Source organism: Lynx canadensis, chromosome D1 (assembly GCF_007474595.2).
Source record: "Lynx canadensis isolate LIC74 chromosome D1, mLynCan4.pri.v2, whole genome shotgun sequence".
Classification (NCBI taxonomy): Eukaryota; Metazoa; Chordata; class Mammalia; order Carnivora; family Felidae; genus Lynx; species Lynx canadensis.
In genome coordinates this window covers 109,068,830-109,621,474 of record NC_044312.2, presented here as the reverse complement: position 1 = coordinate 109,621,474, position 552,645 = coordinate 109,068,830, and the positions used below count along the sequence as shown (strand labels likewise).

The 552,645-nt window shown below is 50.2% G+C and overlaps 31 protein-coding genes and 1 non-coding gene across 55 annotated transcripts in view; 14 read left to right on the top strand and 18 right to left on the bottom strand.

The window, feature by feature from the left end:
• The window catches only part of RIN1 (Ras and Rab interactor 1), a 4,960-nt gene extending 2,861 nt beyond the window's left edge, over positions 1 to 2,099 (top strand). Inside the window, exons 8-10 of the mRNA XM_030333543.1 lie at positions 1 to 110; positions 250 to 401; positions 1,382 to 2,099. The exon at positions 1 to 110 is cut by the window's left edge and continues 22 nt beyond it. Of these exons, the coding sequence (XP_030189403.1) occupies positions 1 to 110; positions 250 to 401; positions 1,382 to 1,876 (757 nt within the window). The 3' untranslated portion in view covers positions 1,877 to 2,099. The remainder of the gene's footprint in view (positions 111 to 249; positions 402 to 1,381) is intronic.
• A 10,001-nt stretch (positions 2,100 to 12,100) lies between these two features.
• On the top strand, positions 12,101 to 14,707 carry CD248 (CD248 molecule). Its single transcript, XM_030333537.1, has one exon. It carries the CDS (start codon positions 12,101 to 12,103, stop codon positions 14,420 to 14,422), a length of 2,322 nt encoding a protein of 773 aa, XP_030189397.1. The 3' UTR covers positions 14,423 to 14,707.
• A 13,317-nt stretch (positions 14,708 to 28,024) lies between these two features.
• TMEM151A (transmembrane protein 151A) lies at positions 28,025 to 32,971 on the bottom strand. The gene is made up of 2 exons (XM_030333435.1): positions 32,753 to 32,971; positions 28,025 to 30,492 (listed from the first exon to the last, which is right to left on the bottom strand). Exons 1-2 carry the CDS (start codon positions 32,825 to 32,827, stop codon positions 29,167 to 29,169), a joined length of 1,401 nt encoding a protein of 466 aa, XP_030189295.1. The 5' UTR covers positions 32,828 to 32,971; the 3' UTR covers positions 28,025 to 29,166.
• Positions 32,972 to 35,304: 2,333 nt separating this feature from the next.
• On the top strand, positions 35,305 to 39,540 carry YIF1A (Yip1 interacting factor homolog A, membrane trafficking protein). Its single transcript, XM_030333123.1, has 8 exons — positions 35,305 to 35,514; positions 36,209 to 36,420; positions 36,585 to 36,689; positions 36,826 to 36,904; positions 38,411 to 38,468; positions 38,644 to 38,799; positions 39,142 to 39,235; positions 39,335 to 39,540. Exons 1-8 carry the CDS (start codon positions 35,484 to 35,486, stop codon positions 39,479 to 39,481), a joined length of 882 nt encoding a protein of 293 aa, XP_030188983.1. The 5' UTR covers positions 35,305 to 35,483; the 3' UTR covers positions 39,482 to 39,540.
• Positions 39,541 to 39,922: 382 nt separating this feature from the next.
• Positions 39,923 to 45,837, bottom strand: CNIH2 (cornichon family AMPA receptor auxiliary protein 2). Its single transcript, XM_030333628.1, has 6 exons — positions 45,737 to 45,837; positions 41,929 to 41,997; positions 41,428 to 41,475; positions 41,057 to 41,169; positions 40,774 to 40,917; positions 39,923 to 40,576 (listed from the first exon to the last, which is right to left on the bottom strand). Exons 1-6 carry the CDS (start codon positions 45,815 to 45,817, stop codon positions 40,549 to 40,551), a joined length of 483 nt encoding a protein of 160 aa, XP_030189488.1. The 5' UTR covers positions 45,818 to 45,837; the 3' UTR covers positions 39,923 to 40,548.
• Positions 45,838 to 46,796: 959 nt separating this feature from the next.
• RAB1B (RAB1B, member RAS oncogene family) lies at positions 46,797 to 54,101 on the bottom strand. 2 transcript variants are annotated; one of them, XM_030331191.1, is made up of 6 exons: positions 53,998 to 54,101; positions 52,261 to 52,333; positions 51,907 to 52,002; positions 51,699 to 51,794; positions 48,351 to 48,482; positions 46,797 to 48,256 (listed from the first exon to the last, which is right to left on the bottom strand). In XM_030331191.1, the coding sequence occupies exons 1-6, from the start codon at positions 54,009 to 54,011 to the stop codon at positions 48,062 to 48,064; spliced, it is 606 nt and encodes a 201-aa protein (XP_030187051.1). In that variant the 5' UTR covers positions 54,012 to 54,101; the 3' UTR covers positions 46,797 to 48,061. The 2 variants fall into 2 exon arrangements, with proteins under 2 accessions (XP_030187051.1, XP_030187050.1); XM_030331190.1 differs by lacking the exon at positions 53,998 to 54,101 and adding an exon at positions 53,226 to 53,323.
• Positions 54,102 to 54,821: 720 nt separating this feature from the next.
• Positions 54,822 to 65,091, bottom strand: KLC2 (kinesin light chain 2). 2 transcript variants are annotated; one of them, XM_030331187.2, is made up of 16 exons: positions 64,980 to 65,091; positions 64,038 to 64,313; positions 61,096 to 61,326; positions 60,894 to 60,963; positions 59,899 to 60,121; positions 59,103 to 59,190; positions 58,919 to 59,020; positions 58,653 to 58,826; positions 58,446 to 58,545; positions 57,689 to 57,738; positions 57,514 to 57,581; positions 56,972 to 57,080; positions 56,711 to 56,869; positions 56,512 to 56,636; positions 56,183 to 56,240; positions 54,822 to 55,822 (listed from the first exon to the last, which is right to left on the bottom strand). In XM_030331187.2, the coding sequence occupies exons 1-16, from the start codon at positions 65,073 to 65,075 to the stop codon at positions 55,739 to 55,741; spliced, it is 2,013 nt and encodes a 670-aa protein (XP_030187047.1). In that variant the 5' UTR covers positions 65,076 to 65,091; the 3' UTR covers positions 54,822 to 55,738. The 2 variants fall into 2 exon arrangements, with proteins under 2 accessions (XP_030187047.1, XP_030187048.1); XM_030331188.1 differs by having other exon boundaries at positions 64,038 to 64,276; positions 64,980 to 65,057.
• Positions 65,092 to 75,376: 10,285 nt separating this feature from the next.
• PACS1 (phosphofurin acidic cluster sorting protein 1) lies at positions 75,377 to 226,212 on the bottom strand. Of its 4 annotated transcripts, none has more exons than XM_030331179.1 (24): positions 225,670 to 226,212; positions 117,445 to 117,532; positions 106,674 to 106,763; positions 105,856 to 105,981; positions 100,337 to 100,481; positions 99,967 to 100,058; positions 99,790 to 99,870; positions 96,547 to 96,606; positions 95,405 to 95,565; positions 94,940 to 95,033; positions 90,372 to 90,452; positions 88,846 to 88,961; positions 88,532 to 88,667; positions 87,186 to 87,290; positions 86,349 to 86,455; positions 85,491 to 85,645; positions 85,245 to 85,355; positions 84,383 to 84,485; positions 83,610 to 83,652; positions 81,404 to 81,446; positions 81,010 to 81,145; positions 78,321 to 78,547; positions 76,989 to 77,108; positions 75,377 to 76,835 (listed from the first exon to the last, which is right to left on the bottom strand). In XM_030331179.1, exons 1-24 carry the CDS (start codon positions 226,017 to 226,019, stop codon positions 76,720 to 76,722), a joined length of 2,886 nt encoding a protein of 961 aa, XP_030187039.1. In that variant the 5' UTR covers positions 226,020 to 226,212; the 3' UTR covers positions 75,377 to 76,719. The 4 variants fall into 4 exon arrangements, with proteins under 4 accessions (XP_030187039.1, XP_030187040.1, XP_030187041.1 ...); XM_030331180.2 differs by lacking the exon at positions 225,670 to 226,212 and adding an exon at positions 214,636 to 215,085; XM_030331181.1 differs by lacking the exon at positions 225,670 to 226,212 and adding an exon at positions 214,229 to 214,601.
• A 1,676-nt stretch (positions 226,213 to 227,888) lies between these two features.
• On the bottom strand, positions 227,889 to 244,096 carry SF3B2 (splicing factor 3b subunit 2). Of its 4 annotated transcripts, none has more exons than XM_030331183.1 (22): positions 243,938 to 244,096; positions 243,712 to 243,761; positions 243,334 to 243,411; positions 242,323 to 242,571; positions 242,056 to 242,106; positions 239,992 to 240,109; positions 239,379 to 239,479; positions 238,977 to 239,073; positions 238,704 to 238,795; positions 238,100 to 238,315; positions 237,813 to 237,950; positions 237,566 to 237,646; positions 237,121 to 237,348; positions 236,191 to 236,340; positions 235,436 to 235,525; positions 235,216 to 235,323; positions 233,607 to 233,714; positions 233,185 to 233,327; positions 233,000 to 233,101; positions 228,730 to 228,829; positions 228,454 to 228,639; positions 227,889 to 228,137 (listed from the first exon to the last, which is right to left on the bottom strand). In XM_030331183.1, exons 1-22 carry the CDS (start codon positions 244,068 to 244,070, stop codon positions 228,066 to 228,068), a joined length of 2,691 nt encoding a protein of 896 aa, XP_030187043.1. In that variant the 5' UTR covers positions 244,071 to 244,096; the 3' UTR covers positions 227,889 to 228,065. The 4 variants fall into 4 exon arrangements, with proteins under 4 accessions (XP_030187043.1, XP_030187046.1, XP_030187045.1 ...); XM_030331186.1 differs by having other exon boundaries at positions 242,056 to 242,103; XM_030331185.1 differs by having other exon boundaries at positions 243,712 to 243,758.
• Positions 244,097 to 247,026: 2,930 nt separating this feature from the next.
• Positions 247,027 to 254,829, top strand: GAL3ST3 (galactose-3-O-sulfotransferase 3). The gene is made up of 3 exons (XM_030332769.1): positions 247,027 to 247,186; positions 250,665 to 250,901; positions 253,141 to 254,829. The coding sequence occupies exons 2-3, from the start codon at positions 250,777 to 250,779 to the stop codon at positions 254,309 to 254,311; spliced, it is 1,296 nt and encodes a 431-aa protein (XP_030188629.1). The 5' UTR covers positions 247,027 to 247,186; positions 250,665 to 250,776; the 3' UTR covers positions 254,312 to 254,829.
• Positions 254,830 to 279,213: 24,384 nt separating this feature from the next.
• CATSPER1 (cation channel sperm associated 1) lies at positions 279,214 to 288,934 on the top strand. The gene is made up of 12 exons (XM_030331059.1): positions 279,214 to 280,534; positions 281,513 to 281,725; positions 283,006 to 283,119; positions 283,325 to 283,475; positions 283,785 to 283,876; positions 283,995 to 284,138; positions 284,300 to 284,363; positions 284,558 to 284,630; positions 284,769 to 284,829; positions 286,262 to 286,337; positions 288,633 to 288,747; positions 288,908 to 288,934. The coding sequence occupies exons 1-12, from the start codon at positions 279,214 to 279,216 to the stop codon at positions 288,932 to 288,934; spliced, it is 2,451 nt and encodes an 816-aa protein (XP_030186919.1).
• Positions 288,935 to 291,347: 2,413 nt separating this feature from the next.
• On the bottom strand, positions 291,348 to 292,731 carry CST6 (cystatin E/M). The gene is made up of 3 exons (XM_030332416.1): positions 292,477 to 292,731; positions 291,871 to 291,996; positions 291,348 to 291,530 (listed from the first exon to the last, which is right to left on the bottom strand). Exons 1-3 carry the CDS (start codon positions 292,714 to 292,716, stop codon positions 291,444 to 291,446), a joined length of 453 nt encoding a protein of 150 aa, XP_030188276.1. The 5' UTR covers positions 292,717 to 292,731; the 3' UTR covers positions 291,348 to 291,443.
• A 5,895-nt stretch (positions 292,732 to 298,626) lies between these two features.
• On the bottom strand, positions 298,627 to 300,334 carry BANF1 (BAF nuclear assembly factor 1). Of its 2 annotated transcripts, none has more exons than XM_030332417.1 (3): positions 300,234 to 300,334; positions 299,393 to 299,530; positions 298,627 to 299,161 (listed from the first exon to the last, which is right to left on the bottom strand). In XM_030332417.1, the coding sequence occupies exons 2-3, from the start codon at positions 299,513 to 299,515 to the stop codon at positions 299,015 to 299,017; spliced, it is 270 nt and encodes an 89-aa protein (XP_030188277.1). In that variant the 5' UTR covers positions 299,516 to 299,530; positions 300,234 to 300,334; the 3' UTR covers positions 298,627 to 299,014. The 2 variants fall into 2 exon arrangements, with proteins under 2 accessions (XP_030188277.1, XP_032450820.1); XM_032594929.1 differs by lacking the exon at positions 300,234 to 300,334 and adding an exon at positions 299,877 to 299,988.
• Positions 300,335 to 300,642: 308 nt separating this feature from the next.
• Positions 300,643 to 304,362, top strand: EIF1AD (eukaryotic translation initiation factor 1A domain containing). Its single transcript, XM_030332415.1, has 6 exons — positions 300,643 to 300,915; positions 302,287 to 302,466; positions 302,613 to 302,721; positions 302,823 to 302,931; positions 303,100 to 303,150; positions 303,650 to 304,362. Exons 2-6 carry the CDS (start codon positions 302,380 to 302,382, stop codon positions 303,792 to 303,794), a joined length of 501 nt encoding a protein of 166 aa, XP_030188275.1. The 5' UTR covers positions 300,643 to 300,915; positions 302,287 to 302,379; the 3' UTR covers positions 303,795 to 304,362.
• Positions 304,363 to 315,529: 11,167 nt separating this feature from the next.
• Positions 315,530 to 315,614, bottom strand: TRNAR-UCG. Its single transcript has one exon. It is a non-coding gene; the product is annotated as a tRNA-Arg (tRNA).
• A 5,960-nt stretch (positions 315,615 to 321,574) lies between these two features.
• Positions 321,575 to 337,361, bottom strand: SART1 (spliceosome associated factor 1, recruiter of U4/U6.U5 tri-snRNP). The gene is made up of 20 exons (XM_030331898.1): positions 336,955 to 337,361; positions 336,146 to 336,203; positions 335,720 to 335,775; positions 335,010 to 335,136; positions 334,782 to 334,887; positions 334,455 to 334,532; positions 334,232 to 334,331; positions 333,998 to 334,140; positions 333,702 to 333,908; positions 332,873 to 332,997; positions 332,653 to 332,786; positions 332,387 to 332,520; positions 323,920 to 324,093; positions 323,637 to 323,747; positions 323,249 to 323,336; positions 322,865 to 322,955; positions 322,615 to 322,750; positions 321,991 to 322,080; positions 321,762 to 321,883; positions 321,575 to 321,659 (listed from the first exon to the last, which is right to left on the bottom strand). Exons 1-20 carry the CDS (start codon positions 337,265 to 337,267, stop codon positions 321,641 to 321,643), a joined length of 2,412 nt encoding a protein of 803 aa, XP_030187758.1. The 5' UTR covers positions 337,268 to 337,361; the 3' UTR covers positions 321,575 to 321,640.
• A 1,145-nt stretch (positions 337,362 to 338,506) lies between these two features.
• On the bottom strand, positions 338,507 to 346,943 carry LOC115526188 (testis specific 10 interacting protein). Its single transcript, XM_030333673.2, has 8 exons — positions 346,815 to 346,943; positions 345,906 to 346,039; positions 345,118 to 345,797; positions 344,791 to 344,938; positions 342,348 to 342,518; positions 339,694 to 339,793; positions 339,369 to 339,493; positions 338,507 to 338,656 (listed from the first exon to the last, which is right to left on the bottom strand). Exons 1-8 carry the CDS (start codon positions 346,941 to 346,943, stop codon positions 338,548 to 338,550), a joined length of 1,596 nt encoding a protein of 531 aa, XP_030189533.2. The 3' UTR covers positions 338,507 to 338,547.
• A 21,978-nt stretch (positions 346,944 to 368,921) lies between these two features.
• Positions 368,922 to 373,125, bottom strand: DRAP1 (DR1 associated protein 1). 2 transcript variants are annotated; one of them, XM_030332853.1, is made up of 7 exons: positions 372,887 to 373,125; positions 372,569 to 372,641; positions 372,364 to 372,457; positions 371,963 to 372,082; positions 371,749 to 371,863; positions 371,446 to 371,534; positions 368,922 to 371,072 (listed from the first exon to the last, which is right to left on the bottom strand). In XM_030332853.1, the coding sequence occupies exons 1-7, from the start codon at positions 372,926 to 372,928 to the stop codon at positions 370,967 to 370,969; spliced, it is 639 nt and encodes a 212-aa protein (XP_030188713.1). In that variant the 5' UTR covers positions 372,929 to 373,125; the 3' UTR covers positions 368,922 to 370,966. The 2 variants fall into 2 exon arrangements, with proteins under 2 accessions (XP_030188713.1, XP_030188714.1); XM_030332854.1 differs by having other exon boundaries at positions 371,749 to 371,842; positions 372,887 to 373,121.
• A 232-nt stretch (positions 373,126 to 373,357) lies between these two features.
• Positions 373,358 to 375,618, top strand: CD1H11orf68 (chromosome D1 C11orf68 homolog). Of its 4 annotated transcripts, none has more exons than XM_030332643.1 (2): positions 373,358 to 373,515; positions 374,210 to 375,618. In XM_030332643.1, exons 1-2 carry the CDS (start codon positions 373,373 to 373,375, stop codon positions 374,964 to 374,966), a joined length of 900 nt encoding a protein of 299 aa, XP_030188503.1. In that variant the 5' UTR covers positions 373,358 to 373,372; the 3' UTR covers positions 374,967 to 375,618. The 4 variants fall into 4 exon arrangements, with proteins under 4 accessions (XP_030188503.1, XP_030188502.1, XP_030188505.1 ...); XM_030332642.1 differs by having other exon boundaries at positions 374,207 to 375,618; XM_030332645.1 differs by lacking the exon at positions 373,358 to 373,515 and adding an exon at positions 373,571 to 373,924.
• Positions 375,619 to 388,315: 12,697 nt separating this feature from the next.
• On the top strand, positions 388,316 to 394,522 carry FOSL1 (FOS like 1, AP-1 transcription factor subunit). The gene is made up of 4 exons (XM_030331997.1): positions 388,316 to 388,463; positions 390,758 to 390,958; positions 392,925 to 393,032; positions 393,448 to 394,522. Exons 1-4 carry the CDS (start codon positions 388,374 to 388,376, stop codon positions 393,868 to 393,870), a joined length of 822 nt encoding a protein of 273 aa, XP_030187857.1. The 5' UTR covers positions 388,316 to 388,373; the 3' UTR covers positions 393,871 to 394,522.
• A 606-nt stretch (positions 394,523 to 395,128) lies between these two features.
• Positions 395,129 to 396,120, bottom strand: CCDC85B (coiled-coil domain containing 85B). The gene has a single exon (XM_030331998.1). It carries the CDS (start codon positions 395,978 to 395,980, stop codon positions 395,372 to 395,374), a length of 609 nt encoding a protein of 202 aa, XP_030187858.1. The 5' UTR covers positions 395,981 to 396,120; the 3' UTR covers positions 395,129 to 395,371.
• A 2,096-nt stretch (positions 396,121 to 398,216) lies between these two features.
• On the top strand, positions 398,217 to 402,234 carry LOC115525058 (FGF1 intracellular binding protein). The gene is made up of 10 exons (XM_030331996.1): positions 398,217 to 398,394; positions 398,591 to 398,789; positions 398,945 to 399,071; positions 399,936 to 400,036; positions 400,525 to 400,658; positions 400,970 to 401,078; positions 401,155 to 401,218; positions 401,496 to 401,582; positions 401,671 to 401,768; positions 402,110 to 402,234. The coding sequence occupies exons 1-10, from the start codon at positions 398,310 to 398,312 to the stop codon at positions 402,177 to 402,179; spliced, it is 1,074 nt and encodes a 357-aa protein (XP_030187856.1). The 5' UTR covers positions 398,217 to 398,309; the 3' UTR covers positions 402,180 to 402,234.
• A 160-nt stretch (positions 402,235 to 402,394) lies between these two features.
• CTSW (cathepsin W) lies at positions 402,395 to 405,807 on the bottom strand. 2 transcript variants are annotated; one of them, XM_030331995.1, is made up of 10 exons: positions 405,689 to 405,804; positions 405,337 to 405,421; positions 404,413 to 404,526; positions 403,873 to 404,027; positions 403,683 to 403,779; positions 403,511 to 403,591; positions 403,279 to 403,404; positions 403,014 to 403,078; positions 402,725 to 402,928; positions 402,395 to 402,642 (listed from the first exon to the last, which is right to left on the bottom strand). In XM_030331995.1, exons 1-10 carry the CDS (start codon positions 405,773 to 405,775, stop codon positions 402,532 to 402,534), a joined length of 1,125 nt encoding a protein of 374 aa, XP_030187855.1. In that variant the 5' UTR covers positions 405,776 to 405,804; the 3' UTR covers positions 402,395 to 402,531. The 2 variants fall into 2 exon arrangements, with proteins under 2 accessions (XP_030187855.1, XP_030187854.1); XM_030331994.1 differs by having other exon boundaries at positions 403,683 to 404,027; positions 405,689 to 405,807.
• Positions 405,808 to 409,283: 3,476 nt separating this feature from the next.
• Positions 409,284 to 416,309, top strand: EFEMP2 (EGF containing fibulin extracellular matrix protein 2). Its single transcript, XM_030331546.2, has 11 exons — positions 409,284 to 409,363; positions 409,672 to 409,789; positions 410,020 to 410,068; positions 410,705 to 410,911; positions 411,501 to 411,623; positions 412,115 to 412,231; positions 412,371 to 412,490; positions 413,904 to 414,023; positions 414,111 to 414,237; positions 414,692 to 414,887; positions 416,003 to 416,309. The coding sequence occupies exons 2-11, from the start codon at positions 409,679 to 409,681 to the stop codon at positions 416,162 to 416,164; spliced, it is 1,332 nt and encodes a 443-aa protein (XP_030187406.1). The 5' UTR covers positions 409,284 to 409,363; positions 409,672 to 409,678; the 3' UTR covers positions 416,165 to 416,309.
• Positions 416,310 to 416,716: 407 nt separating this feature from the next.
• On the bottom strand, positions 416,717 to 422,653 carry MUS81 (MUS81 structure-specific endonuclease subunit). 3 transcript variants are annotated; one of them, XM_030331542.2, is made up of 16 exons: positions 422,198 to 422,653; positions 421,980 to 422,109; positions 421,652 to 421,737; positions 421,001 to 421,099; positions 420,811 to 420,879; positions 420,563 to 420,648; positions 419,912 to 420,052; positions 419,638 to 419,733; positions 419,427 to 419,548; positions 419,233 to 419,330; positions 418,548 to 418,664; positions 418,352 to 418,447; positions 418,072 to 418,200; positions 417,893 to 417,996; positions 417,243 to 417,326; positions 416,717 to 417,150 (listed from the first exon to the last, which is right to left on the bottom strand). In XM_030331542.2, exons 1-16 carry the CDS (start codon positions 422,330 to 422,332, stop codon positions 417,084 to 417,086), a joined length of 1,659 nt encoding a protein of 552 aa, XP_030187402.1. In that variant the 5' UTR covers positions 422,333 to 422,653; the 3' UTR covers positions 416,717 to 417,083. The 3 variants fall into 3 exon arrangements, with proteins under 3 accessions (XP_030187402.1, XP_030187401.1, XP_030187403.1); XM_030331541.1 differs by having other exon boundaries at positions 417,243 to 417,371; positions 422,198 to 422,597; XM_030331543.1 differs by lacking the exon at positions 416,717 to 417,150 and having other exon boundaries at positions 417,259 to 417,429; positions 422,198 to 422,598.
• Positions 422,654 to 424,844: 2,191 nt separating this feature from the next.
• Positions 424,845 to 428,420, top strand: CFL1 (cofilin 1). Its single transcript, XM_030331547.2, has 4 exons — positions 424,845 to 424,955; positions 426,888 to 427,195; positions 427,473 to 427,549; positions 427,766 to 428,420. Exons 1-4 carry the CDS (start codon positions 424,953 to 424,955, stop codon positions 427,876 to 427,878), a joined length of 501 nt encoding a protein of 166 aa, XP_030187407.1. The 5' UTR covers positions 424,845 to 424,952; the 3' UTR covers positions 427,879 to 428,420.
• Positions 428,421 to 429,382: 962 nt separating this feature from the next.
• SNX32 (sorting nexin 32) lies at positions 429,383 to 442,977 on the bottom strand. The gene is made up of 13 exons (XM_030331545.1): positions 442,787 to 442,977; positions 433,587 to 433,691; positions 433,084 to 433,194; positions 432,816 to 432,937; positions 432,515 to 432,638; positions 432,251 to 432,355; positions 431,951 to 432,056; positions 431,701 to 431,776; positions 431,399 to 431,438; positions 430,568 to 430,654; positions 430,295 to 430,454; positions 430,129 to 430,214; positions 429,383 to 429,793 (listed from the first exon to the last, which is right to left on the bottom strand). Exons 1-13 carry the CDS (start codon positions 442,820 to 442,822, stop codon positions 429,740 to 429,742), a joined length of 1,212 nt encoding a protein of 403 aa, XP_030187405.1. The 5' UTR covers positions 442,823 to 442,977; the 3' UTR covers positions 429,383 to 429,739.
• Positions 442,978 to 443,415: 438 nt separating this feature from the next.
• Positions 443,416 to 477,113, top strand: LOC115526469 (golgin subfamily A member 6-like protein 2). Of its 3 annotated transcripts, XM_032594926.1 has the most exons (7): positions 443,416 to 445,048; positions 451,126 to 451,402; positions 473,723 to 473,944; positions 474,218 to 474,332; positions 474,647 to 474,817; positions 475,211 to 475,296; positions 476,206 to 477,113. In XM_032594926.1, exon 1 carries the CDS (start codon positions 443,424 to 443,426, stop codon positions 444,483 to 444,485), a length of 1,062 nt encoding a protein of 353 aa, XP_032450817.1. In that variant the 5' UTR covers positions 443,416 to 443,423; the 3' UTR covers positions 444,486 to 445,048; positions 451,126 to 451,402; positions 473,723 to 473,944; positions 474,218 to 474,332; positions 474,647 to 474,817; positions 475,211 to 475,296; positions 476,206 to 477,113. The 3 variants fall into 3 exon arrangements, with proteins under 3 accessions (XP_032450817.1, XP_032450819.1, XP_032450818.1); XM_032594928.1 differs by lacking the exon at positions 474,218 to 474,332; XM_032594927.1 differs by lacking the exon at positions 475,211 to 475,296.
• A 52-nt stretch (positions 477,114 to 477,165) lies between these two features.
• On the bottom strand, positions 477,166 to 487,369 carry OVOL1 (ovo like transcriptional repressor 1). Its single transcript, XM_030333217.1, has 4 exons — positions 487,119 to 487,369; positions 479,790 to 480,007; positions 477,846 to 478,035; positions 477,166 to 477,567 (listed from the first exon to the last, which is right to left on the bottom strand). The coding sequence occupies exons 1-4, from the start codon at positions 487,216 to 487,218 to the stop codon at positions 477,272 to 477,274; spliced, it is 804 nt and encodes a 267-aa protein (XP_030189077.1). The 5' UTR covers positions 487,219 to 487,369; the 3' UTR covers positions 477,166 to 477,271.
• Positions 487,370 to 496,037: 8,668 nt separating this feature from the next.
• On the top strand, positions 496,038 to 499,319 carry AP5B1 (adaptor related protein complex 5 subunit beta 1). Its single transcript, XM_030333107.1, has 3 exons — positions 496,038 to 496,089; positions 496,433 to 496,600; positions 496,704 to 499,319. Exons 2-3 carry the CDS (start codon positions 496,451 to 496,453, stop codon positions 499,182 to 499,184), a joined length of 2,631 nt encoding a protein of 876 aa, XP_030188967.1. The 5' UTR covers positions 496,038 to 496,089; positions 496,433 to 496,450; the 3' UTR covers positions 499,185 to 499,319.
• Positions 499,320 to 522,787: 23,468 nt separating this feature from the next.
• RNASEH2C (ribonuclease H2 subunit C) lies at positions 522,788 to 526,773 on the top strand. 3 transcript variants are annotated; one of them, XM_030332267.1, is made up of 4 exons: positions 522,788 to 523,111; positions 523,300 to 523,493; positions 523,588 to 523,707; positions 526,509 to 526,773. In XM_030332267.1, exons 1-4 carry the CDS (start codon positions 522,940 to 522,942, stop codon positions 526,647 to 526,649), a joined length of 627 nt encoding a protein of 208 aa, XP_030188127.1. In that variant the 5' UTR covers positions 522,788 to 522,939; the 3' UTR covers positions 526,650 to 526,773. The 3 variants fall into 3 exon arrangements, with proteins under 3 accessions (XP_030188127.1, XP_030188125.1, XP_030188128.1); XM_030332268.1 differs by lacking the exon at positions 526,509 to 526,773 and adding an exon at positions 524,003 to 524,138 and having other exon boundaries at positions 522,844 to 523,111; XM_030332265.1 differs by lacking the exon at positions 526,509 to 526,773 and having other exon boundaries at positions 522,791 to 523,111; positions 523,588 to 524,138.
• On the bottom strand, positions 524,213 to 531,823 carry KAT5 (lysine acetyltransferase 5). 4 transcript variants are annotated; one of them, XM_030332262.1, is made up of 14 exons: positions 531,729 to 531,823; positions 531,563 to 531,629; positions 531,174 to 531,242; positions 530,946 to 531,082; positions 530,500 to 530,655; positions 530,336 to 530,410; positions 530,156 to 530,230; positions 529,339 to 529,587; positions 529,172 to 529,261; positions 527,670 to 527,810; positions 527,497 to 527,590; positions 525,062 to 525,221; positions 524,858 to 524,939; positions 524,213 to 524,768 (listed from the first exon to the last, which is right to left on the bottom strand). In XM_030332262.1, exons 1-14 carry the CDS (start codon positions 531,738 to 531,740, stop codon positions 524,634 to 524,636), a joined length of 1,542 nt encoding a protein of 513 aa, XP_030188122.1. In that variant the 5' UTR covers positions 531,741 to 531,823; the 3' UTR covers positions 524,213 to 524,633. The 4 variants fall into 4 exon arrangements, with proteins under 4 accessions (XP_030188122.1, XP_030188121.1, XP_030188124.1 ...); XM_030332261.1 differs by having other exon boundaries at positions 531,563 to 531,823; XM_030332264.1 differs by lacking the exon at positions 530,500 to 530,655.
• Positions 531,824 to 552,645: the final 20,822 nt, after the last annotated feature.

Genomic DNA, 552,645 nt, shown 5'->3' with positions numbered 1-552,645 from the left:
GTTCCTCCCGCTGCTGAGCCTCGTCCTGGCCCAGTGCGACCTTCCCGAGCTGCTGCTGGAGGCTGAGTACATGTCAGAGCTTCTGGAGCCCACCCTGCTCACCGGAGAGGGTGAGGGAGCCCCTCCTCGGGCCGCCTGCCTCTGTCTGTGGGGGGCCGGGGTGCCTTAGGGGCCCCCGAGTAGGTGGTGGGGGCTGGGGAAGGGTCACCCACCCTCAGCCTGAGCTACATTCTTCCCCTCGTGTCCCAGGTGGTTACTACCTGACCAGCCTCTCGGCCAGCCTGGCCCTGCTGAGTGGCCTGGACCAGGCCCACATGCTCCCCCTGAGCCCCTCCCAGGAGCTACAACGTTCCCTCAGCCTCTGGGAGCAGCGCCGCCTGCCTGCCACCCACGGCTTCCAGGTAACAGGGCCTCCACGTTGCCCCCCCCCCCACCGCCAAGCCCCCAGGGGGTGGGGTGGGGGGGTAGGGGTGGGGCAGGGGTGCCTGTTGGTTCTGGCACCTTCCTGCGCAGTCCCCTCCTTTTCCCAGTGAGACCCAGCAGGGGAAATTCTGGTCCTACATCACCGTGCCGGAGAAACAGCACCCTGTGTGGACCCAATGTCAAAGCCTAGCCTTTCTAGACAGGGTGCATTCCATGTGCCGGCACCGTGCTCCGTGCTCTAGGGGCTCAGCCCCGCAGCTTCATAGAAACTCTGAAGTTTCTATTATTAGGACCATTACTCTCTCCATTCTACAGATAAGGAAACGGACAAGACACGGGGAGGGAAAGGGACACGGGTGGCAAATTCAAGCCCCAAATCCTGGCTTCCAGCCCCCACATGGGGCTCTGGCCTTCCCTGGAGTCAGGCTCCCCGCCCATGCTCCCCTCACCTTCCCCTCCATCCAGTCAAGGGATCCTTCCTAGCCTTGGTTAAGAGTTTAGACGTTGTAGCCAGATCCTGGGTTCAAGTCCGGGCGGGCTCTGCTACTTTCTGTTTGCAGGAGCGTGGGCAAGTTATGTCACCCCTTTGTGCCTCGATTTCTTTATCTATAAAATGAGGTCATGGTACTTACCTCGTGGGGTGGATGTCAGACTTAAATGAGTTCATGCAGGACGAGTGCTGAGGGCACAGGGTAGTAAGGTTGTTAGGCTCCCTGCAGGGGCGTGCGGGAGCCATCCTCCCGGCCTGCCCGCAGCTATGACCCACTAGCCAACACAGCTCTCTCCCTTCCTCAGAGCCCTGCTTGAAGCTCACCTTGTCCAAAAAGCTTCTGTCACTTGGTTCTACCGCTGGATCTATACCACCCAGTGCGGAGTCTGCACTGGGGGCCTCAAGCTCTGTGGGCAGATATGTACCAGGCAGGATTGAGCTCTCGTTTTCGCTTCTCCTCCTGCACAGCACCTCCTCCGAGTGGCCTATCAGGACCCCAGCAGTGGCTGTACCTCCAAGACCCTGGCTGTGCCCCCAGGGGCCTCAGTTGCCACCCTGAACCAGCTCTGTGCCACGAAGTTCCGAGTCACCCAGCCTGACACATTCGGCCTCTTCCTGTACAGGGAACAGGGCTACCACCGCTTGTCTCCTGGAGCCCTGGTCCACAGGCTTCCCACAACCGGCTACCTCGTCTATCGCAAGGCCGAGCGGCCCGACACCCACGGGGCCGCACCTGGGGCTACGACAGAGAGGGACAGTGGGGAGCTGGAGGCAGGGGGCAGGGAGGAGGAGGAAGGGGGCCGGGGAGATGGGATCATCGAGGTCAAGGCCGGTCCTGGGGACAGCAGGGGAGAGTCTGAGACAACTGCCGAGAGGGTGCAGGGAAGCGTGGGCCAGGCCAGGGGGGGCCCTGCCCCACCGGGGGGACCAGAGGCTGAGGGAAGGAGAGCAGCAGAGGAGTAGCCGGGAGCGGCCAGAAGGGCCATTTGGGACAGAAAACCCTGAGCTTGCTGGGAAGGCCTTTCAGAGCCGGCCATCAGCCCCACCCCGGGCCGCTCCCGTGTCCGCCACCAGCTCTGTCTGACATTTGTCTCTGTGATCACACCTGCTGGGGTGGTCCCCAGACCGCAGCTGTCGCCCCAGAGCACCGGAATAAAGCGGAGGGGGGTCTCCCCGCCGGAGGTCAGCCAGCCTGTAGTGGTCAGTGTGCCCGACCTCTGGCAAAGGAATGGGGCACTACGCAGGCAGCCCTTCCAGGCTGGGGGCTTCAAGGCCCTGAAAGGCTTCACCTCCTCCGGGGAGCCCAGTCCAGCCCCAGCCTGCCTAGAGGGCCGGCAGCTCCCAGCTTCAGTGTCCTCACCTGCAGAGTGGAGGTGCCATTGCTGCCCTGCCTTCTCGCCGAAGTCCTGCGGGGGTCAAGTGGACGGCTTTGCTCCAAAGCAGAGCTCAGACTGGAGGCAAGGGGAGGGAGGGAGGTGGGATGTTAGCAGGACCCCCTCCAAGGGTCTGTTGTCTGCATTCACCGAAGGTTCTCGCCAGCGTGGGGGAGATCCTGGAGATCGGGCTCTGCCCAGAGAGCACCCAGGCCCCAGTCTTTCCTCAAGATGGGAGATCCTGCCAGTGCCCTTGCATCCGAGGGGTATTGGACAGGGGAAGTGGGCTTCTGAAATGGAGGCGGTAGGGGCGGGGGGTGCTCGGAAACCATTTTCTCCGCACTTAACTCTTTTGGACCTCACAAGAGATTTCCCGGGAGGCTGGGCATGACTTATGCCACAGGGAGGCTTGGGAAAATGACTCCTGAGATACGGCACAGCAGCCAAACCAGGGTGTCCGGCTCCAACTACGCCCTCGGTTGTAAAGCACCGATAAATTAACCCTAAAGGCCCCACAGCCCCAAGGGGGTTCCAGAGCAGGGAGCAAATCCGAGCAAAGACAATGCCAGTAACGACCACCAGGGGGTGCGTGTGGCCCAGGAAGTGGCAGAGGGGGTAATTTAGAGGGGTGAGGACGTCTCGAGGGCTGCATACCCTCGCAGCCTCCGGGCAACCTGAGGACAATGCAGGGGCAGTCAGTGCAGGCTCCCTCGGAGTCCGGGATCTGGGTGAGACAAACTTCATAGGGATCACTCCCTGGGAAGGAACTGTCCCCTGCTGGAAGGACCCCAGCCAGTCTCTGGGGGCACTGCCTCAGGTGCTGAACAGGAAGGGACATCAGACCACCACGTGTGTCAGTCATGACAGCTAGAGGTAGAAATCCTGGACGCTGGATTTCGGATAATCCAGATACAGACACCACGAGATCTGGGTGCAGGGCTCCCAAATTTCTCACTAGGCCATCGGCCACTCTACCCTCTCCACCCCCCACCCCCGCTCCAAGCTTCTTGCTGGTTGGGAGTCTCCCTCTTTTGTACGCCCTCTCTCCCTGTCCCAAGCCCACCCCCAGTGCCTCGGACAGGGCTGGGCACCACAGAGGCACTCAATAAATGGGAAGCCGGGAGGTTAAGGGAGGGCCGGGTTCTGGGAACCAAACACAGGATGTCTCAAATTCAGTTCCAGAGGAAGACCTAGAACGGTTGCCAGGGGTGCTCAGAGAACCCCAGGGCCGGATGTGGAGCTCGTCTCACGGGAACTAGGACCGGCAGAGGCTTCTGAGCCCCTGCAAGCCCGTCCTAATCCCTTCTGTGCTCAATCTCAATTCCTGGCTCTAGAAACTCAGCAACACCCCTAGCAGTGGCTCATCGGAGCGCCGCCAGGCCCGGCCAGAGGGAAACAATGTGATCTGGCAATAACAGCAGGCTGTGTGCTGGGATTCAGCCTCGCCCCTCCCTCAACCCTGCCTCCCACCTTTGGCCTTCTGGAAGAGGAAGTCACCCGAGAGGTGCCACACCTTGCCCGGCACCCACTGCTGCAGAGCAGGGCCAGACATTCGGCTCCCAAGGAGCAGCTAAGTCATTTCCTCACTTGGAAATGTTGCTCTCGTCACCCCTAGAGTCACTGCAGCGCTCTTTGTGCGTTTATTGTCGGTCTTCCTCACTAGGCCGGAGCCAGGTCGGCCTTGTTCCCCTCTAAATCTCGGGGCGCTAGTACAAATGCCTGGCCCGGAAGTGGCACTGAGTGGATACATGTAGAATGATTCGGGAAGACTCAGCCTGACAGTTGGCCGGAGCTCCTGGGGCCGGGGCGGCGCGTTCTCCACCACTGCCGCCAGGGGGCGAGCAGGCCCGTTCCCAGGCACACGCCTGGCCCCCTTCTGGCGGGAGGCCACCCGGGGAACCGCTGCACTCGGAGGTCCCGCACTCTGCCAGGTGCCAGGGGGGAAGCATCCCCACGGGGGGGGGGGGGGGGGCTCTGGCACCGTCCTGGGAATGGGAGTCCTGCCAACAGAGGTTGGTGGGAGGGGAGCCAGGAGCCAGGCCCTGTGGAGTGGGGGCCCAGGGGGCGGGCGGAGAAAGGCAGTCGTTGAGACCCCTGCCGCCACCCTCCCTCACCTTCAACGCAGAGCAGTTGACACCCTGCCATGATCTTGTGACCCATGTTCACCCCTCCCCCAGTTTGACACACAGAAACATCGTGACTCACATCTGTGCACAGAACGTGTGACATCCTGTGTGCCACGGTCACGTAACACCAGAGCCCCCCCCACCCCCCCCCCCCCGTCCCCAGCCTGAACAGGAACACTCGGAGTGTTAGGAACACCTGGAGACTGTTAGGCATTCGTTCCCAGCGGGATGGGACACAGTGACACACACAGACCCCTCCTCCGAGCCACACCCTGACACAGACATCGCTAGATGTGCAAACTCAGAGACCTCCCCTCAGCGCCCTCCCTCTCAGGGTCAGAATGTGACCCCGTGACAAACACACACGGGGACAGGCTGACCCAGAGCCATGTGATGACTGGTACGCAGGGACTCCACGACAGACACCTACCCATGTAGCACCGCAGCGGCCACAGCCCACGCACGCACACATGCTTTTATACTTCTGATCCTGCAGAAGTCCCAGCCCTTACCTGACTAATCTCACTCCAGCCCTGGCCTATCTCTGCCACCACTCAGCCACTCCAGCCCACGGTGGACCCTGGCGGGGGCTGTGAGATGCTGAGAAGACCCCCGGGGGGGGGGGGGGCGTGGCAACCCCACTGGCCAGGCAGGAGGCAGAGGCCGGCAGTGCTGGGCGGGGAGGTCTGAGCTCATCAGATTCCAGCCTGAGTGATTCACGGGAAGCGCCTGGGGAGGATCTGAGAGGGTGGGGGTGATGACCCAGGGGCTGGGGCTTTGGGGGCCTGGGTGGGCTTCAGCTAAAAGGTCTTGGGTCCAGAGCTAGCCCCTAGTCTGGGAGGGGGCTTCCTGAGGGGTGGCCCAGCCTGAAGGGGTGTCTGTTGGGTCTGGCCTCTGGGAGGGGCTTAGGACACAGAGCTGAGCCGCAGGATGAGACAATCGGCCCCTCCCGTCCTCCCCACCCGGGGCCTGGGCCCCTGACCCCAGGCCTTCCCAGCCCCAGCAGCTGGGTGTCTTTAGCAGAGGTTAGGCCGAGGGTGGGGGGCAGGGGTGGGGTGACCTTCGCGGCCATCTTGGCCCCTGGGGCCCTCAGGCAGGCAGCCGGAGTGGACCCCAGAGGCCCCGAGGGGACCGACCCGACTGGCATAGTCCGGGCCGACAGGGTTACAGACCCTCACTGCCCTGCCAGGCAAGGCCTCTGCCAGAGAGCGGAGAGCACAGGGCTGTCCCAGCGCCAGGGACGTTTTCGTGCCGAGATGCAACTCTCTGCTCCTGCCACCTTCTGAGCCCCCTGCCTCCCTGGCTGGGCCGGTGCTCAGAGGACCCAGCTGCTCCTGCAGGGTGACCGGAAGACAGGATGGGGCTGGAGGCAGGACAGGGGTACAGGAAGTGCCTTTCTTGGAAGTCTGCACCAAAATAGTCTGTTCTGTCCCTACTCTGGGTCTCCGTGTCCCACGGGGGGAGATATGCGTCACCAAGGAGACCCTCGCCAGGGAGGGGCCTGAGCTGACCTTAATCTGGCATTTGCTCACAATCCTCCTCCCCTCTCCTACCCCCGCCAGCCCCCACCAAGCCTGCCTCGGGCTCTGCTCCACTTTGAAGTCCTAACATAAATATCATGTCTGCTTGGGTTCCCCTTCCCGGCCTGGTCACAGCCCCCAGACCTGGCTTCCACCCCAGCTGGCCCTGGGGGTGCTTGCTGGGGGGAGGGGAGGGGAGCCTGGACCACCCAGGGAAGGTGACGAGCCAGAGACGCCGGAACAGGAGAGGGGAGACGGGGCGAGACACCAGAGACGGAGAGGGAAGATAGGGAAGTGGACAGAGAACAGAGGGACAGACTCCAGAGACCAACAAGGTGACCATCTGGGGACAGAAGAGACAGAGAGACCCCAGAGAGTCACAGGAGCTGCTGGAGATTCCTGACACAGAGAGGAAAGAGAACAGAAAGAGTGGGAGGGACAGTGAGACGAAAGATCCCTGGGGCAGTGAGGGGGCAGGAAGACAAGGGAAAGTTCCAGGGTGAGGGTGGAGACGGGGAGGCTGACACTGAGGTAGCAGTGGGAAGGACGTGGTGAAAAAAGAAACATCTCTGGTGAGAGGGTGACTAGCCATCCTTGTTGGCCCCGGGGCTAAGGGGGTCCCCAGCATCTAGGACCTGCAGTGCGGGAGAGTCCTCAGTCCTCAGTCCCGGGACTGGTTGGTCATTCTAGGGAACAGGCCTCTGCCAGATGCCTCAGGGGCCACAGAATCCTCACCCACAGTTACCCCGCCCAGCCGTGGACGAGGAAGCCGCAGCCAGGCCAGGGCCAGGATCTCCACGGAGCCTCACAGCCAAGGGGCACAACAGAGGAAGGACAGGATCAGCGAGGGCCAGGAGAGCAGCTGTCCCCTCCTGGGGTCCCCAGACTCGGGTACAGTCCCTGCTCTGCCTCCGCCCTGTGACCTGGGGCAAGCCTTGTCCCTCTCTGAGCTGTCAGGACACCGAGCAGAACAGCCGGGCCCTTCTGGCTCTGAGGTGGGCTCCAGGACTCCCTTCCTCGGGGCAGATGTGGCCAGAGGTTCAGGTCAGGCATCTGCCAGGAGAGGGACCGGGGGCCTAGCTGTGCCCAGGGTGGACGATGTTTCTCCCCTCACAGGTGGGGGCCTGTGGGGACACACGCGCGCATCACCCGGCTGTGGAGACCCTCGGCAACGCCAGCCCCACGCCAGCACACGCACTCACGCGCACATGGCCACGTACAGGCACCCAGGTACACACACAGGCACACCCAGTCTCTCTCCAGGGTGGGCTCCACCCCCCAACCTCCCACCAGCTGTCAGAATCCCTTTCCCCCCAGGCCTGGACAACAGATACCTCTTCTTCCTGGGCCCCACCTTCTCCAAGCCTCTCTCTCCCACCCCCTTCCGCAAGTCTCTCCCATCCAGAAGCACCCAGGGTGCGGCACCAGCACGTGGGGAGGGGAAGGAGGCCAAAATCGCTGCTGCCCTCCCCCCAGGCTCCCCTCCCTCCCCACTTCTGCCCTGGGACCTCCCCCACCTCCCCTCCTGTGGCTCCCACCCAAGACCAGGCGCCTCCTGCCCACCAGTTGGCCCTTCCTCTCGCCAGCCTGAAGGCTGGGGTGGTTTGGGAAGAATTTAGAAATGGAGGGAGGTGGGGGGATGGGGACAAAAGAAAAAGGAGGAAAGGAGGTGATTTGTATACAAAGCAATGTGCTGGCTCAGCGGCAGGCCGTGCCAAGGTTCTAGGACGCCTGCCCAGGGGGCGCCCCCCAATCCCACTCAGCCCCCCCATCCCGGCTGTTCCACTGGGCTCTCTTCAGGCCAACCCCTCTGCAGGCCGCCTGCACCCCCACCCCCACGGGCCCACACATTGCATCCGAAACCACTGTCTGGCTTGTCCCAGTAGCTGGAAGACAAGGCTCCTTCTGGGGAAGTGGGCTTCTGTTTTCATGCCCGTCCCGAGGTGAGCTCTCCTCATATGGGCCACGATCGGAGCAGAGAACTCCAGCCTCCCAACCCACGCCGTGAGCAGAGCTTGGCGTCCTGAGCCGTCTCCATCCCTGCTGAGAAGACCCAGTGGCCTCGGGCCCCAACAGAGAACACAGACTGTGGTGACAGAGAAGCATCACACATGATTCCCGCCGGTGGTACGGCCCAAGCTGTCCTCCCCTCCCAGACCGCGCGCCTACAGACCCACAGAGTCGCGTTCTGAGAATGCCACCCATCATGGTGCGGCTCACCATGAATGAGCGCAGCTGCCCGGGTCCCTGTCTCCAGCCGCGCATCTAAAACCTCACCCACACACCCACACACTTAGCCACCCATCCGTCCATTGGCTTACTCCTTCCCACATCCATCCGTTGTCCCTCTGTCCACCCACCCATGCATCCACCCATTCTCCTACCCAAACACCGGTCCACCCATGCGCGCACTCATGCATTGCCCCCCCCCCCCCCCCCCCCCCCCCGTGCAGGCACCCGCCGATATATCCACCCACCCATCATCCGAGCGTGTATTGCACGGATTAGCATCTTCTCTGTGCTGTGGGGGAAATCAGGCTCAATGGAGCTGCCAGAAAGGGTAAGACCGCAACCAGCCCCTCTCTGTCCCCTCCCCCCACCCAGGTCCCCGTTGCCGTGCCTATTGCAATCCCCCCCCCCCCCCCCGCCCGGGCTCAACTCCACACCTCCCATCCCGGATGGGAGCAGGGGAATGCTAGTCGCCTACCTGAACTAGGTACCTAGGTGCGGCTCCAAGCCTCATTCTCAACCCACCAAACCTTTAGCTTTGTGGGGGTCAGAGGTGCCCACCCCGGCTCCTCTCTACTACCCCCCCCCCCCGCCCTCCTCATGGCTCAGCCGTCTCTCAACTCGCAAGTCAGCCCAGCCACACCATCTGGAATTTGGCCTTTGACCCTCTGCCTCCTGCTTCTCCTGCCTGCCCTCCAACCCTTCACCCCAACTGAGGCCAGAGTCCTGACCTCTGATCTGACCGGCCTACTGGCCAGACGGCTTGCAGCCTCCCCTCAGACGCCCCAGCAGCACGGGCCATTGCCCGAATCATGACTGGGCCCGCCACACCCTTGGATCAGGCTCCGGCCAGCCCCTGAGGAGCCTCCACAGGCTGCCTCCCCCAGCCCGGCCCGCCCTGCTGCCCGGCTCTCCAGCCAGCTCCCTCCCCTCTCCCAGACTATTGCAACAACTTCTTAACTGGTCCCTGGCCTCCGGTCCCCCCTCCACCCACCACACACCAGCCACAGGGAACTCCCATCATACCTCTTCCCCATGGTCCCCATGATGGAGGCCAGCCTTTTAGGGGTAGCTTACTGCCATCCAATCCAGGCCTCTGCCCGCTTTCTGACGTTGTCCCTTCACTCCTGTCCCTCACTCCAGGCTCAGTGGAGTCCTCTGTATTCTCCAAAGGCATCTTGACCTCAGCACTTTGTCTAGGATGCCTCCCCGCATCCTCTCGATGCCATGCCCAGCTCTCAGACCCTGCTTGATGGCTCCTCGGGGCACTGCGGCGACTAGAGTACTGGGATGAGCCAGGAGGCCTTGGTTCTAGTCCCAGCCCTGGCACAGACTTGCTCTGAGACTCCCTGGGCCTCAGTGTCCCTATCTGCAAAAAGGTTTACTGATTCCCAGGGATCTCCCAGTTCTGAAATGGCCTGACTTCTGGGGAAGGCTGGGCGAGTGTGGGGAGCAGGTGGGCTTTCCCTCCACACAGCCTCATTCCCCCAGCATGGCCCAGGGCCTTACCTGAGCCCCATTCATCCATTGATTTGACAAACCCCGCTGAGCAGCATCTAAGGGCCAGGAACTCTCCAGGCCCAGGGGATACAGCAGGGAACAAGACCATGACGCTGCCCTCACGGAGCTCACGGTCTCCTAGGACAAGAGTTCTCCACTGGGGGTGATGGAGTCCCCAGGGGACATAATATTTGGCAATGTCCGGAGACATTTTTGATTGTCCCAACTGCAGGGACGCTACTGACATCTAGGTAGAAGCCGGGGATGCTGCTAAACATCTTACAATGCACAACGCAGCCCCTCAAGAGACAGACATGTACCTGGTAAGTTTCAGACACAGCCACGAGATGAGGCCAGATAGTTGGAGCAGAAGAGCGAGTAGGGGAAGAGGGGCGAGAAGTTTGGGGGCAGACCACATCAACCTGGAGGCCATGGCCAAGGCGTTGTTGGCCTGTCCTTTGAGTGAGACAGGGGCCCGAGGGGTTCTGAGCAGGAGTGACTAGATCCGTCTTAGGTTTTCAAGAAATCCCTCCTGCAGAATGGAGAAGGCAAGACAGAGACCAGAGGGGAGGCTATTGCAAGAATCTAGGTGGAAGGTGACAGTCGCACAGGCCAGAGGAGGGTGGCAAAGAAGGTGGTGAGAAGCAGTCAGGTTGTGGATCTATTTTGAAGGTGAAGCCAACAGGACTTGCTGAGAGATGGGACGTGGGGTGTGGGAGAAAGAGGAGTCAAGGATGATCTCAAGGCTTTGGGCCTGAGCCAAAGGAAGGATGAACTACCCCATATTGACTTTCCTCTCATGAGAAGGGGGATAATTCTATGCACTTCACAGATGTGGACCCTGAAAGAATGACCTTCCAGGCCGATAGCAAGCTCTTCAAAAGCCCGGGTTCTCAGGGGGACGGGCCATGTCTGCAGGGCCAGCCCTGGCACCGCGAGGTGGTTAGAAAAGCTGCCCCGGTCCCCACCCCCCGACCCAGATGATGTGCTCAGAAGACTAAGGAACATTTGCCTCATGCTTTGCAGCTGACAAAGCACATTTGCAAACACTGAGTGCTATGATACAATAGCCCTGCTGAGCTGAAAGGCCCTGACACACTACCCCATTTTGTAGATAAGAAAAACGGAGACCCAGAGAGGGTCAGTGACTTCCCAGCAGTCACACAGCACATCAGTGGCAGAGCACTGAGGGCCAGAACCGCTCCTCCACGCCCCGTCCCCCAGCTCAAACTTCTGCCAAGAGTGCAGTGGGTGTTCACGGGTTAATCTGACAACCAGCTCCCCGGGGACCGGCCTGGATGATGGGCTCAGTGCACATGCCTCCAGAGGCCTCCAAGAGGGGCGGGAGGAGGACCCTGGCCAGGCCCACGCAGCAGACTCCGGGGGCAGGGAGGGCTCCACACATGTGACGCCTGTGTCACATACACACGTATGTGTCATTGTGAACCTCACGCCCGTGCATGGCCTCTCACCAGTCCCCTCCCAGCCGGCCCTGCTCACCCTGAGTGCAGCCTAGCCCCCGCCTGGCCCCCTCCCCCATGCACCCTGCCCTCTTGCAGCAGGAGCCCAGAGAAGCATTTCCTGTTTGGGGGCTGCCTCCTCCCCCTCTAAGCCCAGGTTCCCAGGGCCCCAGGCTGAGCAGAGGTGAAGGGAGGGCAGCGCCCCCCCCCCCGCCCCCCTCCTTCCCCCCACACACCAGCTGGAGCCAGGAAGCTGAGGAGTGGGGGGAGGTTGAGGCAGGAGTTTAGTATATAAATGAGGGTTTGATGATGCCCATGCCCGCGTGACCAAGGTGGTTTCCATTCAGGGCCTGCACACGAATGTGAAGGATGTCATGCGTGAGGACATGTAGAATGCCACGCCACTTAAGTATGTGCGTCTAAGGGGGTGCGCGTGTGCAGAGCTGGGAGGAGGGGACGGTGCCGAGAGAGGGCTCCCGTGTGGGGAGAGGAACGTACGCACGTGTGTGGTGTGAGGGGCGTGAGTCAGAGCGACTTTCCACATGTATGATGAGCAGCTGGGCCCAGAGACAGTTCGCAAGTGCGATGAGGTCGGTGTGTCCGCAGCGGATCTCGGCGAGTCTCTGGGAAGGGACCTCAGCTCACCACCAAGAGCCCCAGACGGCGCTGGGGTTTTCTGAGGGTCTCTCGGCCCCGCCGGGCAGGCATCTCCCCCTCTCCTCGACTCCCAGTCCGCGAGCTGCACCTCCCCCCGCCCCCACCCTCCAGCACCCCCCACCTCTGCCCCCCGCCCGACCGCTTCCTGCTCGGGCGGCCCCGAGGGAGCGGGAGCAGGGAGCTGGCAGCGGCCCCAGCCCACTCCTTACAAGGCCTGAGCCCGGCCCGGGACCGCCCCCGGCCCGCCCGCCAGAGGCCCCGGTCCCACCCCCTGTCAAGAGCGTCCGCGGGCCGGGGCTCGGGCCAGTCGGGGGGCGTCGCGATGCTGCTGCGCCTGCTGCTGGCCTGGGCGGCCGCGGTGCCCACGCTGGGCCAGGCCCCCTGGGCGGCCGAGCCCCGGGCCATCTGCGGCCCCGGCAGCTGCTACGCGCTCTTCCCGCGGCGCCGCACCTTCCTGGAGGCCTGGCGGGCCTGCCGCGAGCTGGGGGGCGACCTGGCCACGCCGCGGACCCCCGAGGAGGCCCAGCGTGTGGACAGCCTGGTGGGGCCCGGCCCGGCCAGCCGGCTGCTGTGGATCGGCCTGCAGCGGCAGGCCCGGCAGTGCCAACCGCAGCGCCCGCTGCGCGGCTTCACGTGGACCACGGGAGACCAGGACACGGCCTTCACCAACTGGGCCCAACCAGCCACAGGGGGGCCCTGCCCGGCCCAGCGCTGCGCGGCCCTTGAGGCCAGTGGAGAGCATCGCTGGCTCGAGGGCTCGTGCACGCTGGCCGTCGACGGCTACCTGTGCCAGTTCGGCTTCGAGGGCTCCTGCCCCGCGTTGCCAGATGAGGCGGGCCAGGCGGGCCCCGCGGTCTACACCACGCCCTTCCACCTGGTCTCCACCGACTTTGAGTGGCTGCCCTTCGGCTCCGTAGCTGCTGTGCCCTGCCAGGCTGGCAGAGAGGCCTCCCTGCTGTGCGTGAAGCAGCCCGAGGGCCGCGTGGGCTGGTCTCGGGCCGGGCCCTTGTGCCCAGGGACCGGCTGCGGCCCGGACAACGGGGGCTGCGAGCACGAGTGTGTGGAGGAGGTGGATGGTCGCGTGTCCTGCCGCTGCGCCGAGGGCTTCCGGCTGGCAGCCGATGGGCGAAGCTGCGAGGACCCCTGTGCCCACGCCCCGTGTGAGCAGCAGTGTGAGCCCGGTGGGCCGCAGGGCTACAGCTGCCACTGTCGCCTGGGTTTCCGGCCGGCCGAGGATGAGCCGCACCGCTGCGTGGACACGGACGAGTGCCAGATCGCCGGCGTGTGCCAGCAGATGTGCGTCAACTACGTTGGTGGCTTCGAGTGCTACTGCAGCGAGGGCCACGAGCTTGAGGCCGATGGCATCAGCTGCAGCCCTGCGGGGGCCACGGGCGCTCGGGCTTCCCAGGACCTAGGGGACGAGTTGCTGGACGACGGGGAGGACGAAGAGGATGAACACGAGGCCTGGGAGACCTTTGACGGTGGCTGGACAGAGGTGCCTGGGATCCCATGGATGGAGGCCACGCGGCCACCTGACTTCGGCCTGGCCTACAGACCTAGTTTCCCAGAGGAGGGAGAGCATCGGATGCCCTACCTGGACCCCACCTGGCCACCCCCACTGAGTGCCCCCAGAGGCCCCTACCACTCCTCGGTGCTCTCCGTCACCCGGCCTGTGTTGGTCTCTGCCACACGCCCCACACTGCCTTCCGCCCACCGACCCCCCGTCATCTCTGCCACCCGCCCGCCCCTGGCCCCTCAGCCCCCCATGATCCCTGCCAGGCACCCAGCTTTGCCTCCTGACCACCAGTTCCCCATGATCTCAGCCAGCCGTCCAGATCTGCCCTCTGCTTACCAGCCCCCTATTATCTCTGCCACTCACCCAGCACGACCCCCTGCCCACCGGCCCCCCATCATCTCAGCCAGATACCCTGAACTGTCCCCTGCCCACCAGTCCCCTGTGTTTCCGGACACCCATGTCACGGACACTCAGACCACCACTCATTTGCCTCAAATCCTTGCCAGCCACACCCCTCTGGTCACGACTTCCAACGCCCATCAATCCCTTGTCTCCCCAGATGTCCCAGTCCTTAAAGCCCCAGCTCACCTTCCCATTGCCTCGACGGTCCAGCCCCCTCTGACCACTACCTCCAGATCCCCTGTGCCCCCTGCCCATCAAGTTCCTGTACCTGCTGCCACCCGGCCCCCGGCCCTCCGCACTACCCTCACCTCAGAGCCCCCTCAGCATCCCCCTAACCAGACTTCACTCACCAGCCCTACACGCCCCCATTCCAAACCCCCACAAGTCCCAAGGGAAGGTGCCCATGACCGCAAGCTGGCCCCATGGCTGCCCTCAGCAGCCCCCACAGCAGCCCCGACAGCCCCGGGGGAGGCCAGTCTGGCAGGCCACAGCCGGAGGGATGACCGGTGGCTGCTGGTGGCTCTCCTCGTTCCAACGTGCGTCTTCTTGGTGGTCCTACTCGCACTGGGCATCGTGTACTGCACCCGCTGCGGCCCCCACGCACCCAACAAGCGAGTTACCGACTGCTATCGCTGGGTCACCCACGCTGGGAGCAAGGGCCCAACAGAACCAGTGCCCCACCGGGGCAGCCTCACGGGGGTGCAGACCTGCAGAACCAGCGTGTGATGGGGCGCAGCCCCCCCTCTGCGGGGTGGGGGGAAGGGGCGTGCGTTGGACACATGGCCCAGGCTGCACCAGGGACTCATGGGAGCTGCCCAGCTGGACAGAGGGCTTCCTGCCCCCACCCCGGACCCAGCCAGGCTCCTCTGTCAGTCAGCTACCAGACTTGACTCTTGGGGACTCTGCTCCCTGGCCCAGCACTCAAGACTGAGGAGACGCCGAGGCCCCCAGGACCTCAGGGGGTGGGTGCTGGGGTCTTCTCCAATAAATGGGGTGCCAACCTCACCCAAAGTTCCTGACCCCCATTGATGTCTGAGGGGAGGGTCTGGGAGGACTCAGCAAAAAGAGGGGACCTTCCTTCAGCTTGTCTGGGCCCAAGGAAATAAGGTAAGACCCCCTAAGGGAGAGTATGCTTCAGAGATTCTCAGGTAAACAGGAGCCCAGAGAGGGCAGAGCCTTGCCTACAGTCACACAGCGAGCCCAGGATTGGGAGGTTTGGCATGGAGAGAGTTTCATATTTGTTCCTTTTTTTTTTTTTTAACCAAAACTCCAAGAAAGTGAGGCTGAATATGGGGGAGAATTCTAGAATGAAGGCTTCTGCTGAACTGGAGCCAAACTGGGATTTAGGAGTCAAAGGTAAACTCTGGGTCTGGTGATTCTGGGGAGTGAAGGGAGTCTAGTGGGTGAGTTTCTGTCTTCTGGTGCCTCCTATTCTGTGCCCACAGGCTGCCCAGAAGTTGGTGGCTGGGGCCCAGGGTCACTCAAGGGTGCTACCATTCCCTTGGTTTAGGGGTGTTCTGAAGGTGCCCTTCCTCCCTGCTCTGGGGAGTAGGTGGGAGTCTGCCTAGCAGGCCGAGATGGGGAGAGCACAGAACCTGGGAGAGATATCCCATATCCAGCTCCCTTGACAGGCTTCTGAGTAAGACCTTCCAGTCTTGGGTCACATTTTGCCCTTCTCCATGTGGGTGGTGCTGGGACAGAGAGAACCCAGGAGACCAGAGCTTGTGCAAGTTGCTCCATGCTGAGGTGTCCCATGAATCCAGAATGGGATAGTCAAAGCCTGGGGGAACCTGGCAAACTCCATCATCCTGGGCTCACTGCCTTAGGGACCCGGAGAGGCGGGACCTGGGCCAGGGAGGCGCCGGTTCCCACTGCCTCTGTAATTTTTCAGTTGCAGTCTGTCTCTAAGGGGCCTCTAATTAGGACAGAGCAGAACCACCACGACCACCCAGACAGGAGAGGAGGGGTGCCCTATGCCACCCTCTGGCCCCAGGGCCTGGGCCTGGGCCTGGGCCGGGCCCCAGGGGACCGGTAGAGGAGGGGCCATAACTGGGGACGAACCGGGGGCCGTGGAGGGGGTGGAGGGAACGCTACGCACCGCCCCCGGTCCCCGTCCCCGTTCTCAAGTTCCCCTAACTCAAACCAGACGCCCCCGCCAGATCCTGCCCGAGTTTTTAACCTCCGAGACTCCGCTGGAGAGATTCGATGCAGGAGAGTGAGGTCGCGGGGTGGTCCAGAGGCCCGGGTCTGAGAAGGAGATGTGGGCGCATTCTAGGGGGTGACAAAGCCTGCCAGGATGGGACAGACTGGAGCTCCCTCCCGTGACCCTGGGCAGGGGATCCAGAGCGCCCCAAAGGCAGGAAGGAGTTAAATGCACTGCTGTCGGAGGGAGGGGATGGGAGTGGGGAAGGGGGCCCAGAGCCGGCTCTTTGTCATCCCGTAATGAGCAACAGATGCGGAGCTGCGTGCGGGCCTAAACAGACTGCCTCCCAGGGCAGAACCCCCGCCTGCGCCGAGCCCGGGCTCCGCCCAGACCCGGAGCTGTGTCGTAGGCTCCGCCCACTGACTCTCAGACCCCGCCTCAATCAGGCGCGAAACTCTCCTGCCTACAGACCCCGGCACTGTCAGATAGGTCCCTCCTAGTTACGAGCCACGCCCACCCACTGCTGTCACAGCACCCTCTCTGCGGGAGCTCTTCAGAGGCCCCGCCCACCAAAGCCACAAGCCTCTCCCCCTGCCAGCTCAGAGATTCTCGAAGAACTATTGCCCCGCCCCTCTGCTCTATCCGCTCCGCCCCGGCCGAAGCAGTAACGATGGCCCCGCCCACCAGGACCATAAGCCCCACCTTCCCAGGGCGGCCTGGGCAGACCGGCAGTTCTTAATTAGTTCCCGCTTTCAGGAAGTATAAACTCCACCAAGAGTTTACACTCTCTCCTCGCGCCGCGTAGCGTGCCCAACCCGACTGAACCACAAGCCCCGCCCCTCTTCGGAACTTGAGACCCAGTTCAGCAGTGCAGAACATCCCGCAGAGACTTCCCCCAAGTCCAGGAGACCTGCAAATTCCGCCTTCCCGTGGTTACGCGTTGCCCTTAAGAGCCTCGTCGGGCTCCGCCCCCAGCCATAAGCCCCGCCCCTCGCAGAGTTTTAAATGATAGGGGCGGTGCCCCAGGCCCATCTCACTGGGGAAAGCTCCGCCCACATACAGCTGCTAACACCCTTACTTCTCACTGAGATAACGGCTCACCTGCAGAGTCTTCGGGTCCGCCCACTAAGAATACTCACAAACCCCATCCCTGAAGATCCCTTAAGACCCGCCCACCCAGAGCGCCCCCTGTTGGGGGCTCTGAGCACAAGTACCGCCCACACAGAGAGCGTCGCCCCTTCTCCTCTCAGGCTCCACCTACTGTGAATGCAAAGCCACGCCCACCAACACGTTCCACCTTCTCGGGACTCCGGGGCCCAGGACTCGCCTTCTGAGTATGCTCAGACTAGTGGATCCGAACTCCTGTCCCTGACCAGGATGCCCCTGAACCTAGCCCTGGCACCCTCTCCTTCCCTACTCACGGCTTGCGGTCGTCTAGATTGCAGGTTCTCTGGGGGGAGCTCCGAGACGAGGTCGAGAGTCCGGTGGATGGCGTCGATGAATGGGCCTTTGGCGCCACCTGCTTTCAGCGCCGGGACTTGCAGGCACCGGGAAGCCCGGCCCCTCTCCCAAAGCACACTAGGGTTCAATAAATACTTCCTTAAAGTATTTATTACGTGTTTGTGTTATTCAAAAACTGGCCGCCTTGGCAAATATTTGCCCCCAGACCGGCAAAATAGCAGATCCACTCACGTGTCCTCCATCATATTTGGAAGACCCCCAAGGAGGCCTCTGTGAGCAGAGGCGGCCCCTGCCAGTCTTCGCAGTGGCTGGTGGGACTTTAGCTGTTCTTTATGCACGAATCCTGTTTCCCAGGGGTGAAAGCACAAACTGTCACCTAAATTGTTAATGTTGGGTGCTCCCCTCCCCCAACTAGCCCTCCAAACTGTGGACACGTTCCTCAGGGGTGTGCATTTGGCAGGAGGGAGTGGGTTCGGGCTCAGAGACCCTCATGTAGAAGCTGAGAGTCACAGTTTTTGGAGCAGGATTGATCTCAGCGCTCATCACTACATTTGAAAATATTCCCTTGCTCACTCCCGCACTAGACCGGGGCTCCAGGAGTCAGTGCCAGGGGCTCAATGAACTGTTTTTCAAAGGTTAGTGGGACAGACTGGGGAGCTGAGGTTAAAGAGGGGCAGAACTAACACCTACCGGATTCCAGTAGGTACCAACACCCAGCTAGACAGCCTGCGTTAGGCATTTGGTGGAGCGACCCCCCAACCAACCCAAAGCCTGGAGAATAAGATGCTTTCCAGATGAGATTCCGACGCAGGCGCCCTGGCCACTATGAATGGAAGTAGGGTTTGGTGGCAAATCTTAGTGAAAATAATAATGAGAGCTTGCAGCAACCTATTATATGCCTAGTCCTATTCTAAGGGCTTGAAATGTCTTCACCCATTTGAGGCCCGTAACAGCCCCCATGCAGTGAGTGCCATTCTCACCGTGATTGACGGACGGGGAGGCCGAAGGCACTTCAGCCCGTGTGCCTCGTGTTAAGCCACTGCCCCATTTGACCACGTTAGTAAGTGGAGGTTTGAACCCCAGTAGATTCTGTGATCGTCACCCCTGGAGCTGAGCCAGGCCACAGTGACAGCCATGTCTCCGATTAGAAAATTCCCACCTCTCAGGGGACTTGCTTTTTTTTTTTTTTTTTTAACTCAATACGTTTTTACTTAGGGCATTTTACGTGATTCCTTCCACTGCCAATCATCTTAGCTCCTCCAAAGTCAGAATCGGAATCTTCAAAATAGCCCTTTCAAGGAGAACTTTTGCTCAATCCACAGTTCACTGTCAGTCCACAATTCTTTCGGGTGGGCTTCTTCGATCTCCACTTGAATACGGACATACTTCAGAAATCTAGTTCTGTGAATAAAGAAAACCACACATATATCTCTGAGGTGTTCCCAGCGATGCAGGTCTACAGAAAAAGCCCCATCGGGATTGACCTTGACAGAGGGAACTTGCTTTCAGCCAGATGCTGCAAGGTGTGACCTCGTGGGCTGATTGTGCTGTGATTTGGGGGCAGTAGTGGGGGGCGGGGGTGGGATTCGTGACGTCTTCCTAACCCAGGAGGGGTCAGCTGTGATTCTGGCAGAGGATTCTGAGGTCTGTGACCTTGTGGGATGCAGACAAGAGGGGCGGAGTCAGGTCGTGGTGCAGTTTTAGGGCATCTGGTGGTGGCCATGCTTTAGCATGGTTTTGGTGAGTTCAGGGATTTAGTTCTTCCTGGGAGTCAGCTAGTAGTGGCTGAGGGCAGTCACCCTGCACCAGACAGCCTTGCTTTGATTCCAGCTTCACTCCGTGAGGGCTGGGGAACCTGAGGCAGGGTCTCTGGTGGCTCGATGTTTGGCTCCTCATTTGGAAAAAGGGGCATTCTAAAGTGTCAACCAGAGCCACAGTAATCTGGCAGAGAGAAAAAGGACTCTTTATGGGGAGCGTCAAGGTTTCCTGCTGGAAGCCAGTGAGCAAGTTCAGGGTGGTTGCACGAACCTGCTACAAGAAGCTCCGTCTGCCTCGGCTCGCACCAGAGAGCCCTGAACACGGGGTCCAGAAACTGATCACAGGAGAGCTGAATCGGCAAACACTGAAGTCCCAAACCCATCAAATTCCCATGGCAGAGGCTCTTAAACTCCCTGGGTCCACGGTATCTGAGTACCTCGGTGAGATTTTCATGGCACCCCGGGCCGAAACAAAAACCAAACCAAAACAACAACAACGACAAAAAAACAAAACAAAACAAAACAAAAAAAACTCTAACAGGAGCACCTGGCTGGCTCAGTTGTCAGTTGGTGGAGCGTGCGACTCTGGATCTCAGGGTGGTGAGTTCAAGTCCCACGTTGGGTGTGAAGTGTACTTAAAAATTTTTTTTTAAATGCCTAACAGTTTCATTTAATAGTTAAGTCCAAACAATATAAGAGGTACTTGTATTTTAATAACTCAGCAGTCCTTTGAAAAAATAATATGCATACATTGAAAGATACAAGAACTGGGGCGCCTGGATGGCTCGGTTGGTTGAGCGACCAACTTCAGCTCGGGTCATGATCTCGCGGTTCGTGAGTTCAAGCCCCTCACCGGGCTCTGTGCTGACAGCTCGGAGCCTGGAGCCTGCTTCAGTTTCTGTCTCCCTCTCTCTCTCTCTGCCCCTCCCCTGCTCATGCTCTGTCTCTCTCTGTCTGTCTCTCAGAAATAAATAAACATTCAACAAAGTTTCGAAGGATGCAAGAATCTTTTCATTCTTAAGTAATCACAATTGCTGGCTAGTGAAGTATGTGCCTGTTGGACACCGCGCGGCTTCTCAAAACTTGGAATCAGATTGGACATCGTCACCTTCATTTCCTGTTACGCATCGACTTTCCCAATAGGACTTAAGCCCAGATTCACAAAGATATTATGTCATCGAAGGAACGCAGGGAGATCCAATGTTGAAACTGTGAACAGCCTCAAGCTAGCGGTTTGCCAGTTGTCTGACAGATGTCTGGTGTCTCTGTGTTTCTTTCAAAGTTTCATAATATTCTGGGGCTTCCTGTGAGTTTGCTGCAGCGTGGCAGGTCCTACATCAAAGGAAGGGCCTTGTTAGACAGCGGGATCCTGATGGAGGTACGCTGGGAGAACTGGGAAGAAGGTTTGGGACTGGGGATGCCTATAACCCTTCCCCTCCCCGCTTTCTCCGCTCCGCTGCCAGATTTGCCCCTGGTGGCTGATGACAGGTGAATAGGGACCCGTGGGTGCCTTGCAGAGTCAGATTGGGGAGGCCATGTCACATCCGGGGTGGCTGATGGGGGCCTATGAGGAACACGCACACCTGGAATTTGGTGGCGGGGGCGGGCGGGGGGCTGGTTCTCAGGGGAAGGTGGACTTTCTTGCTCTAACGCAGACATCTGGCGGTGGCCTTTTCCGGAGGGCTCACTCCAGCCTAGACCTAGCACTGGCCTTCACTGGAAGGGTCAGACTTCCCTTGGAATGCTACAGAGGAGAGAATTACAAGACTTTCGGAGGAAGGAATGGGAAGAGCAGTCCATCCCACCCATTAGCTGCCCAACCCGCAGACTGACGTTTCCCCAGGCTCCAGTCATTCTCCACTGTCTGCGGCCGCTGAAAATAGGAGATCAAAGAAGTCCCCGAAGGACTGGTTGAAATGTGTCTCCACTTGGATAGCTCACAATAACCCCCTCTCCACTTCAAGGTCCTTAACTTCAGTCCCGTCTGCGAAGCCCCTTTCTCTGTGCAAGATGACATGTTCACAGGTGTCAGAGACTAGAGAGTGGACATATTTACTTGGGGCCACCATTCGGCCCACCACGCTTAGGGACCAGGAAGAGAATTCTAGGTCAGGGTGAGATTCCACTAGCCACAGGGAGCAGGTCCTGTCGTGGAGCATCTGGTAAGCGCGACAGAAGAGAAAAATCTATTTTTTTATCGTTGGTTTGTTTATTCGTGAGAGACCCTGCCGCTTGAAAGTTGCCAGCCACCTTTTTTTAAATGATTTATTTTTGAGAGAGAGAGACAGACAGAGTGTGAGCGAGGCAGGTGCAGAGACAGAGAGGGAGACGCAGAATCCGAAGCAGGCTCGAGGCTCTGCGCCGTCAGCCCAGAGCCCGACGCGGGGCTCGAACTCACGGACCGCGAGATCGTGACCTGAGCCGAAGTCGGACGCTTAACCGACTGAGCCACCCAGGCGCCCCAAGCAGGCAACTTTTAAGTGGCAGTGTCTTTCACTGATAAACAAATAATAAAAATTACATAGATTTTATTTTCTGCCCTGGTAGGTGCCCCGCTGCGGGACAGTCTCACAGAGTACTCACCCAGGGCTATTTTCTTGGTTCCCGTGTGTGTGACTTGGGACATTTGGACACAATACAAAGTGCCGTATCCCCGTGGGAATAAAAGCTACCACAGAGGGAAGTGTCAGGTGGATGCCACAGGAACCCCCTGCCCACTAAAACAATAAACCATTCGCTCTTTTTTCCAATATTTATTGAGAGCCCTACTGTGCATCAGAGAGTCTCAAGGGATCAGGGGTACGGAGAAGCCACAAAGGAGAACAGCAAGAATACATATGGCGGACCACTTGGGGCACTGCCCGGGCAGGAGGGGGTGGGATGCGAACCTAGGCAGAGGCAGGGTTGGCACAGGAGGAGAGAGCAAAACTGGGAGGTGGTGGGCGAGCAGCTATGAACAGGACTCCGTGACTGGCTGACTGTGAAGGAGAGGAATGGTGGCTGAAGGGTTTTGGCTCCCGGAAGGTGCTATTCATGGAGGCAGGGACGTAGGAGAAGAAGCCAGGAGCGCCTGGGTGGCTCAGGTGGTAGAACGTCCGACTTGGGCTCAGATCACGATCTGGGTTAAAAGCCCACATCGGGCTCGCCGCCGTCATCGTGGAGCCCGCTTTGGATCCTCTGTCCCCTTCTCTCTCTGCCCCTCCCCCTCCCCCTCCCCTGCTCGCTCTCTCTCTCTCTCTCTTAAAAATAAAAAATAGGGGCACCTGGGTGGCGCAGTCGGTTGAGCGTCCGACTTCAGCCAGGTCACGATCTCGCGGTCCGTGAGTTTGAGCCCCGCGTCGGGCTCTGGGCTGATGGCTCGGAGCCTGGAGCCTGTTTCCCATTCTGTGTCTCCCTCTCTCTCTGCCCCTCCCCCGTTCGTGCTCTGTCTCTCTCTGTCCCAAAAATAAATAAACGTTGAAAAAAAAATAAAAAATCTAAAAAAAATAAAAAATAAAAAATAAACATTAAAAAAGAACAAAAAAAAAAAAAAGACGAAGCCGGTCTGGGGAGATAAATGACACGGTCAGTTTTGCATCTCCGGGGCTTGGAAGGTCACCTGAGTGGATGCCTCAGGAAGGCAACTGGATGCCGGAAGCCAGAACTCAAGACGGAGGTCCAGGCTGAAGACAGAGATTTGAGTTTCCATCTGCCCCACGGCTGGAGGCCTTACAGAAACTGCCTGGCGAGCACCAGCGCTCACGGCCCGTCGCTTTCCGGGTTCGACTCCGGAAACAGACTGAGCTAAGCAAGCAGTTCAGGAGGGCAACTCAGACCCTAACATCATAAATGTCCACACTGCTTGCGTTTTTAAAGGATCCTATATTCACTTTTTAGGTTTTTTGGAGGCTTCTTAAAATGTTAGTCTTTATACTGTTGTAGTCTTTCGTAACATATGGTGATTTTATAACACATCCAGTGAAATTCTTCTACTGAAAGAATTCAGTATTTTTATTTTGGTCTCTTTCATTTTACAAGTTTTTTAAATAGCAAAGAGAAGAAAAATACACCTATCTTTTGGAATATACCCATGGGTTACTGAAAACCAGCTGATTTTGGTCTCAGCTGACATTCTGGACAGAAACTCCTCTCTTTTTTTTCCCTCTTTTTTTTTTATTTTTTTTATTTAAAAAAAATTTTTTTTTCAACGTTTATTTATTTTTGGGACAGAGAGAGACAGAGCATGAACGGGGGAGGGGCAGAGAGAGAGGGAGACACAGAATCGGAAACCGGCTCCAGGCTCCGAGCCATCAGCCCAGAGCCCAACGCGGGGCTCGAACTCACGGACCGCGAGATCGTGACCTGGCTGAAGTCGGACGCTTAACCGACTGCGCCACCCAGGCGCCCCTCCCTCTTTTTTTTTTAATGCTTATTTATTTTTGAGAGAGCGTGAGCAGGGGAGGGGCGGAGAGAGAGGGGGACAGAAGATCTGAAGCAGGCTCTGCGCGAAGAGCAGGGCTCGAACCCAAGAACCCAAACCGTGAGATCATGATCATGACCTGAGCTGAAGTCAGATGCTCAGGCAGTGAGCTGCCCAGGCGCCCCTGGGTAGAAACTTCTCTTTGGAGTCCTACCGCCTCCGGCCCTTGATGTGCATTTGTGAAGTTGGCCAGCCTGTTTTTCTTTCTGTCTCTTGAATCGGACTCGTAGGAGCTTTTTGCCTTCACCTAGCAGGACAACAGCATTCGCTGCCGGCCCTGACTGAGGGGTGCGGCCAGTTTGGGGCTGGACCCCTGGATGCTCCTTACCCTTTCCAGATACATCCTGGCCACCTCGGCGATGACTTCATACTCGCGAGCCCCGGAGAATAGACGGCAGCGTGGGTGACGTAAGAGAGAAGATGAAACTCGTGAGAAATGCGGGGGCCAGCCACCTGGGGGAAGCTCTGAGGGGCCAGGGGTCCTGGGCCCGCATCAAGGAGACACCAAACTTCGTGGTTTGCTCTGGACGGCGGGGCGGGGGCGGGGGGGGGTGTGGGGAGCGCAGCCCACCTTTCCCCGGGTGCCCTTCTTGGGCCCGTTCGCCTTCCTGGGATCATAAAGCTCCTTTGGCCTGGGCCACTGGCTAAGGGGTTCCGCTGCTCCATCCTCGGGACACAGGAACCCTGGGATGTTGGAGGTCTCAGTAGGAGCTCAAGAATCATTCACTTAGCCCAAGCTCACTGGACATCTACTGCGTGAGCTGGCAGCTGGCGAAGCGCGTGTCTGTGCGATAGGGAGTGTCTGTTGATGATTCATAACAAGAATAGTACTAGTGATGATTATCGCTAAATTTACTGAGCATTTACTATATTTGAGCCCTCTTTTAAGTGCGGTATCACCCAGGTCGTAGCGGCAGAATTGGCACTTTGTCCAACTCAAAGATCTGCATCTGTGACCATCTGCCTCCCGTAGCTTTTTTTTTTTCTTCAGGGAGTGGGGGACTCCATTTATTTACTTACTTATGTATTTTGAGAGAGAGCGAGCGAGCCTGAGCAGGGCAGTGATAGAGAGAGAGGGAGAGAGAAGATCCCAAGCAGGCTCCGCGCCGTCAGCGCAGAGCCCAACACGGGGCTCGAACCTACGAACCGTGAGATCATGACCTGCGCCTAAACCAAGACTTGGACGCTCAGCTGACTGAGCCACTCAGGTGCCCCTTACCCTGCCCCCCCCCCCGGAGCCTTAGTTCGCACAGAAGAAACAGATAATGAACTTGCACACAGGGAGCCAAGGCGAAGGATAGCAGTGGGGCTGGCGGGAGGTGGATTTAGACGGTCAGGACTCACACACAGGCTGAGCCCTAAGTGTTGAGCGGAGCGAGGGAAGAACTAGGGGAAGGAACAGTGCTCTAGGAGGGAGAACAGTGTGGGCCAAGACCTCGAGGGAAGAAGGTTGTTCCAGGATCGGGTACAAGGCCACCGTGGCTGAGACTTTGTAAGGAAAGGGGATCTAGGCTCCAGGTGAGCTTGGGGCATCTGCCAGAGCCCACAGGGGTCCGAGGGCTGGGGCAGAAGCCTGGGCTATATTTGATGTTTGGTGGGAGGCACCAGTGTATTTTGAGTGAGGTAGAGGTGTGATCTGAGTAACATTCCAAGATGACGCTACATGGGCCGGAAGGGACGAGGTGAAGCGGACGCCTGATAGAGTCTGTGGTAGTCACTGGGGGAGGGCCCCTGGGGGCCCAAAGCGAGGTGGTGGCTTCAGATGGAGAAGACCCGGGGGCTGCTTAGAGAGCTGGTGTAGGGAGAGTCCTGGGTGATATCTTTCACGCGGGGAAGTGAGGAGGGCGTCCGTGGATGAAATGCTACAGCCTGTAGATCTTCTTCAAAATAACCCAGTGGGGGTGCGTGTGCGTGGATGGGGTAGGAGCGGTCACGGTAGGGGACGGCCGGAGAGCTGGGCGCTGGGGACAAGGAGCCCACGTGCACCCACGTCTCTACCTTTGCGATGTCTGAGATGTTACATAACGAAAAAGAAGGAGGAGAAGGAGAGGATTGCCACGCAGGTGTCTGGAGTAAGCAACTGGGCGAACGGCGGCAGTGTTTACCGAGATGGAAAAGACAGAGAGGGGCAGGGTTGGGGCGCAGGTTGGAAATCGGGTGCTCTGTTTTGGCCGTGCTGTGTCAGGTTTCAATCAGAGAGCAAAGGCAGAGAGCTATGAGCTTTTTGGAGCAAGGCTCTGTCCCTTTCCTCAGACATTCTTTTCCTTTTGAGAATTCTCCCGGCTCAGTGTTGGCTCTAACAGCCACCCCTGGCTTCAGAGTCTTCCAGCAGAAGCCCCTTAAGTGTCCCAGAGCAGAGAGAAACCGTACCTGTTTTCTCCGCCTGAATTCTTCACCCACAGAAACCGGGAGCGATAATAGTGATTATTGATGTTTTAAGCCACTAAATTTGGGGGTAACTTGTTATGTAGTAGGAGATAATGAACATAGGATGCCAGTAATAGAAACAAGGGAGAAAACCAGTAGCTGAAACAAACTAGAAGCTTATGTCTCCTTCTGTTGAGACTCTGGAAGCAGGCGACACAAGGAAGCTCCTATGGTGTCACGGGAAGCCCGGGGGCTTTTATCTTGTTCTACCATCCTCACCACATGGCTCTAATTCTCAAGGTCACCTCCTGGCCCAACATTGCTGCTGGAGTTCCAACCATCACATCTGCATCCCAGGCGGAATGCGGGAGGAAACAAGGAGATAGAACTAGCCTTCACCAAGATTATTTCTATTTCAAGGAGCATTCTTAAAAATCTTTTCCAACACCTTCTCCTTACGTCTCCAATCCTAAAATTCAGTCACGCAGTCACATTGTATGTGCCAGGGAGGCTGGAAATGTGGCCTTTCAGCTGGGCTCACTGCCATCGGAAGTAAAACTGGGGTTCTGCTGCTGAGGAGGAGAGGAGAGTAGATCACGGCTAGCAGGTAGCTGCTGGCCGTGGACAGAGGACGGTGGAAGACGCAATCTCCGCGGGAAGGAGCCGGAGCCAGTAACCACCCCCCTGCCCCCGCCCACACACACACTGCCCATGCGGCTTCCTCAAATGTTTGGGCACCATGGAGTTTCTTCAGGTGGGTTCTGGACAAAGACCTGAACTCACTCCCAAAGAAGCGAGGCAGTTGGGGCGCCTGGGTGGCGCAGTCGGTTAAGCGTCCAACTTCAGCCAGGTCACGATCTCGCGGTCCGTGAGTTCGAGCCCCGCGTCGGGCTCTGGGCTGATGGCTCAGAGCCTGGAGCCTGTTTCCGATTCTGTGTCTCCCTCTCTCTCTGCCCCTCCCCCGTTCGTGCTCTGTCTCTCTCTGTCCCAAAAATAAATAAACGTTGAAAAAAAAATAAAAAAAAATAATAATAAAAAAAAAAGAAGCGAGGCAGTGACGATGCCCAGGGAAAGCTTTGGTCTCTACCACCCCCCCCCCCCCCCCCCCCCCCCCCCCCCCCCCCCCCCTGGCCAGCAAGCAGCTAGACTTTGCCTAAGATGCTAACATGTGGGCCTGACCTTGTCGCTTACCTGCTCAACCACCTTGGAGGCTCCAGTTGGCTCCAGCTTTCAGATGAGTTCTGGGGTTTGGTACCGAAGGCCCCAGCCAACTGTCCCAGGGCAGTCTGCTTCTGCCCCTCTTCACGCTTCGTGCCCTGCCCCCGTGCCTTTGGGAATGCAGCGCCCATGGCCCGGCACACACCCTGCCCTGTCTCCGCCCAGGGGAATCGCACCCATGCTCGGCCCCCTTCTAGGGCCACCGTGAGTCCTTATGGTGCCTTTGCACAAATCAGAAAAGGGTGCCTTTCTCCAGGTGGACGCAGATCCACGTCAGGGCTTGAGGGGTGGCCCACAGTGGATCCCACCCGCATTTGCCCCTCGGCCCGGTGCACACCCGGCACAGGCATACGTGCGAAGATGCCACTTCCGGGCGTGAGGGAGGCCCTTGCTTTGACCTTCCTCTTGGCCTTCAGATCCCACGCGCCGACTGGGGGCTGGCTGTCTCCCACCTTGTGTCCTCCAACATCTCGGTGCCCGTCCCCCTGAACCACTAACGCCGACAGCCATCAGGGGAACTGAATTCGCACCACAGATCGTGGCTCTTCCCCACCCCCCCACCCCCCACTTTGGGGAGCAGTCACCAGACCCTTAGTCCCCAGCAGGCCCAGCGGCAGAATGAAGACCCACCCCCACCCCCACCCCCGCCCCGGGCTAGAAGGGGGACCGCTTGGACACCGCCTTAGAAGTGCCCCGGGTGCCGGTCGGTTGGAGTCAGCTGCAGCGACTCAAACCTGAGTCTCAGGCCCTAGGCTGGGCAGGGGGGTTCCCTCTCGGCCTACCTTGCTCCTGGGAACACTGGAGTCCGACCCTGTGTCCCCTTCCACGACCGAGCATTGCACCGCTGACCCGGGGTAGCCCGTTGTGCCGGTAGTGGCCTTGGACCCACCGCTCAGGAACGCACGTGAGAAGACCTTCCATTTCATACCTTTTATTTTATCTGCATCTTCTCTGCCTCCTCGCCCCCCTCCCCCCACCGGCCCCTCAGAGGGGGTGGAAACCCCATTTGGAAGGGAAGGGACTTCTCTCTCCTCCCTGGAGGAGGGACGGTGTCTCCTGGGCCAGGCCCCACTGATGGGAGAGGCAGGCGCCTCCATGGCCGAGCAGGTGCATCGTCCAAGAGGCTGTGGCCAAGGCCGAGGTCCCTCGGATGCCCCGCGGCCCGGGGCCCCGTGGGGCATCAGGAAGGCGAAGAGCAGAGAAGTCGGGGGTGGGGGCAGTGGGAGGGCCAAGCCCGGGGTGTGTGCGCGTGGCTGGCAGAGGCAGATGTGGACTTCGTGAGGGACAGGGGCCGAGACCAGGGGATGTGGGCTTAAGGTAGGGCCCTGAGAAGGAACCCCAGGTCACAGGGGAGCTGGAGGTGGGGGGAGGGTGTACCAGGGAAAAACTGGGGGCTGGGGGGGGGGGGCGAGGCTGTGCTCTAAGAACCGGGCTCCCAGTAGAGGGGCTGTGCTGCGGAGTGTGATCAGGGACCGGCCCTCAGCGGAGACCAGAGGGCAGGCAGCGAAGGGCTTGTCAGGGCAGGAGGAGGGGGACTTCGGGCCAGTAGTGGGGCCGAGGCTACGATGCCGCCCCACGGCCAGCTCCTCCGCTTCGTGGAGGCCAGCCCAACTGGGCATGGCCCCAAACCACCAACTTGTGCTTCTGGGTCGCTCGAGGGTTCCCGGGGCGGCCTCAGCCACGTAGGGCGGAGCCCAGAGGCGGCCCTGCGCTGCATGCAACAGCTGTCCCCAGGACTCGTTCCCCATCTCAGGCTCTCTGGAAGCTCGCCCCCCCCTGCCCTGCCCGAGAGGGCCCTAAGCCAGATCACCAGACAGCGCAGGGGTGGAACGTGGCCGTGGGGGGGGTGGGGGGGCGGGAGCCAGGCTGGGACAGTTCAGAGACTCAACTTCGGCCGCGTCCGCTTAGGCCCTCCGGTCCTTCAGTCTGTTTAAGGGCCTGGCCCCACCCCCACCCCAAGTGCGCTGGTCTGTTTTCCCTCCCGTCTTGGACGACGACCGCTCGGGCGTCGGAGCCCACGGTGGGACGGCGGGGAGGAGGCCGCTCCGGGGAGCGCGCGCGGGTCTCAGAGAGCACCCTGCCCGTCCCCCTGGCAGCCGCCGTCGCCGTGGACGATGAGCACCGGGAAGTAAAGGGCGTCCTCGTAACACGGTGGGCTTTCCAGGGGCTCCGTGTCCTCTGCCCGGCGCCCCAGCGGCCCCCCGCTCAGGCTCCGGAAGACCCCCGGGGTGGCCCGGCCCCCGGCTCCCAGGGAGAGCCGGCTGCGGCTGAAAGGCAGGCGGGGCCCGCTGGGCCGGGCGGGGGGCAGCGAGTTGCTGCTGAGGGAGCGACGGCAGCGCCGGCAGCCGCGGAGGTAGGCGCCGGCGCCCATGACCACGGCCTCCGAGTAGCTGGGCACCAGCTGCCGGTTGGAGCAGATGTGCCACTCGAGCTCGGTGAAGTCCACCGTGGCCACGCGGGAGAGCGGGGGCCCGCTGGGCACGGCCCCGGGCGGGGGCGAGCCGGCGCCGAAGAGCTTCTCCACCTGGTAGTGCACGTGGGCCGTGCCGTAGGCCGCCACGACGCGCAGCGGCCAGGACAGCGTGGCCGCGGACACCAGCCAGAAGACCCAGGCGCGGGCGTACCAGGGCGGGCTGCGGGGGTCCGCGAAGACCATGAGGGACTCGCGGAAGTCCACGTCCTTCAGGTGCATGCCCTCGCGGGCCTCCAGGTAGTCGTCCAGGCCCTCGTTGGCGCTGAAGAAGCGGGCCCTCTGGGTGAGGTACGAGGCCTCGGCCTCGGCGCTGCCGAAGCTGAAGCACTTGGTGAAGCGCAGCCGCGTGGCCGCGTGGTCGGCCAGGCCCACGAGCTCCTTGGAGACGTCGCGGACGCCGTGGGCCGAGTAGTCAAACTCGCCGCGGGCCGTGCGGCTGTCCGCCCGCTCGTGGTAGACCTGCGTGGTGGTGTAGGCGTCGCCGTTCCGGTAGCGGGTGATCTGGCGGGTGCGCCGCACGTAGTGGTAGCTGGTGGCCTTCCACCAGACGCAGGGCGGCGCCTGCTGCAGCCGGCGGATCAGGGCGAGCACGGTGTTGGCGTCGGTGCGCGGCGCCTGGCACGACCGCACGTGGCAGTGCCAGCACTCGGCCAGGTAGAGGAGGTAGAGGAGGGACACGAAGGCCAGCGGGATGTACAGGTAGCCGTCAGAGCAAGGGCTGGCCGGGTAGGTGGGCGGCGGGCCCCCGGCCCCGCGGGCCAGAGCCGCCTCGGGCCCCAGGACCAGCCGCGGCACCGTGGCCAGGCGACACCAGGCCACCACGGCGCCGCAGGCATGGATGAGCAGGGTGAGCAGCAGGCACTTCCAGTGCGACTCGCGGCACAGGGAGCTTCCCAGGGACTGTTTCAAGGGCCGCTGCTGCGGGGCGGAGAGAGGAGAGGCGCGGGTCAGGACGGGGCCTCGGCCGGCGCCTGGCCCTCTGCCGAAGCCCCGCGAGGGAGGCGGGGCAACACTCCCCACTCCACGGAGGAGGGAACCGAGGCTCCGAGGGAGCGAGCCCCCTGCTCCGTGCCTCACCCTGCTGGCTCTAACTCGCCGGGGAGCCGCAGGAGTCCAACTCGGGCCCATCTGCCCCGAGCCTGTCCTCTACTGTGCCCCATCATCTCCGCCAAGGGCACCTAGGGACAAGACGGACCCATCTCTGCCAAGAGAAGAAAGGACGCGACTGGCCACTGAGAAAACTGAGCGCCGGTCCCAGCTCTACCCTCAACTTGCTGTGTGGCCGTGGCCACATTCCTGCCCTCGCCGGGCCCCGGTTCCTGGACCTGTTGGCACGGGAGGCCAGGGCGGCAGGGGTCCTGAGGGGGAAGAGCATGCGCTTTAGAGCCCCACCGCTCAGGAGGCAGTGCCCGCTCCGCCACCGACCGTATGACTCGGGCAGGTCCCTCTCTGGACCTCGGTCTCCTCATCTGTAAACTGGGGCGTTTGTGAGGATTCCACGAGATCGTCCGCGTGGCGATCTCAGCACAGGGTCTGGCCATGGGAATAAATATTATTGCTGTTTCCCTGAGACTCCCTCTGGTCCTTTGGTTCCAACTTGGAGACTCGGGAGAAGCTCTTAAGTGAGAAAGAGGAAGAGCTGGGAACGGAGGAGGTGTGAGTCTGGGGGGAGCAGATGGAGCGCGTCCCCCGTCCTCCATCCCTCCATTCCCCATCTGCGCCGCCGAGACCGAGGGGGTGGAACACAGCTGCTGGGCAGCAGGGGCCACTCCCGGGCCCAGAGGGTTTGGCCTGCCCTCCCAGGCGGGGCTGCCCGCCCAGCCCCCACCTCACCTCCAGGGGGCCTGTGGAGACAGAAGTGGGGAAGGGGTGGGGAAAGGAGGGGAAAAAGAAAGAGAAGGGAGAGGTGGCCTGGCGGAGACAGCAGAGGTGGAGTCAAGGGGCCACGTCTCCAAACTCAGGGGCCCAAGAGGAGAGGAAACGCCCCCCCCCACCCCCACCCCCCGCCCCGCCCAGCCCAGGGCGGCCTGTCCTACCCCGCCAGTCACCCACCACAGGTACACATCGCCACCACGACCCGCAGGGCCAGTCGGATGCACGCACCCACACCTCCACACCCCCACCGTGTTTGTCACAGACCCACCAGCCACAGACGTGCGCGCTGCCCGTTCATCCCAGGCACCAGACCCTCCCCAGTGCCCGGGGCACAACCCCTCAAACCGGAACGTGGTGCCCAGGCGCACGCGCTCGCCCACGCACACAGGCACACACCCCACCCAGACCCGCCCACCACAGGACACACACGCAAATACCAATGACACACCGACGGAGGCCCGGCTACACGCCAGACCCTCACCTGACCACAGTGCGCAACCCCCAACCCCACCCCTACTGCCACCTGACACCCACCCTAGACTCCGCAGAAGAAACCCACCCACGACGGAACACATGCACGCATGACCGCATCGCTCAAGCCAAGGCCCCCGCCGTCACCCGACTTTAGCTCACCCGAGGTGTGAGGGGCGCGGACTAACATTCACACGCCCGCAGGCGCACCACAGCCGCCCAAACACACAGAGCCACTCACCACCTATCACCCCAGCACCCCACACGGGGCTCCAGGCCCCTGCGGACCCTCTTCCTGGCTAGGGCTGAGGAGGGGCCACCCTGGGGGTCCCAGCCAGCAGGATGGGCCCTGTGGCCTCAGCACGGGGAGAGGGAAAAGGGGAACCGGAGGCCTCCTCCTTTCCTCTTTCCCCTCCTCCCTCCGCTCCCTCCCCCAAGTCCCGGCCACCGCTGCTGCATTGCAGGCGCCGCCCGGGCACCTCGTGAGCCGCTGGGCTGGGCCGGGGGCCTGACCCCGGGGCCTTGGGGGTGAGGGGCAGCGCTGCGGAAGCAGGGCGCGCAGGAGCCGGGCGCTGACGTCACGGGAGGGCGGGGGGCGGGAAGAAGGGGCGCCCGGGGTTGGAATCGCCCCCTCCTCCCTTTCCAGCAGCCCCACCCCGACCCCCACGCGAGCCCCTAGCCTCGCAGGGCGCCGGCTACCCTAATGACGTCATTGGCAACAGGGGTTTGGGGACTTCCCTCCTCAGCCCCTGTCCTGGGGCTGGCCCCTTCCCTTGTCCCCCTCACCCTGTTCCAGCCCCGGCTCCGGCCCCCCAACACACAGCGGCCGTACCTCCTCCCGCAGCGGCTCGCCGTCCGGGATGAACGCGGGCACCTCCCCGCTGTCTCCTCCGCCGCCCTCGGGCATGGTGTCCTGGCTGCTTGGGCGGCCCGGGCCCGGGCCCCGGGCATGATAGGGGGGAGCGCAGAGGGCTGCGGCGCGGCCCCGAGGGCGTCCGCTCGGCTCGGCGGCCGCACAGGGAGTGCGCGGAGCTCGAGCTCGAGCGCGGTGGCGGCGGCGGCGGCAGCGTTGGCGGCCGCGGTGCCCGGCGCCCCGCCCTCCGCTGACCCCGCCCCCGCGGCACCCGCGGCGCCGCCGGCAGCGCCTGGCACCGGCGGGCGCTGCCTCCGCCCCCGAGAACCCCAGTCTGGCGGACCCAAGCTTGGGTTCCCCTCCCGCCGCGCTGGCGCTTGCGACCTTGGCCGAGTCCTTGCTCTCAGAGCCTGTTTCCCCCGCTGTAAAATGAGGACAGGGAATCTCAAAGATGGGTAATACCCCCCGCGGTCCCGTCTCTGAGGTGTAGGCCCAAGCCTAAGCCCACCTGGACCCCACCCCGGAAGCCTTGCGTGTAGGGGAGAAAGCGGTTACAACCCAGAAAGGTGAGATACGCCTCATTTGCTGGCCCGAGGTGCGGGCTTCACGTAGAGCAGGCAGGTTGCGCAGGCCAGGACACCCAGGGCCCCAAGCTTCGTGACCTTGGGCCTGCACTTTTCACCTCAACCTCCGTTTTCCCATCTGAGAAATGGGAGTAGAAAGGTGCACAAGCATTCATCATGACGTACAGGGGAATGGGATCTGTCCTTCATGGGAGGACACCCTCATTCCACGTGGTGGCCCCAGTGTTGTTCCCTGGCCCTCAGGGGCCTCAGCCCATCTGCCTCTGGGTCTGGACCTAGCCCTCAAGGTAGACAATCAGTTGGTGGGACACAGGGAACTGCAATGCTAGGTTGGGGTGCTTTTCGACTTTTTTTTTTTTTTTTGCAAAGGGAACTCAAAGACCATTCAGTTTAATATCCCTACCCATTTGAAGATGAGGTAATTGAAATGGTCGAGAGAGTAAAGGACTGACCCAGGGCTACATTTATTTATTGATTATTTATTTATCGGGCACAGATGTTTATTGGATATCTTCTATATCCAAGTACTGTGCTTGGCACTGTGAAGACAAGGGTAGGAGTGGAGAAAGACACAGGCCCTGTCCTAATGGAATTTACATACAGGGCAAAGTGGTGTTCCCAGAGGGAGCCTAGAACTCGGCCTCCAGGTTCAACCCCCAGCCAGGTCATTCCTCTGTTCCCTTTGTCTCTCTGAGACACAAGTCAAACTGATTCTTAAAGGATAACTAGACTTTCGACAAATGGATATGAGGAGGAAGGGCATTCCAGGTGGAGGGGACTTTTGAGCAAAGACACTGCGATTAGACCACGTGGGTTGTGTTCAGAGAGTAGGAGAGTAACCTGGTGTAACCAGACACTGGCTAGTTAACTAGAGGCAGATCGCAGAGGACCTGATTTTGCTCTCTAGAAAGTAGTGGCTGAAAGTGTGTGAGAGAGGCCCCTGAAGACTGTTGCCGAGGAGGGTGCCAGTGGTCAGAAACTGGGCGGAGAGAAAGGAAACCCCAGCTTCACTTTAAGATGGGCGGCAAGGGCAGCAATGACTCAGGAGTATCAGCTGCAGCTTCAGGAGGTGGACCAGCACACCTCCACCCCCTAAATCGGCTGGACCACGGGAGAGTTGACGGGCCAGGACTGGTGCAGGATCCTGTCCCAACGAACGATACCATCCAATCTCTGGGACTTCAGACCTTCTGGATTTTTCAGTATTTGTAATGTACGTGTGTCTCAAGAGCCCAGACCCTCAATCAAGAGCTCAGACCCAATCTCTGGGACTTCAGACCTTCTGGAATTTTCAGTATTTGTAGTGTGTACGTGTGTCTCAAGAGCAGCAGGGTCCCGGGGTCTGCAGGATAGCCGTCAGTGGCTGTGGGATATTTCAGCACCGGACAACGGACAGCACCCGCGCGGGAAGGAGGGGTGGGAGCGGGGGGAGGAGCCAGCTTCCGGGGCTCGCTTGGCCGCGCTGTCACTACCCGGCGCGGCCTCCTACTGACACCTCGCGGGTTGCCTGGGCTCCGCTCCAGGGCTGGGGGGAGTATGGAGGACGGGAGAGGAAAGAGAGCGTTGAGAGGGAGAGGCAGGAGCCCCGAGGGGTGGGACTTGCTAGAACCCCACCGACCCATCCCCTCCTGGAGTACATCCGGCGAGCGAAACTTGGTTCCCGGACTCCCGCCTCCTCCAGGTCTCCAACCGGTGTAGTCGTGGCAGGGCGAGCGTCAAGTGCCCCACTGCGCAGGCGCGGAAATAATTCTCAACACCCTCTTACTTTAACCCAACTATTGGCTGTTCTGGGCACAAACTAGCAACCGCAACATCCAATCCGAGAGTGCCTCGAATTGCTCCGCCTATCCTCCTCCCGGAAGCTGACTACTGCCGAATCCAATTCAGCGAGGCCGCGCCAGCAGCCAATTGGGAGAAGGGAGGGGCGAGTTGGCGCCGCCGAGGAGCCAATGGCAGGCGACGGAGGATAACGCTGCGGACATGGCGGCTGTGGTCGAAGAGCTCGCGGACGTGTCGGGCTTCTCCATAACCTCAGTCGGTGCCCAGGGTGCGGAGCTGCTGCCTTATTAGTATTCTCACCCACGAGGCGGCGCAGCGGGCCCCTGGGGAGAGCCAGCATCGCGGCCATGGCTTATCACTCGGGATACGGAGCCCACGGTGCGTGGGGCGCGGGGCGGGTGGGACGCGGCCCGACCGGCCGGAGGAGGGTCGGCGGCGCGGCCCTCTCACCCCGAGGGAGAGGGGCAGCCGTGACCGCTCCCCAGGGCGGCGGGTGTCTTTCGGGTTTTCGCCCTGCGCGACTCAGCAACGCGTCCCGGACTTCGCCCTCTCGGCCCAATCCCGAGATCGGGCGGTGACAGCACAGCTGGATTGCCCATGCTAGACCAGCACAAACGGAGTCTGCCTCCAGAACTTTCTTTACCTGTCATGACCCTGGTAGGGGCCCTCACCACTGCCCAGGGCCTTTGGGTACTCAGCTGTCTTCTTTCCCACTCTTGTTTATGCGGGATGCCTTCCCAGTTATCTTCTCCACCTAGTAAACTTCTACTCACTCTCCCAAGGCTCAATTCAGAGATCACTTCCCTTGAGAAGACCCCCAGAAGCCCGCAGGTGGGCAACCACTTCCAGGTGCTGCCTTAGCTCTTTCTTTGCCTACATTTAACACCTCTGGGAAAGGGTCCTTCTTCAAAGTTCTCTCTGGATTACCTATCCCCATCCAGCATGTATTTCACTAACCGATTGCTTGGTGCCCCCAGGACCCATACAGGGCTGCGCAGTCTGGGGAGGGGGTGGTGGTTTGGGCTCATGCTTGGTATTCCTGTCACCTACTCTAGTACCTACAAACCCACAGGCTCCAAGCACAGGGCCCGGGCAGCTCCAGATCCCCCTCCCCTCTTCGATGACACAAGCGGTGGTTACTCCAGCCAGCCAGGGGGATACCCAGCCCCAGGAGCCGACGTGGCCTTCAATGTCAACCACTTGCTTGGGGACCCCGTGGCCAACGTGGCTATGGCCTATGGCAGCTCCATCGCATCCCATGGGAAGGACATGGTGCACAAGGAGGTGTGGCCTGCCCCCAGGGCAAGGGTGGCAAGATTTCTGACCAGGGCTGGGGCATCACGGGATCCCACCTAATTGTCACAGCAGCCCTCAGGGAAGGAGCACACCCTGGAGCACCCTGAGGTTTGGCGTGCAGCTTGCCCACGGCCTCCTCTCTCCTCTCCCAGCTGCACCGTTTTGTGTCCGTGAACAAACTCAAGTATTTTTTTGCTGTGGACACAGCCTATGTGGCCAAGAAGTTGGGGCTACTGGTCTTCCCCTACACACACCAGGTGAGCTGCCTACCAGGTGAACTGGCGGGGCCCTGTGTCTCCCTCATCCTTTCCCAGAGTTTGGCCCCCAGACCTCAACGCCCTTTCTTCTCTTCTCATCTTTCACTCCTGACCTGGCCGCCGCCGCTGCCGCCAGAACTGGGAAGTGCAGTACAGTCGCGACATGCCTCTACCACCACGGCAAGATCTCAACGCCCCTGACCTCTATATCCCCAGTGAGTCTTCTCTGACCCGGGCTGGGAGTTGTGGGGGGACCTGTGCCTCGAGGCACCAGTGAGAAGAGAGAGGCTCACGCGTTGATTCAGCATCTGCTTTTGGTGCTTTTGTGTGTGGCGGTTGCTAGACGCCAGGTAGGCGAGAGTAGGGGGACCAGTGAGGAATTTCCTGGCTGTGCCTTCAGTGCCCTCAGGGTGTTCCCTTTGGAGACCTTCTTGCCTCTTGACCGGGACCATGTCCCTCTCCAGCCTGGAGCTCTGGGTTTAGACCTGGCCCTGCAACTTCCAGCTATGGGACCTCAGGCTGGCTACTTTTATTCTTCCGGAAACCAGGAATAACAACAGTCTCTACCACAAAGGATTGCGGTGGAGCTTCAGTGAGGTGATGTGTGCTCAGCAGGAAGCACACTTTAAATCATTACTGTCATTGTTGTTACTTACCCCCCAAGTCCTGCTCCAACATTTCCTCCTCTGAGGAAGTGATCACTCCCTTCTGGGCTCCCAAAACCGCCCGTCCACCTGGCACATGGCACGGGGTCAGGCCGCCCACGTTGTCTAGCGGCGGGCAGACTCTGCATTTGACTCCTCTCTGTCCCAGGGCCTGTACAAGGCGAAGCCCGTGGTGGGTACCCTAGAGTAGGGGTGAGTGTGCCCGGGTCAGCCCTCAGAGGGGTTGCTAGGGCAGCCAGTGCTAGTGAGGGCAGCCAGTCAGCCCAGTTGCTCTGGGAGGGCCACAGGTTCTTCCATCCTTCATTCCATTTTCTCTCAGAACCACCTGGTAAGGCAGGAACTGCCATCTCTGTTTTCCATGTTGAAGCCAAGGATCAGAGAAGACTCGAATCTCTTTGAAGCCACGTAGCTTATAGGTGATAGAGCTGGCTCCTGACTCCAGACCCTGTGCTCTTTGGTGGGCACATCAGTTCTGGTGCTTCAGGGGGCAGGGAACAGGGCTGAGGAGTTACAGTTGCTGTGAAAGCCCAGCTCCCACTGGCTCTGAGCTTTTGTGCAAATAGCAGAGGTAAACCCGGAGCCCTCTATGTTGGCAGGATGGCCAGAGCCATAGCCAGTGCCAATGGCCAGACGTAAGAAGAAGTCATCCTCATGGCCTGGACTCCAGGAACAGCCTGAGTTGTCTTCAAGCCTGTATTTTGGTCCTATAGTCTTGTGTGAGATCAGTTTGGCCCCTGCCAGCTCATCTAGGATTAGCAATGGCCTTGGCCTGTGGTGTAGTTAGAGTCACAGCAGGAAGCTGGTAAATTTCCTAGCACAGGGATAGGGAAGGAGGCAGCTTGGTGGTCCTGAGAGAAGGGTCAGGTAGCATTTACACAGGGAGAGAGAGCTGAGCAGGCAGGGTATTGGGGAGCTGACTATGGAGGCTGAGCATGAGGGGATATGCAGGGAAGGAAGTATAGGGAGAAGGTGGGGAGTGTAAATGGCCTCAAACACCTAGTTAGGGGGTTCTGATTGAGGAAAACAGGCTGACGGCATCTCTCTGGCTCTTGGCAGCAATGGCCTTCATCACCTACGTGCTGTTGGCTGGGATGGCACTGGGCATTCAGAAAAGGTCAGTGCCAAGGCCCTCCTCCGTTCCTACCAGCTTTCCCTCCTGACTGCTCTCCTCACCTCCCCAGGGGACCTGTGGCAGGTCCTAAGCCCACCCCATGTCCTCAGGCTCAACCTGCCAAACAGGATGGCTGGTGTCTGAACTCACCCCCACCCCCACCCCTACGTGGCCACAGGTTCTCCCCAGAAGTGCTGGGCCTGTGTGCAAGCACGGCGCTGGTGTGGGTCGTGATGGAGGTGCTAGCCCTGCTCCTGGGTGTCTACCTGGCCACCGTGCGCAGTGACCTGAGCACCTTCCACCTGCTAGCCTACAGCGGCTACAAATATGTGGGGTGAGTACCCCTGCACTCTTTTGCACTCGTCTCGGGAACTGTGTACCGTTGTTAGATCAAGAAGGTATGGAGAGCCACTCCGGGAACACAGGGGAGAAGGGCCTTGAGCTGGGGTCGTGAAGGACGTCTCAGATCCAGGTGCTAGGGCTGAGTCCTAGGCCTGCCAGATTCATTTTGAGTCTAGGACCCTGTGGGGATAGATTGGAGATAAAGGGCCCCAGAGGTGGTGGTCAGGGTCTAGGCTGGGTGGTGGGGCCGGTCTCGGGCCTGGGTCCTTGGAAGGTCTCCAGCATCTTCTTTCTCCTCTCCCCCCACCCCTCCCAACACCCCACACCCCTGCAGGATGATCCTTAGTGTGCTCACAGGGCTGCTTTTCGGCAGCGATGGCTACTATGTGGCACTGGCCTGGACTTCGTCTTCACTCATGTACTTCATCGTGAGTCTGGGGCTGCCCCTCCTGCCTCTTCCCCCGGGGTTGGAGCTGGGGCCGAGCCTCCCCATCCTGGCACAGCTTCAGCTCTCTCCTCTCTTCTAGGTGCGCTCTTTGCGAACAGCAGCCCTGGGCCCCGACACTGTGGGGGGCCCAGCTCCCCGGCAGCGTCTCCAGCTCTACCTGACCCTGGGAGCTGCAGCCTTCCAGCCCCTCATCATATACTGGCTGACCTTCCACCTGGTCCGGTGACCTTTGGCTCCCACTGGCACTGATTTTTCCATATATTGAAGATTTGATTTCCTTGATTGTATTTGACCCTTGTTCCTGGGGCCTGAGGTGGTGGTGGTGGTGGGAGGGGGGGTGGTCTCCATTGCCCAGGGTTTATCAGGCTCTAGGGACCCAGGGGAGGGCTTCCTGGAGTTGGTGGTCTTGATACTGCTTTGAAAGGCAGATGGAAGGGTTTTAGCAGCAATAGCTGTGTGGCTGTGACGAGGAAAGTGAGGACAGAAGGGAGCAGCTGCCAAGGAGACCTCGAAGGCCTCTCTGATCCATCTGAGGGGGTCCCTGGAGGGTTCGATGGGCCAGTAGTTTGAGCCTCTGTCCTGAGGATTTAGCTCAGGGCTGTCCCCTATAAGTCCCTTTGCCCCCATGTCCTCTTCAAGCCTTTTAGGAGCAGAACTGGGGCCCACGTGTTTGCAGTAGTTTATTCATATTTTGTCACAAATGGCCGGGGAGGGGGTGCCGGACTCCTCCAGGCAACATAGAAAATAGGTCCAAGAGACAGGACAGGCTGGGGTTGGGGCAAGTGGGAATGGGGAAGGGGGAGATCTGGAGAGAGAGCCTGGGGGAGGGGAGAGGGCAGACTAGGGGTGGGGCTGCCCCCCTGCTGAGCCTGCTCATTCCCGGTGTGGGTACCCCCCCACCTGCAGGGGGAGCCTCAGGGTGGGGGTGGAGGGGGGTGGCCTAGAACTTCCAGGGTCAAGCCCTGCCCCTTGGCAGGGCCCGTGTCCCCCCCGCCCCACCGAAGTGGACAAGGCTGGAGGTTCCACCCCTTCCAAGACTGACTGCCATGCCTACAGGCTGGCAGGGGAGCCCCTGCCCCTATTTAGAGCTCTGCCCAGCCCTAGTCCAAGGGGAGGGGGCTCTGAAGGCGGGAGGTCCCCGCAGCAGCAGTTTGGGGGGGGGCGTGGAGAGGAGGCTGGGGGCACCAGTGCCCCCTCCCTCCCCGGGGCTGAGGCCTCTGCGGCCGAGGGGCAGGGCTGGGGGTGCACAGGCGTCCGGTCCATTCTGGGCTTGCTCCCTGGCCGGCTTCCCCCTTAGAAACTCACCAACGTATAAACCATACTGTGGGGAGATGAGGCAGTGAGCCAAGTCCTGAGTAGGCCCAGCTACTGGCCACCCCCCCATCATACCCTGGGTTGCCCCCAGTCCTCAAGGGAAAAAGGCAGAAACTTGGGGCCCAACCACTCCTAGGATTGGAAGCATGGGACCTAGATCATCCCTTCCCTGACTTCTGACTGCCATGAGCAGGGCCTCCTCACCTGTACAGGTAATAGAAGAAGGAGAGCAGGTAGAAGGCGAGTTTGCACCAGGACTCCTTCTGGCAGTAGTTGAGGATGTCAGCATTCATGATGGAGACCGCATCATACATGACCTCGGAGCCATCCGCAGGACGATGGAAGTACCTGGGGTGAAGGAGGGGCCTGAGCGCCCACCATCAAAGCGTCCACCCCTATCTTGCCCCTGCTTCTCCACCTCACTCCCCCACGCCCCAGCAGGACAGTTTCCAGAGGTGGGAGAGGAGGGGGATGTTGAGGTCCTCACCTCCAGAGGTGGTAGAAGAGGAGGGGGATGTTGAGGCCCAGGGTCACCCACTCTGCTGCACACAGAAACATCAGACAGAAGAGGCCGTGGATGGAGTATTCTGGGACCACCAGCTGGGGAGGGAGGATGAGAGGTCAGCTGGCCGGTGCCAGGACAGACCCCAGCTTCAAGGGCACAGAGGGGAGCTGGGATTCGGGAGGTGCCCCCTCCCCCACCGTGACCTCGGGATTAAAGGGGTCTCTAGCCTCCCACTCCCTCCCGGTGGCAGAGCTGATCAAGCAGGTCCCAGAGGGGTAAGGCCCTGGTGCGGGTCACAGGAGAGTAGGGCTGAGCTGGGCTAGAAGCCTCCTGCTACCAGCCCTGACACTGACCTTCCTCAGGAGGCAGCAGATGCGTTCGATGTTTTTTAAACGCTCACGCTGTAGGGGGAGGAAAAGGCCGCCATGGGGGAGGCGGAGGAGCGGGCAATAGGGGCGCCCCCCCCCCGGGGTGCCCCCCCCCCCCCCACCGACACCGCCGTCCCCACGTCCCCGGCCGACCTGCACGTGGCCGCCAGGGGGCGCCAGAGCAGCTTGCGGCAGGGCAGCAGCCGCGCCGTCCCCATGGCAACCGTCGCCATGGAGGGACCTTCACCCGCGTCTCCACGGCAACGGCCCAGAGCCTGGCAACGGCCGCTCCGCCAGGAGGAACCCGAGCCCTGAGCCCGCGCCAGGTGTTTGCTGGGGGCGGGGACAGACAGGAAGGGGCACAGCCGCCGGTCCCCCCCCCCCCCACACCCCCTTCTTCCCGTTCCCCACCCACCCCCCTTCGCCTGCGACAGATGGAAAGACAGACGGACGGACACACCTCAGCACAGCACATGTATCACTTACTGCCCGCGCTGGGTTCCCCTGATCGATGGGGTTCTTGAAGTCGGTCCGCAGCTCGTCAAAGGCTATGATCTGGGAGAGGGGCGTGTGCCCGTCAGGGCGGGGGCAACAGTTTATGAGTCCCTCACCCACCCTTCTGTGGGATAGGAATTCACACATGGGGACTGGACCAGATGGAAGCTTGCTGCACAGGTGGAGAAACTGAGGTTGAGGGAAGGGCAGGGCCTGGCTCAAGGTCACACAACAGTCTGGAACAGAGTCCTAGTGTGCTAATGCCCAAGTCAAGCCATGTTCACGATGCCTCCACCCAAAACATTCCAAGAGATGGTGTCTTAATCTGCCCTGTGCTGACCACTGGGGCCCCAGAAGCCTGGGGCACAGCCCTTGCTTGAGAGGACCTCATATGCTTGGGAGGACTGTGAACTATATTCCAGGGTGATCAGGACTACTGGGGTGCTTGGTCCAGCGTTAGAAGCGATGGGGGGGGGGCGGTCAGGCTGGACTCGGAGTGGGTGTTCGGTGAACAAATGGGGGAAGGGAGTCCAAACATCAGGGACAGCAGGTACAAAGGCAGAAGGTTGAAAGACTAAGGAACATTCAGGAAGCTGCAGATTTCATGGGGCCAGAGTGAAAAGTGGGAAGGAAGATGGGAATGTGAGAGATGGGCTGCAGATGCTGTAAGCTCAGTCCAGATGTTTGGACTTTAATTCTAAAAGTAATGGGAGCCATTGAGGGGTATAAAGCAGCAGAGTAGGGCGGTCAGGCTAATGTTTTAGGATAGATGAAGCAGGAGGTACACATTGGCTAACAGTCCCACCAAGACATACATGATGCTCACTCTATGCCAGCAGCTTCATGTTTACTAGCTCATTTAATGCTTGCAACAACCTGATGACGTAGGTACTGCCATATCCATTCTGCAGATAAAGAAACTGAGACTCGTTAAGTGACTTGTCCAAGGCTACACATAGCTAGTCAGTGGTAAGAATGGATTCTAACCCAGACTCCAGAGTTAAAATTCTTAACTGCTTAGGCCAGGCCAGAGAACTGTTGGGGGTGGGTGGGGGGAGGACTCACGTTGATAGTGATCTGAGTGAGGAGAATGGCAGTGAGGGTGGAGAGGTGTGGACGGATTCCAGAGCTATTTAGAAGCCAGACTCCAGAGGGCTTGAATGGCAGCGGAGTGGAGGCAGAGGGGCCCAAGTTGCCTTTGGGTGTTCGGGCATCTGGTAGATGGCAGTGTCCTCATTGGGATGGGGAACTCCTGGGAGGAACAGGTGTTTGAGGGGATGATGGGACAGACCTGGGTGGGGGGTGGGTGGGTGCAGCTAGCATGGGAAGAGGTCTGGAAGAAAAGCCTTCTGAGATCCCCTCCTCTCAGCACCAGCCCTAGGACGAGGCACGCACAGGGCCCACACCCCCAAGCACCTCAGACCCCAGACGGCTTGGAGGGAGAGAACATGGGCTTCCTGGAGGGAGCTGGGCCATCTGGAGCAGCACCCCTCTCCCCATGAACTCTGGGCAGCCACCTGCCCGCCAGACACAGCAACAGGGTCCAGCAGGGAGCGGAAGGGTGCCGTCTGTCTGCCCCAGAGCTGGCACCACCAGCAGGCAGCGGGTGTCATGCCTCCCACCCCCCAGGCTGCCTGGCGCTGACTCAGCCCCCTGGAACAAACAATCCCCCACGATGACAGCTGACACACGTCAGTCACCATCAGGGATGCCTAGCAACCAGTGGGGACTGGGTCAGGGTCTGGGGTGGGATCTGGGGTCCTGCCCTGGAAGTTCCTAGTTCTTACCAATTTGGATTCAGGACCACACCTCCTATGCCCATCCCCCAACTCCCTTAGTAGGACATGTTCTGGGCACTATGATGTATATACGACAAACCCATTTTGCCCACAAGGAAACAAACAGACTCAGCATGGGTGACTTGCTAAGACCACCCAATTAAATAGTTAAGTGAACACAGTGCTTGACACATAATAGGTGCTCAGTAAATATTTGTTGAGCCCTTTCCCCCAGCCTAGGAGCCCCACAAGGGCAAAGCCTGAGTCTTATTCATCCTTGACTCCCCCACAGCTACCTAGAGCCTGGTTGTCTCAGTGCTTCCTATTGACACAGGTGTGTTGAATGGAGGGCTGCTCCGAGTGGTCCCTAAGGATAGGGACCACCAGAGGGTCTGCGGGAGGCCTCTGGGTGGGCAGGGGTGTGGAAAGGGGCTTCTTGAATTCCAGGAAACTTTCTCCCAGGAGCTGTTTGGCTCTGTGTTCCCAGCCTGCGACCCTCAATTTCTTCCAGTCTACAGGACCCCAGCCCTCCTGTCCCCAGACCACACATAGGATTGTCCACTGCCCTGGAATGAGATAGGAGAGATCGAGATGGAAAGGGGGGGGGGTGCGGTATGGAGGCAGAGAAAGAGGAAGATAAGAAAAAGCAACTAAGAGACCCACAGAATGAGAGAGAGAGAGAGAGAGGCACAAAGCCAGGCTTAAGGCTGGAGATGGGGGGTGGTGCATGTTGTAAAGTGCCTGTAGGGCCTCACTCCTCACACAGGAAGGGTGCAGAGTCCACGGAATCCTGATGTCAAGGAGACAGGCAGCTGCAGGGCAAGGGGGATTGTGAAGGGAGAGCTTGGTCAAGGGCCAGGGAGGATCCGGGGCCAGGCAGCAGGTCCCAGGAAAAGAGAGAGGAAGTGGGGAGACCAGGAAGGAAGCAGGTGAGGTGTGAGGAGGAAGCGATAGGAAGGAAAGAAGGGGATACGGGGGGAGAGACTGGAGAGGGTGAGGGAATCCCCCTAGAGAGGATGGAGATCGGGAAGATATGTCTTGGTCATGGGAGCAGAGGATGCCGAGATGGACGGGCCAGCGCTGACCGAGACGGGCAGTCCTCATTGAGGGGATCGGGGTGGGGGCCGAAACCTCCAAGGACTGGAGGAGGGAGGGTGGTCAAGGGCCCCAAACAATGAGCTGGAGACTGAGCGATAGTTCTTGGTGAGAGGAAGGGAGCCAGGCAGAGAGGGCTGCTGAGGAGAGGGCCCCAGACAGAATGAGGGAGAGGGACTCTCTCTAAGGGGAGGTGATTAGGATAAAGGATGAGAAATGGACATTCTGAAAGATCAGGTGTGAAGCCACACCAGAGTGAGAGACAGACCAAAGGGGACACACTAGACAAAGGGGAAAGTGGGCAGGAAGAGGAGGGGAAAAGGAGAAGTGGGGAGGAAACCTGCTGAGAGGAAGCCGGTCTAAAGGAGGGGGCAGGGAAGCCCGAGGGGAGCTGGTGGTGGGGACTAGGTCTCTGGGGCCGCTTAGAGCCAATCGCAGCTGGGTCAGGGAGGTGAGTGAGAGGGAAAGGGTTAACAGGCTCTGCGATCTGTGGGTCCTGTAAACAGATGCAGTTGCCATGGCAACCGGCTCCATCACTCCTGGCTGGAAAAACCCACAAAGGGGGGGCAAGCAGACAGACAAACTGCCCGACAGACAAACGGGGGCGACTGGATTCGGGGGTAGGAGAGAAGGGAGCAAGAATCCCAAAATTCTGCCCCACTCCCCAAGACGGCATGGGGCAGGGGAAGGGGGTCAGAGACCAACTGACATACCCACAGACAGGCGGGGGCGGCGGAGGAAGGGGGCTCCGGGAAGGAAGCCGACGACGGGAGGGGGTGTTCATGGGGGCGAACAGAAGCCGACCAAAGGGGGATAGAGGAGACGAGGCTCCAAGTTTCCCCAGGCCCTGAGCCCATCCTCCCGGACCCTCCCGCTCTGTGCACCCCCGGCCCCCCACCCCGCCCCCAGCCCCAGCCCGGCCTTACGTGCCAGATGACAAAGAAGATGAGGGAGGCGCACAGCACCAGGGTGAGCATGTAGCAGAACGCGGCGAAGGTGAACGCCATGGCCCCCGCGCCGGGCGGCGGCCCGGGGGGCGCCAGCGCGGGGCCCGGGCGCAAGGGGACGCCCCCCGGTCCGCGTTTAGGGCCGGCCGGGCATGGCCCGCAGGCCTCGGGGGACGCGGGCGGCGCGGCCGGGACCGGGGCCGCGGGGCCGTGGGGCGCGCGGGGCGCGGGCCGGTGGGCTCTGGGGGCGCGTCCGCTGCCGGCTGCCCGGGCCCCGATCGCTCATCCTGCGATCCCTCGCCCGCGGCTCCCTCGCTCTCCAGCCCGCGAAGCCGGCGGGGCGGAGCCGGGGGCGGGGCCGCCGTGCTAGCGGCCTCGGGCGGGGCTGGGTCTCCGCGCGCCCCTCCGCTTGCACAGCCCGGCCCGGGAGCCACCTCCCCGCCCCAACCTCAGGGACACGTAGGCACGGACGCACATCTCTGGCAAGTGCCCGCCCCCGCCCCCCGCGTCACACAACGAGCTCGGTCCACTCGGACGAGCACACACACACACCCCTACCCTCACATACGTGTTTTGTACTTTGGCCGGGAGGCCAGGCTAAGAGGTCTTAAGTGGGAGGAACTTGGCACTGTCGGGGGAGTGGGGGGGGGGGGGGACACCTGGCTTGAATCCAGGGCAAAGCTGGGAGACGGGCTGAAGGGGATGCGGGCCAGGCATGATGGGGCACATCTGCGGCCCAACCTCACAGCATGGATGGATGTGCGCCTGTGTGGGTGTTGGCGGCGGCTCACCAGGTACTCGCCGATGTCCGCCTGCCTCCCTTGCAGCCGGAACCGTGCTGGGCCCGTAGGGACACACCACAGAAGCAAAAGCAGGCAGCCCTCCTGGCTTTAGGAAGTGGGTCAAGGGCTTTCAATAGCAACCCCAGGACACACAGCCCAAGCCAGGACCCCTGTACTGCCAGCCAAGCCCAGGGCCCCAGCTCCATTTCCCCACCCCAAGACAGCTCCCACCACAGACCACACTCAACCACCACAACTTCCTTGCAAAAACCCTCGGCTCACCGGAGGGCCAGTGGAAATTTATTTATTTTTTGTCCTTTCTGTCTTTCCCCAAGTGGCTTTTCCTTGCAAAATGCCTGACATGACACCAGAGGGGAACCTGGGAGTGGGGGGCACCCCAGGGACTTAAATACAAGCTGGAGGGCAGGGCACAGATGGGACAGGCGAGAGACAGCACAAGGGACATGGCTTCTCAGGTAGAGACCAAAGGTTTGTTTTTCTGCAGGAAGAAGCTGTGCCAGAGGGCAGGGGGCTAGGATCCCGGTGGGGGGGGGGGGGCGGGAATGGGGAGGCCCTCAACCCTGGGTTTGCACCCACATTCCCCAGAGGAGAAGCAGCACCAGGGTATGAGGACCTGCCCTCATAGGTTTCCAAGAACAGAAGGGGGAGAATAAGCCAGATGTGCTGCCTCAGGGACAGGGAGGTGCTGGCAGAGTGAGGGTTAAGGCTGGCGCCCGGCCTCTGGCACGGTGGGCCTTCCGCCTCTGCCTGCCTTGGGGACAAAGGGGCACGGTGGGCAGGCAGCACATGGGCCTGGCTCTGGCAGGGCAGGGGGTGGCAGGAGCAGGCTCCCTCTGGGCTCAAGACACAGGCCCAGCATGGCTGCCCGCCCACCTGCTCTAGATGTGCTCAGACCCCACCGCAGCTGGACGGCTCGAGCTGTGAAGTGTGGAAGGGGCGGGGAGGGGAGGCAGGGAGGAAAGGGTGGGCTGCTGGGCCCGTGTGGCCCCCATGCCCTTCCTGAGGTCCAGCCCAGGGCCCTGGATCCTGGGTCCTGGATCCCCTGGTCCCATTCCTGGCCCTGGGTGCTGACTGCTGACAGGGACTGCAGCGGCCAGGGAGGCTCTCAGCTCTTGGGGAAGGGGGGGTGGGGTGGGGTGGGAAGGAAAAAGGGTAAGGAGAGAAACCCACTGCAGCATACATGGGGGGCAAGGGAGGGGAACAGAGGAGCCCTCATCCCAAAGAAAGGTGTGTGGTGGGGTACCTTTTAAAGTTACCTAGAGGCAGCAGCAGAGCAAGCCCACATCCCCACCCCAGCCAAAGGTCCTGGGTGTCCTCCCTTGGGGGCCTTGACAAAACCGGGGCTCAGGGCAGCAGGCAGATGGGCCAGAGGGAGATGGGGAGCCCAGGACACCCCAAAGCCACAGACTCAAATGCCCCAGGACAGGGAGGCACCTCCTGTCCCCTCCAGGGGCATCATCTGGAGAAGGTGCCCCCTCCTGTCCCACCCCATGTGCCCCTCCTAGCAACAGCCACCACCAGCCGGCTTCACGGGGGTGCTGTCAATCTTGAGGTTGGGCCGCTCACCCCCTGAGGCTGCCCCAGGCCCCATCCGCTTTTTGATCTCAGCAGCCATGGTCATGAATGCCTGCTCGACATTGGTAGCGTTCTTGGCACTCGTCTCCAGGAAGGGGATGCCCAGAGAGTCTGCAAACTCCTGACAAGGGGAGAAGAGAGAAGAGGAGGGGAAGGAGGGTGAGAGGCAGCAGACACCAGCCCATCCTGGGCGGCCTGACCCAGGCCCCGCTCACCTTGGCTGTGGTGTTATCCACCACTTTCTTGGTGGTGAGGTCGCTCTTGTTGCCCACCAGGAGCTTATTGACGTTCTCACTGGCATAGCGGTCAATTTCCTGTAGCCACTGCTTCACATTGGCGTAGGATTCCTAGAGGAGCCAGAATCAGAACTTATTTTGCTCTCAACTCCCACCCCTACCCAAGGCCAGGAGAACCAGGGCTGTTAAAGGGGGCTTCCCTAGGCTCCTGAGAGAGGCAGGAGCCCTGAGAGCTCAGGGAACCAGACAGAAGAAGCTTTCTCCTCCAGGTTTAGGTGTCCTCTCTGATGCCCTCCGTCTGAGACCCCCAAAGCCAAGCCTGGCACCAGCTATCTGCTAACAGCCCCAGTACATAAAACAGCCCAGGCCTAAGGGCCAGCCAGCTCTGCTTCATGCTGTTGGTCTCTCCCTGAGACACAGAAAAGGATGAAAACCCGCAGGGAGCAAATAACAAGAGAGAGACCAGAGAGGAGACGGAAATGGAGGGGAACAGGTTAGCAAAGTTCCCATGGTGGCCTTAAAATCCCTGTAAGGTCTGAAGTCTTACAGCCCAATGGTAGGTGGAGGGTCCTCGCAGAGGAGACCCTGGCCTGTCGAGAGAGACACATACCCGGGAACAAGGCCAGACGTGCATTCTGCTTCTGGCACCAACAGCCTCCTCACTCAGACCAGCCTTCCCAGCAGCTGGCCACTCCCTTCCCCCTACCCCTGGCTCACAGACAAAGACAGATCTTTCAGGAACATGCGTGAGCCAGAGCCACTTTCCCCTCTTAGGAATCAGAACGTGGGGGGCTATCCCACTGGATTCGAACTTACACCTCCTGCGTGTCCTAGGCTGGGGCCCTGTGGACAAGGATGGGACACATACCTAGGTCCTACCCTAAGGCACTCAGGAGACAGTGGAGGACTAGAGCAGGACACACGCGATGGCAAGACAGGGTGAGGAGCGCTGTAGGGATGGAAGGCAGGAGCCGCTGCAGCCCTAGGACTGCTTCTGCCCAGAGAGACTGCAGCTGACCTACGTCCGAAGGTACAAACTGGCCTTGTGTGGAAGCAAGTGGAGGAATGGGAAAGGTGCGAGGGGAGGAGATGACACACACCAGGTCAAGGAATGGGGTAGGGGGGTGAGGGGGCGCAGTGCCTTTGGAGAGCAGGGGGAAGCTGAAGGTTGCTGGCTACAGGCCCTGGGCACAGAAGGAAGGGGAAAGGAGGCAGGCCAGAAGATGGAAGGTCTTAGCTTGGCTGAATCTAGACAACCAGGAGCCCACGAGAGTTTTCTCAGGAAGGGAGCAGCAGAAGCACACCTGTGTTCTGGGAAGACAGTCCAGGTAGGAGTGTAGAGGCCAGTTCAGCCTGGTGAGAAGATGGAGACCAACTGGGAGGTGGCTGGAATATTCTAGGGAAGAAATGTGCACCCTGAGCCAAGGAGTGAGGCAAGGAAGAGTGCAGGATTCAGAGTCAAGACCATCCTGGGTTAAGTCCCCAGCTCTGCCAAATATTTACTGTGAGACCCTAGATTTGTCACCTGACCTCTCTGAGCTTCAACTTCCTCACTTCTATAAAACAGTATCTCCCGATGGGGCTGTTGTGAACATGAGATAATGAATGCAGGCCTGTCTCATGACAAGTGCTTAATTAGCAGGAGCTGCTATTATCCTCATCACTGCTATTATTACAAGGGAATGGACCTGAGAAAGAAGACAGAGAAGAGAACTGGGGGAAGGAAGAGTTTTCTGGTCAGACCAACAGGAACTCTGTTACAAAGATGGGGTTGTGGGAGATAGCACGGGGAGAGACAGTGAGGGCCGTGCTGGATACACTGAGTTCTGAAGATGATCCGGAGCTGAGAGGTTGGCTAGGGGAAGGGAAGGGTTGGCTTGGAAGCCAAGAACCCTGGTTCAAACACTGGCTTTGCCCTTTCTGGCTATGAGACCATGGGCAAGTCACCTAACACCTCCCTAAGCGTATCTCAGCCAGAAAACAGGGACCCCAGCACTCAGTTCACTGGACAAAGTGCCAGCAAGGTAGAACACAGAAGAAAAGACCCACAGTGATAGCCGTTTGCACAGGACTCACAGAACATAAGACAGGAACCAAACCACAAAGCGGCCAGACCCATGCAGGGAGAGTCAAGAAACACAAGATGAGGATGGGGGCAGGAGGTGGTAGTACAGAGCAAACCTGTAAAAACTCACGCAAAAGAGAATCTAATGCAGCAAAAGGTAGGAGAGCTGGAGAGAGTAAACTTTCCAAGGAGAGGGAAGAGAATGAAGGTAAAAGACATGAAAGGTCAATCAGGGCAAGAACTGAAATGAGGTCATGGGACTTGGCAGCTAGAGGTCCTTGGCGACCTCTGTCTGAGTAGAGCACAGTTCACCCACAGCCTGTTGTCCAAAAGACATCATGAGTTCCCAGTGAGCCCAAGGGCCCAGCTGCCCTTCAGAGCGGGAACTCCTCCAGGCCCAGGGCTGATATAAGCATCTCCATGTGCCCAGGCCCAGGCCCCCCACTAAGCAACAAGGTTTAGTTGAAAGAACAAAGGCGGCAGAATCAGGTTTTCTGTCTGTCACTTAATGAACTGCGTGGCCCCAGGCAAGTCTCCTCGCCATTCTGACCCGTTTCCTCATCTGTAAAGTGGGAACCTAATGCAGACTCCTTTAGAGTGTCATGAGGCTGTGGCAGGTTCTCTAAAAACTGTAAGGTATGGTGGGACTGTTTCAGGTTCTAATGCCACCACTGCTGCCAGTGACGCATGACTAATGCTGCCACAGCAGACACTGGGCTTCTACCTTGGCTCACAACGTGCCCCGAGTGCAGGGCTCCCCCACCTCCTTGTCTAAAGCCCTCCGATCGCTTCTCCACAGGGTCTTCACACAGGAAGCCATGGGCCCAGCCAGGCAGCTGATCAGCTGACCAAACCCCTACAAAACACAGGTGCCCCGACTCTAGAATAAGGTGGCAAGTTTGGCCAAGAGTTGTGAGGCCTGGTTCTGCAACACCCTGCAGCAGGGCCTCAGGAGGATGCACTTCTGCGGCTGCTTCCCTCCTTGTGAAATGAGTCCGAGTACAGTCTCCCTTCCAGGCAGCATCCGGAAGAGAGGATGGGAAGAGTAAAAAGAAACAAGAACCAAAGACCGGGGCCACCTGACTGGTTCAGTCAGAACATGCGACTGTTGATCTCGGGGTTGTGAATGTGACCCCCAAATTGGGTGTGGAGATTACTTAAAAAAAACAAGACCTTTGGTGAAAAAAAAGAAAAAAAAAAAAGGGAACAAAGATCCAAAACTGAGGAGGCAAAGCCGGGAATGTGGCCCCAGGAGTACCTACCTGGTCGGTGACATCGTACACCACAATGATGCCATGAGCCCCCCGGTAGTAGCTGGAAGTGATGGTCCGGAACCGCTCCTGACCAGCTGTGTCCCACTGGAAGAAAGGAGGAGAGAAGGGAAGGACAGGTCAGCTCTGGGCTACGTGCCGAGAACCCCGTCCCAAGGCGGCTGCCCCTGCACCAGGGACTGGGAAGAGCAACACTCACGATCTGAAGTTTGATGGTTTTGCCATCCAGCTCAATGGTTCGGATCTTGAAGTCCACCCCGATAGTGCTGATGTAGCTCTCTGTGTATGTGTCATCCTGGAAAAGCGGGGACCAGTGAAATGGCCTGGGTGAACAGGGCCAGGGCCCATCTGGAAAACCTCCCTCCAGGTCTCTGCCCCCAGCTGAGCTTGTAACTGCCAAGCCCCCACTCTCGGCACCCCAACCTGCCAGCCCTGTGTCTTTCATCCTTGGGGTCTAAGGTCTTGCAACTACTGGGCTCTGGGCTGTCCCCTCTCCCTCCTGCCACCAGCCAGGACCCCAGATGGACGACGGTATGGGAGGCTTCTTACTCACAGCAAACCGCAGAAGCAGGCATGACTTGCCCACGCCCGAATCACCAATCAGAAGCAGCTTAAACAGGTAGTCACTGGCAAGAAAGGATGGGAAGACGTGAAGGAAGGCAAAGAGCCCACCCGCCCCGCCATCCTGCAGTCACAACTACGACACTCTCCCATGCCGTGAGGCTTGCCTTGGTTTAGAGTATTAAGGTGCTCACAAGATCCTCCCACAAGTCCTGGGCAGGGGAGGGCGGACCACCGCCCATATTACAGCTGGCCCAAAGGACTGTCTAAATTCCCACCTTACAGGGAAGGAAACTGAGGCACGGAGAGAAACATGACTTGCCAAGGATCACAGTCATTAGGGGAAAAAGCTGGACATCCTATCCTGACTCCTGACAGGCTCCATGGTCTGGCGGCCAGTAGGGACCATCTAGGGAATCCCCCACACTTCCCTGGGGCCCACGTGGCTTGGCAGGGGAGGCCCCAGAAGTGGAAGCTAGGGCCCAGCCTAGAACTTAAGTGAACCTCTATGTAAGGAGCCTGGTAAGAAGAGGTGGCCAACAAGTAGCAACGAGAGCAGTTAAACCGCACTGAGTTCCTAAGCGTGCCTGGCCCTGGGCGAAAACGCTTCAGACACATCATCTCGTTTAAGCCTCACAACAGCCCTGTGAAGCGGACGGTGTTATTCCCAACTAATGAGGAAACCAGAGGTCAGAAGAGGGAAGTGTGACTTGCCCTAAGTTACACAGCTGTTAACTTTAAGACTGGAAACCAGGTTCAGACTCCAAAGTCTCTGTGAGAGCCTGCTGGTTCCCTTCTGTGTCCCTGATAAGCCAGCTCAGAGCTTCACCCTTCCCCAAGGAAATCTGAGGCCTGGATCTGGAGGAGAAAAAGGAAGTGGCGGAAGAGGAAGAAGGTAACTGACACTTGGGGAAATCTGTCAATGAGAAGTCCGGGACAGAGATGTGGGCCACCTACCCGCAGGGGGAGTGACCAAGAAGTGAGGAGAGTCTGAGGTACAGAGAATCCCACTGGAAGGGAGAAACAAATGCCACATTCATCTAAACTTCACCGGCAGCGTGACGGGGAAGGGAAGGGGTGTGACGATGGCGCTGGGGGCCTGCGCAAAGGTGAGGAGAGGGCGGGAAGGGACTGGCCTCCAGGAGCGGCAGGACAGCTAGACCCAGGCAAGGGGCAAAGCGGCGGTCCCGGAGGGGAGGACCCACGGGAGAGCGACCCAGCGCGGTGCCTCGAGGCTTCCCGCGCCTGACCAGCCCCTGAAACAGGATTCCGGGAGAACGGGAAGAACAGAAAGGCTGACTGTCTGACCTAAAGGGCGCCCGAGTCTGGACCCGCTCCAAAACGCCGGGACAGTCGTCAGCACCCAGACCGCCACTCTCTCAAGCAGCAGGTGGGGAAACTGAGGCCGGGAGAGACCGAGGCTGCAGGGTCACCTGACCGATAAGGCCTGGTAGGGGCCGGTGCTTCGGACTCCAAGTAGTGCCCCTCGGGGTCGCAGCGTCTGGGCGCCGGGTGCAAGAACTCGGGGTGCCGAGCCGGGGTCCGGGGTCCGGGGGCCCCCGGGGGGAGGGGCAGGACCCGGATGTGTGGGGGGGGGGGGTCAGCGGAAGAGGGACCCGGATGTGGGGGCGCCGCGCAGTCCTGACCCAGGCCGGACAACCCCGGTAAGCGTACAGCCCCGTACTCGGGATCGAGGCTGCGCCGGACGGCGCGGGCGGGGCTCACTCACTATTCGGGGTTCATGGCGGCGGCGGCGGCCCGCTCGGTCGCTCCCAGTCAGCTCTGCTCCGCCTCCCGTTCCAAGATGGTGGCCGCTCCGCCCCACAGGCCCCGCCCGCGACGCGCAGGCGCAAACATTCCCGACTTGGGTCTTGCTGCGTTGCTTCTCGGAACTTGTAGTCTCCTTGCTTTTCCCAACTCACCCCCGCTGCGCAGGCGTAAACCCGAGGTTGTGTCTCCTAGCTCACGCCCCATCATCGCCGCGCGATGCCTTCTGGGGCTTGTAGTTCGTTCCCCGTAGCCGTAACTGGGCTTGATGAAAGCGCCCAGGAGCCTGACTGTGTCCCCACCAGGAAAGCTCAATTTAGGGCTGGGGTTGACACGTTTCGTGTCTGCCTGGCAGAGGTGGTCATCCCTACCCTCTCAGCTCCCGGAGCTGTTAGCATTAGAAGTTCATTTACTTGGGGTTCTTGGTGTGCTGGTACTGTTAATTCAGATGCAGCCCCGGGAGGGTGTCGTCACCCACATTTTATAGATGGAAAAGTCGACTCTCGGTAATTCGCTCAAGGTGAAACAGCCTTGTAAGGGGAAGAGTTCAAAGACCGCTGTCTCTAGAACCTCAGAGATGAAGGTTGTTAGAAAAAACCCTGAACTTGCGAGGCCCCCTAACAAATCCGGGATAGGAGCAAAATATCTGGGCTTCGGCTGCACGGGACAGGACGTGAGAGACACACACAAACCCTCGCTCGCTCGCTCGCTCGCAGCCTCTCCCGCCCTCACCCCCAATCTAGAGACGCTAGGAGACCTCGGCCTCCGCTCCAAAACAAGCCCGGCTCAGATTCAAACGGTCTTTATTTCTACAGCAACATTTGAAAATAGAAAGCGACCGCCTCACCCCCAACAGGGACAGCCCCTCCTGCCACAGGGGGGTCATCACTGCCCCTCGCGAGAAGCTGCAGGCGTGGGATGAGGCGTGGCAGGATGGCTCGACGGGCGGTGCCCGGGGCGGGGTCAGGCCGTGCCTGGGCGGGGCCGGGCGGGAGGGGCAGTGCATAGGCCGGGATGCTGGGCAGGGCCCGGCGGTGAGAGGACGGGCAAGGGGAGGGCTCTCCGTCCTGGGGCACGGGGCGATGGTGGGGCTCAACGCGCCCCTCAGAGGCGAGGAGGAGCGCGAGAAGGCCCAGGGAACCCTTTGGGGAGGCGCTGCCCCCCAAGATGTAGAGCTTGGAAGATACCACCGCGCGGAATGGGGGTGATTAAGGCCTGGGCGGTACCACTAGAGGAGGACAGGGTGAGGGGAGAACCGGGGAGTACCGTGGACTGAGGGGAGGGGCGCGGCCAATAACTTATTTCTCTATATACAGAAGCAACGGCCGGGGGCGGGGGACAGGGGGGAGGGCAGGAGTGCTGAAGGGACGGCAGGTGCTCAGTGTTCTTGTCTCCGGGGCCTGGGGAGGGCGGGCCGCTGTGTCTCTACCTTGGAGACCCTGGCCAGCCCCTCACGCTGGCCCTGAACCTAAAGAAGAGGGGGCCCTGCTGGATGGAATAAATAAGGGGTAGAGCTGGAGCAGGCAGGCCCTGCCTCCAGGGCTTAGGGCTGAGATGACAAGGGAGGAGGTTACCCTGAGATCGAACAGAAAAGACAGGGGTCCTTGGGAAAGACACGTGGGGCAAGCAGCAGGCCCATGCGAAGGGCTGGGGATGGGGACAGTGCCGGGTGGAGGCTCTGGCAACTGGCTGCCCCTTCAGGATTAGCCCACGAGGGAGCTTCGTCGGGAGAGGTCCATGGAGCTGGAGCTGAGGGTGCGGCTGTCAGAGAAACCTGTGCCTCCAGGCTGTGGGCAGAAGGGGCAGGGGGCTCAGCTTCCTGCTGCTGCCAGTCTGTACTTCCCCGGCAGAAGGGGCCTGATCAGCCATAGGCCCTGAGCCGGGCCCCCGACCATGTCGTGGTGCTCTGACACTCCTGCCCACCTCAGCGGTTACCGTGTTGGCCCTGGCCACGTGCACATCCATCCCAGGCAGGAGCTGGGTTTCCCTCATTTGTCTTCCCTGTGTCCAGCCCAAAGCCGGGCCTGGCACAGAGCTGGAAATGTTGCTAGGTAAGTAGACGTGATTGGCAAGCTTGGCCAGTGCACAGGACATGCCCAGGGCCCGGGCTTCAGCTACCCAGTGCCCAAACACCCACCCAGCCATACCTGGACAGGCTCTTCCACACTCTTGTTGAGGAAGTTGAGAGAGCTAGCCCGCTTCATCCTGAGGGGAAAGGAATGCGTGGATTTGCCCACAGTGAATGGGGTGGGCTGGGGGAGGGGGAGACGTGGGAAGGGGTCAGGTTGGGGCTGGAAAGGGAGGCTCACGGGAAGGGAGCAGATCTGGTGGGTGGCGGGCGGAGCTTGAGAGAGACAAGGGAGTTCATGTGGATCAGAAGCTCCTCTGGGGTTGGTGGGTTATTGGGTGGGTTCCTGAGAGGCTCACTCTGGGTGGGCAGCGGGGGGAGTGGGGGCGATCAGGGGCAGAGGCTCACCTGGGATTAGGAGGCTCCTGCGGGCCACCACCCTGCAGCTTCTTCACCAGCATCTCACTGCTCCGCCTCAGGGCATCTCGGAGCTTCCCAAAGGAGCCACTGCGCCGCAAGGAGCCACTGCCATCCTGTGGGGCAGACGTTTGTCTCTAGGCCACACTGACTACACAGCCTCCTGGCCCACCCGAGACCCTAGACTCACCCCGCTCCATTCGGCTGCAGGCCCTGCCTCCTCGAGTTCAGACTCAGGCCGAGCCCCGGCACCCCCGGTCACGTCCCGGCTGCCACGGCGGTCTCCCCGTCCACCGCTGCTATCTCTCAGCAGTTCCACCACCCTGGTCTGGCTTGCAGGGTCCAGGCCCTGAGGGAGAGGCAGGGCACGTCGGATGGAGCCGTGAATCCTGACTGGAACACACAGGGCCACACAGGTCCCTGCCCACACCCCTCGGGCCTGCTGCCTCACCTGCTTGCGGCTTCGGCTGGCGCAGTCCTCCAGTGTGTGTGCAGCTTCTAGCTTGCCCTGGCGCCGGTACAGGGCCCCCAAGCTGCGCAGGGTAGTGTTGACCGTGGGGCTGTGGATGGGAGAGCGGGATAGTCTCAAACTCCGTGTTCCCCAGGAACCAGGCCCATCCAGCCCACATTGGGCCCTGACGAGCCATCCAGCCAACCAGGATCTCTCCCCTCCTGTGTCAAGCCCTGTGCTTGTGCTAGACTCTCCTGGCTCGGAATCACCCCAACCCCGGCCCTACGTGGGATGCTGCCACCAGGACTAAAAGCTGGGACACCCAAGAGCAAGATAATCGGCCATCCCAACACAGAAAGCCTTTCTGGGACAGGCGGCCCGTGACCCAGCTCGTGAAAGCCTCTTGAAAGCCAAGGTGACAAAGAAGAGGTGTGTGTTCTGGGGGTGAGCAGGATGGAGTCCAGAGCCTGGACTTGGCCCCCGCTCAGGATGCTGTTTCCCTGCCGGCTGCTCTATTGCCAACCCTGCCCCACTGTCCTCACCTGTCTACTTTACAGGCCTTGTACCAGCTGCCATATTCCCCGTAGGGGGTGCTGTCCCGGCGCTTGTCCTAGGGGGAAGGAATGGTCAGCAGGGGTGGCAGAAGTCCCTCCCCTCTACACATCCCTAGCCTCACCCTCCCTCCCCAGGCCACCCCAGCCCTGCCCATAGAGCTACCTTGCTCTCTTCCCGTTCTTCTGCGTGCATCCAGATGGGCTTGTTGTCCCCTGGGGGGAGAAAGGGGGCTGTCACCAGCCTCCCATATAGGCTTCTCCTGGTTGAAACATAGGACTGGGGTCTGGGGAGGAGGTCAGGGGTACCCGGGAAGGATCAGGGTTGGGCTTTGTTGAATGAATGAATGTATGAATGAATGAATGAATGAATGAATGAATGAATAGGTGAACAAAGAAACAGACTGAGAACGTTACTGACCCTCTTCTGGAGCAAAGAGATGACAGGGCACAGGCCTATGCTTGTGGGGCTTGCGATTGAGGATTGGGGGCAGCGGATCCTTAAACACCTCAAGCCCACAGCCCGAGACATGTGCTAGGCCTAAATGATAGGCCAGGCTGAGGGATCACACGACAGGAAATGACCAACCATGGGGGGCCAGAAGGTGGCTTCCCTGGGGGGGGGGGGGGGGGGGGGAGACATTTGGAGTGGGGCCTCATGAGGGGCAGGAATTGCCCAGCAGGGGAGGGGAAAAGACTTTGGGCCCAGGGCACGGCGTATGCAAAAGCGGCGTGTAGTACCAGCACGACCCAGGAGGCCGTGTGCGTTGGGTGTGTGTGTTCACACGTGCACACAAATGGCTGGGGACCAGCCGGACCCCACGAGGGCCTGTCCAGCTGAGGTATTCACCCTGGATGCTGATGGCTGAGGGGGCCTGTGCTGCGTGAGTGGGGGGTGGGGCACAGGGTGGTCACAGACTCACCATTGACAGAGCCGAACTCCTTCTCATGAGCCCGGGTGAGGATCTCCTTGTACAGGGTCTCTGCGTCCTGGTACTTGCCCTGTTTCAGGTAGCAGGAGGCCTGGAGGGAAGCGGCCAGAGGGTGAGCAGAATGCAGGGAGTCGAGCCTTTTCCTTCCTTCCTCCCACCCCATTATTCTTGGTACCAGGGTACCAAGTTATTGGGTACCAGGTTATTCTTGGTTTTGGCCACGTTGGGGTCATCAGGCCCGAGGCGTGTGGCATAGATCTCCAGCGCCCGCCGGTAGTAGTATTCCACCTCTTCAGCTTTGCCCTGGTTCTGGCACAGCAGGGCCAGGTTGCTCAGCTGCTTGGCCACATCTGGATGAAACTTGCCCAGGACCTGCGATGGGAGTGGGAGCCAATGGCTGGGCTCAAGGCTGGCCTGGGCCCCCACGTGCCAGCCTTGAGCTGCCCAGCCCTGCCTGCTCTCACCTTCTCCCGGATTTCTAATGCCCGTTTGCACAGTGGCTCGGCCTCTTTGTACTTGCCCCGCTTGCCATACAGAACTGCTAGGTTGTTTAACGTTGCAGCCACCTGGTGGGTGGGAGAGTGGAGGTCAAAGACCCAGGGCGCTGCCTGGGGCAGGGGCGGCTCCCCCACCCCCGCCCTCACTCACAGCCGGGTGGTCCTTGCCCAGTGTCTTTTCACGGATGGCCAGGGCATCGTTGAGCAGGTGGGCAGCCTCTTTGTACTTGTTCTGGTCCCTGGGTGCAGGTGGAAGCATGGTAAGTAAGGGTTGTCCTCCAGCCCAAGGCCCTCCCCCTAGTGGTCTCAGATCTCCATGGTCACTCCTCTTGTATTTACTGGAGAGTGGGCATGATTATGACCCAGAGCTTCGGGAGACCCGTTCAGCCAGCAGATTGGGGCGGGGGACTTTGGACAGTTCACTCACAATTCACCAGGGCATAGAGTGCCAGGGTGTGAGCCAGATTCCCCTAGATCTGCCACCCCACCCCCACCCCACTGCCTCATGCCCAGGGCACCTTGTTGTCTGTTCCTCAGGGCCTTTGCTCATACTCCTCTTTCTGCCAGGGGAAACGTTTCCAACACTCTCATGTTCTGGGCAACTCCTCTTTCACCAAAGATCCTACTTAAGCCTTAATGCCTGGAGAAGCAGTGCTGACTCCCTGGTATCCTTAGGGTCTTCATGTGCTGCCCTGGTCCCTACTTACGCCCAAGTCTTTCTCCTCCAATGGACTAAGCCTTATTCACATCTGTAGCCCAGGTTCACAGGGGCCTAGGCATCCTGTGGACTCCGCACCCTCTGGACACATGCTCCTTCTCTCTGCCCAACTGGCCAGTGGAGCTGAGTCCTGACCGTCACCAGGGCCTAAGGGTTTGTGACCAGGGCTGGAGCTTTCAGAAAGTGTGCAGGCACTCCCATGGACGACTGTGGCCAGAGGAGCCCTCACCGATAGACCAAAGCCAGGATGTTCAGCATGGTGGCAACATCAGGGTGGTCGTGGCCCGATGTCTTCTCCAGGTCCTCGAGCGCCTGCTTGCAGAGTGGCACGGCCACCTCGTAGCGGCCCTGTGAGGCGTACTGAATCACCAGGTTGTGCAGGGTGCGGAGCCGTGCTGGGATTTCATAGCCCCCGTGCTGGGCGGCCACATCCCCTCCTCCAGGGCTGGGGGCTGCAAGGCCAAGGGCAGATAAGATGTACCAACTGGGTTGAGCTGGCACACACCAGCCATGTCTTTGACCTACCTGACACGTGGCCCTGGGCTAGTCACTTACTATTCTGCCTTAGTTTCCCCATCTGTAGAGTGGGTAGAATCCGGGCCGCAATGCCTCAAGCTATGTGTTCTAGAGCAAGCCACCTAACCTCCAAGCCTCGGCCTCCCATCTGCAGAAGGGACACTTGACACTGTAAGCGCTGGCCCAGGGCTCAGTACTGTGCACACATCCTCCGTTAACCCTCAGAGGCTTAGAGAGGGAAAGAAGCCTGTGGTCCCAGAACAACTGGCGGTAGAGCAGGACTTAAACCTAGGCTAGGCAGCTCCAAAGCTCTGAACTGTGATAACTGCTCAAGGCTTAGGGGGAGAAAAGCACTTTTAAACTCTAACATGCTGGGGGGCTCAGTGTGTTGAGGGTCCGACTCTTGATTTCAGCTCAGGTTGTGACCTTATGCTTCGTGAGTTTGAGCTGACAGCTCAGAGCCTGGAGTCTGCTTCGGATTCTGCGTCTCCCCTTCTCTCTGCCCCTCCCCCGCTCATGCTCTGTTTCTCTCAAAAAAAAAAAAAAATTAAAAACTCTAACATGCTGGGATGTGATGATCAGAAATGAGGCGGGAAAGAACACAGTTGCCTTTTGGTCCCTGTTTCTGGTGACCTCTGGGGTCCCAAGGACAAGGAGTTTGCACAGCCCTCCCTCCCTCTGCCCCCAGAACCAGCTGTCCCTCTGCACCTGGGCTCTGCTCCTCCTCGTTGGGGAACAGGTCATCCAGAGAGTCTTTGGGGACGTCCCCCTTCTCCTCCTGGGGAGGAGGACAGAACGAGTGTCAGGGAAGGCGGGGCGCGGTAGCCCAAGTGTCAGTGGCTGGGTCCGAGCCAGCCACGCTGCCCCTCCCCCTCCCAGGCCCCCCTGCCCGATGGCCGTAGGGGCTCACACTGGGGGATGTGTCCTCATCCAGCTTGCGGATCTGGCTCATGAACAGCAAATGCTGCTTCTCCTCCTCCAGCTGGGCCACAGCCTGCTCGCTGCGCTGCAGCTTCTGCTGTGTTCCCGCCAGCTCCTCGCGCAGCCACTGGTTCTCCTGCACCAGGCGCCGCACCTGAGCCCGCAGCTTCTGCTTTTCCGACTCCACGGCCCCCAGGTGGCTCGACAGCGCCAGGATCACCTGTGCCGGCCAGCCAGGATGAGGGTTAGAGCCTTGTGCACCCCCAGCCTGGGCCTCCCGGGGTACTGGGGCCCGGCCCTGCCTATGAGGAGCTACAGGGCTGATCATCAAGGGAGTGTTCCCGCAAGGCCCCAAACGGACCCTCGTCCAAGACCTAAACCCAGGAGATTTGGAGACCCCCAGTTCCTTCCTTCTGGGGTGGGGAGCCCTGGGCTCCCAGGCCGGCTCTGCTGGACTCTGAGATAGTCCATCCACTTTCCTGGGCCTCCAGCTAGTCCTCTGCATTAAAAATCCAGTTCCCGAGGTGCCTGGGTGGCTCAGTTAAGCGTCCAACTTCGGTTTAGGTCATGAGCTTGAGGCTCGGGGGTTCGAACCCCACGTCGGGCTCTGTACTGATGGTGTGGAGCCTGCTTGGGATCCTTGCTCTCTCCTCTCTCTCTCTCTGCCCCTCCCCCACTCGTGCTTTCTCTGTCAAAATAAGTAAATAAACTTAAAAACAAAACAACACAAAAAACCAGTTCCCATCTCACTGGGTTTATCATGAAGACGGCTTGTTGGGGTGTTGCGTTTTCTCTGAATTAGCCTTTCTCTTCCTTTGTCTCTCCTGGGGCTTGGACTCAAGCCCTGTGGCCACAGCCGCTATAGCACTGCCCCCTGCTCCAGGGCTAGCACTTTCCTAAGAACTCTGATAAATGGCCGAAGGGCCACTGAAAGGCCCCATCCTGACTTCTGCCAAGGTAAGCCCTTGCCCTTTTGCAGTTCCCAGAGAGGAGAGGTGTCCATGTCCCAAGCCTTCAGATGGTCTGGGAACCACAGGGGAAGGGGACCCAGAGGCCTCAGCTTCTGTCCTTACCCCTCTCTCCAACCTCTAGGACTCTTTTCCTGAGCATTTAGGCTCTTCCTGCCTGGGAGCCTTGCATAGGATCTACTCTTTCTCCATCCTTCACAGCCAGGGTCGTTTCTGCAGCCCCAGGAAAGGAAGGCACTTTCCTCTCCCTCCGTGCCACCCTCTTACCCATCTGTGTGGGTGCCTGTGCACACCAGGAGGGGGACCCCTGTGTGTTTATCTCTGTACCTGGCAGCCACCTGGCCAAGGAAGGAATGACCAGCAGGCTGTCCTCCCAGAGGACCAAGCTGTCTGGCACCCTGCACTTTCTATTCACTAGCAAAATGCATAAGTGACAGGTGTGTTCACAACCACTAGCTTTTTGAAAAATTCCCTTCACAGCCTGGAAGTATATACAGCAGATGGCATGATCCTTAAAGACAAGGAAACCGAGATGTTACCACCTGCCCAGGATGCATAGAGCCAGGCGGTGTCTCAGCCAAGATTTGAAGGGGCCAAGACTCTTTCCCCCAGAGAAAGCGTGTACTCCTTGTGGACCCCAGTGCCTCGTGAATATCTCCATCTGCACCTCGTCCTGGCAGCCCCAACTTAAGAGGACCAAAACCGAACCCCTGATCACCTAGGCTCTCTCATCACCTTCACTTGCTCAAACCACAAATCTGGGAGTTATTCTGCCCTCCTTCCTCTCCCTTACTTCATCCCCAGGTCCTGCTGGACCCACCTCCAGAACATCTAGAACTGGTCCTCTCGCTTCCCTCGTGGCCACCCCTTAGTCCAAGCTACTGTTTCTCATTTGAATTCCAGCAGTGCCTTCCTAACTACCTGCTACCTGCCTCCACCCTTGACTCACCAAAGTTCATTCTCCACACCTCAGCCAAACGGAATTTTTACTCATTTTTTTATTTTTTAAAGATTTTTTAAAAAGTAACCTCTATACCCAACGTGGGACTTGAACCCACAACCCTGAGATCAAGTCGCATGCTCTAATGACCGAGCCAGCCAGGTGCCCCGAAGGGACCTTTCAAAATCTAAGTCAGACTGTGTCTCTTGACTCCTAAAGCCCTCCAAAGGCTTCCTGCTTTCCTGAGAATACAACCCAAACTAATAAGGTGCAGCATGATCTGGTCCCTGCCTTCTCCACAGGCCTCTTCTCTCCCTCTCCTTCCCCATGAAGATCTAGTTAGACAGGTCTTCTCTCAATTCTCCCACTACAAGAGCTTTCCTACCTCAGGACCTTTGCACATGCAACCTCTCGCCTTCCTCCCCTTTCTGGAGGCTGGTTCATTCCTTCCTCCAGGTCGCGGTTTAAATGTCGCTTCCTCAGAAGTCTTGCCTGACCAATAAATTACACCTCTTCTTATAAGCTATCCAAGACCTTGTTCTTTTCTTTGGAGAACTTATCACAACATGTAACAAATGTATATGTGTTTCTGACTCTCTCCCCAGTGGACACGTCTGTCTTGTTGGGGCTGTCTGTCTGGCACATAACAGATTGCCTGGCACATAGTAGGCACTTGGTAACTTACCTGTGAAGGAACAAATAAGAGAATGAATGGGGGCGGGGGCGGTTCTTAAGGATTTCCTTTTTGTTTTCTTATGTCATTCAGTCCCTGCTACCCATCAGAGAAGCCAGGAACAGGGTTCTGTGTCGGGGCTAAAGCATGATCAGACTCTCCTGAGGCAAGGCACAGCTGGGGTCTCCAAAGCCCATTTGTTTGTTCAACAGATATTACTGGAATCTTACCATGGGGCTCCAGAGGCCACATGGTTCCCTGCTCAGATTCTGTTCCTACACTGCCAGGTTTCCTCTGTCAGGCTCCATCCCTCCCTTGACCTCCCACCTCGGCATCCCAGACCAGCCTACCTGGGCCTCCCCCAGACCCAGCTCGATGGCTTCTAGGGAGCGACGCAGGAGAACACAGCGCTCCTGTGAGCCGGGCTCTGCCTCGCCAGCTTCATGTGCTACCAAGGGAGCGAGAAGGGCACGATGCTCCCCGCGCAGGGTCTCCAGGCCTTGGATGACGGCCTTGGTGCCCAGCACGATCTCATCCTGGCTCAGCTTCTCCTCCCGCGGAAGCACCATCGTAGCCATGGCTGTGCCGCCTGTGAAGGCGAGGAGGCGGGCAGGCGGGTGCCGGGCCTGGGGCCACACCGCCGTCCACCCCGGATTAGGTAAACACCTTCAGTCCCCGGACGCCTGGGTCCCCAGGGTGCCCGGGTCCCCCAGCCGAGAGCCCGCACCGTGCCCGCGCTCGGCCTACAGGGGGCGCGCCCAGGTCGTCTCGGCCCGGGAGACGCAATGCGGTGAGGCCGGACCCGGATTCGGTCCAGACCACGGGCTCAGGCCGGTTTAGGCGGCCCAGACTCGGGACTGCCCCGGCGACTCCCTTAGCCAGGACAGGGAGCACCGGAGGACGGTCCTACGGGGATCGTGCAGGCTCACTCCCGTATGGGAGACCCCCGTCCCTCCAGGAGATCCAGTCCCAACCGCCCGGGCGGCCCCTTCCCCAACAGGCAGGCCGATCATGGGGGGGGGGGGGGACCCCCCCCCTAAAGGAGCTGGAGATCTCGGCTGCTACGTCGTCTCCCCACCCGGGGCCGCGCCCACAATGACCCTTCCCCATAGGTCGGCGCAACGCCCCGAGGACCCCTCCTCCTGGAAAGGTCGAACTCCCGCCCCCGGCCACGCAGGACCGCGCCCCCTCCCAGCAGACCGGCCCTGTTCTCCCACAGGCCGCACCCACGACGCCCCCACCCCTAGGCCAACCCAGAGGCCCCTCTCCCGGCCGGATCGGCCCGCGCAGACCTGCGCCTCCCGCTCCCGCCGGGCTCCGGCCTCAGGTTCCGGCTCCCGCCCCGCTTCACCCGGACGGCAGCCGTGAGCCGGTCCCGCCGCCTCCATCCCGCCGGCCTTCCCAGCAGTCCCTGCGCCGCCTTAAAGGTGAAGCCTCTACCTCGGCGGCGTCGGAGGGGGCGAAACACGCTCTTCTCTTCCCGCAGGCTGCCTTAAAGGAGCGTGCAAGCCGGGCCCGCTCCAGGCTAGGAGGGGGACTGGGGCGGGGCCATCCTGTGTGGAGGGCGGGGCGTGGGCTCCCCCGAGGCACCTGGTTCCAGCTGCCACCACCCACAACCCCGCGGCCTTGGATTCATCGACTGTAAACCTGGCCGAGGCCGCAGGGATGTGGGGAGGCTCGGGAGATCGTGAGCCTGTAGAGCCTGAATGCACGCAGTGCCACAGCCAGAAAGGACGTCGGGAGAAACCGAGGCGCCGGGAGGCTCAGCCTCCTCTGAGTCCAGAGACCCAGAGACTTTTGACATGTATTGACATTTATTGACGGTTATTGAGGCAGTTGCCACTTTCTGAGCGCTTACTGTGTGTCGGGCGCTTTGATGCTTTAAATGCGTTTACTCATTTACTGCTCACAAAGACCCAATGAAGCGAGCACTGCTTTTATCTGCATCTCACGGATATGACCCCAGGCTCATTTGTCTCTAGAGACTGGTTTTGCCCCTCACCCAACTCTTCAGCACTATTGTCCCTGTGGGATTCGCGGTGTCTTGGGGCTGCTTTCTGGGGGAAAGGCTTCTGACACTAAGGGAGAAAAGGATAGCAAAGAGCAGCTGGGCATCTGCTGAAACAGAGACTCATGCCCCTGTGGTTGAACACCACAAGTGCTGTTCGTCAACCGGATGCCCAAGACAAGATGATGTCATTCAGGGCTCAGATTAAATGTCACCTCCTCAGAGAGCCTTCTTTGATTCCCAACCCCCCATAGAGTCCCCTCCATAGAGCCCCCTCCAGTCCATCTCTCTATAACATTCATCCCTTCTAATTTTTTTCTTGTTGATTTTCTGGTCTCCTCCTCCTAGAATACAGGCCAAGACCTGTCTGTCTTGTTCACTCCCACAGTAGCCCCTGACCAGCCACATAGCTGCACTCAGTAAATGTTGGTTTCTTAAAAAGGGTGGAAGGGTGCACCTATTGGCCTTGCCAAACCCCTTCCAGGCCCAGGTTTTGATCAGATGCTCTGCAGCCCCGGATTGGAAGCTACTCTGGCACTGCCCCAACTGCTTCTAGGTCAGTGTCACTGGTGAGTGACAGCAGGATAACCACCTGAGGGACAAAACCGCACGACAAGGCCTGGCACTGGTACCCGAGGAACTTGGGTGTTCCTTGAGTCAGGGTGGGCTCAGACTCAGAGTCCACCAGGTTCAGTGTCCTGGTGGATGCAAGAATCCCTTTGGCACCATCTGATGGAGAGATGGTCCTACAGGACTTGACCTCTAGGTCAAGTATGTCCCAGGACAAGGAGCTCACTACATTCTGCTGTGAGACTGCTCTAAAGGCTAGGAAGTTTTTCCTTAGCCCCAAAAGTACCTTCCTGCAGTGTTCATGGACACCGAACTGAAGCTGTCTTCAGGAAGGACAGCTTTTCTCTTTTGCCGATGGAGATACTTGGAGATGACAATGGTGCCCCACCCAATCTTTGCCTTGCCTAGACTGACAAACACTATCTCTTTCCCCACACTTGCCCCAGGTTCCTGACCCTTCTCCATCCTAATTTCTCTTTTCAGGGTGTATTTAGGTGTCAGTCCATACACTGCTCAGAATGTGGTGCTCAGTCCAGAGCTCAGGGAGCCAGACAGGGAGTGAAACTTCACAGATCATAGAGGATGGTCCCCCCGCTTAATGAGAGTGCCCCCGTCCACTGTGAAGTCGCAAGTGAGGCTATTTTGACAGCCCACCACACTATCTACTTGGGGTCAGCTGGTCAGCTAAACCTAGATTGTGTACATCCTGGTCATATCCAGCCAGGTTATCCCAGATCCTGTGCCTCTGCCAATTACTTTTTCTCCCTGTGATTTTTAAAGGTAGCTAATATAGTCCCTATGATGCAAAATTCAAAAGGCACATACAAGAACTGTACTTCTTTCTCTCTGACCACTGTCCTTGGCCCTTCAGCTCTCCTCCCCAGGATCTCCTACTGTGACCAGTGTCTGGTGCTCATCCTTTAGGCTGTTTGCATTAGTGCAGAGCTGGTTTATCCTGTCGGTTTCATCTGGTCAGTGTTCTTCCAGGGCCCTGCAGGTAGGAGTCTTTGTGTTTGGGATCTGTCTTCCTTAGTCCTTACTTCAGCCTTTTCTCCGGAGGAGTGCTGGCTAGGGTGTGATAATCCAACCTCCCATGCAGGGAGACTCCATCAGATCATGACTGCATTCCCAACTTGCCAGCAAGTTCCTGGGGAGGAAATGGAATCTGGAGCTCAGGGCCCCTTTGTCATTTTTATTGAGTCTCCGTTTCTGAATCTCTTGTGCAGGGACTTTATTAGAAGGCTCTTTTTTTTTTTTTTTTTAATAAAAGTTTTTGAGTTTATTTATTTTGAGAGAGAGAGAGTGAGAGAGAAAGTGAGGGAGGGACAAAGAGTAAGGGAGAGACAGAATCCCAAGCTGGCTCTGCACTGTCAGCATTAGAGCCCAACGTGGGGCTCAAACTCCCGAACCCATGAGATCATGACCAGAGCTGAGATCAAGAGTCAGATGCTTAACCGAGCCACCCAGGCGCCCCTAGAAGGCTCTTCTAGAGATTGGGATTCATTGGTGCAAGGGTGGGTCCTGGGCATCTCTTATTATTTCAAAACTTCAGTGGCGCCTGTGCTGTGCGCCCTGGGTTGAAAGCTTCTGCTGAGATGTTTTTACAGGTAAGGAGACTATGGCCCAGAGAGGTGAAGGCAGCTGCACGTGCAGAGAGAGCCTGCTGTTCTTGGGGAGCTCAGGCTCCCAGGGACCACCATGTCTTTCTCTAATCTACAGTCTGGTTATTTTGTCCCCATGTATAAGGCAGACTGACCACATGGGGCACAGGTCAAGAGAACTGAGGTCAGATGGCTGGTTCACACCCATGCAAAAGCACAGTTGTACACGCCCTCAACATGGCCTCAGGCAGGTCCATCCAGAGGCACTGAACAGACACCTGTCTGCCACATGCACACCTCCACGTGCGTGTGTTGATAGGCCCACGTAGGTGCATACCACACATAACCAAGCACAAACACACATCCACAACCTCTGCTTTCTTCTCTTGTGCTTTCTCTCCGTCTAATAAAGGAGCCATTCCTCTTACCACCTTTTCCAGTCGCCCTTTATGACTTCTCCGGGATCCTTGCTCTGGCTTTCCTGCTCCCTGCAGTCTTTGGTGCTTTCTTTGTGATTCTCTTTAGGCATCTGGCCCTGCTCCTCCCTGTGTACTGAGTGGAGGAAGGCAGGGTCTGCCCTGCTGGGTTCTCAGGGCCTTATCTTGCTTTCAGTGCTTAATCTTGAATGTGTCCAACCTTTTTAGCCACTTGGCTTTTTATCTTGTCCCTGAGGATTCTACTGTGCATCTCCCAGGGGAAGAGACTGTTACTTATCCTGCTCTGTTCCGCATTCCCCCCACAGCTGCTGGTCTCATGCCAGGCTGCTGATGGGTGCTCTGTTGATGGAGAAAAAGGGAGGAGTCTGTCCCAGTGGTGATTCAGCTCCTATGCCATTTTTCCGCAGAGCTTATCAGCTTGCCCCCGCCTGTTCCCATGCCTGGGCAAGTTGTTCTTGCTACTTTTAATGTTTTCTCTCTTGAAATCACTCCCACTGTTCTGCCCCTTCCCTTGGATCCTCAGAAGCACGCATCCCATTGAAATCTGTGTTCTTATTCTTTTTCTTTGGCTAGTTTCACTACTTTTCTTTGAAGTGTTTGGGGGGGCACTTTTTATTTTTTTAAAATATAACTTATTGTCAAGTTAGCTAACATACGGTGTATACAGTGTGCTCTTGGTTTCGGGAGGAGATTCCCATGACTCATCGCTTACATACGACACCCAGTGCTCATCCCAACAAGAGCCCTCCTCAATCCATACCACTCATTTGCCCCCTCCCCTGCCCCTCAGTTGTTCTCATCAACCCTCGGTTTGTTCTCTGTATTTAAGAGTCTCTTAGGGTCTGTCCCCCTCTCTGTTTGAAACTATTTTTCTCCCCTTCCCTTCTGGGGGGGCACTTTTTCCAAAGCATACATCTACCCTGAAATGTCAGCAGGTTCACCCTTAAGTGCTCAAGACTGGAGGCTTCTTAAAGGTCATGCCTCCTTCACATGACGAGCGGCTCACCGCTTCCTGAGGGGCCTGTTCCACCGTGAACATCCCTGGTTGTCAGTTCTTCTGCCACCAGGTCAAGAATCAAAGCTGCTTAGAGGCTCCCCTGAGAGGCTCCTGGTTCCTATCCTTGTAGCCACTTGGCAAACCTGCATCCATCTCTACCTTGTGACCTCCCAGCTTAGACTAGAAGTGTCATCAAGCCGCTCAGTGAGAGGGCACACAGGCTTTGGGGTCATACTTAGCTAAGTTCAGTGCCATGTTTCTTTCTCCGTCTGCCGGCTGTGGGCCTTTAGGCATGCTCTGTAACTTCATCTGTTTCCTCATTTGTAAAATAAAGTTCCTAATACTTACCTCTTTGGGTCCTCGAGAGAACGGAATAAAACAGCAGAGTTAAGATCTTAACATTATGCCTGGTACATAACAGACACAGTCACTAGTAGTTATTTATTAATATTATCACACACCAAGCTACTATTTGGTAGACCCCGTGCTAGTGAATGGAGGGTGGGGAGAAAGTATATGAAAATGTTGGGCGTCTCTTACGGTGTTGCTGGAGGGAAAACACATTTGGGATGAAAGCGAGCAATAAACAAGGCAGCAAATGGAAAGGCACGTCTGAATACGAGGGCCGAGATGTTTGGTGCTCGTAATAGGTGCCCTACATGGCAGGATGGAGGGAGCCCGGCCCAGGCTCCCCAGGGAGAGGGGTGTTCTCAACCTTCTCCCTCCTGGCAGCTCTCCCGCATGTTAAGGAAGCTCCACTCTTCAATCCAACCCAGATCATTCCCTGAGCTCCATCCAGACCTATATATTCAACTCCAATTGGACACTAACCTCTGAACAGCACACACCACCCTTGCCCTAAAAGCACCATCTCCTGCCCAAATCTCCTCCAGGGATGTACCACAGCTGCCTGTTCACCTAGAGCAGCCAGCCAGTCCCTATCCTTGGCTCTTCTCTTTGGCCCTAAACCTGTTGATCCTGCCTCTAAACTGGACTACAGTCTCCATTTTCCTGCACTGCTCCTACCTTCACCATAGTCCTACGTCTCTGTCCCATCCTTTCTCAATTGCTGCAACACCCTTCAAACTCTTCTGGTCTTCAGTCTTGTTTCCTCCAATCTGCTGTCACAGGTGATCTTGCTAAATTTCCCTCACCTCACTTTTCTGGCCTAAAGCCCTTTACTGGCTTTCCACCGATCCAGGATAAAGCGCACAGTCCTCGCTCAGGCACAGAGGAATGATAATCACAGCTACAAGGCTCCTCAGTGCCCCAGCCACTTCCTTTCTCTCTTCCGCCCTATACTCACCATGCCCATTGCTTTTCGGCCACGCTAAACCACATGGGGGTCTGAGAAGAAGCCAGATTCTCTCTTATCTCTAGTTTTTGCTATTTCCTGCATCCAGAACATCCATCATGTCAGGCATCTTTAAGATGCCACTCAGGTGTCGTTTCCCGTGTGACATATTCTTGGATACCCCTTTCCCCAGGCTAGATTAGATGCCCTTCTGGCATGTTCCCATGCAATGTGTCATGCTCTGTGGCAATTGTCTGTCTGTCTGTCTTCCCTGCTCACCTCAGAGTTCCCACATAGGGAAGAACCCAGCCCCGTGTTCATCCTTGTACCATCATACCTAGGACGGGAACTGGCCCATGGTAGGAATACATGTAGGATGTATGGATGATGGGAAATCTGGGATCTGAGTGCGGCCTTGAGAGATGGTCTGGAGTCAGATGACCTGAGTTAGAAATCCGGCTCCTTCTCAGCCGATCTGGGTGCACTGGGCAAGTGATTTAATGTCTCACTCAACCCTTGGCTAGCCTTTAGTGTCTGCCATACGCCAGAGTGATGGATGCTGGAGATGTAGCCTGAGTCTCTGCCCACCTGGAGCTCCCATTCTAATGGGGTACAAGACATTGTTGCAGGTGACGGTGAATGCCAGGACTGCAGAAAGGGCTCAAGTAAAGGCTAACAACTGGGCTTTGGGAAGGGAGGTTGGGAAAGCCTCTCTGAGGAGGTATCCTAAAGGCAAAGGAGGTAGCTCTGTGGGGTGGGGAGAGCATTTAAGGTGGGAAGAGCCACATGTTTGGGCCTGGTGCAGGGAAGAGGGATGCGATTACTGCAAGATCAGGTGTGGTTCAAGGGTGATGAGCGTGGGGGAGAGAGCAGCTGGAAGTGAAGTGAGGGGTAGTGGGGCTGGATGTGCAGGCCCAATAGACCACGGGTTGGGTGGCTATAGATAGCCACTGAAGGGCTCTAGCAAGGGAGTAAGGCACTCTGGCTTATGTTTGGGAACTCTCTGAGAGGCAGAATGGACAGGGGTCGCTGTGGTGACACAGGACAACTAGGCAGCTTCTGGCTTAAGTAACAGGATGGATCCTGTGTTATTACCAAAACTGGGGAGGATAAAGGGAAATCAAGAGCTCTGTTTGGGCCGTGCTAGGTTTGAGATGTCTGTGAGTATTCAAGTCATGTAAATGCTTAAAAATGAGAGTTAGAGTTGGGACAGAGAGGGTAGGGGGAGCTCTCTGACCTTGAGCTTCCTCTTTGGTAACAAGGAAGTATCAGCTGGATTGATTTCCTAGGGCTGCTTGAAGTAGTCCATGAAATAAACCACATGAAGCACTCTGGCAGCAGGCTGACTATAGAAAAATGCCCTCGGATGATGTTGAGAGGGCTGTCCGTGCCGTCCATCCCTGGACATGGCAGTGGGTGATGAGAAGTAGTTTTAAAACAGGGATCTGAAATCTGCTATCTAGAAGAATTCCAAATACTGGATATCAAGGAAAACCTTTCATTCCTTAAGTGTAGGCTATGCTTAGTGGCTTCCTTCCTAAGAGCACAGTATGGAAGGGGGTGTGACTTTACTAGTCAGCACTACCTTGGCTGACAAATCATGTTGATGGCAGGGACCCTTGGCATGAGGTGCTGGCAAATTCCAGTCGAGGGGCATTCTACAAAATACCTGACCGGTATCCTCAAAACTGTCAAGGTTATCAAAATTAGGGAAAGTCTAAGAAAATGTCACAGCCCAAAAGATTACATGTAGCGTGGTATCTTGGATACTGGATATCTTGGATTCTGGAATGCATAAAAGGCTTCAGGAAAAAACTAAGGAATTGGAGTTAAATATGGACTTTAGTTTATAATAATGTGTCGATGTTGGGTCATTAGTTCGGATAAACATACCAGGTTAACAACAGGAAAAACTAGGTGAGGGGATACAGAAACTCTTTGTTCCATCCTTGTAACTTTTCTGTAAGTCTAAAACTATTCTAAAATAGAAGTTTGTTTTTAAATTAATAATAAAACCAGCCTAGAGTTGGTATACAGGTTAGACAGAGGTCCTTCCACCTTCTGCACCCAAATGCCATCCTTCGTCTTTAGAGAGTGTTTCTGGCAGCCCAGTCCAGCTTTCACCCTTGAGGACTGAGCAAGCCATCTCAATGTGTAGATAGGAGTTGCCTTGTTTTTGGAATTCTGGGAGCCATTCCTACACAACCTTTTTCCTTCTCTTTGGAGTCTGTCTTCTTACTCCAGGGCCTATGAGAAAACTCAGGTATGCTTGGGGCTGAGGCATTAAAGTGTCTGAGTGGTGCATCTGGACTGGGGACTCCATTCTAGCAGCACAGCCCTCTTCATTCACTCTGTCAACAGATGTTCATTGTGTACCTATGATGAGCCAAGAAGTATCCTGGGTACCAAGGATATAGCAGGTAAAAAAAAAAAAAAAAAAATTCCTGTTTTCTTGGAGCTTACTCTCCAGTGGGGAGAGACAAAAAATGAATAATTAAGTGCCAAGGAGTGAGTGCTAATAAGGAAAAATAAAGAAGGGTGAGAGAAAAGGGAGGTGCTATTTTAGACAGGTTGAGCAGGGAAGGCTTCTCTGAGGTGATTTAAGCCAAGACTTCAATGAGGGAGCAAGCTGCATGGACCTAGAGGCAGTTGCAACAGCTTGTGCAAAGACCCTGAGGCAGAACGTGCCCGGTGTGTCCGAGGCATGTAACAGAGGCCAGCGGGAGAAGGGCAGAGTGAGAAGAGAGATCAAGCGAGGAGGTCAGATCATATAGGCTTTGTGGGTTATGATGAGGGCTTTGGATTATATTCTTAGTGGGATGGAAAGCCATTGGACAGTTTAACACAGACTGATTAACATTTTAAAAAGCTCTCTCTGGCTGTTGTGTGGAGAACAGACTACAGGAAGAGTAGGTGGAAGCACAGAGAGTTAAGAGGCTATTAGAACATCCAGACAAGAGATAACAGCAGCAGTGAGAGGGGAGCTGTTGGGTTCTGGATCTGTCTCAGGAAAGCCTATAGGATTTGCTGGTGGACTGGATGTTGGGTATGAGAGACAAGAGTCAGTGGTGCTTCCAAAGGGTTTTAGCCTCAGAATGGAAGAATAAAGGGGAAGTGTGTGCACAGGGGAGCATTTCATACCACAGGGCTGAGTGTGGGAGAGAGAAGACCAGAGGCCGGAGCCCTGTGTTCCCCAGTGTTCTGAGGCTGGGAAGCTGAAGAGGGTAACTTAAGGGAGGTCAAGAAAGGGCGGGTCAGAGAAGTGGAAGGAGAGCAGAGCGCTGTCCACAGGTCAAGTGGAGAAAGTCATTCTAACAGGCAGTGGGCATGTACAGGACACAGGTCAAGCAAGAAAACAGACCCTTGGATGTGGCCACTCAGGTCACTGGTGACCTTGGTAAGGGAGCTTCTGACGGGGCTGTTGAGGAGAAAAGCTTGCAGGAGTGCAAGTGGAGGCGGGGAGCATGAACAACACTTGGAGAATCTCACTTTAAAGGGAGCAGAGCCATGGTGTGGCAGTCAGAGGGGATCTAGAAGCAGAGAAGTTGTTTTTAACCAGGGAGCTGTTCCTGCGTGTTGGTGTGCAGATGTGAAAGATCCGGTAGCGATGACGGCAGGAGAAAGGGGGCAACTGCAAGAGCAAAGCCCTGGAGGTGGGAGGAGGGGAGGCCCAGGATGTGGAGTCAGACGCAGCAGGCTGGGGGTTTATGCCTCTTCCTCACCCTCATCTTTCCCATCATCTGCTCGGTCTCCTCAGTTCTAAGCTGGACCCACACCTCTCCCGCCTGGGACTCCCGTGAGCCCCCAGGTCCCCGCAGCCCCTGCACTGCCTGAGCCCTCTCCCACTGCCTCCCACCCTGGAGGCCTCTCCTGGAGCTTCCACTCTGCCCCGAGGCCACACTCACATCTTCTCTAGCTCACCTTAGACACAATCTGACTTCTGGCATTTCCTCTCACGAACCAAACTTGTTCGGTAACTAACATGCAGACTGCATTTCTGGGACACTTTCATAGACCTCACTGGACTCTTCCCCTTGGGAGGCAGGCATTATTTCCATGTTTCAGGCTCAGAGAGTTTGGTGCAGGGCCACACTGCGGGGTCCCAGAGTCTCCCTCCAATAGGTCATTAGACCACAGGGCTTGGGGAACCAGTGACAGCCCATCCTACCCGGTCATACACTCCTCTGTGGCTGTGTCCTGCAGGGCAAGGATGCCAAGTCCCAATCTCTGGGCACTTCACCACGAGAGGAAGGTTGGTGTGCAGGCCTCTCTCCTGGGAGTGTGCAAAGAACCAGGCACCCAGAGAGCAGGGGCTGTGACTGTGTTCCATCTCTAAGTTAAAGGCAGGCAGGAAAGCCAACCTAATGACAGACCCCAGCTCCACCCTCTCCCCCTAGGCCTCAGACTTCACCAGCATCCAAAAACTATGGCAGGACATCAGCCTAGTAGAGGGAAAGAACCCAAGTTCTAATTATCAGTCAGAAGACAGAAACTGCCCTTGACATGTCACTGTCTTGGGAAGTGGGATTTGGGGATGGTGAGTCCCAGAGAAAAAAGGTTATTTTGGTGTGAGAAGAGTGTTATTTCTGTTTCTGACCTCTGCTTGCCTCATACCGGGAAAGACAGCTTCATGCCTGTTTCTATAATTAAGGAAATGAGAATGCGCTTCTTCCAGCCATTTGAGAGGAGTTGATTTTGAGAGGAGTCGGCTGTGTTGTGCAGAGGGGAGAGGGTCGGATAGATCCTGCATCACAGTGAGAGGCATAGAAGCCCAAGCCTTGCTAGTTGGTAAGAAATCACCAGTTTATTGAATGAAAAACCCAACATCCACTCAGTCCCCCAAACCCCACCCCTCTCCGGCCCCAAGAGAGCAGCTCAGCCCAGGAGATGCTCTGGACAGCAGGGCTGAGCAGGGGTATAAGGGCTGGAGGAGTTTGGGGAGGTATGGAGAATGAGAAAAACACTTTTCAAAATGAAGTTCTGTGCAAAAACTTCTAGAAGGGGTGAGGGCAACGGTAAAGCTCTGGAGGTGCTGGGGTGGTGGACAGAGGGCTGCGGCTGGGATGGCGGCCCTGCGTGCTCAGCTTCTCCTGAGAAGGCTGATGGTCGAGGCTGAGGAGTTGGCTCAGACCCCCATGGCAAGAGGGAGGGTTTGGAGCCTGCTGGAGAGAGACCTGGCTGGGAAGGTGGGCTCTCTGTCCAGGTGGGAGGTGGGGAAGAACACACTAGGGAATGGGACACAAATGGACATGGTGGGCACGGGGAGATGTAGGGTCACAGACAATATGCCGGTGGGGGTCTGCCTCCCATCTGTCCCAGTCTGGAGTTGAGGAAGAGGCAGGCTGTGCTGGAGGGCAGGGGGTGGGAGGCAGAGGGAGGAGAGTCATCAACAAGGGGGAGCCACAAGGACAGCGACTGGTGCCCAAGCGAGTCACATGGAACCACCAAGAGACTGGCTGTGCAGAGAACCAAAGAAACACTCAAGGATGCTCGTGACATCTAGGGGGGAGCTGGGGGTCAGTGAGGAAGTCGTGCATGGGGGAGACCAGGAAGGCCCCTCCACCCCAGAAATACATGGCATCACCACAGAAATGCGGTTCTGGGGGTGAGGGAGGGGCGGGGCTGCTCCTGTGATTGTGGAGGGGAGGGGGTCCCTTGGGCTCAGGGTGCCCCTCCTATCCCACACTGGGAGAACCCACCGGAGTGGGAAGTGGCCCTGGGCCCCACTTGAGGGGGGGGGCAGGTTGGGCAGCTGGCAGAGGGCTGGGGAGGGCTGGATTCCCTGCTGTGGGCCAGGGTTCCAGGTTTCCTATTTCCAGGAAGGAACTGGTGCCATGTGGGGAGACTGGAAGTCGGTGAAGGGAGGCCCAGAGGACTCAATTCCAGGGATGGGTGCCAAAAGGCAAGATCAACACGCCCCGGCCCGGAATGGGAGGGAGAGGACTGAGCAGGAGGGAGGGGAGCAGCATCCCCACTGGCAGTGTCCTTCAGGACTGGGCAAGAGAGATACAGGCCTCAGGGCCAGGAAAGGGGATGCTGGACCCAGGCCTGCTGGCCTCCCCCTGCCCGCAGGCGGTGAGGCTGGTGGCAGTGCCAGGAGGGAGAGTGGCCAGGAGATAGTGCCCTCAGGTGGCCTTGCTGCCACTGAATAGTCCCACTGGAAAGTGCTTGACATGGGTGGGCCACTGGGCCGCCAGCTGGAAGAACTTGATGTCACTCCACTCGACTCCGTCGATGGACACTGGGGTGACAGGGGAAGGAGGGGGTGACCAGGGCTGCTAAGGCCACCTCCCCAGGGTCCCTCGGGGAGGGCCATCGCCTCCCTCCCCGCAGAGTCCCCTGCCCCTCTTCTTCCCGCCCTGCCCAGCACCCCTCCTCCCGTGTCTCCCCGTACCTCTCAGCATGGTCTGCTGCTGCTTGGCAGAGCAGATGAGGCGGCTGATGCCCTCGATGACCTGGCTCTTGGAATCTACCTCCTTTTCTCGAGGTTTCTTGCTCAGGAAGATCGTGGGAACTGGAAAGCAAGCAGAACCACCTCTGTCACAACCCTTGGAAAAGTAGTCACCCCCTCCCCTCTCTCAGCGCCACCGGCCCCTCTTCATGTGTGTGTGTGGTGGGGGAGATGATCTGCTGATGGACATCCTCTCTCCCCAGCTCTGGGTAGGCAGGCGGCACGTACCAGGATCTTTGAGTCCTGCCCCCTCCCAGCATGGCCTCTCCTTGAGCTTCAGTATCATCAACTGTGTAACGAGGACCTGGGGCCAGTTGGGTCTCTGAGGTCCCTTCCAGCTTGGGTGTTCTAGGTAGCCTGTAGGGCAAGGAGCCTGTGCCCTTGGGCTCCTGCCTACTCACTCGCACCCACGTGGGGCCGAGTCTGCTGCGGCTAGGAGGAGGGAGGCCACACCAGAGTGTCCGCACCATCTCTGTTCTAGGGATGTCGGGGCAGCAAGGAGAACACACAGAGCTGTCAGGCCTGCCCTTGTTGCTCTGGCTTTTGGCCTGGCACAGTCCCCCGCTTGCCCTCAAGAGGAACTCTGTGGAACAGAGGCACGAACAGAAAGGGGCCCAGCTGCTTTGGGAATGCTCTGAGGAGGAAGGGTCCAGCGATTAGAGAAAGCCCCTGACAGCTGGGTGATGCGTGGGGCTGGGAGGGCCCATGGGTCACCTGGCGGACTTGAATGCTATGGCAGGTGCACAGCCAAATCAGCAGAACAGACGGCAGCAAGCTCTGCCCTAGCCCTGGCCTGGTTGTGGGGATTCCTGCCTCATACTCTCAGAGCATAGGACCCAGGCCACCCCCAACTCTACTGCTAGTGACTTAAGTGCCCCATCTTATCCAAAATGGGCTGTACTCCTCTTAATTCTTAAACAACAAACATTCTGCTTCATGGGGACACAGTGATGTCCTCCTCTGTCACATGGTCCATCCCTGAGGGTAGTGGCTGGAAAGGCTCCCTACATTATGGCAGCACTAACTGCCTTGGCCCCTAAGGTGCTGATGTTCAGCAGGTAGGGACCAACTGCTCACTGGGAACATCCATTTCCTTTGTTAAAGAAGGAATGGCCTTGTCTCGCAGGTGATGCAGGTCCCCGGGCTGGACCCCATGATATATGTGCTCTTCACCTTCATCCAAAGATCCCCCAGAAGCAGATTCTGTCCCAGGCCCTGAGAGGAGATGGGGAACCCCGGTGGCCCCGACTGTCCCTGGCCTCAGATGTCACTTACCTTTCTTGTTCTTCTCTTTGGTGACCACAGTCATTGCCATGGTACCGGAAAGCTGGGCCTCCCCACCATGGGGCAGGCGGGAAACCTGCACTGAGCGGAAGACGCTCTTGAGGGTGTTCTTGGAACTGGCGTCCCTCTTGTCACCTTCCCTTCTCCGCTCACCAGGGTGGCCCAGCCAGTAGTCCACCTGGAGGCCAATCACGTCCCCGTATGGGCTGTTGGGGCTCCTGAGGAAGGGGAACAGTAATGGAGAGTAGGCTCTGCCTTCAGTTCCCAACTTCATGGCCAGGTTGGAGGGCCCGGGGGAGACTGCCAGGCTCTGGGAGGGGTGAGAGGAGGCGGCAGATTAAACGGCTCTGGGTTCCCTCCAGTCTCATGCAATTGGTTCGTGTGGGAAGGGAGAGACAGGCTGATCGGAGGACAAAGCCAGGAGCAGATAAAGACCTGAGACACTGTGAGGGAGCCAAATACAAAGTCACAGGGCGATAAGGGAAGCAGAGAGGAAAGGAGCTTTAGGAAGAAAGCCTGCACGCATACATACACACACTCATATGCACACACATACACCCCCCCAGCAAGCACGTATGCACACATATAGATACACATGCACATACACACGCGCACATATGTACACACCCAACAAGCAGAGCCCAGGCAAAACCCAGCCAAGGGCTGGAGAGATTAAGTGGGGCAGAGACAGAAACACCTTGGCCAGCTCCACAGCAGCCCCAGGAGGGAGAGCTGATGGTTGCTGACCTGCGGCTTTCTCTTATTTATGGCACTTCTAGCTCAGGGATAATTTTAGCTCCGAGGGGAAAAAGGGCTGATGTTTTCTTGAAAGGAGGCGTCAGACACAATAGGTACACAGGCTACAAAAGTCATCTGACATTTCTTTCTGCCTACTTTCAGTGGTTCCATTAAAAACCAGCTTAAATGGGATAGAAAAGGAGGTCGAAGTTAAGGGCTGGTCCCCAGACCCTCAGGAAGCCTGGAACCATGAGGCATTACCGGCTGTGTGGGACTTCCTCCTTTCCTGCACCGTCCCTTCCATAAACCAGTAGAGACCACATGATGGGAAGTGAAAAGGGGAGGAGAGGGTGAGGGACGATGAGGGTTGGGATCCGAGGTGCAATGCAGGCTTCTCGCCATCTAAGAACATTCATGTTCTTCAGGGACCATGACCCTGTCATTGGTGTTTCTGGGACAACCACGGGCTAGTGCCTCCCCTCTCTGCTGCTGAGGACCATTCCCAGGAGAAACACAAAGAGGTAAGGCAGAAAAAGGGAAACAGGGAGGGAGAAGGTGCAGGAGCCCATTTCTGTTCCTGACTCACACCCGCCCTTTTCTCACCTCCCAGCCTGCTCCCTCAAGCCCCCTGCAGGAGCATTCTGCTCCACACTCCGTCTGTCATCTCCTCCTGTTCTCAGGCCTGGCATGAGAGGTGCCTTCTGAGAGGCCACCCTGACTGCCTGATCTAAACTATGGGTACTCGAGGTCCTAAAGAAATTCCTTCTCCTTTCAGAACCATCCCCCTACTATTTTTTCATAGCACTTACTGCAACCTACACAGTTTGAAAGTTTTTGCTGCTCTGGCATTGCCAGGACCCAGAAGCCTGAGCTCCGGGACTAGGATGAGCCTTTCTTATTTGCTGCTACAGCTCCAGTGCCTCGAACGGGCACTCTGCTGACAGACAGACTGAATGCATGAGAGAAGGCAATAATACCTCCCATGTGCCAGGTACCAAACCATACAGGTTCTTATTTAAGCCTCACAAACTGTGACATGGCTATTTCACTCTACTTACAAAGATGAAAATGAAGCTTAGTAACTTGTCCAAATGACAGATTCTTTGCTCGACCAAACTTTAGAAACTTTAGTCTGGCTCCCAAACTTTTTCCTAGGCTCATTTGTGTACATCTTTGTAAAATCCAGTTAGCAAGAACCCTGCTAAGACAGTTGGCAAGAGCCCCCACCCTCCCTGTCTGATCACCTGGGATACCTGCTCAGGTTCCTCATCCGCCACCACCCCCAGAAGATGTCTGACACCCTGACCCGTCTTCAGCAAGAATCTCCCGACCCCTAATGTTTCTTCTTAGTCATTTTCCATCCACACCTGCTCCCTGGGTAGAAATCCCCACTTGTTTCCGTTGTGTTGGAGTTGAGCCACCGCCCCCACAAAATCCATGGCAGTGCTCCCTACACCTATCTCAATGGTCACACCTTGATGTGGTCTCTCTCACTGAGCCTTAGAAAGTGTCGTTGAGTAGTTAGTTCTTTACCAAAAGCTAATGTAGCGGACCTAACACAGAACCACGACTCGAACCCAGGTGTGCAGGACTCCCATGCCCACACTCTTTCCCCCTCGCTGGACAGTCCCCCAGCAAGACTCCTGTACAGCACTTTACAGGTTACAGAAGGTCTCTCTGTCATTTCTCTCATTCAATTCTTTTACCTGGGAGACAGGGAAGAGAGTATCCTCCATTGTTCAGGGCTGTTCCATTTGCCCGGCTAGTGACCGAAGTCTCTGAATTCGAACTCCAACGTCCTTGCCACTAACCTGCCTTCTACACTCAGTATAACATCACTGTTATACAATGCTGCAGGCGGGGGTGAGGGGGCAGTTAGTACGGTTCCTGGGCCCTGAGGGAGAAGGTCGGTGGGAAGGAGAGGTATGGGCAAGAGCCTTACCCCACAATGGCGAGGGCACTGCTCATGGATGGGGACGAAGGAGGAGTGGCTGTGGTATCTCGGCTCAGGCCTGAGCTGGAAGGCGGTGATGTGGAGGGCACAGTAAGGCTGACCACAGGTGAGTCATCCCCATCACCTGTCAGGGGGACAAGCACAGGGGGACAGCCAAGGGGTCAAGGTACCCCTCTGTCTCAGCTGTAGCTGAGCTTTTAACACCTCCCCACCACCCCCTGCCGCCGCTTCACCCAGGAAGTGAAGGTGGCCACGGTTTTCCTGCTCAAATTCTGACTTAACCTTAGGAGCCCCCAAATCTTCACCTTCTGGCCTGCTGGACTAGAGATGAGCCTAGAAGGCATCACCTCACTTCACAGAAGCAAAAGAATCCCAGCCTCACCTGCAGTAGAGGGAGAATCTTCAACCAGACCCACCTTCACCACCTGAGAGAAAGAAGAGATACCGCATTAAGTCCTCTCACTAAAGCTGGACACATTTTGATCCAGTTGGAAGCAGGTGTTTGGACACAACAGCCATTACTATATATTATTTGATCAGAGGCTTTTAAAATCTTTGCAAATCCAGAGCAGCCCAGATCTGTAAGATACGTATAAAAGCCCAGTTCCAATGATGTGGGGGCACATGAGGCCTTGTGGCTCATCTCTAGGGAGGGCAAAAAGCCACCTTGAAGGCAGGAACCATTTCAGTATTCTGATCTCATTTCTTCTAAGATCACGTGGGTAGGAGGCCATTTTCCCATGTCAGAGAAGTAAAGAACCGCTCTGAGAAAGCTTAGTAAGACAGGGTGTTGCAGGGGAGGAGCTCTCTGAAAGCCTGCCTGTTGCACCAAGCAGGGGAACATGCTGATGTGCTGACACCAGCTTCCTCCTTTCCAGATCTGTTGGAATCTGGAACAATATGGCTAAGGAGGTGATCCCAGGCACCTTCCTGCCCCTTTCCTGCCTCAAGGAAGTGGTATTAATTTCAGCTTCCCAAAGGATTTTAGATTTCTCATAGAGAATTCTGGGAAGGACAGAGGGGGCCCTCCAGCGGCCAGCAAAGGGCACAGCTAGAAACAGACTAAATGTTACAGCTGTGACTTCAAGTGACAGGTGAATTCCTGTGAAGTAGCAGGCCAAGGGCCTAGCACCCGGCAGAGGTGCAGCAGAGCTGAGAGGTCACAGAAGCTGCACCCTGGGGACTGACAGGGAGTGGAGATAACGTGCAAATGGTCCCGTCATGGCTACTTAGAACACAGTGCTGCTATTCACTGAAGCTTGTCCCAAATTCTCTATGCATCCTTATTTTAGGTCTCGGAAAGTAACATACCGACACTCTGAACTTCCTGGACACAACTCCCTTGCTCCCCTGGAATTATATGAGGTTGCCAGTTCCTTTGTTGGTTTAAATTTTAAATTTTTAATATTTCTCTCTTGTCTGTGATGCCAGAGTGTGCAGCAACCCATAGCTCCACAAAGATGTGTATCAAGCCATCAGCTTAGGCTACAGGCTGTGGTCTGGAGCCTCCAACATGGCAATGGAAGTAGCCCCAGTGGCTAACAGGAACTGAGTGGATCATTCAGACAGTAGGCTTTAGCAAGGCACAAGAAAGGGCAACCGAATTTCTCCAGGCTCAGGGATCTCCCATGATCACTCAAGACATCCAGAGTCTGGGATGAGCAAAGAATAAGCCCTTCATCTGCTTATGTCCCCCTACCCAAAGCTAGGAGAGTATAGGAAAAGATACAAGCTGACTTGGAAGTGAAATTCAATTGTCTCATACATGGAAATCTGAATTTTCAGCCACGCTTTTGTGGAGTGCTTTGGCCCCACAGGGTGTCAGCTCTGTCACCTCTGGGGTCCCTTTCTTGGTTGGTCTCTGCCTTATGGCCGAGCTACTGCCAAATGAAACAAAGGCCAGTGCCACCTGACATCAGGGATATTTGAGACATTTCCCTTTTATTTTCAAAATCAATGAACTCATCTAGAGATTCTCCTTTGACTAAATAGGAAGGGAAAGGAGGGATCCTTCTTTTCAGTGGTACATTTGACCCTGAAGACAGAAATACCTACTTCTTGGACTTCTCTTCAGAATATCATCTATCATTATTTCATTTCTGAGGCAGCCTTCTTTTCCCTGGAGACTGCAGAACCTATGCTCTGGATGTCCCTCCCTAGGCCAAGGCACCAGGTTCTGGGCTTGGTGTAATAAATATGAGGATACTAGTGATGATCTGGGGTAGCCCATGATTCAGGAAAAGAGGATACTGAAAGGAACAGCTCAGTACATGTTCCAGCCCAGGGTTTCTCCACTTTGGCATTATTGACACTGGGGCCAGATTAATCTGTTTGGCGGGGCTGGGGAGCTGTCTGGTGCACTGTAGGAGGTTTAGCGGCATCCCTGGTCTCTACCCACTGGATGCCACTAGCACCCCAACTTCCAGCTGTGACAGCCAAAAATGTCTCCGGGCATGGCCAGATGTCCCCTCGGGGCAGAATCACCTGGATGAGAACTACTGTCTAGATGAATCTTTTATTTGTGTATGTGTATGTGGGGAGGCCAGGAGAATGGATGGGGTACAGAGGAGTGGGGAGTCAGTACTCACGCCAATGAAGGGGATAAACTTCTGATAGGAGTCTTCATCAGGGCTGTTGGGAGAGAAAGAAAAGCTTTATAGTTAGTGGGTGATACTGCATGGAGAGCTGGGGATACAAGCTTTTGATATTTAAAAAAAATTTTTTTTTCAACGTTTATTCATTTTTGAGAGACAGAGAGAAACAGAATACAAGCCGTGGAGGGGCAGAGAGAGAGAGAGAGAGAGAGAGAGAGAGAGAGAGGGAGGGAAGGAGGGAGGGAGGGAGGAGAATCTGAAGTAGGCTCCAGGCTCCGAGCTCTCAGCACAGAGCCTGATGTGGGGCTCGAACCCACGAACCGTGAAATCCTGACCTGAACCAAAGTCAGATGCTTAACTGACTGAGCCACCCAGGTGCCCCAGCTTTTGATATTTTATTGTGGCTTCAAGGGAGTCCAGACACTACATGACACTTTCCATCATGTCTCAGGATGGCAGAGGAGCCAAAGATAGAGGCAAAAGATCTGATTCTGCATACTTCACCACCTGCTCCCACGTGCGGATTTCAGCCCCTAGGATGGGCTTCTCTTATGCTAAGGGGGCATCTATTTGGGTGGGGAGGCCCAGGACAAGGATGGCGGGGCCTGGATGGAAGGCGGTAAAAACATTGCCTCTCATGTTCTCTTGAGTTGCTACAAAGAGAAACAGGTGGGGAGAAGGAAAATACAGAAAAGCAAAGAAAACTCAAGATTTAGCTAGCCCACCCACCCTAGCAGTTTCAAGAAATCCCCCGAAGTGAAACTTACAACTTATGCCTGCAGGTCAGCATGGCTTCAGCTACGGGGAGCTGGTGTGTGACACCTGCCCCACTGACATACTGCATGACCCGCCCGACCACGTCCAGTTGCTCTGCAGAAAAGACAAGAGATAACTGCCGGTTTATTTCAGCAGGCAAACCTGAAAACCTTCTGAGAGATCCCCTTGTTGAGACCCATCAGAAGACCCTCGGAGTTGAGGGAGAGAAAGGGTTCTAAAGATCCTCTGGTTTTGAATATAAGGAACGAAGAACCAAAGCGCTGTTCTCTCCCTTCCGATCTCCGTTTGCAGTTCCTCAAAGCTCCGCTCTCCTCCAGGCTTCTATTTTGTTCATACCAATCTCGTAACCTAGAGGGACTCCTCCACTCTACCAATCTGTGCCTATCACTTCCTTCAAGGTCTGGCGACACATTTGCTACTCCTCAGCCTTGCAGAACTCAAACTCACTCTAAGCGCTGCCACTTTTACTCTGTATTTCAGAGAAAAGACGTGGTCAGCACAGTGTTATTAGCTTATAAACAGATTGCTTAGTAACTCTTCTCTGTTTCTTATGCTTGATTTCTACAACTAGAAATGTCCTCCTCATCACCTCCTCATGGCCCTCCTTATTTCTAGATGCATAGGAGCACAGCAAACAGCAGAGCTTAAACATGTCCAGAGTGAAGCGGGACTGCACATAATGGGCCTCCTCCTACTAAATACTTACTGCGAAAATAAACATGCAAAGGGATTGGGAGTGCTAGAACCATAGGAAGGAAAAAAAGTAAGCTCTCTTGGCCCCTCCTTTGGCCAAGACTGGCCCTCCATGAACCAAGTGGCATTTTGCCTCAATCCATCACAAACGGCCATTACCTGACACTGGGGGCTCCGAGCGACTGAAGAGGTCTCTCCAGCCAGAATCAAGGAAGTTACTGCTGTATCTACTGTCAACTGAGCCCAAGTATTTGGCCACAGGGTGAGAACCTAGGAGATGGAAACCAGAGAAGGTAAAGTGGTTAAGGGACAAAATACGGCCTGGCCTTTGAGCTCCCTAACTGTCCCTTCTTAGGGCCCAGCCCCAACATGCTGCTTCAGGAGTGAAATCTACTCCATTTTTACCGAGGGGAATGATGAGAAAGCGCATGTAGCCAAGCCAGTCGGAGGTCTTGCTGGCCAGCGACTTGACAAAGAACCGGAGGATGGAGCTCAGGTAACTCTGGCCTCCCACTGCTGCCACCTTCACCGGCCTCGGCATGGAGGAGTTGCAGTTGCAGCTGGGGAGCAAGGGAAGAGTCACAACCACATTTAGGGGGTTCACCAGCATCCTACTCGGACAAAGGCCCCAAGCTTTGACTTCACTTGATTCCACAACCCACAGAGGGAAAATAAGCCAATAAACAAAATAATACACAGAGAGGCATGAACTACAGTGCTTTTGCAATAAGGAGAGAAACCTAGGATCAGAGAGGCAGGTGACTGTCTAGAAGGAAGAAAGAATTAGCTTAGGCTAATGGGAGACAATCTGGCAGTGCTGCCAGGGGTCAGCGGTGGGCATGAGCCCAGATGCCTGGAGGACCTGCGGTTCTCATTCCCATTGGCGGGGACTCTGGGCCCCTCTGGGGAGGTCCTGACTCTGGATGCCAAGTATCGTGGCACAGTTAGAGGGATGAGAGTAAAAGGCCTTTGTAAAACCCTGGTTTTCTCCCTGGTCTTCTTCGTCCTGGGTTTAAGGAGAAGATGTGGCAGGTCAAGAGTACAAGTTGGGAGGCAGGGAGAGCAGGAGAATGACATTTTCACACCCTGACCTCTGGGGCCAGCAGGGACAACAGAGCACCGTGGCCCGCCACTGTAAACCACACGGCGACTGAGGAGTTTTGGGCTGGTGAGGCAGGGCACTCCTGTCACTGCTTAGAAGTCAGGGTGGGAGGATGACGTCAGAGGGAGCCCCAAAGGGAAGGAGACAAGCAGAGCCCTTACTAGCGCTGAATACGGGTGAGCAAGGCAGACAGCACGGCCTGGACCTCCACGGTGGAGCAGGTACACACGACAGGCTTCCGTTGGTCCTGGAGCAGCTCTGCCACGTACTGGGGGGCAGGGAGGGAAAGGGCAGGGACACAGGTGAGTCCACGCAGCAAGAACGCAGCTCCCCCACAGGTACCAAGGAGCAGGCTAGGCCCAGCTTGAGTGGCAGGGCCCGTCCTCTGTCCTTGAGATCAAAGCCGGGCAAAGGTCAGGTCTCTGGCTGCCAGTGAAGAGAAGGTGGGGCTAGACCCCATATAGACATGCTAACCAGGAAATGTGGGAGGTTAAGGAATCTTTAGATTCTCATGTTGCCTCTGTAGCGTATGTTCCGGGTGTCAGGGCCACTAGGAAAGAGGGATTCTGGCGCCAGGATCTACCCGGGGGCAGGGGGCAGTGGTGACTGGGGGCCAGAGGGTATTGCTCTGCCTCTTCTGAATTGCCTTCCTGGGAACTAGGGCAACCTCTGGCATTTTATAGCACTTTGTACCTTTCAAGATACCTGTATTCTGTTATGCTGACAGAAAAACCACACACGACCACCCTGGAAGGAAGGCAGGACCAGTAATACTATCACTTTTCTACAGATGAGGAAGCTGAGGTACAAAAAGTTAGTGACGTGAGGTCCCACAGGCCGGAAAATGACAGAACTGGGACAGGAGCCTAGAACTACAGGCTGAGTTCAGTCAGGGAAGAGGGGCCTGAGACATGGGGATCATTTTCCTGTTTCTCCACGTCCTGCCTCTTGCTCCCCAGAACCTCTCCTCCCCAGCCCTGTCATCTTTAGTGCTTTACCTGGCCCTGCCAGTCTGCAGTGTTGACAAGGATGACATTTTCCGGGAGAGCTGCATCTGATACCAGGATCTGATTCAGTTGGTCATATACAACCTTTCTTGGAATCTGCAGGGACAAATGTGCCTGTCAGGTAGTCCCCAGGGAGCGTGAGGGGAGAGCAGGGTGCACTAGGGTAGAGAATCTCTGGGGCAGAGGTATTCAGGGAGAATACAGGGAGACACTGGGAATTTCTGGAGGAGACCCAGTATCCCACTGGCCAGAGCAAAATAGAAAGGACAAGGATAAAGAGTAAGCAGAGAGTCCTCAGAGAACACACTCAGACACCAGGAACAAAGCCCCAGCAGTAGTCCTGACGGAGGAGGGGGAGGGCAGACTAAGCTAGAAACACGATCAGCATGCCCTGAAGGGTAATGATGCAGCCGAAGTACCAGGAGAGGAGGAGGGCGGTAACAGTTACCAGGTGCTCACAGAAACGAAATTGAGGGCAATGGGGAGAGAACCAAGGAGAGCGGCAGTGGGTACTGTGTGGGGAGCCCCACTGTCACAGGGAACAAAAGGTACTTCAGGAACAGTGATTAGCAAGGAGGACGACACCTGACACCTCGCCCCAGGCACAGGCTATTCTGGTCTCCAGTTCATTTTCAGCTATGCAATAGCGGCAAACTCAGGAAGCCACGTTGACACAAACTTTTCTCTTGGTGCTATTTATCAGGTAAGCGAACGGGCTTGCTGTTAGCTCTGGAGGAAGTGTAGTTGTGTGAGGTGCCAGTTTAGAAAGGTTCCTTCCCCAAGCCCCGATACCACTGGCCTTCAGAAAGAGAAAATAATTCCTGAGGTGTGGTTTCTTCTGCTTCTATTCCAGCCTACTCTTGGGTCTTTTAATCAAAATATTTTAATATTGTTGATTTGCCAGCCTGAAATCACATTAACCGGCCCATAGTAGTACGAAGGGTATCTGAGTCCAGGTGGGTGATGTCCAATGAGATACTGACGGTTGCTGTCCTCTAGAATAACTGATTCACCACACAATCTCTAGACTGAGGTCTGATGGAGGCAGAAAATCAGGTGTGGAACTGCCACTTGGGGTGATGGCAGGCTGTGACAATGCTGGCATTTCCTGCTCCCTCCCGCTCCCTGCAGATCAGCACCGAAGCCAATTCCGCACTAGTAGTAAGTAACACATATGTTAGACTTCTCTGATTTAGATCTGTCTTCAAGACTTTTATTCAGAACATTCCACAGTATTCCCTCTTTTCTCTCTACCTAACTGCCCAAGGAAGATGACAGAACAGAAGCCAAGGTCTAGGGATGCTCAGAGGGCCCTGGCCTTGAGAGGGAGGGGGTACCTGCGTGCTGTGGCCCAAGTCGGGGGACCTCTCACTGTCGGAGCTGTTGGTTCTCTCACTCAGGGGCTTGGAGAGCTGCCGCTCCTTCAGGGGTGTGCTCCGCTTCTGCCGGGGTGTGTGTACCCCATCCACTTTGCTGCCAGAGATGTGGAAAGGAGGTAGTTAAATAGCCCCCCGTGACCCCAAAGCCATTATCAGCCACTCTTCCCCCGCCCATGAGCCTATGCTAACTATGGTCACAAGCCTCACACCATCTGCTTGGTTTCCTTAATTCTACCCTCCCTGTTATAGGATTTTCTTCCAATCTCGAGTACCTGGGAGAAGCAGAACCTTGGAGATCTGTTTTGCTGGACTTCATGGGAGTTTTGACCTTCTCTGGCACAACCAGACTTGTGCTCATATCTCCAAACATGTCCTGGTCAGTAATTTCCTGCCAGGGAGGAAAGGAAACAGCGAGGGTTACTTCCCCCTCAGTGACCACCCAGGAGCCTGGAGAGTCTCACAACGAGGGTCAGTCTCTCGCTCTCTTTTCCTAGAAGCACATGGTTCTGCACCTATCTCTCCAAAGAGGAAGTTTACTGTTTAATTTAATGCAGTGTACCCACTCTGCTGGGTACTGTCTCTTGCTACTCGATCTGTCCTCTGCATTTATGAACTATTATTTGTCAACACACAAACCTGGGCTGATGATCTGGCTTCTTTAGGTGGGGAGGAGAATTTTAATCGTGACATGACATGATTAGAATTTCTTTTTCTTTCCTTCCTTCCCCTCCTCCTTTCCTCCCTCCCTCTCCCCCTCCCCTCTCTGTTTCTTGGAATTTCATTTTGAAATGACCACTGCAGTATAGACCACAGTCGGGCAAAAGTGGAAGCTGGGTTTTCAGATTATTGGTGAACTATAAAGTGCAAGTGTATAGTAAGCTTTAAATTAACCTTGCATCAAGTCTAATGTTTGGTTATTCACCGGATCTTTGATGTAGCATTATTTACTATAGGAAACAGAAGCCTAAGGTAATTCTTCCCTGGACTCCATCAACTACCAGGTCTCACTGTGAGGCAAATGCATAGTACACCCCCGAGTGATACCTGGTAAAGTTCTCTGCTCCCTCCCACCCACTGTGTCCAGCCTCCGGTCCCACTGGAGGAACTTCAGTCTATTCTGAGAGGCCCAGCTCAGATGTCCCCCTCCAGTCAGAATCACTTGTCCTTCCCTGAGCCTCCACAGAACCTCAGGTGTGCATAGCTTGGCTCTCCTCCTGGAGGGCGGTGTCTTGATGGCAGAGGCCTTGGTGTTCTCACCTTCACATCTTTAGTGCTTAGCACATGTAGTTACCCAGTAAGTATGTGTGGAGCCAGTGTATAAATTGGGCACTCCAAGCGATACATTCCATTTCTCTAGGGCTTGGCTCGCCCTCCTGGGCAGCTCCAGTCTCTTAGGGGAAGGACTTGACCAATAATCACTTGGAGATTTAACGTGTAGGCTGCCTGCTCACACTAAAAGCAACTCTGGAGGAAGGGATGGTTTTTCAGGGGAAGATACTGGTTGTCATCTCGCAGAAGTAAATAAGGATGACAGATAGTGAGAAATTATCCAAATTAGCATTTAATCAGATCTAATAAAAGAGCAGAATGGGGACATTTCTGGTTTGCTAATTTGGGGAATGACCTGGTCTCCAGGGTAGGTTATATTCCATGGGTAAGGATTCCAGGAGAAAGAGAACACAGAACATTCACAAGTCCACAGATGCAGGCAAAATTCCCAGGGAGGTCTTGAAGGTCTTTTGGCTTTATTTCTAAAGGCACAAAACCTAAGTTACACAGGAGACTGAGCTGCACATACCAGAGTGTCTGTTTCAGTCAAGCTGTCATCTTGATTTTTAATCCAAGCAGATTTGACTTTTTCTAGAGCAGCCAATTCCATCTGCAAAAATTAGAATAATTAGTCATCACCATCCAAATAACTACCATTCTAACTGGTTCTCTTGGTCCCTCAGAAGCTTAAAATGCTTCCACTTAATTTGAAGATCTCATCAAAATCTTTGGAATTTCCATCTTCTAAGAAGTGTGTTTGGTGAAAACTAAGTGTCAGAAGGATCAGCTATTCTGTCATCATTAGCACATCAGTAGCACAGTGCAACTCAGAGCCCAGCAACTCTGATCTCTCGGACTCTCACAAGATGTCACAGGGAAGAGAAGATCAGCGTTTAGATGACTTTGTATGGGCCCCCGCAAGGCCTCTAACTCTGGGGACAGTAAATGCCCTCGGAGGACATCCGGGGCCTCTTCTGCTTCTCAGAAGTTGCTGGGAAGGAAAATCTTACAGTTCAGGTCTTTGACTTTGAGACTAAAGACATCCATGGTAGCCAAATTTATTTTGCTTGGTAGAAACATCTACCGACCCCTCAAGATAAATGAATATACTAAGCAAAACACACCCAATGCTACGCCATTTAGGTGTGAATTAATTCTCCCTCTGTCCCCAACTCTTATTAGCGTTTTTCATACACATTAAAAATTTACTTTGTAAATAACTGACACACAGAACTATATTTTTCGTATTTGCTAACATTGTTTCTGGCTGTGCAGATGTCTACGTAAAAGTCACAAGAGTTTGGGCGTTGTTGTGGGTCTTAGATGTAGGGAAGGTACTGGCCTTAGTGAATGTTTTTGGAAACCAGAGAGTTAGGAAAGATCAAAGATATCCTACCTTCTCCCAATCACTCAAATTCCTTCCTCTGAGTAAATTAAATAGTACTGAGAAACACTGGGCTTATAAATTCAAGGGGGTACTTGGAAAACTAATGAACAACTATAGCAAATGTAGGCCCTGTGTCATATTCTATCTACACCACATGGTTTCTCTACCTCAGCCCTGCTGACATTTTGGCCAGATCCTTCTTTGTTGTGGGGGATGTGTCCTGTGCACAGCAGGATGTTAAACAGCATCCCTGGCCTCTACCCTCTAAGTGCCAGCAGCAGCACCCCCAACCCCTCAAGTTGTGACAATCAAAACTGTCTCTAGTCGTTGCCAGCGCCAAATGTTCCTTGAGAAGGAGGCAAAAACCACCCCTGGTTGGGAGGCACTGCTCTAAACCATCTGCAAGACTAACCAACATACTTTAACTAGACCTTGTGACCCCAAATCTTGAGATGGTTTGGCTCAGAACCAAACATAATAGTTTGCCTCAGATTGCAAGCTAGTTCATTACATTGTCTATATGAAGAACCAATGTTAACAGAGTCCAGAATCATGGGAAAGTCCTGGTTAGATTTAAGACTAAAGATGATTTCACTCAGTTTTGGATTTCAGTATCACAAATGAATTAAACACATTTAAAGAGAATGAACCGGGGCAATAACACCATTCTGCTGAAGGGTTTTAAAGTAGCATGTCAAGCCCTGGGACAAGTACAGAATTGTTTCCATGGTGAAGCTGCAACAACCTTCACTTGGCCTGGGGTTAAAGGGAACCTGCTGGCTATTCACGGACTCTTCTAGATGTTCCAAGCAGTCCCACTAGGAGCAAACTCCCAATTCTCCAAATTTCTGTTTTTGCTCCTATAAATACGAAGGGCTTTTCTCACCCCAGAACCCTGGAACACAGCCGTGCAGCAGCTGTGTCTAATTGGATAGCACTGGAGGCAGATGCTACCAGTCCAAAGTACTGTGCCCATGGGGCAATGCTGGTGCTACAGGGAGGGTACATGCTCCTGTGAGGGGGGCAGAGTGGGGAAGTATTTAGGCTCTCATTTGTATGAAGTACTAGTCTCTAACACCGTTATTTACAGTGCAATGGAAATAGCAACTTTTAGCAGCAGGAAGTCTCGGCTGAAAGGCTGTATCTCTCGACCTCCCTGACTGAAGCACTGTCAGGGTCTATTGTTATTAGCCTGGAAAACCAAATTCTGCTGCTACTGCGTACTCAAGTCCTGGGAAAGCTAACAACTGTAATAATTTGTATCAGCAGAAATTCCTTCTGGTTTTAGTGATACACTGAATCCTCTGAAACTGGGGAACAAAAAAGAATATTAAGAAAAACAAATAACAATGCTAGGAAATCAGAAAGAGAGGATAAAAGTTGGGCAGCATGTGCATACCTGCCTATATATGCGTAATCTCAGTATTTTTTTTCCTACTATATTTGGAGCTTCCCTGTAAAAAGCATGGCCTTGCTATGTATTTCCCCAAGTGCCTTTCATACTAAAGGATCCCAGAGCTCTACATCCACATCAAGACATATGGAGCTCTTCAAAACAGAAATATCACAGAGAATCAGCAAAGCAAGTTTGAAATCTGGCCAACGGAGGCCCAGAGTTGAAGGACTCAACTAAAAAGACATCGAACATTCTAACAATTTCAGGAGACCAGAACCGAAATGGTTCTGAGACTATAACAAGAACAGCAACAGCAGCCTCCGTTACTGCTTTTACTGCATATTTCCCATGTGGTAGGCCAACACATCTATCCAGCGAGCACACGCAGAGGATTTACCTGCATTCTCCTCATGGTATCTTCACACTGCCCCCACAAGGCATGTGCCTTTTGCAGGTACTCTGTAGACGAGGAGGAAACCAAGGCCTGGCAACCTGCCCCAGATCACACAGTCAGTGGAATGACGGAGTCAAGATTCAACTCAGAGGTCTGACTCCAGAACACATGCTCTCAACTTCAGACCCCCCCGCCCCCCGCCCAGAGAAAAGTTCTGCTTAGATAAGGGCCCTTAGGCCATCATATCGTGAAGACTGATACTCAGTTGACTTTTGAGCTAATTGAGCTAATTTTGAGCTAATTAGAGTTAGCTATGCTAACTCTAAGGCACCTGAGGCTCAGAGGATCAGTGGTTCTTCTCTCTAAACTGTGTCAGCCATACAACTGGGACTGAAGTAGAACTTACAGACAAGTTCTATCAACCAAGAAACACCTTCATTAGTATAAAATAATGTATTGATGTGATAACAACAATCCCTACCATTTATTGAGAATTCATTATATGTTAGGTGTTATGCTTAGTGTTTTGGGGGCATTATCTCAGTTAATAATTGCATTTTGTTACAGTATTCCTTGTTCTGCATTCCTAGGACACTATGAAACAGTTCTCCTTTGGCCAGGTGCCGGTTTTCTCTCTAGAAGGGTCATCCCTTGTATTCATATTTGAGATGGAATCTGGCTGTAGTGGCCAATGATCTGTCCATGTGGACACTGACCATTCAGGAGGGCCGTTTAGAAAGCCCATGAGAGAGAGCAGCTACAAGCCACAGAAATAGTAAGGTGAGGCCTCCTCAGCTCCAGATCAGAGTGCAAGGTCTTCAAATGGCATGCCAGAGGCTTCTCTGTGGACGGATTCTCCTTGTGGGCTGCAGTTTTCCACCCCACATTTCTTCAGTAATGCCACCTGCTGCCACTGTTCTAGGGCCAGACAGTGCCGGCTGTGCCTTCACTGGGAAGAGGGATGAGGTGGGAGACAGCCCCACCTGGTGGCAGCAAGCAGTAAGGCAGCCCAAGAGCTGACCCATGAGCGGCCACAGGGTCTGCAGACACCACAGGGTCTGCAGAAGGGACGGATGGCAGCCCTTCCACAGACACAGTACTTTTCAGGGGATGGAGTACCTCACATATCATTTCTTCACAATTAATACCTATTCACAAGGTGAGTTTTGTATGCCCTCTGTTGAAGTGGAGCGAACAGAACTTAAAGGACTCAGTTTCTTAGATCTAAAGAAAAGACACTGGGCTTGCAACAGCACACCGTAAACGACACTAAAATCATGCACAACATCTTCCCTTTAGCTGTAAATGAGAACAGCTTCGTAGGGCCTGAGGTAGATACAGCATCAACCCAGGCTCCAACCCCTGATCCACTGCTAGGGGAGCCTTCCCAAGTAGGAACAGAGCATGGTCCAGGGTGATGCTGGCCTCCGTGGTGCTACAGCAGACAAACTTTTTCCTTTCGGTCATCAGGCAAAATGGAAATCTACCTGCTAAATTCCTAATTCTTTGAGGGCACTGCCCCCCTCTAGGAATAAAGCCTATGTAAGTGGGCTTCCTGCCTCTTTACGTTCTTTACCTAGGCTGGAAAGCAGAACTGCTTAACATTGGCAGGATGCCCACAGCCCAGCTACCATGTTACAGATGTCGAGAGAGAAATCTGAGGCGCTGTGTGTTCTGGGAAGGAGGCTCCAAGTCGTGGTAGGAAACTGACCAAAAGAGAAACACCCAAACAGCCACGGCAATGCCCACAAAGAACCAAGCTCCCAGCTAGGACTCTGATGAGGACACCCAAGGTCGACACAAGATAAGACTGCTCTTCTAAGGTCACAAAACGAGCCAAGAGCAGAGTGCTCAGAGTGTTAAGCCCCAACACTCCCCTGGTCCCTCTCCCCAACCCCCATATCCGTCGGTCTTGCTCACAGGGCTGGTGGTGTCTTTGCTGAGGCTACCCTTGCTGTTGAGGCTGCCAATCTCCGTCTGTGAGCTGGACTGCGACATCCCCTCAAAGAAGGGCCTGCGGCAAAGAAGCACAGCCAGGGTCAGTGGCCACCGGGGCCCGGAGCAGCAGCCTGTGGAAGGTTGGGCAGCGATGCGGTGTTCAAGAAAGATCAACAACCCGGGCTTGAAGGATGCCCGCTGAGGAAGGACACAGCAGAGTGGACAAGGAGGGCCTGGACCGAAGGACTTCAGGAAAGTCCTATCAGGACTTTTGCCAGCTAGAGGCAAAAACAGTGATCCTTATCCAGACAGCTGGAGGTTCACCAGGGTGAGGAGCCAAACTCCCTGGTAATGGAGGGGAAGAGAGGGAGGGGGCCTAGGAGACTGTGCTGGCTTAGGAAGGAGATATGCAGGGAGACAATTCGATAGAAGAGGTTTGGGCCTCACTTGAGCTTGGGCTTTGGAGTGCTAAGGATGCTCTCCGTCTCTTCCATTTCAGGGCCACTGTCGCTGGGATTGTACATCTCCAGACTATCATACAGTTCATCCAAGTCCTCTTCCACCTCTCGTATCTGCTCTCGGGATACGTGTTCCAGCCCGAAGCCTACCTGTGGGGGACAAAAAGCTTTGAGTTTGGGGTTACCTCTATTAACAACTATGGTAGATGCATAACTCTTTCCTCCTGGAGAGGTACCAACTGGCCTCCTTAACTAGTCGTCCTTAAGGGGCAATGCCATAGCTTCGCATGCATCGGGGTAAACTTAGTGTCCTTTCTGTGATCTAATCCTGAGAGCAGGGATGTGGTGAGGCCACCTTCCCTCTCAGTGCCTCCCTACCACTCCACACTATGGGCCTGGCATGAGAAGAAAAGTACAAGTGCTAATGTCTTCTGCCAAAGCACGGGCACAAGAAAACCCAGAGGACTGGACTCTGTGCAGGCCGGTTCTATTTCCAGGAGCCCACAGAAGGACAAAGACACCTCAAGACAATTTTCTTCCCCATCTCTTTCCAGTCCATTCAGAAGAGAAGCCTGCGAAAACTGGCACCAGGCCGGTCAGAGCCCAGGGAGGACACGGCATCTCTAGTTTTTATTTTAAGTTTATTTATTTATTTTGAGAGAGAGAGTGCAAGCATAAGTGGGGGAGGGGCAGACAGAGAATCCCGAGCAGGCTCCTACACTGGCAGTGAAGAGCCCAACGTGGGGCTCAATCCCACAAACTAGAGCTGACCACTGAGGACCCCCCTACCTCACAGGCTGTTGCTCACAATGTTCCCCGTCCAATAGGAGGGAAAATTCAACAACAACAACTAGATTTGTTACTGGCACCCCATAGCAGAGGCGTGGTATTAAACAACAGTTGAGTATAACCATGCTACCCTTGCTTCCAGGTACCGTGAAACTTTGGGTGCTACATGGAAAGCTTTCCTTTCTCTTTTCAAGTAGCTTAAAGCCCTTCTTTAGCTATGTTCTCACTTGGGGGTCCTGCAATCCTGACTCCTAGTGGCAGGAAAGAGCACACCCCAGGAACGACGGTGAAACTCAGGGGATTCTTCTACTCACCATCAACCTCGGGAGTAAGGGGTCGTACCTCATCTGAAACTTTAAACCGCTTCAGGAGGGCCACAAACTTCTGTTTGATGTTAGGTTGCTGTAGGGACAAATTGCACAATAATTCTCAAACCATACCCATTTGTGGACTGATCAAGTGAAGTCAACAGAGTGATCCAGAGCCCGCTTTTGTAAAGAGCTGTGGGAGGACACGAAGACGGGAAGACAGTTTCTCCCCTCTGGCACATAAAACCCACCAGGGAAGCAGGCATGAGCATTTAATGCTGGGGCAGTTCCCAGGGCTGTGGGCATAGATGGAAGGAGGGCTCATCTCTCCCTAGGGCCCTCCACCACCCACACATCTCCAGCTCATCCATTTCTCCAGTCCTTCAGATCCATGGTGCTGCTTGGTGATTTCCACCTGCATATACAGGCACCTCAAACCCAGCATTTCCAAGAATTCATCACCTTCTCCCTGTGTTCCTATCCAGGGTACCATTATCCCCCACTGATTGTAGGAGTCTGAACCTCGAGTCTCTCCCCTCCCCTTTCTCCTCACAGCCGAGTGTTCACTAACTCCTATGTTCTTTTTCATCTGTAATACCACTGCTTTCCTCAAGGCCTTTTTGTCCCCACAACTCTGTGGGATCACCGCAATGGCCTTTGACCGACACTCCCCCAACCCTCACGCTCCCGGCCAGTTTCCAGTCTTGTTCTCTCCAGAGTCCATAGTCATTATCACAAATGCAAATCTAATGTTACTCTCCCCAAATTAGAGGTCTTCACTGGTCCCCAGTGCCCAGGGAACGAGCTGCAGCATCGGGCCCATGTGTGTCTGAAGGCTGCTCTGCCGGTCTCTAACCTCACATCACCAACCAACACCCCACACCACCATTCAAGTGGAAACTGCTTATAGTTCTGTAAGGAATGGCATGCTGCTGTACCCCTCTGGGCCTTTACACACGGTACCTTCTGCCCTGACTAAACATTCTCCCCCAATCCACTTGGCGAATCTCTGTTTATCCTTAGAAACCCATCTCTCTGCATCCGGTCTGTGAAGCTCTCTTGGCACTTCTGCTCAGAGTCGGTCACTTTCCCCTTAGTGCCATCGCTGTCCCTTACACCAAACTCTATCTTCTAGCCCCTACTCTACTATGTCGCAGCCACTTGTTTAGACGTCGTTTGTGTCTAGACACTGTGACCTCCTTGATGGTATGGACGAGCCCTTTCCTATCTCAATGTCTCAAACTCCAGGCACAGTGATGAGCTTGGGGTCTTAAGTACTTCCTGACTGAATGATAGACTTGCCACCTGGGGACGGAAGAGACTAACTTGCAAGTAAGGCTGAGCCAGGCCTTCAAGAAAAAGCAGGGGCTCCAAAGGTAGAAAGGGCATCCACAGCAGAGAAAAAACAAACAAACAGCAAGTCAATTAGTGTGTCTAGAACAAAGTATTCTTGGTAGGGAGAGAAGAATACATGTGTACAAAAGGAGACAGAAACTAAAGAACTGTTACTAAGTCTCTGGTAATCTGACTGGAAAGTGCCTGGAGCTAAAAAAAATAAAAAAAAAAAAAATAAAACAAAGAACAACCTTTGAGGTAGAGGCTATTAATAGGAGCACTGAACTCTGGTCATATAACAGGGTAAAGCTGGTTCATAGGAGACCACAGGGAGAGGGGATTTATAAAGCTCCAGGAGGCATCCTATGGGAAGAAAGTAGGACTTCTCTTTGGTTACAGAGCAGGAAAAAGAAAAACTTAACAGAAGGAGGTACGACACAGAGTGATCCTCCAGTCTCTTCCCATTGTGAGTACAACGATACAAGATGTCTAAGGCTTTGGGGACATGCCTTCCTTATCCAGGTCATTTTGGAGTGCCAATCAAGGATTAGATACCTGAGGACAATGAAGCAGTTCTCACACTCTCTAGTCATTATTCAACGGGGGAAATCAAGACCATAGTCTTGAGAATTTACATTTAAGCCCAATGATACCTCAGGAGGCATGGAGATGACAGTGTTGTTTCATGGTGAATGCCAGGTTTAGATACAACACATCTGGAAGGTCTGGCCTACATTTAGTTCATTCCTGAAGGTGATAGGAATCTCTGTTCTTGGGGTCCCTAGGCTAGCTCTGTACTAGAGAATCAGGATGTGTCAGGAAAAATGAAACTGAGTTTCTAGCACTTTGACTCTCCCACACTTTAGCACAGGAACTCCAGAATCAGTCAAAGTTAACTTAGACCAAGAAACAGACTCTTAACTATAGCTATAGAATAAACTGCTGGTTACCAGTGGGAAGGTGGGTGGGGGATGGCTGAAATAGGTGAAGGGGATTAAGAGTACACTTATCATGATGAACTCTGAGTAATTTAGAGAATTGTTGAATTACCATGCTGTACACCTGAAACTAACGTAACAGTATGTTAACTATACTGGAAATTAAATTAAATTAAAAAAAAAAAAAAAAACAACCACCAAGGTTAACCTAGAAATCCAGGTATTAAGTGTCTCAGTCCAGGACTCTTAATTTCACCAAAATAGTGACTCTTGAGGAATCTTATGTAGGAGACACAATTCAAAGGCATTTGGCCTCTAAGGTTATGGATCCATTAAGGATCCAAATATATCCAATGTATGTATGTCCAGTGTGTGTGTGTGTGTGTGTGTGTATATGTGTGTGTGTGTGTGTGTGTGTGTGTGTGAGAGAGAGAGAGAGAGAGAGAGAGAGAGAGAGAGAGAATATCTGTATCTATATCTATATGTCTGTATCTCTCCAACTATATCCAATGGAATTAGACCTTACCAATTGCTTACAGTTCTAAGCACTAGCTTATTATTTCTGGGTTAAAATGATTAAAAATTTGATACCCCTAGAGAAGACTGGGTCTGTCTATGTGGCAGGCAGGACGTAATTTGAAGTAACCTCCTTGAGAGGGAACATGGGGTGTCTGAGGTGTTCTGCTTCTCGATAAAGCATTTTCTGCTCTAAAGTCTAAAACAGGGTTTCTCAACCTATTTTCTATCCTGACATAACCTGAAAAATATAACACACTCCCATAAGTAACACTGCTTCTCTACAACAGTGACTTTTAATTAGGTAGTGGTGGGGGTGGGGTGGGGTGGGGGAGGAGGAGGAGGAGATAGAGGGGTATACCAGAACCTTCAGGGAATGGCCACGTGCAGATTTTTAAAAAGACTCCAGGAGGTTTCAATATACCACTCTCATCCTACCTCCAAATGGAAAATCTCAGGTAAACATTCCCCAGACCTTCGAGGCTCACCCTTGTGATGGCAGAGGTTGAGGTTAGTTTCCTCCGGGTCTTCTTTACTTTCCGTAGATCCTCATCTTCATAAAACAGGTCCTAAGTGGGGAAAGGCATGGAATGAAGTTAGGAAACCCCAGGAGGGTCTGGAATTATTTCTCGAGACACTACATGTGAGGGGCTGTGGAAAGTTACCTGCCCGTGCAATGGATCATCACTGCCTTCCTGTTCTGATGAGAAACTCTCCTCCTCTTCCTCAGAATAATTGTCAATATCAGGAGAACGATCTGGAAAGAGACACCTTAGTAAGACAACCTGGAAGTGTGAAGATCTGGCCTAAGAGAATTTGGTTGGCTGGAATCAGGGCTCTCGTCAGGCGGAAATAGGTCTGGGGGAGAGGCGAGGGCCACAGCCATGGTAAGCCATGTTTTATTTTGAGGGATCTCTAAACTTCTCTTTCACAAGAACATTTTAGGCCCCATCAAGTTCAGCTTTCCCAGGATGGGGAACAGGTGATGGGCTTGTTCTTGACCCACAGGGCCTCCAGATACCACATACATCTTACCAGACAGCTTGGATTTGATTCCTTCATGGTCAATGGGCTGGCTGGACAGAGAGTAGATCTTTATTTCAGCCACAGGCACAGAGACATCCTTCACGTTACTGTGCAGGCCAAGCACCAGAGCGCCTTCATTAGGGTGCTGCATCACCTGAGACCACAGGGCAGTAATGCAAATGCCTTACTAGGGGAGGTGAGTTGTCCATTTTGATAAATCCAAATGGATGTGCAAGCCGATGGGAATGACATTCTGCTAATACATTTTCTTTCTCACTATCTTTCAAATCCAGGCCTACTTTTCTTCCATTGCCTTCAAACTCTTACTTGAAAATTATCTCTAGAAGTGCCAGTCACTGGTCAGGCCTTGTGCTTAAAAGAAAATCGAGGCTCGAGCCTGAAAATGATGGCTAATCTCTGGGACTACATTTTAGTTTTAGTCCTTGACAGAGAACTAGTTCTCCAGGCTGGGGCCGGCCTGCAGATGGTGATCACCTGTGTCTGGCAATGGGAAAAACGATCTATAGTACCTGAGAAAACACAGGTGGGGAAATATGGCATCCATAATACTTCACTCCCCATAGTTCCTCGTACTGATTCAAAACCTGAAGAGGAAAGATAGATGGGCTGCCACGATCTCATATATTCTATTTATTAAGGTCACAAAAACTTTCCTATTTAATGTACTAAAGCACAGACATAAGTTTTTGTTTTTTTTAAGTTTATTTATTTATTTTGAGAGAGAGAAAGAGTGAGTGAGCAGGGGAGGGGCAGAGAGAGAGGGAGAGAGAGAGAGAGAAAGAATCCCAAGCAGGCTTCATACCATCAGTACAGAGCCTGATGTGGGGCTCGAACTCATGAACTGTGAGATCATGATCTGAGCTGAAACCAAGGGCTGGGCGTTTAACTGACGGAGTCACCCAGATGCCCCCAGACCTAAGTTTTAAAACTGACTGTGGGCCAGCTACACAGGAGCTGGGAGCATGGCAGCCGCAGAGCTCTGCACAGGGGGAAGATCCATGCCAGCCATGCAGGGTGTTTCATGAGAATGGAAGAATGGGAGGCCACTAGATCCTGACGTCATGCACGTCGTCAACTATTTCCAAACAGCAGGATTTGAGGAGCAAACTAGTGCTTTCTGGGAACAGGAAATTGATGGAAAATCCCTGCTACTGATGACAAGAAATGATGTACTGATAGGACTTCAGTTTTTAAAAGGGGGGCCTGCTCTCAAAATCTACCAGTATCGGGGTGCCTGGGTGGCTCAGTTGGTTGAGCGTCCGACTTCGGCTCAGGTCATGATCTTGCAGTCCGTGAGTTCGAGCCCCACGTCGGGCTCTGTGCTGACAGCTCAGAGCTTGGAGCCTGTTTCAGATTCTGTGTCTTCTCTCTCTGACCCTCCCCCATTAATCCTCTGTCTCTCTCTCTCTCAAAAATAAATAAATGTTAAAAAAAAATTAAAAAAAAAATAAACAAGAAAATCTACCAGTATCATGTAAAACCTCTGCTGACAAAGCATTTATTTAAAAAAAAAAAAATTTTTTTTTTCAACGTTTATTTATTTTTGGGACAGAGAGAGACAGAGCATGAACGGGGGAGGGGCAGAGAGAGAGGGAGACACAGAATCGGAAGCAGGCTCCAGGCTCTGAGCCATCAGCCCAGAGCCTGACATGGGGCTCGAACTCACGGACCGCGAGATCGTGACCTGGGTGAAGTCGGATGCTCAACCGACTGCGCCACCCAGGCGCCCCACAAAGCATTTAAAGAACAACTCTTCATAGTACAAACTGGGGTCTTAGACCTCAACAAACATACTGACATAATTTAGTTTCATGTGATAAAACTTAAAAAAAAATATTTATTTTTTAGATAGAGCGTGAGTGGGGTAGAGCAACAGAGAGAGAGAGAGAGAGAGAGCAAGAATCTCAAACAGGCTCCATGCTCAGTGAGGAGACTGATGCAGACCTTGATCCCACGACCCCGGGATCTGACCTGAGCCGAAATCAAGAGCTGGACGCTCAACTGACTGAGCCACCCAGGCACCCCTCATGTGATGAAACTTTGTAAACAGAATACATACATGTGTAGATGTGAAGAATTTCAGTCAAATGAAATGTCTTGGGCGAACTAGGCAATCCATCAGCTGACCTGAATTCAACCAGGAGGAACAAGGATAACTTGTGGACAGGATGGTTTTCCTTGTGGAGCTTGTCAAAGAGAGTCACCTTGGACATGACTGGACCTCCCTCCCCACTAAAGGGATTTTCTTCACAGACTGCTTTTCCAAAATCTTTGAAAAAGGATTGTTCAGAATGATCTTTTGGTTTCAGATGTAGGGAGATTAAAAACAAGAAAACTTGGAAAGGGGAAAAAGAGAGACTGCTGTCTCCCTTGAATTCCTCTTCTTCTTAGAGCTTGTATTATTTGGATGGAATTGTTGACACTACTTTTTATAGAGGCTCCTCCACTTGACCTTATTAAGGTTTTTTTTTTTTTTTAAAGTTCTTTTTAACATTTATTTATTTTTGAGAGACAGAGAGAGACAGAGCAGGAGTGGGGGAGGGTCAGAGACAGAGAGGGAGACACAGAATCTGAAACAGGCTCCAGGCTCTCAGCTGTCAGCACCGAGCCCGATGTGGGGCTTGAACTCACGAACCGCGAGATCATGACCTGAGCTGAAGTCGGACGCTCAACCGACGGAGCCACCCAGGCGCCCCAAGGTTTTGCTGGGCTATACTGTGATGTTTGAAATGAACATGCTTCATGGCCCCTACAGGTGGAACCTCTGAAAAGAGAAAATCTGTTGTGTCTTGGAGATATCCATCCATATTCAGCTTTTTTCACCGGGGATAATGGTATTTTCTGTATAGATTTACTCTCAAATTGGCTCTTTGTTTCCACGGAAGAAAACACTTTTTCACTTTATGGTTGGTATCTACACTAATTTTTTTCTGAAGGAATTTGCCAAAAGTTATAGATCCAAAAGCCTTGTTACTAGTATAAATATTTATAAATATATATTCTTCATGATGGTGTATTATTTTTTTGATTGCTCCGATGCTTTGATTTTTGATTTGAGAACCTGTTTTTTAGAACTTGAAAAAGCAGTCTTGCTACATCTCTGTTCAGAGACATTTGTTTGAATCTCCATGTGTCAATGCCTTACTGAATTGGTGCTTTATCGTTGCAATGAAGCATTGCTTCAGTTTAAAATAAATAATAAAAAAATAAAATGTGGCCCCCTTTTCTTCCCCTTTGTCAGGGTTAAGAGGATTTATCTGGCACATAAGGGAACTACACAAATGAGCAAACATATTGAAGATAATGGGAGCCTGCTTTCATCCTGCTGGAGGAGGGAATCAGAACAATGGACAGGGGTAAGGCAAGCATAAGCCCAATGGTGTTGGGTTGGAATTGATTGGAATGTGTGAGCTCATGATCAGACAGACAGACAGACAGGGAAACAGGTATGACATGTGTGTGGTGTGTATGTATGTATGTATGTATAAGAGCATAAGCACATATGCAGATACATTTCCTAGCTCTGTCTGTTCAGGGGGAGTAGAAGCAATGACACTCCAGCTAGGAAAATAACTCTTAATAGTCATGGAACCCATTTAGAAACCAATGGTTTCTAAATACTATTCTCCGCCAAAAGGAACCAGGACTCTTTGGAGAATCAGTTCACTCCAAGGCTGGGTCAGGGAAAGTACAAGATGCTATTTTGTACCAGAAAGTAAAGAAGTGTATAAAGAATGATGGCACATATCAAAAAAGATATAGGGACTAGCTTGGAGGGGTTCCCACTGGCCAAATCTGAGATAATTTAAGCATGAAAAAAAAAAAAAAAGATAGTAACAGATTGAACCCCACTGAAGCAAACAGGAATCCACAGGTCCATAACTAATACATATAAGTGAAATGATCAATAAATGGGGAAGAAGAGAAAGCTCTGCCTTACAATAGAAAGTGAATTAATATATACAGCAGGAATGATGGGATTAGAAATTCACTGGCAAGCACCAAAGTAATAATTGATCCAGGCAAGAATCACTAATAGATGCTAAAACTAGTTGAAGATATGATGAGAAAAAAGGTTTGTTACACTGTCTCAAAACATCTCCCTATAAAATATTGTTTTAAATTGGGAAATACAAAAAAAATGTTAATTTAGGTTGGAAATCCTGGCAGACATCGTCTTAACCAAGCAATAAAAGCTAACCTCGCCAGAAATGGAACAAATCGACGTGGAGCATTGCCTGTGTAGCACTTAGAAGAACACGGCATTACTTCTGTGGTAGTTCTGCCAAAAATGCATAAGCTGAATCTAATCTTCAGAAAACATCAGACAAACCCAAACTGAGGAACATTCAACGAGGTAACTAGCCTGTACTCTTTTTTTTTTCCTTCCTTCCTTCCTTCCCTTCCTTAAGTTTATTTATTGAGAGGGAGAGAGGATCTGAAGCGGGCTCTGTGCTGATGGCAGAGAGCCTGACGTGAGGCTCAAAGTCACGAGCCGTGAGATCATGACCTGAGCTGAAGTTGGACACCCAACTGACGGAGCCACCCAGGTGCCTCTAGCCTGTACTCTTAAAAAAAGTCAAAGGAATGAAAGACAAGGAAAATCTGAGGGACTGTTGAAAGTTGAAGGAGACTAAAAAGGCAAGGCAATTAAATGAACACTATCCCAGATTAAATCCTGGGCCTGTAATGGATATTATCGAGACACTTGGCACAATCTGAGCGGGGGCCGTGGGCTGGATGATGATCCTATATCCGTGTTGATGTCCTGACCTTCATGGCGGGCATGATGCTGACTACACAGGAGAGTATTCTCATTTTTAAGAAATTAACATAGTACGGCATTAACGTGTAGTAGGGCATCATGTCTGCAACTTACTCTCAGTGGTTCAGAAAAGAAAATAATATGCATAAGTGTTTATATAGAGAGAGAAAAATAAGGCAAATGTGGTAATATGTTAGCACTGAAGAATCTGAGTGCAGGGTATATGGGCATTCTTTACACTACTCTTAAAATTTTTCTGTAAGTTTGAATTTTCTTTGAAACTGAAAGAAAAACATTTTGTGAGGGAGAAATTACTTGGGATAAAAACAACAATTACTGGGGCGCCTGGGTGGCTCAGTCGGTTAAGCGTCTGACTTCAGCTCAGGTCACAATCTCACGGTCCGTGAGTTTGAGCCCCTGCATCGGGCTCTGTGCTGACAACTCAGAGCCTGGAGCCTGCTTCGGATTCTGTGTCTCCTTCTCTCTCTGCCTCTCCCCCATTCATGCTCTGTCTCTCTCTGTCTCAAAAATAAAAACGTTAAAAAAAAAAAATTAAAAAAAAAAAAAAAAAGAACAATTACTTGGGATATCCTGAATTTCCAAAAACAGAATTAACTTGTAAAATAAAATGAAACACCCAGCCACTAGGCTGGCAAAATCATTTGCTAGCAGGCTCAACTGGCTGGGCCTGGTGTGCCTCACAAACTCTCGGACTTAAAGACTGGAGACTGTGCCCCCTCACCTCTGCCATGTTGATAAGTCCCACAGCCAGGGTCTTATACCCCAAGATGGTCCGGTTCTTGTAACGCTTTCTCCTTTGCAACATGATCTGTAGCTTGTTGGCATCTCGCTTCAGGAAATGAGGGTACTGCCAAGTACAAAAGAGTCAAGCATCGTTAATGAGCTCCAGGGCCCTTGGGTTCTCGTCCTGTTGGAGGATATGCAATCCTTCCGTGCTTCACTATCTCCTGTCTGTACAAGGGGGCTGCGTGGGGGGAATCAGGGGTGAAGGAGACACCATTAAGTTGCCGCTGAGGCTTCGATTCTCCTTGGTGCCTCATTTCCATTCTGTAGCTCTGTGGTACACATGTGTTCAGAACTTTGCCTCTTTCTTTGCCAAGTGATCAAATGTTTTCTCCATATGCTTCAATTTGGGATCCTGGGATTGTGATGAGAGAGAGAGACATACTAAAGAGGCATAAGGAGAAGGGAAGGAATTGAGATTACAACATGGGGGCAGAATGAGACTGAAGGGGACACACTCAGCTGGAGTGTGTGCTGCAGATTACTAAGGAGAGGTAACGGGGCTGAGCGAGATTGGGTGGGGGACCAACAGCCTTATCCAAGGAAAGGGAAAAAAAAGAACTCGGGACTCAGCATCCTCACTGTGGCTGGCTGAGTGACTGTTTCAGCCCTCCAGGCTAGCCACAGAAGCTCAATTCATTGGGTAACTTTCATTCATTGGGCTGTGGCTGCTCTGGGATAGAAAAATCTCCGGACTGCAGGACTACCTGGGGACTAGACTAGACATTAGTGACCTAAGATTCAGTAGCTTCTCACCTGAAGGGAGAAGGTTAACTGGAGTTCTGTTTCCACAAGTCCACTAGCTGGAAGGATGATCTCGTTGGAGCGAAGAATCCTTTTTGAACCCTGAAACCAAAAAAAAAAAAAAAAAAAAAAAAAAAAAAGGTCAAATCTGTGTCATCAAAAATCAGACCAAAAGAAATACTAAGTTTGCAAACAACTTTTAAACTCTACAAACATTCTTACCAAATATTTTATCGGTATTTATTATTATCATTAAAATCAAGCCATACCAGAAGTATGATTTTACATGTATTATGTTGTATGTTCATAAAAGATTTTCACATAAAAGTGGTTTATTTTTGGACGTGACTTTTCCAACATCCCCCAGAAGAGTCAGGCAGGTAGCAGCACCATGCTCACCTCAGCCTCCCTTCTTCCTCGCAAATTGACACTTCACTTGCACTGTCTTGCCTTTTCACACGCTTTTTCTTTCTCTTCTTGGATGCTCATTTGTGCTTCTGCACACAGCTAAGGCACTCCCCTTTCAGGTCCCCGCTTAATGTTTTCCCAGGAACCTCTCCTTTCAGCTCCACCTCTTCCAGCCTAAGAATGGGTTAGATACCCCAGCATTTTTAGCTCTAAAGTTGGGCCCAACTATTCCTAAAGTGTAGAAAGAGATCAGCAGGAGGGCCTGAGGAATGCCAATAAATTTGTATAAATTACTTTTTCAAAAAAAATTGAGATTTAAAAACCGTGAAATGTCTAGATCTTGAACACACAGGATCAATGAGTTGATAAATGCATATACCTACGTAACCCACATCTGCCTCAAGATATGCAACATTTCCGGAGTGCCTGGGCGGCTCAGTCGGTTGAGTGTCTGACTCCTGATTTTGGCTCAGGTCATGATCCCAGGGTTGTGAGACTGAGCCCCATGTTGGGCTCTATGCTGAGCATGGATCCTGCTTGAGATTCTCTCTCGCTCGCTCTCTCTCTCTCTCTCTCTCTCTCTCTCTCTCCCCCCCACTCCCTGGCTCATACTCTCTCTAAAATAAAATTAAAAATTAAAAAGAAAAAAGACGTACATTTCTATCGCTCCAGAAAAACTCTGTGATCCTGCCCAGACAATCCTACACTGCTCTCTCAGAGGCAAGCACTGTTCTGACTTCTTTCACCACAGGTTAGTTTTACCGATTCTAACATTCCGTATAAATGGGGTCATACGGTATGCGCTATTCTGGTTGGGCTTCTTCAAACATCATCTTTGAGGTTCATACAGGGTGTTGCATATATTAGCAGTTCATTCCTTTTTATTGCCGAATAGAATTCTATTCTACTGTTGCTGAACATTCACATTTGTGTTGTTTCTAGTTTTTGGCTACTATGGCCAAAGCTGCCATTCTTGTTAGAAGTCTTTATAGACATATGTGTTACTTTTTCTAGGGCAAACACCTAAGAAAGGAATTGCTGGGTCTTAGGGTAGATGTATGCTTAACTTTATGAGAAACTGCCAGACCAGTTTCCAAAGTGTTGGTACCATTCCCACCCCAGCAGCAGTGTCTAAAAGCCCCAGTTGCTCCTTATCTTCACTAGCAGTTGGTGCGATCAGGTCTTGATTCATGGATTCTAATGGGTACGCACAGTGGAATATCACTGTGGTTACAATTTGCATTTCCCTGATGACTAATACTATTAAGCACATTTTCATTAGTTTATTGATCATTTGTAAATCTCCATGTAAATCTCTATGAGGTGCCTGGTCAAACATTTTCATCCAGGTTTTTTTATCTTGTTTTTGAGTTGTAAGAGTTTTTTAATTTATACAAGTCACTTGTCAGACATATGTATTGTAAATTATTTTCTTGTCTATTCAGTTTATTAATGGTATCTTTGGATGAAGTATTTAATTTTGACCAAGTCTACTTTATTATTTAATGGTTAATGCATTCTGGCTCCTATCTAAAAGATCTTTGCCTACTCCAAGACTGTGAAGTTACTCTGCCATGTTGGAACAGATATTCTGCTGCTTCCTTGTAGAAGTTTTATAATTTTGGGGCACCGGGTGGCTCAGTTGGTTAAGCCTCTGACTTCGGCTCAGGTCATGATCTCGCGGTCCATGGGTTCGAGCCCTGTGTTGGGCTCTATGCTGACAGCTCAGAGCCCGTAACCGCTTCAGATTCTGCATCTCCCTCTCTCTCTAACCCTCCTACACTCACACTCTGTCACTCTCTCTCAAAAATAAACATTAAAATTTTTTTAAAAAAAAATTTTATAATTTTAGTTTTTATATTTAGGTTTCTTATCCATTTCTAATTATTTTTAATTAGACTGAGCCACCTAGGCGTCCCTCCATTTCTAATTTTTAAAAAATATTTTTATTTATTTTTGAGAGAGAGAGAGCGAGAGAGAGAGAGCGAGCATATGAGCTGTGCTGACAGCAGAGAGCCCAATGTGGAGCTAGAACTCGTGAACTGTGAGATCATGAGCTGAGCTCAGGTGGGGACACGTAACCAACTGAGCCACCCAAGCACTCCTAACTTTTGCTTTTACAAAATGCAAATTTTGCTTAATGCAGGAAGGAAAATCTAAATACAATATTTCAGAATATTTTTGTAACTAGAATAGAATTGTAATTAGAATAGTTTTGTAACTAGAATAGAATACCAATTAAAATAACAAAGGAAATTCTGCCTTGTCTGTTAGAAAACACTTTTTGTAGTAACCGCTATTACAAACAAGAATCTTGACAAAGTTTTCACCTGAGTTCATTGATTTTTAAAATCTCTGTAAAATGAATCTCAGAAATGCTGAGAGAATTCAGAATGTGGCTTATATATATATAGTGGTGGTTTCAACAAAAGGTAGGAAACATTTGGCAATATTTAGAGATATTTTTGGTTGTTATAACTGGGGTGGTATCTGTGTGTATGTGAGGTATTTCTAGAGCGTAGAGGTCAAGGTTGTTGCTGACCATCCTATGATGTACAGAGCAGACCCCACAACACAATGATCTGGCCCAAATGTCTAGAGTGCTGCTGCTGAGAAACACTGTTCTAGCTGAAACCTCATCTCCACTGAAGACATGCTTCTTGGGTAGTTCTCTCAAACGGTGGCTGCTTTTCTCCTATAATGCGCACACTTGGCTTGGAGATGAGGAAGATGTCCTCCTTATTTTCATTACCAGCTCTAGAACATTCTCCCTTCCACCTCGCCAAAAACCCTATTCTGAATTGATACCCTCAGTTCATACCACCCTCTATTCCCTACTGTGGCTGGGATCTTTAACTGTAGTCATTTCTGCTTATTTCTTGATTTCAGCTCCTCACTCACTGTTCCTTTCCCCGGTACTATCTCAGCCATAAGTCTCTATGGTTTCAATATATGCTCTTTCCAACACCTTGGCTGCCTCAATCTCATAATCCCTCTCTTTCAATGATCTTGTCCTCACACTTGTCTTAGCTACTCACCCACATGATCACATGCTGAATCTTATCATTACCAATAATTACAAGCAATATCTAATCTCAGTTTCATGTACCCCACTCTCTGATTACACCTATCTTTTCAGCTCATTCTCTCTGGTTTGTCAACAATAATTCTTCTGCCAGGGCCTATGATCCAAAGATCCTTCCATTGTTTCAATTTTCCTCATGGCCCTGCTGTCCCTCTTTCCTCCTTACCCAGCTTAAATGCCACAGTCAATCTTTATAAATAAACATGTTCTTGCACACACTCTGTTGCTAGTCTGCCATAGTCATTTGGTAAATTACAACTCTGTTGAAGTCCAACTGCACTAGCTGAACATGCCCAGAAGGAATCATATAATCAGGCGGCCTGGTCTGTCTTTAATACATGTCCCCGAATCTGTAGTGGGCTGACAAGACAGTCTGGCAATTACTCTGTATTTTCCCAAGTCTTTCCCCTTTTCTGCTCTGCTTGATGATGCATTTTTCCTCAAACCCCTAACACCTCCTAACCTCTCCTCACTTTACTTGATAACCTTTATTCCTACTTAGCTGAGAAGATGGAAGCACTAGGAAAAGGGCTCCCACAACTCCCAGCACACTTACCTACTTAGCACATTTGTGCTCATGTCCCCTCCGACCCTCCTGTTACACAGATGGAGGCCCTACTCCCATCTAAAGTCAACCACTGCACTTGGGCACCAGAGCTCATCCCTCCTCACCTGCTCAGATGCTCTTCTACCCAGTCTTTCAGGTCCTACATAATCAACCTTCCTCTTTATTCTGGATCATTTCTATTAGCAAACATGTTGTTATCTCTCTGATCTTAAAACAAAACAACAACCCCAAAAAACCCTCTCTTGTCACCATGTGCCCTGCTGCCTACCAACCCCTATCTCGCCTTCCCTTAGCAAACTCAAGAGCTGTCTATTTTTGCTCTCCTGAAGTCCTCTGCTTTCATTTTTCTTGTAAATGCATTCCAGTCAACCTTCCTGTCTCCACCATCCCGCCAAAAATGCTACTGACAAGGTCTCAAATAACCTTCACTTTAAAGAACCTGATGACCCATTCTCATCTCCTTGGGCTTATCTGCGCCTTTTGATAGTCACTCTTGACTTCCAGCAACACTTCCTTCATCTGGCTTCCAGGATCCCATACTCTCTTTGATTTCCTCTTATCCTCTGGCTGCTCTCTCTTGGCTTCGATTTCCGGTCCTTCCTCTCCTCTCTGACTTCCTAATGCTGGAGTGCCTGGGGCCTCAATCCTTAGACTTGTTCTCTTCTCTGCAGTCACTCACTCCACTCCTAATTATCTCATCCAATCTTAAGGTCTTAATTAAATATACTCTCCAAATTATCTCTCTAGCCCAGACCTCTCTCCTGGACTCTAAACCCATATATTCAATTATCTATTCAACATCTCCTCCTGCATGTTTAATAGGCATCTCAGACATAACACGATAAGCTGAGTTTTGGATCTTTCCCTTGAACCTGCTTCAGCCAGTCTTCTCCATCTCACTTAATGGCATTTCCACCCGCTAGTTGTTTAGGGAAAACCTCTGGCAGGGTGTCTGCCTGGCTCATTCTGTAGAGCATGTCGTTCTTGATCTTGGGGTTGTGACTTCAAGCACCATGTTGGGTGCAGAGATTGCTTAAATAAACTTTAAAAAGAAAAGAAAACAATCCGGTGCTACCCTCATCTCTTGCCTCAACCACTGTTATGGCCTATTAACAAACTGGTCTTCCTGATTCCTCTTCCCTACCTACAGTCTCTTCTCTATACAACAGCCACAGTGATCCCATCACTTCTTTGTTCAAAACCCTCCCATTCACACAGATCGAAAGCCAGAGACTTTGTTATTATCCGCACATATCCTGTTCCTCCCTTACTTCTTTTTTTTTTAAATGTTTATTTATTTTTGAGAGAGAGAGAGAGAGAGAGAGAGAGAACACAAGTGGTGGAGGGGAAGAGAAAGAGAGGATCCGACGTGGGCTCCATGCTGATTGCAGAGAGCCCGATGCAGGGCTCGAACTCACGAACCTTGAGATCATGACCTGAGCTGAAGTTGGACGCTTAACTGACTGAGCCACCCAAGCACCCCCACTATGCCTTACTTCTTTGACCTCACCTCCTTCTGCTTTTGTTCCTCTCCAGCCTCACTGGCCACCACTTCCTTCCTCTTGGTTCTGTCAGAAACATTTCCTGCCTTAGGGCTTTGCTTTGCCTTTTCCCTCTGCCTAGAATGCTCTTTCTCCAGATATTGCATGGCTCCCTCCTTTCACCTTCAAAGTCTTTGCATAAATGTCATGTCTCAATGAGGCCTACCCTGACCACCCTAACTTCTCTCACCTCTGGCATGCTAGATCCCTTTATCTTATTTATTTCCCCACAGGACATATCTCCTTCCAATAGCAACAGCCCTTATTATTTGAACTCTCACTATCCAAATATGTGCTATAAATACTTGTAAAACTTTCTATCCCAATTGCATTATCTGAATTGCAAACCTGTTAAAACCAATCTGTGTGTGCAGGTAACAGGACATAGAGTACAGGGCAGTCCCGGGATCACAGTGAGCACTGGTGCTTTCAAAGCATGGTGCACTACTCTTCTCATCTTTCTCATCCTTCTCCAAAGATTTGCTCTTCATGGGCCACAGTACTTGCTTCTTCCAGGGCCTAGGGCACTACCTACTTGGGTCCAATTTCAGAATTATCTTTAGTACCTTTACATATCATCTTTAAGCTATATAACAGTACATCTTCATTTGCAGTATAGAAGACAATTTATATCTGATACTACAATATCATTACTTATAGTGCATAAAAATACCCATTAATGAGTATTATTACTGCATTAAAAATTAGGTTCCTGTTTTTTTTTATTTTTTATTTGAGAGAGAATGTGTGTGAGTGGGGGAGAGGGGCAGAGGGAGAGAGAGAAAGAATCTTAAGCAGGCTCCACGCTCAGTGCAGAACCTGATGTGGGGCTCGATACCACAACCCTGGGATCATGACGGGAGCCGAAATCAAGTCGGACACTCAACTAACTGAGCCACCCAGGAACCTGGGTTCCTAGTGTTTTAAATGTTTCCTTTTTAAATGCAAAATTATTCATGAATGGTCACCTAAAATTTTAAGAGTCCTGTAGTAATATTTTGAGAAAATAGGTAGAGGGGCACCTGGGTGGCTCAGTTGGTTAAGTGTCCGACTTCGGCTCAGGTCATGATGTCGCGGTTTATGGGTTCGAGCCCGGCATCGGGCTCTCTGCTGACAGCTCAGAGCCTGAAGCCTGCTTCAGATTCTGTGTCTCCCCCCATCTCTGCTCTTCCCCTGCTCATGCTCTGTGTCTCTCTCTCAATAATAAATCAACATTAAAAAAAATTTATAGAGTTGGGACCCTTGGTTTCGGCTTAGGTCACGAACTCACGAACCATGAGATCAAGCCCCACACACAAAAATTATACACCCAAGTAGCTTTTGTTTATGTAGGTACAACTATCAGTATTTACCATATTAGGAATTTAAACTGAGACATTTAAAAATATGTATAGGGGTGCTTGGGTGGTTCAGCTGGTTAAGTGTCCGACTCTTGGTTTCAGCTCGGGTATGATCTCTTGGTTCATGGGTTCAAGCCCTGCATCAGGCTCACACTAACAGCGCAGGGGCATGCTTGGATTCTCTCTCTCTCTCCCTCTGCCCCTCCTGCTCGTGCTCTCTTTCTCTCAAATAAATAATAAATTTTAAAAATATAATAAAAATATGTTTTAATTCACTTAAAAATAATAAACCTTTCACATGTTTACATAAGAACATTTTTTAATGAAAAATGTCTTTTCCAAAACAAAAACAATTTAGTAAGAAGATGGCATTTTTTTTTTAAACAATTTTATTGGGATAGAATTCAACTACTATACAATTCACTCATTTAAAGTGTACATCTCAATAGCTTTTAGTATATTCAGAGTTGTGCAAACATTACCACAATAAGTTCTACAGCATTTTCATCACCACAAAAAGAAACCCGATACTCTTTAGCTGTCACCCTACTAATCTTCTCCCCCTCTACCCCCAACCCCAGGCAACCACTAATTTACTTTCTGACTCTATCAATGTACCTACCTATCATGGACATTTCATATAAATGGAATCATACGACATGTGGTCTTTTGTGACTGGCTTCTTTCATTTATTAGCACAATGTTTTCAAGCTTCATCCATGTTGTAGCATGGATATACCACCTTTCACTTATCCATTCGTCAGTCAATGGACTTGCTTTGTTTCCAATTTTTAGCTATTATGAATAAATGCTGCCAATGAACATTTATGTGCAGTTTTATGTAGACATGTTTTCATTTCCCTTGGGTAATATCTAGGAGTAGAATTGCTGGGCCACCTTATGACTCTATGTCACACCTTTTCAGGAACTGCCAGACTATTTTTAAGGTGGCTGCATGATTTTACATTTCCAACAGCAGTATGAAGGAGATAGCATTCTTTTACATTTCTGCAAATCTCTTAAAAAAAATTTTTTTTTAATGTTTATTTATTTTGGGGACAGAGAGAGACAGAGCATGAATGGGGGAGGGGCAGAAAGAGAGGGAGACACAGAATCGGAAGCAGGCTCCAGGCTCTGAGCCATCAGCCCAGAGCCTGACGCGGGGCTCGAACTCACGGACCGCGAGATCGTGACCTGAGCTGAAGTCGGACACTCAACCGACTGAGCCACCCAGGCGCCCCTCTGCAAATCTCTTTAATGTCTGGCTAATAGTTGGATTCTCCTACCTGCTTCTGTATTCAATTTGTTGCAAAATATTGTTTTGGTTGGGTATATGAAAAAATCCACACTCAAAGAGATACAAAGTTAAAAAAAAAGGAGACTTTTATAGCACTGTTACATATTAAAATCCAATTAACAGAAAAAGGACATCAGTGGCAAAACTGAGAAATCTGAATAAAGTCTTTAATTTAGTTAATAGTATTGTACTAATGATAATTTCTTAGTTTTGATAAAGGTACCATGGTTAAGAAAGATGTTAACATTGGGAGAAGGTGGGTGAGGGGAATACAGAAACTCTATATATTATCCCCGCATCTCTCCTGCAAATTTAAAATTATTTCAAAATAAAATGTTAAAAACAAAACCCAATCCATTGGTCTATTTTGTTCTTTGAACAGATCTTTTACCCAGCATGATTTTGTAACCTCATGCACTGGTCATTTGGAAAACACGGGTTCACTGAATCAGGCAAACCTTTCTACACATTTTACTATACAACTGAGAAAACCACTACCATTACTATCACCACTGATCTCTTCAGTAAAGTCCTTAAGAACTGGGAAGCTGTCAGGCTTATACCGACACATTTTCCAAAATTCTAATTTTCACATGAAAGATCAAATTTTATTTATCATTGGCCAAAAATATTCTCAGTTGTTTCCCTTTAAGTGATAGGTTGTTCATTTTCAAGAAAATATCTTCCAAGTAGCCGAGTCTGAATAACCAGTTTGTCTGTAAGCCCTTCTTTCACATAAAAATGCTATTCCATTACAAAAGCAACTATTTTAATTCACAACTCAATTGCACAAGTGTTTGTTCAAGACAACTGCATACTTCACCACGAGCAGAAGTGCTTTATGCATGTTTCCCATTTCTGTTTTATCCCCTCACTGCTGTATCCCCTGTGCCTAGAGCAATGCTTTGCATATAATAGGTGCTCAGTAAATACGTGTTAAATGAATGAATAAATGAATAAACAAGCCACTGGATAAATGATAACATCTGTAATTACTTTCAGCTGCTTGGAAGTAAAGCAATAAAAAATTCAGGATATTTATAGTTTTTGGGTATAATTTTAAATTTTACAGAATGTTAAATATTTAATCAGGAAATAAAGGACATTATTTCTTTTGGCAAGGCATTTGACTGTGGGGATGGCAAAAGCAGCAGGGAACTTTCAAAACCATACCAACAGTGTTTGTACTGGAAAGCAACAGCTTTTAGCAAAGGCAATGGTTCCTGAAAACTGGAACCCTGCCCATGACCTAGAAATGGGTATAAAATCAGGACAGAAAGAAAAGACGCTGTAAGTCTCCACTTGCACATCGTTGCCGTGTACTTGTTTTTTCAACTCAGGATGCCTGGGAATGTTTCACAGAATTGGGAGGAATTACATGCACAAAGATGAACAGGAAATCAAAATATAAAGTGGGACATGCAGGCATTCATAAAGAGTAATTAAAATACTTTAAGTTTTGAGGACTAAATTAAGATAATGTATTTATCTCAGAAAGCGAGCTGAGGATCTCAGTGTATGGGACACATACTGGGAGTGCCACAGATGTGGATTTTAATGAGGTCACTATTAGAACAATAGACTGCTCATAATAGGTGATCTAGCTAATAAAATGTGCTGGTTAGTAGGAGTTACCATACAGTTCACTACTTTCCAACCAGTAAGAATTCACTAAATACACCATTCTTAAGCTAAAGGATCCAATCATTATTTAATGACTCTAGAATCTCAGTAAACTCTAGGGAGTCATCCTTAGGAAGGACTTACCAGTTAAGGAAGGCCTGGTAGTGGAGTTTAATGACTACATAAATTACCTGCTCTTTAGTTTCTGGTACCACTTCTGCTACCTGGTAATTAGCTGGCAACAGGTAAATTCCTTAACCTTCCTGTAGTTCAGTTTCTCCCTTCTTTCCTGAACTTTGGGAATGCTTAGAGTACGAATGCTTGTGAAATATTTTGGGTCCCTTTAAGATACTGAATAAGTATAAGGAATAAATGGGTGGATTGCCCAGAAGCTAAAATGTTCAGTAAGTTTTTAATTGCCAAATTTGAAACAATAATCTATAAATTTCTTCTACCCTACAGAAAACCTCGAAACAAACACTGGCCACCACAGCAATTTCTGAATCATTTATCCAACACTTTAGCATCTGTATCACTTGATCTTCATACTAATCCTGTTAGAGATGCAAGGCAGGAAGAACCATTTTAAATCTTCAGACAAAGACACTAAAGTTTAAAGAAACTGAGTGGTTTAACTAAGAGACAGAACTGGGACTCCTTAAGTCTCATGAGCTGAGTCATCTTATACTCCTGCTCCTTGCTTGGCTGAGGGAGGGAGGGAGGGAGGGAGGAAGGAAGGAAGGGGAAAAGGAAAAGAAAGGGAAAAGGGAAAAGGGGAAAGGAAAGGAAAGGAGGAAGGGAAGGGAAGGGGAGGGGAGGAAGGGACAGGCAGACCCTCACCAGTATTTCTCAAGTCCCAACAGCAGGCATAAAGTTATCCAGCTTCCTTGGACCCTGAACAAACAATCCTGCTCAACTTACCTGTAGCTTCACAGCAATGACCACCGAGTTAAGATCTTTGTCCATTTCTTTTAGCATGACGAGTTTCTTCAGGGTCAAGCTGAATAGCCTACAAAAAATTTGAGAAAGACAATCCAGTCAAACGTAAGGAATTTAGGAGAAAAGTGATAGATGATCTGATGGGGAAACCGCTCTACCTAAAGAAAGAATGTTAGAATGCCAAACAGCATCCTCCTTTAGTAAAAAAGCACTCTCCTGTTTAACTTTTATTTAAATTTTTTTTTTCAACGTTTTTTATTTATTTTTGGGACAGAGCGAGACAGAGCATGAACGGGGGAGGGGCAGAGAGAGAGGGAGACACAGAATCCGAAACAGGCTCCAGGCTCTGAGCCATCAGCCCAGAGCCCGATGCGGGGCTCGAACCCACGGACCGTGAGATCATGACCTGGCTGAAGTCGGACGCTTAACCGACTGCGCCACCCAGGTGCCCCTCCTGTTTAACTTTTATAAACAAGTGTCAAAAGGTGTATTATTCCATGAATCTCTGTGGATGCCCATTGATCTCAAGCTAAAACTGACACACTTTTTCCCTAATACGTGGGAGAAATTTCTGAGGGGAGACCAAGGACAGGTACAGATGTTTGTTTTGCTTATCCAGTCCCTCTTTTAATTTACATCTAATCACACCTGAAACATTTACAGATGTACATCTGTAGCAACAAGAAGATGATCCGCACAAACAATATAGATACCATTTGCAGAAAATGATTTAAATGGCCACAATTTGGGTTTCAGTTGAATTGTGCTTGAGGTGTGCAGAAAATCTTCAGTGCCACCCAATGAGGAAGTTCCCCCTAACTGAAAGAGACAAGACTGTCCCTTGCTCTGGAGTCAGCAACTGTCATTTGACTTGACCTTGCCTTACCAAAACAGGCCTACCCTGGTCTTCTAGGAAGAGTTGGGAGGGAAACTTTGGATACTGCCTTTCTACTTCTGGTTTAAGTGGTTCAAATCCAGCACGTTCTCTTCCTTGGAGAGGCTCTGACAAATGGGGAGTCACACAAAGGATGCTGCTTACCAGAGTCATAACGAGTTCTCAGACTCCATTTTATGCTTCCTCTCTCTCCCCTGCTGCAGCTATCTTGCCCCTGCTTTCTATCTGTCTTACCTCTCTGCGCTCCTTCCTCATACTCTAAACTCCAGTCATACTGAGTCTCCTTTAGGTCCTTGAGTGACACACACCTCTGGCCTTCTACCAAAGGGCTTGGCAAAGTATAGCTGCTCAGCAAACATCTGTTAGATAAAATGTTATAACTTCCTAATGCCTCCTCATTCACTGACTAGCGCTGGGAGCAAGAGCTACCTCACCTGCGCTCCTAAAACATGCTCAGGTTCATTAAACTGGGATCACCTGGGTTCATGCTCTTTCCTCCAAAATCTCCCCCTCAATGCCTACCCACAGCATTATATGTTTCTCTTTCCCCTTCAGAGCAGAGACATGCTGGCCCAAAAGGAACTCTGGTTCTGCCAACATCAAAGGGATTATTACATTCCACAGAGTTGGCTATTAAGAAACGTATGAACTATGTTGTTCAACTATGTATCTTCAAGCCCTGCTAGAAAGGAAAGGGAACATGACTGGATGAACAAATGGAAGAGACTGGATATGCTGTTTTGTTCCTCATTGAAGGCTGCTATTTATGAACGCTTTCAATGGGTTAAGTTTTTGTTTCTTTCCAAAGCAAACATTTTCTAGCTTCTGACTGATGTATCTATATCCAAGATATAAAGAGTCACAGAACTAAATCTGGGACACATACTTCTTCCCCTCTGCTTGTTATCCTTCTTCACTCTTTTACACATTCCATACATTTAGTGAGCATCTCTTGTACTCTGGGTACCAGGTTAGTCGTTGGAATTGTAGAGGGATGTGGTTCTCAGCCTCATGGAGATTATACACACCAGAGGGGAAGACGAGTAATGACTTACATTACACTCCTTGCCCTCAGCTTTTTCATGTCCCATAAGGCTCTGGACCATCTTTCCTTTTCCATAACATGTAAAAATTGTTGGGTAATACAGCAGAATTTTGTTAGGAAGGAAAAACATATCATAGACCAACAAGTGTTTACTGACTCAATAAACCTTTATGCCACAGCACCTATGTCAACAAGAAAGCCAAGAATGATTTAGTACCTGAGGTAACAAGGCAATAGCAAGACTGGATTTTCTCAGTGTTTGCTTAGAAACTAGATATACCACACTGATTTCCATACTACTGGCAATAGTTCAATAGATATTTTTTCTTTGTTTTTAATGGTATGACTCAAAGGGATGTGGGGACTTAAATGCATTCTAGTTCTTCAAAGTATAAGAAAATGTGTATGACTCATTAGGCACCCACCATGTAACACGTACTTGTTACATACTGCATTATCTCATGTAAGTCTTATAATAATTCTAACAGGTGGGTAATATATCCACCCATTTTACAGATAAGGATGCCTGAAGGATTAAGCGACTTGACCGAGATCACACAAAGTGGTCGAGCCAAGATGCAAACTTAGGCCTATCTTAGCCCAGAACCCAATTTAAGTTACTACAAGGCACTTTATTAGAAAGTTAGAAGAAAGTATTTTAATTACAAGTAAATATTTTCAACATACATTTAATATAACAGAAAAACTCTGGAGAAATAAGATACATTTCTGCTTAAACCACACTCACACACAGTTGGCTGCAACAGCCCTAGATAGCTCCAAGAATGACTAAGCCTGACGGAGCCTGGCAAGATGTTCTGACTGGAGGTGCCGCAATGCATAAGAGGCTGAATTAGATTATGATCCTAGATGTTCTTGCTACCATATGTTTTACTGGTTGGGTACTTCTTATGCAGTAAAAATACAGAATCCAAGGCCTAAAAGGAAAGGGTCCTTCCCTGATCATATTCCTGTTTTAATCAGTTTTTCTACAGCAGAAAATAACTTCACATTAAAATTATAAAAACTAATAATTCCAAGTGCTGGTGAAGATGTGGCATAACCGAAGTCCCCTGTGTGGCTGGTGAGAGCGTAAAATTGTACAACTGCATTCAAGAAAAGCACTTGGTAGTTTATCAGTTGACATTAATTATATGACTATTCCTATGCCGAGCTCCCAAGAGAACCCAAGAAAATGAAGGCAGACCCCACAAAAAGACAGGTACAGGAATGTTCAGAGCAGCTCCACTCATAAAAGCCCTAAATCAGAAGTAACTAAAATGTCTACCAACAGAAGAATGGACAAACAAATGTGCTATGCAAAAAAGAACAAGCTACTGACACATGGGACAACATGAAGGAATTTCAAAAACACTATACTATGTTGGTCTAAAGAAGGCAGACACAAAAGACTACAAACATATGATTCCATCCACATGAAGTTCAAGAATCAATAAGACCAATGCATGGTGATAGGTGACAGCACAGTAACTGAGGCAAGTGGAGGCATTCATTGGGAAGGGACATGAGACAAGGGAACCCTCTTTAGAGTAACTGATACATCATGGTGGCCACGTGGGTATACACACATGCAAAACCCCACAGAGCTTTAGATCCAAGACCCATGCAGCCCACTGTATACAAACTACACATACTTTTTTTTTTTTTTTAAGACCAGAATGAAGGCTTTAGAGCCAGACATAGCCAGGTCTGAATTACAGTTCTGTCACGTTACTCTCACTTATCCAATCAGCCTACAATGAGCCAGGCACTGTTCTAGTTATTTGTGACGTTATCAGTAAACAAAACAGACAAAAATTTGTGTCACAACTTTAATTTTTTTTTTTTTTCAACGTTTATTTATTTTTGGGACAGAGAGAGACAGAGCATGAACGGGGGAGGGGCAGAGAGAGAGGGAGACACAGAATCGGAAACAGGCTCCAGGCTCTGAGCCATCAGCCCAGAGCCCGACGCGGGGCTCGAACACACGGACCGCGAGATCGTGACCTGGCTGAAGTCGGACGCTTAACCAACTGCGCCACCCAGGCGCCCCAAGTAAACCTATTTTTAAGTGATATACCAGGAACAGATTCCCAAAGTGTTAGGACTCAGTCACCAGCTCCCAAATACTTTTAAGAGAACCAGATGAATTATTCCCAAAGTCCATTTTAAAGAGTGATGCCCTATCAAGAAATCCTGACTCTCACCCTTATGAAAGGAAGGGAAGATATCTCACAAGTTAAGGGAAAAAAGGTTCTTTCCACGATCCTTAGAAGAACCAAATTCCTAGACTTCTGCATTCCAGAGAGCTCACTAGGAACCTCTGTGGTACCATGGGTTGGAAGCCAGTCTCATGGTACAACTTGGGAACATGGGAGCTGGCTAAAGACTTGTCTCCTCATCTGGTGATGAGACAAGAGTGAAGTTCTAGCTAAAAGTTTTTAACCAAAGGTTTCAAATGGAATGTAAGGCTGGGATTCCCCAGCTAGTCCACCTCTGAAATGTCGGTCAAAGGCCAGATAGAGGAACATGCACCTCTATGTGCCAGAACTCAAAGAAGTCAACCACCTGCCTTTAAAGTAAAACAGAATATCACAAAGATGGCTGAAATCCAAAGGACTTATAAAGGAGGATTCCAGGTTATTCAGCTCAAAAATAATCTTCCCTTCTACAAAGGCATTTTGAACTTATACTGATAATAGGACTTGTTTATTGTCATTTTTTAAGACTCCATTTGTAAATGCTAGTGAAGTCCAGCATTAATAAAACAATGAAATGTCAAATCAAAGTCCCCTGATTACTCAAAGTGCTTCTTCCTTCTGCATTTTGGTCTCTTCCTGATCCCACTCCTTTCTTTCCTTGTTGGGTAACCTTTGGTGACCTCTGTGCCTCAATTTTTCCACATAAAATGAAGACAACAACAGTACCCCACTTAATAACATTGTAATATGGTTTAATTGAGGGAATGGAAGGCAAAACAAGGCCCGGCACGTGGTAAGATGCTATAACTGCTACACTTGGAATTGTCATCAGCAATCACCATTATTTATTTGTTCACTGTTTACGGCTGTATTTGATCTCCTTTGGGGATGTGGGGGATCGACTTCCTTCCAAAAAGAGCAGTGAGGCAACGGCCATTCTAAACAGGGAGGGAGCTCCTGGCCTCTACTCTCATCCCCTGTGCCCAAGTCATTTCCCTTCTACTTTGCAGGCACTGGAGGCCTTGAAGAGAACACCCTCACTGCCACCACCCACAGGAAGGATAGTCAGAGTAACACTGATGGAGTCTAGAACTGGGTTAAAGATTTTCTTTTTGCCCAGCAAGATTTCCATCAACCATTTACTGTATAGATCTTCACTGTACTTAGCTCTATACTAGAAGCTATAAGGTACATAGAAAAATAAGGCATAATCTCTGTTTTGGGGCACTTTATAACCTAGTTGAGAAGACAGGATTTAAGTATATCAAACAATTATCTAACAACTGTAACTGCATACAAAATTAAGTACTAAATTACATACAAGATTATGAGTGATTGTGCTACAGCTTCAGGGAGGACATATCACTTGAGCCCAGATAAATTCTCTCAAGAAATTATTTTCTTTGATTCCATTAGACTGAATCTGAAAGAATAAAGCTGTCTCCTTGATAAGTGGATAGAGAATGATACAATAATATAATAACAAGAATCTTTTGAACCTTCTAAATTATTCTATTTTGTGCTTCACTGTAAGATAAAGGAGAAACAGCCTTAAATGTTTTCTACAAATGGTCCCCAACCTGTATTTCACAGCTGTTTCAAACTTAACTCCATGTAAATCAGAACTAGAGAGGCTCACCAAAAGACAGTCCTATTCTACCCCCATTCCCCAAATCTATTCTGTACTAGGGTATCAATGAACAGTGAAATGGCCACATTTTGCACAGAAAAGGGGGAAGAAAGGAGAAACAAAGATCTGGATGGAATCAAAAACTGCATAGTGAGTCTCTGAATCACACTGATGGTCTTTTTGGGACCAGAAGACTGGTGACCTGGATGATTTTTGGCCCTACCAAGAAATGACTATGTTATATGAGCAAGTCAATTTTTTCTCCCTTTCAGTTCTTTAATCGCAAGATGGGGAGAAAAAAAAAAAAAAGCTCTACCTTCTCCCTGCAATAGCATTTATCAGGACAAAGAGCAAATTAGTAGAAAAATTTATGGAAAAAATGTTCCTTTATGAGAGTAATTTTCATTTCTACAATTGCTTCAATTTTATTTTTAAATTTTTTTTTCAACGTTTTTTATTTATTTTGGGACAGAGAGAGACAGAGCATGAACGGGGGAGGGGCAGAGAGAGAGGGAGACACAGAATCGGAAACAGGCTCCAGGCTCCGAGCCATCAGCCCAGAGCCTGACGCGGGGCTCGAACTCACGGACCGCGAGATCGTGACCTGGCTGAAGTCGGACGCTTAACCGACTGCGCCACCCAGGCGCCCCTCTTCAATTTTAACAGGGCACCTGTAGATGTCTGGATGAGCTTCAATCACAATAACACAAAAGGTAAATTTCTGAGCAGTGTACTTAAAAAAATTTTTTTTAACATTTATTTATTTTTAAGAGAGAGACAAAGCACGAGAGCGGGGAGGGGCACAGAGAGAGGGAGACAAAATCCAAAGCAGGCTCCAGGCTTTGAGCTGTCAGCACAGAGCCTGACACGGGACTTCCACCCATGAACTGTGAGATCAAGACCTGAGCCAAAGTCAGACGCTTAACCGACTGAGCTACCCAGGTGCCCCCTCCCTCCGCAGTAGTGTACTTTTACTGCTTAAGAAGTTACTTGAACATGTGGACACTAAAGTTATAATTTTATATAAGCATAGACTGAGAAACAATGAATTAAAGCAGTAATATTTTAAAATTAATAACTCTAAAGCAGATTTTTAAAAAGCAAACCAACTCAGTTGTCATCCCGAAAGGCACAACTTGGGAGAGATGGCTTGAATGAGATAGAGAGAAATGGACTTTACAATGAATGGGTTAAGAGGAAAAAAGACTTCTTGCTTGTTATTGTATCACAAAGAAATCAGATGGAACTAGGCAATGTTCACATGGTAAAACACCACAGAATGAGAAAAAACTCAGACCCAAACAGAAAACATTACCCAAGAATAGGCTCTGGCATGTTTTATTCTGTAGCCATAGGATGTGACTTTCTGTGAAGCAAAGGAACATAAGGTTAAGTAAACCCCTAATTTTCAGCCACTTAGCATATGTTTATTTTGGGGGCATAAATGCCAATTTCTTGCACATGCCAACAGGATTTATAACATTACCCCCCCCCCCCTTTCTACAATCTCCTTGATGATAATCTAAATGGAAAGGGCCTCAAATATGGGCGGGGAGGGGAGAGGAGGGGTCTTGCTATTAAAACTACACATGAAAATCCTCAAGTCTGTAGTTCCTTCAGTAATACAGAACAGTTTTATCACCTATAAAATAGAACTGCTGTGTGAACTAAGAAGTATGAGAAGTACCAAAGCATAGAGCCTGGCATATCAGAAGTGCTCAAAAAGGTTAAGTGCCCTCCTTCCTTAACCTTTCTTTGCTCAAAGGAAGTCTACATACCATCAGCATCTGCCAAGTCCTAGTCACTTAAATCACACTCCTTCATTATGACAATCCCTTAATCCAAGTGTTTCAGTGACAGAGGCAGAAGACGTGTATGGGAAGAACAAAACAAACAAAAAACCCTCTGAATTTTGGTCCAGCCAAAAATAAGTGATCTTGATGTGAGAAACAAAGGCAAGCTGAGTGCAAAGCACAAGCTAACCCCCTCCTTAACTGACAGAGATCCTAGTCAGGACATGAGTCTCCATCAGTTTGCAACTGTCTTAATGATTTACAAGAAAAAAGGCAATCTCCAGAAACCTACAGACTCAATTTCCTGGAGCCCTAACATCACTGTTCCCTCCATAGGATAGAAAATCTTAATCAGTCACTCCAAGTGCAGCTCTTTTTGCCCATGGGTCCTGACCCCGTGCTTTAATAAAATCACTTTTTTGTATTGAAGAGGTCTCAAGAATTCTTTCTTGGCCATCAGCTCTGAACCCCAACACTTCAAACCATATCCATCTGAGTCAGAGGCAAGAAACAATAAAGTGCATTAAAACAAAAAGATAAACATATCTGAGAGAGACTCCCAAGGCAAGCATGGTTGAATATTAGGGACTTATTAATACACCTTATCACATTAATAGGTTTGAAAGAAAAAAATGCAATTACTTTATTAGATGCTAAAAAGGCATTTGATAAAATTCAACATACATTACTAATTTTAAAAAAGACCCTTAAGAGGTACCTGGCTGGCTCAGTCTGTACAGCCTGCAACTCTTGATCTTGGGTTGAGTTGGAGCCTCATACTGAGTATAGAGAGAACTTAGAAAAAATAAAAAATAAATAGGGGCGTGACTGAGTGGCACAGTCAGTTAAGCATCTGACTTCAGCTCAGGTCATGATCTTGTAGTTTGTGAGTTTAAGCAAAGGACTGTCCATAATTTCTTTGAAGTGACAAAAAATACACTAGTGCCAGTTGTGGGCACCTTCCAACATTCTGAAAAATCACTGATTTCTGCCAAACACTGTGGCCTGAGACTGAGCATAGAAGACAATCACCCACAATCCTGCAGCGAGAGAGAGAGAGAGAGAGAGAGAGAGAGAGAGAGAGAGAGAGAGAGAGAAGAACCATTGGCTCAGTTGTGATCATGTGATGTTCGGCATCCTATACTGCTTGTTGCAAGACATCACTTGTTTATCAACTTAAAATTTATTAGAAATGGTTTGCTTTGGGGCGCCTGGGTGGCGCAGTCGGTTAAGCGTCCGACTTCAGCCAGGTCACGATCTCACGGTCCGTGGGTTCGAGCCCCACGTCGGGCTCTGGGCTGATGGCTCAGAGCCTGGAGCCTGTTTCCAATTCTGTGTCTCCCTCTCTCTCTGCCCCTCCCCCATTCATGCTCTGTCTCTCTCTGTCCCAAAAATAAATAAACGTTGAAAAAAAAAAATTTAAAAAAAAAGAAATGGTTTGCTTGTCTTGCGGAACACTTGCAGAACAAGTTACAATCCAAGGTTTTACTGTAAATGATACCAAAGCTGAAAACAATTTCCAGTTGCACATATATGACTGTGTACTAGAACTCAAGAGAATCAACCAAAAAGCTAGGAGAATCATAACGAAAATATCAAAATAAATATATAAAAACACAAAATGTCCTTAATGCAAACGATAATAATTAACTATAATTAGAAAGTAGAGATGCACATAGTAGGATGCACACAGCAGTATTCAAGGGGGAATTATTTTGTAATTAACTTCACAATACTTTAGAAAAGAATTTTAATAATTGTTCAATCTAGGAGATGAATATTCATGGAGGTTCATTAAACCCTTTACTTTTCTGTAGGTTTAAAAAATTTCATAGTAACAAGAAAGAAAAGAAAGAAAGAAAGAAAGAAAGAAAGAAAGAAAGAAAGAAAGAAAGAAAGGCCAATATTCCTGAAACCAATACTATACTATATGTTAATTAACTTGAATTTAAGTAAAATCTTGGAAAGGGAAGGGAAGGAAGGGAGAGGAGGGGAGGGGAGGAAAGGAAAGGAATCCAGCCAAGAAACTTTTGGGGAAAAAAGAGTAAAGAAGAAGGCTTTATCCAACAGGATATTAACATGGATTCTAAAGTCAAAGTAATTAAAACGTCTTGGTATTGGGAAAAGAATAAACAAAGAGATCAATGGAAGGGAACAGAGTCCAAAATTAGACCTAAGTATAAACAAAAATTTACTCTATGAAAGAAATAGTTGAGTTACTCAATTAATAAATAGTATCGTAAAACTGGCTAGTTATTTGAATAAAAACAGTGATGGCTATCTCACCCCTTACAGTACTGCATACACAGATACAGTATATTTAGAAACGAGGGTTAGTTAAAACATTTTCAGGTAAACAAAAAGTTGCTATCAAGATGTTAGTCAGGGTTCAGGTGTCTGGGTGGGTTCATTGATTAAGCGTCCGACTTCAGCTCGGGTTATGATCTCGCGGTTCAAGCGAGTGGGTTCAAGTGGGTTCAAGCCCCATGTTGGGCTGTGCTGACAGCTTAGAGTCTGGAGCCTGCTTCAGATTCTGTGTCTCTTCTTTCCCTGCCTCTCCCCTGCTCACACTTTGTCTCTCTCTCTTTCAAAAATAAATAAACATTAAAAAAAAAAAAAAAAAAGATGTTAGGGCTGCAATCATCTTGCCCAGGGCTGCAGCATCCCCTTCCCAGGTGGCTCACTTACAAGTACTGGCAATTGACAGGTGGCCACAGTCCCTTTTCCAGGGCTGACTGACAACCTCATGACATGGCAGCTGGCTTCCCCATAGAATGAATGTTCCAAGAAAGAGCAAGGTAAAAGGAGAAATGTATCTTATGACCCAGCCTCAGAAGTCACACTCCATCATTTCCTGAATGTTCCTTACACTGTGTAACCACTAGGACAGTGTAACCAATGCCCTTTCAGGTTAGAATGGTCGGCCCTATAGAGTGGGAGGGAACTACTTAAGAGTATGAATTCTAGAAGGTGAATCACTGTAGGTGCCTTGGACAGTGGCTTGAACATTAATGCTACTTCTTAAGGATTATTGTAAAAATAAGAAAATGGTCCTAAAATATCAGGATAGGAAAAGAAATGGTGGACAAATAAAATCGCAAAAATGTAGGTAAATTTAAACAAACATGGCTAATATGAAATAATGTTTGATTCACACATTGTAAATATTACAGCATGCACGAGACAGGAAATGACCCAATCACAGAATGTTTTAAAGGTCCCTGAATTGTTTCAGAGGGAAAAAACGGGAAACTAACATTAAACTCTTATGTAGTCAACACTCAAAGTTTGAGAGTAATCATGAAGAAACTAAAAGTTGAATACCTATCTTTCAAACTCATAGTTTAAACGGTATGTGAGAAAAACCCTCCACCAATTCAAAAGGAAACAAAGAAAAAGGGTTAAAAAAATAATTACCCAGAAACACAGGAAAAAGAAGAAATGAGAAAATACTCAGAACCCAACATTAATGAAACATTATGTATCAAAACTAAAGAGGTTCTTGGAGGAGATTTTATTTCATTATTATTTTTTCAGGAAACAACAGTCTTAAGTGGTTACGTTAGATAAGAAGGAATGCTGAAACAGATGAGCTAAGCAGCCATTAAGACATTTAAAGAAAATAAATAAACCCAAACACCTAAAAGTAAGAAAATGGTAAGGACAAAACTAATTTTATAAAATAGACAATAAGATACATGTCTTAGTAATAAAATTTAGAAACCTGAAATTGTTATTTTTTTCATTTTTAAAAATGTTTATTTGAGAGAGAAAGAGAATGGGGGGAGGGAGGGAGAGAGAGAGAGGAAGACAGAAGATCTGAAGCAGGTTCTGTGCTGACAGCAGAGAGCCTGATGTGGGGCTTGAATTCATGAACTGCAATATCATGACCTGAGCCGAAGTCAGCCACCTAATCGACTGAGCCACCCAGGCGTCCCTGGAATTGTTTTTGAAAGGACATACTCCAGATAAAGCAGAGACTTACAAGACCATGCCACAAACCACTTATGCAAATTAAGTTGGAAATTTAGATGAAAAAGGCAGATTCCTAAAAAATATAACATAAGAGAAATGACCAGGGAAGATGGAGAAAACCTGAGTGGTCCTATAACCACTGAAGACACTGGGCAATAATTTTGAACTCTTCTAAGAAAGAAAACATCAGGTCCAGATAATTTTTAAAGACAAATTCTATCAAACATTCAAGGAAGAGATAATTTTAACCTTATACACATTTTCCAGAGGATAAAAAAAGGGAATACTTTCCAATTCATTTCATAAAATTATCATGGATCCTAATCCACAAAAGAGAAAAATTAAAAGCCAATCTCATTTATAAGCATAAACATAAACTTTCAAAACAAAATATTAGCAAATAAAACCTAGTAATGTATTCTAAAAAATACACCATGGGGGCGCCTGGGTGGCGCAGTCGGTTAAGCGTCCGACTTCAGCCAGGTCACGATCTCGCGGCCCGTGAGTTCGAGCCCCGCGTCAGGCTCTGGGCTGATGGCTCGGAGCCTGGAGCCTGTTTCCGATTCTGTGTCTCCCTCTCTCTCTGCCCCTCCCCCGTTCATGCTCTGTCTCTCTCTGTCCCAAAAATAAATAAAAACGTTGGAAAAAAAACAAAAAAAACAAAACAAAACAAAAAAAATTTGTTTAAAAAATACACCATGACCCATTTGGGTTAACTGCACAAATGTAAGGTGGTTAGAAAACCTAATGTAATTTTCTTCATCAACAGATTAAAGACTAAAATATGCAATCATATCATTATCAATATGATCAAATCATATTAAACACTTGGTAAAAGTAAACATCCTTTCATGTAAATGCTCTTAGCAAACTTAGAATAGAAAAACATTCCTTGACATAAAGGATACACACCAAAGACCTTAACGATAAAGTATTAGAACATTCCCTTTAAAAGCAAGACTATGACAAGGTATCCATTTCCACTTCTATTCAAGGGTATACTGTCATACGCTAGTCAGCCCAGTAAGAGAATAAAGCACAAAAACAAAAACACATAAAAATATAAGGATTAAAATAGAAGAAACAAAAGTCATTAGCTTATTTGGGAAATCTGGAAGAATTCTCATTATCAGACTGATGAGAGTTTAACCAGGTTGCTAGATTTCCAAAAATCAACTTCATTTCTAAACATCAGCAACAAAGAAATAAAATGTAATTAAAAAAAGATACTATTGGGGCGCCTGGGTGGCGCAGTCGGTTAAGCGTCCGACTTCAGCCAGGTCACGATCTCGCGGTCCGTGAGTTCGAGCCCCGCGTCGGGCTCTGGGCTGATGGCTCAGAGCCTGGAGCCTGTTTCCGATTCTGTGTCTCCCTCTCTCTCTGCCCCTCCCTCGTTCATGCTCTGTCTCTCTCTGTCCCAAAAAAAATAAATAAACGTTGAAAAAAAAAATTAAAAAAAAAAAAAAAAAGATACTATTCACAAAGCAACCAAAATTAAGACACCTGGAATAAAACAATAATAGCAAGAGGTAACAATTACTAAGCATTTATTATGTATCCCTATGAAAAAGAGACTCTTGTTAACTGTTCTGCAGATGAGGAAACTGAGGCACAGAGAGGCTGATTTACCTAGGATCGCAGTTAGTAAGCAGCTAAGTGAGGATTTAAACCCAGGCAGTCTGGTTCTAGACTTTGCTCTTAATCACTACTCTAAATTGCCTTCCTTTGCAAGATGTGGAAGGCCTCCATGGAGTTGCAGGATATTTTGTACATGTATAAATATTGTTCTGAGACATTAAAGAGGTAAAAGAAATGCCATGCTCATGCATAAGGGAAATTCTAGCATCAAGATCTTAATACTCCCCCAAACTGATACACAAAATTAATACAACACTGATCAAAATTCCAACAGGATTTTCCATAGATGCTAATTCTAAAATTTATAAGGAAAAAGGCAAAGAAAAACCAAGATACTCTTCAAGAAGAGAGACAGGTGGGTAAGTCAGCCTATCAGATAACCAGATTTATTACAAGGGAATATTAGTTGAGACAGTATGGATTAGTACAGTAACAGAGAGCTCAACATAACAGACCGGAGTGCCTAGAAACAATCCTACAATTAATTTTTTTAATGTTTACTTTATTTATTTTGAGACAGAGAGAGAGAAAGCGTGAGCAGGGGAGGGGCAGAGAGACAGAGGTAGAAAGAGAGGATCTGAAGCAGACTCTGCACAGACAGCGCAGAGTCCGACACAGGGCTCGAGCTCACAAACTGTGAGATCACGACCCGAGCCAAAATCAAGAGTCGGATGCTTAACCAACTGAGCCACCCAGGCGCCCCCAATCCTACAATTATACCAAAACTTTGTAAGAATAAAGTAGTATTTCAACAACTGAGAAAAGAATAACTATGAAATAGGCGAAAAACTGAATCCATATCTTAGACTATATATAAAAAATAATCTCCAGGGGGAATAAATGTGAAATGCAAAATTATAGGAGACATATGGGATATTATCTTTCATTACTCTGAGGTAACGATGGATTTCTTCAGCAAGATACTGAAAACACTGAGAAATTCAACCCCATATTAAAAAGTTCTCATGAACTTGGAGGAGACATGTGAAATTCATAATACTGAGAAAGGGTCTAGAATATAAAGAACTACAATTCCATAAGAAAAGACTCACAAATCAATAGAATTGTGGGCAGAAGATATGAACAGATGTTTCATATTTCCAGAAGAGGAAACACTAATAGCTAATAAATACACAAAAATATGCTAAACCTCATTATGAATCAGGGAAATGCAAATTAAAATCAAAATATCATTCACACCCACAAAATTGGCAAAGCTAAATGTGGGTGAAGACGCAGTGCAATGGGAACTCATATGCTGCTAGTGGGAGTATCGACTAGTACAATCACTGAGAAAACTATTAGGTATCATCTTATCAAGCTGAACATGTGTAGAATCCATGATCCAGAACTTCCTCTCTTAGGGAAACTCTTACCCTTGTGTACCAGGAGACACGTGCAAAAGTATTCACAGCACTCATGACCCCTATAACCTTGGGTAAACTACTTCATCTTCCCACACCTCTATTTCCTCATCTGTAAAATGAGGACTGTCATGCCAACCTCATTATTGTGACGATTCATACATACAAAAGCACTGAGAACAGTGCCTGGCTCATGTTATATCCTCTACAAATTAGGTATTATTTGTATTATGCTCGTTAGAACCCATACGTACACTGTTGAAGAGCAGAAAGATAAACTGGGGTATATTTATACAATCAAGTGCTATCCAGCAGTGAAAATGTATGAACTAATAAGCTTACACTTCACCATACATTGATCTCAAAACATAACTTTGAGTTGCAGAAGACTACATATAGTATGTTACAATATCAAATCCAAAACCAAGCAAAAATAAACTATTAATTGTTTAGGGACATACATGAAAGTAAAACTATAAAGAGCATGTGGCTGAAATAGAAAAGGAAGCTGGGGTATGTGAAGGAAACACAGAAGGCACAGGGAGTGAGGAGAGCAGGAAGATGTGGGGTTAGAAAGGCAAATGGAGGCTGGGCCATACAGCAGAGACCTTTACTTGATCGTGGGAAGCCAATGAAGTATTATAAACCAGTGGATGATATAAAATAATTTGTGCAAGATCACCCTACTGTTATGTGAATAACTGTCCACAGAAAAGGGAGGGTGGAAACAGGAAGACCAGTTAGGAGGCTGTTGTAGTGGTCCAGGTAATACAGGAAGAAGATTTGATCTGGAGTAGTAGTAGTAGGGATGGATAGAAGGGTAGAATTCAGGAACACTCTGGTAGAACTGATAGATCTTGCTAATGGATTAAATGCAGGAGATGGAGCAAAGAAAGCTCAAAGATGTTTATAGGGTTTTGTTTTTTGTTTTTTTTTTTTTTTTTTTTGAGTAACTGAGTGTATGCAATGGCATTACAGTTTACTGAGACGAGGGAGATGGGGAAGTTTTGGAAAAGTCAGGAGATTACTAAGTTTGAGACATCCTGAATATCCGAGTGGAAAAATTAGACAACTGGCTATACGAGTCTTGAGCTCAAGGGAAAGGTCAGGCTAGAGCTAGAGATTTGGGGGTCATGGCATAAAGATGGTATTTAGAAGAATGGGAATGGCTGAGATCTTCCAGAGCAAAGTCAAATAAAAAAGAGAAAAGGCTGGCATGCCTGGGTGGCTCATTGGTTAAGTGACTCACTCTTGATCTTGGCTCAGGCCATGATCTCATCATGGTCTGTAAGATTGTCGGCTGTGCTGACAGCTTAGCGCCTGCTTGGGATTCTCTCTCTTCCTCTCTCTCTCTGCCCCTCTCCTCCTTGGTGACACACACACACACTCTCTCTCTCTCACTCTCAAAATAAATAAACATTTAACAACAACAAAAAAGGCCAAGGATGGAACCCTGGGCATTCCAATGTATACATACAAGTATGGCAGCAGAAGAGAAAGCTTCCAGTGAGGTAGGAAGAGGATGTGCCTTCATGAACCTAGAGAAGAAAGTGCTTAAGATGATGCATCAAACACTGCTGGGAAATAGAATAAACTGAGGACAGAAAATGGAGAATACTAGTGACCACAATACTAGGCATTTCAATGTAGTAAAAACAAAAGCTTGGTTGAGGGACTTTTTCTCCATAAAAATACAAGCAGTTGCAGGGCGCCTGGGTGGCTCAGTCAATTGAGCAGAGGACTCTCGATTTCAGCTCAGGTCATGATCCCAGGGTTGTGGGATCGAGCTCTGTGTCGGGCTCTGTGCTGAGCATGGAGCCTGCTTAAGATTCTCTCTGTCTCTCTCTCTGTCTCTCTGTCTCTCTCTCTCTCCCCTCCCTGCCCCTCTCCCCTGCTTGCGTGCTCTTTCTCTCTGAAAGAAAGATAGAAAGGGAGGGAGGGAGAGTGGAAGGAAGGAAGGAAGGAAGGAAGGAAGAAAAGAAGGAAGGAAGAAAGGTGAAAAGCAGTTGCAGATGAAGAGGAGAACAGGGAACAAGATTTCAAGCTGGAAAAAAGAGCAATGTGGTACAGAAGAAAGAACTTGGTCTCCATACTAACTAGCAAGTGAATGTAACAATTACCACTGTCTAACATTCAGCTTCTTCTTAAGATGTTGGGACCAAATGGTCTTGTCTAAAGTCCTTGTGGTTCTCAGAATTCCCCTGGAAAGAGGGAAGTTTATCTGAGAATATAGGGAAGAGAAGTGACTGGGGACCTGAACAGAATAAGTCAACAAAATAGAAAAGATTTTTTAAAAGCAGTTCTGGTATGACTCTAGAATTATACACAGAAAAATGATATAGCATAAAAGTACCCAGAATGTTTCAATTATGTGCTACCATATCATTATCCCAGGACCACTGTACTATTTTTGAAATCACAAAGGTGAGGAGTTGATCTTTCTTTCCTTTGTAATGAGACTTGACAGACAAACTGAACAACACATGAGGAAGAAATCTTTAACTCTGTGAAGTTCAGAAGCATAACGAAAGCAAAACGCTAAAAACAAAGATCTCTGTCTCCTCTTGTCCCAATTATAGAGGTAACTCAGCCATCCAAATCCTGCCGCTCCACACACACTAAAGAGCCAGAAAGGAAACCCCAAACTGTTACCTCCATTCTGTTTCCCTTTCTTGTTTGCCTTCTCTTTCCTTTATTCTCTCCCAACATTCAGCCGCTGGCAGATTCTTACAATGTTTAAAATAACAAAACAGGAAAACTGTAATTTGGGTTCAAGATGTCTTTCTCTACAAAAACAATTAACATTTTTAAAAGTAAGGCACGCTGGGTCTGAAACAGCTTGCCATTTTACCTTTAAATGATACATTTTGAAGTACTGTATAACCAGTTGTTTCTTTCTTTCTTTTTTTTTTTTTTTTTTTTCCAGAGATAGTTCCATCTTCCTCTGATCTCCCCATCCATCCTACCTCAAGGCAGGAGCCACATTTTGTTCCAGAAACAAACAGCTGCTGGCAGCGGGAGGTAACAGGATAATCCTTAGGCATTCTTGTTAAAGGCCTTCACAGAGAGGAACTACCATTATCTTACTGTTTGAAATCATAGGGCTTCAAATAAGAATATGTGACACATCACAGCTATCTATTCAGAGATCTTCCACCTTGAAAAGAATGCGGGGATGTGAATGAGCATCTTTAAAGTCCACTATTGGGGCTGTAATACCTGGAGTACAAATTCAGATTAAGATCTGAATAATCATTTACTTTTTTTTAGATCAGAAATGTTAGAAGCAACAAACTAAAAAATGAAACGAAATGAAACGAAACGAAACGAAACGAAATGAAATGAAATAAAGCCTGGTCCCAAAGTAATTATAAATGTTAGGTGAGATTAAGATACTGGGATAAGAAGAGTATCAGGTCAGGCTCTACCAAAACCTATTTTCAATCTTTTTTTTATATCAAAATAATTTTTTTTAACATTTATTCATTTTTGAGAGACAGAGACAGAGCATGAGCGGGGGAGGGGCAGAGAGAGACAAGGAGACACAGAATCTGAAGCAGGCTCCAGGCTCTGAGCTGTCAGCACAGAGCCCAACGTGGGGCTCGAAATCACGAACCATGAGATCATGACCTGAGCCGAAGTCGGATGCTCAACCAACTGAGCCACCGAGGCGCCCCTATATTAAAATAAAATAAAATTTACTTGTATGGTTTTTAGTATTGTTTTAGTTATTCTCTAATGGCAAATTTAATGGACACATTTATAAGTCTGCCTGATGCACAGACACACAGACATACACTCTCCCTCTCTTTCTTCATCTTTCCTAAGGGCTCCAAATAAAAAGGGTTGTTTTATTATGCTTTTCAGGATTATTTATATCTAAAATGTTATTTTTTACTTTTTCCACCCCAAATTTATTGTCTATAATATTTTGAGATTTCTTACTTGGCTTTAGTCTACAAATGCAAGATTTTAAGAAAATATTTTTGTGTGTCTGCATAAAATAGTTGTCCCATTGACAACTTCAAATATGCCTTATTTTCACCTTTCACTGTATTAGTTTCCTAGGGCCGTCATAACACGTTACCACAAACTTGTTGACTTAAAACAAAAGCACCTACGGGTGCCTGGGTGCCTCAGTCGTGTAAGCGTCCGACTTCAGCTCAGGTCATGATCTCGCGGTTTATGGGTTTGAGCCAGGTGCTGGGCTCTGTGCTGACAGCTTGGAGCCTGAAGCCTACTTCGGATTCTGTGTCTCCCTCTGTCTGTCCCTCCCCCACTCTCTCTCTCACTCAAAAAAAAAAAAAAAAAAAAAAAAAAAAAAAAAATTGAAAAAATTAAAAAAATAAAATAAAATACATATACTCTTCAGGCCAGCAGTCCTTAAAAAACATAAATACAAAACCAAAAAACACCAGAAATCTATACTCTCATAGCTCTACTGGCCGGAAGTCCAAAATTAAGGTGTCGGCAGGGCTGTATTCATTCCCTCTAAAGTCTCTGAGGGAGAGTCCTTCCTTGCCTCTTAGTTTCTGGTGGCTGTTGGCAGTCTCTGGCATTCCTTGGCTTGCAGACATATCACTCCAATGTCTATCACTGTCTTTACCATAAACTTCTCCCTGTGTTTATCCTGTTTCTGTATGTCTCAAATCTCTCTCTCTCTGTTCCCGTATAAGAACACCAGTCATTGGATTTAGGGTCCACCCTAAATTCTGGAGGATCTTCTCTTAAGATCCTTAATTACATCTGCAAAGACCCTATTTCCAAATAAGGTCACATTCAAAGGTACCAGGGGTTAGGAAATAGGCATATCTTTTAGGGTCCAGGGTTCAACCCACTACATAGATTAGCATCTACCTGGCTGGGATCCTAAAATAAAATATGTCTGCCTCTCATGGCACTTGTCATGTTCTTCCTAGAATCCAGCTTGACTTGAGAAAAGGTATTATTTATAGGAAGTCAATAATGAATCCCTTAGGAATGCTCACTTCCTAATTTAGCTAACTTTGAATTCAAATAAGAGTTTTTTCTATAGGAAAAAAACATAGCCAATTGAATCTCTACTTTATCTGGCTGAGATTTCAAGTGAGAATTTACTCATTGTCCCAATGGAATTTTATTATTACTATTGCCCATAATATATACATTCTAATTTTCTACTTGAGTTTAAAACCATGGATTTATTCCTTTTTTCCCCAAATCCAGGAAGAAATTATTTTCCATTAGGGAGAACTAAGGTTCCATTTAATCCAGTAACCCCCTCTTGGTAATCTGTAACTACTTTTAGTTCCCTTTCTCTCCCACAGTGTCATCCTTTACGCTAAGTCATGCAAATCATGCGCACGTGCACGCGTGTGGGCACGTGCACACGTTTATTCCCTGTAGGACTCCTTGACAGCCTTTCCACTCATCAGTCCTACTTATTTATATTTTCTTTTCTTCAAGTTTGTTTATTTAAATAATCTCTACACCCAATGTGGGGCTTAAACTCACAACCCTAAGATCAAGAGTTGCACACTCTTCCGACTGAGCCAGACAGGCGCCCCTATTTGTATTTTCTATTTCAGGGGCTAATGGGAGTTCTTTAAGTCTTGGCCATACACACACAGAAAGAACAGCAGCAGTACAGCCCTTAGAAAAATAGCCTTCCACTATTCTAAATGCTTTATGTATATTAACTTAATCCTCATTCTATGAACAGTATCATCATCTGTGTTATACAAATGAACAAACTGAGAGATTAAATGGTGAGACCAGAATATGAACCCAAGCAGGTGGGCTCCATGTTCTTAAATGCAAGACTGCCTCTGATGTAATGTGCCAAAATGTTCCATAGTGGTGAGGTTACAGGTGAATTTTTAAAACTGCTTCTCTATATATCCCATATTTCCTACAATAATTATATAGATTAATTCTGTGACCCAAAAATATTCATTTAAGTAGAAGGAAAAAAAGTATCCATTTGTGAGGGTACAACATAAGAGTAAGCATAGAACACTATGAGCCAGGCACTGTTTGCAATATGTGATTTATATACATTAACTTAATCCTCAAAACAATATGATCTTCAATTATAGATGAGAAAACAGAGGCACAGAGAAGTTAAATAGCTTGCCCAAGGTCATACCGCTAGCATGCGGCAGCCAGGATTGTCTAGCTTGAGTCTGTGATCTTAACTAGGTTACGTTGCCTAAAATGAGATATAAAAGTGTGGTGTTAAACTCCAGTCTAACTCTCCTAGAGTGTACGAATGTCAAGAAAAGATGTGTTTCACATCCTGTCACCCAAACCAGATAAAAGACTATTCGAAAACGTTCCTTTGCCACTAAATTTCTGTATCTATCGCTACTCATTAGCACGGCCACCCTAAGTACCACCTCTCTCCTGATTTCCCACCACTGAGGGGGCTTTTGCCCTTCCCATAGGTCACACTGCTTCCACCTCTTACAGCACTCACCATGTGCTTCCTGGAATCACAGTCATCCCATACTAAATGTGCCTGAAGGACAAGGACTCTGTTCTTACTCTGACGTGAATCCCTCTAACTCCTAGCACAGTGGTTTAGAAGAAAACAGATGTCCAGTTTGTTTAAACTGTAATCTCTACCATTCAATGTAAATATATTTAAAAGGAAGATTTTTAAGGGAAAAAAAATGTGCTTCACCACACTAAGTATAAAAAACCTGAGTGTTTTCATTCTAATAGACTTCTTAATTGGACAATTTTAGCCCAGATTAGAGGGCATTTATTTTTTTTTAATATGAAATTTATTGCCAAGTTGGTTTCCATACAAAACCCAGTGCTCATTCCAACAGGTGCCTAGAGGGCATTTAAATTACCCCTTTCTAAACAGTGTCACAAATGCAGAATACTTTTTCCCTTTGTCATTGGATAAATTGGGCATTTTGCCAAATCTTTTTCTAAGTAGGTCCTGTGGTTAATTTCTTAATCTGTCAGCATCTCCTTGCATCTTGTTAAAAGTCAAGACAGTTGGACTTTTTCCATTGTTTTTGTGAAAGTGAGGTAATCTTCCTATGGCAGCCTCATAGGAATAGACTCATCACTAAATAGCTGCCATCCTTCACCTATCAGGTGAGCAAATACCACCATCACCAGCACCACCACCTAAAACAAACAAACAAAAGCCCTATAGCACTGTGGGCAAGGTTGTGGGAAAATGGGCATTCATACACTGCTTGTAGGAACCTACTTTGGCATACCTTTACAGAGGACAATTTCTACCCAACTTGCAAATGCATATAATGTTTGACTCAGGCTTTCTACTCCAAGAATTGATTCTATAGATATACATTGTAAATCTCATGACGATAGCTGTATAGCAGGCTCATACACTAATAATCCAGATGAGGAGAAAAAGGCCTCTAAGAAATAAATTTTTGGGTAAAAGGGGAACTCCATGCAACGATAGTATAAATGACATATCAGGGGTGCCTGAATGGCTCTGTAGGTTAAGTGTCTGACTCTTGATTTCGGCTCAGATCATGATCTTACAGTTCGTGGGATTGAGCCTTGTGACAAGCTCTGTGCTGATAGTGTGGAGGCTGCTTGGGATTCTCTCTCTCCCTCTCTCTGCCCCTCCCCTGCTCTTTCATGTACTCTCTCTCTCTCTCTCTCAAAATAAATAAATAAAAATTAAAAAAAGAGGTATCATAAAAACTTGAGGATATAATAAAAGCATGTTAAATCTGCCAACAAGAAAAAAGAAAAGCAATGGTAAATCCTAGGAATAAAACCTGGAAAGTCATAAAAGAAATGACCCAAAATGAGGCAAGGTAAAATATGACATAATTTTTTTTTTAAGTTTATTTACTTTGAGAGAGAGATAGAGGGAGGGAGGGGCAGACAGAGAATCCTAAGCAAGCTCTGCACTGTGAATGCAGAGCCTGACACGGGGCTCGAACTCACCAACCCATGAGATCGTGACCTGAGCCAAAATCAAGAGCTGGATATTCGGGGCGCCTGGGTGGCGCAGTCGGTTAAGCGTCCGACTTCAGTCAGGTCACGATCTCGCGGTCCGTGAGTTCGAGCCCCGCGTCGGGCTCTGGGCTGATGGTTCAGAGCCTGGAGCCTGTTTCCGATTCTGTGTCTCCCTCTCTCTCTGCTCCTCCCCTGTTCATGCTCTGTCTCTCTGTGTCCCAAAAATTAATAAATGTTGAAAAAAAAATTAAAAAAAAAAAAAAGAGCTGGATATTCAACCTACTGAGCAACCCAGGTGCCCCAAAATACAATTTTAAGTAAAATTTATGAAAAAAGAAGTCATGTGATCTTATCCTGGGAACTCTCCTTTGAATATAGAAAATGTAATCTTGGTACTGCAAATACTTAGATTTGTAGGACTACAGTCACAATAATTATACAGTGATAATTATTTATTATGTTATTTATTATGTCTTTCAATTTTAAAGTAGGAGAATAATATCTAACTAAAGGTAATGGCATTAATGGAAGCAGAAACAGAAGTACAACTAAAACATGTAGGTCACAAAGTTAACAACAACAACTACAACAACAATAAATTTGAAGATAGTTTCCAAACACAGGTAGGAGGAAGAAGAAAGAAAATAAAGGGCTACACATTAAATTCTCATTTTTCACAATAGAAAGTCAATAAATCTTTTATAATTCAACAAAGAGAGGCAAAAAAAAAAGTGCAGTTATGTCCCATGGGAGGGGCTCTCCCTAGTTAAAGGGGTGATTCTTGGTTGGTCTAATCCAAAGATGCTAGTATGTATATATTTATAAGAGAGAAAGAAAGAAAGTGTAAGTGAGGGGCAGAGAGAGAGGAGACAGAGTGGAGCCCAAAGTGGGGCTCGAGCTCACCTGAAGCGGGGTCTGAACTCACTCACTGTGGGGCTCGAGAGCATGAACTGTGACATCATGACCTGATCCGAAGTTAGATGCTTAACCGACTGAGCCACCCAGGTGGCCCCAAAGATGCTAGTCTTATTCTAAGAACAAAAAGAACTGCAAAGACATCTTAACTTGTATCAAGTAACCATACTAGTAACAACATGGTATTATTTAAAAACTATTATATATAGTGTAGGATAAAAGACATAAGTAATTATGATAATGTTGAGATTTTTAGCATAAAAGAAATGCAAGTTAAAAGAAAAAAGTTTAAAACCCTGAAATCAAGATTTAAAAAAAAATTTTTAATGTTTTTATTTTTGAGAGAGAGTGAGAGCATGAGTGGGGGAGGGGCAGAGAGAGAGAGGGAGACGCAGAATCTGAAGCAGGCTTCAGGCTCTAAGCTGTCAGCACAGAGCCTGACGCGGGGCTCAAACCCATGAGCCGTGAGATCATGACCTGAGCCGAGGTCAGAGGCTTAACCAACTGAGCCACCCAGGCGCCCCAAATCAAGGTTTGTTTGTTTTTTTTTTAAAGAAGAGAATTCTTTAGTTCTGACCACTTGAAAAGGCTTAGAAGCAATGATCATCTCAGTTGCATTAAGTATCCCTATTACCCCAATTGTGGTCTCTAAATACTATTTCCCATTAAAAGGAAAGTAATGGATTGTAAACCTGGGGCAGGAAGTGTATAAGCCTAGAAAAATCTTATCATACCAGAAAGCAAGGAAGACATCAAAGACTACTAGGATTGTATCAAAATGCCATGGAAGCCACCTTGACAGAAATCTCAATGGCCAAAGATGGGACAATTTGAACATCCAAAATAATGATGGCAATAGATTGAAAATCACCAAATATATAAAAATCCACGAGTTCATAACACACACACACACGCACACACACCCCAACTTTGAAGGTAGCCAGGGAATGAACTCATCATTCTGAAAATAGGGAAATAAATAAAAAGAGTCAAACCCTCATTTACATAGCATGTTACCTCACTCTACTCACGCTTAAACAATGACAGCTGGAACTCCCATTACTACGTCCTCAACATCTGTCATGCATCAACATCCAGAGGCAGAAAATAAGAACTCACTTTCTTAGGTCTCATTTTCTTTTTAAAGTTTATTTATGTATTTTGAGAGACAGCACATGAGAGCAGGGGAGGGGAAGAGAGAGGGGGAGAGAGACAGAGAGAATCCCAAAGCAGGCTCTGCACTGCCAGTACAGAGCCTGACGTGGGGCTTGAACTCACAAACCATGAGATCATGACCTGAGCCAAAACCAAGAACTGGACAGTACCCGGGTGCCCCAGCTTAAACTTTTTTAAACTTAATTTTTATTTGTATCAAAATAACAAGTATACACTATTTAAAAGAGCAAATCATACTACAAGGCTTAATCGGCAAAAGTTTCCTTCATCCCTTCTTACTTCTTAGTGGGCAGGAATAGGAAGGAAGTAGTAACCTGAAAGGGTGAGGTGCTAACTGGGTACTAACTCTTCCATACTTCAGACTTTCAACTAATATTCCTATTTTCAGGCTCAATGTATATCCCACGTTCACAGATACCTAAAACGTATCCCAGAACATCGCCTACTTACAGCTGAAAATGGGTTTGCTTCTCATTAGCTTCCACCGTAAGTTGGAAGTTTGCTTCTCATTAGTTCCATTATAAGCTTCCATCTGTATTTCATATAGTCCCTGTGCCTGCTTTTGTTTTTCTTTCTCTCAGGTAAGTATCTAGGAATGGATTACTGGGTCCTATGGTAAGTATATGTTTAATATTAAAAGAAACTGCCACCTGTTTCCGAACAAGCCATACCACTTTACTTTACATTCTCGGCTGAACACTAAGAAAGTTCCACTTGTTCCACATTTGTCCATTTTAGCTATGCTAGTAGATGTACAGTGGTAGTTCACTATGGTTTTAAACTGTTTTTCCCTGACGACTAATACTGGAAGTATCTTTTCATGTAACTTCTGGCCATTAGTATAGCTTACTTGTGAAGTAGTCACATCTTTGGCCCATTTTGAAAAGTGGGGTTACCAGCTTATTGTTGGATTACAACTTCTTTACAGTCCTTGTCAGACACATATATTGCACACACGTTGCATATATTTTATCCCACACTATGGTGTGCTTTTTCCTTTTCTTAATAGTGTTTTCAAAGACCAGCATTTTACTTAATTTTAAATGTTGATTTATTTCAAAGAGAGAGTGTGCGAGCGAGGAGAGGGGCAGAGAGCGAGGAGAGAGAATCCCAAGAGGTCTCCACACCATCAGCGTGGAACCCAACATGGGGCTTGAGATCATGACCTGAGCTGAAATTAAACAGTTGGCTGCTCAACCGACTGAGCCACCCAGGCGTCCCAAAGACCAACATTTAAAATTTTTATAAAGTCCAATTTAGCATTCATTTATTTTATGGTTTGTGCTTGTTGTGTCCTATTTAGGAAATCTTTTCTTACCCAAAGGTCATAAATATTTTCTCTTATGTTTTCTTCCAGAAGCTTTATGGTTTTAAACCTTACTTTTAGGCCTCTGATCCATTTTGACTTATTTTCTGTGTAGGATATACAGTAAGGGCTAATGTTGATTTGCTTTCATATAAAAATTCAGTTGGCCCTGCATCATTTGTGGAAAAGACTTTTCCTTTCCCTACTGAATCATTTTGACACTGCTGCAGAAAACTTCTTGTCTACGTATGTGTGGATCTATGTATGTAGGACTACTCTTTTTTTTTTTTTTAAGTTTATTTGTTTATTTTGAGAGAGAGAGCAAGCAGGGGAGGAGCAGAGAAAGAGAATCCCAAGCAGGCTCCATGCTGTCAGCACAGGCCCTGATGCGGGGCTCGCTTCCACAAACTGAGATCATGATGTGAGCCAAGGTCAAGAGTCGGATGCTTGGGGCGCCTGGGTCTCTCAGTGGGTTGGGTGTCCGACTTCGGCTCAGGTCATGATCTCATGGTTCGCGGGTTCGAGCCCCGCATCGAGCTCTGTGCTGACAGCTCAGAGCCTGGAGCCTGCTTCAGATTCTGTCTCCCTCTCTCTGCCCCTCCCCCACTTGCACTCTGTCTCTGTTTCTCAAAGATAAATAAATGTCAAAAAATTTCTTAAAAAAAAAGTCAGATGCTTAACCAATTGAGGCACCCACACGCCCCTATGTAGGTCAACTTCTGAACTCTATTCTGTCTTGTTTTATCTATATATCTGTTCTTTTGCTAGAACCATAACTTAATGGTACTACACGTAAGTCCTTCCACTTTGCGCTTGTAAAAACTGGATTTGCCTATTCTAGGTCTCCTGCATTTCTATATGCATTTTAGAGCTGGTGTGTCAATTTCTGCAACAAAAATAAAACAAAATTTTGAGACTGTATTATATCTATAGATTTGTAGAAAATTAGTATCTTTATGATATTGAGATTTTTCAATCCATGGGCCCATTTAGGTCTTTTTTTATTTCTCTCAGAAATGTTCAGTAGTTTTCAGTATACAGGCTCCACACACATTTTGTTAAATTTACCTCTAAGTATCTCATGTATCTGGATAATAAGGCAAATGGAACTATACTCCCCCACCCCCAATTATTTGCTGCTAGTGTATAAACAATGATTTGGTTTTGGGTAAACTCACCTTGTATCCTACAACTTTGTTAAACTAACTTATTAGTCATAGATGCTTTTTTTTGTAATCTCTTAATGAATTTTTATATACATGATCATTTCATCTGCAAATAGCAACCATTTTATTTATCTTTTACAAATCTTAGCCTTTTTCATCTTTTTCTTGCCTTATTGCACCGACTACAACTTCCAGTACAATGCTGAACAGATGCATTTAGAGTAACATCTGGGGATGCCTGGGTAGCTCAGTCGGTTAAGCAGCCGACTTCAGCTCAGGTCATGATTTCACAGTTTGTGAGTTCAAGCCCTGCATTGGGTTCACAGCTATCAGTGAAAGCCCACTTCAGATCCTCTGTCCTTCTCTCTTTCTGCCCTCCCTGACTCAAGCGTGCTCTCTCTCTCTCAAAAATAAACATTTAAAAATAATAAAGTAGAAATCCGTGCTTTGCTACCAATCCTCCAAATAAGTTATTGAGTTATATAGCTTTTTTCTCTTCATTCTGTTAATATGATAATTTACATGATTGATTTTCAGGTATCTAATCAACCTTGCATTAATGAGATGAACCCTACTTGGTCACAATGTATTATACTTTTGTATATATTTTTAGATTTTATTTGCTAATATTTTGTCATGTATTTTTACAGCCACGTTCATGAAAGGTATTGGTCTGTGGTTTTCTTTTTTGTACTGTTTTTGCTTGGTTTTGGTACCAAAGTAATACCAGCCTCACAAAATTAGTTATGAAGTATGTGCAATAGGTATTACATTCAACAGAATAAAACAGTGAATCCATCTGGACCTGAAGTTTGCTTTGTGACATAGTTTTTAATTAAAAATTCAATTTATTTGGTAAATATAGGGCTATTCATTATTCAAGTTTCTTGTTTCTTCTTGTGTCAGCTTCGGTCATTTGTGATTTTCAAGAAATTTGTTCCGGGGCACCTGGCTGGCTGAGTGAGTGAAGCATCCAACTCTGGATCTTGGGGTCATGAGTTCAAGCCCCGTGTTGGGTGTAGATTACTATTATTTATTCAATTTTTTAAAGTTTTCAAATTTATTTTGAGAGAGAGCAAGCAGGGGAGGGGCAGAGAGAAAGAAGGGGAGAGAGAAAAACTCAGCAGGCTCCATACTGTCAGCACAGAGCCCGACACGGGGCTTGGACTCACGAACCACAAGATCATGACCTGAGCTGAAACCAAGAATCAGACACTTGACCAACTGAGCAACCCAGGTGCTCCAGGTATAGAATACTTTTTAAAAAATTAAAAATTAACTTGTTCATTTTAATTGCTAATTTATTGGCATAAAATTGTTCATAACAGTTCCTTATTATCCTTCTAATGTCTAGTGGATCTGTAGTGGTGCCCCTATTTCATCCCTAATGCTTATAACCTGTGTCTTCCCTTTTTCTTGGTCACCATAATTAGAGGTTTATTGATTTTATTTATCTTTTCTAATAATCAACTCTTGGTTCAACTGATTTTTTTTTCTATATTTATATTCTCTCTCTCAATGATTTCTGTTCAAATCTTTTAATCCTTTTCTACTCAAGGTTTAAGTAAAAAGTCTACTTTTTCAAGCATTCCAAGTTACAGCTTATATAATTAACTTTAGATCTTTCTTCTTTTCTAATTTTAGTATATATGCTATGGAAGCAACAGTAATCTTTCTTTTCTAATAAGTACTTAAACCTGTAAATTTCTCTGAGCAGTGCTTTTGCTGCATCCCACAAATTTTGATGTTATATTTTCATTATTATTCAGTTCAAAATATTTTCTAACTTTCCTTGTGATTTCTTCTTTGATCCCCAGGTTGCTGAAAAATCAATTTCTATATATTTGGAGCTTTTCTACATGTCTCTATAATTCATGATTTCTCATTTAATTCTTTTGGAGTCAGAGAATATACCCTATATCACTTTTTCAAGATTTTATTTTAAGTAATCTCTACACACAACGTGGTGCTTGAACTCACATCTCCAAGATCAAGAGTTGCATGCTCTCCTGTCTGAGCCAGCCAGGTACCCCAGATATCAATCTTTTAATTCTATGGAGATTTGTTTATGGCCCAGCACATGGTTAAATCTTGGTTACTGTTTCATATGCATGTAAAAATGGAATGTATTCTGTATATTACTCTGTAACAATTATGTTACGCCGGTTGCAGTGTCACTCAGATCTTGTCTTTACTGATTTTTGTTTCATTTTTCAATCAGTTACTAAGAAAAGAATGTTAACATCTCTAATAATGATTATGGATTTGTCTATATCTCCCTTTAATTGCATCAGTTTTTGCTTAAATATTTTGAGGATCTATTATGGGCATACACATCTCCTTTTATATCTCCTTAATGTACTCTTTTTTTTTAATGTTTATTTCTTTATTTTGAGGGGGAGAGGGGCAGAGAGAGAGAGAAAGAATCCCAAGCAGGCTGCATGCTGTCAGCACAGAGCCTGATGTGGGGCTCCATCTCATGAACCACAAGATCATGTGAGGCAAAATCAAGAGTTGGCTGCTTAACCGACTGAGCCACCCAGGCACCCCTGTACGGATTCCTTTATCCTATAGTGTCTTTCTTTATCTCTAGTAATATTCCTTGTCTTGAAGTCTATTTTGTTTGATGTTAACATAGCTACTTCAACTTTCTTATGCTATTTACATAGTATATCTTCTTTCATCCTTTTACTTTCTATTTTTTATAAGGTTTTTAAAAAATGTTTATTTATTTTGGGGCACCTGGATAGCTCAGTTGGTTAAGCATCTGACTTTGGCTCAGGTCATAATCTCATGGCTAGTGAGTTTGAGCCCCACATCGGGATCTTCTGTCCCCCTTTCTCTCTGTCCCTCCCCTGTTGGGCTCTAGCAGAGAGACAGGGAGAGAGAGAGCCCCAAGCAGGCTCCACACTCAGCACAGACCCCGGCGCAGGACTCAATCTCACGACTGTGAGATCATGACTGGAGCCAAAATCAAGAGTCAGACACTTAACCAACTAAGCCAACCTATTGCCCCATCCTTTTACTTTCAACCTGTGTGTCTGTATTTAAAATTTATCTTGTCACAAAAAGGTAAAATAGAAGAACCTTACAAGAGTAAATTTCCATTTACCCCATACCATCTTGGTGCTACTGTTATCATGCTACAGCTCTACACATTATAAACCCAACAACACGGTATTATAATGTCTCGTTTAACATCGTATTTTGGAGCAATTCAAGAAAAAAAATAGTCTTTTACTTTTACCATTTCACAGATTTACCATTTCTAGTGCTCTTCATCTCTTTCTGTAGATCTGAGCTACCAGGTGGTGTCATTTCCCTTCATTCCAAAAACTTCCTTTAGTGTAAGTAGTGTAAGTCTGCTGATAATGAATTTTCTGTTTTTGTTTATCAGGAAATGTCTTTATCCTTCATTTCTGAAAGACAGTTTCTCTGGATGTTGGATTCTTGGTTAGTAGGTTTTTTTCTTTCAGTATTTGAATGTCTGGTCTCCACTGTCTCCGATAAGTTAGCCATATTTGTAACACTGATGTTCTATATGTAATGTGTCATTTTTCTCTATCTGCTTTCAAGATTTTCTTTTACCTGTGGTTTTAGCAGTTTGACAATGATGTGCTTACAACTGCCTTTCTTGTGTTTGTTCTCCTCAGAGTATACTGAATTTCTTGGATCTGCAAATTAATATTTGGGGAGTTTGGGGCCACTGGTTTCTTCAAATAGTGTTTTTGGCCCATTTTTTCCCTCTCCTTTTGGAACTTCAATTTCAGCTACATCAAACTACTTCATATTGTCCTACAAGTCTCTGAGGTTCTGTTCACTTTTCTTCAATATTTTTCGTTTCTCTCTTCTTTAAACTGGGTAATTTTTTTTATTTTTCGAAATATTTTATTTTTGAGAGAGAGAGAGAGAGAGAGAGCGAGCGAGCACAAGCGGGGAAGGCTGAGAGAGAATGGGGGACAGAGGATCTGAAGCTGGCTCTGCGCTGATAGCAGTGAGCCTGATATGGGGCCCAAACTCATGAACTGTGAGATTATGACCTGAGCTGAAGTTGGACGCTCAACTGACTGAGCCACCCAGGTGCTCCTAACAGAGTAATTTCTATTGTTCTGTTTTCAAAGGCAGATTATTTTGTCTATTATTTTTTTTTTTTAATTTTTTTTTTCAACGTTTATTTATTTTTGGGACAGAGAGAGACAGAGCATGAACGGGGGAGGGGCAGAGAGAGAGGGAGACACAGAATCGGAAACAGGCTCCAGGCTCCGAGCCATCAGCCCAGAGCCCGACGCGGGGCTCGAACTCACGGACCGCGAGATCGTGACCTGGCTGAAGTCGGACGCTTAACCGACTGAGCCACCCAGGCGCCCCTGTCTATTATTTTTGAAAGTAATCAATTACCTATTTATTTACTTACTTATTTTCTTTTTACATAATCTCTATGCCCAATGTGGGCACAACCTTGAGATCAAGAGTCACATGCTCTACCAACTGAGCCACCCAGACATCCCTTGTCTATTATTTCAAAACCGCTCTGCTGTTGAGAACATCTAGTGAGTTCTTATTTCAGTTACTATTTTATTTAATTCCTAAAATTTCCAATTTTTCAGTTTCCATTTCTTTGTTGTAATTTATCTCTTCAATCACTTTCTTCTTTAATTCTCTGATAGTTTCCTATACTTGGTATCTGTAATAGTTCAAGTCTTTGCCTGCAAAATCCAACATCTGTACCTACTTAGACACTCAAGTTGATTTCTACTGATTGCCTTTCTTCCTATGAGTTACACTTTTCTGTTTCTTTATATGTCTAGTAATTGCAGGTTGAAAACTAGACACTATAGATAAGATGTTGCGGCAATTCTAGATTCTGCTATGTCCTTTTGAGGACTGTTGCTTTTTAATTCTACTAGGCAGTTAACTTGACTAGATTCAAACTACAAATATGTCTCTCCTGTGGTATACCACAGCTGATAAATCTGTTCAGTTCTTACAGCTTCTAGCTACCGCTTTTTTAGCCTGGCTCCCTAGGGCCTCCTCTGCATAATTTGGCAAGTAGCCAAAGATTTGGGCCACTTATTCTCAGATTTGAGGGCTCATGCTCTCTGTGATTTTGTTTTCTGTGATTTCCCCCTCATTTTCTAAATGCTCTGCCAGTCTCAGGGTCTGTTTTCTGACACCACAAGCCAGTACTTCAGCTTTCTACTGCCTGAGTTATGCACAGTTTAGGAATGTATTCAGTTAAATTAAAAAAAAAAAAAAAAAAAAAAACAAACTTAGAGAGTTCAGCTAGTGTAAGTCTGTCTTTCAAGGACTGATTCTTCTCTTGCCTCTGCCTGTTTGTTTGGTTTGGTTTTTATTTTTGTTTTGTTTTGTTTTGCTGGGTCCCTTGGGGTCTCCCCTACACATCTGGAGTTTAACAACTGTGATGGCTAATTTTACATATCAACTTGACTAGGTTAGCTGTTTTACCAGAGAGCTGGTAAAACATTATTTCTGAGTGTGTCTGTAAGGGTGTTTCTAAAAGACGTTAGCATTTAAATTTTTTTTAAGCATTTTTCATTTTTGAGAGACAGAGTGTGAATGGGGGAGGGGCAGAGAGAGACAGAGACACAGAATCTGAAGCAGGCTCCAGGCTCTGAGCTGTCAGCACATAGCCCGATGTAGGGCCTGTGGAGGGCCGTGAAATCATGATTTGAGCCACCCAGGCGCCCCAAAAGATGTTAGCATTTAAATTGGTGACCAAGTAAGGCAGAGAGTCCTCACTGAGGGTGGATGTGTGTCATCTAATCCACTGAGGGCCTAAATAGAACAAAAAGGGTAGTGGTGGGGGGGTATCCTTGGCTGGCTCAGTCAGTAGAGCAAGTGACTCTTAATCTCAGGGTTGTAAGTTTGAGCCTCATGTTGGGTGTAGCGGTTACTTAAAAATTGGGGCGCTTGGGTGGCTCAGTCAGTTAAGTGTCCGACTTCGGCTCAGGTCATAATTTCACAGTCCATGGGTTTGAGCCCCATGTCAGGCTCTGTGTTAACAGCTCAGAGGCCTAGAGCCTACTTCAGATTCTGCATCTCGCTCTCTGCTCCTCCCCTGCTTTCATTCTGTCTCCTTCTCTTTCAAAAATAAATAAATGTCAAAAAAATAAAATAAAATAAAATAAAATAAAATAAAATAAAATAAAATAAAATAATAACATCTTAGGGGTGCCTGGGTGGCGCAGTGGGTTAAGTGTCTGACTTAGGTCACTGATGAAGTCATGATCTCACAGTTTGTGAGTTTGAGCCCCACCATGGGCTTCCTGCTGTCAGCACAGAGCCTGCTTTGTTCCCCTCTCTTTCTGCCTCTACCCTGCTCACACTCTCACACTCTCCCACAAAAATAAAAACATATTTTAAAAATTAAATGAAAAATAAATCTTTTAAAAAATCTTAAGAAAACAAAAAAGAACAAGAAGGTAGAGGAAAGGTAAATTTGCTCTCTCTCTGCTTGAGCTGAAGCATCCATCTTCTCCTGCCCTTGGCCATCAGCACTGCTGGTTCTTGGGGTCTCGGGCTTAGACTGGGACTTTCACCGTCAGCCCTCTAATTCTCAGGCCTTTGGACCTGGACTGAATTACACCACCAGCTTTCCTGGTCCTCCAACTTCCAGACTCCAGACCATGGGACTTCTTGGCCTCCATAATTAAGTGAGCCAATTCCTACAGTAAATCTCCTCACATGTATCTAAACACATCCTATTGATTTTGTCTCTCTGGAGAACACTAACAGAACAGTCAACCAGGGATTTGGCAGCAGTTTTACTCAGATATTGAACCTCATCCTTTCTGTGATTCTCTCTTGCTTTCAGAATTTCCCCTTGAATTTCCAGCCGCTCTTCCATCCCCAGTCTCTCTTCTCTGTCACCTCTCACCTGTAGGCTAGTTTTCCACTGTCCTTGCATTCTGCTGTAGCCGCCACGGGGACTAGAATATGCCTTTAAGCAAAAAAAAAAAAAAAAAAAAAAAAAAAAAAAAAAAAAGCCACCAATTTGCAAAGTCTTGCTCCTTACCTTACAAATTTTTAGGCATCAGTTCTCCTCCAGTTTCTATCTGCTCTTGGAAGTTTTTAGTGTTTTCTTATATTTTGTTCAGATTTTCTATTATTATTCTAATAGAATAGAAGGTTTGAGCAACCACTTCATTCCATCTCCTTTACTGGAAATCTCCCCTAATCCAACGGAGAAGAATTTACAATCAAATATAACTTTATTTTCTTTATAATACCCTACCTTTAAAGGCATAGTGTTATATACAAAAAATTTATAAGTAATAAAATTTTTAAAACAAGGAACAATAACATCTCAATGGTAAAGTCCTGATTGTCTTCAGAAATTCATTGAGTCAAACAGTCCATGGGCCACATGTAACAAAGGCAGAAAAGGCTTGGGACTGTTTTTTTCTATTTTAATGAAAAGGAAACAACATAAAATGAAAGAAAAATAGCCCATGCCCCAAATTAAAGAAGCTAGCTAGAAACTGGAATTCTGAACCTAGAAAATGAGTCTTCTTCCTGCCTAGGACTCGCCACAACTCAGTCTGTTCTACATTTAGTAACTGGAGGACATGGGGAAAATAGAACTCTTCTTTGTTTTAGTTTTGTTTCGCTTTGTTTTGATAGTCTCAATGGGTATTTTTGCGGTGAGGAGAAAAAAAACATGGATTGAATAGCTGTATTACTGATTACAGTACTGGATTCCAATTACTGTATGGAAGAATTGCTGTATTATATGTCTCTAATAAAGTATAAATATTTGCAGGTGATCTGCTATGTGCAATGCGATACATAAAACAGGAACAGAGAAATGGGATGAGGGAGAAGCAAACAAATATGAGTAAGATCAGTTTGCCCCAAAGATTTTTTTGGTAAACCTCCCAGTTCCAAATCTCAGTTAGTATTATGCTGCCAGTTGCTCTTTAAAAAAGTCTGTGTGTGTGTGTGTGTGTTTATAAAGTATTACTGGTACATTGTAGAAAAAATATCTAATTTATTTTGGAAATATATAAGAGAGTGAAAGAAATATCCCATATGCCTCTAAAGAGGATTATTGTTAAAAGTCTAAGGAAAAAAATGTGTGAATGTGTGCCCATCAACCTTTCAGCATATGCTTTTTGTACTTCTCTCTCCCTCTTTCTAACAAAATGGATATTATTCATATCTTGCAACTTATATTAATTAAGTGGGTGTCTTTCCATGTTAGTAATCTTCCTGGACTAAACCTGCAGAATTTCTCTCCCCTAAGATAAAGGTGGCTCAGTGGGTTAAGCGTCTGACTTAGGTCGCTGATCAAGTCATGATCTCACAGTTCATGAGTTTGAGCCCCACAATGGGGTTCCTGCTGTCAGCACAGAGCCTGCTTTGTCCCCCTCTCTCTCTGCCTCTACCCTGTTCACACTCTCGTACTCTCTCTCACAAAAATAAAAACATATTTTAAAAATTAAATAAAAAATAAAATCTTTTTAAAAATCTTAAAAAACCAAAAAGAACAAGAAGGTGGACAAAAGGTAAATTTGCTCTCTGTTTGAGCTGAAGCATCCATCTTCTCCTGCCCTTGGCCATCAGCACTGCTGGTTCTTGGGGTCTATGGTGTGCAGCCAGGATGTCTCCACTTAACTGCCCTTTTTTTTTTTTTTAACTCTTGTTTTTATTTTTTTTATAAATTATTTAAAAAATTTTTTTTAAATGTTTGTTTATTTTTGAGAGAGAGACACACACAGTGCGAGTGGAGGAGGGGCAGAAAGAGAGGGAGACACAGAATCTGAAGCAGGCTCCAGGCTCTGAGCTGTCAGCACAGAGCCTGATGCAGGGCTTGAACCCACGAACCGTGATATCATGACCTGAGCTGAAGTTGGACACTAAACTGACTGAGTCACCCAGGCGCCCCAGTTCTTGTTTTTATTTTTAAACCTGACTTCCTAGGGCTTGCTGTGTCTATACAGTTTAACAATCAGCCAACGATTGGCTAAAGGCTGTGTTTTCGTATCTAGGCTTCCAGCCTCTGCCCAAGGATCTATGGAGGGATTACAGAACACAAAGTGTAGGTGTGCCCCAACTTTTACTTTCTGCTGGACCCTCTTGCATCTCCATCTATATTTATTCAGCTTCTCAGCCCAGCAGGGACATGTGGATAGCTTGGGACCTCTTTAGTCTTACCTACAAGTGTGCATAGGTTCCAGGCAGGACTCCGTAGAGAGCTTTTCAAGCCTTTCTACAGCTGTGTCATTTCCAGATTCTCCATTAAGTTTTTGGCTAGTCCACCAGTCTACTGCTTGACCCAACTGGGACGATTATTTAGGCTACCAGAACTGCCTTGTTCGCCTGCCACTGAGATCACAACTTTCACGGACAATACCGATGGGCATGGGCGTTTTATCTTCTGTTCCAAATCAAGTGGGCCTCCTCTGGCAGCCAAGTTGCTAGTTTTCATGGTCTGCTCCACCCTTAGAGAACTACTACACTAGGGAGACAGGCAGTCCCAGGCAGGACATCAAAAACTCCCACTGTTATTACCCTCAAATCAGTAGTTTCCCACGGACAAATACTTCTCAGTCTGTTGTTTGCATTTGTTCTATTTCCAAAGCCCTGAAATGTTTTGGGTTTTTTTTTGACAATTTTGCCCAGTTTATTGTTGGTTTTGAGAAGGGATTTGCCAGCTTCCTCATTCCACCTATCAAAGTCCTGCCTCCGTCCTCACCTACTTTTCTTTTTTTTAATGTTTGTTTATTTCTAAGAGACAGAGAGGGAGGAGAGTGGGGAGGGGCAGAGACAGAGGGGGACAGAGGATCAAGCAGGCTGCTCAACTGACTGAGCCACCCAGGTACCCATCGGTTGTTTTTGAATCTTCTTTCATCTTCGAGTGTACCACTCAGTCTCATGACATAAAACTACATTATAAGTCAAATATGACAACATAAAGAAAAATGAACATTCCTCACATCCCATTGTCTTCCTATGCTATTCTACCACATACCTCTAGGTGTTGAAAGAACAAAAGATAACTTTTTTTTAGTTTTTAAAAAACATCTATTTATTTACTTTGAGAGAAAAGAAAAAGAGTGAGTGGGGGAGGGACAGAGAAAGGGAGAGAGATAATCCCAAGCAGGCTCTGTGCTGACAGCACAGAGCCCTACATGGGGCTCGATCCCATGAACTGTGAGATCATGACCTGAGCCAAAATCAATGGTCGGATGCTTAACCAACTGAGCTACCCAGGCACCCCCAAAATATAACTTTTTAAAAGATGGCTATATAACTCTACCTGGTCTAAAAATAAACCAAGCCCTTGTGTTTCAAGTCTTACCATAAACAGGTTTCACCTTGACCCTTTCATGAAAGAAAGCTGCTTGGCTATTTCTTGTTCTCCTTTCCTGTCAGCTATGTGTTCTCTCTATTGGCTGGCATCTGAAATCACCCATCAGCTACCGAAAGCTGGTTGCCCACTATCTAGTGAAGACAGACTACCCTGATAGCCTTTTATGTTTCTTTGTACAAATAACAAACCCAGAACTTCTTTTCCCTTGTCTAATAAACTTTGTTCTCTTCCTCAACATGATCCCGTTTCTTTTTGTAATATAAACGGCTCATACTGCTGTACCTTACCCTATTAAAACTGCAAAATATCACATGGTTTGCTCTGGTCATTCAGCAAACAGGTATTATTATTAACTTTTGTTAGTCTTCCTATTCTTTGATAAGAACCCAACTCAAGAAAAAACTAAATATAGTTAGTTATCAGTAAGAGGCAAAGGGGATCAAAGTTCAAGAATCTCTAACTCAGTTCTACGATTATGCAATCCCTCCCCCCCCAAATTTCAATATTGTTGCTATGCTGATACTGGCTGAGTTTGTGAAAAAACATTTATTATTCCAAATCACTTCGGAATTTCTTAAAATGCTTTTTCCTCACAAAATTCTCCAATAGCAAGTGGCTTCCCAAACTGAATATTATAAACTAAATCAGGGCAAACACTACGGCAATCTAATTTCTCATCCATTTCTTCCCTTAGGTTGGTGGTACAACATGGCAGACGCAACAAAAGAGCAACAACCAGCATAAAGGACTCCGAGGCAACCACAGCCAATGTCGCTGAGTGCACACAGTGAGGGCATCAGCCGCAAAACATCCCCAAGCCAGACATCCACTATTCTTGATGCTCAGAGGCTGCTCCCAAACGCTTTCCCAGCATATTAGCGTCACAAGTGAGTAAGAAATAAGCCACCTGAGGAATGAAGAAGGTGGAAATGCCTCAGATAGCATCTCTTCCAGACAGCAAGATGCTTTAAATAATCCACACAAAGACTCTCGAAGCCAGTAGTCCATTACAAGTAAAGTTAACTGATAAGGTAGGATTGATTACAAGAAGGTAATTCAGTTGCAAGACTCTTGACAACACCATAATCTAATACTGCTTGGGAGGGAAATCACTCTTTTTGTTTGGCATATTCATTAACAGAACCACCTGACTGCAGTTTTAAAAATTCCATCAGGAGGGGCACCTGGGTGGCTCAGTCGGTTGAGCGACCAACTTCGACTCAGGTCACGATCTCACAGTTTGTGAGTTCAAGCCCTGCGTCAGGCTCTGTGCTGACAGCTCAGAGCCTGGAGCCTGCTTGGGATTCTGTGTCTCCCTCTCTCTCTGCCCCTCCCCTACTCATGCTCTGTCTCCTCTGTCTCAGAAATAAATAAACATTAAAAAAAATTTTTTTTTAATTCCATCAGGAATAAAAAAACCTCTTATCGTCTTTAGTCATTAGATTGACCTGACTTATCTATAAATAAAAACAATTTCTGGCCGGGGCGCCTGGGTGGCTCAGTGGGTTAAGCTACTGATTTTGGCTTGTATCATGATCTCCCGGTTCGTGAGTTCGAGTCCCACATTAGGCTCTGTGCTGACAGCTGGAAGCCTGGAGCCTGCTTCGGATTCTGTGTCTCCCTCTCTCTCTCTCTGCCCCTCCCCCAGTTACACTTTCTTTCTCTCTCTCTCTCAAAAATAAATAAACATTAAAAGAAATTTAAAACAATTTCTGGTTGGGGTGCCTGGGCAGCCAACTTCAATTCAGGTCATGATCTCACAGTTCATGGGCTCAGGACTGGCGTGAGGCTCTGTGCTGACAGGTCAGAGCCTGGAGTCTGCTTCGGATTCTGTATCTCTCTCTCTCTCCCCACTCATGCTCGGTCTCTGTCTCTCAAAAATAAATAAATGTTAAAAAAAAAAAACAAAAACAAAAACAATTTCTTGTCAAACCACACAGCCGGAGTCAAAGTAGGCTAAACTTTGGTTTGTTGAGTCATTTTATTTTCTCAGTGATGGCATACCAGACACAAATATCATTCATGGATTTGGAGCTTTCCCAGTGAAGGTGTCCACATGAAGTGAATAGAATGTAAAAACCCTGGACATCATTCAGATCAATGCAATGTCTCCGGGCTGTGCTAATGGTGTAAGTAGTGTTAAATGGCAGCCTGCCTGAACTCTTCTCTGCTCTTTTCAAGACTTCCATTCCCATTTGGCTTTAACGAACAGCTCTGAATTATAGAATGCATCAGGTTTATATCTGACAAAAATTATTTACTTCCTCTTTTTTTATAAGCTGCTGGTTCATAAGAGATAAAACATTCTACCTGGACTATAGAAAAAGAATATATTTGTCTCTCTATATATAATCTCACAAATCTTTTCAATGTTAATAATATTCGGGATGAGAAAACACCTTCCAAATCCACCAAGAGAGAATTTAAAGATATAAAAATAATAACATTGCATTAAATATATTAAAAGTTCAAGGTAAATAAATTTTAAGACTTTATAAAATAGAATAATACTGCAGCATAACAGACAACAAAATGTATAATGTACACAAAATATATGAATGCGATGAATTTATTCTCTGCAGCATTGTTTGCAATAGTAAGAAATTTGAAACAATTTAAGCATCTTTCCTTTTTTCCTAAATAAAATCCATGAAGTCTCTAAACATTCCCCTCATACTGGAGGAAAAAGTTCTTAACTAAAGGTCAGTCAAAAATCTTGTTTTCGCAGGGCCTCTGGGTGGCTCAGTCAGTTAAGCGCCCAACTCTTGGTTTTGGCTCAAGTCATGATCTCACGGTTAGTGAGTTCAAGCCCCGCATCGGGCTCCACGCTGATGATGCGGAGCCTGCCTGGGACCTCTCTCTCCCTCTCTCTCTGCCCCTCCCCTGCTCATGCTTGTGCTCCCTCTGTCTCCTCCTTAAAAATAAACTTTAAAAACTAAAATAAATAATTTTTAAAAAATCTTGTTTTTGTGTTCTAGATGAGAAGCTTCAGTATCACTTCAGAAACTTGTGAAAAATGCAGAATCCCAGGCCCTACCCCAGACCTACTGAATCAGAATCTGCATGTCAATAGATCCTGGTTATTCCTATGTACATTAAAGTTGGGGAAACAATGAATATAAACAATGCCCAAATAAGTCTTACAACTGACACTAAAATCCTAATCTCTTTCTAATATATGATGTTGCATCTCTTGACATAAGAGTGAGTGGTGGCCCTCTATCTACTAATATCCACAGGACAGCCCGATACTGGCCAACATTTTTGTCACTCTTTCTCATCAAAGGCTTGGATAACGACATGAAAGAGATGCTTAATTTGCAGGTGGCACAAAGCAAGAGGCTGCTAATGCAAGAAGTAACAGAGTCAAACCACCTTGACAGGCTGAACATTTAACTATGGTAAGTATATAAAGAGTTTTACATTTAGGCTAAAAATTTCAATAATGAATGTGTAAGATGTGTGATGGTATTCTTGGCAGCAAAACATAGGAAAATCCTCGGAATATATCCACAAGTATGTCATGAATTTAACATAATGGGATTTCAAATCAGCAGGAGAAAATGAATAATAAATAGTACTGGAGGGTCGCCTGGTGGCTCAGTCAGTTAAGCATCTAACTCTTGATTTTGACCGAGGTCATGATCTCACAGTTCATGGGTTCAAGCTCCACATCGGGATTTTCTCTCTTTCTTTCTCTCTTTGCCTATTCCCTGCGCATGTGCGCATGCGCTCCCTCTCGAAAGAAAGAAAGAAAGAAAGAAAGAAAGAAAGAAAGAAAGAAAGAAAGACCAACAGGCCAAGAGAAGGCTTAACCTGGAGAGACTGAGGCTGAGAGCTGACCTCCAATAGCTGAAGCGCATTCTTGTGAATTAAAAAATTGAGTCATTTCTTGCTATAAATGGTTGAATCAGGATTGGGGGTGGAAATTCCCATGAGTTAAATGTCAGCTGAACATATAAAAGAACTTTCTAAGAATTAGCAGAGTCCATAAATGGATTCAGGCCAAGACTAAACAGCCAACTTCCAGGAAAATTTTGGAAGGAAGGACCACATTAGAAGAGAAGCTAAGCTGTGTGATCATTGAGGTTCTGTCAAACTCTAAAATTATGTAAGTCCATCCCAAAGATCACACTGGCTCTGGAAAATTAAGAGCATGAAATCAAATAATGACAGGCTCTCACAACTCCACAAACACTGAACACAAGAACACTTGTGGATATATTCCGATATGCTCATCACTCATAACTCTTTATCATAAGTACAGCAGTCTCTGGGGGAGGGGGAGAGGATATGAATGATTTGCTGAATCATGATTTCCTGTACTCAGGAGTATGATGAGCTTTTTTGTGGTAGTGGGGTTGAGCAATCCTGTTTCACTCACTCTCCTCTCCTAGGCTCCTCCATTATTGAAAATGAAAGCAGTTTTTTTTAATGAATATAATTTATTGTCAAGTTGGCTTACATACAACACTCAGTGCTCATCCCAACAAGTGTCCTCCTCAATGTCCATCACCCATTTTCCCCTCTCCCCCACCCCCATCCACCCTCAGTTTGTTCTCTGTATTTAACAGTCTCTTGTGGTTTGCCTGCCTCCCTCCCCCTCTATTTGTAATTTTTCCCCCTTCCCTTCCCCTATGGTCTTCCGTTAAGTTTCTCAAGATCCACATGAGTGAAAACATATGATATCTGTCCTTCTCTGACTGATTTATTTCACTCAGCATAATACCTTCCAGTTCCATCCACGTGACTGCAAATGGCATGTTTTCATTAAAAGCAGAGTTTTGAAAGAGAGTGAATTAGTGTTGGAGGGTTAAGTATGAAGTCTCCGTAGTATGGTTCTTTGTTGCATAAAACCCATAACCCATAACCCATGGGAGCTACCTAGGTATCAATGTCACTTTCACTACAGTCTTATTATGAGCTAAAGAGCACAAACAAATAAATGATACAAGAATTCAACTTACAAACGGGTTGTATTCCAGAAGCTGGTTTGCAAGTCAGTTGGATAGAATTTGCAACAGCACTAAGAATGTGGAGAGCAGGAGAGAAGGAAAGCCAAGAGGAGGGTGGGTCCCTCAGCTAGCCTATATCAGTGCACACTCAATCCACAACGTATCTGAGATACTGAGCACCAGCATTTTTCCCAAATAGAAATACCACTGGAATATTAGTAGTTTATAAAGTGAAGTAAAGTTGAAGAACTGTTTTATTTACCTGGAATTCTAATGCTTAAGACAAAAGCTGAGAAGGTTAACAAAAATCTGTAAAGATTCTGAAAAGAATGTCTTATGTTATCTCAAAAGCTCTACAAGTCAGCAACAGTGAGTCTTTCTTGAGGTATCTAATTTCACTCCAAAATTAAATGCTTCCTTTTACCTTAATAAGGACATTCTGCTAAATACTTTTTAGCTGTGATTGGGCAAAGTTTTTAGTTCAAAATTGTAATGAAGAAAATGAGTGGGAAGAAGAAAGAAGATACTTTTGAGGTAAGAGAACAAATAAGAAGATCCCAAAGAGGAGATAAGAAGGATTATCTCAAGTAAAATTACCCAAAATGCAAGACAGAATAAAAGTACATAAAGGATGGGGTAGGGAGAGAATTCTCCAGGAAAGGGAAAGAAGATGACACTGACCAAATTTCTGTCCAGGCCATCAGGGGGCACCATGATTCCAGGACAACTCAGCTATTACCAGGGTGTAGGGAGAAGAATCTAACTGGACTTTCATATTTATAAGACATTCCAAAATGGGAATACGATACTAAATTGTAAACCATGAGAAATGATTTCACAGACAGGTTAATGGAGGGAAAAAAACATTAAAAAAACAAACAAACAAAACTAGTTATCTGCCATTTGTTTCTATATTAGCTTATCCAAATCAGAAAGGACAGTGATAAGCAGTACCATTTGGTGTCCAGAAGGAAGGAAGGTCAGGGAAAGCTGAAGAAATTTCTTCATGGAGCTCTGCTGCTCTGAACTTAGGAAGGAGTCAGGATGGTCAAGGCAGCAGAGAGTATGGCTGGGGCCCCTCAGACCCAGGTTGTGGTGTAGGGGGATTAAGTCAATGGGGATTTCAGATGAGGGCAGAGGTAAGAGACGAGAGCAATGACAATTTATATTCACCATAGGAATAAATATGTTTTATAGATATGTTAAAGCTAGCTTTTCATATCTCTGAGAAATGAGAATAAACATGGGGTAGATGTCACCGGCATCTGAAAAAGAAGGAGGTCAAATGTCTTGCTCAGTATCACACTTAATCAGGACAAGTATTACTGGTATAATGGTTTCACTTGTCTGGTTCTTTCCACTAGACATAGATAGATTCATGATTTAAAAAAAGCAAAAAGCATTGTTTTAAGGTACATTTAACAAAAAAAAAGTCTGCTAAATATCCTGGCCTGGACAATACATACAAGCAATCTGTTTCTTCAGAAGCTACTCTGTGTGGTCCTCCTACCTCAGACCTCCTGGCAGGCAAAATCTAAGACATCTCTTCACCTATATCACCTCATGAACCATTAGCCTTACCAGCTGTTCTGACAACCTGTACCAGGGTTAGCAACATCCTTAGTCTTAAGTGTCAATCAACAGCGAGGCTTCCAGCAGTCACTAGAGAAGCCAAAGAGGAGACCCAGAGGAGTGACAGCCAAAGGAAACACAAAGAGGAGAGAAGCATAAGTATAAAAACAGAGAAGAAACTGGTATAGTAGTTTACTTTACAGAGTGCCACTCAAATTGTCATTCAGTGAGATCTCTCTTGCTAGTTGCTTTCATCTGTCCCTGCAGTGGAATAAGAATGGTTATTCATCTATGCAATTTTAATAATATTGGCTTAAAATTTATGTAACATAACCAGAAATGTTAGAAATGCTGTTTTTACATCAACACTTGGTGTTTAGGAGTTCTCCCAGAGGAGGTAATGAGCTTTCAGAATTGTGGGGGCAGCTTTGTTCTGAGACAGGATGGGCATACACTGCCAGGGTGTCTGCTAGGCATTTTCATAAGTTATTTCATTTAATCTTCAAAAATATCAATAAGGAATGGGTCATTATCTCCACTCTATAAACAACAAAGCACATACAGAAAAGATAAATGACTCACCTAAAGTTTTAAAACCAGTGACTGGCAGAGCCAGATTCAAACTGGAGGCTGAAATGACAGCTGCCTTCCTCTCCCTGAGAAACAAAAAAGCAATTCCTCCCACCAGCAGTATATGGGCCACTTAGGACTGTCTGCACTGCAAGAGATACTGCCTCCAAAGTCCATTCATTCATTCAAAATAGATTTACTAACTGCCACCATGTGCTAGAGCACTGTTGGGAACACAGATACAACCATGAATGAGCCAGATTCAATGCCCTACTCTCATAAACCTAGCTGTGAAGCTGTGGGGGGAGGGAGGGAGTGATGCAGTGAATAAATATAATAAGCAACATAAATAATATCAGAGAGTAACAATGACTACCAAAGAGTGAGAAACAGAGGGGAATGGGGCAAGGGTCCTAATTCAGACTGAGTAGTCAGGGAAGGCTACTTTGAGGGAGCAACATAAAGCCGAGAATGGAAGGCAAGAACCAGCTGTGCAGATAACTAGGGGAAGAATATTTGAGGTAAGGGAACTTCAAGTAAATTCCCTGAGGAAGAAAGAGGGTTGGTATGAAACAAAAAATAGACCTATTTGGCTGGAGCAGAATAGGGGAGAGAATAAGAGGTGAAGTTAGACGAATACACAGAGATAGGTCATATTGGTCTTGAGGCAAAGCTAAAGTGCTTGCATTTTATTCCATGATTGGAAATGAACAGAGATTTTTTTTTTTTTTTTAAGCATGGAAGTGACATGTTCTGACCAGTGTTTATAAGAGGTTACTCTGTCTCCTAATGAACTGGAAGGAGGCCAGTGGGAAGGCCATTGCTGGAGTCCATAGGACAGATGATAGGTTTATAGTAGTAGCAGGTGGCATTGAAAAGACAGGGACAGGGGTACCTGGGTGGCTCAGTCAGTTGAGCATCTGACTCTTGATTTCAGCTCAGGTCATGATCCCAGGGTTGTGGGATTGAGCCCTGCGTCGGGCTCCATGCTAAACATGGAGTCTTCTTAAGATTCTCCTCTCTCTCTCCCTCCCTCTGCCTCTCTCCCCCACTCACTCACGCTCTCTCTCTCTCTCTAAAAAAAATTTCATTAAAAAAAGGAAAAGACAGGGATATATTTAAGATATATTTTGGAGCTAGAATGTATAGCACTTGCTGACAGACTAGATGTGAAGAACATGAAAAAGGAAAGAAGCAACGACTTTTAGGCTGTTGGCTTAAGCAATGGGGTGGAGGGTGGTGCCCATTTCCTTTGATGAATAAAGACTGGGAGAGATTTTTTGTTTTTAATAGGGAAAGGATAAAATAAAGAGGTCTGTTCTAGCAATGCTAAGTTTGAGATATCAGAGACTCGGAGCTATCAGGCAGGCAGTGGGTAAACTGATTCAGAGATCGATGAAAAAATCAAACTGGAGATATAAATTTAAGAGACACCTAAAAACCTAATGTGTTTCTTCTAAGTAGAAGAAACTTTAGGGTAATTTCTTAATGACCTGAAGATAGGAAAAGATTTCTTTAAAAAGTTATCAAAAAGCACAAATCTTGGGGCGCCTGGGTGGCTCAGTCGGCATCCAACTTCGGCTCAGGTCATGATCTCACGGTTTGGGAGTTAGAGCCCCGCATCAAGCTCTCTGCTATCAGCACAGATCCCACTTCAGATCCTCTGTCCCCTCTCTGCCCCTCCCCTGCTCACACTTTCTCTCTCTCAAAAATAGACATTAAAAAAAAAAGCACAAATCTTTATACTTAGAAACACTGAAGGAAATGACTATATCAAAATGAAGGACTTCTGTTGAATAAAAGGCATTATGCACAAAGTTAACAGATGAGGGAAGGCCAGGAGAAGACGTCGACAACATTTGTAACTGACCTAGGATTAATATCTAGAACATATAAGAAACTTCACTGGAAAAATGAGAAAATGACATGACCAGGTCATTCATTAAAAGAGATATCCAAAGACAAATATATACAGAGACCTCGTCCTCACTAGTAATCATAGAAATATAAATTAAAACAAGATAATACATTACATCCACCAAATTGACAAAAGTTCAAAAGACAGATAGCAAGTGCTGCACTTTGTAGTGGGAATTTAAAGGGAGCAATCATGTAATAATCAGTGAAACTGAGTATTCTCTGTGACCTAACAATTACACTTGTTGGTATTTAGCTAGAGAAACTCTTGTACAAGTCCTTAAATAGATACATACATGAGGGCTTTCATCAGAGCATTGTTTGCGGTGCAGAGAATAGGAGAACAAATTAGGTGTCCATCGCTAAAGGAACAAATAAATAAAAGGTGGTGGATGCTAGTGATAAAACACAATGAAACAGCTAAATGCAACATGTAAACACAATCACATGGACAGAACTTTAAAAACAGAGTTAAATAAAAAAGGATCAGGGGCGCCTGGGTGGCGCAGTTGGTTGAGCGTCCGACTTCAGCCAGGTCATGATCTCGCGGTCCGTGAGTTCGAGCCCCGCGTCAGGCTCTGGGCTGATGGCTCAGAGGCTGGAGCCTGTTTCCGATTCTGTGTCTCCCTCTCTCTCTGCCCCTCCCCCGTTCATGCTCTGTCTCTCTCTGTCCCAAAAATAAATAAAAAACGTTGAAAAAAAATTAAAAAAAAGGATCAGAATGAGAATTATGACATAATACTATCTATATAAATTTATAAAAAATACCATATAGGGATACAAACATATCCAAGGAAAAATACTTAAACACATGAGAAAAGATGCCAATGGGGACAGAAGTGGGAGAAAAGACAGAAAATGACAATGAGAAATAATAAAACAAGGAAGCAGTCTTGTAGTATCAATATAAAGTTCTATGAACTGAGTTGTATAATAAACTCTGCATTTGAGAACTAAAAAAAATAACAAACTTGCAGGGCAACGGAATGTTCCTTCTGTTCCAACTATCTTTCTCAAAGTGCCTGTCATTCCGGCAGTTGATTCATTAGATAAGGAAGGGAGCCAGAAGGGAGAAAGGAGGGCACCATGTCATAGTATAGATGTGGCCACACTGTAACATGCACCCACCTTTACCACGGCATTTATCAGAGTGCTGAGAGTGTGTATATGTGTGTGTGTGTGTGTGTGTGTGTGTGTGTATACACACAATTATCTTCACACCCTGAGAGTTAGATCCTTAAGGGTAGAACTCATCTTCATAAACCCAGAACTCAGCACAGTGGATGCGACAAAAAACATAGTATAAATGCTGACTGGGTGACCAGTTTTGTTGCTTGGTAGACTGGATGAAAAATCAAAATTAGAACCCAACTTAACTGTTTTCAACTCAGGTGTACATTTAGTACAGCTATTATAATTCTTGACTCTTATAATGTAGCCAAATGCATGTTCAATAAGTTATCACTGGAGATGGCTAGGTCATCTAGATGCTAGATGTCCCTAGGTTGCTAGCATTATTTCTTCTAGCATTAAAACACATGCCCATTTGGATGACAGATACATGAACAAACATATCACAAAAGTAACCTCTACAGCTTCAAGGAAACATCAGAGATGCTACAGCAAACTCAGAAGTGTGAATGATAAAAAATTTTAAGTAGGGGGAAAAATAGAAATGTAGTACAAGTCAGATGATTCCTACTACCTGGCAGTGCTAGGTAGCATTAAACCACTGAAATTACTATTTGACACTGTATGTACAACATGTGAAAGCCCTCTGTGCTAACTTTTAATCAATTTTTTTAAATTAAAATTTTCTTTTTTATTTGAGAGAAAGAGAGCATATGTGCAAGCAGGGAAGAGGGGCAGAGGGAGACAGAATCCCAAGCAGTTTCCATGCCCAGTGCAGAGCCTAACCAGGGCTTGATCCCACAACCCTGGGATCATGACCTGAGCCAAAACCAAGAGTCAGAGCTCAACCAACTGAGCCATCCAGTATAAAAATTTAATCAATTGTAATTAATTAAAAATTAATCCATCTTTTAAAGTTTTTATTTATTTATTTTGAGAGAGACAGAGACAGTGTGAATAGGGGAGGGACAGAGAGGGAGAGGGAGAGAGTGAGAGAGAGAGAGACAGAGAGAGAGAGAATGAATCCCAAGCAGACTCTGCACCGTCAGCTCACAGCCCAATGTGGGGCTTGGACCCACAAAACTGCGAGATCATGACCTGAGCTGAAACTGAGAGTTGGACGCTCAACTGACTAAGCCACTCAGGTGCCCCCAAAATTCATCAAATTTTAAATCAACTTAATTACAGTATAACTTGTATACAATAAAAGGTACCCATTTTAAATGAACAGTTTAGTAAGTTTAAATGTATGCACCCGTGTAACCACCACCATGGGCAAAATATAGACCACTTCTATCACCCCAAAAGTTTCTTCATGTCCCTCTGTAGATAGTCCACTCCTCTGTCCCTGGCTCCAGGTGAACGCTGATTACCTTAGGTCAAGATAGCCATTTTTATATACTTAACATAAAACAGGTTTAATTTTATATTGGGAAAATTTCAAACACACAGTAGAAGGGTATAATGAACCTGATATAACTAACACTCAGCTTCAACAATTTTTAATGCATGACCAATCCTGTTATCACCCATACTCTTGCCCACACCCCTACGTGCATTGTTCTTAAGCAAATCCTAGACACCATTTCTCTTCTCTATTTTTTTTTTTTTTTTATATTGAGAGAGAGAGAGAAAGAGAAAGGGCATACGGACACAAGCAGGGGAGCAGCAGAGGGAGAGGGAGAATCCCAAGCAGGCTCCATGCTCAGTACAGAGCCCCATGCCGGTTCAATCCCACATCCCACAACTATAAGAGCATGACCTGAGCTGAAATCAAGAGTTGGATGCTTAACCAACTGAGCCACCCAGGCACCTCATATGTAAATATTTTAATACGTAGCTCTAAAAGATATTCTTTCAAAACATATCCATAATACCATTGTCATTTAAAAAAACTGACCATAAGTTTCTCAAGACTATCAAATAATCGGTCAATATTCACACATTTCTCAGGTTGCCTCACATTTTTTCCTTCATTTTGTTTTCTAAATCAGAGCCCTATATTACCATTGGCTCATTTATCTCTTAAGTCTGTTTTCATCTAGAAGTACCCCTTCTATCCTTTCCCCCCTTATAATTTATTTGTTAAAGAAACTAGTTTATTTGTCCTATAAAATCCTTATAGTTTGGAATATACTGACTGCATCCGTAAAAAACATTTACCATGTTCTCTGTTCCCTTGCATTCCCTACAAATTTGTAGTAAGATCTAGAGGTTTTAACAAGCTCAGGTTGGCAAGGCTGCTTTACTATCAGGAGATTATATATATATATATATATATATATATATATATATATATAGTCTAATATTCTCTTTTGTCTCACTTTTGGAAAAACATAGTCTTTTCCTCAACTAATTGAAAATAAAAGCAATTATTATAGGGTATAAGACTCCTTTAATCGAGACAAATGCAAGACATCAATCCCCATTAAACAGACTGCTTCTGGACTAGAGTCATTCCTACAAAGAAGAGTACTCCCTGAGTCATTTGAAATTTTAGATGGTTCTAACCACTGTATCCACATGTCACTTATTTGAAGTTCTACGTAACATAAACTTCCATGTTCAAATCTTGTGTATGTCATAGCTCCTCCTGTTATATTTTTAGCTCCTGAGAGAAAGACAGTCTTACACCTCTACTCAGTTCCTAACACAGACAGCCCTGCACACAGACGAGAATGATAACCATGCGGTTCTCAGCTGAGGAAAGGCCCTTCTCTATCCGTGGTGCAGTCCAGCTTCTTTTATTAATTCTTCACAACTTTCCTCCAGAGTCTGCACCATCCACATTTTATCAACCAGAAAGCAGAGGCACATAGAAATATGAACAGTGAATCAATGGAAGCTTACAATAACTCAAAATCACTGGTCGTTCAGGAAAACCTGCTGAGTTAAGTAGTGTTTCTACTTTAATGACTCCTCCTTCCCTTCAGGGAAATATGTGAGTCTACACAATATGAGTCTTTGAGAGAAAAAGCTGTGGATATTGCGTAGATAAAGAACCAGAGGGCCGGTAATGGGACCTTCCTGCTCTCTTTGGCAGGACAAGTCCCTGCTTGACAAGAACCAAGTTATCACAAATGGGAGTAAGAATCAGTTTAATTAAAGAGACAGGCCATAAGGAGTGCCTGGCTGGCTCAGTCAGTGGAACATGTGATTCTTGATCTCAAAATTGTGAGTTTGAGGCCCATGTTAGGTGTAGAGATTACTTAAAAATAAAATCTTTAAAAAAAAGGTGGGGGGGGGGGAGATAAGTCATGAAATTTGGGATGGGGAAGAAGAGTTTAGATTCTCACCTCACCAAAGTCCAGTGGTGAAGCATGTTATTACGGCACTATGCAGAGGAAGTTAAGAGTCATTAGCAGAACACTGGGGCCTCTCCTTCCCATTTTGATAAAACCCTCTGCCACCTGCAGCAAAGTGTTGCACTAATAGCTACTGGGCCCTCCGTTGCCAGTCACCTCCCACTCATCTCTGTGCTTGGCTGGTTCTTTACTGCCTCCAGAAATAAAAGTTAGAACATTAGACTTGCTATGCCAGCAATCACTACCTGGTAACATAAAATCCAGAAGCACAGGCCTATACTTACTAACAGCATAACCTCCAACAAAAGGATAGAGCTCTCACTCATCCCTGCCCCCACCCCTGGACAAGCACAGATTAAATTAAGAATTCTCAAAATTCCCAATGGTGTCAAAAGCATTTAAAGTTGCCAGGTCAAAGATTCATTTTTTCAGCAGACAACCACAAAGGATTTCAGTGCTACATACAGTGGAAATGATTGTAAGAAATTCTAAATATGGACAGATCAGTAATTTAAACTCTTTTTCTAATGGCTGATACCTTCTTTTCAGTTCAATATCTGATTCTAAGTCAGACTCCAATTAAGGAAAGCAAGACCCAGTTTTCTGGTTCCACTGGGATTTACTCATTCAGGGATTACCTGTCTGCCAGTTGTGAATCTCTTTCCAGTCAATACTCTACTGAAAACTGTCGTGACTAACCAATGTGTTTCAGAACAAGGAAACACCCTGGTTACTAGGAGTCAAGGGCAAAGTAAAGCCCACAACAAGGAACTCTCACTCCTGGTCTGGTGCTTTCCCCAGCAGGCCACTGCCATTGTCTTGAACCAACTGTGTAAAGTCTGAAAATCAACCTACCTAGGTTCTTGATTTCCTCTTCAGAAAAGTGAGACCAGCTGATCTTTAAAAGCTATCTCTATCCCAAGATTCTACAATTCTTTTGACAAATATGTGCAAATCATATGCTAAGCATAGTAGTGTGCACAAAAAATCAGAAGTAAACTTGGAAGAGCCGCCAACAGGAGACATGTACAAAAAATAAAATGCAAAGAAGAGAAAGTCCATGACAGGGGCGCCTGGGTGGCTCAGTCAGTTGAGCCTGAGTGTCCAACTCTTGATTTCAGCTCAGGTCATGATCTCACGATTCATGAGATCAAGCCCCATGTCAGGCTCCACACTGACAGCACAGAGCCTGCTTGGCATTCTCTCTCCCCCTCTCTCTCTCTCTGCCCCTCCTCCACTTGACACGCGCTCTCTCTCTCTAAATAAATAAATAAATAAACATTAAAAAAAGAAAGAAAGTCCATGACAGAATAGTAGTACATAACAAGGGCTTAAATTAACACAAGATATAGTGTTCAGTGAACAAAGAAAGTCACAGAAGAGAAAGTACAATACAAAATTATTTCTGTGAGGGAAAATATATGTGCATATGTATGGTTATATATGTATCCTTCATGAAGTATGGAGGGAAATTAGTATAGCTAACTATCAACAATGGTTATCCCAGGGAAGGACTCCAAGAAACCTCCAATTTCTACTTAATTTTTTTTCCAATTTCTACTTTAGAAATTACTACTAACCTTTTTTCCTAGTATGTTTTACTTTTGCAATGAGAAAAACAAATTTTTTTAAGGAAAAAAGCAGGGGCACCTGGCTGGCTCAGTTGGTAGAGCATGTGATTCTTGATCTCAGGGTTGTGAGTTCAAGCCCCATGTTGAGCATGGAGCCTACAGGGGAAAAAAAAGAAAAGGAAAAAGGCAAAAGAAGAAATTCAAAGCTAGCGATTTGCCAGGGCAATAACATCAATAATCCTATATCATACTCTCTCCCCTCTATTCAGATGGAAAGTTAACTGTCCTTTATTATCTCCTTATATATGGCAGAGGTAGCTGTATTCAACTGTGAAACCACTGTTGATAGAAATCAGAAAATAGAGGGGTGCCTGGGTGGCTTAGTCCATTAAGTGTCTGACTCTTGATTTTAGTTCGGGTCATGGTCGCGCAGTTTGTGAAATCTAGTCCCGCCTTGCGCTCTACGTTGGCAACATGGAGCCTGCTTGGGATTCTCTCTCTCTCCCTCTCTCTCTGCCCTTCCCCCACTCGAGTTCTTTCCCTCTATCAAAATAAACAAACATTAAAAAATTAAAAAAAAAAAGAAATCAGGAAATAGCGCATGAGAAACAGAACCCCACTGGTCAATCTGACTGAACACTAACACATAAGTGGCAAATATCTGAAATGCAAGCACTAAAGCTGACAAGATATTTCAAGCAAAAATGAATAGTTTTCTTCTTAAATTACTTTGATACTTAAACTATCCCAGTGCTCCATTTTGTTTTCCTTACATAGGCATAATTAGATTTTAGTTAGAATAAGACCACAGACAAATTATACACTGGTAACTCTACTCATAAGAGTGACTAATGCATACTCTCATTCACTTTCAATTACTTAATGTGACTTAGCCCTTTGACCCTAAAAATCACTCTGAATCTACTCTCAAAATAGATGATGGAATACAATTATTTCTAAGATCACTTTCAGTTATTTGGTTCATATTTTTTTTAATATGGGATCAAATTCCATCGAGCATCAAGGTACTATCTCAAGGGGCGCCTGGGTGGCTCATTTGGTTAAGCGTCCGACTTCAGCTCAGGTCACGATCTCGCGATCTCGCGGTCCGCGAGTTCGAGCCCCGCGTCGGGCTCTGGGCTGATGGCTCAGAGCCTGGAGCCTGCTTCCGATTCTGTGTCTCCCTCTCTCTCTGCCCCTCCCCAGTTCATGCTCTGTCTCTCTGTCCCAAAAATAAATAAACTTTTTTAAAAAAAAAAGGTACTATCTCAAAATATTTCAAATACTGAAATTTCATTATATCAAATGATGCCAAAAATAGAAATTTACTTGCAACAAGATTTGGTCTATGTATTAATGAAATGATGCTGCATTTTAAACAGAATTTACTGTACATTGAAGTTCATAGCAGCAGTACTCACAATGGCCAAAAGGTGGAAACAACCCAAATGTCCATCGAGAAAGAGAGACGTGGAAAGGAACAGTCCCTTTTTGTCCCCTGGATAGTCTTATGTCTATCTGTGTCACCTGAAATCACAACAGACTACCTGAGACCATGGGGAGCCACCCACGACAAGTGAATGCACTGAAGATGGCAGGGCAGGAAGATGGAATGAACAGCAATGTCTTTGCTGAGTTGCTAAATTAACCAGTATTGGAGTCACCCTGTCTCCAGACTCCTTGTTATCTGAAATAGTGTCTGTGTGTTTAAGTCATTGAGTTGGTGTTTCTGTTCCTTGAAGAAGGACTGATAGCATTTATTGACCTAAAAAGCTTTGCGCTCTGTGAGACTTATACAACAATGGAAGGTAGTATGATCTCTAAAATAAAAACAAAAATAAAAAAACCTTGTTCTTGTCATTAAAACATGAGAAAGGCAAGGAGCACCTGGGTAGTTCAGTCAGTTGAGCATCCAACTCTTGATTTCGGCTCAAGTCATGATCTCACAAACCCAGTGAGATTGAGCCCTACGGCAGGCTCAAGTGCTGTCAATGTGGAGCCTGCTTGGAGATTCTCTCTCTCTATCTCTCTCTCTCTAAAATGAATAATTTTTTTTTAATAAGAAAGGCTTAGAACAAGTAAAGAACAAGGTTATTAGGAAAAGCAAAGTGGATCTACACATTTAACAATCTGATGATAAAATACAGGCTCAGATGGGAACGCAAGTTGGTACAGCCACTCTGGAAAACAGTATGGAGGTTCCTCAAAAAACTAAAAATAGAACTACCCTAAGACCCAGCAATTGCATTACTAGGTATTTATCCAAGGGATACAAGTGTGCTGTTTCAAAGGGACACATGCACCCCAATGTTTATAGCAGCACTATCAACGACAGCCAAAGTATGGAAAGAGCCTAAATGTCCATCAATGGATGAATGGATAATAAGATACACACACACACACACACACACACACACACACACACACACACACACACACTGGAGTATTACTCGGCAATCAAAAAGAATGAAATCTTGCCATTTGCAACTATGTGGATGGAACTGGAGGGTATTATGCTAAGTGAAATTAGTCAGAGAAAGACAAATATCATATGACTTCACTCATATGAGGACTTTAAGGGACAAAACAGACGAACATAAGGGAAGGGAAACAAAAATAATATAAAAACAGGGAGGGGGACAAAACAGAAGACACTCATAAATATGGAGAACAAACAGAGGGTTGCTAGAGGAGGTGTGGAGGGGAAGGGGCTAAATGGGTGAGGGGCATTAAGGAATCTACTCCTGAAATCATTGTTGCACTATATGCTAACTAATTTGGATGTAAATTTTAAAAAATAATAAAATTTAAAACAAAAAGAAAGAAAGAAAACATGGGCTCAAAACTAGCCTGAAGGGGTGATTGTGCTTCATTTCAGAAATACTAATTGGAAGATAAGGACTGAAAATAGCCTTTATGTTTACAACAACCCTATGAGGTAGTGATATTATCCTCATTTTACAAATGAGGAAACTGAAGCACTTGTCCAAAGTCACCTCATCCATGCAGCTTCTCCTCCAGGAACTCTTCTCTCTTTTGACTTAGCTAACTCCTACACATCTGTCAGTTTCAATTTAAGTAAATATCACTTCCTTAGGACAAAAAGGCTTCTTTGATGTGTCCAGACAAGGTCCAAAGCCCCTGTTACACACTCCACTGCATTCTGTGCTCTACTGCAGCACAGTGTACACTCATGATTATTTAAATATCTGTCTTCCCCACTAGGGTGCACATACCCTGAGAATAGTTCTGTCTTGTCCGCCACCATAGGGTATTTCCAAAGCTGTGTAGAAAGCCTCGCCCGTAAGGGGCTCACAGTCTGATAGAGCGGTAGCAAGTAAATAGTTCCTTACAATGTAATGTGGGAGGCAGAAAGCCATGCATAAGACTCCATGGAAACACAAGACTGGGAGTGAAGAAGGCTTCATGGAGAAGATGTCCCTTGAACTGAGTTCTGAAGGATAGCAATGCAAGAAAAAGCAGAAAAAGGAGAAAGGTGTTCTAAGCAGACAGAGCTTAAGGAGATGTAGAGAAAAGAAAGAGGCTATGAAACTTTAGGGAAACTACCACTAACTCACTATGGCTACAGCTTGATGCTAGGTAGCAAAAAAATGAAACCTGAGAGATAGGGAAGTTTCAGTTCCATATTTAAAGATAGCAAAACATTGCAGAGACCTCTAAAATAATCTAACGACCATAGATATGATGGAGGCACTCACTGTACATCAGGCACCATGCTAAGCACTTCACATGTATAATTTTGTTTCATCTTCACAACCACCCTGAGTATTACTATTCCCATAAGGAAGTCAGACCACACACAGCTAATAAGTAAATGGCAAGCCAGGCCTTGAACCACAGCCATAATACAGGACTCCAAAGCCTGTGCTCTTAACTACAGTCTAATAGTTGCCTAGCTTACTATACATTGATATGATCTTACATAGTTACATGTAATTCAAATAATTATCTTGATTCTACCAGGAGAGTTGGCTATTTAGTGGAACCCCATATCTTTTTCTCATTAAGCATATACAAATCATAAACACAAATATTTTATACATTGGTTTTATTTAAAGTATATAATTAGTATTCAATAGACTTTTATAGATGAAGATCAAAAGAAAGTTATTCAAAGATATAAAATGCAGTGTCCTGACTGATAATCCAGGGCTACCATTGTTGTTGTTTAAGTAATCTCTATGCCTAACATGGGGCTCAAACTCACGACCCCAAGATCAAGAGTTGCATGTTCTCCCGACTGGGCCGGCTAGGTGCCCCCTGACTGATAATTCAATAAGGTCTCTAGAACTATGTTACCTTTACACCACCAAAAATTACATTTAGCAAACATTAGAACTTCTCGGTCTGTCTTCTCTCTCATCAAAACTAACCTTCCTAAGGGGAATTAAAATTATTCATTAAACAACTCAATCAATTATTGAGAACAAGTGGAAAGGGAAAAAGTAGTTAGTACAGAGGAAAGATGGCATGACACACAAAATCTCTTTTCCCTACTATCATCTGTCTCGAGCATGGGAAATGACAATGTGATTGAATGTATGAAGATAGACACTCTATATGCCAGTTCAAGTTAAAACAGAGCTAGAAAATGTATCACTCAGGGAAAGTCTTAGTTCAAAAAACTTAGTATTTTAGGAAACCAGTTACCAGCAAAACTGCAAATGTATTAAGTCACAGTTGATGGGCTTTTAATAAATCATTAAAACAAACTACTGGGAAATCTTTGCTTTTTAAAATGTCTCCTAATATATAATAGGAGTCCACAGACTGATAATAATCATTAAACACTTATTGGTGCCAGGAGTTTTAAGAACACAATCTCATTTAATTCCTACAAGGTCATTCTTTTTTTTTTTTTTTTTTTAATTTTTTAAATGTTTATTTTCCAGAGACAGAGACAGAGCGAGAGCGGGGGAGGGGCAGAGAGAGAGAAGGAGACACAGAACCTGAAGCAGGCACGAACTCAGGAACCACGAGATCATGACCTGAGCCGAAGTTGGACACTTAATCTCTGAACAACCCAGGTGCCCTATAGGGTCATTCTTTTAAAAAAAAAATTTTTTTTTTGTTAATGTTTATTTATTTTTGACAGAGAGAGAGAGAGACAGAGCATGAGTGGGGGAGGGGCAGAGAGAGAGAGAGAGAGACAGACAGACAGACAGACACACACACACACACACACAGAATCCAAAGCAGGCTCCAGGCTCTGAGCTGTCAGCACAGAGCCCAACTTGGGGCTCAAACTCACAGACCGCGAGGTCATGACCTGAGCTGAAGTCAGATGCTCAACCGACTGAGCCACCCAGGTGCCCCCCTCCTTTAAAAAAAAAATTTTTTTTTAATGTTTATTTATTTTTGAGAGAGAGAGAGACAGGGCATGAGAGGGGGAGGGGCAGAGAGAGAGACACACAGAATCCGAAGCAGGCTCCAGGCTCTGAGCTGTCCGCACAGAGTCCGCCTCCAGGGTCATTCTTATAACCACATTTTTAGATGAGAGAACTAAGGCACACACAGTTTAGGTAAGTTGCTCAAGGGCATATTAGTAGCAAGTGACAGAGCCAGGATTCACATAAATCTGTCTGACACCAAAGTGCATGCTCCTTCCACAATGCAGCAATGTCTTTAATGAGCTGAAAGATGCCTAGTGACTAATTTACTCACCAATCAACCCTATCATTTAGAGACTTGTAGGCAGGTTAAAGGACTTTCCTAATGTCCCCTGGTTAGTTTACAACACAACCGAAAGTGAACCCCATATTTCCTACTCCTCAAACAAGCACATTCTGTATTCATTTTGACTCACACTAAATCTTTTTGAAAAACATTAAAAATTCCCCCATAAACAAATTCAAAATAGACAAAACAAGAATGATGTAAACGCCTGTTACTGTGCACTGAGGTGTGTATGCATTATGTTTTAGTGGCAGATAGGAAAAGTCTCAGTTTCTATACATGCTAGTTGCAACTAGCAGCTAACAGAAGATAACAGGATTTTATGCATTCCTTTGACTACTATCAAGTTTTCAGCCTCCTGCTTTTCAGTAGGGCATTGACAGCATTAAAGCAGGAGTTGGCAAAACCTTTTCTATAAAGGGCCTAAATATTTGAGGCCTTGTGGATTGTGCCATTTCTGTTGCAAATACTCTATAGTTTTAAGGAGAAAAAAAGTAGCCACAGACAATACAGATGAGCACGGTTGTTGTGTTCCAACAAAGTTTAATTTATGGATATGTAAACTTGAATTTCATATAATTTTCACGTCACAAAATATTATCATTCTTGTGATTTCTTTGAACTCCTTAAAAAGATATGGCTTGTGGGCTACAGAAAAAGGCAGTGTACCAGATGGCATCTCCCCATTCTGCATTAAAATAAAGAAGTACTGGGGCGCCTGGGTGGCTCAGTCGGTTGAGCCTTCGACTTCGGCTCAGGTCATGAGCTCACGGTCCGTGAGTTCGAGCCCCCGCATTGGGCTCTGTGCTGACAGCTCGGAGCCTGGAGCCTGCTTCTGCTTCTGTGTCTCCCTCTCTCTCTGACCCTCCCCCATTCATGCTCTGTCTCTCTCTGTTTCCAAAATAAATAAACATTAAAAAATTTAAAAAAAAATAAAGAAGTACTTTAGGCATGACTTAAGAAGTCAGTTAAGCATCTGACTTCAGCTCAGGTCACGATCTCATGGTCTGTGCTGACAGCTCAGAGCCTGGAGCCTGCTTTGGATTCTATGTCTCCCTCTCTCTCTGACCCTCCCCTGTTCATGCTCTGTCTCTCTCTGTCTCAAAAATAAACATTAAACTAAAGAAGTACCTTCCCTCAGAAGAGAGCAAAGGAAAAGCATCCAGCAACATAGCAAGGCTATGGTCTTTTTCTCATCTCAGTTCTGATGCCAACGATGCAGGAAGCCTTCGGGACCATCCCTCAGTCCCACTTGGGGGAGGTGTCACACTTTTGTGTTCTCACTCAAACTTGGGCCTATCTCTATCTATTCTAGCACTTATCACAACATACTATGATTGATTATTCAATTGTCTGTACTTCCCCAAGCATGAGGGCAAGCAATGTTTTCATTTGTTTTTTAATTTGTATTCTGACATGGATGCTCAAAAAAAGTGGGAAAGATAAAAGAGGAACAAGCTCAGAAATTTTTTAAAAATTTTATGTCTACTTATTTTTGAGAGAGAGAGAGCATGCGAGCATGTGCGATCGGGGGAGGGGCAAAGAGGGGGACAGAGGATCCAAAGCCCACTCCATGCTGACAGCAGACCGCCGGATGCGGAGGCGGTGCTCAAACCCATGAATCGTGAGATCATGACCTGTGCTAAAGTCAGACATTCAACTGACTAAGCCACCCAGGCGCCCCCAAGTTCAGAAATTCTTACCTTTATACAGTATACCTTTATACAAGCCTCTGTGTCACACAGATTTGATGGCACACACCTGAGGTGTAAATCAGTGGCGCACATACTTTTTGCATATGTTGTTTACGTCCCATAAATATGCACAAACACTTCAATCTGTTCTGTACTGTTATACCTGCTCAAGGCCAGGCCTCTGATTAACTTGTTTAGACTAATCTAGATAAGAAGGATCTAGGCATAAATTTAAAGTGACCCCAGGGTCAGGGCACCTGGGTGGCTCAGTTGGTTGAGCGCCGACTTGGGCTCACTCAGGTCATGATCTTGCGGTTCATGAGTTTGATCCCTGCATCGGGCTCTGTCTGAGGGACAGCTCAGAGCCTGGAGCCTGTTTCAGATTCTGTGTGTGTGTGTGTGTGTGTGTGTGTGTGTGTGTGTGTGTGTGTCTGCTCCTCCTCTGCTCACACTCTTTCTCTCTCCCCAAGAATGAATAAACATTAAAAAAAAAAAATGACCCCAGGGTCTCCAGAAAAACTTCAGGGTATTCTGGGGTTCTACAGAGCACAAATGGAAACATCCCTGTCCTACAAACTAGCCTCAAAAAAGAAATGACGTCTTCAAATCATTTAAAGAAAACATGAAAAGCCACATTACCCAATACAATATGAAAATCAGGGTGTGTGGGTGGCTCAGTTGGTTAAGCATCCAATTCTTGATTTCGGCTCAGGTCATGATTTCACGGTTTGTGAGAGTGAGATCGAGCCCTGTATCTGGCTCCACGCTGACATGGTGCTTGGGATTCTCTCTCTCTCTCTGCCCCTTACTTGTGCACATACATACGTGTGGGCTCTGGCTCAAAATAAACTTTAAAAATTAAAAAAAAAAGAAAATCAACATGGAAAAGTCTACCTCATCACTATCACAGGGATAAACATCTTTTAATCACACAAAGTCAGATGGCTGACCCTCTACTGCAGGGTTCTTAACCTTTCCTTTGTCATGAGTCCCTTTGGTAGAATGCAGAAGCCAACAGACCCCTTCTCAGAACAATGCTTGTGAATATATAAAATAATACGCAGTTTTAAAAAAGAAACCAGTTACAATAATAACTAACCCACACTACCTCCCCTGTAACATCCTGACTTTTTTCGCTGCTTTATTTTTATGCTTAGCATTTGTCACTAACAAACTATACTATTTTGTGTTTTGTTATTTAGTAGCTGTCTCCACAGCTAGAACCTAATTTTCATGAGGGCACAGAAGTTTATCTATTTTGTTCATCCCTCTATTCCCAAAACCTACAAAATGCCTGACATATAGTAATACCTAATGTATATTTGTTGAATTATTAAAATTCCTGTCTCCTGGGGCGCCTGGGTGGCTCAGTCGGCTAAATGTCTGACTTTGGCTCAGGTCATGATCTCACCGTTTGTGAGTTAGAGCCTCGCGTCAGGCTCTGTGCTGACAGCTCAGAGCCTGGAGCCTCCTTCCGGACTCTGTGTCTCCCTCTCTCTCTGCCCCTCCCCTGCTCACATTCTGTCTCTCTCTCTCTCTCTCGAAAATAAACATTAAAAACAAAAATTAAATTCCTGTCTCCTAAGAGCTATACTCTAAGGACAAATCAAAGCCAGTTCTACTAGAAATCTGTCATCCTTAAGAAAGATAATATATAATTCTTCATATTTACAAACACCTTCTTGGTAGACACTGGAACCCTCTTATAAGCACAATCTCATTCATTCACAGTAAACTTAGTATCTAATGATGAAAGGCAAAGAAATGACACAAGGTAGATAAGGCAAATGCTTCGTCAGGGAACAAAATCCACGGGCCAGGTCTGCTTTTTAACTGTTCCTTCACTTTACCCGTTGCCTTCTGAAGCTTTTGCTGCATTACCCTAAAGTATAGAATTGTTCCCGCTAAAGGTATCTATCTAGTTATACACTACCAATAAGAGACACTTCCATGGGATCTGGCTTTCATAGGATCCAAGAAGACTCGTTTGTAACAAATAGTTAAACGCTCCTTTGCAACCAAGTTCTAGAATTTCCAACTTCTTCCAAAGGCAATTCTTAAATAGAGGAAATGGTTTTCTTTTAAAATTAATCTTTGTTTTAATGTTCATTTTTTTAATGTTTATTTACTTTTGAGAGACAGAGAGTCAAAACACAAGTGGGGAAGGGGCAGAGAGAGAGAGGGTGACGCAGAAACTGAAGCAGGCTCCAGGCTCCAAGCTGTCAGCACAGGGCCCGAGTGGGGCTCGAATTCATGAACCATGAGATCATGACCTGAGCCAAATTCAGACGCCCAACCGAAAGAGCCACCCAGGCGCCTCTCTTTTAAAATTCATCTTAATCACAATAAAGTAAAAGGAATGAAAACTCTCAGACACGATGGGCTACCTATACTGTTTGTTTCATAAAATCCTAAGAGAAAGCAAGCTCAAAGCCAAGACAACTAAACCCACAGAGAAATGTAATGATTTCTACCAACTGCAGTACCTTCACTCTATAGCGTGATAACAAATTAGAATGACAAATCAGAAACCGAAAAAAGGAAGAGGGGGAGGAAAGATGAGGTTAACAACGAGGTCAGTTAATATGAAAGAAAACAGCGTCCTCCGACTGTTTCATAACTAAGTAAGCCATCAAAACCTAACATGAAGGCAGTTTGGGCTAACCTCCTTGGGTGGTTAAAACAAACGTCAGCCTGCTCTCCACCCCTCTATTTGCCCAAAAGTAGAGCTGAGAAAACACACTTATATCATGGGGATTTTGAGATACTCAAACACATCTGCTTAAAATGCAACTTTCTAATTCTGCTTCAATATCAGAACTTTTCATATTTGTATATCTGCCTACATCCTGGAAAAGAAAATGTGAAGAAGCAGCCTTTTGGTGTGTGTTTGCTAATAAACTAGCAACAGCTGGTCATCAACAGAGGCTGACTGAAACTTCCACAGCGATGATGTGCACTGACAGGATATCAAATTAAAACACATACACACACACACCAACGGAGAGAGAAAACATTTTTCACATATGCTTGACTCCAGCTCAACGAGAAAATATTAACCTAGAGCAACCATTACCACCAACAGCTGATTTCTTATATCAATCTAGTTCTAATCCTTAGCCATGTATGCTTCTTTTGAACTAACTAGGTAATTAAAAACTGTAAGATAATTTTGCAACTACTTATAGTGCTGTTGCTTTATAATCACACCTAAAAAGAAAGCCCTGAAGACATAAGGCTAATTAAGACCTACGGTCACACAGAACTTACATTTAACCTATTCTTCCAAAGCAAAGATTTCAAATAGTGTCCCAACATTAAAACATCAGTGAAGTACGCCATACCTCAATAAGCTTAAAATTAAAAAAAAAAAAAAAAAAAAGGTAGTATAGCTGGTGGGAATGCAAACTGGTGTAGCCACTCTGGAAAAGAGTATAGAGGTTCCTCAAAAAATTAAAAACAGAACTACCCTACGACCCATCCAAAGGATACAGGAGTGCTGTTTTGAAGGGGTACATGCACCCCAATGTTTATAGCAGCGGAGCTATCGACAATAGCCAAAGTATGGAAAGAGTCCAAATGTCCATCAACAGATGAAGATGTGGTGTGTGTGCATGTGTGTGTGTGTGTGTGTATGGGTGTGGGTGTGTGTGTGTGTGTATATGTATATATACATATATATATATATACACACACACACACACCCACACACATATATATGTATAATGGAATATTACTCAGCAATCAAAAAGAATGAAATCTTGCCATTTCCAATAACATAATCTTGCCATTTCCAATAATGTAGATGAAACTAGAGTGTATTATGCTAAGCGAAATTAGTCACAGAAAGACAAATACCATGACTTCACTCATATGTAGAATTTAAAAGATAAAACAGAGGAACATAAGGGAAGGAAAGCAAAAATAATATAAAAATAGGGAGGGGGACAAACCATAAGAGACAATTAAATATAGCAAACAAACTGAGGGTTGCTGGAGGGGCTGTGGGAGGGGGGATGAGCTAAATGGACAAGGGGCATTAAAGAATTTACTCCTGAAATCATTGTTGCACTATATGCTAACTAACTTGGATGTAAATTAGAAAAAAAATAATAAATGAAAAAAATGAAAAAAAAAAGAAATAGAGGCACCTGGGTGGCTCAGTTGGTTGAGTGCCTGACTCTTGGTTTCGGCTCAGGTCATGATCTCACAGTTCATGAGTTCCACACCCACATCAGGCTCCACACTGACAGTGCAGAGCCTGCTTGTCCTCACTCCCTCTCTCTCTCAAAATGAATAAATAAACTTAAAGTAGTATAATTATACAAATGAACAAAAAATGAAAAACGCTACAACCACAAATTTATTTACATTAATCTAAAATAAACTAAGTATTTAGGGTATTAGTTAAATAAACTGTGTTTGGTCCATTCTGTGGAATACTACATAGCCATTAAAAAGAATGAAAGAAGGGCACCTGGCTGGTTCAATCATTGGAGAGTGCAACTCTTGATCTCGGGATTCTGAGTTCCAGGCCCATGCTGTGTGTGGAGATTACTTAAAAATAAAATCTTAAAAAAAAGAGAGAGAAAAAGAATGAGAGAGACCTTGAAGTACTAAAAAATGGAAAAATCTCCAAGATACCTTGTTCAGGAAGAGTAAGCTGATCAATTCATACTGATTCTACTTCTGTAAAATATTTATGTGAATCTGTGTATATATATTGTATGTGAATGCTTGGGAAAAGATCTAGAAGAATACATGCCAAATTCTTAATAGTGATTTTGTCTGAGGAGCAGGGAGAAGTGAAAGAGCTTTGCCAGGATTTTCACATTATATTCTGTGTATGGCCTAAATATTTTATAAGGCTGTAGTCATATTTCACTTGTGTATAAAAAGTCTTTTTTTTTTTTTTTTGAAAAGGGGGCACAACTGAGTGAGGGACAGAGAGAGACTGAGAATCTCACAAGGGGCAGAGAGAGAAAGAGAAGCAGGGCTTGTGTTTTTTACCCAATGCAGGGCTTGAGCTCACCTGAAGTAGGGCTCGAATTCACCAAGGGCTCGAATTCACCCAATGTGGGACTCAAACTCACGAACTGTTAGATCATGACCTGACCCAAAGTCAGATGCTTAACGACTGAGCCACCCAGGTGCCCCTCAAAAAGTCTTAATAAAGGAAGAAAGGACTAGATGATTCTATGAACTAAAGGAAAGAAAAACAAGATGAAAATATGTTTGGTAACAAATAAAGTATAATGTCAGAGCAAGAGTTTGACTATTAGACAGTCTTCTAGCTACCATATCTCAATGCAAATAGCTTTTAGTTCACCCATTATGTTGACAGTAAAGGATGAATCATAAAGAATAAGATTTCTGAAGTGGTAAGTCTACTATGATCAAAATGACGATAGATATGGAAACCAATTTGACAATAAATTTCATATATTAAAAAAAATGATGATAGATGTTAAACTAGATTTACTGTGGTAACCATTTTTGCAACATATACAAATATCAAATGTTCATGTTGTATACTTGAAACTAGTATGTCAATTATACCTCATTAAAAATATATACAAGTCATATCTAAAAGAACTGAGAGTTTATTTAAAAAAAATTTTTTATGTTTATTTTTGAGAGAGAGACAGAAAGAGCGCAAGCGAGCAGGGGAGGGGCAGAGAAAGAGGGAGACACAGAATCTGAAACAGGCTCCAGGATCTGAGCTGTCAGCACAGAACCTGATGTGGGGCTCGAACCCACAAACTACAAGATCATGACCTGAGCCAAAGTGGGATCTTAACCAACTGAGCCACCCAGGCACCCCAGAACTGAGAGTTTAAAATGTACACTTCTTATGTCTTCCTATCAAGCCAAATGAACTACAAATATTTTCTTGTTTATTGTAAAACAGCCATATTTCCATTGAAAGAACTTGTTCTTTGGAATTGAAATCCAACTAGCCTTGATGGCAAGTTCCATCTGAAAATTACCAATAGCACTGAAATTAAAAAGATGCTCTGCCAACTAAAGTTAGAGGACAGGAGACCCAAAGAATGTTGGTACTGATTCAGAAACAAGAATGCTTGCATGTCTAGGATGAGTCAGCAGACAGCTAGGAGATCTTGAAATTTAAAGTTATTGGCTCAAAAAGTAGAAAAGTAAGACAAAAGAAATCCAAAATGCACTTAGATGCAGAGACCAGAAGTTTTTTAACTTTACTGAGGTATAGTTTATATGCAATAAAATGGACCCGTTTTAACTGTACATTTTGATGCTTTGACAAATGTACACACTTGTGCAATCACCACCATATTCAAGACACAGAACATTTCCCAAACCCCAGAAGGTTTTTTGTGTCTCATCCAAGTCAAACTATTCCCATGTCTGGCCCCAGTTAAACATTTTTGTCACTATAAATTTTTTTTTTTTTTTACATTTATTCATTTTTGAGAGACAGAGAGAGACAGAGCACAAGCGAGGGAGGGGCAGAGAGAGAGGGAGACACAGAATGGGAAGCAGGCTCCAGGCTCTGAGATGTCAGCACAGAGCCCAACGTGGGGCTCGAACTCACGAGCTGTGAGATCATGACCTGAGCCGAAGTCGGACGCCTAACCAACTGAGCCACCCAGACGCCCCACATTTTTGTCACTATAGACTAGATTTGTCTTTTCTAAAATTTCATATAAATGGCTCTTTTGTGTAAGGCTTCCTTTTACTCAGCATAATGTTTTCAAGGTTCATTCATGTTACATCATTCTTTTTTTTATAAAAAGTTTTTATTTATTTAAGTAATATCTATATCCAAAGTGGACCTCAAACTCATAACCCCAAGATCAAGAGTCGTATGCTCTTCAGATTCTGTGTCTCCCTCTCTTTCTGCCCCTCCCCTGCTCTCTCTCTCTCTCTAACAATAAACGTTAAAAAAAAAAAAAAAGTTGCATGTTCATCCAACTGAGCCAGTCAGGCACTCCAGCGCTTCATTCCTTTTAATGGCCAAATAATAGTCTATTGTATGGAGCCCAATTTGTTTATCTGTTCATCTATCAATGGACATTTGGGTTGTTTCCAGTTTGGGATTATAATGATTCAGTCTGCTATGAATATACGAACACCAGCGACTCTGATGGCTTTCAGTTTCTAACTCAGTACGGTCCATACACTCTCAGTTCACCACAGCTCCAACACATACACTGGCTCTATAACCATGAGAAAAGGAATCAGTCATTCAACAAATAGATATTAAGAACCTACTGTATGCCAGGAACTATTCAGGCACTTGGGATACAGTAATAATTAAGACCGTACAATCCCTCTTCTGTACAACTTACAATCTTTTGGGGGAGACAAAAATAAACAGGATAATTTCAGATAGGATACGTAACAAATGTTAAAATAATATATTAACAGTGTGCCAAATTCAAGTCCAGCAGCCAGGGAAGGCCTATCTGAGCTGAGATCTGAAGACACAAAGGAGATAGCCATGTAACATCTGAGATTAAAGCACTCTAGGCAAAGAGAACTCCAAGTGCAAAGGTCCTAAGGACAGAATGAACTTCTCTCCAAAAAGTAGAGAAAATGCCAGGGTGACAGAAATGTAATGAACCAGATTAGGTGAAGGGCTAAGAGATGAAACTGAAGAGGTAAGCAAAGGCCTATAGGCCATAATAATAAGTTTGGGTTTTATTGGAGGGTATTAAGCAGGAAAGTAAAATAATCAGATTTGCATTTCAAAAAAGACCACACTGGCTGTGTACACAATTGTAAAGGGAAAGAGTGGAAGCAGATCAGGTAGGTGGCTACTGCACAATGCAGGTGGTGTTGACTTGGACTACAGGGAAAGCAAAGGAAACATGAGAGATCAGGATGGTTTTAAGACATCCTAGAAGTAGAATCAACAGATCTTGCTAATATGTTAGATATGGTTAGTATAAAAAAGAAGAATCTATGACAATTCCTGTGTTAGACTTGGGCAACTGGGTGGATGACAGTGTCATTTGCTGAAACGGGGAAAACTAGAGGAAAAATAAGTTTGGAGTTGTAGGGAGAATCAAGAGTTCTTTGCTAGTTAGGCTAAATTTATGATGCCAATTGAACATCCACAGGCAGATGTCAAATAGGGACTTGGATATATGAATTTGTGGTTAAGAGGAAAAGTCAGTGTTGGATACATAGTATTAGGGAATAGTATCTGAAACCAAGAAGCAGATTATACAATTTTGCTTCTGAAAGTAATATACATATACCTTGGTGCACCACCATCACACCAGATAAATAGGACTCCAAAAACAATTTCACTTGGAATCAGAGGTAAGGGGGATAGGAAGGGATGAATTTTATATCTGAACACACACACAAAATGCTGAATTTAAACAATTTTTCAAGACTAAACATAAGGGATACCTGGGTGGCTCAGTTAAGCATCTGGCTCTTGATTTAGGCTCAGGTCACGATCTCATGGTTTGTCAGATCAGGCCCCACATTGCCTCCACACTGATGGCGCAGAGCCTGCTTGGGATTCTCTCCCTCCTTCTCTCTCAAAATAAGTAAATATTTAAAAAAAAGATTAAGCATAAGATTTCAAAGAAATGTTGTGGTTGTAGCAGGCAGTCTTTGGACTGTAAAAGACCCCTAGAAATACATTTTCATCTCTCTCTGAGTATTTCAGGGAAAAAGCTGGAGAAGCATCAGAATACGCAACAATTAACAACTATCTATACAGACTGCACCACTGTGTCTGTAGCTGTGGGGATTACAAAAAGATAGAGTAGTACAATTGTTAAGGACATGGACTTGCATACAGTCTTTAGAGCCAAACAGAACTAGGTTCGACTCGTACCCTTGCTACCTATTATCTGTGGAAACAATAACTCTCATAAGGTTACTGTAGGGTTAAATGATGGAATACTTACAATGCACTTAACCATAGCCTCTGATTAAACATTAACCCCTAATACTGTCTCTCTCCAGGGTCTCACTGTCTAATGAAATCTACAAAGTACAAATTTCTAAAAGAACAATAATATAAACTACATACGAAAAGTGCTAAACATGGTTGGTAGGGTGGTCAGGAAGCATTGAAATTTGGGCTAAAGAAGATTATTACAGAGAAAAAGGAAGGCTTTTAGCTTTTATTTACTTTTATTTTTATTTGAGGGGGAATAATTTAAAAAAAGAAAGAAGTGAAAAAATGTGGACAAGATGAGAACTACCATTTACTGAGAACTTACTGAGAATTCTTATCAGTTCTTTTAAAAAAAAACTTCTTTAAGATATAATTCACATGCTATACAATTCATTCACTTAAATTTTATAATTCAATTTTTGTTAGTGTATTTACAGAGTTGTGGAACCATCACCACAATCCATTTTAGAAGGCTTTATTCAACCCAAAAAGAAACCCCATACCCATCAGCTAGCAGTCACTCCCCATTTCCCCTCAACTCTACAAGCCCTTGGCAAACACTAATCTGTTTTCTAACTCTACAGATTTTCCTATTCTGGTAACTTCATATAAATAGAATCATATAATATGTGACTGGCTCCTTTCACTAAGCATAATGTTTCCAGAGCTCATCTATGTTGTACCTTAATCTTTACTTCATTTTTTTGGCAAATAAATTCTACTGTATAGATATTTTATTTATCTATCCATCAGTTGATGGACATGTGGGTTATTTCCACTTTTTAACTATTATGAGTAATGCTGCTATGAACTCTCACATATACATTTTATATGGACACGTTTTCATTTTTCTTAAGTACACACAGGACTCCCCCCCTTCCCCCCCACTTACCCATGGTTATGCTTTCTACGATTTCAGTTAACTGCAGTGAACCATGGTCCAAAAGTGGATGATCTTCCTCTGGTGTACTGTCAGAAAGTCAATAGTTAGTTACCTAACACCACATCATAATAACCATGTCATTCATCTCGCTTCATCTCATCATGTAGACATTTTATCATCTCACATCATCACAAGAAGGGGGGAGTACAGTACAATAAGATATTTTGAGAGAGGCATGCTGCTCCAACTCTTGTTTTCAGCTCAAATCATGATCTTACGGAGATCAGGGAGCCCCAAGTCGGGCTGCACATTGACAGCATGGAGCCTGCTTGGGATTCTGGCCCCCTCTCTCTCTGCTCCCCTTGCCCAAAAAAAAGATATTTTGAGAGAGACCACATTCACATAACTTTTATTACAGTATATTTTTATAGTTGTCTATTTTATTATTAGTTATTGTTGTTACTGTGCCTCATGTATAAATTAAACTTTATCACAGGTATATATGTATAGGAAAAACAGTATACATAAGGTTCAGTACACTCCATGGTTTCAGGTATCCACTGGGGTCCTGGAAAGTATCCCCTTGGATAACAGGAGACTGCTGTACCTAGGAGTGGAATTGCTGAGTTTTACAGTTAAACTGCTTTGTCTTTTGAAGAACTGCCCAAACTGTTAAAGGAAACACGGTCAGTTCCAAATATTAAAATGACAGTAACTAATTACCTAACATTTCTGGGCAACTGAAGTTACTATCACTTTTCATACTTTCAAATTGTTTATATGGTTTTTAATTTTGTTGTAAAAAGTCTGTAGGGAAAGGTAAGCATGCAGAAAATAAAGAGCAGATCAACAGGCCAGTAAAAGAGAACACTATACCTTTACATCCTCCTTGAAAAAACTGAACACTTCCTGGGACAAACTGGATACAAAAGCCAACATTATAGTCATTTGTGAGAAATGAGAAAAAGAGGTGCTTAGTATCAATTAAGTGCACCCATGTATATAGGATAGGTGTACGAATGGGAAAGCTACACGACCAAGTGCAATGTTTTGCCAACTCTTCTATCCTCTCAAAAGACTATCGACTGCATTTTATGTTCTCTTTTATGGTCCAAGGTCAAAGAAACAGTGGAAATTTCTTTTATACTGATCAATTAATTTCACCAGTTTATTTTTCCCTTTGTTGTGTGGCTATTAGAAAATTTAAAGTACATATATCTGTAAATATTCTAAAAGCCAACAGATTGGGGCACCTGGGTGGCTCAGCTGGTTAAGCATCTGACTTCAACTCAGGTCATGATCTCACGGTTCGTGGGTTTGAGCCCGGAGTCGGACTCTGTGCTGACAGCTCGGAGCCTGGAGCCTGGAGCCTGCGTCAGATTCTGTGTTTCGCGCTCTCTCCACCCCTCTCCCACTCCTCTTCTGTCTGTCTCTCTCAAAAATAAACAAATATTTTTAAAAAGTCAATGGATTATATACTTTGAATGAGTGAATTCCATGGTATATGAGTCAGATCTCAATAAAGTTGTTTTGGGTTTGTTTTTTTTAAAGTACATGTGTGGCTGGTATTGTATTTCTATTTCACAGTGAGTTTCTCCATTTCTGAAGTTACCATGAGTCAGTTAGTTATAATGAGAAAAGAAGAAAAAAGGTGAAAAATCACATTTATTTCCTGTTCATATCATAGCCTTTGTGATGGGCCTATTTGAATTTTTTAGCGTTTATTTATTTTTGAGAGAAAAAGTGTGAGTGGGAGAAACACAGAATTGGAAGCAGGCTCCAGGCTCTGAGCTGTCAGCACAGAGCCTGATGTGGGGCTCAAACTCACGCGCAGTGAGATTATGACCTGAGCTGAAGTTGGACGCCTAACCAACCAACTGAGCCACCCAGGCGCCCCTGTGATGGACCTATTTAAAAAGCAATATAAAATTATACAGCTAATAAAAAAGAGAACCATCTACAGAAGAAATTAACTTTAATAATTACAACGGACAGTTATCAGATAATTAGGGAATATTCCACATGAGGATAGAAAAAAATGGAATAAAGAAACCAAAAATATATAAGGCCAGCACTACAATCAAGAAGACCAAGAAAGTCCCACAACAACCAACACCTAGTAAATGTTCAATACATGTTAGACGGAAGGACAGAAGAGATGGGTGAATGAACAAGCACATTTGGAATAGAAAGATAAAAGGAAGGATAATAGAAAACAAAAAAGATATTTAATAACTTCTTAAAAGCCTCTACTACAAAATTATAGAAGTAATTGAAAATTAGCTCAGTTTACATGTCAGCAGGTCACCTGTCTGGGGAAGTTTACAACCCAAGGACCAGAAACATCAGAGACAAAGAGCTGGGCACAGAAGCATCCAAAAAGAGAAGGATCACAGAGAGTGAGTATTTTGTGGAGTGTGCTAAGAAGTAAAGACATGGTGCCTCAGTTGGTTGAGCACCCAACTCTTGATTTTGGCTCAGGTCATGATCCTGGGATTGTGAGATCAAGCCCCATCTCAGGCTCTGAGTTGAGTGTGGAGCCTGCTTGAGTGTTGGGGTTTTTTTCCTCTCTCTTTCTCTCCTTCTGCCCCTCTCTCCCACTCATGTGCATGAGTGCATGCTCTCTCTCTAAAATATTAAAAGAAAAAAAGAAGTAAAGACATGCCATTAAAATCAGGAGGCATTTGGTAAGAGCTTTAGTATTTTATCAAAAGATCATGAAGCAATAAGGCATGCAATAAGTGCTTTTTGATTATTTCAAGACCATGAATCATCAGTGAGACCAGTGTAGGAAAAGGCTACTCCCTCTAACTCCATGCTGTTAGAGAAATCAATTATACTCTCATAAACGTGTCTGAGCACAGGCAGGAAAACCAGCTCAGTTTAAAGTGTATGGCAACCAAGACCAACTTAATTTAATGTTATATGTATCCCCCTGAGAGGAGAAAATGTTGGCTGATTATGTAAGGAATTCTCTGGAGTCATAACGTATCAAACCACTTATGCCATTTATATAGTAAGAACTTCACAAAATGCTGCATCAGTAATTGCAGTTTCATAAACAGAGTATTACTGTTGTCTGACAACCTCCTTTATCATTTATTAATGGCAAACAGTAGGCTCTGACAGGGATAGTTTTCACTTAACACCAGGAATTGCCTTTGGAGAAAGCTAAGAGATAAGGAAAGAGAACCAAAGGTTCAACTCAACTTGAAGAAAACAAATAAGAAAAAAAAAAGTCAGTAATTTTCAATAGAGTATGAAAAGGAAAATCATTGGTTGTTAAATTAACACAGTTAAATGTCTGAGAAGTAGAGGTTGAGAAGAGGGGCTGGAGTAACCATAGCTGAAAGGACTAAAGCCAGGCGAAGACAAAGAGGGTTTGCCCTAGAGTTCGAAGGAACTGCCTTCTTGTCACTGTATGCGTGATTTCCTCATATTACTATATTTTATGCTATTATGCACAAACCATGGATATATTTATTTAAAGACGTGCAGGAATATACACGACCATCCCAAAGAAGCTTTCCTTGACACATGTATACACCCCTACAGTACTTATCACCCTTCTCTGTCTCCTGTATAAACTGAGCTTCATGAGGACAAGGTACAGGCTATCCCCTGAATCTAACATGGGTTTGGCATCTCATCTGAAGCATAATGTTATTTGTTCCAGTAAAAGAAATGACACTTGCTATGGACTGAATTGTGTATCTCCCTCCTCAAATTTATATGTTGATGGCCTAACCTCCAATGTGACTATATTTGGAGACAGGGCCTTTAGGGAGGTAAAGTTAAATGAAGTCATAAGAATGAGACCCTAATCCGGTAGGATTAATGTCCTTATAAGAAGAGACACCAAAGATCCATCTCTTTCCCTCTCTCTCTGTGTGCACAGAGGAAAGGCCATGTGATGACACAGTGAGAAGGTGGCTGCCTCCAAGTCAGGAAGAAAGGTCTTAATAGAAACCAGCCCTTACAGCACCTTGATCTTGGATTTCCAGTCTCCAAAACTATGAGAAAATGAATGTTTGTTGTTTTGTCATGGCAGCCCACAATGACTAATACAACACTCAAACTAGAATACAGATGTTCTCTTGGTCTCATTGTAAGTTGTAAGAAAGCAGCTCCTTAGTAGGAGACTATGAGATGGTATCATGTGCAGGACATCAAGGACATCAATACTTGCCCTTCAAAGCTAGAATTAGAGGGGTAGCTGCGTGGCTTAGTCGGTTGAGTGTCCATCTCTTGATTTTGGCTCTGGTCACAATCCCAGGGTCATGAGATCAAGCCTCGTGTCAGGCTCTGTGCTGAGCATGGAGCCTACTTGGGATTGTCTCTCTTTGTCTCTCTCCCTCTGCTCCTTTCCCCCAGTTGTTCTCTCTTTCTAAATATATATATATATATATATATTCCTTTTTGCTTATTAAAGGGAAAAACAGGGGCACCTGGGTGGCTCAGTGAGTTGAGCATTCAACTTTAGCACAGGTCATGATCTCATGGTTCATGAGTTTGAGCCCTGCATCTGAGCTGACAGCTCAGAGCCTGAAGCCTGCTTCGGATTCTGTGTCCTCTCACATTGCCTCGCTCTCTCTCTCCCGAAAATTATATAAACATTAAAATTTTTTTTTTAAAAAGGGAACAACAGTATCCCTGGGGTCAAGGTAGTATGGTGTAACAGTCATATAAGTAAGAAGATTCCAAGTAGAAGGTGAAACTCAGTGTCCTAGCCACTTCACTCATTCAACAAATATTTACTAAGCGCTTACCATACAACTGACCCATATCTAACCACTAGGGATCCAACAGCAAAACCCCTTGCCCTCACAGAGTAGCTTTCATTCTAGTTGGGAGAGCGGAGGAGTATATTTTATAAGGATAAGTATATTTTATAAGGAAATATAAAATATATAAAAAATATATAAAATATATATAGAAAATATATAAAAAGTGTGTTAGAAGTTGACAAGTGCTATGTACAAAAAGAGGTAGGAATGATACGGGGGCAGGGGGCTCAGGGCAGACCTAACTGGGAAGGTGACCCTTAGGCAAACACTTAGAGGAAGAGCAAGAATGAACTGTGTATCTACCCAGCAGAGGCAGGACAAAGAAGCAGGTCATGTCTGACATTTTCCAGGAAGGGCAAGATTTCTGTTGACAGAATGGAGGCACCTATGAGGAAGCAGTAGGTGATCAAATTAGTAAGAGAGGCAGGGAGTCATTTTAGGTAGGCTCTTGTAGACTACTTAGAAGGATGTTGACTTTCACTTTGAATTAAATGCGAAAAGGTACTTCATCATCTTCCCATTGGTTAAACTTGGGAGGTAAGATTGTGGAATCCCTCTGTATTTTGTTTTGTACTGCAGAATTCCAGCTCCTAACAAGACACTCAGATGAAGCCTCGAGGCAATGGCTGGAATGCTATATATAACCTAGAAATGTAGTTTGGTAGAACAAACACAAACACCTATTGGAAACTCATCATATTCTTGGGAGATACAGAGAGAACAATTTTGCACATGGAAAAACTGAGATACAAAGAAAAGACCTATCCATGTTTTCAAAGGCAGTCTGAAAGTGAAATGGGAAGAAAACCAAATGAACTCCAAATGAGTGCAGCCAAAAGGAAATACTGCCTTTCTAAGGCACAGAGGAAAAGCTAGCCAGAATGTGCATCTCAGACCAAGAGGAAAGAAGGGACATGCTCTCAGAAACACACTCTTACCCAACCACTCCTTTCCACCTTGCCTATTCATGTTCTATTTTAAATAAGAGGAGTTTTGTCTAAATGTAAGCCTCAAATCAGGCTCTAACCAAGGATGCTTACAGGCATACTTCCTGCTGGGAAGAATACTGTAACAATTTATGATGGGATAAAGTGAAACAAACACCTATCCATAATACCCATCAACCTTTCCAATGCTGAGATTCAATATGAGCCCCTATTTCTGATTACTGCATTATTTGTGATCTACACTAAAGGTTATATATCTGGACATGGTACAGAGGTAGGGGCAGGCAAAGAAACATGGAAAAATTATTTATTTTAAAATCATTATTGAAAACATGAGGAAACAACAGTATTAAAGAAAATTTTGGAGAGAAAAAAAACACCCCAAAACCCACTGTCTGAAAACAATGATTTCATGTTGGTATTATCTTGCAGTCTTTGTCTATATCCAAATATAATTTAGACAGGCAGTGTGCATGTAAGATTTTGACCCATCTAAACATGGTTCCACATTTCTAGCGTCTTCGTAGTTACTAGTTTTAATTGCTGCTTACTACTCCATTGTATCAATTAAGCAGTTTTCTAAACTTTGTTGGGAAAAAAGTATAACACATTTATGTTAACAGCATCATTGCCATCTACAGACATATCATTCTTATTCTCTCAAAAGGCTCTAAATGTGTCTAGTGCAGAAGAGAAGCAAAAAGACTAAGGCAATAATTATTTATTCAGCAATTATTTACTGAGTGCCTACTAAGTATCCAGCATTGATCCAGGCCCTGGGAATAGAGTAGTGAACAAAAAAACCACAAGATCTCTAATTTCACGGAGTTTAAGTTCTAGTTGGGGGCGGGGGTGGGAGGAAAAAGACAATAAACAAGGTAACAAACGGAAAAAGGAATTCTTAGAGAAACTTACTTTCTCAAGCTATGGAGTGAATGATAAAGACAGAGCAAAACAAATTCCAAAGCTTCTGATTCATAACTATGGCTGTTCCTAATCTATACATTCAACACAGTCTTCTGAGGGTACTAAACCCAGAAACCAGTTTCTTCTAGATCAGGGCTGAGCAAACTTTTCCTACAAAAGCCAGACAGTAAATATTCTGGGGCTTTGAAGGCCATAGGGTCTCTGTTGCAACTACCCAACTGTGTCATTATAGGGTGAAAGCTCTCATAGATAATGTGAAAATGAACGGATGTAGCTGTTGGCCAATAAAATTTTATTTAACAAACACCAGCTGAGAATAACACTTGGCCCGCAAGTTCTATATGGCTCATAAGATCCACTCAAACATTGTTAACCAGAAATAGAAGATACATATGCAATCCTCAGCTGGAAAATTCCATTGAGTTTTCCTCTGCAATGACTCATTTTGTCATTTCCTTTCCACTTCCATTGCCACATCCCCAAATCAGATTTTTATTACCTTTCACTTTATTACCTTTCACTTTCACTTATGTACATCCCCCTGCTTTTGCATATGCTATTCCTTTAACCCACATTCCCTTTCTTCCATTCACCACCTATTAAAATCTTCTCTGTAAAGTCCAGTTCAACTAACTATAAATTAGATAATATCGAGGACTTACTGTTAAGTATTTCAGGAAGGATAATAACATTGAGGTTGTGTATTTTTCATAAGTGTTCCTATCTGAGGCACCTGGCTAGCTGAGTCACTGGAGTGTGCAACTCTTGATCTCAGGATTGTGTGTTTGAGGCCCATGCTGGGTGTAGAAATTACTTACAGATTAAAACTTTAAAAAAAATAAAAATAAGTGGTGCTTGGGTGGCTCAGTCAGTTGAGCGTCTGACTTTGGCTCAGGTCATGATCTCCTGGTTCATGAGTCCAAGCCCCACATCGGGCTCTATACTGACAACTCAGAGCCTTGAGTCCACTTCAGATTCTGTCTCCCTCTCTCTCTCTACCCCTCCCCCACTCTCTCCCTCCCCCACCTCTGTCTCAAAAATAAACAAAAACATTTTAAATAAACAAACAAACAAATAAATGTGTCCCTGTCTTGGGACACCTGGGTGGCTCTGTCAGTTAAGCATCCACTTAGGCTCAGGACACAATCTCTCGGTTAGGGAGTTCAAGCCCCACGTCAGGCTCTCTGTTGTCAGCACAGAACCTGTTTTGGACCCTCTGTCCCCGCTCTCTCTCTCTCAAAACTAAATAAACATTTTTAGGAAAAAAAAAAAAAAGTGTTGTTGCCTTTTAGAGATATATATAAAAATTGTTATAGAAGAAATGCTGTGATATCTGAGATTTGCTCCAAAATAATGGGGGGTGGGGCGCCAGGGTGGCTCAGTCAGTTAAGCCTCCAACTTCTGCTCAGGTCATGATCTTGCCCTTTGTGAGTTCAAGCCCTGCATTGGGCTCTGTGCTGACAGCTCAGAGCCTGGAGCCTGCTTTGGATTCTGTGTCTTTCTCTCTCTCTCCGCCCCTCCCCAACTTGCTCACAGGCACTGTGCGCACACGCATGCTCTCTTTCTCTCTCTCAAAAATAAACATTAAAAAAATTCAAAATAATCTAGGGGTGAATCTGGGGGAAGGGAGTGGGGATACAGATGAAACAACCTTGAGCTGTTAATGAAGCTGAGTATTGAGTTCATAGGGATTCACTGCACATTTTCTCTATTTTTCTCTATTTTTAAATTTTTCCATGAAAGAAAGTTGAAAAAATTCCAGTTCAAATGCCAGATTCTACAGAGGAAGTAATGTCTTTTTTCCTGTACTACATGAGCATGTACCTCCATTTACTACTTCTTTCAATCTGCTTTGTACTCCTATTTGCTGTTTATACCAAGACAGTGAGTTCTTTAAGGACAGGTTCATATCACATTCATCTTTGTAACTTTCCCAACATGTTTTACATATAATTGAGATCTTTTATTGTCTGAAGTTCATCTGAAAAAAGACCAAAATCAAAGAGACCAGAAAGAAAAACAATAGCAGGAGCACCTTACACTCCGGATCAAAATTCAATCTGAAAAACTTTTATCATATCTACTGAATCATTTACGTAGAGCTCTTGGGCTATCCGTAGCTTTGAACTTTAGTCATCCAAACTACAAGTAGAAAATTGCAATCATTCCCTTCAACATTCCTGGAGCCTGGGGAGAGGGCAGGGAGGGAACGATTTTTGTTCCTAAAAAGGAGATGGCATTATTATTCTCTACTACTGACTTCAACACCACTAGTATTTTCTTTTTTTTAATTAAAAAATTTTTTTTTAATATTTCTTTATTTTTGAGAGACAGAGTATGAGTGGGGGAGGGGCAGAGAGAGAGAGAGAGAGAAAGACACAGAATCTGAAGAGGCTCCAGGCTCTGAGCTGTCAGCACAGACCCCGACGGGGGGCTTGAACTCACAAGCCATGAGATCATGACCTGAGCCAAAGTCAGATGTTTAACCAACTGAGCCACCCAGGCGCCTCAACACCACTAGTATTTTCAATCATCATCATCATCATCATCATCATCATCATCATCCCAATGAAATCAGAGTGGTTATCAGGTCAAGAGTTTCAGTGGAATCATGTGTCTGTCCTATTCATTATTCATCCATTACTTAGCTATACTGCAAATCCTCTCTCTAACATAAAAGAGAAAAAAATCTTCCTTCAGCCATTCAATGATGCTAATTATCACAAAGAACCTAGGTTGGTTTGATGTGAAAGAGATTAAAGAAGTTTCAATCAGGTAGCTCTGGCTTCAGATTTTAAATGTCCTAAGTGCCTCTGAAAGACTAGCAAATACACACTGCTATATTTAGCAAAAGGTTCTCTCAACCCACATTATATAAAATGAAAATAAAAACTCTGCTTCTGAAAGATGGCCAGCTTTAAAAAAAAACTTAATGGATAAAATGTGAATAGCCAGGATCCTGGCCTGGAATGAAGAAATCTCATTTGCTGGGTCTACCACAAAGAGCAAACAATGAGCAAGACACCACACTCTTTCAAGTGATCATCTATCCCATAGCTTTGCCTATAAGTTCCAATCCTGCCCATGGACTCATGTGCTTACCATGTCTCCAAGTGTCTCCAATTTCCTGATAGGCAATTTTACTATATGCAAAAACAGTTATTTCCAAAAAAAAAAAAAAAAAAAAGCCATCAATGCACCTTCCCATTACCATTTTTCCCCTCCTTGTCTCCTTTGATGGCACATCTGCTTTAAGACTCCAGGAATATTAGGGCGCCTGGGTGGCTCAGCCGGTGAAGCGGCCGACCTCGGCTCAGGTCATGATCTCGCAGTTCGTGAGTTTGAGCCCCGTGTCGGGCTCTATGCTGACAGCTCAGAGCCTGGAACCTGCTTCCGATTCTGTGTCTCCCTCTCTCTCTGCCCCTCCCCTGCTCATGCTCTGTCTCTGTCTCAAAAATAAATAAAAACATTAAAAAAAAATTAAGACTCCAGGAATATTGAGTACTCCTCTCTCTTCCTCATTCCTGACCACTTTTTCTTTAAAACTTGTCCCTCTCCATTCCTATTCTTGTTCCTATTCTCTGAGTCTAATCTTTATCCCTTCATAATTAAATAACCAAATCAGAAAACAGAATATGTGCAGAGCTATTAAAAAGAAGAGTAGAACAAAATCTCTTGACTTACAGGCATTTTTACAAGGTGTTCAGTAAGAAAAGCAAGATGCAAAAATCAATTTTAATATAATTCTATTTTTTAATGTTTATTTATTTTTGACAGAGAGAGCAAGAGCGAGCATGTGCGAGGCGGAGGAGAGGCAGAAAGAGGGAGATGGAGAATCCGAAGCAGACTCTGTGCTGACAGCAGAGAGCTGACGCAGGGCTTGAACCCACGAACCATGACATCATGACCTGAGCTGAAGACAGGTGCTTAACTGACTGAGCCATCCAGGTGCCCCTATGATTCTATTTTTTTTTTTATTTTTATTTTTTAACGTTTATTTATTTTTGAGACAGAGAGAGACAGAGCATGAACGGGGGGAGGGGCAGAGAGAGAGGGAGACACAGAATCAGAAACAGGCTCCAGGCTCTGAGCCATCAGCCCAGAGCCTGACGCGGGGCTCGAACTCACGGACCGCGAGATCGTGACTTGGCTGAAGTTGGACGCTTAACCAACTGCGCCACCCAGGCGCCCCTGATTCTATTTTTTAATGTTTATTTTTGAGAGCAAGCGCATGCACACGCACCCCAGTGGGGGGAGGGGCAGAGAGAGAGGAGGACAGAGGATCCAAACCGGGCTCTGTGCTGACAACAGCGAGCCCAATGGGGCTCAAACTTACGAACCATAAGATCATGACCTAAGCCAAAGTCGGACACTTAACTGTCTGAGCCACCCAGGCTCCCCAATATGATGCTATTTTTAAAACAATATCCCCAGGGCGCCTGGGTGGCGCAGTCGGTTAAGCGTCCGACTTCAGCCAGGTCACGATCTCGCGGTCCGTGAGTTCGAGCCCCGCGTCGGGCTCTGGGCTGATGGCTCAGAGCCTGGAGCCTGTTTCCGATTCTGTGTCTCCCTCTCTCTCTGCCCCTCCCCCGTTCATGCTCTGTCTCTCTCTGTCCCAAAAATAAATAAACATTGAAAAAAAAAAAGAAAAAAAAAAAACAATATCCCCAATCCACTATATGATGTGTATATACATTTTTATATTATACAAGAAAAAAAATATATAGAAGGATGAAGATATGAGTTACATGGTAGGGAGATAATTCAAAATGAGAAAATAAAGAGAAGGGGGAAATGAGGCAAGCAAAAGAGAAAACAACAGACTTCACTAAACAATATATATAGAAAATATGATCCCTTTTATGTATCTGTGTAAAAATATATATATTTATTTTTTAAAGTTTTAAACAAAATGAAAAGTATTAAACAAATTCAAATGTACAAATGAAAGGACCTTCTATTCATTCAGAAAAATATATGATGCTGATTTTAAAACATGTCTACAGGGCACCTGGCTGGCTTAGTCAGTAGAGCATGCAACTCCTGATCTCAGAGTTGTGAGTTCAAGCCCCATGTTGAAAGTAGAGATTACTTAAAATTACAAAAATCTTAAAAAAAAAAAAGTCTACAAATTATTTGACAGTCCTCTCATGAAAAGGTAGAAACAGGGGCACCTGGGTGGCTCAGTCATTAAACATCTGACTTGGGCTCAGGTTATGATCTCACAGTTTGTGAGTTCGGATCTCACATCAGGTGAACTCAAGCCCTGAGTCAGATAAGCCCCACTTCTCTCTCTCTCCACTCTCTCTCTCTACCCCTCCTGGGATTCTCTCTCTGCTCCTCGCTCACTTGAGCCCTCTCTCTCTCTCAAAAAAAAATTTTTTTTTATTAAAAGAAAGAAAGAAAAAGTAGAAATAAATTCCTCTCCCCTTAAATATGGGGCTGGGCCTAGGCACTTACTTCTAAGGAACAGAATGCAGTGAAAATGATACTGTGTGACTTCATAGGCTAACTAAGAAAAGGCAACAAGGCTTCCACCTGGCTCTCTTTTGTAATGTGTGCCCTTGGAACCCAGCCACTATGATGTAAGAAGAAAAAAGCCACATGGAAGGCCACCTATAGATGTTCTAGCCACAGCCCTGGCTGAGGTCCCAGCCAACAAGCTAGCATTAGCCACCAGACATGGCAGTGAAAGAGCCCACATATGATTCCAGCTCCCACCCAGCCTTTGAGCCATTCTGCTCCTTGAATGGAGCAGAGAATTCTTGCCAAGCTCTGCCTAAACTGCAGATTTGTGTGCAAAATAACATTGTCCATATTTCAAGTGACTAAGTTTTGGAGTGGCTTTTTTACATAACAATAGATAACAGGAACAAATACTATTTAAGATTTTACAGAGTAAACTAGGTTGCTTCTCACTTTCCACCTCTTTGTCCTAGGAGTCATGTTAAGAAGTTTACCATTTCTCTGTTTTCCTGCTTCTGTCTGCTAGTGTTCAAGGACACAAGGTACTCAAGTGGGGTACATACATGGCAAATGGAGAGGGCCAGGGTGGTTGGGAGGTCAATTACAATAAGCAAATAAGTTAATGAATTGAGCAAATAGATAAATATTCTGAGACTAATGAAAGCCAGATTTCTCATTCTTGAAAAAAGGTACTTACAAACATGAAAAGTGGTAAGGCTAGAGAGAAACCCAAGGTATTATATTGAAATTAAAGATATGAGCTTGACAGGCATCTGGTGGCTCAGTCAGTTGAGCATCCAACTCTTGATTTCGGCTCAGGTTGTGATCCCAGGGTCGTGGGACTGAGCCCCACATTGGGCTCCATGTTGAGTGGGGAGCCTGCTTAAGATTCTCTTTCTCTCTCCCTCTCCCCCCTTTCCCCCTCTGCACATGCTCTCTCTCTAATTAAACAAACAAGTAAATAAGATATTAGTTTGAATGCACGGCTTTTAAAGATATATACAGAAATAGATAAAGAAAGAAATGAGAGAGAAAGAGAGAGAGAGAGAGAGAGAGAGAGAGAGAGAGAGAGAGAGAGAGCTGTACATACATACCTATATTTCTGGGCTCTGTCTGCAAAGAGCACCTAAAAGCAATCACATCCTAAAGCACTGAGCACAACAAACCCTCAAATGTTGGTTTCTAAATACCATCCTCCATGAAAAGAACCTGGACTCCTTAGAGAAATGGCTGATTCCAGGGATAGGGCAGGGAAAATACAAGATGACCCTGGAACATCCTGTTGTTCTAGAAATCTAGAAGTGCTCAAAGAATGATAAGGACATATAAAAGGGAAACAGCTTGAAAGGGCTCCGGCTGACCAAAACTGGAGTAATCTGAGCATCAAAATAAATAATAATACTAACAAATTACAACTCAATGAATAAATCATAAATCTGAGTCCATACTGAAAGAAAGGTGGGGAGGGAAGGAATGAGAAAGCTCATCTTTACAGCAGAAGGCCAATTTATAAATGCAGAAGGCGTAATGGAAACAAACAAAAATCATCACTTGGCAAACATATCATGGCTGCTGATTTAGGGAGGAGAGTAATGCTGGTAGCTTGAATCTGATGAGGAATAATATACTGGCATAATCTCAAACTGTCTACACATAAAATACTTGTCAGTTATAAAAAGAAAAACAATGACTTTACAGTGAAGAAAAGCAGAGATAACTGGCAGCCACCAACATGACCAGATGATCAAGGTTAACATCACTGGTAATGGGATTGCTTAATATCGTGTGTCCCTTGATATGAAGTACTGAGAATATTACACATCATTTCTATGATATTTTTGCCAAGAAATCATGACCTGAGTCTGGTCATGAGGAAATATTAATGGATTCAGCTTACAGATCATCCTCCTGAATATAGGGCTGTTGAGGACAAAAATGACAGTAAAAGACTAAGGGGTTACTGCAGGCTGAAGGACATGGAGTACATGACAATTAAGTCCACTGCATGTTCTGCATTGGGATCCTGGACCAAAATGGAAAAGGAAACATTGTTGGGGCAGCTGGCAAAATGCGAACAGGGCCTGTTGCTAAAGGAGTAGGTTTTTATCGATGTTAATTATCTGGCTTACATATGTAGTAGTTAATTAGGAGTGCCCTTGACTGGGGAAAATACACACAGAAATAGTATGGAATCACAGGACAACAGATACGAAACTTGGCTTCAACACAGGAATACACACAGAAAATACACACAGAAATAGTATGGAATCACAGGACAACACACACGAAACTTCAAATGGCTCAGAAAAACCAATTTAGAAAAAGATAGTCTAATAGAGTAAATATGGTAAAATATTAACAGTTTGGGAATCTGGCTGAAGTGAGAGGAATGTGGAAGTTCCTCCCAATCACAGACTGGAAGAAAGTAGTACAAGTATATTTCATTTTACTGCGCTTCACAGATAAAATATTTTTTACGAATGTAAGCTCTGTAACAACCCAGTGTCAACCAAGTCTGTCCATACCATTTTCCAAATGTACTTGCTCACTTTCTGTCTCTGTCACATTTTGGTAAGTCTCTCAATATTTCAAGCTCTTTTGTTATTATTATATTTGTTATGGTGATCTGTAATCAGTGATTATGACTTGCTAAAAGCTCAGGTAATGGTTAGCATTTTTTTTAGCAATAAAGTATTTTTTTTAATGTTTATTTATTTTGAGACAGAGAAGGAGTGCACGTGCACGCGCGCTCTTGAGCAGGGGAGGGGCAGAGAGAGAGGTAAAGAGAATCCCAAGCAGGCTCTTCACTGTCAGCACAGAGCCCAACACATTCTCACAAATTGTGAGATCACGACCTGAGCCAAAATCTAAAGTCAGACACTTAACCTGACTGAGCCACTCAAGGCGCCCAGCAATAAAGTATTTCTAAATCGAGGTATTTACGTTGTTTTTTAGACATAATGGTATTGCACACTTAATAGACTATGAACACAACTTTAACATCTATTGGGAAACCAAAAAATTCATTTGACTCCCTTTCTTGCAATATTTGTATCAGTGGGGTGGTCTGGAACTAAATTCACAATATCTCTGAGATAATGCCTGTGTATATCAGATGCACACACATGCATGCACACACACTCACATATACACACACGTATCTGAAAGGACCTGATCTGTAAGATATAAATAACTGCTACAAATAAATTATTAAAAGACAAACATGCCAATTTATAAAACAGGGAAGATTTAAACAGATTTTTCACAGAAAAGGTATCTATCCAAATGGCCAGTCAGTAGGTACTCACTGTCATATTAAAGAAAGGCAAATTAGGGTGCCTGGGTGGCTCAGTCGGTTAAGAATCCAACTCTTGGTTTTGGTTCAGCTCATGATCTCGCAGTTTGGGAGTTCAAGCCCTGTATTAGGTTCCATGATGACAGTGCAGAGCCTGCTTGGGATTCTCTCTCTCTCTCCCCCTCTCTCTCTGCCCCTTCCCTGCTCATGCATGTGTTCTCTCTCTAAAAACAAAAAACTTAAAAATAAAAAAAAGAAATGCAAATTAAATGAGAGGGAGTTACCATTTCGCACCCATGACCATGGCTAATTAAAAAGACTGACAAAACTTGGGGTGCCCGGGTGGCTCAGTCATTGAGCACCGACTTGGGCTCAGGTCATGATCTCACGGTTCGTGAGTTCGAGCCCCACGTCAGGTTCTGTGCTGACAGCTCAGAGTCTGGAGGCTGCTTCTGATTCTGTGTCTCCGTCTCTCTCTGCCCCTCCCGTGCTCGTGTTCTGTCTCTCAAAAATAAATAAACATTAAAAAAAATTTTTTTTAAAGACTGACGAACTAAATGCTAGTAGGGATGTGGAGCAATGGGAGCTTTCATACATTACTAGTCTTAGTTATCTACTGCTGTGTAATAACAGTGCCACGAACTTAGCAGTTTAAAACAACAGGCATTTATTATCTCACAGTTTCAATGGGTTAGAAGTCCAAGCATAGTTTAAGTGGGTCCTCAATAAGATTTCAACCAAGCTGTTGGCTGGGGCTATGGTCTCAAGAGAGGCTTAAGTTTCCAAGCTCACATGGATATTGGCAGCATTCAGTTCTTTGTGGGCTACTGGACTGAGGACCATGCGTTTTTGCTGACTGTGAACTTGAAGCTACCCTCAGCTCCCTGCCATACGGCCCTCTCCATAGGTAGCTCACAACATGGCAACTTGCTTCTTCAAAGCTGGCAAGGAGAGAGTGTCCTCACAATATAGCCATTACAATCTGATGTAACATCATCACATACACATAACGATGTATATCTTGTCACTCTTGTCATAGCCTATTAGAAAGGAACAAGTCCCACCCATATTCAAGGGGAGGGAATTACATTAGGCATAAATGCCAAGAGATGGGGCATGGGGGCCACCTTAGAATCTGTCTGCCACACCAAGTAGGAATGTAAACTAACACAATCACTTTTGGTAAAATGGCAGTTTCTTATAAAGTTAAACAAATAGCTACACTGAGACCTACCATTTTACTCCTACATATCTACCCACAAAGAAATGAAAATAGATGCCCATATAAAGACTTGCACAAGAAAACTCATAACAGTTTTATTCATAAAAGCCAAAAACTGTAAACAACCTCTGTGTCCATCAACAGAAAAACGTATAAACAAATTGTAGTCTCTTTTTCAATGAAATACTACTTGGCAACAAAAAAGAATGAACTACTAACACACACGACATGGATGAATCTGACAAAAGAAGGTCAACACAAGAACACATCTTACTGTATGTGATTCCATTTATATGAGGTTCAAGAACATACCAATTAATCTCTGGTGATATAAACCAGAACAGTTACTGCCTATGAGAGGTGGGGACTGACTGCAAGTAATCAGTATGTTCTATATATTGATTCAAGTATTGATTACATAAATGTATATATTTGTCAAAACTCACCAAGCTATAAACTCAAGATCTGTGCATTTTACTGCACTTAAATTTACTTCTAACAAAGAAATACTCATGTACATATTAATAGAAAAGAGAGTTTAGCATGGTAATTAAAAGAACAGATTCTGAGGCTGCACTGCCAAGGTTTAGACTCTGGCTCTGTTACTTTCTTGGGCAAATTACCTAACCTCTCTACCTATTTGATAATTAAATGAGTTAACACACACACAGCAATTAGAACAGCACCTAGTATATATCAGGCACTCAATGTTAGCTATTATCAAACAAAACTAAAAAAAAAAACAATTATTAATGTTAGGAAAAATTAAAAGTTGGCCAGGAAAGGAAAATCACAGTTTACTACATGACTGAACAGTGACTTGCCTTTCTATTGTCATAATAATAAAAACCAAAATTACACTTTTATTGGGAGAATGTGGTGATGGTGGCAATCTTCCACATATGGAATTCACCATAAAAAAAGACTGTCTCAGAAACAAGCCTTGTAGAACTACCTGACTCTCCAAAATATATGTATAACACTGATTAAAAATAAATACAACAAGGAAAAAAAAAAAACTATTAGGGGGAAGTGGACTATTAAAATATAAAACCAGGCTGGGGTGCCTGGATGGCTCACTCAGTTAAGCATCTGACTCTTGATTTCGGCTTAGGTCTTGATCTCACAGCTGACATCATGGAGCCTCCTTGGAATTCTGTCTCTCCCTCTCTTCCTGCCCCTCTCACATACACGCATGTGTGCGCACACATTCTCTCTCTCTCTCTCTCTCTCTCTCTCTCTCTCTCTCTCTCTCTCAAAATAAATAAACTTAAAAAAATTAATAAAACCAGGTAGGAAGGGGTATCTGGGTGGCTCTATCGGTTAGGCATCCAACTCTTGGCTTCAGCTGAGGTCATGATGTTGTGGTTTCGCGAGTTCAAACCCCACCACATCAGGCTCTGCATCGGCAGCATGAAGCCTGCTTGGGATCCTCACTCTCCCTCTCTCTCTGTCTCTCCACCACTTGATCTATGTCTGTCTCTCTCAAAATATATAAACTAAACTAAACTAAACTAAAATAAAATATAACAAAACAGGAAAATCATCAAGTACTGACACTCAAATGAAACCAAAACACAACTAAAAGAAGCATCTAACTGTATAAGAAGTCTAGGGGCACCTGGGTGGCTCAGTCTGTTAAGTGTCCGACTTTGGCACAGGTCATGATCTCAACAATTTGTGGGTTCGAGCTCCACATGCTGACAGCACAGAGCCTGGAGTCTGCTTCAGATTGTCTCCCTCTCTCTGCCCCTCCCTGCCCACCCACCCCCCGGCACTCTTTCTCTCTCTCAAAAATAAGTAAACATTTAAAAGAAGAAGAAGAAGAAGAAGAAGAAGAAGAAGAAGAAGAAGCAGCAGCAGCAGCAGCAGCAGCAGCAGCAGCAGCAGCAGAAGCAGCAGCAGCAGCAGCAGCAGCTGCAGTCTAGAGAGAATACTAACCATGGGGGAAACATACTGAAATTCAGTATCATTTGAGTATTATGTATATTCCATATTAAAATCGCAGAGATAGTATCCTTCCTCTCTCACAACTACATTTCAAGGTCTTATCACCTTTTTATTCAGTAGTAGGCCAGGCATTTCTCAATCCACTGGCTAGAAAACCATATAGTGAATTAATATGAATAAGGATTTAATTATAATAATGTATCACCTATATTCACATGGAAACTTTCACTGAGGAACATAAAACTTGCATTGATTTCACCATAATCTTCAAAGCATTTCTAAGCAGTAAGATCATGAAGGAAATGGAAAGTGAGTGGTTTGCCTACTTTCATTCTGAAAACCAAAATTAAGATATAGGAATCACAACAGAGTAGTGATCTTTTTACCTTCCTATAAACACACAAGCTTTTAGAAAACAGACACCACTTTCCACCAACTTATTGCTATAGTGACCATGCGTGAAGAACCCCAGTGGAGCAGATCCAGCCTATTTAAGAGGCTTCACCTTGGTGACTGTGCTAACTGTCCCAAACTCACAAATCAACATCAATGGCATTTCTATTGTACTCTAAGACAAACTGTCTCATCTGTTCTTCCCAACAATCTTGAATAGTCAGCTAGGCAGTTATTTTATTTCTTTCCATTCTAATGAGAAGATTGAAGATTAAAAGGTAACTTAATCCCAAATCACAGAGTTTTCATTAAAGGAAGACTTAATTCTTCTGGCTCCACAGCCAGTGTTCAATCCACTCTACCAGTATATTTATGCAAACAGAAGTTTGTGAAGATATATCATTTGCTAATTTTTAAAGTCTAGATTATAGATGGCAACATTTGAAACTACTGGCTTGGGGCACCTGGATGGCTCAGCCAGTTAAATATCTGACCTGGGCTCAAGTCATGATCTCACAGTTCCTGAGTTCAAGCCCCGCGTTGGTCTCTGTGCTGACAGCCTGTCAGCATAGAGCCCACTTTGGATCCTCTTTCCCCCTCTCTTTGCCCCTCCCCTACTTGTACTGTCTCCAAAATAAATAAATATTTAAAAAAAGAAAAGAAAAGAAACTGTTCGCTTAGGTCTCTTCCTAAACAAACAAAAGGTCAACATATTTGAGGACATTCAAGCACACTTACATTTATGGGCTATGATAACTGTAATAAACACAAAATGTTTTAATAAGTGAGTCTTGAGATGCCTGGGTGGGTCAGTAGGTTAAGCATCTGACTTAGGCTCAGGTCATGATCTCATGGTTTAGGAGTTTGAGCCCCACGTCAGGCTCTGTGCAGACAGCTTAGAGCCTGTAGCCTACTTCGGATTCTGTATCTCCCTTTCTCCCTGCCCTCGTCCACTTGCACTCTGACTCTCTCAAAAGTAAATAAACATAAAAAAAAAAATTTTAAGTGAGTCTTAATATAGTAATGATGGTAGTAATGCCTCTAAGGTGCTTTCCGGATTGTCACAATGATTGGGAACTTTACTGACATTTAATGGTGGAAAAACCAAGAATGCCAGACATCCTACAACCCATAATCCCTGTGAGTCTTGCACAACTAAGATATGACTACCTTCTACATGTTTCCAACATCCATGTAAGTGAAAGCATTCCAACTAAAGGGAGAACCAGGTTTCAGAGTGCCTAAAGCTGATTTCATTTGAAGGGTCCTGTATAAGAAAAAGCATACAAGTTCACAATTACAAAATTAGGTCTAGAATTTTAAAATACCAAATATGTAGGACTACATCTAAAGAAAGATGTACGATATTTCTACACAAATAAGTGCAGAATCAATTAAAGACGATCTAAGTAAATGGAGGGACATATATCCATTAATTGAAAGACTCAATATTTTAAGGATTTCAACTCTCTCCAAATTAATCCACAGATTCAGAGCAATCCTAATACAATTCTCAAAAACAAAGGAAATTGAAAAGCTGGGTCTAAAATTTCTAAGGAAATGCAACAGAGCAAAGACTAGTCAAGGCAATCATGAACACACAGCTGGAAAACTTATACCACCAGGTAACAGGCCTATTATAAAGATATAGTAATAGAGACATGGGACATTAGTGTAAGCATGGACAGACTCACCAATATACAAAACAGAAAGTCTAAAATAGACCCACATGTAAAACATCATGTGATTTATGATGCAGAGCAGTGGAAAAAAGATAATCTTTTTAAATAAATGATGCAGGGAGGGTGGGGGTGCCTGGGTGGCTCATTCAGTTAAGCATGCAACTCTTGATTTCAATGTAGGTGATGATCTCACGGTTCGTGAGCTTGAGCCCTGCATTGGGCTCCATACTGACAGTGCGGAGCCTACTTGGGATTCCCTGTCTCCCTCTCTCTCTGCCCTTCCCCTGCTCGGTCTTTACTTATCTCTTTCTCAAAATAAATAAGCATTTTTAAAAAGCCATAAAAAAATAAATGATTCAGGGGCGCCTGGGTGGCTCAGTCAGTTGAACGTTTGACTTCGGCTCAGGTCATGGTCTCACAGTTCATGAGTTCGAGTCCCGCTCTGGGCTCTGTGCTGACAACTCAGGGCCTGGAGCCTGCTTCAGATGCTGTGTCCCCTCTCTCTGCCCCTCCTACATTCACGCTCTGTCTCTGGTCTCTCTCAAATAAACATTTAAAAAAAATTTTTTTAAATAAATGTTGCAGGGTTAACTGAATATCCATGTGGAGGAAAATATATCTTAAGCCTTATTCACACCACACACAAATATCATTTCCATATGGACTGTAAATTTAACTGTAAAAAGTAAAACAATACAGCTTTTAAAAGAAAGCATCAGTGAACACCTTCATGATACTGAGGTAGGCTAAGATTTCTTAAAGAGGACATAAAAGGCACTAAATGTAACTGAGAAAATTGATAAACTGGACTAAATTAAGATTAATAATTTCTTTTTTTTTTTTAATTTTTTTAACGTTTATTTATTTTTGAGACAGAGAGAGACAGAGCATGAATGGGGGAGGGGCAGAGAGAGAGGGAGACACAGAATCGGAAACAGGCTCCAGGCTCTGAGCCATCAGCCCAGAGCCCGACGCGGGGCTCGAACCCACGGACCGCGAGATCGTGACCTGAGCCGAGGTCGGACGCTTAACCGACTGAGCCACCCAGGCGCCCCAATAATTTCTGTTCATCAAAAGACACCACTGGGGTGCCTGGGTGGCTCAGTCAGTTAAGCATCCGACTCTTGATTTCAGCTCAGGTCTTGATCTCAGGGTCGTGAGTTCAAGCCATGCATTGGGTTCCACACCGGGTGTGGCACCTACTTAAAAAAAATGAAGTGAAAGTGCGTCTGGGTGGCCCAGTTGGTTAAGTGTCTACCTTGATTTTGGCTCAGAACACGGTCTCACAGTTTGTGAGATCAAACCCCACATCAGGCTCTGTACTGACAGCATGGAGCCTGCTTGGGATTCTCTCTCCATCTCTCTCTGCCCCTCCCCTGTTCATGCTCTCCTTCTCTCTCTCCCTCCCTCTCCCTCCCTCTCTCTCTCTCTCTCTCTCTCAAAATAAATAAACATTAAAAAAAAATGAAGTGGAAAAAAAATTAAGTGAAAGACACCATTAAAAGAGTAAAAAGGCTAAATAAATAAATAGGCAATCCATGGGGGTATAAGCAGATATTTGTAAGAAAAAGAACCGTAAGTCAATAAGATACAGAGACAACCCAATAGCAAAATGGGCAAACAACCTGAATAGACAATTCATAAAAGAGAATATCCAGATAGCTAATAAGCTTATGAAAAAGTATTCAACATCTTGAGGGAAATGCAAATTAAAAACACTGGAGAAACCATTTTACCCCTAACCAGAAGGATTAAAACAAAAAAGACAAAGAATACCACCTTTTGGTGGAGATGTGGTACAACTGGAACTCTCATATTGCTAAGCCGAGCATACACATACCCCATGATCTGGCAATTCCACTCCTGCTTATATACTCAAAGGAAAGGAAATGAAATATATGAGAGTGCTTATATCAACCAATAAACATGTACAAGCATGTTTACAGCAGCACTATCCATACATCATCACCTCAAACTGGAAATTTTCCATGACCATTACCGCAGAATGGTTAAATAACCTGTGATATATTCACACAGGGAACACTACACAACAAGAATACATGAACTGCAACTACATGCAACAATGTGGATGAATCACACAAACATCATGTTGAACAAAGTCAGATACAAGAGTGTACACATATGAAGTACAAAGGCAGGCAAAACTTGCCTTACACTGCTATAAGCTAGGATACTTGTCATTTTTGGTAGGGGGAGAGGTAGTGATTAGAAGCGGGCAAGGCAATGTTTTGGGTTGTTGGCAATGTTCTGTTTCCCGATGTGGATGCTAATTATGTGGGTATGTCCAGTGTGTAAAAATTCATTAACTGTACTTATTATGTATACTTTTCTAAGTATAGATTATACTTCAATAAAAGGTTGTATTTTTTTGTAATTTGGTATAGGGCCATGAGGTAACCTGTGCACACGAAAAGCCTTAAAGCTTAAGCTTCATTAGATTCATAATAAATTTGCCTTTGGTCCCACCAGACATATATGTATATATATGTAAATAATTATCTTATAATGACCTAAGTCTGTATCTAAATAGATTTTGCACAGAAATTTCAGTTTTTTCATCATTTAATATATAAGGAACTTTCCAGGAATGTAACTACTATGTGTATACAGGAAGGGCTGTATATTGTTCTGTTCAGAACTTTATGAAGATTTATTCAGAATTCTAGAAAATCATATCACCAATGGCATTGCCACATATTATCTGAGTCACCCACACAATATACCTGTATCAGTCTCTATTTATAGGTGTCATATTTACAGAGGAAAAACTATGTGTACCTGCAAGCACCTGACAGCTATGGTTTCTGACGTGCGATGCCATTTACAAATGTCTTCTGAGAATTCACATATAGAAATACAGATTGTATTACAAAGAGCCTTCCTTTTATCTTTCCTTCATATTGCAGTTAAGATATCGTAGACATGTTGGTAAGCTTTATTATCCGGGAATTTCATTTCAGGATAGAAAAAGGGCCATAAGTTCTAATTCCTGAGTTTAATATCTGCTCTTGTATGTGACTCACATTATCCAAATCACAAGTTAAGTAATATACTTACCTAAAATGTCAAAAAAAAAAAAAAAAAAAGGGTGCCCAGGTGCCACTCCAAAAGCAGTTACCTAAATATATCTATCATAAATTTGATCTAGACATGGTAAACAGAATAAAAGGGAAATAAGAGTTCAAACTACAAGATCTAACTAAGCTTCTTTCCTTTTAAATCAGTAAGATCCAGTTTGGCATTCACAAGCAAAGGACTCCATTATTTTCCTGTTCTCTTTTAAAAATAGCTCCACCTTCAAGATTATACAAATTAGATCATTCTGCAGCAGGATTCCTCCTTACAGAGCAGCTCCCAGGAAGCACAGACAGGCTGTCTGCTGTTGAACATTACTCATTAAAAAAAACAAAAAACAAAAAACAAAAACATATTTTTGACTTTTCAGTTTCACTGGGTTAGTGACAAAGAACATGTGCTATAGGTACCAATAGCTTCTGCAACAGATCTCCCTCATTAAAACCCATCAAATAAATACGGATCACAGAGGAGATACCAGACCAAGCAAGCATGACAGCAGAAAAATCAGGGATGTTGAGACTCAGCTGCTCCATCATAGCTTCATGATGGCCTAAGCACTAAAAGAAATTAATCTAACTTATTAACACAATCAGTTGCCAGTCTATCGATTATTCCATCTCCCAGTAAATTCCCAAGGAAATTTATTCCCAATTAATTGCAAATGGCAAAAGTAGAAACAGGGGCGCCTGGGTGACTCGGCCGGTTGAGAGTCCGACTTTGTCTCGGGTCATGATCTCACCGCTTGTGGGTTTGAGCCCCACATTGGGCTCTGCTGATAGCTCAGAGACTGGAGCCTGCTTCGGATTCTGCGTCCTGCTCTCTCCCTGTCCCTCCCTCACTCATGCTCTGTCTCTCGCTCTCTCTCAAGAATAAATAAAACATTAAAAAAATAATTTAAAAAAAAGTAGAAACAAACTCCCTCAAGAACCTTGACGAGTTCAGTTATACAGATCTCAGTCTTATATAATCTCACTTAAGCAAGATAAAGTGGTGACAATAATAGTAAATTTTTTTATAAAAATCAGAAAACCAACACAAGGAAGTTAATGAAATTTTCAAGTCATCTTTGAATCCTTTTGCTCCATCATACCCCAAATCCAACCCATAAACAAATCCTTTAGGCTTGAAAATATACCTAGAATCTGATGAATTCTCTTTTCCTCCACCTCTACCAACCTGTTCCAAGCCAGTATTAGCTCCCATGACATCATCACAACACCTCTACCTAGACTCCCTGCTTTCACCCTACCCTTCTTTATAGGCTATTCTATACACAGTGGTCAGTGGGTATTTTAATATGAAAGTCATTATCATGCCTCTTCTGTGGCTCAAAACCTCTAATGGCTTCCCATCTCACTCAAAGTCAAAGCTAAGTCTTACAATGGTCTATAAGATCTGGGTCCCCTTTGCTTACTCACTCCTCATTCATTTGGCTCAAGTGCACTGGCCTCTTGGATGTTTCTGGAACCTACCAGTTCTTGCTGTCCCCTCTACTGGCTTGCTTAAATGTGTGCTCCACAAGGACTGTTCCCCCTCTCTGAGATCTTGTAGAACACCTTATTTAAAACTATCTCTCTCTCTGCCCCATTTAACCCCCTTTCCTACCTTACTTTTCCCCACCAGACATACCCTAACATTTGCTCATTCATCTGCTTATGGTCTGTTGCCCACCTAGAAGGTAACCCCCACAAGAGCTGAGATTGTGTCTCTTTTATTAACTGTTCTCTCCTCAGTGTCTGAAATAGTGACCAGCATATGATGTATACTCGACAGTTATTTGCTGACTAAATGACTATTAGGTAGAGGAAGAGTTAAAGAGACTTATCCAAATCCACATGATGAAGTAAAGCCAAATAAGAAACCAAATTCTAAAGTCAAAACATTTTTGGCATATGGTTTTAAACAGATTATAGCAATTTGCTGACTTTCCTACAGTGATAAGGAGGAAATACCTGAGTGAGCATCAAACAAAACAAAGCAAAGTAAAACAAAACAAAACCCAAAGAGAGCCATCATTCCAAACATTTTTCTAAAAATGTTATCTTAAATGGGCTCAAATAAGATGAAGCCTCACCAACGGAGACATGCATTCATTCATCAGTGAGTCTGCCTGAGAACGAGGCCCTTGCTGAACTTAAGTAAACATATCACTTGGCCTAAGTCCAAAGCATGCCAAACTAATTTTATGACAAATCTTAGTTTAGGAGATCATGTCCCATTTCAAGCCCAAATTCACCCCCACAATGAAATGATAATTTCCTTTTTCTCCATGGAGAGAAAAAGCTCACCAAAAAGATTAATGGGTAATATTTAATAGTATTATAGCTATCCTTTTTTTATACGTTTTTTTAAAGGAAAGATAGAGGGGATTATCTACAAGTAATAAAAACAAAGCGATAATGATAATTACATACAGTTAATGAACACTTCTCCCCATTAAAGACAAGGGCATAAACAATTTATTGCACATTTTGGTGACAGAGAGGAAATACAATTAAATCCATTAATAGCTACAAGAGTTTTTATGTTCCCAAAGGACCTTGGTTTCCAGAGTTGCTTATTCATTTTCATCCACAGCAAAAATGGTGTATGGCAGAGACGACAAATTCTGTAGACTACTTTCCACATACTTAAGTTTTGAGGAGACAATTTTATTAAACAATAAAACAAAACAAACAAAAACCTACTTGTGGGGCATCTGGGTGGCTCACTCAGTTAAGCATCCAACTCTTGACTTCAGCTTAGGTCATGATTTCATGGTTCAGGAGTTCAAGGCCTGTGTCAGGCTGTGCTGACAGCACGAGGGCCTTCTCTCTCTCTCTCTCTCTCAATAACGAATTAAATAAATAAATAAACACACTTAAAAAAAACCTACTTGTAGGGGTGCCTGGGTGGCTCAGTCGGTTAAGCGTCTGACTTCGGCTCAGGTCATGATCTCACAGTCGGTGAGTTCGAGCCCCACGTCGGGCTCAGTGCTGACATCTCAGAGCCTGGAGCCTGTTTCAGATTCTGTGTCTCCCTCTCTCTCTGACCCCCCCTCCGTTCATGCTCTGTCTCTCAAATAAATAAATTAAAAAAAAAAATTTTTTTTAAATAAAAATAAAAAAAATAAAAAAATAAAAAAACCTACTTGTGAAGACAATGTAAAAGATGACTAATGTATCTATCACAGTCTATCACAGGTCAACAAATATTATACCATCAAATTCACAGTTTCACTGACATTACCCAAAGATGGTATGATTTCTATGAATATAAATGCTCAAACATTTTACAAACATTTTGTTTCTCTTCATAACAAATCAGCAAGGCAAAAAAAAAAAAAAAAGGTGTATTCACTTTTAAAAAACGAGAAAAAAAGTGACTTGCCTAGATGTAATCAAAACAAACTTAACCAAGCAATAGATATAGGGCTTTACTTACCAATTCATACTTCTCCAACCAAACGCAAAATTTGACTTGTATCTCGAACTGCATCTTCAAAAGGGTTTTTGACTCCTTAAGACTTTAGAAGATTAACCCTCTACCCTAACTCACCAGCAATCCCATCCTTGGAGTACAACCCAGATGAAGAAGTAGGTAAAATGTTTCTTTCTAGCCCTAAAACACTCCGGCTGTGAATCTCCCGTATTCAAATGATACTGTCCATTCCTCTTAGCCTTCATAACACAGAGCCATTCAGTCCTAACATATTTGATTGTCTGGTTTTTAGCCCATGGTCTAATCAAAGCAGTAAAGCAGAAAGAAGGCATATTGAAGCAATGGGGGAAATAAAACAAAAACAAAACTAAAAAAGCAAACACATTAGTTTAAAAATATGCAACACATACCAGTCTACACTCTTCAGCTCAAGCCCTGTTGTTAACCATGAGGATCTCATTCATCATGATGATCCACATTTGAAAAGAAGTTAATCTGTGTTTTACATACTCTTAAGGAAGAACAGAAACATGTTAATATATTTGTAGATTTCCAACTAAAATGAGACAGTAGAGTCTTGGTACTTATTAAAGGAGAGAATTAACACACACACACACACACACACACACACACACACACATATCCAAATGTTTCATGACAGGCCTTAAATGTATTATCAGGTTTCTCCTGTAAGAGTAGAATAGAATTTTTCTATAGTTTGAGACATAAAAAAGAAAGCTTAAAGAGACAAGAGAAAAAATATCAACCCCATTTAAATCCTCATTTTCTTAGGAGTCACTTAGCTTTTATTGGTAATAAATGACTAGCTGTAAACCGGTTTAGTTGCTCTTCTGGCTGCCAAACCAGAGCTCAAGAAGTCAGCAGGTAGAATAGGGAAGCTGTCAAGTCAAATTGGCTCAAAACAAAGTTGTGGTTTGCAGGCGGGGCCTGCACCATCTCTTCCGTTCATATAAGCTGGCAGGATGTAGAAACAGGATCCTGATCCAGCCACTGCTTCAGAGAACCAAAATATTTTGTTTTGACTTTCTAGACTATTAAGCTTGGGGTTTGGCAGGATCTGTGTCTAAAGTGAATCCAACACCTTATGATAGTCCCACTGAGGAAATCGTAATATCAACAAAGTTGCCCCGACTGCAGAAAGAAAGCAGACTTTGGAGGGGTACTGGGGAGAGACCAGAGAAGCTGGACTGCAATAAAGACAGCAATAGTAATAGTAGTAACAGCTATTATTTTTAAGTGTTTTCTATGTGCTACGTAAGCATTTACTTGTATTAATATCATTTAATCCTCATAATTAATGAGGGGTAGGGACATTAGGCCTATTTTGCAAATGAGAAAATTAAAGCATTAGAGAGGTTAAATAATTTGCCCAAATCACTAAATGGTAAAGGATAGAATCGGGATTAAAATCCTGGCTAACTGGCTCCAGAACTGGCACTTACAGCCACTGTGGTATTAAATTTCTTACTATGATTTGGTAATAGAGCAGCATTCTGTAATTCTAATATGACAAAATATAAACATTAAATATTATTTGTCAACTATGAGAACCAGCCAGGGCTCGGGGAACACCAAGTTTAAACAGAGAAATCGTTCTGGTGTCAGATAATCATAAATCATGAGACAAATCCCAGCTCCACCTACCTCTAAACTGTGTAGCCTTACAAAATGCCTTTACCTCACTGGGCCTTGATTTTCCTTTCTGGGAAAGGGATCTCAGTACCTGCCTCTGATGGTTATTGTGACACACAGTAAATGCTCAATTAGTTAGGTTTATTTCATTCAGGCATCAGCTAAAACATGGCTTCCCCAGAGGCCTTCTCTGACCGCCCTATCCAAAAGTGCCCTTCTGCCAACATTCTCAATTCCCTCACTATGCTTTATTTTTCATCGTGGTACTCACTCATTACCTATTTATTATAAATATATTTGTTTATTATCTTTCTCCCTCCACCACAATGTATACTCTAGGAGAGAGTTAATTTTGTCAACTTGTTTGCTACTGCTTCCTCAGCACCTATAGCAGTGCTTGGCACATAGAAATATTCAGTAAGTATTTGCTGAATGAAAGAACTGTGTATAACAGATTTTCATTCAATAAACATTATAAATAAAAAGGTACTGTTTATGTGACAAATGTACTTATTGAGCACCTATAAAGTAACTAATAAATGAACAAGATTATTTCAGATGAGGGTAACTAGTTGTGAAGATTTATAAACTCCCAGAATGACTAGGCAGGTTATGAGAGCTTTCCAAGGTGGTGGATTAACTGAGATCTGAATGATACCGAGGAGCCAGCCATATGATGATGTGGGACAAGGCATCCCAGGTATAAGTGCAAAAGCCCAAAGGCGGAGATGACCTTGTCTAAGGCCCAGCTTCCCCAGAGCCAAGTGAGCATGGTGGAGAATGACAGAAGAGAAGGTCAAAGACACAGGAAGAGGTCACATCCTAAAGTCTTTCCTAAGGCATGAAAAGGGGTTTTATTCTAAGTATGATGAACAGTTATTTGATAGTGTCACTAATCTTCACCCACTAGAATGTATATTTTATGAAATCAAGGATTCTGTTTGTGACACACACCAGCTGGTCTATAAGCATTTGCTAAATGAATGAACTGGGAAGATTATGAAGAAGGGAGTGGCATAAGCTGATTTTCCTTTGAAACATCACCATGAACTACTACTAGTGGTTACATTCTGGAGGAAACTAAGGTGGCAAAAGATGGGTGGAATTACAAACAGCAGAGTGCAGTGTGGTTTGAGAGGTATGGTAATACAAAGAAACGGAAGAATAAAGCAGCTCTGTAAACCTTGAAGCCATTTGTTGTTTTTAAACAGGAGACAGGAAAAGGTCAGTGAGGAGGGAAGAAGTAAATGACAATTGATGTCCTAAGCCTTTTGTGTTTTCTGTAGTGAAAGAAAGAAAGAAAGAAAGAAAGAAAAGAAAGAGAAAGAAAGAGAAAGAAAGAAACAAAGAAACTGCAACAAAGAATCTCTATCTCACCTATGAAAAGAGGAACGAAAGGAAACTCAAGACACACACAAAATATTTTGGAGAACAACTGTAAAGAAAAAACACCTTTTTATGTCTAAGCACAATAAGCAGTCTAAATTTCCTCAGGGACAAGTCATAAGCTAATTATACCCACAATGTGACCTAGGGGAAATCTTGCTCACAGTAAGGTTTTGAGAGGCAAGCTGTCATTTGGAAGAGTTAGTCCACAAAAAGAGGAAGAGGTATTCCTCTGGTAGGAATCAAGTTTGAAAACATCACTCCCTTCGTATCTACCTTTATCTGTATCAGGCCACTAAAAAATACATACAAGGTAAATTACAGTGTAACTACTAAGATCCACATCACAGTTCTAAAAATTTTTTGACCAAAACATTCTATGGATATTACCTAGTGTCATGTTCACAGAACTTAGAAGCACAACGAGGGCTGAAAGGGTGAATGAAGAGTGGGTTTATCTGGACCATTGCTCCCAAAAAGAAAAAGGGAAAAACAGTATTCAGGACCAGAAAATGTGTGAAGCTGCACCTAAACTCAGAGATTCTCACCTTGAGTATATCTTAAAACACTTTACTATCTAAAAGAATCTACATAAATATTTAACAAATAAATAAATTGGGGCGCCTGGGTGGCTCAGTCGGTTAAGCGTCCGACTTCAGCTCAGGTCATGATCTCACAGTTCGTGAGTTTGAGCCCCGCGTCGGGCTCTGTGCTGACAGCTCAGAGCCTGGAGCCTGCTTCGGATTCTGTGTCTCCCTCTCTCTGTGCCCCTCCCCTGTTCATGTTCTGTCTCTCTCTGTCTCGAAAATAAATAAAACATTAAAAAAAATTTTTTTTAAACAAATAAATAAATGTGTCATTTTCAATACTACTTTGTCAGCTATGCTTCATCATCCACTCACCATGAGTGTCTAGAACATTCCCCATTCACCACATTTGCTATCAGTAAAAAGAAATACGCAACTCTAGAACCAAGAAAGGTAATGGGTAGAGCAAAACTTTAGTCCCCCATGTCTTCATCCATTAAAAAACAAAGCTGTTCTTTTTTTACAGCTTTATTACAATATAAAATTTGTAAGGTTCACTCCTTTAAGGTATACAATTGAGTAGAGTTGATATGTATTTTTAAATATATATTTTTTAAAACAATATTCACTGGTCTTTTCTTTTTTTAAAATTTTTTTTCAACGTTTATTTATTTTTGGGACAGAGAGAGACAGAGCATGAATGGGGGAGGGGCAGAGAGAGAGAGGGAGACACAGAACCGGAAACAGGCTCCAGGCTCTGAGCCATCAGCCCAGAGCCCGACGCGGGGCTCGAACTCACGGACCGCGAGATCGTGACCTGGCTGAAGTCGGACGCTTAACCGACTGCGCCACCCAGGCGCCCCTCACTGGTCTTTTCTGTAACACGTTTATTACATAGTTTACAAATCACACAAAAAAAAATAAGGCCAAAAATTATTATCATACATAATCCAATCATCTAAAGTCATTTTAGAATTAATGACTCCAGGGGCACCTGGGTGGCTCAGTCAGTTAAACATCTGACTCTTGATTTTGGCTCAGCTCATGATCTCACAGTTCATGGGAAAAAGCGCAGAGCCCACTTGGGATTCTCTCTCTCCCCCTCCCCCATGCATGAACTCATTCTCTCTCCCTCTCTCAAAATAAATAAATATTTTTTTAAAAAATTAAAATTAAAAAAATAATAATGAAGTCTGTAAAATTAATGTCTCCAGTTAGTTTTCTCAATAGGTATTGACTAATACCTAAAATTGTGGGAAACAAATGGCAGGAAGGCATCAGGAAGCAATTCCCTACAGGAAGAAGTGAGCAGATTAAAAGGTAAAAATCTTTAAAGGAGAACAACTAACAGAAGAAAACTAACAGGCCCTTGAAATAGTGAAGAAAAGGGGCATATTAAAATAATTTGGAAGAGGACAAAAGAATTCAGTTTAATTAAATGAATAAGGAGAAACCACACAGATATTAATACTAGAAATATCACAGGCAATTTTCTCTTTAAAATAGTGTTAGCTGGGGCACCTGGGTGGCTCCGTCGGTTAAGCGTCTGACTTCGGCTCAGGTCATGATCTCACAGTTTGTGAGTTCGAGCCCCACACTGGGCTCTGTGCTGACAGCTTAGAGACTGGAGCCTGCTTCAAATTCTGTGTGTCCCTCTCTCTCTGCTCCTCTCCTGCTCATGCTCTGTCTCTCTCTCCTTCAAAAATAAATAAAAACATTAAAAAAATAAAAAAAATTTTAGTGTTAGCTAATAGAACTTTCTATGGTGCTGAAAATGTTCTATATCTGCCTTGTCTAATACAAAAGCCGCTAATCACATGTGACTAGTGTGACAAGAAATGTGGCTAATAAAACTAAGAAAGGGAGTTTAAAATTTTATTCAATTTTAATTAATTTTAACTTCAATAGCCACATGCAACTAGTGGTTACTGTACTGAACAGCACAGCTTTAAAGAGAAAACAGCTTATGATGTTAAGATGTAATTGGATGTCAAATGGAATGCTTTCAGAAACTGTTTTCTAGAAGATACACAAGCTAAGAAACCATTTATCATCATTTACTGGCCTTCTCTACTGCTCTTCTACTCTACTTCTCTACCCAAGGTAGAGGCCAGGTTTAGGTCAGCCTAAGCGGCAACCTGAGCTATGACTACAGCTATTCTCTGGTTTGTAAAAAGGAAAAAGGGAGTACAGGTCCAGCAGGGTTTCTAACCAGACAACTGCCCTATGAATGGCAGGAAAAGGAAAATACTCTACGGAGTTGGTGCCTAGGCATAAACATCGTGATTCCCTAAAACCATCAGAAGCTATGCTGGTTGCTCTTCCAACTAGGCCTAGGGAAGGCCTAGGGAATGGAGGATTCTATCAGTGCTTGCCAATCTAGAAACAAACCACCTCACTCAATCCAGCCCAAGGGGCTTCTGAAAGACATTCTAAGACCAACTTCAAACTCTCTTTTCTCAAGAGACCTAATACCACTCTGAATCCATAATGGAAAAAGACCAGTTCTTGTGAGCATTCCCACAGCTACTCTAGATGTCTAAAGTACCCGCAGCATGTGACACCACAGATGCAAGCAAAGCCAACTCCAAATTTCAGAGGACCCACTGAACCTTCAAGTCCAGGCCAAAACAAGACAAGCCTCCTAGGTTGAAGCAGTGAAAAGACACAGCCCATATTCTTACTTGCACCTCCCTCATGCACACTGAGGCAAACACTCCCAGTAACAGCTTATTGGCTCAGCTAAGAAATTGGAAAACTAGTTTAAAAAGAAATCACATAACCACTAATGTGCTCAAAAGATCTGTAAATCAATACTTGTAAAGCGGACTTGTGAAAGTCATTCTCTTTCTGACAAGGAATCTGAGCTTCCACAGGGACAATGGATAATATTACCAAGATAGAGAAGATATTCTATTACAACACTCACAATGTGAAACTCAAATCTAAGATACAAAGATGCTTTTAAGACTTTTAATGCTAAGGCAATAATAGAAATTTCACCAGGTCTCTCTCATTTGACCAATTTCATTTACTTCATATCTATCATTTAAGAAGTACCTTCTCTTACAATCTATAGGTCCTATTATATATTTATTTCACCCACATTTTAGAATGAATGGCAAGTAAAAGTGCTCCCAATTAATGGATAAAAAAACTAAAGTGTGGAAGAGTTTGCCTTGGCATCCAGTAAGAATACAAGAGTAATATGTCCTGGCTTGCCTAGTGCTTTTGTGGTTAGAGGGGCAACTGCCCCTAAGTGTCCTGATGAAAATAACACTTCTACTGTATACTAGTCATGCCAACTTAGCCATGACCACCTCCTTTGGTTCTAACAGTTTTGTCCAAGCAGGCTTAACTTCAGTACCCCCTTTAAAAAAAAAAAAATGTGGTCTAAGGAGAAATGTGACTCATAACTCCTGAACTCTTTCCCTAAGTGTACATACAGATAAGGATATGCAAATGTGCTTTGTACTCAAAGACAAATGTGATACAGTTTGTGAGTGATACAGCAGAGCACATTTTATCTCCTAATAATTGGTTTTACAAAATCCACTGAGGACATTTTGTATACCTGTGAAATTTAATGATTTTTCTGCCTCTCCTACTGAAGTATCTCAAATAGAGAAAAGAACACCAGGGGAAACTTCACCATATACCACACAAGAACCAAAGAGAAGAGATCAACAATGAGACTCTAAAACTCTTCCCTTGGGGCACCTGGGTGGCTCAGTTGGTTAAGCATCAGATTCTTGATTTCAGCTCAGGTCATGATCTCACAGTTTGTGAGTTTGAGCCCAACATCAGGCTCTGTGCTGACAAAGCACAGATTGGGATTCTCTCTCTCCCGCTTTCTCTCTGTCCCTCCACCACTCTCACAAGCGAGCTCACTCTCTCTCAAAAATAAACAAACATTAAAAAAAAGATCACATCAAACAACATGCCACCTGGCCAAATGTCACCATACCATTAGCCAAAACATGGGCCATAGGAGAGGAAGCACTACTTAGTACAGAGGGAAAACAATGCCAACATCTAAAGCTGTGAATTTTAAAAAGGAGCTATAATAGATCCACCTGCTTGTAACAGAATCTTAAAAGCCAACTGTATTTCCTAGTGATCACCTGTGGAAAGCAAAAACAGAGACAAGACTAGGGCTTTTTCCTTCATAATTCCCATCTTTCTGTACTGCTTGAATGTCTAATCATGGACATGTATCAATATTTTAATTTAAAAAATGTTGATAAAAATGTCAATGAATAAGGGCATTTGAGTGGCTCAGTCATTTAAGCTTCTCACTGTTGATCTGAGCTCAGGTCTTGATCTCGGGGCCATGAATTCAAGCCCCAAGTTGGGCTCCATGCCCAGCATAGAGCCTACTTATAAAAAAAAAAAAAAAAAAAAGTGGGGCGCCTGGGTGGCTCAGTCAGTTAAGAGTCCGACTTCAGCTCAGGTCATGATCTCATCATTCGTGAGTTCCAGCCCTGCATCGGGCTCTGTGCTGACAGCTTGGAGCCTGGAGCCTGCTTCGGATTCTATGTCTCTCTCTCTCTGCCCCTCCCCTGCTCATACTCTTTCTCTCTCTCAAAAATAAACATTAAAAAAAATTTTTTTAAGTCAATGAATAAAACAATTTAGTGGGTTGTTTTTTTCTGTTGTTTTTTTGTTTTGAGAGAGGGAGACAGAGGACACACACACAGACACACACACACACACACACACACACGGCAGAGGGAGAGAGAAAGAGAATCCCAAGCAGCTCGGAGCCTGATTCCACGATCCTGGGAGCGCAACCTGAGCCAAAATCAAGAGTTCGACACTCAACTGACTGAGCCACCCAGGTGCCCCCAATTTAGTTACTTTAAAGCCAACTATCAGTATTCTCTCCAACCATAAAATGTTTTTAAAAAATACTACAGATTCTGAAGGAATTTAGTAGATGTTAAGTAAGAGCAGAGTACATACTTGAGAAACAACTAGTACAATGTTCATCTTTATTTAAATATCTAATAAAGGGAAAAGGTTTTTTTTCCCCGAAAAGCAAATTATATTTCTACTGGGATCAAGAAAAGGAAAGTGACCTTCCTAACACACAACTTTCAACTCTCTCTTCTCTGTACTAGGTAGAGGAACACATTTGCTAAAACTGAGTCCCACAGCATATATATACACATATATATAGCCTTAGATCCACAATCATGTTCACATTTCTTAAGTGCACGTTTCACACGCTTCTCACTTGAGTTACATGAGACAAGAACATTAATCTTAGACTATCTACAGAGTGCTGTACACAGGTTGCACATTGCCAATATATTTTAAACAACATGAACAAGTAAACAAGGAGACCTCAAATTAACCAGATGACTCTAGTAATTGGAAGGGCCAATAGCGGACATTTTCTCCCCACAGGGTGTTATTTTCCATCCTGCAGATAAAACAGCATGCTCCAAAGAGCACAAGTGTTCCACAAGGAGCTGAGAGGCACAGGGTGATAGCTGAAAAACAAAGTCAGAGCAGGACAGCTGACAATCTCAAAGACTCGTTAGTAGACATGACAACTGCATGCTCTCAGCAGGGGCAAACAACAAGCCAACCAAGCCTCTCACACCAAGTTAGCATAGTAATTACCGATTTACTCAGGAAGATGGGCAGTTTCTTTGGCTAATAATTTATTACATAAGACTTCTCAGTGACCAACAGGTGCAGAAAACAAAAATCAAAGATTTTATTTATCAGTGATTTTATTTATCTCCCTCTGTTGCACAGCAGCTTCTTCCCAGTTGGCTCAATGCCTTTTCAATCTAACAAGCTAGAGAAGGCAATTGTCCAGATGTCACCTGTCAAACATAGCGATAGATGTAAACGAAGAATGGGCAAGCATGTATTACTAACACTGGACCAACGTGGGAAGGGGCACAGTGCTTTTACGTTTGAAAGTAGATTAGAATACTTCAGCTACAGACGGACCTACCTAGAAAGAGGCCTGCTAAGGACCATTACACACTAAACTCCCACTTGAGTTTGGTGTTGTGCTAGGGCACTGGCCAAAACAAACTAAACTAACATGGCTTCTGATTACCCTAAAAGAAGGGCAAAGGAAAAAAAGAAAGTGTAAGTCAGTGAGGTAAATGCTGAAACACAAAGGACATGAAGAGTGAGGGAGGAGGAGCACGAACAGGGCACAATTTAGCATTATCTAAAAAAGTTTCAGATGTATACCCTGCAAATAGCAATTCCACCCCTACATATAAAAACAGAAAGAAACTTTTGCAAGGATCACTAGGAGTCCTGGGCAAAACTATTTACAGCATTACTGCTCCCATTAACTAACAAGAAACAACCCAAAATATTCACCGAAAAGAGAAGTATGATATAGTCATAAAATGAAATTATATCCGTTAGTGAAAATATTTAAACTACAGCTACCATACCCCACTGACAAGTCCCACAAACTTAATGTTGAATTAAAACACACACATGCACTAAGTCACAGAGCACATACAGTATGATAGCACTTATATAAACTTCAAAAACACCCTAAACCATATTGTTTACAGATGCACGTATGCAGCAAAACTATTTTTAAAAGACAAGGGAAATAATAAACACACAATAGTGTTTACCTTTGGGGGGGGGGAGTAGGGCATGTGGTCAGGAAGGGGCATCCTGAGGGCCTCATTCAACATAATTTATAATGTTCTGTTTCTTAAACTGAGTCAAGTATAGAAATGTACTTTTCATCATTTTGTAAAATGCCCTAACCAGGAGATATATTTGTGTGTGTGTGTATAATTTTGTATGCAGGAAATGATTCAAAATAAAGAGAGAGGGAAAGAAATAGAGTTGAGGCTGGAACCAGACAATGCTTCTTAACCCCTACTGACACGTCCACCTACCCAAGGCTGGGCTAAAAGAATAAGGAGTGGGTCCAAAACTCCAAGACAACAGAATCAACTCAGTTTAGAGGTGACAAAAAGATCACCTCCAGGCACTTTTCTGGGCTTCCTAGGCAAAACCAGCTCCACGGTGTCTGCTCAAGGGCTAAACTGTAAGACACTGCACACTGTCCCCAAAGAGTTGGAGAAAGACTGCTTTGCCAATACAGAAACAGAAAACATCACAAACTCAGGCATATTTTACCAATGAAAGGAAAGTCCCCAGATGGTTCCAACAGGCAGAGGAATGGATTGAATTTAGGAACAAGGCAGTAATTTTATGTAGCCCTGCAAGGCTAAGAGAATTTGTGACTAGCTACTGGGGAGGAGGAAGGGGATGAAAAATACAATTAAAGACACACTAAATAGGGCTTTTACAAGCGCACAGAGGCCGGGGCAGAATGTGTGTAATCTGAAGCACAAATGAACGTGTGTGTGTACTGAAGACCAACTAGAAGCCTCCAGGGTTACTATATGGGCTTTACCTGGCAGAAGGTGACAACCGACTTTGGCACACGCTGAGTATATTGGGAAATAATAATATCAAAGGACATCTATGTAACATATGTACAGCCCACGGGCGCCAACGAGGCAGGGAAAAGAGTCAGTGACATTCGCAGGGAAACTGACCGTCAGGAAGGCCGGATTCGGTCAGATCAACGAGAGAAGGCCCAGGGCTGAGAGTCCAGGAGGCCCCAATCCGGGGAGAGGAAGAGGGTGGTCCCGGCCCGAGGCAGAAGGTGGGGCTGCCAGGAGAGGGCGGGGTCCCCGCAAGAGGAGTCCCGGGAGGCCCGCCTAGAAACAGGCCGGGCAGCCAGGGGGAATCCAGGGAGGGGGGCGCTCCCTTGGGCGCTGGGACGGAGAGGAATGAGAAGGCGGGGGCCTGTCACAGACCTGGCCCTGCGGCCCCGAGGGCCCGGTCCCCCCGCCCGCCGCTCACCTGGGCACGCAGCTGGACGAGCTCCGGTCCACCTCCCAGGTGGCGTACAGGTTCATCTGCACGGGGGCGGGGGTGCGGCCTGGCCCCGGGCCGCCGGGAGGCGCGGACCCGGAGGCCACCGCGACGGCCATGGAGGTGGAGGTGGACGAGGACGAGGAGGAGGCGGCCGCCGCCGAGGTGGACGAGGACGACGAGGTGGCCTGGGCCAGCTTGGGGGGCGTCGGCTGCTGAGGCGGCGGCTGCTGCGGCGGCTGCTGCTGTTGCGGGGACTGGGCGACCCCAGAGCCCCGCTGGCCGCTGCCGCCCCCGGCGCCTCCAGGACCACCGCCCGCCCCTCCGCGTTCCGCCATGGCCCGGCCGGGGGTGGGGGGCGCGGGGATAACGGGGATCGGGGCGACGCAGAGAGGACGCCCAGGCTTCTCCCACGGTGGCGGCGAGGGCTCGACTCGTCTCCTCAGCCCGCCCGCCCGAGCGCGCGAGCGAGCGAGCGAGAGGCTGCACGCACGCGCGGGGCCTCTCGGCGCGCGGTCCTCGCGCTCGCCCGCCGCTGCCTGTTGCGGCTCGCGCCGCCGAGACACTGGGTGGGCGTGTCCGGGGGGGCGGGAAGCTCTGGCTCGCGCCGGCCCCACCCAGCGCCAAGGGGCGGGGTTCGCGCTCGCGCTCGCGCCCCAGGCGAGCCTGTGGGCGCGCTCTTCTAGCTTCCCTGGAGAGGAGGCCTCGACCCCGGCTGGCTCGGCCAGACCCTCCCCTCAAATCCGCAGTGCGAGCGGCAGCCAGCCGGCCCGGTCCTCCCCTCCCCCGTCGTGCTCTCTGCAGCAACAGCCAGGCCAGCGGAAACTCCGCTTTTCCGGGGCGCGGCCCCGGCTGGGGTTGGCGGGGCGGGGGCCTGACGCGGGAGCGCGCCTCGGGCCCCTTCGGTCCCCGGAGCCTACAGAGAGGCCGAAGCCCGCATCGCGGCATCCTGCTTGGACCCTGCTCTGCCGCCCCGGGGTTTCTTCACAACCTACAAGGGGAGCGGGTGGCGACTCCACCGTCGGCCCGATGCGTCTGTGGGCCGTGAAGTTTCCGTCCCTGCTCTCCATGGAAGGCAGGGGGCTCAGGGACCTGGAGTCCAAAAGGCCCTGGCAAGGGTGAATTACGAACCTAAGCCCTGGCCCACCTGGAGCCACCCTTCCCCCCATGAAGCATTATAGAGTCCCAGGCCCCCCATCCCTGCCCTCAATTGTTTCCACCTGTAACGTTTTCTCTGCTTCACCGTTTAATTTCTAAAATCCTACTCCCCCAAGGCCTACCCCGATTGCCACGTCCAACATGGGATCTCCCACACTACCACCCACATCCATGACCTCCAGAAACCATCTTGAAGTCTCCTGACATCGACATCTCAGTTGCTGCACTTCCAGCAAAGCAACACCAGTAGCACCACAGCAGAACTTCTCTCCCAGCACCCGGCAAATGCCCGTTGGGCCCCTTAAGTCCAACCTAGTCTAGCCTGTTGGGAAGACTTCTGAAGACCAGAAGACTAGAACCTGGAGAAAGCAAGCTCCCCCTCCCTCCCCCTACCAAACTTAGAGGCTGAGTGCTGAAACCACCCAGGGATTCACGGGGACTCCAGACAATCTAGATTTGGGGCTGTGTTCCCTCCCAGGTAAGGACTTGGGACTCTTTTGGCCACAGGTCTATTAGGAAGGCCTGACCTGGCCTACTTCCCAAGCCCACTGCACTTCCTCAGCCCAGCCAGGGTGCTAAGCTGGCTATTTTTAGTCCCCAAGGACAAAGTAGTAAGGTCAAACCAGACCTAGAGATCCTTGCCCCAGAGCCTTCCTACAAAGGCAGGTAGTGGTGAAACAATTTCAGCATGGCTTTGGAGTTATCACCAGTCTCAACTGCAACATCTGATCCAGGTGCACGCCCCTGGCACTGGGGCAGCCCCGAGGTTGCAGAAAAAGCCAATGTTTTAGTCCTTTTGCCCCCATTTTTTAGTCCTTTTGCCCGAGGGCATTAAAAGACACCTGGGTGGCTCAGTCAGTTAAGCATCTGACTCTTGATTTCAGCTCAGGTCGTGACCTCACCGTTCAAGCCCCATGTCAGGCTCCGAGCTGACAGTGCAGAGCCTGCCTGAGAGTTTCTCTCTCTGCCCCTCCCTCTCTCTTGTTCTCAAAATAAATAAATAAACTTAAAAAAAAAAACACATAAAAAAAACGAAGGAGGATCAGAAGTGTTACATATGCATCTCTTTCCTTGGGAAACAGCTTTATTTACAAAACAGATCTAAAATAAGAACATGAAATGACAAGCCCTTGGGAACTGTGGGAGAGCTGGCTCTCGGGGACCATGTGTGAAGCCCAAGCATCCAGACAAAGAGCTGAAAGGAGGGCCAGGTATGCGAGGGGGACCTAAAATTTGAACTCCTTATATTTCTTGCTGCCCCCGCGGCTGTCCTGGGGCTGAGCTTTCCGTTTCTTTTGCTGGAGGAGAGAAAGAGAAACAGGTTACAACAAGTGAAACAACCCACTGATCCCCAAGACAAGGGTGGGCAGCCTGACTCAGCCACACAGATCTGTGGAAAAAAGTGCTAAAACTGGATTCTCAGACTTGGATGAGCTCCCCTCCCTGGGCCTTAGTTTCATCATCCTTAAAGAGGGCAGCCCACCAGAGGATTTCTAAGGTTTCCAGCACCAGGGAAGCTCAGGGCAGCAGAGAGGACACCACTCCGCTGAAAAAGGAGTCCCTGGTACCTAGTTCCTGGCTCACACCCAGCTGGGTTCCCCTGTGACCTCCTACCTTCTGTTTGGCAGCATGCTCAGCCACCATGTCACTGAAGTCTTCCTTCTCCACCTGTGCCTGCTGCTCCCGCACATGCTCCTCATACTTCTGGGTCATGGCCATGGGATCCAGCTCCAACTCTTCAGGTGCTAGGGCCACTTCCACACCTTGCAGCTCAGGAGCTGGGCCCTTCCGGCTCATAACCTAGAAAAGGGATCAGAGTCTTGTCACCTACAGAGAGGCTTAGAAGACTTAGTTTCCGCCCCCTTTTCCAGCCCCCAAAAGAATACTCACTGTGGACATGTCATAGATATGGGTTGATCCCATCATGGCTCCCCCAACAGTGGCCGTTCTCTTCTCTGGTAACACGGTGAACAGCTGAGGTGTCTCACTTCTACAGAGGACAATGGGATCAGGCCGAAAAAGGAAGGGATAAAAGGGTTTCCAGAAGAGGAAGCAAAAAGAACATGAGCAGCACCTCCACCCAGCTCCCAGAAGAGATTCCAAGACACCCAGAGGAAAAACAATGCCTAGGCCGCCTCTGCAGGTCACGGAGACCCACAAGAAGAAAGGATTGTGTCAGTGGGGAGAGGGGTGGGATGGCACTGATTCTAGGAAATACAGCCTGGAAGGAAAACAGAGACTGAGTTAAGGGATCCCCTGAACCAAGTTTAGAGATCAGAGTCCAAGATTCCCACACGTGAAGAAGGGCTAAGGGTCAGGCTTAAAGTTTCTGAAACAACTCTGGTACACAGAAGATGGCAGGAGAGAAGACACTACAAGAGCTCCTGCCCAAAGTTGTACCTGGGGTTCTAACACAGAGAACTTAAACTTCCAGTACTTCCTAGGGTGCAAGAACCATCCAAGCCAGTCTTACCTAATCCTTGTTCCCTATACTCCAACCATAGTACCCTTCTTTCTTTTCTTCCTTGAATATGCAAAGCCTGAGACTTCTGCTTCTGGAGAAGGAGTAACAGGGACCAGATTTACCCTCCCACCTGAAACAACCAAAAAATGGGCAGAACACAAGAAACAAAGGACATGGGGTAACAAAGGGGAGCGACTCAGGAGAGACAGGAAACAAATGAGGTGCGTCCTTCAGTTGCCCTGTCTACTGCAGTGAGAGAGTCTGCAGGCCATGAAACGAGGAGGGGGAACCCATGTACAGCCCAGAGGACTTCATGAGTTGAAGGGATGAACCCCAAAGTCCACAAAGGCCTAGGCAGCTAGAGATCACAGGACAGAGTCTTAGGGAAGAGACAGCAGCACAGAGACTTGAGAACTCAAGAGACCTAAAGAGGGCCCTCCTCAAGTACTCAAGGGAGTACTCTGTGTGAGGAAAGTACCAGAGCCAGGGAAAGAACCACCCACCTGAAAAGCAAGACTTGAGATAATCAAACTGTTTCCAAGTACCTTGACGGTGTTCCTGAACAAAGCTGAAGATTTGTAGAAATACAAAAGAGGGGCGCCTGGGTGGCTGAGTCAGTTAAGCGTCCGATTTCAGCTCAGGTCATGATCTCACCATTCATGAGTTCGAGCCCCACCCCAGGCTCTATGCTGACAGCTCAGAGCCTGGAGCCTGCTTAGGATTCTGTGTCTCCCCCTTTCTCTGCCCCCCCCCGACATTAAAAAAAATTTTTTTAAGTAAAAGAAAAAAACAAAAACAAACAAACAAAAAAAAAAAAACAAAAGAACCCTGGGCCCAACAAGGTAAATTTCACCAAGTCTGGCCTTCAAACAAAAGTAAACAAGCATGAGCAGCAGCAGAAAACACAATCCTTAATGAGGAAAATAATTAATCAATTTAAATCAACCCAGAACCAGCATGTTATTATAACTGCCTGCCATCTGGTTCAAAAATAGACACCCAGAACATATGAAAAGATCCAAATCATACAGCTAGAGATGAAAACGACACTGGATGGGATTACTGTCAGATTAGAACCCACGGAAAAAACTTGAAGAAACAGGAATAGAAATTTTCTAAAATGAAATACAAAGAGAAAAGGGGTATTTTGAAATGAGCAGAGCATTCATGAGCAGGAGGGCAACTTCAAACAGACCTAATACACGTATAATTGGACTTGCCAAAGGGGAGGAGAAAGCAAAGGGAACAGAAAATATATTTGTAGAAATAATCAGATTTTTTCCAAAATTCATAAAAATGATTAACTCACAAACGCAAGATACTTACCTAACCCCGCACAAAGAAACATGAAGAAACTACACCATACCACACAGAATTAAATTGTTCAAAATGGGGAAAGAGAAAATCTTAAAAGCTGCCAGAGATAAAAGGACACATTATATACAGAATAAAGGAAGGAATGGGAATGCGAGCTGGTGCAGCCACTCTGGAAAACAGTGTGGAGGTTCCTCAAAAAACTAAAAATAGAACTACCCTACGACCCAGCAATTGCACTACGAGGCATTTATCCACGGGACACAGGGGTGCTGTTTCGAAGGGATACATGCACCCCCATGTTTATAGCAGCACTACCAACAATAGGCAAAGTATGGAAAGAGCCCAAATGCCCATCGATGGATGAATGGATAAAGAAGATGTGGGATATATATACGATGGAGTATTGCTCGGCAATCAAAAAGAATGACATCTTGCCATTTGCAACCACGTGGATGGAACTGGAGGGTATTATGCTAAGTGAAATTAGTCAGAGAAAGACAAAAATCATATGACTTCACTCATATGAGGACTTCATTGTTTCACTATATGCCAAGTAATTTGGATGTAAATTTTAAAAAATTAAAATTAAAAAAAATTCTTAAAAAAAAAGAAGAAAGGAAGGAAAACAGACTTCTCATCAGAAACAATGCAAGAAAGTCACCACAGCAACATCTTTAAAATACTGAAAGAAATAAAAAAATTTAATAAAACGCTGTCAACCTAGAATCCTATACCTGGCCAAAACCTTCCAAAAATCTTTGAGGAGTACCTGGGTGGCTCAGTCAGTTAAGCCTCTGACTTAGGCTCAGGTCATGATTTCACGGCTCATGGATATGAGCCCCCACAAAGGGCTCTGTGCTGACAGCTCAGAGCCTGGAGCCTGCTTCAGAATCTGCATCTGCCTTTCTCTGCCCCTCCCCCTGCTCGCCCTCTGTTCTGTCTCTCTCAAAAATAAACATTAAAAAAAAAAATTCTGGGGCGCCTGGGTGGCTCAGTCAGTTAAGCATCCGACTTCAGCTCAAGTCATGATCTCACAGTTCGTGAGTTCAAGCCCCATATCGGGCTCTGTGTTGACAGCACAGAGCCTGGAGCCTGCTTTGGATTCTGTGTCTCCCTCACTCTCTGCCCCTCCTCCACTCAGGCTCTATCTGTCTCTCTCTCAAAAATAAACACTTAAAAAAAAAAAATCTTTCAAAAGGACAAGTGAAGAAGTTTTGAGACTGCCAACACTTGAAAGAATTCATGACCAGCAGCCACACAAGAAATGCTGAAGGAAGCCTTTGTACACAAAGAAATGAAAGATCACTGAAAATGGCAATTACATAGCTTAATATATGACTAATTATGTAAATCTCTCTAAAAGATAACTTAAAAAAAAGATAACTGACCTTTTAAACGAAAATAACCACAGTGTAGGATTTATACCATGTAACAGTAAAAAGCGTGACAACAGTACAAAGGTTGGGAAGAGAGAAATAGAAGTGTGCTGTTGTTAGGTGCTTGCTACTCTCCAGAAGTGGCATATCACTTGAAGGCAGACTGTGATAAGGATGGATATTATAAACCCTACAGCAACCGCTAAAAATAACAAAACAGAGCTTTACAGTTAGTAAGTCAACAAAAGAGATAAAATGGAGTCATAAAAAATGTTCTATTGAGGCGCCAGGGTGGCTCAGTCAGTTAAGCATCCAACTTCAGCTCATGTCATGATCTCGCAGTTCATGAGTTCAAGCCCCATGTCAGGCTCTGTGCTGACAGCTCAGAGCCTGGAGTCTGCTTAAATTCTGTGTCTCCCTCTCCATTCCCTCTCTCTTGCTCTCAAAGATAAATAAACATTAAAAAAAAATGTTTTTAATATTCTATCAATCTAAAATATAGGAAAATGGGAAGATGGAACAAAGAACTGTACGGGCAGAAAAGAAGATTATCTCATGGAAAAGGGGCCAACTCACCAAGAAGACTGGACAATCCTACACATTTATGTCCCTAATAAGAAAAGTTCCATGGCAGGACCATGTGAAACCCATGCCTGTCTAAGGCACTTCTGGTTCCTCCTGCCCCAGATCACCCTGTGGCTGGCTCTTTCCTAACATTCAGCTCTCAGCTCAAATACCTCACCAAGGCTTTCCCAAAGACCTCCCCACCCCCCAAATCTCTCTACATCCCATTACCTAGCTTACTTTGCTACACCATCCTATCTCCACCTGAAATTACCTTGTTCTCTAATGAACTGCTTACCAAGCGTTTTTCACTGCCTAGAGCAGTGCCTGGTGTTCAATAACTGATTCACAAGGGAAGGAAAGGGGGGGAAAGTCAGCTGGCCAACCCAGAGGCTGAAGGGAAAAGTCCTTCCCTCTCAGCCCTGCCTGGCTCCCTCACCCGTCCATCGCTTCCTCAATCTTCTTCTTCCTCAGCTCGATGAGCTCAGGGGTCTCCATGCCAGCCGGCACTGATGAGAACCCTCCAGGAGTGATGAGGCCACTGTGAAGACAGAAACAAGCTCTGAAGTAAGGAGAAGGCCCGCAATGCCAGACTACTTTAGAGACAGACCCTGCTCTCCCCACCTGTCTGCAGGGGTAATAAAGCCTGTCTCATCTGGTTTATCTTCATCACTTTCTTCCTCTTCCTCTTCTTCCGAAGACTCCTCATCGGATGGCTCCAGCTCCCCCCAAGGGGTCCTATCAATCTCTTCCTCCTCGGTCTTGGTCTGAAAGAGATCATTCATTCATTCAGCAAATGTTTACTATAAGCCTATCATGTGTCAAGCTGTTGCAAACTCAAAGAATATAAAAGTAAACAGACAGACGATAGCCTCCGCCTAAGGAGAGCTCATAGTCTAGTGGAGAGCCTGCAACACATCTCAGGAAATGCATACCCTTTTTCAGACTTTGAAACTTCAGAACACCCAGCTCCTCCCTGATAATGAATCTATAAACCAACTGTCTCTAAACTTCATGACCTCAAGTAAGACAGTCATGGTCTATACCTGAAATTCGGCAGCATTGGTTCCGAACACATCACCGTAGAGTGGTTTCCCAGTCTCGTCTACTGGGGGTTTGCCCCAGCCACCAGCGTGGTACCCAAAGGAACAGCTCTGCGAGACAGGAAATGCAAGTCAGTTCTGCTCCTAAGCTCCAAAACCCTGGAGCTCTGAAGCCCTGGAGAAAAGTCACACTACAAAGAATAGAAACTAGCACTCGGTAACTCTGGAAACTATGATTTCAGAGAAGAATTAAACATCATAAAGCATTATAAAGCAAAAGTAATAAGCAACAAAAATCCAGAGGCAATAGGATGGGAAGATGGGAAGCAGAAAGTAGACTAATAACCTCAGCCTTCAGGGTAGAGCCCATGCTGTCTCAAACTAAAAAAAGTACTTTAAAAAACAGAACTCTAACTTCTTCCTGATTTTTTCCTAACTTTGAAAATTCTCTCTCCCTTTTCCCCTCTCCTGGGCTCTCACGTGCTCTCCCTCTTTCTCTCTAAAGATAGATAAACAGAAATTTCTTTAAATGTTCGTTTATTTTTGAGAGAGAAACAGAGCACAAGCAGGGAGGACAGAGACAGATGGAGACACAGAATCTGAAGCAGGCTCCAGGCTCTCAGCTGTCAGCACAGAGCTCAAGGCTCGAGCTGCGACGCTCGAGCTCACGAACCGTGAGATCATAACCTGAGCTGAAGTCGGATGCTTAACCGACTGAGCCGAGGCAGAAGTTTTTATCTGAAGTTTAACAATTCCTTCTTTTCACTTTAATGAGTTTGCTATCTATTAAAATTTTTACGTTTATTTATTTTTGAGAGACAGAGAGAAACAAAGCACGAGCGGGGGAGGGGCAGACACAGAGAGGGAGACACAGAATGCAAAGCAGGCTCCAGACTCTGAGCTGTCAGCACACAGCCCAATGCAGGGCTCGAACCCACAAACCGTGAGATCATGACCTGAGCCGAACTCGGTGCTTAACCAACTGAGCCACCCAGGCACCCCATTAAAATTGTTTTAATTTAACGCTTCATGTTTAAAAATGAAAACTTGGGGCGCCTGGGTGGCGCAGTCGGTTAAGCGTCCGACTTCAGCCAGGTCACGATCTCGCGGTCCATGAGTTCGAGCCCCGCGTCAGGCTCTGGGCTGATGGCTCGGAGCCTGGAGCCTGTTTCCGATTCTGTGTGTCCCTCTCTCTCTGCCCCTCCCCCGTTCATGCTCTGTCTCTCTCTGTCCCAAAAATAAATAAAAAAACCTTGAAAAAAAAAAAAATTTAAAAAAAAAAAAATAAATAAAAATGAAAACTTAATGCCATTCTTGAGATAAAATTATTTCTATCAATGTATGTATCAGAAACACATTTGCCAAATTTTAAATCTTGACTATTTCTGAGTGATGAAATTATGGGTGATTTATTTTCATCTTTGAACTTGTTAAATCTAATTAACTATTTTATGACGAGCATGTCAGATTTTTTGAAAAACAAAAACTATTACCCATTTTGGGGGAAGAAAAAAGAGAAAGAGAGACATGGTGGGATGAGAGAAGGAAAACTACATCATCCTCTAGTTAACAAGCAGGGGCAGCTAAAAATGAAAGAAAGGACAGTATTCACCTCGGGGATGGGGGAGTTCAGCCCAGGAATTTTCAGGTTGGGGTACGACGGGGGTGGTCCATATCGCTGCATGGCAATCAGCCACGGGGGAGGGACCTTGTGGGCATTCTGCAGGAAAAAGAGAACAGGATATCATCTGCCCAACCCTGTCCTTTGTCTCCCTTCTGCCCTAATTCCCACCCTCTTCTTGGCTTCCCCAGTCAAGGTAACTGGCACTCACTGGTCCTACTGGCATCCCCAAGGAAATCCTCAGCTCATCAGACAGATCTCCTGGCTTCTTCTCCTTCAGTCGTGTTTCAAACTCCTTCCCCTGAGAAAAAAAGCAGAGCACGCTGTATTATCAATGCCAGACACACACCGGGAGTTCAATGGCAAGAGGACAAGAGAACAAAGATGAGAAGTCCCAATCCACACCAGATACAAAATCCCACTGAGGGCTGCTTAGTGCCTGTCGATTCTCAGCACTCCTTTCCCTGGCTAACGTAGGAAAAAGAAAGGCCAGGAAGGAGGGGAGAATCAAGATTTCCAGTGCTGACATTAACCCACTAGAAAAACATGGCCAGATTTAGGGCCTGCTTTCTCCTCTGTAAAATGAGGGCGCTCGACAAGATCATCTCCAAGATCCTTCCACCTCGAAAATTCCCTAATATCACGGTGACTACTATTTCAAGGATCAGGAAAAAAATAAAAACTTTTCTCCCACCCTCAGTCCTAATTGTTTTATACAAGCATCCACCACTTGGCCCCTCTGTCCCTAACCAATTACCACTTTTTAAAGACATGGTCTGGATCTCTCCTCCCAAAAAACCACCTCATTTTAAGATTTCAAATTCTACTCCATCCAAGGGGAGTTAATGAACAATTCTAAGGCTGAGAGTAGGAGCCACTGCACCAGCTTAGAAAGCCTTCCCAACCAAGAGTCACACAGCCATGACCAACGGCCCAGCCTTTGCTCCCCAGCCCCCACACCCGAACCTCATAGTATAGGTCCCCGTGGATGGTCAGTTTGGGCTTGGTCTGCCACTTGAAGAAAGCATCGTGCAGTTTCTGGTAGTCAATGTCAATCTTCCCCATCTTGGGCCGAACCTTCTCTCTCATTTTGGACTTCATGGTCTTCTGTTCTTCCTGCGGAGAGTGGCAGAAGATAGGTCATGAAAGGTATTCACCAAGTTTGACACTTCCAAAGAAATAAAGAAAAACCTCATTTGTGTCATTCCACAAGTCACCAAAATCCTTCCCGTTCAAACCTCTCAAACTTACATAATCCATACTGCGCAAAACCTATGTATCATATAAAATCATCCTTGGCTACGAATGTCGATAAGTATTCTTTTAAGCCATCTGATCAAGAGACTGACCTCATTAGCTGCCTCCGGAGAGAACTAGGTGACCGCAGTCTAACTGGGAGGCAGTTTTCATCGCGTACTTCTGTACCTCCTGAATTTTTTGCAGTACACACAAGTATTAGCTACTCAAGGTAGATAATTTAATTTAATTTAAAAACTTGGATCTAAGAAGTTACACAGCTGCCATGGATCTCTAGCCACAAAACGTATCAGGCTCACATTGGTAACAGAAAACGGTGGACACAGCCAAAGGCAGCCTGCAGGAAAAGGAGTCACTGTGTGCAGACAGCTCAAAGAGCTGGTAGTGCAGGCAGGGGACGAACGAGGAGACAAGATGGACACCTAGCTCGGAACACTGAGGCAAGCTCTGTCTACCCTTCACGAATTGATGTCTTTCCCTCTCATCCTGTGTCATATGCAGTGCTGACTTCTGGAGAACGGATAATTAGACAGTTAAGAAGTAGATGGGTTTGGGGAACAAGATTCCTGATTTTCAAACAGGCTGATATTAAGGATGTGGATCCTGCAGGGCAAATCTGAGCCCTGCCCCGTCCCTTACCTTCTCCTGCAAGGCCTCCCGCATCTCCTGGATGCCTGTGCGTTTGATGAAGTCTGGCAGCTCGAAGGGAGGCTTCTCAATGCCTCGTTTGCCTTGTAGGTACTTGCGCTTAAAACACCAGTGGCGTGGCACAGGCACAGAATTCCTGGTGGCCTTGAGGTGAACCAAGAGCTTGGGGTCCTGTGCGGTGACATCATGCATCTCCACAACGTCAGGCCGAGCCACGAGCTGGAAACCATAGCAACGTGCCGCTAGAAAGCCCCAACCTCTCAAATCTAAAACTTTCTAACTTTCTCTTCTTCAAAGGACACATACCTAAGTCACCCAGGCCTCCTTCAAAACCCTCCTCCCTATCCCCCAAAGAAAACCCCTGCGGATTTCTAGGAGCTCCTCATGGGGTCTCCCGGCCAGGCTCCGGGCTCTGCTGGATCATCTAGGGTCTCACCTGCTTGAGTTCAGCCACAGTGAAGCGATTCATTCGGCGCAACTTTTTCTTGGACAACTTGGGGGCCTCGGGCTTCTTCTCCTAGAACAAAACCATCACTTCTTTTGAGCAGGACTATTAGGAGCGAATCACACTGCCCAGCTCACCCCAGAGGGATTCTCCTTTCCAAGAGTTCACCATGGTCCCTCACGGATTGCATCTCAGCCATCTCAAGTCCCTATCTCCCCGACAGCGGAGGGGGCCTCACCTGTTCATCATCACTGCTATCGTCATCACTGTCCTTGTGCTCCTCCTCAAAGCCCTTCTTCTTAGGGGCTGCAGAGTTCTCCAGTTTGTCAAGTTTCTCTGGCTCCTTCTCTTTCTCCTTCTTCACATCATCAGTGAGCTGAGGAGACAGACACCACGGAAACCCCAGCTGTGTCTCTCCCTAGTTCTTGAACCCAGCGCTGTAAAGATGCCCTCCTTACTGTCTTTCCCCATCCCTGCCCCTTCCCCGCTCAGCTTTGCCCCTTCAGAGTATGCTGCTTCTTGTACCTTGAAAGCCTCAAAAATCCTCTTGAAGAAGATGAAGTTGGGCTCATAAATCTCAGGTTCTTCGGTCACGTACTCAATTTCAACATCAGCTGCCGGGGAGTCAGAGCCACGGGACCGGGTTGATTCTTTCTCTCGGTCCCCAGAGCTCTCAGAGGACGCCCCCCGAACCCGCTGGGGCTTTTTCTTCTTCTTTCGGTTCCGACGTTTCCGATTTTTCTGCCAAAATAAGGAAAACCAACTGGGTCAGAGAATCCAAGTGCCATGCCTGCTGCCTAATTTCCTCATCCAATTTCCCCAAAGAGCTAAGAAAAGAGGCCTTGAAGTCAGGCTCCAAAGTTCTGCCCCTCTCAAGCTGTGTGCCTTTCAGTAAATTGCTGCACCTCTCAGAACCTCAGTTTTTGCAGCTATAAAACAAAGGCATGCACAGTACTCTGCACTCCAAAGATTTACGGCAATTAAATGAAAAAAAAAATCCCTAAAATGTGTAGGACAGAAACTGGCACAAAATAGCAGCTACTACACATTGATCACTTAGAACTGGTGTTACTTTAGTGCCCAAATACTGTCTCCTGACGTTCCTTCCAGACTCAGCTCCATCCCATACCTCTTTCTTGGATACAGACACTGTGTCCTCCTCAGTCTCTGACGCTGACTGGCCCAGGGACGAGCGAGTGTCCGTTTCCATTTCCTCTTCCTCTGTAAGGGAGGAAGGTGGCTATCAGACTCCCCACACTGGTACCCTGCCACTCGCCCGCAGTAACTCCTCTTTACCGAGAGCCAGTTTCTCTCTCAAACCCTCCTTGGAGAAGGGATGGAAGAATGCAGACTCGGCCGCAGCCTCTCTGTCCCTGCAGCCTGTGGGACAAAACACACTCACCCTGCTGAGAGTTCATCTCTTCCTGGCGGCTCTCCTTCAGCTGCAGGATCTTTTCCAAAGCCTGGGGGATCTTGGGTCCCACAGAGGGGTCATCCATCTGCAACAGACAACCCAGGCAGAGGGGATGATCCCAGGATTTCCGCCTCTTGTACCAGAAAGGCTGCCAGCCAGGGGATGTCAACAGCAGACAGCAACACTGACTGCGTCAAATCATCCCTCAGCTCCCCTCAGAGTGAACCTCTGCCCCAGAAATGTCTCCCGGCCCTATTTCCTGCCATATCTTGATATGCTTTAACGAAGCATGGCTTCCTCCTTCACCCTCCCGCTCCAGAAGTCCTCCCATCTCCCAGAATTCTCCTAAACCACCCTCTCCTGTCCCTAGAAAGAAATCACCAATCTCACCTCTCTATTCTCATCTCCAGGGGGTGGCGGGGGACCACGAGGCCGGGGAACTGGGGCCCCCATGGGCAAAACAGTGGGAGTGGGGCCCACCGGAGCAGCAACTGTGAGAAGAAAGAAATGCAAGGTCAAAAGAGACAAAACACCCATTTTAAAAATTACCTTCTTTGGGGCCACCCGAGCAGTTCAGTTGGTTAAGCATCCAACTTTTGATTCGGCTCAGGTCATGATCTCATGGTTCATGAGTTCGGGCCCCACATCGCGCTCTGTGCTGACAGCACAGAGCCTGCTTAGGATTCTCTCTGCCCCTCTCCCACTCATTCAAGTGTGAGCTCTCTCTCTCTCAAAAATAAACATTAAAAAAATTATCTTCTTTGCTAAAGGTGTGATAGCCACCCTTAGGGGGGAGGGGCTGACAGGGAGCCAGTGAGAGCTTTTGGGGTGCTAGTAATATTTTGGTTCTTGGTCCAGCCAGGTGCCGGTTGCATGAGCGGTCAGTTTTAAACAATTCATTGGACTGTACACTTACAATATATGCACTTTACGGGGTACGTACTTACGTGCAAGAGTTTTCGATTGTGTTCCTTTCCCTTCCCTTCCATTTCCAAGGTCTTACCTCGAGGACCCAGAGGAGTGCGAACACCAATCTGACCCATGTCTTGTGGGGGCCGAGGGACTGGGGTGCCCATCTTTGCAATCTCCTGCTGCCGTTCTTGCTCCAGGAGCACAGCTGCCTGCCAGAGACATGGGAGTGAAGACACAGCTTGGAAATCCATCAAACAGACAGCCTCTGGCAAGTGGATTCTTTAAGTCAAGTAACAGGCCCATGGAGAATAATCAGGTACATCTGAGTTTGGACATCCTCACCACCTGCACCTTTCTAGACTACTGATCCAAATGGAGGAGGCCTCCCCTCCCGTCAGAAAAGGAAACCCCTGGAAATAAAAAAACAAAAACAAACAAACAAAAAAAAAAAACAGCCCAGGAAACTCCTGGTTCCTAAAAGAGAACTTAACACTTAGCTTAACACTTAACACTTCTCCTAAGAGAACTTAGATAGCTGCACACTATCTTCTACTTTCTAACAATGGTTTTTTTCCCCCAAGAAGTTATTCTTTTTTATTTTGAGAAGGAAAGAGAAAGAGCACACACGAGCACGCGCAAGAGTACTAGTGGGGGAGGAGCAGAGAGAGGAGGACAGAGAAGCCCAAGCAGACTCCTTGCTGTCAGTGCACAGCTTAACTCGGGGTTCAACCTCCCAAACTGTGAGATCATGACCTGAGCTGAAACCAAGAGGTGGACAGTTAACCAACTGAGCCACGCATGTGCCCTAAGGCATTAAGTTATCTTTAAGGAACAATAAATATTTTTCTTATACCTGCTCCTCAAGATCTAGCACAATCTAGGGAAAAAGAGCACTTTGTAAACAATTCCACATTCACTCCTATTAATGCTTACTTTCTAATACTCGCAGTAACCCACTGGGAACAACTGATAAAATCCATCTCTGGGACTGAATGTCTTATGTATCATTCCCTAACTTACACCTACCACAGTCTAAATACGAATAAATGGCAAAATTAACCCAAAGTCCTCCCCAAGGTACCAAAAACGACATCACATAGAACTAATAGAGATTAGCAAACTTTTTTCTGTAATAGGCTAGATAGTAAATATCTTAGGCTATAAGGACTGTTGAAAAGACTACAGTATATTCCTGATTTGTTTCCTTTTTTTTTTAAATAATCCTTTAAAGATACATAAGCTGGGGCACCTGGGTGGTTCAGTCAGTTGAGCACCCACCTTCAGCTCAGGTCACGATCTTACATTTCAAGAGTTCGAGCCCCACATCGGGCTCACTGCTTTCAGCACAGAGCCCCCTGTGGATCCTCCATCCCCCTCTCTGCCCCTGCCCCATTGGCACTCTCAAAAATAAACAAACATAAAAAAAAAAATTAAAGACAGATAAGTCATTCTTGGTGGGTGGCTCAGTCGGTTGAGAGTCCAACTCTTGATTTCGGCTCAGGTCATAGTCTCACAGTTTGTGGGATCGAGCCCCATGTTGGGCTCCGCACTGGCAGCATGGAGCCTGCTTGATATTTTCTCTCTCTCTCTCTCTCTCTCTCTCTCTCTCTGTCTCTGCACCTCCCCACCCACATGCACATGCTCTCTTTCCCTCAAAGTAAATAAACTTTAAAAAAAAAAAAAAAAAAAGAGGGGCAAGTGGGTGGCTTAGTCAGTTTGGCCACTGACTCTTGATTTCGGCTCAAGTCATGATCTCAAGTTTCATGAGTTCAAGCCCTGTGTCGGGCTCTGTGCTGACTGAGCAGAGACTGCTTGGGATTCTCTGTCTTTCTCTGTCCCTCCATTAGTCTCTCTCTCTCTCAAAATAAATAAACTTAAAAAAAAATTTTTTTTAATAATAAGTAAATAAATAAGTAAATAAAAAGAAAGAAGATAAAAACCACTCTTAACTCCCAAGCCCTACAAAAACAGATCACAGTCTGTAGTTGATCAACTCCTGGGCTCCAGAAAAGATGGGATTATCTGCGAGATACTAGAACTTAAGGATGAGATGACCTCCACAGAAAATCTGAATGGTGCATCATGTTCTGGACACTAAGCACTAAAGTGACAGCCAGTGGACTGGACCATGGGGCCAAAGGTTGGGGGGCATTACCCGCTTCTGCTGCTCCAACAGCTCATGTTCCTTCAGCGAATGATCTCCCTGCTTAAAAAACAGAACAAGGTTACATCGGCACCACCACCCCACGGGCCACACTGCCACAGCTCTGCTTCCTGGGGTTCTTCCAGGCTAGGGTCTACGTTCTAGTCTTTGGTCCAGACCTGCCCCGAGGAGTTGGCCCCAGGATCCAACTCTCTCTGAGGCTCCATTTCCCCTTTAGGACCCTGAGGAGACCCAGGCCCAAGCTGACCCCTGTCCCACCTGCTTGGCACGCTCCTCTTGCTGCATCAGCAATGCCGCCTGCTGCTGCGCCAGCTTTAGCCGCTCCTCCTCTGACAGAGCCACGGGCTCACCCACCCGGAGAGGAGGCGGGGGTCCCAAGTTTGGTGGGCGAGGTCCAACTGCCATAGGAAAGCCAAGGCCAAGGCCTGGCGGAGGTGGTGGGGGTGGCGGAGGAGGTTGCAGAGGGGGGAGTCCCATGGGTGGCGGCGGCATGGGAATCCCAGAGAGCTGTGGGAAAAAATGTGAACATCAACTAGGAAACATTTCTCTACTGCAGATATTTGCCGGGGATCCACTGTGAGCCAGGTGCTGGGATTCAAAGTCAAATAACAAACAGTTCTTGCGCTCAAAAAGAGAATACCCTATAGCAGTTATCGGCGAAACAAGATGCTAACTTTGGGGCAGCAACCAACGAAAGCTATAGACTCTCTCCCCAGAAAAACATGAACACAAATTTTGCACACAATTTCAGGAGATTCAAGAACACCTCTGAAGTCCACCTGGGAACTCCTCATCCCACACACAAAAGTCAACAAAACCCGTCAGAGCCACTGTCCTAGAGAAAAAGTCACATCCTGGCTCAGAAAGGACATGGAAGTTGAGAAGACTTAACACAGGAGCCAGTGTGTCCCAATGACTCACTAAATGTAAAGGATATGAAACCAAATCAGGGAGTGAGCCGTAACGTCTCGTTAAATAAAACGAGAACTGTGTCCTGGAAAGGCAAAAAAGAGTTATTTCCAGTAGAAGGAGGATCAAGTCTGGCTTCCAGACTATTTAAGCTGGGATCTTAAAAGACAGACAGACTTTGGAGAAACAGACATTGATTAAGGAAGGAGGCGAGGATCATGACCAACGGAAAACTAAAGAGCTCCCAACTGTCTTTGCATTACCTCTCTGCCCAATCTGTTAGTTGCGTCCGCAATACACTTAATGTGAGAGGGGCTACCTGAACAGAAGGCATCTTATAAAGCAGAACAACCTCCTTACCTGTGCCGACATGGGAGGAGGAGCTGCTTTGTCCCCATCTTCACCTCTCAGAACCGGCCGATTCAGCACGATGCCAGTCTGCAAAAGAGAAAGAACTCCAGGTCAGTCCAAGAAGAGCTGTTCCATAAAACGACATTCACTCCCATTCATTCGACAAAATTTAACCAGAGCCTGTCTGACAGAGCTTGGGCTAGGTACTGAAAAGAACTAATATATATACAGAAACGATTACAACTCGTCAGATAATGACAAGAACAGGCAAAAACAGAGAGCCCTTGCTTACTGTGTTTTGGTACGTAAGAAACTAAGACCGAGTCATGACGGATCGCGAAGGCCTCCAGAAACGGCCTAACCCCACGTCCCGCCGCCAACACTTACCTGGCGAGTGTAGGTCTGCAGCCGCTCCACCAGCTCCTCGCGACTCCCTGCTGGGCAAAGCAAAGGATCAATGGGGTAGGTCAGGCCGAGCAGGCCCGCCTGACCCAGTCGAGCCCCAGAGGTCCGCCTCCGCCCCTCCCCACCGCCTCCGGGTCTCCGGGGTAACCAAGCTCCGCTTCTCCCTAGGCCTACGCTGCCCCGTCTTTTGACCTCCCGATCTCCTTACCCTGGATCGGAGCTCCGATCTCTGCCAGTTTGGCCTGAAGCTCCTGGGCAGCCCAAGCGCCATAATGCCCAGGAGGTGGCGGCGGCGGCAGCTGCAACTCTCCTTTGGGAGGCTCGGGATGCTCGGCCGCCATCTTAGCCGCAGGAAGGCGCGCGACCAACCCGGAAGTTCGGGCCAGACCTGGTGCCCACTTCCCGGAAATTCCGGCAGCGTCTTACGTCACGTCCGGGGGAGGGTTGGCAGGTCCCTTCGGATCCCCAGGTCCCCAGGCGGCCTGGCCGCGAAGTCTTCTGGGAGTCGTAGTACTCGGGTCCCGTTTTCTGAGGGTCCGACTCCGGGAGGATGGATCAGAGCTGAAGCACGGGGAACACTGGGGCTGGAGCGAGGGCGGGGCTATGGACGAAGATGACCCCGCCCAAAGGCGTGCTATCTGCGTCTGACCCGCCCAAGCGCAGATCAGCCTTCCGGCCCGACTCCGAGCTCAGGCGCGAGAGGCCCGGACGCTTAAGTTCCTTAGGGAGTCCTAAAGGACTCATTCCCTGGCGGCCGCCGGGTTGCGGGCGCCAAGCGGGAGGTTGCAGCCGATGCCTGTGATAAAACAGTATCTGATTGTCTGCCCGCCCACCCCCGGCCCACGGAGGGATGAATGGGCTGAAAGAGGATCGGAGCCGGGAAAGAAGCGGGCTGAGCTCCAGCTGCCGACCTGGGGGAAGGGCCACAGTAAAGCCCCTTTTTCCACCTATCAGTTCCGCTCAAATGTCTCCGTTAAGCTTTCTCCAGTTCCGCTCAAATGTCTCCGTTAAGCTTTCTCCCGCTTTCCTTTCCTTCCTTGGAGCTCCCACAACATGTACAAACATCTACCATTTGTTTTAAAGCCTCGCCCCCTTTTCTCCACCTCCTCCGCAAGAACGCGATCAGGGACTTCGTCCTTTTGCTATCTCGCAACATCTGGCGTTCAAGAGCTGCATCGTAATGATTGATGGGGGGGGGGGGGGCCGAAACGGTCTTTTGGGCAACAGGATTTGCGTAATTTTTAGTCCCGAAAATGAACTGAGGACTTTGTCCCCTCATCCCCACCGGCCTACCAGAGGAGTCGACGCTGCCTCGCTTACCCACCCTGCCACCACCAGTGGCCTGTGCGTCTGAGGGAGGAATGTGCAGATGCCCCCTGCCTGTCCAGCTCCCACCTTCCCTTATCCTAATCTGTCAGTCAATTCAGTTTCTGTCCTCACCTCCACCACTAGCTCTGAAGGTCCCCTTCCCATTTTAGCCCTGCCCTCTCACTGACAGGCTCACTGCCTGTGTGAGTGTGTGGTGTTGGGCGAGTGAGCTGGAAAACTCAAATAAAATGGTCTCATTTTCCCCCCACACCCACACCCTCCATATCTTCTTTCTAGCATGCTCCATGTCATTGACCGACCCCCCCCCAAGAGAAGTAGCTGAGGGCGAGGAAAAAATAATGGGGTGCCAAGTCTAGGGAAGGTGGGTTCAAGAGAAACAGAAAAGGACTGAGCCAGGAAGGTTGCTCACATCCTAGCCCTGGATAGGAAATTCTCTTTCCTCCTGTCCAAGCCTTGATCCTTCCTCTTAAAATCACCATCACCACCCCAGTCTCCTGACACTCCCAAAGGAAAAGCCAAACCCAGAAAGGGCAGAAGAAGTACCAGTGGTATTCTCCCCTCCAGCATGTCAGCCCACTCAGGTAGAGCCATTCTGACCCAAAGGAAGCATCTTTCTGCTTCCCGTAACTGGAGAGCTGCTCGCAGGTCACCTGAGGCCGAAGGGCCCTAGACATGTTTATGTGCTGGGGACGGTGATAGGGGTCTCTGAGACAAGATAAACTGAAGTCTGGTAAGTGAGGAGGTAATGTAGCTATGGCCAGAAAGGGACAAGTGGGACCTCATTATAACTGCTCTGGGACCCAGGCAGGACAGAACCTCCCATTGTGCAGAGGCGGTCACTGAGGGGCAGAGAGAAGTTGACATTCCCAACAGGCCAAACTGGGACCACAAGCAGTTCTCCTGATTCCGAGAGTCCCCATTCCCTTCACCCTCTTAACAAGGATCCTCGCACAATAGCTACCTGTGTGGGGCTAGAATGGAATCCAATTCCTTCCAGTCCCAGTTTGGCTGGCTGTCCCAGCTCCAGGCTCTTGCCCTAACAGGTCAAGAGGGTAGGAGAAAGCCGAAGTCCATGAGAACCAATGAACTAAATGTAGGGCTGTTGGTATCTGCCATGACTTTGAGAGGTGCTGCTGCCCAGTTCCAAGTGGTAGGAGTTAGGGTCTAAGAAGGGAGTAGAAAATTCAGGACCACCCCCTCCCGCACCCGGGTACGCCCACACACAGACACACAGGAGTTTACACAGAGCCTTCACACATATCACCTCTGCAGTCTCCGAGCAGCTCCAAGAACAGCTCTCTATCCTAGAGCTGAAAGTATCCAGGCCCACGGAGTTGGCTCTTGACTCTGGGTCTTAAGTTCAACAAGGGTTGAACTTGGGTTCTCAGATTCCCAGTACAAAGTGCTAAGGCTCTGGTCAGGAACAAGTGAGTCTGGAGTCCTGCTATAGGGTAGGAGTGGGTCAGCAGCAAGGGGATTGCCTCAGGGGCTCGAAGGAAAGGGTCTTCAGGGGTGGGAGGGCAAATGGGACCAGCCCCCAGGCTGAAGCTGTGCTTCTCTGCTGGAGGTGGACAGAGAAGAGGAGGGAGGGAGTATGTGGATGCTGGTAAAGGTACCCGTGTCTCTAACTCCCCTAGGACCCACCAGGCCAAGGTCGCCCAATAGAGCCCAGGAATGCCCAGCAATGCCAGAGTATCCAGATACCTTCCAGGCCTCAGTTTCCCCTTCTGTAGAGTGAGGGCAAGATGCTGGCCACATTGCTGAACCTCTCTGCAAGGCTGCCGGGCGATGCCCGCATCCGAAGACGCCACCCAGAGATTGTTCCTGGGCAGCCTTCAAGTCAGAGCTGCCCCCTCCTCTTCCCGCTCCCCTTCCCCTCCCCCTCCCCTGCACGCTGCCGGCCCCCGCCCCCGCCCCGCCTCCGGTGTGCGATGGGGGGGCGGACGGCGGGCAGAGCTGAGAGGAGAGCGGAGTCGCCACCTGATCCCATCCAGGCTCGGAGAGGAGAGCGAACCGGCGCTCGGCGCTCAGGGTCCCCGGCGCCCTGCGATCCGCATTGGATCTCGGGACAAGGGTTTAGAGATAGCGGCGACCACCCCAAACCCGGGTCGGAGGCAGAGCCCGCGGCGTAAGTACTGCAGTGGCCGGCGTGGGGCAGGGGGACTGGGGTGGACCGGGCCGGGACAGGGGACGAGGGGTGGGCAGGAGAGTGTCGCGGGGGCCTGGTGCCTGGAGAGCATGGGGGCGGGGGGCGCTCTACCCCCCTGGGGAACGAGAGAAGCCGGGGTGAGAGGGCGAGTCTGGCCTATCCCCTGTGGTGACCAGATCCTAGTGACCGGATCCCTGGGGTAGGTGGGGATGAAATTGAGGGAATGGGGGCTGAAGGGGCGGTAGTGATGGAGAGAGAAGGATGAAGGGAATTTGGAGGCAGGGATGACGTGGGGGTGGATGGCAAGGAGAGGGGGCTGGGGAGGACCTGGCAGCAGGCTGGGAGGAAAAAGGCAGGAAAAGAGAGAGGTGGAAAGATATTTGATCTCCTGAGCCACTAATCGGCAACCCCCTCAGCCCTCACTCAGCCCCTTCCTCTCTAGTGCCCTGGGCAGTTTCCCTGCTCACCGGGCTGTGCCGTGCTCTAGTAAGGACGGAGTCTCCAGGTCACCCGATGGTCAGGGCTGGTGGTCCAAGCCGGGACACCCTCCCCCTCTAAGAGCACCCATATTGGCCCTACAGCTGGAGGGGAGAGAGAAAAGGGCTCATTTGGGAGTGGGTGGGTGTCCAAGCCCGTTTTCAAAGCTCTGCCTAGCTATACCATTTTTTCCTTTGGTTCCCTGGAGAAAGGAAAGCAATTTGCAAAACCAGGCAGCAGCCTGAGGTAAATTGTTCTGACTAAAATTAGCACTGATATTCTGATGAGGCTGGGCATCCTGACCTGTCTGGGACGGCTGAGGGAAACTCTCTCCATGGAGAAGACACAGGGGAGGCAGAGGAGTTTGAAGAATACAAGGGGCAGGAGCCAGGGCCCCAGGAGACCACCACCCACCCCACACCAGCCTGGAGATTACAGAGGTTAGATCCAGCCCTGGCCAGCCCCCTCCCCGGGTGCCAGTGCCCTGACTCCATCTCCAGAGGAGGCATCATGGAGAGAACTTGGCAAGGGAAGGGAGGCCGCTTCCAGTGTCCAAGCAGCACCCTCTCTGAGGACCTGGAATGTTTAGCCTGGCCGAGTGCCCACCCAGAGGAGACAAGGTTACTGCTTTCAAATACCTGAAGGTCTGTCATGGAGAAAAATGATCCATGTGGTCTAGGACAGCAACACTAGCAATCATATAGATGGAAGGTGGAAGGGGACAGGCTGAGCAGGGCACTCATAGTGGCAGGCTGATCCTAGCTGTCCCAGAAACAACTTTTGAACAGCTGAGGCTGCTCAGAAACGGACCAGGCTGTATCTGAAGGTAGTGAGCGTCCCGACACTGGTGGTGGCCAAGCAGAAACCGGTGCCCACCTTAGAGGTGGTGTCCATGAAGTTCTTGCGCTAACGATGCCCTATTTCAAGGGGACCTTAGACGAGGGTCTGGCTGGCTGGGTCCCCAGGGCTAAGACATGGAGGGGAGTGGGACGGAGGAGACCACCAAGCACCCTGTTGTCCTTCTCTGTGTGGCCTGCTTGAAGCACTTCCCAGGGAAAGTCCCCGCAGCGCTCTCTCCGGGCTTGACCTCCTTGGCTGACCCAGAGTCCTCTGAAAATAGAATAGTTTTAGCGACTTTAGCAGTGATGTGAATAGGTTGACTTCCCACTTTGCCCCCTTGGGAAACTCCCATCTTGTCACCAAATCCTCTAGGCAAGACGAGTGGCAGAGGCCACAGGCTCTGACTTCCCTTGTAGGCTTCCTCACCCTCGCATAGCCAGCCCTTCTCTGCCCTTAACAATCCTTGAAAAGACAGCAGGGCCTTAGGCTTTCTCTGCTATGCCCTTGGCTGCCCTCTGTGGTGGACCCTTCACCCCCCTCGGCTCCAGGCAGATTAAGTCTGTCTGCAGGCTGGTGGAGGAAACCAGGTGATGCAGCCTGGAGAGAAAGGAAAGGCCTAACCATCACATCATTCCACCCGAGCAGGTTTAAATGTAATCCAGGATTAATGAGAGGAGAGGGGAAGGTAGTGGTAAAGAAGAGGAACTAGAAACCAAGCTCTACGCCCCAGCAGGAAGTGATGGTCAAAAGTTTTTACGTTACCTCATCCCTCCTGGGACCCAGGTGTCCTAGTTCCACATACGTGCAAATGCCCATAGGGTTCCAGGCTCCCTCTCACCTTTCGAGAGGTGTGAATGTGAGGCTGACGCTGAACCCAGACCTGGAGACTAAGGCCCCTGAGACACAGACACCACCCTAGTGGAGAGACAGACATTGCTGCTGAAGCTGTCTTTCCACCAGGACTGCCAAAGGCCAGGCTGCCCTTGAGCCAAGGCATTTGTGCAGAGACAGGTGACTGGCTGGAAAACAGGCCCTCCCTGCTTCTGCCTCTCACTCCTGCCACTCACCTGGGATGGAGGCCCATCTTCTTCTGGAGAATCTCATCGGGGAAACAAGCAGGAGCCCCTCTGTATTCCCCACAACCCCCCCCCTTTCCCCTCTCCCTGGCTGCCATGTCATGGCCTTGGCCAGGCACCTCTCACTGCAGAGTCAGCTGACAAAGTGGCCAAGGTTTCAGGTGTCTAGGGATGGAATCCAGATAGGGTTCTGGGATTTCAAGTCCTTCCTTTCTTTCTCTCATGGATTTATTAGTCTTGGGCCCTCAGGGCAGGAGCCCAGCTAGGAAGGCTCGGGGCTGAGAAACACGTAGAACTACCAGAGTCCAGAGCAGGGATGGAGAAATCCGTGTTCTGTGGAAGCAGCACACATTGCATCTAGAAGGATGGGCTTTGGAACCAGAAAGAACAGGTCTGAATCCTGATTCTGCCAACAACTGTGTGACCAGGGACAAGTAGCACCATGTCATAGAGCCTCAGTTTCCTTGTCTATAAAATGGGGAATAATGCCTGTGTTAGGGTGTGGTGGGGATTAAACGGCATTAAGTATGTACTAGTGTGGTACATATAGTAAGCCTGCAGTATCGATGCCTTACGGATGTCAAGAGACTCGAGAAGATATAGGTCCAGTCAGTGGTTTCTGAGGAGCTCGGTCTCTGGGGAGTCAAGACCAACTCTTGGCTGAAGCAGTCAGGCAAGGAATCCTGGAGGAGGGAAACCTTGAATTGAGACTTCTGTGCTTTAAGCCAAGCACTGGTGCTAAGGCAAGTCTACTGGGGGCGGGCAGACAGAAACAAATAACCACAAGACATTAGGGCCAGGCCAAGAAGCTGAGACAGGGCTCCAGGGAGGAGTGGCTACCGCTTGAAGGGCTGGCCACACCCCAGAGCCTGTAATTCCACCCAAGACTAAGTTATCTAGAGGGTGCGGAGATAGGGTCTTGGAAACGGGAGGTAGGAATCCGATCTTCTCTGGCTTCTCTGCGCACCCCACCCTTTGGAGCTCTCCTTTGCACCAGTCTTGCTGGGGCCCACAGTCCATCTCCTCTGCCCGCTGCAAACCTGTTTGCCTCCTTCTCCTGCCAGGCCTCTCAGGAATACTGGCCCTGCTACCAGAGCCCCAGGAGCCCCCATGAGTGCTGGCGAAGGGAGTCCTGGATAGCGAGGTCCCGGCTGGTCCAGGGGTGGGTACCCCATCATGCCACCCATCCTCCAGCACCTGCAGCAGGCCTCCAAGATGATGAGCCGCAGAAAAATCCTGCTGCTGGTGCTAGGGTGCAGCACCTTAAGCCTCCTCATCCACCAGGGGGCACAGCTCAGCTGGTAAGGGGGCAGGGCCTCACTGCATGGGCGGGACCCAGGGGAGCTGCATTCTTGCCTGGTGGGCAACGGAATTGGGAACTCTCCTTCCTACTCCTTCTGTCTGCCGGAAGGGTCTGTCTTCTGCTGGGCTTTGTTCCTTCCATTTTTCTAAACTTATTTTTTTTTAATGGGCTCTATGCCCAACATGAGGCTTGAACTCACGACCCCAAAGACGAGTGTCGCATGCTCCACTGACTGAGCCAGCCAGGCGCCCCTCCTTCCCTCTATTCTAGTTGTGCTTTCTATATATTCTCTTTAGATCCACACAACCTGCTTGGGCAGGCACTGGTCTTCACTGAAAGGTTGCTTGAAGTCCTAGAGTTAGTGACTTAAACTGGGATTCTAATCCCGTCCAAATGCTTCCCGTGGCATCACATTCTGAGCGCCTCCCCAGAGGACTGCAAACAACTTCTCATTACTTCTGCTGTGCTGGGCAAATCCCCTCACTTTTCTGAGCCTGTTCCCTCATCTACAAAATGGGGATGATGCTACGGGTGACCCAGTTAGTCACCGTGATACAGGATACGTGATGACTAGCAGTAGCCCTTACCCTGCTCCATGATTCACTGTGTGAACCCACCAAGTCCCTGCACCCTTCAGGGCCTCATTCCCATTTTCTACATGGTCTGCCCAGAAGAATGGTGTGAATAGGCCCAGTTCTTGTTGGATGATTTAACGGTCTTTTGGTAGGGCATCTGTGTAGATATTATCCTGAGCCCAAATGGGCCACAGATAGGAAATCTCAGTGGTGTTCTCAGAGCTGCTTAGGGTTCTCCTCATTACATGATGCTTAGGATAGAAAAGAAACAATAGTAACTCAATATGCAGGGAATTTACAGGTCACCTGTCATCCCAAACACCCTTGTTTCAGGAATAAGGAAACAAATGAAAGCTTCATGAAGGCTAGGATTGTTGTCTGGTTTTTATACTACTAGCATATTTCTTGAACCTAGAACAGTGCCTGGCATATAGTAGATGCTCAAAAAAAAAAAAAAAAAAAAGACTTATTGAATGAATGAGGCTCCAGAGAATCTAACAGAATCACAAATCAAATAGATTGCCTCAAAGCCCGTGCCACTCACCTACAAGATGAGAAGCCAAAGAGTAAAAATGAGAAAAAAGCTAGAGAACAAGAGAATATGGTGACTTGATTTAGTTGCCAGACAATGTAAATGAGTTTTCTCCTTCTGGTCCTCAGTTTCTACATGTGTAGAGGAGACTTTCTCAAAGATCTCCAAGGGCCTCTGTCCTTGTATTAGTTGTTTCTGTGTAACCCAATTACCTCAAAACTTAGCACCTGAAAACCTCAAACACTTATTGTCTTGGGGCATCTGGGTGGCTCAGTCAGTTAAGCGTTGGACTCTTGATTTCAGCTCAGGTCATGATCTCACGGGTTCATGGGTTCAAGCCCTGCATCAGGCTCTGTGCTCAAAGTGCAGAGCCTGCTTGGGATTCTCTCTTTCTACCTCTCTCTGCCTCTCCCCCACTCATGTTCTCTCAGTCTCTCTCAAAATAAATGAATAAAACTTTAAAAATAATTTTAAAAAACACTTATTATCTTGCTTCTGTGGGCCAGGAATCCAGGTGTGGATTACCTGGGTTCCTCTGGCTCAAGGTCACATGGCATTGCAATCAAGCTGGCTGCTAGGGATGCAGTCTCATCTGAAGGTCTGATTGGAAATGCTCCCCTTCCAAGCTCGTTCATGTGGTTGCTGGCAATATTCAGTTCTTCAAGCAGGCTGAAAGAATGAGGCCCGGTTCCTCAGGGACTGTTGTCGCCTGGTGCCTCCCCATACAGCTGCTTACAGTATGGCAGTTTGCTTCTCCTTGCGTGAGTCATCCCAGAGAGAGGCAGAGAGACCAAGATAGAAGCCATTGTCTTTTTATAATGTAATCTCAGGAGTGGCATCCCATCATTTCTGCCCTATTCTATTCCCGAGCAGCATCAAGTCCCGCTCATACTCATGGGGAGGGAAATACACAAGGGCGTGAATACCCAGAGGCCAGCAGGGATCACTGGGGTGACGTCATACTAAAGGCCGCCTGGCATATCCCTCTACTGGTTCATGGGTATAGTCCGGGTTGGACCATTCTGTGGCCCATCTCACCATCCTTGGGGAGGGGCAGGGGTCGAGAAGCATCCCTCTCACACCCTCCACCCCGGCCCCCCCCTCCCCCGCACACCTCCCGAACTCTGCAGGTACCCCAAGCTGTTTCCTCTGAGCTGCCCGCCTCTGCGGGACTCACCGCCCCGCCCCAAGCACATGACTGTGGCCTTCCTGAAGACGCACAAGACTGCGGGCACGACTGTCCAGAACATCCTGTTCCGATTCGCCGAGCGCCACAACCTGACGGTGGCCCTGCCGCACCCGAGCTGCGAGCACCAGTTCTGCTACCCGCGCAACTTCTCGGCACACTTCGTGCACCCAGCCACGCGGCCACCGCACGTGCTAGCCAGCCACCTGCGCTTCGACCGCGCCGAGCTCGAGCGCCTCATGCCGCCCGGCACCGTCTACGTCACCATCCTGCGCGAGCCGGCCGCCATGTTCGAGTCGCTCTTCAGCTACTACAACCAGTACTGCCCGGCCTTCCGGCGCGTGCCCAACGCGTCGCTCGAGGCCTTCCTGCGCGCGCCCGAGGCCTACTACCGCGCGGGCGAGCACTTCGCCATGTTCGCGCACAACACGCTGGCCTACGACCTGGGCGGCGACAACGAGCGCAGCCCGCGCGATGACGCCGCCTACCTGGCCGGCCTCATCCGCCAGGTGGAGGAGGTCTTCTCGCTCGTCATGATCGCCGAGTACTTCGACGAGTCGCTGGTCCTGCTGCGGCGCCTGCTGGCCTGGGACCTGGACGACGTGCTCTACGCCAAGCTGAACGCGCGCGCCGCCAGCTCGCGCCTCGCCGCCATCCCCGCGGCGCTCGCGCGGGCCGCGCGCACCTGGAACGCGCTCGACGCGGGCCTCTACGACCACTTCAACGCCACGTTCTGGCGCCGCGTGGCCAGCGCCGGCCGCGCGTGCGTGGAGCGCGAGGCGCGCGAGCTGCGCGAGGCCCGCGAACGCCTGCTGCGGCGCTGCTTCGGCGCGGAGCCCGTGCTGCGGCCCGCCGCGCAGATCCGCACCAAGCAGCTGCAGCCGTGGCAGCCCAGCCGCAAGGTGGACATCATGGGCTACGATCTGCCCAGCGGCGGCGCCGGTCCAGCCACCGAGACCTGCCTCAAGCTGGCCATGCCCGAGGTGCAGTACTCGAGCTACCTGCTGCGCAAGCAAAAGCGCCGGGGCGGCGTGCGGGCCCGGCCGGAACCGGTCCTGGACAATCCCCCGCCGCGGCCCATCCGGGCGCTGCCCCGCGGCCTCCAGGGCCACTGAGCTCTCAAGAGTCTGGATCTTACCCTGCCCGTCCGGAGTCCTGCCTGGGACTGCCCCCGGGCCATCCGCCTCATCGGGGCCTCTTCTGCTCAGTACAGGGGCCTTGTCTCCCAACCTGAGCCTGCCTCCCTAGGGTGGGTTGAACCCCATCTTCGTGGTGGGTGCTGATAGGCCCGATCGAGCCCCGGGCCACCCTCTTCTCCTCCCTAACTGGTTGGTAACTTTGACAAGAGGTCTGAGGCCTGACCAGAACTGCCCACCCTGCCGCCTTCTGTGGGTTGAGCCCCACCTGTCTTTTTTCAAGTGGGTGAGCCCAGGCCTCAGAGGGAGGCTGAGCCCCGGGAAAGGCTGCTTTGTCAGCTTCCCGGGCAGCTCTTCCTCTCAGGGGTCAGAGACCCCCCCCCACACACCATCTGTCTTCCAGGTTCCACCCTCCCCAAAGACCTAAGCTGCTCCCAGACTCCCAGAACCAAGAGTTCTTGGGTTGGGTTTTTTGTTTGGTTGGGTTTTCTTTCTCTTTTTTTCTTTCCTTCCTTCCTTCTTTCTTTCTTTCTTTCTTTCTTTCTTTCTTTCTTTTTTTAATAAAATACTTTCAAAAGGTACAGGTTGGTTGTCAGTCATTGAAAGCCAGGTTTCCCACGTTTGAGGATGAGGCAGATGCCCAAGAATAGCAGCTGTGACTGTCCCCATGAGGAAGGGGCCCAGGCTCAATCAAGCTCCTCCACCGCCCTTCCCAGAGGCTTACAATTCTCAACAACCTCTTGACTGGGCTCACTGGTGCAGATTGGCCACCTCAGCTTGACTTATTTTTCCTTTGAGAAAATCCAAATCATTCCTTTCCATTCAATTCAGCCCCACGTACTGAACGTCGTCTCTAATTTGGGGACATAGGTGGGCAAGGCAGATAGGGTTCATGGGCCTCATAGGGCTCATGGGGAGACATTGGAACTGGAGTGGGACATGTAAACTGAAGGAGGGACTGGAGCTGGGTAGAGGGGAACACTTCAGGCTGAGCGGGGGCTAGATGGAGGATCACACTAGCAAGGAGGTACTCGACTCCCCCTTTTGAGTCACCAACTTCACTACGGGTCCTCCCCACAAGGAGAAGACACCCTGTCTCGGATAAAGTCCATTCCCCGCCCCTGGTGTTCTTCAGCACAGCAAGACATCCAGCACTTCAACATTTATTTATTTTTGAGGGGAGAGGGGGGATGGAGGACGCGAAGCAGGCTCTGTGCTGACAGCAGTGAGACTGATGCGGGGCTCGAACTCACAAACGGTGAGATCATGACCTGAGCTGAAGCTGCATGCTCAACTGACTGAGCCACCCAGATGCCCCATCCAGCACTTTAAAATGAAACTCCAGGGGTGCCTGGGTGGCTCAGTCGGTTGAGTCCGACTTCGGCTCAGGTCACGATCTCACGGTCCGTGAGTTCGAGCCCCGCGTCGGGCTCTGGGCTGACGGCTCAGAGCGGGGAGCCTGCTTCCGATTCTGTGTCTCCCTCTCTCTCTGCCCCTCCCCCGTTCATGCTCTGTCTCTCTCTGTCTCAAAAATAAATTTAAAAAAAATTAAAAAAAATAAAAAAAAATAAAATGAAACTCCAGGAGCACCTGGGTGGTTCAGTTGGTTAAGGTCCAACTCCTGATTTAGGATCAGGTCGTGATCTCACAGTTCGTAAGATTGAGGCCTACGTGGGCTTGCTCTGACAGCGCAGAGCCTCCTTGGGACTCTCTCTCTCTCTCAGGAGAGAGAGAGAGGGAGAGAGAGAATGAACAGGCGAGGGACGGAGAGAGAGGGAGACACAGAATCCAAAGCAAGCTCCAGGTTCTGCACTGTCAGCACAGAGTCCGACACGGGGCTCAAACTCACGAACTGTGAGATCATGACCTGAGCGGAAGTTGGATGCTTAGTTAGCTGAGCCACCCAGGCACCCCTAAACTCAAAAAAAATTTTTTAAATAAAATGGAACTCAAGACTAGCAGAGAATCAACTTTTTCTGTTACTTTCTTTAGAGCTATGTTGACCTATCCGGACAAGTAATAAAAATAATAGCTAACACGGTGTGCTGTGTGCCCGCCACTAAAGTTTACAGACTTTAACATACACTAACTTACGAGATGGGTACCGTCTATGGGTGATGGAACTGAGGCTTAGAGAGGTTAAGTAACACTCGGGGTCATACAGCTAAGCCTTGGACGGTGTAGCTTCAGAATCTATGCTCCCTAAGTGCTATCACACTGCCATCTGAAAAAAGAAGTTCCTGTACCCTAGCCTAGGCTGACTTCCAGGACCTTCCCCCAAAAGAACGTAAGGTGAAGGAACCAAGACATTGCTATCAGTTCCTCTTTATTTTATTTTTCACAGAGACCATTGTTGACCTGTTTGGATAATAGAGAATGCAATGGTTAGTTGACAGTTTGGATGACAGTCTCCGGGCTTGAAAAGTGGCTGCTTTTATCGCACCCCACTTTTAACCAGTAGAGCTCTGGAAAAGGCAAAAGAACACAGACACACAAAGCCATAATTAGGTTTCGGGCGTTAAGCAGCAGTAAAGAATTGTACTCGACTCAAAGTCGTCCATCCAAAGAAAAGCATGGACTGACCCCCAGGCCAAGAAGGTGCCTGTCTGCTCCCTCCGGCCCTTCTGTCTGTCCACCTCCGGCCCTAGCCTCTGATCATGACTTTCCCAAGAACATCCTTCACCTTGTCTTGTGCCCTCCTGGAAAATTCAGACTTGCCTGTAAGATCTGTCTTGATAGACCTCTCCTGCCTTCCCAGACCGTCAGGCTGGTGGGCCTTTTTTTTTTTTTTTTTCTAATCAACGTTGCCCCGCTTCAGCAGAGAGCACAATTCAGGATTCAAGAACTAACTGGAAGCATCTGGAATCATCAGGTCCTGGGAGAGGGTTTCTCTGTAGAAGCAAAGGCAGACCCTAAGTAGGCACCAAATCAAATATTAGCCTTCAGTGACTAAGCAGGGGTGGGGTGGGGTGGGGAGGGGCCCTCTGGGACTCCTTGATCCAAACATCTCCAGCTTCAGCTACAGGGAACAGCCCCTGGGTCCCAATGCCTTGCAAAGAGGCTTCTTCCATCAACACGCATGTGGTACTACCCACTCTGTGCCCACTCTACACGTTTCCAGGGCTGGGCAGTGGGTGAAATGTGGTCGCCGCCTCAAGGAGCTCACAATAAGGTCTGGGACAGGTGTGGAAGCAGCTACCCTCAGAGAACCACACACGTGCACTGGGTGTAAGAAAGCTGGGGCCTTTGTGAGCCAGGGAGTGCTGGGCTCCCCGGTGGGAAAGGCACACCAGCACCGACTAACGAAAGGCCCTGAATGTCCTGCTTAGAAGTTTGGATTGTCCCATGTGGGACTCTGGAGTGAATGGAATGGCTGAGATGAGCTTCAGGGGAGGCCGGACTGTCCCCAGAGCAGAGGGGTCATGATCTCTCGCCATCTGCAGTCCCTTCCTGGCTGGCACAGCAGCACACCGGTGGGGACCTCTGTTGTAGATGGAGAGGAGTCACTGAAACAGACAGGAGAAGGGTCTCCAGTTGCAAATGCTACTGGGAAGAGGGACATGGCTAAGAACAGGGACACCAACTAACTTTCCTGAGCACTTACAATGGGCTGGGTGCTCTTCTCTGTGCCTATGTGTTTTCACTCATTTGATCCTTCCACCAACCCTGGGAAAGAGGTGTTATTCTTATCCCCCTTTCACAGAAGGGGAAACTGAGGTACAAAAAGGTGTGGTGTCCAGGCTCACTGGACCTGGAGAGGCTGAACCAGGACAGAACCCAGAGGGCTTGAATTCCCAAGCACCACCCTGTCACTGGAATCCATTGTCCCACCCCATCAAACACACACTCAGGAGTCCCAGCTGGCTCTATTCAAGAGCCTCCTTGTAGAAGCCTCCTGAGAGCAGGCTTGAGTGGGAGACAGACATAGAGGGCCCAAGCGCTTTGGGTGCCTGAGGTGAAGGTGGCAACCTGCCAACATGATTGGGCAGCTTCTCAGGCTGTGCCAGAGAAGCAGAGAGGGACTACAGGGCTGTGCACCTGAGGAGAGGGACAGCCCCCGGGGGGCACCCAGATGAGAGGAAGGATGGGAGAAGGAGAGGCCTTGCGGGGGAGGGAGGTGAGCATGACATTTCCATTCTCAATCTCAGAGACCTGATATTTGCTCCTCCGACCCAGAACGGCTACAGAAATCTGAGGGCCCAGGCTGGCCATTCCTCTCCTCTCCAAAAGATCCCCCTGCACCTTCAGGTGGGCAAAGGACAGGATGAGACCAGCCTCCTCCATCCCCACTTTCCACTGCCATACAAATCTCATAGGATTTTCCCAACACTCAAGCAACAGGGGAGCAGGAGTCTGAGCCTAATACCCCATTACAAATGGAAAGACTCAGTCGTTTGAGCATCCCACTCTTGATTTTGGCTCAGGTCATGATTTCAGGTCATGGGACTGAGCCCTGCATCAGTCACCACACTGAGTGTGGACCTGCTTAAGATTTTCTCTCTCCCTCCCTCTGCCCCTCTCCACTGCTTGCTCTCTCTCTCTCTCAAATTAAAAAAAAAAGGGAAGACTGAGTCCCAGAGTGGACATGTGGCTTCCACAGGTGGCCTAGAGCCAGGGCAGAGATAGAGTGGGGACTGTCCCATGAGCTGGAGCCACAAGAGGCAGGATCCTGGGTCTTCTATCCCAACTTTGAGTCCAGCCTAGAACTCCCCTCCTCAGTGTTCCCCAGATTCATCAAATGCATTATGTTCAAAACCAGACATCTCACCTTCTGCTCAAACCAGCATCTCCAGTGCTCTCAGTTTCAGGGACTGGCGGTCCATTCAAGCACATGCTCAAGTCTCAGTCCTTGGGGTCTCCTTAGCGTCTCCCTCCCACTTTCCCCCATACCACCTGTCACCACATCCTACAGATTCTGACTCCTGTATAGCTAGCGTCTACCCACATCTCCTTCCCCACAACACCTGCCTTGGTCCAAGCCATCAGTTTCTCTATGGTTATGTCAATGGCCTCCTAAGTGACCTACTTGCCTCAGGCTTCTCACAGCAAACACAGTCTCCTCTCTGTATCCAGAGTGATCCTTCTTAAAGCAACCTGATCTTATCACCTCCCATCTGAAACACTGCCTTCCTTACCAGCCCACAGGGCCCAGCCTAGTCTGATCCCCCTACCCAAAAACCTTTCAGCTATATCTCCCATTGCTCCTCTACCCCCATCATGTTCCAGCCACATCGGATTATACACCATTCTCTGAATGCAATGGTATGCCAAGTCTGACTCTTACTGGCTCTTGAAAGCTGAATTTTGTCAGCCAGCTGTTGAACACAATAAAATTACATTAAAGACTAAAATTAAATTATTAGGGGTGCCTGGCTGGCTCAGTCAGTAGAGCCTATGACTATTGACCTTGGGGTTGTGGGTTGTGAGCTCGAGCCCCACATTGGGCATAGAGATTACTTTAAAAAAGTAATCTGCTGAGATCAACAGGGCTTGATCTTACAATGGTGAGGTCATGACCTGAGCCTAAATCAAGAGTAGGGCACTTAACCAACTGAGCCACCCAGGTGTCCCTCCAAAATAAAATATTTAAATTAAATTATTAAATTCTATAGACTTATCATCAAATTGGGTTTTTTAAGAGCAAAGTTAATAAATACTGACAACCCACTACTTTCTAGTTAGTTTGCTATATTTTACTATTGCTTATGTTTCTAAGGTTATCTATGTCTAGCTTATCGGCCTGGTGGTAGAATGATGTGTTACTTACCGCACATTTCTTCCAAATGTTATATTGGCAGTGTAAAATCAGCCATGGTAGGAATAATTACACTACAAGTCAACAAACACTACAAATCAAGTTGATTTATTGTTTTGTTGGTCACCTAGACCAGAGTTCAGGAAACCACAAGCTGAATCTGGCCCATCACCTATTTTTGTAAATAAAGTTTTATTGAAACACAACTACACTCATTCATGTACCTATTATTCTGTGGTTGTTTTGTACAACAATAGCAGAGCTGTGGAGTGGCTATAGCGCCTCTCTGACCCCCAAAGTCTAAGATGTTTACTATTTTGTCTTCCGTGGAAAAAGTTTGTTTCTCATTAACAACAACAAAAATATCAACCAATATTCACATCAGAACTGAACATGGAGAGATGGTGTTAAACATTTACCACCACACCACTGCCTAAAATCTGATGGGCCTATTCCTACCTCCATTCTTTGCACATGATCTCCCCTTTGACCACAATGCTTTTTCTCTTTTGATCCACCTGGAGAGTTCCTACCCATTCTTTTAACATGTCCCTTTTCCCACGCTCCTATATCAGTTAGCAATGTGCTGTGTAACAAACCACTCCAAAACATAAAGGTTTTAAAAGACTTATTATTCATTGCATTATTGTTCATCTGGGTGGTACTGCTGATCTGGGCTGGGCTTGATTGACCTCAACTGTGCTCACTCACAGTCCATGGCCAGCTGGCATGGTTGCTGAGATCTGTAGAATGGCCTCAACCAAGATGATTCAGCTGTGCTCTATATGGTCTCTCTTATCTTTAGCAGATGAGCCTGGACATGTTCTCATTGTCCAAGTGTGGGTTCAAGAAAGCAAGAGAAAAACAAAACTGTCCTGAGGCTTGTAAGAGACACTCTATCACTTCTGCCATATTTGATTGGCCAAAGTAAGTCACAAGACCAGTCCAGATTTAAGGGGTGGGGAAATACATGGTGTAGAGTCCCATTTCAAGGGGCCTTATGGATAGAAGGAGGGGGCGATTTTTACATTCAATCTATCACACTACCTTCCCCTCTTTCTTCAAGCAAAGGAGCTGTTCCTGATTCTGTGTTCATGCAGCACTGCTAAGAAGCAAACCAAAACAAAACCTGTCCAAAGTGCTTTGTTAAAATAAGAAATCTACAGAGACATTGATTTACTTACCTTTGTTTACAAAGGGACAAGAGACGTGGACTGAACTTAAAGTTTCTTCTAACAAAGAAAATGGCAGTTTGTGTATCTTTTTTTAAAAATGCTTATTTATTTGTTTTGAGAAACAAAGCAAGCAAGCAGGGGAGGTGCAGAGAGGGAGGGAGAGAGAGAGAATCCCAAGCAGGTTCCACGCTGTCAGTGCAGAGCCCGATGCAGGACTCGAACCCACCAATGGCAAGATCATGACCTGAGCCAAAACCAAGAGTCAGACGCTTAGCCGACTGAGCCACCCAGGTGCCCCAGTTTGTGTTTCTTTTAAAATGACTTTTTCAAAATTACTTTTAAAAGGGATACTTTCTATCAGCCAGGATTTTATCAGAGAAACAGAATTACTGGGAGTGATTATATACAATGAAGATGTCTTAGAAGGATGAGACCCTACATAATTGTGAGAGCTGATTACATAAGACTGGTGTCTTTTTATCTGGAACTGGAGCCAAAAGACGGTAGGCAGGCAGTTGAGATGAATGTAAGGTGGGGGCAGTAAGAACAAACTGGCACTTGTGAGGCTGAGCTAGACCCACAGGATAGACCAGAACCCACATCAGTTCCTCTCTGCGTGTAAGCTTCCAACTTTGACGATTCAGGTGACCTACAGGAGAAGATGGCACTCTGTCAGGAAGCCATAGTTGCACCAGAACAGAAGTGACAGAAGATGGGGCACCTGGGTGGCTCGGTCGGTTAAGCATCCAACTTTAGCTCCGGTCATGATCTCGCAGTTCATGAGTTCGAACCCCGCGCAGGGCTCTGTGCTGACAGCTCAGAGCCTGGAGCCTGCTTCAGATTCTGTGTCTCCCTCTCTCTCTCTCTGTCCCTCCCCTACTCATGCTCTGTCTCTCTCTCTCTCAAAAAGAAACATGAATTTTTTTTTAAGTGACAGAAGTTGAAGGAGGATCTGGCATAAGCCAGAGGAGCTGTAGAGCACGCTGCCTCACGTCAACAAGGTGACCCCCTAAATGATAAGGGTCATTGCGGATGAGTTGCAAATTATGTCTGGCACCCCCACACCAACCTTCCTAGTGGAAAAAGGATATAGCTCCTGTTTCACTTCCACTTTCCAAATCTTGCATCAAATGTCACTTGTGGCCCACACTAAGTCAGGACTATGCAAGGAACAGAAGTCTGGGAAACATAGTTCCAGATTCACTACAATGGCACTGTACAAATTCACTGTAGTTTCAGATGTTAATTCAAATATTATTACCCATGGAGACCAATTAGCACTGGAGGCCTTTAGAGGTTAAAGGCCACATTCCTAAGGCCCTCAGATTTGTGCTGTAGTTATTTCCCCCATCCCAGAATTTGTTGTGATATTAATGCTCAGTAGCTGGCAGAATCTTTCAATGGTTTCCTGCTGCTCTAGTGTGAGCTATTATAGTAAAAAAAAAAAAAAAAAAAAAAGTGGGGGCGGGGCAAAAGGAAACCCCTGGAATTGTTTTCCCAGCCCTGAGAAGTTATAAACCAAAAACAGTACCAAAGCTGGAGAAAGTGCAGAGATCAGGGCCACTATTAGTGACTTGAGACAGGCAAGTAACTTACCTATTTGACAGGAGAAAAGCAAACTTAATGATGTGGCAATGTTAATCACAGCTGCAATCCTACATTTGACAGCTTTAAAAAATTTTTTAATGTTTATTTATTTTTGAGAGAGAGAGAGGCAGAGCACAAGCGGGGAAGGGGCAGAGAGAGAGGGAGGCACAGAGTCTGAAGCAGACTCTAGGCTCCGAGCTGTCAGCACAGAGCCCAATGCGGGGCTCAAATCCACGAACCTCGAGATCACGACCTGAGCCGAAGTCGGATGCTCAACCGACTGAGCCACCCAGGCGCCCCTATATTTGATATTTTTATTGCAGAAAATCAATATAAACGCCAACAACTGGTATATGAAAGCAAATATATAAGAAAGGAAATGCTTTCTTTTAGATTCCCGTGAGTATGGAAAATGAGTTTGCGTGTCCATAGCAGGGATAACAGTATCTGCCACATCAGTGTCTGTTATAACAGTATCTTACTGTCTTGACCCTGGTGGCTTAGGCCATCCTCCCACAAACCACAAGGTCCAGAGGGACTCTGACGGTCTTGAGAACACCATGCTGATAAACTCAGTTGACACATATGTTAACTGGATGCTGAGAGTAGGAAAGAGTAAGGTACACCTTGTGTGCCTTAGACATATGTGTGCCAGAGATAAACCCTGTGGAAATTCGAGGACGTGGCACATCAGGAAAGTTCCTAAGGGTCCAGAGGTCTGGAGAATGTTGATATGTCTTTAAGAGAGACCCCAGTTGCTGCCCTTTCCACTATGCATCATGAAGAAAGAGGAGCAAGGAGCAATGCATGATGTGCGCCTTCTGGGTTTTGGAGCCCGCACGTATCATATTTGGGCATGCTGCTCTGACTCATTTAGTAGGTAACCTGCACATCCGACAATGTTTGGTTTGGATCGAAGAAAGGCTCTTCAAAAGTCCGGGCTGTGATGCAAGCTGCCCAACTTAGATGTCGGCCGTAGATGCCACGCGGAGACCCACGCGAAGCCCCAAATGGGAGCATCGCAGCTAAGACCTTTGGAATGTTGGCCATGCTATCCTCCACTAATGACTATTCTACATTCTAAAAGGCAGCTTCTGGCTTGCTACTGGGACTCGGTAAAGACTGAGTGGGTGTCATCTGGCCCACAGACTCATGAAATTGGATTTTCACAGTTGCATCCCACTAGAAGTTGAAGCGGTGTATATGATCCTGGGCCCGAGCAGATCCAGAAGGCACAAATGAACCACATGAGCAGGTGGTTCAGACTCCCATGGCACCTCCTTCTACTGTTTCCCTTCCTTTCCCTTGGTTTATACTCAAAGGCTTCAAGGGGATGAAGGAAAAGTACAAGCCTGCTTTACAGAAGGCTCTGCACAGTAGGCTAGTGACAGCCGGAAGTGGTCAGCTATTTCACCACAACCCCATTCACGGGCGGCCCTGAAAAGTGGTGGGCAGAATGTCTGCCTCCCAGTGGGCAGAACGTTGGGCAATGCAGATGCTATCCACTTTGTGTGGGAAGGAAAGAGGGCCCGAGGTGCAGACTTACAGGCACTCATGAGCAGTGTATGATGGGCTGGCCATTTGCAGAGACTTGTAAAAAACACAACTGAGAACTTGATAACTTGATGGTCTGGGAGACAGGTGTATGGATGGCTTCTTAAAATGCTCACAGAATGGGAAGACATTTGTGTCCCATGTAAATTCCTATTAGAAGGCAATCTAATTGGAGGAGTCCTCACCAATTGGATAAGATAACCCATCTTGTAGATTCATTCAGCAGCTTTCCCCAACCAAATGAGTGCTTTCCTGATGGACCCACGTACAAAGTGTGAAGCCACCAGATTTCTACATGTGACGGGAGATTTTCTGTGCTCTTTTTCCCAGATTTTACAGGGGTTTTTTTGTTTTTAATTTTTAAAATTAAAAAAATGTTACCATGGTAAAATACGTGTAACAAAATTTACCAGTGAAACGTGTTTAAGTGCACAATTTAGGGGTGTTGAGTACGCTCACAATGTTGTGTAACCATCATCACTCTTCATCCCCACTTTTCATCTTCCCAAAGGGAAAGTAGCCTTTTTAATAATAATTCCCCTTTATCCCCTCCCTCTAGCCCCTGATAACCACTCTTCAACTTTCTGCCTCTGAATTTGCCTATTCCGGGTACCTCGTTCAAGTGGAAGGGTACAATATTTGTCCTTTTGTGTCTGGTTTATTTCACTTAGCTTACCGTCTTCTGGGTTCATCAGTGTTATAGCAGGTGTCCACAGTTCCTTCCTCTTTAAGGTTGAGTACCATTCCATTACATGTGCATACCACATTTTGTTTATCCACCCATCTGTCCATGGACATTTCTGTTGTTTCCGCCTTTGGCTACTGTGCGTAACACTGCTGTGAACATGGGTTTTCAGGTACAGGTTCAAGTCCCTGCTTTCAATTCTTTGGTACATACACAGAAGTAGAATTTTGGATCATATCACACGGTTTTTTTAAACACTCTCAAGTAAAACGGTCTTTGTTTAATACAGTGAACCATTTTGCAGCACCACTGATTTTCCTTCCAAGAGTTTTTTACACCAGCGCCTCTCAGTGAAGAAAGCAATAGGTATGACAACACCAAGCCTTTGTTTGTTGGGTTTGGGTTGTGTTTTGTTTTAACAAGAGCAGTGAAAAGTCTTATGGAGCAAATCCTTGATGGGAATACCATCAGTTCAAACACTAAGACAGTTTCTCTAAGACAGACCATTTGAGTCCATATATGAAGAAAATGCTAAATATAGCTTGGCTGTTTATTTCTTTGTTTGTCAAAGCTGTTCGCAGCACAGCAAATTCTCTTGATTATCGCCATCCCTTACAAATCTTACATGTACTATATAGCATAGCATTTATAGGTGAAATCATGGACTCATCAGCCTAGACAAATACCTGGGTTTTTTTTCAGTTTGTTTGTTTGTTAAATGTTTATTTATTTTGAGAGAGAAAGCAGGGAGGGACAGAGAGAGAGAGGGAGAGAGAGAGAAAATCCCAAGCAGGCTTCACGCTCAGCACAGAGCCTGACACAGGGCTTGATCCCATGACCCTGGGACCATGACCTAAGCTGAAATCAAGAGTCAGATGCTCGACTGACTGAGCCACCCAGGTGCACCCAACATGGGGCTCCAACTCACAACCCGGAGATCAAGAGTTGCATGCTCTTCTGACTGGGCCAGCCAGGCACCCTTATTTTTCAATTTATTAACAAACAAACAAACAAACAAACAGCTTTTCAGCATCATGTGACATCATCGGTACATCAACTTTCATTTGGTATCATGTGCTAGTATTTCACTGACTAATTTCATGTGCTGGCATTAAGTTCTCTTTTCTAGGCAGTAAGTTCTGCTACCAAATAACTTGCTCTTTGAGCCTTTTTACTGTATGTGACCTTTAAAATAAAAGCCTTTACTGTTTGCTTTGAGATACTAATTGATAACAATGAGCTCATTTACTTGTCAAATGGCTGTAATTTGTGGTTAAGTTCTTCTCAATATTGCTGAAGCCATTCCTGCCTTTGTACATTGTAATTCTTTACTACTAACACTACCAGATTTGTCCATAGTCCTAAACTTCTCCTCTTTCATTTCATACCTCATGATAAAAAAATCACCACACTGGACCATTAGACATATTTGTAAAACACAAATGCTAATAAGATACACAATAGTAGGGCATAATAAGTCACTAAACAAGAAACTTGCAAAAATGTGAAATCAAGCTAAAATTCACTTCTAACCGCATAATTCACGTTTTATAGTGCGTACGTCAACAGTAAAGTGGCAGGGAAGCAACTGAGTCAGAGTGTGTAAAAATTATTTATTTAGAAGGAAGATGTCCTCTGATTTTCTTTTAATGTTTATTTATTTTTGAGACAGAGAGACACAGAGCATGAACGGGGGACGGTCAGAGAGAGAGGGAAACACAGAATCCGAATTAGGCTCCAGGCTCTGAGCTTTCAGCACAGAGCCCGACGCAGGGCTCGAGCTCATTGACGGTGAGATCATGACCTGAGCCAAAGTCGGTCACTTAACCGACTGAGCCACCCAGGCGCCCCTCCTCTGATTTTCTATCACACCAAAAAGCTTATCTGCTCCTGTAAGTCAGTCATCTGTGCATAAGGGGAGGTTGGGAGCAGTAATTCAGGAGGGCCAGGGCTAATGGCATCAGTCTTCACCTCTTCCTGTCCAGGCAACCCAGTGTTCACAAATGATCAACATTTCCTGAGCTCACCTTGAAAACTCAGGCAACATTCCTGGATGAACACAGTTCCACTGTGCGTTGCCAGATGGGGCTGAACGACCTCTAGTGGTTTCTCAGGCTGCTTAGAGTCTGTCCATCACAGGGCACATGAAGTTCAAAAATAATGCTGCCTTTTTTTTTTTTTTTTTTTTTTTTTATACACAACCCCTAGCTTAGAAACATCTCAGGGGCAGTTCTGTGGTTCTGCAAAACCCTAGTTGAAAACTTTGCCCTAAAAGGAAGGAAGGAAGGAAGGAAGGAAGGAAGGAAGGAAGGAAGGAAAAGGAAGAGAAAGGAAGGGAAAGAAAGAAAGGAAGGGAAGAAAGAAAGGAAGAGAAAGAAAGAAAGAAAGAAAGAAAGAAAGAAAGAAAGAAAAAGAAAGAAAAAGAAAAAAGAAAACTTTGCCCTAAAGTGTTGATCCTATCTGCTTTTTATATCCACATTCTAGTCCTTGGGAAGGGGGAAAATGGAGGTTTACATACCCAGCACAGGGCGGGATCCCACGATGACCTGGGATCGTGACCTGAGCCGAAACCGACTAACTACTCAGGTGCCCCTGCCCAACACTTTAAATCCAAGACTGGGAAGTTCTCACATTGTCTCTGCTCTCTTTAGCCACACCTAGATGCAAAGCTCACTGGGAAATGTACTGTCTAGTTGGGAGGCCATGTTCCCAGGAAGAAGAGGAGAATGGATTTGTGCTACAACTAGCAGTCCTACCACAAACTCTTTCCTTGTCTGCTGTTAGCAATAGATACTGAGCTCCTTGAGGCCAGGGACCATGTCTCTTTCATTACCGGGAACAGGGTTCCCAATGCCGCTGTGCACCTGGCTGTGCCCAAGCACTCAGGAAGCAGCTGTAGTCAAGAGTGATCCATGAGCTTCCAGAAGAGCTGCACCAGGCAGAATGAATTCAGTGTGTGTGAGAAGTAAGGGAGATGATTCACTTTCGGAAGTACCAACTAAAAGCTGTACTGTCTAATTAACAATAGGCTTGCAACCTATTGGAAATATGTACGACCCCCCACCACCACCACAATGGAGTGAGTCCCAAACCCTTAGACACTTCACTTCCTGGTTCTTCCTCTCTCCGTTTTGCGAGCTTGTTTTGGGGAACTTTGCAATGAGCATGCACCAAAGAATAGCAGGAGGAGGACTGAAAGTCTCTGCACCACCTCAGGGAATGTTTATTCGTTCCGATCAGATTACTCTTTGCCTTACATGGACATAGGCGCCCTCTGGGTAAGGCTGGAACCCCTGTAGTACTCAGCCAATGAGGAACCAGGGGAGGGACTTACATGCTAGGAGATAAATGGTCTGCTGTCGCTGCCCCCAATGTGCCTGTCCATCAGACATCCTCTCTTGCAAGAACGTTGATTAAAGCCTCACTTCATTGTGCTCCAAGTCTCCATGTCCCTCCTTTAATTGGGTCAGTGGGCTTGTTTCTCAGTGTACAGGAAAAGGTTTGCAGTGAATTTCATCAGGAAGACAGGACAGCATGGTGGTTAAGGGGAAAGACTTTGGAGTTAGCACTGACTTGAAATTCGTATTCACTGGGAATTCATATATACTGAGCCACAGCACCTTCCTCTGTAAAATGGAGAAAAAAAAATATCCATCATGTGGGATTATTGTGAGGATTAAAGTACATGAAGTAGGTGCTCAATAAATAATGGCTGATAGTTTTATTTTAGTAATAATGTAAGAGGGACGTTTCCATCACTGTTAAGGATGGAGAGAATAGTAATACCAACTAACATTTATTGTGCTTTAGTAACTTAACTTTTTGATCCTATGAAATAGGTTTTATTATCTCCATTTTACAGAAGAAGAAACTGAGGCATAGGAATATTAAGCAATTAGCCCAAGGTCACATACCTATTTACACTGGAGCTAAGCAGTTTGAACCCAGAGCCAACTGGTATCTAGGTAGGACTGCGAGCCACATGGCCTCTTAAAGTTCTTTCCACCAACAAGGCTAAAGCAACTGTTGGGGTGTATAGTGTCACCCCGGACTTCTTGGTCCAGCTTTGCCTTTGACCAAATGGGTCCCCTTAGGCCAATCCCTTCCCTTCCCTTTTCTTTCTCTTTTTCTTTTTTTTTTAAGTTTATTTCTTTATTTTGAGAGAGACAGTGTGCATGCATGCAAGTGAGGGAGGGGTGGGGGGAGGGGGAGAAAAAAATCCCAAGCAGGTTCTGTTCTGATAGTGTGGAGCCCAATGCAGGGCTCAAACTCACAAACTGTGAGATCATGATCCAAACCGAAATCAAGAGTCAGATGCTTAACCCACTGAACCACCCGAAGCCCCCCTTTTCTTTTTATTAATTTAATTTTTACAATCATGATAAGTATATTCTTTAATCTCTGTCATCTATTTAATGCATCACCCTACCCACCTCCCCTCTTGTAATCATCAGTTTTGTCCTCTATAGTTAAGAGTCTATTTCTTGGTTTGTCTCTCTCTCTCTTTTTTTCCTTTACTTGTTTGCTTTGTTTCTTAAATTCCACATATGAGTGAGATTATATATTTGTCTTTCTCTGAATGACTTGTTTTGTTTAGCACTCTCTTCTCTAGCTGTATCCATATTGTTGTGAAATAGCAAGACTTCATTCTTTTTTATATCTTTTTTATATAGTATCCCATTATATTTATACCACATATCCTTGTCCATTCACCTGTCAATGGACACTGGGTTGCTTCCATAGTTTGACTATTGTAAATAATGCTGCAATAAATACGGGGATGTAGGAATCCTTTTTAATTAATGCTTTTGTATTTTGGGGGTGAATACCCAGTACTGCAATTACTGGGTCATAGGGTAGTTCTATTTTTAATTTTTTGAGGAACTTCTTCCCATACTGCTTTCCATAGTGACTGTACCAGTGTGCATGCCCACCAAGAGTGCATGAGGGCTTCTTTTTCTCCACATCCTAACCAACACTGCTGGAAGCCGAGCTATCCCAGCCTGAGTGGCAAGGCCTGGGCTGTGGGCCGATTGGTGACTGCAGGGTGGCGCTCCGACAATGAAGCTTCTTGTACTCCTGCTTTTAGGTAATTCGGCCTTAAGACTACCTGGGGTACTGTCTATTGGGGAATCGCCCCCGGCAGGCCCCCTGGGAAAAGAACCATTAGGGAAGAAAGTAAGGTTCTGCAAGAAATTGTGCGGCCTTACATTTAGCCCTTGCCATCCCCTATGGAGACTCCTCTGCTTACAGGAAGGATAGCCTCATACCTTTGCCAGCAAAGAGGGCCTGTAGAGAAGAGACATATGGATTTGAAAGCCCCACTCTGGCAACTAAGGAGTGTATCTCTGGGCACAGGTGACTTCAACCCCTGGGCCCACCTAGCCCCCCAGAGGCATTCCAGATGGTGACTGAACCTAGTCGGTTCATTGGCTCCTAGGTGCATTGTCTCTCTGAGAATGTATGAGGCATGGGTTTCTAAGGCTTTTTCAGCCCCTTTCTGGCACCTCGGACGGAGGCAAACACATTGTTCTTCTGGCCTCATGTGGTTAGGAGGTCATGTCCCTGTAACTCTTCCACTTGAGGTGTTGAGAAATGGAGGGCCTTTCACGAGAACAGCAAAGCAAATACTTTGTAGATGATAGATAAACGCAGATGCATAATGGAATAATGTAAGAAATTAATCTATAATCAAAGGGTATGCGGGAAAGTTAGGAGAAAATCACCATGTTATTTCTTAAATGTTGTTTACACATAGGAACATTTTCAAAATTAGGTAATGTTAGAAAAACATAGATGACATATGCTCCAAGGAAATCACTAGCATATCTAATCCCACGTTTACTGCAATAAATCGGCCAGTAATGTTGTTGTCTGTGTCCATTTTTATCTTAGTTTTAGTTTTTTATTTTAGTTTTGTTTTATTTTCACCGACGCTGTTTCAACACACTGCTGTTGTCTGTGTCCATTTTTATCTTAGTTTTAGTTTTTTATTTTAGTTTTGTTTTATCTTCACCGACGCTGTTCTTCCTTCGGGAACCCCTGGACCTGCTGGTGCTGACTCCGGCACAACACGTGTTTCTTATTTTAGCCATTCTGACAGGTGTGAGGTGATATCTTATTCTAATAGGTATGAGGTTTTGACTTGCATTTCTCTGATGATGAGTGATGTTGAGCATCTTTTCATGTGTCTGTTGGCCATCTGTGTGTCTTCTCTGAAGCAATGTCTGTTCATGTCTTCTGCCCATTTTTTAGTTGATTGCTTGTTTTTTTGGGTGTTGAGCTGTCTCAGTTATTTCTATATTTTGGATACTAACCCTTTATTAGGTCTGTCATTTGCAAATATCTTCTCCCATTCGGTGGGTTGTCTTTTAGTTTTGTTGATTGTTTCCTCCGCTATGCAGAAATTTTTTATTCTGATGTATTCCCAATAGTTTATTTTTACTTTTATTTCCTTTGCCTCAGGAGACACATCTAGAAAAATGTTGCTATGGTTGAGGTCAAAGAAATTACTGCCTGTGCTCTCTTCAAGGATTTTTATGGTTTCAGTCCTCACATTTAGGTATTTAATTCATTTTGACTTTATTTTTGTGTATGTAGTTTCATTCTTTCACATGTTGCTGTGCCGAGGTCCAGCCCCAACACCATTGGTTGAAAAGACTGTATTTTCCCCATCATGTATTCATTCCTCATTGGTTGAAGATTAATTGACCTATAATTGTGGGTTTCTTTCTGAGTTTTCTATTCTATTCCATTTATTACGTGTCTAATTACATTTTAGAGTATTATGTGTTAACCATGCCAACATGAATGATCTAAAATGCATTTGAAGATTATACCTTTGTGTGGATTTCGTTTTCAACTTAATTATTTGTTTACTAAGAAATTAATCTTTGTTGGGAGCAGTTATAAAGTATGTATTTTTTAGCCAAAAATATGAGGCTTGATCATAAATGAAGTTTAGATAAGACGTATAATTAGCAAACTCTTTAGTGTACTCTGTAAAGTTACTCTTTACTGGTAAAGAGAGGAAGGGAGGGAGGGAGAGAGAATTATGTGCTATTTGAAAAAACAGAAGTACAAATATAGAAAATTGTACTTGATTTTACCCCTGGCACAGATTTTCCTCTTTCCAGTCCCTCTATTACTGTCTTAACAGTGAAATAGTAGCTAGAATGCAGGGTTTAAAAAAAAAAATTTTTTTTTTAATGTTTACTTATTTTTGACAGAGAGAGAGAGAGAGACAGAACATGAGCAGGGGAGAGGCAGAGAGAGAGGGAGATGCAGAATCCGAAGAAGGCTCCAGGCTCTGAGCTGTCAGCACAGAGCCCGGCATGGGACTCGAACTCATAACTGTGAGATCATGACCTGAGCTGAATTCAGACATTTAACCGACTGAGCCACCCAGGCGCCCCTGCAGGTTTTTATCATGAATGGAAGTTGTACTTTGCCAAATGCTTTTTCTGTATCTATTGAAATGATCATATGGTGTTTAATCCTTTCTCTTATTGATGTGACATATCACGTTGTTTTGTAAATATTGAATCACACTTGCATCCTGGGAATAAACCCCACTTGATTGTTGTGTACACTTTTTAAAAATATGTTGTTTGTCGGGTGCCTGGGTGGTTCAGTCGAGCATCTGACTTCGGTTCAGGTCATGATCTCACAGTTCATGACTTAGAGCCCTGCGATGGACTCTATGTTGACATCTAAGAGTCTAGAAACTCCTTCGGATTCTGTGTCTCCCTCTCTCTCTGCCTCTCCTCCACTAGCATTCTGTCTTCCTGTCTCTCTCAAAAAAAATAAATAAACATTTAGGGGCGCCTGGGTGGCGCAGTCGGTTGAGCGTCCGACTTCAGCCAGGTCACGATCTCGCGGTCCGTGAGTTCGAGCCCCGCGTCAGGCTCTGGGCTGATGGCTCAGAGCCTGGAGCCTGTTTCCAATTCTGTGTCTCCCTCTCTCTGCCCCTCCCCCGTTCATGCTCTGTCTCTCTCTGTCCCCAAAAGAAATAAACGTTGAAAAAAAAATTAAAAATAAATAAATAAATAAATAAACATTTAAAAAATATATTGTTGGATTTGGTTTGCTAATACTGTGTTGAAGATATTTGCATCTATACTCATCAGAGATATTGGCATCCTGTAGCTCTCTTTTGTGTGTGTGTGTGTGTGTGCTGTGTCTTTATCTGACTTTGGTGTCAGAATACCTCATGGAATGAATTCAGAAGTGTTCCTTCCTCTTCTATTTTTTGGAATAATTTGAGAAGAATAGGTATTAACTCTTCTTTAAATGTTTGGTAAAATTTGTCTGTGAAGCTGTCTGCTCCTGGACTTTTGTTTTGGGGGAGTTTTTATTATTATTATTATTATTATTATTATTATTCTGCTTCAATTTCATTGCTGGTAATTGATGTGTTCAAATTTTCTATTTCTTCCTGCTTTAGTTTAGGTAGGTTAACGTTTCTCGGAATTTATCCATTTCTTTTAAGTTGTCCAATTTGTTGACATGTAGGTTTCCATAATATTCTGTTACAATTGTTTGTATTTTTGTGGTGTTGGTTGTTATTTCTCCTTTTTCATTAATGATTTTGTTTATTTGGGTCCCCTCTTTTTCCCTTTCTCTCTCTCTATCTCTCTTTCTCTCTCTAGCTAGAAGTTTATCAATTGTGTTGATCTTTTCAAAGAACCAGTTCCTGGTTTCATTGATGTTCTATTGTTTTGTTTTGTTTTTAGCTTCTATATCATGTATTATTTCCTTCCTTTTGCTGGGTTTGGATTTTGTTTGTCCTTCTCTCCTAGCTCCTTTAGGTGTAAGGTTTGGTTACTTGAGATTTTTCTTGCTTCTTGAGGTAGACCTGTAGTGCTACCCTCTACACCCTCTTAGAAACACTTTCCCACTTAGAAACACTTTTGCTGCATCCCAAAGATTTTGGACCATTGTGTTTTCATTTCCATTTGTCTCCATGTATTATTTTTTAGTTTCTTTCTTTCTTTTTACTAATCTCTACACCTAACATGGGGCTCAAACTCACAACTCTGAGATCAAGAGTCATACGCTCTTTTGATTGAGCCAGCTAGGTGCCCCTGTATGTATTTTTGTTTCTTTTTTTTTATGTTTATTTATTTTGAAAGAAAGAGAGAATGAGCAGGGAAGGGGCAGAGAGACAGAGAGAGAATCTCACACAGACTGCACTGTCAGTGTAGAGACCAACCTGGGGCTCAAACTCATAAACCGTGAAATCATGATGTGAGCTGAAATCCAGAGTCAGATGCTCAACCAGCTGAGCCACCCAGGTGTCCCTTTTATTTATTTTTTATTTCTTGGCTGATACATTCATTGTTTATTAGCATGTTATTTATCTCTAGGTTATTTGTGGTCTTTCTAGATTTTTTTTTCCTGTAGTTGATTTCTAGTTTCACAGTTTGTGGTCAGAAAAGATACATGATATGACTTCAATTTTTTTTTGCATTTGTTGACACTTGTTTTGTGGCCTAATATGTGATCTATTCTCAAGGATGTTCCATGTGCACTTGAAAATAATGTCTATTCTGCTGTTTTATGATGGAATGTCCTAAATATGTCTGTAAAATTCATCTGATCTAGTGTGTCATTCAAAGCCATTGTTTCCTTGTTGATTTTCTGTTTGGATGATCTGTCCATCAATATAAGTGAGGTGTTAGGGAACCTGGGTGGCTCAGTCAGTTAAGTGTCCAACTTCAGCTCAGGTCATGATCTCGTGGTTTGTGGGTTTGAACCCCACAACGGGCTCTGTGCTGACTCCTCAGGGCCTGGAGTCTGCTTTGGATTCTGTGTCTCCATCTCTCTGCCTCTCCCCCACTCACACTCTGTATCTCTCTGTCTCTCTCTCTCAAAAGTAAATAAAACATTAAAAAGAATTTAAATATAAGTGGAGTGTTAAAGTGTCCTACTATTATTGTATTACTGTCAATTATTTCCTTTGTGTTTGTTATTAACTGTTTCTTTTCTTTATTTTTTAATGTTTATTTATCTTAGAGAGAAAGAGAGACAGACTGTGAGCAGGGGAGAGGCAGAGAGAGAGGGAGACACAGAAACCAAAACAGGTTCCAGGCCCTGAGCTGTCAAGCACTGAGCCTGACACAGGATTCAAACCCACCAGCCATGAGATCATGGCCTGAGCCAAAGTCAGAGGCTTAACCAACTGAGCCACCCAGGCGTCCCTGTTATTAACTGTTTTATGTATTTAGGTGCTTCCACTGGGTGCATAAATATTTACAGTTTTATATCCTTTTGTTGGATTGTCCTCTTTATTATTATATAGTGTTCTTCTTTGTCTCTTGTCACAGTCTTTGTTTTAAAATCTCTTTGGTCCAATGCAAGTATTATTACTCCAACTTTCTTTTGATATCCATTTGCATGATAAATGTTTCTCCATCCCTTCACTTCCTTTCTTTCTTTTTTTTAAAAGCTTCTATTTTTAAGTAATCTTTATACCCCATGTGGGGCTCAAATCCACAACTTCAAGATCAAGAGGTGCATCTTCAAGATCAAGCTCTTCCAACTGAGCTGCCCCTCCATCCCTTGCCTTCAATCTGCAAGCGTCTTTTGGGTGAAATGAGTCTCTTATAGGCAGCACATAGATAGGTCTTGTTTTTTTATCCACTGTCATCCTATGTCTTTTTTTTATAAATCACCCTATGTCTTTTGTTTGGAGCATTTAGTCCATTTACATTCCAAGTAATTATTGATAGATATGTATTTATTGCCATTTTGTTACTTGTTTTATGGTTGTTTCTATAGATTTTTTCTGATCCTTCCTGCTTTCTTTCATGGTTTGTTGACTTTCTTTAGTGATATATTTGGATTCCTTTCTCTTCATTCTTTGTATAACGACTACTGGTTTTTTGATTTGTGGTTACCTTTTGGTATATATCTTCTGCATATACCAGTCCATATTCAGTTGATTGTCACTTAAGTTTGAACCCATCCTTTACTCCTCTCCCCACCACATTTTAGGTATATAGTATCATATTTTACATCCCCCCCCTCATTTTTTTATGGATCCCTTGACTGATTTTTACAGAAATACTTATTTTCACTGCTTTTATGTTTGTTTGTGTTTTTTTGTAGGGCTGGTTTAGTGGTCATGAATTCCTTTAGTTTTCGTTTGTCTGAGAAACCCTTTATCTCTCCTTCTGTTCTAATTGATAGCTTTTCTGGATAGAGTATTCTTGGCTGAAGATTTTTCCCTTTCAGTACTTTGAATATATCATGCCACTCCCTTCTGGCCTGCAAAGTTTCTGCTGAAAAATCTACTGCTAGCCTGATGGGGTTTCCCTAGTGTGTAACTGTCTTCATGTCTTTTACTGCTTAAAAAATTTTTTTTCTTTATCACTACTTTCACCATTTTAATTACCATGTGTCTTGGTGTGGACCTCCTTGGTTGAATTTTGGGGTGATATCTGTGCCTCCTGGATCTGGCTATCTGTTTCCTTCCCCAGATTAGGGAAATTTTCAGCTATTCCTGCCCCCTTTTCTCTCTTCTTCTTATGAGATCCCTATAATGCAAATGTCATTACCCTTGATACCCTTGATGGAGTCACTAAGTTCCCTAAGACTATTCTCAATTTGCATAATTTTCCTTCCTCTCCTTTGCTCAGCTTGGCTACTTTCCTTGACTCTGCCATCCAGGTCACCAATTCATTCCTCTGCTTCATCTAGTCTGCTATTTATTCCATCAAGTGTATTTTTAATTTCATTTATTGTGTTCTTGATCTCTGATTGCTTCTTTTTTATCTCTGTGTTAAGGGTCTTACTGATGTCCTCCACTCTTTTCTCAAGTGCAGTAAGTATCTTTATGGTCATTACTTTAAATTCTCTATCAGGTATATTACTTATATCCTTTTTGTTTAGGTCTCTAGCTGTGATTTGGTCCTGTTCTTTCATTTGGAACACATTTCTCTGTGTCCTTGTTTTGTATAACTCTCTGTGTCTGTTTCTGTGTGTAAGGAAACTCTGCTACTTCTCTTGCCTTTAACAGTAATAGCCTTCCGAAGAAAAGGTCTGTAGTGCCCTGCAAGTGGAGTGTCCCATTCCCTAGGGCTTGGAGCTTCAGGGAGTAGGATCTCCTATGTGTGTTGTGTGTGCTCTGCTTATTGAGTCCTGGCCTCTTTTTCCCTCAGTTCAGTTGTCTGCACAGGTTCTCTTTGCCTATTATTCGTAGTGTTTGGTCTCCAGCAGGAGTGGGGCACGTTTTAACAAGGTGTGAAGTGGTCTGCTTGCAAAATGAAAAGTTCCCCTGCTGTGACTGGACCCAAGGTCCAAAAAAATGTGCAGGTAGGGAGATGAGGTATTGGTGGGGTTTGCACTGGTCTCCTGGGGGATGGGGCACACATCAGGAGCATTAAGGTCAGTGTATCTGGGAAGGGCAGATTCACCAAAGTGTGAGGGGGTGGGGCTTGGTATAAGCAATGTAGGTAGTGAGTGTTGGCTGCGCTGGTTCCCACAGGTGTCTGTTGTTTATGCCGAGGAGTTGGGAGAGGGAAATTACACCTGCCAGCCCCTTTGTTCCTGGAGGGGTCTCCCTGTGATCCCTGTGTCTCTGGGTCATGCTCTGAAGTGAGCAAATCACTCTCCCTCCCATCTGCCCCCCAACCACTGGTACTTTTTCAAGCTTCTGTATCTGCATGGACTGTTTGTCGTGCTGTCTCTTTAAGGGCAGGGACTCCACTTCCTAATGCCCTCCAGGTTCTCCCAGAGCAGAGCCTGCTGATTTTTAAAATTCCAGATTTGGGGTGTTTGGATGGCTCAGTTGGTTGAGCTTCTGATTCTTGATTTTGGCTCAGGTCATGATCCCAGGGTCATGGGACTGAGCCCTGCATCAGGCTCTGTACTGAGAGTGGAACCTACTTAGGATTCTCTCTCTCTCTCTCTCTCTCTCTCTCTCTCTCTCTCTCTCTCTCCTCCCTTCTGTGGCCATGCACTGAAGAAGAAGTTCTCAGACACCAGATTGAGCAGATGTGCAGGACTGCCTCTGTGAGAGAGCAGCAGCAGCTGGGGTCTGGGGTCTATGCATAGCCTTTATTTCATGTTTTCATTAGATATAAGTATCAAAGCATATCAAAGCATGGAAAGAGAACACAAAGGATCTTTAGACATAAACCAGACATGCACCTGCTGACTACATGAAGACATTCAGGGAGTGGGTGTAGTTTCAAGGAGTGTCAGGGAGTTACAACGGGTTTTGTATCTTAACTGTCCTCTGGGGGGATCAAGGGGCTCTGTATCTCATAATGTTATCACATTTGACAGCCTTGAGACATTGCGGATGTTTCAGTTATTGCCCCATTCACCCTCTAGGACTTACAATACATTCTAGAAATAACTCCACACTCTCCCTCTGCCCCTCTCCCCCACTGGTGTTCTCTCTCTCCCTCTCTAAAAACAAACAAACACCAAAACAAACAAACAAACACCCCAAAATTCCAGGCTTTTAGTCCCAATTGGTGTAAGAACTCATGAAATTTGGCACCTCTTGCTTTCAAGGACAAATATCATGGGGATTCATGCTCTCTGTTCATGGGCTCCCTGGTGTGAAAGTCTGTTTTCACCCTTCTCTGCACCACTGGTTGTTTCCCCACCATTGATGGCTATGGTCTGTTTCACTCTCAAATCGTGTCTTCATCCTTCCTAACTTCTTTGATGTGGCCTCTTCTCTACCTTTAGTTGTGAGTTTGTTCTGCCAGGCTTCAGCTTGTTTTCTGGGTTATTTACCCTGATGTGAGTGTTATTTAGTTGTACCTTTATCATGAGATGAGCCTAGGGACCTCCTATTCTGCCATCTTCCCAGCTGACCCTGCGGAAATAACCCCTTCCCTTTTCTTGACCTCAGTTTCCTCATTTTACAATGAAAAGACTAGACACAATGATCCTTGATTCTGAACTATAATGTTGAGGAGGAGGCATTTTGGAATTAGACCTGGGAAGGGGCTTGCTGGTGACATCATAAAGGGAGAATTCCGCGAGAAGACTCGGGCTTTCCTAGAAACCCCAGTGCCACAGCTTAGGTGGGAGGAACAATTCAGGAAGGAGTCTTTTGGCCCACATCTTGAGCTCTCCTCGTTCCAGAGGTCCCAGCATAGTCATGGATCAACACTCGTTGGCTAAAACAGCTCAAAATGAGGCAGACACCAATAATTTGGATGTGTTATCTCACCCCAACTCACCAACGCCACAGCACAGACCAGGCCATAGTGGAGTCCACCACCATCGTGGGTCTCATTACCATGGTGGGTCCCACCACTATGGTGAGTCCCACCACCCTAGTGGGTCCCACCACCATGGCGGGTCCCACCATCAAGGCATAATCCACCATCATCATGGGTCCTCCCATCACATGGGGCCCCACCACCATGGTGAGTCCCGCCACCAGAGTGAGTCCCACCATCATGATGGGTCCTCCCATCACAGTAGGTCCCACCATCACGACAAGTCCCGCCATCATGGCACATCCCAGCATTATGGCATATCCCACCATCATAGTGGATCTCACCACCTTGGTGAATATCCAGACTCTCATGACAATGCGTCCTCTCACGATTCTGGCAATTCCCACCACCATGGTGAGGCCCACCATCATGGTGGAGCCCACCACTCCACATCCCTTGCCCTGGCTCCTTCTCATGGCACTGTTCATGGTGATTACCACCATGGTAGCAGGAGACATCATGATAGGCCCCGCCACCGTGGTGATTCCTACCACCATGATGGGCAGTCTCACCACCATAGGGGGTCCCACCACCATGGTGGATCTCACCACCATGGCGAAGTTTCCCATCATAGTGGGCTCCATCACCAAGGTGAGCCTTACCACCGTAAGGATTCCAACCCCTATGGTGGCTCTCACCATCACAGTGAGGTCCATCAGCATGGTAAGCATCATCTTGAAGTCCACCACCACAGAGGGCCTCTTCATCATGGAGAGACCTATTCCCCCCATTCCTATGCGGGGTCCCACCAAGATCGCATACCTCGCTCCGGCAGACACCACAGTGAGCACCACCACGGCCGCCATAGCAAACGCCACCGTGGCCACCACGCAGAGCGCCACCATGGTGAGCACCACCACAAGGAGCATCACCATGGCAAGCACCACCATGCTGTAGGTCGTCATGATCATCTCCCTGGTGATCACCGCTATGGGGAGCACCATCATGGTAGCTCCCAAGTCTTTGGCCCACACAGGTCTCACAGTGTGGCCAGATCGTCTTTCCATTCTAGCGTAATAGCCCTCCGCCCCAGCATGGCACAAATACAGCACTCAGCCTCCAGCTTGAGACGTTCCCTCAGTGTAGTGTACTCATGTGCATCCCAGATATCCAACAAAGTCCATCCTCAGGATTCCTCCTCTACAACTTCCTTGGAAACCTGGTCCGAAGAAGATGAGCAATTTCAGAAGCGTAAAAGTGAGTCGCTGTTCCCCGCAGCCCCAACTCCCACTGCCTGGCCCAGATTTCAGGCCTGACTCGGGCCCTGCACTGACCTTCGGCAGATCATGAGGCATGACTCTAACCTGCACGCATATTCCATTGGCTATCCGCTCACCTGGCTGTCCATCATCCATCTTTTGTTCCTTGAACGATGCACCTCTTTAGGCCCTCTGCTACTTGTTCATCCAGTCATTGCCTTGCGTATGTACACTCACTGATTGAACATTTCTTCTTGTCTCGTACGGGTGCCTGGCCTGCCTGGGCCCTGGAAGCACAGAGAAAAAAAATCCTGCCCTCAAGGGGCTCCAAGACTGGGGGTGGTCACTTAGACAACCAATCCTAGACTAGCCCACCATATCAGGGCAGTTACCACTGTGGATTCTATTTGTCCACATTTGCCCCCACTCAACCATGAGCATCTTGACAGAGATTGGGAACCGCTGTCTGAATGAGGGCCTTGAGGGCAGGAGGGACCTTAGCTATTAATTCACAGTCCCCCAAGCTTGGCCTCTAATGGTTCAGTAAACAGAGCAACAGCCTCACAAACAAGCAGAGAGGGGCAGGTGCCTAACTGGATAGCAGTAGGGAAGGCAGCTAAAAGGAGGGGATGTTCCAGCAGGATCTCAGAGGGAGAGGGAGAGTTTACCCAGACGATGGGTTAGGGACGAGAATGGGGTTTCCCGTGCTTAAGTTGCCATGTGGGTAGAGAAAGGCCTGGAGGTGTAGAAGCACGAGCCTGCAAGATGCGCCTGAGTAGACCACAAATCCCAAACAGGCCGGCATCTGCCACGGAAGGGGTCAGGACGGTGGCCGCAGGACCAGCACAGGACTAGTCTACGGGCGCTTCAGTGAGTGAATGGTAGTCAAGCAGGCAGGCATGAAGACGAACCCCAAGTCAGTCTGGGAGTATGCCTCCTCCTCCAACACAGACTTGACTTTCTGTCCCCCTTATAGCCGCCAGAACTCAGCGGGCCCACAAGAAGCTGCACACCGTGGATCTCTTCTACAGGCTGTGGGAAAAATTAAGCCACCTCACTCAGCGCCTCCGGGGAATGCTTAGGAACCTGACTGAGTCCTTACCCTTTGAAGCCTTCATCTTCCTCGTCGTCAGCCTCAACACTATCATGCTTGTGGCCCAGACTTTTGCCGAAGTCGAGGTCCGGGGTGGTAAGAGTTGGGGAATCCCCTTTCACATGGAGCCGGCCATAGATCTTGTTCCAGGCCTCCTGTGGGCCTAATCTAGTGTCAGGCGGTTTATGTAACTTAGCTCATTTGATTCTGACCCGTGGGAAGTCGACAACATTGCCCAGTATTCAAGATGAGCCTCAGAGATTTTGCTGAGGTCAACCAGTCAGCCACAGACAGGCCCGCAAAACTGGAGGACGTGCTGTTCGTGATACAGACACCAGGTGGCGCGCCAACCCTAAACACGCCGCTTTGCGGGACAGCTGGTGGAACCCAGGTCGCCCAGAAGGGCCCGGAGACCCTGGAATGCTGTGGAAGGGTGAGGGTGGAAAACTGGGGAAGGTGGGCCCTAGGACTCCTGGTAGCAAGGTGAAAGAAAGGCCTGCCACAGCACACATTAACTAAAGAGAGAATAAAAGTGGCTGTATTCTTATCCTTACCGTGTGAAATGAATGTAATATTCACAAAAATGCTACGAGACAGACCGGTATCGTCACCGGACCAAGGTGGGTCTGCTGCTTGGTGAGTTACAGGCAGACTACACCAGGTTGAGTTAACTCACAAGGTCATCTTTATCTGTAGAAATAAGGACATCAAGGGGGATACTTTCTTTTCTTTTCTTTTTTTAACATTTATTCCTTTTTTGAGAGACAGAGAGAGAGAGAGACAGCGTGAGCGGGGGAAGGACATAGAGAGAGGGAGGCACAGAATCTGAAGCAGGCTCCAGGCTCTGAGCTGTCAGCACAGAGCCCGATGCGGGGCTCAAACCCCCCAACCACCGTGAGATCCTGACCTGAGCCACCCAGGAGGCCCCAAGGGAAATACTTTCTAAAGCTGTGATTCCCCTAACAAGGGAAAGCAGACTCCTTTTACTGGGGCTGGGGATGAATATTCAGAGGAGGATTTTAACATTATAATGAGGCTGAGAGGAACTTTCTGGCAACTCTCGGATTCTGTGCCGGCAGTCTTTCTCAAATGTTTCTTTTTTCAGTTCCAGCAGTTCCTTCCTTAGTCTCTAAAAGGTAAGACTGACTGACAGGTAGAAGCTTCTAGAAGTTTCCTGAATTCAGGAGATCAGTCCTGAGTTCAGGGGGTCAGGCCAGGGACGGTGTTATCACTGCTTTACAGACAAGAAAACTGAGGCACAGAGCAGTGAAGACACATGGCCATCAGGGCAGAGCCGGGTGCTCCCTGCAGGGCTGTGTGAGGTTCCAGAGGGGAGGAGGGGAGAGGGGCTAAGTGAGCCGCTTGTGTCCGTGCAGAGTGGTACTTCATGGCCTTGGACTCCATTTTCCTCTGCATCTACGTAGTGGAAGCTGTGCTCAAGATCATTGCTCTAGGCCTCAAGTACTTTTCTGACTCCTGGAACATTCTGGGTGAGTGAGGATGGTGTGTGTGTCTGTGTGTGTGTGTGTGTGTGTGTGTGTGTGTGTGTGTGTGGAGGGAGCCACGGGACTGCTAGAGGAGGCTGAGGACGAAAGCGGACTGGCGGAGGGCGTTGGTGTCGGGAGGACAGGGGGTCTGGGAGTCAGGTGCCTGGGCAGGAGTCAGTGACACCCAGCCCCCCCGCTGTGCCCTCAGACTTCTTCATCATGATCATGGCTATGCTGGACTTCATGCTCTTGCAGTTCAACTCCTTCTCCTTCGTCTACCACCAAAGCGTCTTCCGGATCTTCAAGGTCTTCAAGAGCCTGCGGGCCCTGAGGGCCATCCGGGTCCTGCGGAGGCTCAGGTCAGCTGGGCCACGGTTGCCCACCCCGGTGTGGGGACTCCGCAGGAGATGGGGACACAGGCCCGGGCAACCGGCGTGTCTCCTGTGACCTGTTCAAGGGATGGGGGATGAAGAGACTACAGGCTCCAGCCCACTTCTGATAAGCCTCCTGCCACCTGCTCAGATCAGTCATTTTCCAGAGAGGGCTGGACTGTCCCAAGCCGCGGGCAAAACGGGGACCTCCTGCCCGCACTTGCAGTCTCCGGCTGCCGGGCACAGATCCCCACCCCTGCTCCTTCGTTCGGCCTCGCTCTCAACTTCTGCCCACAGCTTCTTGACCAGCCTCCAGGAAGTGACCGGGACTCTGGTCCGGTCCTTGCCGTCCGTCACCGCTATCCTTATCCTCATGTTTACCTGCCTCTGTATCCTGTGCTGTGGGGGCTGGGGTGGGAGCCTGAGGTGCTGCGGTGGAAGGGTTTGTAGCGGTGGGGGGGGGGGGGGACGGGACCCTGTGAGCCTGGTTTGGCCCTGAACAGCCAGTCCTCTTCTCTGTGGTGCTCCGGGCTCTGTTCCGTCAATCTGACCCCAAGCGCTTTCAGAACATCTTCACCACCGTCTTCACTCTCTTCACCATGCTCACCCTGGACGACTGGTCCCTCATCTACCTGGACAGCCGGGCCCAGGGTGGGACAGGCCCCAGGCTGGGTGGAGGGCAGGGGCTTGGCTGGGAGGGCAGACCCCGAGGGCTCCGTTACCCCGTATGCGAAGTGGGGCTTCTGATGCTGGCAGGGGTGTAGGGAGGGCCGTCAAGGAACTCACGGCTCGAACGACGCCCTCTCTCCCAGGCGCCTGGTACATCATCCCTATTCTCATGATTTACATCATCATCCAATACTTCATCTTCCTCAAGTAAGGACTCCACCCCTACTTTGCTCCCCAGCTTCACCCCCAATCCCCACCTAACCCGGGGCACCCCTGCCCAGCCTCTCCAGCCATCTCCCCTTGGTGGTGCCACAACGAACCCGGAGGAGGGTTGCAGGGCCTCTCCTACAGCCTCCTCCTTGAGAGTACCCACCCCCACTCCCCACCCCCACCATCCCCAGCCTGGTGATCGCCGTCCTGGTGGATAACTTCCAGATGGCTCTGCTCAAAGGCCTGGAGAAAATAAAGCAGGAGGTACTGAGTGCGGTGGGGCAGGTGGGCCAGTGAGGGAAGCCAGAAGGGGTGGGCACAGAGGCTGGAGGGAAGGGTGGAGGGTGTTCCAGAAAAAGGCAGACAGGGGGCTCTGGCAGGACAAAAGCCTTTTCTTCCCAGAGGGCAGCCCGGATCCATGAGAATCTACTGGATGACTCACTGACCGAACTCCGAAAATCAGGTGCTGGCCCTCCTTCCACGGTCAGACACAGAATTCCGGTCTCAGTGGCAGAGTTTGAGAATCTGAGACTCGGGAGAACTTACAGAGCTTAGACCTTTGGTCCAAAGAGCTCTAAGGCGATCCTCTAAAAGCCAATTAAGCGGATAGTCAATTCTTGAAAGCCCCCTTTATGAAATGACTAATTAGCCAGATTATGATTTGCCAAACAGTCATTTCTTCTAATAACTTATAAAGGTTATAGCGGTTGGTTTTACATGGGATGGTTTTGACTGCCTACGCACTTGTCCAGACCCACTCAAAGTGGATTGAGAGTAAAAATTGAAGTTTCCTGTACATGTTCATTTTTACAAAGCCGATTTCCTGAACGATTGACGTTGAGACAGTTGATGTGCTTCCTGCTTAAAGATCTTCAGAACTTTAGAATCTGAGCTCCAAGAATCCCACTCTTAGGCTCATCAACACTAGAGGACTAAGGATCCCCAGGGGTCACCTGGTCCCTCACCTGCCCCCTCCATCAGGGTTAGACGCTCAGGGCAAAAATGCTTAAGGAGAAAGAGGAATTAATTGGCTCAAATTACTTAGCAAATTCAGGGTGTGGGGGTTTTCAGGAATGGCTGGATCCAGGACTCGAATGCTGGTCAGGAGTTGGTCTCCTTCTACCTCTCTGCTCTGTAGTCCTCTGTGTGGTTTTGTGCTTAGGGTGGTTCTTCCCTTGTGTTAGGAAAATGGCCACCTGCCACTCTAGCCCCAAATCCTTGCAAATTAGCATCCCTAGCATGCCCAGCAGAGAGGTCCTCTTCTTCCAACTGTTCCAACAAGGACCCAGAAATGAGGCTTCTTTTCTTTGATCATCTGACGATTTTGGAACCAATCGCTATAGCCAAAAGAATTGTTCTGATTGGTCAGGTCTGGGTCACATGTCCCTCGAGGTCGGGGGACAGGGTCAACCCCTGCTGGATGGTGTGGACCCAAAAGGCGCAGGAGTGGTTCCTCAGGAAAACCGGGGGACTTTTTCCAGAAGGAGAGACAAACGGACAAACAAAACTGATACCCACTCTGCATGGAGAAGCCATCTCTTTGGGGCCATCATGGACAAAAACTCCTTTAGCCCCATTTGATTTTTTGTTTCTTAATGTTAATTTTTTGAGAGAGAGAGAGAGAGAGAGAGAGAGAGCGAGTGAGGGGAGGGGCAGAGAGAAAGGGAGACACAGAATCCGAAGCAGGCTCCAGGCTCTGAGCTGTCAGCACAGAGCCCGACACAGGGCCTGAACTCACTAACCGTGAGATCATGACCAAGTTAGACGCTTAACCGACTGAGCCACCCAGGCGCCCCATCCTTTAGCCCCATTTGAATATCTCTGTGACACACAAGGTTCCTTCTACCTCCTCTCGATCCAGGCATCTCCTTGACGTTCCCCTTTTTTACATCCAGAGCCTGAAGAGGTGGTGAGTGAACATACCAAACAGAAGCAGCTCATTGAGAAGAAATTTGGGACCATGACTGAGAAGTAAGGAGGCGCAAAGGGAGGGGCGGCCATGGTCTGGCAGGGAAAGGGACATCGCCCACCTCTCTGGAAGGGGAGGTGGAGCGCCAAGGCTCAGGTAGAGCCCACGGGTGGAGGTGGAGACCACAAGTGACCTCTGCTCACCCAGAGCCATCTTGTGTCGCCAAGAGAATCCCACGAGCGGTGCCTAGAGGGCCATGAGAGCTCCTCGAGGCTGAGGACAAGCGCAGGGCATCGGAGAGGTCCCAGAGAAACAGCGATCCTGCTCATCTGTTTACTCAAGGAGCATCCCTGACCCTTGCTCTGGGTCAGGCCCTGCGAGGGTTCCAGGGACCCAAAGATGACACGGACTAGGCCCGCCCACGACAACCCTATTGCTAAGGACCTGTGCTGGGCCATGGAGAGCAGTGGTCGGTTAGGTGGAGGGATGAGAAGGATGGGTCAAGGAGCGGCTTGGGAGAAGACCTGGGAGGCAGATGGTCAACACCCCATTCTCGTCGAATCAATTGGCCAATTGGTCCAGGACGGCTGGGGACTTGTGGCTGTGCTCCTGGCTGGGGGACCTCGGCACAGACTCCCGCTTCCTGGCTCCCCGGAGAACCTTCTCTCTGAAAGCTGGGCCCCCCTCTACCTCAGCCAGTCTGGCTCTAAGCCAGCCGACAGGGCAGCCTGACTCCTGGAAGCCTCCAGCCTCTCCTCACCCACCATCAGAGCTCAAGCCCCAACAGGCCCTCTGTGATCAAGCCTTTGCCAGCCTCCCTCGTTGCCTTACGGCCACTCCCACCCCGGCACATCTGGGCCTTTGCCCACACTGTCCTCTCTAACTGGAGTGTCCTCTGGCTGCCAGTGCCAGGCTCAAGTGACCAAGATTTGGGAGAGCTGAGTTCCAATCCGGCTCGCTTCACCTCCCGGCCCTCCCGGCCCCTCCCCCCACGTTCCAGCCACTTGGCCCCTGGCACGGCGGACCCTTGGCACCTCTGTAACACTTTCCTTGGGGGTTTCTTGGCCTCCAGACTCTTCCCCACTGGTCCACCTCCACTACGAGTGCTCTCTGTTTGTGTTTGTGTTGTTGTCGTTCATTTGTTTTCCTCTTCCCTTTCTTAGTGGTCTGTGTTAAAAGTAGTTTGGGCTTTTCCTTCATCGTCAGCATTTAAGACCCTACAAGACGCTTGCCTCCTTCAGGCATCCACTCTCTACAGCCTCCTTCCCTGAGGCCTGCCCTGGCCCCCAGCGTAACCCTGTTCTTCTGGAGTAGGGGACCAGGAACCTTACCTAAGCCTGGCAAACCCTCATGTGTCTTTCTTTAAATTTTTTTTTTCAACGTTTATTTATTTTTGGGACAGAGAGAGACAGAGCATGAACGGGGGAGGGGCAGAGAGAGAGGGAGACACAGAATCGGAAACAGGCTCCAGGCTCCGAGCCATCAGCCCAGAGCCCGACGCGGGGCTCGAACTCACGGACCGTGAGATCGTGACCTGGCTGAAGTCGGACGCTTAACCGACTGCGCCACCCAGGCGCCCCCCTCATGTGTCTTTCAAACTCAGCTCCATGGCACTTCCTCTGGAGGCCTTTTCTGATCCCCGGTACTGGATGGGGTTTTCCTCCTCGGGCACCCTCAGCACCCTGTGTTTGCACTTATCCCGAGTGTAAGCGCTCAGTTTGCTTTCCTGGCTCTGCTACAGGCCGAGCTTCTTAAGGGCAAGGAGGGTTTCTTGTTCACCTCTGTGTCCTCAGAGCACCTGGCAGTGTTCATTTATTTCAGTGTCATTTGGTGGATGGATTTATAAAAAAGGCAGGTGATGAGGGGGTTGATGGGTGGGTGGTCGGCTGGATGAATGGTTGGGGAGGGGGGTGGTGAGGTGGATGACTGCACGACACGGCGAAGGGGTGGGTGGCTGGGTCCAGGGACGAGCCGGTAGATGGGGGCGCGGGTGAGCAACTACAAGGTTGGGGTGGTCGGATGAGTGAGTGGATGGCTGGGTAGGTGGGGGCATGAATGGGCCGATGGGTGAGTGGGTGCCTAGAGAGGTATGGGGTAGTTGGAGGGGCAAGCAGACAGGTGGGTGGAGGGAGGGAGGGATAATCGGGAGGGTTAGCGTCCTCCGTGGCACAGGCACGCGCGGGGCTTTTTACTCGTGGAAGAGAAGCACCACGAAAGGCCACGCTCAGAAGAGCCCTGAGGGCGGGCTGGTGGGTGTCAAGCATGAGGAGCTGGAGTGGGGGGAGGGCTCTGGCAGCCCAAAGGGCCCTGCCAGGCAGGTCAACTCGGCCTCTCCTCTGCCCCCCTCCCGCCCCCAGGCAGCGAGAGCTCCTGTTCCGCTTCCGGCAACTGGTGGCCGGGGTGGAACATCATCAACAGAAATTCCGCTCCCAGGCATCCGTCCTGGACGAGATCGTGGACACAGCGTTTGAGGTGAACAGGGCAGGACCAGAGGAGAGGGGCCGGCATGGGAGGACCCCAGAAGGCCAGGCACGGGAGGCTCGGCCCCAGACGTGCCCCTAAGGGTCACAGGGGCAGGCGAGAGGACAGAGGCCAGTAATGGCTCAGTCGGCCTCCCATCCTACCCCTGCAGACTGGAGAAGAGGACTTCAGGAAGTGACCCCTCGATGGAGAGAGACATGGGATGAAAGCCTTTGGCCTCTGGCAAGCTGCCCACCAGGGTGGGCCAGGACAAGTTCCTACATCTGCTGGAGTGGTTGTCGGGCCCACAGGGCTGGGCCCTAACAGAGTTTTAAAACCCCAAGCGGCTCTGTGTCCTCCCTGGGTAAGCCAAGGCACAGGGCAGGGGAACTGTGTGCACTGGCGGGTGTACATGTGTGTGTGTGTGAGTGTTGTGTGTGACAGGCGCTGTTCTTGGTCCCCTCCAGCCCCCCACCCCCACCCCCCAGGGCCTGCATCCTGGCTTGGGCCCACAGTGCATTAGCAGCAGCCAGAGAGGTGACTCGGAAAGGGGGCCGGGCTCGGTGCTGGAGGGGTGAGTGGGCAGTCACCTTGCTTCGGGGAGGAAGGTGCATCTGGCCCCAGAGTTGGGAGAAAAAGAACCAGCTGGAACAGCCCCTGGTTGTCAGGGCCTGGGGGATCAGTAGGTTCCAGAAATAGGGGCTCAGAGTCCAGGAAGCTGGGCCTACCGAGACCTTCAGAATCCAGTACAAGAGTGCCGACCTGATGGTGATAACATGCACTCAGAGGTCAGAGGTCATTGCGATTCCCTGCCCTGCCTGGGGTCACATTAAAGAACCCAAGTGAGGGGAAGCAGGGTGGAGGCTGTTCAAGTCCTCCTGGCCTCAGGCTATTGGTAGGAGTGCAGGTGGGGGTGGGTGGGAACACAACGTAAGTGTATATGTGAGTGTGTGTGTGTGTGTGTGTGTGTTGAGGGGATAGATGAGCCTCTGTTGGAGGAAAGCAGAGAATGAGACTAATGGCCACCCCCACCCCCAACCCTGCCTGGTCTAGGGCTTAGATGAGTTCCCCTACTTTCAGCCTGAACCTGGGCAAAATGCCCAGAGCCCGTCCCCATGGCCTTGTTGGAGGTAAGGCTCTGACCCAGGTCCCCAAGGGCCTGGGCCCGGTGCCGGAGACCTAGCGCTGAGTCAGGCTCGAGCCCAGCCTTGGCACTTCACAACCGGAGTGGGGCGTTGCACCGTCTACGGCAGCCACCTCGTCCCTGGTAGAGAGAGGCCAGGGCACAGTACGGGCTGGAGGGGGTCAAGAGCAGGATGGTTTTGCCAGTCTCCCTCCCCCTCCACCACCTCTAGGCTGGGCCAGACAGAGGTGAAGACTCCAGGCCCTCGGGCAGAAGCAGAGCCTCACTCTCTGGCCCGGCCCGGGGTACCGCCTGGCCCGAGGCCCGGGAATAGACTGTGCAGACGAGATGCCATCTGGGATCCGGGCACTGATTCCGGGGGTGGAGAGGCCACCTGGCAGATATCCGCAGGCCTCGCCTCACCCACCACCTCACACATTCATTGAGTAAGCATTTCCTGCCACTTCCCCTGCCCAGCGTCAGAGGCTCCTGCTAGGTGGCCCACAGGAGCCCTTCCAAGCGGAGGCCGACCTCCACACTCCATGGCCCTGGGCTGTCTGAGCTGTCTCGTCTGACAGGCTCAAGCAGGGCTGAGGTTTTCCGTTGCACCCCTCGTTCCCGTCAAACTCAGCCCCTTCGCTCCTCAGTGTTCCAGGTGGAAGTTACCTCTATTTTCCGCCTCCCCATCCCTACCCCTACATAGCCTCTGGGAGCAGAGGGCAGGGCCTGGCACCCGGGGCTGCTCCTCATTCGGTCCTAGCACTGGGCAGGGGGCTGGAGGCAGGCACGATGGGGCGGTGAGGGACAGAAGACCGGGGCAGGGGCATTCCCCAGGTCCACAGCCACCAAAGTTCAGCCCGCCAGGGCCTGCTGGGGCCCACACCTAGTGCTCCCGAGGGATCTAGTTACTGCTCGTCCTGTTCCAGGCGTGTGCGTGTGCGTGTGTGTGTGTGTGTGTGTGTGTGTCTGAGGCACAGCTCCCGGTGGGGGATGTGGGTCTCTGGGGTTATGTGCACCCCAGGCTGCTTGGGGTGGAGGGTGTTACTTCTGTGTGCACCTGTGTTTCTGGAGCACCCAAGTGTGAATTGTGGTTTGTGTGTGTGTGTGTGTGTGTGTGTAAGTGTGTATATAGTGAGGACGAATGGTAGCCACATATGCAGTTGTGCATAAAATGTTGCAGTTCCGTTTTCTTAAAACAACATCAAATTGCATCTGTCCCCTCATCCCTCCTGTGGGCAGATGTGACCTCGGTCCCCTTGGGGCTTCCTGTCCGTCCCCTTCCAGGAGTCTTGCCTGGGGCAAAGCACTGGGGAGTCCCTCTGGCGTATAGCCCACAGTGTATACTTGAAAGCCACTGTTCCTGCCCTCAAGGTCTCACGGCCTGTGGGGACTCTGCCATCTCTGGCCCACGTGCGGGTATGGGATTCTCACAGGCTGGGAACTCTGAGTCCTGGGCGGCGGGGAGTGAAGCACTCAGGAGAGTCCAATGTGAGAAGCCGGCAGCACTTTATTGTGACAGATACATCCATGGATGTGTGCCTTCCGCGCTGCACCTGCTCCCTCCGGTTCCCGTGCCTGAAGGGGTCTAGGTTATGGTCACACAGTTATGCTTTAGAAGTTGGGAGGAATTCTGCCAGGGGACCACCAGGATCTCGAAGTCACAGCGCAGTTTCTGCAGGGAGAGAAGGAGAGGTGGGCGGGGCCCCAGGCCTGACTCCTGGCAACTGCCATCCTCAGCCTGCGACGCTGTGCTCTGGGGTTCGAGAGCGGCGGTCACTGGCCCAAAGGGACAATGACTCAGATGGCCAGGACCAGATCCCAGATCTTGCTAGCCCGCTCCTGTGAGGGAGAAGCCCCAGTCTCCTCCTCTCTGTACCCCACCCTGGCCTGGTGAGTGAGTCATCCAGGTGACAGGGACAGGTTCAGCCAGACATCAGCCTGGCCAACCAGACCAGTTCGGGCCGGACAATCTAGGGCCTTGGGTGCTGGGCAGTGGGGTGCGGGGCTGTTACCTCCTCCTGCACGCCTGTGGCCAGGGGGCAGGTAGTGACATCTACGCCATCTCCGGTGGCCACGTTCTTCCGGCAGGCTGTGCTCCCCATCTCCAGGGTCAGGTAGTACTTGATGCCGGCCACCAGCTGGGGAGGGAGGGCAGGAGCGGGTGAGGGGCACCGGAAAACTACCCCAGACCCAGACCTCTCCCCTCTCTCCACATTCGGCATGCTGGGCTGGGCCTCGGGATTCAGACCCTGGATGGGGAAGTTCTGGCGGCGACCCCTGGGGAGAGGGGCGGAGGCCCGGGCCACACAGGAAGCTGAGACCCAGGTGTGCACATGTCCTGAAGCCCACCGCCCCATCTCCCTCACTCCCCTCTCCCCAGTCCGCCCCTCAGGGCGGGGGCTACCGTGAGGCTAGTGAGAAAGGGCTGGATCCCGTCCACTGAAAGCTGGATAGGTCGTTCATAATGAATTCTTGGCATTAATCCGATTTAAAAAATACATCGTATGAAAATGTCCCGATTACTCTTGTGGCACCCCCTCAACCTGGCCACGGGCTGAAAGCCCTGCTGGCCTGGTGGGAGGCTGCCTCTCTCCCCTGACCCGCCCGCCCGTCCACACCTGACTCTGGGCCTTGAGGATCCTGGTGTCGCGGAAGTAGTAGAGGCTGTTGCTGCCCATGTTGTAGCTGGCCACGGCCGCCTGCGCTGCCTTTTGCACCTGCGGGTCACTGAGTGACAGGTTCTGGCGTTCTCCGACTCTGCGTTCCGCCGGGCGGGCACGGGCGTCACCGGGCAGCGCCAGGAGGCAGAGCGCGAGCAGGCCCAGGCCCAGAGCCCGCGAGAGGCTCGGGGGCGCCATGGCCACGGTCGGTCGTCAGTGTCAGGCCCTCGGGGGCGCGCCGTTTTTATAGGCTAGCGGCCCCGCCCGCCCCGCCCACCCCGCGGCAGAGGCAGAGCCAGGGAGGGATGGGAGCCTGGGCGATCTGAGAGGCCGCCGTCCTCGCGCCAAAGGGGGCAGTCCGTGGCCCCAGCACACCTGTGTCCCCCGCGATGCTGCCCTGCCCTCCAGGGACACACCCAGTTCGTGAGGGAAAGGACCGTGACAGTCCCCGGCAAGTGCCACCATTCAAACAGTTTCATGGAAAGCTCAGCCGGCATGAAATACCGACAACCATTGGCGAGGTCTTACTATTGCCACCGTTTGCTACCTGTGTAACCTGGAAGGAATGCCTTAATCGCTCAGTGCCTCAGTTTCCTTCCTGTAAAATGGGTTGCTGTGAGAACTCAACAGGCAAAGTGCTTGGAGAAGCCCTGGTCCTATAAATATGACAGGAAAGGAGACCAGTGCACTGAGCTGGGCACCATTTGACCCTCCCGGCCAGCATGAAATGGGAGTTGGTAATGTTTCCACCTTACGCAGTGAGCCACAGGACGCAGAGGGGAGAACTGATTTGCCCCAGGATGTCAGCTAGTAAATAGTAAGTGATGATGCTGGCTTTTGAGCCCCGGCAGTCGAACTCAAATCTGTGCTCTCAGACCACGCTGAGCCCAAAAGATGAAGACGGGCCAGAAAGAGGGGTGTGTGTTGTACCAGCTCTGCCGTTTACTGACTGGTGACTTGGACAAGTCCCATGGCCTCCCAAGGCCTCTGTGTCATCATCGAGGATAGGTGACCACTCTTACCTGCTAAGGTTACACTGGCATTAACACCCGGGACTGGGCCACCCATAGGTAAACTGTGCGTGCTGGAGGTAGCAGCCAAATAGGGCACTAGGAGTTTTTTTAGAAAAATCTGGTAATCAATGAACAGCACTGAAGCAGCTAACACGGGAAAAGTCTGAATCTTGGTGGACTTCCTTATTTGTGTTTTAGAGCTCAGTGTAGCTTGTACTTTTAATCACGAGTTGTGGGGGGTAGGGGTGCATTTTGCTCTGGGGCACGAAGATCTTGTTAGTGCTTAGGGCCTCCAGGGATCTCGCTTGGGGCTTGTAAGGGGTAGTGGGTTACAGTACCTGACAAACCGTTGGGGGCTATTACGATGGTGAATATTACGAGCAGGTAGAATTCCCGGTCGGTCGCAGAATCCCAGGGCCAGGAAGGGCCGTGATTTCCTCCCAGGGAGACCCAGACCAGCTGCTCCCCACCCCCTCAGCCCAGCTGTGAAAACCAATCTGGGATTCCAAGGCACAGTCACACAGTCACACAGTCACAGGGTAGGCTCAGGTGTCTGCCTTAAAGGGACAGATGCCCGTTTGTGGGAGAGCCGGCTCACTTGTGGCTTAATGAGGCAGAAACCCAACGTGAGAGAACCTGGGAGGGGGTGGAGTAAGAGGCTCAGGGCAGAGGAAGGAGAGGCAGCCCCAGGGGGCCAGGAGCCTCCCCAGGCTCTCCCGGTCCTGCTCTGCCATTACTTGGAGCTCAGCCATGGCCACACTTACCTCCAACAGCTCCTTGGAAAACTAGCCAAGGCCTCGTCTCTGACCCACCAAGGGCCGGTGGGTCCCTAGCTCGCTGGCCCCTACCCTCCCCCTCACTCCTTTGCACCGGTGCGAATGAGTACCACAGGTTGCACCACAACCTAACAGTCTCCGAAGATCTTTCACCCACTGGTCTATCCCAAGCACTCTTAGGTAGTAAGCATCGAGCTTGTTTTTCAGATGAAGAAAGTGAATCAGAGAGCTCAGGTCATTTGTCTAGGGTCACACAGCTAGAAGCGGTGTCTTGGTGGGAAAAGAGGGATGGGGAAGGCTAAGTAACAATTGCTGGGCTTCTGGTGTGTGCCGGGCCTTGCACCGGGGCCTCGACACACTCTCATCCTCATAACTGCTCTGCGGAAGCCGTTTTACTAGGGAGAAATGGGGGAGGTCAAAGGAAAAGTGTCAAGGGTGGAGCCCGGTGCGTGCCAGCATCCTGGTGTGTGAGTCCCGGACGTGAGTCCCACGTCTCCACGGGGATATGAGGTCTGCTGTGTAGGCGGAGGCTCCCTGGAGGCAGGGGGACCCCAAAAGGATTTTCCCAGGGCTGGGTCTCATCTGGAGAAGAGCCCTCGGCCTGGGCTCCATCCTGTCGGAACCACTCTGGCTTCCAGAAGGAGGCATGGGCCAGGTGTGAGCTCAGGGTTGGCCCTCCCTACTGGCCACAGGGCACAGTCTTCATTTTTGCTGTGGCCCAGGGATCCCAAACCAGGTTGCCCGTGGCACCACCCTCTTGCCTCTGGCCGATGGGTCTTGCTGACCAGGGTGGGCTCTCAACATCTTCACCCTGGGATCAGGCTACTCAGGGCCTCGGTGCTGCCCCCAGAACCCTCTTCCCTGGACTTCCAGTTGGGCCACGGATATTCCCTCCCCCAGGGCTTCGCTCCCCCTGCCCTAAGCACATCTGAGAAAAGAGACGTTAAGGCAAAGAAAGCTGAGATCCAGGAAGCTCCCATCGGTGGAGGAGTGCCCCAGAGTGCCCGGGGCTTCAGGTTCATTAGCCGGTTGAACCTTTACCAACCTATACCAGGTGACAGAGGAGAGAAGTCAGGCTCAGAACAGTGAGCAGCTGGCCCCAGGTCACACGGCAAGTCAAGGAGGCCCTGATTCAGAAGCGGGTCTGGCTGGCTCCTTCAGGCTGTCAGCAGTCGAGGCCACGAGTGACAGTAGAAAGAGCCTTGGGTCCCTGAGGGGGTGTGGGCAACGGGGAGGGGGGTTGATAGGCAAGAACGTATCCTCTGAGCCTTTCACACCGTCTGGGCTGCTACTGGGCCAGAGTGGGGAGGCGTGTCTCAGGCTGGGGTTCATCCTGTAGCCTCCCATTTCCCTCCGGGGACAGCAGGACCCCTTCCGGACTCCAGACCGTGGAAGTTGGGTTCACCCCAAGCTCTGGCCACATCTGAGTACTCATAACTAGAGTGGCCGAGCGGGTCAAGCTCTGGCTGGGTACCGCAGGGGAGGGAGGAACAGGGGGCAGTATCTGCTGACTCCCGTGCCCACCCATGCCCCCTGGCCGGGCACATCCTGTTGAGCAGTTTGGGTTGACATTTAGATAACCTCCTACCCGTCCCCACTCAGGTCTGCTTTCTCCAACATTACAGGCCTTGGTCCCTATGTCCTGCAGGCTAAGTTGGGGCTGGATCTCTGAAGCCACCCTGTCACAAAGTACATTCTAGATGCCTTCTGTCTCCTGCTGCTCTAGGACTGAACCAGGAACTTGTGTGGGATGCACTAAGGGACCCAGATAAAGGGTTTCGACCTTCAACGTGTCACAGACGCTGCCTGAGCCCCAAGTGAGAGGTGAGATAGCAGGTCCCAGCCGCTTCAGAGACAAAGACTGTGGGTGAGGCAGGGAAGGGCCCACGAGACTGTGGGTGAGGAGGAAGCAGAGCGGGCAGTGTGGCCCACGAGCTTCTGCTGGGCGGGCCCCCTTGCCAGAACCACGAGAGGCAAGACCTGCCAACCGGCATGGGCAGGAGCCATGGGAAGGGTGTTGTGGGGGAGGAGGGAGTCTCCATTGCCTCCCGAGCGTCAGCAGCCATCTGGCAGCGTCAGGATTGAGGTAGGGGGAGGGCATGGCCCTGCCGAGCCCCTGCCTGAGCACCCCAGGCCCGCGTGGCAGTGTCACACCGCAAAGGGTTGAGGCTGAGGGGACTCTGAGGTGACCCTGGACCCATCCAGGAAAACATCTGAAACTTAGCCTGAAACTCCACGGACGGCCTGAATTACCACCGCGGTCTGGGAGTCAGACTGGCATCCTCCCAGAAAGTGGTCTGTAACACAAGCTGGGCCCTGCTCTGGCCACCTGGTGCCCTTCCAGGAGGGCTGCTCACTTTCCAGACCCAGCCCCGCACTCACCCCTTACCCCAACCAATAACCATCCTGTTTTCTAAGTAATCACATAATTGCTCTATTCCTGGGGCCTTACTTCTGGTTTCCTTTTTATCCTTCCACTGTTCTGAGATGTAGCTTACACCGAAAAAGCACACAGTACGTATGTGTTAACAAATTAGTCGATGTCTGTATTGCCACCCCCGCCCCCAAGCCCCCCGCTCCTCACACCTCCTTCCCCCAAAGGGAACTACTCCGCTTCTGCTATTGACTTTTACGATAAGCATTTCCTCGTCTTTTTTCTAGAGTCTTACCACCTATACAGGGATCCCTGAGCAGGGATCCACTTAACTTTACGTGAACGGCATCACGGCATTTGACATTTTGGGCGCTCGGTTCACCTGTCATTTGTTCACGTTCACTGGTACCGACAGCCGTTACGGTTGGTCCAGTTGGGGGTTGTTATAAATAAAGCTGCGGTGAACACGCATTCGTGAACACACATTCAGGTGCAGATATGCGAGTCCTTGGCAGTGGCCCCGGGAGCAGACCTGCAGGGTCACAGGATGGGTCTTATCTTTAGTTTTACTAGAAAACGCCCAACTGTTTCCCCAAGGGCTCATACCAATTTACACTCCCACCAGCTGGATGGAAACTGTTGCTTCACTCCCTCATCAGCACTTAGTATTGTTTGACTTTGGAATTTTTGCCAGGGAGTGGACAACGGCATCTCATTTGCCTTTCCGACTCCTGTGATCGAGCACCTTTTCCTAAGCTTATCCGCCATTTGGGGTATTCCTTTCATGGCTGCCATTCAAGTCTTTTACTCTTTTTCTGTCTTGTCTGCTTCGTCTTCATCATAGTCAAGTTCTCTGGATGCAGCCCTGTTGTGTATGTGTGTGGCCCGTATCCTTTCCCACCCTGAGGTAGCACTGCCACTCTCTTTGGTACTTCAGACAAAGTTGCTATCAGCGGAGTTGAGTTTCTCAACTTTTCCTTCACTTTTCCCTTCCCCGGGATCACAAGAACCTTCACATAGTATCTCAATTTTTTGCATTTAATACCTGTCACGCTCCCCTCACCAGACTGTAAGTCCTGCGGGGAGAAGTCTGTAAGCAAGGAGTTCCTCATTAGTGGTCCGGGGAAAGAAACAAAGCCAAGCAGGGCTGGGTGCCACACAGCAGCGTTATACCTGATCCTTACAACCACCTCATTTGCCAAGTGGGAAAACAGAGCCTTGGAGAGGCCAAGTGACGTGACCAGGGAACAAAGGGCCCTCAGGTACATGGGTTTTGAGCTACATTTTGAGGGCCAATCTGGCAACTTCCGAGCAGGAAGTCCATGGTCAAATTAGTCTCTGTGAGCCTCTGGTTTCCTCACCTACAACAGAAAAAACAATTACCTCTTACCAGGGGAGAAAAATATGTTTGCAAAGATCTTAGCTGCGGGCCTGGTTAACACTGACCGTTCAACAAAGACCAGGACAAAAATATACCCAACAAAAGTATAACTCACTCGAGCCCGCGTAGTTGTGATGTCCATGTTCTTTCTGGCTCCCTAACCTCCCTAAGAGAGCCAGAGGCCTGGCCACTCCTCCCAAAGGCCAGGAAAGCACCCGATGATTGGCAGGTGAACTCTTACCTACATCTGATTCACCCTCTTCCCGGTACCCTGGACTCCCACTGACTTTTCCACCAGGTGCTGCCTAGCCCAGATGTTGACTCGGATGACATGTGGAACATCACAGCCCACCCAGATCCCAGGGAGATATCAGCCCACACTCCCTGCCAGGTTACTAAGGGACACGCCAAAGCACCTGGCTGAGGCCTACGTGGCTAGGGTGGCTACCCTCCCGGGTAGGAAGGAAGCCGCCAGTTTCGATCTGCGCTGATAAGGAGTGTCGCAGACCTGGTCAGTCTGTGGGGAAGTCCCAGCCCACCTGCTTTTCAACGCACAAAGCCCAGTCAGGAAGGCCACTGACTTTATTGATTTAAAAAACTTTACAAGGACAGTGACTGTTTTGCCAAAAAAGAGCCAAATAGCATAAAACAGACCAGAGGTGGGGGTGGGAGTGGGGGTCAGGGAAGGGCCTGGAATCCACTCGGAGAAGCTGGTAATTGTTGACATGAAATTGGCAGGGGAAGGAGAAGGGAAATGCATGCAAGGGCGAGAATTTCAAAAAGTTGAAATGGTGAGGGGAGAGAACTCCCAAAAGACCTTGGAGTACATCAGAGGTGGAGTACGACAACAGCAATCTCTTCCTTTGTAGAGGACAGGGGAGGAGTCCCCACGCGGCTGCAAACTCTGGAGACTCCATGCTGGGGCCAGGGGCTGGGGGCTCCCCGGAGAGCCTCACAAGAAGGCGTCGCACCACTCCCGAAGGCACCCGAAGCAGTCCCGGGACTGCTTGGCATTGGCACCGCATGTGTCCTTCAGCCATTCCCGGAAGAGATCTTCATCTTTCTTTAGCACCAGGAACTGGCCAAGGACCACGTACGCCTGCACAACAGGCAAAGTAAAGGGCATGCTCCTCAGTGCTCGAAGGCCACTACTGTGGCTTCAAAGCACGTGAGGCTGGCAGGTCCGACAGGCTCTGGCTACCCCTTCAGATCACACACCACTGTCCACCCCCAACAGTTACTCTCGCTTTCCTCACCCCTAACTGCCAGGAAACATGGTAGTCTGCCCTACCCACGCCCCCCCCCCCAGATGCATGCAGTCACCCCGCACCTTGTCAAAGCCCCTTTCCTCCAGCTTCTTGCCCAACACTTCACCAATCCCGGCCAGGCTCCCCACTGGCTTTTCCCCCATGGGCTCTGCCACGAAGTCTCGGTGCTTTTGGGAGGTTGTCATCTTGATCAGCTTAATCTAGGAATCCCAAGAAAAGGGAGTTAGGGCTGAAAACCGGGAACTCCCAAGGGCCCAGGGGCCCTGTTCTAGTAAGAGAACGCGAAACCAGCCATTGCGGCGGCTAACCCGATCCTCCTCCTTTCACGGAGGAGAGAACGAGGGTCCAAGAAGAGTGTTTTCCCCGCCAGGCAAAAGAACCTTTCCCTGCGGGATCTGGGTTTTAGCGCTGCCCAGGAGGAAAAACTCTCCTGCCCTCACAGATGGCGCACTCGGGGCAGCGGGAAGATTCCCAGAGTCGGTGGCCGGGGCCCTCCCTGAGCTGTCACTCCCTGTGTGACCTTGGCTGGGCTAAGAAGGCACTGACCCCGCCAGGAGCGGCTCCCCTGGGCCGAAAAGCCAACGAAGGGTCGCTCTGCCCCCACTCGCCCGCGCACGCCGCTCACAGAGCGAACGCGCTGGCCGGAGCGCGCGCACCTGCTCCTCCCGCGCGGCGGGGTCCACGCACGCGCTCCCGCCCCGCCCTCCGGCCCCGCCCCACGCGCGCCGCCCCGCCCCCTCCACGCGCCGCCGCGCCCCGCCCCGCCCTCTCCCCGCCCGGCGGCCGAGCCCTCTCCGAGGGCGCAGCCTCTAGGCCGCTCCAGCGCTCGGGCCCCTCTCCACCCCTCCTCCCCGCGCCTCCTCCCGCCTCCAGCTCCGGCCCTGCTCCGCAGCTAGCGCTCACCGGCAGCTCCCGCTCCCGTAACGGCTCCTCCCGCCACCCGGCTGCTCCGAGCGATACCTCAACCCACTAGAACTTTCTTCCACTTCCGCTTCCGGGTCGCCTCAAGAGCCGCCTGTGAAAAAAAGTTCCGAATTGGGCACTTCTAGCCGCCTCGAGCCATAGAGATGAGGCGCTCTCGACCTCAGCGGCGCCTTTAAGTAGGCTTGGCTTTCGGGTTGCCTCTCGGGAAGCCCGGCTGCCTTCTGTGGTCTCGCTTCTCGGGCAGTATGTCCGGTCTCAGGAAGCTGGGGCGTCGGAGAAAACGCCATTCCCCGCTGCACGCATCGGGAACTTAAAAACTTAGCCTCGGCTGACCTGGCGGTGGGAAGAGTTAAAGAGACGGACGAGGCGGGGAAGGGTAGCCAGGAGGCTTCCGAGGTAGCACCGGAAGTACGGTGCTCGGAAGGATCCGACCCAGGAGGGCTCGCGTAGTCCTCGTCGTCACTGGGCTTGGAGGAGTCGGCTAGAAGTCAGAGGCGCGGGGGACCTGAGTATATGTCCACGCCATCGTCGTGACCGCCGGCAGGCCCCTTTTCTGTGCCTTCGTTGGCTTAGCTGCGAAGTGAGTCGTGGGCGAGCTGCTCTCAGCGTCCTGGAGATCGAGGTCGTTCGGGCAGCGCCCGTGGGAGACGAAGGCCAGAGAGTAAGTGTGGGTCTCGCTCTCAGCGTCTTTCCTCCAGGAGAGGGAGGGAGGAGGGCAGGGGACAGCAGCTAGAGGTGACACTTTGGAAACCTTCAGCCTTGGTGGAACGAGTCTTGTCTTCTCAGTACCCAAGTCAGAAATCAGATGCCGCAGACCAAGCCGGCTTACCCGACCTTTTATGAACTTGTTCCTGGCTCGGACCATCGGTCTCTGACTATAGTGTGTTGAAAAATTGAGCATCTGTGTTGTGTGGCTGTGCTAGGGATGTACGGATGTGTTGAGGAACATACAGTTAGGTCCTCACACACTCCTTCCCCGGGCGGTTGCTGGAATGACTTATTTCTGTAGGACATGTATTTAGTTTCTGATTGTGCCAGCACATGTGGTAACAGGAGGGGGTTTTTTATATTTATTTAAAAATGTTTACTTAATGGGGCGCCTGGGTGGCGCAGTCGGTTAAGCGTCCGACTTCAGCCAGGTCACGATCTCGCGGTCCGTGAGTTCGAGCCCCGCGTCAGGCTCTGGGCTGATGGCTCGGAGCCTGGAGCCTGTTTCCGATTCTGTGTCTCCCTCTCTCTCTGCCCCTCCCCCGTTCATGCTCTGTCTCTCTCTGTCCCAAAAATAAAAATAAACGTTGAAAAAAAAATATTTTAAAAATGTTTACTTAAAATGTTTATTTCAGGGGGCGCCTGGGTGGCTCAGTCGGTGGAGCGTACAACTTTGGCTCAGGTCATGATCTTGCGGTCCCTGAGTTGAGTCCCTGAGTTCGAGCCCTGCGGCGGGGCTCTGTGCTGACAGCTGGGAGCCTGGAGCCTGCTTCAGATTTTGTGTCTTCTCTCCCTGCCTCTCTCTTGCTCGTGCTCTGTCTCTCTCGGTTTTAAAAGTAAATATACATACATACATACATACATACATACATAATTAAATGTTTATTTAGAGAGAGAGAATGAATCCCAAGCAGACTCCTAAATAAATAAGTAAATAAATAGAATGTTTATTTAGAGAGAGAGAGAGATTGAATCCCAAGCAGACTCCACGCTCAGCACAGAGCCAGACTCCCGGCTTGATCTCACAGCTGCAAGATGAGGACCTTAGACGATCTCAAGAGTTGGACACTTAATCTACTGAGCCACACAAGCACCCCAGTCAGTTGTTTTTATGTGCCATATGCTGTGCTAAGTGCTTTGCTTGCCTTATTTTATTCTACTAACGGTGATCAGAGTTAGCTATTATTTTTCTCTGAAACTAGGGAAGTTGAACAGCTGGGACATAGCCAAGATAGAATTTGAACCTTAGTAATTAGATTTTAAAGGTCATGTTCTTAACCAGGACATAGTCACTCGTCAGTAAAAGGTCTTTCTCCATCTTCAGAACAGTCCTGGGTTCTGAACTTGCCATCGAAGAAACCCGGGAGGAGGAGTTGACAGTCTTCCCATCCCTCACCCCCCTGGGACGGGCCCCAGCATGTCTCAGGCCACCAAGAGGAAGCATGTGGTGAAGGAGGTGCTGGGGGAGCATATGGTGCCCTCTGACCAGCAGCAGATCGTGAGGGTGAGTGGCATTGGGCATAAGCGGCTCTGCCTCCCCATCCTTCTACTCCCCTTGGACCCCTAGCACGGCGGTAAGGTGCAGCACAGCTCACTGAGTATTTGAGCTGGCTGACGAGGCTGACTGGTTCTTGGTCTCTCTTGGACCAGGTACTCAGGACCCCAGGGAACAATCTGCATGAGGTGGAGACAGCCCAGGGGCAGCGCTTCCTGGTGAGCATGCCCTCCAAATACCGGAAGAACATCTGGATCAAGAGAGGTGAGAGAGGTAGCCCTGTAGGAGACAACTGTTTCCTGGGGGCTTGGTTTCCCCCGCTGCGAGCAGGATTTATTGTGTCTTTTCTCCTGTCTTACCTGCAGGCGACTTTCTCATTGTTGACCCGATTGAAGAGGGAGAAAAAGTGAAGGCCGAGATCTCCTTTGTGCTCTGCAAAGACCATGTGCGCTCTCTGCAGAAGGAAGGGCTCTGGTAGGGTGGTCCCCTTGGTCACTGCCTGTCTCATTTTGGGGGATATTGACTTCCTAGCTGTGGAGGTGGGGGAGGGAAGATGGCATCCCAGGCAGGGACAGCTGGAAACAGCTTTTTTGCTGATAGATTTTTCTGTCTTTTCTGACCCTGGTTCTTCTCTTGGTACAGGCCTGAGGCCTTCTCAGAAGTGGCTGAGAAGCACAACAACAGTAGGAACAGGTGAGGAACAAGCCTTAGGACAGAAAATAGGGGCTGAGGCCTTGGAGACTCGAGGGGAAAACAGAGACCTTCTTTCTATCTGCGTAGAGTCCCTGGTGAGAGCTCCAGAATATGTGGTTGTGAGTGTGGCTTGAAAGTCAGATGCCTGGGGTTAAAATCATGGCAATACCACTTGTAAATGAATGGCTTAAGCAGGTTACTTCATCTCTTAGGCTTGGATTTCCCCGCCTGTAAGATGGGAGCTTTGTGAGGATTAAAGGAGTTAATGCTTGTAAAATTGGTTAGTATAGCACTTGGTATGTAGTGTGAGTCCATTGAGTGTTGGTGATTGGACTCCTTATTAAAACCAGTGGTTCTTGCAGACTTTTGATGTGAGGTGGGAGGTAGTCTTTAGACAATATTTCTTGGCCTTATGCCCTCCTTTTTACGGGGCTCCTTGATTGCCAGTCTAGTTTTTCCAGAAGGCATTGGGTTAACCCTGTCCCTTTCCCCCATGCAGACAGACTCCGCCAGAACTCCCAGTGGAGCCACAGTCATCAGGAGAAGAGTCCAGCTCTGAAGATGATTCTGACCTCTTTGTTAACACCAACCGCAGACAGTATCATGAGAGCGAGGAGGAGAGCGAAGAGGAAGAGGCAGCCTGAGTCCCTCGACCCGCTTCTCTTGCCCAGAGACTAGGATTGGCTCCTCTGAGCTCAGACATTCCGGGGTGCTCTGCAGATCCTCCCCCTCTGGATGGGGGACAAGGCAGGACCCCTCTCTGAACTGACCTTCTGCTCAAGGAGAATTAAACCCCTGGTGGGTGACGACTTGTGCTGGTGTCTGAGTGGCTCTCTGGAGGGAGGAGGGATTCGTGAAGTTACAGACTGCTCCTTGGTGCAGGTCCTAAACAGGCAGGAGATGGAAATGGCTGGAACCTTTCCTAGATTCTCACTGGGCACTCAGTAAGTGCCAGGCCCTGTGCTGTGCCTTCATGCATGTATTTACTAACTGGGAGCAATCCTTCTCTGTTGCCTGCTGGCAAGTAATACTGAGTCAGGCATTCAGGAGCACGGCGGAAGGATCTAGTGCCTCCGCCTCTAAGAGACACTCAGGACAAATTTCATAGTGCCTCGTAAGCTGTTTTCCTGGCATGCCAGTCACCACGACTGCAGGAATGCCCACCTCCGTGCTGTGGTGTACATCCTCTGCCTGGTGGCGGCCTTGTGGCTACACAGACCATTACTCCTCAGCCCTCTTGCAAACCATCCCACTTGTCCTCTGAAGCTCATAATTCCGGCCATACACTCCCTCTTCGTTATTGGCCTTGACCTAATCACTGTTCAGATGTTGAAGAGTTTACCCCCTGGCTTAGAGTCTTCTATTCCTGCTTCTGTCGTCATTTTCTTTTTTTTTTTTTTTTAATTTTTTTTCAACGTTTTTATTTATTTTTGGGACAGAGAGAGACAGAGCATGAATTGGGGAGGGGCAGAGAGAGAGGGAGACACAGAATCGGAAACAGGCTCCAGGCTCTGAGCCATCAGCCCAGAGCCTGACGCGGGGCTCGAACTCACGGACCGCGAGATCGTGACCTGGCTGAAGTCGGACGCTTAACCGACTGCGCCACCCAGGCGCCCCTCTGTCGTCATTTTCTACCTCCTGGGGGTGGGTCTCTTCAACACTGTATGTGGCCCCCTACTTCTTTGTCTTCCACTTCAGGCCTGCTGCCTGTGTCTTCGGTCCCTCCCTGGATCCCTGCCATTGGTAGGAATTGCCCTTCTCGAATTCATACATCTGTGCAGTCACCACCTCCTGGCTTTCTCGCTTGCTAGCTCAACTACCTCCTCTTTATCTTTATCTGCAGGCCTCCCCCCACCCCCCCACCCCACTCCTTTCCCTTCTTACTGTTACTCTCCTATCTCCACTTCCCTATACCCTCCCGCTCCCTTCTGTCCCTCCACTGTGTTCATCTAGTAAAACCTAACCCTGGCCAACCCGTTTACCTCTCTGCTTATGCTCAAGTAACTGCTAGAGAAAACAGCCAACCTAGCTCACTAGTTTTACCTTAAATTCATAATTAACAAAACCTCAAGTGGACACTGAGCACTGCCTAGCAGATCTTCTCTGGGATGTTGTATTTCAGAACTTTTATATTGTCTGCCAATTCCTCCTTCTCCTCTTAGGTGTTGACCACATACTTCGTTAAATCATAGCCTTTGGAGGGAACTCTCACCTCTCCGTTACCAAGCGTACAGATGTGCTCATGGATTGTCTTGTCTCTAATTTCCCCATGTAATCCAGTGGGACTAAAACCTTTTCTCTTGTGCTTTGGAGCTTGTCTGTCCTCCTGCTTAAGGACTGTATGGAAGTTTTGGTTTTTGTCATCCTTTCTACTGGATGTGTTAGCATCGAACATGCTGTAGACTCTCTCATCCAAAACAGCCTGAAACACCTGTCGCTGTTCCCACATCCTCTCCAGCTACTGCTTCATTTATCTGCTTCTTGTTCACTTTCCTTTATAGTATCTTAGGATAGCTTTAAACGTATACATGTGTATGTGTTTGTATGTCTGTGTGTACAAAAAATAAACTTCAGGTGAGTTAAGGATATGTATGTGTGTGTATATTGAACTTGGCTGAAATTTATTTTTTATGGGAAGTGACTTTTGCTAAAGGGATAGTCATCCGTATACCATCTACTGAAGGGGTCATTCTTCACAGATTTAAGGTATCTTTTTAAAATAAATGAAATTCCTGCGTATTTATGGGTCTCCTTTCGGAATTTCTAATCTGTTGATGTATGTGCACGTACCACGTTTTATGGCAGGATTAATAATCTCATAGCTCACTCCTCTCTGCCTTACTATTCCTTGAAAATTTCATATTTTCTCTTACATAAGAACTCTAAAAGGAACTTGTTAATTTCCACTTAAAAATCCTGTTGAGATTTTCATTGGCAGGGTTTTAAATCTAGCTTGAGGGGTGCCTGGGTGGCTCAGTCAGTTAAGTGTCTGACTTCAGGTCATGATCTCACGGTTCATGAGTTCGAGCCCCACATTGGGCTGTGTGCTGATAGCTCAGAGCCTAGAGCCTGCTTCAGATTCTGGGTCTCCTGCTCTCTGTGCTCCTCCTCTGCTCATTCTCTCTCTCTCTCAAACATTAATAAGTGAATAAATCTCCTAGCTCAATTTGGAGAAAAGCGCTATCTTAACTGGTGAGCCATGAGATCATGACACTTAACAGGCTGTGCCACCCAGACGCCCCTGAATTCTTTAGTTCTCGTGGTTTTTCAGTTAATTCTCTTGGCTTTCTGGGTAGTCCAGTCATGTCCCACTGGTGGTAGTTTTATCCTTGACACTCTTTTTTCTTTAGGGATTACAGGGATCAGGACCCCCAGTGTAACGTTGGGTGGCATCCTTGTTTTTCTCCCAATGGGAATGGTTCTCATGTGTCCTCACACAGTTCTTGCTCTAAGTTTCTGCTAGATAAACTCCATTAGGCTGAAAATGTTTCCTTCTGTTCCCAGCTTGCTGAAGGTTTTTACCCTTTATTTAACAGTGATGGATTTTGCTATCTACTGAGTTAACCAAAAGTCTTCATTTTATTACTGCGCTGCTGTCCTTGGGTTTGCTTGTCAGCCCTGTTTAGTTTTAGAGGATTTGTTCATTTCTTTAGGATTTTTATATTTACTTCTGGGCCAATTTCACTTTTTGTTTTAATGATGTCGCTGTTCCATTTTGATAACAGCATTATGCTAGCCTTGTAGAATGGATTTGGAGATGTTTAATCTTCATCTTTTTCTTTGTTCTGCAATAATTTGTAGAACAGGAGTAATTTGTTGCCTCAAAGTTTGGTAGGCTTTATTTCTAAAAATATCTCTGTTTGGTTCCTTTTTAAGGGGTAGATCTTTGCTTTTTAATTCTGTGCCATTTTATTCAGGTTTTCTATCCTTGAGTCCATTTTGGCAGTTTATATTTTGTGAGTCGTATTTCATGTGTATTTAAGCCGTTTGGGGCATCATTTTGGACTTTCTTACTTATAAGCGACAAAATCTAACTCCAACTAGCAGAAGCAAACCAGGGCTCGTTGACAGAGGTCTAAGAATACAGCTCTAGGCAGAGCTGATCCAGGTCCGGCATGATTTCGTTAGGACTCTCCTTTGTTTTTTGGATTACCTCTGCTTCTGTAGGTGGACGAATCTCTTTCTCCCTACCATTGTTTTCTGCAGGAAGCTCCGGTTTACATTCAGTCCTTACAGGCAAAGAGTTCCTCCCTTAGCGTCTGTGTATTTCACAGACGATCAGTGGGTATTCTTGGGTCACTGGCCCTCCTGAGCAAGCGCTGTGGCCAGGGCTGAATAGGGAGGATGGGGGTTTGGTGGGAGGCGAGATGAGCCAAACCTGATTCATATGTACCACGTGCTCCATAGAATAGAGGTTTTTTTACCAGAATAAGGAGACGGGGTGAGAGCAGTTAAAACCAACAAACATTTGTCCTGTATTCTGTGCATTTTATTTTCTTTGACTAGCTTTGCAAGATGTCTGCCTACTTTATTGGCCCTTTCTTTCTGTTTCTTTGCATTTATTTGCTCAAAGCTACCTTATTGAGTTGTGTGCTTAATTTCAGTCGTGTTTTCTAACATTTGTGGCTACCAGTGTTCCTCTGAGTACTCCTTTGACTGTCACCCGCTTGGTCATGTGTATCTGCGGTTTTTTTTGGCATTGTATCTGTAAGCCTGGCCTTAGATATTTCTCTAGCTTTCAGTGATTGTGTGATGTACCTAATAGCCCCTGTTTTCCCCCTAAAACCTTTTCATCACCATTTCTCCATCTCTTCTCAGTCTTTTAGCTCCTGTGGGTCGTAGCTAAGCTTCCCGATGCGGGTACAGTCCTGTGTTCTGCATAGTACTCCCCTTTGCCATTCTCTGAAGTTGAATGCCCCCTCCATTTCCCAACTTAGCGGCAGAATCCAATCATGAGTGAATAGATCTCCCAGAATGAGCTGAGTATTCTAAGAGCTCCCCCTCCGCCCCCCACGATGCCATGGTCCGTCCATGCGATCGGATGCCCAATAGTAGTAACTTGTTAGGTTTGAGACTTGTGGCCCTTCGGGCTCTGCGCCTGTATCACTTTAGCATCAGCCTTACGGCAGGTCATTTCCACGAGAACTTCCCCACCCGCTTCCTCCCTCACCATGCGGCCACCGGCATATAGGTGCCAAGGAGCACGCCTGGAAATCTGAGCGAGCCACGTGTTTTTTCTCCTTTAGCCTGTGACTGCGGTAAGCTACCTTGAGAGTTTTCTCACCTTAAAACATCCTTGCATTCCTGGAATAAAACAGTCGTGATATATTTTCCAATATATTGCTGGACTTGTTTTTCTGATATTTGGGGGCATTTTGGCATCCAGGCTCAGAAATGAGATGGTTTAAGTTTTTTCTTTCCTGCGCTGCCCTTGTTTTTATATCGAGATTATTCCAACTTCATAAAATGAGTTAGAGAGTGTTCTATTGTCATTACAAGTGTTTGTACAACATTGGAATTTTGGATTTCTAAAATTTTTGGTAAAGTTTGCTGTAAAACCACTGTGCCTGGCGTGTGTAGGGTGGGTGGGAAGGTTTTTTTTGGTTTGTCTTGTTACAAGAGCAAGAGATTATGAGCTGGGGAGAGGAGCAGAGGGAGAGAGAGAGAATCCCAAGCAGGCTCCAGGCTCGGTGTGGAGCCCCATGTGGAGCTCGATCCCATGACCCTGGGATCATGACCTGAGCTGAAATCGAGTCAGCCGCTCTACCGACTGAGCCACCCAGACACCCCAGGTGGGGAGATTTTTAACTCTAGATTTTTGGTGATAATAGATCGTTTAGGTTTCTCTGTTCTGGATTCTGTGATACTTTTAAAGAAAAATGTTTTCCTATTTTCTTATCTTGTCTGTGCTTTCAAATTTATCACAGAGTTCTTTGTAGAACTGCCTTATGTTTGTAATCTTGACTATCCACATTGTGTCTCCTTTTTTATATCTAATATTGTGCTTTCTCCTTTTTTGTCAGTCTTGGTAGACATTTCATTATTCTTCAGCGCATCCGTTCTTTGTTGTCATTCTTCTTCGCTATTAGTTTGTTTCTATTTCACGAATTAGAAATACGAATTTCCCTTTTTCTCACACTCGCCTGAGTTTATCCTGTGGCTCTTATTCTAACCCTTGTGCTTGGGCACTTCGGCTCAACCTCCTGCCCACGCCCAAGCCTGAAGAAAAGGTGAAAGAATCGTGTGCCCTTCGTGGGGCCACCGCTTTGTAAGATTTGCCACGTTCTACTCCTTTCTACACACAACATGCGTAGGTTTTACATTGAGTTGTTATGTCTGTTTAACCTCTTTTAATTTAGAACAGATCCCTTAATGGGTTGTTTTTTTTGTTTTTTGTTTTTTTTTTTTTTTACAAGTTCAAGCCAGTTATCTTATTACAATGTACCATGTTTGGATATGTGTGATTCTTTATGCATACTTAGATTTGGGTTAAACAATTTTAGCAAAAATAGCTTAGGACTGATGTGTTCCTATTGCTTATCTAAGGTGCATGGTGGTGATGGAGAAGGTCCCAATCACTGGTGGTGCTAATTTTGATCACCTGGTTAAAGAGATGGCTTCTAGGTCATTTTTCTTTTTTTTTTTTTTAATTTTTTTTTCAACGTTTATTTATTTTTTTTTTTTGGGACAGAGAGAGGCACTTTTTACAAAGGTGGTTTTTAACCTTATGAAAAGGATAACATGCCAAATGTCATATTTAGGGGCTGATGTTTCATTTAATATACTACTTTGATTCTCCTAGTTGCTGTAGTTCATTTGTTTTGACTGCCAATAATATCTCCTTGTGGGACTCTCTCACAATTTATGCATTCACTCTTCTGCTGGTGGCCCTTGGGGTTCTTCCTCCCCGCCTCCCCCTCCCCCAGTTGTAAACGTTCCGGTAGATACATCTGTGTCGGTGTGAAAGTTCCTCTTAGGACATTTCTCGGGCATGGAATTTGTCAGAATTTTAGGCGATGCCACCAAATGTTTTCCAAAGTGGCTACATCGATGGACATTCATCAGCTGTGGATCCCTGAGGGGATTGAATGATTTCTTCCTGTAGTCTGTCACCTTTTGCTTAATCGATTTTGAGTTTGTGGTATTAAGTACAACACATTTAAAATTGCTGTCTCCTTTTGTGAATTGAACCCTTTCTTATGGAGTGATGCTTTCCATCCCTACAGATGCTTTTTATCCTTGTTTATGTGATGTTAGCATAGCTCCCCCCAGTTTCTTTTTTTTTAATATGAAATTTATTGTGAAATTCGTTTCCAAATCCCAGTTTCTTCTGCTTAGTATTTTTCTTTCTGCCTGGTAAGTGCTCTTCCATACTCTTACTTTCAGATTTCCTTTACTTTCAGATGCTCTACCCACCTCTACGTCGTAAAAGTTGAATCACGCATCACCATTTTTCTTTTAAATGATACACTCAGCTCCTTTAACTTCTTTTAATAATTGGTATAGGGGACCCATCTGTCCTATTTGGCAGTTTGGATGGATATAAATTTCTAGATTCTAAATCTTTTCCTTCAATACTTTGAAAATATTACTTGATTGTCTTCTTGCTTTCAGCGTTGCGATTGAAAAACCTGACATTGGTCTCGTTCTCATTGCTTTGCGTGTGGTATGCTCTTTCCTATCTGTGTTATCTGTGCTATTCGTAAAGTTCTAGATGGTGTGTGTAGATGTGAGTTATTCCTTTTTCTTCTCCTGGCACTCTGGGCGTTTTGTGATCCCAGGTGCTTTATGTTTATATGATTCCAGGAAGTTTGTCTCCATTATTTCTTCAAACATCTTCTCCCTCCATTTTCAGATTTCTCTCCAGAATCCCTGTTTTTCAGATTTTAACATCTTTATTTCTACCTTCCATATCTTAGCTTTTCTTGTGCAGTTGTTTTCTTTAGTCCTTCCTCTTAGATCTTCTCAGTCTGGTATTCTGATTTCCCTGTTTCATGCCTAAGAGGTATCCCTTCTGTTAGACATCCCGTCTATTATGTTCCTTGTTTTTTTAATGTTTATTTATTTTTGAGAGGGGAGAGGGGCAGAGAGAGAGGGAGACACAGAATCCGAAGCAGGATCCAGGCCCTGAGCTGCCAGCACAGAGCCCAACACAGGGCTCAAACTCATGGAATATGAGATCCTGACCTGAGCTGAAGTTGGACACCTAACCGACGGACCCACCCAGGTGCCCTCCGTCTGTTGTGTTCTTTACTTCAACTCAGGTTGACTTTTCCAGCAGGTTGAAACTGCAGCTGCCCATACTAGAAATTTCCTTCCTAGAGAACTCTGGGAGCCAGCATCTAACCCTTCAGCAATAGCCCGAGGGCAAGGCAGCGAGGGCATTTCCCCATCAACGCACACCCGTCATTGGTGGAAGAGGGCTGCTCCTGGGGGGTTGGCTTCCAGCCTGCCCCTGTGTGGGTACACAGACTTCGGTGGCCAGGGAAAGTCCTCAGGCAGAGAGTTGCGTGTGATGGCCATGGAAATCTGGCCAGTACGCACGCATCTGTCATGTGCTGAGGGGATGCGTGTGGGGTTCTACAGAAGGCACATCCCAGTGGCAGGGTGAAGACCCTGAGAACTGGTGGAATGGAATTTCCGAAGCTGAGACCGTCATTCTGTGGGGTGTGCAGGAGACGGGGCTCAGTGGCGGCGCTGGGTTCGCAGCTGCTTGATCTTCCAAAACTTCCTGTTCCAGAGGCCCTTCAGGCACGGTCTCTCGCCTGCTGGCCTGGTGCACGGGCCTCAGTAAGGTTCTTAAATGCGGAGGCTGCTGCCTTCAAAATACAAGGAAGCTAAGCTGGCATAGGGCTTCTTTCTTTGTAGTTGGAGGCATAAGGCCGGCAATTTATCCTCAGTAGGTGCCCAGACATCCCTGAAGGAAGTCACCTGCGTTGCAGGACCCCGGATTTTGCCCTCACCCAAAGCCCAACCATCTCTGCTTATCTGTATCTGAGCGGCGTGTGAGGCAACATGGACAGTTGGCTCAGTAGGAACCGGGGTCCGTGTCGTCGACCTAATGGAAAGTCAGGACAACAGCAGTAGCTCATATCGTGCTCCGGCCTGATCCACTGATGACACCTGCAAGAGACTCCACCGCCCCTACGGAAGGCGTAAAGGCACTTTGCGCACCTTGCCTGGTGACGCAGAGGAATAAAAGCGCTGGCCGAGGCTGTCCACTGCGCGTCAGCAGCGACAGCAACTTTTCAGCTGCTGTTGCGACAGAGTCCGATGATGCTAACTACTAAAGTGTGTGTGTTCAGTAACCGTCGCTGGTTCGCAGTGAGGTGCCAAGGGCCAGGAACCTTCGTTCCCAACCAGTCCCTGTTGTTAGCCATGGAAGTGGTCGTGGGTACCACAATGCCTCAGTGATTTTTGTTTGAGACCGGCACTCTCTTTTCCTCCCTGTGGTATGCACTCTGGTTCCAACTGTGTGACCCGGGCCCAGGGCCCGCATGAGGTTGCTGGCTCCATATTCCGCCCACATTTCTAGAAGCTACCAGCAGAGGTCACGATGAGCACGTCCAAGCGGCAAGTCAGCACCCATGCCTGTTCGGCAGCAGCCGCACCATCCGTCCTGATTGTGGGATCCAAGACCAGCCACAGCAGGCCAAGTTCAACCGGGGACTCCAAGTTTCTCAACAGCAACTGCAACACAAGTCCCACGCCCCACGGGGAACTCACAAGGCGCTATCAGTCCCCTCCCCTCCAGCGTATATAAAACAGAAGACGTGGTTGGGGAGAGGTGGGGAGCTGCCTTCGTCTTTCAGTTTGAAAGTATCCAAATCAGGGTGCCGGGGACTCAGCAGTATCTGTCCCCCCAGATTTTTCAGAAAATGGCATGGAATCCAGGAAACCATGAGAGGCTGAGGAGGGGGTGAGACCTCGGAACCCTACAGGGGTATTCTCCCCAGAGGCCTCCTCAACCCCCTATTTCGAGTGTTTCCCTTCTAGAAATTGCTGGAACTTTCAGACTCTTACTTTCCTTGCTCCCTTCATTTGCCTTGTCTCTGAACCCTCCAAGTGCTTTCCTCCTTCATATGGGTCCCCTGTCACCTTATGTCTTCCATAATCTAGCATTTTGATAGTCAAGTTGTGCCTTATTAAACCGTCCGTGGCCACGCATAGCTTTGCGAGAGGGGGCCTTTGCAGGGAGAACCTCCCCTTTCTTGGTTCTCTGTCCAGACACTTTTTGGGCCCCCTACCTCCCCGCCAGCTGTCTCCTCCCCACTCTCCAAGGCAGAGCATATCTTGGCACAGAGAACTATTTTACTTCTCTCAGTGTCTCCCAGAGCAGGTGCACAGAGGAAGGAAAGGCCAGGGGTCTGAGGAAGGGCAGGTAACATCGTGTGTCTGTGCCGGGCAGGGGCATGGTAAGTCTGGAAGGTACGGGGCTTGGAATGCCAGGCTAAGGGGCTTTGACCAGAACTGCTTGAGGTGGCAAGATCTGGTACATCCAGTCTGGGAAGGGGAGACGGATGGCTAGAAGCCAGCCCAGCCCGTGTGCAGACCCTGAGTGAAGGGACTCCGACTTCCCAAGGTGTTGGGGCTTCAGAGAAATGGCCTAGGAGGAGAGACTGACTCGCCCCAGTCCCATGAGCAAGGACGGCCATCCCTATCTTATACCAAGGTGAGGGCATTCAGACCAACTGAATATAGGAGTTTATCACCAACAGACAGGAGGAACTTCTAGAAGATGAACTTCAGAAAGAATGAAAATGACTTCAGAGAAGAGATCTGAGAGGGAAGAAGGAACGAGGAGCAAATGAGTGACTGAGGATGATGTCCAATCTGGGGGTGGTTCTTAAAAAGTCAAAATTAAGTACTGGAGAACAAAAACCCATAAGAACAGAGAGCGATAATAATAAAGTGTTCTAAAGGCTTTGTATAGGTTGAAGGGAGATAGATCCATTGACTAAGTTTAGACTTTTGTCAATACACTTGTTGAAATGTAAGAGTACTCTCCAAAAGAGTAGAAATTGTAGGGCGCCTGGGTGGCTTCGTCGGTTAAGCGTCCAACTCTTGATTTCGGCTCAGGTCATGATCTCACAGTCGTGGGATCAAGCACGGATCTTGTTCAATATTCTCTCCCTCTCTCTCTCTGCCTCTCCCTTGCGCTCACTCACCCTGAAAGAAAGAAAGAAAGAAAGAAAGAAAGAAAGAAAGAAGTGTATACCTTCTGAGTCAATAGAAAGAAAACGTACTGGGGCGCCTGGTTAAGTGTCGACTTTGGCTCAGGTCACGATCCCATGGTTTGTGAGCTCAAGCCCGGCTCCAGACTCTGCACTTTCTCTCTCTCTCTCCCTGCACCTCGTGGGATTCTCTCTCTTTCACTCACACACTCTCAAAAACAAATTAATTAATTAACTAATTAATTTTAAAAAAAGAAAAGATATTTAAAACCCAATCATTAGAAAAGAAAGCAAGGAAGCAAAAAATCAATAGAAAGCAGGACAAACCGAACATACAAAGGTTGTGTAGAATAAAAGCGACTCTGTTTTTGTTTAAGCGGAAAAAGAATTTTGGAGACTGTTTTAGGTGACACGTTTTGATGTTAATTTTCTGTGTCAGCTTGACTGGGCTAAGGGATGCCCAGAGAGGTTTTATTTCTGGGTGTGTCTGTGGGGCTGTTTCTGGAAAAGACTAGCATTTAGATCAGCAGGCGGAGTAAAGAAGGTCCCCCGCCCCAGTGCTGGTGGGCACCATCCAGTCCGTTGAGGGCCTGGAGAGAAAACCGGAGAGGGAGAGTGAACCTGCTCTCTGAGCTGGGACCGCCACCTTCTCCTGCCCTTCTGGACTGGGACTCACGCTGTCGGTTCCCCTGGTTCTTGGGCTTCAGACTTGGACTGACTTACACCACTGGCTTTCCCAGTTCAGTCCACAGACGGCAGACGGTGGGACTTCTCGGCCTCCAGAATTACGCGAGCCAATTCCTATAATAAATCTCAGACATATGGGTATATCGTGTTCATTCTGTTTCTCTAATCCACTCATGGAATCTCAGGAAGCTCAGAGACTCAGAGGTTCCATGGCCAGGAGAAACACCACTTCGAAGCGTCCAGTGGCCCCAACTGGGGAAGTGTTGCCCCTGGAGGTGTCTCACGGGGCTGGCCCGGGACCTCAGCATCCATACCCCACCACTCTTTCTTCTGGAAGTCAATAAACATCAGAACTGCTTTCAGCATCATTGCCACTAGTTGACTTAGAGCTTTTATTTGATGTTTATTTATTTTTGAGAGAGAGACAGAGAGACAGAGTGTGAGTTGGGGAGGGACAGAGAGAGAGAGGGAGACACAAGAATCCGAAGCAGGATCCAGGCTCTGAGCTGTCAGCACAGAGCCTGACGTGGGGCTCGAACCCACGAACCGTGATGTCATGACCTGAGCCGAAGTCAGACGCTTAACCGACTGAGCCACCCAGGCGCACCCCCAAGAGCTTTTTTATTTGAAATAGACGATGTATTTTTATCAAACAGAATGAATACAATTGCATGGTTTGCTTATTTAATTGTGCATGTAATGAATGATGTCAATAGATTCTCCATGAAGAATCACCCTTACTCTTCTGAAATAAACCTCATGGTGTATTATTCTTTTGATACACTCCTGGATGAGATTTGGTATTTTATTTAGAGAGTTTGCATCTATATGATTTATAAGCAACATTTGTTTTTTACAGCATATTCCTCAGAGTTGGCTATTCCCATTTTATCAACATCACAAAGTATGCTAGAGTGTTACCATCTCTCCCTGGGGTCTGGAACAGTGTAAATAGCATATGAATCATCTGCTATTTATTTTTTTTAATTTTTTGATGGTTATTTATTTTTGAGAGAGACGGAGCGTGAGCAGGGGAGGCACAGAGAGAGAAGGACACACAGAATCCGAAGCAGACCCCAGGCTCCAAGCCGTCAGCACAGAGCCTGACGCGGGGCTTGAACTCACGAACCGCGAGATCATGACCTGAGCCGAAGTCGGATGCTTAACCGACTGAGCCACCCAGGCGCCCCTATCCTTAAGTTTTTTTATTGAAGAATATTCATACAATAAAGTAAACGAATAATAAGTACACAGCTCAATATATTTCCACAAAGTGAGCAAACACTCCCGTATCCAGCACCCAGAAGAGTAAATAAAACGTGTCCAGCCCAGCTCCCCTAGTGGCCGCTCCTTGTCAGTCTCTACCCCCAGAAACAATATACTGACTTCTAAGGGCATAAATTAATTTTCCTGTTTTTGTAAAGCGGAAGCGGCGTGTATGATTTTATGTTTTACTTCTTTACTTCTCTACTATGTCTTGAGAGCCATCATGTTATTCATTCCATTATATGAATATCCACTGTTATTTATCCATTTTACTGTTGATGGACATTTGGCTTGTTTCCAGTTTGGGATGGTTATAAATAGTGCTGTTCTGAACATTCTTGTTCATGTTTTTGGCTGAACATATGTACATTTTTCTGTTGCTAAGCCAACATTTTTGCTTTTTTTTCTTAATTTTTTTTTTTTTTTTGAGAGAGAGAGAGTGCAAGCGGGAGAGGGATGGAGGGGGAGGAGAGAGAGAGAGAGAGAGAGAAAGAGAAAATCCCAAGCAGGCTCCATGCTGCCAGTGCAGGGATCGATCACACAACCCTGGGATTATGACCTGAGCCCAAATCAAGAGTAGGACGCTCAACCGAGTGAACTACCCAGGCTCCCCTTTGTTCTTTTTTAAAAAAAATTTTTTTTAGTTTATTTTTTGAGAGAGAGAAAGAGAGAGAGCGGGGGCGGGGGGACAGAGAAAGGGAGAGAGAGAGTCCCAAGCAGGCTCCGCACTGTCAGCACAGAGCCCAGTGCGGGGCTCAAACCCACAAACTATGAGATCGTGACCTGAGCCAAATCAAGAGAAGGACGCTTAACCGACTGAGCCACCCAGGCGCCCCATGTTCTCTCTTTTTAAACAAACTTTTACAATAGAAGTTTTCAAATATATTCAAAAGTAGATGGAATGGAATAATGAACCCCCTTGTGCCCATCACCCAGCTTCGATAACAATCACCTTGCTACCCCTGCCTCATATATCCCCACTCCCCATATTTTTATTTATTTGTTTTTTAATTTTGGAGTAACTTAAAGCAAATCCCAGATCTCAATGCGTACTCCTGGCGGTTGTATACATTATAACACACATATCATATATATAATATATACACATGTATATTACATGTTTCTCTAGCAGATAAGGATTTTTTTCTTAGCATAACCATCTGATGGTATCATGCCCAACAAAATTAATAGTTGCCTTGATAGTATCATTGGATACCCAGTCTGCATTCAAATTGCTCTGATAATCTTAAAAATGTTTTTCTAATCCTGTTTGAATGAGGGCAGACAGGGTCTACATTGTGCTTTCCTGTGGATGTCTTTTTTTGTCAAGTTTTTTTTTTCTTTGAAAGAGAGTGAGTGGGGGGGGGGGGGCAGAGAGAGAGAATCCCAAGAAGGCTCTGTGCTGTCTGCTCAGAGCCCAAAACGGGGCTTGAACGCATGAACTGTGAGATTGTGACCTGAGCCAAAACCAAGAGTCAGATGCTCAACTAAGTCACCCAGGCGCCCTGTGTCTTTTTCATCCACCACATTCACCTCTCACCTTTTCTTGTGCCTTTTATTTTTGGTGAAACAGGTTCACTTGCCTGTGGACTGTCCATGTGTGATTTGGCTGTGTCCTAGTGGTGATGTCTTTTTTTTTTAATGTTTATTTTTGTAGGAGAGAGAAAGCATGAGTAGCGGAGGAGCAAAGACAAAGGGAGGCACAGAATCCAAAGCAGGCTCCAAGCTGTCAGCACAGAGCCTGACGCAGGGCTCGAACTCACAAACCGTGAAATCACGCCCTGAGCGAAGTCGAGCACTTAACCTACTGAGCACCCCCCAACCTGGCGCCCCCTAGTGGTGATGTCTTAATGTGCTCTGCCGTTGCCCGTTTGTCGTGTAGACTGGTAGGTAAATTTAGAAGCTATTGTTTTGGAAAGAACACTTCACAGGTGATGCTTCTGCATCACATCAGGAGGCATGTTCTGCTTTTAAATGTGAAAATTGTGATTTTAGATGTGAAAATTGACCCGCGTGTTCAGGAATTGTTGGCAAGACGCATCTGTTATAAAGTCTCCTATCGACCTTCAAGTGATGGTTTCAGCAGCTGTTGGTCGAGTTCATCATGATCCTGTTGATCAACCTTCGTTAACCAGGCATTGCAAAAGGGTGATTTTTTTTCTCATTAGATCATTAGTTCTCTATTCTCAGCTGTTAGCTATTTGGTTACCCTCAAATATAATAATCAAGTAGAGGAGAAACAAGAAAAGTCTTGTTTTTTCTTTTTTTAACATTAATTTCAGCATTATCTGGCGCCTATACCAGCCAGAGCCCAGCAAGGAGATAGAAGGAGCCACTTCAACGGTGAGAATGTTGTCTAAAGAACCGTTCAGCAAAGTCTTTAAGAACTGGGAAGGCAGGGGCGCCTGGGTGGCTCAGTCGGTTCCGACTTCGGCTCAGGTCACGATCTCGCGGTCTGTGGGTTCGAGCCCCACGTCCTGCTCTGTGCCGACAGCTCAGAGCCTGGAGCCCGCCTCGGATTCTGTGCCTCATTCTCTCTCTACCCCTCCCCCACTTGTGCTCTGTCTCTGCCTCTCAAAAAATAAATGTAAAAAAATAAAAGTGCACAACTTTTGAGAGTATGATTATGAACTCATGATTTTTTTAAATGTATTTGAGTGTGTTTGAACCCAAGTCATTAATATTTTTGATGCTTAAATCGTCCTATCTCTGGCTGGCGGTGGTCCCTTACAGGTGGCTCCTGTGTCGATCTGACAACCCCCATCCTAGGTTCCTTGCTATCCAGCGTGACAAGATATTTCAGACTCAGCTTGTGTATTTCCTGCCCCAGACCCAGAGTCCACCTTCTCTAAAGATACCTTCTTCCTTTTAGCGGTAAGTGGTTTTTGTTTTTGTTTTTGAGAGAGAGAGAGAGAGAGAGAGAGAGAGAGCATGAGCAGAGGAAGAGAGAATCTCAAGCAGACTCCACACTGCCAGTGCAGAGCCCGACCCTGGGCTCGATCTCACGAACTAGGAGATCATGACCTGAGGCGAAATCAAGAGCCGGATGTTCAACTGACTGAGACACCCCAGAGCCCCGTGATTTCTTAATTAATTCATTTCTTAATGGCTCTTTTTATCCTTAGTTGATACCCCAGTAGGGGGTGTAAAGTCAAAATGTATTTTTTGTATCATTCAAAAGAATTTTTTGCTATGTTGCTATGCAATCAACTTGATATAAAATTTGGTTCACTTGTTTATTTAGGCTTTTAGGGATTGCTTTTATATTGACTTACATTTAAAAAATAATGTAAAAAACTTACCTGGTTTCCAAAGTCAAAATGAGAAAACAAGACACATCAGAGAAGTCCAGACTTCTTCCGCGTTTCCACTGAATTTTTTTTCTTCCATTGTTTATTTTAGAGAAAATAAGATTATTTGCATGTATTAACATCCCTCCACTTTGCTCAAAAGTTCAGAGGTCTGTCTAGCTTTAGCAGTCTCAATTCTTCAAGCTTTTGCTCTGTTAGACACCAAACCAGCTTCCAGGGGCTCCCACTGGTAAAACTTGGGACAATTTGAGGTGGGAGCTTTTGTCTCCATCTGGGAGCCAAGGAGGCGGGGCTCAGCGGGGGCACGCAATGCACCCAGGGTCCCCAGGGTCGTGTAGATGATGAGCTGGGCGAGACCTGGCCTAGTGACCAAGGAGGAAAAGGGAATTTGAATGTTCCTCCCGCTGTTGCACCCCCTCCTCTGGGAAACAGCCCCTTCTGGGCACTTGACATTGAAGCCTCAGAGGCTTGACAATCCAGAGCCCTGCTCAGTAGGCTCCTTAAGCCACCTGGCTCCTTCCTGAGGATGCCAAGGGACGATGTGGGACAGCTGGGAAAGGTGGGGCAGGGAGCATAGCTCCAGGGGGCAGTCATGGGCTTGGCGCTGAGGGGCGCCAAGGATGGCACCTTGGGGGCAGACAGGAAAGAATTCAGCTCACCAGCCTGTGTGTGCTCCGAGGACCTACTGCTAACAGCCCAGACTGGCACCTCTTTCTGGTTGCATCGGGATGCCTGGGCCGGCCCTGCCTGAGCTGTTTCCGGCTCCGACAGTGATAGCCTCCTAAGGGACTGCTGCCTATGAAGTGAGGCCTGAGGTCGGCACGGGCCTGGCCAGGGCGGGAGCCGCACGAGGCACGGTGACCGTGCACACCGCCAGCCGGGTCTCACGAGCTTCTGGGAGAAATGTCCTGAGTTCCAAACGCTAGACCCAGCGTTGGCGCCCCGAGCCCGCGGGCGGCCTTCCCCAGGGACCGGAGGGGCAGCCGAGGTGGAAATTCAACCCGGGCGAGACCTCACACGAGGGAGACCACGAGCTCAAAGAAAGCGTGATGTGACCGCTTGCTGGGTTTGCCCGGCAAAACCGTCCCCAAGAGCAATCAGGGCAACTGCGTGTCGCCCGAGCTCACACTTCCTGCGAGACCGTTTGAAACCATCCTTCTCTTCTACTTCGTGTTTGTCGGCCTCAAAAAAAAAAAACCTGTGAACCACCTGGAACGTGTTTGGGCATCGGCGGCAGCAGGACACCAGCTCTCCAACGGGAGCCTCGATTCAGGGCTCTGGTGTGTCCCATCATGGCACGTCCAAGCCTCCTTCAGAGCTCACCTCCCTGGGGAACCACATGCAGGACACGTCCCCAAGCAGACGGGGGCAGCACAGGGGCTCGAGGAACGCGGCATGGAGCCCGGCCCACTGGCCCACGGGGTCCCGGGCCCCCGAGGGCAGTGATTCATGTGCCATCAGAGGCTGGAGAGACCAGGGTGACCGAGGCTCTAAAACCACCTCCACTTCTCACCCGACAGCCATCCCTGGCGAGGGTAAGGTGACAATCAGCCACAACCTGAACCACCACACCGGGGGCGGGGGTGGAGGACTGTCCTAGAGGATCTGGACAGTCTCTCCCTCGTCTCTTTATCTGTGTCACTGGATGGCTGGGTCATACCTAGCAGATGTCAGACTCTGAGGCATCTCTGAGGGGTCCTGCTCGCCTCTAAATGCCAGGTGGGTGGGTGGGTAGATGGATGTACGGATGGATGGATGGATGGATGGATGGATGGATGGATGAACTCATTTAATCCTCACAAGACAGTCTATGAAGCAGAGGTGCTGTGACTGTACAAATGGCAGAACTAAGGCTCAGAGAGATTCGGGGACCGTCCTGAGGTCACACAGCAACCAGAGCCCGCCTGAGGGCAGCGGATGCCCCGCCCAGCACTGCCTGCCCCTCCTCCCAGGTCTAACCCTGGAATCTGCACCATGACGAAGGAGGAAAAAATAAGGAGGGAACTTTATTTAATATTAAAGTCGGGGAGGGGATCGGAAGGGAGATCGGATTCACTTGGTGATGGTGTTCCTGCGGAGAGAAGAGAAGCGTGAGGCTGGACACCGGCTCGGGCCTTCCCACCCGGTCAGGTGGCCCCTGCCCCGGCCCGGCCCGCCGTGCGTCCCCACTCACGCGTTCATGCTCTTGCCGCTGCCACTGAGCACGATATACGGGGTCTTCTGGGCCTTTTGCTTCTCCTGGAGCAAAGCCACTGTGCCCAGGGGCGTGTCGCTGGAGCTCATCTTCTTCAGGAGCTGCAGGACGAGGGCCAGTCAGCACAGGGCAGGAGTGGGCCCCAAAAGACCCATCAGCCCAGCACCGGCAGGTGCCGAAGCCACCCCCGCCTCCACGGGCCACCCACCGCCTCCTCGTCCAGCTTCTTCATCCGCCGCTCAGTCTTCATCTTGCCCGAGCCTTTCCCGTGGAAGCGGTGGGACAGCTGCCGGAAAGCCTGGGGACACAGGGCAGGAACCGCGTGACAGCCGCCTGTGCCCCAGAGGGAGGGGAGGGGTGGCTGGGACGGGGCTGGGAGGAAGGCAGCGACCTGGCGCCCCCCGGGGGCTCCGCAGAGTCACAGAGACGGACGCGGGGGCCGGAGGTGCCGCGACAGGGACACCGAGGCTCCTCAGTGAGACCTGCGTGCGGAGGCTGAGCCGGCCAGGGGCTGGGGCTGGGTGGGCCGTCCAGGTTGACGGTGCACCCCGAGGCCGGGCTGGGAGCACGTGGGGAAGAGCGCCAGTGGGGCGGGGGCCTGGACACCAGCCACCAGAAAGGCGGCCCCCAGGGTGGGTCAAGCCACGAGGGGGCAGGCCGGCAACGGGCCCACGATGGAGCCTGCTGTGCCCCCCAGAGATGGAAACTGAGGCACAGGGGCTCTGACACTTCACCAGCACTCCAGCCAAGACCCCGCGGTGCAGCTCTGCCTCCTCCGGGAAGGGCAGGGGCCCCACCCCTCCGCGACTCAGTCGCCCACAGCCCTGCTCACCTCCTTGGGCGTGAGTTTCCGGCCCGTCTCGTCCACATACTCAATCTTAACGTCGGGTTTGTAGCCGTCCTTCTCCTTGAAGTCCTGGGTAAAGCCTCGGTACTCCTCCCGCCGGCTGTACTTGTCGTCGATGGCCCTGGGTGTGAGACGGGGGGGGGGGCTCAGGGCCAGCACCGCCCACCCCGCCTGAGTCCCCACAGCCTCCGGCCGGTGACACCCCCGTGACCCGCTGCCCAACCGCCCCGCTCACATCTTGTCTTCGATGCAGTACACGGCCGACGGCAGGGACTTGTTGGGCGCCTTCACCCGGGCCACCTTCTGCACCGTGGTCTCCAGCAGCCCTGGGGAGAGGCGGTGGTCAGACTCCAGGAGGCCCGCCGGGTCCTCAAGCCAGGGTCTCTCAAGGCCACGGCCTGACCACTTCCACTGCCCCGGTTCTCCCCAGAGATGCCAAGACTTCAGGGGCGAGTGGTGGCTTTGGGGGGGGGGGAGGGGCAAAGCCGTCAAAAATGGGGTGACGCGGTGCAGAAAGGCCAGATGCTGCTATGACCGCCCCAGACCTGGGGGCAGGGCGGCAGCTCGCGGGGCCGGGGAGTGGCTCACCCTGCCGCCCCCGCAGGGCTCACACCCTCACCTTTGTTCTGACACAGCAGCAGGGCAGCTGCCAGCCCTCTATTCACGATGGGCTCCTCGTCCAGGATGGTGGTGGAGGAGGCAGAGAACTGGGGGGCGGCACACGGGACGAAGGTGGTGAGCGGGCCGCGCGGACTCTTCTCACGCCTCACCCCCCACCCTCCCCCCACCGCACACAACCGCGGTCCTTCCGGTGACCGGCCCCACGCCAGACGCCTCGCTGAATCCTCACCACGACCCTGTGAGCATCACAGGCCCCATCGCAGAGGGGGACGGCGGGGCTCTGAGACAACGGGCCACTGCTCCAGGTCCCCCGGCCCCCAACCCCGCTGCGCCGTGGGCCCCTGCTCCTCCCCCCCCAACCCCCCGCCTCGCTCCGCGCCCCTCACATCCTGCTGCTGCTTCTCCTCGTCCAGGTTGACGGTGCTCCAGCCAATGTTCTCCTCCCCGTCGGACTCAGAGCCGCCGTTGGCCGAGCGTTCCTCGTCTCGTTCAAAGTCCTGGGGGTCAGGAGGCCAGGGTCGGCCCAGGGAGCCCCAGCCCCTCCCCGCCCCCAGCCTCCCAACCCACCGGGGCCCTGAGGCTCGTTACTGGGGACCTGACCGGAGTGGGGGGGGCCCAAGCCGGAGCCGAGGGGAGCAGGGGGGAGAGGCAGGCCGCCCGAGGACCCACCATGAGCTCTTCCTGCTCCTCCCGGTTGCCCGCCAGCCCGTAGGTGGGGATCTCCCCCAGCGTGCGGCAGAACTCCGACGTGGCGTTGAACACGATGGCCCCCTTCCGCTCGGGGTCCTCGTCTTCCTCCCAGCCCCGCTGGCGGGCTTCCAGCTTCTTCACAATCTCCACCACCTGGGGGAGGGAGCAGCTGTGGGCAAACCCAGAAGTTTCTGGGGAGGTGCCGTCGAGACCCAGAGGCCGCTCCTATGTCCACAGCGGACCTGGCTGGTCTCTGCTTCCTCCCTGGCTCCCCGTCCGCTCCCCCCACTCTGCACCTACACCCATCTCGCTAGGTCACTCCTCTGCCGCAAAGCCATCGATGGCTCCCTTCTGCCCTTTAAATTTTTTTTTTTTCAACGTTTATTTTATTTTTGGGACAGAGAGAGACAGAGCATGAATGGGGGAGGAGCAGAGAGAGAGGGAGACACAGAATCGGAAGCAGGCTCCAGGCTCCGAGCTGTCAGCCCAGAGCCCAACGCGGGGCTCGAACTCCCGGACCGCGAGATCGTGACCTGGCTGAAGTCGGACACTTAACCGACTGCGCCACCCAGGCGCCCCCCTTCTGCCCTTTAAATTAACATCCGGAATTCCACACGGCCGTTCTCCAAAGCCCCACAGCCTCACATCTTCCTCTGGGACCGGGGCACCCGGGGCCTCTCGGCCACTCCACCGCCACCCACCCTTCACCCCACACACTCCAGTTTCAAACACCTCTTCCAGAACCCTTCCCTGAGCCCACAGGGTGGGGAGATGCCTGTGGAACTCCCACACACTTCTGGCCCCCCCCGCCCCCCCCCCCCCGCACCGCCTGCCTCGCTCCTCCCTCAGGCCACCCTCTGGCCCAGCATGGCCCCAAGGCCCCTCACAACTCCGCTCCCCTCCAGTTCCCTCCACACAGCACTCCTATAAGGACCATCTAGGATTTCCCCTCCTTCCACCCCACACTTTCGTGCTTTGCCCCGACAGCAAGCTCCTCAGAGAAGTTTCCGGTCACCACATCCACTTCCACACCCCTTCCTTCCGTCCTGTTTTACTACGTTTATTTTTTTTAACGAATATCACCATAAACATAAAAGGGTCCTGGCACGTGCATGTTTAAAAACAGTAATAACTAAACACACACCCGGGCACCCATGGCCCACTCTCAGATATATCATGAATATCCTTTCAAGCCTGACTGTCTCCTCGCCCCTTTTTGGGCTCATGATTCACTGGCTTTACTCTCCTTTTTTTAATAAAGTTTATTTACTTATTTTGAGAGAGAAGGAGAGAGATGGAGAGAGCTACCAGGGCAGGGGCAGAGAGAAAGAGAGAGAATCCCAAGCAGGCTCTATTAGTGCAGAGCCCGATGGGGGGCTCCAACTCATAAACTACAAGATCATGACCTGAGCCGAAGTCGGACGCTTAACCAACTGAGCCACCCAGGCGCCCCTCACTAGCTTTTCTTTACGGTTTTACCACACAAGGACCCATCCACAAACAGGGTATTATTTTGTTGTACTTTTTTTTTTTTTTTAAAGTTTATTCTGAGAGAGAAAGAGCGCATAGTAGGGGGAGGGCATAGAGAGAGGGAGACAGAGAATCCCAAGCAGGCTCCATGTGGCCAACACAGAGCCTGACACAGGGCTTGATCTCATGGTGTGAGATCGTGATCCGAGCCAAAATCGAGAGTCAGACACTTAACTGACTGAGCCACCCAGGCGCCCCTGGTTGTGTGTTGTTTTTTTTTGTTTGTTTTTGTTTTTTTTTTTTGAGAGAGAGACAGAGACGGAGGGCGCAAGTGAGCAAGGGGCAGAGAGAGAGACAGAAAGAGAAGCGGGGCTCACCTGAAGCAGGGCTTGTGTTTTACCTAAGTGGGGGGCTCATGTTTTACCCGAAGCAGGGCTTAAGCTCACCCGATATGGGACTCGAACTCACGAACCGTGAGATCGTGACCTGAGCCGAAGTCAGATGCCTAACGACTGAGCCACCTAGGTGCCCTGGTTGTGTATTTTTTTTTTTAATGCTTTATTTTTGAGAAAGCACAAGCGGGGGAGGGGCAGCAAGAGGGGGACAGAGGTTCCGAAGCAGGCTCTGTGCTGACAGCAGCAAGCCCGAGTGGGGCTCGAACTCACGAACTACAAGATCACGGCCTGAGCCAACGTCGGACCCTCAACCTACTGAGCCACCCAGGTGCCCCCAGCTGCACGTTTTTAAAACATCATACAATCTGAACCGTGCTGTAGATTCCTCCGTGATTTGCTTTTTTTTTTCAATACGTTTTAAGATTCATCCTGACAGGAGCGGCTGTACTTCGTTAGCTTTTCACTACAGAATCGTGTTCCACGATGGGAACGTGCTTAACCTAGGCACCTGGCGCTGCGGACGGCCCTTCTGTCTTTCCACACAGGACGCAGCGACCAGCGACGAGACGCCCGGGCCCCCGGAGCGCGCGGGCAAGTGCGTGTGAGGATTCTGGCTGCTCCAAACCCTGACGCTTGATCCCGTCAGACTCGGACATTTCTGCCAAACGGTGCGGGCGGGACCCGATCGACGTCCTCGTGGCTCGCCTTGCCTTGACCACGAACGGAGCTGGGCCCCCCTGGGTATCCTACTGGCTCTCCCCCCTTCCGCCTCTGTGAAGTGCCTGCTGGGCTCTTCTGCCTGTTTCCCCGTTTTGCCCGTTTTTGTCGTTCGGGTATTCTCGACACCAACCCTTCGGTGACGGTTACGTGTACGTGGGCAGGGATCTTCTTCGGGCCCATCTTGTACTCCTCGGGACACCTTTTCAAATAACTCCAGTTCTTAATTTCTAAGTAAATATTAAGGTTTTTTTTTTTTTTCTCCCCTCATGGTTTACGCTTTACATTTTTATCGTTTAAAAATCTTTCTCCTAAAATCATCCAATCACAAAAAAACAAAAAGCAAAAAAAAAACCTGTGATGCCCGAACGTTTAAAAATGGTTAAGGGGCGCCTGGGTGGCTCAGTCGAGCGTCCGACTCTCAATTTTGACTTGGGGCTTCATCCCACGACCCAGGTCGGGCTCGGTGCCGAGTGGAGCCTGCTCGGGATGCTCTCTCTCCCGCTGCCCCCTCCCCCACGCACTCTCTCTCTAAAATGTATATATATTAATAAAGGCCCAAGTGGCAATTTTTATGTTCTATGTATTTTAACGCAATTAAAAAAAGGAAAAACGTTTTTCTCTGCTACAAAGTCACAAACATAATTTCCTTAACTTTCTTCTGAAACGTCCTATCCATTAACGCAGCTGTTACGGACTGCGCTGCGTCCCCCCCGAATTCCTATGTTGAAACCCTACCCCCAGTATGACTGTGTTTGGAGACAGGGCCTTTAAGGAGATGGTCACGGTCAGAGGTCATAAGGGTGAGGCCCTAATCCAGCAGGTTGGTATCCTCGTAGAGAGAGAACGACACCCCAAGGATACAGGCACACAGGGAAAAGGCCACGAGAGGCCACGGTGAGAAGACGGCCACCGACAAGCCTCAGGAGCAGCCAAAACTCCTGAACACCCTCCCGAAATTTCAGACTCCAGGACCTTGAGAAATAAATTTCTGTTGCTTAAACTACCTGGTCTGTGGCATTTTGTCACGGCAGCTCTAGCTGCCTAAAACAACAGTGTACCTGTCTTCTTTAATGTCTTTTGAAAACAGACTAGGATCTTCCCCGTACAGATGTTTTTTTTTTTTTTCTAATGTTTATTTTTGAGGGAGCCGGAGTGCAGGCGGGGGAGGGGCAGAGAGCGAGGGAGACACAGAATCCGAAGCAGGCTCCAGGCTCTGAGCTGTCAGCACAGAGCCCGACGCGGGGCTCGAACTCAGGGACCGCGAGATGGTGACCTGAGCCGAAGTCGGACACTTAACCGACTGAGCCCCCCAGGCGCCCCTCCCCTCCAAATCTTACACATCATTTACTCCTTTTTATTTTGTTGCTATCCTCCTTATCTGTTACCCGTTTAGAAAAGAGGGAAAACATCTGTTTAGCAAGCTGTCTATTGCTTGCCCGTATTACTTCACCACCTGTAACGCCTTCATAAACAGTATCTTTTTTTAACATATCTTCTGTCTCTTGCTGGGGGACAGAAACACGACCGGCTGTCCTCTGGTCATCTCGTATCACCAACCTCACTACAGCCTGCCTGATCTGCCCGCATTTCCCACCGAGGCCACTTTGGGCAACAGCACGGATGACCTCCGTGCTGCCCAATCCAGAGGTCAGCGCTCATCCCGGATACCCTAATTCTCCATAGCATTTGTCACAGATGCCTCCTGTCAAGAACCTCTCGGCACGTGGCTTCCAGGACAACACCCCGTCCTCCCGGTCTTCCTCACGCGCTCTCCTCCTCGGGCTCCCCTCCTTTATCCACACTCACCGTCCTGGGGACTCTACCCACTCCTACGGCTTTTGACTCGCGTCTACGTACTTACTGACTTCTGCATCTATGCCTCCAGCCTCAGCCTCTCTCTTGACGTTCAAGTTCTTGCATCCAACTGCCCGTTCGGTGTCCATCACGTCTAATAAAAAGGCACCTCAAACACAGCCAAAACCGAACCCTTGGGTCGTCTCCCCCAAACCTGTCCTCCCCTAGCCCTTCCCATCTCAGGAACGGCCCTCCCTGCTCCTTAACTCAGTCAACGGCCTGCTGTTCAAGTCAAGGTTCCTAGGGGTCGTCCTTAACCTCTCACACCCGCTCGTGATCTCGCATGCAATCGGTCCATCAGCCAACACTGTCAATTCCACCCTCAAGATGCACTCCACACACAGCGGCTTCTCCTGGTCTCCATGGTCCCCAGCGGGCCACCATCCCACCTGGTCTTCCTCCGACAGAACCGCACCGGCTAAACCTACCGCGAGAGCAAGCCCCCGCCTGACGTGGCCTCTGCCCACCTCCTTCCCTGTCACTCTCCCCGTGGCTCACGCCACACGGGCCTCACCCAACTTCCTGAGCGAGCCCAGTCGCTCCTGCCTCAGCGCCTCAGGTACCGGCTGCTCCCTCACCTCGGAACCGTGCCCTAGGATGTCGCTGAGGCTCACTTCATCTCGTCTCAACCGTCACCTCCTCAGGGAGGCCCTCCCTGACCAGCCGACTGAAAACGGGAGTGCTCCTTTACTCCTGATCTCCCCACCGCCTCGCCTTTTCCTCTCTCCTCTCCTCACGGCGGTTCTCACCGCCAGATGTTGTTCTGCCCTCTCTCATCTCCTCTCACTAGAACAAAAGTTCCACGAGGACAGACACTCCTGTGCTTTCAGCTGCCGTGTTCCCTGCTGGACGCTGGGCGCTTGGCAAGTTACTCGCCGCAGAATGACACTAACATCCCGCGGCACCGTGAACTCTGAAGGCGCAGAGAGCAGCTCCGCCTCATTCCCGACGTCCCGCGGGGCGCAGGCCCTGGCGTGTGGGGGGCGCCTGCTGCGCCCGGACTCCCATCACCTCCCGACCTCCTCACTTTCACTGTGGATTCCAGCACCCAGCTTCCTGCCTTCCCTCTGCTCCTCCTCTCATCTGCACTCTCGGGGACCTCTGCCTCCAAAGGACCCATCCAACCACTACCCCAGAGGTTTGCTGAACTCCTGGCCGCTAACAACCGTTTCCCCAGCCTCTCCCCCCCTACCCTCCCCCGCCAGGGCTCACCCTCCCAGCCCCGGCTTATCATCACCGACATCCACAGCCCCGCCCCGTCTCCTCTCCATCTGCTGCCTCCCATCTTCCCGGCTCACTTACCCTGTAAACCTCAATCCAGTAACTCCCCCACCTCACCAGGACTCCAGTCCCGTCCTCCCACCCGTCGCCCCTCCTGGTGCGTCCGTACCACCCCGCGTGCATTCTGTGCGTCAGCGGGGTCCCTCCTCTGCAACACTTTACCTTGTCTCTCCCCTCGACAAACCCAACCTGGATTAATCCCAGACATCACCTACTTGGCTGACAACACGGAGCACCTGGACGGGCTGCAGAAACCCTTAAATGCGCAGACCCACTTCCGACTCGCGACCCCTTGTTGCAAACGCGGAGTCTCCGCTCATCTGCCCAGCAGACCTGCTTTTCGCTCTGTACCCGACTCCGGGCTCCAACACAGCGCCCCACCTCCCCAAGACCCCGCGTCCACCCCCACCCTCCACCTCCTCGCTGGAAAACAGACCACCAGACGGGGCTCCCTTAACTTCTTCCCCCCACCAGCCACCTGCACCTGCTGTGCCCGCTCCTGCCCTCCCCGAGACAAACCACGACGTGACCTGGCTCCACTCAAAGGCCACCCCGACCAGCACTCCAGGTCCCACCCCTGCCTTGCTCCTTAAGGGTTTGCTTCTGAAAATAGCTCCTCCCTTCTCTTCGCTTCTCTCGCTCCCTTGGATCGGCAGCGAGCGCACTCGTGAATCGCCGTCACTTAAGAAAACCTTCTGAGAATTTAAAACTGGATTAGACATTGGTTCAAACCCAAAAGGTGTTGGCGGCATAACTGGGAAGTTTTGTCATGGACTGCTATCAGAGGATTTATGGGATTTTTCCTCCAGGGAAGGTGGGGTCCCCTGAGCCTGGGGGTTCAGCAAGTACCGTATGGGATTTTTAAGGGAACACAGCTACGTAGGGCAATGTCCTTATTTTTAGAGACGCCTGCTGAAGTGCCTCGGGGGAAAGAGTCACAGAGTCCGCAACTTACTTTCAGGGATTCAGAAAAAACGGAGAAGAGAAAGCGAGGCGAGAGCACTGTGACAAAATGTTTAAAAATACTGAATTAAGAGGACGTATAAAAAAGCTCATCATGGGGGCGCCTGGGGGGCCCAGTTTTGGTTAAGCGTCCGACTTCAGCTCAGGTCACGATCCCGTGATTCCCAAGTTTGAGCCCCACATCGGGCTCTGTGCTGATAGCACAGAGCCTGGAGCCTGCTTCAGATTGTCGCCCTCTCTCTCTGCCCGTCCCCCGTTCTCTCTCTCTCAAAGATAAATAAACATTAGAAGTAATTTAAAATTAAGAAGTTCATTATGATACTCTTTCAACTGCCCTGCACCTAACTACTGCGGGGTGCGGCCCAGCCATGTTTACAAACACCCCCAGGTGACTCGGGCTCAGCCCAGGCTGAGAACCATCGGGCCACATGACCTCTGCGCAGTCCTTCCAGCCACAAATTCTACGATTCTTAGATCCGATCTGTAAAATACTAACGCTATTAACCATTAAGTACAGAAAAAAAAAAACCCTACTCTCCATCACGCCCCCTTCAGCTACTGCCCATTTCTCTGATCCTCTTTAAGGCAGCGGTGGACAAAGTACCGGCCACCACCTGCTGCCACAAATAAAGTTTTACTGGGGCGCAGCCATGCCCCGCTGCAACGGCCGAGCGCCTGAGCCCCTGCCCTCCAGTGTTTGTGCGGCCCACCTGCTCCCGCTCTAACTGTCCCAAGTTGCCGCCCTCGCTTCCGTGTCTCCTCAGTCTTGTTGACACACTGTGCCGCGCCTGACCCGCCTGTCCCTCCTTGAAAGTCCTTCTTGGCTTCTGTGAGCCCCACTCCCGCGGCTCTCCTCGACCTCAGGAGCTGCTGCTTCTCGGCTCCCACTGCTGTGCCCAACCGGCTGGGCACGCAGGGCTCCCTGTCCCGGTGTGTCTCTCTCTCTCTCTCTCTCTCTCTCTCTCTCTCTCTCTCTCTCCCCCTCCCTCCCTCCCTCCCTCCCTCCAGAAGTGGGAGGGGTAGGATTAAAAGCGCAGACTTTGGAGTCAGGCTGTTCAAACCCACGTACCAGTCACATAACCCTGGGCAACTTGCCTAAGTGAGTCGACAGAGCACGCGAGCGGTACCCAGACACGCTAGTGCCCGCTGAGGGTCAGCAACGACCGAGGCCATACGGACCACCGGCCCCTCTGCTCAGCTCACACCACCGGGTCCTCAAGAGTCCTAGGCCAATCCCTGCGAGGTTGGCTCCTCGTGTTAAGAAGTCTCAGCTCAGATGCCGTCCCCTGCGAGATCTCCCCCAAACAGGTGATGCAAGACGCCAGCCCCCCAGCCGTCGGCTCCGTCTTCCTGGGTTCGGTCTGCCCGGCTCGAGGCACCACCAGAGTGTGTTCGTGCACGCGTGCCGGCCTCCACCCCCAGCTAGAAACGCAGCTCCGTGAGCACAGGGCCCCTTGCGGTCCCGCTCACCTATGACTCCCCAGCCCTCGGGACGATGCCTTACTCGCGGCAGGCACGCAACACCCAACCACAGAAGGGAGGGAGGCAGGGAAGGCTCCAACCCTACGCCACCTTAGAGCAAAAACCCCGCTCAAACCTAGGGATCTGCTAACGACGTGATGTTAAACAAAAAAGAGGATCCTGGCCGGAGTGCAGGTGCCGTGCTCACGGGGACAGGGCGCCACGGCACACCCGTCCCCGGAGACCCCAGCCCTGGAGAGGCCAGCACCCACCCGCTCCCGCCCAGCCCTGGGGCCCCCTACCTTCTCGCCGCTGTCCCGCAGCTGCTGCAGCTGCCGCAGGCGGCGCCCCTTTTCCAGCTGCTTCTGTAGCTCCAGCTCTGCCTCGTCCTCCTCCAGCGCCTCTGGGGACCCGGCCTGCGCGCCTCCAGCCTCCTCTGGCGGAAACACGGGAGGCCTCTGCTCGAATCATCCCCTTGCCCCAGGGTGCTCGTCCCTGCCCTTGACCGCCGCCCTCCCCCCTACCCCCCCCACCCCCCCGCCAGCCCCCGGCCGGCAGGGCGCCTCACCCTCATCGCTGATGTCCATGTTCTCCACGCGGGTGTCATCCGACTGCGAGGGCTGAGGCGCTGGCTCCTTCTCCTCCTCCTCCGGGGCCTCCTCGTCTGCCTCAGGTACTCGGCGCCGACCCCGGCCCCGCAATCTGGGGGGAGAGGCCTCTCGGGTGAGCACGGGCCCCTGGGCCAGGCCAGGCCAGCCCCCACCCCGCACCCCTCTTTCCAAGCGCACCTGGAACCAAAGTCCCCGTCTTGAGTCTGGTCCCCAAGAGGCAATAAGTCATCGGCCCGCACGACCACCTCCTTCTCTTTCTTGCGGATCTTCTTCACCCTCCGTTTGGTCTTTTTAAAGGTCACCTAAGGGGAGAAGAGGTGACACCTGAGACGGGGAAGGCGGGCGGCCACGAGCCCCCGAGAACGAACACTTCCTTAGTGCTCCTCCGTGCCAGCCTCTGTCCTAAGCGCTTCCCGCGCACAGACAACACGTGAGGGAGGTGGGACTTCGTCCCACCTGTGAGATGACGAAAACTGAGGACAGAGAGTCTGCGTTCCTTGCCTCCGGTTGCCCAGCTGAGAGGGACAGCCAGGATTGCGAATCTTGCTTTTGTGGCTCAGGGGGTCCTGCTCTTAATCACGTGGCCAAGCAGTTCACCGAGCCCGGCGTCTACCTCTGCGTTCACAATCCTCCCAAACACAAACTCCACACACAGCTGTAAACTTACACTCACCCACGCTGTCACTAACCCTCGCAATGGCCCTCAAGACGGGGGCTCCTGCCATTCCCATTCCAGACGGGGAGCCTCGGCCTCACGGTTAAATGACTCACCCAAAGCACGAGCTGGCTAGATGGCAGAACCTGAACACGAACTCAGGACCATCTGTCTCAACGGTCCCCGTTCCGTTGGCAGCCACCGGCTCCCTGCAACACCGCCCTGCTTACCCATGAGGGCCAAGACCCTCACACTCGATCCCCCACAGCTCATCTGGCCGCACAGGACCTGGGAGGAGGGGGAGGAAGCCCCACCCCATCACAAGCCGTGGCCGGAGGGCTCGGGGCTCACCATCTCCTCGGGTGTGAGGTACTCGGAGGCGAGCCGGGGCCCGACTGTGCTCAGGGACTGAGCCTGTAGCCGCAGCTTGGCCCGGATCTCCTCCAGCTCCCGTTCCCGCAAGCCGTCAGCGGTGCCGCCCTGCTCCAAGCGGAAGGAGTGCGGCCGCTCGCCCTCGAGCTCCTCGTCGTACTTGGACAGGATGGAGCGGGGTTTCTGCTGCAGGACAAGAGGGACAGGTCGGGATCCAGCCTGTTCCTGAAAAGCCCCAGAGCCCCCATCTCACAGCCCCGTGCTGCCCGGCCTGCCTGGGCCAAGCCGTCCACGCTCTCATCCTCCGCATACGGCAGGTAGTCGGGCTTCTTCTTCCGTAGCTCCACGTTTTTCTCTGCCCGCTCCTTATCTACTAGGTTCACGTTCACCAGGACGTCCTCCTCCTCCTGCAGCACACCTGCGGACAGGGCAGGAGCAGCGGCCACTCACGTCTGCCCTCAACTCAGCAGTGCCTACGTCCCCAACCAGAGCACCTGAGCTCAACCCACCTTTGTCCTTGAGGGTGAGGATCACAGTCTCCCCCTCTCGGAAGGAATCGATAGCGTGCTCCACGGTGAGGCCCTGGAGGTCCCGGGCACTGTACAGGTCCTACAAGGCAGAGGGAACGTCCAGACAAGTCAGGAGCCCGGACTCCCCGAGCCCTGGGACCCCAGCACTAAGGACAGTGGTGCGTCCACCCCTCCCAGCCCTCGGCCGCTGCAGCGGCCTTACCTGCCGCCTCTGCCCAAACTCCTCCTCCACCAGAGTGCTGACACCAAACTCTTGGTCCATCTCCTCCAGCAGTTTGGCCTATGGGATGGGAGGGGGGTGACCTATGACCTCACGCCATTCGGCATCACTGGAAGACACGTGGGACTTTACCAGGTGGGAGTGCAGAAGAAGCAGGCCATTGCAGGGAATCCAGAGCAGACGGCATCGACCGCGGGCCTCCTACCTCTCTGAGCCCGGTCACCTCCCAAGAACAAGCCTCCTGCCTCACCAGCCGGTCGGGCTGCCAGAGGCCCTGAGTGACCGCCCCCAGCTTCCCCGGGCGCTCACCCTCTTCTCCGCCAAGTCCTTCTCCTTCTGAAGCTGCCGGCTCCGCTCAATCCAGGCCGCGGTGTCGTCCAGCCACGGGTCATCCTCCCCCAGTGTCTTTATCTTCCTGAAGAGGAAAGGAAGTGGCCTTCTGGAGAACCCCTTTCCTGCTCCCCCCACCTGACTCAAGAGCTCCCTGGCAGCCTCCTCAGGCCCTTCCCTTGTCCACCCCGGCAGGGACCCCCTCACCCCAGCTTCTGGTTCAGGAGGCGCTTTTCTTTGGCGGCTGCCAGCTTCTCCCGTAGCTCCTCTCGCTGTCTCAAGGCCATGGGATTGATGACATCGGCTGCCACGGGCTCCTCCTTGGTGCCCGCCTCTGGAAGGGGGGCCCAGACGTGAGGCTATGCCTGCCCGTGGCTGGTGGGGAGAGGAGGGAGCCACTCACCCTGCCCCCTTCCAGCTCAGGGGGCCAGAAGGGGCCAGGAGAGGGGGGATCGAACCCTTCACCTAACTCCTCCCACTACATCCCCACACTTCTGTGTCACCCCGCACAGCATGACGGGACCCTCCACGCCTTACAAGCCCCCCAAGTCATGCTTTAAAAAACAAACACACCTGACACGTGCACAGCTCAGGTCAGTCTGTAGCAGCTACGCATGTGTCTCAGCCTGGTTAATGCTGCCTCACAGCACAAGGCTAGCACGTGGTGCTAGCCATTTGAACTTAAAGAATAAGCTGATTCCCAAACCCCCATGACCACTGTAGGGAGAAGCCTCATGTCTATTGGCAACTATGTACACACACACACACACACACACACACACACACACACACGGACAGCGCCACTAAATGGAGCTGAACCTGTGCCATAACCCCACCCTCCTCAGAGACCCCTTCAGATGGTCCTTTTCTTTCACCAAAATGCCCTCCCTCACCCCCATCCTCAGCCCCACACTCACCCTTCTTGACAGCATTGACCTCCAAGGGTTTCAGCCCCAACTTTGCCCGGAGTTTACTGAGGGCAAGAGATACAACTGTTAGGAGCCGTCAACAAAATAGGTGCACGAAAGACATTTCAGGACAGACGGGGTGAAAACAGGATGAGACTGAGAGATCACGAGGGTCCCCAGAACAGGACCTGACCCAGGCAGCCTAGGACATTGGGAAGGACACTGGCCTCCAATATGGGGAACACAGGCACCAGGCCTGGCCTGCCCCTTAACCAGCGGGCCATCCTTCCTCTCAGGCCTTAGCGTCCTCTTCTGTAACTCAGATGGTCATACGGCACTTCTGATTTCAATGAGAATGCTTTAGTGTGGGGAAGGCCACCCCCAAGAAGCTGTCCCAGAAAATAAAAGCAGAAACATACGGGAGACGGAACTTACTTGGTCTCCTCGATGCTGAGTGATGAGGCATCTCCTGAGCTCGTTTTGGAGCCGGCGGCTAGAACAAGAAGAAGCCTGGCTCAGGTGCCGAACACAGGCCCAAAGATGAGGGCCTCTTCCAAACTCCTCCATTTCAGGAGACGACACAACCACCCACCTAGCTGCTCCAACCAAAATTCAAGGAGTCATCTTCGTTTCCTTCCTCTTCCCACACTCATCCAAGTGCTAAGATGTCTTAAATTCCTTCCGCAAAACACTATTTCGATCTGTTCGGGTCTCTCCATCCTGCTACTGCCTCGGTGCAGACCACTATCAGCCCTCACGTGGCCTCCACTCTTGACTACTCTTGAGCCAGTTCTCAATGCGGTGACACTAACAACATGATCAACTCACTCCTCGGCTCAAATCTACGGCTCCCGACCACCCTCAAGACAAAACTCAAATTTCTACAGGGTCCTTTGCGTTCAGACCCGTTTCTTATCCCTGCTATGAGCCCTGCACGATCCGCTCAATACCAAATTTCTTCCTGTCTCTACACACGCTGGGACTACTTCATTCATCCGTTCGCTCAACACATTTACTGAGGGCCTGGGACGTGCCAACTGCAAGGAAAACAAAATCTCTGCCCTCGCGGAGCGCAGTAGAGGGAGACAATCCTCAACCCCAAATAACCACAGAAGGCCCTTTAATGAGTGCCGACGAAGACAGCCTGGGGGTGCCCAGGCCCAGAGTACTCGGCCTGCACACACCCAGGCCCTCCCGCTCCGGGGCCCCGGGTACGCCCCGCCCCCACGGGCCCCGCCCCTCACCGGCCTCGTAGCCGTCATCGCGCTTCTCCCGCTTCACGCGCCGCTCGGAGGGCTCTGCCTGGCTGCGCTCCCGCCCGTGCGCGCCGCTGCGGGCCTCGACCTCGGCCCCGCGCCGCCCGCTCCCGCGCTCGCCCCCACGCTCCCGGCTCCGCTTCCGTCGTTCGCCGCCGCTACTGCCGCCGCCGCCGCTCCGGTGCTTGTGTTTTTTGTGCTCCCGGTGCCGCGGCGGCTGCTCGGTGGCGCCTCCGGTGCTGGCCGCCGCCGTCGTCCCGGCCGCCTCCTTCTCCCCGCGATGCTTCTTCGACGACCCCATGGTGGCACGTCCGCCCCGAGCCCGGCCGCCGCCGAGCCCCGACGATGCAAAATGGGAACACTTCCGGGTCGCCCGGCAGCCGCCGTCGTGTTGCCGGAAACCAAGAGCGGCCGCTTCCGTCGTTCGCGCCGGAGCCTGCCCCAGAGGTTCATGGGAAGTCTGGGATCGGAGCCCCGCGGCGCAAGAGCGGCCGCGTCGGTGGGGGTGGCAGTCTTTAAGCTGGTAGCCTGGCTGCGCATGCGCTCCGGGGGTTGCGTCGACCGGATGTAGTGGTTACGGGTCTCTCCGCTGGAAGCGCTCTACGCCAGGCACCCGGGAGCTGGAAGCGCCCGCCCGGCCCCGGACGTTCCGTGTCTCACGGACTTGCTGTGGACGGCGCCCGGCGCTCCTTGGGCGTCCTCCTAGTGGACTCCCCAGGGTCCTGGCTCCATCGGGTGTCGGACAGCGCAGCATGGTCTCCTGACACCCGTGGCTCCACAGTCCAGCCTCCAAGTCCCTGCGACCAGTATGGTCAAGCAGACGCCGCCTTCCCACGAGCCTTGGATTGGGCTTTTTAACCTGTACTCCGGAACCCCCTAAAACTGAGTGTAGAATTTCGGCACATCTATGTATGTGAGCCTTCCCCCCCCCCCCCTTGGAGGGCGTCTCACTTGAAATTAAGTTAAAAGCCCAATTGGGGCGCCTGGGTGGCTCAGTCGGTTGAGCGTCTGAGTCTCCGACCCTCGGCTTCGGCTGGGGTCATGATCTCAAGGTTCCTGAGTTCCTGCCCTGGCAGTGCAGAGCCTGCTTGGGATTCTCTCTCTGCCGCTACCCTGCTCGCGCGTGTCCTCTCTCTCAATAAATAAACTTAAAAAAAAAAAAGGCTCAATTCACATAATCCCTCCTCACACTCCCACCACCCCACGGTTGCTCCGTCTGGCCTGTTATGGTGTGATGTACCCCATTAAAGGTCCCACCCCACACACGCACCAGGAGTTCTCAAAAGCCAGATCCTATTCACTCTTGAGTTCCTAAGACCCAGCATAGATGGAAATGGGGGTGGGGGAGCCGCAGCTGTTGCCCTATGCGACGACCCACTCGGGAGCAGAGGCAGGGCTGTGTGTGCTGGGCGGGAGCAGCTCCTGGGCGGCAGCCAGAGCTCCTGGGTGATGGGACAAGCTAAGGCTGCTGCCTACCCACTTGCCACCTCCTACTCCCAACCTGCAGCCTCTTCCCAGCACCACCAGAAATTACACAGTGTGTTTCCGTAAAGCGTTTAATCATTATCTTAGGAGCTGGGCTCAGTCTGGGCTTGGAGTGGAGTGCCTGTTGGGCTGGCTTCCAGTGGGTTCTGCCTTTGGGGGGCTTTCAGAAGAGTGCTCCATCCTTACCCTCATTGACCTGTGGCTCCTTAAAGGCGAAGACATAGGTAGAGACCATGGGTTTCTAGCTCCCCACCCCCATGCCCAAGGAGACCTGGGCTGTAGGAGGGGAATGGCCATTATTGACATGTGGGTTCAAATCTGGCTCCTATGCTGTGAGACCCTGAGCGAGTGATTTCCCCTCCTGAAGCCTCAGTGTCCTTATGCATGGGCCTCATAATCCCTGCTGTGTATCACCTTGTTCTAAAGCACAAGGGACAGTATGCAGGGGGTGACTTGTGGGGCCCCACCCCACAATGGGGTCTTGGTGTGTGGCCACTCATTTGGCCACAGATTCCCAGCCCGGCTCTGCTGCTTATTTGCTCCTGTGTCTTTGGACAGGACCCTGCCCCTCAGGTCCTTAGTTTCTTTACTGGGATCTGGAGAACATCACCCCGGTCCTGCCTTCCTCGGGTGACCTGGGGGACAGGGCCTAGGGAAGGACCGATTGACTGCTAGAGCTAGGCAGTGTCCTTCGGGCCGAGGGGTTGGGCCACCAGGACTTAGATCCAGGGCGGATCAACATGGCTGCTGGTGAGTTTTCTCAGCTCCTTCCCAGATGGTCCAGCCCAGGCTGGAGATGGGCAGGGCCACAGCTAGGGGAGACCCTGTAGGGCCCAGAGTACTGGCGGTGGCCCCCCCACTTCCCTTCTCCCTGTAGCTGGGCAGAGCCAGTTCCTTGGCTAGCTAGACGGCCTCACCTGGGTTTCCCGGAGGCGCCCTCTGGGTTCCCCTTTCCTGCTTCAGCCCGTAGCTGCTCCTCATCCAGTCCCAGTGCTGACAGCACCTGGGAGAAGCGCCGGGTCACCGTGAGCCGGGCGTTGGCCTGAAGAAAGAGAAGCGTTCCTGCTCTGCAGGCTGCCGGGGACGGGTGGTGCCGCGTGTGAAGGTCCCAGGGCTTCCGGATGGGCGGTGGCCCCGGGGTCCCGTCTAAGGGGGCCCACTCTCACTTACATCCCTACGCACTCAGCCAATGAGAAGCGCTGCTCTCGGGGAGACTGATGCTCGTCAGGGGCTAGGCCTCACCTGCATGGCCTGCTGGAACAGGTAGGGCCGGGCCTGCACCCTGTGCTGAATGCCCTGCAGCTCTGCCTGGTACTGAGCAAAGCGCTGTCGCTCCTGGCGCCTGCAGGGAGACGGACCTGTGGGCAGCCAGCCGCGAGCACAACCCATCCCCGGTCCCGAGTCCACTCCTCCTCTCTAGGGACGTGACGTCCTCCCCGCCCTTACCTTGCAAAGCCATTTCATTCCCAGCCTCGCCCCGGGTTCCTCCTGAGGTCAGCGGGGTGGAAATTATTTGCTCCATTTTGCCCATGATGAGCCGGAGGCCCAGGGGGGTTGAGGGACTTGTCCGAGGTCGCACAGCTGGGAAGTGAGAGACTGAGCCCCGAGCCCAAGTCTGCAGGCTGCGCAGCCGGGAGCTCATCTAGCATCCCGGCCACCCCCAGGCGGAGGGACCAGCTCCGGCTTCGGAGCAACTGGGCATCAGCTTGCAGGGCCTCTCCCCTCCCTGCGTTTACACCTCTGCGCCCCCTCACACTGCACCTGTGAGGAAGAAGCGGCGGCCGTTGGCTGTGGCTTTGGGCAAGGCCCCAGTCTGGGCTCTGGGTTCGGTTTCCTCTGCGCCATGGCAGGGATTACACAAGCTTGCCGCCATTCTCTGTGGTTTTTATAAGCACGCGGCTTGGGAAATGGGAGGGAGGGACAAAAGAAATATGTTGCAGATGACAGACTGCATCCCGAAAATACCAGGATTGCACGGGGGAAGCACAAATCCATTTACAAAAACCCAGTCTGTGCACTTGTCTGAAATGTGTCTGCTCTTCAAGCCGGGTATCCTGGCAGCAGGAGGGGCCCCCTGGCTGTACTAACACCCGAGACCAGGAATCCTGCGAAGCACGCAGGAGAGGTCTCGGGAATTGGTGGCAGCACCCACACACAGGACGGGAGGGGAGAAGCAGACAAGACCCCAGGACCCACTTGGGACCTCTAGCAAATGTGCCGGGGCCCCGTGGAAGAACCCTGCCTGGCACGGCCAGGATCTTTGGCTACGTGCCAGGGAAGGAGGCTTCCTCCATTCGAGAAGAAGAGATGAATTTGAAAACCCCTGGCCAGGAACAGGAGTTATTGCCAGATGGAGTCTTCGGCATTCAAGAGGTCATTTCAGCAGCTACAGGAGGTGGGGGTGGGGAGCGCCAGCTTGCGTTCGGTCTCTGTGCCGCCTGTGAGGTCTTGCATGTTTTTCCTGCTTGATTCTTGAGGCTGTTCGTTAGAATGGAGAGGAAGTCCACATCTTGGAGCCCCAGGCAGAAAGGAAGCCTTGTGAGTGGATGTCAGCCCTGTCCAGCATCTGGGAAGGAAAGGAAGTCACATAGCCTCCCTACCACCGGGTGACCTGAGTTGAGCCAGCCTCTCCTGCGCAGGGCAGAGTCTTTGCGGCTCGGAGAGAGCAAACTTCACGGGCTGTAAGGGCCGAGAGAGCCCGTGGCATATATCTGCCCTCAAGTAGAAAATAAAAGGTGTGTGGGAAACACTCCTCTCACTGACGTCCGTCCCTTGGAGTTCTGAACTTTAGGCTTCCTGCCTTATTTAAAAAGCAATGAACTTGAGGTCTGGCGCGGAGAAGGCCTCTCCTCCATCACTGGCCAAGGATTCCTTTAAAACACCCTTGACTTCTTAGAGTCCCGCTTTCCTCATCTTCGGAACTGGGGATGATAAGACTGAGCCTCAAAGAGTAGGTGATCAGAAGCCCACTGAGTCCTTGGTGGGTCGCTGCAGGACAGAGACCTTCTGGTCTCTCCGCAGCACTCCACTCAACCTTGACCTAGCCCTTCTCCCAGGATGAAAGGAGATGAGTTGTGGAAAGATCTACCCTGCTGCCAGGTGCACCCAGTAGGTGCTCAATGTCAACGGCCCTGGTGGCCATATTTATTTGTGTTCTCTGTTTCACTAGGTAGGGCTTTGGGGGGACCATCGTGGCGCACTTTATCAGCAGATTGGGTATCCGAGCGCTCCGGGACCACGTAGCAGCGCGACTCAATGGCTGCCCAAGTTGGAATCCTAGCTGTGCAGCTCCCTTGTGACCTTTGGCCAATTATTTAAGCTCCCTGAGCTCAGTTTCCTCCTCTGTCGAATTATCGTTCTGATGCTAGTGCCCCCTTCATGGTCCTGTTATGAGTCTAAAAAACTTTTAAATACACATGTGCCCGTTTCTTTTTAAGCGTGAAAATGTAGGGAGAGAATGAAACAGATGACTCTTCACCTGCTGGCAAAGGACGGTTGTCCCCAGGAGTGAGATCCCAGGCTCGCTTTACGTGCCATGTTAACTATTCCGGTAATGGCGGAGTTTTTTTGTAAGAAGCATCCCCGGCTTTTGAAATCGGAGAAGATTAGAACGAGTGGGAATGCAGGCAGAACATTTTAACCGTGAACTTTTGCCAGCTGCCGGGATTGGTCTTACTAGCCGGTGACCTCGCCTCAGCTCCTCCTCCGCCAGTGCCTCGGTGTCTTCACGGGTAAAGCGCGGCCAAGTGGCCTGGAAGATGGTTGCGGAGACTCACTCAGCCCTGAGGGGAGGGGAGGTCTGCATCTCCTCTGTCCTTCGTCTGACATCTGACATCTCTCGCGCTGCCTCCCCTGCCCTCTCCCCACCAGCCCCTCCCCGGCGCCAGGCTTCCTACCTCAGCTCCTCCAGCTTGCACTGGGTGGCGCCCGGCCCCCGGCTCCCTCTGGGCGCATAGGCCGCCAGGCAGCAAGCCACCTGCTGCTGTACCCGCTGCTCCCGGGCCCTCCGCAGCTTGGCCCGCTGCAACTCCTCCTGCTGCTGCCGCTCCCAGGCCTGCAACAGGCTTCTTGGGAGGGGGGAGGGAAAGAAGAAGGTGGGAGAAGTCTGGGAGGAGCAGCAGTCTCGTGGAGACCAGGAGCAGGCAGAGGGGTGTGGGGGCCTGAGGCAGGGATTGCAGGAGCCCAGAGAGCCAAAGGCCCGGGGAATGGCGTTCGTCATGGAAGCGTGCCGTGATGAGGGCCGCATCTGGCCCACCTCGGGGCCTTTGGCTACTCTTCCTGGAGGCCTCGTCCCGCTCCAGCCAGCTGTGTGCCCCGACGGTGGACATCCTCCGCCCTGTGGGGCTTGGTGCACCTGTGACCCCACGTGTATTGCTAACCTCCCCTTGCAGAGCAGCTCTCCTTGAGGGCAGGGGCCAGCTCTTGTTCTCTCTGACCCCCATCTCTGGCAGGAACTGGGTTAATGCCTTTGGGTTTGAGGGACAGACAGATAGATGAATGGATGGGAAACAGAAACAAATTGGTGATGGGATCAATGGGTGGATGACCGGATGGATGAATGGTGTGGACGGTTGAATAGACAACATCTAGATGCATGTGGAACATTCTTCCCCCAGCTCTTATGGCCAGTTCCTTCTTGTCAATTGGGTCCTTGTTCAAAAGTCAGAGAGAAGGAGGGGCGCCTGGGTGGCGCAGTCGGTTAAGCGTCCGACTTCAGCCAGGTCACGATCTCGCGGTCCGTGAGTTCGAGCCCCGCGTCGGGCTCTGGGCTGATGGCTCAGAGCCTGGAGCCTGTTTCCGATTCTGTGTCTCCCTCTCTCTCTGCCCCTCCCCCGTTCATGCTCTGTCTCTCTCTGTCCCAAAAATAAATAAATGTTGAAAAAAAAAATTAAAAAAAAAAAAAAGTCAGAGAGAAGGAGAGTCCCTGACCACCCCTTCTGCCTCTAGCTATACATCTTGTTCATTTCTTTATTAATTATCCTTCTTCCCAAGGAGAACGTAAGCCTCACGAGAGCAGGGTTCCTTATCTCTCCTCTTCACCACCAGTGTCTCCCCAGCACCTAGGACAGTTCTTAACCTAACTAGAAACTCAGTGTTGGTGACTTCATGCATAATTCAATCATGGTTGGACTAATAAAAGGGAAGATGCGGTCGCTCACTCAGCACGTATTTATTGAGCACCAGCTGGTGCCAGGTCCTGTGTAGGGGCACCAGAGAGGCCATGATCAATAAGATCTGGTACCTGTCCTCAGGGAGCTCTGTACACGGGGATAGACAGGTACCCCAGGACCCCAATGCAATGCCGCGTGGCAAAAGCTATGGTGGAGGCAAGCACAGGGGAGAGCTTCCTAGAGGGCGCCTGACTTGGAAGTTGAAAGATGCATCCGAGTTACCTAGGTGAATGAGGAAGAGGGGCAGTCCCGGTAGAGAAGGGAGGGAGAGCATGGGGCATTCTAGCACTCTGACTGGCTGGCATGGGAGACAGGAGCCTCCTTACCAAGAAATCTGGGCTTTGTCCTAAGCACACTGGGAAGCATGGGAAGCAAGCAGGGGATGGCAGCAAGAATTGGAGGGTGCTATTAGAGTGCTGAGTGGATTCTCACCTGCCACTTCTAACCAGTCACCAAGACCTGCTGAGCCAGCCCCCAAATATCTCTTAAATGGATCCCCCCGTCTCCATTCACATGACCACCTGGTTTATGCCCTTATCATCCCTCACCTAGACAATGCAACAGTGCCCCCTTTCCAGGCTTTCCCCCTCTGTTCCCATTGTCCTTTGTTTAAGCCCCAAGTATAGCGATTGTCTAACTCTACTGCCCTCATTGCTGTCTTGCCCATCCGTCTCCTTTTCCAACAGACCTTGAGCTTCTCAGGGCTAGGACCAAGTCTTTTTATCTTTACATCCTGAGGACCCATGAGTAGATACTCAATATATGTTGCATTAATCACTTAGTTAATAGATTAATTGATGGATAGAAGATGGGAAATGAATGAAAAGTAGCTTGTGTCGATAGATAGCTGGCCAAGAAGACAGAGATGGATGGATGGGTGGGATGGATGGGAGGGAGGACGGGTGGGGGGTGGGTGGATGGATGGATGGATGGATGGAGGGGAGAGAGGACGGGTGGGTGGATGGGTGGGTGGGTGGATGGATGGATGGATGGGAGGGAGGACAGGTGGGTGGGTGGATAGATCCATAGAAGATTGGATGATCAGAAGATTGGAGAATGGATAAATGAAGGAATGAATGAGACGATGAATGATTCAATGTCTCTAGAGAACTGGCTCCTTCTCTACTTCCTGTCCTTTCTTCCCATCCTCCTTTTTCTTCCACCTTACCTGGTGGCCTCCTGTCGTTTGTGGAAGGTACGGTTAGGAAAGTTGGCAAACTGGAAAGTCTCTTCATCTCCCAAGGCATAGGTCTTCCCACTCCGGTTGGAGGCCTGCACAGCAGCCCGCAAAGCCTTCCAGGGCTGCTTTTCAGGGCCTGTCCACAACGGGACAAGTTAGAGAGTAGCCCCCCTCCCAGCCCATCGGGTGATCCTGCCTAGTATGTGGAGCACAGCACAGCCCTGTCTGAACTGCTGGCCCAGGGTGCCGGCTCCCCAACCTGTCTCCCCGCTGTGTAGTTTCCTGGGGGACCCAAACGTTGAAGTCCACACTCACCGCAGTCCAACTCTTGGTGTAACTGCCTCTGCAGCTTCTCCAGCTCCTTGGCCCTTGACTTCCTCGTCTGCGGCCCTCGAAGGTTGGAGCTGCTCGCCTTGCGCTGTAGGTCACCCTCATCCAAGGCCTCCTCGCCAGAGTTCTGCCCCTTTCTCTGCGAACCAGCCCTCCTTCTATGGGGGGCCCTGTGCTCCCCTTCCTCAGCTTCCTCTGTCACCCCTGCAAACCGCTCCTCTTCCCAGACCGACCCCCTCTTGAGGAGCTGGGACAGTTCACCAGGGCTCATACCCTTCTCGACCTCCTCAGCACCCAGGGCTTCCGGCTCAGCGCCCTCCTCAGACTCTGATCCTGAGCCTGACCTCTTCCCAGGTGGCTGGAGGTCACACTCACTGGGGGCCTCCAGTTCCTGGCTCCCCCCTTTGCCACAAGGGGTAGGGATGCCGTCCCAGGCCCTGAGCTGCTGGCTCCTCTCCAGGTTTGGCACCTCTGTCTTCCAGCAGAAGCCGTGGGCATCTGGGAGGGTGGCTGTGGACTTGAGCCTGGCCTTGTGCTGGGTGACGGCTCGGGGCAAGGGCGGGGCTTGGTGGTCAGGCTGAAGCAGGGCCCGACCATCAGTGAGGAAGCTCTCCCAGGCCCACTGGAAGGGAAAGGAGGGTTTCCGAGGAGCAGAAGGGATGAGACTGAGGAAGGAAAGGACAGGGAGCAGGGGTCAAGGTCAGGATGCCGGCCCCCCCCCCCACGGGGCCTGACACCCAACATCCCACCCAGCCGGTCGCACAGCTGCTTACTCTTCAGCCTCAGCAGGGCTATGCCCTTTCTTGTTCCGGGCCTTGGGTCTCCGGTCCTTCTTTGCCGTCTGCCCAGCACTCCGAGACCTCGGCTGCCGGCCCTGAATTACACCATCACCGCTCCCAGGCCTCCCCTGAGTGAAGACAGGAGAGGAGGCCCAGCTCCAAGCAGGCTCCTGGACCACCTCACAAACCACGAGATCATGACCTGAGCCGAAGTTGGACGCTTAAACGACGGAGCCACCCAGGCGCCCCCTGGACTCTTGTTACCAGTATAACCGACTGATCACCATCTCAGTGTTTAGTATTCAAATAGCAACCACTGCTCCTTACTGAGTACCTGCCAGATGCTCAGAATTGTCTCTCAGTAACTCATTTAACCTTCCCGAGGACCCTATATTCCACTGTTACCCCCATCCTGCAGATGAGAACACTCAGCCTCAGAGAGGGGAAATCTCTTGACTTAGGTCACCCAGCGGGTAAGCGGAGCCAGGACTTGATCATGTTGAGTCTGTCCCCAGAGCCCAGATCTGTCACCACGTGCAGTGCCGCCTCTGGGCCCCGGGCAGCTCTTCTGAATGGCCCCATGGGGTCCTGGACTTGCGGAGTCAAGGTGGAGGAAACTCATGATCTTTCCCAAAACCCTCCTCCTCCTGCAGTGTTCCCCAAATCACTCCACCAGAAGGCTGGGAGTCATCGCTGGGTGTCTTCCTCATCTTCACCCTGGACGACTTAGGCCTCCCTAGGGTCCCTGTCCCCTTCCCCCCCCCCCCGCCCCCCGTCTCTCACCTGGGCCTCAGCTCAATCTCATGGCTTCTCCAGGGCCTCCCTCAGCCCTGGCCTATGTGGACCCCAGGCAGCCAGCCTGCCTCCAGGCAGTTGGAAGTCCTCCCACAGGGCCTCCCTCACCTGCTCAGCCTGGGGGATGTCCGACAGAAACTTGAGCAGCCCTGTGGTCGTCACTGGAGCCTGGAGCCGCGTGTCCCGCCCTGGTCTCCCCGAAGTAGTCCTGATCAGCTGTTGGTGGGTGTTTCGCATGTTGGTGTCCTGCCCCATCCCCCACCCCCATCTGCCGGCCTTGGAACTGCCCTCCCCACCATCTCTATGGCAACCAGTCCTCAGCCAGTCTCAAGGGCTCCGGCAAAAAGCAGGCCAGGAAGGGTCAGTCAGGGTATGTGAGGCCAACTTCCTTCCAGGGGGGAAAGTATAGGAGGATGCTGAGGAATGATCCGGGGCTGGGAGTCCTGGGACCCAGGGCCAAGCCCTGCCCCTGTGGGACTCTTTGTTGACCTGCTGTAAGTCCCCTGCCCTCACTCAGCCTGTGTTTTCCCATCTGTCTGTGAAAAGGACCTCAAGACCATTTGGGAGGGTCCTCACATCCTATGAAGATGGCCGGGCGGCGCCTGAGATGGGCCCGCTCCCTCCTCCTGCCTCCTGGGCTGTCTCCCAGCTCAAATGAGGCTTTATGGGAGCCAAGCTGAACTCTCACAACAAGATCTCCTTCGAACCACGTGGCCCCCCAGGTCCTGGCAGGACAAGAAAGGCCAGGAAGTTGCACACCAGGCCCAGGAGGGAGGCAGCAGGCAGACCCGGGCCCAGAGGAGGCTCCGGAGGGATGTAGAGCCTTTAAATCTTATCCCAAACTTCTAAGCATCGCCAAAAGGCCCTGTCGTGGCAAATCCCCATGGGACACCACCACCACCAGTGCAGGGATGTGGCGCCAAGCTGAGGCCCCAGAGACCGAGCGGTCTGGCCGGAGGCCTGGCTTGGCCTCGCACCGGCTCTGTGACTTTGGGCAACTCACCTCTCCCCTCTGAGAAACTGGAACTCACAGGCCATCCCATAGGTGTGTTGCAAGGATCAAATGGAATCATAAAGGCAGCGCACTCGGCAAAGGTTTGCCCTTATTAGACCGCTAATGATAACCGATCGTTATTGGGAGGCAGCAGCAGATAACGGTTGGGGCCGTAATCATGGCGTCTACCTCCTGGGGTCGTAGTGAGGATTAAGTCAGTTAATATACACAGGCGCACACAGAACGTTCCCACAGCTCATCCTAACTGCTGTGTAAGAGCTGTGGCTACTCAGCCAACGGTGCGGCCCCAGCGACGGAGGTCAAGGAAGTACATCCCAGCAGCGTTGTTTCCGAGGACCCTCATCTGCTCTCAGGCTCCATCCCAGCAGCACCTCTACAAGGAGCACATCCAGCCCCATTAATGATTCAGGTGGAGATCTTTTGGCCCTAAAAAAAAGGCCAACTCCGCTTCTTCTGGTGGCTGCCATGCCCACCCAACTGCCTCGGCTCCCAAATGTCACGTAGAAGCGCCCAGGTAGAGGGCAAGCCCTCTCCAGACCCCGCCCAGTTGATTTCCTGGACGAACTCTGGGCCACTTCCTTCCGCGGCAGAGGGCAGGTCTGAGCCTCTCGGGTCTGTATTTTCACGAGGCGTGGGCAGACTCTTTCCTTCTCTAGCCACGCTCACTTCTCAGGGGAGCTCATCCGGTCCGACACAAGCCATCCTCCGCCTTCCACCCGCCCCCAAGTTGACATGTCTCAGCCCTGACTTCTCCCCAAAACTCCAGACTGCTATCTGACAGCCACGTGACACCCCACTTGGATGACGCGTGAGCATCTTAACTTGACGTGTCGAAAGTAAGACTCTCCCCATCTCGGTCAAGGCCACATCCATCCTTCCTGTTGTTCAGACCAAAACCCTGGCAGCATCCTGGGTTCCTCTCTCCCACACTCCACACCCCACGCGCTAGCAAACCCTGCTGGTGCCGCCTTCAGGATTCATAGAGAATCCAGCCCCTCCACTGTGAACACGCTCCCCCCCCACCCCAAACCACCACCACTGCCTCTCCGCTGGATCACTTGGCCTCTTCCTGGCTTTTGCTCTTGCCCGATCCTGTTCTGTACTCAGCAGCCAGAACGATCCCGTTAAGGCCAGATCCTGTTCAAAACTCTCCGATGGACCCCATCTCTCATAGAGCAAAAGCCAAAGTCCCCACCACGGCCTCCGAGGTCCTGTTTGGTCTGTCTGCCGCATGATTCTGCAGGTCCCATCACTGTCCCCCTTCACTCACTCTGGTACAACCACACGGCTCCTTCAGGATACCAGTCAGTCCCACCTCAGGGCCTTTGCACTTGCTGCTGCCTCTTCCTGAAATGCTCTCTCTCCAGAATCCCTATGGCTCACTCTCCCATTTCCTTCAGGTTTCTGCTAAAATGTCCCCTGCCAAATGTCCCCCTAAAATGTCCCCTGAAGTGCCACTGTGCCCTTACTCTACTTTACTTACATACACACTTCATATATATTCATTTATTGCCTGCTCAAGGGCGTGGCTCCGGTAATCGGCCCCCTCTCTCCTGGGCAACTTTTCACCGTCTTTGGAATCATTTCCATCAACGCAAGCGTGCCGTGATTTCTCTCTTGACCTCACTTCTCCTTCCCCAGTGCTGCCCTATTTCTCAATTCCCCTTGGCAACAGAACCTCCTGACAGAGCTGATCTGTCAACTCAGTCTCAACTGCCAACATGAATCTCCCCCTCCTGTTCTCTCTTGGACCCTCTCCCATCAGGCCGCCCACCTGCTCCTGCTTCAGTCACCAGCCACCTGACCTGTTGTTAACCCAAGATGCCCTGGATCCTCCTACCTCTCTGGTCACTCCTTCCCAGCTCCTTTGCTGGCCCCTCCTCCCCTCCCAGGAGCCGGCTCAGCCCGTGGTCCTTTGTGTCCACGTTCACGCTCCTGGTGGTCTCATCCAGGCTCGTCTTTGAAATACCATCTATCTGCAAATGAGTCTCAAAGTTATCAGTACTCCTGGCATCTCTCTCACACTTGGAACTCGATTCCTTTCTCCCAAATGCCAAATTCCTACTCCACTCCTCTGCCTGGATGTCTACTAGGCATCTCAAGCATACTGGGTCCCAAACTGAGCTCTCTATCTTCCCCACAGGCCTCCCCATCTTGGAGGAGTGGTTATCTATCCTTCCAGTTTCTTTAAAAAAAATTTTTTTAATGTTTACCTATTTTTGAGAGACAGACAGACAGAGCCCTAGCTGGGGAGGGCAGAGAGAGAGGGAAACAGAATTTGAAGCAGGCTCCAGGCTCTGAGCTGTCTGCACAGAGCCTGATGCAGGGCTCGAACCCACAAACTGTGAGATCATGACCTGAGCTAAGTCAGACCCTAACCGACTGAGCGCCCCAGACACCCCTATCCTTCGAGTTCCTTGAGCAAATCCTGGACTCCCCTTTCTCTTCTCCGTCCTATCTGACAGTTAATCCTCATGTCAAAGTGTATTCAGAGTTGGAACATTTTCCACCACCTGAGCTCAAACCACTGTCAACACTCACCTAACTACCATTTTAACCACTTTTAAGTGGACAATTCAGCGGCATTAGTATACTTATAAAATGTTGTGCAACCATCACTGTTATCAATCTCCGGAACATTTTTTATCATCCTACACTGAAACTCTGTCCCCATTAATTCAATAATAACTCCCCATCTCCCCAGTCCCTGGCAATCACCATTCTATTTTCTGTCTCTCCGTGTTTGATTATCCTAGGGGCCTCATGTAAGTAGAATCCTATCATACTGGTCCTTTGGTAACTGGCTTGTTTCACTCAGTGTGATGTCCTCAAGATTCATCCATGTTGGGGCGCCTGGGTGGCGCAGTCGGTTAAGCGTCCGACTTCAGCCAGGTCACGATCTCGCGGTCCGTGAGTTCGAGCCCCGCATCGGGCTCTGGGCTGATGGCTCAGAGCCTGGAGCCTGTTTCCGATTCTGTGTCTCCCTCTCTCTCTGCCCCTCCCCCGTTCATGCTCTGTCTCTCTCTGTCCCAAAAATAAATAAACGTTGAAAAAAAAAAAAAGATTCATCCATGTTGCACCATGTGTCAGAATGCCCTTTCTTTTTCAGGCCGAGTACTATTCCATGACTGCATCTAGCACATTGCATTTACCCATTTACCTGTTGATGGGCACTTGGGTTGTTTCCAGCTTTCGGCCACTATGAACCACGCCGCTGTGAACGTGGACGCGCAGCTCTCTGTTCCAGTCCCTGCTTTCCATTCTCTCGGGTGTGTCCTCAGAAGTGGGAGCACCAGGTTATATGGTAATTCTATGTTTAATCTCTTGAGCAATCGTCACACTGTTTTCCATAGTTGGTTGCACCATGTTACGCTCTCAACAACAATGCACAAGGTACCAATTTGTCTATATCCTTGCAATACTTGCTATGTTCTGGGGTTTTTTGTTTGTTTGTTTTTGTTTTGCTTCTGCATTTTATTTTGTTTTGATAGTAGCCTCCTTGCAGATGTGACCTGCAATGGTCTTGAAAACTCACTCAAAGTCAAAGTCCTACAATGGCCTATGGTCACCCGGCCCCCAACTCCACTGGCCCTCCCACTTCGTCCTCAGCTGCTTATCCCACCTCCAACCCTTCGCTTCTAGCTCTTCTTTGGGATACATCAGACAGGGTCTCACTTCTGCCCTGGCCCTTCCCCCTACCTGGATGCTCTGTCCCCAGATGTCTGTGTGGCTCAGGCCTTCAACTTCTTCCAAGGTAGTGCTCAAATGTCTACTTTACAGAGACCCCACCCTGACCACCCTATTTAGAACTACAACCTGCACCAAAAACACGCATTCAACCCCTCTTACTCTGCCTTTTCCCATTGCACATATCACTTTCTATTTTTTAAATTTATTTTATTTTTAGAGAGAGAGCACACACAAGCAGGGAAGAAGGGCAGAGGGACAGAGAAAGAGAATCTTAAGCAGGCTCCACACTCAGAGTGGAGCCCAACCCAGGGCTCAATCCCACAACCCTGGGATCGTGACCTGAGCTGAAACCAAGAGTCAGATGCTGAACCGACTGAGCCACCCAGGTGCCCCAGCACGTGTCACTTTCTAACCTTCACCGTTTGCTATGGGCTGACATCCTTTCACCCTTAAATTCAGACGTTGACATTCTAACCCTCAGTAGCTCAGAATGTGACTGTATTTGGGAATAGGGCTCTTAAAGAGGTGATTAAGGGGACGCCTGGGTGGCTCAGTCAGTTAAGCATCTGACTCTTGATTTCAGCTCAGGTCATGATCTCACGATTCGTGAGATTGAGCCCCGAATCGGGCTTGTGCTGCCAGCATGGAGCCTGCTTGGGATTCTCTCTCTCCCTCTCTCTCTGCCCCTCCCACACTCATTCTCTCTCATAAAGCAAATAAATATCTTTAAAAAGAAGCGATTATGTTAAAATGAGATCATAGGGGTGGCCCTCTCCCTGAAGAGGAGATCAGGACACAGACACACACAGAGGGAAGCCCACGTGAGGACACCAGAAGAAAATGGCCATCTACCAGCCAAGGAGAGAGGCCTTAGAAGAAGCCAAACCTGCCAACATCTTTTTTTTTAATTTTTAATTTTTGAGACAGAGAGAGACAGAGCATCAGCAGGGGAGGGACAGAGAGAGAGGGAGACAGAATCCAAAGCAGGCTCCAGGCTCTGAGCTGTCAGCACAGAGCCCGACGCGGGACTCAAACTCACAGACTGTGAGATCATGACCTGAGCCGAAGTCAGACACTCAACCGACTGAGCCCCCCAGGCACCCCCAAACCTGCCAACATCTTGATCTTAGACTTCTGGCCTCTAGATCTGTGAGAAAGTAAATTCTTGTGGTGGAAATTTCTGCTGTCTGTAGTACCTTGTCATGGCGGCCTCAGCAAATGAATACAGCTTCTATTGAATCCACTTATTTGTTCCTCTTGATTGTCCTTCCCAGTTAGCTCTCAGCTCAGGGAGAGCAGGGACTTCATTCGTGTTCACAGCTGTATCCTCAGCACCAAGGACAGAGCCTGCCCATCGTGGACCCTCAATAACTAGCCTGTGAGCCAATGGACGAACAAGGATACACTGCAGGGGCACCTGGGTGGTTCAGTGGGTTAAGCATCCAGCTTCAGCTCAGGTCATCATCTCGCAGTTCAGGAGTTCGAGCCCCGCGTCGGGGCTCTGTGCTGACAGCTCAGAGCCTGGAGCCTCCTTTGGATTCTGTGTCTCCCTCTCTCTCTGCTCCTCCCCCACTCATGCTCTGTCTCTCTCTCTCTCTCCTTCAAAAATAAATAAAAACATTAAAACTAAAATTAAATTTTAGAGTAGGTTCTGTGCCCAACATGGGGCCCGAACTCATGACCCCAAGATCAAGAATTGCACTTTCCCCTGACTGAGCCAGACAGAAGTGCCCCAGCATCTTTTTAAATATATACATACTTCACAGGAATAAATTATATCTCCCCTGAGGTGGAACTCAGAAAGGAAGGAGGAGCAGAGGGCATGGAAGGCACTCTGGACCGGCAGGACCCATCTTGAGGCTTTCTTTTTGGGGCAATTTATGGGTGCTCCAGAGACCCTACTGCGAACTTTCAGCCACAACCCCTGGCGCCAGAAGCTGCCCCTGCTCTGCACCCAGAATTTCTTTCTCTGCAAAGTCCCCATCACCCCCATCACCATCGGGTGCTCCCTTGGACACACTTCCTGTCAAGCTAGTCAAGCTAGTCCTGACCTGGATCCTACCCACCGCGTCTTCTGCCCCTTGAGGTTGGAGGCTTGCTTCACTCTTGGATCACAGGCAGTCCACTCCCTAACCAGCCCCTCGCCTGTCACTAGGAAGGCAGCAGCTGCCCAGCCTGTCCCCGTGCCATTTCCATTTCCTTGGGTCAGACTCCAACGCTTAGATCTTTCCAAATTTCTGGGAACACAGTTCTCTGAGGCCCTGTCAAAGTCTGAGGAGAGAGGAAGCCCAGCCCATCACCCCAGGTTTCTCTTCCTTGCCCCCTCTTGTACATCTCCCGGGGTTGAGGTGGATACTGGGTTGGTGTTACCTCCTCTGTTCCCCTCCCGTTCTGCCTGCAAGGGGGTCTGGACCCTAGCAATGTGGAGCCCTTGAACTATAGCTTTACGCTTGGCTTTCAATGCAAAAAACTGAGACCCAAGGGGTGCCTAGGTGGCTCAGTCAGTTAAGCATCTGACTTTGACTCAGATCACGATCTTGCAGTTTGTGGGTTCAAGCCCCACATCAGGCTCTGTGCTGACAGCTCGGAGCCTGGGGCTTGCTTTGGATTCTGTGTCTCCCTCTTTTTCTCCCTCTCCCCTGCTCACGCTCTCTCTCTTTCTCAAAAATAATAAACATTAAAAGAAAAACTGAGACCCATGTCAGTGGGTCATTATAACATCTTCTGATTGTGTGTAAGTGTGTGTATATATAATTCTTCAACAAAACAAGATCTACTTTTCTTACTTAATAGTATGTTATGAAACAGATGAACATAAGGGAAGGGAAGCCAAGATAATATTAAAAAAGGGAGGGGGACAAAACATAAGAGACACTTAAATATGGAGAACAAACAGAGGGTTACTGGAGGGGTTGTGGGAGGGGGGAGGGGCTCAATGGGTCAGGGGCACTAAGGAATCTACTCCTGAAATCGTTGTTGCACTATATGCCAAGTTGGATGTAAATTTTAAAAATAATTAAATTTAAAAAATAGTATGTTATGCTTGGGGCACCTGGCTCAGTTGGTTAAGCATCTGACTCTTGATTTCGGCTCAGGTCATGATCTACAGTTCAGATTGAGTCCTACATTGGGCTATGCACGAACAGCGTGGAGCCTGCTTGGGATTCTCTTTCTCTCTCTGCCTCTCCCCCACCTGCCAGCGTGCGTGCTCTCCCTGTCTCACTCTCTCTCTCTCAAAATAAATAAATAAACATTAAAAAAATAGTATGTTATACTCATTGTTTTGGGTCAGTACATGCAAAGCCACCTCAGTGTCACCACAGTCATTGGGCATCACAGCACGACCGACATAATGTAACCCTAACCCTAACTCGTCCCCCCTTCTGTCAAAGACACATGTGGCTCCCACTAGCTTCCCTACTACAGACATTGCAGCAGTGACATCCGTGTAAATGCACCATTGCACATTGGATATTTCTGCAAGATAAATTCCTATAAGCAAACTTGCTGGCTCTAAGAAACTTACATTTTGGTAACGCCCAGTCACTCCCGCCAAATGCTCAATGTGGATTTCCACCAACAGTGTTTACATTCTCCCCAGCAAAGTATATCATAATTTTTAAAAATCGTTGATGTGATGAAAAAAATGTGATCTCATTGTTGCTAAAACTTGCATTCCCTTTATTATCTGTAAGACTAGTAGTGTATTTCTATTTCTTTTTTTTTTTAACGTTTATTTCATTTTGAGAGAGAGAGAGAGAGATGGAGCGTGAGCAGGGGAGGGGCAGAGAGAGAGGAAGACACAGAATCCAAAGCAGGCTCCAGGCTCTGAGCTGTCAGCACAGAGCCCAGTTTGGGGCTCGAACTCACAAGCTGCGAGATCATGACCTGAGCTAAAGTCAGACACTTAACTGACTGAGCCACCCAGGCGCCCCATGTATTTTCCTTTCTTTATGAGCCATTTGTGCTTACTCTGTGAACTGTCTGCTTGGGATCTTTGCACATTTCTCTTTTTCCCGTCCTCAGGAGCAGAGAGCTGAGTTTATGGTGTTCCCCATTTTACAATGAGCAAGAATCGTCAATGGATATAAGGCCACTTCATTGTTTTGATTTCATTTCTGTTCTCCTTTATCCTCAATCCCCATTCCCATCCCACTTAAATATGAATGGGTCCTTGGGAAATATCTAATATCGTGTTTATGCATTTGTAGGTTTGGCTTATATAAATGGTATTATGCTATCGATCTCATCTTTGAACTATGTATTTTTTTTTAATTTGAGAGAGAGTATGAATAGGGGAGAGGGGCACAGAGAGAGAGAGAGAGAGAATCCCAAGAAAGCAGAGTCCAACTGGGGGCTCGATCCCATGACCTTGGGATCATGACCTGAGCTGAAATCAAGAATCAGATGCTCAACCGACTGAGCCACCCAGGCGCCCCTGTAACATTCTTTGACATTTGATATTTTATTATTTTTTAAGTTATTTTTTTATTTATTTGTTCACTTGAGTAATCGCTATACCCAAACGGAGGGCTTGAAATCATGACTCTGAGATGCATGCACTTCTGACTGCGCTTCCCTGATATTTGCTATTTTATTTTTGAAAGAGGGAGAGAGAGAGAGAGCACGAGCAGGGAAAAGGCAGAGAGAGAAGGAGACAGAGGATCTGAAGCCGGATGCGGGGCTTGAACCCACGAACCCTGAGATCATGACCTGAGCCGAAGTCAGATGCTTAACCGACTGAGCCACCCAGGTGCTCCTACCCTGATATTTGATATTTTAAACTTTTGTGGGGGTCTCAGCGGTCAGATCATAGGGGGCCTGGTGGCCATGGGAACGACTGTAAATTTGTCGTTAAGTACGATGGAAAATGTGACAATATTGGAAAAGCCCATTTAGCCACTCTTGCAAACCCTGGTCCCACCTCAAGAGTATAAAGAGATGGAGGACGGTGGACCCTGAAAGAGGAGCCCCGACACTGCCTTCCGGGGGTGGGACTGGGGACTGCCCACTAATCTCCAAGCCAGTCTCCACCCCCGGAGAGCTGGGGAGGGGCTCCCGGAAGCCATGGCCGCCCGGTGGGTCAGTGGTCCACGAGACTTCCGGGGAGACTGTGGCACCACAGTGGGAACTGGCCTGCGGCAAGGGAGCAGGAGGTCCTGTCCAGAGGGCTTCTATTATATTTAGGTGGGTGTTTGCCAGTCAAAAGAAAACCAGAGCCAGCCGAAAGAGTCCCTCCCCACTTTCCAGGAGTTACAGTCAAGCAAGTGGCCCATAAAGGAGCTGTGAAAGCCCCCACAGAGCAAGAGCCCACTTTATTATTTTTTTTAATGATTTTACGTTGTTAAGTAATCTCTACACCCAACACGGGGTTTGAACCCACAACCCTGAGATCAAGAGTCACGCGCTCCCCCAAGAGCCCACTTGAAACAGCTGCCACCCATAGAGTGACTCGCCATCTTACTCAGAGCCAATCAAGGAAGAACCCTCTGCACCCACTTCCCTCCTTCGTCCCTGCTCTCCAACAGCAGAGGGTTCTGAAGCTGGGGGAGCAGGAGGGAAGGCAGAGAGGCAGACCTGACTTCCCCCGCATCCCTCATCAGCAGGGGCCAAAATGGCTGGGGAGATGGAAACGATCTCATCAAGTGTAGAGATCTGGCTACTACACAAAACTGGGCTTTCTAACGGAACTTATTTAATGACTTCAAGTGATCACAGGGCTGTAAGCAAAGTTGGCACAGAAGGTCATGACTTCATTTGTGGGCAGAGAGGAGAGTTCCCTTACGAGTTTTAGAGGGACACTGGGAGACAAAAATAATCTTTAATTATATCCCACGAACTTTGTTTGGTGAAAGGAGCCATCAAGCAGAGGACTTTGAGAGGGGGAGTGATGTGAGCTGATTTATGTTTTTAAAAGGCCCCTCTGACTGTAGAGAGATAGACTGGAGGGCGGGGAAATGAGGGGCTGTCATCTAGGAGAGGCACCGGAAGACTTGGGCCAGGAGAGACAGGCAGAGGGGAGAAGAGGAGAGGCCTGGAGACTAGACCTGGGCCCACCACCATTTAGAGGTCAGGAGAGGTCAGGGAGACATGGCCATGGAGACCAGACAAGAGCAGCCAGTAAAGAGGAAGTGGAGAGAGCAAGGGCTCCCAGCCAAGTGAAGAAAGTGTTTCAAAGAGGAGGGAGTGACCGACTGTGACAAGAGCCACTGAAAGTTCAAGGCAAGGCTGACAGAATTAACAACAAAATTTGGCAACCTCACTTGTTCCCTAGGCCCCAATTCAAGGACACACGAGGTCCTTACAGATTTTGGCTGTTGGAATGTGGGTGGAGATGGCCTCTATCACACCACACAGTATCTCCTCATGGAGTTCCATATGAAACTTTTCCTTTAGCCTAGGAAAAATGTGGTTTTTTTCCTCCGAAGAAATTATAGGTGCTATCTTCGGGGGGAGGGGGAGGGGGGAGGAGCTAAGTTACTATATCTCCCTTTTTGCTTTGGCTGCCAGGAAGCTCAGAGATGAATGTGATACTCAGTTAATAGAGCTGAGAACACTTTATGGGCTACATATTTATTTATTATTATGTTCTTGATCCTGATGTCCATGTTCTCTCTTAAATTATCACATTTTTGGTTTTCCGTTTCTATCTTTAGTTTGTCTTCTTGGTTCTTGCTGGAAGCTACCTCAGGTGCCTTGAGCAGTCCAATGGGGGAGGTAAAACGTGCACTGACAATTATGCTGGAATCAGAACATGGGAAGAGTCTTGGAAGAGGAACAGGCGAAGGAGTCGGGGTATTCCAAGGAGGGCGAGGGACTGCTGAGTCTGGCCACAAGGAAGTAAGTTGAACCGAAACGATTCTTTCCCCATGAATAACTAAGAAACTGGACAAAGCATAAGAAACAACTGCGTTCAGATATTAGAAAACTGGTAGCACGGACTGTAATCCCTGAGAAAAAGGAAGCAGACAAGGTGAGCCCTACCATCATCCGGGCCATTGACATCTGAGATCTGCCTAAAGGCACATGCCCTACTGCGTGCGGGGAGGGGAACCCAAACAGCGTCCCTCAGTCTCACTGCTTAACGAGTCAGAGACCAGTTTGGACAGGCAAAAGGCAGCTAGAATTTGGGAGGTAGAACATTTAAGAGGAGGAGCCTATGTAGAGAAAGATCCCCAAACCCAGTAGAGGGGCTTTAAGCTTTTAGGAAGCTACTTTAGGAAGAATACTAACCTGCACACGGTGTAAGGTGAAGCCCCACAAAGCTGGACAAAAACACATTTCAAGAGAAGAATTACTGCAGAGCTGAAGACAGGTAATTCCCAGAGCTCACACAAGACTTTGTAAGAAGATTCTCTCCAGGGGCGCCTGGGTGGCTCAGCTGGTTGAGCGTCTACTTTGGCTCAGGTCATGATCTCACGGCTCGTGGGTTCGAGGCCCATGCTGGGCTCTCTGTTGTCAACGTGGGGCCCACTTTGGATCCTCTATCCTCCTGTCTCTCTGCACCTCCCCAACCTGCTCTCTTTCTCTCAAAAATAAAATATTAAAAGAAGAAGATTCTCTCCAGTCAGAGTAGAAAAATCTCACTAAGTACGTAGAAAATTCAGTAGAGAACCAGACAGACCATGTCTTAGAGGTGGGCCGAAATCAGCCCTTAATGAAAGCCACTCTAGACCCACCATAAAAGAGCTTGAAACAAATCTTGCAATGATCAAACCTAACCCACAAGTACTAAATTACCAGGGAAAGTCCAATACTCTTTAAAAGAATTCAATCGGGGCGCCTGGGTGGCGCAGTCGGTTAAGCGTCCGACTTCAGCCAGGTCACGATCTCGCGGTCCGTGAGTTCGAGCCCCGCGTCAGGCTCTGGGCTGATGGCTCGGAGCCTGGAGCCTGTTTCCGATTCTGTGTCTCCCTCTCTCTCTGCCCCTCCCCCGTTCATGCTCTGTCTCTTTCTGTCCCAAAAATAAATAAACGTTGAAAAAAAAAAAAATAAAAAAAATAAAAGAATTCAATCAAATTCAGATTAATAGTGTAAAATTCACAATGTTTGGCATCCAATAAAAAATTAGTATACATACAAAGAAGGAGGGAAATGTGATGAATAACCAGCAGAAAATCTGCCCACGAAAACAAACCCAGAAGATGGCAATACTATCCAAACCGATTCAACCCAATCCCTGTCCAAATCTCTGCTGCCTTTTGCAAATATTGACAAGCAGATCCTGAAGTTTACGTGGAAAGTCAAGGAGCCTTGCTAAACAATCCTGAAAAAGAAGAACAAAGCTCTAAGACTCTGATTATTCCAATTTCAAAACTATTATAATCAAGACAGTGTGGTACTAGCATTGGGACAGATGTGGACACCAATGGAATAGAACTGAGAGTTCAGAAAAGAGAGCTCTTACATTTATGGTCAATTGATTTTAGACAAGGGTGCCAAGACCATTGGATGGGAAAAGAATAGTCTTTTCAATAGATGATGCTACGATCGCTGGATTTTTATATGCAGAAAAGTGAAGTTGGACCCCTTCCTCGTACCATATATGAAAATTAACTCAAAGTGAATTATAGACTTAAGTGTAAGAGCCAACACTATAAAACTCACAGGGAAAAAAACATAGAAATGATCTTGGATTAGGCAATGGTTTATAAGTTACATCAAAAGCACAAGTAATAAAAAATAAATAAATTAGGTTTCATGAAAATTAAAAACGTCTGTGCTTTGGGGCGCCTGGGTGGCTCAGTCGGTTGAGTGTCCGACTTAGGCTCAGGTCATGATCTCACGGTTTGTGGGTTCGAGCCTCGCGTCCAGCTCTGCGCTGACAGCTCAGAGCCTGGAGCCTGCTTTGGATTCCGTGTCTCCCTCTTTCTCTGCCCCTCCCCTGCTTGCTCTCTCTCTCTCTCTCTCTAAAGGGTAAATAATAAATAAATATTTAAAAAATTATAAAAAAAACTTCTGCGCTTCAAAGGACACCATCAAGGAAGTGAAGAAGCAACCCACAAGATGGGAGAAAATACTTGGAAATCATTGATTTGATAAAGGACTTGTATACAACATATATAGAGGACTCTTAACATTCAACAATAAAAGGCAAATAACCCAATATAGAAATGGGCAAAGTGTGCACACAAACCAAGCAACGAGAAACAGAAACAGACTCATGAATACAGAGAACATACTGGTCGTTGCCAGAGAGGAGGGAGGAGAGGGATGAACAACATAGACAAAGGGGATTAAGAGGTACAAAGTTCCAGGTACAAAATAAATAAGTCACAGACATGAAAAGTATAGCACAGGGAATATAATCAGCAATATTGTAATAATATTGTATGGCGACAGATGGTCACTACGCTTATCACGGTGAGCATTGCATCATGTATAGAACTGTCAATTAATTCACTATGTTGTAAAGTAACGTAAACCTGCAACTAATATAACATTGTATGTCAACTATACCTCAAGGGGGAAAAAAGACGTTAAAAAACGGGCAAACGATTTTGAATTGACATTTCTCCAAAGAATGCATTCAAATAGTCCATAAGCACATGAATGGCAAGTAAGGAGGTCAAGTTCAGTGTTTTCCAGGAAAGAGAAGGCAGTGTGAATAGGGGGATGGTGATCTAGGAGTCAGAAAGCTAGCAGGGCCCAATCACAGAGCCTTTTATGACACTTCAGTAAGGAAGTCAGATTTTTGCTTTAAGTGCAACGGGAAAGCCATTGAAGAATTTGGAACAAGAAAATAGCGAATGATGCTGAGCTACAAGAAAAATGCAAAAAACAAAAACAAAAAAAAACCCAAAACCAAAAACAAAATAAAAAATAACAAGTATCAGTGGGGAGTTGGAGAAATGGGCACCTTGTGCTTTGCTGGTAGGAACAAAAATGGTGCCCCTATGGAACGCAGTGCAGGGCTTCCTCAGAAACTTAAACATACCATTGCCAAAGGATCCAGAAATTCCCCTTCTGCATATGTATCTAAAAGAATTGAAAGCAGGGACTGGAAGAGATATATGCGTATCCATGTTCATGACAGCAGTATTCACGGTAACCGAGAACGGGAAACAACCCAAATGTCCCTCGATGAATGAATGGACGAACAAAATGTGGTATATACATTAATGGGCTATTATTCAGCCTTTTAAAAAAGGAAATTCTGGGGCACCTGGGTGGCTCAGTTGGTTAGGCGTCTGACTCTTGATTTCGGCTCAGGTCATGATCTCATGGCTCGTGAGATCGAGCCCCACGTTGGGCTCTGCTCTGACGATAGGCAGTCTGCTTGGGATTCTCTCTCCCTCTGCCCCTTCCCTCTCTCAAAATAAATAAGTAAACATTTTTAAAAAGGAAATTCTGACCCATGCCACAATACGGATAAACCTTAAAGACGTGATGGTAAGTGAAATAAGCCAGGCATGTAAATATACATATTGTATGATCCCACTTCCATAAGATACCTGGAATAGTCAAAGACAGACAGAAAGCAGAACCGTGGTTACCAGGGGCTGGGGGTAAGGGAGAAATAGGGAGTTGGTGTTTAATGGGGACAGGGTTTCAATTCAGAAAGAGGAAAAGGTTCTGGAGACGGATGCTGGGGATGGCTTCACAACCATGTGAAAGTACTTAATGCCACTGAACAGTACACTTAAAAGTGGTTAAGATGGTAAATTGCATGTGTATTTTGGAACAGTAAAAAAAAAAAGTAAATGGTATAAACACGCCAATGAAAAAGAAGAGACTGTCAGGTCGCATTAAAAATGCAAGACTCAAATCACATTCTGCCTACAAGAAACCCACTCTAAATGTAAAGACACAGACAGGTTTAAATGGAAAAGAATGGAAAAAGGTATATCATGCAAGCACTAACCCACGACCGAAAGGAAGCAGAAGCCACTGTCAGCCAGGCATCCAGGAAGGCTTCCTGGAAGATGTGACACTTGAGCTGAGTTGTTTTGTTTTGTTTTGTTTTGTTTGAGAGAGGGGGGGAGAGCACAAGCAGGGGAGGGGCGAGAGAGAGAGAGAGAGAGAGAGAGAATCCCAAGCAGGCCCCTCACTATCAGCACAAAGCCCAATGTGGGGCTCCCTCCCACCTGAGCTGAGGTCGGAGCCTTAACTGACTGAGCCACCCAGGTGCCCCACCCCTGAGCTGAGTTTTAAAGGCCGTGTAGTATTAGGGACTGTGAAGACTGAGAAAGCCCATGTGGCAAAGGCAGCGCCGTGCTGCGAAATACAGGGAGCATGACCCCAGAGCCCAGACTCTTACGGGGTCCTCCACTCTCAAGCGTGGTGGGGGTGCGGATCCTGAGGGACCTCCCGAGGAGGTCCCTACCCCATCATCAGCGTCCCGCCCCCGACTGACCCGTTTGCCTGCAAGGTCAGATGTGGCTCCAAGCAGAGGAGGCAAGCAGGGGCAGAGAACCCACGGGGCAGAAACTGAACTTGAAGCACTTAGGGGAAAGGGAAAGCGAAATGTGGCCAGCACGGGGGCACAGGCCACAGCGGAGACTGTGGCTGGAGACCAGACAGCACATCCCCTCACAGGAACAAGGAAGGGGGAAGGGTCACGTGGCCCCGGGGGCTCCCCTGAGCTCCTGGCACCGCGGGCACACCCACGCCCGCCTCTCTCCTCCCCTCCCCCGCTTCTTTCTTTCCCTTCTTGACACCCACCGCCCAGCCCTTCGGTGGGTGCTGTTCTCGGTCTGCCGGTTCGCCACCCCGACTAGAATGGAAACCCCCGCCCCCTGGGAGCAGGTCCTCAGGTTTGTTTTGCTTTGGTTTTGGTTTTGGTATAGAGAAGGTGGTTAGTTTGACCACATAAAAACAAAACAAAACAGAAAGACAATCAACCTGAAGCCCCTCTTACTGGTCAAGGTACTAATTCCCCCCCCCCCCCCCCCCCCCCCCCGGCTTCTTGCCCGATCATCCGGCTCTTTAACACACACACACACACACGCACACAGAGTCTTCCACTTTTCCAACGAGTATTTATTATCAGCTAAGCCATGATTCAGGATCCCAGGGTGCAAATCACCATGTACCCAGGTCACCCTCCAGCACCCTGGATGGAGGACAGAGGAGAGGTGGGAGGAGCCAGTGCAGATCTTCCCAGGAAACGTGCCTTCTGCCCTGCAATTGTGCCAGGCTGGCGCTCAGGATGTGGGGCAGAGGGACTTGTACACACGCCGGTGCCATTTGCACACGGAGACATCGCCCCTTGAACAGTCATTGCCCTTGGGACAGCGCTACAAGTCCAGGGAGTTCTGGCAGAAGTTCCTGGTCTGATTCTGGCGGGGAAGCGGCTGTCAAAGGGGCAGTCCGGTAGCTCTTGATTGTGATCTTGATGTCTTCTGCCGTGGTGCTTGCTGAGTCCTAAAGACACCCCTGAAAGCAGCTCGAAGGTCAATGTGACCCTTCAGCGAGGACACCAGAGTCAGACCAGAAGCCGCAGGTTGTGAATTCTTTTGTGCCTTCCTCCCCAGAGCCTAGACGGGGCCTGGCATGGAACAGGTGCTCAGAAATATTTGTTGACTGAGTGAATGAGAAAAACATACATGACCCCATAAACACGGCAGGGCCACTCTTTTCCTGTGGGTTGAGGCCACCTTGTGGGTTGAGCCCATTTTGGAAGACGACAATTGGCAATGTCTTTTGTTTTTATTTAAACTTGGGAGCATAGGGGCGTCTGGGTGGCTCAGTCGGTTAAGTGTCCGACTTCAGCTCAGGCCATGATCTCTCAGTTCGTGGGTTTTAGGCCTGCATCGGGCTCTGTGCTGACAGCTCAGAGCCTAGATTGAGCTTGTTTCAGATTCTGTGTCTCCCCCCTCTCTCTGCCCCTCTCCCACTGGTGCTCTGACTCTCTTCTCTCTCTCTCTCAAAAATAAATAAACATTAAAATTTTTTAAAAATAAATTAAAATAAAATAAACTTGGGAACATAGACAGGAGCAGCCCATGCTCCTTAGTTTGGGACACTCTATGCATCACAAGCTTCGCAAAAAATGAATCACCAGCCTCCGTTTGAAATGAACTTTCCCTTTCCGCCTCTCCCCAGTCCTATTCCAGCTTCCCATAGCTCCCCACTCTTGCGTTTGACGCATGCCCTTCCAATCTGCTTTCCAGGCATTGAACTCCATATACATCAGTGATGGGAGGCACCATTTATTGGGTGTTTACTATGTGCTGGGCACTGTGTCAAGCACTTCATGTATCAAATCTCATTTAAACATCACGTGTCCGGGGCGCCTGGGTGGCGCAGTCGGTTAAGCGTCCGACTTCAGCCAGGTCACGATCTCGCGGTCCGTGAGTTCGAGCCCCGCGTCGGGCTCTGGGCTGATGGCTCAGAGCCTGGAGCCTGTTTCCGATTCTGTGTCTCCCTCTCTCTCTGCCCCTCCCCCGTGCATGCTCTGTCTCTCTCTGTCCCAAAAATAAATAAACGTTGAAAAAAAAAAATTTAAACATCACGTGTCCTTGAAGGAATTGCTACTATTGTCCCTACTTTACAGATGAGAAAACTGTAGCAAAGAGACCTTCTGTCAGATGCCCAAGGTCACGGAGTAATTGGCAGAAATATACAAGATGGTTGTGCTCCTCTGTGTTTGTAGTTTCCATAAACACAGCTGTGCTGTAGAGGTTGGTCTGTATTTTTCTGTTTTTCACGCAACACTATGTGTTGAAGCTTTGTCCACGTTGCTATCTGCCATGCAGTTCCCCAGGGACAGATACTTAGCCTCCGGCTCTTCGCCACCTCAAATCACACCCAGGACACATCTTTCTATTTGCGAGAGGTTTTACCCCGGAGTGGACCTGGCAGGGAGCATTTAGCTGTCAAACCTCCTTCTCAGACATCCTCACTGGTTTACATTCCCACAAAAAGCACCAGACTCCCATTTACCGACTCTCCACCAGTTATCTTTTTTTTTTTAATTTTTAATGTTTACTTATTTTTGAGAGACAGAAGAGAGAGAGGGAGAGAGACAGAGACAGAGCACAAGGAGGGGAGGCAGAGAGAGAGGGAGACACAGAATGTGAAGCCGGCTCCAGGCTCTGAGCTGTCGGCACAGAGCCTGACACGGGGCTCGAACTCACCAATGAAGAGATCATCACCAGAGCCGAAGTCAGACAGACACTCAACCAACCGAGCCACCCAGGTGCCCCATCCACCAGCTATCATTTTTACCTGACTTCCTATTCTTGCCCATCTGACAGGTGTCACGTGGGATCTTGTGTTTTCCTTTGCAGCTCTCTGATTGCCACGGGTTGGGGGCGGGGGGGCAGAGATCTTTGTCCTTAGGCCATTTTTCTTAAAGTGACATTTGAACACACACACACACACACACACACACACACGCACGCACGCACACAACAGGAAGGATGTGATTTCAGAATGCAGTTCACTCTGATGAAAGGAGGTGAGGGTCCCCCATTGCCTGCCCCGCTCCCCAGCTACGAGGAGTTCCCCCGAGGGCGTCCAGAGCCACCGGCCATTCTCACAAAGGCTCTGCCCAAGGAGAGGAGGGACCAGGCCCCCTGCAGAGATCTGGGTGCTCCATGTCATTCCCCTGCCACAGTGCCCATGGCCTGGAACAGCGGGAACGCGGTTCTGTCCATGCCCTGGAGACAAACCTATCGCAGCTGACAAGGGATGGCGCTTGGGTGAGAGGAGGAGGCCACTAACTCCATTTCCCCACACATGGACCCCAGGACCCCGCCCAGGCCTGTATACGAGCCCCCACCCACCTCCAAACCAAAGAGCAAACTTAGGCTGCTCAGCTCACTTCGCGAGCGAGCCTCAGTTTCCTCATCTGTGAAGTGGGGGCGATGAGGACACTTCTCCTAGAGACAGGCTGAGATAATCGGGGACTCATATCACAGTGACGGGCTGCAACATGCTTGGCCTCCTGTCACAAGGGGTGGTGTCAACAGCCCCATTTGATGGAGGTCAAGAGGTCGTCACACAGGTCACACGGTGCGTCTGATCTCAGATCTCCAGGCCAGTGGATGGTGGGCAAGCTCACCCCCATCCCTCAGCTGTCCCCCCCCTCACCCTGGAGCCTCCAGGTCAAGTAGCACCCAGGGCAGGTGTGGATAGGAGCCCACAGCACTACCTTCTTCCCCTCAGGAAGCTCCCGGGGCCCTGAGAGGCGGCCACAGAAACACGCCCCAGCCAAGGCAGGCCAAGTACAGGGCTGGTGGCTAAGTAAGGCTCCTGGGTGGTGGCCGAGGTAGTGGGAGCTGGGGAGCCCAGGGGAAACCGGACAGACTCAAATCGCAGTCCTCCAGGACTTTGCTTTTCCTGTCCCTTTGCCTGGAGCCCCCTCCTCAGATAACTCCTTACTGAGCGGGGTTTTCTACTCCAATCTCACCTTATCATTGTCTCCCCTGAGCCCTGTTGGGGATGGCTGGGGCCACCCTGCCTGCCCCAGGACTCCCTACCCCTCCCTTATTATGCTGTATTTTCCCCAGGGCACGCGTTACCATCTGACATACCGCTCATCTGCCTTATTGTCTGTCTCTCCCCATCAGAAATAAATGCGGAGAACACGCATAATCGTCACCCCTATAATAACGCCTAGCGTGCAACAGGTGCTCAGTAGATAGGTAAAATTTTTAGGAGCCTATCATAAAAATGCACATCTTAAATGTGCAGATTTCACGTATTTTTATATACTACCACCACCCAGTTCAAGTGGTAAAACATTTCCAGGAGGTTCCTTTGCACCCCCTCCCGGCCAACCCCCACCTCCTGAGGTACCGTTATACTGACTTCCCTGTCTGTTCCTGAACTTCACCTGAGGGACTTCGATCAATGCGTACTGCAGGGCGTAGTCTTGCGTTTGGCTTCTTTTGCTCAATATAACGTCTACAAGATCCACCGTGATGTTGCGTCTAAAAGCTGTCAGTCCTTTTCTAGTGCTGTTCTATTGTACGATATTCTATCATTTATTTATTCGTGCTCTTGTCACTGGGCATTCTGGTTGGTTCTGGCTGGGGGCTATGAACAGGTGGGTGTCAGTGGCCACATGCCTAGAAATGGAATCGGACCGGGGCGGGGTGGGACGTGTGGGTCAACAGGCTCCAGGAGAAGGTGCCAAACCATTTTCTAAGGCGGCTGCACCCTCTGACATTCCCACCAGCAGCGTGAGCTCTGGGGCCGTGACCTCCTCCCCAGCACTCGGTGCGAGCACGCTGTTTCAGGCTCCGGGAGGGGGACTGTGGTACCTCCTCTCCCTGCTGAGTGAGGATGCTGGGTACTCGAGGAACGTCTGCTGCCTGAATCCCCAGGGGCGCGGTGGAGGGAGACTCTCCACTCAGCAGGGAGGGCTGGGTCCACACCTTTCGCCCGAGGGTGGTAGCCCCGGGCGGCCACGGTGCCTAGAAGCTGCTGGTCATTTCACACACTGGTCACAGTTACACCCCAGGGCGCAGCCAAGTCTGGACCGAGGCATTCGGATAGGACTTGGCCCCAAGCTCAAGGCTCCCCCGTGAAAACAGAGAACAAAGGGAGAAAATCAATGGGCCCGGACAGGGCTCTGCAGATGGAATGCTGAAAGCTGCGGCTCCTGGTGCCCAGTGGCACCTGCCGGGCCCAGCCACCCTTCCCATTCCCGGGATGCACCCAGAGCCCAGGCCCAGCCAGAGGTGCTGTCTCCCCGGAGTCCCTGCCCTCACTCAGGAGGCTACATTCCTAACACTTGGTACGGACTGGGTCAGGCCCTTCCCAGAGGCCTGTGAGGTCAGTCTGGCCACCTAGCCTCCCTCAGGTGGGGCCTTGTGACAGTTCCTACGGGAGGTGAAGAGCCAACGGGGCCACTTCCAGCCCTGGCCCCAAAAACCCTCCGTGGTCTATGAGCTTGCCCTTTCCACAGTGACCTTCAAAGTCATGGGTACTTCGAGTTTGTTACATCGGCCCTTTGTCCTCACCAGTAATTAGTATGTATGTTACAGCACACATAACTGACATAGGTAATCGCTAGCCCCATTTTACAGCTGAGAAGACTGAGACACAGACATGCTATAGGATTTGCTCAAAGCTAATAAATGGAGAGGTCAGGATTTGAATCCAGGGCCTGGTTCCAGAGGTTATGCCCATCAGCCCACTGCCCAGGCTAAAAAAGCAGGCCTGGAAAGCAGAGGCGCAGGCCAGCGGCTCCTGGCATCTTACCTCACCTGCGCCTCCTCCAGCCTTTTGCCTGGAGGCTGCTTCCAGCACCCTGGCCTCCTTGCCTCTCCCAATCCTCCCCAGCCTGGTCGCTGCGAACCCTCTCAGTTCAGAACCTCACCTCTGGACAGAGCCCAGCAACAGGCTCCAAGGGTCTCCTCCTCTCCCACCCCGACTCATCACACCTGCTTGGCACGCCCTCAGCTCAGCGGACCCCAGTGGCCACCTTCCCCGGATGGGCCCAACTTACTGCTGGGGAGAGCTGCTCCCGTTCCTGGGCCTTTGGGAACCGCCTTCCATTCATGGTCCCCGTCAGCCAGAGTTGTTTCAGTTATGAGTGACAGAAAGCCAGCTGGTTTCGAGAGGGAAAATGTTTATTGGCTCACGTGACTCAGAAGTCCAAGGTACACAGGGTTCAGGCAAGACTGGGTCCAGGTGTCATCAGACGTCAGTATCTCTGAGCCTCCTGGATCTGCTGCGCTGACCTCATCCTCAGCCAGGAGCGCTCCTCGGGGTGGGAAAAGGCTTCTAGCAGCATCCGGCCTACATTCTGCCAGCTTTCCTACCCCGGTGTGGCCACCATCATCCTCTCCAAGGCTGCCGAGTGGGTTCCTTCCTGCCTCCAGTGCCACGGGACAGCTAGCGATCTTGTGAATACCCTTCCCCGACGGTCCCACCTAAAGTCCCAAGGGCTCAGGTGTGTTGGTTGGCCCGCACCACGCACTGTGGCCACAGTGTGTAGTGTGATGTCCCCACCCGTTGACATCAGGGAGTGGGGACCGCTGCGCGTACTACAGGTTGGGGTTGTCCCCAAAAGATAGCAGGGACACTATAACCAGAGGGGGAGCAGAGGAGAAGCAGACGGGACCCAGCTGCTCCTAGGCTCCAGGCCCATCCACGCCTGCCACCTGGCCTCCTCTTCTCCAGAGAAGCCAGACCCTGTCAGATAAAAACCGAGTACCTCAATGCCCCTGCCAAACCCCCTCGTCACCTTGCACCTCCCCCTGGTCAGGCTGGGGTCGGCCCCAGGCGACCTGACCTCACCGCATCCGCCCCCTCCCATCCCCGGTCCCCTTCCTCGCTATAGCTGACATTTCTGCCACCTTAGGACACAAAACCCAAAACTGTCCCCTCGGTCCTCGTTCCGAGCCACAGCTCTTATCTCCGCTTCTCAGCCTTGAGCATCACTTCTCCTCACCTCGGCTTCTCACCTCCAGCTCCCAGCCTGTCAACGACCAGCAAGCCTTCCCTAAAGCCTGCAAGGTGTTGGGACCGCTGACCTCTCCCTCCTCCCAGACACGCTTGCGTGGGCACTGCCAGTGGCCCCTGGGGGCCCTGGGGGCGGCTGCTCTTCAGTCTCCTTTGGTGGCCTGTCCAGGCTCCACCCTCTCTCCCTGAGGCGAGGTCATCCACTCTCTAAGCTCGCGCATCTGTCTCCAGGCCCCTACGTTCCAGTGCCTTCTCCCCAGCAGCTTCACAGGCACCCCAAACTCGTCACAGCCTAACACCTAATCTTGCTCTCTGTGTCCTCCAGCTGGGGGGGGGGGGGGGCTTGCCCAAGTCACTGCAGACAGAAACCTGGGAATCCTTAAAGTTCTCTCCCTTTCAGCCCCACTTCCAGTCAGTTCTCAGCACGCTGGAGTCTGCTAACACGCACCTCAAGTCTGCCCACCGTCCTCCACGTCTCCTGCTCAGCCTCCCCGAGCCCCTGCTCCCTGAAGGCACGCATCTGCCTCGTGGACCCCGCAATTCCAAGGTCTGCTCAGAAATGGGGGCGGACTGCCCAGCTGTGTCACTGTTCCTGCTCGAAAGCCGATCTTCGGGGCCCTCGACAGTCCCACCTACCTCTGCTCCCTCAGCTCCTTCCCACATACCCTTCGTGGCACCAGACGCAGATTTCTACAGCGTGCAAGGCCTCTTCCCGTTACTTGTCCAATCGGTCCCTTTGCAGCAGCCCGGGGAGGGCAGAATAGCCTCCATCAGAGAGACACGAAGAGGCCACTCAAAGAAAGACAGGCACCTTTCCGGGGTCGTAAAGCACAACGAAACAGGTCGTCCCCCAGCATAAGCGGCACCCCTGGCTTAGGCCCTACACCACCACTCTGCCCGCCTTCCTTCTGTCAGCACCCCTGCTCCTACCCTGGCAGAATCGTGGCCTCTGGCCCCTCCCTTCACTCTGCTACCCTGCCCACCACCGCTCCTGGCCTCAGCTCAGCATGGGGAATGCAGGTGGGTGGATGGGAAGGTGGCCACAACGCCCTGGACATAGGCTGGGACAGACACTGGTGTTCCCTTTTATTATTAATTGTTTAATAAATTTAAGAACAGCTCTACCTTCTCTCCTCCCCCCAGAGCAACTAAAACCAGCTAAAAGGGGGTGTGGCCTGGGGGGCAGAGGGCGCTAGGAGTCATAGTCTTCTTCATCCTCTGCGTCAGGTGCTGAGGGGCCCGGGGGGGCCGGGGGCAGAGGCAGACTCGAGGTGAAGGGCATGAAGGGTGTCGGGGGGCTGCAGGGCAGAAAGCAGGAGAGAAAGATCAGGCCGCTCTCCAGGGCCCATTCCTGCCCACTGAGCCCTACGCTATCCCAGTGAGCATGGAGCCCACGGCTCCCTGTACCAACGGGCAGCCAAGCTCAGAGAAGAGAAGGGCCCAGAGCAGGTCACACAGCACCAGTTCAAGCCGCATTCACCAGGGCGGGGTGTGGGTGGGGGCAGGGACCTTCTGAGAGCAGTCTCCTGCCTCTAAGCCCTCCTTGGTTCCTCCCTTCCCATCCCCCAAATCTGCCACAGCCAACGAAACCAAGTGGCCACGGAGGACAGGAAGGACAAAGTCAGCCTGGAGGAATCCGTCAGCCCCCTCTGGTGCCACTGAGCGGCTCACCTCTGAAAGTGGGCAGGGGGGTGGCTGGCCTGTGGTGGAGCCTGTGACGTCTCCTCTTCCCCATCAGTGTCGGTGTCGTCAGACTCATCCTAGCAGCAAGACAGGGTTCGGAGGGGACAAGAAAAGCATGAGGCCATTGCCGGAGAGCCTGGGAGTGGCAGGGTCAGCAGACTGACCCCTAGAGCCCCAGTTTACAAAAAAACCACACGTGAGGATGGGCCCAGGAGTCCAGCCAGCTCAGGCTGATGCAAGACTGCTCTCTCCCACCACAGGGTAGGGCAGAAGGCCGGGGGCCTCACTCACCTCCTGCTCCGAGTCCGTCCCCGACAGCTTCTTGTCCTTGCCTTTGCTTCCCATCCCACCATTCTTCCGGCCACCGCTGCCTGGCTTCCGGCCCCTTCGGGAAGGCACAGTCCATCTGCCCAGAGGCCTCACCACTCCCTGACCACCCCCCGACCACCCCCAACCCTGGTGGCCTTGGCCTTCCCTGCCTGGACACCTGGCCCCGGCTCCCCACCTGCGGGCACCCTTGTCCCCATCCATGTGGTTGTCTTCCCCGTCTCCCTGCATGTCAGGCACAGAGGCCACCAGGTCCTTCAAGAAGTCAAACTGCTGCTCCAACTCAATGCACTGCTTCCTGGAAGAGGTGAGGGGAACGTGGCATTCAGGTAGGGCCCAGATGTCTGGTCCCTCAGCAAGGGTCTCTGTATGTCAGGAGAATAAACCTGGAAAACCTCCACCCCATCTCCACTACCCGAACTTCCCGATCTTGGTAGACCACCCAATCCCTCCCCACCCCCCCCCCCACCCCAGTTCAAACACGCCAGTGCTTGAGGCTTTGCTGGTCTCCCAGCAGCCTCCCACCTCCCCTGAGTGTGTGAACTCCCACTGGGCCCTCCCAGCTCCCAGACCACTCACAGGTGGGATGTGGTCATGGTCTTGGCGTTTCGGGACTGGGTCACCTGGCAGGCCTTCTTCAACAGCGACTCCAGGAAGAGCTCAAGCGCCCGGGCTGAGAAGTGTCAAGGAGAACACGGGTGGGGGATCCCCTGCTTAAACAAGTCGACCCCGGGCTCCCTCCCTACCCCACGTCCCTCAGCCTGGCCAGGCCCCGACAGGATACAGATGATGACAGGCACAGCCGCCGCCACCTTCCCAATCTCTTCGTCAGTTTGCATGATCTTCTTGATCCGCGCCTGGGGAGGGAGCACAAAGCTCGGACCCCGTCGCCTCCGTCCCAGAAAGGGGTGCTGGGTGGGGGGGAACGAGAGAGGGTATCCCGGGAGCAAGGGGGCGGGGGGCACCGACGCGAGGAGGGCACGGAAGGGGGCGGGGCGTCCGTGCCCCCGAACACCGCGATGCGCCCGCCCCCACGGCCGGACTTGGGCCGGAGCCTCCCGAGAGCCGGGACCGCTCCTCCCGGGCCCGGCCACGTGCTCACCGGCGGGAACCGCGCGTTATACTTCTTCTTCTTGCTCGGCATCTCAGGGCCTCTCTCGCCGCGCCGGGCCCAGCGCCGCCGCCCGCAGCTTCCCGGCCCCCGGGCCTGCTCGCCGCCCGCCTGCCGCGGTTCCCCCGGGTCCTGGTGCCGCCTGCTCCGCCCCCGCCGCTCCCCACGGGGTCCTAGCGCCGCCGTTCAGGACGCCGCTCGCAGGACCCGAGCGCCCTCCCTTTGGAGCCTCCCCGGCGGAGTGCGTCGATCCCGGACCCGACCGCCACTCCCGCCCGCCCCCAAGCCTGGGAGAGCGAACGTTAGCCCCGCCCCGCCCCCGAAGCCCCGCCCCGCCCCGGGTTCCCCGACGGCCCCGCCCCCGGGGTCAACCCCTCCCCTCTCGGGCCCCGCCCCGCGGCGCGGCCGACCGGCCCGGTGGCCCCGCCCCGTGCTGCGCTTGTCTATAAAGTTGTTGTTGAGGCGGCGGGCGCTAAGATGGCGGCGGCGGCAGCCGTGGCGGGGGCGGGGCGCGGCGGCGGCGGCGGCGGCGGCGGCGGCGGCGGCAGCGGCGCGGAGCCCCGGCAGGAGCGGAGCCGGGCGCGGGGCTGGAGCGGCGCCGAGCGCGGCGAAGGCCGGAGGTGACGGCGGGGCTGCGGGAGGGGGCAGGGCTGGGCGGGGGCGCGGCTCGGGCTGTGGGCGCTAATGGCGGCGGGCGCGGCGGGCCGGAGGCTGGCCCTCTCGTAGGCCCTTAACAAGCCTGCGTTCCTGTCCGGCCACCGCCCCGTTGGCCTTGGACCGGTCACTGCCCTTTCTGAGCATCACTGTGCTCGTCTTCAAGCGGGCCCGACAGTGCCCGCCTGAGAGGTCTGGCCCTACTGGGCCTGCCTCATGCTGCGTGAACGCGCGCTTCTTTGCCGCCCTCCGTTAGATCCCAGTGCTCGGGATTCCTACCGGTTACTGGCAGGACCCGGTGGTGTAGCCGGGCTGATTGCTCCCACACCTGAATTCACGTTTCGGCCCTGACACTCACGGCAGGTGTGACCTTGGGTAAGTCACTTCTCTCTGAGCTCCAGTTTTCTGAGCTGTAAATCGGGGAGAGTGGTAACGATATTAGCAGCAACCTTTTTGCAGCGCTGATTCCGCCTCAGGTGTTCGCTTTCTCAACAGCTCTAGGAGACCGGAACAGTTACTGTCCACTGTAACGATGAGGCAACTGAGGACATTAGGTCTTGCCCAAGGCCACAGAGTTTTAGCTCGTTGGCTGCACCTGCTAGGGTCCGGCAAGTTGTAGGTCTGTCCTGGACCTGCCCTAACTGGGTTCCTTCACAGCAGGATGGAGCCTGGTGAAGAAATGGAGGAGGAAGACTCTCCAGGCGGCCGTGAGGATGGCTTCACTGCCGAGCACCTGGCCGCAGAGGCCATGGCAGCCGACATGGACCCCTGGCTGGTGTTTGATGCCCGCACCACACCTGCCGCTGAGCTGGATGCCTGGCTGGCCAAGTACCCACCATCCCAAGTCACTCGCTATGGGGACCCTGGCTCACCCAACTCCGAGCCTGTGGGCTGGATTGCAGCGTATGGGCAGGGCTATGTCCCCAACTCGGGCGACGTGCAGGGCCTGCAGGCAGCCTGGGAGGTTCTGCAGACCAGCGGGCGGCCCGTCACACCGAGTACCCTGCGCCAGCTGGCCATCACCCATCATGTGCTCTCCGGCAAGTGGCTGATACACCTGGCACCTGGCTTCAAGCTGGACCATGCCTGGGCTGGCATTGCTCGGGCCGTGGTCGAGGGCCGGCTTCAGGTGGCCAAGGTGAGCCCACGGGCCAGGGAGGGTGGGCGCCAGGTCATCTGTGTTTACACGGATGACTTCACGGACCGCTTGGGTGTACTGGAGGCGGATGCGGCCATCCGCGCAGCGGGCATTAAGTGCCTGCTCACCTACAAGCCTGACGTCTACACCTACCTGGGCATCTATCGGGCCAACCGTTGGCACCTGTGCCCCACTCTCTATGAGAGTCGTTTCCAGCTGGGGGGCAGTGCCCGTGGCTCCCGTGTGCTGGACCGCGCCAACAATGTGGAACTGACCTAGTGTGGCCAAGTGGGGACGACCCCCTTCTGCCCCCTCCCACGCTCGGGATGGATCCTCCCGTCTTCCTCCTCTGTGTCCCAAAGAGTTTGAGCCCCCCAGCTCTGAGGACTAGGTCAACCGGGAACTGCCTGCATCTTCGATCCCTTTGAACACTTGCCCTCTGTTCAGGGCTGATTCGAGTCCCCACCAGCTGGCTCCCTCCCTGAGGGCCAGACCCTCAGCCTCTCTTTTCACTGCTGCCCCCCTCTGTCATACAGAACTGCAGGCTGGGTACAGATTTCCAGGAGGAGAGCCTTCCTTGGCCACCGTCATGTCCAGCTGTACCTCTGTCTCCTCCTGCATTCTGTCCTCCTCCTCCCTCACAAGAGAGAAAAATTAGCGCTCCGGTCCCTCTTGGAGCCTTTGCAGTCCAGGGGGCAAAGGCCCTGCAGGCCTAAGCATGCTATTTTGTTGGGGGGAGAGGGTGATTGTATCCACTCAGCCCTTTGCAGAGAGAGGGGATGCCAGGGCCATGGACATGGGGCCGGCCCCTCCCTGCCATCTCCTGCAGCCTGCACCACCTTCCTTTCTTCCTTCGCTACCTTGACATGTGCCTGCTCCTGGCATTTCAATAAAACCCAGTTTGGGTCTGTGTCTTGAGTGTTTTTTAAAATGCTGTGTTGGTTGTTTCCCTGCTTTGGTTGCTGGAGAGAGGCAGGCCGGGAGAGATTGCCTCTCTGCCCTAACTGGGCACCCCTGACTGCCCCCAGTGATAAGATTCACCTCACTGCCAAGGCCGGGAACCTCTCTGAGAGCCTCTGCAAAGCCAGTCCTGCTTCTCCTCCGTCCCAAGGGTCAGAGTCGGTTTCTTGGTGGTTTCCCGTAAAGCTAAGGGATTGACCCAGCCAAGTCTGAGGGGCTTCTACTAGCCCACAGGGTGTATTTGTGCCAGTTAGAGAAAGGTATCCCCTTGGTCCTGGCAGTTGTAGGTTAGGGCATATGGTCTCGTGAGCAGACAGTGGGCTAGATTTCAGCAGCCTCGGTTGAACATCCTTGTGCAGTGAACGACCTGCACAGCTGTAAGCTGTGGAAGCTTTCCCATTTATACTCCCTTCTCCCGCCCTGAGTGTCCTGGGCCACTGGGCAGTTTGCAGAGCACTTCCACGTGCATTGTACGATTCTCACAGCCCGTCGAGAAGGAAATGTGGGTCCCATTGTGTGGTCAAGGAAATTGAGGCCAAGAGGGAAAAGGGGTTTTCTCGGGGTCATGTGGTGAGTCGAGCAGAGTCGGACTTGCGCCCTGGCCCCCGCCGCCTCCTCAGACGCTTGCCCAGGGCCTCGGCCACAGCGAGCTCTTCACAACCCACGAGGCACGTTCACCCTCGTGATCTTGCCGGGCCGCCCCGCTCAGCCGAGGCTCCTGGAGCCTGGGAGCCTGGCCCCGGCCTTGGTTGGAAGCCAAGGTTTCTGGCAAGGGGCCCCTTGGGATGCTGCTCTCGTGCCGTGCCGGAGCTGACTCAGCCTTCGGCAGCCTCACCAAATTGGAATTTGGAGCAGGGGAGCGGAGATGCCACTGGGCTGACGGGGTGGAAGTGGGTGAGTCATGAGATGCTGGCTCAGCCCCCTCCCCAGCTTCCTCTTCACCCCAAGTTTCCCCAGGGTTGAGTCCCCCCCCCCCCAGCCCCAGCCCTGGGAAGTCCCAGAGCTGGGTGGTCTCCGATTTAGAGCCCACTGCCCTGCCTCCCTCAGACAAGCGGTGCTTTGCACTTGACCACATCGGGCCGAGGCTTGCAGGGATCCCGGCCAGGCGCTCGTGGGTCTCACAAAGATGCCCGACTGGTATCTGCAGCACCTGATTCTCTTTTCCTAACTAAGCATTTCACACGCTCCTCCCCTCTCCTCCAGCCTCCTGGCCCTGCCTTCGCCCTGTCCTCTCTTTCTCTCTCTCTCTCTCTCTCTCTCTCTCCCACTCTCCCACACACCACTGCAGCTTGCCTCCTCTGTTCCACTCCCTCCCAGTGACCCCCGCTACCCCTCTGCAGAGCTCTCCTGCAGAGCTGCCCGAGCCCCTCCCTTACTCAGAGTCCTTCCATGGTTCCCCATGGCCTGCAATATAGAGTCCGCTCTCCTGAGGTCTCCCGTGACCTAGACCCCTGCCAAGCCCCAGCTTCCCTCAGGTGCCCCTTCCTGCCTGTGCTTACCCTACCGGAGCCAACTGGCATGTCCTTCACCGCCTGGCATGCAGCCCTGGGCCTCAGGCCGTTCCTTCTGCTTGAACACCTGTCGTTCAGCAAGGGTTGAGAGGTTACTTATGTAATTGCTTGATGTCTGTCTCCCACTGGTCCCTAAGCCACAGGCCCAGAGTGTGGGGCTTAGCGAAAGCAGAAACAGTGTCTAAGTCTCAGCCCTGTCCCAAGAGCCTAACACAGTGCTTGGGCAGAGCAACCTCTCCGTAAATTAACTAAAACCCGAATCCAAATTTCAAAGCAAAGGCGGCCCCTGTCGGTTCCTCTGGAGTCCTTTCATCCACTCTCTGCTTCACCCTTCTTGTTCCAGAAATCTGAGCTGTCTGTTGTTTTCTTGCATCCATGCTGGCCTTTCCCGTTTTTGTGCCTTGCTCACGCTGTCACCTGCATTTGGTGTGCCTGAACTTCACCTGCTTTCCTGGCTGAACGCACCTCAGACCTCCCAGCTCATCCTCTTGGATTTCTTCTTCCCCGTTCATCCGCACCACAGACTCCCGTCACACCCACCCACCTCTCATCTGTATGTCTGGGGCCCCTCAAGGACAGTGGCCACACTTGATCCCGCAGGGTATCTTCAGTGTCCAGCATAGGACCCGGCCTAGCACAAGTGCCAAATAAATGTTACTGAATAAACGAGCGATTGAATGAAGTCACTCTCTGTCTCTGGGCCTGTTTCTTCATTCTGTTCGTGAGGAGAGCCAGGCACCATGCGGAGTGTTTCCATACGCCGTCTCATCGAAGTCTCACCTGGCTCTATCATTATTGCCATTTTTCAGAAGAGGAAACTGAGACCCAGAGACGTTCAGTAATTGGTTCCGGGTTGCAAAGCCATAAGTGTCAGAGCCAAGATTTGAACCCAGGTCGTGCAACTCCAGAGCACCTGATGCATTGCTGAGCCCCCACGATAGAAAGTGCTGATGTGGTGGGGGGCTACAAGTCCCAGCAAGGACTTAGGATCTGATTTGTAAAGCACACAAGTCGGGGCCTCACAACTGCTGGAGAGAGAGCCTGGGCCAAGACTAAGATTCCCATTTTCCTGGCAGAGAAACTGAGGCCCAGAGAGTACAGTGACTAAGCCTACTTGGGCAGGAAGGATCTCCCAGGCCTGTGGTAAGGACTGCTTCCCTACCAGGCCGGGGGCTCCCCAAGGCCCACCCCCTCAGGCTGACAGGGGATTCTGCCCTGTTTGGGGTAAGGAAGCAGCCCGAGCCCGGGGTGGGCCAGGCTGAGTAAATTTGGACAAGCCTCCGTGCTCAGCTCTCTTTTACAAAACCATGGGAAGGATGGGGCGCCTGGGTGGCGCAGTCGGTTAAGCGTCCGACTTCAGCTCAGGTCACGATCTCACGGTCCGTGAGTTCGAGCCCCGCGTCGGGCTCTGGGCTGATGGCTCAGAGCCTGGAGCCTGCTTCCGATTCTGTGTCTCCTTCTCTCTCTGCCCCTCCCTCCTTCATGCTCTGTCTCTCTCTGTCTCAAAAATAAAATAAAAACGTTAAAAAAAATTTAAAAAAAAAATAAAAAAAAAAAAAAAACAAAACCATGGGAAGGATGACAGAAGAGGGCAAGGAGACTCCCCCTCCCCACCTCCCATTCACATGTCCCGTGAACCCCAAACCTCAGGGAGGAGGCTAGAGAGGGATTGGCCAGGGAATGGAGAGAATATCTACCGGACCCCTGATTTCAGCCGGGGCTAGGGGCTAAACCAGGGAAGACAGGAAATGTCTGAGTTGGGAGAAAGTTTCAGCCAGGACTTTGGCGAGGTTTTGGGGATTTTCCCAGCAGGGCAACTGCACCCCTCTCCCGCCCTCTGGGAGGGGCCCTGGCAGGGACACAGCTGATTCATCCTGGGAGGGAAACTCCCCACTTCTCTGACGCGCATCCCCCAGACACTGAGGGGTAACCTGAGGGCACCCGGCCCAGAAACCCACTGAACCCATTTTCTCTTGATTTATTGGCTTCCCAGCAGATCATGAAACCCCCCAGGCTGGAAAGACGGACAGAGTCAGGCAGTGGGAATGATCTCAGAGACTAGAGCCAAAGCAATGGCCGGACAAGGGATGCCTCTGGCCCCCTCCCCTCACCCATTTTTTAGATGAGGCCACCGAGGCTCAGATAGTAAGAGCAAAGGGGCACAAAGACCTGCTCTGTACCAGGCACTGCTCCAAGCGGTTTGCATGCATTAGCTTTTTGGTCCTCGCAGCCCCTGTTTTACTGAGCCTCCTCAGTAAAAACTGGACGGTAAAAATCTGCAGCCAAAAGAGGTAAAGTCACTGGGCCACAGTCAAGGCTAGAAACGCTCTGGCAGCCTCCACAACTCCCCAAAGTGCTTGTACACACCCCTGTGGCAGGGAGCTGTGTCCCTCGTCCCGGAGCAGCTCTGGCTCCCGGGACAGACATGTTACCCACTGGGCCCTAGCTCCTCCCAGGCTAAAAAGAGAAAGCTAGTCCCGCAAGAATAAAAAAAAAAAAAAAAAAAAAAAAAAAAAAAAAAAAAACAGCCAAACCCCCAGAGGCCAGAAGAGGGCAGAGAAGCATTCCCGCCAAAATTGTCCTCTCTAGGGCTTTGACTCCTTTCCAAACCCCAATCCTTTCCTCCCGAGTCACAGCCTCTGTTTCCGGTCTGCCCAGCCTCACTCCCCGACGCCACACATTCAAACAGGAACACACGGGCACAGGCGTGCTCACTGGGAGTCCAGCCTCCAGACCCTGTCCCTCGGCGAGGCACGCTGGGGTCCTGCCGGTGTTGGAGGGACCCTGAGAGCTGTGACGTTATGAGGCAGGGCCAGCGGCCCTCCGCAGGCAAGCTCTGCCCTATCTGGCTCCCACTCACAGGCTACATGAGTCACCCCCTTGCCCCCCATGACTCAGTTTACATGGGTGCCCAGAGGACCTCCCAGCGAGGGTGGGGTGGCTTACTGGCCCAGCCCAGGCCCGCCAGCCTTTTATCCCAGGATGAGCGTTTCATCCCCGTCCTGGCCCAGAGCAGGAACTGGCACCCAAGAGCCCAGGGGTGGGGGTAAGCCTCAGGTCTGGGAGGGTCAGGAGAGCTCCAGGACTGGGTGACGAGCCCTAACTGCCCTGGGCTTAGGGCTACAGAGAGCGGGAGCTGCTCCAAGAAACCTCAGGAGAGAGGCTGAGCGGGCAGAGCCATCCTGGGCACTGGCAGCACAGGCCCTGATGCCCTCCATTCAGAGGAAGTTCCACAGGGCACAAAATATCGCAGCAAGAAAATGCTCACTAACACCTACTGAGCTCTTCTTGTACCACTCCTGTGCTAAGTGCCATCCACGCCATGTCTCGTTTACTCCTCCAACAACCCTGAGAAGCAGGGACAATTGTTATATCATTTTTACAAACGAGGAGACTGAGGCATAGAGGAGTTAAGAGAACGGCCCAGGTCCCACAGTCAGAAAGTGGCTGAGCTGGGACTCGAACCCAAGCCATCTGACTCCAAAACTCATGTTGTTATCCCCTGCTGCTTCTCCAAGCTGTGCTGGTTGGAGCAGGGAGAGGAGCCCAGGGGTCTGCCCTGTGCCCCTCCCCCAGGTGGACCTCCACTGAAATTTCTGGTTTCAGGGGTCGCAGTATGTAAATCACTCGTGAGGCTGAGGCCTCACTCCGTCCACCCCCAGGCCTTTTGGGCCCACCGACTTCAACCCCGGGAATGTCTCCCCCCACCTCAAATACTCCTGTGCCAGGAAGGCTGCCCTCCTCCAGTGGGAAAGAATCCTTCCTTCCCGGGGGCTCCTGCAGCGCCCCCGGTGCCGCGCCTGTCCCCAGCATCGGCGACCTACTGCTTTCTTCAGTGTCTGACGACCTCTCTGCGCTGTGAGCGCCTTGGGGCCAAGAGCAAGTCTTTGATCATCCCTACCTTCTCCACAGCCGGCTCCATTCCATTTTGTGTTCCGTTAATTCAGGAGGATGGATATAGAAACCGGTCCATCATGCAATGGGATCGGACTCAGCGATCAAACGGAGTGAACTAGCACTCCGCACATCTGGAAGAGTCTCACAGACATAATGGTGAGAGACAGAAGGCAGACACAAAAGAACGCACGCCGTGTGATTCCATTGATGTGAAGTTCCAGAAGGGGCAGAACCGATCTATGGCAATAGAACTGAGACTGAGTGACTTCCCGGGTTGACCGCAAAGGGGCAGGAGGGAACTTGCTGGGCGGATGGAAATGTTCTGTAACTTGATTGGCACGTCGCTCACAGGTGTGTGAAATGGTCAAACACCTGGCCCATAAATCGGTTTGAATGTTAGATATACCGCAACGAAGTAGGTATCTTTTTTAGGTTTATCTACTTATTTTGAGACAGAGTGCAAACAAGGGAGGCGGGGAGAGAGAGAGAATCCCAAGCAGGCTCAGTGCAGAGCCCTATGCAGGGCTCGAACTGACAAACCACTGTGAGATCATGACCTGAGCCAAAATCAAGAGTCGGACGCTTAAACCGACTGAGCCACCCAGGCACCCCAGATATTTTTCTTCTTATGAAGCAGAGCTACATGTACTCAGTGGAAGGATTTCCAAGATATAAGGGAAAAAACAAACAAAGAGAAGACAGGACGTAGCGCAGGCTACCTTCTGGGTAAAAAGATACGCAAGACACTGGTCACACCATGGAGTGTAGTTTTCACTGCATACCCTTGTGCAGCTTCTGGAGCTTGAAGCATGTAAATGCATTACCCGGTAGAAAAAGAAAGGCAATGAAAAATTTAAAAATAGAAGGCAAAGTAAAAAATAAAGATCATGTTTTAAATTTTTTTAACGTTTATTTTTGAGAGAGAGAGAGAGAGAGAGAGAGAGAGACAGAGGGCAAGCAGGGGAGAGGCAGAGAGAGAGAGGGAGAGAGAGAATCCCAAGCAGGCTCCGTGCTGTCAGCACGGATGGCGGAGCTCCGTCTCACGACGGTGAGATCATGACCTGAGCCAAGATCAAGGGTGGGATGTTTCACCAACTGAGCCACTCAGGTGCCCCAAAATGCTCAGAATTTAAAAGATTCCCTCAGGCTGCCAGGTGGGAAATGGACAGGAAAGAGCCAAGCCAGCGGCTGTGGACAGCGTCCAGGAGAGAGAGGATGGGACCAGGACCGGGGGACAGAAATGTTTGTTGAAGCGAACTAAAGTGTCACCTCCAGCGGTGGGGCAGCCAGAACTCTTACCCACTGCTGGTGGCATGGAAAAGGGTACAACCCCTTTGAAGGACTGTTGGAGAAAATCAGAACTTGGGCGCTTATTCGGGGGAAATGAGTGCGATTGGCCACCGAAGGGTATATCCATTTATACCAAGGTCAAGAACAGGCAAAAATCATCAGTGATGAAAGAAGTCAGGATAATGGCACCTATGGGTGGGGAGTGGTGACTGAGAAGGACACAGGGAGCTTGTGAGCTGCTAGAAACGTCCTGGATCAGCGCAGTAGCTACACGGGTTTGCATACATGTAACAAGTCATTGAGCTGAACATGTTGGATCAACGCACTTCACTAGATGTGTCTTAAACTTCAATTAAGTCAAGAAACTAAATACAAGAATGAAAATTATAAAACAGAAGAAAACATAGGGGTAAACATCCACGACCTGAAGTTTGGCGGTGGATTCTTAGATTTGACGCTGGAAGAATGGGCAACAGAAGAAAAAACCCGAGAAATTGGACTTCATAAAAATTTTAAAATCTTTTGTGCATCGAAGGACGTTATGAAGAAGGGGAAACGACAACCTACAGAATGGGAGAAGATATCTGCAAATCCTATTTTTGATAAGGGTTTGGGAGCCAGAATATATAAAGAACTCATATAATTCAACCACACGCACACACACACACACACACACACACACACACACACACAAAACATCAACTCAATTAAAAATGGGCAAGAATGGGGCGCCTGGGTGGCTCAGTCAGTTGAGCGTCCAACTTCAGCTCAGGTCATGGTCTCGTGATCTGTGAGTTCGAGCCCTGCATCAGGCTCTGCGCTGACAGCTCAGAGCCTGGAGCCTGCTTCAGATTCTGTGTCTCCCTCTCTCTCTGACCCTCCCCATTCATGCTCTGTCTCTGTCTCAAAAATAAATAAACATTAAAAAAAATTTTTAAAAATTTCCTTTGAAAAAATAAATAAGAAAAATAAGTAAAACATTTAAAAAAAAAATTTAAAAACGGGCAAAGAACTTGAATTTTGTCCCCAAAATATATACAAATAGCCAACAAGCACATGAAAAGAGTTCACTGATCATTAAGGAACATGACCAGTTATTAAGGAAGTGAAAATTGAAACACGTCACACTCTCTAGGATGTCTTTCATTTCAAAAACAAATAATAAGCACTGGAAAGGATATGGAGAAATTATAACCCTTATACACTGCTAGTAGGAATGTAAAATGGTACAACCACTTTGTAAAAACAGTCTGGTAGTTTCTCACAAGGTTAAATAGAGACTTGCTATAATACCCAGAAATTCTACTCTTAGATACATACCCAAGATAAATAGAAATATATGTCCACACAAAAACTTGTACACAAATGTCTGAGAAACATTCCAATGTCCATCAACTGAGGAATAAATAAACTGTGGTATGTCCATACAATAGAATATTATTCAGCAGTAAAAAGGACCTGAGTATCAATATACATGCTATAACACAAATGAGCCTGGAAAACATCGTGGTAAGTGAAAACAAACCAGACGCAGAAGACCACGGACTGCAGGATTCCACATATATGAAATGTGCAAAATGGGAAAATCCATAGAGACAGAAAGAAGGTGTGGTTCCCAGGAGATGGGACTGGGAGTGATTTCTTCATGGGAATGGGGTGATTTTCTGGGATAATAAAAAAAAGAAAAAAAGTCTGGGAAACTAGAGGGAAGTAGTGATTGCACAACATCGTGAATTCACAAAATTCTATTGAAATCTACACTTTAAAATGGTTTAACTGTGGGGCGCCTGGCTGGCTCAGTCGGTGGAGGGTGCAGCCCTTGAATCTCAGGGTTGTGCGTTAGAGACCCACGTTGGGTATAGAAATTACTTCAAAAAATTAAATTCTCGGGGCGTCTAGGTGGCTCAGTTGGTTAAGTGTTGGACTTTGGCTCAGATCATGATCTCGCAGTTCCTGAGTTTGAGCCCGAGTCGGGCTCTGTGCTGGCAGATCAGTGCCTGGAACGTGCTTCACGTTCTGCCTCTGTCTCTCTCTGCCCCTCCCCTGCTCGCACTCTCTCTCTCTCTCAAAAATAAACATTAAAAGAAATAATAAAATAAAATAAACCAGTGCTTTCTCAAATATATACAAAAATTAAAATATATAAAAAATTTAAAAATTAGGGGCACCTGGGTGGCTCAGTCGGTTAAGCGTGTGACTTTGGCTCAGGTCATGATCTCACGGCTTGTGGGTTCGAGCCCCGGGTCGGGCTCTGGGCTGACAGCTCAGAGCCTGGAGCCTGCTTCGGGTTCTTTGTTTCCCTCTCTCTCTGCCCCTCCTCCACTCTTTCTCTCTCTCTCTCTCAAAAATAAATAAACATTAAATTTTTTTGATTTTAAAAATTACAGTCTCTTAAAAAATAAAAAAGTTAAATGGTGAGCTGTATGTTATGTAAATTTCAACCTGATTTTTAAAAATAAATACTTTGAGGCACCTGGGTGGCTCAGTCCGTTCAGTGTCAGACTTTGGCTCAGGTCATGATGTCACAGCTTGTGGGTTCGAGCCCCGTGTCGGTCTCTGTGCTGACAGCTCAGAGCCTGGAGCCTGCTTTGGATTCTGTGTCCCCCTCTATCACTGTCCCTCCCTCGCTCACGCTCTCTCTCTGTCTTTCAAAAATAAATAATAAATCAATGAATAAATACATAAATAAAAATTAACTTTGATTTAAAAAAGCGAGTGAAAAAATGAAATGCATCAACATCACCCCCAGTGTCCTGGGGGCACTGACAGAACGCGTTGGGTGCAAAGCACACCACCGATCGCCTCTTTTTGCTTTGCTGCAGCCCCAGGAGGTGGACATTCTCCGGGGCTCAGAGAGGGAAGTGACCCAGCCAGGCTCACACAGGCTGCCAAGGGACAATGCCCTGGTTCCTCAGACCTCTGGACCCCCAGACTCTTGCAATCACAGTGGCCCTTTGGGATTCTTGCCAGGCCTCCCTGGGTGAGAGCTGGTGAGGTCAGGGGCCAGGAACGTTTCTGCAGCCACGAAGCAGGAGTTGGTGACTGAGGAGCTTGGAATGTGCCTGTCTCTGAAAGGGCCTCCTTGTGGCTCCACCAACGGTTAGAGCAGGAAGGGACTTTCAGAACCATGTAATCACACACATACGCGCACACACATGCACACATTTGAGACCTGAGCCCCTGCTCAGTCGCTGCCCCAGGATGCTGGGGGAGTGGGACAGGGCGGTGTTTCTGGATCAGGCGGATGGATGGATGCAGTCAAGGCTGACCTGTGTCATCCTCGAACGTGCCACCACCTGGCCGCCTTCGGCACCTTGACCCCTCCAACTTGGGCTCAGCCCAAGAGTGCGCATGTCAGCGCGTGCGCCCTGCACGATTGCCTTAGCGTGTGATCAGAACCCCAAGGGCTCCCACCTCCGGAGCTTTTTATTAACATGTGTATTTATTTTGGCTACTGGTCAAGTTCTTACTATATGCTGTGCCACACGTGTGATATTATTTCATTTCTATTCTCTAACAACCCTGAGCTGTAATTATCATTACGTTTCCATTTTACAGACGAGGGCACAGAGGCTCCGAGACATCGTGTGCCTCACCTAGGCTGGCGAGCCACCTACCCAGAATTCCAGGATTCAAACTCCAGGACCCAGAGTTGTCTGATTCCAGCATGCGTGTTCTTGTCCATGGATCACACTGCCTCAAAAACCTCTCTCCCACTCCCCTCCCCCACCCTACACATCTCTAGTTCTAATTCTGGTGAACCGATGTTGGTTTCTTTTCTTTTTAGAGAAGGACAAGCATGGAGTCGAACAAGGCAAGGGAGAGGCAGCGGGCTGAGTGCACAGCACTTTATAGCTCACAAAGCACTTTCACATTTATGATCTCATTTGATCCTGCGGGAACCCCACGAGGTCAGCACGAGGCTCAGTCGTTCCCACTGGGCCCGGGACTCACAGGGAAGTGACCCACCCAGGGTCACAGAGACAGAAAATGGTAACTCTGGCACCGGAAGCCCAGGCCCAAGCTGGCCTTCTGTCCCCGAGTCCTGAGTGCCCCCACAGACACCTGGCCCAAGGAACACGGCCCAGGAACCCGCTTCCCTGGAATCTTCCTTCCCTGAGAACAAAACTCGAGCGCATCAAATGGGGGTAGCAATGGACAGCAGGAGAGCCCAGCTGTCTTTCTGTAGTTGTGTGACACTGGTAGCCCCTTACTCTCTCTAGGCCTTAGTTTTCCCATCTGCACAGTGGGAGGAAACAGAGAAGCTTTGGGGTGGTGCTCTCAGCACAGACCTTCTGCACCCGTGAAAACGCGTCCGTGAGCCTTGGAGAGAGCTTGTCTGAGCCTGGAGCTCCCACAGCCCTGGTTTGGCAACCTGCGTCGGCCACTCGATCAGTGATATTAAGTGCTTCATTTCTTTTTTGTTTTAAATGTTCATTTATTTTTGAGAGAGAGAGAGAGGTGTGCGTGAGCGAGCGGGGGAGGGGCAGAGAGAGAATTTCAAGCAGGCTTCGCACTGTTAGTGCAGAGCCCAGTGTGGGGCTTGAACTCACAAACCATGAGATCATGGCCTGAGCCGAAGTCAAGAGTCGGACAAAGGCTCAACGGACTGAGACACCCCGGCGCCCCTCGCCACTTCATGTCAACACCTGTTGGCCTCAGTTTCCCCACACGTGAAATGGGGATGCTGATGGTACCTACTCCCCAAGGTTGCTGGCCTTTGGTTGTTGAAATCTGGCCCTGGCCTCACGTTCACACAGACCTTGGACATAATCTCCAAACAAGGCTGGTGACCACACAGTTCCCAAAGAGCAGTGGTAGTATTTAAACAAGATGGCACTGGGGTGCCTGGATGGCTCAGTCCGTTGGGCTTACGACTTAAGCTCAGGTCATGATCTCACGGTTCATGGGTTTGAGCTCCGCATTGGGCTCTGTGCGGACAGCTTGGAGCCTGGACCCTGCTTCGGGTTGTGTCTCCCTCTCTTCCCCTCCCCAGCTCATGCTCTGTCTCTCTCTATCTCAAAACCAAATAAACATTAAAAATGTTTTAATAAAAATTAAAAAAAATGAAAGAAGATCGTATTTGTCAGACCACTGGATAACCGGGGCCCCCCGCGGCCTCTCGCCGTTTAGAGAAGCTCTGAATTGAAACTTGCTCTAACTTCGGAAATTATCCTGCCAGTGGCACAATTCTGTGGCATTGTTTTTGTGGGCAGTTCAAACCACGAACTTGCTCGTTGTAAGCGTTTGAAGTATATCGCCCTTTCGGTAACCCTGCTCTGTCGTTTATCCGCTGTTTAGTGTGCCTGAACCTTAAAACAAGGCCAGCAGAAGCGCCTCGGGCCACCACCGTGAAGCCTGGGACGCCAGTAGCAACGGTCCCTCGCATGAAATAAGCGCCCGGTAAGTAAACCCGTAGCAACAATCACATGAATAACCCCCTTTACTGTCTCCGGGTCCCCTTTCTCATTCTTCCCCCCGACCTCCCACGCGCCGCAAGGCAGCTAGGAGATGGTTTCGCCCCATCTGACGGAGGCAAAAACTGAGGCCAGCCCGGGCTTCGCGGCGCGGGCGGCGGGGAGGGCGACGGCGGGCCCGAGTCGGCGGCCCCGGGGCGGGGGGAGGCGGGGCGCCCAGCTGCTCGCAGGTGCGTCAATCCGCGGGGGAATCCTCGGCTCCACCCGGGCGCGGCGAGGAAACCGCACCATGTATGGGCAGCTACGTCAGAGAGGGCGGGCCCGCCGCTGCCGCGGGGGACGCCAGGTCCGTCCCTTTCCCCGCACGAAAAGGCGGCCACCGGACGGTAGGAGGCGTCGAAAAGTTCGGGGCGGGCTGGCAAAAGGCGGGGCGTCTGGAGAGGTGGGGCCCCGAGGTGTCCAGCGCCGGAGAAACGCCCGCCCCCCCCCCCTCCCAACTGAAGTGGTTCAGCCCGAGCCCTTTTCATTCATAAAAGAAAAGACTCCGCGAGGAGCAAGTGAGTCAGAACCGAAGCCGCCGACGCGGACCCCACAGAGCAGCCAGCCAGGGCATGTTCCGAGACTTTGGGGAACCCGGACCGAGCTCCGGGGCCGGCGGTGCGTACGGCGGCCCGGCGCAGCCCCCCACTTCAGGCCAGCAGGTGAGAGGGACCCGACGCTTGGGGATCCCGGGTGGACAGCGCCTGGGACGCTGCGGTCGGCTCCTGCACACTCTGGGATTGGGACCGGGAACGGGAGTAGGGACTGGATCTGGGGCCGTGGCTGTGGCTGTGGCCGTGGCCGTGGCCGTGGCCGTGGCCGTGGCCGCGGATGCTGCCCGTTCTCCGCGGTCTAGAGGCACATTTCCCCCCCGCAAGCCCAGGGGAACGCGCGCGGTGGGCGCAACAAAGATCTAGGAGCGTCCCCTCTGTCGCTCACCCCTTTTCCTCCGCTGTCTGCTATCTGTCCCGCCGTCTCTGTTACCTTCCAACTTTTCTCCCGTCCACGCTTAATTTTGTCCTGTCTGCGCCAGAAGGGCGCCCCTTAGTCCGGGATTAGTCCCACCTCGGACTGGATCAGAGGGTCTGATCCATCTCGGACTAAATTCCTGGGAGGCCGAGATGTTCCCACACAGGAGGGAGGCGGGATCCACCGGCAGGCTAACTCCGACAGACGGGGGATCCTCAGCACTGTCCGTGACCGTCTGTGTGTCTGTCCGTTTGTCTGTCCCTCTCTCCCCCCCGTCGCCAAGTCCCTATCCCCTTCTTGACGCAGTGGAATCCGTCGGGCTCCGGGAGACTGGTTTTTGACCCCTTTACAAGCTGGGGCCCGATGGAGACTGCGGGATGCCGGGACGTGCGCGGGGTCATGCAGCGGACAACTCCCGCGTCCCTCGACTCCCGGCACCAAACGGCGCCCGCTGCAGGCTGGGGGGACATGGGTGGCCGCAGGTGCCCATTTCCTGTCGGCGGGCAGCGCGCACGTGTCGCTCGGCGTCCGTTCCGCCGAGTCACAGCGGCCGAGTCACGGTGGCTGACTCACCCGGGGCGCCCCTCCCTTCCTGGCCCGGAGCGGCCCCGGCCCGGACAACCTCGGGAGAGAGAGATGCCGCCGGCGGCACCTCGGTCCCGGAACTGGGGTCCCTGGGCCACTGGGCCCGCAGAGCTGGGCCGGGGACATCGCTGTCTGGACTTGCCTGGGCTTGTGGCGCGCTTCCCGGAGGACCGGGCACCCACACCCAGAGCCCAGCCCCAGGGCTTGAACCCAGTTCTCCTCCCCAAACACTGAGCCCCCATCTCAACCCCTTCCTCAGATTTCTGGCGGAAAGAAAATCTTGGCAGGTAATACAGGCAGAGCAAACAGTGAAGCTAGAACAGCGGTTTCTACCTCATTTACCGTATTTCACAGAATCTAAGATTTCATTGGTTTAAAAACCCATCATTTTGTGCCACTAAATTTTTCTAAAGTTGCCATTGAACTATGATTTCAGAGCTACTAAAGGGCATTTCTTAGCATCAAGGAGATGTCATAATCCTCACCTAGGACAATATTAAAAGACAAGGAGGGGCACCTAGGTGGCTCGGTCGGTTAGGCGGCCGACTTCAGTTCAGGTCATGATCTCACAGTTCACGAGTTCGAGCCCCGCGTCGGGCTCTGCGCTGACAGCTCAGAGCCTGGAACCTGCTTTGCATTCTGTGTCTCCCTCTTTCTCTGCCCCTCCCCCACTCACACTCTGTCTCTCTCACCCTTAAAAAAATGAATGTTTTTTTTAAAAATTAAAAAAAAAAAAGGAAACTAATGTACATTGAAGTTCAATGACTTGCCCAGAGTCTTGGCCAGTAAGTGGCTGAGCAAAGGAGCTAGCTGGGTCAGCCTAAACCCAGGGTAGTGGTTCTTGCCCACCACAGCCCCTGTTCATTGGGCACCTACCTGCCACTTACCAGGCTCTGTCACACACATTCTTTCGTCTGACTCTCACAGCCACCCTTGGAGATAGGAACTGGAATTATCCCCTTTGTGCAGATGAGACTCAGGCAGAGTACAGGAGTAGTTAAGAGCCTGACTGCCTGGGTCCAAACTCCACTTCCCACTTGCCGGCTGTGTGTCTGTGGACAACTCTTTTCCTGCCTGAAAATGAAGACGCTGTTGTGCAAATTATGACTCAGTATTTGTAAAGTGGTTGGGACTGTGCCTAGAATTCATACTTTACTATAAGTATTAGTTCTGATGGGGAAATGAAGGCACAGCAAGGTTATGAGACCTGCCCCCAAGTCACACAGCTCATGAGCAGGGATTTATCGCCAAGTTGGTCTCTCTGACTGCCCAGTTGTGCTCTTTCTGGGCTCTCAGAACCGGCAGCTGCATCGAGGGTAGATGGCGGTGTGGCTTCTGTCCAGCGGAAGCCCCTCAATCCACAGAGACCTCATCCTTGGCCCCTCCGTTTCTCACCCCTCAGAAGTTCCACCTCGTGCCAAGCGTCAATGCTGTGAGTGGCAGCCAGGAACTGCAGTGGATAGTACAGCCTCACTTCCTGGGACCCAGCAGCAGCTATCCCAGGCCCCTGGCCTACCCCCAGTACAGCCCCCCCCAGCCCCGGCCAGGAGTCATCAGGGCCCTAGGGCCACCTCCAGGGGTCCGTCGCAGGCCCTGTGAACAGGTAAGTAGCAGAGGCATTGTGGTGCTGGTTCTGATGCCTACCAGGGTGCTGAGGTGCAGAGGACAAGTTCTTCCTTAAAAGAACACAGGCTTAGGCAGGTGGGTAGGGCCGCTGGTGACTATTGGCCAAGGCAGAAAGTGATAGGAGGCCCTGGGGTGATCCAGCAGAGGGCAGAGGTCACCCCTAGATCAGGGAAAGCTTTCTGGAACTGGAGGTACAGTAGTGTAGAAGGATGGGTAGAATTTGCATGGATCGAGATGAAGAAAAAGACATTCCCGGGAGAGAGGAAGGGCGGAGCAAGAATGGAGGTAGAGGTGAGAATGTGTAAGGGGTTCGTGTGGAAAGGTGTGTGGACGGTAGAGGGGCTCCACCTGCTGACGTATACGGAGAGGCTGAGCTAATGAGTCAGTGTAGCTGGGGAGAGAATGGAAAGAGAGGGTTCTCTGCAGCTACTCTCTGGGTTTCAGGTTCCCCATCCTATTTAATCCTTACAAAAAGCCTCTGGGGAATGCACTCTGGTTTTCTCCAATTTATCGCTAGGGAAATGAAGGCACAACAGAGGTAGTCACTTGCCCCAAATCCCACAAGTAGTGAGAAATGAGACAGGTCTTTTCAATTCTAAAGTCAGATCCTAACCATCAAGCCACACTGTCTCATCCAGAGCGAACAGAGCCTCGAAGCAGAGTGAGCTGGGAACTCTCGGCTCCCCAACCAGGGTTCCTGCCTTTACACTGCTAAGAAAGTCTTTACCAAAATAAATAAGAGAGGGTTATTTATTTGTTTGTTTGTTTGTTTATTATTTGTGAGAGAATGAGTGGGTAAGGAGCAGAGAGAGGGGTGGGGAAAGAGAGGATCCCAAGCAGGCTCTGGGCTGACAGCAGAGATCCGGATGGAGGGCTCGAACTCATGAACTGTGAGATCCTGACCTGGGCCAAAGCTGGACACCTTAACCGAATGAGTCACCCAGGTGCCCCAGAGACAGAGGGTCTTTGAAGGGAGTGGTCCATTAAAGAGCTTGCCCTGACAGCAGGGTAGAAGATGAGGAGAGAGGTCAGGATCTTGGGAAAGATGTGCAATTAGACAGGGGTGGTTTTCCCAGAAACAGCATGGTTGCCCTTTGTGACCAACTGGAGAAGAAGACCATGCTGGGCCCGAGGCAGGCTGCTGGACTTCCCTCCTTCAGTCCCGTCCTGAGGGTGGCTCCTTGTTCCTGAGTCCTCCTAGACTGGGGCTGTAAGCTCCCCTTTTGGGGGAGGTGGTCTTCATCTGTGGGCCTCTCAATTTTATGTTGAATAAAGTGAGTGGATTTTCATTTCAGCTCTGGGACCATAAACGAGTTATTCATCGTCTCCGGGGTTTAGTTCCTTACATGGAAAGTCGGGTTCAGAATCTGTGTGAAGCTCTTAGCTTGTATGTAATAGGCTCCCAATAAATAATTTACTCAGCGGCAACACTCATTAACCCCTCCTAGTGCTTACAGCCCCTGGGGAAGAGCACGCTTGGTTATCAAGAGACTGAAAAGGATGAGGGTCTTTCGAAAAAGAGAGGCTGGGTCCCAGGGGCTCAGAGGAAGAAAGGCCACTTCTGGCCAGGGAATGAGAGAAGGCTTCCTGGAGGCGGGGGTATCTCAGTGGAGTCCTGAGAGATGGGGGAGGAGGTTGAAGGTTTGTGGCGTGTGTGCGTGTGTGGGGGGAGCATTCTGAGAGGGTAATCAGAGGAGGCAAAAGCTGGGTGCGAGGAGGAAGTGTGATTAATTCAGATTTACTAAAGCGTGAATGCGGGGAACGGGTCGCCGTGCAGTGGTCCCTGAAGCGCAGCCTGGGGGCGCCCCACGCTGCTATGTCCTCCGCTAGGGTCCCAGCACTGGGCCACCTCAAGAGGCGAGTGCCGGGCAAACCAGTGGCCCAGGGTCTACCTCACTGATCCTTTTACCCCATCCCCGACCCCACCCCCACCCCCACCCCAGATCAGCCCGGAGGAGGAGGAGCGCCGTCGAGTGAGGCGCGAGAGGAATAAGCTGGCCGCGGCCAAGTGCAGGAACCGGAGGAAGGAACTGACCGACTTCCTGCAGGCGGTGAGCACTGGCTGGTGCGGAGGGTGTCGAGGCCCGGGCCCACCGAACCTCAGAGGGGCGCGGCTCCCCCGAGCCTGCCCGGCCCCAGGGGGCGCCGGTGTATGAAGTTTCCTCCCCCCACCCCCAGCACCCCGTCGGAGGTGCAGCCCTTCGGAAACAACAATGACGAAAAAGCGATTAAATATTAGTTACAGCGCGTCTCACTCCAGCAGAGGAGAAGAGTTAAAGCTTCGGCCAACGATCTCCTAAAATGCTCCCGGGCCTGATGGGAGTCGTGCCGGATTTCTCCCAAGGCCTCATGGGAGTTGTAGTCCAGACTCGCTGGAGACCCAGCCCCGTAACCGCCCCCCCCCCCCCCCCCAGGCTACGCGGTACTCCGCCCTCCTCTTCTAACTCCTCTTCCAACCTTCTACAGGAGACTGACAAACTGGAAGACGAGAAATCTGGTCTGCAGCGAGAGATTGAGGAGCTGCAGAAGCAGAAGGAGCGTCTGGAGCTGGTGCTCGAAGCCCACCGTCCCATCTGCAAAATCCCGGAGGGGGCCACGGAGAGGGACACTGGCGACACAGGCGGTACCAGCGGCACCAGCAGCCCACCACCAGCCCCCTCCCGCCCTGTACCATGTATCTCTCTTTCCTCGGGGCCTGTGCTTGAACCTGAAGCATTGCACACCCCCACGCTCATGACCACACCCTCCCTGACTCCTTTCACCCCTAGCCCTGTCTTCACCTACCCCAGCACCCCTGAGCCCTGTGCCTCAGCCCATCGCAGGAGTAGCAGCAGCAGCGGGGACCCATCCTCCGACCCTCTGGGCTCTCCCACCCTCCTTGCCTTATGAGGCAAACTAGCATCCCTACCCACGGGTGCCACCCTAGCCAATGCCTTCCCACCCACTGGTCCAGCTGGTCTGGACCGTATCCCATGCCCAAGCCCAGCAGGTTCTTCTCCATGCCTCCAGATGAGACTGAGCATATTTTGCTTCCTAGTAGAGCCAGCTTGGGGCCACCAGCGCTGCCCACGGTTTTTCTAGAGCTGGCTTCTCTAGCAATTTGCACTAAATCAGAGACAAAAGGTTTCCTATTTGTTCGCGAGAACTCCTGGCAGCCCAAAAGGACTTTGTGACTCCCTAGAGGTCCTCTAGAGCCCTAACTCCCTCCAGACCACACCTACAGTCTTCATCACCCTCTTCCTGCGACCCACCCAATCCTACTCTGACGGGTGATACTCTACCAGCCTAGAACACTAACTCACCTAGCCCCACACTGCCAGCAGCACCAAGTGATTGGACCAGGGCATTCTGCTGGCCCCTCCTGAATGGCAGGAGGGTGTCAGAGGCTTCTGTGATGAGCTGACCTGCAGCCCCCAGCTCTGAGAAGACTTTAGCTCCAGGGAATCCAAGCCTCCACAACGAAGGCAGCTGCTATTTATTTTCCTACAGAGAGTATTTTTATACAAACCTGCCAACATCGAATAAAAGGCTTGAAGCTCTGGCCTGGTCTCATTGAACCCAGAGGCTAAAGGGAGAGTATTTGAAATCAGAAGCCCTAGGCTCCAGTCTCAGCTCCACGGACTTACTGCATGACTTTGGACAAGCTATTTGATATTTCTAGACCTCAATTGTCTTACCTGACAAAAGAGGTTACATCTGCTCTGCCTCATCTCCAGCATTGAGAGGAGGAACAGAGTGCTGCTGTTGGGTGCAAGCCAAAGGATTGTCATCTTCCTCCGGATGCGGGCCCACAGCGCTCCTGCGTGTGCCACAGGAGGGCGCTCTTATGCCCCTTCCAGCCTCAGGGGAGGTCGCTGAGTGGGTTCTAGGCCCCCAACACCTGCTTCCTGCCCCATTGTCTTGGACAGGAAGGAGCCGGGAAGGGAGCTGGAGCCACTTCAGGGGCCAGAATACGGCCTGTTCCGAGGCCCGATGGGGGGAGCCAGTGGTTTACCACGGTCCCACATCCCGTCCCAGGCTTGAGGTAGCGAGGGTCGGCCACGTTAGTTCTGCAGCCCCTCCGGATGGGAATAGTACCCCGTCTCAACGTCCCCGCCCTCGTCCCCACCACGGCGAGTCCCAAAGAGACGCTGCCCAGGCCAAGGGCTCTGCTTCCGTTCCAGTTTATTAGCCCCCACCCCGTCCCCGGCAAGTCCCTTCTCTCCAGCATCCAGTTCCCCTGCCGCCACACCAGCGAGAGCAAGGGGCCCTCCTCAGTGCCAGAGTTTCCAGATCCATGCCAGCGGCCCGTCGTGCGAGGGGGGACGGCGTCTAGGTCCCGAGGTCCACCGCAGTCCCTGCGCTTTGGGAAGCAATCTGGTCGGGCGTCGACAAGAAGGAAGCTGAGCCCTCAGTCATCTGGGGAGCAGGCCAGGGGCAATTGGTCGGGACTACCCACGCTGCCCGTGCTGGAGCTTCCATCGCCCAGGTCGCGGGGCCCGCAGGGGGGCAAAGCGAGCTCGGGTGTCGGCCCGGCGCTTGAGCCCCCCGCGCCGCCGGGGCCGCCCCGGGGGCCCCACTCCTCGCCCAGAGCCAGGCAGAGCTCCTTAAGCGCCAGGTTCTCCCGCAGCAGCTCCTCCTGGCGGCCCTCCAGCTCGGCCAGCTTCTGCCAACAACCGCCCAAGTCCTCGCGCACCGCTCGGGATGCTTGGGTCCCGAAGAGCTGCCACTGGCGCGCGGCACGCCGCCCGCGCTGGCGCTCCGAGTCCAGGAAGCAGCAGAGGTCGCGCAGCTCGCGGTTTTCGGCCTGTAAGCGCCGGTTAAGCTGCTTGAGCTCGCGGATCTCGCCCAGGTGACCCTGCAACTGCCGATTCACCTCCTGCATGAGGCGGCCGCGCTGCACCAGAGCCGCCAGGCGCGCCGCCTCCTCCCGTCGCAGGCGCCGCACCAGCTCCTCTTTGCCCAGCGCCGCCATCTCCTCGTCCGTCAGCTCCTCCAGGCCGCCCGCCTCGGCCTCCATGGCTGCTCAGGCCTCTGGAGCATCGCCTGCCCGCCGCCGCGGCCCAGGAGCCCCACGTCCAGCCCGGCGCGCTGGGGCCTGGGCTCCGGCTCCGCGGGCGGCAGGCTGTGGTCGGGCAAGCGTAGGCTGCACCAGCCGCCCAGGGGTGGGCACGCGGCGGGGCGCGCGCCGGGGCGGGGCCGTGTGACGTTAAGGAAGGACAGCCAATCCAGGAAGCCTCCCCGGAAAGGGGCGGGACTTGACCGCAGAATAGACAGAAAGAGAGAGGGAGACCCTTCTCTGCCCCCTCCGGACCGCGGAACGACTGACCCTCGTGGACACTGGGTCCCAGCGCCACCACCTTCCCCGACAGTCACCCCCAAACTAGGCGCTTTGTACCTCCCACTTCCAAACCTCCTCAAGCCCTAGCCTAGGCCTCTCGGCTCCTTCTCAGGAACCGAGACTCCGGCATGGGCCGTCGACTCTCGTGTCCACCTCCCGACGGAACCCAGAAGGATCTCGTTTCCATCTTTCCTGGCTTAGTTCATACTCGAGAGTCTTGGCTCACTGAACATCGCTCCCAGCTCTTGGGAACCCTGAGTCCAAATGTGCCTGCCTCACCGATCAGCCTACCCTCTCATGGACCGGTTTCCTGCCTCGGGGGAAGGCACATACAAGGATTCATTTGTTCAATAAACTTTTATTGTGTGCAAAAACTGTGCAGAAATAAACTTGACTAAGAGTCTGATCCTGTCCTCAAACAGGTTGTAATCTAGCAGGGGAGACAGGCTGTGTTAAACAAGAAGCAAACGGGGGAGGAGCATGGTCTGAGGGACCTCCACCCCCCCCCAAAAAAAGGTTTTCTCGAAGAGGTGATCATCTGTGGGGCCTTTAAAGATGTATAGGCCTTTGCCAAATAGAGCTATTTCAGGGAGTGGGAAGAGCATGGTGAAAGACATTGGGGGCCAGCTGCTTCAGGAACAGTGACAGTAGCTCGATGTTTTCGAAAGGTACGTGTGTGGAGAAAGTGATAAAGTGAGGGAGAGAGGCAACAAAGGTAGTTGACCGGAGTGTTTCCACAGGCCAGTAAAGATTTTAGGCGGGGGATTAACATTTTAAATATGTATGCATTGGGGTACCTGGGTGGCTCAGTCTGTTAAGCATCTAACTCTTGATTTCGGCTCAGGTCACGATCTGGGGGTCATGAGACTGACCCTTGCCTCAGGCTACAAGCTGAGCATGAAGCCTGCTTCAGATTCTCTCTCTCTCTCTCTCTCTGCCCCTCCCCTGCACACGCGTGCACTCCCTCCTTCTCAAAAAAAGTAATTAAACTATAATACGCACTAAAAAAATTATTCAGGCTGCTCTGTGTGGGATGGACCCTGGGGAAAGGATGCAGGCAGGGAGATTAGTAAGAACACTGTATCAATGGGAGAGACAGAGCTACGCAGGACTGGACTGGGACAGTGCCAGTGGGGATGGAGAGGACAAAACATCCCAGAAATATTCAGGAGGCAAATCAGCAGAACTAAATGTGAGGAGAGAGGAGTCTGGGAGAAAGCTCAGGTTTTGTGGCATGAGAACTGGGTGAATGTTGGGACTTCACTGTGATAGGAACGCAGCAGAGAAACAGATTGGAAAAAGGTCGGTCTGGCTTTTGAGGGGCCTGTAGGGGGGAGACAGCCTGAAAAGACCTGCGGATAGACGGCCCTCCTGATGTGGACTTCCAGGCAGAGCTCTGAGCTGCAGAGTAAGAGAGGTCATGGGGGGGGGGGGGGGGGGCGGGGGGCGGGGTTAAAGCCATAGGAAGAAATGGCCCATGCCCGGAAGAGGTGCTCATCGGCAGGTTGGCCTGAGGGACTCCCAGTAAGGGCCCTTGGAAGTCAGGTCAGACCTATTTTTTGCACAGAAAAGATTTAGGAGAGAGACCTGTGAAACCACCACATTTAGGATACGGGTCAAAATAGGGAGGCCCGGAAAAGGGCAGAGAAAGTGGGAGAAAAGCCTGGAGGAAGTGAGAGGGAAGGTTACAGGGGCAAGGGAGACTGGCCGCTGGCCTCGACTCCCAACGTCTTCCTGCAAACTGGGCCAGGATAGGATGGGGGGTTGGGACAGGGGGCGGGGACAAGGGACCTGAGATTGCCCCTCCCTCCGGGGGGAGGAGCCATTCCTCTTCCTTCGCCGCTTCTGCCCCCACCCTCTCTGTCCCGGAAGTGGTCCTTCTCTGGCTCCGGGTGCCGGGAGATGAATCCCCGCGTTCCCGGAAGTAACCCGCCGGCGGCGCGCCCGGCCCGGGGCAGTGCTCGCTCCAGCCGGGGCGCTGCAGCCGCGCCCGGGTCCGGGCGTCGCCATGACCAGCGAACTGGATATCTTCGTGGGGAACACGACGCTCATCGACGAGGACGTGTATCGCCTCTGGCTGGACGGTTACTCGGGTGTGTGGGGGGCCGTCTGCGGAGCGGCCCAGAAGGGGCGGTTGTTTGGGCTGGGAGAGGGGGCGGAGCCAGGACTCGGGCGTCCTATGGGGAGGTGGGCGGAGAGAGTAAGGGATGTGTCGGAGTTGGAGCTGGGATCCCCGGAGGGTCTGTGGGTTCGGCCGAGCCGGTCCTAATGCTAGCTCCGACTCCCTAGTGAGCGACGCGGTGTCCCTGAGGGTGCGCTCGGGAATCTTGGAGCAGACGGGCGCGACGGCAGCGGTGCTTCAGAGTGACACCATGGACCACTACCGTACTTTCCACATGCTCGAGCGCCTGCTGCACGCGCCGCCCAAGCTGTTGCACCAGCTCATCTTCCAGATCCCGCCGTCCCGACAGGCGTTGCTCATCGAGAGGTGGGGACGCCCACCAGTCTGACCCATTTTGCAGGCCGCAACTAAGGCCCGGGCCGGGATGGAAAGTTGCGAGCGGGAGGGGCCAAACCTAGGCCCTGCCAGACCCCCTTTCCCTCCTATATGGAAAGTCAGTGGTGTCCTCTGCCCCCACGCAGGTACTATGCCTTTGACGAGGCCTTTGTGCGGGAGGTCCTGGGCAAGAAGCTGTCCAAGGGCACCAAGAAAGACCTGGATGACATCAGCACCAAAACAGGCATCACCCTCAAGAGCTGCCGGAGACAAGTGGGCACTGCACCCCCCCGCCCCCCCGCTCCCTAACACAACATCCCATGTCCAGTCTGCCCCTTCACTCCGTCTGTGTGGTCACCGCCCCAGCGCCTTTCTCCTTCCCCACCTCTGGTTGTGGCAAGGGCTTCCTACCCAGTCTCCTCTCGCATCTTTTTGCAACTTCCAAACCATCTCCTACGCTCTGCGGGAGCTATTCTTTCAGAAGCTCAGATCTGAGCGTAGCTTTCCCCTCCTCATAAACTTTAATGGGCTCCCACTCCATCCTGGATAGTGGCCATACTCTTCGGCCTTGACCTTCTTACTCTCGTGTGATCTGGTCCCTGCCAACCCTTCTTGGCTTACATTTTTCCAGCCGGTGGCTTTCTTGCTCATGCTCCTCCTACTTCCAGGGTACTATTCTTGGCCTTGTCTCCCCCTTGAAGTACAAAGCAGGGGGATTAGATGCCGCCTCCTCCACAAGCCTTTCTGGAGGTACAGGGAGAAGTAACCCTTCTTCTGGCCTTTAGTATCTTTTCTCTGTGTGTCTTGTTCACTCCCTCTGTGCAGCTTGGCATTTGTTCATTTTTTTTACTTCCTGGACCTTAGCCAAGGGGGTCAGTTCCAGCACAACTCCTGGAGAACTGGAGAGCATGATGCTAAAATAGGGGGAATTCAGAGGTAGGAGTGAGGAAACATTTATCCAACATCCTGGTTGAATGGACAACAGGTATTAACAATTAATAGTTTACTGAAGAATACCACAGGCTGTGTCGGCCTCCGCTGACTGGATAGATGGACAGATGAGGGAGGGATGTTCAATCAGTTTATTGGGTGACCAGCCTCTGACCAGTCCTCCCTCCTCCCCTAACTGCCCTACAGTTTGACAACTTTAAGCGAGTCTTCAAGGTGGTGGAGGAAATGCGGGGCTCCCTGGTGGACAATATTCAGCAACACTTTCTCCTTTCTGACCGGTTGGCCAGGTGAGGGGCTGGGCAAGGAGCCAGCCGTCTCCCCTTCCTGCACACTCTCCTTGGGCCATGAGGCGGGTCTACCTTCCCCACCCCAACCCACTTGATCTTCTGGCTGTATTGGGGATGATTATCCTACTTTTAGCCTGTGCTTTGGATCAGATTGGCCTGGTTTCAAATCCCAGCCCGGCCACGTACCAGTGAGGTTGTTGTGAGATGCTACATATGAAGTCCATGGTGCCACCCCTGGGGCTTAGGGAGTGCCCAGTAAATCGCAATTCACCCTCGTGGTCTCCCTCTGTATCCCTTAGCAGACCTGGGCTGGAACTTTCTCTTTAGGCAAGTGAGGAAGCCCAGGGAGAAGGGACTTGAAACTTGTCACATAGTGAGTTGGGGCAGAGATAGGCCAGAACTCCAATGCCCAGCCAGTGCTGCAGGTGGGAGCTGCTTGCTAAAAAGGAATCTCAAACCCTGACAGGCCCCCTCTCCCCTCCCTGCAGGGACTATGCGGCCATTGTCTTCTTTGCCAACAACCGCTTTGAGACGGGGAAGAAAAAACTGCAGTATCTGAGCTTTGGCGACTTTGCCTTCTGTGCCGAGCTCATGATCCAGAACTGGACCCTCGGAGCCGTCGGTGAGGCCCCCACTGACCTTGGTGCCCAGATACCTCCCCACCTTCTCAGGGCCTGGCTCGCCATCAGCAGTTTCTCCTGCAGGCCCCGGTGCCCCCACCGCAGCCACCTCTGGACACAGTCCAGTGTCCCCATGCACACCTTGTCTGCAGACAAAGGGCCTGCTACTTCTCTGCGGCCTGGGACAAATCACTCCGCCTTTCTGACACTTCCTCTTCGTGGGGTTCACTGAGGTGGTGGGTGTGGAAGGCTCAGGAGATCCCTGGAGGGGTTTTTACCCCCTGCCCCAACTCCCTTGCTGGGCCTCCTCCAGACTCCCAGGTGGCTGACATGGATGTGGATTTAGACAAGGAGTTTCTCCAAGACTTGAAGGAGCTCAAGATGCTTGTGGCTGACAAAGACCTCCTGGACCTGCATAAGAGGTGACCCCGGGGAGTCCACAGGGTGGGGCCCGAGTGGGGGCCCAGGCGGCTCTGGGCTTACCCTATCTCCCTACAGCCTGGTGTGCACTGCCCTCCGGGGAAAGCTTGGTGTCTTCTCTGAGATGGAAGCCAACTTCAAGGTCTGTGGCCCAATCCAGCCTCTGTCCTTTGGGCATCGTCGGCCTCAGTGCACTGTCCCCATTGGGCAACTCTGCTCATGCCGGACATTGACCGGCAGGTAGTCGGCCGCCCCTTCCACCCACCTGGGAGGGGAAAGTCAGCTCCTAGACATTGGGGAGTTATTTGATTGAGGGAGGTGGATAGATTTGGGAAGGGCCCTACCCCTCCTCCAGCCTCTGGGCTCAGCCTCCAGGCTCTGGGACAGAGGGCAGAACTCCCAGGCTCCTTGCCCCACAGAACCTGTCCCGGGGGCTGGTGAACGTAGCCGCCAAGCTGACCCACAATAAGGATGTCAGAGACCTGTTTGTGGACCTTGTGGAGAAGGTGAGCTGTCCTGCTTGCCGTCCTCCGATTCCCCAACCTGGCCTGTCCCTGGGCTGTACCAATCCTAGATGTTTCCTTGGGCCCACAGTTCGTGGAACCCTGCCGTTCTGACCACTGGCCACTGAATGATGTGCGGCTCTTCCTGAATCAGTATTCGGCATCCGTCCACTCCCTGGATGGTTTCCGGTGAGAGACCCCAGGCCTCCTTTCCAGCTTGTCCTTGCCGTAGCCAGCCTTCTGCCAGGGCCTAGCCCTCCTGCAGACTCAGCGTTCTCTGTTCTGTCCTAGGGGTGGAAGTCTCTCTGTGGGCTCCACCTCTTAGAAGCTGTGACCTGACCTTGGGTAGGTTCCTTAAGCTCTCCACGTCTCCGTTTCCCCCATAGAACCTGGAGATGGTGATGATAACGATCATAAGAATATTATGAGGCGTGAAGGAGCACTTAGGCACAGGAAGCTCTCCGAGCAGTGCTCAGAAGCAGTAGGGATTCAGTAGAAGGCAGCCGTCACTGTTACTTTTATCATTACAGGCACCAGGCCCTCTGGGACCGCTACATGGGCACCCTCCGTGGCTGCCTCCTGCGCCTCTATCATGACTGAGGTCCCCTCCCGCCACCCTGCCCCCACTGACAATAAAGTTGCCATGACTTCGGAAGAGCCTGTGCATGGGAGTGTGCGTAGGTGAGCACGCATCTGTCTCTAAGGGTCAGGTGAACGAGTACACGGCTGTACGTGTCCGTGGGCCCCGCAGAGACTAGGATGGGTCGGCGCACGGTGTCGGTGCCCTCCCCACCCATTTCCGCACCCCAGCTGAGTACGCTTGGAAGCCAGGGAGCTTATCTTGGTTTATTCAAGCCGTAGCAAGATTAAGAGGACGGGCAAAAGCCTTGGGTAGGGCTGGCGAGGAGACAGCTGGCATAGCAGGACAGAGCTGAGGGTCAGTCGCGCAGGCTCAGGGAGGGCAGGACACTGGGCACTTCTTCGCTGGTTGGTCCACACGGGCGGTGAGTGGGTACTTGGTGATGCCACAGGTGTTATTCCCTCGGTACAGCCGGAAATAGCCCTAGGAAGTTAAGGGGACCTCAGGGCCAGAAGGTAGGGGGAGGCCTACCCTGCCTCGTCCCCCGAGTAGGTCTCCTTCTCACCTTCTCACCCCATTTGGTGCCCCAGGAGTTCTTCAGGATCCAGAACGGGATTGAGCGGCGAGATTGAGGCTGGGCTCCGGCTGCCCCTGCCCGCCTGTCCGCCACTGACTCGCTCTTCCCAAAGCCCACAAGCAGGACAGAGTGGTCCACGAGGAAAGGGTCACAGGAGGTGGGCGTGGCCTCGATCACACCCTTCTTGTATAGCTGCAGCGGCAGAGGGGCTGAGTCTGAGGCCACCTCCCCTAGATGCCTCTCCCCACCCCCACCCCCATTCCAGATCCTGTCCCACCTTCAGGAGCTTCATATTGATGGTCACGGTGATGGGGCCTTGGGTGGCCAGGTACCAGGCGATTTCTGGGGGTGGAAGGTGTGCCATTAGGCCTTGCTTGCTCTGTGCCCTTTGTTCTTGGCTCGTGGTTCTACCTCCCGTCCCCACCCTCCACCTCTCTGTCCCTCCATCTCTGTCTGTAGCCCAGTCTGTTTGTCTCTATCCTGGTCTGTCTGTCCCTGTCATTCTCCCCCCATGCCTGCCCTTGTCTCCCCTCTGCCCGCACTCTGCTCGTTGTCCGGCAGCATGATGAAATCCTGGATCCAGGCCACCTTCTTATGCTTCTTGGCCAGGCACCGGTGGGGTTTGACCTGCCCTTGGAATGGGTAGTCCTTTTCGCTGGCCAGCCCACCTGGAGATAAGCAAGGCCGGGGAGGAGGCTCAGCTCCTGAGTGTGGCTCCCACCTCCCCCCTACCCCCACCTCCACCACAGCTGCCCGGAGAGGCAGGGCACTCACTGTTGTTGAGGACGGTTATGAACGCGTCCCAGACGAAGCCACCCCTGCAGCCATCCCCACAGCGGCCACAGTCGAGCAGCTCTGGTGCAAGAAGGGACAATGGGGGTTGACTATGCCCTGGCCCCCTGCACCTCCCTCTCCCCCGTCACTTGCCCCACTCTGTCAGCCATACCCTGCACGGAGAGTTCTACGGACTGGCGGTATTTGATGCCCCACAGGGCCTCGATGTTGCCTGCCGCTGCCATGGCCCAGCAACAGCTGCAGCTTTCCTGCACGAGGGGGGCAGCAGAAGAGATTTCTGGGCCTTGCCCCCGCCGTCCCTCCACCCCCAGGGCTGGACTAGGCCGGACTGGGGCAAGTACCTGCTTCTTGACGGATGAGATGACTCCATCCAACTTCCGCCAGTCACAGGTTGGGGGCACTGACTCCCCCCACTCTTCAGACCCTACCTCTCTGCCCACTTTGGGAGCCTCTCCATCCATCCTCCGATGCCCGTAGAGCCGGCCAAACTCCTCCTCTGGGGGTATAGACAGGACCACCAGGGTCACAACTTAGACCCCTTCTCCCCCACATCCTGCCTCGCATACTCCAACCATCCACATCCTCGGTTATTTGAGTCCCCATAATACCCTGGGAGACCGGCGTGGATGTCGAGGCCCGGAAAGCAGCCAGATTTCTTCCTAGGATGCATCCCCGTGCACTTGCTGCCTTGCCCCTGAACTGGGCTGGGGCCCAGACCTGACCCTGCTCTCTGTGACTTGGGGCAAACAACCAGGCCTCTGGCCCTCAGGGTTCCTCTCTGGGAAATGAAAGCTGAACGTCTGCCCCGTCCATCTGCCAGGATCCCTGGAGAAGTCACTGCTTCCCCACCTACCACCTAGGGTCCAGGAAGTGTCCATTACCTGTGAGGTCACTGAATGGAGTCACCCCAAACTCGGCTGTGCCTAAGTCTTCCTCCTCCAGCTGCTGAGCCTGGGCCAGGTTGTGTGCAAAGATGTCCAGGCGACGAGCATACTCTGGACCAAAAGAGGGTTGTCTTAAGCTGCCTCCTAGGCCCCCGTGGGCAGGAAGTGGCCGCTGGCTGGGCATCCTACCACCCACACTCACCCAGGTGAGCGTTCACTCTTCTCTTGTGGCCGCTGCAGGCCAAGGAAGTGGCTCCCCAGCCTGTCTAGGGTTGGGTTTTCCCCAGAGGCAGCAAGGGGGACATCTCTGCCCACCCACGGAGAAGATAAGTGAAGGGTCTGAAGGAAGGCAGAGTGACTCAGAAAGGAAAGGTGGGTGATCAGAGACTGGCTTCCTGCCAGGTTACATTCTCCACCTCCAGTTCACACCTCTGATTGCAGGTTCGGAGCTGAAATATGATGAAGGTGGGGAAGGAGTGGGGGTTCAGGCCCATGGCATGGGCAGCTTGGCCTGAGAGGTGTCCACAGACCACTCCCCTGTGGAAGATGAGACCCAGAGAGGGCAGGGGCAGGGCTGCGACCTCGCGGGCATGGAGAGTGAGTTCCCAGCTTGGTGTTTCTGAGTGAACTCACGGCAGCAGTCAGCCCGCTGCCTGGAGGCAGAGGAAAAGTGGCTGTGGAGGCGAGGGATCCTCTCCGCCCAGGGCAGACCCCCGACAGCTGCTGCCTGCCCTCCAAGTTCATAGCAAAGAATGATTAGGCATGATTGTACGTTTAGGAAACCAGGGAGTGCACCCCCAGCCATGCCACTGTCCTGCTGAGTGCCTTTGGCCAAGCCGATTCCCCACCCTGAATCTTGATTTCCTCATCTATTAAACGGGAGAAGGGGGTTGGGCCGGAGATGTACATGCCCCGTGATACCTTCTGGGTTTGAGTAACTCCGGTTGTACTGGATCTGGAACAATGTGAAGGCCTGTTTCAGCTCCAGCGGCTGGGGTCCTGGGTCCTAGCAGGGAACCAAGGGGGTGGGGAGTGGGAGGGGAGAGCGGGTGAGGAGTCATTGCTGGGACCCCACCTCACCCCAGCCTTGCAGGGATTGGGCTGGGGATTGGCAGCTTAGCCTGCTCTGTCTCCCCGAGCATGTCAATCACTTTTCCAGCCTTAGTTGCTCCCCCCTGAGAAATGGGAATAAGGCTGTGGTTTCTGAAAGGGTGAGACCCAGGCATGGGATTTGCGGGAGGAAGGGTATGGGAAGCAGGTGGGGGGCACTTACCTGGCTCCTAAGGGGGCTCTTGATGCCTTGAGCCAGGCCGGCCACAGACAGGACCAGGAGGCAGGAAAGGTAGACAGTAATTGCCATGATGCTGCAGACAAGAGTACTGGGAGCAGGAAGCTGTGCAAACCAGGCTGGAGGGGCCGAGGGGGCGGAGCTGGAGAAACCACGAAGGGGAAACCAGGTTGGGAGGGGTGGACCCCTCCACACAGGAGCTACCTCAGACCTTCAGGCTTTTGTCCTATACAGCCCTCTGCCTGCCTGTTGCCCACTCCACCCTTCTTCTTTATTCAGCAGAGGCCCTCTGTCCACCCTGTTCTGGGCAATTCTAGGGATACAGAGGTGGATCTGTCCTTAAGGAAACAGGCATAGACAGATCCTAAGTGAGGAGTGACCGTGTACGGCCATCAGTGTCATGACGGGAAAATCCAGGGGGCAGTGGGTGCCACAGGCTCCTGACACCTGGGTCGGGGTGGCGGGCGGTCAGTGCCCCCTGGAGAAGTACTCTTGCTCATCCTGGGAAGCTCAGTCAGCTCAAGGGTCACCCTCCAAAAAGCCTTCCCTGTTGCCCCTCCTCTGATGTAACCAGCAGCCCCTTGAGCCCCTGCTGTGCCTGTGCCCGCTCGGCATCTGCCTCCCAGCCACACAAGAAGCGTCTGATACACCTGTGTCCTCAGCACCCAGCACAGGGCTGGGCACAGAGCAAGCTTTATGGATGTTCGTAGACCGAACAATTGGTTGTTGGCGGGTTTTGAACAGGAAAGTTCAGGCTCTAGGGTACAGTAAGCGGCAGCTACTGCCTTCTAGTCCTCATTCTTATCACAGTCTGGGGGTGGAGATGAGGGGTCTGGGTGGGCCTGAGGGGCCAGATGGGGTGCAGAAGGGGTGAGGGCAGGGGAAGTCTGTGCCCTGGAGGTCAGGAGAAGCGTTGCAGGGAGGCAACTCCGAGTGGCAGGTGCACTGAGGTCTCAGCACAAAGATGGAGGCTCAAGTCTGGCCAACTGCGCCCCCAGCCATTCCCCTCTCAGCCTCGGATCCTCATCTCGCAGTGGCAGCAACAACTCCTTTGAGTGGGATGACCGTGGGGCACCTATGACCCCGGCTGGCCCAGAAGAGGTGTTCAAAATGGTGGGCTCTTAATACTCTACTCTGGGGCAAAGAACCCAGAGAGTCTTGGAATCAGAGTGCCTGAGTTCAAATCCTGTCCTTCCCACTCTGGCTGTGCCTCGGCAAATTTCAGCCTCTCTCTCGTCTGTGAAACAGGGTGATACCGGTACCCCTTCCCTGGCTGGGCAGGAGGATTGCATGAAACGCATGCTGGTGCCCAGAAAGGTTTTGTATCTTAGTAATAACTATTCTTTTTATTTTTTAATGTTTATCTTTGAGAGAGAGCACAGAGGAGGGGCAGACAGAGAGGGGGACAGAGGATCTGAAGCGGGCTTGGGCCGGACAGCAGCGAGCCCTATGCGGGGCTTGAACTCATGAACTGCGAGATCGTGGCCTGAGCTGAAGTTGGACACGCAACTGAAAGCCACCCAGGCACCCCATTTTTTTAAGTTTATTTATTTTTTTAGATAGACTCTGGAGGGGCCGAGAGGGAGGGAGAGAGAGAGAATTCCAAGCAGGATCCGCACAGAGCCCAATGCGGGAACTCACAAACCAAGAGATCGTGACCTGAGCCGAAGTCGGCCACTTAACCGAGCCACCCAGGTGCCCTAAGAACTATTACTTTGGTTATTTTTTAATTACCGCTTTATTGAGACATAATTCAGATGCCATAAAATTCACCCTTTTAAAGCGTACAATTCAGTGGTTTTAGTGTATTTGCATAATTGTGCAACCATCACCACCATCTGGTTTCGGAGTATTTTCCTCACCCCAAAAGAAACCCACGTCCATTAGCCCTCCCTTCCCCTGGCAAACCCTAATTTGTCACCCAGATTTGTCCATTCTGGATGTCATATATGTGGGATATGAGGACCTTTGTGTCTGGCTTCTTTCACCTTGTGTAGTATTTTTTCAAGATTTATCCTTGGAGCACATATCAGTACTTCATTCTTTTTTGTGGCTGAATAACATTCCATCATATTACCACATTTTGTTTATCCATTCATCAATTAATGGGCGTTAGATTGTTTCTACGGTTTGGTTTTATGAATGGCGTTGCTATGAGTGTTGTGTATAGATCTTTTCCTATGGACACAGGTTTCCAATTCCCTTGGGTATATACATGGGCGTGAAAGTTCCCGGTCATGTGGTAACACTCTGAGGTCCTTCCAAACTTTTTCAAAGAGGACCACAGTGTATGAGGGTTCCAATTCCTTCGTATCCTCGCCAACACTTGTTATTGTCTGTCTTTTTGGTTTCAAAGAGCTGTTGTTGTTAGCGTCCTCGCCCCTGTGGCTGGGAAGGGTCTGGGGGGTGGAGGGTACACTCTTCAATGAACCCCAAGGGCTGATATCGGTACCCACGTGCCCCCGTCGGCACACCCTCTCCCTGGGCGGGGCCGCACTGGGGGCGGTCGTGAGGATAAACAAGGGTGGGAAAGGGAAGGGAGGGCTCAACAGTTCCCGCACGTCTTCGGCCCCACGCGGGAGATCCCTGCACTCGCTGACCTTTCCCGTCTGGCCCCGCCCTGAGACGTGGGCAGGACGAGGCCCCGCCCCTTCCTGGGAGCCAACTCCGCCTAAACTCCTCCCCGAAAGGCGTGCCCTGCTCGGGAGAGGAGGCCGAACCCCGAGGTGGCGGGGGAGGGCGGGGGACGCGTTTGGGTGGGAGGAGGGCCGGTAAGGCACTGGCCCCGGACCCTGGCGTCCTGTGCGCCCAGGTTCAGCCCTGCCCGCCTTCTCAGGGGCTTCCATTCATTCTGGGCCAAAAGGGAACTGCCGCCCCCGCTTCCAAACTGTTGTAGTTTCCCAGATGGACTGTTCGGAGGAGGCGGTCCTGGAGTGAAGGGACCACCTGGCTGACAGCCCTAGAGATGGAGGCGAGAAGGGACAGACGTGAACAGTTCTGGGCCTGGGAACGTCCTCAGGCGAGGGTCTGGGGACCCTGAATGAAATTTTGGTGTTTACAGAGTGACTGTCCGGGTACACGGAATAAAATTCTGGAGGGCGTAGAGGGAGGGTCCGGAAGCCCCGGGATTAGGTGGGGTCCAGGTGCCCAGGATGACTTTCTGGGAGGCGCAGAGTGTGGAGGCCCCGGCATTTAGATGTGGGTGCACAGGATGGAATTCTAGGAGCCCAGATTAGCGTCCAGGTGCACAGGATGACATTCTGGGGTGCGCAAAGTGAGGGCCTGGGGGTTCCCCTGGTTGAGTCTGGGGGCCTGGCATCAAGGCCATGCCCCCAGGATCGGGCGCTAGGGGGACCCTGGCCCTGTGCCGGGAGGCGGCTCCGGGCAGCGCCGCGGGGGACCGGGTGGGGGCCTGCGGCTGGCCGGGGGCGGAGAAGCGGGGGGTCGGGGTCCCTCCCCCTGGCGCGGGCTCAGGAATCCGCCGAGGGGCGGGCGGAGGCGCCGGGGTGGGCCGCGCCGCGGCGGGCGGGCGGGCGGGGGGCGCTTCCTGGGGCCGCGCGTCCAGGGAGCTGCGGCGTCCGCCCGTCCGTCTGCCCGCAGGCACTGCCCGAACCAGCCGAGCCTCCGGAGACCCGGGCCGCGGGGGCGTCGCGGGCTCAAGTGAGTGGCCGTCCGTGGGGGGAGGGCGCGAGCCGGAGTCTCGGCCGAGTCGGCGTCAGCGCAGAGCCGAGAGGCCCGCGCTCCTCGGCCCGCGCCACAGGGGGACCGGGCGGGGGCGGGTGGGCCCCGAACCCCGGCCTGCGGGAGGAGTGGGCCCGCGGCCCTGGGAAGCTCCGGGGCCCCAAGCACAGTCCCGAGCGGGAGGCGGCTCGGGCCAGGGCTCGGAGTCCCGGTACAGGGAATGGGGGGTGCGTGGCAGAAGTTCCCTAACCACCTCCCACCCCACCCCCTCGCCCACCACCTCCCAGCCCCAGGATGCTCCCCTTCGCCTCCTGCCTCCCCGGCTCTCTACTGCTCTGGGCGCTGCTGCTGTTGCTTTTGGGGGCAGCATCTCCCCAGGATTCGGAGGAGCCGGACAGCTACACGGTGGGGACCGTGGGGCCACTGGCCTGGGATGGGCTGGGTAGGGACACAGAGACCAGGATCCTGGGGTGGCTGCTGCTGGGGACGATTCTCCCCTCCCCTGGTTGGTGAAGCGGCTGGGGGGCCATTGTTTGGAGCAGGCTGGGAGGGTGGCCAGGCTCAGGCCCTGATCTTGGCCTGGTCATTTGAAGGGGACTGGGAAGGACTACTGGCCATCTCTGGTCCCTTTGTAGGAATGCACAGATGGCTATGAGTGGGACCCCGACAGCCAGCACTGCCGGGGTGAGTGCGCCTGGGGGACCCACCCCCAGGAACTGGGAAGGGGATTGCGGCCTCAGCTCGGAGAGCAGCACTGGGAGCCCGATGACCTGTCCTCTGCCCAGCTTGGCTTGGCGGAGGCCAGCTCTGATTCCCTGGGGGCCAGCTCAGTTAGGGGTGGAGAAGCCATGCAGGCCCCTCCCTCTCAGAGAAACTCAGGACACCCTGCCCCCACCCCTCAGTAGGCAGGAGAACAAACAGGGCACTGCCCAGAGGAGTTGGGTCCTGGAACCTCTAATCACTCTTCTATGTAGCTTTGTCCCATCACGTCCTGGGAGGGCAGTGTCGGTGGGGTGGGTGAGGAGTCCTGCACATCACTCTTGGGCTGAGCCAGGGCCAGGGCTTTGGGGAGGGATAGAGACCCTCTTGGGGGAAGAGAATGGGGGTGGGGGGGACTATGGGAACAGCCACCCCGCCCCACCATCAGCCCTGGCAGGCTTGGGGAAGGGTCCTGGGCAAGCACCTTTAGCTTGTTGAATAGAGAGGGAAGGCCTTGCCTGGGTCACACAGCTTATAGAAGGCCAAGCTGGGCTCCTGCCTGCCACCCACCCCATGGCCAGCCCAGGAGACCGGCTGTGCCCAGCAGGCCCCTCTCTACAGATGTCAACGAGTGCCTGACCATCCCCGAGGCCTGCAAGGGGGAGATGAAATGCATCAACCACTATGGGGGCTACCTGTGCCTGCCCCGCTCAGCCGCTGTCATCAATGACCTTCACGGCGAGGGACCACCACCACCAGTGCCCCCTGCTGAACATCCCAACCCCTGCCTACCAGGCTATGAACCTGATGAGCAAGAGCGCTGTGTGGGTGAGTGAGAGTCACCCTGACGCAGGGACTTCCAGTCCTCCTACCAAGCATCTGTCGCTGCATCTTAAAAACTCAGACCTCAGTTTCTCCCTTGCTCGAAAGCCTCTTCAGGGCTACTGGGATGCCATCCAGATCCTCGCTTTGTGTGGGGCCTGCCACACGTGGCCCCGGCTCCTGTCCCACTGCTCCAGCCAGCATCTGGAGCCCCCTCCCCGATTGCTGGGCACACACTGCAAGAGCTCTGTTTCTCAGCTTCTGTCTTCTACCCTCTTCCTGATCTGGACCCCGCTTCTGGGTGCCACGGGCTTTGGAGGAAGGCCCTGGAATCAGTGTTCCTGGGAGTATGGGCAGGGCCTTACCTCCTAATGCCCCTCTGGCATGGGAATGTCACAGGTGAGGGGTGCCCTTCCTGTTGGCTCCCAGGCTGACGGACTGTTGAGTCGAATCCGTGAGCTCCTTTTTTGAGAGTTCTGGTGTTACTCACACACCCCGTGAGTGGTACCTGACCTGTGTCTTCCCGTGTTGAGGTATCTGTCATGTTGGGTGGTGCATGGGCTCCCAAGTGGGGGCTGAGTGGTGTCTCCTGCAGACGTGGACGAGTGTGCCCAGGCCCTGCATGACTGCCGCCCCAGCCAGGAGTGCCATAACCTACCTGGCTCCTACCAGTGCACCTGCCCCGATGGCTACCGAAAGATTGGGCCCGAATGTGTAGGTGAGTCCGGGGAATAGACCCTCTAGTCTCTGCCTTGTGCCCTTGACCTGGCTCTCACCTTGCACCTGTTCTGGCCCACCGTCAGGCTTTGCCCCAGTCCCCCGCCACCTCTGCCTTCCTGTCGCCGGTCACAGGACCGTGAGGGTATATGTCTGAGTCCTGGCTGACCTGGCCCAACCCAGCCCCTGCCCCCGGCCCCAGGCAAGACTGTGGGCGGTGAGGGGGTGCCTCGGTGGCTCAGTCGGTTAAGCATCCAACTCTGGCTCAGGTCACGGTCTCACGGTTTGGGAGATCAAGCCCCGCGTCAGGCTGTCAGCACGGAGCCCACTTGGGTTCATCTGCCCCCCTCTCTCTGTCCTTCCCCAACTTGCGCACTCTCTCTCTCAAAAAAAAAAAAAAAAAAAAAAAAAAAAAAAAAGACTATCAGTGGTGAGGCCTCGAGGCCCGCGTGACTTGTGCCCTCTGCGCTCTTTCCTCTTCCTCCACCACAGATATCGATGAGTGCCGTTACCGTTACTGCCAGCACCGCTGTGTCAACCTGCCCGGCTCCTTTCGCTGCCAGTGCGAGCCGGGATTCCAGCTGGGGCCCAACAACCGCTCCTGTGTAGGTGAGGCTGGGCCGGGCCGAGCCAGCTCCTGGATCCTGGGCAGGGTGGTACGGGGCAGAGGAGCTCTCTTTCTGAGCGGCCTAGGTAAAGCGGGCTGCTTCCTGGCTTTCACCCCTCCCATTTTGCCCTGCACTTCCAGATGTGAACGAATGCGACATGGGGGCTCCGTGTGAGCAGCGCTGCTTCAATTCCTATGGGACCTTCCTGTGTCGCTGCCACCAGGGCTACGAGCTGCATCGGGATGGCTTTTCCTGCAATGGTGAGAGCTCCGCATCCACCGCGTGTGCCTCTGTTGCTGTCCCGGGTCCTGTGCCATGCCGTGTTTTCTGCCACACGGTCGGTGGTCCTTTGGACGCCTCCGGGTCACATCCGTTCTGCCCTCGGGGACCTCCTGTGTATTCCACCCTGGGGCTGATTGTAGGGCACCTGCAGACCCGCCCACCAGGACTCCCAGCTGGGGCGGGAAGGCCCAGAGGGGAGCAGCAGGAAGCACGGAAGCTCAAGCTCGGCGGGGAGACCCACAGAGGACGTGGGTCCTCCCCTCTTTGCGGGTCAGGTTGCCCTGCATTCGAATCCTGGACTAGGGCAAGCCACTCTTGTGAGCCCATTACTTCTGTAAAACGGGTTGTCTTGAGGATTATGTGGGGAGATGACAAGACAGGCTTCATCAAGTTCCAAGCCACAACGTGGTTTTGTTTTGTTTTTTAAGTGTATTTATTCATTTTGAGAGAGACAGAGACAGAGCGAGTTGGGGGAGGGGCGGAGAGAGAGAGAGAGACAGAGAATCCCAAGCAGGCTCTGAACTGGCAGTCCAGAGTCCGACACGGGGCTCGATCCCACGAACCGTGAGATCATGACCTGAGCCGAAACCAAGAGTCGGATGCTTAACTCACTGAGCCCCCCAGGCGTCCCCCAGGCCACAACGTTTTAAGGCGAACTACCATTTATTGAGAACCTTGCCTGTGCAGTGCATTTCCTGTACATACTTGGCCACATTTAATCCTGCCAACAACCCTTTGATGTAAGTATGAATGTTTCCTTCCTCTGGAAAACGAGCATGGTAATATCTCCCCTGAGCTTTAGTGGGAGGATTGTTAAAAAAAAAAAAAAAAAAAAAAAAAAAAAAGTGAGCGTAACATCCTTCATACAAAGAGAGGTTACGTGACTTGCCCAGGGTCATACAGTGAGGGCAAGATGGCACCAGGGTTCCGCTCCGGACTTCTCATTCCATGTCAGCTGGCCATGTACCCTGTTTATGTTCTGCTTTGCCGCTGTGTCAGTCCCCACTGATACCTGGCTCGGTGCTGGGCATCATGAGGAGAGCCAGAGCAGAAAACCTGGCTCCTGCCTGTGCAGCTCGCAGTTGGCAGGACGGGACTGTATGCTTAGGCTGACTGTGGCTTGCAGGAATTGGGCGAGTTGCCAAACCTATAGATTCCCAGTGCTCTTGTGTAGTATCGCCTTGCAGTGCTGGGGCAGAGAGGCCTGTGGGCTGGGCGGTCTGGGCAGATGTTTCTTTGAATCCTCTGTCCCCTGACTGAGCTTTGCTAGGCTGGTCTCATCCCCCTCGTCTTTCCACACTGAGCCTGACATCGGGCCGGGGCTCTCGTTCGTGGGACCGGATCGAGAGGATTGCCCTTGGCCCAGAGCCCTCCTCCCCACTCTCCCTCAGATATCGATGAGTGCAGCTACTCCAGTTACCTCTGCCAGTACCGCTGCGTCAACGAACCTGGCCGCTTCTCCTGTCATTGCCCGCAGGGCTACCAGCTTCTGGCCACGCGTCTCTGCCAAGGTACGGGTTGCCCCGGTGGGGCGGGCAGGGTGGTATCGGGGGCTGGTGGCCTGACGTCTGGGTTCCAGCCCCTTTCCCCTGACACAGACATTGATGAGTGCGAGTCGGGCACACACCAGTGCTCTGAGGCCCAAACCTGTGTCAACTTCCATGGGGGCTACCGCTGCGTGGACACCAACCGCTGCGTGGAGCCCTACGTCCAGGTGTCGGACAAGTGAGTCCACTCGCACAGCTCCCCCCTACCCCAGAAACTGCAACTCTCAGAGGCCTCTGCTATTCTGCCTGGCTGGTGCCTCGAGGGCCGATGGGAGTTGTAGTCCGTCATGGAGTGGGAGCAGGAGTGGGAGGATCCTTTGGGGATCCCTATTTCTTTATTATTATTTTTTTAATATTTACTTTTGAGACAGAGCGCGTGAGAGCATGAGCGGGGAGGGGCAGAGAGAGAGGGAGACACAGAATCGGAAGCAGGCTCCAGGCTCCGAGCTGTCGGCACAGAGCCCGATGCGGGGCTCGAACTCACAAACCGTGAGATCGTGACCTGAGCTGAAGTCGGACACTTAACCGGCTGAGCCACCCAGGCGCCCCTGGGGATCCCTATTTCTAGGGGTGGGGCCAAACCTGGGGTATGGGCTAGGACCTCATTCATGTCCTCATCTCCGGGTCTCTAGTCGCTGCCTCTGTCCGGCCTCCAACCCCCTGTGCCGGGAGCAGCCCTCGTCCATCGTACACCGCTACATGAGCATCACCTCGGAGCGGAGCGTGCCCGCCGATGTGTTCCAGATCCAAGCGACCTCTGTCTACCCTGGCGCCTACAATGCCTTTCAGATCCGTGCGGGAAACTCGCAGGGGGACTTCTACATTAGGGTAAGGCTTTCCCCTAACTCCACCCTTCAACTGATACGCATAACCCAAAATTGAATTCCAGGAAACCCTAAGTGGGAGACTCGGCTTTATCACCATGTCCCGCCTCTTCTTTCAAAGCCCCGCCCCTGGGAGGTGCAATTTCTGTAGAAAGGTAGGGGTATTCTAAATTCCCTTGGTACAAACTGCAAGTTGTTAAATACAGTTCTAACGGGGCCTTCGGACGCTGGGGTTTGAGTCCCTGCACCGGCTTCCATATCTGGCCTCAGATTTCTTCACCTTTAGAACAAGGCACTGGCATGAGAGGCCAGCCCAGGTGACAGATGCAGCAGAGTCTGAGGAAGGCAAACCGATGAAGCTGGGCCTTGGAGAGAGAGGCAGTGGGGGTTGGTGCAGGGGCCTGCGGTACAAGAGTCCAGCTCTCTGCCTGTGGAACCGTTAGGAGGGAGGGGTCCAGGTGGGACTGACAAGAGGGGTCCAAGGGGTTATCGGATATCAGTTGTTTTCTCTTTCTGAAACTGAATGCTCTGAAGGGAAGTCGGCCTCCTCCAGGTCACCAAAGGCCCCACCACTCCCAAGAGTCTCCCACCCTCACCTTGAATCATCAGTTGACCCCGGTTAGACAAAAGAACTAAATGGGAAAGGTGGGAAGAATACCAGTGGTGGATCGCTCTCTCTCTCTTTTTTAAGTTTATTTATTTTGAGGGAGACGGCATGAGCAGGGGAACGGCAGAGAGAGAGAGAGAGAGGGAAAGAGAGAGAATCCTAAGCAGGCCCCGTGCTATCTTCATGAAGCCCAGTGCAGGGCTCGAACCCACGAACCGTGAGTTCACAACTTGAGCCAAACCCAAGAGTCAGACGCTTAAACCACCGAGCCACCCAGGCGCCCCACCAGCGGGAGATCTCTGAGGGCAGGAGCCTGGGGGCACGAGAGAGGAGATGTCACGGGTGTCACAGAGCCAGATGAGGGCCTGGAGTCCCAGCCTGGCTAGGGCTTTCTACTTCAAAGCAAACTGGTTGTGGGTGCAGGAAAAGGGACAGGGAGGGGATGCCAGGGCAGGGTCTTGGCACGTAGGTTGACACAATCTGCATGTCCCCCCACCCACTGTGCCCTGCAGCAAATCAACAATGTCAGCGCCATGCTGGTCCTCGCCCGGCCTGTGACAGGCCCCCGGGAGTACGTGCTGGACCTCGAGATGGTCACCATGAACTCCCTCATGAGCTACCGGGCCAGCTCTGTACTGAGACTCACCGTCTTCGTGGGGGCCTACACTTTCTGAGGTGTGGGTGGGGAGCCCTCAGGGAGGGAGAGGTTTCCTGTAGCCGAAGAGCCGGGGGCTCAGGGATGACTGTGTTCGGCTAAAAGGGAAGATGCTGTTGTGAAGAGTAGAAAGAGAAAGGCAATAAAGGGAGAAAGAAGGAGTCCTGGTGGCTGAGGGGGGTGGGTCACACTGTAGTGAACCCCAGACCGGGGAAGGGACCAGGCGGTGGGAGGAGGGTCCACCACCCACAGGGGGGGGTGTCTCTGTTCAGGCTGAGGGGGCCCATGGATAAGAACTGGGAACTGCAGCCCCAAGCCAGGATTGGTCTAGGTACCACGCACATTAGAATCGCTCTGAGAAGGTAGGAGGTAATAAGGCTACAGACTCCAGGACCCAGCCCAGAAATTGGGGTTTGACTGGTCTGCAGGGGGCCTGGGAAAGCCCACTGTAGATGATGGAAGCCTTGGGTTTCAATCCCAGCTTGGCCTCAAACTGTCAACTTGGCTCGACCCTCGTGGCTTCCCGGGCCTCTGTCTTCCAATCCATAAAATGAGGCAATTAGACTATGAGTGCTTTCCAAACTTTTCTTTTCCAAGCTACAGAACCTCTCATCAAAGGAAATTTTATTTGATCAGGGAAGTCTGATGACCTAGGACTAGATTCCAAGCTGCAGTGCCTTGCTTACTCCATCTCCCGGGTGGTCTCAATGCTCCACCAGGGAGCCCTAGGGTCCTGGGGAGCTCAGTTTAAAAATCACTGGACCTGCCGGTCTCCCCAGTTCCTGCCTGGATATTTCACAAGGCCCCTGGGGCCTGGCACCACCTTCATAATACATAAGGCTGCAAATACTTCTACTTTTATCGTAGCCCAAAAGATTCCGATGAAAAGGCTGGCTAGCCTGTGAAGGTGGGGGCTGGAGTCGGCCTCGTGGCGTGGCTCAGGTCAGGGGGCCGTGGCTGCAGTAGAGCTGGGACAAGGTCCTGCTCAGAGCGGGTCCCAGATTCCTGCACAAAGAGAGAGGCAGGTGAGGCTCAGGCCCCGGGCCGGAGCAACCCAGCCCCAGCCACTCCCTCTGGGTCCTTTTCCTTGCCGTCACCTCTGCAGTTGGCCGCACTTGACGGTGCTCAGCAGCAACTCCTGTTCCTTGGGGGTGGCACAGGCATCATAGGCGGCCAGTAGGCTGGGGGGGGGGGGGGGGACACAGGCGTCATAGGCGGCCAGTAGGCTGGGTGGGGGGTGGTGTTTGAGTTTCTAAAGCTTGACAACAGCGGACGGCTGGCCCACTTTGAGTGGTGAGGTCAGCATCACGGGGGACAGGCAGAAGAGGTCAGCATGGGGTAGAGGGGTCAGGACCACTGCTACACTTCCTGAGCCTGGCATTCAAGGCCCTGTTCTATCCAGCTCACACTCCCTTCGTGCTGCTGCAAATGTTCTCCAAGTATGGCCATTCTTGGCCCAGTCTTCGTGGCCCAACCCCTCCTCCAGAAGCCTTCTCTGCTGCACCAGGCAGAATGTCTCCCTCCCTTCCCTCCCTCCTCCCTCCCTCTTAGTGGCTGAGATACTGTCTGGTCCTGGCTGGCTCTGTTTTCCTTACCATCTGACGTCCACTAACTCCTCTCCGTGAACTCAGCCGGGTCTGTCCAGCCCTCGAAGAGCCAGACCCCTCCGCAAAGCACTGGTTGAGCTGAATTCCACGCAGGTAGGGCAGAGGCAGAGGACCCCTAAGGGGCTCTGTTGCAGGCCTACCTGGCAGGGGTGCTGTACCGGTCCACTATGGCCGCTGCCTTCTCCCCACTCACACCGCGCACCTGCATCAGCTGTCGGGCGAACACCTCGCGCACTGACTGGGCCTGGGACGGGGGAGGACTGTATCAGGAGTGGTCTGGGGCTGGGCCACCTAAGGAGGCGCTGGGTAGAGGCAGTACCTTGTTCTTGATGGCTCCCGCGTTGAAGTCACTGAAGGTGAGGAGTGAGCAGAGAGGATCTGGAGAGGGCCCAGGCCTCGATTCAGGGTCCCCGGAGGTTCCCCAGGGGCGACTGCGTAGGGTATGGCCCTGAGGGAAGAGGGAACTGAGGCCAGGACAGAGCTCTAGGGGACAGCCCCCAGCCAGTCCTTGCCCGATCCCAGGCCTGAGAAACAGAGGTTTTGCTCCCTCACCTTCCTTGGGGGAAGCCCAGGGCTCAAGGACAAATACACCCGCTCACCTGGTAGAGTCTCTGTAAGCCCCGCGTCATGAGGGCCAGGTAGGCAGCCGACTCCTTAATGTCCGCTGTACGCTTCACAAAGAAGCCGTCGATGACCTGGGGAAGAGGAGGAGCCCACCCAAGAGAAGGAGGGGATCCTGGCGGGAGCCGTGGGCCACGGGGTCCCTGCCAGCCTGGCCCTGCCCCCTCGGCTCACCTGAGTGTTGGTGACAGCCTGCAGCAGCGTGCTCTCTGGAAGGCTGAGGTGGTTCGCCGAGCAGTGCTCCTCCACCAGGTATATCCGGTGCCCCAGGCCACAGCGCTTCAGCCGGAACTGAGGAGGCAGACAGACGGGCAGGGTCAGGCCCGGATGCCCACCTGCCAGATGTCTATCTGTCACGCTCAAGATCGTCACGGGACCCTGGGCCCACCAACCCACCTCCTCACCCTCCCTAGCGTCTCTGCCTGTCTTAGAGCGGCCTCCACCTTTGCTCGCACTGTTCTCGTTGCACGGACACCCCTTCCACCATCTCTGAATGGTGCCCGTTCTTCAAACCTCTGTTGGCCTACACATGGCCTGACTACGCAGTTAGCCCAGCAGCCAGCACCGAGACTGAGCTGCTTCCGTCCCGCTCCTGGAGCTTTGGGTCCTATTTATCCCGGACTGCAGGGGCCGGCCGCCCGAGGGTACTTGAATACGCTCCTCAGTCCGGTCCAGTCACCCTGAGCCCCTCCCGCGTGCCTGCAGGGGCTCCACGGGTCGGATCTTGGGGCTGCTTGGGTGCACCTCTAACGGGAACTCTGCTTTGAGGCCACCCGGAAGTGCCCCGGGCTCCTCTGGGCTGAGGAGGAGCCCTAGAGCAGACAGGGAACTGGGAGCACAGTGAGGCCAGTACGGGAACCTTCTGCTCGTGGAAGCGGCCATCCATGATGCTGCTGTTCAGGTCGTCCAGCCGCTTGCGCTCCACGATGTGGTCCAGGACGAGCTCCCCAGGTCTCGCTGCCAGGAAGCCAAGAAGGGTTCTATCGGCTTGCGTTTCCCACCCCCCAACCGGGCCCGGCCTCTGCTACCTGCCCTTCCGTCCATGCCCCTTACCTGGGTCTCCGGGCTCGGTCTCCTGCGCCACCCACACGAAGTCCCCAACGTGCAGCTTGCGCACCGTGTGGGTGACACGCAGCCGCTGTAGCTCGAGGAGCAGCTCTTGCCTGTGCCTGGCCCTGGGGTTGCGAGACGAGAGGCCTAGATCAGGACGCCTGATCGTGCCGCCTCCCAGCACCCTCCCCCTCGCTTCCCCCACCCCACTCACCCCTTGGCTTCACCGATGTCCACACACAACAGCACCCTGTACTCTCCAGGCCTGAGCTCCAGTGACAGCTGCTGGGCACTCCCTTCGCTGGCGCCACTACGAGGCGGGGAGGGGGTGTTGGTGTGTCTGAGGCCAGAACACCAGTGCCAGGCAGGTTCCCCCCAACAACCCACACTGGGTGGGGCAGCTCAGCTATAGCTGACGGAGACAGCGTTGGCCTCATTTCTGGGACCCCCTTTTCTCCCCTGTTGTCCCCCTCCCCGCTCCTCCTCACAGCTCAGCGGAGGCTGCTCCTGGCTCTTCCGGCTCCGCCCCAGGGGGCTCCTCTGGTCCGAGGCCCACATTCAGTGAGCTCAGGCCCTCTGACTCAGCCAGCTTCTGGGCTAGCTCCAGACCCTCAGGGGTCAATGAGTACCTGGGAGATGGAGGAGAGGAACACAGACCTCCCTTTTTCACTCACACCTGGCAGGCTCTCCTGCCGGCCCCCAGCGAGGCTGGCCTCGCCAGCCTCGGTGACCCTGCACAAACAAGTCCAGTGGCTTCCACGCCCCCATGCTGTGTTCTTGCTCCCCAGATCAGCATCCTATGGACCTGCCCAGGGATATTTCTCAGTCTGCAACAAGCACATCTCAGACAGACTTTCCCTCTCTCCGGAGCGCCTTTTCTGCGTCTCTCCCCACTACGTTCTGAGACGCGTCAAATGCCGTGTCCTCCAGCAAAGCCTGTCTGCTCTTACAGTAACCTGTGGCACCCTCTCCTCTCGGATCCTGCTGGTACTCCAACAGTGGGGGCTCCTGGGAGTACAGTCTTCCCTCCCCCACCTATCTCAACAGCACGAGGCCTGAGATTAGCTGGGTGACTGTAGGGCCCCACTTGGAACATCATGCCACCTCTCCCCCCCTGCACCTCCTGTAGTTGACCCTACCTGGCTGGCTGGTGTGTCCTGAGAACCAGGTTCCTGTGGAGGAGGGAGCGGAGGGCTGGCCAGGGTCGAGCACTCCCAGGGGCCGCCTGTCCACAGGGGAGGAGACCCTTAGAAAGCTCCTGGTACTACCACACGTCCAGCTCCCTGGGCCCCAAACCACTGCTTGCTCCCAAGAAGAGAAGTCTCTGGTGGACTCGGGGTCTCATCAAGAGCCACTCGGCTCCACCCTTTCCCATCTCAGTGCTCACCCTGGGAGTTTTCTGGGCACACCTCCGCAGAAGCTCCTCCTTGGTCAGGAAGCCATGACCACTAGGATTCTGGAACCAAGGCAGAAATGTAACCGAGGCGGGTTCAGCACTGGGGCCAGTCCAGTCGCTTCCAGGAGCCTCACGCCCCACTGCCGACTTCCCCTGACTCCTGGGACTACCAAGCGCTCACCAGGTGTTCCCTGTAGAGCAGAAGCAGGACTGCCCGGGCTCCCGAGTGCCGAGTGGGCCGGTAGCTGCCACGGCCTCCTGCTTTGGGCTGGGCTGAAACCTGAAAGACACACAGCGGCTTTGAAGAGGAAAACCAATCAGCCATCAGAGACTGAATCCCTGGCAGGGCTGGGGTTCAGGTTCTAGCTCAGCGCCTGGCTCCAGACAAGTCACGCAAGCTGCCTCTGTTTCCCTATCTGTAAAATGGCTCAGATGATGGGCCGGCCTGTAAAAGCTGCAGCGAAACGGTGGATGGTTGGAGTGGGGGATGGGAGCAGGAGGGGGGTCAGGGGTGGAACTGGCCTGACCCAGCCTCAGTTCTACCATCCACTGCACAACAGAAGTAGTAAGAAAAAGCCAACAATAGCAATGCCCACGACTTACTGGGCTTGGCCCCCTAAATAGCCTGATCGTGGAACTCCTCAACTGACTCTGTTATCATTCGGGATCTCCATCCACAGAGGAGAAAACGAAGTATGAGGATAAATCATTTGCCCAAGGCCAGGCGTCACTGGTGGGAGATCTGTACCCAGGCCTGATAAGTCCCCCAAGCCACAAAATCTTACTCCTGCTGTTCCCATTTTCCTTTTCACTACCCTTGCCCACTCCTCACTGGCACGGAAGAGTCCTGGGCTCTGGCAAGTGGCCCTTCTGGGGCTGGACTCTTCTCTCCAGATGGTGAACTTGGAGCATGGTCACCTGCGGGAGCAGAAGACAGTCAACCCCACGGAATCCAACAGGTGGGAAGGTCTGAGACGCTGCCAGCTCACGTGGTAGGTGAGACAGGTGAGGCTCCGTGCGTAAGCCAGCCACTAGCCCGAGGTTAAACGGCAACTTGGACATGAGTGAGGTGCCTGAAGCTAAGGCATACCAGATGATTATGGAGACCGCTCCTGGGGGGGGAGACTCGGGGACCACCGACTCCTGACCCCAGCGCTCACCGCCTGATGCTCTGTGCTGCTGCAGCCGCTGATCCAGCATACGGCAGAGCCTGTCTCCGAAGTGTTGTAAGATTTTTGCTTCCTTGCCGCTGCGCAGAGGCAGTGGGTACCGCCGGAGGGAGCGCAGCGCCTGGCGGCGGTAGGGGTACGGTACTAGGTCAGGGCGGGCCTGGTGGTCTGGTTCCGCCCGCACCTGTCCCCATTAAGCCGGGACCCACCTTCTGAAACACGAATTGCGTTCGGCGCCCCCTACTGGCTGCCTCGTCCCGCCATTCGGTTAGCCAGCGTATGAAGAGCGGGTTGGGGCAAACCGGCAGCGGGCGTTTCCGGCCCATGCGGACCCGCGCTGCCATGAGCCCCAGGGCGGGTCCTCTGGCGCCTCGCGCCGACGGGAATGGGACGCCGCCAGTTCTGGAGACGGGATTCGAACACCTGACTCGAAAGGGTTAGGGCGGAACCTCTCCAATCACGTGGTCCCACGCGGGGCACTAACTAGACTAGCCTCCCGCTGCCCTCCCCGCCCCTGCAGTACTCCAAGTGGTTGGTGCTGAGAGCTTTCTCTATACCCTTTCACCCCGTCGCCCCTCCCGGCCCAAACCAGCCTTCGGGACGGGCCCCACCCAGACCCTCGGAGCCTTGACCCGCCCTTTCCTCCATCCCAGATTCAAGAGTGGGGTCCTCTTTGTGCGAGACAGGAAGGCGGACAGCGTCCCCGTGTGGCTGGGAGGGCTGGCTGGGGTGGTGCTTAACACCGAGTAACCTGAGGCTGTCAGTTTCAGTCTCACCTTTGCGGAGGAGGCTGGAGACGGGGTTTTCAGAAACGGAGAGGTGGGGGGGGGGGGGGGGGGGGAGGGACAAATGAATACAGATATATTTGCAGGAGGGACATCTAGAAAGGGCTCCAGGGATGGAGATACAAAGGTAATGTAGGAGAGATGCTGAAGGACCTCCAAAGAAACGGAGGTCCTGAACTGGGAGGGAGCGGAGCGTGGATACCCAGCAGTGGGGGAGGGGCGCAAAACAGGGGACGTATTAGGAAGGCCAAAGCTAGGAGGACGGAAGGGAACAGAGAACGAGTTGAAAAGCGACAAATAGGAGATGCTAGAACTCAGGGCAGGTGTGTGGAGGGAGTCTGAGATGGGCTTGTGGTTGGATTCTGGGGAACCGACTGGAGGTAAGAGCCCGGACAAGGGTGGAAGGGGAGAACATGTCGTTTTCGTGACTCATTGGAGATGAGAGACCCTCAAGGAGGTTTAGGTTTAGGCTTATGCAAAAGGAACACAGGTTGAGAGACGAGTACAGCCGAATTCGGCTCGAGGATCTCGCCAGGAAGTTACAGCCTTCCCCAGCTGTTTTACGGAAGTATCGAGGAGCAGGTCTGGGGCCTTCGAGGAGCGGAGAGGAGGGCGCCGGAGCTCCAGGCCCGCCCCTTCAGACTCCGCCCAGCCGCGATTCTGCACCCCCCCCCCCCCCCCCCAGCTAGCTCCGAACTCCCGCCTCCCTCCCGAGGCTGCCTTATAAGGAGCCTCCATCGGGCTTTCGGTTTGGCACCACCCCCTCTAGTCTCTTGTCCTAATAAGGACATCTAGGGCATCCCGTGGCTAGGGGCGGGCGGGAGCGCGTCTCCAGGGTAACTTCGAAGTCTCTCTCCCCCTCCTTGTTGCTCTTGGAAACTCCCCGAGGCTTGAGAAAAGTGGAGCCAGCCTCCTTTTCTGGCAGGGTCGTTTACGGGGCTGGGGGTCGAGCGGCGGCCTCCACCTGGGGCTCGAGGCAACTCGGCTGGTGGGCGGTGCAGCAGGATGTCTCTGACTACAATCCCCGGCATGCCCTGCGAGGGGCCCCCACTCCCGGTCGGGAAGACCGGACTTGCAACCCTTCATTTACATCCTTTATTCCAGTGATGGGATCCATGCCCCCAGTTCCCTTGTTTGCGACTCTTTATGTGTTTCTGTAGAGCTTATGGCCATTGTCATTGTTCGAGGCCAACGAAAACTCCCGTACCCTCATCCGTTTTGTTTAAAACATAGGCCCACACAAAGCTGTGTCTTAATTCTCCCGGGTATTAAGTTAGACGTAAGCCTGGCTATCAACTCGAGAACGAGAGTCAAGTCTGGTTTAATATCTATTTCCCCTTTTCACTGTGTCTAGCACAAAATCTTTGAATTGAATTGATCGCACAAAACCGTGCCCTTCTCCCTTTATTGTTCCGTGAATTTGTCAGACATCTTTAAAAAAAAAGGACAAAGCTCTATTTTCAAAGACTTCCTTGTAGCCTTTCCCTGTTTTTTTTCCCCTGGTTTTTTTTTTTTTTCTTGTTCTAATTTAATCGAAGTTGCAGATAGCCTTTTCTCAGTATGCAAGTGGCTTTGCACATGAAGGGTGCTCAAGAAATTTTTTATTGAATTGAAGACGCCTTACACTTTCCATTCTCCTTGCTCTAGGACTGGATTCCAGGTCAATGAATAAGTTGCTTCAATTCAGAAAAGCAAAATATTAACTCAAAATTTTCAGACCAGAAAGTGCCAAGATGGATCTTAGGAAACAGTTTCGCTGCGGATAAAGAGCGGCGAGGTCGACGACTCATTTTCGGGTCCCATTACCTAGAGCCGGGGCCCTTTGCTCAGCTGAGCGTTTCCTGGAAAATTGGGCCAATGGGCGCGCTCTCCGTGCCATGGCCCCGCCCCTCTTGGCTGCCTCGGACTACGTTTCCCAGCATGCAATGTGGCGCTGGGAGGCCTGCTGGCGAAAAAGACTCCGTTACCCAGCGAGCCCGAGAACAGCGCAGGAACCTTGGACTTCACTTCCCGTCGGCCCGTGGGGAGGGCGCCGGAAGCCCGCCCCGCCCCTCATTGTGCGGCTCATACTAAACGGAAGGGGCCGGGAGAGGCCGCGTTCAGTCGGATCCCGGCAGCAGCTGCAGCGGCTCTCGTCTTTTCTGACTCCCCTTGCTATCTCCCTTTCGCTTCCGGAAACATGGTGAGCAGCAGGCCATGGCGACTGAGGGGTGGTGGCTGCGAGTCGGTCTGCGCGGGGGGGGGGGAAAGGGGGAGCGACGTCGGCACCCCCTCCCCCAGCGCCCCGGGCGGGATGAGGGTCTCGGACTGAGGGGCGGGCGGCGTTGGGACGCGCGTGCGCGCCCGCGGGCGCTGGGGAGGGCCGCCTCGGACGACGCTCGCGCGCCCCCTGGACTCCCTTCCCCTCCCCCACCGCGCTGGTGCGCTCGCGCGGACACCGACTGTGGGGGAGGGGTCCGTGGCGCGCGCGCGCCCGCCCCTCGCGGAGCAGCCGGGGACGCGCGCCGAGGCAAGTCGGTTCACGGGGGCGCGCGTTCGATAGGAGCATGCGGCATCGGAACTCGGCCCGGGGGGCGGCGAAGGAAAAGCGCGCGAGCGGTCTTGGCGCGCGCACCCCACCCAAGGGCTGTTCCTGTCTCCGCGTCACCCTCCCTCGACTGGCGGGTCTGTCTCGAGAGCAGGTGGCAAGGATGTCTGCACCCTGGAGGGGCGGGGGCGTTGGGCCAATGGAGATGCGAGGGCGTCGGGGTCCAGGCACTGGCGATTGGAATCAGGGGCTTGCACCGCGCGACACGGAGCCGCGGGTTTGCACCGCGGAGATCACCGTTCTGATCGGTAGCGAGGGAGCCCACAAAGCGATCAGGGTTGTGTGCTCCGTACATCCGGCAAAGGCTGGAACGGCGCAGTCGGCCGGCGCGTGCGCATACGCTCAGGCCCCTCCGCTGGGCCCGAAGCCTTGGACCAGCGGGGCCTTCGGCTCTCCCGGATGGGGCCTGAGGGTGGAGCCGAGTTTGGGGAAGTGACCCAGGCGGGCACCGCCCGGAAACCACCCCGCCCGCCCCATGTTCGGCCCCAGGGCTACGAGAACTGAAGGTTGTGTAACTTGCCCAAGGCTCCAGCCGGCAGCGGACGGGGCTGATAACGCCGGTCGGTAAAAGCGATTCCTTGGGGTTGAGGCCCTGGGGGTGCTACTGCCTCCGGGCACAGCTTTCTCGCCCGGACGGGCCGGGCCCTGGCGAGCACTTTTCTCCGCCTACTCCGGAAGCGGCGGAGTCACGTGGCCGGCTTCTGCAGTTCCGGGAGTGGGGGGCACAGCTGATTTCACTGTGGGCGGTAGACCCTCTCTTGTTGAGGGTGTCCCCCAGGATGGCCCAAAATAGACGTTTAAGAAGCTTTCGGGGTCCGTGGGCACTTGGGTTTGGCCTGCTAACTTCTATCAGCGATCTTGGGGTCCTGCATTTTTCCGGGAGGACAGGAAGGTTATGGGGTAGGGCCTTAATTAGGGATTGTGATTTCTGCTTTGGTTGAAGAAGACCTCGGCAAGAAAGAGGATGGTTTGTGTAACAACTGCATTGAGTAGTTCTGAAAGACTTAGCGAGGGTTGTTGAACTCATTGGTGTCTCACCTACCATTGTGGTTCTGTTTGCAGAAGAGGTGGCTATCTATGACTTGAGTACCTGGGTCCCCTTTCCCTACGTGTGAAGTTTTGAGTCAGCACTTTTATCCAGGAACTGAGATCGAGTACTTTAAGAAACGAGTCAGTAGCTTGTGGGTTCTTTTAATTCTGGGCTCACATCAAAGCTAAGGTTCTGGTCTTCACAGGTCTGCAGTTTCTAGGCTGTAAGATGTTCGGTGGGGGAGGATGATGTTGAATTCGATGATTAGAGGTCTCTTCTGTGATTGCCATTCTGGGGTTGTGTCCTGTCTAGTTCTTGGACAGTGGCTTGGGTGGGAAAATGGTGACATTTATCTTGGGAAGGGGATTGATGAGCTCTTGGGGCTGAGGACCATATTTGTTGGCATCTATACAGATCTCTTAAGATTGCAAAGAAGGGACTTTACAGGGAGTCCCAGAAATCTTTCGTTTGTAAAGTATATGTGGCTCATTCTCCAGGCCTCTGGTGTGGCAGTCTCTGATGGTGTCATCAAAGTGTTCAATGACATGAAGGTTCGTAAGTCCTCAACACCAGAGGAGGTGAAGAAGCGCAAGAAGGCGGTACTCTTCTGCCTGAGTGAGGACAAGAAGAACATCATCCTGGAGGAGGGCAAGGAGATCCTGGTGGGTGATGTGGGCCAGACTGTAGACGACCCCTACGCCACCTTTGTCAAGATGCTGCCAGACAAGGACTGCCGCTATGCCCTCTATGATGCCACCTACGAGACCAAGGAGAGCAAGAAGGAGGACCTGGTGTTTATCTTCTGGTGAGACCCTCATGCAGGCACTGCCTCCTGTCACCTGCCCCAGCCCTGCCCCACTCTTCCTTCTCAGTATTGAGCTTCTGTGGCTCCTGGTTAACCCAGAGGTGTGTGTTCGGGGGGAGGGTGTTGGAACGAAACACTGGTCAGAGAGGAACTTGATAAAAGCTTGAAAGCTGAGGACCAGTTCAGGGGGTTCTTGAGGTCCTCTCCCACTTGAGGGCACTTGCTAGACTCCAAGAGGGAATTTTGTCGCATGTTCTCTGACTCTGTTTCCCTCCAGGGCACCTGAATGTGCACCCCTCAAGAGCAAAATGATTTATGCCAGCTCCAAGGACGCCATCAAGAAGAAGCTGACGGGTAAGGGCCGGCATTGGTGCCATGTGCCTCTTCACTCAGGCTTTGGCTGCAGGTGGGGGGTGAATGGCATGGTATACAAGATACCTCCCCCTCCTCTCCCCTGCCTGCTGGAACGTAACCTTGTCCCTACCATCTGTTCTGATTGGCTCCTTCCCAGCCCCGACTTCCCCTCCCCCAGTGCATCCTGCTCACAGATGCTCTCATTCTTCCTCACAGGGATCAAGCATGAATTACAAGCAAACTGCTACGAGGAGGTCAAGGACCGCTGCACCCTGGCCGAGAAACTGGGGGGCAGCGCCGTCATCTCCCTGGAGGGCAAGCCTTTGTGAGCCCCCTCCAGCCCCCTGCCTGGAGCATCTGGCAGCCCCAGACCTGCCCGTGGGGGTTGCAGGCTGCCCCCTTCCTGCCAGACCGGAGGGGCTGGGGGGATCCCAGCAGGGGGAGGGCAATCCCTTCGCCCCAGTTGCCAAACAGCCCCCTCACCCCCTGGACCTTCCTCCTCCCTCCATCCCTGACGGTTCTGGCGTTCCCAAACTGCTTTTGATCTTCTGATTCCTCTTGGGTTGAAGCAGACCAAGTTCCCCCCAGGCACCCCAGTTTGGGGGGGGCCTGTATTTTTTTTAACGATGCCCCAGTTCCCCACCTGTTCCTCCCTTTTCCCATGCTGCCAACTTCTAACCGCAATAGTGACTCTGTGCTTGTCTGTTTAGTTCTGTGTATAAATGGAATGTTGTGGAGATGACCCCTCCTCGCGCCGCTGGTTCCCTTCCCTTTTGCCCCTGGTCTTCGCCACTCATGGAGGCAGGACCAGTAAGGGACCTTCAATTAAAAAAAAAACAAACACACACACGACAATAAAAAGGCTCACTAATGGGATGTTTGTTTCAGGGTTGGGGCCCCAAGGACCTGGGGGGGGGGGAGGTGTGCTGAGATAATGAGCAGCATCTCTTTTCTATACCAGAGCTCCACCCACCCCCTCCTCACTTGGCCCCAGCAACTGGCAGAGCCTCCCTCTGACACTCCTAGGTGGTGCCACAGCTGGTGCCAAACTGGCTGTTGAGGTGGCTGAGCCAGGGCGCACCTGCTGCCAGTCACAGGAGTCCCTTGAGCAGAAGGGGCTTCGTGCTTGAGCTCTTAAGCCTATAGCATTTCCACGGGTGGGTCCCTGGTCGCTGAGACCCATTCCCTGACTCCCCGCTCAGTCCTGCCTAATGGAGGCTATGAGCTTGCAAGTTACAAATTGCCTGTTGAGCTGTTTAGTCTGTCTGCGAGGTTTTCTTTGGTTTTTCTCTACCTTCTTTCATGGATGGCTGATTCATCTGTGAGGGCTGGGTGCAGTGGCTGCTGTGAGTCAGAAGCCAAGTTAAGCCTTTGGCCTCCTGCAGATGGGACTGAAGTCCAGGGTGGGGCCGACCCAGGTAGAGCCCAGGACTTCAGACCCAAGCGTCTTGGGTCCCACCTCCCTGTGTTTAATCAAGAGGGTGTTGGCTGTGGCCCTGAGCCTTCTGCCAATATTGCTGCTGGCTCTCCAACCTGTACTTTGGGTTTTCACCTGCCTAGGAGGTAAAAGTATCCTAGAAGTTGTACCCTAAGGGTGTGGATGCAGGATTATAGTTCCCCACTCCCAGTCACCTGAACTGGAGGGAAAAAAGCCTCGGTGTTAAAGCTGGTCCCTTAGTTCCTTGGAGCTTGCCAGTATCCAAGAGGGAAGCAGGAAGGAGTAGTTACCTTTGAGGACACTGGGGGGGTTACCCAGGGTCTGGTCTCCATAGTACCCTGGTGAATCTGGGCCCTGGAGCTGTGGGAAGTGAGGACAAACAGGCCTCCTTGTAGCAAGAACCAAGTTCTTTATTTGTGAACAGGATGGGGACAAATGAACTCTGGGGGTGGGATGGGGGACAAGGTGTGGGGGCTGCCCCTTGGTCCCCAGGAGAGGAGGGAGGTCCAGGTCCCAGGCCTCCCCAAAGCTGGGGTTCTGCTTACCTGTGACCAAGGATGGTACTCATGCTGCCCTATCTTCCTTTTGTAGGACCTGACACCTTTGGGTGGGAGTAGGGCTTGGGCTTGCCCTTACCCCGGGAGGTCATGGGGCCTGGCTAGTGGCTGCTGTGGGGGTGGCATCTTGTTGGGGTGAGAAGGGGAGGGGGGGGCTCTTGCCACTAAAAGGCCCCAGAGCAGGCTCTGGCTGCTCTAAGGCTCCCCCTTGAGCGCGACAAGGGTGTTCCGGAGAAGGAGGGTGCTGGCCTGCATAGGAGAGAGGTCCTTGATGCCCCCCCCCCCCAACCCCCTGCCACCCTGCTCCCTGCTTCAGGGTGCTCCTCTTCCCACACCTCCTGTCCCTTCCGTCCTTGCATTCTTATTCTCAGCAATAACGGCCACCATTTGTTGAGGGCTTACTGCTGATGGTGATAAGGGAAGGGGTCCAGGTGCAAGAGGAAACCTGGCCCTGAACCTCAACTGGGGCTGCTCGAGGTCCACCTCCCCCTTGACACATACTTGCAAGCATTTGGCAAGAATCTAGAGGTCTGGGAGTGGATGGCAGAGGGACAGCAAGACGGCCCGGAGGCCGGAGGGCTCACCTTAGCGTGTTTGAGCTCCAGCTCTGCCAACTCGATGAGGTTCTTGCGGAAGGAGGACACACGGCGGGACTTGAAATCCATGAGCTCTGGGGAGGAGGGGGGAGAAGTGGGGACCCTGGCAGGGTAGGCTGCCCAGTGGCAGGGGTTGCGGAGCCATGGGGTTTACCCTGCTTGGCTGAGTCAGAGAGGCGTTCGAAGCGTCGGCAGCACAGTTGCTGGTTGCTCTCCGCGGTCCGCACCTCCCGGTTCCTAGTACGTGCCTTGTCCAGTGCCTTGTTGGCGTTCTCGTAGTCGGCCAGCGCCCGCAGCCGCCGGTACAGCAGGTCCTGGGGTCAGCAGGGGCACGGGATCACTGGTGCCCACGGCCTCGCCTGCCTGCCCTCCCCTGTTGCTCCTGCTGTTCTCCAGCCCTGAGGTTTGCTCCGGGGCCACGTCTCACCTTGGCCGCCTGTGAGTCTCGCATGTAGTATCTCAGCATGTCTGACAGCTTGAGGTCCTCGTCAGAGGCCACTCGGCCTTCCAGCTTCTGAATCAGGAAGTTTGGAGGCTGGGGAGGGAGCTTACAGAGGGGCAGCTAAGGGCTGGGGTACTGCTGCTCATCTTAATATCAGAGAGTCACTGGATAACCACTCTAGGTCAAACCCTGATATTCAGGGGAGCAGGCCAAGGAAAACCACTAAAGAGTGGCATCTGATCTGGATCTTGGGAAGGAATTAGACAACAGCCAAAGGCGCTGTAGGTGTGCAAGCCTAGTATGTGTTCATGAGTTTAGTGGGGGCACTTGGACGGTGGTGGTTGGATCCTGAAAGGCCTAAAATGCAAGCTAAGAACTTCGGGCTTTGTATTTGGGGCAGTTTCTGGAAGCGGCGTGGTCACTGAAGGGCCTTGAGCAGGGAAGAGATGTGATCCAACACATTTTAGAAAGACTGGCACGCTGCAGTGACTCTTGGAGAAGAGGAAGTGTGTGTCTGGGGCAGGATGTTGGCGATGCAGTGCAGCCTGCTAGAGGCACGTGGCACATCCTTGTAAATGCCTTGGCAACCCTGGTGCCCACCCCCTCCCCTAACACCATACACACGCACTTGAGGCTGGATCCCTGTCCCCACTCCCCCTCAATAGGGTTTAACTAACGGTGAGTCCAGGGTACCGCTGGGTCCAAGTCATCACTGAACATTCCAAAATGACCCTGGAGCTTTCTCCATTTTCAGGACTCTTTTGTCCCCTGCAAAGGATCGTTGGGTGCCCTTCCAATACAGGAAGCAGTACTCACCCTTAGTCGTTCAAAGAGTTCTGCCAATTTGAGGAAGCTCCTAGGAGGCAGCGGGGAAGAGTTAGGGCAGAGATCTTGAGGGGGTGTTGCTTAAAGCCTCCCACCTTAAAGCCTCCCTTAGCACTCGCACCCCCCACCCCGCCCTTGGGGAAATCTCCCTCACTTCTCCCAAATCCCAGCAGGAAGGAACTTCTGCACCTCCCACCTACAGCCCATAGTAGGTTTCCACAGTGACCCCTAGTGGGTAGACACAGTATTACAGGCATAGAGAGAGGGCAGGAGGGGTGAGAGGGAGTCCTCACGTCTTTAGCTGGTTGACTTCCTGTGTTCCCAGACTGCTCAGTGCAGCGGAGATAGGGATATAATCATCTGCCAGGCCTGTTGGGGAACAACGCTCCATCAGAGTCCCTTGGTCTGCACATCAAGCCCCACCCCTGGTGTTTGTGGTCATAGTGAGACCCGGGGCATTTCCTGCTCTCTTTTCTCCCTGCAGGGAGTAGGAATGCCGGGGAGAGGGGGCGGAGAACCCAGAATCCCTTGGGCCCTGCATACACTTGTGGGACTGCATGACACGGTCTGCCCGCAGGCAGGCATCCCGGATCCGGGTGTGGTACTCCAGCAGGAAGGTCCTCTCATGCTCAAAGAAGTCATCCACCTCCTAAGGGAGCCAGACAGGAGCCCCTTATACCGAGTCAGCAGGAGCACGGCACCCATGGACATGCAAGGGTAGCACAATCTCCTTCTAGGCCACGCCCCCACCAGCGGTTTCCCTCCCCCAGCCACCCTATGCCTCAATCTTTGCTGTGGAGTTGAGGGCCTGGGTGGAATCTGCAGAGGGCCCCCACGGGTCACCTTGAGCCCTGACATGCTGGTGATGAGGGCTTCATCTGCAGACTTGACGATATTCCTCAGAAATCCCCCAAGGAGCTCCTTCCTGTTCTTTCCTCGGACACTGAGCTGAAGCACACATGGGGAGAGTGTGATGTTGGGGAGGGCATTTGCACTTCCCACCCCAGGCACATGCCACTTGTGGAGCTGATGAGACAGAGGCTTGAGCCCACCTCGCGTCGTGCCCCCTGCCCCCGAGGGTGACCCCAGTGCTCTGGCCCAGCTCACATCCTGGCCATATTCCAAAAAGACAAAGAAGTTGTGGTCTCGACGCAGGGTGGGGTGGGCCGCCAGGCGTTGCAGAAAGACCTCATGCATCGCGACTGTCTTCTTGAAGATTGCCAGGTACTCCCTGCAGAAGATGGCAGGAAGCTCAAGGCCCTGCGAGGCTCTGCTGGGTCTCCTGCCCCTCAGAAGCCCTGGGGTCAGAGGTCAGGGTCTCCATCCACAGGTGATGAAATCCTAGGACTCTCAGGAAGGGGGTGGGCCTGGGGCTCCGTCATAGACAAGGAAAGGCCGTGACACTCACGCTTCCAGCTCCTGCTTCATTTTGGCAAACTCTTCCCGCGTGATGGAGCTGTCCCCCTCGCCCAACTTCTGCAGCTTTTCCCTCGAAGCCTCAAAGTCTGGCCTTGGAGGGGCTGGGGGGATCTGCCCAAGGGAGGGACAGAGCTGGGAGGTTCTCTCATTGCTGAGAAGGCCATCCCCGGCACGGCGAAGCGTGGCCCGGTCTTCTATCCCCATCCAAGCACCCGGGCCTGCCCCTCACAACCCCAGCCCGCCCTGCCCCTCCTCACAATGAGGCCGGCGTACTCCTCATTTTCCACGTAGGCATCGTGGAGCCAGATGAACTCCTCGTGCTGCCGCACAACTGAGAATTCCGTTTGGGCGAAGTGAGGGAGGCAGCTCTGGAAGCCGAGAAGCCTGTCTGAGGTGTCTCTCCTCCCCTCCCAAACCCTGCACCCATCAAGCATCCTGGGCACCCACTTTTGGGCTTCCCCAATCCCACATCCCAGGTGAGGCCCAAGGTGGGCCTTGGTGGCTTAGCCGCCCATGATGTCACTCGGGATGATGGACGGGGGGAGGGTTAGGACTTGGGGCCAGAGGCAAACGGCCAGCTGGAGACTAGACAAGATGCTTGCTTTCTCAGAGGGGCAGGGGGCAGGGGCCAGGTTGAGGAACAGGGCCCGAAGTCTCTGTCGCCATCTGCCCACCACCCCCTGGGGCAAGCAAAGGCTGGGGGCAGCAGGCTCCTCAGGCAGGCATCCGAACTGCCCTCTTGCTCCCCTGGCAGCCTCACCTTGGTTTGAACAGTGAATTTCACCTTGTCCCGCTCACTCACTGCATCAGAGATCTCCACCTGTAAGGAGCTGTCTCCCTGCGGGTCCACTGATATGGAGGAGGGCTGCCGGGGAGGGGAGGTTTCGGACATGACTGACCACAGCCCCTTACCCGCATCCTCACCTCTGACTTCAGGTCCTCCTGCAAAGCCCACCTCAGCAGCATTGCTTCTCCAATGCCCTGGGGTCACCAGCTACCCCTAGAGGGATCCTGATAAGTCACGGCTCGGGGCCTTACAATTACTACAACACTTTCCCACACTTCCAACCTCAGAAGCAGCCAGAATGCTCCCCATTTCATAGACACGGAAGCAGACCACCAGAGAGGTGAAATAACTTTTCTGAAATCACACAGCTGCAAAGTGGCAGGACCAGATGTGAACCCAGTGTCTCAATTCCAGACCCCCAAATCCTTTCTTAGCTACCAGCTTACCTCTTCCCCAGCTGGTTACTTCAGGTACCCTTTCATCAGGGCCTAAAGAGAGTTAGATAAGATGTTCTCGCCCCCTTTTGAGGGGTTCCTGAGACCATTCACCGCTTTTAGTCCCAAGAGGCATTGGCTTGTGGGCAAAGCGGGTGCATTTCTCTAAGGGAAAAGATCCGCGAGGCATGAAACTACGAGTTCATTCTTGCACCGAGCTTTTCAACACACATTTATTGAACACCTACTATGTCTACACCACTGTGCCAAGTGAAGGGGAAGAGGCCATTCTACCCTCAAGAATTGCTTGCCAGTATATACATATACGTATACGTATACGTATACGTATACGTATACGTATACGTGTGTGTGTGTGTGTGTGTGTGTGTGTGTGTGTGTGTGTGTGTGTATAAACTGGCACCTTCCCACCTCTCACATCCAGGGGTCTCACTCTCTCCTCTCACAGGCTTTGGCACATATTTAGCACATACTATGGATGACTGACTTTTACCACCCTAGATTATTTTGCCCTGGCCTTAAACTTCACGTAAATGAAGTAGACACCATTGTTTCCATGTTCCTTCATGAGATCCATCTATGTTGCTGAGTGCAGTAGCAACTCTTTGACTGCTGTGTAGTATTCCATATGAATATATCAGAGTTTACGTATCTATTCTCCTTGAGTATAGATACTCAAGGCTCTCCTTGAGTATAGATACTCTCCTGTGAGTAAGGCTTCCATGAACAGTCTTGCATATGTCTTTTGAGGAACCTAAGTACTCATTTCTGCTGGGTATGAGAATTGTTTGGTCACAGGGTAGGCGTGTGTTTATTAAATGCTATCACAGATACTGCCAGTTTTTCAAGGTGATCATGCAAATTTATACTCCTGCCAGCACTGTTTGGAAGTTCCAGTCGCACAACACCCCTGCCAATACTTAGAGTTGTTAGTCCTTTTTATATTAGCTATACTGTTGGAGGTATGATAATCGTGCATTGTGGTTTTAACCGGTATTTCCTGATGAGGAATGATGATGAACATCATTTTATGTACCCATTGGCCATTTGGACATCTTTTGTCAAGTGCCTATTCAAGTCTTTTGCTTCATCCCTACCCTCTTCTTTTAAAAATCAGATTGTCTTTTTTTAATTATTAATTTGTAGGAACTCTTTATATACTCTGGAGATAAGCCCTTTGTCAGTTATATGTATTGTCAATATGTGTTGTCAATAGTATATCTCCTATTTTTTGGTTTCCTTTTTACTCTCTTAATGGCTTATAATTCTACGAGCTCCAATATGTCAGTCTTTTCTTTTATGATTAAGGGTTTTTGTGTACTCTTGAAGAGATTTTGCCTACCCCCAGGTCATAAAGATAAAGATATTCTCCTATTTTTTCTTCTTCTAGAAATTAATAGTTTTAGCTTTTACATTTATGTCTATGACCCACTTTCAATTCATTTTGTATACAGTGTAAGGTATGGGTTGTGACTCATTTTTGCCGTATAAATAGCCAGCCATTTTAGCACTATTTGTTTAAAAAAAGACTATTTTGGGGCGCCTGGGGGCTCAGTCGGTTAAGCGTCTGACTTCGGCTCAGGTCATGATCTCACGGTCCGTGAGTTCGAGCCCCGCGTCGGGCTCTGTGCTGACGGCTCAGAGCCTGGAGCCCGTTTCCGATTCTGTGTCTCCCTCTCTCTCTGCCCCTCCCCTGCTCATGCTCTGTCTCTCTCTGTCTCAAAAATAAATAAACGTCAAAAAATTTTTTTAAAAATAAAAAAAGATTTTTTTTTAAGTTTAAGTAATCTCTACACCCAACATGGGGCTTGGACTCATGACCTCGAGATCAAGAGCTGCATGCTCTTCTGATTGTGCCAGTCAGGCCGCCTAAAAAGACTATCTTTTGGGGCGTCTGGGTGGCTCAGTCGTTTAAGCGGCCGACTTCGGCTCAGGTCACGATCTCACAGTCCGTGAGTTCGAGCCCCGCGTCGGGCTCTGTGCTGACTGCTCAGAGCCTGGAGCCTGTTTCAGATTCTGTGTCTCCCTCTCTCTCTGACCCTCCCCCGTTCATGCTCTGTCTCTCTCTGTCTCAAAAATAAATAAACGTTAAAAAAAAATAAAAAAAAAATAAAAAGACTATCTTTTGATTGATTTGCTTTGGTGCACATCTTGGTAGAAAATAAATGGACTTCATAAATGTTATCAGTTCTGTACTCTACATGTCTGTACTTCTGATATCATACTGTCTTGATGATTGTAATTGACAAACTTGAAATCAAATAGAATTTACTTTCTTCATTTTCAAAATCATTTTGGCTATTATAGGTCTTTGCATTTATGTATAAATTGTAGAACCAGCTTTGTTAATTTCCACCCAAAAAACCTGCTGGGATTTTGATTGAGATTAAATTCAATCTATAGATCAATTTGGGAAGGATATACATTTTTACAATGTTGATTCTTCCAATCCATCAACATGAAATAGCCTTCCAATTATTTAGGTCTTCTTTAATTTTTCTCAGTAATGTTCTGGAGTGTTCTCTGTAAAGGTTTTGCACATCTTTTGTTAGATTCATTCCTAGGTATTTTATGATTTATTATTTTTTTACATTTTAAAATATTTATTTGTTTTTGAGAGACAGGAACACAGAGCATGAGCAGGGGGGGGGGGCAGAGAGAAGGAGACACAGGATCTGAGGCAGGTTCCAGGCTCTGAGCTGTCAGCACAGAGCCCGACGCGGGACTTGAACTCACGAACCGTGAGATCATGACCTGAGCCAAAGTTGGAGGCTTAACTGACTGATCCACCCAGGTGCCCCATGATTTTTTATTATTGTTGCTATTTTAAATGCGATTTTTAAAAATTTCATTTCCTAATTATTTGTTGCTAGTATGTAGAAACACACAATTGATTTTTATATCCCTTGTGTCCAAAAACCTTGCTAAATTTACATACTACTTTTAATAGCTTGTAGATTATTTTGGATTTCGTCCCTATACAACCCTACGATATAAAATAATGATAGTTTTAGTTTTTCCTTTCCAACCTTTATACCTTTTCTTTCTTTTTCTTGCCTTATTGCACTTGCTAGAACCTCTAGTACAACGCAGAAGTGGTGACCTGGTGAAAAAGGAAATCCTTGACTTGTTTCTGATCTCAGAGGGAATGCATTCAAAATGTGAGCCTGAAGATGTTTTCAGATGCCCTATCAGATCAGTGAGACTCCCTTCTATGCCTAGTTTGGTAAGAGTGTTGATTTTTATCAATGTTTCCTCCCTTTATTGCGATATCATATGGGTTCTCCTGTTATTCTGTGTATGTGCTTAATTTCACTGATTAATTTTCAATTATTAAGCCACCCTGCATTCCTGGAATAAAGCCTTCATCATGAAGTACTATGTTTTTATATATTGCTTATTCAACTTGATAATATTTTGTGATTTTTCCATTTATGTTCACAAGAGATGTTAACCTATATTTTTCCTTTCTTTTAATGATTTCAACAGGTATTTTTGTGTGTGTGTGGTAAAATACACATAACACAGAAGATTCATTTTGACCATTTTTAAGCAGTTTATTGGTATTAAGTATATTCACAGTGTTGTGCAACCATCACCACCACCCGCCTCCTCTTGACAGGTTTTTGTATCAAGGTTATGTTATTCTTCTAAAATAAGTTGGAATTGTGCCTTCTATTTCTGCTTTTGGAATAATTTATATAAGAATGGTATTAGTTTTTCTTTAATGTTTCAAAAGAATTCACATGTGAAATGATATGAGCTTAGAGAGGTAGTTTTGAACACTTTTAAATGATAGATTTACTTCCTATAATAGACATAGGACTATTCAGATTTTAATGTTTATTATTTTTGAAGGAGAGAGAGAGAGAATGCAAGTGGAGGAGGGGCAGAGAGCAAGAAGGGACACAGAATCTGAAACAGGCTCCAGGCTCTGAGCTGTCAGCACAGAGCCCAACACGGGGCTCAAACTCAGGAATGAGTGAGATCATGACCTGAGCCAAAATCAGATGCTTAACTGACTAAGCCACCCAGGTACCCCAGGGACTATTCAGACTTTCTAATTTTGGTGTCAGGTTTGGTAAGTTGCACTTTTCAAGTAGTTTGTCTATTTTATTTGAATTCTCTCATTTGTTGGCATAAACTTGTTCTTAAAAACTCTATCTTTTTGGGGCGCCTGGGTGGCGCGGTCGGTTAAGCGTCCGACTTCAGCCAGGTCACGATCTCGCGGTCCGGGAGTTCGAGCCCCGCGTCGGGCTCTGGGCTGATGGCTCAGAGCCTGGAGCCTGTTTCCGATTCTGTGTCTCCCTCTCTCTCTGCCCCTCCCCCGTTCATGCTCTGTCTCTCTCTGTCCCAAAAATAAATAAACGTTGAAAAAAAAATTAAAAAAAAAAAACTCTATCTATTTAATGTCTGAAACATCTCTATCAATGTGCACTTTATCACTCCTGGTTTTGGTAATTAATATTTTCTCTGTTCCTTCCTCTCAGTCTCCCTCTTGCTCTGTCTCTATCAGTCTTGCTACAAGTTTATCAATTTTTTTAGTTTATTTATTTATTTATTTATTTATTTATTTATTTATTTAGAGAGACGGGGGAGAGAGAGATTGTGGGATTCTATCTCACGTTTGAATCTCATGAACCATTAGAATGACCTGAACCAAAATCAAGAGTCAAACGCTTAACCGACTGAGCCACCCAGGTACCCCAGAAGTTTATCATTAAAAAAAAAGTTTAGGGGCGCCTGGGTGGCTCGGTCGGCTAAGCGTCCGACTTCGGCTCAGGTCATGATCTCACAGTCAGTGAGTTCGAGCCCCGCGTCGGGCTCTGTGCTGACAGCTCAGAGCCTGGAGGCTGTTTCAGATTCTGTGTCTCCCTCTCTCTCTGACCCTCCCCCGTTCATGCTCTGTCTCTCTCTGTCTCAAAAATAAATAAATGTTAAAAAAAATTTTTTTAATTTTATTTATTTATTGTGTGTGTGAGAGAGAGAGCATGAGGAGGGAAGGGGCAGAGAGAGAGAGGGAGAGAGAGAGAATCCCAAGTAGGCTCTGCATTGTCAGTGTGGAGCCTGAGGTGGGGTTTGAACTCACAATCTATGAGATTGTGACTTGAGCCGAAACCAAGAATTGGACACTTAACCGACTGACCCACCCAGGCACTCCTGGAAGTGTATCAATTTATATTAGTATTTTCAAAAAACTATTTTTGGCATTATTGAGTTTCTATATTTGTATATTTATCATCTATTAATTGATTTCTGCTCTTTATTATTTCCTTCCTTTTTCTTTCTTGGGGTTTCTTTTTTTTTTTTTCTTTTTTTTTTTCTTTTTTTTTTAATTTTTTTTTTTAACGTTTATTTATTTTTGGTACAGAGAGAGACAGAGCATGAACGGGGGAGGGGCAGAGAGAGAGGGAGACACAGAATCGGAAACAGGCTCCAGGCTCTGAGCCATCAGCCCAGAGCCCGACGCGGGGCTCGAACTCCCGGACCGCGAGATCGTGACCTGGCTGAAGTCGGACGCTTAACCGACTGCGCCACCCAGGCGCCCCTCTTTCTTGGGGTTTCAATTGCTCTTCTCTTTCCAGTTTCTTGAGATTGAAATTTAGGTCATTGACTTTTCAACCTTTATTCTTTTCTAACATATGCATTTGGCGGTATAAATTTCCCTCTGGATACTGCTTTAGCTATATCTCATGAGTTTTGATATATCATATTTTCAAGACAATTTCTTTAAAAAACTAATGTTAATTATAATTTCTTCTTTGACCTGTGAATTATTTAGAAGCATGATGCTTACTTTCCAAATATTTTGGAATCTTTTGATTCTTTAATCCTACTGGGACAGAGATCTCATTCTGTATGATTTCAATGTTTCAAACCTTGTTGATACTTGCTTTATAGCCAAACATATAATGTATTTTGGTAAATGTTTCAGGTGCACTTGAGAAGAATTGTTTTCTGCAGTTGTTGGGTACAGAGCTCTACATAAACCAATTAGATCAATTAGATTAATCATGGTATTTTAAAGCCTCAAATCCTTACATATTTTTTTTTTGTTTTTTTGTTCTAACACTTGAGAGAGTTGTGTTAAACCTATAATTGTAATTGTGGGTTTGTCTATTTCTCCTTTTAATTCAATAATCTTTTACTTTGCATATTTTGAAATGATGTTATTAGTTGCATATAAATTTAGGACTGTTTTATCTTCCTGTTGACTTGACTCCTTAATCATTATAAAATGTCCCTCTTTATTTCTAGTAATACTTTTTGTCTTAGAATCTACTTTGTCTGAAATTAATATAGCCATGCCAGCATTCTTTTGGTTAGCATTCTTTTTGTATCCTTATAAAGTATGTCTTTTTTAACTGAGTATAGTTGTCTTTAAAAAGTCCAGTCTGGGGTGGCTGGGTAGCTCAGTTGGTTGAGCATCTGATTCTTGATTTCAGCTCAGGTCATGATCACAGGGTCTTGGGATCGAGCCCCGCATTGGGCTCTGTAATGAACGTGGAGCCTGCTTGGGATTCTCTCTCTCTCTCTGTCTCTCTCCCCCACTCATGCTCTCTCTATAAATAAATAAATAAATAAATAAATAAATAAATAAATAAAAATTTTAAATGTTTATTATTTTGAGAGAGACAGACAGAATGTGAGTGGGGGAGGGACAGAGAGAAAGGGAAATATAGAATCCAAAGCAGGCTCCAGCCACAGGGCCAGATGTGGGGCTCAAACCCATGGACCATGAGATCATGACTTTGGCTGAAGTTGGCTGCTTAACTGACTGAGCCATCTAGGCACCCCAATAAATAAATAAACGAATAAAAAAATAAATATCCAATCTGAAAAAAAATCCAATCTGAATTTTTTTATTTTAATGTTTATTTATTTTTGAAGGAGAGAGAGAGAGAGCATGAGTGGGAGGGGGGAGCTGAGAGAGAGACAGAAGGGGGGAGGGGCAAGAGAGAGGGAGAGAGAGAATCCCAAGCAGGCTCTGCGCTGTCAGCATAGAGCCCAATGTGGGGCTTGATCCCACAATACTGAAATCATGACCGGAGCTGAAATCAAGTCAGACGCTTAACCCACTGAGACATCCAGGTGCCTCTGATTTTTTTTTTAAAGTAACCTACGGCACCTGCATGGCTCAGTCGGTCAAATTTCCACCTTGGGCTCAGGTCATGATCTCACAGTTCGTGGGCTCAAGCCCTGCATTGCGCTCTGTGCTGACAGCTCAGAGCCTGGAACCTGCTTCAGATCCTGTATCTCCCTCTCTCTCTCTGCCCCTCCCCTGCTCTCTCTCTCTCAAAAATAAATAAACGTAAAGTAACCTTACACCCAAGGTAGGGGGCAAACTCACAACCCCGAGATCAAGAGTCACATGCTCTACCGATTAAGCCAGCCAGGCACCCCCTGAATATGTTTTTAATGGAGTGTTTGGTCTATTTATAATTATTGTAATTACTGATATAGGCTACTAACTTGCTATCTTGCCTTTTGGGTGGGTTGTTTTTTTTTTTTGTTTTTTTTTTGGCTCATCTATTTTTTGTTCCTTTATCCTTTCTTTCTTGCCTTCTGTTAGATTAGTCAAGTATTTTTGCATTATTTCATTTTATCTTCTATTATATTTTTATTTACATCTTCATTTAGTATTCTTTTCGTCTCTGTTTAAAGGAGAACCTTAGAGAAGGCAATGCTTACTCTAGAGGACATGATCTAATGGAGGACATTCAGAGAGTCTGGCACTTACAAAGTTTGAGGATGCACCCATCAGTTTGATAGCCCAGTACACATCCCATATAATAACAGTTATAACAACAACGATAACAACAGCTAACACTTATACTTGAGCTTCCTATATGCCAGGCACTGATCTAAGCGTCTTACATATATTAATTAATTTAACCATGAATACGAACATAGATAAACACTGAAACACATATTTTCTCCTCCATACTTTGTCTCTCTCGGGCCTTCTCACCTCTACGAACTCCACTTGAACCCCAGTCCTCACTTTCTGGCTTCTACAACATCCCCAGGGCAGGCTCCTTTTGTGTCCAACCGCGATCCCCCCAACACACACAATCTGGCTCAGTGGTACAATGGGCCCCTAAGTCTCCTGTATCCCCCCCTGCTGCCTTAGTATCTCTGTTCTAACCTGTACTGTTTGGTAACTGCTTGAGGGAGAGGGGACTTCAGGGATGGACCACAGCTACTCCATCCCTGTCCTCAGCCACAGCCCACCATGCACATACCTCCAACTCTCAAAAGTGTGCACCCCCGTGAGCCCAAGGATGCTCAACAACTATTTGTTGAACGAAATCAAGAGGAAAGGGTGAAGAATTCATGATCTTATGTTACATGAACACGAATACACAAGTGAAGCCATTAGTGTTGAACCAGATTCCTTCCTGGGCAAAGAAGTGTACTCCATTCCCTTCTCAATCCCTAACATCCCTCCTTCCTCTCCTTCCCCGGTAAGCCAGAACCTGGGGAGGGAGGAGAGGAGTGGCAGTGCCGGTCCCTTTCCACCTGGCAGGGCAAAGGTAAACCCTGCCTCCTTTGGCCCCATGCAGGTGCCACAGACGCGCCCCACCCCCTTGCTCAGGTCTCTCCTCTAGCTCACGCGTGCGCGCGAACACACGCACACACGCCCCACTCCCTGATTGGGCATCATTGGGTATCATGGAGTGAGGTGGAGGTTGGGAGGGGATTTGCGTTTTCCTTTACCTTGTTCTCCTTCCCAGCCTCTTGACGCCCTTCCATCACCCTCCTTCGTGGCTGCAGCACACAACTATTCCGCGGCTGGCCACTGTCCGCGCGCTCCCGCAGCTTCGTCCCCGATAACTCGCCGGTTGCACGGGACTCGATCAGCTGACGGAGACACGTTCCCCTCCCTGCCCGGAGTCACCTGGAGTCGGGCGTGCTTCCCACCCGTTCCCTAGCAGCCGCGCCTTTTGATTGGGTGTCAGGTTCACCGTGAGCGACATCATTGGCTGCAACGCCTGTCGTTCCTGTGCTTGGCCCCAGCTTTTAAGGGGGCAGCGCGGGACCGAGAGGGCCGGGAATCGGCGACGGCGTGGGGGCCGGGGTCGGGGGTTCTGGGGTTGCGGAGGCCTCGTGCCACGTCAGCCCCCGCCCCCAGGCTGGCAGTGAGCCGCGCGCCGCAGCTCCGGGCCGCGGCGCCAACGGCCTCGCGCGATCTGCGCGTGCGCACTAGCTCAGTCGCGCGCCCTCCAGGCGGTGGGCAAGGCGGCGGGCTAGTGGGCAAGGGTGGTAGGGTGGCAGGGTGGGAGGGTGGGGGAGGGCTGGGGGAGGGAATGGGGAGCAGGGGTGGGTGGTGGGCCAGGGACGAGGGTGAGGGGTAATGTCTGTGGAGAAAGGGGTTCCGTTAGACTCTTCGCTCTGGGGTATGAGGGATGTGCGGGGTAAGCAGCCCAGAGCAGTGAGGGGACGCGGCAAGGCCCGAGGCCAGGCCCGGGGTCACGGGCGGTCGCACCTGGAGCCAGGAAGCAGAGGGGCGCAGATTCAGCGAGAAAAATTGTGGGTGCCCTGGAACGGGCTCGTTGTGATCGGGAAGAGAATGGAGCTCCTGGGTAGAAATACACAAAAGCCTAGGATGTGGGGCCCCAAGCTTGACTCTGAGAGCTGGAGACTGGACGGTGTGGAAAAGAGGGTCTTGAAAGAGAAGTCAGGCCAGAGTCAGGAAAGGATGGATGTGAAGCTACTGCCCAGTGTAGCAGGTGCATCACAGGCTTCAGCAGGTTTGGGGAAAAGCAGCCCAAGGGAGATGTGGGGAAAGCAAGAAATCAGAGGCAAAATAGGCACTGAATCTGAAGGTGCAGGCACTACAGCAGGGTCTAGGATGGGGTCTGGTTTTAAAGACAGGTTGAAGGTTACTGGGGTACGGACCAGCGGAGAGGACTTGAGATCCAGGGGATATACACTAGGGCAGAATGAGGAGGAGCTGAGGTCTGGTGGAGAGAAGTTGAGGTCAAGTAGAGAGAGGCTGAGGTCAAGTGGAGAGAACCAGGGATCCCAGGGAGAGAAGCTGGGAACTAGTGGAGAGGATTTGAGATCCACTGGAGATAAACTGCAGTCAAGTGCAGAAAAGCTGGGGCCTAGTGGGGAGGATTTGAGATCCACTGGAGATAAACTGCAGTCAAGTGCAGAAAAGCTGGGGCCTAGTGGAGAGAAGCTGGAGGATTCAGGAATGGGGAGCGTAAATGAAGAGAGTATTGAAAGGTTGATAGAAGTTACTGGTGCTGAGATGGAAATTCCTGTTGAAAGAGTGGAAGGGAATGATGAGCTTGAAGGGGCTAAGGAGGCGGGAATTGAGGAGGATGTCTTGGATGGGGTGAATGATATTGCTGATGAATCTGTTTCCGTGGAAGAGAAAGAGGTTATAGGTGAAGGTAGTGGTGAATGAGGCAGATGAAGGACTGAAGCTAAAGAAAGAAAGGGAAGCAGATAGAGGAAGTGTTGCAAGTCAAAAAGGAGACATTAGAGCCAAGCAGAGCATTATTGACCCTGAAGAAGTAAACACGAGAGAGGAAAGGAGAGCACGGGAATGAAGAGCTTCTGGGGTTGAAGGTGGAGGCCAGGGCCAATGGAAACAAGGGTGAGAAAAAGGGAAATGGGAACATTTTGAGGAGAAAGGAAAGATCTGAAAATGTGTTGGTCAGTAGAGGACAAGTGGAGATTGGTTTCTTGGAGAAGAGCTGTGACTTGTAGGGAAATGTTTGAGAAGGGGATTTGGGACGGGCTAGAAGATTTCATTTAATGTGTGATTGGGTTTACGAGATCCAGAAGAATGCATAGTGATAAAAATGGAAAATTACAGAAGGACAAAGGATAGGTAATGGAGGTTGTGAAGGAAGAAGCAAGCTGGAGCGAGCAAAGAAAACTTCTCAAAGAGGATCCTGAAGAAGAATGAGGGGCTCCAAAGTGACCAAGGCAAGAGCAAAGAAAATGAGGGAAGAAAAAAAAAAAGTAAGAAGTCAAATCCCATCATAATGATTATGTTTGTTGGGTTTGAAAGTTATTTCCTTTACTCTTTCTATAATGTATGCCCTCCCATGTAAGCCAGTTTTGCAATGTGATGGGACAGGCCTCTTGCAGGGCCCCGTACATCTGGACCAGGCTCATCCTCATGGATCTTCCGTCTAACTAGCCCCCAGATGTATCCAGAATAATTGCTGGCCTCCACTATTTCAGTCACTTCACCATGATCACCATTTCCATGGGTTTCCCTCCCCTTCGCACATCAAATTCGAGTTGCTCATACTCAATTTGAAGTTACCTCAACTATTTGTGTTATTATTGTTTCCATTTTTGACCCATGTTATATATATATAATACACGTTATATATGTGTATATACATTATATATGACATATACGCATTGTATGTATATACACATATATAATGATATACATTATATATCATGTATATCATATATATTTATGTATAAATATATATATATATATTTTTTTTTTGAGAGAGAGAGAGAGAGAGAAAGTGCAAGTGGGGGGGTGGGGAGAGGGGCAGAGGGAAACACAGAGAATCCCAGGCAGGCTCCACACTCAGTGTGGAGCCCAACTCGGGGCTTGATCCCACAACCCTGGGATCGTGACCTGAGCTAAAATCAAGAGCCGGACACTCAACCAACCGAACCATCCAGGCGCCACTCCCATCTTTGGCTTTTATTTGCTCATCTAATCACGTGGACTTTTCCTCTTGTGTCAGTCTCCTTTGGGGCTTTCTTTTATGACTTCCACATGCCATCCATCATCCACTGTCATCCCAGGGAAGAGAGGACCCCCTGAGTGCCTGCTGTCACGACATCAGTGTCAAAACTTAGGTTCGTAGGTCGTGTTTTTCTCTTGGATAGGGATGTAAGGAGATGACAGAAAGCAGCCATGGAGTGTTAGGATGAAAGAAATATTTCACCCTTTTCCTCCATATACTTTTATTCATTCATTTACTTACTTATTTTTAATGTAATTTTTTTAAGTTTCTTTATTTTTTTGACAGAGATAGAGAGTGAGCGGGGAGGTGGCAGAGAGAGGGGGGAGGCAGAGAATCCCAAGCAGGATCCGTGCTGTCAGCGCAGAGCCTGACGTGGGGCTTGAATTCACGAACGTTGAGATCATGACCTGAGCGAGAACCAAGAGTTGGACGCTTAACCAACTGAGCCACCCAGGAGCCCCACCTCCATGTACTTTTAAAAGTCTGTAATATTTCCGAGGAGTAGAAACTTCACCATATCATAAGTATCATGACACAAATTTAGAATAGACTCATGTTTTTATTTTGTTTAATATTTTATTTTTGAAAGAAAGAGAGAGAGAACACAAATAGAGGAGGGGCAGAGGGAGACACAGAATCCGAAGCAGGCTCCAGGCACTGAGTTGTCAGCACAGAGCCAGAAGCCCGATGTGGGGCTCGAACTCACGAACCGTGAGATGAACAGAGCCAAAGTTGGACACTTGACCGACTGAGCCACCCAGGTACCCCTAAATTGTTCATTTTTTACATACCCTTTGCTAATTTTCTGCCAAGTTTCCAAAAGATCTGTAAAGCCCATGTCATAGTTTTGTTCATATAGTCAAACCTAATAGATAATTTATTAATTTCACTTTTTTTTCCCAGCAATTTCCTTCTCTGAGTCCTTTGTCGTCTGGGTCTGAGGTAGAGTGGCTCTGTTCCAGGCTTCCTCCACAGCTACTTTCCTGGACTTCTTAACCCTTCTCTCTGTTCTTCTGTGTTGGATCTCCTACTGCTTGGATCTTAGATCTTCTCCCTCTCTCTTGTTTTACAGACTTATTTTGGTCAACCACATCCTCTAATAGCTTCCAGAGATGGATATGACCTGTTTTTCTTCCGTATATGAATTACCTGTTTTCTACCACTCTGACGGGTCAGCCTGCCCTCTTGTCTCATTTTCTGTGCTTCTACTATAGGACATTGGAGCCTGGTTAGGGCTCTTATCTTTTTTTCTATTCTTGTCCCTCTTTTTTTATTCTACTCTCTGGACAGTGTCATTAACTTTACCTTCTTATCCTTTCTATTGAGGGTTTTTTTTTTTTTTTTAATTTCGATTCTCTTGTTCACTGATTGTTTCTTTTTTTATATAGCATTTCTGTTTTTATTTCATGTACATGTTCTCTTAGCTCTCCAAGGAGGAACTTTCCTGTTTCTAATTGTTCTGTTTTTCTTATTGTTTCCTTTGAATTCTTCTCCCCCCACCACCTTTTCTGGTGTGTGTGTGTGTGTGTGTGTGTGTGTGTGTGTGTGTGAAGTTTTCCTCAAATGTTTGATCTTATTCCGTGTGCACAGATGGGGCTTGTTAATTGACGGTCTTCATTCTTTATGGTTTTTACTGTATTTATCCCTTTATTTTCATCTTGGTGAGGTTTGGAGTTAAACATTGTGTGTTCAGTCTGCCATGTTTGACAAAAAGTCTCCTCCAATACATTTTGATTATTCTTTTTTTTAATTTTATTTTTTATTTTTTTTTAAGTTTACATCCAAATTAGTTAGCATATAGTGCAACAATGATTTCAGGAGTAGGTTCCTTAGTGCCCCTGACCCATTTAGCCCATCCCCCCTCCCACAACCCCTCCAGTAACCCTCTGTTCTCCATATTTATGAGTCTCTTATGCTTTGTCCCCCTCCCTGTTTTTATATTATTTTTGTTTCCCTTCCCTGATGTTCATCTGTTTTGTCTCTTAAAGTCCTCATATGAGTGAAGTCATATGATTTTTGTCTTTCTCTGACTGACTAATTTCACTTAGCACAATACCCTCCAGTTCCATCCACATAGTTGCAAATGGCAAGATGTCATTCTTTTTGACTGCCGAGTGATACTCGATTGTATATACATACGACATCTTCTTTATCCATTCATCCATCGATGGACGTTTGGGCTCTTTCCATACTTTGGCTATTGTTGATAGTGCTGCTGTAAACATTGGGATGCATGTGTCCCTTCGAAACAGCACACCTGTATCCCTTGGATAAATACCTCGTAGTGCAATTGCTGGGTCATAGGGTAGTTCTATTTTTAGTTTTTTGAGGAACCTCCACACTGTTTTCTAGAGTGGCTGCACCAGCTTGCATTCCCATACATTTTGATTATTCTTAATTGAATTTTCAAGTGTAACCCTGATTTTCATCTTGAAGGTAACTTACTATTTCCTTTATGAATTTTCCTGGGTCAAAGTGACTAACATAGTGAACAAATAAACCTCAGCACACAGCAAAGTACTAGATCAGTTATTATAAACATGCTGTAATTGCTCTCATCTTAAAAAAACAACAACGCATCTTAAACCTGTTATCTCATCTTTAAAACAACACAAAGCCTCTCTTGACCACACACATATTCCCCTCTGGCTACTGCCCCACTTTCCTGGTTCCCTGTGGTAGGCACAAAAGTGGCCCCTCAAAGATATACTCACTTCCTGATCCCAGGAACCTGTGCATATAGCCTCATATGACAGAAGGGTGAATATTAGTTGACATGGCAAAAGATATGATTAAGTTACAGATCTTGAAAGGGGGAGCTTATGCTAGATCATCTGGGTGAGCCCTAAATGCCATCACAAGCATCCTTATAAGAAAGAGACAAAGGAGATCAGACACAGAGAAGAGGAGGCGGCCATGTGAGCCCAAAGCCAGAGGCAGGAATGATTCGGCCACCAGCAGTTGGAACAGCAAAGAATGGATTCTCCCTCAGAGCCTCTGGAGAGTGTGTGGCCCTTGCCAAGGCCTTGATTTTGGACTTTTGGCCTCCAGAACTCTAGTCTCCAGAGGCAATAAATTTCTGTTCTTCTAAGCCATGCAGCTTGCGGTAATTTTTTACAGCAGCTCTAGGAAACTAATACATTCCCTTCACAGCAGGATTCCTCCAAATAGTTGTTTACCCTTTTTCTAATCTTCTCCCTTCCTTTTTATCCAGCTGTTTATATTGGACTTTTAAAAATATACAGAAAAGTTGAAAGTTTAGAGCAACTAACTATTCTTTGCCTGGATTTAACAGTTGGTAATAGTTTGCCCTGTTGTGCTTTGTCAGTACCTCACGGATCTCCTAAGAATGAAGACATTCTCCTCCAGGGGCACCTGGGGGGCTCAGTCAGTTAAGTGTGGGCCTCTTGATTTCAGCTCACGTCATGATCTCACTGTTCATCGTGAGTTTGAGCCTGATGCTGCTCTCTGAGCTGACGGCCCAGAGCCTGCTTGGGATTCTCTCCCTCTCTCTCTGCCCCTCCCCAACTTGAGGTCTCTCTCTCTCTCTCTCTCTCTCCCCTCAAGATAAATAAATAGGGGTGCCTGGGTGGCTCAGTCGGTTAAGCCTCTGACTTCAGCTCAGGTCATGATCTCGCGGTTTGTGGGTTTGAGCCCCGTGTCGGGCTCTGTGCTGACAGCTTAGAGACTGGAGCCTGTTTCGGATTCTGTGTCTCCCTCTCTCTCTCTCAAAAATAAATAAACATTAAAAAAAAATTTTAAGATAAGTAAATAAACTTTAAAAAGTTAAACAAAGACATTTTCCTCCATATCCACAACACCTAAGTAAATTAAAACATTTTAAATTTAATAAATTAAAAATTAAGAATAATTCTCTAAAAGCATCTAATACTCAATCTATATTTAAATTTCCTTCCAAATAAAATAAAATAAAATAAAATAAAATAAAATAAAATAAAAATGTCCTTCCTTGTCCCCAAAAGATCTTTTATAACCTTTTTTCCTTGACCCAAGCATGCATTCAGGGCTAATGTATTGAATGTGTTTGTTAACTCGTTTTAATCTACATTAATTTCCTCTCATTTTGTTTTTAACAGCTTTGACTTTTTAAAGAATTTAAGCCTGTTTTCTTAGATGTCTAGCATTCTGGATTTGTCTAGTTGTGTCCAGATGGCATCATTTAGTTCATTCTTCTATCCACTGTAGTTCTCATGTGCTAGAAGTTGGAGCCATAGGCCCTGGTTTCTTTCTCTGTAGCACTTATCACCTCTGACTCAGAATTTTCCTTCTGTCCTTTTTTTATTATCATCTCTCCCCAGTAGAATATAAGCCCCATGAGGGAATCAATGTGTGCCTGCTGGGTTCCCTGTTCTAGTCTGCTGTCTAACCAACACATAGTAGGCACTCAGCATGTGTTTGTGATATGAACTAAAGTCATATTAAGTGACTTTACCTGTGTCAATACTATTTAACATCTAATGGGAAATTGCTAGAATAATTTACCCCGTTCCTTAGAATAAATCACATTTTTTGAGGCCTCAAATGCCTGAAAATATCTTTATTCCATATTTGAGGTTTGTCTAGGTATAGAATTTTCCCTCGGTGGTTTGAAGACATGCCCCTTTGTGTTCTTCCTTCACTCATGGCCATTGAGAGTCCACATCCATTTTCGTGCTTGAGCCATTGCACATGAGCCGGCGATCTGTATATGTGGTGTTTTCTTCTCCTTGCCTCTGTTATTTCTGCTAATTTACTGTCAGACGTTTATAGCTTGCTTATCCTTCTATTCTCTAGGAACTCTGATCCCATAGTTGGACAATAAAATAGACATAGTTGGTGTGGGCAAAATTGTAAAGATAAGCTACAGAAGGCTCAGCCCTAGAAGTAGGATCTTTTTGCAAGTGGTGACAGCTAACATTTCCTGAATTCTTCTGATAATCTGAATAATTTCATAGGCACCATGCGAAGCACTTTACATGCTCCCTGTCATTTCATCCTTCCAACAACTAACTCTCTGAGACGGGAACTATTACCGTGTCAACTCCACTGGGTAGAAACTGCCAGGGCCATGCCCTGAGCCCACAGCTGCACTGGAAGCCACCCTGATGATCTACCCCCTCTGTTCCTACGAGACAAGGCCTGCTACTGGGTTTCCCAGCCCGCCAAAGCAGGGTCTGCGATCCTGCCCTGGGGGCGGGGAATGAGGCGGGGCAGCAGCCCGGTCCAGCTCTTCAGTGAGGCCTGTTGAACGAGTGCTTCGGTGGCAAGTTTTAAAGAACATAAATGCCAAAAAGCAGTGATGTTTATTTTCTTTCCCAGATCTCTGCCTTCCCAAGATCCTCTGCTCCTAGCCTCGTCTGGTGATTCTCTGAGCACCGAGAAGTTGTTGCCTCTCTTAAAGGAGGCCCACACAGGCACGAGGTCAGGACAGTTGTGTGGGGCTCTCCAACTGCACTGCACAATATATAAATGACGAAGGAAATAATCAGACCTGTTCTTTGGATGGATTACATTTTCTCCTGGGACACCAGATGCATTCCACTGAGGCCACAGAAAGGAAAAGGATTGAGACGCCACGACAAACGGAGGCCACCTTGTAAGTGCCGATATTTTCAATCATCTAGATAGCTGGAACTTTATAGATGTAATATCCTTTAAAATTAACCAAAATGCACACATTTGAGGGCATCGAGGCTCTCGAGTGATTTTATGTATCTCTATTATCCTGTTCTTTCTTTGCATATTTGCCAAAGATCCTGTTTCTTGCAACGGGATGTGTTAAAAATGACTTTATGAAAAAGAAAATGACTTTATGGTTTGTCTTGTGTTTAAATGCCCCCCTTTGCCGGTCCCATTAATTCATTCAGCAAACACTGAACACTTACTGTGTGCCAGCTGGGAATGCAACAAATGTGAAGGACCAGGTTCTTGGCCTTGGCCACCTGTCTCTTGTTGACACAGACCTCTCAACACGTAGATGTCCGTGCACTGTGAGGCGGGCGAGGAGGGCGCTATGTGCTAAGAGTGGTGTAACTGCAGAAGGGGGAGGGCCTGGCCTTGCGGCTGGTGGCGGGGGGCAATCAGAGAAGCCTTCCTCGTGGAGGTGACCACTTGGGGCTGGACTTAGACGGGTGAGAAGGGGTCCACACTGGGTGAGGAGAGGACAAGCAAACATTCTCAGAAAGAAGATTGCTGAGGACAGTGACTGGGGACTGCATGGCTCAGTCAGGAGAGGAGAACAGTCATTTGGTGCAGCGGGAGCAGAGAGAGTATTATAGAGACTGGCACACTCTGGAAAACAGTATGGGAGGTTCCTCAAGAAATCAAAACTAGAACTACCCTACGACCCAGCAATGGCACTGCTAGGTATTTATCCAAGGGATACAGGTGCTAGGTACCTAGAAATGGCGCTAGGTATTTATCCAAGGGATACAGGTGTGCTGTTTCGAAGGGACACATGTACCCCCATGTTCATAGCACGATCGACAACAGCCAAAGTATGGAAAGAGCCCAAATGTCCACCGATGGATGAATGGATAAAGAAGATGTGGTATATCTATACAATGGAGTATTACTCGGCAATCAAAAAGAATGATATCTTGCCATTTGCAACTACGTGGATGGAACTGGAGGGTATTATGCTAAGTGAAATTAGTCAGAGAGAAATATCATGTGACTTCACTCATATGAAGACTTTAAGAGACAAAACAGATGAACATCAGGGAAGGGCAACAAAAATAATATAAAAACAGGGAGGGGGACAAGACAGAAGAGACTCATAAATGTGGAGAACAAACTGAGGGTTACTGGAGGGGTTGTGGGAGGGGGGAGGGGCTCAATGGGTCAGGGGCATTAAGGAATCTACTCTTGAAATCACTGTTGCACTATATGCTAACTAACTTGGAGGTAAATTTAAAAAAATAAAATAAAATAAAATGATAGAGACTGGCAGGATGTGAGCTTGGCATAGCCTGGGGACAGCCTTGAATGCAGGGTTAAGGAAGTTAGCCTTTGCTCTGTAGGCGACAGGGAGAATGACACCATGAGATCTTTGCTTTACATGGCTTACCAAGCTGAGAGATGTAATCAACAGGGTGCAGCATCAGGGGGGCTCAGAGTGGAGCACTGAGTAGGTGCTCAATAAAGCGGGAGATATGATTATTAAATCATTAGAATGAACAGTTCAAGGGGCACCTGGATCATCTGACTTAGCTCAGGTCATGATCTTCCGGTTCATGGGTTTGAGCCCCATGTCAGGTTCTATTGCTGACAGCTCAGAGCCTAGAGCCTGCTTCGGATTCTGTGTCTCCCTCTCCCTGCCCCTCCCCTGCTCATGCTCTGTCTCTCTCTCTCTCTCAGAAATAAACCTTGGTGTGCCTGGGTGGCTCAGCCAGTTAAGCACCCAACTTCGCTCAGGTCATGATCTCACAGTTTGTGAGTTCAAGCCCCATGTCAGGCTCTGTGCTGACAGCTCAGAGCCTGGAGCTTGCTTTGGATTCTGTGTCTCCCTCTCCCTCTTCCCCTTCCCCGCTCGTGCTGTCTCTCTCTCTCAAAAATAAGCAAACATTAATAAAATAATAAAATAAAATAAAATAAACCTTAAAAAATATTTAAAAAAAGGCGCCTGGGTGGCGCAGCCGGTTAAGCGTCCGACATCAGCCAGGTCACGATCTCACGGTCCGTGAGTTCGAGCCCCGAGTCAGGTTCTGGGCTGATGGCTCGGAGCCTGGAGCCTGTTTCCGATTCTGTGTCTCCCTCTCTCTCTGCCCCTCCCCCGCTCATGCTCTGTCTCTCTCTGTCCCAAAAATAAATAAACGTTGAAAAAAAAAATTAAAAAAAAATATTTAAAAAAAAAGAATGAACAGTTCGAGGTAGAGAGGTCAAGGCTATGAACTAAAGCAGAGAAAGTGGGGACAAAAACCAGAGGATAGATTGGAGAGGGTTTTAGAAGTCCTGTTGAACAGGATTGCTAATGAATTGTGAATGGCTGGTGAGGAGGGAGGCACCACACTTAGGGATAGCAGTAGCTGACTCCGTATCATCCGGTGCTTACTCTGTAGTTAGGCACTTTGCCCTAACTCATTTCATTTAATCCCATAATAGCCATAATAGCCCTATTAGAGGGATTGTATTACTATTCGCATTTTGTAGGAGAGGAAGTTGGAGCCTGGAGTGTTCCACCAAGGTGACAAGGCAGGTATAGTGTGGGTAGTGGTTAGGATTTGAACCCAAGAGAATAGCTTCAGCAGCTGACTGAATTTCGGGACCAGCCGATTGGGATGTGAAGTGACCACTTCAGAAAGCAATTACGCAAGGGGCAGATTAGGGCCTAGAGCCCGCTGAACCCACCTTCTGCCCCCCCCAGAGCTCACAGACAGGCCGCTGGGTACCCCATCAGGCCATAGCCGTATTGTGTTTGTCTTACAGAATATTTTTAAAAACATTTTTAGAACTGATTGCTAATGTTAAAAAAAATCTAGAGAGTCACATTAAAGCCTGCTGGATTATTTTTATTATTATTATTAATTTAAATATTTTATTTTTTTATTTTTTAAGTTTTTTTTTTTTTAACATTTATTCATTTTTGAGAGTGAGACAGACAGAGCATGAATGGGGGAGGGGCAGAGAGAGAGGGAGACCCAGAATCCGAAGCAGGCTCCAGGCTCCGAGCTGTCAGCACAGCACCCGACGCGGGGCTTGAACTCACAGACTCCGAGATCATGACCTGAGCTGAAGTCGGACGCTTAACCGACTGAGCCACCCAGGCACCCATTTTGTTTATTTTAGAGAGAGAGAGAGAGAGAGAGAGAGGGTGCAAGTAGGGGAGAGGGGCAAAGGGAGAGAGAGAGAATCTTAAGCAGGCTCCATGCTCAGCGCAGAGTCCGAAGCAGAGCTCAGTCCCACGACCCTGGGATCATGTCCTCGGCCAAAATCGAGAGCCGGCTGCTCAACCGACTGAGCCAGCCAGGGTCCCCAGCCTTGATTATCTTGAAAAGTGAGAAAATCTGGCCATAGTGGGCCCATATAGCAACCCTTGCTGCCTATTCTGTGTTTCCTTCAGCTGGGACCTGTGCTCTCCCGTTGGCCAGAGCTCACCGGCCTGGGGTCCCTGCCCACCTCCACGGGTGCCGGAGTTTGCATCCCTCGGCCACAAGCTGGTCCAGTCTGATGTGAGGCTGTTTTTGTGCATTTCATCCTGTGTCAAGCCCAGGCCTCCACTGACGGTTAAATTCTCCTTTTGAACTTCAGGGAATATAAGATAAAAACAAACAACACGTTTTGCTTTGTTTGTTTTTTCCCTTCATGCTGTGGGAATTGAGAAAAAATAATTACTCATCCACACTTGAATGCCCACAGGAGGAGGGCCACGTACAGGCAGTGTGGGACAAAAGTGAACGGTCACAGTTCCTGAAACCAGCACCAGGTGAAAGGAAATCTCAGTCGTGCCGTGGAAAACAGCAGATGTAATGGCAGCTATACAAATCATGCCGTGACTTCTTTCTGTTGAATTTGTTCGGAACTTAATAATTTGCCTGAGTTTTGAACTGGCTTCTTTGGGCATGTTACAAGGAAGCTTTGGAGGAAAATACGTGTGCACGTATGGATGTGTGTGAGGCGTGCGTGGGCCATAGCTTACACTCCGTAGCTCGGGATTCTCTGCAGAAGTTGGATTTCAAAATTTTATTTTAAAATTTTTATGATTTATTCAAGATTTGAAAAGATGTTTCTGTACCACTAAGTTAAAATGTGAGGCACAGGGCGGCAAACATGTTCCCATATTAAATATTTTTGTTTAATTTTTTTTTAACGTTTATTTATTTTTGAGACAGAGAGAGACAGAGCATGAATGGGGGAGGGTCAGAGAGAGAGGGAGACACAGAATCCGAAACGGGCTCCAGGCTCTGAGCAGTCAGCACAGAGCCCGATGCGGGGCTCGAACTCACGGACCGTGAGATCGTGACCTGGCTGAAGTCGGACGCTTAACCAACTGAGCCACCCGGGTGCCCCCCCCCCCCATATTAAATATTTTGTTGCACCAAAGGTGTAACCATTCCCGCAGCAGCGGTCAGCTTGGATACATGATGGATTTTATGCTTGTGTGGTTGTCTGCAAGTCGTAAGCTGCACTCGGAGACACGGGTTCAAATGAGAAATAGAGCTGACGTCAGAGTTGTAGGAGTTTGACTCCTAATCTGTGTTGTTTGTAGTGACACCAGACAGTTTCCCCTCACGCCACCTGATTCAGGAACTGGAAGAAGGCAGCCGTTGCGGCTGGGCTGGAATGTCTCAGGCCACCGAGCACCATTCTGGGAGGGCCCCTGGGTCTCAGAGTTCACTGTCATCTCAAAAGGGTCGTCTGTTCTGTTAGACCACACCACCCCCACTCTCGAGAGGCCAGCCCCGCAAGCTTTCCCCCGGGGGGTTAGACGTGAGTGCACAGGTTCGAGGTGCAGATCAATCCGGTCTCTGGAGCCGTTCCTCCACAGATTACACCGGCTCCTGAGGTCACACTGCTGTGCCTTGGACTCTGACCCCTGCCTAGAGCATTCTTCTTCCTCCTCTCTTCCCTCCTCAGAGACTCCCTACGCCTGAGGTGCACACCCAGGGTGGGACCCGGGCGTGCGTTGCGGCCAATTCTTCCGTTTGACCAATTCTTCCATTCTTATCCGCGTCACTCGTCACTCGGAATCCGCTGTTCCTTATTGATATCATGTCGGTACTAGGTACTCAGCACCATGCTGACAGCCAGGGACACAACAGACGGGTGCCCTGCTCCTGGGGACAAGAGGAGCATGCAGGGACTCGCTCGTGAGCAAGGTGGCACTTGTCACAGGACTCGAACAACTGGTGTTTTATCTCAGCCACATTATAATTTCATTTCTGTTGTGAGGCCTAAAAAGCCTAGGCGCCCCAGAAGATCAGCCAGGCGCGTGGTAAAATTCTGCTTCTTCCTTCATTTACCAAATATTTGCTAAACACCCATTACTTGTCAGGCGCTGTGCGGGATGTCAGGATTATAACAGAGGACAGAACTGACACATTTGTCACTTGGAACTTGCGCTGTCACAGAAGGTGACAGAAAAAAAAAAAACAACTGTGTCAATATGTAACCTGAGCTAAGAATTTTGGAGAAAAACCAAGCAGGGTAAGGGAGAGAGAATGACCTGAGGCAGCAGTGAGGGGCCTGCGCTTTTAGACACAGTATGTAGGAAGGCCTTTCCGATGAGGTGACTCCTGAAGCAGGGCCCAGAAGGAGGGGAGGGAGAAGCAGCTGTTTGGAGGAAGTCCTTCCCCGGGTGAGGGGGGTGGGGGTGCGGGGAGGACTCCCCAGTGGCAAGTGGCCTGGCCTTTTTGAGAAATCAGAAGTCACCAGCTGAACTCCTGCCCCCGCCGTTTCCTCGTCCGCGAGTCCATAGGCTAGTTGGGAGGAACAGACAAAATCATTTACGGAAATATCTATGTCAACCGTCAGGCACTGTGTAAAAAGTTACTGTCTTTGTGTTGACTTTACCCGGCTTTTGTAGAGTGTCTAAATCGTCAGGATTGTAATTATTATATTACAGTTCTGCCCTTTCATTTTTTGTATTGTCGTGGTGAAATTCACCTAACATGTAATTATCCCCCATAAAGCGTGTACTCCAGCGGCATTTAGTCCATTCGTTCTGCGTGCACCCACCATCCCTGACTACTTTCAGACTTTTTCATCATCCTGTTCTTAAGATTTTCAGATTCGTTTATGCAGCCCCTCTTGAAAAAAGCCTTTCCCCCCATATCTGACTTTGTCCGTTCCGGTTCTGGCTGGCCTTCCCCAGTTCCTATGACTCCTCCGTGTGTTTATTCAACAGCTATTTATCGAGCAGCTACTGTGCGACGGGCACCAGGCTAGGTCGGTACTAAGGATATAGCGGGGACAAAGGACACACAGGCCTTCACTTAGGGGACTCGTAATCTAGTGGGGATTTAGGCTCTGAACATGTAATTACCAGGAAATTGATTTAAATTGGATCAATGCTTATAAGAAAAAAGTGCTCTGAAAATTGTGTTGAAAACATTTGTGGAGTTATAAAAGCTACTAGAAGTGAGAAGTTTAATAGCTACTAGCTACTAAAGCTCAGGCTAGCATAACCGTATTGTTCTTAGTTCAGAGACACTGGAAAGAAAGATCACCTCCGGGAAGTGACCTGGATTGTGTTAGCACAGAGTGGGAAGGCAGGGGCTGAGGTCAGAGCGGTGACGTCTCATTCATTTCCTCCTGCTATCAGTCTGTTGAGATACCCGGCGACAGATAGTGTTACCATTGCTCCCGTTTTGTAGACGTGGAAACTGAGGCGTAGAAGGGCGTGCCTTGCCTCGTGCCACCTGGTGGGGATTTTATTTCACTTTAGCCCTCCGTCTGGTAGAGCTGAAAAGCATTTTGTCCAATAGGGGTCAGTGCTGCACCTGACTGGGTTTAAGACCTGCTCTGTTGGTCAGGATCCACCCAGCCCACTTGGTGTGCTCCCAGCCTTCCAGGAGAGGGCACTGCTAGGCTGGCCTTGGAGTCACCTCACCAGAGCTCCTGGGTCCTGCCCTCCAGCGCCCCCGCCCCCAGACTCATGACCCAGCAAGCTCTCAGCTCCCCCAGGCCTTTTCTTGCACGCTCACGTGTGCGTCTGTGTTTTCCCAGATGATTGTTTCTTAATCACGCTACGGAATAACAAATCAGGGCTAGTAACCCAAGTTACCTCGAGTGACGAGCCAGGGAACACCAAAACGTAGGTACAGCCCCCTGGGCGGGGAGCCACAAAAACTGCTGGCGTGGTCCTCGTAGCCACGTGGTCCAGCAGAGCCACGGCAGTGCCCACGCTGCACGTCCGTCATGTAGGCGCAGTCGTCGGGTTTCTTTAGGCAAGGTGACCTGGCAGCGTTTCCACCCCACCCACAGCTAGTTTCGCTTTCCTAATGTTGTTAAAAAGTGCCTCCTAAACTGAAGTAGGGTGGTTGAACCCGTTCCAACATTTTACTTCATTTTCGAATGTGACCACTTGTTGGAGATCTCTTCCTTCTGGTGGGTCTCTTCCCTTTCTTCTCGGGAAGATGCCCGCGACTGTCCTCTTTGGCATTTGTCCAAAGTCCAGTTTCTAGTAGGTTTGGGGCTGTGGTTTAATTTTAACCATAAGAGCTTCTTTTAGAGTAATTACTTTTTAATCTGGAAAGAGCCAGTTTGTTACAGAACAATAACACCTCCTTCCTGGAACCAGTAGACAGAGTTATGTTCATTTACGGCTGATATGTCTTTTTTTTTTTTTTAATTTTTTAAACATTTATTCATTTTTGAGAGACAGAGCGCAAGTGGGGGTGGGGCAGAGAGAGAGGGAGACACGGAATCTGAAGCAGGCTCCAGCCTCTGAGCTGTCAGCACAGAGCCTGACACGGGGCTTGAACTCACGAACCGTGAGATCATGACCTGAGCGGAAGTCAGATGCTTAATCGGCTGAGCCACCCAGGCGCCCCTGATATATTTCTTTTTAAAAGGGGAGACTGATTTGAAAAGGGGGAAATGAAAACTGTGGATAGGGCAGTTTGAAGGACTGTTTGAATGTCTGCTCTAATCAAGGCTGTAAACACCGGGTGTCTTGACAGTGGGCTTGGGAGAGCACCCAGGGACCAAATGATTTAGAGGCCCCTGAGCAGGCCCTGGAAGGAATGCAGCAGAAAACGGCTTTTGAGAGCTGTCCTGTGGGCAGCCTTGTGGCGTTCGGTTTTCTGGGACAATCTCCGTTTCTGAGACCGAAGATACACTGGCCGTTCGCCAGGTCATGCATCAGATGGCCACCAATTCTTGGTTCTGAAATGTGGTCACCAGAGAGGCCTGTGAGCCGTGACAGGCGTTATCTCCTTAGCAATGACCTTACCCAGGCAGTGAAGCAGAGCTGGGATCCCCAGGGCACCGGTGAGGGTACTTCCAATTCCTCTTTCACCTATGATGCAGGTCCTTTGGTAATAATGACTTGTATCTGTAGGACATTAAAGATTTTGAGGCAGAAAGACAGAAATTGGTAATCAACCCTTTTGCGGTTTAGGTGGCAAACCTCTTCTTTGGAAATTCAAAAAAAAAAAAAAACCCACAAAGATGAAAAGAATATAGAATATGCAACGGAGACCAGTTCTAGAAAAAATTCTTTATGCCATTCTGAGCTAAGGCAAACAAATTTGGGAAGACTTCCTCGTTTTACAGAAGGAGTTTTTTCACTTCACCAGAGATTCACACTCGGATTTATTTAAATATGAAGCTCTTCTAGAGCATTTGAGTAGGAGGGAGGACAGACACACTGGAGGCTAACTTTCAAAAGCTGTTACCAGTGGGAGATGAGTCTTAAATGAAAAAGTGTCTGGTTGCCCAGTGAGTCAGTAAGGGCTGAGGCTTCCACTTAGAAAAATCTGACCTTGCACAGACTCTTTCAAGGGCAGGAGCGGAAAGCCAGGAACGGCCGTGCTGGCCTGATTGGTCCCACAGCAGCTCCTGAAGGCAGAGGCTGTGGCTTTCATAACTCCTCACTGCTGGGGCCCCTGGTTCAGAACACTCAGTGAATATCCGACCAACACATTTATTGGTTAGATTTGACGCTTGTAAGGAGAAAGATCTTGCGATCTGATCCAGCACAGAATCGGAGCCGGGTGCTTCCCACTTCTCTTGCCTCTGCATGAGTCCTGAAGAAGAAGAGGAAAAGTGCAAGTTTCATGTGCCCAGAGGAAAAAATTCATACAGAGATGAATTGGAAAAAAAAAAAAAAAAGGAAAAGAAATAAAGCCGAGCTAATCTGGGAGTTTGATCACTACTGAGAAGGAGTTTTTGTTTCGTCATTCAGTTTCTAGCACGGCCTCCAGCTCAGACCTGTGCAGCCAAGTCTCACGAAGCTCCTTCCCTGCTCGGGCCTTCTCCCTGCCCCCTGGGCTCAGTTACTCATTTGGACCTGGGCTGCTACACCCCAAGGCACCCCTCTTTCCTGAATCCTCCCCCACGCACCTACCAAAGGCAGAGGGGCTAGGGTGGCACTCTCAGGGAGGTGCTAGGCTTCCCGAATGGTGCCATCACCCCCTAGGAAGGACTTCTACTTGGTGATGCCCTGGAGGAGCCCTGGGAGGTAACCGGTTGGGCACTGATTCAGTTGGAAGAGAGCTCAGAGGAAGATGCTTAACTGGAGGAAATAAGGGCGCCTGGGTGGCTCAGTCGGTTGAGCGTCCGACTTCAACTCAGGTCACGATATCGCGGTCCGTGGGTTCGAGCCCCGCATCAGGCTCTGAGCTGATGGCTCAGAGCCTGGAGCCTGCTTCAGATTCTGTGTCTCCCTCTCTCTCTGCCCCTCCCCCGTTCATGCTCTGTCTCTCTCTGTCTCAAAAATAAATAAATGTTAAAAATAAATAAATAACTGGAGGAAATAAGTCAGCCCAGGGAAGGATGGGTCTGTGTCTCCCACTGGTTTGGGGGTAGGAGGGTAGAATCAGGAACTTTTGCACCATGAATTCCTAGAATGTTATGATGATTTTTCTAAGATTCTCTTATCTTTTTATTATTTATTTATTATTATTTTTTAACTGTTTATTATTTTTTGAGAGAGAGAGAGACAGAGACAGAGCTTGAGCAGGGGAGGGGCAGAGAGAGAGGAAGATACAGAATCCGAAGCAGGCTCCAGGCTCTGAGCTGTCAGCACAGAGCCCAACGCGGGGCTCGAACTGACGGACCATGAGACCATGACCTGAGCCGAAGTCAGACGCCCAACCGACTGAGCCACCCAGGCGCCCCAGTTATTATTTATTTTTGAGAGAGAGAGCGCAAGTGAGGGAGGGGCAGAGAGAGAGAGGGGACAGAGGATCTGAAGCAGGCTCTGTGCTGACAGCAGAGAGTCTGATGTGGTGCTCGAACTCATGAACCGTGAGATCCTGACCTGAGCTGAAGTCGGGCAGTTAACCAACTGAGCCACCCAAGCACCCCCAAGATTCCCTTATCTTAAGGTTTGTACTCCTTCAGCCAGCACACACGGGATTGGGACTTTCCTTTTGTCTTGATTATAGCCTCAGAATCACAGGAAAATCCATGAGAATGAGAGTCTGAAAAACGAAAACTCTCACAGAGAAGGCTCAGTGTATTGAGGTAGATGTCAGAAGTCATGAGATAGGTTATTGGTCAGTGAGAAATTTCCCCTAAATAATCTTTCAGAGAAAGGAATGGAGGGGCGCCTGGGTGGCTAGTTGGCTAAGCATCTGACCCCTGATTCTGGCTCAGGTCATGATCTCATCATTCATGAGATCGAGCCCCACGCTGGCACTGACAGCATGGGGCCTGCTTGGGATTCTCTCTCTCCCTCTGTCTCTGCCCCTTCCCTTCTGTGGCACTCTCTCTCTCTCTCTCTCTCTCTCTCTTTCTTTCTCTCTGTGCCTCTCAAAATAAATAAACATTAAAAAAAAAAGAAAGGAATGGAGTCAAGGGCTTAAGTTGGAATATATGTGGTTGACCTAGTTATAAGGTTGGCTGTCTGTTTAATTAATAGATACTTCCATGGTGTGGGACAGCAAGGTCACACGTAGCCCTGGATAGTCACAATGCTGTCCTGGGGCTCTGGAAAAAATGGTGACAAAGGATTCAGCTTCAGGCTTATTTGATCATAGTCTCCAGGCTGGCATGGGTCAGAAGTAGCATAAAATATTGAAGTGGCATCCCAAATATTAGTTCTAAAGAACAAACTGAATGGAGAGGGAGAGCGTCTTAGATCCAGCCAGGGCAGCCAAGCCCCTGGCGAGTGACGTCACTCACGTGTGCCTCGAGGGAGCACCTGCGGCGGTTCGGGATTTGTAGTCCGCTGTGGGACCACAGTGCTGAGAGGGTTCTTCCCCGAGTTAGACTTACCCTGTCAGCAAGACACGGTTTTTATGATTTGTTCGCCACGTCGTGGCACATTAGGCACGATCTCTTTTAAGTTCAATTAAATTAATGTTTAGAAATACTGTAGATCGAAAGGGCTAGAAAGCACTCTAGCAAGCAGTATTACTGGAATTAAAATGCTTTGAGGGGCGCCTGGGTGGCGCAGTCGGTTAAGCGTCCGACTTCAGCCAGGTCACGATCTCGCGGTCCGTGAGTTCGAGCCCTGCGTCGGGCTCTGGGCTGATGGCTCAGAGCCTGGAGCCTGTTTCCGATTCTGTGTCTCCCTCTCTCTCTGCCCCTCCCCCGTTCATGCTCTGCTTCTCTCTGTCCCAAAAATAAAAAAAAAATAAATAAATAAACGTGGAAAAAAAAAAAGAAAAAAAAATGCTTTGAGTTGGAGCCTTAGAGAAACTTACGAATTTGTAGGAGTTAACTGGGATGAGTTCCAGCTCTCACAAGACACATCTAAGTTCCTGAGGGATATCAGCACCGTGTAGTGTGCTAAACTGAGGTGACCTTGCTACCCCACACCACGGAAGTATCTATTAATTTCAGGAGGTATTTCAGGTGGCTGGGGGCAGAACAAGGAGGGACAGCAGGAGATAAGAAAGGTCATAAAGCATCTTTAAGCACCAGACATTATCTCCCTCTATGAAACACTGGGGACTGAATTGTTTGGGTCGGTTGCCTGTTTGGGTAGAAAGGTAAACTGAGGCAGGCATCCCCAGAGCCAACTCGGGAGGAAATGTTCAGGGACAAACACCCTGTAGCTATCTCTTTGATGTCAAAGGTGAAGTAGGTGAACCCCAGACCTCACTATAAGATATGAAGAGTCACTCCAAATTAATAAGCTCGTTAAACTCGTATTTTTGACCGTCTACACATCGGCTTTAGAGAAAACACATAGAATGCTTCCAGCCACACCTTCTCAAACCACTTAGCTGACAGTTTTTTCTGCTAATTACTCTGGTGAGCGTCTCTGTCATTTACAAAGTTTGAGGCAGGCAGGGTGGTGGTGGTGGGGGGATGTTTGTCCCTTGGTTCCCTTTTTAGCACCTAGGGATCAAATTCTGCCATCTTTTGAAATCAGTCTGATCTGTCAGATTACCAGAGGCCACCAGAGTAGAGGACCCGAACCACACACAAACACGCACACGCACACGCACACGATCACCTGTCTGATTTGCTGTGGCCGCAGGGCCAGGGTCTGTGTTTTTAGGTTTCTATGTGCTTCTTCGTTGTCTTTAAATTTTTTTAAATGTTTATTTATTTTTGAGAGACAGAGAGGGAGACAGAGCACGAGCAAGGGAGGGGCAGAGAGAAGGAGACACAGAATCCGAAGCAGGCTCCGGGCTCCGAGCTGTCGGCACAGAGCCCGACGCGGAGCTCGAACTCATGACCTGTGAGATCGTGACCTGAGCTGAAGTTGGACGCTTCACTGACTGAGCCACCCAGGCGCCCCCTTCATTGTATTTTTGGGTGAATATCGGCTCATTCGCCTAAAGGCTCCTCCTCCACGTTCACTCTGTTTTGATGAAATGCGACGGCTTCTGCCCTTTTCCTTGTTTCTTTCCTTCCTTGGACGTTAGTAAGATCAATGGGACAAAGCTCATAAAGTATGCTGAATTACTTCAAGAGGAGTACAGGCTGACTCACTTCACTTACCCCACAGCCCAGGGCTTCTGGCATCTGCTTCCCTGGGGATGCTGCCCGAGAGGAAGCAGCTGGGGCTGTGGACACAGTGCCACATGGTGCTCTTGGTTGGAGCCGCTCGCTCCTGACCTTAGCCTCAACACTCTTATCTCCAGAAATAGGATAAATGGCAGTTCAGCCCCTTGTGACTCCTCATCATGGGGGCCTTCGGTCACCTCCAGCATGACTTACCAGACTAGATAGTTAGTTCCAGCCCCGGAATGTTCCAGGAACCATTCGAAGGTAGACTCAAAGGGGAACAAGGTGGAACGGAGGAACCTAGGAGGTACTCTCACCAGCTGTTTTCAAAGACGAGGCCGCAGGGAGATGGCGAGCCCCGCTCCTTTGTGTGTCGAGATGTCTGAACTCAGCTGGCAGGGCACAGTGAAGCCCCCCCCCCCTTCCCGAGAGTTCTTGCTCAGGACAGCCGGGTGACCAGGGCTCAGGGAACATCACAGTAGCTGCAAGCCCCGTCACCTAGATGTCGTCGAACTTCTTAGGCTGTCAATGCTGTGACCTGCTGTAGATCGTGTGGTCGAAGCGCGGACGTGGCTTGGGCAGGCGGCCCCTTCCAGACTCCTTGTTGGGTAGTGGCTTTTCGCTAAACCTGTGCTATTTAGGGACTCTCAGGCCTCCCCTTTACCCTGCCTGAACCACCTTCCCTCATGGGTGGTAAAGGAGTTCGATTTCTTAGGTCCGTGTGCCCCGGAGGAGGGGGAGCCACTATACTCCTAAGAGTTATTCACCTACAGGAGAGCCTCAAGGACGAAAGAATCTTCTAGAGACCAGGCACGTTGGGGGTTGGAGGTTTGCAGAAGGAGACTCCGGAGTGGGCCCCGAGTCCAGCGGGAGCTCATTAAATCCTTGTTGAGAGGAGCCTGGCAGTGGTTGAATGAGGAAAGAGAAACAGCAGAGGCTAAAAGGGATTGAGACCAGTGGCCCTGGAACACAGCAAGAGGAGACGTTTAATTATGCTAATTAACTAAGCTAACTAAAAGGGAATATGGCATTCATTTGGTTGCCGAAAGCTATTATGAGAAGAAAAAAAAAAATGTGTCAAATCCTGCACCGGGGATGGACGAAGGCTTGGTAGCCAAGGTCTTGGAAAGGACAGAGACAGCCAGCCTTGCAGCTATAAATGGGTCATTTCTGTGTTTCCGTCACCAAAATTTGCCCCTCGATGTCAAGTGACTCTTAGTGTTTGCACGTGCACGTTTATGCTACTAGATGGTCTTCTGAACAATTCTGAGCTTTACGAAAACACTGGCGAAGTCAACACCCAACATTTCCAGGAGCCTGGGTTCCACCCAAGCCTTGCTCAGGGAAGACGGGGCCCTTCCTCGTTCCATTCACCATGTGGCACTCCTGTCATCCTTCTGCCTGGACACTTGCCCTTCCTCAGGAGAGCTGGGCTCCTGCCCAAGCATCTGTGCATGTGTGCGTGTGTGTGTGTGTGTGTGTGTGTGTGCGCGTGTGCATGGGGGGCGGGAGAGGAGGGAGAGGGGATTCTGCTCCTCTATGGTGATTCCACCAGTCACTGGAAGGCTCTGAGTGGAGGCAAGGTGAAACGACAGTGACACCAAGTGCCAAGAGTGGGAGCTTTGCTGTGGCAGCCAGTGTGGTTTTCTCTCCTCAAATTATAGGAGCGGGAAGGCCTAGTTGCTGTCCGCGGCACTCCCCTCGAGGAGAGGGTCACAAGAGCCTCTAGAGGCTGACTTAAGGTCCATATTCCACTCCGCTCGTTTAGATGAAGGGATTGGCTCTCTGGGAATTAGATACAGAATGGGGGCTTCGAATAGATTTTTAAAATAAAAATCACGGTGAAATGTCTTGGCTAGAGCACGACACAGAGGTCCGGGTTGCCATTTCAGCCCCAAACTGGTCCTTCAGCCTCTTCTGGAGAATAAGCGTGGTCCGTGGATAGGACCACAGGTGACCCCTCCTTGCTGGTGACGGAGAGCTGTCAGGTTACCAGGGCCAACCTTTGCATACAGGGAATAACCTGCTTCGCTTGTTTAAAAAAAAAAACAACAACAAAACAACCACTGACCCACTTCTCTGTGTTTGCCCCAGAGGCTGCTCCTGACTCAGGGTCCCTGTGGCCAGAACTCCGCCTTGTTAAGTCATGGGTCGGGGACTAAGATGCATATTCTTATGAAATGGCCCCTGAGAGGGACTGGGCACCTTGGGGGGCAGAGAACTCTGTGGGCTGCTGAGAGGGGCTCTCCCCCAGTGCCGCTGGACCTACTCTGACAGCTCTTCCTCAGACGTCTCCCCAGGGGAGGAATATGGCCAAGTTGGTATTTGCCTTCTGGCCAGTGCTTGTCCTCAACTTGGCTGAGACTTCTTCCTTCACGGGAGATAAGGAGGGAATAGATCTGTTTGTCCAGGTGCCACCAATCCAATGACTGTCTCAGGCACACGAGTGTCTTCAGGGTGTAGGATCAGATCTAGTCCTCCCCCGCCCCTCCCCCTTCCCCCTCCCTTCCCCCGTGACATCTCTATTTCTGATCTGGATGTGCCGTAAACAACAGGTTGATTCAAAACCAGGAGGCATTGGGAAACCCTTTGGGTAGGAGATTTCGAAATGAGATTTAGATTAGAAAAAATATAGTGGGGTGAGGCTCTAAGGAATAAAAGAGACCGAAAAAAACCTCCCCTCCCGCCCCCCCCCCATCTCTCAGCTGGATAGCGGGGATAAACAGAAGAGCCCTGAAGAGCCTAGAGTGGGGGAGAGGGGACAGCCAACACGAGCACAAGGCTGTCCCCACCTCTGCCCATCACCAACAAGGACGCGTCAGCTTCAGCGAGGTGTAGATGGATCAGAGGCCCCCGCAGAAGAGAGAGGGGCCTGGGGTGGGGGCAGGGAGCCAGGTTGGCAGGAGGATTAGGAAAAAACTTCGTTACAAAAAGATTTGAAAAGTCTTGTTGGGTAATTTAGGAGGGGACGAGGTGCAGCGAGGAGTAAGGAAGCCTCAGCGACCCCGGCAGAAGGGGCAGCCTCTCACTGCCGACCGGTGGGCTTTAGCTCAGGACACCCTGGCATCGGGTGGCTCCAAGTGGCAGGTGCCTCTGACATGAAGGGCACAGGGGAAGATGCTGGCTGGATCCAGAACTGCAGAAGGTGGCCGTGAGGAGAAGGAGAGGGAAACTGAGGAACAGGGAGAGGAAGATCAATGAGACCAACCCTGAAGAAGGAAAGGAGGTAAACAGAAGGCAAGGCAGGAGGGGCGTCCTAGAAGGAGCAAAAAAGGAAGAAAAGGAGAGCGGAGATTATGCCCCTCATTTGAAGGCCTGGGAGCGGAGCAGCCAAGACCGAGTCTCCAAATGTGGTCGGTACTCGGAAAGCTTGTCGTCTGACCGGCAAATCCCTTTCGTCCAGTGGGACCAAGAGAGTGGTGCTCTTCGAGGGTGTACGTTTAGCACCATACCGCGTAGAAACCGTGAGCGGCGCTGCAAGAACCAGCTAACCAGTTATGAACGAGAGGGGTTTATGATTCATGAGCGCGCCAACCGCCCCCACACAGAAGCCGTGACTTCCCTGTCTCGTGCAGGGTGGGGACCCACCTAACCGGAACCGCCACCCAGCCTCTCCCAGTCTCCTTAGATGACGAGCTATGGCATCCTCGGTCCACCCAACTCAGCCCCCAAGCATCTTGCCGGAACATCAGTAAACAAGTACAGGTGAAGGGAGTCACAGACCTCTGCGCTTTGTGCCGTTTTCTCCCAGGGCCCAGCACGTGACCGACCCGGGGTTGCTCATCACAGGCTGCGTATTCTTTCCTTAAACAGTAGTCAGAAGGTCTCCAAACACCTCCCTCTGAGCTCATAGTAAGTTTGTTTTCTGTTTCTTTTTATGTTCTCTTACCATGGCCCAGGAAATCTAACAGTTTGCCCGAACCCCGTGGGAACATCATCTTTCCCCTCCGGCATTTCCAGCATTCTCAACAGCCAGCGCAAACTTGACCGTAGCAGTTGGCCAGCCTTCCTGCTCAAGATGAACCAGAGATTAATGTTATTCACCACAACATCCAACATTTGTTTAGGGATTTACGCCTCACAAAGCAAATAAGTATCTTATTTAATCCTCACAAGAATCCTGTGTTACTGTTACTTCCTGAGTTTCAGAAAGATAATGCATCTTCCTTGGTGCCAACTCGCAGACATAAGAGTCACTCACATCCTCTGACTGCAAATCCTCTGCGCTTTCTTTCTTTCTTTTTTTTCCTAATGTTTGTTTATTTTTGAGAGAGAGACAGAGCACAAGCAGGAGAGGGGCAGAGAGAGGAGACAGAGAATCCGAAGCAGCCTCCAGGCTCTGCGCCGTCAGCACAGAGCCTGACGTGGGGCTCGAGCTCCGACCGTGAGATAACGACCTGAGCTGAAGTCGGATGCTTGACCGACTGAGCCACCCAGGCGCCCCAAATCCTCTGGGCTTCCCATACAAGGTCGTGGGCCCCGTAGCGATTCCAGAGCAACGTCAGGGTTGTGATTCTGGGGTCTCTTTCCTGGCCCCAGCTCTGCACCCTGGGTGACCTCCGACATCAGCCTTCCTCCCGCCCATTCTTATGCTACCCCTACTTCCGTGATCACCAAGTGGGAGGAGAATCTCCACTTCTTGGAGAAGAGTATATACACGAAGCAAATGGTTCTTACATTTCCTTTTCCAAAAACTCTTAATCAAAGTCACCGTAAAGGTTTCTTCTCATTACAAAACGAATGTGGGATCATTGTAGGACAAGTACGAAGTGTAGATAAACAAACAAGACAGTAAAATCCGAATTCCACCACTGAGTAATAACTTAGTATTATGAACGCCATGGTGTTTAGTCTTCCATGATTTTTATGGTGTGCACGTGGACTTGTTTGTGTATACCGGAATATAAAATGTGCCTGCCCATAACACTGTTTTGGAATCTGCTTTTTAAGCTTAACATATTGTAAACATTTTCCTGTTAGTAAATATTTTTGTGATATCATATTTATTAGGTATATAATATTTCATTATAATTTTTAACGGTAGTCTAGAATTAAATATCTAGATTGTTCCTAGTTTTCATTATTATGACCAGTTTTATGATAGACTTCTAGGTCTGATTTTAATTTTCATTCCCTTGATTATGAATGAAGCTGAATTTTTTCATATGATTTTTGTCATTTGAAGCTCATTCACAAATAGCCCATCCATACTATTAACAGTTTTCAGTGGTGTGTATTTTCTTTTTTTTTTAATTGGTATGTAAGAACTCTCTATGTGAAAGCTAAAATTTACATTGCACTTGAAAAAAAATTTTTTTAATGTTTATTTTGAGAGAGAGAGAGTGAGCAGGGGATGGGCAGAGAGAGAGAGGGAGAGAGAGGATCCGAAGCAGGCTCTGTGCTGACAGCAGCGAGCCCCATGTGGGGGTCGAACTCATGAACCGTGAGATCATGACCTGAGCCAAAGTTGGACACTCAACCGACTGAGCCACCCAGGCGCCCCTACGTTGCATTTTAATGCACCATTTTGAATTTGGGTACATACCGATTTCCCCCCACCCAACTCTCCCAAATGGACCATAGATGCTTTGCTCTTTTTCCTCTACGTTTTCTTTAACAAATTCCACCCTCCCCCCCCCCACCAACAAAGCCAACTTTGTAAAGCTCTCCTCCCCCAGTGCTCACCCCAGAAGCACTCTGGCCTCCTTGGGGAACACCATTCCTCCCCGTGTAGTCACCAATCCCGGTAAGGATGGCTTCCATCCCTTCTGCCCCGACTTCCAAAACCTCACTGCCTCCCCCCCCTTATACCGGCCTCTGGCTGGGGGTGGTGGTGGACCCCCAGAGGCTCTTGCATAATGCTTCAGAAAACTCCGACACGCGCCTCTCAGAACCCCTCGAGAACAGTGGAAGAGAACGATCGAGCAGGCGTTTTGTGGGGGAGGCGGTACTAGTCAGGTCTGTCAGGGCAGGAATGTAGAGAACCCCACTCTCGGAGGACCCCTCTTGCTTCCGAGCAGGGTCCTAATGGCAGGGGTGCGCTGGCAGAGATCCTGCGGTCCTCCTCCTGAGTCCCAGGCGGTCCGTTCCTTTGCCCTGTTATTACCGCTGGCAGGTTTGTTTGTGCCTCTGGCAAAAGGGACACAAGTCCTACCAGTTCTCCTGGTGTCCTTCAGCAACTGGCCCGCCCTGCGCCCTGCGCCCTGCGCCCTGCCCTGTGCCTGTGCGCGCGCGTGGGGAGGAGGAGGCGCCCAGGCCTGTTACCTGGAGCCCCCCCCCACCCCCCCGCCAGAGGTGGGGGAGGCCAGGAGGGGGCTGAGCAGGAGCCGGCCGGACGAGCCTAGGTGGTGAGGACGGGATGAGTTTCTTCCCCACCAAGATCACTACCTTGGAAAACTGGGACTGTAGGGAGGAGGTCAGGGTACACTGCGGGTGGGTGTTGGGAGTTCACTTCGGCACTCCTGTGGGTTTGGAACGCCATGACCTGCTCTCACTCCCCTAAGTGTCTCCCCTCCCGCCCTTTCTCCAGGGTTGGCCTGTTTGGAAGATGGCCGTGGCTGTGACTTTAGCAGGGACATGCCACCTGGCATTTCTGTGGGAGGAGCTAGACTCTGACACCCTGGCCCCCTTGGTCTCTGCAGCTGGGCTTAGGAGTTTCCAGAACTACCTTTTCTTTTTTCCTTTTCCCACACACTTGCTGGGAAGGCAGTGTGATGCTCTACGGTGAGAACCTAGGGATCTGGCCAGGAGTCAGGTGGCTATGATGACCTTAACAGTATGTGACCTCTTTAGGCTTCACTTTCCTCTTCTGGACAGAAAACAGTGCCGACCTTGGGGCTGGTAGGTGGGCGCTCAACCTTGTCCGGGTTTCTCCCTCCTTTCCCTTTTCTCAACCCTATTGACACGGGGGGCACTGGGGAGCTTCAGAGATCTGTGCTCCAGGGTGGGGCTCCGAGGCAGCCCTTTCCTGCTGTCCTCAGTGCTCACCCACTAGTGCACCTGTCCCTCCCTACCCGCCCCCCCCACCCCCCCTCCCGCACGGACTGGGCCACCTCCGTGGCCCAGAAGGTGACCTTATTCATCTTTGCAAAGCCAATGTGTCAGCACAGTGCTTGACACAGAGTGGGTGCTCTGGGTCCAGAGAATTAGTAGAGAATGGGAAGGAAAAACCCTCCCGTTTCATAAACGTGGAGAATTTGAGAGACAAGAAAGAGCCCCAGCTTGAGAGTCCAACCAACCTCAGGCTAGAGCCCGGCCTCATCGCTTGCTGTCCATGTGACCTTGAGCAAGATATTTAATCTCCTTGAGCCTCAATTTCTTTGTCTAAAAATAGGAACAGTAATAGCTACCTCCTGGCGTCATTGTGGGGATTAGTGATGACGTCAGAGGGAAGCGAAGCTCGAAGCTGCCTGGCGCGTAGTAAGAGCTCACTGGATGGAAGCAGTGGTTAGCTGCTGTGCAAGGACTGTTTACGCGTGTGCCTGAAGTGAACGCCTGCTCCGAGAATTCTGGGGTCAGCAGTGAGTGAGTGACACCCGGCCTTCCCAGGTGCCCTCGGAGCCTCTCTCGTTTGGTCTCCCACCCGGAATGCTGCGGTCCCTCTGCTCTCAAGGATGAGATGGCCGCTGTTGATGCCGATGGGCAGTGTGGCCCAGCAGCCTGGCACAGAGCAGTCCACCCTGTGGCACTTGCTGTCTGCCCCGGGGCAGCCCCGCCCGGGGTTTCCTCTCTGCAGGGCGGGGGGTGGCCACCCCTTAAGCTTGAAGAGAGAGCTGAAGTGTAAGGGCTGGCGGTGCCCCCGTTTGAGATCGAGGCAGGTGACACAGGGCGGCTGGCTCCCCGGCCCTCTCCTCTGAGCACATCGGTAGTTACCTGATTGGTATTTTATTCTACTTTGAAACGTCGATCAGGGTAGAAGTTCTCAGCCCATTTACACAGAGAGAACAAGGGAAGAACAGAGGAAATCTGTCACTTGATGCCCAGCTCTTATATTCAGGAAACAGAACCTGGAAGATCTAATTCTCTATGTACGTCCCTTGCCCAAGACCAGAATCTGCACATCTGCCAGCCTTCCCTGGGGGATGGGGGATGGGGGATGGAACGTCAAAACAGACTGTGGAAACTCGGGAAGGGGGCTGTGCGTGAGGAACGGAGGAGGGCACGTTGGTCTTGGACGCGAGGAGGGCAGGACATCATGGAGTCAGGTGTCCCGAGGGAGTGGCCTGGTTCTGGGTGGCCCTAGGGGATGGGCGAGGGCCAGAGGCAGTGAGAAGGGGCCTGCTTCCCCCAGCAAGTCCAGGTCCCCATCACCTCAAGCCCAGAGTATGAGACAGCCGCCCCCAGCTGGTCTCTTCCCAGTGTTTTCTGTCCCATTCCATGCGGTTCACTGGCGTTCCACCCTGGCTCTGCCTTCCTGGGAATGGTGAACAGGTTTGGAAATCATGACCGCTGCACCTTGGCCCCCCACCTTTTAGAATGTCATGGGTAGAGTCCTGAGGGTTGTGTTGTCCAGCCTTCAGTCCCATGATGCAGTCCTGTTAGGAATTCCTTACAAATGGCTTCCCGGCCCTCCAGCGACAGTGTCTGGGGCTCCCCTCCGCTGCCCCCACCCCCACCCCATGCGGCCACCTCATGGCTAAGCCGTGCCGGGGCTTGGAAGTCTTGCCCTCCCTGCAGCAGGGTCTGCCCCCGCCTAATCCTCACGTCTTGGCCCAGGTTCTGCCAGCTGGAACCACCCGGGGAAGCCTTCCCTCTGCCCCAAGCCAGCAGCTGTGTTGCCGGTCTTTGCCGGCCGCCGAGCGGCTTCTCAGCCCTTCTCGCCTCCCCGTCTCCACTGCAGTTTGTGAGTTTTTTCAAAGATTTTATCGAGATGGGGGCCTAGAGACACAGAGTCTTTCTACCAGAATGGGACTTTCGAACTTAGGAACCCACCTCCCTTTAAAGATGAGGAAGCTGAGAGGCGAGGTCACTTGCCCGGGGGCCGCGCAGACAGCACGAGACAGGGCTGGGCCTCAGACCGGCTGACCGGTGAGCAGCCCAAAGTGGAGGGAGGCCGTTCTGGTTGTTGACGCCACACTTGTGACCTTGTCCGAGATCACATTCGCTTTTCGGGGGAGGGCAGCCCCGTCTCCCCATGGATGTGTTGACCTTTGTGGCAGCGAAAACCCCTAAACTAGTTTACAATGTTATCTTCTTCTGGTTGTAAACGTCAGATATGCTTATTGTAAAAAAAAAAAAAAAAAAAAAAAAAAAAAGAAAACACATAAAAAGGTAAGGTATAAACCTTCCTAGCACTTCCGGTTGTTAGAAAGTTTTCCCACCCCACACTTGTCTGCTTTGTTTTCAGCTCTGACCAGAGGACTCGACGTCCATCCTCGACGAGGCCATCTCCCTGGGCCCCGGCCAGCTCTCCTGTCGGAATCTCACCTTCTCATCAGCTCTTACTGGCACCTGGGGAGGGTTTCGAACCTGCCTGTGGTGGTGCTGAGGACAAAGCAAGCATCCGGATTGCCGATGGAAATAGAGAGGCCCTCTGCCCACCCCACGGCCCACACCTCTTCCCTTCTGGGTGAGACCCCCACTCTTCCCTCCCCCCAAGCACCTTCCCCCCTCTTTTGTCCTACGCAGATCCCCGATTTTCCAGCCAGCCCAGCCGGGGCTCCACTTCTTCCAAGAAGTCTTTACTCTTTCAGATGCAAAAGACTCGTTTGGGGGTTTCCCGGCATTTGTAGTCTGGCCACACGCGTGTCCCTGGTTATATATTGACTCCCACTCGTCTCTTCTCCCTGCCTGACTGGGGCCCGTTTCCCAGTCAGCGGAGGCCCCCTACTTTTCCTTGCAGAGTCTGGAGATCATCATGGGCCCTCGAACTGGGACTGCCTGGCCTGATACTGCTACGGAAGGGCTCATCTGAGAGGTGTCCCACCCTTGAGTTCTTCAAAGGAGTGGGAGAGAAAGTAAAGGCTCGCAGGGGGCCCCAGGAACATTCCCCCACCCCCATCCCTGGCTTCCTAGAAGCTTATCCCCAGCTCCTCCTAAAGTTGACACAACAATTATTCATCTGGGTTCCCAACAATGGGTTCTTGCTCATCTCGGGACAGGGAGAAATGGGATTTGGTTGGCCTTTCACGTTTGGAGGTTTCTAGAGATAAAAATCCTCTGTGCCTGGCTATTGAAAGAGCCACAGGGAGGGTTAGGGGCCCTTCCGATCCTCTGGGCTTCTCCCAGGGAGCCTTACGCGTCGGACCCACGTTTTCCTTTCTCTTCACAGCACCAGGGTGCTCTTTTCCCACCTCCTGGAACATCACGTCAAAGGCCCACGCCTGGCAGCCGCCCCCTCCTCGTTGTCCATCTAACAGGGAAGGGACAGGATGGAAGAACACTGAACTGGGACTCAGGGACCAGGTCCCCAGAGTGATCATGTCTCCGCGAGCGATTTTGGGTAGGTGACGGGAAGGGCCCCTTAATCTCAAAGTCCCGGTCTCGTTCGGCTTGCCTAGAGGCGCATGCTGCCTCCTGGTCTCTGTCGCAGCAGAGTGCACCGGGCTTCCGAGCACAGCCCGAGCCAGGCTGTCTGCTCCCAGCCCAGACCCACTCGTCGGTCAGGAAACCTTGGGCCACTACCTACCTTCTCTGCCAGTGGTGGTAACAGCACCTTCCAGACGGTGGCCGAAAGATCAAGTGAGCGCGTGTGCGTGAAACACAAGTGTGCCCCGCACAGAACAAGCGCTGTGCAAATGTGGCCGTCCCTATAGCTAGGTGTCTGAGCCGGAAGTGACGTGACCTTTGTGCCCTGTCATTTGGGATCACGGTTTTCCTTCTGTGGTCCTGGCAGGGAACTGGGAAGAGAAGCCGAAACGGGACCCCGAGTGACTGCACTGGCCTGGCGGAGACCCACGTCAGGATGTGGGAGTCAGGCAGGTGAGGCGAGCTGAGAGGAAGCCCGGCTGCCACAGCCGAGAGCAGAGTCTCAGCCCAAGGGTCGCAGGCCTTGACTGCCGAGACCACGGGCAGGCCACCTAATCTATCCAGGCCAGATTCCTGTCTTGACTCGAGGCCTACCGGTAACCATATAAGGGTAGATCTTTGAATAGAATGCGACAATTGTTTTGATTAATTTCCCTGCAGGTGGAAAAAGAGGTCCATGGGACAAAAAAGCAGGAATGCAGAAGACGAGAATTCTTTGATTTTAATAGTTGGGGGAAAGCTATAAAATAAAAGACAACACAGAGCGTTAGGACTCCCCCAGATTGCAATAGCACAGGGACACAGAAATATAGACGAAACAGGGCTTCCGGATAATGTTATCTCACACTATGTAACTTCCAGAATACAGCAGTTCCCAGACACTCTAAACTAAAGCAGTCTTCTGAAACGATCTGTACACATTCGGAGGGAAGTCAGGGCAGCCCGCCTCCCGTCGGCAGCCAACGCTGGTGCTGCCTCCGGTGTGGCTGCGCTGGGCGGCCCAGCCCGCCGTGTTCCGCGGACCTCTTTCGAGTCTGCCTTCTCGTTCTTCTGCAGGCTGGCTCCACTCCGGCCCCTCTCTCCCTTTTGACCCACGCCCCTTTCCTGTTTTCAGCAGGAGGCACAGCCAAGCCGATAGAGCCTGGCTGATATCCTCAGATGGAGCCAAGCAGCCCCAGGACGGCTCTGTCCTTACATGCTCACAACCCAGCCTAGCCGTATGAAAAACAGTCAGAAAATCGGCTACAAATATAACTTGACAGCCATCTAATACTGTCCTCCTGAGAGGTTTCTGATGTGTCTGGTTATTATTCTCTGTCCCCCCCCCCCCTTTTTTTTTTTTTTTTTTTGCTGCCGTCCTAGGGTTTTTCACTCAACCAGGAAAAAGGCAGGCCTTGCAGCCTGGCCCCATAGTCTTCTCAGTGTCTCAGACAGTGGACCCGGCGCATCAAAGACTCCTCGCTTCCGCCGGGCTTCCTCCTCGAGCCGCAGCTGGGCTAACTCGGCCTTCGCCATGGTGACTCTCGTTCCACAAAAGGAGGTCTGTTAGTAGGAGGCAAGCAGGCTCTCGGGAACCCCCAGGCTTGCCTTGAAAGGATGTGGGAGGGAGGCAGGGTCACGGGGGAAGGGAAGAGCCAGTGTGATGCGCTACCCCAGCCCAAGGGGAAGAACAGAGCGCAGCGCGTTCCCCAGGCAGGGCCGGAGGAAAGTCTCAGGTTAAACGTCTCAGGAGAACCAAGGCACAGAGGAGGTGTGAAATGTCCAGGATAAATAGAACCGCACGGGGAGGGAGAAAAGCCAGCTCCATCCTCTCTTAAAAACAGCCGCCATCGGCACCAAAAATATATTAATATCTGTACATTTGTCATCTTTAAAAAAAGGAAATAAAACTTCCTTGGCACCTTGTAGTCGATTTCCTAAAAATGAGGTGATATGTGGAAAGGCCTCCTGTGTGCACACGCGGGTTTGCGGCTCCGTGTGGGGAGGGCAGAGCCCGCCACCGCGGCCCTAAGCGTTAGATCCCCCCTCCTCAGGCAGCTGCCAGTTCCCCCACCGCCTCGGTGTGCAGGGAGCTCTTTACTCTGTGGTCCTCGCCCGGCGGGCCCCGCCCCTGCCCTCCAGAGGGCAGAAAGGGGATCCTCCGCGCCTCCTCTGGGAGGGAAGTCCCGTCTCTAGGTGTGCTCTCCTTCAACCTGAAGGCAGCCTTGGCCTCACGGCCGCCCTGTACTCACACGTGTCTGCCCAGGCTCGGCCCGGCCTCTGCCCGGAAGACAGATGCAGCCGCGAGCAGAGCTCACTCGATGTGGCGCCTGAGTGAGCACGGGTGCTGGGGGGCTCCGGTGGTCCCCATCGCCGTGTCCGGCAAGGCGTGGCGGCGGGAGGACCGGGCCAGGCAGCGGGGAGGGGGGCCCAGGCCGGGCGGCACCGCTCACAGGTGGTGGTTGCTCTGTAGCAGGGAGGTGACGGTGCTCTGCAGGGCCACGGCCACCTTCTTGGAGGTCTTGCGCAGCAGCGGGCTGTCGGGGTGGTGCTCCTTCAGGTGCAGGACGTGGCCCTCCTGGCTCTCGGACGTGCAGCCACACTCCTCACACACGTACAGCTTGGCCCGCCGCTCCTTGTACGCGTACTTCTGCTGCACGCCGTGGATCTTCTTGAGATGAGACTCCAGGGAGCAGCGCTGCGTGAAGGCCTTGTCGCACAGGCTGCATTTGTAGGGCCTCACGCCTGCAGGGACAGGGGGGCCGGTGTCAGGGTCCCGACAAGGAGCCCGCCGGAAGCTTCCCTGACTCAGGAAGGCCGGGCCACCTGACACCGGGGAAGAGGAACAGAGGAGGCCCGTCCGCCTCCGGCTCCCCGAGTGGCCTCACCGATGAGCTGAGGAGGACCTGGGGCCTGAGCTCCGAGGCGCCCCTCCGAGGCCGCCCCGTCGCCGAGGTCCCCCGCGTGGCCCTGGCCGGGCAGAGTCTGGGTGTGCTCGCTCCCGGCCAAGGGGCTCCTCTTACCGGTGTGGGTGCGGACGTGTCTCTTCAGGTCGAATGTGTCATTGAAGCCCTTCCCACAGTAGGTGCAGAGGTGCCTCTTGACGTCATTGTGACACTTCATGTGGCGATTCAGCATGCGCTGGTAGGTGAAGGCCTTCTGGCAGATGTGGCAGGTGAAGAGGTCACCGCCGGCACTGTCCCCGAGGGTCACCTGCAGGCGAGGACGGTGTCGGTGGCAGATGACCAGGAGCCGTGGCTGCAGTCCACACAGCAGGAGGACACAAAGCCACCCCCGCCTCCCGGGGGAAGCCGCGCTCCACACCTCTGGGCCCCCAGGCCCGCCGTGGTGGGGCTGGAGGGCACCTTTGGGTCAACGGTCGGGCCTCCTGTCCGGTTCCCAAATCCCCTTTCGCGGTTGCCGCGCGGCCCCTTTACCTTCTCCAGGGACGGGCAACTGACTACCTGTAGAAACAGCTGGTTCGCCATCACCTGGTAGAAAGGTGAGCTCCGATCTGCGGCTCTCCACCTCTGCCCTCTGACCTCACTCTCCGAGGGGATGTCTGCCGCGCGGGCCCTACGGCAGCCCCCCTCGGCCCAGCCTGGAGGCCCCCGGCTTTGACCCGAGCCGGGCCCACCACAGCATGACTCGCGTCCCTCTGCCTCCTCACGACTCTCTTGCTTATAAACCCTTTCCTTTTTCTTTTTTTTGTGATTACGGAAAACCTCACATCTCCGGTGTGGAGATGAGTGCCTTAACTGTCATGTAGGGCCGGTCTTGCTTTATCTTTCCCTCCCAGCCTCCCCCCGCTGCCCTGGATCATTGGGAAGAAAACCCCGGCCACCCTCTGCTCCCCGGGCACCTGTCCAGCACCTTGGCCAGCACGGGGAGACGTGGTCTCCACCCTCCGCCTCGGTTACCAGCACCCCCTCCTGAGCTCCCCGGGCACCGGGTCACCCCGTCACCCCGCACCTCCTCCTCCACCGCTTCTGGCACTGGGGCGATGCCGCCTGTTGCTAGCTAGTCGAGACCTTTTGGGTCAGGACTCGCTCCTCCGGCACATCTGCCATCCTGGGCCCTCTGCTCTCTCTGCACCGCCTCCCTACCCACCAGGATCCAAGGGACGGGAGGGAGGCCCGCGAGGGCTCAGGGGCACCGCGCCGGCTCTCTGGCCAAGCACCCAGGACACGTGTGGCTGGTCTCCCTCTAGTTACACACACTTGGCCCCCACAGGGAAGAGAGGAAGGAACAGCATTGCACTGCCAGCTTTCTTCGGCCCTTTGGCACAGAGAAAAGGGCTACCAGAACCCTGCCACTACATCACCGCTGGCGGGTGCTTCCGGATCCTAGAACTTTCAGGAACGCGGGCCTAGCCAGGGACAGCCCTGCTGTCTGCGCGCTCCTCGAAAGCAGGGGCCCACGCTCCTCACTGCCCCCGCTGCTGAGCACAGCTCCCCAGCTCTCGCCCCAGACACTGGGCCTCATGCGGAGGGGGCCGGAAGTGGCACACCCGGGGAAGGTGGAGGCCGCCGGGCACAGGCCTCAAGAGACAGTTAACCACCAGGTGGACTCCAGAGCTCACTCCGGATGCGGCACGGATGGGAACCCAGGAGAAGGCACTGAGCCGGGCTCACGTCTCCATGGGACTCGCTTTTTCTGGGACTCGCAAAGAGGTGGCTCCCCTTGAGGCCAGAAACAAAAGGAAACAACCCCTGGAATGGCCTCCAGAGGGTGGGATGTCTCTTGCACCCCGCTGCTCCTTCTCAGTGTATGACACTGTCCCATCGGACCTGCTTCTCTTCTTTTCCGTCCCCATCTGTGCCTTGCTGGGTTCACTTCTCTACGGGACCCTGGACCCAGATGCAAGGCCAGCTACTGCCTAGGTCTCATTTGTGCCACGTCTTGTGGGCCGGACACAGGACTATAGACACGCTCCTGGTCCTTGGAGACAGTGTGAGGGTCGGTACCTTCATTTTGGTGCGCAGGAAGCCGTGGTCTCTGCTCTGGGGGTCTGCCAAACGACTCATGTCATCAGAGGGCAGCTGGGCTACCACGCAGGGCCCAGGGGCCACACTATAGCTGGAGTCCCGAAGGCTCATGTCCAAAACCAGGGGGCAAGACGGGGGTTCAGCCACTGACGGCTCTGGCTCCCGGTAGGGCTGTGGTGGGCAGAAGCCCAGACTGACTGCAGAGAGAAGAAATGCCAGGTGAGGGGCTTGCTGGGGAGAACAGCACCCTGTGGGATTTCCGGAAGGTTGCCTGGCAGCGGGCTGCCCCTTGCAGGCAAACGGCAGAGCAGGGCTGCCCCCGGCCCATACATGCTGCGCCTCCCTCCCGCCCCATTAAGGTAATTACAGGTGACGCCGGCCAAGCACCACAGCCCACAGGCCTGCCCGCTGAGTAATTTGTGTCTTAGCGGAACTGGGAGGGCCGGACCTGCCCTGCCAATTATCCCTCCAGAGCTGTCTGCCTGCCCCACCTGGGCCAGTCCCTCTGGATTCCGGGCCTCATCCACGCTCCTGCGTGGACAAGGGGCACCACTGGAGGCCCTGGGCCCAGGGGTCCACCCCTGCCCCTGAAGGGTCCCTGGTGGCCTGAGCCACTCTGGGCTGCTTCTTTGGGCTGCTGGCCTGGGGCGGTGGGGGGGGGGGGTGTTGAGTGGTCCTCCAGGCTGGCGGGTGTCGCTGTTGCCAGCCATCGGGGTTCTAGGCTCCCCACTCCCACTGGCCAAGCTCGGCAGGCAAACAGGCCAGGTGAGGTGGGGCAGGGAGGAGGTCAGGGAGCAGCAGGTGGATGCGGTGTAACAGTCTCCTGGGCGGCCTGCCCGGCGGTTGCGCAACCCTCCCCTACAGCAGGGACCGCTTGCTTGCTCGTGGCACAGCGAGGGCTGGGCTCCCAACCTCCGCCCTCCGAGGCGCCGATACCTGGCAGTCCTTTGACGCGGCCGCTCCCCACGGCAGACACCTCACACTAAACGGGGCCAGAGAGGCTTGGCCCCAGTGTGGAGTAGAGAAGACGAACGGCTGCCTCAGTGACACACAGGGTACGGGTCTCAGAGCCGACAGAGCTGGGGCAAACGAGCTCATGTTTTCACTTATCGGTATCTTTCCTCCCAAAAGGCTAAACTCTATTATACAGTTGACCCTTTAACAGTGCAGGGGATAGGGGCTCTGACCGCCACCCCCCCCCCCCCCCCCCCCATACGGTCAAAAGTCCGAATAGAACTTTTGACTCCCTCAAAACTTAACTACTCATAGCCCGGAATCCTTAGCGATAAGAGATACAGTTGACTAACACACATTCTGTAGGTTACATGTATTATAACAATAAGCCAGAGGAAAAAGTGTTAGTAAGAAAACGGTAAGAAAGGGAAAATGCAGGGGCGCCTGGGTGGCTCAGTCGGTTGAGTCCGACTTCAGCTCAGGTCACGATCTCGCGGTCCACGAGTTCGAGCCCCGCGTCGTGCGCTGTGCTGACAGCTCGGAGCCTGGAGTCTGCTTCGAACTCTGTGTCTCCTTCTCTCTCTCTGCCCCTCCCCCATTCATGCTCTCTCTCACTCTTAAAAATGAATGTTAAAAAAAAAAAATTAAAGAAAGGGAAAATGCATTCATTGTACTGTATTTATCAGAAAAAAATCCACATAGAGGTGGGCCCGTGCAGTTCAAACCACATTGTTGTTCAAGGGTCAGCTCTGCTTAAAGCCCAAAAGCTAGGAACATTTTCCAAGCTTCAAAAGGAAAGGTCAAGAAGGGTAAAGGAAGGAAAGGACGAAGGTCTTCAGGGAGAAGGACTCAGGAGGCTGAGTCAAGGTCTCAGACACGAACAAGGCCCTCAGCACCCCCTGCCCCAGAGCTGGTGAGACAGAAAGGACCAGGACCCAGGGAGGGAGGGGTGGTCCCAGGGCAGGAGGGCCACTGCCCTCCCGTCTTCTCCCGGGACACCGCAGGCAAGGCTGGAGGTGGAAGGCAGAGGAACGTACTGATGGAGGAAGGGTGAATATGAAAGCACCCAAGTTTCGGGAGAGGCCCTGGCTCTCGCCCCCTCAAAACACAACAAAGGTCTGACAAGGGCAGAATGTGCCCGCCTGCCGCCCAGAACCCGTTCTGCTGGCACTGGCGTCTGCCTGTCCAGGGGACTTTGATGAGCCACCTCATTCCGGGAGTTGATTCACCAGTGCCTGGCCCTGGCCTGGCCTCTGAGCTGGCGTGGCGCCTCTCTCTGGACGCCGGGAGGCTGGACATCAGGCCCGAGCTCTTGGGGTCCCTCCGGCCTGCCCACAGCGCTGGCTGGCTGTCTGTGTGCACAGGAGGGGGGCTGGGGGAGGGCAGGGGTGTGTCTACCCCTCCCCTTCTGATGCCGGTTTACCAGCCACCGGAGATCTTGGCCAAGAACTCAAAGCTGAATGACAATTTCCATTTCTCAATCCAGGTAGAGACAAACAGAAACCTCTACCCTCTTCTGTCTCTCGGTATCACATAGCCTGAGCGAGGCTCCTGAAAGCTGGAGCCCGGCCACACCGCCTGCACAAGGAGCGGCCGAGGGAGGAGTGACGGCAGGTGAGGGCTAACCAGTTTGTTCGTGCTCAAAGTGAGTTGTCACTTTGGCTCCCTTGCTCCACTGAGGGGGTGGCGGTGAGGTGTTCACGGCTAGGGTTCCAAGGGTCCAGGCCGGTTTGGGAGAACACCCGCTTCCTGCCCCCGCCTCTTCCGTTCCACAGAAGCCTGGCGATGCTGGTGCTGGGGAACTGGGGACAGGGAGCGAGCCTGCCCGGTCTGGCCTCGGAGCTGCCTCTACCCTGAGCCAGGGGCAGGGGAGGCCGGACACACCGCCACTCGGCTGCCAGGGTGGGGACGTTTGCCTCATCCCATCCACCCCGCCAAACCTGTCTTCCCGCCACCCCCGGGAGCATGGCCCTGCCGCGGCCGCACGCACAGGGCGTGCTCAGGGCATGCCGCTCCTGTCACTGGGTGTCACTGGGTGGCCGGAGACAGGAAGCAGAACTGGTCGGGCCCTGCTTGTGCTGCTCTCTGTCCCCTAATTAGACGTTTCCGGCAAGGCGGCGGCTGTGGCTACTCATCACCCGCCCACAGCCGTGGAGAATGGCGAGGCCGCACCAGCCTGGCCCTCTCCCTACTCCTTCAGGGGCGCGCGGGTTCCCCTCGTGTTGGCCCAGCTCGCCTCCACTGGATGATGAGGGCTGGGCCGGGAGCAGCTTGCCACCCGAGGCCCTTCTCCTCCTTCCCCCGGCAAGCCCCGCCTCCCTCAGACTGAGAGCTGCTGGCCAAATACTGGACAGAGGGCCAGGTCCTACCCCTACCCAGCAAGGCCTCAGGTCGGGGCCGGGCACGGGGCCTGGTGCCGGCTCCCCAGGGAGAGCAGGTAAAGCAGATGTGAGGACCCAGCCTCTGACCACACGGGGGCCGCTGCTCGTGCTGACCCGGGGTGTGGTTAAGTCAGCTCTGAACGGGCAGGGACAGTGTATCAGCACGGCCCAGGTTGGTGTTATCAGGGAAGACAGGAGTCCCCCGTGCCCATCTCCCCCGGCCCCAGCGGGTCAGCTCTCGATGCCCGAAAGGCAGCGAGTGCCAGCCAGGTGGCAGAGGCGGGCGGCCCTGGAAACACAACGGGCCGGTTGCTCAGCCCACTGTGCCCACTCTGAATGCCAAGTTTTTCTCTCAGGCAGTATCTTTTCCCCCTTTCCCAACTGCCTGTCGTGCCGTGGCCACAGCGACGCTAACACGGAGCACCTGAGCCCTCACACCAGGGCGGATGGCCCCGACCGGCCGTGAACTGTGCTTCCCTGCGCGTCCTTGCCGCCCTTCTGGCCACCACAGGGCCGCGCGCCCCTGTGGGACACCACCCTTGTCAGAAGTAACCATCGGCAGTGGCCACCCTCCGCTCTAGTCCTCCCTGCGCCCGGAGGCCTTGCCCTCACCTGCTTTCTTTCTGGGACAAATGGTCTGGCAGGAGTCTGCCTCGGGTCACCCCAGCCTGGAGCAGTTTGGCAGCTTTGGGAGACGGCGCCCCATGGGACAGGCAGGAGCCCCATCTAGGCCACTGCCCGGGCCCAAGTTGCTTTTCTGTCTCCATCCCTGTCTGGCTTTCTATGCTCCCTGCCTCGCTCCCTGGAGAGTGTGGCAGACATGTCCTTCGCTGCCAGCACTTCCCAGGAATGACAAGAATGATCCTCATTGGAGGCCTAATTTCCCCCCACCCACACACATATACTCTGGGGCCCAAAGATGACCGAGAGGCCTGTCCACCGCGGCCGGACAAAAAGCGGCTCCCCGGGACAGGCATGTGCTGGCGAACTGGCAAGATAGACAAGAGAGGCCCCGATGCGGAGAAGGGGGCGCCTGGAAGAGGCCCTGGGACACCCACATCTGGGAGCACCTCATTACAGCTTCTAGGCTGTTTCCGGGCTCATCTCTCTACCCTCAAGTACCTTCCTGGCTTTTCGTTGTTCCTCAGCAGGGGCTGGTCGTGCGGGGTTTCCCCAGCATCCCCTTCAGTGCAAGACATGGAATTCGGGCCCTGGGTACAGGTGCTTGGGCTTCTCCTCAAGAAACCAGCATTAGTCCCAGCACATTAACACTGACACTACAAAGGAGAAACGCTGGGGGCGGGGGAAGTGAAGGGCTCGAGGCCAAGCTCTTGGACCCAAATCGGTAGCTGTTAATCTCCCTTCCACTATGACCTTTTAGCCCCATGTGCCCACTTCTGGGCTTTTTCCTCAGCTTTGGAAGGAGAGTGAGGCCAGGGAAAGGTTCTGCCCTGGGGGTGGGAACTTCTAGAATTGTGTCTCAGGGAGAGAGGCTGGAGTGCTGGTCAGACTGGAGCCTTGGGCCTTCAGTCGGTAAAAGTGCCTCCTTCCAGGCGCTCTCTGATGCTTTAAGGGTCTCAGAGGGCCCTGGCAGGAAGGTCAGACCTCAAGTATTTCACTATTCCCCAGCTTCAGCCCCCCCTCCCCCAGTGCCTCTCACAGTGGGAATGGGGTCAATGCTTAGCTGGTCACAACGTGCTGAGTCTGTGAGGTGGGGTGAAGGAAACGTGCCCAGCCGGCTCCTGGGGTCATGGTCGGCTAGTGATGGAATGGCTCAGCCAGGGGACAGGCCACCACAAAACACACTCCCCACTCTCCAGCCAGCTGAGGCACCCAAGCGTGGCCCGAGAACATTCCCTTTCTCATTTCCAAAACCTGTGGGAAAACTCTCCAGTGGGCCACGTGGCCTTTAGAGGCTAAATTAAGTGCTTTGCCTTCTACCCTGGGCCTCACCCCACAGGACTCTCCCTCCCCAAGACAATGAGAGCAGATTGTCACTTGTGCCCTCCAGGTTTCGACCCCCTACCCAACATCTGGGCCAATCCCCTCGATCCTGTGTGAGAGGCCTGCACATCTCCCCTCACCTGGACAGCAGCAGCGGGGGAGGGGGGGCGGAGGGGGGCACAGACCACCCAGAAGCCTTCCTCATCACCCGCTGGGACAGCCCCTGGGGAGAAGCCTCCCCCACCACTCCCACTATGGCCACCAGGACCGTGGTGGGGAAAGGTGGGGAAAATCACCAGGATGCAAGGAAGTCAATGATTTGAACGAACGGAATTTCTTTGTCCTTTGTAAAAGTCAACACATGATCTGTTACTGATTGGGATGTGAAATAAAACTAAAAATAACAGCACACCGAGTCTCCTGCAAGGCTCAGCTCACCTTTCACACAGTCCAAGTTCAGTTTATCAGATCCGAAGGAGCAGCTAAGCAGCAATGCAAACACAGGTGAGGGAGGAGGCAGGAGCGAAGAAGGGGGCTCCGATCCTCTCCCGGCCCTTTGGGGGTGGAACAGCCACCCCGCCAGGGAACTTGGGCAGGCCGAAAGCTATAAACAGCATCCGGGCCCACACCCTAATCCACCTCAGGTGAGCCGGCAGCTCACTTGCCTTTTGTCTCAGTTTCCCCTTGTTTTAAGGAGGCCGTAGAAGCAGCTTTAAGATAAGGTTAAGCTGGGAAACATCCCCAGCGCCACAGGCCATTGGATCCTGGCAGATCAGGCCACAGAAATCTCATCACTACACCCACTGTCTCCACCAATTTCTTCAGGAGAGAAACTGAGGCAAGAGCCCTTCCAGGGCCCCTCACCGCCCTCATTTCACCACTTTCCTACAAGGCCTGGGGCGGTGCCAGGGAGCCTGCAGATCAAGGGTCAAAGTCGGTTGGTTAATTACAACCTCTCCCCCCACCCCCTTGGAGGCTCCGGGCAGGGTGTGGGGAGGGGGAGCTCGGAAGGAAGCTGGCTTTGTCCTGACCAAGGGGGGTGGAGGAGGACAGAAGGCACGAAAATGTTCTCAAGGCTTCCAGAGGAAGATGCCATTCGAGAAACAACTCGGCTTACTCATTCAAAGTTGACTCCGACGCTGTCAAGGCGTCTTCCAAAAACAAGCTGGGCGCACCAGCTCCCCCCCACCCCGCCCCCGCCCCGGGGCCTGGTCCCTCGGCTGTGGGATGGGCTCCTTGCCACTCACACTTGCCATCAAGTGTGTCCTCCGCGAGGCTGAAGGAGGCGCGTTTCTAATAGCGGTGGGACCGGATCCCACCTTGGTCTTCAGGACAAGCGGGGTGCGGCCGGGCGCCTGCCCCACGGTCTCCGCGAACTCTGCGGGGCAGCTAGCCGGGAGCCCCCCTCGGCTGCCCGACCCTCACCGCGACCTTCCGGCCCGCAGAGGACGAGAGGCGGCTTAAACTGCGTCTTGTCTTACATTTCGCACAAATTTCGGCAGAAACTCCAACTCGCTCCCTGCCCCCCCCCCCCACGAAGTGGCATCGCTCCAGTGCCCTCCTCCCGCCTCATAAAAGTCCCGGCTTTGCGGATTTACGACGTGAGAGTGGAGGGTCGCCTGAACGGTGACACACCCCGTTGCCTCCCTTGCGCCTCGGCTCGGGCCGGTGGAGGGGAGGGCGGCACCGCGCGGGGCCGCGCGCCTCGGACCCGCCCGCCCCCGGGCCAGTGGCGGGGCCTGGGAACGGCTCTCGCCCCCTCCCGGCGGCCCCCGCCCCCACCCGGCGCCTCCGCCCCCGCCCTCCCCCCCCCCCCCCCCCCCCCCCCCCCCCCCGCCCTGCGCCGCGGGCTAACGGGGCCGCGGCCGCTTAAACATTAAATCGGGCGCCCCGGCTGCGCCGGCCCCCGGGCGCCGCGTCGCTGCGCCCCGCACGCCCGCCGCCCGGACGGGCCTCCCGGCTCCCAGCCCCTCGGGCGCCCCGGGCTCCAGGGCAGCGGAGGGCTTGGGGCCGCGGAGCGGCGCCTCACCTGGCACGTAGATCTCGCCGCGCTCCTCGTCGGGGAGCTCGCTCCAGTTCCTCTTGCACGTGGAGACGCACGGCTTCTTCACCAGAAACGCGCGGGGCATTTTCGAACCCTGCTCGCCCGGCACCGTCCGCTTCCGTAACCAGAGCCGGGAGCCGTCCCACCTTTCCCGGGCCGAGCCGGAGGCGGGGGAGGAGAGGGGGCAATTCAGGGAAGGAGTGGCCCAAGTGCCCCGGCGTTCCTCGGGAAGACCGTGCCCGGGACGGCGCGCGCCGGTTTCCAACTCCGCGGGGCCGTCGCCGCCCTCCCTCGAACGGAGGCCCTCGCGGCCAGGTGCACCGGGCGGCGGGGACAGCGGCAGGTAAGCGTCTCCCGGATCGACTGGCGTCCCCCGCGGCCGCTCGGGAAGTCTTAAAGTGCGAGCCGGACGGACGGGTTCACGCTTTATTGGCTCGCGGCGGTGTGTGTTGGTGGCTGGGGCGGGGTGGGGGTGGGGGGGGTTGATCTGAGCTAATTAGCTTGGAGTATCCCGGGGAGCGACGGCGCATGCGTTGGGAAATAACGGTGACAACCACCTATTTGTTACCTGTCGAACCGGTTTCCATTCCGCTGCGGGTGAGGTGGCCTCGCGGCCTGGGCGGGGTGGCCGGGCGGGGGCGGAGGGGGGGGGCGGCGCAGGGCACCCAGCACCCGGCTGCCCCGCCGGCCGCGCCGCCGCCCTCCAGGGACCTCCCAGCCGGGAATGCTAGCGTTCGCAGACGGAAGCTTCGGAGTTTCGGAGGGAGCAGAGGAGGGGAGGGGACAACGTTATTTGCACCGGCGCTCGCACGCTCCGCGGGTGATGAAATGGAACTCGCCCAACGGGGCCCGGGCCCGGCCCGGCGCGTCCCGGCGCCTGGGGAGGCGCGAAGCCGTCGGGGCGGGAACGCGCGGCCCCGCCCACACTTGTTGAACCGGGCCTGGGCCCAGGCGGCCCGGTTCCCGAAGGCCTGGCGGAGCAATTCGTGCTTCAGCCTAGAGGTATTCGCCGGGCTCCGGCTCCGTGCGGGAAGGCACGCGAGGCCTGAGTAGCGTGGGGAGGACGCGGCCGCGGTGCAAAGCGGAGAGTGCCCTCGGAGAGAGCAGATCGGCTCATCACTGCCCAGAGCCCGCTTTCTGGCCGGGGAAGTGCGGACGGCTTCGTGGAGGAAAGGGCGTTTAAACCGGTCTGAGTCCACCGAGATCCCGAAGGACCCCAGCGCCTTAGTCACTGGGGCTTACACACCTGCAGACACCCTCATCCTGGTCCCAACTGGCCAGATTTCAGTGCAGCCGGGCCGAGGCCCAGGCCCTCTGGAATCAGACCCAATCTGCTTTGCCTGGTTGCAGCCACTGCAGGCAGGGAGCTCCTGTCTGCTTCCCCCCCATAGCCCACCCTGGGCCCAGGTTCAGCCTGGGACACACACCCTCCCCCTCCCCCCCCAACCATTCAGGCTCTGCCCAGTCCCCAGGCTTAGCTGGAGGGAGGCCCACCCTCAGAGCCCTTGTTGGCTTGTCGCCTTCGGTGTTACTGTGGCGCTTTGGCCCCGGGCCATGGCTGGGCTTCTCTTATCACTGAGGTCAGGAATGGGACCCCTTCCTCTTTTTAGCTCTCCTCCTACCCCCCCCCCCCCCCCGTAAAATAAACATTTCAGAATCTCTACCACACATACACCTTTCTCACGTATTAAATGTTTGCTGGAACAGGTTAAGAGGAAATGAGTCTGATAAATGAATTCACTCTATTCAAAAGCCAGAAGTCCAAGAGGAGCAGACCGCTGATGTCCGACTTCCGGGCAGGCCCTGTACATTGCCCCGCCCCCACTCCCAGGACTTTCTGGGAGCACCCCCTAGGTGAGCCGGGAGAGTGTGGACTTCAGGAGCAGATAGGCCCCCTCCCTCCCTCCCTCGTGGGGCCTGTGAGCTTGGCCAAGGGGCTTTCCTCTCCTCGCCTGTTTCCTAATGTCTGTCACCTTAGAATCCTGTCACCTGCCTCCTGGGGTCACTGGCCTCTGGCAGGCGGTACTCTTAGCGCCTTCACCCTCCTCTCCCAGGGCTCTGCCTCCTTGCAGCCCAAACGTACTTTGATAGTCCTCCCCTCTTACCTGCACCCTTGGGTTCAAGTGACATGACTTGAGTGCCGGCCGCGGACTTAAGCGTTTGAATAAATCCTGGAGAAACATCATTGACCAACCCTGCCTAGGAGGTAAATTCAGCTAATGAACTCAACAAACACTTACTGAGCATTTCGGTTGGTGCCAGACCCTTACAGGGGCTCGTCACCCAGTAGGCGCTTCGTGGAAACTATGACGAAGTCTTCACCGATGACCCTGGACACGAGAAGCATAGTCTTTCTCGTGGAAGGGGGGGGGGGCAGTGAGGAACAACTCAAATGTCTCCACTTGTGAAAAGAATGTTACACAGTGTTTGGAATGAGGCCCCGGGAGGGAGGGATGTTCATCCATGGTTTCCGCCGCCCTATCTACAACTGTTGCTGGCACATAGTGGATTATCAATAAATATTTGTTGAGTGAACGAATATCTGGTTTTCTTGACTCATGGGACCCATTCAGCCTTTCACGTTCCAACTCTTTTTAATTTTTTTTTTTCAGCGTTTATTTATTTTTGGGACAGAGAGAGACAGAGCATGAACGGGGGAGGGGCAGAGAGAGAGGGAGACACAGAATCGGAAACAGGCTCCAGGCTCCGAGCCATCAGCCCAGAGCCTGACGCGGGGCTTGAACTCACGGACCACGAGATCGTGACCTGGCTGAAGTCGGACGCTTAACCGACTTCACGTTCCAACTCTTGGTAGAGGCATGGATACAGAGCAAATTTATCATAAGGAAGGCGATGGGGCAGGTTCAGTGATAAAAGGCTGTCAGGGAGAGAGAGAGGGTGGTGGGGACCATGGAGAATGTGCCTATCGGAAGGGTGTAGTAGCAATCATATCATTTGAGCAGAGAAACCCGGTGTGGCCACATCTGTCCATTTTGGGAAAAGAAGCCCCCCCCCCACCCCCAAATATCCAGATTTGTACGTGAAATATACCAATGTTTAAAAGCTGGCTCAATTTTTTTAAAACCACGGAATGAGTCAAACACAATACCTCTGTAGGGCAGATGGGAGCCATAGACTGCTGGCGTGTTGCCTGTGGTTTGAGAGCAGCCCTGGAACCAGACGGCGTGTGTGAACCTGGACGAACACCAGGCTAACCTGCGAGCTCCATGAGGGCAGGCACCTTCTGCTCTGTTCACACGGCATCCGTTAGATATCATTCGTTCAGTCCTTAAGCCAGTCAACAGATACTTCTCGAACACCCACCATTGGCTGGGCACTGGTGATTCTATGACGCGAGGCAGACAGAATACTAAGGAAACTTTTAGCGCGGTGCACGGCTTCGGTGATGGGATAGTGACGGGCCGGGGGTGCTGAGATCTACCCAGGAGCTGTGCAGAGCAGGGAAGAGCCTGACGGCTGGTGCAAAGACCCCAGAGTGGGAGTGAGCCTAGTGTGCGTGAGATGCACAGAAAGACCAGGCAGCGATATCGTCAAGGGGATGGGAGGGTGTCGGAGCCGAGGTTGAAGAGGCAGGTGAGCCGTGTCATGTGAGGCTCAGAGTGGTGGGAAAGCCTTGGGGTCGGCTAAGGGGAACGGAGCATGTGTGTCCGGGGGAGGGTGATGAGGGTGGCCGTAGGGAGACCAGTAAGGAGGCTGCTGCAGTTGTCCAAGCAGGAGGTGGCCTGGGCCATCTGCTAATGGAGCCGTGAGCTCTGATTCTAGGCATTCTGAGTGGACATCTCTTGTTGGGGTGGCGGACAGGGGTGTAAAGGAAGCCAGAGCCCCAGCAAGCAAGCAAGGACCATGCTCCCCAAAAAGTAGTGGCCGGCTCCCGCCTTTGGTGCCCTGAGAAGCCCAGGGAGGGCCGAGGCAGAGTTGGATGGAGAAGGCTTGGAAGAGCCCCTTCCTGTTCTCAGAGAAAGCTTAGCAGGGGAGCCGGGACGGGGTGCAGGGAGGGGGCAGGGCTGGGAAGCACAGAGGCTGAAGGTAGAGGGTTTCTGGGAGATGAGATGTGCTGGGAGGAGAAGCAGGAAAGGGCCGGGAGTGGGGCTGCCCCAGACTTTTAGCCTCCGGGGACTCAAGCCAAGCCGCCTAACCTGGCAGGGCCTCAGTTTCCACATCTGTAAAGTGGGGCTCCTGGTTCCAGCTCTGTTCCTCCGAGCGGTCAAGAGACGCTGTTGATTTGTTTTTGAGCAGCCTCTAAGAATGGACCCAGCCTTACAGCAGGCCGATGGGGCCCTGGCCACCAAGGCCTCTGCTCAAAAGGTGGCCTTTCCGGCCCCATCTAGCAATGGCCTCGGGGAGGCCGCAAAGCCCTTGACAAAGTGTAAGTGCTGTGAGGACACCAACTCCTCCATGTCTGCTGAGGTCCTGCCCGTGGGCCTGCAGCCCTCCCACGGTCATCGTGGGCAAAAGGCTCAGCGGGTGGGGCTGGCGGGGGGACAGTGGGCAGAGGAGGAGGCTTCCTGGGCCATCTGGAACCTCTGGAGCAGTGCAGGGAGAAGCCAAAGCTTCCTGCTGGAGGAGACCAGGAAGCCAGGTGAGGCTCACCACTGTGGCCACCAGGCTTCACTCCCTCCTTACTTCCCATCGTGAAGACTGGAACTGTCAGCTCCCAAGTCCTCAGCACCCAAGCCCAGAGTCATCTGCCCCCCGCCTTTCCTCACCCTACACATCCACCCACCGGCAAATCCCCTCCGCTCCCAGGTCGTCCCGCATCTGCCCACGCCCCCGGACTCCACAGCTACCACCCTGGTCCAAAGCCCTGTCACATTTCACCTGGCCACGGGACAGCTCCCGCCCCCAGCTAGCTGTCTCCCCTCAGCTCAAGCCCTCCCCTGGCTCCCGTGGCAGCTGGAAGAACGTCTTGGAGGCCGGTGCGCCTTGATCGGGTGCTGACCTCCTGACACACGCGTCTCGCTTCCCGTGGGCTCTGTGTGCCCGCGTGGCCCGCCACCCACCCAGCCTGCTGAGGCCTGGTCCCGCTGAAGCCTCTCCTCCGCTGCGCCTTCCACCCGGAAGCCTTTTCCCCACCCGATGACTGGTTACCTCTTGTCATTCAGGTTTCGGCCAAGCGTCCCCGCTTCTGAGAGGCCTCTCTGGCCACCCTAGCTAAATCCTTGCGCCCCAGTCATCTCTGGTCCATTACCCTGTTCTGTTTCCCTGGAGGCATCTTTTAATCCGTGAAATTTTGGTTTGTCAGGTTTGTCCGTGGCCCTCCCCCGCCTGGCCCCCACAATGTAAGTTCCGTACACGAGGGACCTCTTTCTTTTAACACTATTTTGCTAGCTTTATTTAGATATAATTTAGGGGTGCCTGGGTGGCTCAGTCAGTTAAGCATCTGACTTCAGCTCAGGTCATAATCTTGCAGTTTGTGGGTTCGAGCCCCGCGTCGGGCTCTGGGCTGACAGCTCAGAGCCCGGAGCCTGCTTCAGATTCTGTGTCTCCCTCTCTCTCTGCCCTTCCCCCGCTCGCACTCGGTCTCTATCTCAAAAATAAGCATTGAAAGACTTGTTTTAAGGGGCATCTGGGTGGCTCAGTCGGTTGGGTGTCCAACTTTGGCTCAGGTCATGATTTCGCAGTTTGTGGGTTCAAGCCCCGTGTCAGGCTCTGTGCTGACAGCTCGGAGCCTGGAGCCTGCTTCGGATCCTGTGTCTCCGCCTCTCTCTGCAGTGTGCCCCTCCTACATTCATGCTCTCTCTCTCTCTGTCTCTCAATAATAAGTAAACGTTAAAAAATTTTTTTAATGGTTTTAAGATATAATTCATATACCATAAGTTCACCCTATTAAAGTATATAATTCAGGGGGTTTGGTGTCTTCACAGAGTTGTGCAGCCATCACCAGTCTTCCAGAACATGCTCATCACCCCAAAAGAAACCCCGTACACATTAGCAGTCCTTCCCCTTCCTCCCTCCCACTAGCCCTTGGCATCTATTACTCTGCTTTTTCTCTATGGATTTGCCTATTGATGTGTTCTTTTTTTTTTTTTTAACATTTATTCATTTTTGAGAGTGAGAGAGACAGAGCATGAGCAGGAGAGGGGCAAAGAGAGAGGGAGACACAGAATCAGAAGCAGGCTCCAGGCTCCGAGCTGCCAGCCCAGAGCCCAACCTGGGGCTCGAACTCACGGACTGAGAGATCATGACCTGAGCCGAAGTCGGACGCTTGGACGCTCAACTGACTGAGCCACCCAGGCACCCCTGATGTGTTCTTTTTAAAGCATCCCTGTAGGGGCGCCTGGGTGGCGCAGTCGGTTAAGCGTCCGACTTCAGCCAGGTCACGATCTCGCGGTCCGGGAGTTCGAGCCCCGCGTCAGGCTCTGGGCTGATGGCTCAGAGCCTGGAGCCTGTTTCCGATTCTGTGTCTCCCTCTCTCTCTGCTCCTCCCCTGTTCATGCTCTGTCTCTCTCTGTCCCAAAAATAAATAAACATTGAAAAAAAAATTTTTTTAAAAAAAAATAAAGCATCCCTGTATACCCAGCGTTGGGAAGATGGGTTGGTCATGTCCCCATTTTACAGATGAGAAAACTGAGGCTCAGGACCCCTCGGAAAACTGACTTTCCCTTTCTAAGCCTTGTGTCTAGTGTCTTCCCCAGAGCTGGGCTACGCCTCTGGGGAGGATGGAAACTCAGCAGGAAGAGAAGGAGTGAGGTGTGAACATCGAGTAGGGAGTTCTGAGCAGGGAACCTGGCTGCGGCCCACACCTCTTGGCTGGGAGGCCACTTTCCAGGGCAGGCCTGCAGACTGCACATTCAGGGAACGTTTGTGCTCTCAGTGCTGGTGGGCCGAGCTTAACTCTCTGGCTGGCCTGTGCCACAGGGGAACAGGGCAGGGACATCTGCACCAGCAGGTAAGGAGAAGGCCCATCCCGGGACCTGGACACCCAAGAGGGCTGAGGGCAGCTGGTTGTGGAAGGAGGCCGAGTCAGGGGCATGGAGGGGCTGTCTGCTGAGGTCCAGGCTCCACCTCTTAGGAGCTCTGTGACTTTGGGCTGGTGACTGTACTTCTCTGGGCCTTCCTTTCCTCATCTGTGGATGGCACCCACCCCCCGGTAGCCCAGGGTTGCTGTGAGCTTGGGAGTCCGTGTGGATGTGGCCACCACAACATCGGGAACCACACGTGGGTTCCCTCCCTCCAGACCCCTGGCCCCAAAGGAGCCAAGGCTCAGAAAGGCTGGCGACTGTCTGAGGCTGAATGAGGGCCAAAGTCAGTGGTGGATTTCCTGACCCTTTGAAGCCTGTCTCCTCAACTGTAAAAGAGGCTTAATAATCACTCCTCCCTCCCTGTGAGGGGTGAGGGCTAGGGGTATGTAGTTATCAGCACCCTCTGGGCCTCAGACAGGGAAACCAGACAGGCTCCTTGTTACCCCCAAGCTGACTTCCCTCTCAGGGCTGCTCTCATCTTGGCCTCTTTCATCTTAGGTTTAATTAGCCAGGCTGCCCCACCCCACAGTCTCTTGGGCGGGAGTCATCACTCCCATTTTATAGATGGGGAAACTGAGGCACCTAGAGGGAAGTGGTTTGGGGCTGCCGCCTGTGAGTCAACTGTGGAGCCAGGGCCCAGAGGAGTTGGGACCGGGCTTTCCAGCTGGACCTGTCCCTGGGGGTGGCTCCCTGTCTCCATCCCCCTGGCATCCCTGGCACCGTGGGCACCCAGACAGCCTCTTTTCCAGCTCTCTCTACCCAACCACTCCCTATCACCTCCCCTCTGGAGGGCAGCAAGATGGGGTAGGGAGGGGCCTGCGAAGACTGGAGAAAGGAGAGAAACTAGTTGGCAGCGCTAAGGTGGGGGCTCGGGTCTGTTTCATCTTCAAAGCCGGCTAATTAGAGCCAAAGGCGTTACTGTAGCTGGTGGGGCCTGAACGCCCCAAGTTCTGGGCCCTGGAAGCCAGCAGTCAGCGGGGCATCTGCAGTGTGGGTCAGGGGCCCAGGAGATGCTGCTTGATGAGCCCCAGGCGAGCCCCTTCAGTGCCGCCAAACAGCTCTGATCCAGCCCCTTGAAAATCAAGAGTGCTGAGTTCGCGCACTGCTTGCCCCCAGGTCTTCAGTGGCGAGGTCTCGGTTTCTGAGTCCGTGCTAGACATGCCGTGAGCCCGGTGACCCGCCAGGCCCTGCCACTCTGCACGTCTGCATCCCGTTGTTTTCCGGCTTCATGGAAGCTTATGGCCTTGCCCCGCCAGCTTTACGCTGGCTCGGCTGCTGCCGCAATCCTTGCCGACGGTGGTGTGGCCTAAGGCAAAGGTCAGCGGCTTCCGCCCGCCGTGACCCCGGCGCCGGCTCCGCGCCCCCAAGCCGAGCGGGTGGGGGACCCGGCCGGCGTCGGAGAAGCGAAGCCAAGCCCTGAGGCGCCCGACCGACCGGTTCAGCCGGGACTGTGAGGAGCACTTCCTGCGGGCGCCCTGGGACCGCACCTTGCGCACACACACACACACACACACACACACACACACACACACCCAGCGGGCACCCTGGGAGTCCAAAGACTCGCACCCGACGCCCCCCGCAGGGTGTGGTGCGCCGAGACGCCGGCGGGGGGCGCGCCGGTTGCCATCCTCGCCGGCCCGGTGGGTGCCGTCCACCCGAAGGCCCTGGGATCGCCGCCCGCGCGCGGACCGGACCCCGGCATCCGGGAGCCCGGGCCCACCCAATTCCACCGCCTCTGCCCGGGCCTGCGGCGGTTTCGGGGAAGGGGGGCCTGCGCGCAGCGGGACAGTTACTCAGCCCCAGCGAAACCGGCGAGTCGGCACCTGCTGGCCGGGCGGGAGGGGAAGGCGGTGGCCCCGTTACGGCCCCGCCTACGCCGCCCACGCGCCGCGCGCCCCGCCCCGCCCCGCCGCGCGCCGCCGCCCGGAAGGAGCCGGCCGGCCCCAGTGCCCGCGGCGGCTGAGTCAGCTACGGTGAGAGCTGCCGGCCCGTTACCGCGGGCGCCGGGGGCCGGGGCGGCGCTGTGGTTTCGGTGCCGGCCGCGGGCGGGCGGCCTAATGAGCTCTCGGCACGCACCCCGCGCCGGCGGCCCTGCCCCGCGGGGACCCTCGGCTCCCCGCCCCGGCGTCACCCCCGAAACTTCTCGGTTTCATCCCGGGATCCAGGCGCGGGGTCTCCGCTGGCGTCTGCGCGTGGCAGAGGGCAGCTGGGATTTGCGAGGCGGCCCTGGGGTGGCCGTGCCCCTTTGGGGGTGCGAGCAGGTGCCCGAGCGCCCTCTGGCGGCCGCGAGCCTGATCCTCCCTAGCTTCTTTGCAGGGACCTGCGTGCCGGACCATGGGACCCCTGAGCCGGGAAACCTGGGCGCAGCGCCTGGGCGCCTTCCGGGCCAGCCCGTCCGCCTTCATGGCAGGTCCCGAGGGTGAGGACCTGGGTCGTGACCTGCTGAGCGAACTGAGAAGTGAGAAGCTGAGCGAACAGACCAAGGTAGGCCCTGCGTGCGCTCCCTGCGCTGACCCATCCGGTCACTTCAGCCCACCGCGCCCTGAACCTCATTTTCGTGATTCCCACCCAAATCCCCCGTCTCCAGGTTTCTTTGCTGGCCCTGAGCCTGGAGTATCCAGCCCAGCTGTGGCCGGACGCCACTGCAGCCGAGGCAGCCGCCACCTCCCTGTTGGACACCCTGGTCCTTCTACCCCCACGGCCCTCGGCCCTGCGGCGGCCCCTGCTGCTGGCGGCCACCACGGCCCTGGTGGCGGGAGATGCGCTGGGCCCCACTTCGGAAGCCTCCCGCCGGCTCCTGCCCCTTCTTCTCGGCTTGGCCTCCGGCCGCGATCTGGGGCGAGGCTTTGGCCCCGCCTCGGAGCAGCGCCCCCTGCAGGCCACGGCGTGTGAGTGCCTGCGGGAGCTGGAGAGCTGCAAGCCTGGGCTGCTGGGGGGCTGCCTGGGGCTGCTGCGGGGTCTGCTGGGGCAGGAAGGCCCGGTTCAGCCGCTCAGCCTGCTGCTGGCGCTCGCTCTGCGCAACACCTTGGTGATACGGGCCAGGGCCAGGGCCGGCCTGCAGGGCCTGCTCATGGCTGGGGATACTCCCTCTGGGGGTGATCCCTGGAACTGGGCGCTAGCCGAGGAGGGGGATGCCCGCCTTCAGCCGCAGGCACCCAGCTGGCCAGCAGCGGAGGAGGAGTGTGGCCTTGCGGTGCTGGAACCCACTCCTGAGGAGGCCCGGGAGCTGCGGGCTGCTGTGGCCCAGCTTCTGGACACTTCCTACCTGCTCACTCCTGTGGCTCAGGCCCAGCTTCTGTGGCTGCTGGGCTGGGCCTTGCGGGGTCTCCGGGGACAGACGCCAGTGCTCTTCAAGCCGCAGTTGGTGCGGCTGCTGGGCACAGCGCAGCTCACGCTGCTGCACGCTGTTCTGGCGCTTAAGGCAGCCTTTGGAGAAGCCCTGTTCACGGCCCAGGATGAGGCCTTGCTGCTCCGCCGGCTCACCGTGGCTGCCCAGCACCCGGCGCTGCCCCTGCCTGCCCACCTCTTCCACCTGCACTGCCTTCTGAGCTTCCCAGAGAACTGGCCCCTGGGCCCCACAGCCGAGGAGGCCGCGCCGCTGCTGCTGGGTCCCCGGCTATGCCGCGGCCTCCTGCCCAGTCTCCTGCACGACCCGATGGCCCTCCTGGCCCGCCTGCATCTGCTGTGCCTGCTCTGCGTGGAAGATGAAGAAAAGGAAGAGAAAGGCCAGGATTGGAGCCCCCGGCATTACCTGGAGGAGCTGCTGGCTGGCTTGCGGCAGAGGGCAGCCCTGGATGGGGGCCCCCGGGCCTCGGCCACCCTCTGCTTCCAGGCCTCCCACCTGGTTGTTCAGTGCCTAGCCACGCAGCCTACGGTGCTGACACCCCTGACCCACGGACTGGCCCGGCTGTACCGAGCCCGGCCGGTGCTGGCTCCGCATTTTGCGGACCTCTTGGATCGCGTGGGCCCCGAGCTGGGGGAGCCCCTGAGAGTGGCGTTGCGCCAGGAGGTGGTGTCCGGGCCGGGCAGAGATGAGGCCCTTCGTTGGCACCTGCAGATCCTGGCAGAAGTGGCAGACGGGAATGCTCAGAGTGCCACCCTCGGCTTCCTGGGAGCCGCAGCTGCGCACTGCACGGACTGGGGCCTCCAGCAGGCCCTGCTCCGGGTCTGCCGGGCCTTGCTGCGGGCGGGTGTTGGGGGTGGCCTGGCCGACTTGCTGCAGGCGCTGGCCAGGCAGTGGGAGGACCCTGACGGGCGGGACCATGCCCGCCTCTACTACGTCCTCCTGGCCCACCTTGCGGGGCCCAAGCTGGGGGTGGCCCTGGGCCCCTCGCCTGCCGCACCCGCGCTGGCCTCCTCCCTGGTGGCCGAGAACCAGGGCTTTGCTGCGGTGCTGATGGTGCAGGAGGCCCCAGCCCCGGTCCGGCTGAGCGTGGGGCCCCACAGAGCGGCGGGCCCGGGCCCGGTGCTGCAGCTCCACGTGGAGGTGCTGGAGCCGGCGTACTCGCTGGAGCTGCGCTTCCGCGGGGAAGGACAAGTGTACGCGCCCTTGGGGGCCGTCCACGTGCCCTGCCTGTGCCCCGGCCGCCCTTGCCGTCCTCTGCTCCTGCCTCTGCAGCCCCGACGCCCGGCCCCCACGAGGCTGGACGTGCGTGCCCTCTACACCACGCCCACCGGCCTCACGTGCCATGCCCACCTGCCACCGCTGCCCGTGAACTTCGCTGACCTTTTTCTGCCTTTCCCCCCGGCCCCCGAGGGGGACAAGCTGGGCTTCTTCGAGGAGCTCTGGGACTCCTGCCTGCCGAAGGGCGCCGAGAGTCGCCTCTGGTGCCCTCTTGGGCCACAGGGGCTGGAGGCCTTGGTGTCCCGCCATCTGGAGCCCTTCGTGGTGGTGGCCCAGCCCCCCACCAGCTACCACGTAGCCATCCGTCTGCCCCCGGACTCGAGGCTGCTGCTGCGACTGGAGGCGGCCCAGGAGGACGGGGTGCCCGTGGCCCTGCGGACCGATGACTGGGCTGTGCTGCCCCTGGCTGGGGACTACCTCCGTGGGCTGTCAGCTGCTGTCTGAGCCTGGAGGCCAGGCCGGGCGGGAGCAGGACGACTGTGGCCCTTACAGGGTCTTGTCCAAGAAGGGCACTGAGGGCCAGGACCCAGTCCTGTGGGTCCTTTCTTTAAAATAACCTACATTTCACCAGTGACTTTACTGGTTTGTTTTCTTTTGAACCCCACTTGGGGGCACGCACACCGGGGCGGGGGCGAGAGGCTCCAGGAAAACCTCCAGACTAGGAACCCCCACCCCTACTGCAGGGGCCCAACGTATCTTTCTGCCCCGGTATGCTGGGCTTCTCCAGAATCCCTGCCCAGCAAGTAGGAGAAAAAGCACCCTTGTCTCTGCTTCCCAGAGTGGGGCCGGAGGTGGCCCAGAGCCTTGCGGCAATTTAGAAACGAGGGAGCTGGATTTAGGCCTCCTCACCTGGGACTGGTCCTTTCTAATTCCAGAGCTTTGCCGGGTGCCTGCCCCAGGGAGCTCAGGCTAGCTAGCGCAACGGACCGGACCGGAGGCCAGTCGCAGAGAGGGCTTAGCAGCTCCTTCCCGGGAGGGGGGCTCCCCGTGCTGTGTCGATTGGAGCCAGCTCTAGGAAGGGCCTGTCAGTACATTTGGGGAGCTAAGACAGAAAGGCCCCATAACGTGGGCTAAAACTAAGCTGACTCTCCTTCGCTGCAACCCAACCTGTGGACCTAAGAATCTTCTAGCTAAGAAAAACTAGTCCCTTTGTTCTTTCTCCAAATATGCAAGACAACTTTGAGTTCAAGTGTATTGGTGCCGACCCTGCTGCCGGGCACCAAGCTGGTATTTTCCACCTACACTGCCTCGTTTCGTCCTTGCAACAGCTCAGTGGGGCCCCACAGATGAGGAAATCTGTAGGCCAGAGGGGTTGAGTGATTTTCCTGTGGTCACCCAGCTGGTTAGTAATGGTGTTTCATCATCTTGGAGCAGGCTGCCATCACCGCACCGTGAGGACAGAGACCTGCACGGGTCACAGGGCGGCGGAGTCCCCAGGCCTCTCTGCCCTGGGCCAGCCCCTGGGGTGGCGGTGGGGGGTTGTGGTCCATCAGCGGTGATCAATCAGCAGTGCTGGGCAGAGGATGACCAGAGGCTGGGGCCTAACTGTTCTGCTCCGGAAGGGCCTCTCGTGTGGCCCCTGCCTCCTGGGCTTCCAGCCCACAGGTTCCCCATGGACCATTCCTGCCCCTCCTAACTGTGGCGGACTGGGAAAGGAAAGCAGGGCCCGGGACAAGCAGGCTGTCACAGGTCAGGTCAGGAGGTCTGTCCCAAGTTGGGGCCACGGCCGTAACTTGCTGGGTGATCTGGGCATGCCATTGCCAAATCAGGAAGGGTTTGGTTCCAGGAAAGAATCCAGGAAAGGGATTTAAGACACCCGGCTACTTCCAAAGTGGCTGGGAAGGCTAGAGAAGGGGGCCCCCAGGAGCTGCCTGTGGCACTGCTGAGTTCCAGGACCCCCTGCCCTGCCTGCAGTCCAGCTCCTCTGAGCACCCAGAAGCTGGGCCTCGATCCTGGAATGTGGGTGGGCTGCCAGAGCCCAGGTGCCTCTTGGCACCCACAAAGCCAGAGCGCTGGCCCTGCTACAGACAGGCCGAGGCTCCCGCAGCCGCTGAGTGGCCTCCGTCTTGTTTCCTCTGCCCACGTCATTTAGAGGACATCTGTTTCTCACACAGACCTCTAGCACAAGGGAGCCTGGGAAGTGTACTCGTTTTCTTTTTGACTTCAGATGCACTAAGTAGTGATAATCCTCAGCCTAAGATTAAGATCACTGGCCCATGGAAGGACTCACCAGCCATCCTTCTGTCCCACCTGTCCACCCATCCATGCATCCGTCCCATTTTGTCCACTCACTTCTCCAGTGCTGGGCACCAGATGACCTCCAGCTCCCCTGCCCCCACCACAGATATGCCACAGCGAGCGTCACAATATGTCCCTTCATGTGTCTATGTGGCAATTTCCCTGGGACACATGCTAGGAAGAGAATTGCTGAATCATAAGGCATGCATGTGCTTAATTTGACTAAGAGGTGTCTGAGTAAAGTTTTCAGTTTCACATCCTCTCAGTACTCCTGGGAAGGTAGGGATGGACATGAGCCCATGGCATCCACCACAGTCCACCCCTTTGCACACTCAGTCTCCACATACTTCTGCTCATACTTAAACTTCTTGAAGGTCATAGCAACAACGACATGCTCCCGCAACTACCCCTCTTCCAACCATGACTTCTTCCCAAAAGGGAAGACCCCAAGTTCCATCAGCCACTGGCCACCTGTCTGGACATTAGCAATGTTGCTGGCTCTCCACTTCTAGGTACATTAGTCCCCTTCCCCACCTCCCTGAACTTAGGCCTGGACATGAGACCAGCTCTGGCTAATGAAACATAGAATGTCAGTTCTGGGGCAAAGCACTAACCGCTAGCGTTCAGCCTCCCGGCCCTCTCTCCCCCCAGCATGGCAACTGTGGAAGTGTAGATTGGTGTGGAGACGCTTGGTAGTTGAGTCATGATCCCATCTCGATACACTGTAACAGGTGCACTGGGTTATGAAGACAATCATCAATAACACACTTTACATAAGACAAGGGAAAGATACTGGCTAAGCTAGATTTTACTTGCAAGGAAGAAAGTGTTGTTTAATGAGTTACAAGGCCATCATTAGGGCTTCCAGTGTTAGCAAATAAAAATACTGTACAGGGTGCCCAGTTAACTTCAAAGAAACAACAAATAATTTTTTTAGGACATACTGATACTAAAACAAGCAAAAGTTGTTTCTCTGAAATTCAGGTAGAACTGAGCATCCCGTATTTGATCTCTCAACCCCCTAGATTGGCATTTATAACTTATTTCTTCTATGATCCATTGCATGGGCTGTTTGTTTGTTTGTCTTCAAGGATCTTTACCTAGTGAGGTGACCTTCTTCCCCAAGAGGTCTAAGTCCTTGGTAAGTCTGCCTGTACTGGGTGTCTTCAGTTTTTTTAGTGAAGGTGATCACTGGGCCTGGCAGTCCTGGTGAGTCCTGGGGACTCCCCCCCTCCATTGTATGGCAGCAACAATTTCTTCCTTGATCATCAGGATCAATCATCCTTTTATTTTTTATTATTAAAAAAACATTTATTTTGAAAGAGAGAGAGAGAGAGCCCAAGCAAGGGCGGGGAAGAGAGAGAGGGAGAGAGAGAATCCCAAGCGGGCTCCACACTGTCAGCACAGAGCCCGATGCGGGGCTCGAACTCATGACCCATGAGATCACGACCTGATCCAAAACCAAGAGCTGGAGACTTAACCGACCGAGCCACCCAGGCACCCCTCAGTCGTCCTTTTAGAGCTGTTGGTACCCAGGCATGAAGAGGGCAAAAAGACAAGGTAGCAGTCTTCCCTTCCAGTTCAAAAGAACCACTGCTGTGCCCACTACCATTCTCTTGGGTACTAAGGACTCTAAACTGGCAAGGGCCAAAGCTGGAGGGATGAGAAGCGAATTATTTTGAGAGAGAGACTTCCGGGTAGCTAAAGACAATGACAGTAGCAGCCTAGTTCCCATCTCCGCCCCCCCCAAAAAAAACAATATGGAACGAAGAGAAGAGAAAGATATAATTACGCAAAACCAAGCCCCCAGTAGAGCCTGAAGGTCGAATGCTCAGACTTAAAAGTACCTGGAAGTAAAAACAAGAAACAGTGACAGCACACCATCTCCGGTGTCCCTGTCCCACCCTCACCCTGCCCACACGGGCTCTGAGCAGACGGGCTGAGAAAAGCTAGGAGAAGCAGGGAGCTGGTAGTGGCCCACACTTGATGGAAGACCTCACAGAAACACTGCGTCCACCTGACGTCTGAAAAATGTGAAACCCTGTCTGGAGTAGGTCAGAGGTTTGACGCTAAGGGAGGGATTTCAAAGTACACAGTGATGTAACCGGCCCGTCTCTGAAAACCACAGATTCCTGGAGAGCGAAGGGCCACAAGGAAGGGAGAGGTACCCTTTGGCTGTCAAAGGGGAAGAAAACGGAGAGATTTCATGGTTCTGCAAGGCGAAAGAACAAAACCAAAGGACCCCCTCTCCAAACAAATCCATGAAAGCATCTGGACTTTGCCATGTTGGCAAAAGAAGGAGCATTCGATTAGGGAGAAAACACCCAACAGCACAGAAATGAGCAAGAAAAGATGAACGGATTCTTACAGAGTCACTGCAAAATATCGCAACATGAATTTCATCACCTGTCAAACCAAGAACAATTTACATCCACCCCTGAAGAAACAGCCACAGAGCAGCACTCTAACCAGAACAAAATACACCCCAAACAAGTGTTAGAAGATATGCAAAGCCACCTAGAATGAGAAAAAAATTTTTTTTAGTTTATTTATTTATTTTAAGAGAGAAAGAGGTCGAGGAACGGGCAGAGAGAGAGGGAGAGACAGAATCCCAAACAGGCCCTGAACTGCCAGCTCGGAGCCCCACTCGGGGCTGGAACTCACCAACCATGAGATCATAGCCTGAGCAGAAACCAAGAGTCAGATGCTTAACTCACTGAGCTACCCGGGAGCCCCTAGAAGGAGAAATTTTAAACAGAATGGAAATAGATAACACCCAGGAAAAGAACGAAGAAGGTTGGTAGAACTCAGGAGAGAAATGGAAGAAACGCACAAAATTATCTAGAAATAAAGATTACGTTATAGGATGCCCAAGGGAGAATCGACTCAAACACACAATAAGGGTCGTTGAGGAAAGACAGAAGAACAATCAAGAGAATGAAAACGTGATAAAGAAGTAGAAGAAGGAAATAATGGTAACAGAAGATTGTCAAAGAAGGAATCCCATTGGTATTATCGGAGTCCCTGAAGAAAAACCAAACAATGAACCAGAGCTGATATTTAACACTATAAGAAAAGAGCAAAAAACCTGTACCTTGAAAGGGCCCACTGGGAACCTTGGAAAACTAACCCAGAACAATCAGCGTTGAGACATATCCTCATAAAACTATTAGCTTTCAAGATATTTTTATACTTTTAGATTTTATTTATTTTTAAGTAGGCTTCTACTGGGTAGAAGGTAGGCTACTAACTACTGTCAGCACAGAGCCCAGTGAAGGGCCTGAACTCATGATCCTGAGATCAAGAGTCAGATGCTTAACTGACTGAGCCACCCTGGTGCCCCTGAAAATACTCTTTATAAAGAATTCTTGGGGCGCCTGGGTGGCTCAGTCGGTTGAGCGTCCAACTTGGGCTCAGGTCATGATCTCCTGGTCTGTGATTTCAAGCCCCGCGTCAGGCTCTGTGCTGACAGCTCGGAGCCTGGAGCCTGTTTCAGATTCTGTGTCTCCCTCTCTCTCTCTGACCCTCCCCCGTTCATGCTCTGTCTCTCTCTGTCTCAAAAATAAATAAATGTTAAAAAAAATTTTTTTTAAAGAATTCTTGGGGCGCCTGGGTGGCTCAGTCGATTAAGCGTCTGACTTCGGCTCAGGTCACGATCTCATGGTCCATGAGTTCGAGCCCCGCATCGGGCTCTGTGCTGACAGCTCAGAGCCTGGAGCCTGTTTCAGATTCTGTGTCTCCCTCTCTCTCTCTGACCCTCCCCCGTTCATGCTCTGTCTCTCTCTGTCTCAAAAATAAACATTAAAAAAAAAAAAAAAAAAGAATTCTTGGGGCGCCTGGGTGGCTCAGTCGGTTGAGCGTCCAACTTCGGCTCAGGTCATGATCTCGCGGTCTGTGAGTTCAAGCCCCACGTCAGGCTCTGTGCCGACAGCTCGGAGCCTGGAGCCTGCTTCGGATTCTGTGTCTCCCTCTCTCTCTGCCCCTCCCCCGCTCATGCTCTGTCTCTCTGTCAAAAATAAATAAACGTTAAAAAACATTTTAAAAAAAAGAATTCTTGGGGCATCCAACTCTTGATTTCGGTTCAGGTCATGATCTCACGGCTCGAGAGTTCGAGCCCCACATCAGGCTCCATGCTGACTGTGCAGAGCCTGCTTAGGATTTTCTCTCTCCCTCTCTCTCCCTGCCCTTCCCCCCACCCCCCAAAAAAATCTTAAAAAAAAAAAAGAGTTCTTAAGGTCTTCAGGAAGAAAGATCAAATAACTTACAAAGACAGAAGAATCAGAATGGCATCAGATTTTTAAAAGCCAAAATACAGGGGCGCCTGGGTGACTCAGTCGGGTAAGCGTCCAGCTCTTGATTTGGTCCAGGTTATGTATGATCTCACGGTTTGTGAGATTGAGCCTCAAGTCAGGCTCTGTGCTGACAGAGTGGAGCCTGCTTGGGATTCTCTCTCTCCCTCTTTCTGCCCCTCACTCCTCTCAAAATAAATAAATAGACTTAACAAAAAATAAAGCCAATAAACAAAGCGATACAATAATGGAACAGCTTTTTTTTTTTTAACGTTTATTTTTGAGACAGAGGGAGAAAGAGCATGAATGGGGGAGGGTCAGAGAGAGGGAGACACAGAAACTGAAACAGGCTCCAGGCTCTGAGCTGTCAGCACAGAGCCCGACGCGGGGCTCGAACTCACGGACCGCGAGATCATGACCTGAGCCGAAGTCTGCCGCTTAACCGACTGAGCCACCCAGGCGCCCCTAGCATTTTTTTTTTAACCTTCTATTTTTTAAAGCATGAACCAAGGATTTTATATTCAAACAAGTTGTCCTTCAAGTATCAAGGCCATAGGAAACAGTTTTCTGTTTTTCAGCAACTACTTCGGGAAGTCTGCACCTGTGAGCCAATCTGGTAGAGAATGCACTTTACCCACCCTAGAGATGATGCAAATATATATACGTATGACTTAAGGCTAAAACAGAGGTGGCATGGGGAAAAAAGTAAACATGTTACATATTGTGATAATTAGTGTAATTCAAAGAGTGGGAGAAGAAGGGAGAGGGAGAAAGGAAAATAGGATGAAACTCACTGATGGCTGTATGGGTGCCTCTCCGCTCCAAATTCACTCTTAACGGACTGCTCTGTGAAAATACGCTGGGGCCATTTAAATCCGGGTCTTTGCCGGCTGGCTCACTCTTAAGCTTGCCAGCAGAGGGCGCAGAGGAGCCAGGGCAGAAGGAAGTTTTCTTTCCACCTTCTGAAGGGTCTCACTAGACCGTCTCGTGAAGCTTCTCCAGGACCCGTGGCTCCTCGGGCATCAAGCATCCAGGGCACCCATGGCTCTGCCGGCACCAGCCTCCTCTAGCTCCCGACAGCCAGCCGTTAGCAGCTTCCCAGTACCTCCCCTTGGACGGTTTTGGCACAAAGTATCTCCACTGAGACACCTGCCCATCGACAGCTTTCCGTCGCACCCTACAGAATGGTTTTCCAGCAAGTTCCACCTGCACCACAGTTGACTTCGCTAACACCCTGTGAGCCACAGTCATGCTCTGTCCAACCAGATCTGGGTCTCAGACCTATGCGTGGGAAGAGAGGTATCTCCTGGGCACAGCCTTGCTGTAAATGGGGGTGGGAGGGCTGCTCCTTATATCTGCTATTTCTTTTTTTTTTTTTTTTAATGTTTATTTATCTTAGAGCTAAAGAGTGCCAGCGGGGGAAGGGCAGAGAGAGGAGGGGACAGAGGATCCGAAGCAGGCTCCACGTTGTCAGCACAGAGCCGGCTGCAGGGCTCGAACTCGCGTACTATGAGATCCTGACCTGAGCCGAAGTTGGACGCTTAACTGACTGAGACACCCAGGCACCCCAACATCTGCTATTTCTATATTCATTGGAGTTATTATTGGCCAATGCCTTGGTACTTCGGTCCCTTGTTATAATTAATAATTCTTTATATCAAACTCCCCCTGTTCAAATTACTGTGTGATTTCTCTCCAGATTGGACTTTGACTGAAAGAACAGACAATAAGTAGGAGTTAAAGGTACCAGTAAAAATGGATAAGCCAGACAGAGTTTTGAAATTGAGGTGTTTTTTTTTTTAAAGGTATAAATACAATGGTAAACACTAGAACAAAAATATAAGCCTTCCTAAATACCAATTTATCTTATAAATTAAAGATCAAAAAAATACAACTCAAATATCAAATAGAACAAATAAGCACAATTATAAAATATTATGACAGAGAGTTATTACCAAACACACCAATTATATTGATAAGTGTGAATGTAAGGTTTAACTTACCTATTTTCTTTTTTAATTTTTAATTGGCTGAAATGGCAAGACCCAACGATGTTATCTACAAGAAAAGCACCTCGAGCAACACGATTCAGAGAAACTAAAGATAAGGGGCAAAGGTATACCAGGCAAATGGAAACAAAAAATCAGAGGTAATACTCTTGATCTAAAACAAAGTAGGATTCAAGCTGCAAAGCATTAAACCTGACAAAAAGGGCAATTTTAAATATTAAAAGCCACAATTTACAACCACTGCTGTGACATTTGTCACGGTATTTATGCACCACATAGCATAACAAACTTTTTTCTTTTAGTAACCTCTACACCCAATGTGGGGCTTGAACTCCTGACCCCGAGATCAAGAGTCGCAGGCTCTTCCAACTGAGCCAGCCAGGTGCTCCAGTAAACACTTTCAAGATACAAAAACTACAGGTGATGCAAATAAATATAGATAGAAATACACTAATTACAGGAGATTTTAATATATCACACTCAAAATAAGACAGAGGAAAAAGAGGGCCAAAAATAAGGAATGACATTGAAGACATAAACAACATAATCAATATAGTAGATCTCAAGAATGCCTATTGAACTCTATACACTAGCAAGGAACAATCCAAGAAGGAAATTAAGAGGACACGTGGATGGCTCTATAGGTTAAGCGTCCAACTTCAGCTCAGGCCATGATCTCATGGTTCGTGAGTCTGAGCTCCACATCGGGCTCTGTGATGACAGCTCAGAGCCCGGAGCCTGCTTCAGATTCCGTGTCTCTCTCTCTGCCCCTCGCCTGCTCACCCTCTGTCTCTTTCTCAAAAATATATAAACACTAAAAAAATTTTTCATCAAAAAGGAAATTAAGAAAAAATTCCATTTATAATAGCACCAAAAAGAATAAAATACTTCAGAATAAATTCGATCAAGGAAATGCAGGAGTTATACACTAAAAACTACAAAATATTTCTGAAAGAAATTAAACAAGACACAAATAATGGGAAGGCATCTATGTTTATGGATTGAAAGGCTGAATATTGTTAAGAGGGCGATACTCCCGCTAAATGATCCACAGCTTTGGTGCGGTCCTTATATCACAATCTGAATGGCTTTTGCAGAAACAGAAAAGCTGATCCTAAAATTCATATGTAACTTCAAAGGCAAAAAATAACTGACAATGGATCAAGGACCTAAATGTAGGAGCTAAAGCTATAAAACAGAAGAAAAGATAAGGGTAAATTTTCATGACCTTAGACTTGGCAATGGTTTCTTAGATATGACACCAAAAAGCATAAGCAGCAACATAGACAAACTGGACTTCATCAAAAATTCTAAGGGGCGCCTGGGTGACCCAGTCAGTTAAGCGTCTGACTTTGGCTCAGGTCATGATCTCATGGTTTGTGAGTTCGAGCCCTGTGTCGGGCTCTGTGCTGACAGCTCGGAGCCTGGAGCCTGCTTCTGATTCTCTGTCTCCCTCTCTCTCTGCCCCTCCCCCACTCATGCTCTCTCTCAAAAATAAATAAACTTAAAAAAAAATCTAAACTTTGTGCATCGAGGGACACTCTCAGGAAAGTGAGAAGACAACCCAAAGAATGGGTTGCAAGTCATATATCTGAAATATTGAAAATTGCAAATATTTGCAAGTCATATATCTGAGAGGGTATAGTATCCAGACGTATCAAGAACAATTACAATTCAACAACAAAGAGACACACAACCCAATCAAAAAATGTGCAAAGGGCTAGAATAGATATTTCCCTTAAGGAGATATGTAAGTGGCCGAGAAGCACATGAAAAGATGCTCAGCCTAATAAGTCATCAGGGAAATACAAGTCCAGTTCAAAGCACCGAGAGAGAACTTGTGAAGATACAGTGAGAAGGCGACCATCCACAAGCCAGGAAAAGAAGGGTCACCAGAAACCAACCTTGATGGCACCTTGATCTTGGATTGCTAGCTTCCAGAGCTGTGAGAAAATGGATTTCTGTTGTGTAATCCACAAGTCTGTGGTCTTTGGTGACGGCAGCTCTAGCTAATACCCACTCGAGTACACACGCAAGAGAGATGAAAACATACGTTAACACAAAACGGGCACGTGAATGTTCATCATAGCATTGTTCATAATGGCCAAGAAGCAGGAACGACCCAACGGCCATCGCTAAATAAATGGATAAACCAAATAAGGTATATCTGTTCAGTGGAATATTAGTCAACCGTAAAAAGGAACGGAATCCTGACACGTGCTACAGCACGGATGAACCTCGAACACGTGACGCTAAGGGAGAGAAGCCAGAACCAAAAAGCCACGTACTGTGTGAGATCGTTGTTATGAAATTTCCAGAATAGGCAAATCCCCAAAGACGGAAAGCAAATTAATGGTTGCCAGAGACTGGAGGAAGTAGGCAACAAGAAGTGTCTGCAAATGGGGGCGCCTGGGTGGCGCAGTCGGTTAAGCGTCCGACTTCAGCCAGGTCACGATCTCGCGGTCCGCGAGTTCGAGCCCCGCGTCGGGCTCTGGGCTGATGGCTCGGAGCCTGGAGCCTGTTTCCGATTCTGTGTCTCCCTCTCTCTCTGCCCCTCCCCCGTTCATGCTCTGTCTCTCTCTGTCCCAAAAATAAATAAAAAACGTTGAAAAAAAAAAAGTGTCTGCAAATGGAAATAGCATTTCCCTTTGGCGGGATGGAAATACTCTGGAGTCTGATCATTGTGGTGGTTTCGTAATGGTGGGAATATACTAAAATGACTAAATTTTATACTTTAAAGGGGTGAATTTTACGGTATGTGAACTGTCAATAAGACATTTTTTTTTATTTTTTTTAACATTTATTTATTTTTGAGACAGAGAGAGACAGAGCATGGACAGGGGAGGGGCAGAGAGAGAGGGAGACACAGAATCGGAAGCAGGCTCCAGGCTCTGAGCCATCAGCCCAGAGAGCCCGACGCGGGGCTCGAACTCACGGACTGCGAGATCGTGACCTGAGCTGAAGTCCGATGCTCAACCGACTGAGCCACCCAGGCGCCCCAACAAGACATTTTTTAATGACGGTAACTTGTTCAATGTATGAAGGCAGTGAATTTGAAGGAGCTCTCAATGGCCAAATCTGGAATGAGTTAAGTAAGCCAGTAAGTCATGATAATAAGGGATTCAAACCTATAGAATGAGTAAATCTCCATGAGCCCATGTTGATATAAGTAAATAATTGAATAAACACGTGAGGGGGAAGGGACAGCTCTAGAATTCCAATTAAAAATGTAGAAGGAATGTCAGAAATAGGAAATCACCACTGGGCACACCGGGAGTAGTAATAGTTTCAGGTAACCGGCAGTGAGTTCTTTTTTTTTTTTTTTTTATGTTTATTTTTGAGAGAGAGGAGGGTGGGGAGGGGCGGAGAGAAAAGGAGCGAGAGGATCCGAAGTAGGCTCTGTCTTTGCCGACAGCAGAGAGCTCGAGGTGGGGCCCCAAGTGATTGGAGTGAACACAGCAGTAATAAGCGCACCTGGGGCACCTGGCTGGCTCGGTCGGCGGAGCGCACGACTCTTCATCTCACGGTTGTGGGTTCGAGCCCCACGCTGGGTGTAGGGAGCACTTCGAAACAAACGCTTAAGAAGGGCAGTGATACGCTGATGGAGAAGCGCACAATAGCAATTCCGTGGTATTTTTGCCAAAATACATATCTTCAGCCCACTTGGGAGAAAAACATCAGGCCAATCCAAACGGAGCGATATTCTACAAAATAACTGGCCGGCGCTCTTCGTGAGTGTCACGGTCATAAAAGAAAAAGAATGACTGAAGATACGGGATATGTGATCCTGGACCCCTGGTCAGATCCTGGACCAGAAAATGGGCATCAATGCGAAGGCTGGCAAAACTTGAATCTTGTCTGCAGATTCGTTTATAGTATTGCCCCGGTGCTAATTCCCCGGTTTTGATCGTTGCGCCCTGGCTACCTAGGATGTTTACATTAGGAGAAGCCAAGCGAAGGGTATCTGGGAACTCTTTCAAGTGTTCTGTAAGTTTATTTATTTATTTTTTTCAACGTTTATTTATTTTTGGGACAGAGAGAGACAGAGCATGAACGGGGGAGGGGCAGAGAGAGAGGGAGACACAGAATCGGAAACAGGCTCCAGGCTCCGAGCCATCAGCCCAGAGCCCGACGCGGGGCTCGAACTCCCGGACCGCGAGATCGTGACCTGGCTGAAGTCGGACGCTCAACCGACTGCGCCACCCAGGCGCCCCCTTTTTTTTTTTTTTTTTTTTGTTCTGTAAGTTTAAAACTAGTTTGGGGCGCCTGGGTGGCTCAGCCGGTTAAGCGTCCGACTTCAGCCAGGTCGCGGTCCGTGAATTCGAGCCCCGCGTCAGGCTCTGGGCTGATGGCTCGGAGCCTGGAGCCTGCTTCCGGTTCTGTGTCTCCCTCTCTCTCTGCCCCTCCCCCGTTCATGCTCTGTCTCTCTCTGTCTCAAAAATAAATAAACGTTTAAAAAATTTTTTAAAAAAACTAGTTCAAATAAATGTTTCTTACAAATTGTGAGACAATTGTTGTATATGATTGTATACGTATATGTATATATCCCACTTTTATCCCTTGGTTTTCAGACCCTTGTAGTCTCGAGAGTGAAAAAACACCACAGATAGGTCCTTGATTCAGAGCACCGTTCTGTGTTTTCTTAGATTCCATATTTGGCATCCGTTAATTACAGGGCCGAACTAACAGCCAAAGTTGTTTACAGAGTATGGGGTTCGAGCCCATACTCTGAACAACCTCCTCTCTTTACCTGTCAAACACCAAACCAATATTCCCTTCTCCTAAATCAGCCCAGGGCCAGGTACCAGATGCCTAGGGACAGCCCCTATGCCCCAAAGTCCCTCAGTGCAAGCTGTTTACCCGGCCCTGTCTTGACTTTCCCGCAGAAGCCCCGAGAAAGGCAGTGGTCTGTGCCTTCCCTTCGCTCCTCTCTGCCTCCTGACCAACGCTGGTGCTTCCCCACGTGGCCCCGTGTGGCATGCCCTCCCTCTTGTTCCCAGGGGAACTGTAAATAACGTTGAACTTTTCTTTCAATGGCATTGACCTCTCTATGTCATCACTCAGTCACCACTATAAATTAAAATCCACAGGTACCGTTAGGATAGGGACATACCGGATCCTATAGGACAGCTGCCTGAAACTAGCAAGATACTGTTTGCCAGTGGACAGGGTAGCTGTTTTCGGTAGATACTCCATTCTTCTACAGAGCCTACTCTTCTGAGACAGCTTACGGTAAGGCCTGTGATGCCCGTGGTCCTCATACCATGGCCTCATTTCTTTTTTCCTTATTTTTTAAATGGTTATTTATTTTTGAGAGAGAGAACACAAACAGGGGAGGGGCAAAGAGAGAGGAAGACGCAGGATGTGAAGCAGGCTCCAGGCTCTGAGCTGTCAGCACAGAGCCCGACGCGGGGCTCGAACTCACAAACTTCGAGATCAGTGACCCGAACCGAAGTCGGACGCTCAACTGACTGAGCCACCCAGGCGCCCCATCATTGGCTTGCTTCTTTTGCAACCAAATGAGTTTCTGTGCTTGCAAACAGTGCTGTGAGGGATACTGCCATGAAAATACTGGTTGAGGCATTATGGTCGGGGAAAGCAAAGCCTTCTCCAGAATAAGCAAATTCGGGAGAATTTCTGTCACATCCATAATGGAAGCAATCCACTGCAATCCAACTGAAACTGAGTGTCTGGCTGATCTCCTGGAATACATTCTGCTATGTTCAGACTTCAGTGCTCTGACTGCGAGGCATTTCTCTGTGGCAGTGGTTGGATCAGCTTTGCTGGAGAGAAATTCATATTGTCGAGCTCACCATGCACACTCTCCATCTATGGCCCATAATGGCTTTTTTTCAGGAGCCTGTTGGGCAAGAACAGGCACGATTGGGAAATGAACACGTCACCTTCTGCACTTGTGCAAGGTGCCCTCTGGTGAGCATCCACATTCCAAGAAATCTATGTATGTAGCTCTTTATTAGTTCTCTTTGCCACTAATTTTCTTTTTTAAATGTAGTGAGGTATTATTGGCGTACAATACTATATTAGTTTCAGGTGTACAACATAGAGGTTTGAGCCACTAATTTTCTTTTTTTTTTTTAATTTAATTTTTTTTTTTTTAAAGAGAGAGCACAAGCTGGGGAGGGGCAGAGAGAGAGGGAGACAGAAGATCCAAAGCAGGTTCTGCACTGGCAGCAGTGAACCCGATGCGGGGCTCGAACTCATGAACTGTGAGATCGTGACCAGAGCCCAAGTCAGATGCTCAACCGACCGAGCCACCCAGATGCCCCATGAGCCACTAATTTTCTAATCACATTCTGGCCACGTCCTGGAACATCTGCCTCACCTTTAGCTGCCACCATGAAGCACCATAGACCAGTAGACCAGTGTTCCCAACCAAGGGTGGCCTCACTCTCTAAAAGACATCTAGCAATAGGTGGAGACATTTTGGGGGACTTGGGGAGGGGGGTTGCTATGGTATCTGTGTGGAGAGGCCAGGGATACTGCTAAATATCCTACAATGCGCAGAACAGCTCCCACAACAGGAATTATCCAGCCCCAAATGTCAGTAACGTCAAGGTGGAGAAATCTTAATGTAGAGCCACACTGCTGGCCAACCGGATGTCCACTTCTCCTTCTGGACTCCTGCCAATGGGCTGTAATGATACAGCCTGCCATGTCCGGTTAGTACCAGCTTAGGATACACAACTACCCGTAAGCCAAGCTTGAACTTATTCCTCAGCTGGTTGGTCATGGAGAATTACCCGTAAGGGCAAAGACACAGTAAGCAGGAGACCTGACTGCAAAGCTGAAGGGAACTCTGAGGGCCATGAGCATTTAATTTCAAGAAATTATAGGGCTTGGGAATGCAAGCTGGTGCAGCCACTCTGCAAAACAGTATGGAGGTTCCTCAAAAAACTAAAAATAGAACTACCCTACGTCCCAGCAATGGCACTACGAGGCATTTATCCACGGGATACAGGTGTGCTGTTTGGAAGGGACACAGGTACCCCCATGTTTATAGCAGCCCTATTGACAATGGCCAAAGTATGGAAAGAGCCCAAATATCCATCAACGGATGAATGGATAATAAGATACACACGCACACACACACACACACACACACACACACACACACACTGGAGTATTACTCGGCAATCAAAAAGAATGACATCTTGCCATTTGCAACCACGTGGATGGAACTGGAGGGTATTATGCTAAGTGAAATTAGTCAGAGAAAGACAAAAATCATAGGACTTCACTCATAAGAGGACTTTAAGAGACAAAACCGATGAACATAAGGGAAGGGAAGCAAAAATAATATAAAAACAGGGAGGGGGACAAAGCATAAGAGACTCATAAATATGGAGAACAAACTGAGGGTTACTGGAGGGGTTGTGGGAGGGGGGAGGGGCTCAATGGGTCAGGGGCATTAAGGAATCTACTCCTGAAATCATTTCTTCACTATGTACTAATTTGGATGTAAATTTAAAAAAAATTTTTTTAAATTAAAAAAAAAAAAAAAAAGACTCCCAGGGTACTGGAGGCCTAGTTATTGTCAAGCTAAGGTTGCTTTTCCCTCTAGCAAAGCATTAGCATTAAGACAGTAAAACGAGTTCCTGGAGAAACGTTTTACTCGGCCAGCCTCAAGTATTTTGTCAATGGGCTGCAGGCAACTTTGTAAGCAGAAACTGAGAATACTTTGTTACAAGGTATCTGCACTTCCCCTGAAATGGTACAGCGTTATTTGAAAGCTGAATTGGTTAATTATAAACATATATTGCAAACTCTAAGGCGACTACTAACAATTTTTTTAAAGGTTAATTTATTTTTGAGAGAGAGCGCGCGCGAGCACTAGTGGGGGAGGGGCAGAAAGAAAAGGGGACAGAGGAGGATCCGAATCCCGCTCCATGCTAACAGCAGTGAGCCCAATACGGGGCTTGAACTCAGGAGTCCTGTGAGATCATGACCTGAGCTGAAGTCAGATGTTCAACCAACTAAGCCACCCAGATGCCCCCCAAATGTTTTTAAGTATAATTGATACACTAAGAGAGGAGAGAAAATGGAGTCATACAAAATGCTAAAGGCAGAGAAGGCAGAAAAAGAGGGGAAGATATTTTAAAAAAATTTGTTTTAATGTTTATTCATCTTTGAGAGACAGAGAGAGACAGAGCATGAGCGGGGAAGGGGCAGAGAGAGGGAGACACAGAATCCGAAGCAGGCTCCAGGCTCCGAGCTGTCAGCACAGAGCCCAACGCAGGGCTCGAACTCACGGACCGTGAGCTCATGACCTGAGCCGAAGTAGGGCGCTCAACCGACTGTCACCCAGGCGCCTCCGGAAGATCTTTTTTTAAAGAGAAACAAAGAAAGTGCAACAAACAAAACAGTTGAAACATGGTTCAAATTGATCCAACTATATCAATAATCACTATCTTTTTGAGTACACCAAGTGAAAGACAGAAAGTGTCAGCATGAATTAAAAAAAAAAAAAAAAAAAAAAAAATACCCGGGCGGGCGCCTAGGTGGCTCCGTTGGTTGAGCATCCGAGACTCTTGGTTCCAGCTCAGGTCATGATCTCACGGTTCACGGATTCGTGCCCTACATTGTGTTCTGCAGCTGGCAGCACAGAGCCCAATTGGGATTCTGTCTCTCTCTCCCTCTCTCTCTGTCCCTCCCCCTCTAGCGCTGTCTCTCTCAAAATAAATAAACTTAAAAAAAAAAAAAAAAAGACCCAAGCTTATATTGTCTGTAAGAGATCCACTCTAAATATAAAGACACCAGGGAAAAGGATAAAGACAGATAAACCATGCCGACGCTGCTCCAAACAAAGCTGGACCAGCTATGTTAATTTCAGACAAAGCAGGCTTCAGAACAAGGAAAATTATCAGGGATAAAGAGGGGCGTTATAGAATGATAAAAGGGTCAATTTTCCAAGAAGACTTAACAATCTTTAATGGGTATGCGATACGCCTAGCAACAGCATCAAAACATATGAGGCAAAAAACTTGACAGAACCGAAAGGAAAAAATAGATAAATGCGCTACATGAGGGAGACGTCCATACCCTTTCATCAGGAACAGCAAGCTCAAGCAGGCAGAAGATCAGTGATGATGCAGTTGAACTGAACAGTACCACTAATCCATTGGACTTATAGAATACTTCCATAGATTATAGAATAGTTATAGATTACAGAGTACGGCATCCAACAGCAGAATACGTATTCGTCTCAAGTGCAGGCGGAGCATTCACCAAAAAAGACCACATCTGGAGCCATGAAACACACCTTAACAAATTTAAAAAAAAAAAAATAGAAATCTGTTCTTGGACCAGTAGAATTAAACTAAAAATCAATGACAGGGGCGCCTGGGTGGCGCAGTCGGTTAAGCGTCCGACTTCAGCCAGGTCACGATCTCGCTGTCCGTGAGTTCGAGCCCCGCGTCAGGCTCTGGGCTGATGGCTCGGAGCCTGGAGCCTGTTTCCGATTCTGTGTCTCCCTCTCTCTCTGCCCCTCCCCCATTCATGCTCTGTCTCTCTCTGTCCCAAAATAAATAAAAAACGTTGAAAAAAAAATAAAAAATAAAAATCAATGACAGAAAGATAGCCGGAAAAGTCCCAAGTATTTGGAAAGTAACCAGCCCCCTTCTAAATAACACATGGGTCAAAGAAGTCTCAAGAGAAAATTTAAAATATCTTGAACTAAATGAAAATAAAATGTAACTTGTCAAAATCTGTGGGATGCAGTGAAAATTATACTTTGAGGTTTTTGGCATTGAATGCACGATTAGAAAAGAAGAAAGATCTAAGAATCAATAATCTAAGCTTCTGCTTTAGGAAACTAGAGAAAGAAGAGGGACATAAGCCTAAAGCAAGCAAAGGAAAAGAAATAACACAAATTAGAGCAGAAATCAATGAAATTGAAAGCAGGAAATCAACAGAGAAAATCAATGAAACCAAAAGTTGATTCTGTGAAAAGATCAGTAAAAATTGTTAAGCTTCTAGCCAAACTAAGAAAAAAAGAGTAAAGACACAAATCACTAATACCAGAAAGAAAAAGGGGTCATCACTACTGATCCCGTGGCCATTAAAAGGATAATAAAGGGGGTGCCTGCATGGCTCGGTCCAGCGTCTGACTCTTGATTTCGGCCTAGGGCATGATCTCACAGTTTGGGAGTTCGAGTCCTGAGTCAGGCTCAGTACTCTGCATTAACAGTGCGGAGCCTGCTTGGGATTCTCTGTCTCCCTCTCTCTCTCTCTGTCCCTCCTCTGCTCACTCTCTCTCTCTCTCTCTCTCAAAGTAAATAAACATTTAAAGTAAAATAAAGTAGAAAAATAAAGAAAAGAATAATAAAGAAATATTACGAACAACTCAATGTGGACAATCTGATAAATGAAATAGACCAATTCCTTGAATGATACAAAGTAACAAAACTTTTCCAAAAGCTTATTTTGAGAGAGAGAGAGAGAGAGAATGTGAGGGGAAGGAGCAGGGAGGGAGAGAGAGAATCCCAAGCAGGCTCTGTGCTGTCAGTGATGGATGTCTTAATTAACTAGATGAGAGGAATCCTTCACAGTGTATACATGTATCAAATCATCATAATGTACAATTTAAATATCTCACAATTTAGCAATACTTCAATAAATCTGAAAAAGAAAAATTTGTTTAAAAAATTTTTTAAACATTTATTTATTTTTGAGAGAGAGAGAGACAGAGCATGAGCAGTAGAGGGGCAGAGAGACAGAGAGGGAGACACAGAATCTGAAACAGGCTTCAGGCTCTGAGCTGTCAGCACAGAGCCCGACTCAGGGCTCAAACTCAGGAACGGCAAGATTGTGACCTAGGCCGAAGTCAGACGCTTAACCAACTGAGCCACCCAGACACCCCTATTTTATTTTATTTTTTTTTTTTCAACGTTTATTTATTTTTGGGACAGAGAGAGACAGAGCACGAGCAGGGGAAGGGCAGAGAGAGAGGGAGACACAGAATCGGAAACAGGCTCCAGGCTCTGAGCCATCAGCCCAGAGCCTGACGCGGGGCTCGAACTCACGGACCGCGAGATCGTGACCTGGCTGAAGTCGGACGCTTAACCGACTGCGCCACCCAGGCGCCCCGAGACACCCCTATTTTAAAATAAACAACACAAAATAATTAACAACCTTCCAAAGGAAAAAAAAAAAAAAAGAAAGAAAGCAAGAAAGCACCAGGCCCAGATGGCTCTGCTAGTGAATTCTAGTGGTGAAAACCCATTTAAAAGAACTGAAAATTTTCTACGATCTCTTCCAGAAAATAGAAGCAGAGGTAATACTTTCTAACTTATTCTATGAGCTCAGCATTATTCCAAAACCAGATAAAGACATTTCAAGAAAAGAAAACTATAGACCAGTATCTCTCACGAACACAGGTGTAAAAATTTTCAACAAAATATCAGGAACTTGAATTCAATATACATAAATTTATGCTAATGATTTAAAAGAATAAACAATGTACATGGGGCACCTGGGTGGCTCAGTCGGTTAAGCGTCCGGCTTCAGCTCAGGTCATGATCTCGAAGTTCACAGGTTTAAGCCCTGCATCGGGCTCTGTGCTGACAGTTCAGAGCCTGGAACCTGCTTCTGATTCTGTCTGTCTGTCTGTCTCTCTCTCTGCCCCTCCCCCCACACACTCTGTCTCTCTCTCGAAAATAAATAAACATTTAAAAACATAAAAAAAAAAAAAAGCTCAGGAGCTAACTTGAAGACATTTACATTGGCAATTGACATGACAATGTGAGGATCAATAAGAATAATAATCACAATTAGCTGCAACAGATCAAAGTATTAAAAATCTATTTTTTAATAATGATACTTTAAAAAGGTCCAGTCAGAGCATGCCAGGAAAACAACTTATTATTTTATTTATTTATTTTTATTATTTTTTAAAATTTATTTGAGAGAGAGAGTGGGGGGGTGGGGGAGAGGGGCAGAGGGAGACTCTGAGAGAGAGAGAGAGAGAGAGAGAGAGAGAGAATCTTGAGCAAACTCCATGCTCAGCTCAGAGCTCAACGTGGAGCTCCATCCCACGACCCTGGGATCACGAGTCAGATGCTCGACCGACTGAGCCACCCAGGTACCTCTAAGACTTTATTTTTTTAAGTAATCTCTATAGCCATCGTGGGACTTGGACCCACAACCCCGAGATCACGAGTTGCAGGTTCCACTACTGAGCTAGCCAGGCTCCCTTCCATTAAACTTTTAAATATGATTTACCTAAAGCAGAGGTGGCCAATCACACATATGGTCTCTGTCGCAATTACCCAACTCTGTCACTGTAGCATAAAACAGCCATAAACAATATGCAGATAAATAAGCATGGCTGTCTTCCAGTAAAACTTTATTTGCATAAAATAAGCAATGAGCAGGATTTGGTCTCCAAGCACCGTTTTCAGGAGAGCTATTGATTCTCACACATTTGTTTTTTAAGCCAGATATATACTAAAGTCTTTTGTTATTTCTTTTTCAACGTTTATTTATTTTTGGGACAGAGAGAGACAGAGCATGAACGGGGGAGGGGCAGAGAGAGAGGGAGACACAGAATGGGAAACAGGCTCCAGGCTCTGAGCCATCAGCCCAGAGCCTGACGCGGGGCTCGAACTCACGGACCGCGAGATCGTGACCTGGCTGAAGTCGGACGCTTAACCGACTGCGCCACCCAGGCGCCCCATGTTATTTCTAAGAATTTTCATTTTATTTTCTTGGGTTTCCCAGAATTAGTCCTTCCACTTCCAAACAATGATAACTTTGCCTCCTCATTGCTGCATGCAATTTGCTTTCTTTTCTAGCACTTTCAGAACAATCTCATATGCTGCTGGTTTCAGTGGACACCCTCTCCTTTTTCCTGAAGTTTTCGTGGGAATGCTTGTCTATTTCACCAATAATCATGAAACTGCCTTTTGATCTGTTATATATGTCTCATTAAAGCTACCCTAGTAACTCTTTTTTAACTCAGGAGTAGAGGTTGGATTTTATTTTTATATTTTTGATTCTGCAACTTTCCCATCATCTGGATTCTAGTGACTGCATTCCTAGTGTTATGGTCTTCTGCCCTATATTTCCCGCCAATTACTAATGAGATCTAGAAGTTTCATCAGATTCTGTGAGGGGAGGAGGCAAGACTGTTCCAAGGGGGTGCATAATACCTCATGTCTCCTTTTTGTGAGATTAGCAGCCATAGAGATCACCACGTAATCCGTTCATTCATTACGAGCTACGAAGCCAATATGCTAAGTCCACCATTTTTCTTTTACCATCTAGAATACTTCTAGAAAGACCATCCCCGCTGCCCTTAATCAACTATCTGGTTGCTCATTGGTAGAGTGAGTATAAGAAAGGCAAAAAAACTGCTTGATACTTTCCTTTTATTTCCATTTTTAAAATAATAAGGGAAATATTTAAATTTTTAAATATGTAATTTAAATATTTACATTAAAATTTTAAAATAATCATTTCCATTTTTCAAATAAAAAGTTGAGGGGCGCCTGGGTGGCTCAGTGGTTAAGCGTCCGACTTCAGCTCAGGTCGTGATCTCGTGGTTCATGAGTTTGAGCCTCGTGTCGGGTTCTGTGCTGACAGCTCAGAGCCTGGAGCCTGCTTCGGAATCTGTGACCCCCCCCCCCCGTCCCCTCCCCAGATCATGCTCTGTCTCTGTCTCTCAAAAAATAAATGAACGTTTAAAAAATTTTTTTAAATAAAAAGTTGGTTGAGTGTCCGACTTCAGCTCAGGTCATGATCTCATGGTTTGTGGGTTCAAGTACCGTGTCAGGCTCTGTGCTGACCGCTCAGAGCCTGGAGCCTGTTTCGGATTCTGTGTCTCCCTCTATCTCTGCTTCTCTCCCACTCATGCTCTGTCTCTCTCTCTCTCTCTCAAAAATGAATAAACATTTTTAAAAATTAAAAATAAAATAAAGTAAAAATCAAATCAAATCAAATCAAATCAAATCAAATCAAATCTTAGGGGCACCTGGGTGGCTCAGTCAGTTGAGGATCTGACTCTTAGTTTTGGCTCAGGTCATAATCTCTCAATTTGTGGTTTCAAGCCCTGCATTGGGCTCTGTGCTGACCATGTGGAGCCTGCTTGGGATTCTCTCTCTCTCTCTCTCTCTCTCTCTCTCTAGCTCTCTGCCCCTCCCCCACTTGCACTCTCTCTCTCCCTCAAAATAAATAAATAAATTTAAAAAATATTTTTAAAGTAATAAAAAATAAAATGGAAAATCTACTTAATAACAGAAACAAAAACTACCTAATAATAAAATAATAAAATATGTAAAAACTGTGGTGCCTGAGTGGCACAGTCTGTTGAGCATCCGACTCTTGATCTCTGCTCAGGTCATGATCTCATGGTTTGTGAGTTCAAGCCCCACGTGGGGCTCTGCATTGATGGCATGGAGCCTGCTTGGGATTCTGTCTCTCCTTCTCTCTGCCCCTCACCTGCTTTGTTCTCTCTCCAAATAAATAAATAAACTTTAAAAAAGTGAATATATCAACAAACTTCACAATTGCACAGATGTAAAAGGAGACATGAATAAATGGTATTATGTATCTTATTCTTGGTAGAAAACTAAAGACAGACTCTCTAATTTACCAATACCCTCCAGCCAAAGACACCAAGAGCACATCTATAGTTGCACAAATGGGTTTATTACCTTTGTGCTATTGGGCATCTCAGTAAAAGGGTGTTTAGGAAGGATTTCTAGGATTTGGGCTTGTGCTAGGTGACTTGGGAAGGGTTTAAGAAGGTGAGAGTTCTTCTTTGTATTGGAGTTGTCAGGAAGCAGTATTTCGAAGACGGGATATGTTAACAAATCTTACCTAGACAAAGGCTAAAACTGTAATTGGTAAAGGTCACTTACATTACCCAAGATGGAAGGATGTTTCATCATCTTTGTGGTTTGGACAATGTTCCTGTCTTTTTTGGTGTTCACATGATTATAGAGTGATCTTGTTTTTACCTTGATCCCTCACATCACAGAATAACTTTGTTTAATGTTGATGTTCTGTGAAATTGTTCATGTGTAACAGAATACCACCGCCAACACCTGGGTGTCTGGAGGTGTGTTTCGCTTTCTCAAATCTATAAATTAACTGCAGTTTTAACCTTAATTACCAGTTTTGTACATACTTGTGGTATGAAATAACTTGTCAAAACATATCTAATTTGGGCATCTGAACAAATAAACATTACGGAAGAGTTAGGAAACTAAAAAAGCAAATATTGCGAACACAAAAAAGACATAAGAGGAAAAGGTTGATAAATTTACAAAACAAAACAAAACAAAACAAAACATGTCACAGTTGGGAAAACAAACCACAAACTCAGATAAAACATCTTCAACACATTTGAGGAAGGCTGATGTCCCCAGTAAAACAAACAACTCTTCTTACCAATGACATGAAAAGAATACTTTTCGAAATAGTTTTAATTTTTTGCAACAATAACGTACCACTGAAACACATTTTCAAGGAAAAATGGCTGGGACTTTAACACAGAGACACAGGGCTCGCAGAGGAGTCTCAAGGAAGGACTACGCCTCCCAGGAGGCTCTGCGCTGACCGTCTCCGGCCTCCCGACAGGCTCCGCGTGCTTTACGCGCCAGCTTTGGCCTTAGCCAGCGAGTGGCGGAGTCGCGGCAGAGGATGGAGAGCAGCGATGAAGCGGCCGTCGAGAAATGCCGAATCCACTTGCGCCCCGGCACGCTGCGCGACGCACCTCCCGCCACGTTGCACCTTCTGCCCTGCGAGGTTCTGGTTAGCCGGCCTGCCCCCGTGGGGCGCTTCTTCACCCCAGCCATCCGCCAGGGTCCCGACGGTGAGCACTCACGACCGGACTACAGCTCCCGGCAGCCCCCGCGCGCGCGCCACTCTCTTCTCGGCGAGGAGCGGCTCAAGGGCTCCTGGGGATCGTGGTCCACTGGAGATGGCGGGAGGGCCCCAGGGAGGCTGCCCCACTAGGCCTGAATCGGGCCCTCACTGAGGCCCCGCGCCTGTCTCCTACAGGACTGGAAGTGTCGTTTCGGGGCCGCAAACTACGCGGCGAGGAGGTGGTGGTGCCGCCCGGCCTCGTGGGCTACGTGATGGAAGAAAAGGGAGAGGGGTTGGTGGGGAAGGGCTTCTCGGAGGGTTCGTCGAATGACAACGAGCAAGAGCAGCAGGAGCTGGTGGAACCTCCAGAGGCGCTGGAGCGGGACTTTGTGAGCACGGGGGCGGGGTGGTGGGGGGATTGGGCTGGAGGGGGGTTGCGGGCGGGAGCGGTGGCCCCAATGTTTAGCCGAGCTCCCTCCCCAGGACCGGTTCATTGGAGCCACCGCTAGTTTCAGTGGCTTCACGCTGTGGGGCCTGGAGACCATCCCCGGTCCGGATGCCAAAGTGCGCGGGGCCCTAACCTGGCCCAGTCTCGCTGCCGCGGTGAGTAGATGGATGTGCCCTCTTCCAGGCCCCGTCCGTTCCTCTCTGACTTCAAGCTTATTGCCTAGGTTATCCAGAATCTTGCCCCCGCAGTGGATTTGGGGCTTCGGGGCGGGGGAGCACAATGGGGCAGGTGGAGCCTGGGTCTGAATGGAGGACTGGACTGATCAGGGGCAGTGTGGCTCTGACCTGTCTAGAAGGGGCTGTCATTCTGAGTAGCTGGGTCCCTCCCAGAGTAGGTGGGCCGCCCAGTCACATGTCAAAAATCCAGTGGTAGAGGGGACTCCTGTTGCAGATTCACGCACAGGTGCCTGAGGACTGAGAACCGGAACCTGAAATTGAAAGCCACTGGTCCCTTCACCCCAGTAAACCACCTCTTCACTTTGGAGCCGCTGATTCCATCACCCCAAATAAATGAGCTTTTCACAGCACCTGTGAGTTTGTGGGCACCTTGGAGCCCCTGAGCTGGCACTGCCCTTTCTCCCACAAGAAACTTTCGTGGCTCTGGCCTATAGAAACAATTTATTGCCAAGGAGCAGTGAGGGCAAGAGAGGCCAGAATTTTGCAGCCAGTACCCACCCTCCCCCCAACTCCTACTTTACAAAAGGAATTTTTACAGCCACTAGTCCTCTGTACAGAGTGCACCCACCCCCCCCATGTCACTGTACACAGCTGCCTGGCTCCCTCCGGTCCCTGGTTCCTAGCGGGCCCAGACCTGCGGTCAGCTGACCTTGGAGTTGACCTGAGCCCCGAGCTCGCCTTGGTGCTGGGCCCCAGCTGGCCCAGGCCCTATGAGGCCCGTCCTCTCTTTATGGAGCTGTCCTCAGCCCCACCTCCCTTGGTATGCCTCCTGGGGACCCTGGAAGGGGTGGGATGTGCTGTCAGCCCCGCGTGCTTTTGTTGCCACTGCTGTGGACAGTGCCTGGTCACCACTTTCCCCTCTTGCTCCAGTCCTTGGGAGTGAAGTGCAGACACTTGGAGTCGATCCGAAGGAGACGCTTGAGCATAGCTCGTTCATGCCCATCGACGATGTCCTCCGAAAGTGTGAGGATATACTGGCCCTGGAGGGGAGATGGGGGGTGGGGTCAGCCCATGTGGGGCACGCACTCTGCAGCCCTACACAAACCTGTCTCCCCCTGCCAGCCCCTACCTTGTAGTAATTGATGAGGTTGAGGTACTGTAGAGTGGAGATGACATCCTCCTTCTTGATGCTGGTGATTTCACTGATCTCGCTGTGGGAGGGCAAAGATCAGGTTCTCTGGGGACCTTCGTCTCTGCCCCAAGCCTCCCAGGAACCCCAGGAGTGAGGACAGGGCATGCCATGCACCCCCGGGGTAGGTAGGGCCAGGCTCACTTGATGGTGATCTGCGGCCTCTCCCCACTCTCTGACTTCAGCCCCATCAGGATCTCCAGGATGGTCTGGGACCAGTAGCTCCGGTAGGATAGGAGGCCAAGGTCTGAGAGGGGCTTCTCAGGGGTCCCTGTTTTCCCTTCCACTTTGGAGAGTTCATAGCCTACGGCAACAGAGCAGGAAGGGGTGGGTAAGCGGTCACAGCTTTGTGCGACCAGTGTTTCAGAGCGTGGGTTATGGAAGTAGACTGCCGGGGCCCCATCTTGGCCCTGCCAGGTGGTCGTTCTGTGACCTGGCATAAGGGGCTTGTCTGTGGTGTCTCAGTTTCCCCGTAAAGAACTAATGAGCATTCACTCTTGATCTCTGCTGTGGCGGGACCTAGGGTAGAAGCCCCAGTCAACTAGGAGGGATACTCAGGAGCCAGTGAGGGCTTATAGGCAGAGCAGGGGGCGGGGAATGCAGAGAAAATGGCTTAGGAAAAGAAACTGCCTCTGATTTTCATCATTCCAGACTCTCTCTGCTAGGGTATATGAGGAGGGAAGGCAGACCCCACCTCTCGTCTAGGCCTGAGGGTTCTTGGACTTATAGTCAAATCAGTCCCCCTAGTTGCTACCTGAGGGCCATCAGTGCTCCAGGACCAGGCTAGGCCTAGCTAGGTGCTGACACGAAGCAAGGAGAGAGGTGCCTGGGTGGCTTGGTTGGTTGAACGTCTGACTTCGGGTTGGGTCATGATCTCGCGGTTTGCCGGTCTGAGCCCCGTATCAAGCACTCTCCCGTCAGCATGGAACCTGCTTTGGATCCTCCTTGCCTCTCTCTGCCCCTCCCCAGTGTGTGCACGGCATGTGGCGCACACGCGTGTTCTCTCTCTCTCTCTCTCTCAAAAATAAACATTAAAAAAAAAAAGAAGGGAGGTAAAGCAAGGAGAGCGGCGCCAATGCACCCCCCAGGTCAGGTCATTCTTCAGCAGGTTACCTGCTCTCTCCAGGGACTCCCTCCTCCCCTCCCCCCTCTGACTGCTCTGTCCTCCTCTACCCTGCTGACTACTGGGCACTGGCAGACAGTTTCCAGCGAGCCCCTCAGCTGCTGCAAAAGCCTGTGTGGCTTCAGGTCTCCTGGAAGAGTCTTCATTCTCTTTCTTCCTCAGGGTCTGGGGCGTCCCCTTACTTGTAAAAGCCCTTCGCCCTCAGTCATCAACTATGTTGGGCCATGGCCCTTTCTGCCCCACTCCTCCCTATCTTTATCTGCCAGTCTTACCCTCTTGTCCAATCTCCTGTGACTTCCACCAGCAGCCTGGTGGAGAGAGGGACAGAGAGGCCGGTTCTTTAGAGAAAGGCAGCAACAGAAGGGAACAGGGGCGAACCCAGGTTTCTACTCAACTTTGCTGGGCCCACCAGTGCATGTGGAGTCCTGACAGATCAACTGGAGGCCACACTCACCTCCTTGGCTGCAGGGAACTCCTGGCCCCTCCCTAGTGAACTTCCACCTGTCCTCAAGAACTGCCTGGAATGGGTGCTTCTGGTGCACCGGTCTGCTCCTGCTGGGGAGAACTGAGCACATCTTGGTGACCTTGACCATAACCTGTCTCCACTGAGGTCTGAGCTCCCAAGCTTAGATGCATTTTAAGTATCTGCCTGCTCTACCAGACTGAAGGCTTCCTGGGGATGTGCCACCATCCAGCATCATTCTACTAATAAAATTCCTCAAATGGACCACGACCTGGATTAAGTCAAGCCTCTGTGTCTTCACCAAACAGCTAACGCTCCCTCCCATCTCCCAGGTCAGAGCTTGGTTATCCCAAGGATGCAGTGAGTAGAGAGTTGAATGGAGTGGAGATAAGATACTGGGAAGCAGAAGGGGGCCTTGCAGTTGGAGGAACAGGGAAGAGTTCATGTATTACGAGGGACAGAGTCCCTTCTGGGCTTTAAAGAGACTGATCTGCCTGAATCCAAGAAGCAGAGGCCAAATCCACACAAAAATTTGCTGAGTTAACACTATTTTGATGTTTGATGACATTCTGATCATCTGTCTGCAAGGCTCAGGCAACAACTAGGGAAACGAAGGCACCGGTCCTCACCTAGGAACTTGTATGACGGCACAGAAGCAGACAGATAAACAACAGAGGCTCACCTGGCCTCTGCCTGTGGCCCTCGGCAGGAGCCTATGAGTCAGATTTGGGGAAAGTTGGGTGGTGCTTAGAACCTTAGCCAAGGAGGAGGGAGGGGCTGAGAACCTAACAAACGAGCAGGGCAGTCATGCTGAGAATGGAAGAGAACCTCAGGAGAGTCTCATCTTTATTTCTGGCCAGCTCCCCTGGTGATGGGGCTGCACAGCAGGGCTGACAGTAGCCTGGCATGTCTAAGAGGGAGGCACACCTGGGGCACTGGTGCCGGGCCCGCCAGTACCCAACCCCAGCCCCTGGCCGAGGGCCAGGTACTCACTGAACTCGATCAGCAGCTTGCCGTAGCCCCGGCGCTGGTAGGGAGGCAGGGTCAGGATGCAGGCCACGTTGTAGTCTTCCGTGGATTCCTTTTCCTAGAAAGCAGGGGTGGGTGAGTGAGGAGGGGGACACAGCTCAGGACAGGGCCGAGAGAGGATCCAGGTGAGCGCTCACCTTGGAGAAGTAGCCCACGATGTGGAAGCCCTTACAGTCATACTCCGTCATGACGTAGAAGAGGAAGGGATCTGTGTCATAGTACAATGTCTTATGGTCGAGAAAACACTTGGCCAGGAGACACAGGTTCTGGGAATAACTCTGCAAAGGAAAAGGCCTGTCACCATTCTGGGTACCCAGTCTTAAAGGTAGTCACTTAGTTTCTTTACCCAAGGCTGATAGGTGATGAGCCTTCCTCCCTGGGGTCTGATCCATTCAATCGGTCAGGCTGTCCCTGCCACTCAGGCAGAGCGACTTCTCAGTGCTGAGCCCATATACCAGCTCCACGATGGTGCCTGACCACCTGCCTTGCTGGTGGGCTGGGCGGGCTTACCCCGGGCCCCATACCTCCACCTAAGTCTCGCCCAGGGGGCTTCCACTGCCCTCTGCTGTAGTTGACAACAGTCAACAAATGGCAGCGTGTTTCCAGGAAGGCAGACTGCCACGGCTTATGAGCAGCTCTACCCAGGTGACGGTCCTAGGAATCTACCTGTCCAAAACCACAACACTCTCTGGCCCGCAGTCGCACCTACTGGAGGCTGACCTCCTATCCTACAATGGAGATTAGGTGTTCTGAAACTAAAAGGGAACAGCCTTTGGGGTTGCCCAGCAAAATGATTAATCTTGCTGCTTTACCGCTATACACATTTTTCTCCTGCATACCAGACGTGGCTTTTTAACCACCTGCTGGGCACTGCCATCTGGATGCCTAAATCCACATTTAACCACGAAGAACAGCAGTTAAAGCGTCTTCCTGCAAGCTTCCCCAGCACCCGAGCCAGAGCTCTCACCTGCCCTTCAAGATGCTTCTCCCTCACTGCCCTCTCTGCCCTGGGAATGACCTCACAGTCCTAACGGTCCCTCCAGATTACTCCTTCCTTCCCGCAGCCACAGACTGAGGGCAGGTTTGAAGCCCAAACCTGCAGTGACCCCTACTCCTCCCCCAACTGACCTTATTCTCACCACCTGAGCTCTGCTTCTTGTAACAACCTTGCCTCATGCTCTCTGCCTTTCAGCCCAAATGCTCTTGAGCCCTCACACCACCTGTACGTCCAGGCCTACCCTTCAGGACCCTACCGCTTGTGACTCCCTTACACACCTTACCCTTGTGTCAAGGATCAAAGATGACCTCCTCTGTGAAGTTCCGCTGGCCATCTCCTCTGGTTCCTGAGCCCCCTCCCCGCCCCCCCCCCCACCGCCCTTTGTTTCATGACACTTATCCCTGGAATCTGAAGATACTGGCAGATCTGTTTTTTCCAGACTGTGAACACTTAGAGCCTTTGTCTAGTTACTGGTCATCTTTATACCTCCCCACACCCGCCCTACGGCAGGAACTCCATAAAAATGGGATAAACTAATCTGCTAATCAGACTGCTGTGTTCCTGAGCAGGAGGAAGCTGCTCATTTAACTCCCCCCTACACCACCAGTGCCAATGGCTCCCCACTGCCCCTGAGCCACAGACCTTGTTCTTACGTCCATCAATCTCAAAGAAAGAGATGGTGCCCTTGCGGTAAATCTCATTGCCCGGAGGATGTCGCAGGTCACACTTGGTCTGAGGAAGACAGGAGGATCAGAGGCAGGGGCAGGGTGGAGGGCAGCAGGCAGGCAGCCTCCTGGGACCCCTCATACCAAGTGACGCTGCAGACACTTCAGGCTACGGCCGTATTTGAGGCAGAACTCGCAGAGGTAGAGGACGGGCAATGTGGTAAGCTCCTGTGGGTACGGGGAGAAGTACCACGGCTTCAGGCGGTGCCGGCCCAGCTCGATGCACTCGATGTTCTTCATCCGGGTAACGATGTCGTCGTGGCTGCGGTCAGACACCAAGCTGCCAGTCATGCGTGGAGCCGACGGTATTCCATCTGAGCTGTCCTGGGAGTCCTGCCCAGGGCCAGTGGAGAACACCAGGTTACAGGACACAGCTCGCGTAACCCTTCCATAGGTTTCCTTGTTCAAGCCTAACAACAACCCTATGGGGTAGTGTGGTACTATATTCAGCACTTTCCAGGAAAAGAAAAGGAAACTAGGAAAGGTTTCAATTGTAGTTTGAAAAAGATCACCCAATGACTGATCTGGACCAGCTCTGCGTGGCTCACAACCCTACCTAGATCCTTCACTGCCTACAACCTCTTATTTATTCATTAAAAAAAATTTTTTTTTAACATTTATTCATTATTGAGAGACAGACAAAGACAGAGCATGAGCACAGGAAGGGCACAGAGAGGAGACACAGAATCCAAAGCAGGATCCAGACTCTGAACGGTCAGCACAGAGCCCGAGGCGGGCTTGAACTCACTGGGAGACCGTGACCTGAGCAGAAGTCAGACGCTCAACCGACTGTGCCCCCCAGGCGCCCCAACCTCTTATTTATTTTTAAGCCAATCACTGAACTCTCCACCCTGCCTGTGTCCCCTCCTTTTCACCCAGCTTTCCTCTTCCCCAGACCTACCTCATCAGTGCCCAAGCAATTTGATTTTCGCTTCCGTCCTGGCTGAGCTGCCACTGCCCTACGGGCGGATCCATTCTGCAGGTGAAATTGTAGGAACGGAAAAGGTGGCTGTGAGATGAGCTTTAAAGAGGCCGCCAGAGGGGAGAAGCGAAGACGAAAACAAGGGTTTGGGGAACTTACCTGAGGAAAAACTGAGGCTGGCGCTGTCTCGCTGGGCACTGGGGTTGCTGGTGAAACCACCTCCACCTTCCGTTTCTGCAGAGAGAAACCAAGAAAGGTGGGTCAGAAGGTAGAGAAGGTGGGACCTAAGAGGAAAGCAAGGTCCCTGGAATTGCTGAGGGTACCGTTGAGCGGTGGTTGGGCTGCAGGCAGGAGCTGGAGGAGAGCGGCTGGTCAGGCTCGCCACCGGGAATGGCCTCCCGCTCCTTGGGCAGGTTGAAGCGGAGTGTGATCTGGACCGGGATTGGCAAGGTCTTCCCGCTGGCCTGGGCGGAGGCCGGCTGTAGAGATAGGTCCAGGGTCTTCCTCTGGGGTGGGGATGGTTGTGGGATGGGGAAGGGGAGTAGGGGCCCCTCAGCGTGGAGTGATCAAACCCCACCCTCTGCCCTCTCAAGGACATAGGAATAGCTACTGGACTCTGGAAGCTACATCTGCAATTTGGCCCCCATCCTTTGCAAGCTGAAGCCAGAGTGGAAGGGTGTGGACTCCTACCCATCCAGGAGCCCCTGAGGCCAAGAGATGAGAAAAGTAGGAGGCAGGAGAAAAAAGGTGAAGCACGGGACCTACTCACCACCTCTCTCTCTGGAGAGCCGGGGCGGGACCCAGGAAGTCCGTTCTTGGTGGGGGTCTTGGCCTCTTTCTTGGGGAACTGGATCTTCTTTAGGTCCAGCCGCTCGTGGGTCACCCATTCATCCAGGCGTTTGTTGACTGTAGCAGTGGGGATGGCTCAGGAAGGAATGCCAGAGGCTGCCTCCCAACCCCACCCTGCAGCCCTACCTCACCCCAACCTAGAACTCACAGTCAATATAATGAACGTAGAAAAGCTTGCGGCCACTGATGTCCTTCACACTCAGGATCTCGGCCAAGGCTGTGGGAACAGCACAGGCAGGAGCCTTAGACGAGCCAGGCGATGAGGATCCACCCTCCTAAGACCTGATCTCCACCCCCAGACTGGATCCCCAGCACTTGGAAGCCTTCGCCCAAACCCCTTTTTAGTCACCAAGTGCCGCCCCCTCTCCAGGCCCCGCCCTGTCCGTCTCCGAGCGGCTGAGAGCCACGCCCCTCCCGGGTATCTGCGCCCCGCCCGCCCCAGGATTATAGAGGCCCCACCCCCTCCCGAGGGTTCGGTTGACTCCCTCCCGCCCCTCGCCCTCAGGTTCCTTAGCCCCGCCCCCCGACGTCACTCACGCCACTCATCTTCGTTGTCCTGGTTCCGCCGAAGCACGGGCAGGCGGCAGCCCTCGATTATCTCCCCCTGGGGAGACAGCGCGGCGCCAGGGTCGGCTACTGGGGGGCCTCGGGTTCTACCCACCTCCCCTGGCTCCCTCCGCCCCGCCCCGGGCACCGGACTCACCACCTCCGCCATCTTCCCTCCCTCCACTGCCACTTCCGGCCCCTCTGGGAGACGTCACTTCCGGGACTGATCGCGCTGTAGGCCCGCGCCTCCTGAAGCCGCTTTAGAAGAAGACATTTAAGAGACACCGCTATCCAGCTGGAAGCAGGCAGGCGTCCCGTTTGGCTGGCGGGAGAGTGGGGTGTTTTAAGTGAAGGCCTGGGTCCTAGGTGGAATCCCCGAAAGGCGCACAACGATTGGAGGAAAGCTGAGTCCGTCACGTGACGCCCACCGGGTGCGACGCCGATCACGTGGTTACGGCGCGGGTCACGTGGGACTAGGTTTGTGCTTCCAGGACGCCCGGGCTCGAGCGTCTCCTCGTGGCAGCGGGAGGCGTCGCCGGCAGGGACACAGCCTGCTGGGCGCCGGGGGCGGGTCTGGGGGATTGGGAGGCTGGAGAGTGGGCGGGACTGCTAAGGGACCTCAGTGCCTGGCCGCTTGTGGACGTACTTCCTTAGAGATGGGGATTCAGATTTGTAGGCATATTCTTTTGTATATTAGTTTTCTAATTTTAAATGTAATGTATTAATCATTCATAGAATCAACAGATATTTAGTGATCCTGTAGCATCTGCCAGGCGCTACTCTAGGAGCCTGTAATACGTTAGGGAATGTGTGAAAGAAACTCATGGAGCTTACAGCCTTGAGGATTGGGAGGAAAAAGAGAGGTATAGATAAAAAATGTATTTAAAATTGGGGCGTCTGGGTGGCTCAGTCGGTTAAGCATCTGACTCCTGATTTCGGCTCAGGTCATAATCTCATGGATTCGTGGGTTCCATCTCTGTGCTGACAGTGTGGAGCCTGCTTGGGATTCTCTCTCTCCCCTTCTTTCTCTGCTCCTCCCCCACTTGCATGTGCGTTCTCTCTCTCTCTAAAAAAATAAATAAACTTAAAAAAAATGTTTATCCAGGGCCAGCTATGGATCACAGCAGAGTTTCAGTCCCTGCCGCCTTGTCAAAGTCACCCGTGACCCCCATGGTAATCCCATGGCTGCTTCTTGGTCCTCTCGTGAATGGTATTTGGCACGGTTGGTCATTCTCCAGTCCTTGAAACACTTGCCCTTGTTTCCAGGATACCAGACCCTCCTGGTTCCCATCCAACTTCCGTGGCTGCCCCTGATCTCCTCTGCTAGTTCCTCTTCCTGTCAGTGACCGTTAAATGTTCACAGGCCCCAGGTTCAGTCCTGGACTTCGTGGCTTTACATAACATTCACATGCTGAGGTTTCTCAAACTTGTATCTTCAGCTTAGATCTCTTCCCCAGCTCCGCTCTCGCTGCCCGTTCAGCATCTCTGCCTGGATGTCTAGGGGTCATATCCAAAAACAAACTCCTGGTCTTCCTTCCTAACGGTCTCCTCCCGCTCTCTTTCTTGTCCCTGTCAGTGAAAATTTTATCCATCCGGCTTGTCAGACCAAGAACCTTGAAGTCATCGGACTTGATTTCTCTCACATTCAGTCCGCCAGCAAATACTTGAGGCTGTACCACTTCTCTCTGCCTTCACCACTGCCAGCCTGGGGCGAGCTACCGCCATCGCCTCTCGGAACTGTTGCAGAAGCCTCGTACCCAGGAACGAGAGGGATCGTTCAAAAATATAACTCACACCGTGTCACGTGATGATCAGAATCCACCAGTGGTTCGTCATTTACTCAGAGTAAAACCCCAAATCCCTGTATAAATCCAGTCCCATTACCATCTGCCGCTTCTCTCTCCATTCTACTCTGCGACTCACTACATTCTACCCACACGGGCCTCCCTGTGTTTCCAGGACATAGGAAGTTCCTTTCTCTGGTCCTTCGCTGTTTCTTTCCTGCAACACTTTCTCTCCTTTTATCCACTTGGCTTAGTCCTCACCTCATTCAAGCCTTTGCTCACATGTCATCTTCCCAGTGAGGCCACCTCTGACCTCCTCAGTTAAGCCTGCCCATCCCCCACCCACCTCATCTCCCCACTCCTTACTTCATTGTCCTGCAGAGAATTTTCACCAGCCATTGAGCCATATATTTTCCTTATTTACTCAGTACTGTCTTTCCCTCACTAGAATGTAGGATCCATGAACACAGTATTTGTATTGTTTTGTCCAGCGCTATGCTCCTAGCTTCTAGAATAGTGCCTGGCTTCCAGGAGGCATTCCATATTAAAACCTGTCAAATGGATTAAGCACATGATTTCTCCAGGGAGCCAGAGATGCAGACTGACATTTACTGCAGAGAGTGATTAGTCTCGTAAGATGGGAAGGAAACCTAAGCTCAGAGGAGACAGATCCAGGGAAGGATCTCAGAGCATCTGATGTTTGACCTACAGTTTAGAGGATGAGCAAGCGTTAGCAAGAGAAGGGACTTGGGGGACATTCCGGGAAGTGAGGACGGCAACAGCAAAGAAAAACGGAGAGAAGAAACAGTTGGCGAACAGGGCATCGGGCATTCAGCAACATTAATTGAGCACCACCTGTGTGCCGCAGCCCGCAGGAGCAACTTGAATGAAAACAGATGAGGCCCCTATTCTAGTGGGTTGGACATGAACAGTTAGCAAAAGAAAACAAAAATAATCCCCTCGGGTAGTGGTAAGTGCAGTGTCGATGATAAAACTGTGATCCGGTGGGGAGTGAGGTGCCGGTCAGTGCGGACCTCTCTAAAGGGCTGTCAGTCAAGATTGCTAGGCCCCAGAGTCACGCAGTGCCTTTTTTCTTGGTCCGCGTGGCCCCAAAGGCAGGCAGGGCTTCTTGATGGCTTCGTCTGAGAACTCGACATGTCACCAACAACGAAGTTTCTGTCTTTCCACTCCAGCCTCCTCGTGGTTACCTTCCTCCTACATTAGGGTGGGCTCTTCTCGTGATCACAGGACAGCTGCCCCCAGCTCTAGGACCTACATGTGTCCCAGGCCATGTCCAAGGAGAAAAATGTCTTCCCCGGCCGTGGGATTCCCTCAGAGCGAACCGTTATGGGGCACGTGTCTCTGCCTCAGCCAATGCCTGTGGCCAGCAGGGAGAGGAAGAAGTGGCCGTTGAGGCAGCCAGGACGGCCACTGCAGGAGATGACATGTGACCTGAGACCCGAATGAAGAGATAAATGAATGAATAAAGAAGATGGGGTGCAAACACGCAATGGAATATCACTTAGCCATGAAAAAGAATGAAAGCTTGCTATTTGCAACAACACGGATAGAGCTAGAGTGTGATGCTAAGTGAAATAAGTCAGAGAAAGACAAATAGCCGTACGATTTCACTCGTGGAGTTTAAGAAACAAAACAAATGGACAAAGGAAAAAAGAAATAAAAACATTGATTCTTTAAAAAAAATTTTAAGTTTATTTATTTTGAGAGAGACTGAGACAGCATGAGTTGGGGAGGGGGAGAGAGAGGGAGAGAGAAATCCCAAGTTCGAGCCCCGCGTCAGGCTCTGTGCTGACAGCTGACAGCTCAGAGCCTGGAGCTTGCTTTGGATTCTGTGTCTCCCTCTCTGTCTCTCTCTGCCCCTCCCCAGCTCGTGCTCTGACTCTCTCTCTCTCTCTCTCTCTCTCTCTCTCAAAAATAAATAACATTTAAAAAAACTTTAAAGAAAAGGCAGAAAAGCTTAAATAAAAATGAAAGAAAATTATAAAAAACTATGAGCTTGTATTTATTCGGTGAGGAAGATAGCCTCTGGAGGGGAACCAGGGGGTGCTGCAAGGAGGAGAAAGGAAATTTCTTTAGGACGGGCATTCGTTGGATACTCTCGGTTGTAAATAACAGAAAACCAAGAGTAAACTGCTTTGATAAGCCAAGTATCTTACCTCCTTGGAGGTGGAGCAGCCCCAAGACCGCTTGGCCCAGTGGCTCAAAGACGGCACCACCAGGCCCCCAGGTTCATTCCATCTCTGCAGGCCACCAACCCGGTGGGTTGGCTTTGTTCTCTAGGGGGTTCCCTTAAAAGAAATTTTTTTTAACGTGTATTTATTATCGAGAGACAGAGTGACACAGAGCATGACCAGGGGAGGGGCCGAGTATGGAGAGACGTAGAATCCGAAGCAGGCTCCAGGCTCCGAGCCGTCAGCCCAGAGCCCGACGCGGGGCTCGAACTCACAAACCACGAGATCGTGACCTGAGCCGAAGTCAGAGGCTTAACTGACTGAGCCACCCAGGTGCCCCTCTAGGGGATTCCCTCTAAAGCAGTAGGAAGCCTACAGTAGTCACGGGGCCGCATCCTTCTGCTTTCACACCTAGCGCTTCCGTGCAAGAATTCCTTCTTGGCATCTCTCAGGAAATGTGTTTTCCTGGATCCTAAGCAGGGTCAATTTCATGGGGATGTGACCTGTGCAGTTACACAGGGCCCAGAGCTGAAGAGGGTCCCACACTTAGTTTAGCATTCGGTTGTTGCCATCTTGAAAATTCTTAATAACTGGGGCGCCTAGGTGGCTCAGTTGGTTAAGCGTCCAGCTCTTGATTTCGGCCCGGGTCATGATCTCATGGTTCAGGACATGGGGTCCCGTGATGGGCTCTGCATTGACATCTCGGAGCCTGCTTGCGAGTGTCCCTCCCTCTCTCTCCCCCTCTCCCCCTCTCAAAATAAACATTTTTTAAAAATCTTTGTTAGGTTGAGGCACCTGGGTGGCTCACTTGGTTAAGCATTCAGCTCTTGACTTCGACTTGGGTCAATGATCTCACGATTCAGGGGTTCAGGCACCGCATTGGGCTCCGTGCTGACAGGGCAGAGCCTGCTTGGGATTCTCTCTCTCCCTCTCTCCCTTCCCCTCCCCCCACCCGTGCTCTCTTTCTCTCTCAAAATAAATAAATTAAAAAAAAAATCTTTGTTAGGTCACTGGCTGATTGTGCTCTCTGCTGCTTCCCCGCTCGTGCTCCCTCTCTCTCTCAAAATAAACTTTAAAAAGAGAGAATTCTTAATAACTTTTAAACAAGGGCCCCACAAATTGTGTGGTGAGTCCTGACCCTGAAAAAAAAAAAATCAGGAAAAAGTATTACAATTCCCCTACAACAGTTAAAGCTTAGTGGTCAACATGGAGACATGAATGCTTCGAAAGAAGCTGCTGAGATCAAGTCGAAAGCAAATGCAGAAATACGAGTTCATAGGAGAGAAGTCATCATGATGAAACTAGTTTCACTTATAGTCGTTTCCATACTGTTAAGTGTGGTTTCGTGGCCCTGCCTCTGCTAACAGGGAGGCATTCTTTCTTTCTTTCTTTTTTTTTTTTAATTCTGGCAAAATATCCATAACCTAAGACTTAACATTTCAGCCACTTTTAAGTGTGCAGTTCAGTGGCATTAAGTACATTCATACTTTTGCACAACCGTCACCGCTGTCCTTCTCCAGAATATTTTCCGTCATCCCCAACGTTAACCCTCTACCTATTATACGATCACTCCCCGCTCCCCACTCTTCCCAGCCTCTGGTAACCACTATTCTTTCTCTCTCTAAGAATTTAACTGCTCTTGGCACCTCGTATAGATGGAATCATATGCTATCTGTCTTTGTGCGTCTGGTTTGCTTCACTTAGAATAACGTTTTTAAGATTCATCCATGTCAGGGGCGCCTGGGTGGCTCAGTCGGTTAAACATCCGACTTCGGCTCAGGTCATGATCTTACGGTCTGTGGGTTCGAGCCCCGCTTCAGGCTCTGTGCTGACAGCTCAGAGCCTGGAGCCTGCTTCCGATTCTGTGTCTCCCTCTCTCTCTGCCCCTCCCCTGCTCATGCTCTGTCTCTCTCTGTCGCAAAAATAAATAAAAACATTAAAACAAACAAACAAAAAAAGATTCATCCATGTTGTAGCACGTATCAGAATCTTATTCCTTTTTAAGGGCAAATCACATTCCAGTGTATGGATACTAAGTCTGTGGGCAAACTATTCTTTATACAAATCTTATGAATGGTATCCCTAAGAAATAACACCTTCTGGAAGTAAAATAAGTCCTTAAGTTGGTCATTTTGACCTAGGATTCCACGCAGTACTTTCAATCTTGTTAGGAGATCCAAATGTCACATTATTCAAATACCACCCAATAATGTTCACTGGCGTATTCTGGCATTGAAATAGCAGCTGTAGGCTACGGCTCCTTGCGAAAACTTTAAGAAGAAAAACACAAAGAGATGAAAAAGATGTGAGTGCTATGAAATGCTCCAGCAGGAAACCAGAAACTGATCCGAAATCTAAATTAACGATACTGATTTCAACAGCAAAACCAAAATCAGGACCAGCAGACAAAAGATTTTCCTCATTAAAAAAAGTGCCTGGGCAGATCAGTCAGTTGAGCGTCTGACTCTTGATTTCAGCTCAGGGATGTGGGATTGAGCCCCGTGTGGGAATTGCACTGAGCATGGAACCTGGTTAAGATTCTCCTTCTCTCTCTGCCCCTCTACCGCGCTCCGGAGCATGTGAGTTCACGCTCTCTCTTTCTCTCTCTCTCTCAAATGAAAAAATGAAAAGGAAAGGGGCTTGTATGAAGGATACATGCCTGAGTTGAAGTTGCTTGCGGATGCCCTTTTAACAATTTGATCAAGGTCAATGCCAAATGAAAGAAAGGTTTTTACATCTGGAATATTTGTTAACAAACAACTGTCAAGACTATCAGATAGGCAATTAATGCTTTGTATGTTTTACGTTTTCATTTTAAGAAGTGGTAACTTCTAAATATTAACTACTAAATACTTGTATTTATTTCTCAGTAATTGGCTTTTAATTGACCTTGAACTTGTTCATTTCCCTTCTTTTTATCTTTTCCATCATCAAATGTCTGAATCAGGTAGAGATTTTTTTTTAAGTTGATTTATTTATTTTGAGAGAGTGTGCATGTGAGCAGGGGAGGGGCAGAGAGAGAGGGAGAGGGAGAGAGAAAGAGAGAGGGAGGGAGGGAGAGAGAGAGAGAGAGAGAGAGAGAGAGAGAGAGAGTCCCAAGCAGGCTCCTTACTGTCAGTGCAGAGCCAGGTTCAGAGCTTAAACTCATGAACTGTGAGATCATGACCTGAGCTGAAATCAAGAGTTGGGCGCTCAACCGACTGAGCCACCCAGGCGCCCCTGAATCAGGTAGAGATAATTTTTACTTGTCATTGACACATATGGTCTTGTGATATGTTGGTTCATAACGATAAATCTTTCAAGCATATGTGTGTGCGTGTGTGTGTATATATATATATACATACATATATATATAGTGTACATATATATATATATACATATACATATATTTACAGAAAGCTCTGAAACTTTTCATACAAGTCTATTATAGGAAAATAATTCAGGGCTCCTGGGTAGCTCAGTCGGCTAAGCACCAGTCTCTTGGTTTCAACTCAGGTCATGATTTTGAAGTTGGTGAGATTGAGCCCCGCATCTCCTGCCCAGTGGTCACTGTTGTAGCCCCTCAGACCACTCCCCGAGTCTCTCTGCCGAGGTGGGGGTCTGTGCTCCAGGGGCTCCTGCCCCATTTTGGCTCTGGGTTTCCCGGAGCAGGGCTGGCAGCGGGTGGGTTAGTGGATTGAAAGGTAGGGTCTCTGTTCAAATGATGTCTCTGCTAATCCTTGGTTCTATGGCTTGGTTAAGTCCCCCAAAGCTCTGAGCCTTCATGGGTCACCAGTCAAATGGGTACAGCACCTAACCCCATTCTCAGGCAATTGTGGGGTCAGATTCATTCCTCCCGCAAATGTTCATTGAGAACCTCCTTTGTGCAGGCACCACGCTGGCACTGGGGAAATCGGGATGGGCGATGCAGAAGCGGCCCCGGCCCCACAGAGCCTGAGTTTGGGAAGGTGGGGAGGGAAACACACATGTCATCAGATGACAAGCAACCCCAGCGGTAAGGTCCAGAGGAAGAGTCATCTGGGCTGAGAAAGCATCGAGGGGGCAAACAGGAAGAGCAGTGAAAGGTCAGAGGGAGGGCCCCAGGTGGGAAGGAAAGTGTCCCGGACTTAGTGCGAGACACCAGCTCTTGTCTGTCTCAGCCTCTAGGGGGCCTCTCCCCCTCCCACCTCCTTTCTTTCTCTCACCTGTGTCCTCCCCATTCCCCATGTATGATCCTGCCAAACCCACAAGTTATTTTGTATCTTTCACAATATTTGATACGTTAAAAAAATTTTAAGTTGTTTGTTTATTTTGAGAGAAAGAGCACGAGCAGCAGAGGGGCAGAGAGAGGAGGACAGAGGGTCTGAAGTGGGCTCCATGCTGATAGCAGCGAGCTCCATGTGGGGCTCAGACTCACGAACCTTGAGATCGTGACCTGAGCCGAAGTGGGACGTTCAACTAACTGATCCACCCAGGCGCCCCCCAGATATACTTTTGGCTTAAAAATATTTCTATTCTCAGGGTGCCTGGGTGGTTCAGTCGTTTCAGCGTCCAACTCTTGATTCCAGCAAAGGTCATGATCTCACAGTTGTGAGATCAAGCTCCGCATTGGGCTCTACACCGGGCATGGAGCCTGCTTGAGATTCTCTCTCCCTCTCCCTCTGCTCCTCCCCTGCTCGCACTCACAAGCACGTGTGTTCTCTCTCGCATATACATGTGTTTCTATTTCAATTCTCTGACTATACACAACCAATACAAGGCCTGGCCCACCTCCAACAGTGGCACCATTCTGTTGACTTTGCTTCTCCGGAGCACGTGATGAATACATGGTCATAACACGTGTTTTTATGGCTATAGGATTGTGAGTATGTGCAGACATTTTTGTTTGGTCTCATAGTCACTCTTGGTGCTTTGAGCCAAACAAATGTGCTTTTCTCACTCAGCAGCACCTCGTGGGACCCCCTTCAAGCCTGCTTCACTCGTTAATGCCTGTAATATTACACAGGAGGAATTTAGCTCTCTGGGGTCTTTTGCTCTGTTCTTGGTTTTATGCCAACATGAACACAGCTACAATAAATCCCTCAGAGTCTAAAGGATCAGTTTCCATGAGTGGGATCACTGGGTTGAAAGAATATTCGATTTAACTCAATAATAGCTGTGTGTGTGTGTGTGTGTGTGTGTGTGTGTTTTAAGCAACATACCTTAGTGCAATGAATGATATACTTGGATTATATCCTGTCGATATTACTTTATAGCTAGAATTTATTTTACATTGTTATTTCTTCTTCTATTTTTTTTCACTTAAAGTAAATCCTATCTACAGGTGCCTGGGTGGCTCAGTCAGTTAAGCATTGGACTCTTGATTTCAGTTCAGGTCATGATCTCACAGTTCGTGGGTTCAAGCCTCACGTTGGGCTCTGTACCGATGGTGTGGAACCTGCTTGGGATTCTTACTCTCCCTGTCTCTCTGCCCCTCCCTCTCTCTCTCTCTCTCTCAAAATAAATAAATAAACTTTAAAATAAAATAAAATAAAATAAAACAAATCTTATCTATCTAAAAAATGTTGAGTAAAATTGATGTTGCAGAAAGAATCCCTATTTTGCCACTTATTAGCTACCTGATTGGATAAGTAATTTAACTTCTCTGAGCCTCAATTTCCTAATCTATGAAGTATGAATAATTACACCTCTTTCAACTGGTAGTTGTAACAAATAACCACCGAATGTAAAGGGCTCAGTAGAGTAAGCACATGATGAATAGTACCTAAAATAAACTTTGTTGAATCAAAGACTGTTTGTCTTGTGATGTCATGGGGCCTTAGCACTGCTGAGGTCTTTTGAGGTTTGGGAACCTCTTCCTAGATCTCTTTTCGGGGGGAGTGGGAGACCAGATGTTTTGTTGGGGGGTGTGCCTGGGTGCAGAGGCAAAAGGAAGTTCAGGTTTGGAATAGTTGATGATGAGGACTGGAGAGGGAGCTGCCCACAGGATGGGCTGAGATCAGGATGCAAAATATCTTCATTGCAATAGTCAGGAGGCTTCTAGTGTCCTCAGAAGATGGATCAAAGAGAGAGTAGGAACTTTGCTGGGCAGAGCATGGAGGGCCTGGCTAGAAAAGGATGTGCAAGAGAGTTGCTGGTTAAGAGTAGTTTAGAAGTCAAGATAGAAGTTGCTGCTATGGGGTAGGCTGACAAACAGGAAACACAGGAGGAACAGATGGGTTTTGTCTGTGACATTAAAGAACAGCCATCTATCATTCATCCGTCCATATCTGTCCATCCATCCATCCATCCATCCATCCTTCTATCCATCCTTCCATCGATCCACCCATCCTTCCATCCATCCATCCATCCATCCATCCATCTATCCATCCTTCCATCCATCCATCCATCCATCCATCCATCCTTCTATCCTTCCATCCATCCATCCTTCCATCCATCCTTCTATCCTTCCATCCATCCATCCTTCCATCCATCCATCCATCCATCCTTCTATCCATCCATCCATCCATCCATCCTTCCATCCATCCTTCTATCTTTCCATCCATCCATCCATCCATCCATCCTTCCATCCTTCCATCTACACAGCATGACAACACTGTTGAGAAAGCAGAGAACCTTTATTTTCTCCATAATTCATCTTAATCTCTGTTTTGAGATCTGTCATACCTGGGGGGTGGGGAATCTAATCTCAGTAATTTTTGTGATGTGGACATGAATCTACAGTAGAGATGGAGGGAAACAGGGCTTACCTGTAGCTGTAGTGTTGGTCATTTGACCTGCTGGTTGAATACTATAGCCCTCTTTGGAACAAGAAATATTACCAGCAAGAAAGAGAGACATTTTATAGTTGTAAAGGGATTATGTCATCAAGAAAACATGAAAGTCCTAACTGTACGCATTCAAAAAAGAGTTTCTTTTTTATTGTTTATTTATTTTTAAGAGAGAGAGAGAGTGGGGGAGGGACAGAGAGAGAGGGAGACAGAGAATCCCAAGCAGGCTCTGTGCTGTCAGTACAGAGCCCGACTTGGGGCTCAAACTCATGAACTGTGAGATCATGACCTGAGCTGAAATCGAGAGTCAGATGCTTAACAGAGCCACAAAAGAGTTTAAATGCATAAAGCTAAAACTGACAGAACCAAAAGGAGAAACAAAAATCCACAATGAGAGACCTAGCACTCATCTCTCAAGAACTGATAAAAAACAAACAAACAAAAACAGGTACAGAAAATATCGGTAAGTACATAGAAGACCTGAACAACACTATCGACCAACTTGACCTAACTGATATTTGTGTCTGTTCCCACTAGTCAGAATGAAGACTTCATAATACTTGGGGCTTTGGGTCCTAGATGGGTCTTGCTTCAGTAGTGAGGAGTGATTAGCCCCAGACTAAATGCTGCTCTGCTCCCCCCTAATAGATCTTTGGTTTAATTAAACATATATAGTTAGTCTTTGTCCTGGTTCCTGGCACAGAGCTCCTAGAACACTTGGAATTTACTGAATGATAGGAATGTTTCTAGATATTCATAATAAGCCCCTTTCAGTGATACTCAAATCTGTGTTAATGAGGTGACTTTTGGTGGACCCCTGAATAGCTTCAGGATGGAAGCTGGTAGCCAGAGGAGCCAACCATGTGATTAGAGTGTTAGAACTGTTAGCCCCACTCCCAACCCCGAGAGAAGAGAGAGGGACTAACGGTTGAGTTCATCACCAATGGCCAATGATTTAACCAATCATGCCTACATAATGAGACCTCCATAAAAACTCCTAAACGACAGGATGCAGAATTCTTCTAGAGCAGTCAACACCCAGTGCTAGGAAGGTGGTGTGCCCAGAGAGGGCATGTAAGCTCTGTACCCCCCTACCTTGCCCTTTGCGTCTCTTCTATTTGGCTGTTCCTGAGTTAGAGCTTTTGTAATTTGTAACAATTACAAATACACCAGTAATTGTAAGTAAAGCACTGTCCTGAGCTCTGTGAATTCTACTGAATTTTTGAACCTGAAGGAGGGGAGGTCATGGGAACCCCTCAAATTTGTAGAATGCCAGGTAGAAATGTGGGTAGCTTGAGCATCCCATTTGCAACCGGCATCTGAAGTGAGGGCAATCTTGTGAAACTAAGCCCTTAACCTGTGAGGTCTGTGCAAACTACAGATAGTGTCAGAACGGAAATAAATAGTTGGACATTCAGTTGGTGTCAGAGAACTGGCTGGTGTGAGGGAAAAAAAAGCTCTCCAAATCTTAAAAGCAAGACTCAAAAGGATCAAACCATTTCAAAGTAATTTAACTGTGTCCCAAAACACGACTCAAGAATATCTAAGGGAGGGGCTGCCTGGTGGCTTAGTTGGTGAAGCGTCCGACTCTCGATCTCGGCTCAAGTCATGATCCCACAGTTCTTGGGATCGAGCCCCACGTCTGCTGCTTGAGATCCTCTCTCCCCCTCTCTCTCTGCCCCTCCCCGCTTGCTCTCGCTATCAAGATAAATAAATAAACTTAAAAAAAGAAACTGAATTCGCAAATTAAAACTTTCCCACACATGGAATGCCAGGTCCAGTTGGTTCACTGGTGAATTCTATCAAAGCTGAGGAAGAAGTAATACCATCCGCCACAAATTCTTTCAGAAACAGAAGAGACATTTCCCCGCTCATTTTATAAAGCCGGCATTACCCTGACACGAAAACCACACCTATCGTAAGGAAACAGAATGTTGACAAGTATCCCACACGAACGTAGATACAGAATGCTTTAGCAGATGATATCAAATCATCCCTTTTTTTCACCACATTTATCTCCACTTGATATATTGCCCCTGCGCTTGGTATCTTATACTCGTACATGCGTCTTCCAAGTAGAATATAAGTTCCCCGAGTGCGAGGACTTTGTTTCGTTCATGGCTCTCCTCTCCGCACCACCATCCCGACATTTAGAACAGTGCTTGACCAATACTAGATGCTAAATAAATATTTGTTGGCTGATTAAATGAGAGATGGATTCCCAAGTGCTTTCAAGAGACACATCGTTTCCCTTGTGAGCCCAAGTACAAACAAAGATAATGGGGCACATTTTAAAAACAGATTAAAATGAGTTACCCAGTCCTGCCCCACGCTTACACTATTCTGTTTTTATTTATTTATTTATTGTTTTAATGTTTGTTTATTTTTGAGAGAGAGAGCATGAGCGGGGGAGGGGCAGAGAGAGGGAGACACAGAATCCGAAGCAGGTTCCAGGCTCTGAGCTGTCAGCACAGAGCCCGATGCGGGGCTCGAACTCATGAACAACGAGATCATGACCTGAGCTGAAGTCAGACACTTAACCGCCTGAGCCGCCCAGGCACCCCTACACTATTCTGTTTTTAAACGTCACTAGATATATGCCATTAATTTATTAGTAAAGGTTTACTTCTTTGTTTTGCTAAAATATACGTAGCAAAATATTTTTCATTTTAAGCGCTTGTAAGTGTACAACTGAGGGGCATAAATGCATTCACAGTGTTGTAAAACCATCCGAACTATGCATCTTTTCCATCATCCCCAATGTCATCTCTGTGCCACGAACAATAATTCCTCATTTCCCTTTCCCACTCCTGCTAACTTCTATTTCGCTTTCTGTCTCTATGAGTTTCCCTATTCTAGGTACCTCATGTAGGTGGAACCAAATAATACTTGTCCTTTTGTGTCGGGCTTTATAGCATTTAGCATCATGTCTTCAAGGTTCATCCGTGTTGTAGCACGGGTCAGAATTTCCTTCCTTTTTACGGTTGAATAAAATGCCATTGTATGTTTAGACTGCATTTTGTTTACCCATTCATCTGTCGATGGACATTTGGGTTGTTTCCGCCCTTTGGCTACTATGAGTAATGTTGTGATAAACGCTGGTGTGGACCTATCTGTTTGAGTCTCTGCTCTCAGTTTTTGTGGATATTTACATGGGCGTGGAACCGCTGGATCCTATGCTAGCTCTGTGTTTAACTTTCTGAGGACTCGCCAAACTGTTGCCCACAATGCCTGTGCCATTTGACATCCCCACCAGCAGTGCCTAAGAGTTCTGATTTCTCCACATCCCCACCAACACTTACTTTTTAATAAGGGTTCAGTCTTAATAATTATTCACATATTCTAGAAACTTGATTAAAATGTATCCTATTTCTAAGCAGCCTTTTCATTTTGAGAATGAGATTCAATTTTATAGGTTCCTAAAAGAATCTCAATCAAAATCTCAGCAGGCTTTACTGGTAGAAATTGAGAAGTTGATTCTAAAATAAATGCAGAAATTCAAAGGACCTAGAATAGCCGATGTAATTTTTGAAAAAGAAGAATGAGATCAGAGGACTTATAACACAGTATAATATTAGCATAAGAATTGAAACATATATCAAAACATAGGTCTATGGAACAGAATAGAGTCCAGAAATAGATCCACATACGTATAGTTAATCGATTTGCAACAAAGGAGTCAGGATAATTCCATGAGAAAAGGACAGGCTTTTTAGCAAATGGAGCTGGACCAACTGGACGTCCATTTGGGGGAGAAAAAAAGGACATTTGATCCTTACTTCTAATTTTTTTTTTCAACGTTTATTTATTTTTGGGACAGAGAGAGACAGAGCATGAACGGGGGGAGGGACAGAGAGAGAGGGAGACACAGAATCGGAAACAGGCTCCAGGCTCTGAGCCATCAGCCCAGAGCCCGACGCGGGGCTCGAACTCACAGACTGCGAGATCGTGACCTGGCTGAAGTCGGACGCTTAACCGACTGCGCCACCCAGGCGCCCCACTTCTAATTTTTTTTTAGTGTTTATTTCTGAGAGAGAGACAGAGCATGAGTGGGGGAAGGGGCAGAGAGAGAAGGAGACACAGAATCCGAAGCAGGCTCCAGGCTCTGAGCTGTCAGCACAGAGCCGGACGCGAGGCTCGAACTCAAACCGTGAGATCATGACCACAGCCGAAGTCGGTCGCTCAACCAACTAAGCCACCCAGGCACCCCCCGATCCTTACTTCTTAACCCATACAAAACCTAATTCAAAAATGGATCAGTGGGGCGCCTGGGTGGCTCAGAAGGTTGAGCGTCTGGCTCTTGATTTTGGCTCAGGTCATGATCTCATGGTTTGGTTAGTGAGATTGAGCCCCATGTTGGGCTCTGCATTGAGTTCAGATCCTGCTTGGGATTCTCTCTCCTTCTGTCCCTCTCCCATGCTCTCTCTCTCTCTCTCTCTTTTAATGTTTGTTTATTATTTTTGAGAGAGAGAGAGAGACATTTGATCCTTACTTCTAATTTTTTTTTAATGTTTATTTCTGAGACAGAGAGAGACAGAGCATGAGTGGGGGGAGGAGCAGAGAGAGGGGGAGACACAGAATCCGAAGCAGGCTCCAGGCTCTGAGCTGGCAGCACAGAGCCTGACCTGGGGCTCGAACTCACAAACTGTGAGATAATGACCTGAACCAAAGTCAGCTGCTTAACCGACCAAGCCACTCAGGTGCCCCATTCTCTCTCTCTCTTTCTAAAAAAGAAAAATAAATAAACATGAAATAACAATTTTTAAGATTTTTTCATGTTTTATTTATTTTTGAGAGGGAGAGTGTAAGCTGGGGAGGGGCAGAGAGAGAGAGAGAGAGAGAGAGAGAGAGAGAGAGACAGAGGATCCTAAGCAGGCTCTGTGTGACAGCTCAGAGCCTGGGGCTTGCTTTGGATTCTGTGAATTTTTCTCTCTCTGCCCCTCCCCTGCTCATACTCTGTCTCTCTGTCTCTCTCTCTCTCTCTCTCTCTCTCTCAAAAATAAACATTAAAAAAATTTTAAAAACATAAAAGAAAAAATTGATGAAATAAAAATTCACTCTTAGAAAGACATCATTAGCAAAATGAAAAGGCAAACCACAGACTGGGAGAAACTATTTGCAATACAAGTATTGCAAAAGACTTTTATCCAGACATATAAAGAACTCTAAAAACTCAAAGCAAAAAAATTGAATGGAAACTTTACAATAGATGGCATTTGAAGCCAGGTACAAAAGAGTACTCATCCCACTGTATGATTCCATATTATGAAGTGTTAGGAAAGACTCATTGAATTAATAGTATCAGAAAGCAGTCCCCTTAGGAGCACCTGCATGGCTCAGTCGATTGAATGTCCAACTCTTGGCTTTGGCTCAGGTCATGATCCCAGAGTCATGGAATCGGGCCCGGTGTCAGGCTCCATGCTAAGCGTGGAACCTGCTTGAGATTCTCTCCCTCTCCCTCTGCCCCTCTCCCCTGCTCATGTTTTCTCTCTCTTGAAAAAAAAGGAGGGGGAGGAGGAGGAGAAGGAGAAGAAGAAGAAGAAGGAGAAAACAGATCACTTAATGCTTAGGGCATGGGATGGGTGTGGAGATTGACTGGGAAGAGGCACAAGGGAGCATTTGGGATAATGGAAATGTCCTGTGTCTTGATTGTGGTGATGGATACATAGATGTGTATATTTGTCAACACTTATCGATCTGCATGCTGAAAATATATGCATTTATTGTATGCAAATATATTTTAATAAAATTGATTTTTTAATGTGTCCTTTACTGTATTGTGTCCTTGAGTGGGTGTCTTCACCCCCCTGTGCCTCAATTTACGCATCTGTAAAATGGGGATAATAGTATCTCACAAGGTTGCTTTGAGATGTAAATGAGCTCCGTTCACATGAAAGGCCATATTGTGAGCAGTCCACAAAGGCTAATGGAGTGCTAATAATACTATTAATATTGGGGAGGTACCCTGCTGGTACCTATGGTTCCTTCCGCATCTTGGCCTTCCCTGCTCTCAGGGCGGAGCCTCTCCAGGCCTACCAGCTCTTGGTGCCCAAACCATACAACTCTTGGTTGCAGGGGAACCCTTCTGTGCCCCATCCCTCTCAATGCCCAGGGGCTCTGTGAGGCCCCTCAAATCACCTTCCAGACTCCCACTGGCCATCGTCTTTGAGGACATCCTTGACCCTGACTCCAGCCCAGAAACACGACACAGGCATGGGGCTGCCAGCAACCCAATCCCTCTGGGCTCTCTTTTTGTTTCTGTGCCTTAGCCAAGGTGGGGGCTGGGCCGGGGCTCAGATACAGTGGGGGGACACCCCAACTTCTTGGGTCTTTTCTGAAACCTCTGATGTCCCTGTCTTGTCTGTTCCTCATCCTCTCATGATCCCCCTTGGTGGGGGTGGTAAGCTGATAGACTCTATTGTTGACAACTCTATTGTTGTCATCTATCGTTATGACATTGAAACCAGCATCATGATTTCTTTTGTTCCACTGTGTCCTGAGTCAGTGACTAGAGAGAGTCATGGAATAAAAGGAAATGTGTGTGTTTGACTTGTGATACTATCTCAAATGTTCTCCTATTCCAAATATCTGTTGGAGTAGGGCTGGGGAGGTGAACAGGAAGGGTGTAAGTCTGAGGGAACAGTTCTGACACTTGATCTTGGGCCAAGGCTGAACTGGAGACACATAGAGTTGGGAGGTGGAAGAGACCAGAAGATTGGGAGGGTGGCTGAGACAGGGTGGGAGGCAGTGAGAATAGGCAAGGGAGCTTTAGGCTAGAGAAAGGCAGAATGTGAGTGAGTTGGAAGTGCCTATGCACTCTGGCTAGGGAAGGATCTGGGGATGGGTGAAGGAAATAGTGGGCAGGGGTAGGAGTGGGAACTCTGGAGTTTGGGAGAGGGTAGGGAGGCCAGTGAATTGTGCCTTTCTTGCTGTCTGCTTGTTTGGTGTATGGAGATGGGGAAGCGGGATTTCCACTCTTTTTTTTTTTTGCTGGGACTTGGACAGAGTAAAGCTTTGGGATGGGACCTATGGCCCATCCAAACCCCAGAAACAAGCCAAAGCATCTTGCATGGGGTCATCACAGCCAGCCCCATGGCCTTGCTCTTTGTATGACTACCTCATCTGAGACCACATTTTCAAAGGATCTTGAATCTGGAAATCTGGCAGCTCTTTCTGCCCATGGGTCCTGTCTCCATGCTTTAATAAAACCACCTTTTTGTAACTGACGATGTCTCAAGAATTCCTTCTTGGCCATTGATTCCGAACCCCAACATTTCCACAGATAGAAACAATGCCAGGGACTGCTGACATTCAGGGATGTGGCCATAGCATTCTCTCGGGAGGAGCAGGAACCATACAGGTATAATTCTAGAGAATCATGGAAACTTCCCCTTCTTGGGTCTCCTTGTGTGGAAGCCAGAGCTGGTCATCTTTTTGGAGGAAGAGAAAGAGCAACAGTGTGTGAAGAGAAAGGAGGCAGTAGCCTTACACCCAGAGAGAGAGAGAGAGAGAGAGAGAGAGAGGGAGAGCTCATGAGGGGGAGGGGCAGTGAGAGAGGGAGAGAATCTTGGGCAGGCTCCATGCTCAAGGCTTAGCATGGAGCCCTATGCAGGACTCAACCTCACAATCCTGAGATCATGACCTAAGCCAAAATCAAGAGTTGGATGCCCAACCAACTGAGCCACCCAGGCGCCCCTGATTTTTATTCTTTTATTTAAAAAAAAAAATTGTGGCAGAAAAAACAGCAACTTGTGCTAACCTAAAAAAAAAAAAAAATCTGGAAATCTGGAATGATCCAGAGAGACTATAAGGGTGTGTGTGTGTGTGTGTGTGTGTCACTATCAACATGAAACTTATTGTATGTTTCCCTCTTCAAAATGTCAATTCCACCAGGGCTACCATTTTGTCTTGTTTACTGCTCTGTCCCAGGCACATTGTGGACACATAGTAAATATCTGGTGAATGAATGAGTCAAGATCTGAGGGGATTCCCTATGGTGTGGACTAGCTTTATGTCTTCTATAAGGCCCCAGAGGGCAAAGGGCTGACCATCTAATGGAAGCCAAAGGGAGGCAGATTTGACCTACATCATGAAGGACCTTGAAAACCCAGAGCTGCTTCATGCATCTTGCTGCAAGAGCTGACCATGTTGGGGCCAAAGATAGACTTGGAGAGACACTAGGGAAGATGACTTGCTTCAAGGAAGATCTGAAGGGCCCTCAACACTGCATCTGGGACTTGGCTCCAGGATCACATTGATGTAGGCAATTGCAACAAAGCGTCGGTTCTCAAGGCAGACAGAACGGGTCTCAATCTTGGCTTCTCCATGAAGCTGTGTGATCTTAAGAATGTTACCCGGTGTCTCTGAACCTGTTACTTCACATGTAACGTGGAGGTAGAATGGTGCAACACCTACCTCAATGACTGGCTGTGAGCATGAGATTCAAATACTCACCCATGTACAGCATTTAGCTCAACATCTGGCACACAACCAATGCTCAGTGTTAGCTATTGTCACGACGCTGGAAGTGGGCCAGCGCAGCTGATTCCCAAGGCCCAGTGAACCAAGACAAGTTGCATGCAAAGTAAACCAACTGGTCGGCAGCCAGAAAGGTGAAAGGCAGTGATTTCTTTACATATCCAGGTGCACTTTTCTCATTTGATACAGTTTTGATTCTCACATTCCCAAATCATGACTGGGAGGACAAACCAAGAGATAGGGAAGACGCCATTCTTAGGAGAGTTATAGAAACAGATATTAAATCCATAACTGGTGTAGATATTTGTCATATGTATCAGAAAAACTGACAGATAACTTCATTCTAAGTCCCTTGTATAAACTTAGGAGGGTTTAAAGACTAGTTTAAAGAGGCTCAAAGACTAGTTCTGCTCTTCCCCATTAGAACAACCAGCTCCAGGAGCGCCTAACTGGCTCAGTCGGCCGTGCGTGCAACTACTGATCTCAGGGTCATCAGTTCAAGCCCTGTGTCGGGCATGGAGCCTACTTAAATAGCAATGACAACAACCAGCTCCAACAAGAAAACTATTTAGATGGTTTTATAGACAATATTTACGTTGTTTTATTAAACTGTGTTAATTCTGGTGTCAATCATTTGTAGAAAGAGTAATTTTATCAGTAAGACAATGAAATCGTAGTTTTAAAATATCTTAATTTTTTTTCAATGTTTATTTCTTTTTGAGAGATGGAGAGAGACAGAGCATGAGCGGGGGAGGGGCAGAGAGCGAGGGAGACACAGAATCCCAAGCAGGCTCCAGGCTCTGAGCTGTCAGCACAGGGCCCGACCCAGGGCTTGAACCCATGAACTGTGAAATCATGACCTGAGCCCAAGTGGGACACTTAACTGACTGAGCCCCCCGGGTGCCCCCAGTTTTAAAATATTTTAAATATCTAGCAAGCACAATTGACATTAGGCCAACACTTTTAAATTCTCAGAACAAGAATAAGGATCAAACGCTGATTTTGAGACTCCCAGTTAGGGCTAAACCCACAAGAGAGGCTAAATTAGTACTCAAATGGACTCAGTGGTCCTGTTACTCCCACCTCCACTGAAATTAATAGCAGAAACAAAAGCAGGAGCAAACCCTCCATGGAGGGGGGCTTTCTCAAGCTAAGCCTACAGGACTGTTTGATTTCTCAAACAACCACCACCAAACACATGAAAGTATCACGTTTTACTCAGCAATAAATATCGGCAGAGACAAGAAACCACTTATTATATATGGTGTGAGGTAAGGATTAAGGTTCTTTACTCCCCACCCCTCCCCTGCCCCATTATTCATCACCACTTCTTGAAAAGATTAACCTTTCCCCATTGAATTACCTTGGCACCCCTGTTGAAAATCAATTGATCATGTATGTATATGTGTAGGTCTCTTTCTGTTCTCTCTAATTTGTTCCATTTATCAATAGGTCCGTTTTTACGCTAATATCCCACTTTCTTGTTTACTACAGCTTTTTTTTTTTACTTCAATAAACCCTTCTTTAATCAAAGCCCAATATACAGTTTTTTCCCAATATACAGTTTTAAAATAAATTTGAAATCAAGTAATGTAGTTCTTCAAACTTTGTTCTTTTTCAAAGATGTTTTGGCTATTATAGGTCCTTTGCATTTCCATATAAATTAAAACAATTTTTTTTAACATTTATTCATTTTTGAGAGACAGAGAGAGACAGAGCACAAGCAGGGGAGGGACAGACGGAGAGGGAGAGGGAGACACAGAATTGGAAGCAGGCTCCAGGCTCTGAGCTGTCAGCACAGAGACCGACGTGGGGCTTGAACAAACTGTTAGATAATGACCTGAGCTGAAGTCGATGCTTTAACTGACTGA

What these genes read in the sequence shown, in the direction of transcription:
- CD1H11orf68 (XM_030332642.1), top strand. Translation starts at nt 373,373, where the DNA reads ATGGCGGCGGCGGCAGCCGTGGCGGGGGCGGGGCGCGGCGGCGGCGGC. An exon ending in GAGCGCGGCGAAGGCCGGAG is followed by an intron (nt 373,516 to 374,206) that starts GTGACGGCGGGG and finishes GTTCCTTCACAG; the next exon opens with CAGGATGGAGCCTGGTGAAG.
- KAT5 (XM_030332261.1), bottom strand. Translation starts at nt 531,740, where the DNA reads ATGGCGGAGGTGGTGAGTCCGGTGCCCGGGGCGGGGCGGAGGGAGCCA. An exon ending in AGCCCAACCACCGCTCAACG is followed by an intron (nt 530,411 to 530,499) that starts GTACCCTCAGCA and finishes TTCTCTCTGCAG; the next exon opens with AAACGGAAGGTGGAGGTGGT. An exon ending in CAAGCTGCTGATCGAGTTCA is followed by an intron (nt 525,222 to 527,496) that starts GTGAGTACCTGG and finishes CTGTTGCCGTAG; the next exon opens with GCTATGAACTCTCCAAAGTG.
- LOC115525058 (XM_030331996.1), top strand. Translation starts at nt 398,310, where the DNA reads ATGACCAGCGAACTGGATATCTTCGTGGGGAACACGACGCTCATCGAC. An exon ending in CTGGACCCTCGGAGCCGTCG is followed by an intron (nt 400,659 to 400,969) that starts GTGAGGCCCCCA and finishes GGCCTCCTCCAG; the next exon opens with ACTCCCAGGTGGCTGACATG. An exon ending in AGATGGAAGCCAACTTCAAG is followed by an intron (nt 401,219 to 401,495) that starts GTCTGTGGCCCA and finishes CTTGCCCCACAG; the next exon opens with AACCTGTCCCGGGGGCTGGT.
- CCDC85B (XM_030331998.1), bottom strand. Translation starts at nt 395,980, where the DNA reads ATGGAGGCCGAGGCGGGCGGCCTGGAGGAGCTGACGGACGAGGAGATG.
- SF3B2 (XM_030331183.1), bottom strand. Translation starts at nt 244,070, where the DNA reads ATGGCGGCCGAGCATCCCGAGCCTCCCAAAGGAGAGTTGCAGCTGCCG. An exon ending in CACTCCTCTGGGTCCTCGAG is followed by an intron (nt 239,480 to 239,991) that starts GTAAGACCTTGG and finishes TTCTTCTCACAG; the next exon opens with TTGCTGCTCCGGTGGGCCCC. An exon ending in ATTGAGGAAGCGATGGACGG is followed by an intron (nt 228,830 to 232,999) that starts GTGAGGGAGCCA and finishes TGTCCTCTGTAG; the next exon opens with AAGTGAGACACCTCAGCTGT.
- KLC2 (XM_030331187.2), bottom strand. Translation starts at nt 65,075, where the DNA reads ATGGAGGCGGCGGGACCGGCTCACGGCTGCCGTCCGGGTGAAGCGGGG. An exon ending in AAGAACGGGAAGAGAGCAAG is followed by an intron (nt 57,582 to 57,688) that starts GTAGCTCTATGG and finishes CCTTCCCCCTAG; the next exon opens with GACAAGCGCCGGGACAGCAC. An exon ending in AAGGCCTGTAAAGTAGACAG is followed by an intron (nt 57,081 to 57,513) that starts GTGAGGACAGTG and finishes TCCCATCCACAG; the next exon opens with CCCCACGGTCAACACTACCC.
- GAL3ST3 (XM_030332769.1), top strand. Translation starts at nt 250,777, where the DNA reads ATGCCACCCATCCTCCAGCACCTGCAGCAGGCCTCCAAGATGATGAGC. An exon ending in CAGGGGGCACAGCTCAGCTG is followed by an intron (nt 250,902 to 253,140) that starts GTAAGGGGGCAG and finishes CGAACTCTGCAG; the next exon opens with GTACCCCAAGCTGTTTCCTC.
- CFL1 (XM_030331547.2), top strand. An exon ending in GACCTGGTGTTTATCTTCTG is followed by an intron (nt 427,196 to 427,472) that starts GTGAGACCCTCA and finishes GTTTCCCTCCAG; the next exon opens with GGCACCTGAATGTGCACCCC. An exon ending in CATCAAGAAGAAGCTGACGG is followed by an intron (nt 427,550 to 427,765) that starts GTAAGGGCCGGC and finishes TCTTCCTCACAG; the next exon opens with GGATCAAGCATGAATTACAA.
- AP5B1 (XM_030333107.1), top strand. Translation starts at nt 496,451, where the DNA reads ATGGGACCCCTGAGCCGGGAAACCTGGGCGCAGCGCCTGGGCGCCTTC. An exon ending in AGCTGAGCGAACAGACCAAG is followed by an intron (nt 496,601 to 496,703) that starts GTAGGCCCTGCG and finishes CCCCGTCTCCAG; the next exon opens with GTTTCTTTGCTGGCCCTGAG.
- YIF1A (XM_030333123.1), top strand. Translation starts at nt 35,484, where the DNA reads ATGGCTTATCACTCGGGATACGGAGCCCACG. An exon ending in AGGACATGGTGCACAAGGAG is followed by an intron (nt 36,421 to 36,584) that starts GTGTGGCCTGCC and finishes CTCCTCTCCCAG; the next exon opens with CTGCACCGTTTTGTGTCCGT. An exon ending in CTTCACTCATGTACTTCATC is followed by an intron (nt 39,236 to 39,334) that starts GTGAGTCTGGGG and finishes CCTCTCTTCTAG; the next exon opens with GTGCGCTCTTTGCGAACAGC.
- BANF1 (XM_030332417.1), bottom strand. Translation starts at nt 299,515, where the DNA reads ATGACAACCTCCCAAAAGCACCGAGACTTCGTGGCAGAGCCCATGGGG. An exon ending in AGGAAAGGGGCTTTGACAAG is followed by an intron (nt 299,162 to 299,392) that starts GTGCGGGGTGAC and finishes CCTGTTGTGCAG; the next exon opens with GCGTACGTGGTCCTTGGCCA.
- EIF1AD (XM_030332415.1), top strand. Translation starts at nt 302,380, where the DNA reads ATGTCTCAGGCCACCAAGAGGAAGCATGTGGTGAAGGAGGTGCTGGGG. An exon ending in ACCAGCAGCAGATCGTGAGG is followed by an intron (nt 302,467 to 302,612) that starts GTGAGTGGCATT and finishes CTCTTGGACCAG; the next exon opens with GTACTCAGGACCCCAGGGAA. An exon ending in CTGCAGAAGGAAGGGCTCTG is followed by an intron (nt 302,932 to 303,099) that starts GTAGGGTGGTCC and finishes CTCTTGGTACAG; the next exon opens with GCCTGAGGCCTTCTCAGAAG.
- MUS81 (XM_030331541.1), bottom strand. Translation starts at nt 422,332, where the DNA reads ATGGCAGCGCGGGTCCGCATGGGCCGGAAACGCCCGCTGCCGGTTTGC. An exon ending in CCCAGGACTCTTCCGTGCCA is followed by an intron (nt 421,100 to 421,651) that starts GTGAGGAGTGGG and finishes TGTGTCTTTCAG; the next exon opens with GTTTCAGCCCAGCCCAAAGC. An exon ending in CGGTACAGCACCCCTGCCAG is followed by an intron (nt 417,372 to 417,892) that starts GTAGGCCTGCAA and finishes CCCCCCACCCAG; the next exon opens with CCTACTGGCCGCCTATGACG.
- LOC115526188 (XM_030333673.2), bottom strand. Translation starts at nt 346,943, where the DNA reads ATGCGAAACACCCACCAACAGCTGATCAGGACTACTTCGGGGAGACCA. An exon ending in AGCCCTGCTGAGGCTGAAGA is followed by an intron (nt 345,798 to 345,905) that starts GTAAGCAGCTGT and finishes TTCCTTCCTCAG; the next exon opens with TCTCATCCCTTCTGCTCCTC. An exon ending in AAACGACAGGAGGCCACCAG is followed by an intron (nt 342,519 to 344,790) that starts GTAAGGTGGAAG and finishes CCCCCTCCCAAG; the next exon opens with AAGCCTGTTGCAGGCCTGGG.
- TMEM151A (XM_030333435.1), bottom strand. Translation starts at nt 32,827, where the DNA reads ATGCCCGAGGGCGGCGGAGGAGACAGCGGGGAGGTGCCCGCGTTCATC. An exon ending in GCGAGCCGCTGCGGGAGGAG is followed by an intron (nt 30,493 to 32,752) that starts GTACGGCCGCTG and finishes TCCGCCCCGCAG; the next exon opens with CAGCGGCCCTTGAAACAGTC.
- SNX32 (XM_030331545.1), bottom strand. Translation starts at nt 442,822, where the DNA reads ATGGAAGGGCGTCAAGAGGCTGGGAAGGAGAACAAG. An exon ending in TTTTGGAATATGGCCAGGAT is followed by an intron (nt 432,356 to 432,514) that starts GTGAGCTGGGCC and finishes TGTGTGCTTCAG; the next exon opens with CTCAGTGTCCGAGGAAAGAA. An exon ending in CCAGCATGTCAGGGCTCAAG is followed by an intron (nt 432,057 to 432,250) that starts GTGACCCGTGGG and finishes TGGCTCCCTTAG; the next exon opens with GAGGTGGATGACTTCTTTGA.
- CST6 (XM_030332416.1), bottom strand. Translation starts at nt 292,716, where the DNA reads ATGGCGCCCCCGAGCCTCTCGCGGGCTCTGGGCCTGGGCCTGCTCGCG. An exon ending in TCCTCAAGGCCCAGAGTCAG is followed by an intron (nt 291,997 to 292,476) that starts GTGTGGACGGGC and finishes CTCCCTCCCCAG; the next exon opens with CTGGTGGCCGGCATCAAGTA. An exon ending in CCACAGGCGTGCAGGAGGAG is followed by an intron (nt 291,531 to 291,870) that starts GTAACAGCCCCG and finishes CTCTCCCTGCAG; the next exon opens with AAACTGCGCTGTGACTTCGA.
- CNIH2 (XM_030333628.1), bottom strand. Translation starts at nt 45,817, where the DNA reads ATGGCGTTCACCTTCGCCGCGTTCTGCTACATGCTCACCCTGGTGCTG. An exon ending in TCTGCTGCCTCCTGAGGAAG is followed by an intron (nt 41,170 to 41,427) that starts GTCAGTGTCAGG and finishes CTCCCTCCCCAG; the next exon opens with CTGGTGGTCCCAGAATACTC. An exon ending in TTCTTCTATTACCTGTACAG is followed by an intron (nt 40,577 to 40,773) that starts GTGAGGAGGCCC and finishes ATCTCCCCACAG; the next exon opens with TATGGTTTATACGTTGGTGA.
- LOC115526469 (XM_032594928.1), top strand. Translation starts at nt 443,424, where the DNA reads ATGTCTGTGGAGAAAGGGGTTCCGTTAGACTCTTCGCTCTGGGGTATG.
- CTSW (XM_030331994.1), bottom strand. Translation starts at nt 405,775, where the DNA reads ATGGCAATTACTGTCTACCTTTCCTGCCTCCTGGTCCTGTCTGTGGCC. An exon ending in CGTAGAACTCTCCGTGCAGG is followed by an intron (nt 403,592 to 403,682) that starts GTATGGCTGACA and finishes TTCTTGCACCAG; the next exon opens with AGCTGCTCGACTGTGGCCGC. An exon ending in TCAATATGAAGCTCCTGAAG is followed by an intron (nt 402,929 to 403,013) that starts GTGGGACAGGAT and finishes CTGCCGCTGCAG; the next exon opens with CTATACAAGAAGGGTGTGAT.
- RNASEH2C (XM_030332265.1), top strand. Translation starts at nt 522,940, where the DNA reads ATGGAGAGCAGCGATGAAGCGGCCGTCGAGAAATGCCGAATCCACTTG. An exon ending in CATCCGCCAGGGTCCCGACG is followed by an intron (nt 523,112 to 523,299) that starts GTGAGCACTCAC and finishes TGTCTCCTACAG; the next exon opens with GACTGGAAGTGTCGTTTCGG. An exon ending in AGGCGCTGGAGCGGGACTTT is followed by an intron (nt 523,494 to 523,587) that starts GTGAGCACGGGG and finishes CTCCCTCCCCAG; the next exon opens with GACCGGTTCATTGGAGCCAC.
- CATSPER1 (XM_030331059.1), top strand. Translation starts at nt 279,214, where the DNA reads ATGGATCAACACTCGTTGGCTAAAACAGCTCAAAATGAGGCAGACACC. An exon ending in TGACTCCTGGAACATTCTGG is followed by an intron (nt 283,120 to 283,324) that starts GTGAGTGAGGAT and finishes CTGTGCCCTCAG; the next exon opens with ACTTCTTCATCATGATCATG. An exon ending in GACCGAACTCCGAAAATCAG is followed by an intron (nt 284,830 to 286,261) that starts GTGCTGGCCCTC and finishes TTTTACATCCAG; the next exon opens with AGCCTGAAGAGGTGGTGAGT.
- RAB1B (XM_030331190.1), bottom strand. Translation starts at nt 53,308, where the DNA reads ATGAATGTGGCATTTGTTTCTCCCTTCCAGTGGGATTCTCTGTACCTC. An exon ending in AAACCATCAAACTTCAGATC is followed by an intron (nt 51,795 to 51,906) that starts GTGAGTGTTGCT and finishes CCTTTCTTCCAG; the next exon opens with TGGGACACAGCTGGTCAGGA. An exon ending in TGGATAACACCACAGCCAAG is followed by an intron (nt 48,257 to 48,350) that starts GTGAGCGGGGCC and finishes TCCCCTTGTCAG; the next exon opens with GAGTTTGCAGACTCTCTGGG.
- PACS1 (XM_030331179.1), bottom strand. Translation starts at nt 226,019, where the DNA reads ATGGCGGAACGCGGAGGGGCGGGCGGTGGTCCTGGAGGCGCCGGGGGC. An exon ending in ACTCCAAAGCCCAAGCTCAA is followed by an intron (nt 95,034 to 95,404) that starts GTGAGGCCCAAA and finishes TCTTTGCCGCAG; the next exon opens with GCCCTTCTTTGAGGGGATGT. An exon ending in AGTGCCCTCGCCATTGTGGG is followed by an intron (nt 78,548 to 81,009) that starts GTAAGGCTCTTG and finishes CCCCTTCCTCAG; the next exon opens with GAGCCCCAACAGCCCATACG.
- OVOL1 (XM_030333217.1), bottom strand. Translation starts at nt 487,218, where the DNA reads ATGCCCCGCGCGTTTCTGGTGAAGAAGCCGTGCGTCTCCACGTGCAAG. An exon ending in CGGCGAGATCTACGTGCCAG is followed by an intron (nt 480,008 to 487,118) that starts GTGAGGCGCCGC and finishes TTCTCTCTGCAG; the next exon opens with TCAGTCTGGGCTTCTGCCCA. An exon ending in ACACGTCCGCACCCACACCG is followed by an intron (nt 477,568 to 477,845) that starts GTAAGAGGAGCC and finishes CTGTCCCTGCAG; the next exon opens with GCGTGAGGCCCTACAAATGC.
- CD248 (XM_030333537.1), top strand. Translation starts at nt 12,101, where the DNA reads ATGCTGCTGCGCCTGCTGCTGGCCTGGGCGGCCGCGGTGCCCACGCTG.
- SART1 (XM_030331898.1), bottom strand. Translation starts at nt 337,267, where the DNA reads ATGGGGTCGTCGAAGAAGCATCGCGGGGAGAAGGAGGCGGCCGGGACG. An exon ending in CTCCTGAACCAGAAGCTGGG is followed by an intron (nt 334,888 to 335,009) that starts GTGAGGGGGTCC and finishes TTTCCTCTTCAG; the next exon opens with GAAGATAAAGACACTGGGGG. An exon ending in GACGGGGACTTTGGTTCCAG is followed by an intron (nt 332,787 to 332,872) that starts GTGCGCTTGGAA and finishes CTCTCCCCCCAG; the next exon opens with ATTGCGGGGCCGGGGTCGGC.
- EFEMP2 (XM_030331546.2), top strand. Translation starts at nt 409,679, where the DNA reads ATGCTCCCCTTCGCCTCCTGCCTCCCCGGCTCTCTACTGCTCTGGGCG. An exon ending in GATTGGGCCCGAATGTGTAG is followed by an intron (nt 411,624 to 412,114) that starts GTGAGTCCGGGG and finishes CCTCCACCACAG; the next exon opens with ATATCGATGAGTGCCGTTAC. An exon ending in AGGGGGACTTCTACATTAGG is followed by an intron (nt 414,888 to 416,002) that starts GTAAGGCTTTCC and finishes TGTGCCCTGCAG; the next exon opens with CAAATCAACAATGTCAGCGC.
- FOSL1 (XM_030331997.1), top strand. Translation starts at nt 388,374, where the DNA reads ATGTTCCGAGACTTTGGGGAACCCGGACCGAGCTCCGGGGCCGGCGGT. An exon ending in CCCCCACTTCAGGCCAGCAG is followed by an intron (nt 388,464 to 390,757) that starts GTGAGAGGGACC and finishes CTCACCCCTCAG; the next exon opens with AAGTTCCACCTCGTGCCAAG. An exon ending in GTCGCAGGCCCTGTGAACAG is followed by an intron (nt 390,959 to 392,924) that starts GTAAGTAGCAGA and finishes CCCCCACCCCAG; the next exon opens with ATCAGCCCGGAGGAGGAGGA.
- DRAP1 (XM_030332853.1), bottom strand. Translation starts at nt 372,928, where the DNA reads ATGCCGAGCAAGAAGAAGAAGTATAACGCGCGGTTCCCGCCG. An exon ending in GGCTGTGCCTGTCATCATCT is followed by an intron (nt 372,458 to 372,568) that starts GTATCCTGTCGG and finishes GACACTTCTCAG; the next exon opens with CCCGGGCGCTTGAGCTCTTC. An exon ending in ACCATGACCACATCCCACCT is followed by an intron (nt 372,083 to 372,363) that starts GTGAGTGGTCTG and finishes CACCTCTTCCAG; the next exon opens with GAAGCAGTGCATTGAGTTGG.